The following is a 557,642-nucleotide window of genomic DNA, read 5'->3' as shown; positions in this document are numbered from 1 at the left end:
GCTGCAGCAAACTACACCAATAACAGAGCAGCCTGCTTTTGTTCCAAAGCTGTACCTCCCAGTATTCAAAACAATCCAAGTAACAAATGTATCAGAGACCTCTTTACTAAGAAACTTCAAAGTGGTTACCACAAATACTGAAACCAAAGCAAAAGAAATTTAGGGGTTACTGTGCAGCTCTGCACATTAGAATCACTACAGACAACATAAGCAAATAAAAGATAATTTTATATTTTGGCACTGGTTCCAGCACAAGTGACAGATTAATAACATACAGAATATTTGGGTGTTTTCAGTGGAAACAATTTTGCAGCGTACTGCACTGTGTCACAGTCCTGCTGTCTGATATTCATCCTGCTCTAGCTTGGGCTCACATCCAACTGACAAGACCAAGGCAGCGTGCGTGGTGGGGGGAGGCAAATCTATGAAGTGCATCTATGGAGATAATGCAGAAGCAGTTCAATTTTCAGTAATAGTGTCCAGCTGGAAACTGCTGCTGAAAGTTTGCTTTCCATATAACAGTATGAACATTTCTTTTAACATTAAGGTCCCCATCTTTTCTTGAAAAGCGCATCATAGATTGAGCAAATACAGCCTGCAACAAACTTCAAGTGCTATCAATTAAATAATTAAGAAGTCCATATGGATCCTGATGGTACCATTTTAAGGAGATCTCTGAGTGCAGTGCTTTGCTTCAAGCAGCACATCTACAGACTGGGTAAAACCCAGTCCAAAAATTAGGGCTTTATTCCCTCATTGACATTCCTCTCCTCGAGAAACTTTTACAACAGTATGTAGAAAAAGTTACTTTGGTCTGAAGAAGCAAACTGTGAACTTGCTCTCAATGTTGTTTTGTTGTTGTTTAAACCAGAGCACGATAGCCAACTTGCATGGTAGCATTGAAGACCAAATCCACAAATCCTGAATAGTGAGATATTACATGAAGCTGCTACTTTCAACATAATTACTGCTAGAAATTAGAATCTTGATTCATCAGGATGATGTAATGACATCCTATTTTCTGTGCTAACCCCTCTGAAGGAAGGCTCTGCAGTTAGCACACTACAAAGTACTGCCCCTACACCACGTGTCTTAAGAGCTACCTGTAACTTTGCTGCTTCAATCTTATGAATAAGCAGTGCTCACCACCTGGATGTTCAGTTGGAGCTGATAACCTTTATAGATCCCTTCCAACTTCAAGACCCTTCAAATTTCTAATTTGAAGAGTGTTTTTCCAGTATTCCAGAACTGGAGAGAGGAACAGATTTATTTCTGAAAAGCTGGCAAGCTTTTGTGCAGTAAGGAGCAGATGCCCAACTTCACGTACCTGACAATGTTCATAAAGGTAGCGTTTTCAAAATGGATAGCTCATTTTCCTAAGTGATTTCTTTCTCTTTTTGAAAAGGCCTTTAAAAATCAGATTTTCTATTCATAGCTCATTTTTCTTGAATGATTCAAGCAGCTAACAGCAAACTTATTTTTAGTATCGTATTTTCCCAACCAGCAAAAGACTCCAGTTTTTTGTTTTCAGAGCTACAACATTGCGATATATTGACGAAATGTAAATAAGGGATTACAAAATTACTATATATACAATCATTAACTGCATACCATAACATAATCATTATCAATAACATAATCATTAACTGAACTAATGTTTTCCAGAGGCATCAAATACAGTTGGTTCTATAGGCAGCATTTATCAAATAAAAAACCGCCAAGATAATCACAGGATGGCTTAATTTGGAGGGTCCTTAAAGATCATCCAGTTCCACCCCTGCCATGGTCTGGCTGCCCCCCAGCTTGGGCTGCTCAGGACCCCTCCGTGGCCTGGGGCACCTCCAGGGATGGCACCCACAGCTCTGGGCAGCAGTGCCAGCGCCTCACCACCCTCTGAGCAAAGGATTTTCCCCTAACATCACACCTACATCTCACCTCTTTTAGATTAAAGCCATTCCCCCTTTGTCCTATCACTACTAGACTGTATGAAAAGTCACTCTCATTCCTGCTTGTAAGACCCCTGCAAACACTGTAAGGCCACAGTGGTCTTCCCGGAGCCTTCTCTTCATGCTGCACACCCCCCAGCTCCCTCAGCCTTTCTTCACAGAAGTGCTTATTGACCCTCAAGGTAAACTATGACCATTACTTATACCATAAAAAAAGTTATGAAAAAAACTGCCCTGTGAGAATTACATCTGAAGTACTAGAAGCATAATTTCATTGCACAAGCTTGTGTTAGCTACAAAAATAAACTTCCAGGACCAAGTTCCCTATCTACGAAGCCTCAAAATGATCAGATAGTTATTTCAGCCTTTGAAGACTTAAAAAAAAAAAAAAAAAATATTTAAAGCTTAAGTAGTTCTGCAGAATTGAGACTACAAATTGTGACAGTGACTCCACTGATTTCCCTTTTTGGCAAAGGTATTTGAAAAATCCTTACTAAAACTGATACTTAATGGCTATTTATTTTCCTGTTTTGTCAGTTACTTCACTCTTTAAAAGCTAGAAACTTTTATACAATGGTTATTTTTACATCTTGATTAAATCAAATGCTGCTGTGAACTCATTTGCCCTCTAACAATGATAGAAAAAGAAAATCAAGAATTAAGTGCAACATCAGTAACTCCTGACCAGCTACATTCCTCCCTGTCAGGTTGTACAAATAAATACATTTTTTGTTTATGCAACTAAAGTGTCATGTATATAGTCCAGTTTTACACCTTGTGCTGTTTCTAAGCACTACACTCCTCACTTCTGCTTGCTACCTCATTCAGCACATTTTACTTCGCATGAGCTCAAAGTATCTCTAGTAAGTTTTATCAGTATTTGAGATCCACTTACAAGAATGGCATTTGAATAAACAGATTACAGGTCACATGAGATACTACTACTAACAAAACAACAAAAACCAACAACAAGACACGCTTCACTTGAACTGATTATAATCTTAAATCTCACCAAGTTATTTGAAGAGTGACCCCACAGTCCTACCCCCCCATCACCTGACAGCTATCTCCTAAGATTTGAAAACTATTTTAAACAAGGTGCTTAATTTCTAGGAAGGTAACCTGACACGGCCAGTTACCCTTAAGAGTTACACAGCCCTCCCAAACACCTTGTACATCTGTCACCATGATCAAATGGAGACAGAATCCTTTACCTGATTTCATACTAAATCGCATTTTTCCAGGTCTGCAGAAATACCTGGCTTTGTTCATCTGCATTACCACGCAGTTTCCAACCCATTCTTCCTCTGTCAAGTGAAGCATCTTGCCTTTTTCAGAAATTTTTAGGCCCCATCACCTGACTGTGCTTCCAGAAGATTCTTTGTTATTTCAGGTATGTAACTGTGATTAAACCTATTTTCCAGGCGTTCTGAGTGAAATTCAGCTGCCATGCCCAATCTAGTCTGACCTATGTGAACTACTCCAAAATAGAAGCAATTCTATGATATTCTTCCCTCCTGAAATCCACTTTTTCTGAAAGAAAATTTAAAAAAAAGCATCTATAGTAAAATGAGTGTTATAGGACAAATTTGAGTAGGTTCTTAAAATACTCTTTAGATTTGCTCAGTTCTAGAAAGAGATTCACTGGGTCACAGCAGCATGTAACTACCACTTCCATTGCTGAATGACCTTACTGTTTCAAAAGTAGGACCCTTCCTACAGCCAGCTCTTGGCCATTTTGGAAGGGGAAGGCATCAGAACTCTAAACAAGTAAACAAACATGTGCTTGGAGGGTTTTATTAAATAGATGAGGGTATTATAAAATTTCCAAGTACCCTTCGCGCAAGCAAAGTAAAAGTCTGTGCTTACCCTGAGTCTCTGCTTCATCCAGGAACAATTTTAGCCTCCTGCTTCTGAGCCCAAAAACTTTTGCTGTTTCATGTAGAAGACCATGGTATGTTAATCCATTCTGACCAACTGGGTTTTCCATTAGAAGAGTTCCCACTGTTCCTTTCTGACACTCTGAACAAGATAAGAAGTCCAATAATTACTGATGGGGAATGATGTTACCTCATTTATCCTGGTAAACTGAAATTCAGGACTTGTTCTTACATTTTTACTCTTTGTAGTCCTGTGTAATTAACCATAGGAGCCTACCTACAGATATTCATAAGTAACTTCACAAATTACAGAATCAGAAGTGTAAATATAACTGACAGCATGACAAACAAAAGAAAACCTTGCAAAGTTCCCTACCACAGTCAACTGAATAATAAGTATTTCAAACAAGGCACTCAAACCAGTAACAACTGCAGAAACTGAGAAATCACATTCGAACGACCAAAAGTTCAGATAAAAAACACATTTTGCCCCAAGCAGGTTCCCAGTAGCATCTGTAGGAATCCACATATACAAACACTCCAGAAAGGACTCATACAAGAGCTGACACTGAGCAGGTTTTCAAGTACGCAGTGTTTTCAACGAGAGATTTCAAAATGGAAGCAACCTAGATTAGCAGCTGGGAAACAATTCCATGCACATATCTGTGCTCCAAGATCAGGCTGATAATATAATTCTTCTGGCATTTAAATAGCAATAAGAGATGCTTTACAGGCTGTTACAATGTCTAGGTTAAGAGCTGGCTCCTCCTTCACCTCCCCATTCATTTCTGTTTCAATTTAAGACTCAGCTTTTAAAATAAGCTGCACAGGTGAGCTGACTATCAGAGGTAGGAAAGCAATGCAGAAGGGCTCTTGTTTAAATGCCAGTCCTTATCTGAAGCCAGCTCTCATCTCTCTTTCAGAAAAACATGGAGAAAAGCTAAATATAGACACTGCTTATTAGAAAGTACAGGCTAAAAGCAAAACCACTACATATAAATGAACACGTACATACATATCTTCATCACTAAGAGATGGCATACAGACCTAGCACAAAAACTGAATGTGAGAAGAGATCACTATCCATCATACCTTGTGGCTTTGCATTTATTAACTGCAAGTTGATATACTGGCAGAGAAGAGCATCAGGAGAGCTGATGAGAGCAGGTGCCGACCCCGTTGTCACATGCAGAGTCTTTCCACTGAGACTAAGCAAGTCAGTTTTGTTTATCAGTTCTGAAAAAGAAAATGAGACCAGTCAGGCTATTACAAGGGAAGCTGAGGTCCTGCTTTCACTTCATTAGCAGACAGTAAGTCTTCCTAACTACTGACTCTGGCATGGAAGCCTTTCCCTCTTCGCAATTACTCGCCCAAGAAAGAACTTCTCCAGTCTGACAAATGGAATTTACACAGAAATAGGTATTTATTAATACTGCAGAGTACGAAATCTGCTATGGAAATTAGTTCCTACATCCCACTTCTTATGCACATAAATATGTCACATGACTACTTACTGCAATAAAAATAAACCTAAAATAAACCTAAAATAAGCAAGAAATTATTTACTTAAGCCAACCACTTCTACCTCATTAAATTATGACCTTTGCCTCTTCCATGACTTCACTATCTGAAGAAGCACTGGACACACATTACCACTCAACATCAGGACATCTCACATTAAACTGCAGATGACAGTACATGCATGATTAGTAGTAGTTGACCATATCATAAATAATGCCCCTTACATTAATGTTTGTGTTTAACATCAACAGTTATGATTCAGTAGATGACTCCAGTCATGAATATTTAGGAAATGAGGATGATGAGACACAAAACAGGACTTGTAACTGAAAGGATTTCAGAAGCAACACCAGGGCCCTGAAAGCATGCAGATGGAAAACTAATGAGGCCCCCGTAACACAGATAAACAGATAAGGTACGTAAACATGCCTATCTACAACAGAGGTGAAAAAAAGGAAACCAACAACCCTCCTAATGGCCATAAAACTGAAGAGACAGAAACAACACCACTCTTTGTGGTAGCTATCAAAGACCTCCAACATCCAAATCTAGGAAGAATTAGTAAACTTCTTTTTTTTTTTGCCTATATATACAGTGCAGATACACGTCCCCTCCTTCTAACAGGTTTTCCTTCCGTGGCAGTTCTATCTGCACATCTCAGACTCATTTTCCATCAGGTCATATAAATGAATTTGCTATGGACCAAAGTGGCTTTTTTTTTTTTAATTAACAAGGATGCTTACAATTTAAAAAAAATGGGAAAAAAAAAGAAATAGAGGTAAGGAGCAATCATAAGGAATACTCTTTCAAGACTTTGCTAGCTGCCAGAGAAAGTGTAATGAAGTGTGGAAGGTTTAGGAAACTGCCCTAGAGAAGAGAGTAATGAAGATTTGCTATTTCTACCCTCATATTGTATCTAAGAAGGAACTGTGCTTTTAAAGCAAACAAACAAAACAACAACACATTTTCCCAAGTTTTGCAGTATCAAATCAACATATCAATAAATATATTACAAATAAACTTCTGGTATTTCACATAAAACAACACCAAATCCCTCATCTTTGAAAAATCAACCCATGCACAGGAGGGGCACTGCTTTTGGTTTTACGTGCCAGAGAGCAAGATAAAAAAAACAGTGGTGAATAAATATATATATATTTCACCTGGAAAAGGAGCTAGCAGCAGTCTTTTCCTAGTGCAATTCTAAAGCAGCACTGCTTGCCAGATGCATGCAATTATTAGGTAATAGGTAGGAGACCATACTAGTGAGTGGGCTGCTTGACACAGCAAGAAGAGCCACAGCCCAAGTAACTCACAGCTCAGCCTTACACAGTTGCAGTGATCTGTGCAGGTCAACAGGGCACAAGCTACAGAAACTGCCATTTGCACATTTAATGAGCCTAGCATTTCACATTCCAGGATCACTGACATTTCCACAAAGACCTCATGTACAGTGCTATCATTAGACTGCTCATATAACCCTCTAATAACAATAATAAGCAGTCAGGCACATCATTTTTTTCATATATAACATTACAGTTGATAACAAGCAGATATTGGAAGTGCTCATCAATATTGAAATCACTTTTCAAGTCAGTTCTCCCTGTAGCTGAGATTTAAATGCTAATGCACTCTTAGGGCTCCTAACAGCCTTCTTGGCCTTCTGAAAATTCAAGGGAGACACATCTTTTTGTACTCATGCTCAGAAAACAACGCTAAGAATAGAATTTAAATAATAAGACACATGAAAATCATAAAGATAAAATAAAACACAATCTAAGAAGTATTTGGGGCTTTTTTTATTATTATTATCTTTTTTTTTTTTGCCTTGGCTCCCCTCCCTTTTCTAAAAGCCCTCAATGATTTGCAGTTCCTTGTAGCCTAAGAAAGAAACAGATTCATTTCAAATAGTTCTTTTTTCAATACAGGCTACTTCCTGGAAAGCTGAGCACAAACCAAAGCATTCCCAGCAAGAAACATGTAACACTGTCAGCTACCTAGAGCAAAAGAAATAAAATAAAAATCAGAAAACTACTTTTACAATCTGATTTGAACCCTCTCTCTTTACTTTAAGTAATTGAAGTAGTAAAATGACACTCTTTTTTTTTTTCCCTTCTGAAGATCAGTACAAATCCCAGAACCTTGCTCAGTGTTTGTGCAATACTTCAATTCACTGCTGGGGAGGAAACGTTTATCCCATTATTTCAATGTTCCACTGAGAAAGAGGATCATGACATATTTTAGCCTGCAAGAACAGCCTGATTTTATGTCATTATGCAACCCTAAGTATATCTTTGTTACAATTAGAAAACATGATGATAAAGTATTGCAAGTAAAGTGGACAGGCCTAGAAATAACAGGGAAGAAAACAAGGAGCCAGCAATACAATTTTACTGGGTCACAATTTTATTAACACATGTGGGAACAATTCAGCAACCATTTGCTCAGAGTGCACGACCTCTTCTTTGCAATTCCTCTCGGGGAACAGCTGAGAGCAGCAGCCCTACCTAAAGAGACCCAGGGCCACCAACAGAGCTCAGCTAATGCTAGCTGAGCAAAGGCAGGGGAGGTAAAGCACAGGGACTGCATCCAAATTGAACTGCATGTCAGGAGTTCCAGTTCTGTTCCCTAGCATCCATAAGAGCCATTTTCTGTTCACATGCTTCTATTCAACCCTGCCTCCTCAGGGAGCACTCTCTCTTACCAATCAATTCAAAACCTCTGCCAAAACTAAATTTGATAATCAGAGCTTTCTAAGGGAATTTCCATGTCATTAATAAGTGGGCAGGGAAAATACCCTCTCTGCCCTGACAACAGGTGTTCAAGAGTGAAATCCCATAACATTGCGGGTCCCCAGGCTTCTAAGATTTTTCCTAAACCTCTCCATATCCCCTGCCACTCAGCATTCTCTGGTTGTAGAGGACACTCCTTCCACTTACCACGAATGGATCAGGAATAGATTCAAGGAGACTGATAACACACACAGAAGTATACCCACAAAAATGAACATTAACTCAGTATTTGAAAAACATGTGAGAAACTGAGAAGAAAGCCTGAAAACTGGTCTGAACATCGTGTTGTTTGTAAAACCAGCTATCCCTTTTGGGATGTAAGTGTCAACATTCAAATCATACCACACTACGTGTAAGTACCAGGCAGGTGTCTCCATCAGCGCCCTTATTTGGTTATATATGAACACAATTCCACAACAAGAAACCATGACATGGATAATTGGCCAATACATTGCAAGGAACATGATGGCTTTTAATCTTTTAACAGCATCCCCACAATATAGAGCAGGATCATCGCTGGCAGCTTTTGCAGTCTCTGGCTTAAAGAACTTTTTCATCTTTATTTATTTATTTTTAACAGAAGATGGCAGTGCTCAAAGTTTACAGATGTCCCAGAATACTGGCAGTCTGTCTGGAATTTCAAGGTCAGGTTTTTCAGCACAGAAACCTGAAGTGCTGATGAAGTCCCCTAACAAAGCTCTCCGAGAGCAGAGAGAGAGATTCATTCTAAAAGCTAAAAAGCAGCTAATGCCCACATTCTGCACCAAAGAACTGTCATGGAGTTTACTAGATCAATCTATGCTGTGACAGGGGGGCAGTAGGCTCTTGCCCCCCATCCCAGCCCCACAAAATGGGAAGGAAAAGGAAAAAGGGATAAGGAGATGGGAGCTGGGCTCAAGGGAGGAAAAAAAACCAAAACAACAGTGGCAACAATCTACACAGGAAAACTTATTTTACTAATTATGATATTGGAATGCAAAATAACACAATACTATCTAATTGAAATTGAGACTAATAAATCAAAATACAATAGGAGACTTCCTGAGACTGAGTCAAACCTGAAAAGCTTGGTACGGCTAGGAAAGCACCTCCAGCACCATTGCAAGGCAGTAAGAGAGCACCCAGCCAGGAAGGGCCAGACCCCAAGACTTCCACAACATCCAGGGACAGGTATCCAGAATTGGAGCATCAATACTTTAACTCCCAGTGCACTACGTGATGTTATGATGTGGAATACCAAAAACCAAAAATCACAAAGCCATGACATAACTTCAACTCTTCTTGCCTTCTGCAGGTCATCTCTTAGTGTCTGTGATGGTATCATACTATCACAGAATCACAGGGGTTGGAAGGGACCTCCAGAGATCATCGTGTCCAAACCCCTGCCAAAGCAGGTTCCCTACAGCAGGTACTATTATTATACTAATGCTATTATTATGCATCCACTTCTGCACGTTTCACACTGCTATGAAGTACAGCATTGCTATATGGAAAAATGAATCAAAGGAAAGCTATTTTCTCCTGTAAAATATAAGTGAAACTTGGGGAAGGTTCAGAGGGCCCTGGAATGTCCTATAAATGCTCTATAACTGAAAGTCAAGAATGAACTATAATATAACAAGCTATTTAGTTCAGCATGTAATGTAAGAATAAAACAGCATTTTCATCTCAGAGAAGGAATACCAGTTAAGGTCTCTGAGTCACTAATTGTATCACGTTTCCCTGTTTCAGCTAGCATGTCTTTGTAATGAACTATATGAAGATGTAACCTATAACTCTAAATAATTCATAGAAGATGCTTCATATTCTCATGCCTTAACTGAGGCCAAGTTCAAGCTGCAAAAACATTCAATAGTTTTTTTCTGATAATAAGAAATGCAGAGACCCCCAAGTTTTCTAGGTGTAAAAAGAATGATTTTTCCTCTGTACGTAGGTATGCTTGGCATACAGTTTAATTCTCACCCTGCTTACTGAGGCATTTGGAAAAAATAAATGAAATCATGCAACAGCTGATAACAGCTTGTCATCAACATACAGCACAGCCTGGTCCTGACTGAAACACTTTCTGAAATAAATCAGATTTTGTCCTGATGCGAGCTGCTACAGAACTAAGATAACAGAAGAGATGAGCATTGTTTTATCAGCAGCTTTTGGAAACATTCTAACATGACTATAAGCACAGTCTCTTAAGCTAAGTACTATAAGACAGAATACTTCCTTGTGCTTTTCCCTGCCTGTATATATATATATAGGAAAATTATACAGTAAATAACTCCTAGCTGCCACTAAAAAGACTTTCAATTTCCCTTGTCATACTCCACTTACCTGTTTTTCCATTAAAAACTGTGAGTTTTGAATTTTTAAGTCCAAAAATGCAGGAGACTGCATCGACAAGTCCAGTGAGATTCAAGGTATTATCTCCTTTTGGATTTTCCAGTAGCAACACACCATCTAAAACCAAAATTCTAAAATTAAGATAGTTTTGGAAGAAACATCTGGATTTCATGATTTTCTAATGAGTTCCTGTAAGTTTCTAAGCTACTTTAAAACCTACACCACAACATATTTCCAAAGAATTTGTAAGGGAAAGTAAGGGAAAGAAAAACAAACAGGAAAAATGTGTCAAGTGTATTTCAAATTGAGTATAGAAGATATATTTGCTTCCACTAACAAAGCAGTCAAATTATTGTCATTGAATTACAATCCAGCACAAGACTGCTTACAAAGACACAGGCTGTGTGTCAAGATGTTCACCAGCTTTGTTACTCACATCTGTTCTTATTTAGGAAGTAGCTTCATGTACCCACTTTCCAAACATGTAACAAAACATGCTTGCTTTGATGCACAAATTATAAATTCATGTAGAGGGAAAAAAGTTCCAGAGTGCTCTTAGTTTGCTCTCCTTTTAATTTACAACTCAACCTTGTAATACTTCTAATAGTATCACTCCATTCTCTTATGAAAAGTACTTTTGACAATCCAAATCACGAACGTGGTATTCTCTAATTCAAGTTTTCTTTCCAGTTCTGTACTTAGGCACTGATTTTCTCAGAAATAGTACCTTCTCCACAGAAAGGCATCACCTATATAGAAGGCTACAGGTACACAGCCTGCGTGTGGGTGAATACATACTCAAATTCTCATGCGCCTCCATATGAATATTCCCATACAAATCCTTCTGCAGAACACAAATAGCACAAGTGCACACCTACATGTTTACTTCAGGTCCATATCTAATTTTCTTTTTTTTTTTTTTGCTTTTAATTTGCTTATTTTGAAGAGCTATTTCAATGCACTATTGGAAGGCAGCTTGCACAGCCTTTCAAACAAATTCTTGGCTCCAACATTCTTTGCTTTGTTTTGTCTACACTCTTAACATAAGTCTTCCCTGACAAAAGGAAGCAGGCACATTCCTACCTTGCTCTGTCCCATTAACACAGACTTTGAGGTTGACGTAGGAACAGGCTGGACCAACACGCTCATACAAACCACCTCTGACAAGTGTAATTTCTAGCTCCGATCCCTTCAGCTGAAAAAAGAAATGGGATTATCTGCAACTTGTTTTGTTGAAAAACATTTCCTTAAGCTGCATTAAGAATTTTGTCTTACCACGCTAAACATCACTCTTATTTAAATAAAGCAGAAGATTTTGTCATGTATTCCTTCAGAGACAGTATTCCAAATGTAATTTTTTCTCTAATACAAGTTAAAGATGAATATCCAACACAAGAAAAAAATAGAGTGGAATAAATAGCCTAATTTTCACTCAGTGCTGCTGAGCTGTGATGATGGTCTCCCAAAATATAGTCCAAAAATGGATACACTTGAGAGAAGATGACAATTCCAGAGATAGCTCAGAGAAGTTCAGGAAGACAGGATGCTGCTCTCAGGATATCTGGTGAAAAAGCCTTCCTTTTTGCCACTGTCTACAGAGAACAGCCAGGGTAGAAGCTCTCCTGATACCAAGTCAGTCACTGTGAATATCTCCCCATTAGCAACCAGTGCATTAATTACAACTTGAAACACTACAAGAAATGCAATATGCATCTTCCTTTCCAAACGTGATACAGGATGAAGAGACTTAAAAATACATAGCAATACTACATGAACAAATGTATTTTGTATCTTAAATCATGGCTTTGTTTAGACTATGCACAATCCTCTCCCTGAACTAAATACAGTTTGATACTTCCTGCACTTTTATAGATTTTCATGAGTAACATTCTAGAAGACCACTAAATTTACATTTGTAACGAAACAAATGTCATTCATAAACAGTGATACTATGTGGCCATTTTAGAGTGGTTTTGTTTTTTAAATCCACCTGGAGAAGGCCTTTGGCAGGAGCACAAACATGGAAATGCCACTCTTTGCTGAGTGCCTCTAACACTAAAGGCACTGATGGATCAGCAAACCTTGTCTTGTGTTTACCCACTTTTGCCAACAATTACTAACAACTTTTTCAAGCAGCTGCTTTTCCTTCCCAATATTTTCTCAGCAACAGCTCATTTGGGTTGTCCTTCAGAAAGAGTCCTTGGGAGTGTTGCTCATAATTAAGACCTGGTATAAAAAAAAAAAACTGATCCAGAATAACTTCACAGAAACATTAACCCTAAATGCAATCACTTCCAAGAAAAAAAAAAAACGAAAAAAAAAAACCAACAGACTGCATTTCATTTTTATCCTGGGCTCCATGCATATTCACTACCACACAGACACCCTCCTTCCTTTTAATAGCTTCCAGAGATCCACTGCAGGGATCCTGCAGAGCTGATCTGACTCATGGGCAGCACTGCACATGTGGCTCTTCCACCTTGCAGCTGCTTTTGTACCTGGAAGTGCACATCGGTCACCACAGCACATCTGTGTCAACGCTGCTTACCCACCCCCAGCAGCAGAACACAGTCAGTGTATAATGACAGAAACATTTACTTTAACAGAACAACAGTATTTTTGCTGTCTAAACAATGAACTAATCCAAATAGAAATAACTATGTTAAATTCTTCAAGCATACACAAATTGCTACCTAACATATTTAATTCGGTGCTCCAGCAGCCTTGTTTTCAAGCTATTAAATAAAAGTAACCAATCTCACCTGTTATCTTTTTAAACCAAAGAAAGAAACATGGACACTCAAGGATATGAAACAATACCCCCTATATCTCACATATATTGATACCAAAATATCTGCCATCAAAACAACTTGCTCATTTAAAAGCAGATGACAAATAAGCCTGTGCAGTCAATGCTGTTTCCTTCTTACCTGGGTGGTCTCCTGGATGAGAACTTCTTTTGAGGTAGGAACCGGGTAAGGCTTCAGAGCAGCCTTTATAGTTGCAAAAATGAAATCTGTATGTTCCTTAATGACAGTATCCAAGTAATCACCTTCTGGATCTGATCTGTAGTACACTGTAATCTCATCTGTGGGAACCAGGTTTCGCTGCAGGAGAGACCAAATACAGAGTTAACCACAGCAATATGCATACAGACTAAAAGAAGGATGCTTTTAAATTATGAAACATATTAGATATTTACTGGACACTCATTAGAAGTTTCCACTGAAATATTAGAATAAAGCAATCATTTTGTCAGATGAAAGAGGCAAGAAACATGGTGGTTTCTTCTTCTGAAGATAATGAACAAAAAGCACACTTTCCTCTAAGTGCTTCATTTTCAAATTCATTCACCATTCCTTCTGTTTAATCCGAAAATCTACCAGATTTATAGAAAAGCTGTTCTTGATGTATGAGACATTTAATAGCACTCACATCCTGGGAGCCTAAGCACTGTTCTTCTATTGAACAATATCCCAGTCAATGATACTTTCTTAACACACAGCAGTCTCCAAAACATCTTGATGTTGTTTTTGAATGTGGCAACCTGATTTCTAGGCTTGCACATCAGTTCTGTCACATCTCACACACTGACACTTCAGAAGAACAGTAGTTAATTGGAATGATACACTTACTGATACTGAGCGACAGCACTACTCTGCTTCAGTAAGAAAACAGTTTCAAGGAGGAAAAAGTCCTAATGCCATCCCAGCAACAGTTACTGTAATCTGAACTTGGTTATTTTTATCATTTGTATGCTTTGGTAACACGAGTGTGAACGAGAAAACGACAGAATAAATGCATATTAGCACCATGTTAATTAGAAAACAAGATTAAGTATTTTGATATTCACCTAAATAAACTTAAATGAACTCATGTCATTAGAGAAGTAAATTTGAGTGTAAGATTCCTCGTGGCTACATTGCTTCCTGTTCTTACATGATAAAGATATGTACGTACATAACTGCAGTGTTACATGCATGTAGCTATTTTATAAATAACTATTTTGGTGTAAGTTTGACATTTTTCATGTGTGCTCTTACTGCACACGAGCACAGCCTTCCAGCTGATCACCACCAAGTTAGCCCAGTTGGAACACCCTATATAAGTATATATCATAAAACAGCATGCTCCACATTTGTGCATGAGGGGACAGGGGATTGTTTTCTTTTAGGGACGTGGATTTCCTGTTTTGTTTGTCTGCTTTGTTTAAACTTGCAGGTTCTGAAGCTTTTAAATGTTTTACTCTAGAAAGGCACGTGCATGTGTTGTTTAAAGACTTCCTTGTCTCGTGATCACCTTGCTGGTGACCTGGCTTTCCAAGCACAAAAACACTGACTTCAGCTCTTTTTCAGTTGGTGTTGTAGAAGTTACATTGGTTCAAAGTGCTTCAACACAAAGGTCAGACAGCGTCACTTGCATGCATGATGCGAACAATTTAACAGAACCATTAATGTCAATTGGTGCCTCCTGCAATTTGCTAAGGCACAAGCTTGTTCCCTTTTGCAGTCCCAGGCTTGGATGGCTTGGCTCTCCACCAGCCCAGCTGAGGAAACGCACCACAGCTGACTGCAGAACAGAACATTTGGCAGGAAAAGGGCAGGCCTGAAAGCTGGTTAACTCTCCCTTCAGCTATGTTGCTGAAGGGAGAAAAGCAACAGGGGCTTGGTTAAAAAGGTTTATTCACTACCAACGATTTATAGTAACAGCTCAAGGTTCAACTTTAGCTACTTACAAATACAAATATATTTCTAACCATTTATTTCAGAAAGTTGACAGATTAGGAGTAAATGATATAAGGTCTGTGCTTAAAAGGTCAGTATCTGCTACATGTTGTAGAAAGATAGCTCAGAAGTAAACTGTCCTGTTTCACTGCCTCCCAACCTTTTTGCGAAGCTTCTGAATGCGGTTGATCACTTCCCGGGCCACTCCTTCATCCACCATAGACTGGTCTGGGGTAACATCCAGCAGAACTAAAACCTAAGGTAATGCACAGAAGACAGCTGAACAGGTGATGCACTGGAAACAAGCCACTATAGCTTGTTCAGAAGCACAACTACGTTTTCACAGAGCTCCTCACAAAATATCACTCTGAGAGATGTACTTCAACATCTCTAAAACAGTAAGAGTGTTCACCAAATACCAAGAGCCCAGCTGAATAGACAAAACCCTAACTTTTCATTTTCATTTTATTTTTAGAGGAATGCTTTCTTTAATTTAAAAACAAATAACCAATAAGATCACCTGAGCATCAGAGTGTGCCTCAAACTGGGCAGATCCTCCTGCAACCTGATCAAAAGTATACATGAGACGTAGATCCTCCCCATGAAGCTCATGTCCTTCTACAACAATGGTGCCTACAGAATTGACAGAACAGCCTCTTTTACAATTGAAGTAAGAAAAACTCTTGAAAGTTCTGAACACTTAAAATTTCAGACTTAAATCCATGAAATGCACAATGTCAACCATGAAGTTAAACAGCAATTAAGCATTTAAGACACTCTGAACTATCCCACATTCAGGTTTTTCTTACTAACACTTCTACAGGCAGCAGAATCCTGCTGAGAAGCAGACATTTCAGCAGGTGTTGGAGCACACTTTGAATGAAACAGAGTAAAACTTAAAAACAACCCACATTTTCAACTAAATGAATAATTTACATTCAAGCAGTTAGCCAAACAGATGACTGGAAAGTTCACAACCACTTGTAAAGCTGGAATTGAAACCGTGTATTCAGAATAAAAGCTGTCACACAATATTCAGTTCAGTTGGACTCAGTCTTAGAGAACAGCTTACAATTTGGACATACAGCAGACTTTGAATAAGTGAGTGGAGTAAAATCAGAATATGTAAAACGCTTCTGTTCTATAGTCAAGAAAATAATAAAAGAAAAACAGAACAAGATTTCTTAACATAAAATTTAATAGAGATGCTAGCTGTGAGATAAGCTTTTCCCGAGGTCCACAGAAGGAGACTTTCATATTTGTTCCTACCCTTAATCAACATGTCCACGTGCAATTGCTTTAATTTTTCCTTACAGACACAAAATACCTGTGTTGTTGGCTTTTTTTTTTTTTGTCAGCTTTGCCACTGTTTGGCCATTTGTACCACCACATACACACCTGTCTCTTGGAATTCCTCCAGCTGCTCACTCTTCAGCTCTTTGATTGCAGCCATGACGGGCTTAAATGCACCTTTCAAGCGCTTCCCAAGCACCATGTGATCAGGTTCTGCTCTCAGCCGGACTCCATATTTATCTTTATTTGTGGATAATGTCACCTGGCGTACGTTAAGCTCCTGTATAAAGACACCATGAGAAAAAAGTGAAGCTGAACAACAGCCATTTCTGACAACTGCTAGAAAGGAAGGTACAAAAAGACCACAGCACTAGGAAAGGCATAATTCCTATGCTGCAGCTTTTTTGAATGGTTGCCTCTATGAGCCAAGTAATTTGCTAACCCAGCACAGCAAGTAAACCCAATCAACACAGAAGATCCTACTCCCGTCTTCAGCTTTTAGGCAGACATTCCACTGACACCACCAGACAGCACACAAATCAGATTTCAACAGCCTCTCTTATTTTAATGTTACAAATGCCCCAGAGAGTTAAAACTACTCTCTCTGTATGCAGTGGTATTAGAAAATGGCCTGGCAAAATTCAAGAGGAACTATGTGACTAAAACATGCCTTTCAGAATGCTTTTAGCCAGAAAACTCATCAACTTTACGCTACAAGTTGCACAATTGTTACTGCTTCTTTTTGACTCTTACCTGCTTATTCTAAGTCCTTCCTGTACAGAAAAGCACCTAGCTCAGGAAAAACCACCATGCATGCTTTGCAGCACAGGAGCTCCAAAGATCAGTGTGTAGGGACACCCAAAAAACCTCCACCAACTTCAAGAGGGATCCAAGACCAAGAATGTCATTTTGCCACTACACAGAAACTTGAGTGGGTCCCTATTTTGAGTAATGTTTTTGTACCCATTTTTGAGAAGTAACACAGCTGTGTTAGAGTTTTACAGAACTGATTGAGCAGACAGTCTTGCTGCCACATGGGGAGAAACCAAAGGACTGGAGCTATCTGGAGAGAAGAACAGTAAGGGGGGAATATGACTGAGGTTTAGAAAGTTGTCAAAGTGCTGGATTAAAAAAAAAAGTTATCTACCAAATCCCCAAATAATCTCTCAAGTTAAGGAGCACGCAGTGAAAGTTGCAGGAGATGGGTTTAAAACAATTTACATTGAGGAGTTAACTCCTGGAAGTTGATGACACAAGAGCAGACGGGAGGAAGGCAAGAGTATATCAGCATATCCAGAAAGGAATTAAGCTCTTGACAACAGGCAGGTGAGAAGAAAGTAAAAGGAAGGGGTTGGGACGAGTCAAGCATCTTTAATACAACAGCTGCTAATGGCTGATGAGGAAATGAGTCTACTGCAAGAAGTAGCCCAACACTTGTGCTCTCTCTTGAACAGACTCTGCTATTGCAGGAGACAGCACACAGTGCCAGATGAGCCATTACTCTAAGCCAGTAAGTCATTTCTTATGTTCTTGATTACAAGTATTTTCCTCATCGTATAACCATACTAAAATTACCATTAAAAATATACCATAATTGCACAGCCTGGCCAGCGCACAACGTGAAATTCAAAAACACAGCACAAACCTCTCTCCTCTACACTTAATTCTATCCAAGAAACAACTGCATTACACACGTTATTAATTACATCATTAAATGATGCCTTGGCATGCCTCCCATAAAACCAAGAGCACTATATCCCAGTGCTGTTCCAAATGTTCAGGATAGCTCTGTTTTTCCCCCTGCCTTGTAAAGCTACAAAACAAATACTTGTCAGAACTTGATTCCAAAATTCCTGGTTTCACATCGTCTCGCTCTTTATCCTTGTAGCATATCAGGGACAGAACTTGAAAGGTTTGAACTGCCAACATGCCACTCTTCTACAATTACAGATCTCTGTACATATCTAAAGCACATTTCACTATAGTTTCATAGATTTTGACTGTCAGATTGCCCAATACTTACAGCATGTTGTGCTTAAATCTCCTCCAGAAGGTTGCTAAGAGTTCACAAGAATATGATATGGAATCATCAAGTGCATTTGGCAAGCAAGCTACTCCAAGTCTTGTAGGAAGCAGAAGTAAATGGTGGCATCAGCATGAAAGGAGTAGCAAGAAGCCAAACTGACTCAGAAGTAATGCTTAAGCACAAGCTCTGAGCTCAAAGTCTAATTCCCCAGGAAGTCCTACTGACATGAGGAGCCAAGAATCCAACTGAATCCAATTGTATTTAATACATCTTTTAGGAAATCTAATGAAAATTATGTACTCCAGAAATTCAGTTTTAATTGGAATGAATCCACAAGTGGTAAATGACTACCTTGTGGGGAAAAAAATAGTAATCCAAAAAAATAGCACAAATTTAAAGATGATTTTTGGCCTGATTAGGTAAATTATATAGAGCCAAGTCTGTTAGGACAATTTTCCTATGCTAATTAGATTAGGAAATCATTCTTCTGTATACATTATTAATTGTAAAACTAGAACAACTCTTCAAAGAAAAAAGCAACTCTGTATCTTGGATTTGTTTATACTTGTCTCATTGTAGTGCCTTGACCTAAAGTACTGCTTACTATTATTTCCCTAGAAAACCAAAGCCAATTACACCTGTTACATCTCACTCACACAAAGCGGGGCAAATGATCTCTCATATTCACAACAGGAAGAGCAGCATACTTCATGCATTCTTAGTACTGTGCAAGGGCCTTCAGTTTGTGCCAATATTCCACGAGCCAGACACAATCAGACTGTCCTGTAACCCCCCTACCGACTGCATCCAATTCTCAGAACAGAGAAAGAAATGCTGGTGCTGTGCTTCAGCTGGGCTGTGCCCTCTGCTTAAAAAGGAAGCAATACTGATCATGTAACACTGTAAGAAACAAGGTGGAAGAAGCACACACTGCCACAGCTCATGTGTCAGTTAATTCAGCCCATTCATAGATTCAGTCTACTATGTTACTGTGACACCAGTACATTATGGAACACTGGTAGACTTTGAACTTAATGAAAGGGAAAACAATTATTCCTGCTTGATTATAGCCATACATGGAGGTGCAGGTTGAACAGCATACAAAGGTTGGATGCAGACAGGTCTGACTACACACAGGAATTGACTCAAATAGAAGCCTAAATCACTGGAAGTAAAGCAGTCCTCAACTAGAAAGCTACAGAAGCCTCCATCTACAAAACAATGAAACACAATCACATTCAACAGTTGCTAAAATCTTCCTGGATTCATTTCATTTTATGAGCTTTGCTATTTTCACACGAAAAATCCATGCTCTGGATAGTTCTAATATTAAATTCCATTTATTTAATGGATTTTCTGTTTTCATGATGAGAGGGTAGGACTGTAGATCAATGAACACAGCTATTTCTGAAAAATTCATCTGCAGATTTTTCAAGGAATGAACGATTGTACTTTTCCATCTCTTTTGCTGGCAACTGCATGAGGTCAAATGGTGTCGTTTTTCTCACAGAGCACTAGGAACACACTTCTGGCACTAGTTATAGGTTCTGAAGTTATAAATACGGGAGGAGGTTGAACAAAATTGCAGATAAGTAGTAATGTTCCCACTTGTCCATACTTATTGACCTCTCCAGCTCTGAATTACCCTGGTTAACAGCTACATTGATTGCTATGCAAAACAAACAAAGAAAAGCACATTACGATTCAGCATGTTGAATTTTAAGATACAAGATATTTTGTGTTATTTTTATTATACATTTGCACTTCTGTAAGCTAACATGACAGGAAAGTCTTACCAAACCCACTTAAAAAGCAATTAAGATTTTTTCTTAATTAAAAAATTGTGCACTAAGGAGATTTAAGAATTCAAGTCCCGCAGTAACTAAAAGCCAAAAGCACAGAACACTGATCTAAATATGTCTTGTGCATCAAGCCATGACTTCCTTACCCAGTGTTCTGCTACAAGAAGTTTCAGATACTTGGTGTAGATGAATACGTAGGCTTTGGGAACAATGGTGCTGTTGGAGTAATACATAATTGGGAGTTTAAGAGGTCCTCCTCTGCTTCAGTCATCTATTGAATTTCCTGTCATCAGCTGGCACAGCTGCTGTCACCAAGACAAGCAATTTGCGCTTATCTTGCTCACGTCAACACAGATTTTTGTTTTCTTTGTCAGGGCAAAGTAGTTTATCTTGACAATGCCAACTTGAACTAAAAAAAGTTCCATTAGATTTTAAGCACATGACCAGATGTTCTATTTCAGAGCCCTCTGAAGACAGCCTACAAGGAACAAAGAATCTTTAACCTACCAAGGGCAGGCATTCAATGAGGGCCAAACCATTTCCAGATGAGGAAAGAAATCCCTATATCCCCTATGGTTATTATAATTGAAAAAGAACTTGTAACTCACATCCTCCGTGACACGTTTCCCTGAGACAACATAAGAGGTTGCATAAACAGCACCATAACTTCATGCTTCATGTCTACTGCATGAATTACCACAGCTGCTGGAAGTGATGTTGTCATGATCATATCCAAACTGAGCCGGAACAGAGATTCAAAAATCAAAAGTGACATGATAGGAAGGTCAAAGACCAATTATTAGTAGAAACAGACAGTTACCACACTTCCACCCAATGGAGCCATGCTAGTACAACAGCAGTTGGGAAGTATAGTGGAAGTAAAATAGAATGAAGAGTTAAACTGCAACAGTAATATGTCTTTCCCAAGTACTTAAAACTCAGAAAGAGGACAAACTTAGGAAGATGATGAAAAATATACCTCATGGCTCTCCTTTCCAGAGGTAAAGCTATGATGAAAAGAAAACAGAAGCCTCATAAGCTGTGCAGATGTACAACTACATTGCTGTTGAATTTTTTTTCTCTTCTGATCTTCACTCATTTAAACAGAGATTATTTCAAGAAGATTTGAGGCCAGGACACAAGGAGGCAGAGCATGTGGTTCACAAGCATTCAGAAACTATTCTTTAAACCTCTAAGTGACATCTCCCATAATAAAAGGTGAAATGGAAGGTGGATAGTTTGTGTGTTACACTGTACTTATCTTCTTTAATAAGGATCCTGTATTAGACTAGTATCTCTTCATCAAAAAAGAGATCAATCAGGAGGTGTTAAATAGGGAAGATCATCTGAACAACTAGAAAGGTGTTGTCATTTTCCAAGGCCAGGCTGAGCCACATATAAATAAAGACAGACTGCATAAGGGAAGGATTCAAGTGAACAATCTAGATCAATGCAGAAGTTATGGTCACAAAAAAAATCCCTGATTTATACTCTAATGCATACTTCATACTCAATATCAACAGCAAATGTGTGCCCTTAGAATTATTTCTAGATTGCTTTCTTAGCAAAGAGCTGATCCTTGAAATGGAATTCTTTCCTTCCAGTGATACACACAAAGTCATGGCATATGTCCATAGACAACAGACAAGCAACATCCAACCCAACAAATGTCTACTACAGCAAAAGGAGATTAAGACTGCTCAGCAAGATCAGTATTGCTTAACAAGTTTTCCTTCTTTCCTCCCTGCCTTCCAGAGCGGCTCTGTAAGACCCCCAGTCTTACAGTGGAGACATTTACTTATTGTGCTTCCTGTTTAGAGATGCAATTACAAAGCCCCTAGGCTGCTAGCTGTGAAAAATTACATGTATCACAGCTCATTATATCAAATGCACCATCACAAAAAAATTTAAGACAATACTTAAATTTAATTAAGAAGTTAATACCATTGTTTTGCAAGTAGTTTTCTTCTAGATGCTGATGCCTTAAAAATTCCAAGGCAAACTTGGCACCACAGCTTATCTAAATTCATCACTGCAGCTGAAAAACATCCCACCATTCCCTCTTACTGTTTGATCCCTCATACATCACTGACATGAAAGCACATATTAAGTCTATTTGTAATGAAATGTAATTGAACATAAAGCCCAAAAAAGCATTCTCTACATACCATCTTTTAAGCAATCAAAATTTAATAGGCTTTGTGCCTTCAAAACAGCTGCTAAAATACAGTATTGAATTTTAAAATATTTATTTATACTATAACCATCTAAATAAATGAAGTTGATTTACAAAAAACTTTTTTAATTTCACTTCTTCAGAACACTATGGATTTTTAAATGACTTACTAAAACCAGAAAGTCCAGCCAATTTCAGCAAGTTAAGCTCAAAAAAAACTTTTTTTTTTTTTTTACTTTAGTTTTGAATGACGAGGCTTTTATCCAAATCAAGATTTAGATGTAGGGCAGAGGCTGCACTTCTCTAATGGTCACATATTAGAAGAATATTGCAGTGGCATCCAGGAACAGATACATATAACCAGACGTACAGACTAAGACCTCATTGTATTTTTATTTACATCTTCTAAGCAATCTTGTGACAATCTTGTCTGGACTATTATTCACCCTTACACAGAACTCCTCTCTCTCAACTACCCAACTTAACCACCAAACATCCTCTAACTGGAGAGACAGACTTTGTAATTCATCCCTTTAACAACATATAGTTGAACCTTACTTTATTTTTATCCAGAAAATGTTTTTCCCTTCACAGTCTCTTAATCACTCATTAATGAAGTCCCACACAGTGGGTTTCAAAGAAGTACGTCTCAGCACTACCACTGACTGCCTACAGTCAGTCTACCTTCACTTCTGCACATCATTTCCGCTGATAACTCCTTTCATTACATCTCTTAAACTAATTTTACCTACTGAGTTATTACCACATACAGCGTGGGAAATCAGGACTTTGTTTCTTAAGATAACTGACTAATATACACAATCCAGTTAAGCGTTATGGTCACGACGTTCTTACCTCAAGTATGTACTTCTCTAGAGACCTGATGTTTTCCAGAGCCTCTGGGTCTTGATGGATAACAACTACTTCTTTCAAAGGATACTGGAGAGAGGAAAAAAACAAAACCTTTAATCCTTCTTAATGAATATAACGAAATTCAGAAATCATTACATAATCATTTGAAGTAATTCACTGTTGAATTCTGTCTGCTATTCCAGCCTTAATTACTCAGTTTCCCCAGTCTTATCCCAAAGTCACAAAGCCAGTGCATACTCACACGGTACTGGTAAGAAGCATTAAGAATTCTAACCTTTACTGGAATGGTTTTTCTGTCTCTGATTACTCGTCCAAGCTCAATAACAGACTGCAAACAAGAAACAGCATTTTCAATTTTTCTGTCGATCAGATCCTCCCTAAATTAAAAAAGGAAATGTTATAATGCTTCATCACATCTGCATTTGTTTGAGCAGATTTAAAATATTTGACCTAACTCCCTTAAATTTTCTATATATAGGAGACCTCTAACGCCCTGTTTGGGACTAAATGAAAAATAAACACATTTCTCTTCTCTCTTTGTGGAGAAGATGGAGAAATAATTTACACTAAAACAAAATAAAAACAGCTGTTTTTAAACTGTGCTTTATTAGCACCTCTCACAAAATGGAGATGATGAATTGAGTCATACTACCTGTTTTATTAGCATTCAATAAAAAGCAAGATTTACATTCTTAATATTACAAGAAGATATAAAAAGGTATTATAAATAGAATACTTGTAGTGACAATGAAATACCCATAATGGAACCAACTTGTTGGATCTCAATTTATCTTTCCCAGGAATTCTATGTACGGTAGCTTGATGTTTTAGACAGTCCTGTCGTCTTCTCTGGCTTTATCATTTTAATACCCTGAGGCAGCTCCCCTCCCTCTCCTTTGCTTTTCCTTCAGTAAGCAGACATGCATGTCTTGTTCCAAATGTATTAAGATCCAACAGATGTGAGAATGAGGTTTTCCTGATTTCTTGAGAAGCTGCATAATTTGAACAGATCCTTTAAAACTGCCCAAGTGTCATATCAGAGGTACTGCTGTGAAAAAGGACAGTTGTGAACGTAACAAAGTTGTCAGCTGCACTGGGATGAAAACCACATATTTGATAATGACTGCCCAGAAAAAAAACTGCTAAAGCAAGACTGATTGCAGGCGGCCACATCTTCTGCACTAGGGCTTCAATTCAAATATCACTACCTTTTCTGAAGCTTCTGTTCATCCAAGATCTAGTGCCTATAACAGTCTGCAAAAAATCCTGGAAATATGTAGATTGCACAATGTAAAATTGAGCCCCCACAAAGGACTGAATGGTACAGTGTAGCAGTGTTTCAATATCACCTGCTGTTATTTAACAGCACTGTAAAGCAACAACATGAGAATAGCTTTGATGGCTTGCATGCATGCCCACAAATGCAACCAAGTAATACTTCTGTGGGCTTTGTAACACAGGTATTCATTCAAGGTCAGTTGTGAAAGTGGCCAAGTCCTTCAGCTTTGTCACTGCATAGCCATCATATTGTCAGAGGCTAAAGAAATACTTGCTAAAGCTGCACCAGTGAAGTTTCTCACATCTCTTTCTTGGCTAACAATATTTTCCTCACGCAGCCATTAGAAAAACATTCCAAGAAAAAACACACAACGATGCGCTTAGCAACTTCAGGTGAAACTAAATCCTCAACAATAATTCAGCTTTGAAAACATGTCTTGTAATCAGACAAGGGGAAAAATTGATACGCAGGGGATCCAGTAAATTAGACATACTTCTAGCAGACAAAAACCAAAGCAAATATAACAAAAGGGAAAACTGTGCAGCCACTCAGATGCATGCATCTGCACAACGCAGCACTAACAGGGATAAAAGAAGCTACTAAGTCACTTTTAAACACCCATGCTAAGTATATGCCTGATCTGAGCTCCTACAAATCAGCTCCCTATCCTTCCATTAGCCCATGCTCCAGGAACTCAAAAGCATTTCTGATAACTCACGAGCTTCACATTCAATTTCACATTCTTTACAGCACTCTGCCAGAGAACAGAAAATCAGCACCATCATTACATGAATCTCAGACTCCTTGCTCAAAAGCTCTCACTACTAAAGCAAGCAGAAAGAGCATAAGACTTCCTCAAAGGTTATATAGCATCCATAAAAGAAACAACATTACTACAAGGTTTGAATTCTTAAACTCTCATGTAAAAGATCAAGGTCATCTCCTTTTTCTTAAGGGCTTTTGGAATGAGCTGCAATGCAAAAAGAAAAGGAGAAGTGTGGTACTCTCACATCTAGTAACTAATAGCAGACTGAAGTACAGGCAGTAACTCAACACACAAATGTAATACCGAGGCACTAATGAGAATTAGTGATTACTGTAATACAAGTGTCTCTCTTGGCTGGACAAAAGAAAAAAAATAAACAATCAAATTCTAACTGGATCACGCTGACAATCCGGAGCTTATGTCCAATACAACCCTCGTGGAGCTAAACCTTTCTGAGACATGTGAGACAAACACAAAAAGCCCTGACCATTAGCATTCAAACAGATGATCCATCCGGAAAGCTCTCCTGTATCATGCATTCTCTTACAAGGAAGTGGAAATCTCTGGACAATTGTCTAAATCTGAAGCCAGGAGAACTCACTCTACTGGCTCCATATGTGGTCGACACAAAACAGTAATTCTAATCCACATGAGATTTGGCAGCAGCATTTGCTCAGAAAGGCCAAGAGACAAAGTAACTCCAGCATTCTTACAATGGTAGAGCACGCAAGGAAGTTTCATAATCCTTTTGGGCTTCTTATAGGTAGACATTTTAGCTTTTTGTCAGCACTTTTTGAAGAATAAAAAGGATATTCCTTGTTCATTTGCATAAAAAGAAAATCAGCACCATCATTACATGAATCTCAGACTCCGTGCTCAAGTGCTCTCACTACTAAAACAAGCAGAAAGAGCATAAGGCTTCCTTAAAGGATATATAGCATCCATAAAAGAGACATTACTACCAGGTTTGAATTCTGAGTGGGAAGCATGCCTTCCTCCCAAAAGCTTTCTGTCTTATCTCTACAACTCTTTAACTGAGAATTCTGCTGCCTAAACGCAGAGAGAAAATTCACATTCAGTGTCACAGCTGGGAAGTGTATTGCTAAAGCTGTGTCCTCCTACAGAAAAGGGGCTAACAGCCAGAGCTCAATGAAAACTTGAACATTCTTCATTTATAGAAAAAAAAAAAAGTCTGAACTATCATCTTAAAACTCTTCCATTCACATTACTGAAGCAGCATTTTCCTTTTACTCAAAGCAGTTTTAAACAGGCTTATCCGGAATAATGAAAAATAGAAAAACCAGTAAAAACTCACTTTGCCCCACAACAGATATCTCTTACCTCACTGGGGGAAGCATGAGGTAGTGGATGCTTTCAGTATTCTTCTCCTGAACTGAAGCTGGATCAATAAGTGTCTTCAGATTCTGGTACATCAGTTCAGTGATAAATGGAGTATATGGAGCCTGTAATGTTGCATTAATTCATTATCATTTCTTTATTGTTTGTATAATCAGTAATGCTTATGAATTATATAAGGACAGCTCACCAAAAACAGAAAGCTCAGTGTCCTTGATACATACCTATGAAGTTATCCAAAAGCAGGGTGAAATAAATGGTACTACTTTTGACCTTCTTCCTCAGCTTCATATGCTTGATTACCACATAAGAACTCTGAATGTCTAAGCTAGGTGGCATTTGCATTCTTTACAGTAGCATTGGCCAGACAAGCCAAGAAAAGGAGAAGGTGGGAAATGAGCAAGCCAGCAGCAATACACCTTCTCTCCTCATGTCAGGAGAGAACTCTACACCTTGAGTTTCTATGAACAACTCAGAAGATGCATGCTTTTAGAGTAATTACATTTTTAAAAGTCAATAGGTCGGCTGCAATTGTCTTACCATAAGTCTGCACATGGAAAACAAAACGCTGAACAAGGTTTCCAGGGCCATAATGCAGTCCTCAGTCCCGTTCTCACCCTATTGAAAGCATTTGTCAAAATAAAATAAAAAAAAATGAGTAGGGGAAAAAATACCTAACCAATCACCATGTCAGGATCACTATACATGCATTTCAGTTAATTCCCAAGATTTCCTATATTAATACAATGAAGGGCTTTTCCAAACTGTATTCTTTTTGTTCAACCCCATCCAGTAAATGAAACAAAGTTACTGTCCATTTTGTTTGCTTGGTTGGTTTTCTTCAAAGCAAAGAGGAAAAAACCCCATTTATTTCTCATTTCCACTATCAGGTACAAACTGACAGTATTTAAAAACAGCATAAAGATTTTTGTGTAACATCAGGAAGCTGCTATGTATGAAGTTAACACAGGCCTGGATTTTGTTTTTTGTTTTCAGTGCAAGACACAGAAGAAGATGCATACCTTCAGTCTTCTGCGATTCATTCTCACATACCAGTTGGTCAGAATGTCTACAAACTTCACCAACCGAGGCACTACTGTGTACAGCCTGTAAGCTAGAGGGGAAAAACTTGACTGTAGGTAATATTGGCTCCCTCCATCGAGCCTCTCACTTAAATAAATACTTTATCATTAACAGCTCTGTGATAACATCAAACTTTATCAGAAACACTTCTGTTAGTAAGATTAAAAATGCGATTACACACACTGTTAAGTTAAGACCACATTAAGAAATTACACGTCATTGTTTCATGCTTCAAGACAAGTATCTGCCACCAAATTACTTCCCTAATCCTACGCAAACATGCATTATGGAAGCCTTATGCTTTTATCTGACTCACAAAGAGGATAGTGGATAAGAGACCATTAATCGTGAAGGATTTGACAAATCCTAGATTTGTGCATGCTATAAATACAGCCGAGTCACCACGAGTTCAACGGAAATTATTGTAGAATCATACGATGAAGTTTCGTTATCAATTACTGCCAGCATTTTTTTTTGTTGGCCTGATTTAAAATGAGACACCTATTTCAATTAATTTGGGGATAATTATTTGCTTTCTTTTTTTTTTTAATTGTTTTCCCAAGAAATACAGTAGAAAAGAACAAAGTAACAGCAAATCTGACAAGATAAGACAAATTTAAATGTATTCTCAAGTTCAGTGCAACATGAAAGCATGGAGAATGACCAGCCAAAAAAAAAAAAAAAAAAGAAGAAGAAAGAAGCTCATCAAGAGCATCTTACTGCAATGAGAAAAACCTTCAGTTGTTCACAAGAGTGTTTTTCTTTTTTTTAACCTTTGAAAGCTTAAATATTACAGTTTATGTTAAACTTGTACGCAACTTCTTTAAAAAGCAAGGAATTTTTTCATCTCAATTTTGAATCAGTTCCATTAATCAAACAACTACCGAATAAAATGGATCTTTCAGAGCTTTGTTACACTTGTCACTGCATTTTCTAAAATAGAGATCTCTTTAAGATAGAGTGCTGGTATTTAAACCTAAAAAAAAAAAAAAAAAGCCCTCAGGAGAGTCATGCCGTGATAGGGAAAAAATTACTTATAGGGGAATCTGTATTTCTGAGAAGTCACAGAATGGCTTAGTTTGCAAGGGCCCTTACAGCCCACCCAGTGCCAACCCCTGCCACGGTCTGGCTCCCCCCGTCAGATCAGGCTGCCCAGGGCCCCCTCCAGCCCATCCTTGGGCACCTCCAGGGATGGGGCACCCACAGCTGGCCAAACACCCAGCTCTTTTCTAACTGATTTACGGAGTTAGGAAACTAGGTAGGAAAGCAGTAAGGAACAGTACACATTTCACAAGGGATTCAAGTTAGCCTGAAAACAACCCTTTTTCATTAGCTTCAATTTTCCCTAAAAAAACTCAGAGCAGATCTCTAGCTTCTAGCTGCAATCATCTTCCTACAAATACTATTTCCTTCCCAATTCCATACCCAAGATCTCAGATATACACATACTTTCCACTCTCCCTCAAATTTTTTTTCCTTCCTACAAGGAGCATGAAAACTTGGATAGGCTCAATTTTTTGGGGTAACACATGAAACTCAACGCACAACACCATCATTTGGTAAGAAGGTGGCTCATAGGAAGAACTCACATTTCTAACAGACAGACAAAACTCTGTCCTTTGTAGATTAAGGATTCTTTTCCTTTAATGAGATATTTTTAGATGACCTCATCTAAGTTTTATTACCAAAATAACAAGCTTGATTTACTGCAGCAAGATAATCACATTTAACTTCTTGGTGAGAGTGAACATGCCAGTCTAAGACAGGGAACACAAGAGAGGATTGATGCAGAAGAGGATTGTCCTGTATCCTTAACCCCAGCTTTATCTATCACCCCGTTAATGCCTTCTTTCCCCAGACCTAAGTACACCTGTGGAAGGCTTCTAAAAATTCTTCTGAGGGCAACTTCAGATCATTGGAACTGGGGGGAAGAGGGGGAGGAAGGCATTCATTTGCTCATAAACAGTGACTGGAATGACAAAAGCCACCTCCCTTCCAATGCTAACGAATCCAGTGTCTTTAAAGATCCCCAAACTTGATCAGATCATGCCTTCATCAGCAAGATGGCAAGATTGCTGAATCTGACTACTTCAGGGGCTCTTGTCTCTTCTTTATGCAATTTAAACAGTCTACATACAGTATGAACATTAAGAGTTATGAGATGATCAAAAGGACAACATATGCAGAAGAAAAAAAAAGCAAGGATCTTTTTAAAGCTAAGTTGTATCCCAGCAAATTCGGCCCTGCTTTACAGATTTCCCAGTATGATTACAAATAAATCCTCTCCATGCAACAATGCAAGGAAGTTTGTTCCCTCACACCCATGTACTGCTCAAAAATATTTTTTAGCTGATTTCATCACTGGGAACTTTGGCATTGGTTGTTCTTTTTTGACAGCTTCCCCAATTGTTATTTCACTTTCTCTTCACTGCCATCTTTTAGCTACAGTAATAGTACTATCAATTGCCCCAAGCACATTAGAAGTTATAGCTAGAAGCTGCAGCACCAAGTTGACAGGATTAGATGTGACAGAAGTGCCTCCTTACCTTTCAAAATCTCAGCATAGCAAAATCTGCGTTTACACCCACACAAACAGCATTTGATATATTACACAGCACCCAGTTTTATCCATACGTCTCAAGTAGAACGTGGAGGTCTGTGGGTGAAATGGCTCATTCTCTGATCAAAAATTCAACTCACCCCACCAAACACATGCATACCTGCCATTTCAGCTTTGAAGAACTGAATGAGCGATTGGGTGAAAGAAAGAATCCATTTATCCATGATGTTATTGCTCTCCTTAACTGTGTTCTCATTGTAAAGGAATTCTCTTCCCTCATCCTATCATCAACATAAAAACACATTTTCAAGTCATAAGGGTTTACATTCAAATCTTTGTATCAAACCACCTGTCAGTCCTAACTACCTTGTCACCTTTGCTGTGTTACACCATTTCCTCAGAGAGAAAATTAAATTCCAGAAAGATGTAACAGAAATAACCAAAGAAAACCTGGACTTCCACTGCTCCTGATCTCACCACTCAACACTCCCAGCTGCAAAGGAGTCCTGCTATTTGCATCTGTTAAGCAGACAAAATGTAGCACAGCACACAACAGTATGCAGCAGTTCCTTCCCTGCTTGCAGTGCAAATCACAGCTCCCAGACTCAGAGTAGGTCTCTTGAATTTACATCACTCTTATCTAGGAGAACTCTGAAATGTTTACAAGAAATATAATGTCCAAGATGAATTGTATCTGGGGGAATGACATTGAAAAGATATAATTTTTAAGATCACAATTTCAGCAGGGCAAAAAACAGAACAAAGTAACAATCCTCACTAAGAAAACCAAACAATGCAGGTAGAATTTTAGGCATCCCAACAGTGCGCTTTGTTGTTACCAGAACAGCAATGAAGAAATTCTGTAACACTTCACAGATTCTGCAGGATACTGTAAGCAAGGCTGTAAGAAAGAACAGTGCCCAGTGCATGAACTGCTTTACCTCCAGGCATATGTTATAGCCAGCTGAAAATGAAGCTGGGAGGTCTGCTGGTTTTAAACTGTAGTTACTGCTGGGTTTTAGAAGTCTCTGAACTTTGCCTTCCCTCAGAATCCAGGTAAAAATTCTGCTTGGATTATTTAACCCAATAATTATGTATCCACTTATGCAGCATAAAGGAAAAGACTCTTAGAATAAAAGTATATCTGTGCACCCAGAAGTGCAGCAATCCCAGAGCTAGGTCAGCAATCGTTAAACCAACTTCAATTATGGAGGTAATTGCAGTAAGCAGAAAACTATTATTAGACTTCACCCAGGACAATGAGATTGTAGTTTCTTACAGGAGGTAGAATACAATGAAAAAAGTTGTTAAAACCTGAGCATTAAATCCAATTTAAGCAGTATCAGCTCCAATAGCTCATTATTTTGTCTAATTTGGTGCAAAGAAACTGTTTCACTGCCTATAAAGACAACGTACATCTGTTGAATCACCAAAGCTATTTGCTTAAGCACCTGGACTTTCCACTGGGGTCTTCCATCCTCTAGTTGCAAGATTTAATGGGATCACAGCAAAACACAGCAAAGCACACATTAGATAATTCAAAGGTTAAACAAAAGCTGAAATCTATTTGTGGGCAATGCACAAGGTTGTCTGATAAATGCTGTCTAGGGATCTTCAAAAAAGATTCATTAAATATTAGGCTCTGAAGCTACCAGACTTTCTTCCCAAAAGGGGTTGTTAAAAAGATAAAGTCATTTATTTAAGTCAGCCATTTACTGTATTATTTATTGAAGTCAGCTGCCTTTATGGCTTCAAATGGCAGCTCTCCAAAGTGATTAAACTGCCACTGTAATCTCGTGTGTACTACAAGGTTGGGACTTTTTTCCCCACTCCCATGTAAGTCTGCACGAGCAACCTGGAAACTTTATCACTAATCTTAGCTGAAAAAAATAAAAATGGTTTCAACAAAACCTATACAACATACATGCAAAGTCTTCAGTTTAGAAGAAGTATTACTACAGGAAATATTCATCTTGCTTTCATTCTAGAAGCATAGAAACTCATATAATCTATCCAGCATTTTTACTTCAAATTTAATCTACAAGTCCAAAGCATTATTGAAAATGATTTACCTTTCTTTCCATTTCTTTTTTTAAGTTACATTTAATTTTTAAAAATAATTAACTGTCAACATCACAGAAGGCAAACATATTGCTGCGGCTTATGTGTTGTATCAAGTATTCCCAAGTTAAATACTTTTATGCAGATTCATAATTAAAGTTACAGTACATGAGTTCGTTCAAGAAATTGTCACAGCAGCTGCTGCTGAAAATGCCTTTCCTTTCATTACTTATTTGAAACTCTATTTGTTTTAAACCTGTGTGCTATTAAGCAATGTTCTCAGAGCAGAGGAACTTGCAGAGAGTACAGGCAATCTGAACTACCTAGGAAGCCAGCCTTGCTTTGAGTAAGAGGCTCAAGACCAGGTGGTCTACAAAGAGCTCTCTGCAAACCTAAATCTCTCTGATACTGCTCCACAGTAAGAGGGGAAAGTGCACAAAACCCTTCCAGTTGGCATTATGATGCTTGAGATATCCATACCTTATGTTGCAGGATGTGAACGTTCTGAACTAGGAAGCGATATGCATTGTACCAGGGCAAGAAGACATCCTTCAGTATGTCCCTTACTCCTTCCTCCTTAAATCTCAAGTTTTCTGCTCTTACCACTGGAGAATTGATAAGATATAACCTGAAAACAAGAACATTTAAAAGCTTAAGACTGAATATGGTAACAAAAACGTGTAAACATACAGTGAATTCTAAGAGCTGCACAGCAAGAGAAAGATGCTCAAATAAGTAGCCTCATACTGAGAACCCTGAAAAGGACTATTCTGTAAGCAAGTTACATTCTGAACATAAGGCAATTTATTTCCTAGTGCCACAGGATTACTTTTATAATCCTGCATACCGATTTTGAATCGGAATTTAAATTTTATTTTATACTCTAGAAGTTAATTGGAGTGCCAACAGGTCGTCTGAAGCTATCACAGTATCAAAACAAGCACTGAATATAAAGGATTAGTGTTCATCTTCAGAAGGCCACCTGATATTTTATTCCCTTGATAACAGGCAGTGCTTTTTACTCAACCTAGATAATTTTGCCAATTAGAAAAAGCTTCAGGCCCACTGCAAACAGGGCTGAGGAGCAAGGCAGAACAGACAAATCAGTAAAACAGCAGAAAGCAATGTCACCAAGAAAATTAGTCCAAAAAGAGGAACAAGGATTTGCCTCTTGCAAGTACAAACATGCCTAAGCTCCAGAAGTAGCTCTGAAAGAGCAAAGCAGAGGATTCAGATGAACCTGACCCTGCCACAAGCAGCCTCTTTCAGAACCAGAGCACCTTCAGCCAAGGATGCATGAAATCTGCTCTGCCCAGCAAGATCCTCCTAGCATCAGCCTCTCTTAAGCCAGCAGCTCCTCAGCACACATCCCTGGCTTCCTTACTAAGTTTGCAAAAAAAAATAAATAACCCAAAAAAGCAAAACCAAACCACACAACACCTTCATAGACCCCCCATTTTATTCCCTGAGACACACTGGTATCTATCAAGCTAACTGAAGAAAAAAGGAAAAAACAGATCTTACTCAGGTATCATAAAACTTAAAAAGAACTTGATTTAAATATATTTCATTTATGAGTTCAAAATAAATAAAACACTTTTAGGAGACTTTGCATTTCTCAATAAAAATGAATTTATAAACTCATTTCCTCATATTTTCTCAACATTAAAAATCGTGATTCTAAACCAATCTATCTTCACAGACACTTCTTTTAGGAGGTTTTAAAACTTAATGTGGTCTGACACAGCACATTCAAAAATATCAGACCATAAACTCTCCAGAGAGGCTCCCTGCATGAAAATCAGTACACAAAAACAGAGCTGTCTGAACGAACAGACAATAATGCAGGAAGATCAGCACAATGGAAATGGGCATTTTCAGAAATAGATTAAAAAAAAAATATTTTTAAACATGGTAGCTGAAGTCAGATTGTGGACTTACAGAAGCAGAGAACAATTAGACATGATAATGAACAAGAGATGAACCAGTAAGCCCTGATATGAAATTAGAATTTATAAACATGCATTTAACCAAATCTCCCATCGCCATTATTTGTGTATGTGCTTATCACTTGTTTGTTGGAGAACTTAAACATAACTTCGGTCCTAATCTGAGAGCTACTCTGGCACTCACCCAGAATCCATTTCCATGCTGGCTGGCAGTTAAGGAATCTAAGAACAAACCACAAACTGCCTCCACTGTTTACCATCACAGGAGGAAGCAGCGTAAAACTAATCCCAACTCTGAAGTATCCATTAAGCCGCACCCACCTCAGCAGCACTCTGTAGAACCTGACTATGAGAAGTCACATATCTCTATCAAGAAACTAAAGGCAAAGTAGCTGTCCAAGGCTACAGGCTTTTGTTTGCTTTGGTTTTCAACACAGCAGAACTACACTGCCTTACAACAGGTGAATGCTAGGAGACTGCTGCCTTGTGATATTGTCCCTGCAAAGATACTCGCACCAATTCCCATATGGGAAAGAGAAAGGTGATACCTGATGATGGAGGACTTGTTACAATTTGGTTAGACCTGGTGATAGCAGGCATCGAGCACAAAGCAAAACCTTCAGATCACACCAATACAGGGAGCTGACAGAATAATGCACGAGAGGTAATGCAGTAACCTTCTTTTCACCTCTCTAAAGCAGCAGCCTATGTTGTTTGTTCTGCATCTTAAGAACAGAGAGTGTAACAACAGCAATGCCTACCTCAGAACACAGGAAAGCAAAGGGACAATAAGGACTATGGCAAGAAAATTCTCTTTCTAACATAACTAACACCTATCCGACTCTGGAAATATATGAAGTTTTTGGCAATGCTTACAGATTTTACATAGCACTCAAGCTTCAGGAAACATAAAATTGGACTTTTAAATTCACTGTACCACCAAGCTATTTATTCTATTTACCCATACCATATTCACTTAAGTAGCCTACATGAACATTTTCTGTTGATCTGTTTATTAAGTTACTGCTAGAAATAGTTGAGAACTACAGTTGAAGTGTATAAATATTCTTTATTTATATGCATTTGTGCATACACACATGTTATGCAAAAGCTAAAGAAACTCTGCAGGGAAAGCAGTGCCAAGGAAAAACTCAATTGCAGCTTTTTCTATAAACAGAACACATCAAGCGCTTCAGTGAATAAGCACAGACAACTGAATCACAGAACTCCTTCCATAAATGAGCCCGGTCTGTAATGCTTTTTACTCTCTATGTGGGTGTAGGTATAAATAAATGTGACATTAAAGAATGAGTATACAGGCAGAAAAATGAATTAGCTTTCCAGAAAACAAAAAACATGAATAATGGAAGCGTAACTTCTGGTGTTTCAGATTTAAAACCAAAAAAGGCAGATTGCTTCAGCTGAAACACCACTTGTGATTTAAAATCCCTGCTATGAATAACTCAAAGTCTTTTCACTCATTGTTTCAGCTACAGATTCGCTGACATTCTGCTAAATAGACCTTGACTATTTTTAAAGAACAATTCGATTGAATTTGAGAATCTATCCAACACTCCATTGTTAGCATATACACAAAGATCATTTACGAGGTTTTTAAAATGCTAAAGCTTGAAAAAAATAAAGAGCTTTGCATCCATTTTTCTTTTTAAATCATCTAGAATACAGCAGTAAGTGTCTTACACAAATAAAAACCCCCAGCACACAAAGCTTTTATTCGGACCAATCCTTGCTACACACAATTGTAGCCTATAACGAAATGTGTGACAGCCTGTCTTTCTTATATATAAACAGGATTACATGGCTCCAGAGAAATGCATAAGTAGTACACTCAGTTATTAACACGTCTTTATTGCACCTTTATCTCGAGGTACCACTTCACACACCCAGTTAGAGTATCTAGACAAAGTACCAGGCAACTGCATAATTACATTTATAGGTTTGTATAATTTTAATGAAACACTTCAGCTGTGTGCTTAATCTCTGATAGGACAATTTACGTACACACAGAAAGCTGCTCCACTTCTGCTCTTCTGCTTTCACTGCTACAAGTATATACTGCATACTTCAACCAACAGAAAAGAAAAACTCTCTTCTTGGAAAAAGATAATATAAGCAGCATCAAATCTGGGTAGTAGGCAGCAAGTGTTCCATAAGTAGTTAGCAAAAAACTGATAGGACTGATTCATACAGATACAATTCAGCTCTCAGTAGGTAAATTCAAATATTAGCTGCAGTAGCAGACATGCCAGCCTGAGTAGTATCACCCTGTACAAACAGCTGGAGACATTTTCAGATGAGAAGTCTTCATTCAGCACAACACCTTCAGCCTGCACCAGCCTGGAAGGCAGATATAAAAGAGCAGGCACTAACTACTGCCAAGTTCTTTAGGTCACCTGCTCAGCTTGTTGGCTGCCATACATGTCCGGTGCTTTTCAAAACCAACATCTTCTTACTTCTAGTAGTCAAATACCTATCAGCAGCCCTACTGGTACATGTATATTATAAACATAAACAGTATTATAAACAGTAAACTAAAACAGATTTTACACTAATTTTTAAAAAAATCCTACCTTAGTGCATCAGCTCCATAACTATTTACAATAGCCATTGGGTCAGGATAGTTCTTCTTCCTTTTGCTCATTTTCTGGCCATCACTGGAAAACATCAGATTGCAGAAATAAATTCAGAATTCACATAATAAATAGGCAAGTAAAGAATTCCTTCAAATCCAGCTTGTTTTTTTCCAGTCCTATTACATCCTTGTTAACAAGACATAGTAATACTAGCACACCACTTCACTGTGACTGTTGAACCCATATGAGCATCAGAAGAAATATCCAGAGGACCAAGTTACACATTCAACTAGTAAAACCATCTTCCCTGGAGAAACTGGGGGAAACACACTTGTTTTGCCAGCGGGTAGGAGAGACTGACTCAAAACAAGGTGTAATTTTAAATACTACATTTGATTCCCTTTTCTTTTACAACTACATTTCTAATCTCATTTGCTCTGCAATCATACAGTTTGTTTCCCATCCCTTCCTATCCTGATTTGCTACTCATTTTCACTCTCTAGAAAAGACAAATCCTACTGGAAAGCAGGAAGTGCAACACTGGGATGTATAAACTTCACGCTCTTGAGTTCATGTCAGGTTTAATTTACAATTTAAAAAAATTAAATTCCTTGAACACAAATCAGTTTGGGAAAGAACTTATATACCAACCTGGCAAGAACCAGGCCATTTACAATTACATTCTTGAAAGGAGGTCTTCCAAAAAGAGCAGTGGACAGCACCAGCAAAGTGTAGAACCTGAAATGAGACAACGTAAACATGACTTTCTAAATACACTCAGCTAATATTTGCTGAAGTACCATTCATTACAACTGAAATTCTCATCAACTGCTGTGTACCTTAACAAACTTGAAAATTACGTATGTGGAGCATTAATGTAGCAAAGAATCAAAATAAGAGATTGCTGTAAATAGATCTCTTCAATAGACCTTATTTTTCTGTTTGCTCAGTACTAGTCCAAGAGGATTGAAAAATTATAAAATCAAGCAACAGCAAAGTTGCGAAGAACTTTAATACAGAAAAGAGAATTCTGTTCTTCAACAAGCTTCTCATGTGCTCACACTGGACCCAGGGTCAAATGGGAACAAACACAACACGCTACTAATGTTCAGCCTAGCAAACAAGAGAACAGATAGAGCTAGGACCATTAAATAACTCTGTAAAGAGCACAGCTTCCTTATCCAATAGCCCTTGCTGGTTAATTCAGTCAGTTCCACAAGTTCCAGACAGCAAAGGGCAATAGACCAACATGATCTCCCCTCATCACACCCCACAGATGTGTTTACAGCTATTCTTATCAACTGCCCAGGGACAGCTGAGAATTCAGTGCTGGCACAAGCACACACATCTAGTGTTGAGTGTGTCAGCATTTGATTATACCTAAGAAATTAAGTGGAGGTGCACGATGTCAACGATGCAATCATACCAAACTCAGAGACAAAACGCTGACAAAAGAAGATGGCTACAAAATGCTGTAGGTGGTGGCAACTTTTATGAAAGTAACAGGAGGGTGGGCCACAGCTGTCACTATTAAAACAGAATCACTGATGACTGCTTAGCAACCTTAGACCAGCATATGATTACATAAAAGCAATTACTTCAGAATAAGACATAGGAAGTTACACTTTGGAACTAAGCATTTTCAACAAGATTTTCTGGAGAAACACTGAAATGGAAAAAGTTGGTCTGCACATTCTAAAATAATTTTTATCAAAAACGTTGCATGTAACTGGAAAACTGGTATCTGTGGGTCTGCAGCTCTGCAGAGGTTGCTGGATGCATTACTGCACACGTGGCTTACATGACAGCTCAGATGCTTGTCCCCCAGACAGGCTTTTAACTCTCAAAATTACCATCATTCACACTGCGGGATACAAATTCTCTCTGTTAAACTGCACTGTAATTGCATGACATTCAACTAACACTGCTCCACCTGCACACAAAAGCACCATCTCCCTTCATTTTCAGCCTTCTGAAGAAAGCCTCTGAACACAAATACCTAAACATTTAGGCTGACGATCAATAATACCACCCAGCCTATGAAGCTGACAGTTCATTACAACCTTAGCAATGCTTCATTATCTAGAAGTACTTCACTAGCCAACTCCCATCAATTTCTGCAAAATAGGCACAATTTCTCATCATTACAGCAGGTGTACTTTCAATTAATATTATTATAGATATATATATAGAAGAGACTTCATATAGAAGAGACTTCAACACTGCTTGCCTTCGGAAATCTGCACAGATGCACTATGGGCAAGAGAACATGTATCCAAGTTTTGTCAATTTTACGTTATTTACATGGTCAAATCTGATGCTAACCTCAGCAATGAGGTACCCTGGTTAACAACTGCAAGAAAGACCTTGAGAACCACATGTTTACATGCCACTCTTATGTCTCTTCTCATGCTCTCACATCATTCTTCAGAAAACTCATTCTGAACACTGTTAAGGATTACCTCTCTGCACACCTTATGTTTGAAATCTCTTGGCCACATAAACACTCAATTCTGACAGCTTCTTAGACTTCTCTGCTGCTTCATTCACCACATCTCAGTCTCATTCTTAGGTTCGTGCAGATATACATACAGTCATCAGCCAAAACAACATAAGAAATGAACAGTGCAAAGACAGAGGTCCATTTCACAATCCCACATCTCACAACCACCACCTTCAACTGTGAATACCCTGTAGGTCACCATTCTCACTGTAACTACAAATCATCATCTTCCTACACACACACACAAAGAAATCAGAGACAGAACCTTTCCTCTTAGAAAGCCTTCCTTCCTCTGTCCAGGCTGAGAGTCTTTCAACTCAGCTACTCAACAACTTTTCCCCTCTGGCCTTCACAAATATAATTTATCTCCTTCACACATTCATCAGAAAGTCACAGTAAATATTCTCCTGGCTCATTACCTCGATCACATTTCACTTCCCATCTCCAATGACTTTCTCCCCATCCCTGTTATGTTTGTATGAAACCACCAGACCTCCAGCTCCTGAGCACTTCCCCATGAGACAGCTCTTACCTCAAGTCAGTTGCAGATGCTGTTCTAACACAAACCCAATCTCTATTTTACATTTTATCACTTCACATAGGATGTTTCAAATAAAAACTACATAGTGTATTCTTAATGCTTCAGACTACTATACTGCTGTTCACTGTACCCTGTTCTGGTACTGTCATACTAGAGAAAGACACATGCCTTCTCTCTAAGCCACCTTAATTTTTTCCAAGACTAACACGGAAAAAATATAATTATTCCATCAATACATAAGAAAAAGAAAACCGAAGGCACACTAGTTTAAGGAGAATCATTCTCAAAAAGAGCCTGAGAGAGCTTTATCTTCTACAAAGATATAAAACAAAGCAAGAAGCCCATCACCTCCCATCCCAATTGCTCCTTTCTTTCACAAAAGGAAGGTGCTCTTCTGCCAGTCACTGAAGGCTAGCTGTTACCAAAGCACCAGCTAACAGACAAAAACACTGAAAGTACAAGCATCATGCACCTAGGTAAGAGTTTAAGTACTCTGAACAACAGGTGAGACAGGTATTTGGAGATACACAGCAACTTGTATGCTGCAAAAATCATAAAGCAATCTACTGCAGAATGCACTGTGAAAGCCCTCATTTGCACACTGCTTACAGTACTCAAGCTGAAGCACAGTGAAGAATTCGCCCTGAAATCCAACATTTAGCATTGCTTCTGTATTTTCCACCAGAATTTCTGAGTACATCTTTTATCCACATAAAAATCCCAAACTATTTTTGATTCTGTTGAGCTTTTCTAATTCAGCAGCTCCCTTGTTTCTTGTAAGAATGTTTGTATGCTTCCTTACTCAAGCCTACAAAGTTTGAGACTCTTGCTCTCAACTTCAAATATGTAAAAGCTGACATTTTACTGCTTTGTTTGGGTTGTTTTGCTTTTTTTTGTTTGTTTGTTTTAATGAGGTAATGCTCCAATTTTAATGAGGGAATGCTCCAGAGGAATTTAACATTAGTAACTCAAGTTACCGGATGGAAACAGAAATTCCACTTGTACATAGACAAATGTATAAACCTTAAAAAAATCTCAACAATCTGACGCTTAATGGAGCCAATCTCATTAGCTTCAAAAATAGAATAATCACTTAAGAATGCCCAAACTGTACATATGGAAGCATGCATGTACGCATGAGAACATAACCCAGAGAAAATCTGGGATTAGACAAATATTTTCCAACAACCAAAAGCATTTATCCAGAGATGAATCAGTAAGCAGCATCACCCAGACCTTAAAAACAGATCTACAGTTAGCAAATTTTATTTTTGTGAACTATAGTAAGAGCTTAACACCACAAGGTTTCAATTAAATTTGGCTTTTTCCCCTTCTTAAACTCCAATCTCGAATTTAATCTAGGGAGCAAAAACTAATAGCCTGCACGTGGGCTTGAAATCCACAAAACTCTGACTTCTATTTCTGACAATGTTCAGTTCCCAGTAGATAAATCAAATTCTATAAAAACCTCGGTTGCTGAGTTTCTTCTTGATCATGCCAAAGATCTTCCCTACACAACATTTTTTACAAGAGCCAACCAAGATTGCTTGCTAGCATGTCATCTTTCAGCAAAATTTTCAGCATCAAGCCTCAGAACATCTTGTATTCTACTAAGAAAAAACATCATAACTTAGCTATGCAACAGTAAAGGATCATCCAGGTACAATAACTTGCCAGATATAGGGCAACACTGAAAAAATTATGGCACAGACTTACCACCCTCGGGTTTGGTCAATGCCTTCAGCAATGAAGTCAGCAGGAAAAGCATCTTCAAGTTCTTTTTTGTTTTCAAATGGATAATGCACTTGTGCATAAGGCATGCTTCCACTCTCAAACCAGCAATCAAAAACTTCAGGGACTCGGCGCAAAACGCCTTTGCCGCGGCGTGAAGGGATGGTTAGGTGATCAATGCTGTGGGAAAGAAAAAGACAGGGAGGTCTAAACAATAACAAGAACTGGCACAAAACGTTAACATGATGGTCGTACATTAGAAGCGACAGGAGATTTTAGTTTTAGTGCTTCTTCCACAGGCAAGCATTTCCTCTGACATCTTCTGTAACTTAAAGATCTTTAAGAGATTTTGTATTAACAGAGTCTAGGACAGAAGAAAGAATCACAGAATGGCTTAGGATGGAGGAGACCTTAAAGATCATTTAGTTACAACCCCCTGCCACAGCCAGGGATGCCAAGCACTGCATCAGGTTTCCCAAGGGCTCATCCAGCCTGACCAGGAATGCCTCCAGGGATGGGGCACCCACAGCATCTCTGAGCAGCCTGTTACAGTGCCTCACCATTCCGAGCAAAAAAATTCCTCTAAACACCTAATCTGAACCTCCTCCCTGGGAGAATTTCATATAACCATTCAACTACTTTTAACAACCAGTGAACAGTCCATGACTGACCTTTCCCGATGGAGATCAGTGACTTTCACTCCTGACAGCTCTTCCAGTTCTGCCATTGAACCAATACAAACCACCTGTAAGAGGCAAAATAATCAGTCTGTAACTTGCACATTGTAGCACCTTTTTTCCTCCTTCGGGAGCATTAAGACAGGATGTTTGTAGGTCAGTTAGCATCTTCCAAAGTAGCTGATATAGCTGAAAAGCCAACATCATTTTTGAGTAAAGTCCCCTTTTTCAAGAGGGCACAGCATGTTAGAGTTCAGAGATCACTGTCCTAATTTAATACAATCCTATTACAATAATTAGAGACTTAGAAGATCAAATGCATTCTTAGGTAGCAAAGAAGAATGGGGGCTATTTGTTGTGCTGCTGTTTTTTTGAACAGCCCATAAAACCAAACCCTCTGACAAACCCAAACGTGAACTTCCACACAAGTAGGAGCCTCAGATTCTAAGTTCACCTTCTGAAACTCAGGTAAGCTGCTACATAGCTCACAGCTGAGTGCATACGTACACTGAATTGCTCACACTAAAAGGAAGAGTCATTGCTAACAAAGGAGATCATGTAAAGAAATCAGCAAAAAGCTTCAGCAACAGATTTACATCAATACCATAAAACGATGAAGAAACTAGAAAGAGAAGAAAATAATTTTTTCCCATCTTGCTGCAAGCTTAAATCATTTGCTCTTCCAAGCACTTACGACCCCCCCTCATTGAAAAGCAGTCGTGACTCACATGCTGCCATCCTGGTATAGATTTTATGGATCCAATCCCATACACTACCAGTGCAATTTAGAAGTGCCATGGAAAAAACTGATTTTTGACACACAGATCTGACAAGGAGTTAAATGTACTAACATAAAGAAGCTGTAAGTAGGCTGGAAATTTTTCACATAATATAACTTGCAAGATTGTTCTTGGATAGAAGTAATCAGCAAGTAAATTTCTACAGCTAGTCTTAAATATATGTATATGTATACATTGTGAAATCATGAGTAACTAAAAGGTTTTCATTTACTTAATTCTACAAAACTGTCATGAATTGCAGAGATGATAAAAATCAGTTTGATTTGGTTCTATGCCATGATTTTCCCAGTCTGATTCAACTGCTGATCTGCATTACTAATCAGAAAATACCAAGCAGAAAATACTCATAGGAGAAGCATGTAAAACCTCAAACTCCAGAGGAATGCAGACTCCATCATACTGAGTAAGGCTGCCTCTATCTGGGTCAGAAGGGCAGAGCCACCATCTCAAGCACATCATGAGATGCTTCAAGGCAACAGTACAGCACAGAGATGGTAATTCCTACATTAGGCTGCACCCATTTGTTTCTGCAGATTGGTGTACGCTCTCAAGTTACAGCTATGACTTCAGACATTTGTCTTCAATGGCAGGATCAGCTTTAGCAGGCAGGCCCCTTTCCTGACCTGCCATTCATCCTCCTACACTTCACTTCTCATCCAGATTACCAAAATCAATGGTAGTTAATGCTAAATCAGCACCCAGAGGTCAGCAAGGCAAGAAGTAAGCAGAATAAGATTTGGGGCTGTTCAACCATGTTTCGGCATCACTGAAAGCTAACGTGAAATCAGAGGTCAAAGTTAAGTACTTCGTACAAGACATTCATTTATCCACTCTATCTATGTAAATTAGGCTTATCCATGTAAATCAGAAGATTAAAACCATCTTGAAGCAGTCCTTAATAAGTGTTAGCTTTCATTAGTTCCCTATTTCAGCCCCATTAAGTACTAATAATCCAAGAATGATAATTGTTCGCAGAAAGAAATAAGTCCATGCAGTGTATCAGTGCCCCACCAAGGCATTCTGGGATCTTTCAAGATAGTCTTCTAAATGCCAATCATTGAAAAGAAATGACTGCTGAGGTCAGCTGAGAGCCACGTTCCTGAAGCAGCCTCCAAGCAGACTGGAAACAGATCTGAAAGAGCTCCCTCCCACTTCAGCAGAGGACAGGTAGAGCACTTTTGCTCCAAATCCACAATGCAGGACTGCAGTGCCTAAAGTAGAAGACGTCTCACAAGTGAGGTGAGTGACAAGCAATGAAATAATCCACGAGAATTTCTGTTATATCACAAAGTATCTCACATTATGATTTATATTCAAATCCTATACAAGTAGACATTGTCCACTTTATTAACTTGTTGCTTCACTGGAAAAAATTATCCATTCTAAGAAAGATGTGCTCCTACACTGAGAAAAGCATTAAGATTCGAGAGCTTAAAAAGATCCAACTGCTTGCAAAAATGTGGTAACAGTCAAAAGCATTAGAAATTAAATTCCATTATGCGTGGAATACATGATAATTATGCTAAAATAAAAATAAAATAAAAGCTAAAATAAAACTGTAGGAAAGCAGATATTGATTTGTGATAAAATTCACTCTAGTACCAATTAATTCACTTTACTGTACATTAAATAAAAAACAGTTACTACTTCTCCAAGATTTAATATGCACAGCATAATTGCATGCGACAAAGTGTTCTTTTGAGAGCAATACATGAAGAGGAGCTTCAGCAATCTCATATGGCACTAGGCTGCATTAAAACTGAAGTGAGGAAACTACCTATATGAGAGTAGATGTCACGCAGATATAAATACCATCACTTCTGATGGAAAACTTTATTAGCTATACCCCCACACGCCTAAGAAAAGAGTGAATATAAAAAGCTTGAAATTTAGCCTGGTCCAAAAATCATACTCAATTACTGAACCATACATGACATTTAGTCTCTAGAGTATGCAGAAACATATATAATACCTGCAGCTAAAAACAGCACATATATTGGTGTTTCTATCATTATTTAAGAACCTGAAGCCCTAAGGAATATTCGCAGTTCATTTCCAAGAAAAGGTCAGTCTTACAACCTACATTATTAAAACAAACAAATCTACAAAGGCAAAAACTATCTATGTACACAGGGAACAGGACATCAAATGTGATATTTTTAGGGGCATGCAGTGGAAGTGTAGGAGTTATGCATCCTTTACAGAGTCTTTTTCAGCTGCAGAAAGAAATCTAGAAGCATGCTTGGACAAGACTGAAAGCCTTCCCTCCCATCTAAAGAAAACCTTTATTATGAACACAGCAATTCAATTTTAGCATTGATTCAAATCTTCTGGGTCTAAACTGTCAGCCCTCAAATTAAACCCTACCCAATATGAGGGAAGATAGAAGCACGTAGTTCACCGGTAACTTACAAGCACACTCATGGCATAAATACCATCCAAATGCCAAGGCATCAGGAACATTCATCGTATGTGTCTAATGGAACTAGTCCATGTAGAAAAATGAGGAAAAAAAATACTTTTTACACTTAGAAACAGTTTTTTAAACTTGGTATCTTAACACTAAGAAAAAGCTATTACCAGAACTGTCTTCAAGTATTCACTTGAGCAGTGAATATTCATTCCTAGCACTACCATTATTTGCTTCCATCATTCCTCTAGATTCGCCTTTTTTACTTCCTGCTACACTCACACTTGTAGCAGCACCAATACGTATTTTCATATTTCTGCAGCGCTGGACTTGCTTTTACACCTCCAGCAATTCATTTGGCTTCAAGTAACAGAGTGTCAGAATTTCCAAAACGCGCTGAGAAGACTGAATAAAAATCTCTTCCTTGCCATTTTCTCAATGCATTCCTATTCCATCAGCTTTCTCATCACTGAAAATTCTTCCAGGAAAGATAAATTTTAACACTTGTAAAAAAAAAAAAAAAAAAAAAAAAAAAAAAAGCAGTAAGGAAGATTGCTTGCCATTTTCAATCAAAAGCAGTGGAAATGTACAAATGCACACACAAGTACATAAGCATATATCTACCTCCCCTTATAGATACACAAGTTCCATTAGGACACAATAAGACAACAGCAGTCTATCAAAATTAACAAGCAATACATAATACAGAGAGCATTTTCTTTAGAATGGGAGCTTTTGTTTTCCTACCTCTTCAAAATCATCACTGACCCACAGTGGGATGGGTGTTCCCCAGTACCGGTTTCTAGATATAGCCCAATCTCGTGCATCTTTTAGCCAGTTCCCAAAACGCTTCTCCCTCACGAAATCCGGAACCCTGATCCAAAAAGAAGAGAAATATTAGTTTCCTTGTAGATTGAATGTAGTGGTAAACTAATAAGAACTTGAGTATTTAATTGCATCCACAAAGCAATCCATTTTGGAACACTGCAGAAATGGGAGCACGCTCAAGATAAGGCTATTGCAAGCCTTACGAATTCACCGCACAAGAAGTAACACCATTACTTCTGCCCTTCTTTGAACTTGAAAAGCTACAGGTGTGAAAGACACCACATTCATTTTATTTCACGATGTGTCAGTGAAGATGTGCACAACAATGGACCCAATAAATAGATACAACGTCCAAAAGTCCTTGGGATAATCCAACACTGGAAAATCATGGCTAAAGGTGGATAATAATTCTCCTGCTTAATTTTACCTTCAGGAAAACATACTACTTATTGCTTTCTGTCTGGAGATTTGGGAAGTCTAGAGTAACGACATGAAAAGACATGCTGCATTACACATGGGCAGCCAGGTAACCACGTAAGACCTCTAGATTTTTGAGAAAAAAAAAAGATAAAAAAAGATGCCAGGTTGAAATACCCTACAGGAAAAGTTTTTTTGTCCTATTTACCATCTCCATCTAATTTCCCTACTACAAATAAATAAATAGAAAGCAAAAGCCTAATAACGCTTGTTAAATGCTCCACCTGGTAAGGTTCTGTGACATATTAGGACATGTCAAAAGTTAACTTTCATCCTGTGAAAGCTCAAAGGTTAACACGAGAATCTGATGCCTACCTAGCTTCCCTAATGTGCTAAATGCCATCATGGTTTCATGAGGAACTGTTATCTGTAAACAAATAATTAACTATAGATACAAAGATTATATAACAGATAAGGGAAAGCAGTGTTTCTGAGGCCTCTTCAACCTTTTTTTCCAGCACTAGGAGATTGAAACAAGTGTAGATGAAACAAGCGTAAGCATCACTTGGAAGAACCTACTGACATCAATGCAAGCTGCTCTATCAAGCTTCACCCATGGTGACACCATGTGGAGGTCTGAAGACTTTTTGATGACAACAATATCTACAGTAGATAAAAACTAGTCATGCAGAATTCATTAAATATCATCATTCTGAAGTTCTACAGCTTCAGTAGTTATTTCTGGGTTTAATTTTGACTGCAGAGCTACCCTCTAAACATTTCTAAGAAAAATATATATAGTATAAAAATGCTTTTAAACTCAGCAACTAACATTTCACAGTGCCCATACACAGCTTTGAAATTTATAAACACATGCAGGTTTTCAGACTTTCTTAGAGTAGGGCTCATTTGTATTAACTTCTCTGTAGTGACCTCAAGAGACCCTCTCTCCCAACACCAGTGGAAACTGTAAGAAGACCATTAGCACTTGCCTAACATTCCACTAATGTGGAAAACTTCCCCATACATCACTCCTAAACTAGTTTCCATTTTTCAGAAGTTGTTAGACACTGATTAGCTGAAATTATTAGTCCCATTTAACATAGCTAGAGGCAGAAACAATCCCCCAGCGACATTAAAACACTTGGAGTTTCAGCTCTGCCTCCTCAAAACATGCAAGAAAAATTAATCTGATCCCAAAGTGGACATTAACCACAAAAACGCATGTGGTGTTATCCCTCACTCTCTCTGAGCTACGAAACCACAATTTACCTCTTCTGGTAAAATTGTCTGACCCTGCTGACAATTTTTAGCAGAACATAAAACACAAACCACTTCATCTACTATGAACCACATTTGTAACCATGATTTGTTACCACTTTAGAGGTGCAGTACAGAAATAACACCAACGTAACCACTAAGCACAATGAAAACAGCCCGCATCTCAAACACATCTTGAGCTCATCACTCAAAGAACACATTACTTAAAACACCTTATTCTGACCTCCACCCAGACACGGTATGGCAGATACAGCCAAACGGGAGCAACTTCACTAGATAGCCACCCAGAGCAAACCCTTTGCAGTCGTGCGTTCTTCAAGCCTAGGGCCTGTTCCTTTCACTTAGTCTTACTGCATTCAGCCACAGCTATTTCAGTGTGACCTTCCTGACTTACAGACAGAACATCTTAAAGTAAATAAATCAGTCAAGACAAAAGCATCACCCTAACCAGAGGCACCCCATATTTACATGTACTACTGGGCTAGAAAGATAAAACAACATTCCTAGCAATGCTGTTACTAACACCTGATCACTACATCGCTGCAGCTCTAGTGTGCCTTTAAAGGCTTGGGGGTGGCTTTAAAAAAACAAAAAACAACAGTATTGTGTTAGTTTCTTGGTAACTTTTAACAGATCACATCTTGCCAGGGCTATGTATTGTTACTTAAGGAAGCCTTTATTCTCTCTTCCATCTACGTTCTGCAGTAACGTTTTACTCAGCTAAGGACAGCGAGGGCACTCAGAGGCTGTCCTGCAGAGAATTCTGCTCCCTTCCTTCCCATCGCTGTAACTGAACAAACTTGGCCTCATCCTGAGAAAACTCTGCACTGCAATAAATCTGTCAGCATACAATCTTCCTTAAAATCCCCAGCTAGTTTTTCCATCTGAATTCCCAAGTACTTTGAGAACAGAACGGTGACTTTGAGGCCACGATAAAAACATAAATCATTACTGATGCTGATTCAAATTTCAGGAAATTTTGGGCTAAGTTAAACCACTTACCTAAGTCCAAAAGCTAACACAGTATCTTGAAAGAAAATAGCTGCACAAATGCAGAAGGCATCCTCACAATATGGATATTTAGGAGCTTTAAGGAGAAAACAAAAAACACAGAAAGCCAGCCACACCACGGTCCTACTTCACAGCACAAAAAGTCACAAGAAAGCCCTTTGCCTTATCCCAATACACGTTTCCTGTGTTTAACCAGGTATCTGTCACTACCGTCCTTCAGCTGAAATGCATAACTTCCAGGTTTATGCTGAGGATTCCACCTAAATCTGCAGTTTAGGACGACAAGGAAGGTGACAACTGCTACAGTCCATGCAGAGCAACTGAACAGATTCAGACCTCAGAAAAGGTCAAGTTCCAGCAGCAAATAGTACTAGAAGTTTTAGCAGAAATCAAAGCAGTGACTTCACTTCTAAGGATTCCTGCTGCAGCCCCAATATCGTGCTGTCCAAATTTTTTCTTTTTTTTCCCCTCAACTGGCCTACAATTTGTGTTGGTTTTGACCTTCACATTCCTCTGCACAATGACACAGACAGGATTTTGTACTTCCTTCTCCAACATTTAGCAAGGTTGAGGAGGCTGCTGTCTCAGCAGGCTGTGAAGCTCTCATTTCATGACTTTAGAATAGCGTGGGATAATGGCTATTTCTACTTCTTCGGCACCCAGGATAGTGTGCTAAATAAGACATTGCAGCAGTTGAGAAGTTCATAGAACTGAACTTCACAACACAAACGAATAAATATTGATTTATCAAATAATAAATTATTGAAAGTAAACAGTTTCAACTTGCTTCAATGTAAATCTTTTAACTCTTTCAACATAAAAACTCCAGCTTAACAAATTAGAGATGACAGTAATTATTCATCTGCTCTAGACATGGATGTACACTTCTGATTTGGAGCAGATCTGAGATTTTGCTAAATTCATGCACTGCTAGGACTTCCATGCAGTGCCCTCCTTCATCCTTTCTCAATAGCTTCTCTTTTTCTTAGTGTCAAATCAAGACCCTCTGTGATAAACACAAAAAGATAATAAGACCAATAAAAATTCAGACCCCGAACAGCATTCACTACCTACCTACCACAACAGAAATCATTTTACTTGGCTTCCAAAGTCTATGTCCTACAGAGTATCTAGAGCACATAGGCAAGTGAACACGGATTTCAACGTCTGAAATTAGGGAGCATCTCTTCAGTCCCAGAGCACACGTGGCTAACAGCAAGTCCCCACAGCTGCTGACCCAGAGCCTTCTCATCACCAGTTGACACCACAGGAACAGCATGAATTAAGATTACTCTATTTCCTTTCCAATAAGAAATGTGCAGGATGTAGGAAATGTGAATTACTACATAATCCAAAAGAGAACACATTAAATGATTTAAGACATCCGTTCCTTTCCTGGACACAGATCTTGAAGACCTTCTCATGTTCATAACACAATTGCAAATACCAAGTACAACTTCTTATCCACTTCAGATGTGTTCCACATGGCACTGAGCGGGCTCACTCTGCATCGGTCACAGGATGCAGGAATGCTGTCACAAAGCAATATCATCCTAATTCATAACTACAAATATCACTGCTGAAATAAACAGTCATCAAACATTACCACAGCAGAAGCCATATGTGCTTTATCGCTAATTTACCATCAAAAGCTTTTTGAGATATTATGTACAGATGTACTAATTATTTCTTACTCCTCACCATTCCTCTCACCAGCCAGTTATACTCATGGTATTCAAAAACCACAGCAACTTCACATACTGGGTAAGACTCACAGTTATTATTTCAGGGAGGCTTAGAGCATATGAATTTATTTGCAAAACAGTCCCAAGAGAGTCAGATTGATAAACAGAAAAACAACAAGAATTAGGAAATCCTATAACAGAGTAGCACTCAGCATTTGATGTCTTCAGTTCTGAGAAGGTGGCCCACAAACTATCCTTTCATTTGGCAAGCTGGCAACTTGAAGGGATTCCTGAAATCAGGAATTGGTTGCATATTTGGAAAGATAGTAGGCAACTGAGTTGCAACAGCAAAAATCAAAGCTGGTTAAATAGTTACCCTCATGTCATCTCATAAAAACATGTACAAGTATCTTTAAATCCGTAACACAAAACTTGTTTTTGCTTTCTTTATTAACTAATCCTGAGAAGGCTCAAAGTCTTCAATTCCATAATGCTAATCTGCTCTTATAACAAGCATCCTTCAGCATGACCTCAAATTTATTCTTAATGGTTTCTACTTCAAGGAGATAAAATAAGGCAACTATTTGTGCCCTTTTAACACCCTAATTAGTAGCAATACTATATCATGGATCTAATTAAAACTCCCCAGTTAGGGGTTGGGGAAACAGGGAGGAGAAGGGAGCAAAGAGGAAAGGTCAGCTGCCTGCAAAGCACAGTTTCCATTGCAGCAGACAGTTTCTCCTCCCCAGTTCATGAAATCTTATTATAATGGTGCACAGCCACACATCCCAGACAAGTTAGGGTTGCTTCCATCAGTATAAAATAAATTCCTGCCTATATGCAGCTTACATTTGCTAAATTAATAGTGTTTTCAATCATTCTGATACAGCAACGTTTTTCTGCAGTCTTTTATCACGGTTCCCATAGCAACAAACACTTTAGCGTGAGACTGCAATGCTGCTGCAGACTGCATCATAACCATACTGTCAGCAGCACACAGCTGCCTGACAAGTCAAGATTAAGCGAAGCCATAACCTCCAGTTCCGTGATACATTTACATTAAAAAAGCCTGTTATCTTATTTGTTTGACTCAGACAACATGCTAATTGCTATAAAAATTCTTAATCTTACCTACGAAGGCAAAAAAAAAAAAGTCACTGTATTCTGAAGCTGGAGAGGAATGAAGCTTTTGCTGTAGCTCTTGCTGCAGTTTCCCATGGAATATTCTGACTTCACATTTACTGAGTACTTTTACATTTACAACTTTGTATATATTTGCAACCTTTTAATGGAGGCAGATGTTTAACACACTGCACATGCGGATGGATTTACCAGTCATCTAAGCACAACTGCCTGGTGAACCAACCGTTGGAGTTCCTGGCTCAAGAAATACCTTATTTCACAAACAACAGGCTGGTGATGACCGCTCACTGGGACCAAAAAGATACTTGCTGGATTTATGACAAAATCTCTGCTTTGAGAGGAAACAGCAAAATTAGAACACAAGCTATCAAGATCAATTGAAACAAGCTTTAAAGTTTACTTCCAATCCTCAGCCATATATTTGCTGATAACAGCCAGCAATGAAACCTTCTGACTTATGCTGCATAAATCAGACCACTGCAAAGCAAACCCTGCAGTCATTTTTCCCTTTCTTCCTTCTGCAGGCAAAGAGGCCGCCATACGTTTTGCATCGGAAAACGCTGCCATCTACTGCCTGTAAATTGCTGTACACCTCACACCACTATGGGGACCACACATCAGCGTTCACTGTTCCTGACTAAGCATAGTCCATGATTCAAAGGGAAGAGTGAAAATTACATGATCATAGTAAAGAAGAAGAAAAAAAAAAAAAACACAAGAAAAACAGTACACAGGAAACATGCATTTAAAACTGTTCACCACTCATTTATACTAAGGTAGAAATGAAAATATCCTACTAGCCATAAAAAACAACCTATCTTCCAACATCATCCTACAATTGTGTTATAATTTAACATCTATTGCTCCTGCTAACCTGTCAGACTTCTTATCTGCACAAAGAAACACAAGCGTGGCTGAAGTACATCAACTTCCCATTGCTGAGTGGGCCCTACATTCTGCCAGTGAGGACTCACCACACAAGACAGGCATAAATTGCGATTAGACGACATCTTTTGGAAGGTGGGAGACGGTCTGTTGTTCAGCAAATAAGCAGGCTGACCAAAGACTGGAAAGGCTGAATCAAAGCCTCTCAGAAGATGAATGTGTTTGATGGATGTATGTGAGACACTTGTTCTTGGGGTGCTTGTACAGAAACAGCAGGAAGCATGGAAAATCCACACTTTTAAAAACAGATATTAACTTCTGGCAAGAAGGCCCATTGCATGCACTCTTCATAGTATTTTCATTAATCACTTAAATTGTTAGTTCTTTAGAATCAAGAAAGAATCTCTCTAAGAACCAATACATCACACCCTTTATTAGTGTTTGAAATTTGCAGTGCCAAGAAAAAGAAAGAACAAAAGGCTTGGCTACTTTGAAGTCTGTCACATCTGCTTTCCTTCTAGTGATGCTCATTTTTCCACTATATAAAGTGCTGTAAATCTTGGGTAAACAATGTCAGAACGGCACAATGGTGTCTAACATGAGCCAACAGTTGGAAGTAACATACTTCAGTTCCTTCAGGAATCAACTCCTCACTCGGAGGTGGGTTTTCATGTTATGTTTTTTGTTTTTTAAAAGTTCACCGCTGAAATTTAAATACAAGCCCATAGTATTTAAAAGCCTTTCCTATCATCTGTAAGAAAATAATACCTACAGTACCAGAAGTGTGAGCTGCATTAGTTTAGAAACATAAGCTACATTAATTCATTCTTTACACTAACTTATGCATCTGTAACTTGTACCAAATTTGAACGGTGGCAGCAGGAATTAGTCCTACATTATGCAACAGAACCTAAGGTGGCATGGTTTCGTTTCTTGACAGCAGTGATGCAGCAAATGCTCTGTCAATGAATCATTAAAGTTATAAAAAACAAGTAAGGCTAAACCCAAACCTCATACAGCAGGGACCCAACTTTGGTGCTGCACCTAACACTTTGCATCAACGTAACACAAAACTAAGGCCTGATAGCCCTGGACAGGATGGATTCACCCTGCTGCAGCTCAAGTATCACTGTAGTAAGTTGTTTGAATATAAAATTCCAATTTTATTATTTCCTGCTTTAATAATCTCTTCTGCAAATTCTGTGGGGAAAATTCAAGCAGGGATTTTAGACTGTGGACTGAAACTCAGTCTCCTAATTGCTGCTACAGTGCCATGCTTTCAGCATTCCCTGCCCAAGCAGCATCCACTCTGACAAGGGTAAGGCTGGGAGAAAGAAAGTTTTTATTTGGTCTCCACTGTATAAGAAAAAAAAAAGTGTTAGCAGACTCTAATCTTTCTTGTAAGCTATAGTTAAGTTTGAAGAATGGAGATACAGCTGTTGCCTTTAATAAATTTTGAGTGACTATGGCTTTATCAGTAGGCTAATTCATTAAAAAACTAATTAAAAAAATCAATCAAGTCAGAAAGTTTGTCCAACTATGTTTAATCTACTTCATCATAAAGGGTAACTATAAAAAGTGCAGCTATTCTTGAGGGACAATATACCTATCAGTCATTTACAGGAACAAAAAAAGCAGTGCACTCAAACTCATTCTGCAAAGGTTAATATAGTCTGAAAAGCATTTATCCCAATTTTCTCATTTTTCAGGACATACTGAAGCCCCAGAGAGTCAAAAAATAATTATATATATATAATATTTATTTATTTTTAAAGCTAGGTATTATTCCTGACACTTCAGTAGATCAGGTCTCTTCAAAATATAAAAGTAGGCTTGGGAAAGGATAGGCTCCCCAGTATTTTAGTAGATGAATACTGAAGAATGCTAGCATTCTCAGTGTCAACTTAAGAAGTTACATCCCAGCCACAATTGATGTATTTCAAGAACATATAAATAAATCCTTTAAAATAATGCAATTTTCATTTAGAAAGCTGGATTGTGAAAGCCGTCTCTATGTAAGAGATGCCATCACGTACTCCGACCTCCACTAAGGAAATCACACACTGAAAATATATTCTGATATGGCTTTTTTTTTTTTTAAATAAAACAGTGATACCACAAGTACTTGTGGCCACATTCCCCACACAAAAGATTCTCAAAATCTGCTCGAATTAATGAGACTGAACAACTGACTGAAGGACAAAGAGTGCTATAATTCCAAGCACACCAAATACTGCTAATTCATACAATCAGCAGCGCTCTCACCCAACAGCACCCCTATCACATCTGGCTCCACTTGTATCTCTACTGCCCAACATCTGCATAAGACATCACATAAAGCACACATAGATGAAGCAGGGTTGAGGGACATGGTTTAGTGTGAACTGTTGGTGACAGGTGGATGGTTGCACTGGATGATCTTGTAGGTCTTTTCCAACCTCGGTGTTTCTGTGGGTTCAAATGCTATGCCAATTCTCAGAAACATCTCCTGGATGAGCTGAGGTCACTCAGCAGTTTCTGCATGAAGTTTTGCTTTTTCTACCTTAACCAAACACTTCCCTTTCTTACCAGGATCATTACATTTTTCTTATGTTCATGTGAAAATTAAGCGTGCAGGTCTACTGACAGCCATCAAAATAGTAGAAGCATCTTGAGATAGCTAATTAAAGCTATGAACAAACACTTTCACCCTCCTCTCCAGCTGATTTTTCCCCCAGAGAAGGATCACAGTATGTTCCATTATGGAAAACAAAAAAAAAAAACCACTCATCTGTAAAATCTTATATATCAAGACCAGGCGTGTGCTTATTAGCAAGTCAACACTGCAGCACCTTTGGACAGTGTGCACTGTGGATCACCAGCTTCTCACACATTTCAACATTTACACTGTACCACATAAACAGTTACGCAGAAATGCTCATGGAGCATTTAATTGCTATTATCCAAGAAGAAACACAGTATAAGTTTTAATTGTTCTGTTTCAACTAAAGCTAATAAGATGTTTTAACTGAAGTTCCACCTTTAACACAATTTCATTTGCTAAGCAAAGTCACACAGTGACTGCATTTTATTTTTCCTACAGTCTTTGAGAAGACTGAACAACTGAAACAATTCTATAACCTCCAGATCTTCCCCATCTGATCTCAACTTCTCAGGCAGCAGTTAGTTATGAAAAAAATAAAGGTTATGGAGGTAGAAAGGACTGGATCCTTTTATTACTGACACACCAGAGGTCCATCACAAACTCTCAAAATGGCTGCTATCTCCAGCTTCCCCTCTTACTGCTCTTTTTGTCATATATTTAAGTTATCGTGCTAATGTAGTAACACATTTCAATTATTATCCACAGCTTGTCTGTTTTTCCTGCTAACACCTTTTTTCACATTCCCACGAAGCTTTAACTTCTGCTATCATTGGCCAATTTTTATTTAGTCAACCGAAACAGAGTTATTATACCAGTACTTTATCTAAAATATAAAAATTAAAGATTTATTTACCTTCCTAACTTCTTCTCTCGTGGATCCTGTTCGGGAGGCTTAGCTAAGCAGCCTCATGCTTCCTTAGGCTGAGATGCAGCTTTTCTCATGTCTCACTTCTTAGCATTGTGTCACACAACCTGGAGATACTTTTAACTATCTTGTACCCCATTTCACCATCAACTTAGGTTTTAACTTTACTGTTCAACTGTACTCAACCATAATTACTCTAAAATAACACAGTATTTATATATTAATTATATATTTCTTATTGAATTCTACACAAGCAAAGAATAATTTCTGAAAAGCAAGAAAGAAAGAACATACAAACATATTCATGCACAGGACTGATGAGCAATGAAGCAGGTTATCTGTTTGTGCCTGGATTGCTTTACCAGTTTGAGGTCCATTTGTGAAACCTAAGATAAAGTGTCATTTAAAACCAGTTATCAGCCATGCTTTGATAGCATTGGCACAAAGACAGAATGGAAATATGATGGGAATTAGCAACAGGAACAGTGACAAAGAGCAGCAGACATTACCAGTAGCACTGGGCATTATTCTGCAGTAGCTTCTCCACCATGTGCTCTACTCTTACAAACCAGCTTGGCACAGCTTTGTATATCAACGGAGTATCTGACCTGTAGCAGAAAGATGATGGAAAGGGGCAAAAAGAAAAAGCCACGTTATTTATAAAGAACATTTTAAAAATGCAGTTCTGTGCATGACAGCTCTCTCTCCATAGAGCTCACTGTACACTTCCTGAAATATTATCACAACAACAAAGGGTGTTTTGTTTTTAACAACACATTGTTATTAATTGTTACTCTTACATGAGCTACCATTTTAAAATTGATTCCTAAGAAAAATCCTTCATGAAGCAACCAAATGAGTTTTTATAGCACAAGAAATCACAAGAACAAACTACACTTGAATTTTAGATTTATGTTGCTATATAGTACAGAAATAAGAACTTCATCCAGTATTCAAATGAGTTAAGTCTTCCAGGTGACATCGTTCTGGTTTTTTTTTTTTACATGCATATCTCCAACCTGACAAGCCAAAAAACATTATGCTACATTATTACTATTTCTATTTAAAAGAGTCATTTAGATGGAATAACAGTACCCAACATCCTACACCATGAGGAGAAGGAAAGAGAGATCCAGATAAATATATAAAAGCATTAAGTAACAAAGGCATCCTCACATATTTCTTACTTTAACATTTCAGACCACCATACAAAAACCACATGGGGCATGTAACATTGTAACATGATGGAAAGCGCAGCAGTGACAGCAGGGCAGCAAGTCCTAGGCTGCAGCAAGCAAGGACTTGCTCAAATGCAACAGCCTTAGGCACAGAAATAAAAGAAAGAAGCTGCTTACCTTCAGAAGGCCTCATTTAGGCAGGGATCTCCAGAAGATTCCTATGCCTCCACTGCTAACCCTTAAATGAGGTTTGGGAAGAGGTGGATCCTGCCTTCATCCCTTCCTGTCACTCAGGTACCCCTAAGCTCCCCTGGGTTGGCCCTGCCTTCCCACCAGGAACTCCATCACTGTTTTGAACTGTTACTTAGCATTTCCACTGCAGGATGGGAGCAGATTCAGAACTTGGGATTGCTTAGAAATGAGAATGCTGTAGGACAGACTTTATAGACTGATGAATTTTCTAAATTACCTAGTAAAATCAGAATCTTTAAGCATCTGGCTGCATTGCAGACTTGGGCAATTCTCTTCTTGGTTAGTTCCTTAACACAACAGCTTATGGTCTTGAGAGACTTCAGTAACACACGGCCTTCTTAAGGATCCAATAATCAATTTGTGTATAAAGTTCATTATAGGAGAGGTCAGACAACTCTAGTACTTCATATCCATCTCATTATTCCAAATTAAAGGAGGACAGTATCCTAGGATAAGGAAACTGTCTGCTCATATACAGCAGCTGCAGCAACTCTGGGACAAGAAGCTCTTACTTCCATAATATCAACTCACTACACAAAACATTTCCTGATTTTTTTTTTTATTTATTTATTTTTTTTTTTTAAGCTATAGCATGGATTCATTTCAATTGCACAACATACTCACATTATGATGAAAATTCATCAATATAATCATATCACTCAGGAGTGGTTGTGGCAGTGATGTGGGCTCATTATTTTCATTATCTGAAAATGTTTGGAAGCCAAGGGACTGCTATGGAGAACACCTCCTTGTTCTCATATCCCTTCCTACACATTGACTTCTGGATGCTGTCACAGGCTCTACTGGGCCTGTTTGGTCCAATATAGCACAACCACTTTCACTGCTTCCATAACACCGTCCTTCAGCTCTAACTTCAAATCTGTGCTTTTTCATTACCTCACAAAGGATTAAGATTGACAGACTCAACTTACTAGCACTACAGTCTGAAAGTAAAAGGCAGAAATGGCACAGATTCCATAGACTTAATCTATTTCAAACAAGAGAATAAAATCCCCTTTTGCATGTTAACTTCCACTTCTCAACACAATAGTGTAACTCAGAATTCCAAGACAATTACTCTGAAAAAAAACTTGCTATCTCAGCAGAGGACTGGCCATTCCTCTGTAACTAACATCTGCATTTCTTAAAGCAGTTTCTCTACCCAGCATTCCTGGAGTCTTCACTGAGCATATACATTAAAGGTAAAACTGATTTTCAAGGACTAAGCACTTAAATAAAGATAGTGAGTTCAGATAAAATATCAGGATGTTGAAGAAAGAGCAGAAAGCACCATTCTAAGGGCACAGCCACTGGAAGCAGAAAAAATTTTAACACAAATAGCCAATTTTAACAACGTAAGAATATTTGCTCTTCTGTAACTGTAAAAGAAAACTTCACAGTGCATGCTAGAGCCTGGCAGTCACCTATTCAGCACCATCCTATCACATACAGAGATTGATTCTGATTACTCAGGACCAGCACATCCTTTGGGGAACAGCAGTGGCAGCATGTTTCCTTAGATGTGTGTCCTTTAGAACTTCATCAGAGGTAGAGAAGCACCTGAGCAAACAGCCTGTTCCTTAGCAGTGATACAAATCAGCTCTCTCTGAAATGTAACCTTTGTACATGAAAAGCTCAGCGATAACATTCTCCGTGCACCATACATGCTCCAATCATTCCTTGTACCACTCCGGACTGTGCAATGATTTTAAACAACTTATTGTGATCTTCCCTTTTTTTAATTTCAGAAGTATATGACAGATTACTGACCACACGCCCTTAAAGAACGCTTCTTGGTTTTGCTTAAAAAAGCAAAGCCTTGCATAAATCAGAGACAAAGCTTCCCACTGTTAATTCCTAATGGGATGGCACACAGTAGCTACCATGGACATCTGCCTGTCAAGCTTGTTACCTCTGCTGCTTTCCAGAGTTGTTGAATCAACTCCTTCCAGAGCTGTTAAACCACTACCTAGACTACACAAGCATTCAGGTTAGCAAGATCTACATGCACACAGAGCAGTTTTGACTAATCATTTTCTCTTTCAACAATTCCAATAAAGAAGAGTTCTGGCTAGAAATTGTCTACTGTGTACTCACCTAGGTGACACTGCTGCCCTTGCCTTTAAATTTTCAACATCAGTTAACAGCAAATGACTGCATAACATTACAAGACAATTAAAAGAAGGATCCTCTGATGATATGCAAAAAGAAAAATGACATACTTGGGATCCAACAACTCACTGGTTCCAGAGAAAAGCAAGAAAAAAAAGTACAGTAAGTAGGAAAACCTGATTCCAAAGTTTTCTTACATTAATCAAAATAATTTATGACTGTGTTTAAGTCAAGAACTACTCTCCTACTTTTAGCATATTCCAATTATGGTTTGATTTCTGATGGAAGCTAAATGAGATTTTAAAGTAGATTCCATTACTCTGCTCTTCCTACCAGATAATTTGCTGCTAGGTGCTGCCTGCAACTTATCATCAATCAACAAGAATGTCAACATGTGGCAGGATTAAGTATGTTCTACAGCATCAGCATTTCTATGTAACCAGTTTATTTCAGAACACCATGGCTGTATATTTGAGTTGTGATAAAGAAAATAAAAGCACTGTAGTTTCTGGCTGCAGTTTAAAAGCTGGTAACTCTTGAAGGACTAAACCAAAACTGCAGCTGCTCTAATTCAGTACGCTTGATCCCTTTCACTTTCAGTGATGTTAAGCCAAGGAAGTTAAGAGAGGGGGGAAAAGGAGGCAAACCTCAAGAAGTTCCTCAGTTACAACCCTCACTCTTAAAACCATATGCACTTCTCTCCTTACCTCCAGCAGAACGGATAGCTGTGTTTGTAACTACTGCTGTGAACCAGCCTGCCTTTCTCCTTCAGTAATTTAATGATGTTCTTATCTGCATCCTGAAACAAAAGAAGAAAAAGTTTTCCTTGGATAACAAATTTCACCATTTCAGTAAGCCACGACAAGATTCATCTGCAATATCTAACCAAAAATAACCTGCAAGTAATTCAATAACTACATAAAAATCCCCCAAATTGCATATAATTCATACATTTACTGTAGAGGTACTGTGAAACATTACATTTGAAACGTTACTTGCTCTCCAAATCCTTCTATAGATCAGTCCATTTTCCCCTTAGCTTTTTTCCCTCCCACATACACTGAACCGTGTAGAACTTAATTTTTTCTGTAGCACTGCTACACACCAGAACTCACATCATTAAATCTTTGATTAAGTCTTCTGTAGTCTCCAGTAGAAATCCACACAGTGCCTTTTATCTGATGTTCAGAACTCACTGTAACACATTCCTCTAAAATGTGACTACAGCTACAGAAGCTACATCATCTTTTGTAACACCTGACAGGATTTACAGTTTAAGTTGGGACCAAAAGCTGCACAATAAGAGCTAAAGACAACCTATTGGACAGACACTGTCAAAATGAGATTAAGAAAGGAAAAAGAAATCATAGTACACAAAGATTTTTTATTTTGCAATATTCAGAATCTAACAAAGACTTCACCATTATAAGAACATTCTTCAAGCTCAGATTCCCATCAGCAAGAAGCTAAACATGCAGCCTCCACTACTCCATTATTTGCCTCAATATGCAGGAAGCAATGATAGCTGTTTGAGTTCAAACAAGACTTCAAGCCTGATCAAATGGAACAGGCCATCAAATTGTAACAGTGGGAAACCATGACTGAAAAACAATTTATTTGCTGAGTGTACGATGCATTCGTTTTTACAGATTTGCCTGTAACAATCCAGAGTTCCTCTGGGTATCCTTTCAGATGGATTCTCTTCCATCTATTAGCAAGTCAATTTGTGTTGCAACATGTTCCACAAGTGGGAAAAATGACTGGATTTCTCTCCATTAAGAAACTGCATTGAACTATCTGGCTGGTATAAACTTAACTATGACATCTGTGAATTCAGTTGGCATCCCAAGGCAAGGCAGGCACACTTACCTAGAGACTGCATACGTAACATTTCTGTAGGAAACTAGCAAAAAGTGTGACTTTGCTGCTACTAGCATAAACACACATCCTCAATTTCATTACAAGATTTACAATACCACTTATGTTTCAAGGTTGGGGTTTTTTTCAGACATTTTAATAAACAAACCTGCCACTGTTGCACGTTAATAGACATTTCGATTTTTCCAGAGGCACATTGAAGACAAAGGCATTAAGGCAAAGATAAGAACGCTTCTAAAGCACATAAACTCTACCTAGAATAAAGCAGTAATTTACTATCTCCAGACTCACTGACCTTCACATACTGTCCGGCAAAATCGGTCACTTCAGCTGTGAAGCAGCCTGACACATCAACAGGACAAACTGGGACAGAATCTTTCTGAATAACATTAAAATCCATACAGACTCTGTAATCATCCTACAAAAGATACAAGCGCCAAGTTACAGAAGACTGAAGTATCAGTTACAACATCCATTCCAGAAAACAATAAATACTGAATAAGAAACACGACGACTGGGCAACAATAATGAAATACTCAGCCTTCACTTTACAAAATAAATGCTTAAAAAGTGTTGTACATACACTTGTACTTTTATGCATTACAGGAATTAGAATTTCTTCAGAATTCTTCATAATTCATCTGTAGACACACATATACAAATACACACGTGTTTATGTATGGAGATGGCAGGTTGTTTTAATCTTATTCTGAAATTACACATAAGAATTCCCTACTTCTGAATGTGTTAATGATCTTAAGAACTGAAATCTGTATTTCTCAATCTTTTGGGCCCGTAGGCAGCAATATTGATCAACCACCACACATGGACAACATCACAGACTGTTTTCCTGGCCAGCTCATTTAAGTCTTTAATTTCCTGTAGCAATAAGGAGCACAAAATTTAAAAAAGCCTTTAGGACAAGAAAGTCACTGAAAGCTTCTCAGAAATGTAACTAAGAACCAATGGTACCTTCAAAATGAAAGATCAGAGCAAAATTATAAGGGGACTAGCAAAGTTCAGACTCCGATTTCAAGCTTGAAGTGAAAGTAAACACATCTTCACCAATTACTATTCCAGATTACCCACTTTTTTTCCCTAAAGGTGGGATTATATTATTAGGGATTGGAGGGGAAGGGAGAGTGGGGAGGTTGCGGATTAAACTCTCTCAAAACAACAAGTGGAAAATCACTTAATTTTCTTTCCTCAAAGAGCAAGGCCCTGCTTAAGCCTGCACCAAGGCAGGTTGTTTGAGTCTGCCGGGTTCCCGTACTTCTGCCCTGACCAAATAGGGCACTAAATTTAGGGACAGAAATTGAAGGGTTTTGTTGTGGTGTGCAGTGGAACCTACAGTGATCTTGCCTATCTAAACTGGCTGCAATTGAACTTTCAGACTCCTATTTGCTTAGAGCTCATTTACCTTTGGTGAAACAAGCACACAAGAGCTACTTCATAGGAGCTGCACTCTAAAGCAAGCTGATTGAGTCACTTTGATCAAGGAGATCTTATCTGAATGAAGTGCTCAGATAAGTGTTAAATAAGCAAGCATTTCACACCTATCTGAATTCTCCTTTCATAGATGCAACCAATACTGGCAAGCCAGCTTTGGGTGGGACAAAGCGAGGCTTCCAGATCCTCTGCAGTCTTCTTACTGCATCTTCACCACTGCCCACCAGCCCCCTCCAGCCAGGTCTGGTAAATGTTGCCAAGTGGGTCCACACTGTATTTCATAGAACATGCTGAAGCTCATCCACAGCAGTAGAGAAGTTGACTGCTTCAATGCATCACATGCAGAACAGAAACCCCATCTCAGTGATATCACTCAATTCTCTACAGATGACAGTTTCCGTCCACTTTTTCAGTCACTGTGGACAACCATCACAATTCTTCAGACTCCATTTGGTCAACCAGTTATTACAGTCAATAGATGACTTAAGCCTGTTCTCAGTTGACCTTTCACCAGCTATTATTGCTGAGATACAGCAAGCAGCTTTAATTTGTAGGCCAGATGACATGTCAACCCTGATTTGGCAATGAACTGTACAAGGCTTTGAAGAAGCAGCCAGCAAAGACTACATCAAAGCCTGGCACACTGACAACCTAGCTAAAACCTAATAATGAACCTTCCACTTTGCAGGACCCAGGGCAAGAGGTGGTTCGGTATGGTTTGCATCACCAAAGCAGCTGGTGATATATCAAGAGTTTCCTTTCTTTTGAAAAGCTTGGAATCAAATGTAAAAGCTCTACACACCGACATTCTATTTGATTTAATGGGGACTTGTTTCAGTAATCACAATCCAAGAACACATTCAGGCACATGCAGAAAACCACAAGTGCTAAGCTTCACTGGAAAACTGAAGTAAATTTCAATTATTTCCAGGACTGAAGTCACACTGCTGGTCACATGCTTTTTTAAATGCCTGTGATGATTATATCCTCTAGAAGGTTACAAAGAGAAGTCAACGCCGCAATTAAAATGAGTGAAACAGAAGCTATTGAAAACTCACCGTTGAGAATAACTCAAGGCTTTCCTGCCAGAAACTTGAAAAAAAGGCAACAAAAAAAGAAATACAACTGCCAAAAGGTTTACCTGTAGCACCACTTAAAAATTAAGTATCTTTTCAACACATCGCAAAAGTAAAGAATAACAGGAATGAACCTAAGAAACATTTGTGATTCATCCTGAGCAAGTACTGGAAGTACAGGGTTTGCATGCCAACTAAAACACTAGAACTCGATGCAGGCACATCCACCTATGACGAAATGCCTGAGCAGCTGGATTTTAGTGTCACGTTAATCTACAAGTAGAATGAGTTTTAAAAGTTTTTATGCAGGTCTGTCTTTCCCCACAAGCTTTAATTTTGAGTTCTCTCAAACTAAATAAAATAAAATAAAATGTAATTTTATGCAGTATTGCAGCTTGTGTCTGGCAAACATATCAGACAAGACAACAAAACAACTATCCTGGAACTAAACAAAGGTGAATTTTTACTACTGGAGAAGGAGCATCTAAACTATCATCACAATGTCGACCAGAAAGAAGAATTAAAATTAAAAAACAACTCTGCTTTCTGTTTATTAAAAGAACTTGCTTAATCTGGGGGGAAGGGACAGACACGAGATGACAGTTCTTGTAAAGGACTGTGCTCTTTTTCTCCTCTGAGCTTTACCTCCTGCTCCACTTACCCCCTTTTCTCTTCCCTATTCTCCTTTAACACACAATATCAAAGCAAGTTGCAGAGAAGCCGATTAGACAGTTCTACCTATAATCAGGAGTTTCTCTCTTTTTCATCTAAGACGGCCTATTTAAAGATGGAAACGTTTAAGTCAACACCATGTAATACTCAGTATTTGGTATAGTGCCTACTGTGATGAATTCCTGAACCTAAACTAGAGCCTGTGTGAGTCTTTCTGAATGAAAACAATCACTGCACCATGAAAAACAGAACTGCATGCACCCCACAAGAAAAAAAGCAGCAGCACCTCATACAACATACTCCACATAACTTCCTTCTAAGGGTAGCATATCAGTTAACCCAGGTCCATACCACACATTATGAAGTCTAGATGCCCCATATGTATCAATTGCTAATTTTATGATCTTAGTGTACTTTTCACACAGTTATTCTGTGCATCTTTTCTTCCTTTGTAATGCACATACTATACTGCCACGTTTTCCAAACCCCTCATTTTAAAAGGTAATTGCTGACTTCCCAGGAGAGATGGAACATTCTTCTTCCCCACTTCTGTGTTCATACAAGTCTTTGTGGGCTTGTAACCGAACCAAACAGAAGATGGCAAATAATCCTTGAACTAACTGGGCAGCTAAGCTTTCCAACAAGCTGTTTCCAGTAACTAGAAAGTGCTGTGAAAATACACAAATCAACACAGCAGCCAATGGAACACTTCTTCCAGAGCTCCTCTGCTATTAGCAGCATTCCCATTTCTATTACTCCATGTTCCACAGCAAGAGTTCTCTCCTCTTAAAACCAAGACTGTTCTCTCATCCCTCAGTTAAGATCCTGCAGGATTTAGCTATAGGGGAATCTGAGGCTCAGGTAGTGCAATATGCTTTAGATTCCTTAAGGCGCTTTACCACTCACATGAATTTCTCTATTAACCAGAAATATACAGCCCAATCTGATTTTAAGTTACAGCTATATTAAGGTAGAACATCTTCTCATATCAACATCCATCTTGTCAAGGGAAATAGAACACCACAACAGATGCATCCTTCAAAAAATGCAGTAAAAAAGGACAGAGAAAGATGGGATATTTCACACAAATACAAAGAGGCCTATTATTAATGGCAATGGTTTCTGGAAACTATAATAGAGCTTGCAGTACAGGGACTGCTAATTGCTGGACATTGGCAGTTATTACAGGTTTTCTGAGGGCATCTTTGGATAACGGTTGAAGACATGACACTACACAAAAGAGACAATGAATCTAAACTAGTGCTGCTAATTCCCATGTCTAAAAATTGATGAAATTCATGAAAAAAAATCCATCCTAACCTTTGCAAGAATAGACTGAGAGAAAGAAAAATAAAGTTGTCCAACAGACAGAAAAAAGAATGGAGTTCAATAAGGGATAAAGCCTCAAGAAAGAAAAAGCACCCAAAGCATTTTTTCAGGTATTCCAAATATACAACAAGTACCAAAATTGACAGATTGAAGAGAGGCAGTGTACTGAGCTACCATCCAAAATTATCACTTCAAGCACATTTTTCTATTTTTCAGTGTTAGCAGATTGTTTATTCCTAAAGCTGGAAATCTAGACTTGGAACAGCTAAGATCAACGACACTTGGAAGATACAGTGGTGAGAGCACAACATACCACAATAGTAACCAAAACCAGGGACATCTGAAATCTCCACTTCAACACACAAGGGGCACAAGTGCATGTAAGAGCTCCCTAGAACACAATGTTTCTAAGTAGAAAATGGCAGGGTTACTTCATTTCATAACCATTGCCAGTTCACAGTAGCTGGAAAGCCAAGCCATGTGCGCGAGAAAAAAAAATGAACATAACAGACACATGAATTGTACTCACAGCACCAAAATAGGGGGCTTGATGAACGACACCTGTGCCTTCTTCCTCCTTCACATAATTGTCTACCAACACAGTAAAGGCACCTTTATCTCTGCACTGTAACACAAAAATAGGCTTTTCACACATACAGCAAACCAGAACTCGGAAGAATGCAGGAAAGCTACTGGCACTCACAACGGCTTCAGAAATAAATGACACGCATTGCAATGTTACATTCTTAACATTATGTACTCATTTCCCATGGCTAAATCACTTGGACACTTCATTTAAGCAGCATCAACTTTGATTAAATCTAAGTTCCCTCCATAAGGCTATAGAGTCAATTCATCTTCAAGTCACAGCTCTTCACAAAGGTCTGTGTTTAACAGAATACAAATGAGTACACTCGTGTAAATGAGGATACACTCAAGACAGCTACAGGCATTCACTTCACAGAAGTCTACTTGCATTTTTACATTGGAAGGTAATGGAAACTGTACCTTCATAATATTATTTATATTTTTTTATTATTTTTTAAAATTTATTAAATGTATTAATATTTAATATTTATATTTAATATATTTAATATTTATATTTATTTGTTTATATTTATTAATATTTATTTATATTTATTAATATTTATTTTTTTAAACAGCTCTTTATTTTCTCCAGAGAACAACGAAATGAGAAGCTTAAACATTCAAGAAAATTTGCAGTGTGACCACATCTTTAGTTTCTGTTATCTACATCTTTATTTTTTTGTTATCTACTGTCATGGTTTTGTGATTTTTGGCTTTCGGTATTCCACATCATAACATCATGTGGGGCACTGGGACTTTAACTGTCAATGCTCAAGTCCTGGGTACCTGCCCTGAAGAGAAGAAGAACTGCATTCCCCAGGGGACCTTGCAGTCAGGGAGAGGAGGTTGAACTCCTGGCAAGGTCACTTGAGTTCTCTTTCTCGCCTGCCCTTCGTCGTGGGCGCTGCTCCCGTCTCCCTGCTGCTCAACTGCACTGCGCATCTCACCTCAGCCTTGTGGTGAGGCCTATCCACCTTTCGGACATTCTCTCTCTCTCATTATATTTGATTTATTAGCTTCAATTCTGATTATATTGTATCATAGTGTGTTATCTTGCATTCCGGTAATATACTTAGTGAATTAGTTTGTTTCTCCTCAGATCGGTGCCGCTGTTTTAATTATTTTGGGGTCCCCTATTTCTTTTTTTCTTCCAGAGACATGGATCTGCAGATCCCTCCGCCCCGCTCGTCACGGAACCAGGCCGAACCAGCCCTTAAACCATTGACATCTACATACTATTTTCTATTCAAAAAAAAAAAAAAACCACTGCAAACTGTTACAGCTCAATCAGATACATTACAAGATATCTGGCATGTCCTGAAGAAGGATATTTTAGGATAAGACATCCATTCTAAGTAAAACTGGTATATGCCCATCTGTTCCATAGGAAGTACAGCAGGACTCAGCATCATTAATCCATTCTGATCCTTTATACCTGCAGTCCAGTTTATCAGATTCAGCTTAGCTTCTGACCTTCCTCTAGAAACAACAGGTCCTGCTGCCTACGCAGGTTTCCACAGTTTGCTACTTCAGCACATGCTTCAGCACAGAATGCAGGCACAAATGACTGAGTCTCTTGCCTGAGTTAACAACTGCTTGTCCAGCACTTCTGTAATCCTTTTCAACTCTTTGAAGAATTTAACCAAGCACTGCTTTTGTATTTTTAATACATAGTGCTCTACCCTGTCTCTTATCACTATATGTACTACCATGTACTACAGTAACACAATCCATGGTGCTATTATCCACAGGAGACTTACACAGCACTCAAATGCTGCACAACCAATCCATCTCACGAATATAAGGTCTGTAGAATTTAAAGGCAAAAGACACAGGCTCACCAGATGCAAGCCTGAGAGAATGCTGCCTATTCAGTAGTGACTAGTGAAAGTCTTGCTGTAATCTGAACTCATGCTACTATTCACCACTCAGTTCTTACTCTGGGTATATTCATAACTTAAGGAAAAAATAGTTTAACAACAGCCTTCTGTTTTTCAACCTTTCACAAGCATTTTGAACAACTGGGATTAAACCTGAGTTTTCTTATTAGGACACAAGGTTTTTGTAATATAAACAAGTAATACTGTGAAGCATTTTGACTTTTGTCATGGTGTGCTGTGACAAACCCAACTTCATCTTACCTGAATAAAATATTCAAAGAGTGGTTTATACTCCTTGCCTTTTAGAACAATACCAGGAAACCTGAAGAGGAAAAAAAAAGAAAAAAATGTACATGAACACAAATGAACAACTTGAAAACTGCTTGGTCCACTAGAAAGGGAGGAGTTTCCCCTATTTCCCTCATATGTAACAGAACCTGGCTGCATATACTTCCCATTTCTACACCTCTTTGACAACTTAGATGGAAACATGTCTTAATGTATCTCTGATAACAGAGAACAGGTAGACTTCTACCCAGAGGCCTTCCAATGAAGAAATCATTGGAAACTTAAATAGGAAGTAAGCATTATTAAGAGTTTATTTCTCATAAAGTTCTAGGTAAGGAGCTTTTGCATATAACACAATAACAAAGTACTATGAGCTCCATGTGTTCAACAGAACTAAACAAGCACTGCCCAGAACATCTAGGAGCTGTATGCACAAAAGATGGTCCTTTTGAGAATGACAGTGTTTAAATCCTAGATACCTTATCCTTACTCTATAATTAGGCATCTACACTTCCCAAGGGCACCTCAGAAGATCCAATACAGACAGGACACACTGAGGAACCAAATCAACCAAGAAGAGAAACAGCCTGTAGATTTGGCCCTCTTCAGGCTTCCAACTACAGGTGGCAAGCACAATGACTGGATTGCTCACACTCTCCTAAAAAGGCTTGAATCTTGCATCTCAGAAAGAAGCCTAGCTCAAATGCAGCCTCTTCTAGAAGATGAGATACTTTTCCGGATGTGCCACAGCTGTGGTCTTTTCCTATACTCCTCCTGATTTTCATCCACATCTTTCAAAACCATTGGTCAAACCACACAACATTTGACTACTTGAAAGTGAAAAGCTGCTTGAAAACTGTTCCACTGTAAAAAAAAGAAGCTCAATCAATATTTAATGCCAAGTTGAAGAGCGTGTCTCCTCAGCTTGCTATACACAATATCCACTAGGGAAGGGGCATTCTTCTATTTTAAGGCACAGCTTCATGGATGGTTTAAGTATTTTACATTACAAACAGCCTTAGGAATGTTTGAGGTGCTTAATCAGGATCAGATGAGAAAACAACATCCTAGTGCTCCTACATACAGATGTGGGAGTACTCAGAAACAAATCAAGTACCAGAACCACCCACAGTTAAGAGAAAGGGGTGAAAGGGTTGTGGATCACATTCCTGATTTTCCCTTTTGATTTCTCAAATACTTTGTAATCTAAGTCCTGAACTGGAAGCTGGAAGTTTACACAATGCCACCTTGTGACCTAAGTTATACTTCTAATGGAGACTACCTTAATCATAGCAACCCTTCACTTCCAAGTGATTAGAAATTTAGAATTGAAAAGGAAATAAAATTGACGTGCTGGAAAATAGTATAAAGCACTTAAGAGTTTAACATGCAAGCAGACTGAAATCTAACAGAAAGGGAGGAGAACATTCATCAACCACTTCATGTTCACCACTACTAAATGGCCACAAATGGAGTAATGCATCAAGACAGATTCACGCGTGCCGAGTAGCAGGGATGATTCTGATGAAGACAGGAGCCCTGACTAGTGAAACAAAGAAGAAATATTCCAGTTTTCTCTCACACAAAGAACCACTGTCTGCATCTGACTCAAAAAAGGAAACAAAAGCAGTCAGGCCAGGTTTGAAAGAAAAGCTGGAAGTATTCAGGAAGATGAGATGACTTCAGATGCAGAATGTTTTCAGTGTAAGACTATTCCTTGACCTCAGTTTACCACCTGGTATGGAGCAAACATCAGTTTCTCCTCTGAAGACCTAACAGCCTGAAAATTGAGACATGGGCAAGAAGAAAAGAAGTGAGAAGTAGAAAAAAGTTATTTCCATGAATTCATATGCTCTAAGATAAAAACATTCAAAATATCTTTTTAATTACCAGCTACCTCTTAATTGTCTCACATTTCACATTTGAGAACTGATTTATTACATAAAATAAAAATTGTAGTATGACAAAAGAACAGTCAGCTTGAGAAAACTACAGCACCAGTATAGAAAGAAGAAAAAGCCACCACTCTGCAAGGAGAATACAAGTTGCCAGCTCCCCTACACACAGGTACAGGGAGGTAAGAGATGAGAAAAACAGACAGAAATTTCAATTAGCCAGGCATGTAAGCATCTACAGCAATCCTGTCTGTCCTGACTGTCTTAAAAAGGAAGTACAAAACTTTCACTTCACAATTTTGATGAGAAGAAAAAAGGCTATAAAAAGGCTTAAGTGTTTAGTTCATTTCTTGATACAGGAAATGAATGATGGCAACAAACCGAACTCATATTTGCAGAATTCCAGTAAGAGAACAATTTAGCATGACAACACAGGAGACCAAAAACCTCAATGCATCTACACTGCTTATTTTCAGAGTCTAAAAGAAATGCATTCAAATATTGAAGAAAATAACAGCATTTTTGGTAGAACAAAATAGCACAGATATTTTTGGAGTTCTGAGGACGAAAACTCCCGTCGGACCAGCTAACAACTTCATTACATTTAGTCATTGAATACTTAAAAAAAAGTGAAGTGGCAAAGAAAAATCAACATGAATTTGTCAAGTACAAGTCACATCAAAGCAAATTACTTCTTTTGTTAGGCAAACCAAGCAGCTTAAACAGCAGTCAAGGAGATAGACCCGGGGCATAATGACAGCAAGGCTTTTGACACCTCCCCATGTCATTCAGCTCCATGTAGAACACAAAAACATTCTGACCAAGTGACTGCATGCTTACATGGATGCAGAATCATTTCAAGGAAAAAAAAAAAAAAATAGTTTTGATTCAGTATCAGGCTGAAAGAAGATTTCCATCACGTTGACAATATTCAATGTTTTTATTGACAACTGAAGGGAGAAACAAAAAATAGGAAACGGACAAATCTGGAGATCAGAAGTTCCACCTGCATGGAAGAATGGGAGCACTGAAAATAATCTTCAAACAGCGAGTACCACCTCAAACAGCCACAGAGCACGTGGCTGATTAAGACAATTAAGCGGGGGATGCTGAGGGGGAGGGAGGAAAACAATAAAATCAGTGCAAAAATACAAAGTGGGAATTACTCAACTGTCATAACATAAGAGTGGAAAACATCTTTAGCACGTGTCCCAGCTGTATATTCCTATTATTCACTGACAACAGGCAATTGCTTAGTTAAATAGAGGTGGCCTCTTTTCACATGTGTATGCATGCACGTTGCATCTACTATTCTAATTGGACAAAATGGTGTAAAACTTTTATCTGCTTGAGGTAAAAGATGATAAAAATAACTATTGCCAAAGAATAAGGCTCATCATTTTAGATTTATTTTTTTTTTTAATTACTGCCAAATACTGAATAAAATGAACACCAATGCAAACATCCCTATCTTTCAATTCAAATATGATGGATGAGCACTTTTCAGAAGGAGTAACTGCCACCAACTGCATAACTTGGGTAGATGATTCTATAGAAAGTATTTGTTTGCTGAAGGGAATGGTTTTACTTTTGTCATTTCCATGACTTTTAAGACGTTTTCCACATCTGTAAATCTTGAAAACTGGAAATTGTATAAATTAATAACGTTTTTTATAAGAAAAAAATAAAAATAAGCAAATTGAAGGACAGACCAAAGAACCTTTGGGGTTTTTGCTACGAAACAGTAAACCAATCAAACTCGTATTCATACTCAAGATCAGTTCATCCTAGCAACTTCCAATCTCTTTGCAGATTTTCTTTAACATATACATACATAGTATCACCATAGTGGGAAATTCACCTTCAGCTAACTGCCAAATTCAACTTCTTGAAACACTTAACTTCTGAGCTATAAAAATAATTTAAGTTAACAAGTGAGCCATAATTTCTGTACTTGCCTGTCCAGTATCTCGTATTCACTGTCAGATTTGTATAGTGCTATCAGCCTGGATTCCATCAAGATGTAAATCTTTCCTGTAGCCTTATCTAGAACATAAAGCAAAACAACAGGTTATGTATATCCCAGTTTAATGCCCTCATTTACACCACTATAACAACTTCTGTTTATGCAATATGGTATGAAATGAGCTACAAAAATGTCCAGAACACTCCTGCTGATCAGGAACACTCCTGCTACTTTCCAAAGCTCAGCTTAAAGAGACACCACAGGAGAAAACCCAGTACAATGATTTTCAGCCTCTTTATTCTCTTCTTGTTGTTAAGAGGCAGTAATACCCTAGCTTGCCTACTGCCACTGTGCCAAAGAAAGAACTGAAAAGTTCCAGCATATGTAACTGAAGCAGACCAAAACAATTAGAGGCAAGTTGGGTAATTACCAAGTAAATATGACTAATAAAAATGACATTTCTTGTAACGACTGTACTCCTTTTTGTTGTCTTTCTGAAATCTATTATTTCAATCAATTTTATGCTTGGATTTCTTTATAAAGGAAATAAATTATTTAAAAAAGCCATTTCCTATCCCTCAAGAAGTCCAACCTCTGAATTTTGACCATGAATATCACTCAGACTTTTCCTCAAGGGATTTTAGTATTTCTATGGGCACATTTAGCATTTGTTCATTATCACAGACCTCTAGTTGCCATAAAGCTGTCGTGTCCTTATGTCTTCCTATAAATATATTCACTGAAGACACAAGGAGCTCTGAAACCAGCAGCTTTCCATGCAGATGTCGGTGTTATTCCTGAAAGCTGTCAATAACTCCTTCGAGCTGACCAAATTTATGTCAAGATTTTGGAACGCCAGAATAAATTTAGCTCTCCCACAATGCAGAGAAAACCCCAAACGCCTGGAGTTTATTGTAAAGAACTCTTCAACTTTTCATATTTGCCACCTTAGGCAATAATTAGATTCATGTGTTTGTGTTGGAATGGGAAATTACGCCTTTGGCATTTTCTAAATCTGGAATAAATGCACTGTTAACTTGAATCTCCATTTTTATTTACATACACTGAGAAGTCGGAAGAGGTCAGAAGTTTGGAAGAACCTGAGAACAGCAATGCAAGCATGTTTGTGTCCAAAACCCTGCCTTTTTTTTTTTTTTTTTTTTTTTTTTTAATTTTTAATAGATTGAAAAATAAAAAGGATTGCATTTCAAGACTAAAACAAATACTCTGTTGCCAACTGACAAACCTGGATCTGCAACTGGACAGTTATTTGAAATAGTAACATGAAAAGCCAAAGCTTACATTTAGGCAGCCTATATGGTCTGCTGCATGTAACGCCTGACATACTGGATGCTCTCTGAGAGGCTGTTCAGTAGCCCAAGTCATTTAGCCAGTGATAAGTAACTCATCTACAAGTAAGCTGTAACAGTAGGTAAAATGCACCCTTATACTGGAAAAAATAAAAATGAAATAACATGGAAACTCACAGCATGCACCTCACCTTACATTTGTGCTAAAAAACACAAAGACGTTCAGTTATTGCAACCTAGCTGTCATACACTGGTCTGAGTCAGAGCTCCAAGAACAGGGGAAAGAAGCTAAGGGCTCCCAGTCACACTTCCCTGTCCTTCAAACACTGCGTGACTCTACGAGACCAAATAAAACATTCTTCTTCATTCATTCTATCATTTCAGCTATCAATACGCGTTTGGGAACAGCCCTCAGAATGCACATAACTGGTAAAAAGAGCAAAACAGTTAGAAACCATCAGCCACGTAGGAAATGCATCTCCTCATCTTCTAGAACACTGATCCAGTCCAAGCTAAGCACTGTAGATCTGGCATAAGTAACAGGCTATCAAACAACATGCAAGTACACATTCAAAGGCACTGAAGAAAGAAGTGCTTGTTACATATATCACCTTAATTTAACACTTGCCTCTCAATTTCACATATTGTAGTTCTGGGTTCACACAAAGGGCCAGATTGCTAGGTAAAGTCCAAGGTGTAGTGGTCCAAGCAACAAGAGAGACACTTGCATCTTCAACCAGGGGGAAACTCACAATCACTGAAGGGTCTTGAACATCCTTATCAGGCAAGATAAAGTGAGAAGAAATACATTTACTATGCGAGCTAGTGAAAAAATACAAATCAATCAGTTACTACTGGTGCCATTCACTGCCTTGCAACTCGCCTAGTTGACCTCTGTAGTGGCAGAATGTGAAGAGGCAGCACAAAAAAAGTCTGAAATGAAAACCAGTCACAGCATCCCATCATTATACCAGTGTGTACTATCAGCCTGACAAGGCCACTGAGTTCAACATTGGGTTAGCAGTGAGATTTGTAGAATTAGCTGCCAAAACACCAGAGAGCTGAATGCCAGCTCCCTCAGGTACCTCTCCTAATCCCTTTTTCTACATCTGTAATTAATCTCAACTGTCAAGACTATCAGCAGCTGCAGCTACAAAGAGGTTTTTCCCATATTTTCCTCTATAATCAAAGAATAGGAAGAACAGTCATCACTTGAGAAGAGGCAGTATCTTATTAAGAAACTATTGTTAGGAAGGAGAAAATAAAAGTTTGGGGTACCTAAAGAAAAAGTGCATCAATATACAAAAGAGTAAAAATCTCAGGGAAGAGACAACCTTTGTCATCAGCTGCATGAAAGTCAGCCTCCAAAAGATTCAAAAGCCCCTGAAAACAAGTTTTTCCTTCAGCTAATTACAATCCCATTTGGTCACTTCTGATTTCCTGTATTTGGAAAAACAGACTGAACAAGTCTAATCTTGCACACATGAAATGTTCACTATTAATTTTAATTGTCAAATTAAAAAAAAACAAAATTAGATGCCTCATGCAGAGACCCTAATGATACAAATAGGTCCTGCCCCTCTTCACTTCCAGCGCAAGGCACTCTGGGTTCCATCCAGCATCATGGAACAGTTAATTGCATCACAGGACAGGCAGCTATTTATGTCTCAGCTAAGGGCTGTTCCAGAGGGAATTTTCTGTGAACATCTGGTGCAGTCAACAGTAAAACATAAATATTACATAACTCTTGAACTGCGCTCAGCACCAAGCAGAGATTGAGCTATCACTGCAGCTCCGTCTCTTAACAATTGAGAAACAACACTGTAGTTATTCATTTGGTTTTCTGAAGCACAAAGTTGGCCAGGTAGATAAAAAAACAAAAGCCAGGAAAATAATAATAATTTCATCGAGGCTTTCAAGCGATGCTCACAGAATTAAAACTGCTTTAAGCTGAAGATAAAAATTCTTCAGTTCTTATGTAACGCCAGATACTGACATCATTTACTCCAGCCTGCCTTAGATACTTCATTTCTAAACATGCTTCCTGTGTCCTATTTCTCACAGGATCAATAAAGAGAATCCAAAGTCTGCTTTTCACATCAAGGAAAATAGCAGCTGCTTATTCCCAGGAACAACAGATCTTGCTAGGAATAAATTTTACCAGCTCACAGACCCTCAATCTCCAAAATATCACCTTGAAACAGACAAAGATGCTGTTTGCAAGAAGGAGCACAACAGCACACATAAGCCTAGACTGTATTGGTTACAGAGCAAGAAATGGCATCTAAGTATTTTGTTAAGATTTAAGAAGACAGCTTTGTTCCATGTAAAAGAGGCACACAAACACAGTTTTTGTTCTAGAGAGCTCATTAATCTGAGCCTATATGAAATGTCAATTGCTTCGCTTGTATTCATTAACTATTCCAGCTTTCACAAACAGAAATATCAAGGTATCTTTGTAGGTGCCACTATTCCAGCTCACACAACCCTTTGTTCTTCAGCGTGGTCAACTGAAACTCTGAAATACAAAAAGCATTAGTATTTGTGGGCTGCACTGCACAAGTGCATTTAAGCAGTTGTTCCAAAAACACTATTTTTGGCCAGCAAATGGGCCTTTATTAGGCAAGAAGTAAAAAACGACCAGATGTACAATTTGTGCTAGCATTCTGCTTAATGACCCACGATTTATGCCATAAGGATACGGAGGCCTGGGTGGGGATTGGAAAGGACACAAAACCTCTAAATTTGAAAGATTAGGACATAACTGGTGCCTTCATGTATGCAATCATGAATTTGTTCCAAATAACAGCTGCATCTAGTAGTTTGTTTTAAGGGACTGTCATATAGTGCTTAGCACACTGTTTTATACTGGAGTTTATCATTTTAAATGCATGATTCCTACATGCTATAACCAAACCGGTCTTTGATAATTCTTACTAATAATACACTGACAAGAGATTTCAACTTTGCCAATGACCCTCCTCTTTTCAGATCTACACAGCCAGGACAGCTGCAGCACTCCTCTTAGTATTTACAGTGGAAACCCAGCATAAGTGCAACACTCATTCTGAGAGCCAGAAGAGGAAATGACAGTAATTTAGCAAACTACAGCAAAGTATTACACCTCACACAAGCATTAACTAAGAACAGGGAAGAAGGCAGAGATCAAATAATCCAAACAAGCAAAGCTAATCATAATAAAACAGCCTATTTACTTCATTTTCTTGCTATCAACTTGGAGTGCAATAACATACTTATGGACCAAGTTAAAAGAACTTCAACGACTTCCAAATCTATGTTGAGGACAGCAGAGATTTGATTGCAACACACTACATACGCATATACTGACTTACCTTGTAATTCTGATGGGACTCAAAATTTGACAATGGGGTATTGCAAGCAGTAGAGAAAGGCATGACTTTAACACCTCTATATACCAGTCCCTTGTCATAAAGCTGCTTGAAAACCCACCTGGAAGCAAACAAGGAACACAGAATAACACTTTGTATGTCATGCTTAATAGAACAACAGCAAAGATGGAGCGATGTCCTGAAAGACACATTTCTGAGCAATCAATCACCAACTTAGGACAGAGTTTCTACATCAAAAGAAAAGAGAGAAATTGACTGTGACTGTGTTACTGGCTCAGTTTTAGTTTTAGCTGATTCTAGCAGTTTGGGTTTCTGTGCACTGATTGCACAGCACAGAGCAACATTCAGACAGAACACAAATCAGTACTGCTGAATAATCTTTCTGCAATCTCCTGAATACAAAGACGACCTGGAACTTCAATGACTAACAAGGCTGAAATCAGACATAATTAAAAGAGACACGCAATGACATGGCTGCTCACATACCTTAACAGACAGTGCTAATAAATAAATAAGTATACCACTGAGTAAATCCTGACTGTGAAGAGCTTTTTTCAGAAGAAGACACAGCTTAGCAAGCAAAGTAATGAAACCAGCCTTACGGTGCCATAAGCTACATCAATATTCTCCTTCATTAGATCATTTGTCTTTGAACTTGATTCCAGCCCGAGATCAGTTTCATTTAAAGCTTTAACTCTTTTTATGCGATTTTCAACGTGGTCTGTAGCATATTTGGATGTCTTATTAAAATAATCAAAAAAAAATCCATCATATTGTAATACGAAGTACAAGTCCATGCTCAAGATGAACAGTGGCTGAAAGAGCAACGTACTTCACGTAGCAGCTGATCAGGTGTCTGTGTGATGGACAACAGCCTGTGATTTTCTCTAAATACCACCAGATTTGCAGAAGGGCTGTGCACGTTTATCACTGACTTGCACATTCACAGGTACAGTCTGCAGGTCAGCTATCTTAAGAGTAAGGCAGGACAGGGTAAGCCTTAAATATCACTGTAAATTCAAGATCTGCTTTTCTTCAGAGTCAAATTCCATTTGTGAACAGTTGGAAGTGACCAAAGACTGACTTGAAAAGCTCTCTGCTTGAACTGTGTTTTCAAAGCCTCCTGATCACTTTTTCTGTGTTCCTTTCCAGATCAATAGCCCACTGCTAAGCAACCAACCCAGCTGACACGCAGCACTCTTTCCCTGCAGGCTGTCACTTTGTGCTTAGGAATCCAAGCCTCTGTTAAGTCAGTGTCAGAATTCTAAGTTTGAATGTCAAATCTTCAAGATAAAATGAAAGCAGACTACTGCACTGATTTCTAGCTGCAGTATCAAAGAAGGGTATCAGGAGACATGCATCAGCCTGCTGTCATGGAGGACATGACACCGTGCGATCCAACCAGATTTATCCAAGGGCCTCCACTAAAAGTCACACACTTCCTATGAGTGGCCACAAACACAAGAAATCGCAGCTTCCAATCCATAAGATTGATAAAATCTAAGAAACCCTCGGCAGCATCAAGATCTGCCATGCAAGAGCCAAACCCAGAGCTGTGCGCTCCAGAGGTGGCTGACTTCTCTTCCATTCACACCTCAAGAGTAACCTTACAGAAGTAACAGATGTCATCCCCAGGCAAGCTGTGGCTGCCTGATCCCTAACCCAAATTCAAAGCACACCAGTGTGTGTGCATCTGTTTCACAGCTGAGATTGTAATAATTTATATTTAAGTGCCTCAAACAAAATACAGATTTGTGAATATAGTCTCATCTATTTTCTGTGTAAACATTTCAGCTGGTTGATTGCAGAAGTTCTCATGCAAGTTTTTAAAAAATTAAATGTATGATTATCACCTCAGAGGATAATTAATGCAGACTGTGACAAGTGATAGCGTTTATACCGAAGGTGTTCAACTTGCTTTCCAAAATTAACTAAAATACCCATCAAAAAAAAGCTTCACTTTCTGAAGAACACTGCCTACTAACAGCATAGACGAAAACTACTTCGTGAAACACTGCATATTCAATTCAGCTGTAAATATAACCATAAACTTCAGGACATGTGAACGCTAGATGGAGCAGCCAAGCAAAAAACCCAAGCCAGCACCTCCCTCTGGTGGCAGTTCTCTCCTACTGCAAAACAAGCCTGCCCCAATTTTCCAAAGGCAGATCAGAAAGATGAGAGCTCAAAAGGATCATTCTTCAAATGATGCCATAACCATCACACGCAGGCAGCTCACAGTACAATCCCTCCTTTCAGGCAATTATTCCACAGGCTCAGAATTACGAAGTCAAGACAGCTGCTTGATGCAACAGCCCTCACCATCACTACACTAACAAAACAACGGCGTTATCTCACATCACACAACAAAAAAAACACCTTGAGATCAGCTCCTGCGTCACAAGTGCACGCAAGATAACTGTTAAAGAGCTTTCTGCCAGCAGCACTGCCCAACCAGAACAAAGATTAACCTGGCTCTAACAGCAAGAGTCACTGATCTGTTGGCAGGTGGGTATCAAGCCTTGCTTAATGATTCAACACATGAGATTTTTCAACAGCCTACCCAATTCTAAGCCCCTACACTTGAAAATCACTGCCAAGTTGCAAGCAAGAGGCTCTACGTTCTTCAGCCAAAATTGAAACAGATATCCTTTTGAAAATAATAAACAGAACCACTGAATTAATTTCAAGAGGTTACAAATCAAATGCTATTCCTCAATTTTGGCACGTTTCTCCTCAAACAGTGCAAATTTCATTGCATCCTCCTGGCTGTGGGACACTTTTATCCCTTTACAGAAGAAAAATGAGGTCTGGGGAAAGGTGAATACAAGATGCTTATTTCAGCCATTTGCTAACAAAGATCCCTCTCTAAAGGTGACAGAATTCCAGCCTTCTAAAGAGCATGACACCAACTGAAAACACCCATTTCTTGCTCCTTAAGTGTCAAGATGGGATGACAACTGGTTCAGCCTGGTTAGCATCCAAGACTGTAATTCTCACCATAGGTACAACTTCCAAGAATCTGGAGAGAACTTTATTACAGTACCAGTTGATCCAAGTCACACATACAGCAGACAAACAAAGGGAGTCCTGGCTTCCAAAGCTACTACATTAGTCAGTGTGATGTTCCACATACCCTTGGCATCCCATGTAAAAGTCTATATCCCTCAGTATCCTCTAGCAGATGAAAAAGGAAATTACCCTCTTCACACACATACATCCACTTTATGTCAAAGAGAAGCTGTAAGATCGCATCCTTCTCAAGTTCTTCATACCACTCCTTTGGGTTATCGAGTGATTTCAGGTGACCAAGAGGTTCTGTTTGCAGTGACTCAGTATTTAATGGGATTTTAAGTGTTCAAAGTCTCTCAGCTTTGCAGAAACTAAAAGCACCCATTAGAAATATTAGAAATCGATTTTCAAATTTGAAGTGCCCTCCTTTGGCCTTTATTTATTTGTTTAAAGAACCAAGAAGAACACTGAACTCAATTACTGATGAAATGAAAAACAACAAAAAAAAAGTACTCAACACTGGACAAAAAGACAAACATAAGAGGAACCTAAGCCCAATATCAAACACAGAAAACTTGTCTTTAAAACGTTATCTTTATAAGCCACCTTCAACAGAAAGTAAAAGCATATGTCCTGGGGACTAGGAATCGGAAGCACAGATACCAGCAGGTCTTACTGCTTACTCCCAGGGTCAGATGTAAAATCCCAGCAGAGCTCAATTCTGCTCCAGTTCTACCCTCCAAGCTGTCAACTGCTAACAGCGAGGGCATTTCCTGCAGTAATCTTCATGTCAGTATGCTGAAGGACTCTCAGCCAAATCAAACACAGGATGTTCTTGTAACAGAAAATATAAATGTAGCATCAGTTTTGCACACTTATCCCAGTGATCAAAGTAAGCAGCAGTTCAGTGAATTCCTCCTTTAGAATATAAGTAGCAAAAGGGATGAAATGAAAACTAGCACAGCAAGAAAACCACCACCAGAGATCTAGAGTGCTAAATGCATGGGGAAAAAATGCAGATAGCTACTAAAAAAAAATAATAATGGACAAAGCAGAATCGTTTCTTATGAACACTAACCCTCTAGTGAATTGCTGAAGAGTTGGGGAATACACAAAATACAGCAGCAACTCCTATGAGGACGCAGAGATCTGTTGTTTTGAAGTCATTCTGTTCTAGAGTTGGATTAACTCCACACAGAACAAAAGTATATTTAGAAAAAACAAGGCCATAACAATCCAGTTACTGTGATCTTTACAACAAGGACAGTTGAGCACTGACAATTAGTAACAGAACTCCACAGCACCGGAAAAAAAAAGAAAATCAAGGCAGAAGGAAAGCAAAAGTACATCCAAGGAGCAGTGGGAGAACAGCCTGGCAATCCAAGGCAAATGTTCCAGTTCCAAGAGCTACCTGCATCCTCCAAAGCCATAGCCCAGAAGTAGGACAGTGGCACCCCAAGCTGACGCTAGCACAGAGCATGGCAGGACGGGGCTGTGAGGCCAAAGGACGCTTCAGTTAAAGAAGGAAACAGAGTTCTTCTCTAAATAACAGTCCCAAAATGAAAACTGGAACCACAGCAACAGAGATAGTTTGGTGAGAGGGGCAGGGGGCAGAAATGGACCAAAAGCCCCATACTGCATTTTCACACTAAGCAGCACAGCCATTATCTCAAGTAAAGTACAGGTCTGCTACCATAACTAAATACTTTTCTCTCTCTTCTCCCCATGCATCTGCTGAGGAGAAGACTAAAACAACTTCTTAGAGCACAGAAGCAGCTAGAAAATGTTCCTGTCACCACAGTTACACAAAGACTCTGAAGGATACAAGTGGCTTTGCACTGCACGAGCAAACAAAGCTTTCAACTGTTTTAAAAACTGAACTGCGTTTAAACTGCAACCTGCAATTTCAGCCACCAGACGGCGCTAAGAAGCTGTCTAACTAATTGCAGGGGCACGGGGGAAAAAAACATCCCAACCCATCACAGTCAGAAACACACATTGGCTCTGACCTCCCAGCAGGAAACCTTTCGAGTTGGGTGAAGGAGTTTCTTTCGAAAGAGGAAAACAATAGAGAAGCATAAACACCACCATCAAAAATAGGGCAGGCTATTGAAAGAGACCCTGCTCACAATACATGTCAAGCTTGTTTTTAAATGGTCCCCAGAAGTCACCAGTTCAACAGAATTATGATGCCACTAGGTAATCTGATAACAGACAGGTTTCTTGTCAGTCTTTGCTTTATTATTAAGCATGGTTTCTTCAACTGAATTAGCTACATATCTGCTTCTTTCCCACCATTTATGCTTTTAATAACTCACTGGCACTAATGGCTCCTAGAGACATCTGGATGTTTTGTCAGTCCTTTATCATACCTGGATGCAACTTCTTAATTACATACAAAACCAACCACACAGCTGTATAATTAAAGGTTACCAGTAAAACTAACATTAAGGAACATCAGTAATACTTCACCATGCATATAATCTGCTTTTCAATTTTAGTCAGCACAGTCTGCTAAACCTTTCATTGCAAGTCACTCTGTAATTCTAACAACGCGAAGGACTCGCCGCTGCCAGTTCCCCAGGTACTAACTCAGGTTGGTTTACCTTAACCTCTAAGGTCATCTTGTCTTTTGGAACCCTAACAGGCGCTCTGAAAATGCTGCCAAAATTCCTGGAAGTTAGCTCTGCACCAGGAGTTCCAGAACGCTGTCACACTGCCAAGAACACAGCAGATTCACTCCAAGTCCAAGCTTGAAAAAGAGGTTTAATTAGAGCTAAGCTGAGTTTGAAGTTGTGGTATGAAGAACACGAAGGTAGAGAAAACTCCTTAAACAGAACAAGGAGCGTGTTAGTAAATCTTCAGAAGTGTTTTTGTATCAACATTGAGCAGTAAGATTAGAGGGCTGAGTAAAAGTAGTATTGTTCATGCTTGTCTTTATCTAGAATATCTAGAATATTTGATTAATTTCCTCAATAAGGCATGAAGAGATTTCACATCCTCTTCTATATTTTCCCCACTGTTTACTGAACTGGGCATATCTGAAGACAATGTTAGTGGCAGATGGATCAATGCATGTTTACCACAATTGAAGTCATTTTTAACATTTCAAACTCACGTGGCCTACATGCAGGGTGTACATGCTAACTTACCACACGGACTCCATGAATTCAGGATAAAGTGTTTTATAGTCGTTTTCAAAATCAATCCAGCGTCCTAATCTGGTAACATTGAACTGTTAAGAAAACACAGGCACACAGATGAGAAGGCATCTTCACATTAAGGATGACAGTACATTTCCAATATTCCCTCCATAAAACAGCTTGATCAATAAAGATGAGCAAAGATTGAAGCCACTGACATAATTGTTTAGAACCAAGACCACAGAATAATCAACTATGAAGGGTGGCTTAGAGATACATAGAACATGCATAGAATCATAGAATCACTCAGGTTGGAGAAGACCTCAAAGATCACCCAGTGCAACAGCAACCTGACCGTGCTACCCTAACTCTAACAACCCTCCACTACATCGTGTCCCCGAGCACCACATCCAAATGGTTTTTAAACACGTGGTGGTGATGGTGACTCAACCACCTTCCTGTGCAGCTCATTCCAGTGCTTAACCACCCTTTCTGCAAAGAAGTTTTCCTGATATCCAACCTAAACTCGTCCTGGTGCAGCTTGAGATTATTTCCCCTCGTCCTGTCACCAGTGAGAAGAGACCAACCCCACGCTCGCTGTAAGCACCTGTCAGGCATTGGAAGAGAGCAATAAGGGCCCCCCCCGAGTCCTTTTCCCCTGACTAAACAGCCCCAGTTCCTCCAGTCTCTCCTCACAGGCCATATTCTCCAAGCCCTTCCCCAGCCTTGCTGCCCTTCTTTGGACCTGCTCCAGCACCTCCATGTCCTTCCTGAACTGAACTCCCCAAAACTGAACACAATTTATTTTTTTTTTTTCCCCCAAGGCTCAGCTGAGGTTCAAATGCCTGAAAGCAAAGCACTTAAATGGATACATTCAAAACAGCTATGGAAAAAAAGCATCAACTAGAATTAACTTTTTAAAGTTTAAAAATTATTTTAAAATATTTTAAAAATGTAAAAATTTTAAAATGCTATCAAGAATCACTGAAGTTTTTGAAATGTAAAATTCAAGCATGCATGAGCAACTGCTAAAATTCAAACAGGCTGCACTTTTGATTCCACATCATGATTCCAGACACACAGCACAGAGACACTCGCTTCAAGTCAGTTCTCCAACTGCTGTGCTTCCTCACCCATATAGTGGCAACAAAAAGAGGTCCAGTAGATATACATACCATTAGGGAACATAGAATGGACTGCACACTGAGCCTTCACTTACCTCCCATTCCTTTGAGTACCTCATCACAATTCCTCTGCACTGGTTGTTGTATTCTGCAATCCCCATCTTTGCCACATCCTCTGGCCCTTTGATGCCTAAGGTTTTGTCAATCTCATATTCCTGGGAACATTGAGAACAACCAAAACAAGAACATCATACCAAAAGCTTTCAGAATTTGTCCAAACAGCTTCTTTACGTTCTATGCATTACAATGGGGCTGAAGGGCCTTTCTTATTCTTCTTTTCCTGAGCACTGCAGGTAAAATAAGCAGATGTTCTGAAGGATAACCCAGGTGGGTTTGCATCTTTACTATCTTAAGGGAAAAAAGTGTTTCCTGAAACACACACCAGATTTGGTTAGAGTAATGAACAGAGTGCCTGAAAAAAGAAGGCTGTCTGACCAGAAGGATGCATAAGAAACCTCTACACAATCTAAGGCCAGAGCAACACACTGGCCAGTGAGCTCACATTGCTCTTTTCACAACAAATCCAGCATAAGAGCAACATAAAAGTGACTGATAAGCAAGTAATACTAGGGAATAGGAACCAACAGACGTGTCTGTAGGTAGACTTATTGCACATACCACAGGTAAGCCATGGCAATCCCATCCAAATCTCCTGTCAACATGAAAGCCACTCTGATGAGCAAATCTGGTAACTATGTCCTTAATGGTTCCTGCAAGAATATGGCCATAGTGTGGAAGCCCAGTAGCAAATGGAGGGCCATCATAGAAGTTAAACCTGTGACACAAAACAAGATTATTAATGAAATCAAAAATCAATCATCAAATCTTCAAAAAGACTAACTACATCTCTGTACCAATGCTTCCTTAATAAGAAGTAACATATGTCTCAACAGGACATCAATTCCCTGGTCTGCTCCCAGTCAGCACAAGTTTCATGATGGCAGTGGAAATAAACCCATTCCATTCCTGATTGCCAGTTCTACCAAGATTATTACTGAAAATGCCAGAATGCTGCTCCCCAGCTGGCAGATGTGGTTAGGAACCATCCTTCCTTACCTGTGGATTTGTTTTATACACCCACCAAGCAGGAAGCTGTCATTTTATTTCTACTGCCTGCACACTCTTGATTCTCCATAAACTGAAACATGCAAGGCAAATGACAGGGCAACATCAGGCACAACTGCTATCTCTAAAGGGAGTGCTCTGTTAGCAGAGCTGAGGCCAGAAACAGTCAATCCAGCTAAGCCACCCTTGCACTGTCACACACAGCACTCCAGCTTTTAGCTGATTCTTACCTAGGTCTATTCTTTGACTGCTTCAGGCATTCCTGGAAACAATTAAGCTTCTTCCAGAGCTCCAGTATCTTCTCTTCCTCATTTGGAAAACTTATGTTTTCTGGAACTTGTTGCACCATTCTTTCCCAGCAAGAACCAAGCAAAGAAAACACGTGTTTAACAGCAGGGAGAGGAAAAAAGGGACTTCACACAAACGACTCTAACAAATTTGTATCAGTGAACACATCTTAGCACATGCAGACAGCTTGTTTCAGCATCAACACAGAAGCAAACCCCACATTCTTAGGACATCTTAAAATTTTGATAGATGAACACTGCACTTTTGTAACAGGAAAAAGGATTTACTATTTACTCATAGAGCCCATTACTTTTTTGGCTATGACAACTAAAATCAGTAAGAAGGACGACAACTATTCCCACATCTACATTCTCAAAGGCTTAGAAACATGACTTTTCTCCCTTTGGCTAGGCCATCATTCTCAGGGGCAACTAAAAGCAGCTCAGAGTTCAGACAGAGTAATCGAAACACATTGTAACAGAACATGAATGTGGGCAGAAGAAACTGAACAAACAGATTAGGACAAATCTGGAGGACTTCAGCTGGGCTCCATCTTCAAAAGCACATACGACGAACCAACCTTTTTTCCCCCCTCTCTTCATTTTACAATTATAATAGAAATAAGGCAGAAGTGGATACTTCCTGCTGGCTGTCCTGACAGTCTTTTACTTGGCTGGCTTTAAAAGGGCCCACAGAGCCCAGAGCCATTCTTCAGTTTTGGCTAAGTCAACAAAAATCACTACAAGCAAAATTACACAGATGCTTTCTTTGCAATATAGAGAACTTTCAATACCATTAGACACAGACAATCCTGGTCTTCTGTACCTGCTAGGAGATTCGGAGCATCAGAGGCAATGGAGATGATAAAAGAATTTAGTCTTACAGTTCATTTCCTAGATATCGAGTCACTTCAGCAACACCTAATTTAGTGATGTCTGCTACAAAGGATTTTCACAACAGGCTCAGCGACTCTACCAGGTTAAATACACATCCAGGTTTGGTCTGTAACTGTGACCGGGCTGTGGAAGCTGCTCACATATCACAGACTCCACGCGTAAATCACAGCATCACTTTTGGGCCATTTCTTCCAACTGAAGCACTGCATGCACAAACCAGTGTCCAGTAACCACAGGCCACAAATTCATGCTCTTTCCAATCTTACAAGGAAAGTCTGTTATTCACAACTGGAGGAAAAAAACGATTATTGATGGTAGTTACTGTACTGAAGTCAGTCACTGCCAGTCAATTTTTTCCAGTTAGAGAACAGAATTCTAAAAGACAAACCTGATTTAAAAGCCACACATGTCTCATCTCACCCTTAACTGAGCACAAAGTTAAACCAAGACGTCTGTGCTCAGTAAAAGCAGGACAAGCTCACACACTGGTGCAGGAATAATTCAGCATACTCCAAGAAGAAAAACGTTCATGACTATAAACGATGTAAGTCTTCTAATACCAAGAAAAAGCAAAGGAATCTCATGGCTTTGCACACAGACCGAGAAAAAACATCACAACTAATGACAATAAGATGGTTACACAAATGTATCTAACAATAGAGTGGATTGGGGTTGGAAGGACCTCAAGCCCACTTGGGTTGCCCCCCATCAGGTCATGCTGCTCACAGCCTCCCATCTGACTGTGGGCATCTGGTGCCAGCTCTCTGGGCACTGGCACCAGAGCACCTCACCATCCTCTCTCTAATTAACTTCTTCCTAAGGTCTCATCTAAATCCACGTGCCCTTCTCAATTAAAGCCATCCCTGTGTCTATCCCCCAATGAAGACCCCCCCCATCTTTCCTGCAGGTCCCCTTCAGGTACTGAAACTGCCTGTCCTTATAGGAGAGGTGCTCAATAACTCTCAGGCAAGACTTCCAATTTCCATACAGATTAATAAAAACAGGTTGTTTTGTTGTTTTGAGTTTTGTGTTCTTGTTTCTCTGTTCATTTCCTTTTGACAAAAAAAAAAAAAAAAGATAGTTTAAGACAGTTCACCAAGGAATGCTTTATTTTTCCTAAAAGGACACTTACTTGTTCTAAAAGACAGTAACATTCAACAGCAAAGGCATCAAAGTCTGCAGATTGTGCTACAGTGGTCTCAAGCTTATGCTGAGCTTCTTTTCTAGAATAAAAGAACACACAAGCATGAAAACCATGAAAGTCTGTTGGAAAGACTTCTTTTATATTAACATTTTAAAAAATGCATTATTCAACAACAACAACAACAACAAAAAAAAAAACAGCAAAAACCCTACAAAGATTTCAGAAATGCACTCAACATACAGCACACATGGACTAACAATTAACAGGAAGTGATTTGAAGACTATTACTCACTTTGTCGACAGAAAAACTGAAAATAACCCAGATAAACTAAAAGCCCCCCTAATGACACTCTGATAAGCAACAAAGTCTAATGAATATATCACACTCTATAGCAGAGGTCTCCCAGCTCCGTGGGTTTTATGATCACCTTCTCATCCCTGTTCCAACCATAGCAACCCACAAGATATCCTATGAGACCTATGCAGGATCTTCCTTCCTTCCTTCATCCACACACACCCTTCCCAACTTAACACATCACTTTACACTCACACAGAACTAGACTCTCACGCTGCCTTTTTATGCAATGAGCTTTGAGATAAGGCAATTTCTGGGGTAACAACTGTTTAAATTATCATCTGATAACAAAGAGCATCCACTTCTGGAAAGGATGGAAAGAACAACGTTTAAAATGAAAAGGACAGGCAGGCACAGAATGCTAAGCCACAGAACATTCTTCTGAGAATCTCACACTGATGCCTATAATAGAGAATAAAGCTACAATGCCAACTCAAGATCTCAGAGCAGGTAAGAAAAAATTATCATGGGCAGCAATCTTTGAAACCTCTTTTTGAAGTGAATAATAGCATCCTGCTCTAACCAGCACCTGCTGTTAACCAACACCTGGTCGGAAGCAAGAACGAAGTTGTATTTTAAGCCACCAAAAGGAGAAAGTTGACACCCTATTGACCACCTTCCGTCATTCGTCTCCCTAATTTCTCCTGCAACTCCTGAGAGAAATTACATCAGAAAAGTATGAAAAACAGGACTGCTATCACAGCAGCTTTGTACTTGATGGTAACAGACCAACAGTGACCTGATTATTTGACTAAGATAGTTGATGGCAACAGAAGCAATGAGTTCCAGACCTTTCTTACTGAAAAATATGTCCTAAAGCGAGCAGAACAGCAAACTAAAGTAGGAAACTGGGAAGCTACAAACTCTAACACCTTAACTGATAAATGAACTAAGGTTAGCCCAATACTTGAGGATAGGTTTGGAAAAGTGTACTGAAATTAACTCCTATGAACCTATCGCTGAGGTGAAACACTGCCTGAGGTGGATTACAGCTCATCCCCTCCTCTGCAAGGAATGTTTGCTGGAACAGCTGCCCAGAGAGGCTGTGGATGCCCCATCCCTAGAGGTGTTCAAGGCCAGGTTGGATGTGGCCCTGGGCAGCCTGGTCTGGTACTGAATGTGGAGGCTGGCGGCCCTGCATGTGGCAGAGGAGGTGGAGCTTCATGATCTTTGAGGTCCCTTCCAACCCTGGCCATTCTGTGATTGCTCCCTTTTATGTTGGAAAGCCAATTAAAAGAGCACTAAATGAGTGCTCCAATTCCTATATTAAGGCTACATCTGGACAGAGACGTAGCTTTAAGTCATCCTAGGCACGAACACAGCCCCACCCAATGTTATCTCTTCAGCAAGTTTCCCTGCTGTCTTCACACAACTGAAATTAAATGCACAAGTCCTCGCCGTTGGAAGGAAACAAGGACAAACCCGTATTATTTCGAAATGACTTCAAACCACTGATCAAAACCCAAAGCTGGCAGCTGAAGCAACAAACGCTGCCGCTCCAAAACAGCGGGGCAGGCACTGCAGTACTGACAGCAGCTCCCCGCGTGTCGCCACCGACACCAAAACAGCCTTCAGGCCGCCTTCCCACACCTCTGCCCTTCCCGAAAAGCACGCCGAAGGGGAACGCTGAGGGCACAAACGGCTGCAAGGCGGTTTGCGTGCTTCGCTCGGCTAAGCTAAGCCTCGATGAACATCACATCCTGCAGGAGGGGAAGCCCTTCCTTAATAACCGCCTCTGTCTGAGCGACAGAGAAAGCCAAGACGCCGCACGAGCACTCGGGAGGAACCCACACGGCGCACGCAGCTCCAGAGCCCGAGGAGGCGGCCCCGCCAGCGGCCTCACGCAGCGGAGCCGGCCGAGCAGCCGCCGCAGAAGCCGGCGGGGCCGCCTCGCCTACACGAGGCGCCCACGAGGCCCCTCCGCAGCCCCGACGCGCCGCAGGGTCGCGGGGAACAAACAACGCGCCTCTCCTCTCACCTCAGCGCCACACCGCACAGCCCGCGCTGATGCAACCCCGCGCGCAGGCATGACAGGAAGCGGCGGCAGGCGCACGCGGAGCGGTCAGCCAATCAGCACGCGGCACACGCGCACGGCGCAGTAAGACCGCTCGCCATTGGCGGTGCCCGTCGCCTAGGAACAGCGGGAGGTAGGCGGGGCCGGGAGGGGCCGTGCGCGTCCTCAGGAGCGAGCGCCCCCTGGCGGCGGGATGGCGCGGGGCGCTCTGATCCGAAATTAGAGCGTCTTGTAAACGGGATTCCGTATGCAAGAAGAATTAAAAACTGGGAGAAATCACGTTACTGACTGTACTCAACCGACATCCACAGACCTCTTCTGTACACAGAAAGCTTTCCTTGCCGTACACACAGGTGGATATTACATTCGGGGAGCCTTTCATTTAACAGCGGCTTCTGTTAGTTTCATTGGAACATTTTCCCCAAAGTAGCGCAGGCTTCTTCAGGACACAAAATACAACCGCCCAGGTTTGCAGCCCTCCATGAGTTCTCTGGACATCTGTTAGCACACGAGATTCGAGGTTCCTTCAGGCTCCAGAAGGGGCATTTCTCAGACAGGCTCACTGCAGCCAATGCCAAACCTTGCCATTACAGACTTGCAGTTTTTCAGCACACAGTGGTGTTAAGGCCACTGGGTTTTAAATGGAGAATTATTTCCGAGTGGGACTTTAAGCAAACGCTGCCATAAGGGTGTACTCTTTAGCAACAACGAAAAACGTTGGCACGTTGCTGTTGACAAGGCTCGGGTTACCCTCGAATGTTTTGTATTTCCCCGTCACAAACGGTGCCCACATGGCAGCGGCAGCCTTTCTCTGTCACGCCCTGAGGGAAGCCACTTGGGACACAGCACTGAGCTTATTTTTCATAAACGAAATGACTGCAAAGACTGGCAGAATAGGGAAGACATATTTAGGAGTGTAGCGGCTACGTCGAAAGACAAAAATAAGGTTCCAAGTTCCATTTGAACTTGGAACCTCGAGATCCGGGCACCGCCTCCCCGCGGAGCCACGGCAGCCATCCAACCCGGCGCTCAGGGGCGGCTTACGCAGTTTGCGTATCAGCACTGCGCCAGCGGAAAGGGCAGCTACGCAAAGAACCGAGCGCAAAAGGGGTTCGCGAATAGCGGGAGAGCAAAATAACGCTCCCCGAGCGCCGAGCCAAACCAACGGGCCGCGGGTGCGGGCAGATCCCGGGCTGCTCGGCGGACGGAAACGGCCGGCACGGAGATGCGCGGCGCGGCGCGGAGTGGCACGCGGCTACCGCTCATAGAGGGCGAGCGCCGGAAGGACGGGCCGCATCGGGAGCGGCCGTGCTCCCCTCCGTGCACCCCCGCAGCGCCGGGCCGTGGGCTGCGCCGGAGGGTATAAGTAAGGGTGTGCGGGTGCGCGCCGCCAGTCGGCGTGGGGCGGCGGCAGAGAGTGCGGTGCGAGGCGTCCTCCGCGCTCCTGCCGGGCCCGGCCGCGGCTCCTCGTTCCCCAGCGGAGCGCTGACAGCGTGGGAGCGGGCCGAGCGTCCGTCCGCGGCGGCTCAGCGCCGGTCAAGCTGCCCCGCGGCCCGCAGCCCTTCGGTCAGGCTATGAGCTGCAGACGGGCTCCGCTCAAGAAAAAAACGGAGCGGATCGTGAAAAGGTAGAGGTGGCCGGCGAGGCCCCGCCGGCGGGGAGACGGCACGGAGCGGCGGCACGGAGTGGCAGCACGGCTTCGGGGAGCGGTAGCCGAGCCCGGGGCTGAGCGGAGCCGCGCGGAGGGGCGGCGTCGGAGTCGGAGTCGGAGTCGGACCGTCCCGGTGGAGGACGGGAGCATGTGAGAGCGCGGCCGCGATGCTGCGACGCGCGGAGCCGGCGGCGTGGAGCGGAGCGCGGCGGCCCCGCTGGGCGCCCGCCCGCGGAGAGGGGCTGCCGGGCTCCGGCTGCCCGCTGCCGAAGGGCGAGGCGCGGCGGGGAGGCAGCCGCTCGCGGTGGCCTCCCGGGCGGCGGGGCGGGCAGCCCGGCGTGTGGCGGAAGTTGCTGGGCAGCCGCACGCACAGCCACCTGCAGCACTCCCTGCAGCTGCAGCAGCGCTGCCGCGCCGTCCGCCGCTGCCACCGGCCCTACCGGCCGCGGGTGCTGCTGTCCCTGCGGCCCGTGAACTTGCTGGGCCGGCGGGCGCCGGGCATGCGGGCGCCCCGCAACACCAACCAGTTCCTGATGCGGGAGAAGTACCAGCTGATGCACCTGCGCTCGGACTCGTTGGGCACCGAGAGCGGCGGGTCGGACTGCGAGATGGACCCGCTGGACATGGACTCGTACCTGGGGGTGCTGGAGAACGCCCGCGGGGCGCTGACGGGCACCGCCGAGGACGCGCCGCCCCGCCCGGCCGAGCCCCAGCCGGCAGCTTCTCTCCTGGCGCAGGAGGAGAGCCAGCAGTACTTCCCTTCCGAGGACGATGTGCTGGAGAGCGAGCTCTTCATGGAGAGGGACTTCCTCGAGTTCTGCAGCCGGATCGCCTGAGCCCGGCGGGGCCGCGGGCGAGCGCTTTATTTATTCCTCGGTCGCCTCTCCCCGTTTTTGGCAGGAGGCAGCGGCCGCTTTTAGTACCGCGCGTGTGGACAAACAGCGGGAGCTCCCGCGGCTCTCTTGTAAATAAAAAAAAAAAAACTTTTCTGCAGGCGAGCCTGGAGCCGAGTGTACTTTGCTTGGGGGACGAGGGGGGCAGAGCGGGGACAGCCGGCTGAGCGCTGCTGCCCCCGGGGAGCGAACGCTGGGGTGGGGGGGGGAATGGGGGGTGGATGGAGCAGCGGGGACCCGGGCACACCGCAGCCCCGCCTCGGCCGTGGAACCGCTCCTCCCGAACTCCGCTCAACGCCCGGCGGGAGAAGAGAGGGCTCCGTGCGGCGATAAACAGCGGAGTCACCGATTCTGCAACGCGTTAGGAATCCCCCAAGGAACGGCTGCAAAGTGGCACTTGGTGCACGAGCTGCCGCCTGCCCCGCTGTGCCGTTCTGTAACTGCCTGCCTTACAGTTACAACGGCGGGGGAGCCTGTCTAACTAACCCCAGCAGAGGGAGAAATGTCTAGAAAGGAAGGTCTTAAAAGGCATCCGAGCACCTAAACAGCACTGCCCGGCCCCAGAGCAGAGCTCTGCAGGGATGGGTAAGGCGGTAGGGTTAAAGTGCGTGGGTTTTACCTACCACAAAGGTAGCAGATCGCGTAAACCAGACCAGATCAGAGCCGGGAGGCACCAGTACAAAGGAGACCGACCTGAAACAGTTAACAGCGGCGGTTTACGCAACAGGTAACATTCCTGCAACTTGTTGCCACAGGAGCAGAGAGCGGCGAATGGGATCAGCGGGGCTGAAGCAGGCCGATAGCCGTGCCGTGCCCGCAGCCTGCGGCCGCGAGGAAACACGCTGCACTTAAAGGTGCCAGGGCAGGAAGGACGGAGCAGACCGTGGAAGCGGCCGCTCGTGCTCCTCTCCCCCACAGCCCCGCAGCACTGCTGGAGCCAGGAGAGCCCTGGGCCTCATCCCGCGGGGCTATCCTTACTCGCATCCCAACCACAGCCCAGCTCTAGGACGCTTAGAGCTGCAATACCATCTTTGTTTCCAAACCCGTTTTCCCTTCAGCTCCCGAAGGACTGCAGCATGCCTTGTTTTTTTTCCACCGCATAAAGGGTGCATGCAGGCTGCTGAGCTGGGAGAATTTGCTGCCTCTCCTCTAGAGCACAGCCATGAAACCAGAGTTGGATGTCAGAACCAACAGGAGCCCAAATGCCGGCTGATCCGCACACAGCGCCATTTGTGATCACACGCAGACAAAAGTTAACCCTCATCCCTACAAGGGAAATCATATTTTCAAGCAAAATCTATGAGATCTGAAATTCTTAAGTTACGGTCTGGTGAAAATGGGAGCACCTCTCCTATGAGGAAAGGTTGAGGGAACTGGGCTTGTTTGGCTTGGAGAAGAAAAGGCTTCAGCCTCATTGTGGCCTTCCAGCACTTGAAAGGAGTGTATAAACAGGAGGGGGAACAGCTGTTTACAATGGTGGTAGTGATAGGACAAGGGGGAATGGTGTTACACTGAGGCAGGGAGGTTTAGGTCAGATATCAGGAGGAAGTTTTTCACCTAGAGGGTGGTGAGGCACTGGCACAGGTTGCCCAAGGAGGCTGTGGATGCCCCATCCCTGCAGGCATCCAAGGCCAGGCTGGATGTGGCTCTGGGCAGCCTGGGCTGCTGGTTGGTGACCTGCACACAGCAGGGGGCTGGAACTGGATGAGCATCGTGGTCCTTTTCAACCCAGGCCATTCTGTGATTCTATGAAAAACAATATCCAAAGGTATTATTTTCCTAGGAAAGGAAGCTGCAATGCATTACATTAATGATGTGTATTTATTTGGAAAAAGCCAAATTGATGGCTATTTTTATAGGCCCACACAGATGAATTTCAGACAATACAATGTCTAACATGCTAAAACATCACTCTTACTGGCAACAACAGGTTTGTGTCAGTCATGCCTGTGCTGGGAGCTTTACTCCATGTTAAGCCCTTCTGGGCAGGAGATGAGGGATAACCTCATACAGGTGAGGGGAGCCAGGGTTTGCATCCACACAAACTGCAAAGACTTGGACTTCAGGATGCTTATATGTCATTAATGAATCCAGCTCTGCACTAACATGCCAATTTAATGGCTTGAGTGCATGTTTTGTTCTGTTGTTTCTTTTTCCCTTCACTTGCTATTTGAACAGGTAGGACAAAAACTCACTCCTGAACCCTTATTTGAAACTTGGCCTCCATTCTGTAGTGCTGCTGGTGTATTTCCATTATAACATGAATCTGCTTGAACACAAGCAAAGTAAAACAGAAGTGTAAATTAACAGAATAGCATAGGGAAATAATTACAAAGTTGGTCAACATCAAAGCTGGGGAAAAAAACCAAAAGCTCCTATTTCAGGAGATCAATCATCAACCCAGTGGCCAACAAACTCATCCATCTTCACAAGCTTCCCAACAACATGTTTTACACATGCATCATCTGCTTCTATTTCTCATGCCACTGACTCAAATCCAGTTCATACAGGTGCCAAAGCAGGTCACAAAACTACAGGGACAGCACTCGAGTGGATCAGTGCTATTATTGGGCTGAATTTATTATATATCTTGAATCCTCATTGCTTACTCTGCAATACTTTTTGCTTTGACAAGACTGATTTAATTGGCACAGTGATCTATCAGATCATACTACAGTGAAACACCAAACACTGACATTTGTAGAAGGAAAGGTAGAGCAGAAGTATTGTCAGTATTTGTGCTGAGAACTACTGCGTCCATCCAGCAGTGAGTACATGATAAGAACTGCTGTGCTCTTTAGAACTATTTCCACCTACATTTTCAAATAACTTCACCACAATATGTATTTTATAGTCACACAACTCACAAAGAAATTCTGTTACAAACAGAACCATACTGTGTTCTGCCATCTTGTACAGCAAGTCAGTCAATCATTGGGTTTTTGTTGCAGTACAGCTGGGAGTCACTGCTCTTTTGTACAAAAGTTCAGACATTGTTATAAAGGAGAGGAGGCTTTCATGGCCTGCAGAAAGTGACATGCAAATGTAAGTTTGGGAGGATCTTCCCTGACACATTTCTCTTACAGAGGAGCTGGTAGTTTCCAAGGATTGCCCATCATTCAGATAGCTCCTTGTAAACCTTCATACAGACATCCATCCCAAAAGGCCAGCTGAGTCTTAGGGCAAAACGTAATGGCATTTATGGAAGTTGATGTTAGACTTAGTCCATCACATGGAATTAATTTGTTAAATATGAACCCACATTTTCATTATTTGCTATCTGATTTACTACAGTCCTTTCCAGAAGATGATTCCTTTGTTTAATAGCAACAATCGTCCAAAAGTTGATTCAAAAATAATTAAAATTCCAAGCTCCAGAACAACTCTTTTAAACATAAGCCAGCAACTTCTGCCAAGGGAAAGAAAAAGAAGAACAAAAAGCCTCCTCCTGGCATGCCCGAGCATCTTGCTCAGGTTAGGAACCGTAGTGTGCTTCAGTCAGCAAAGCACTGGTCCTCACCAGCCCTGCACACCGCACTTGTGAGCCCAGTCCAACTGGAAATTGAGTCAAGGAGCTTCGTTTCAGCAGGAGGCCCCAGCATGCCATGGTAATGACACCAATTTTGCCATTCAGAGGTTCTTGCAGGAGTCAAATCAGTGGTGAAAAATGTAATACTCATCTTTCCTCACCAAATGAGTCAGTGCAGCAGTGCTATCTGCTGCCAAGTTAACGGCACAAAGTCAACTTTTTCCTCTCTGTTATTATCACTGAGACATGCCTGGACCAGCATTTCCTAATTATCCTGCTCACCCCTTTTTCTCTCCACAAATGAGCTCTGTAATTCAATTCCTCTCCTTAACTACCCCAAAAAACAGCACCACACTGACAAAACTGTGCTGCTTCCAAATCCAGACCTGCTTCCATACCATATCTGAATACTTCTTGTGCCATTGATAGAGTAACACGTCCACTTTTTGGGAAACATCAGAGAAACAATTATTTGACTTGGGTCTATGTAGTTTGCTTCCATGGGATACTTAATATAGACGTGGAGCAGGGGAGAGATCACCTCCATGGAGAATGCAAACTGCTCCACATGCTAGTTGAACAGTAATTGGATAGACAGTGCAGAAAAGCAACTAAAGAAGTTTAGGGAAAGGGTACCATTGTTTCCCCCCAGTCAGATGGGGTTCCCTACACCTTCAGCAGTCCTCAGTGCGTTTCCATTCTATAGACCTCTTCACTCTTTCACACATAAAGAGCTTTGATATCCTTTGGGAAATAAGCTTCACAAATCTACAGTGCATTGCACGTAAGGTTCCCGTAAGGCTTATGCAACATCTCCAGAACTATTTTATTAGAAAAGATAGTGAACAGCCTGTTTATGTGTCTCACTAACAACTTACTGAATCATAAAATCACCTGACTTAGAAGGGACCCCTAAAGGCCATCAGGTCCAATCCCCCACAGTAAGCAGGGACGCCCACAGCTCCATCAGTGCTCAGAGCTCCCCAGTCTGAGCAGGGTGTCCTGTAAGGATGGGGCAGCCTCTCCGGGCAACCTGTGCCTAACCATCCTCATTGTAATAACTTCTTCCTTACATCCAATCATTCAGTTTGAAACCATTTCCCCTTGTCCTGCTAATGAGTCTGTCCCCTTCTTTCTTACAGCCCTCTCAGATCTCCCTGCAGCCTCCCCTTCTCCGTGCTGCACAGCCTCAGCTCTCAGCCTGCCCTCATAGGGAGGTGCTCCATCTCTGGGGTCATTTGTGCCCCCTGGACACTTACTCTCCAACAGGCCCACATCTCTCCTGTGCTGAGGACTCCCCATCTGGACACAACAGTCCAGGTGAGATGTTGCAGAGCGGAGGGACAGGATCACCTCCCAGCCCTGCTGGATGCACTCCTTAGATGCAGTCCATAGTATGATTGGCTTTCTGGGCTGTGGGGACACACTGCTGGCTCATTTCCAGCTGCCATCCAACAGCACCCAAGTCCTTTCCAGCAGGGCTGTTCTCCATCCTTACATCCCCCAGCTTGTACTGACAGTGGGGGTTGCCACAACCCAGGTGCAGACTTTGCACTTGGCTTTGTCGAACCTCACAAGGTTCACCTGGGCTCACTGCTCAGCCTGTAGAGGCCTCTCTGGATGGCACCCCACCCCTCAGGCACGTTGACTGCACCACACAGCTTGGTGTCATCCACAAACTACTAAGGGTGCACTTGATCCCATTGTTGATGTGCTCCATGAAGATGTCAAAGAGCACCAGCCCCAGCACTGACCCCTGAGAAACTGCAGCCTCTGCCTCTTGGGTCGTGTCTATCTTGACTGAAGAATTCCAGCCTAATCATCTGCTTCTCACATTGGTCAATCCTGTGGTTTACACAGAACTACACAGCAAGGGTTGTCATTCTTGCAGTCTTTCTAATCAGTTGTCTATGAGAGTCATTGATACCATCTAAAAAATTAATATCTAAAAGCTTAGTCTCTGCATCTTGTCTTTTTAAATTTCAGGCATCTTATATTAAGTTTATACTTATATATAAAAGGCCATCTTACATAATTTATATTACTTCACTGTAACCAAAAGTTATTTCATTTGTAATTTGTTTTTACTACAGATCAATTGCCACGACTTAAACATCTTCCCTATTTCATGTAATGGCTGCCAATCTCATCTCTGAAGAAAAAGCTACTAAAAGTAATGTAGAAAGAAAAAAAATCTTAGATTCAGTATTAGGAAAGAATATTTCAAATGCTGAAATTTTGCTAAGTGAAACATTTCCTGTGGTTAACTGAATGTAGGTGTCAAGTTGTGCTCACTGACTTTTATGTACTAAACTCAGCAAATTGTTAAACCAAGTACGTGCTTCCAAATGTGCAAAACCCAAGAGGAAAAATAAAGTTACCACTACTCACCAGTATTCCTTGTTAATACACATCATACATTTTAAAAAAAATCTGTTATATGATTTGACAAGCCTCAAGGAGGATGACATTTTCTATTGTATTACAGTCCTATCACTACAACATCAGACTGGGGAAAAAAATCAGTGCATACTGTAGTTCCAGCTAAAATTTATCATTCTTACCAGCAAGAAGACTGAAGCTTGTTTTCCAATACACTTATGCCTGGTGGTTGAGTTATTTTCAATATTTTTATTACAATTCTTTATCATGAGTTTATCCCTCACTGATGACAGAAAAATGACTCAGAAGAAAAACAAACTGAGAACTAAATCTGGTGTTTTATAATGGATGAACTCCCACTGAGATCTCCAGGAACAAACAGATGTGAGGGAATTGTCTTTTGTGGGTTTCTTCCTGTCCAATAAAGGTAGAGATCACACTGCTTTCTTTAATACAGCTTCAGCCTATTTCTTCCTCTTCTGAGCAGAAATATTGATACTTCCTACCTTTGAGACCTCAAGGCCTCTCTTGACTCCTGTCACACAAGACAAATAGCAGGACACATGGTCCATAACAGAAGGCTAGAAAGGAAAAAAAAAAAAGTCAATAATAAATGTATCTCAAAACATTTGAACAAATGTTATTATTCTGTATCTTGTAGTATTTACAGAGTGAAGCTTTACAAGCACACACAAACAGGTGCGATCCTTTCTGAAATCTGTATACTGTTATAATGTTAGTATTCATGCTATTTTCTTCACAGATAATAGATCAATCTAGATTAGTGCCTCTTTTCAAAAAAGGAAGGTGACATGCACCTATGGCTGACACTAAAGCAACTGAAAATGTCACCATCTAATGAGATACAAATTAAGTAGAGCTCAGAGATGTTTACTGCGACGATTAAAATCGCTGAGCTCAGACTGCGAGTTCACGTCGCTCCCACAAACACCACCACCCCTTTTTATCCATAACCCTTGTCATTCAGATCCACAGCGACAGTCACTAAGTTTGGGAAGGTAGAGACTCGATTGCTTTCCTCTTGGTGCAATGCACGTGGCACACACTGCATCAATGTCAGTTATCCACCTGCTGGCCTGCTCATTACTTGCCGTACTGCAGGTGTCCAACCTCTGGGCTTGCCTGGGCTGCACTGAGTGAAGAGGAATTGTCTTGGACCACATATTAAAAAAATACATAAAATATTTAATGCATTAATGCATTAAACAGCAATTTTTAAAATTTTTAAAATTTTTTTTACATTAAAAAAGGAGGCAACGAAAACATAAAACTAGGGGTTGGGCATGCAGGGTATCCATAATCACACAGTACTGACTGAACCATGGCACTTTTTGAACCAGTGTATAAATCCATCCCTACGCTCTCTTCCTGGGGCAAGTAATCTGCTTTGCAACATACTTTCTTTTAAGGCAACTGCCTACTAGTCAGCACTTGACAAGGCTAGCTTGGTCTTTTTACAATAACAGCTTTCCATCCTCTGTGTTTAGTTCTCCCAAATTCTCCTCTTTTTTGATGTGGATCAGGAAAAAAAACGTGTTAACTGGGAGAGAATTTGCATAGCCTTTTTCTGCCTCACCACTGGATCTGTCAGTCACTACCTGTGGGCTTTCCAAGGCTGTACAGGAGTGCACAGAACTCGTTTCCCAAAGAATAGACAATTAATTTCTACCAAATTACTATTTTTTTTTCTTTTTAAAATAAATCCATTCTTACATTCCATTTCCCCACCCCCTCACTCTCTACTGCAACATATTTTTCATCATGCAATAATATTGCTCCCATACTCAGGAAATACAGAAACTGATGGAAGAAACAGCACTGTTGTGAAGTAGTGTAACAGGAAAGTGGAGCTAGATATTTATATTTGACTACTCAGAATAAACATGCTGAACCAATACTATGCCCCTCTGAAAAGCTTTAAACCAAAACTGTAGCATAAACCAACTTCTTCATTTATAATGAGATCCATTAGATGAGCAAACTTGCATTCATCTTAGTTCATGTTCGTATTAGTTATGATGGCCTACCAGTACATAGCAGTGCCTGCTAGAGATCTCCATAAATCAATTTCTGGAGTACAGGCAAGCCATGTCTAATCCTACCCATCTCTAAACTACCGCTCTGCTTTGCTTCTGTACACAAAGTGGCCAGAACCACTATAAGAAAAGACTTCATGCATCAACATCTCATCTCTCCAAAATATACCCTATCTGCACAGTGTTTCTGAAAGGAGAGAATCTGGAGAAAAATAACCTGTTCGATGAATTTTCAAATGCTGTATCTGCATCTTGCCCATCACTGAATGCAGAGACATAAAGCTTTAGGAAAATGATAGCAAATTTGCAAGGCACAGATTTTGTTCACCTGTGAACACCAATCACACCAATTAAACACCTGCCCAGTCACTGAGGTGACTACATGTATTATAGCTCAGTTTCAGGCTGGAATTTTCCTTATTTAGGAAAATAACACAAACAGAAGACTTATTTGGTCTCTAATTTTAGCTAACTGCTTGCATGAGATTTGTGAATTATTCTAAGAGGTGACCTGATTTTTGTTCACTGGATCAGTGTTTCCTAATCTACTGGAGGTTATTTTGATGAGTTTGGGGTTCTAACATAGATATCTATATATCACTACATCATGTTGAGAAGACATGGCAAGCAGGGAGGCACCAGGACCCAGCAGAGCAGACAAGTGGAAGGGGTGAGCAGTTTGCTTCCCCTGCAGCTCAGTGTCCGTGTTGATTGACATCCTTAAACTTCTATTACTGGGGAAAAAGAAGTAGAAAGGAGAATAAAAAGCATCAGCTATGCTAAAAGTCAACTTCAATGTAACCTAGTTAAATAAGAACCAGAAACAATTAAGTCCCCCTTGAAAAAAAAAAAGTTTCTAATCAGAACTAGGAAGGGGGTTGGCTTTCAGCTATTTTTGACTTTGAACTTAATAAAAGCTGTAACATCAGCTTCCTATTCTGGCCAAGCTGCCCCAAGTCCCATCCAGACCAGTCCCCAGGGCAGCTCCCCACCCTGTTTCTAACGGGCCATATCCTTTCTTTTTATGTCCAGAGTGGAAACAATGAGCCAGCACTACTCTACTACCTCAGACAGGGTTGTATTTTTATGTCATTACACCTTTGATTATTAATATTTCTCATCTAAATTGGCTCATGCTCTAAGAGGCAGACAGAACACTACCCAGCAGCCCTGAGCTTAATGAAGCCAGGCTCCTATGAATTCACTTAGCAAGACATGTGAGGGTGATGTGTTTTTTTTTGAGAGTCCCTTCAGTACAGCACCTCCCCAAGAAGCAGAGCATCAGCATTTGACTGTTAAAGGTATGAATTGGAAGAAGTTCAGGTGTGGAAGCAGGGCTATGTACTGCAATACAATTCTGACCATGAACACTAGAAATTCCCCATTCCTGTACACACAAGAGGCAAAATCTGTGTTCAGCACACGTTAGCTGCAAAAAGATCCTTCATGCCAGTAAATCCTGCCAAGTCCTGAAAGCACAGGCCACAGTCATGCTTGTGCTGTGCAATGCATTCATGTCGTTTGTTCAAGAACATTACAGAGAGAAGCAGCCGTTCTCTAACAGCACAGTGTTTGCACAGCAACTGGTAATTTGGATACGCATCAGAGCTGTTGCACATCTGTCACAGTTGCTGTATCTCTAATGTAGGTGTTCAGTGCTCCCCAGACAAACTGGATTTAACTGCAGCACATGCTGCAAGTGCAGAAGTATAGCTCTGGGATGTACATCACAGCCAAACCCAGCCTTGCTGCTCATTCACTGCACATTTACAAGTCTCCTCCTAGAAGTTCTAGAGAAGACTACAAAAGGGCTGTGTTTAGAAAGCATCAAAAGAAAGGCTTTGCCATTAATACCACATTCATTGCTCAGCTGATAAATTGCAACAAATTCAGCATTCATGGTCATGGACTCAGACCACGTTCCAAGACTCGTAGTAAGACAACTGCTTCTATTTCTTCTCTGTACTCTGCTTTCATACCTACTGCCTTCAGAAAGAGTTGCAGAGATCTCATTTGGATGTTGGTTTCCTTTCACTAAACAAGCGATAAGTGTGCCTGAATGTGGCTCCAGGAATTCAGTGCCAGTGAATATTTTATAGACACATTTTTAAAAATTCATATGAGAAAGAGGCTGGCTTGACTGGTATTTATCCACAGCTGCTGCTGTAACAGGAAACTAAGCTAATTAGAAACAACAGCAACTATATCCAATGGGGGAGAGTAAGTAATTATAAAATGCAGACAACAGTTCTTGTAAACTTTCACTGTGACAAAGAGGCATTTGGTTTCCAAAGTTGTCTACAATATTTTAACGTGGACCATTCACTAAAAATAAAACACATTCACTATATCACACATTACTCAGCTTCTAGCTTGTTCCTACCAAAAAGAAAGGAACAAAATCCTGCTAGCAGTTCAAACCCAAAAGGTGCTGCAGCTCACTGGTAGAGGAATGAAGGCTACCGTTCCAATGCTGTTGGGAAGCAGCAATGTTGAGTTGTGCAGGACAGTCTGTATTGCTAGCATTGCTACACTTGTGATCCTTAAGCAGCTTCCCCAACCCCTCCAGGCCTCAGATACATCCTCTGCAATGGTACAAGGCTTCTCTCTGCAAGCTCTGAATGACTGCTTGTAAAATGCTTTGGTTTTACTGCTACATTTTCACAGAAGACACTCTCACTGTATGCATTGCTTCCTCTACTGTACTACCTCAGTGTGCCTAAACAAGCCTGAAACATGCACTCTGTGCTGCCAGTGCTGTAGAGCGAAATACAGCAATGAGTAAAAGAACTAAAAAAGATAAGATGCCAAAACAAGTGAAAAGAATAAGAAAAACTCATCTTCTCTGTTACAGCAACAAGGCAGTGCACAAATCTCTACAGACTGAAAACCTGACCTTCCCACCAGTGCTTACCACAGAGAACCAAGATGTTGCCCCCGCTGACAAATCACAGACACTGCTGCCACCGACCAGGAACCAGAGACTACTTCACTATAAATACACTGCTTATTCATCTTTGAATTGGAGAGGAACGTCCACGTAATCCCAGGCCCTAAAATACACTGGTCAAGAAAGTGGATGCTGCTAAGACTGTGTTCTCTCCTAAGTTCTTTGTCCCTTATAAATCCAAAAAATCTCAGGGCTTTCTTAGTAATGTGCATCAATGTCTTTTCATGATGCAGACTGAAAAGCCAGCTATTCTATGGTTTTCATACAGACATACACTTGTATCCAATTCCAGTTTTGTAACTGGAACAAGATGTCAGAATGAGCTTCCTTGTATTTCAGTCTGATTAACATTACAGTGAAAGGTCTAGATTATATGCTTGCTAACTTTTTAAAATGAGTAAACTGTTGAATTTGAGCAAAAAATGTTTGAAATAAGGGTTGTCTCATTTCTTATTTGGTCATCTGCTTGGCATAAGGCACAACCTATTTCTGATACATGAAGCAACAATTCTGTAACAAGTCCTAAACTGAATTTTTCTTTTGTATCTATTTGGCCACAAGTGGTTCATTCATTCAAGAGATGCTTTTAAGCAGATATTGGAGTTGCAGCCAGGACCAAATGACAATAATGAGATTAGACAGTTTAAAACCTTGATATTGTTTCTTTTTCGTTCCCCACTGACGCCCCATTGAGCTCTTTCCACATTTGCCTTCCTCTGCGGCATGGCAAAAGGCACAGCTCAACACAAACAACATTAATGAGATTTCTAGTGGGATTACAATACATTTTTCTATTGGGACCATTTGGACACTGCTATCTGCCTAATTATTCTTCTCCTAATTAATTCTATCGGCAGTTGCAGATCTTCAGTTACATAAACAGTCTCCTGTGTTTGCTCACTTAAGTGGAAAGATTCCTGTAACCTACTACGTTAACAGTGGGATTAAAAACAGTTACACAACCTCAATTCGATACAGAAAATATGGGAATTCTCTGTAGAAAATATACATGAAAGCTCCTCAGACCTCCATTTCCCAAATATAGCCGACTGCAATTTTCAAAGGCACGTTTCAAACTTTTTTTCCATCTTGCAGAGCTGGGGCAAGGTCTACCATGACCAATGAGTACAACACAATTTCTTTGGATAGCAACATGACAGGAAAGAGTAATACAGCTTTACTACACTGAATGATACCACTACAATCTTGAAATATTTGAGAATAAAAGAGTTCAGCACTGTACTAAATTGTTCCACACATAAACATAGCAAGTAATGACAGAGTACTTGGTGTGTATTTATTTTGTCTTCATGGCTTCCATTCAAAAGGAGAGGTAACTCATTTACCCAGCTCTTCGGAATCTGCAGCGCTGTCAACATCAGCCTCATCTCATAAAGGGAGACGAAAGTCAATTTTCAGGAAATCTCCACTACAACGGATTTTTCTCAGTATTTGCAGAAAGTCTATCCTGCAAACAGTCAGACTGACTGCAGCTGTCCACACGGTGTGCTTCAAAAGGAAGAGGCACCAACCAGCCAAGGTTTTGTGCTGAGCGCCCATTTGCCATCCAGGCATTCTGCCCCAGGCTGCCCATCCCACGTAACATTTTAGGCTCGGTACCTGCTTCAGACATGCACTTTTGGGAATATAAGCAGGATAGGTGAACATTTTAAGTAACCACATGTCAATGGTTTCCACACTTTCAGAAGCGTGCACAAGAAGATCATTTGGTTTGGTTCATTCATAAAATTTAGGGAACAAAACCTAGCCTTGTGTTATCAAAAACCTCAATAATTCACAAAAAATTTGCCTTTCAACTCTATAATGACATGACAACACTTCAATACTTCAGCACTAGATGCAGAATGAGCTTTATGAAATGACGATCTGGAATTTGTAAACCTATCATAAACAGTAGCTCCTTTAAACTCCTCCCTGTTTCATGGATGGCCTTGGGATGCCTAGCTGTGACTGTCTTTCAGTTACATCATTGAATTAAGAACTTAAAATATTCATAGGCAGGAGCTGTTAATGTGAAGTAAAGCTAGAACCAGTGCTTTAACAACTCCACTGCATTCTGTGCCATTCTCATTATTACTGTGTATTTAAGACAAGCACCTTAGGTCACAGGCACAGACTGATCACAAGGTCTCCATTGACTTCTCCTTATCACAAAGTTATTTACTTTTCCAGTTGCAAGCCATCACCTTTGAAAGAGCTGTTTGAATATATGAATGAGGAGCTGGCTTAGAGCTCCAGTTTTAATACTTCAGAAAACAGAAGTGATAACTACCAGCCTTTAAGGTCACTTGCCACATACTGCTTTCCACAAACACAAACAGGATTATTTGGTGTTACAAAACTGAACTGGACTTACTATTCTCTGGGACTGTAAAACTACGTCAGTAGTGATTAGCTCTATGTTTTCCAAGTACTGTCACAGCATCTTCATTTCTATTCAATGCAAAGACTTGAAGATGACTTTAAGCACCTGAACTCGCCGCCTGCCACGATACCACCACCTCCTCTGCAGAGTTAGTGCTCCCATGAAGCAGTCTGCTATCTTATCACACAAGCAAAAATCCAGACAAGTTAGCTCAGGCCACCGATTTAAAGTACTAATCTTATCTGGCCCACTTTGCCTGGAGCAGGTAACAGGACACGGGTACCAGCCGCCAGCATGCCGCGCAGAGGGCTGCAGTCACCAGGAGAGGATTAGGAGAATCTGCAAGTCAGGGGAAACAAACATCTCATGACAGCTGCATGGATCTAATGAACATTTCATTTCAGTAGCACCACCGTCACTCAGACACTCAGTTCAAGCTTCATTTTATGAAAAAAGAAGCATAAAATGTCAATTTAAGCCTATTCATCAGCCTGGTTTAAAAATATTCTGACAGGCCATAAATTAACTAGAGTAGATTAAAATGCAGTAATTTTTGTGCATTATTTTGTAAATATTTACTTGTTCCTGTGATAGGAAACAAAGACAAATTTGACTTGATCTGTTCAAGCATCTCCACACAACAAAGAGTGCATTCTTTAACCGACAGCAATAACGAGAAAGTACCAGTGAACTGCCTCAGAGAAACCAGTGCATTTTGCAAGCTAGAGGTGACCTGACTCCTCAAAATCCACCTTGGCTGCCCATGCTGTGCTGCTCAGGTCTCCTTGCTCTGGGGAGGGCTGCTGCCTTGGAATCCACACAGTGCAGACACACAGAGGCCACGAGGCCCATCGCGATGGGCTGTGTCACACAGCACGGGGACTGCCCATGTCCCTCCACAATCCGGAATTTCAGCATTGCAGTCACACCTGGTCACGGCAAACCATGACTCAGAATACAATCTCTGCTAAGAACATGTACTGACATCAGGGGTAAAACTTCCAAAACACAGCACTTCCATCAATTTCTAGTTACACAAACTCTCTTCCAAGTAAGGAACACTGACTCTGCACACCGACATCATTCCTGAATCCTGTTTGTAGTGTGCCTGCATTTGGTTTCTTGCCATTTTCTCCATCTAAAGAAAATAATCCTCCAGCTTCTAATTTCTCTAACTATTTGACAACTAAATGCATTTTCTCTGCTCAGAGAGGCTGTGGATGCTCCATTCCTGGAGGTGTTCAAGAGCAGGTTGGATGGGGCCCCGGGCAACCTGCTCTAGTACCAGACCTGGACCTTGGTGGTCCTGCCTGTGACAGAAGGCTTGGAAATCGATGATCCTTACAGCCTCTTCCAACCCGAGCCATTCTATGTAAAACAACAAGCTATTACAACACATTTCAGTAATCAACGCAGATAAGTATTTTATACATAGATTTAAACACTGTCATGTCACAGAATTACTGGCAACCCAAGTATTACCAAAATATACAGTCACAGAAAGACAAATGATGAGAGCAAAATAATCTGTATTATTGTCCTCATAAGAGGACAATTAGATGAAGAAAGGGAACTAAAATTAACACACTAATGTGCCTTGGGATGCTTAATGCAGTGGTTTCTTAGCTGTAAACTTCTTAATACAAATTATTAAATGTAGGTTTCTAACAATTTGAAAGAAAAACAGAAGATATATCACAAAGGTGGTGTGACAGAGTGAATTGAAAATCCATGGAACGTTACATCCATGGAAAACGCATGGAAAACGCTTTATGCTTCAGTGTAGTAAGAAGCCCTCTTTGAAGATGGATCCCCCAGTTCTTAGTGATAACACCGCACATCTCCTCCCCTTCTGTGCCAGAAGCTGTCTCTAAGCGAGTAGAAGTGGCATTTTAGTACTGTCCATGGACAATCACAAAGCAAACCTACTCACATACTGCAGCGGGGGCACTCGGACAGGAAGCAGGCAAGATGCCAGAACAGCACTCAGTTCTGCACAGCCTTTCTACTTGTACAGCATACATGGAGTAATATACCACAAAAAACAGCCAAAAAAACCCCAAACCAACCCACAGGTAAGGACCTGGAAGCTATGGGTTACACGTTAAAAGCCACAAAAGAGTGTTTTTAATTTCTCTCCTTTCCCACTTCTGCCCTAATCCCCACTGTCACAGCCATGTGCTCCTCCTGCATCTCAAGATGGCTCTGGGACCCGACTACACCATGACCCAAATCAACTGTAACAGAAACAAAATTAACTGAAAGCACTTCTGCTGCTGGATTAGGAGATTAGGACCGGCTTGCTGATCATGTGGTCAGATGAATGCCAGGCACAAAAGGAGCACACACTCCTTCTGTCAACAGCAAGTCCTCAGCTCAGTTCATTTCTGCCTTTTATATGCAACCAAAGAGAAAAAGTAAGAAGATGTAGTGCAGAGGAGGATATGACTGAGGATTTACATAGTAACCCAATTCAGCAGGGATGAGACATCTCTAGCATCTGTCATATATTTAATTTTCATGTCATATCTTTTATGAGCAGCAAAAAAATAAAGTCAGCATTTCAATAAATCCTGTATTTTACTGTCTGAAATATGGCTTCAGACAAAATTTCAAGAGAACAACAGCTGTTTGTTTTGTTCAGAGAGCCAGACAGAACAATTGGTATTCCAAACAATCCTTAAAAGCATCTGGAATAAGTGCCTAATGACCATTTCAGCTGCAGGTTTTAAAGCTTTCATGTACTGCAGAAGAGAACTTGGGCTCTGTATTGGTGCTATCAGAGTATCTGTATATATCTGTGCAGGAAAGATTACCCTCTGTAAATATTTTTGATGAGTTCTAAATATCACTGCATCTTACATGCCACTTTAATTCTGATCAGGTTCATCTGATCAGAAATTAGTTCAATTCATTTGTGAAATAACAGAATAACCTTTCTTGTTTCAGATTGCTGCTTCAGTAGAAGGGCTGACAGAAGAGATTTCTCATACAAAAAGCATTTATAATTTTCAGCTACTTGCTGTCAGTCACCAGGGCTAATAGCAGTGGCTTGCTGTCCTATTCTAAATCAGGATGCAATCAGTAAATTGCCTTTCAGTCCTATTTCTATTAGCAACTCAAACCAAGCCAAACTTAAATGGAGAGAGGTCTGGTATGAAATAGTTTCCTTGTACCCATGATAACTGAATGAAGCAGTGAATCTCACGCTGCCTTTCAGGAGGTCAAGGCTGGGGACTTCTCTGCTCGTACAAGAAATTTTCCCTTTCTCATCTGACATTAAAAGAAAAGCTGCACAAGACAGAAGTCATGGGCCTACAGCTGCAGAGGATGGGATGCAATAACCCACGTGTTATTTTCTACAACAATATGAAATGCTATTATGACTTTTAAAAATTATTTATTTTGCTTAATAGTAAAGATCAGAAGCAAGAAAGGAAAAAAAAACAAAGAATAAAAAGCAATCAGGACAGGCAGATAACTACAAAGTCCACTGATAACCTGCAGGCATTAGACATATCATTTCCACTTGTATCCTTACAAATGACTCCTACTGCCAAAGCTGTAATGTTGTTTTCAGACACTACAAACCAGAGACATTGCTGCAAGATCCAGGACACAACGGGGAAAGGCACTGCTCTACTATTGCCAAAAAAAAAAAGCAAGTCATAGCAACTAACTCTGAGTAAACACAAAGCATAATAACACGGCCACCCAAAGTCCCAAAGCAGACAGTTCTTACCCAGTGTAACACTCAGTATGTACCTGAAAGACTTCTGAGCCCAACATACACATCTGTCAGTTCTTCTCTTGAAAAATGTTATTAAGCAAAACTATTAAATAAATCAGAAGCAGAAACCAGCGCCTGGTGCAGCCATGAAACCTAAAATCAGCCCCTTAACTATTGTTTATTTCCACTGTCACGCAGTAAGACTTTCATCTTAGCTCAAAACAGAAGAATCCCAGGCTCGTGCCTGATGGTACAGAGAGCTTCTGAAAGATGGTAAGAACTGTAAGTATGAATAAAGTTAACTGCATGTTGGAAAGTTATTTATGAAGAGCAAGAACTTGGGGCAGAGGGAATCAAACTCTTAGAATAGGAAAAAAAAAAACTTTTCTACTTCCTCTGCTATTTTTATTGTACTTCCCTCCAAGGAGCAAAGGTGAAAATCTTGCTTTGCAAATCTGTTATCACTACAGAGTCTATTTAGTTGTTCTCTCAAGTGGAAAAGGTTTACAAACAAGAAAATTTGCCCTTTAGTAGATTTGGCACAGTTGCAAAGTTTAGCAGGACAGGAACAAATCTGATGATCTCCATTTCAGGAAGCACATACTGAAACAGACTCCTTTAAAAAAGTTACAGTTTCAACTAATTATCTATTAAAACAAGAACATGAAATGGATCTTTGAAGCAGCCCATCACAACAACAAGTTTTCAGAAATCAGTCCCAATATTGCTACATGGGACTGGAATTAAGCACCACCAACCAAGCCACTGCTGCTGCATAGCAGGTTGCACATTGCAGCCTTTCCAGACTGAGATCTGGGAGACTGGAAATAATCGTATTTGTAAGGTATTTTTGTTGCTGTTTAGTCACAGTTCTGGTTAATTTAGGAGCTTTAGATACTGTTTTATTGTATCTTCTGCAGTATAAAAGCTCTTACCTGTAATTTTAATGCACTACTCCAGTTCCAAAGAAATTTTTTTATAGTGCTTTAATCCCCAGAGCTCAACAAATAAGGCCATACAAGCAGACATGGGCTTGATTTTTTGGGGGTCTGCAGAAACTGGTAAGCCTTGCCTACTTCTTAAATTGTTTTATTTACTTATTTTTAAACATCTTGACTTGTTCAACAGGTACCCACACGATGAGTAACCCAACAGTTCAGCTCTTCACTACTCACCATCATCTTCAAAGTATCAAGACTACCTTTTGTCAAAGATGAACAAGGCCATTGCATTAAACAGGTTTTTCCTACCAAGAACCATCACCTGATAATAATAATAATAATAATAGTAATGCTGTCAGCCTCTCAAATTTCACTTACAATTAAAAACAGTGTCTGAACTGTATGATCTTGTTTCTTAGGCACTGCTACTTCCTGTCTTCTTGACAGGACAAATGACAACATTCATGCTTAGAATCTACTATCTTCCCAGTCACAGTGTAAAATATGTGAACATCCTAGCATCCACAGCTATCTACACTGAGATACAAGTAGACTGTAACTCATCAGTTTGCTTATGCATAGTGGGCACAAATCACACCCGAGAGGACTGTCTGCAGGAGATGTCTAGAGAAAACCTGGAGGAATTACACCAAAAAAGAGATATGCTGTTGAGGCAGGAAAAAAAAAAATCAAACCCTCAGCTGCCTTCACGCAAGTACAGCATGTCAAATTCAGCTCTGCTTACACTTAGAAAAATCCTTCTTGGAAAGACTGCAATATTTTTTTTTTCCTCCAATTTTCGCTTTTCCTCTTCTCCTTTTTCTAAAGATAGTACAGTACACAGATACACATCCTTCAAAGAGGAAACAACTTCACCTGAGAACCTCTGAGAAAGACAGTGCCCAGTGACTTCTCTGCTACCTATGCATTCTCCCCACCATTACTGCAATTTGGTACTTGCATTCATGGCAGGGACAAAAGCCAACCTAAAACAAGGAAATTCTAAAAGCTGCAATATTTTACATTCCATTACTGTCAGAACCACATGCAGAAATCAAGCAGGTATAAATAGCCCTCAACTACATGCAAAGGATCTAAAATAAGATCTTACATAATGGATGTCTGGTATGGGCAATCATATTTGAGATGTGCTGATGCAAAGCAGGTGCTGCATCACCAGTGGCTCCTTCAAAGGGAGAATCCTGTAGGAAGAAGACTGTATAAACTTGTATTAGGTTTTCAGGAACTGCAATATGTGCACAGCTGAACAAGGGAACAGCCCACACAGGTAAACACATGAAGAGAACCCCACGTAAAGACAGAAGATCTTATATGTGACAGACACATGGACAGAGGTCACCTGGCTCCAGACACACGGATACCTGAACAAAGTAACTTCATTTCTCAGATAAAATGCTTTGAGCAGTAAGACAACACCTAAAGCTGTACAGCCATTTGTCTTGTCTGCATTTCTGGAATGGTAAAGAAAAAAAAAAGGAATAAAAAAGGTTGTTCTAAGCCAAAACTTCAGCTCCCTCTAGGTACTGATTGCTCAGCACTCCCCTAGCTGCATTTTGACATGGTCTGTGAAGCCAGTGCTTGTGAGCATGAAGGGAATAAATGGTGAACAGAACCTGACTCTGAATTTGTCTCTCTGCAGCTGTCTCAGCTGTGCTGCCAGGAAAAAGCCAAACACAGAGACATTCTATGTTTGCCTAACTGCTAAACACCTCCATGAAATCAGAAACCACAAATTTAAGCATATGTAAAGAGCTTGCATAATAAAAAAAAAGACTATCTTAAGCAATATTTTATTTCTTTTCTTAACCAGAGGCTGGACTACCCATTAACAGTGGTTTGGTTTGATGAAGAACCAAGTGCTCAGCAGTTTGAAGAGGGTAAATATTGTCAATATATGCTCAGAACTCAAAGAAAAAATAGGTTTTTTAGATTTATAGATTTAAGATATACAGGCAAAGTCTAGTGGCAAGCACTTCACCAAACATACTAATTGTCTTATTGCTGTTTACAGCAATAGCAAAAAAAATATTTGGAATAATGAAAGTTTTATTGCCCACTCAAGATGTAGTAGTCTCTCTAAAGGCCCAGGTGTTGAAATAATGATTTCAGTGGGATTTGATTTTCACCTAAAATCAGACAAGCAACACTTTCTATCTTTCCAGCTTCAGAAAACAAACAAACAAAAACCAACAAAAAAAACCAATAACCCACAGCAAAACCTCAAAGTGAGATCTTTGAGCTGTGAAGGTCTGCAAGCCCATTGCACTGAGGTCTGACTAGTGCTTTGCTACTACTTCAGGTTGCCAGTAGTGAGGAGAAATACGTTGTCTTCATAGAAGGCAAAATAACTTCTAATGAGAATAACTATGATGTGTTTTAATGAACCTGCTATAATATACAATTATGGAACTATAAGAAGACACAAGACCATGATGCAAAACTGACTGGACTGTAATCACCTCCTAATTTTTGTTTGACAAAAAAAAATGGCATGCTGCAACAATGTGCACCAGTTCTAAATTTGACACTGGAACACAGACATCTTTTAACAACTAGCAAACTTCCTCTTATTGCACTGCTGCAGTTTGCCGAAACTCACCTTGGCTCTGTGGTTGGTAGAATTCACACCCTTAAATTGAGGTAAAAACCGAGCAGTGGAAATTCATGACAGTGATTCAAATACAGATTAGAGGCAGGAATGAAATAATTCAAAATAATATAGCACTTGCTGAACTGTGAAGCATGGAAGAGAAAGAGAAGTTAACAGAAATAAACACATTGAAATCTTGAGCTACCAAAGTTCACATGAAACTTACCGTGCACTGGTTTGACTTACCAGCTTCCACTCTTTTTGTGCTATTATTCTGTACTGCTATGAGAATAGTGGTTTGTATTCTTATGATGCCAGTAAGACTACTTCAGCCAATGCCATTTCACCAACACATCTGAGATGTTGCTGTTTACAGGCTAGAATTATTTCATGCTGACAGTCCAGAGGATATGAGGAATATATCCTGACCTTCCTGGTCTTCTGATGGTGGAAAGAATCATCACGGGTTCCTGTGCTTCTTCCATCTGTAACTCCTGCCTAGGCATCAAACAACTTACTCCACCAACCTGCAAAACTTGATAGATAGATCCATTCTTTTTTAAGTTATATGTGTGGAGAAGCCAGTGAAATATAGGAACCAAACTCAGTGTTGTTTTCTAGTCAGATAAAAGGCAACTGGAAAAACAGAGACAGAGACTTCCTTCTGCATTGAGAGGAGTAGCATAAGGAATAAGATACCAGGAAAAGAGGCTTCTCACTCCATTCTCCTCCTCTTCTGTTCAGACAGTGACCTCTCAATCATGAACAAATGCAGTCAAAACAGCAAACGCACCTAAACTCAACAAAAGTTTTCTGTAGGGTAAAACAGGGCTGTCTAGCATCTCCTCAGAACATCTGCAAGTTGAAACTCGACAGTGAGAGCATCCCAATTCCATGCAGCTCATGGACTACAGGCTGTCTACAAAATAGTTACTTGTTTTCAGTAACGAAAGCAATAGTCAGTCTCCTTTTTCTCTCCCACTCCTACCTTCCCAAATACATCAGTTTCGAGTTTCTTGAACACAGCTCTTTCTCTTACCAAGAACACAGGTAGCAGTGCTTTACTGGTCAGTGATATTTCCTGAACATCCAGCTGTCTACTGAACTTCCTAAAACAAGATGTCTCCCTTGCAGTCATGCACATATCTTAGCAATACGTACAGAAGTCACTGAAACACATCAATCACATCGACCAAAAAGGAAAACGCGACACTTAAAGAGTGCTGCAGTACTACAGCTTGCTTTCTCGATGCCAGGATAAAAGCTATTTTTAGAGGCCACTTTCACTTTCAAAACACACCACAGCAAATTTAGCTAATTTCACTGTGTACAGGGGTCATGCCTTGGCATCCAAAGTAACGACTATTTCATAACAATGTCGCTTTTAATTAATAGAATGGTGACTGGTTCACAGCACCCACACACAGATCAGCTCTCTGTTTAGCTCTGTTCTGTGGCCTTGTACACATGTAGCATTTGTGTCACATATGGTTTCATTTCCCCAATTAATGGTCTCTTAAAACGGACTGTGATGTTTATTTCCACAGGAGGAGAACACAGAGCACTCTCTACAAGTATCATTCAATAAACACTCAGCTTGTAGCCTACTTCCAACTTGTCTGTAGGAAAACACCAATAAAACTGCAGCCTTCCTCAAACAACCTGCATGGATGTGTGGGTGAAAATGCACAAGTATTCTACCAATGAAAATGATATTTTAAGGTTTGGTATATATGGAGTTCAGTGTTTGCACAACTTTTTTTTTTACCAGAAAATAAACATCCTATCTTTTTCTTGATAAGCACTGGAAACACTTCCACTAAAATTGGTCTTTTAAAAGAGGACTGCTTGTTTCCAAAACGTTACAGAGTTTGCTGTGTGATCAGTGCCCTCGGCCACATCTGACAGCTGAGCAACAGGCTGTCATTCCTTTGGCTTTGGGTAATACAGAATTCTAAAAAGAAATGCTAACAGGGCTGCAGGATATGAAAGACCATAAAACCGAATTCAAGAACTTGTCAAAAACAGCAGGACATGTTATTCTGCAGAACACAAGGCCTCTGTGTGTAACAACAGGAGATGCAATGTGTATCTTCCCCGAAACTCAGCTGCTGCTACTTTAGGTTGGACTTTTTTTTTTGAACCAAAGCAAGGACACTGCTCACCACCAACATGATACAGCTTCACCAAACAGCCCTGATATTGGGCTGGAGATGTTCCTCAGCAGAAGAAAACTCAGCCTATTTAAGTAAAAGACTGATTTCCCTCTGTTCCAAAAGAGTTCCACAGAGCAGCGGACTGAGGCGCTTCAGGGATCATTTTCTTCTGTATTCCTATTATCCAGTGCATCCAGCTGTCTCAAATAGCTGTAAGGTGGGAAGAGAGTTCAGTTCCTCAGTACTAGCTTTTCTGACTTGCATTAATTCTTAACCTCTCCCATCTCCTCCCAGCACAAGGCTACTTGCCAGCATCATCTGCATGCACTATCCAACCCCCTCTGCCTCATTAAAGGAAACTCGCTAATAGCGGAGCGAACCGTTTATGAGTCAGCCCTCTCTGATATGGTGAGCCACGTAATGCTGTATGCAGCAGCTTCCAGAACTCCCTCTGCTGTAGTCTAGTTAATCAAAACACACATTGAGAAACTAAACTAAAGGCCAATGAGATTTTTTTTTCCTACTAAGTCCTCTTAGTAAAATGCCTACACACAAATTCAGACATCTTACTTAGATGAACAGCACAGCCAGCACTGCAAGGTACTCTCCAAGAAAGGCAGAGGAAAACAAAATACAGAACCTTCTCCTGGCAAACATGGCTCAAAACAAAAAGATTACACAAAACCAGCTAGGTTCAAATTGTAGATCTTTCCAATATCCAAATTCCATTGCGCAGAACAGAGTGACAGCTTCAGGATGCTGTCTGATGCTTGCAGCGGAGGAGGGGGTTCAGGAAAGAATATGGCCTAATTAAAAAGAAAAGCAGAGGAAGTGCTACAAACGCTTCCACTTTATCTAACACCTCCGACGATTGGCTGGAGAGCCGTTGCTACACAAACTCTGCCTGCTCCAGCTACACACAATAAGCCCTCCTCTGTTACAGCAGACTGCTGCAGACGCAACCCCTGCCAACACAGCCTTATCAAACTGCACTGAATTTCAGCACCCAATGGCCGTCTCCCCTCAGGCTAAGAGGAAAAGCAATAAGCTTGCCCAAGAATGTACAACTCCCTGAAATTAAGCTCAGTGTATGGGCTGAGAACCTTTGTCTGCAGGATTTTCATGAAAACTTCTCTTCTTAGTTGTTTCCAAAGCAACAGAACAATGTGGTTCCAATCCCTGCTGGTATATTTTCTGATCAAAATCTTTTACAACAGTGTGAGTACTGGAGGAAGAAAAGTGGAGAGAACAAAGGGAAGCAATTTCAAAAGGCGCTGTATGAGATCTGGAAGCAAATTAACCCCCCTCCTAAATTCAAAACAAACAAGAAAACCAATGAAATCAAAACAATCAAAACAAAACCAAGAGAGGGCTTACAATTAAAATACCTCTCGAGTTTTTTGCCTGTTTTTATTAAACCACCCCCCCAACATTTTCACCTTTTGTATATTAAGATCAGTGCTGACAAGTCTGAAGGTCTGAAAGTCTCACCCCTCCCAGCATTCACTCTTGTCACTAACAGCATGCCTTAGCCCAGAAAAAAGCAAAGGAAAAATACCTGCTGATTAAGATATGAAATGGGCAAGCCAGTGTACCACCTCCTCTGCTCCTTTTCTGACACAAACCAATGCTGAATTCAGAAGGAAAAAAAAAACGAACAAAACAAAATAGAAGCATTTAATAAAATGAACAACTTCAGTGTTCAAAGAACTGATTTGCCTGAGCATGCACCAAGCAGGCCATGGGATTCAGTAGTATTCTTATTTATTAAAAAAAGTTACATTTAAGTAAATTGTCCTATGTAATGGGACAAACTACTGAGAAAATCATCCAGGAGTAATTAAAAAGAGTGAATTAATAAGGATGTCTGCATAATTCACAGCTATCAATTGCGTAATTGTGACAACTCAGGTGCCATCTTCAAAACCAGCATTGATGTGAAACACCGTACATGCAGACCTCAGCAGTAAAGGGGACCTACAAATCCAACATTAAAGCACCCTTCGTTTGTGGTACGTGGGAAAACTCTCCTCCAGTAACCAAAAGCAATGGAATGAAAAGTTATGAGCCCTTTGTCACTAGAGTGAATTGCATGCAGAAGAAATAAGGCATGCACTTTTTGGCTTTTGTGACACATTGGAGTCACAAAATGAATTATTGCACGTGCAAACACACCCTACCAGTAGGCTAAGTTCTGTTTTTCTGCCTATGCAAATTATCGTGTTTGAATATAAAGAGTGATTTGAACTCCACCAATGCTAAAGATCAGATGCCAGTGATACAGGCAAACAGCCAATCAGTGAGGCACTTCTACATAACCCTTCTGTTTACTTACTGCACCCACAGGACACGCAATAGGAAGGAATGCTGCCACATGCCCCAGCTGCTCCAATGTGCTTGAGTGGCTGCTTCCGCACAGGCAGGCACTGCAGCAAGCTCCTGTAAGAAACAGGAAACTGCATTTCTGCAGGGTCCAGTTATAAACATGAAAACAAAGAACAGAGGCCAGCAATATCTTATTTCATCAAAAATGGAAGATTATCTTTCTTAAACACATTAGTATTTCTTCCAATTTTTTTCAGCTTTGGATGAAGCTGAAAACACAGAAGTTGTTTCTGACAGAGGTATGAACAATTATTTTTCCTAGTGTTCTTTGCAATATGGGCTGTAATACCTTAGCCCCATATCTGTGGAAGCAGCACCATGAGTGAGGCTAATTGTTTTCATGGCAGTATCAGCACATAAACAGTAGTGTCACCCTCCCATTTAGGCTGTGCCAAAAGCCCTGTGGTTGGGAGCAAGGACACACCATGAAAAGGAAGGCTTAGCTCCTCCAGGGAAGGTGAGCTCAACTTCACACATCAAAATTAACCTGCAGTTCTCTAACAAACAAAAAACAACTCCCTCTCTCGAAACAAAAAATGAAAACCTTCAACTTGAATTTTTTACAGTTTGAAAAAGTACTCATTGCCTCATTGCCTACTTCTGCCCACAGCAGTGTATTTTGGCACGAGGTACATCCATCCCTTTATTTACTGCCTAGGCAGTTAGTACAACACTAGCTCATAACAACTGCTTTCTGCAGAAGAATTTCTATGCAACTGCTTGCTGAGGTCCTTCACTGATTTCTAACATAGAGATTGCCTTAGACTATAGTCCTGTAGAGCTAGCACTGTCAAAGAACTGGCTTATAACTTCAGTACAAACTGCAAGCAATATAAACAGGCTACCAAATTAAACATTAACTTTAGTTTTAAGAAAGACTTACCTGTGTTCTGAACTGCCTTCACCAGCTATCAAATGCCCCAGTTTAAAGCAATAGCCTGCCAACCTTCAGTAACACCTGCACTGAAAATACAGATTTTAACTTAATTCCAATTATTTACCTCATCTCACCTTCCAGTGTCATCTCTAAGAAACTAGTAAGTACTTCTAAGGGAAAACATTTTAAATTTATATGTAAACAGAACTAAAAACAGAGTAACAGATTTTTTTCTGTTCCATGGCACAACTCTCAGGGTTAATAAGCCACAGATCTGATCACGCAAACCCAAGCTCCAGACACGTATTCTATAAAGAAGTCCCCTTTTCATCTTCTCAGCAACCAATTTGCACGGGTCATGTGAAGTATTTTTATTTTTTGAGACATAAAAACATCTTCAACTCTGTAACACCTTTCTTTGTTCTTCCTTCTTTAAAGAGAACCACCCAAAAGGTGTCGTTGCTTCTTTAACTGACAAAACGTTTCAAGAAAATTGGTAAGGGATTGGTCTCTCTTTCTTCCTTTGTAAATGATTGCCATTTTATCATGTTCAGAATGTTTTATACAACGAGAGAACAAATTATTTTCCATGGAAGATGAACTCTGCAGGACAGCATTGAGGATAGCAGCTGTATCATTCAGTTAACAATATGGCATCTATATTTAACGTAGCAAAGCATAAAACAGAAATAGAGAACAGAAGTCAGACTGGAATTTCTTCTAAAATCTGAAAGCTAAATACAGGATGTACTGGAGGTAGAAAGATAAAGAAAGATGTGTCCAAGTTTTATTAAAGAACACACTTTGACAAAGCCAAGTTAAGTCCAAACATATACAAGTGAAATGGCCACTCAGGAGTGGGAAAGCAGGAAACCCCAATCACACTTACTCTAAGAAAGGTGATGTTGAACAAGTTGCAATTATCAGTGGAGCTGCTTCAAACACTAAATGCTGCTTTTACAAACATGGGGAAGATTAAGCTTTAAGGGGAAAGATGGTGAGGAATGCTGAAAAAGTTAGAGCTCTATGTCTTACTGAGATGTAAGCTGTATATCAAAGGTTTATTTTCTCCTGCTCTAGTTGCACTGGATTGTAACTGCTAAAAGAAAACACAAGCTGCAAATACATAGAAAAAGAATGCACGTAGTATGGCTGGGGAGTTAGAAAACTTTCCATGCCAGGGAACAGCAAGTCCTCTGAAGGCATCATTGGTTGGTTGAAAATCCTTTGGCTTCTTCCCTCAGCTGTAAATCATTTCAGGCAATCTACTCGCTGGCATGCTGTACTTGTGACTGCGCCAGCCCAGCTAACCTCTGCACAACTGCACTCAGCCTGACACCCCCCCCCCCCAGACCCAGCTTTAACATCACCACTTCTCCTTCCTGAGAAATCCTGGGGCTGGGGGGCAGCGGGGCCCCATCCGCAGCCTCAGAGGCACACTGCAGGAGGGACCTCGGCCAAGCTGGCCAAGGGAAGAGGAAGGAAATCCAGGGAAACATAAACACTATCTCTAGGCAGCGGTTCACCCAATCCCACTGCTGGTTTACTTCTTTCTTTTTTGAAGAAGTGGCAAAGCATTGTTTCTTTCAGAGCCCATTTTGTGCTTAGTTCCTTGGGGGCACTACAAGCACATGGGAGGAAGAAAAAAGGACCGACTAGGGAGCTGGATCTTTGCCTCTGCCTGACTTGTAGCTGGCAAGCAGATTAGGAAGCTTGTGCAAAACAGGACATACCTGCCCCTTGCGTAACTGCCAGCCTGGACCACAAAGAGCTCCTCTCTCCTTCCACAGCTCCCCGAAGCTCTTAACACTACTGAGTGCTCTTACCTCCATACACCTTGTTGCTTTAGTTTCTGATTTCCTACTTTTTCCTCAATAAATACAATTTTAAAAAAAATCAGATCAAATCAAATACCATAAGACAAATTAACCAACAGGAGTTTCTACGTACAGTGAGCAAACAGTTTTATTATATTAACATTGCAGACGTACTCCCCTAGCTGAGTATGCCACTTCCACACTTACGCGTTGCAATCAAGGACTTTATACACAGCAGTTATCTACACTGAGATGTTAGACATCTTTGCATCCAGAAAAGCCTTGATTTCAAGTAGAAAAAAAAAGTCAAAGCCTCCTGGTAGGAATTTTTAGAAATTTCTATCAGACCGTGCTGTATTTGAGTCAGAGATTGCATCTCTCCAGGGCAAATGGATTGAGTCCAAATATATTAATGCACAAGCAAATCATTTTGTTAAGCAATATATGAAGATAGATATGGATGTACAATGCCTCTAATAAGAATGACTGCTGCAGCACAAACAGTTTTTGCAGGGAACATCGTGAGAAATATTTCTGTTATACTGAGAGGTATGGGGATGAGGCACCAGGATATTGAAGTGTTTTTGTTTTGTTTTTTAAAGCATTTAAATGTTAACACTTATTTGGCTTGGATGGCAACAAAAGAAAAATTATACAGAATTATTGTTTTTCAGCAGAATCATAGGAATTGATGTTACAGCATAAAATGAACTGCCTTAAGCCTCTCTCATGGTGAAGATTTACTCCAGGTCGTCAGAAGCAATGGGATAATATTTTTGTCATTTCAAGGCTGTATACAGAACAACAGCACTACGATTAAGACCCAGCTACCTAACAGCTGCTCTGCATCAACCATCAGCAAGCAGGCCATTAGTCAGCAACAAACAGGCTAAAAACCCATTTTTCACTGGGGTCTTACACTAATGCACCTTACTTTTCTGTTTCCAGGGAAATAAATTTACTTGCTGTTTCATTCAGCTACTGTGCTGAATACATGAATACACACAGATTTAAACAGCTTAGTAGCGTGACCAAGCCTTCAAGAATTTATGTCCTCACGATCTGAGCAATATTCTCACTCCATAGTCACATCTGAAAATTATACCACTATGCCTCATGGCAGTAGAGTGACTAAAGCAGCCAGACAAGGGCCAGTTTTTAAAGCCTCAAGTTTCAGAAACCTGTTGAGAATCCACAACCCTTGTTTGGCCAGCTAGCTCACTGTGTTACTATTTGAGTCCTGTTGTGCTTGGTCCAGCTGGATTGCAGCTAACTAGTGATATGCCCTCTGAACATAGCAGTACCATACCCTTAGGCTCCTAGGACCTTTAGGAAGAAGGTCCACACACTCCAAGCCAAACAAGCTATTTTTGTGATACACAAAATGGATGACAATGTACCCGCAGCAGCAAAATGCTGGTTTAAAACCTGTCTTCAGCAAAGAGATGCTTAGCGATAGCTTCCACACTCATTCCTAAAATGTTGTGCTGCTCAAATTGTATTTCAAAAGTGCTTCACACATAAAGCTGCCTTAGGATAAGAACAAGAAAGCACGCACAGGGAAGAGGGACAGTAGGTGGGGGAGGAGAAGAAAACAGTGAACGATTACGTAACAGCTTTTTTTTGCTTCAGGAAGCAATTGGTCTCTCATTTTTCCTCCCTGCTTTATTACAGTTTTCTGTCCTCTCTCACTGCATTACAGGGACTGAAAGCATACAGAACATGCTGTCAATTTAACAGCTGCAACAAATAGCATGGAAGAAGTTAGGGGCATCTTTTAGGTTCCTACAACAGATATATATTAACATAAGTACAGAAAAATAAAACTGTCAATCTAAATACTACTCCAGCATCTTGTATGTGCACAGACCTCGTATGCACAGCTAGCTAAAGACAGACATGCTCCTTTACCTATAAACCAGTTTGAGCAGACTGCAACAGTGCAGAATTTAAACTGTCCTTAAATATGTGCAGCAAAACCAGCAGAAGATGAAACCTCTATGCATCAGAGGAGACAACGCAGGGCTAAGCAGCTGCTAAAAGACCAATAAACAGCTCTGTCAACAAAACAATAACAACACCAACACACACAAACCCAACCTCATAGCAATGGAAAACCTACGGGGCTGCACTGTGTATAATGTTGCCTTTGCAGTTTCTTCATTTTCCCCCACCCATCTTCATTCCTGGGACTGTGCACCGGTCTGGTTGCTACTGCTCTGCCATCTGTTTTCCGTCTGCAACACTCCAATTGCAACGCAAAGTTGTACAACTGATGCCATCGCCTGGCAGAACCCGGTACACCACTCCGGGACAGCCATTGTAATGTAAATACGTTGGCAATTTACAGCGCACAAAAACGGTACGTTTCTACTGTTGACAGACCAGGTGTGTTCACTGAAACACTGCAAATTTTCAATATATCATGCCAGCTGCATATCCAGGAGTAATATTGCAAACAGGTGACTTTTAAACACCACAAGAGAAACCACAGAATTGGCAGAGAAAAGAGGACATAGCAGAAGACAATGGATGAAACTGAAGACTGCACAAAGCTACTAAGGATCCCCATTTGAGACACTGTTAAACATGCCACATAATTGAGACAAATTACTAAGAAAACTATTACATCTTAAGATGCTGAAATGCGTTACCTTCATTTCATAAACATGTACAAATCTTTTTTAAAAAAGCATTAATCTTTTAAACTGGATATTTTAATTAAGCAATTTGATACAGCAGTTTTCATTCCTATACCATTCCAAGGACATGAGCCATCTGATCAAGAAGATTCCAGGACAGCAGCAATTGTGAGTGAATCAAGTCAGCCATTTTGTGTAAGCATCAGTTCTGATGCACATATCAGCACAGATTTACAAGAAAGAAGATTTTCAAGTTGTGGTAATGCATAACATTGCCTCTCCTTGCTACCTGGAACAAACAGAGCAGCCATTCTTTGGCACAGTAAGGGTCAGGCAGAGAACTGAACTTAATGCTCCTTCAATCTTCTCCAGCTGTCCTGCATGACAGCCTATGCAGGTTGAAATGTACAGCTGTACAAACTCTAGCGACTCTGAAGAGCTGAGAGCAGGTGCCTAATACTCCCATCCCTTTGCAGATCCAGGGCCTTGCTGCATCTATTTCTTTGTATCTAACAAGTGACAGAAAAAGAACGGTTTTAATTGAAGCCATATACTGCTGTAAGTAAGGACAGGCTAAAGAATTGTGCCCATGTGAACCAAATGAGGTTCAACAAGGCCAAATGCAAGGCACTGCACTCGGGCCAGGGCAATCCCAGGTATTTATATAGACTCCTTGAGAGCAACCCTGCAGAGAAGGACTTGGGGTCCTGGTGGACAAGATGGACCTGAGCCAGCAGCGTGAGCTTGCAGCCCAGATGTGGCTCTGGGCAGCCTGGTCTAGTGGCCAGCAACCCTGCACATGGCAGGGAGGTTGAAACTAGATGATCTTTGAGCTCCTTTCCAACCCAGACCACTCTACGATTTTAAGTAAGACACCTTTATGTGTTTAAGATGCACTGTGCCAGGCAGTTAACCATGGAAAACCTCTGGATCACAGTTATGAGAACACTACACAAGAACCGCAGTGCCACAGTAATTCTTACTCAGGAGAAAGCAGCATTGTAGAGAAGTTATAAGGCAGGACCCTGCAGAACGTGGCACCTACCACAAGCCAGAGGACTTCCCAGCCTCAGAAGGGGGATCATGTGCTACAGAGAAGAGTTTGATGCAAGAACTGTGTTCACAAAGCAGCATGACAAAACAAGGTGCTTAAAAAATTTTACAGCTAACAGACTACCCTCGAAAGCCCTTAAAAGGTTGAAAGAACTTCTAATGTGAAAATGGACTCTAAGGAAAGAAAGTAAAACTGAAAGAAGATAATTTAGACTAGACACAAAAAGAGCCCTTCCAAACACAGCACTAGAGAAAAAAAGTTTTTCTCCTCCAGCTCTCATAACTTTCACTATTTGCTTTTTGATCTTCTGTCCTCTAACTCTTCTTTCAAGGTTAAACTTGTTTTTGAAATTTCTTACTTCAGTGGCATTAAGAGCTCCTCTATCACTCACTTGCCATTTAAACCTAGAGACAGCCAGCTAACCTCCTTGTTTCCTAATGTAATGCCTGGCAACAGCAGTCTTTGTACTCCTGAGACCAGGAAGAGCCAAAGGAAGTTAAAACAAACCCTTGCTTTAAGTGGTGGACCCTGGCAAGATGAAGGTTAGGCGTTGTGACAGAGTTCTTACAAGAAATTGCATTGCACTTGGAGCCAAATCCAACAAGCCTCACTGGATACAACTAGTTATCTGCCCACAGTCCTGAACGAGTTTCTCTTATTACTTTGAATTTTTGCCCAGCATGCAGCTTTCAACCAAGGATAAGGGACAAGGGGATGCACGTAACAACTTGTACCGTGTACCAACAAGTATTTGGGCATTGTGGTCTGCAGTAAGGTACACTGAGTGACTGCCTCCAGGCAGATCACATACATGCTGAAACGTGCTTTAACTTCCAAGACAATTAGCCAACAACAGAGAATATCTTCACAACACTCTGTATTCTAATGCTGCTATGGTTCTGCAGCATATATGCTAATTGGATGAGAACACCTCACATGTAAAAATATCATTCCACAAGCATACAACACCAGCATTTGTCCTTATTATTTATTAATGTCTGTACACAATTAAAAAGTAGAAAAATTATCTTTCTGAAGAAATACAAACCTAGTTTCATAGGTTTTCCCAGTTATATACATATCTTCATAAACTTCTGGTAAACGTTTACTTTGAACGTAGAACATTCCAAAAACTTGTAAAGGATCCTCCAATAGGATCTCTACTACATTCAGCTGAATATAGCTTATGTAAACGTGGATCAGTCTGCTCTTCATCAACCCCGTGCAGCACAGGGGCCCAAGAACACAGCAAAAGAATCCACTGTTCCTCTTTTAAATGACCCACTTCTTGGTCAGTACACAAAGAAGGAAGTCACATTTAAACCATACAGAAAAAATCCCAAACAAACAAAACCAAAAGAACTTCTTACATTGACATAATAAATATGTAGCTATTCAGAAATGATATTTAGGAGTCTTTTAAAATATTGCTTCCTGTTAGATCTTTGAAATACTAGAATTTTGAAGAAGTTGCAGAAAAATATCTCTTTCAAAGAAGAAACACAAAACATCAAGACTTATTGTTTGTTTTCACTTTCCTTCTTGCATCCTTATGTTTCTTCCGGCATTCCTGAAAATGTTTCAATTTTAACACAGCATTATCAGAAGTTGTCAGTTCACCCACTTGTTTCAAACTGTTTTTTTCCATGCAGTTAACTAACCAGCCCTGTGCAATACAGGCTTTCAATAACTTACCCAACTACACACAACAACATGAAGTTACAGGCTAAAAAAACAATTTAGCTTCCTGATATGACAAAGTTTGTCTCTCTGAAGTTCCCAAGTTTATCTTTACTGCAAATTAAGCAAATAAACAGCCCCATTCCATTCTCATGCTGAGATTTCAGCTATAGTTTTTCAAAAAGGTTGTTTAAAATACTCACCTCGAGTAATAATCTACGCCTGTCTTCCCAGCTATCTTTTTCTTCATTGAGGTTAACTGATCTACAAAATAACTTGGGTCCCTCTGCACAGAACAAATTAATATGGTTAAAGCCATTGGAACATGGTAACGCTTCTTAAGTCTCATGCAAAATAGTGAGAGTTAAAAATCAGATCATCTTCTGCACAGACAACTCACAACCCATAACTCCACCACACAGCTGACTAAAACAGGTTTCATTCATTGCAGCTTTGCATGGTAGGAAAAATGAAGGGTAGCTGTAGCTTTCCTTACTATGCTGAAATACAAATTGCAGCAAACCAGCAATCCTTACATTAAGCTCAGCACTGTGATTCTGTGTCTACCAAGAAAACCTATGCCTGCTATGAACTCAGAGTACTGTAAATCAGATACACAGACCAGGTTACAATACAACAACTGCATTAGGTACACAGTAACTTTTGTATGCTTTTCTTTAAATCAATCTATAACTTCTCTCAGAAAATGAACATTAATTAAAACTGCCCTAATAATCACTTCTATAAGATATCAGAACCAACTCCATTCTTTTTCTACTATGGGATTCATTACATTCACAGGAAAGAACACACCACATTACTTAGTACCAAGAACCATAAGGGTGTATATGGCTGATAAGCATATTGAATATTCCTAGTAAGAACTGAAGCATGGAAAAAAAAGATCATATAGATGCCTGAAAGGAACCAAAGATCTAGCTAGTTTACCAAGTGACATTTGTAAGCTCTAAAAGATCAGCAAAAAATTAGGCAGTGATCTAAAAATAAGAGTGCAAGCTAACAGCTGCAGTTTCTGTTGGGATGCACTACCACAACCCACAGCACAGGAAATGACTGAAAGTTGTGATTTTTTTTTTTGTCTTAACATCTCATCTGTATTTAAGTTAGAAACCATTAATTAATTAACCAGGCAATCTTTTTCCCTCTTCAGTTGCAGTAAAGAGACTGGAAGGGAAAGAAAAGGTGAATAAACTCTGTTTCACCTCTTAATCGTTCATCATCTTTGGAGAAGAAGAAAAACCTTGCACTTCCTGATTGTGGTAAAGGGAGAAACCTAGAAAAACACAAAGTGTTAACACCATAGAATTTAGTATCAAGTTCCATTAGCATATATTAAAGCTGCAGTATTTCAGAGAATAGCAGTACTGAAGAACAACAGTGCTCCACAGTAACCAGATATAGACTTCTGGATAGAAATATTGAAGAACGCTTGACATTATTTGACTTGGCCAAAACCAGTACCCAGTTAAATACCATGCAATCTGCTAGAAACTCTATTTTAATATTTAACTTCAAATCAAGTCTGATAGCAACATTTTTTAATATTATGTTCTGTGCAGTAAGGAGTGGTTTCTCTTAAAAAAGACTTTTCTTGGTTAAGGATGCACAGTGAAGGTTGTTAGTTACCCATGCTTATACTTGCTGCTATTAAAATTCACCCAGCATTAGTTCCTACCAAGAAGACAACAAATACAAAGAGAACTTGCATTTCTTTCTCTCTTTCACTTTCTGTTGCCTCTGGTTCATCATCATCCTCAGAGCTACTGTCCTGGAAACGTGGATCTTCTTGCCATTTGACTTTCATAGGTTTTATTGCTTCAAATACATAAGGCTCTGCAATAATAGCACGAGAATCAGATTACTCTTTTCCTTGCCAGTAGAGTTCTACTCAAGAGCAAAATAGTTATATTGGAAAATAACAGACTTGAACAGTACAAAAACTCCCTTCATATATTTCCTATGACCCTAAGGGCAAGTATGAATATAGCTTGCTTTTTCACGTGTTACAAAGCCATCCTCAAAGCGTATCACTAGTATCAAATACTGCACAGGAAAAAAACACAGAAGTTCCTTTGAAGCCCACTGTTAGTGTCCACAGTTCTGATCAGGTCGTTCTGACAAAACAGCTACTATTAATTGAGCCGGGAGTAGTTTCACCTATTCAAATTTTCAGCCTGTAATAAATGGAATATAAACTTCCTTTCACTGTCTTAGAAAGGTTCTGTGTGACAGGACTCATTACTTTCCTATTTTCACATACATGCTCCTGCCTAAAAAAAACACAGCCACTTGCTAGCAGCTCAGTTTACATGTGTTAACTGACACGTGCACCTGAGCACTTACTAATCCCCTTAGCCAGAAGTTCTGAGGTTAGAGGTATCCTCTACTTTTAGTACATAAGCACAGTATCTGTGCAGCCAGAAAAGAGAAGATGGTTCTTCTTTATACAGCCCCCCAGCAACATAAAGCCATTTCCAAACCCAGCAGTAGACAGACTATAAAACAAACATTTTATTCCAGTGAAAACTCAGTAAGTTCTAATTTGGACAAAGAGGATTCACAGGGAAGAGAGTAAGTTTAAATGATCCACAACACACTTATAATTTGTGCTGCAAAAGCCATTCTATTCGTGTTCTCCCATCAAGGCTTTCACATGTCATGCATGGCCTTTTGGAAGTCAGGTTGAACAAAACAACAAAAATCACTGGAGCAACCAAGGTATGTGAAACGGGGACAGACTTGTCTTTTTGTTTTGTGTCAACACAGTAGCTTGCACAGCAGCCCCACAGTGCTACATAGGATTTTTAATCAATACAAGCCAATAAACAGATAACACAAGATAGTGCTTACAGTGATTCTCATTGCTAGGAAGCCTGTGAACTCTGGATGCAGCCTGTGGTCAAGTATTTTCCTCTTTGCTCTAGTGAGCTCTTGTTGCTATACTGAAACCCTACTGTTTCAGAATGTTACTGAACTAATAGTACTACTCAAGGCTGTGTTATTTTTTCCTGTTTATGTTTCAGTCATCTTCACAGTACTACTCAGTGACTTGATTTCATTTTTTTAGTCTTTATCATATAATATTGATTTCCCTTAGATTAGGCCTTCTTCTGTTTTATTAACTAGATAACACACGTGTTACTGAGTTTAAATTTTTCTGAAGTTACAATTAAACACATTTTAAAATGTTCATGGATCTAAGGGGCAAACTTAAGGACTTCTTCTGCTTGTAATAATCCCTTAATTAACAATTTATTAAGTCCTGCTGGGTTACATGAAACCTGACTTGACTAATGTATCTCTGTTCCTGTTAATTAAAAAAATAATAATAATAATCACTGGACAATAATTTTTCTCATTACTGTTCAAAGAATAACTACAGAGTAGTTCCTTCTCACAAGGTTATCCCTCAACACCACCCCTTATAAAATTCCAGGGATGCAAATATGATTAACTGCAATTAAACTACAGAGATCTTAGTAAGAGAAGACCATAATGATTTTGCTCAGTTAGTGGCTTTATCTTCTGAAAACTCCCTGGTTCCTGAAATTAAAATATGCAGTATAACTCCACAGTGTCTGGAATAATCAACTCATGAGAAACAGCACTCTTCCTACGTATGTTCTACTGTTACCTTCTTTTACATCAGACTGATCCTTGTCATCAAAGAAGGAAAATCTGAAATCACTAGAATCCTGAGCCGTGTTACTCTCAACATCAGGCCCCACATGGTCACGTGGGGTTGATTCCTCTGCTTCATCTTTGTCCCAGGGTCGGTCTTCTGGTTTTTTTGATTTGTTCTTTGAAGATCCAAACAACTCCTTCAGATCAACAGCAATGTCACAGTATATTTCTTTAGACACTTCAGGCAGCTTCTCACTCTCTTCTTTCTTCTTCTTCCTTTTAGCCTTACTGAAATCAGAATGTCAATTAAAAAAAAAGATAAACGAACACCACAGTGCTTCTCCTCTTTCTCAGCAATTCCAGACTCTGGCAATAGGACATTCCAGGGTCTACAGGACATCATGGGCATCCTGGAGGTTCAGTTTCTAATCCATTTGTTTTCACCTCACACAAATTGCTACCCTTTGAAGGTAAGCACTGGGGAAACGCCTCAGGTTTGAATCCATGAAAAGACAGCAGCAATTCTACTCTGCAGTGAATGGCACTCTGAATCTCCTTTTAATACATGACAATACCTAATTTAAATATAACAGTGTTCAGATCATGTTCTATTCCTGAAAAAAACCTGTTAGAAGCCAATGCTTTCTGTCCACAGATTTGCAAATCCCAAAGCCCAGAACTTGAAACCTGAAGGTGAAAAAGGAGGACAGAAAATAGCACATAAAGATAAGATAGATTAAAAAGACAACATATTACTTTGAGTTTCTACTGGTCATTATCTTAGCAATATCAGGGTGAACTTAAAGAAATAAAGAGCTGTCTGCATAGTATCAAACAAATCAGTCACTGTTTTTGAAAGCCAGCCTTCAAGGGAAAGAAACATCACAGCAGTTACCAAACTGAAATAATACCTCTCTTTTTCTATAGCTTTTGGTTTCTTCTCAAAAACTGCATGATCTTGCCTCGTGGGATCGTAGCGGAGAGCATTAATATCCCTGTAAAGATAGAGTGAAAACAACATAGAACAACCCATGTGACATTAAAATATCCAACTCAAAGTTACCCTAAAACTTTAAAATTTACTTCTTCACAGAAAAGATCAAGAAAAATTACACACAATTGGCTTTAGTCAAGTTTTTGTATTCAACATAAAACAGACTTCAATTTGTGCATCATAAAGTTCTACTAAACATGCACATCTCCTAAAAGATAAGCAGACATAGGTATATGGATAGATATTTATCTATAGATAAACCAGCAGCAAATTTTTCATGTTGACAAATAATCAATCTGAGGGGAGGGAAAAGAAATAAAATGAAGACTTTCAACTATGATAATCAAAAGTTTAGACTGACCACAATACTAGTGTGGAAAAAACTATGCTGCTTACAACACAGGTTGAGTGCTTCTAAGTGAGTACATCACAGAATCACAGAATTGTAGGGGTTGGAAGGGACCTCCAGAGATCATCGAGTCCAACCCCACATCAAAGCAGGTTCCCTACAGCAGGTCGCACAGGTCGGCATCCAGGCAGGTCTGGAACATCTCCAGAGAAGGAGACTCCACCACCTCCCTGGCAGCCTGTTCCAGTGCTCCGTCACCTCACTGTGCAGAAGTTCCTTTGCACATTGGTATGGAACTTCCTATGCTGCAGTTTCTGGCCATTTCCCCTTGTCCTGTCTCCACTCACCACTGAAAAGAGTCCATACTCACATACTCACTTACTATCATTAACTGAGCATTAGAGAAAAACAATTCCCAAAAGAGTTTCCTAAAACAATCTCTGGGGTTGCACAGGTATTTCCTCTTGTAACAAGCAGGAAGATCAACAGAATAGAATAGTATTACAAGACATACAATGGCAAGGGAACTTGCACAACAGAAAGGTGTTAGAAAGAAAAAATGCTCACCCATTTCTGAAGATCTAGGCTCATAAGGAAAATGCCACAAGGAAAGGATCCCCAACCAGACATCATTCCCCATTAGCAGTCAGCCCTTCAATGAGCTCTAAGAGAGGCACAGCCAGGTCTTTCCTGTCTCACAGCTGAATTCCCCTCACCTGCACTCCCAGTGCTGACTGGGTCTTTTCCCCAGCTGCTCAATCAGTGGTTCAGGCTGACTCAGAAGTCACCATACACCTCCTGTGTTTAGTTTTTAGAAAATAAAACTTGCAGAGTAGTCAAACAAATAAGTGTGACTGTGCAGCAGTGGAATGGTATTTAGCAGTTAGCAGTCAATTGCTGCAACTCCAATGACAACTGTCTGTAAAAGGTTCCTAACTGCACATCACTACACTTAATATTGTTAACTTCTACCACTGCAGTTCATGGCTGTGTGCAAGAAATTCCTAATCAAATGAAGAAAAAATCTCCACTGGAAACTCTATGTTAATACCTTGAAAGTAGGACACTTACCTTACATCTCACATGCAGTCCAGAGAAAACAATAACTTTATTAACTCCTATGGAAGTAACAATCTAATCAGTGCCTAGCTCACAGTTATTTGTCTAGCTTGTTTATGTTTGCCCCTGTAGGGAACAGGCAAAGACTAAGATATTAAGTCTCAATCCCAACAATCCAATCATATAAAATTTACTGGAAGAACCTTAAGTACGTACTTGAATTTCTTAGCATTTATGGCCATTTTAGTTGTTTTTGATTGCTCCAGGTCAATATTCAATAGACTTCCCAGTATTTGCAGATTTTTCTTTTTCTCTGCAGCAAACTCTTCTTCTTCCACATCTGCCTCCATTGTATTGGTTTCTCCTAAATAATAAACAAATAAATAATGTTCCCTCCCAAATTATGACCAGAGTAAGCCTGTAACTCTTAATGTGTAACACTACTACCACAGTAGAGCTCATGCAAATAGGCAAGCTGCTTTCCTAATTATAAAGCTAATTAGAGGCTTTCCTCCTTGTTATGCAGCTAGTCTGACTACAGATATTATGGACCCCTATTTCACGTGGAAATCAGACAAGTTTTAAAAAAAAAGTGGAGTAAGTAATTATGAAACTTTTGTTTGTTTGGCATTTTTCAGCTTTTCTGCCTTCTAATATATAAACACATAATGGCCTCAAGTTGTTCCAGGGGAGACCCAGGTTGGACGTCAGGGAAAATTTCTTCTCCCAGAGAATGCTCTGGGAGGGCTGCACACGGAGGGATTTGAGTCACCACCCTCAGAGGTGCTCAAGAAACATTAGGTGTTGTAATAAGGAAGATGGTTTAGTAGGGAAATGGCCGTGGTAGGAAGACAGTTGGACTGGGTGATCTTGGAGGTCTTCTCCAGCCTTGGGGGTTCTGTGATTTTACCTCAAAGTTATCTTTCTTTCTAAGACTGCTAAATCAATGGAGTACAAGCTGACTACAAAACAAAGAGCTGAAATGAATGTAAAAATCAAGAAGTTTATATTAGTTAAGTCATCCCTTATCCTATGAAAAATATGGGTAAATGGTATCATCCTGCATTAAAAAGATCACTTCAAACATTGATTTATGAGCCAAGTTAATACCTTGGTGAGCTACTGAAATGTGTTTGCAACATGTTTTTGAAAAAACACAGCGACCAATACACAGTAAGTACAGCTAGGTTATCTTCTGAGAACTGACCAGAGAAGCAAAAATAGTTTGTCTGTTGCTTCAAGCATCCAAAATTAAGGCTCCATTATATAGCCCTACCACTATTATTGCCTAGGAAACAAGAACAAGCTTACCCTCTTCTTCACTCTCACTTTCAAGGAATCGAGCATCCATGCGAAATCTTTCATCTGTGCCAAACCGTGATTGCAAATTTAGCAGCTAAATAAAAAGAAATTCTATTAAGTGCTGGAGAAGAAATCACCAACACATCGTAACTTCTTATTTCCAACACTCTGTTACTACACACTGACAACCTTCAGCTTGATGCCTTTTTCAGAAGTTTCTCCATATTCAAAAATGGCAACACCTGTGATTTCCCCTCCCCCCCCCCCCCCCAACACGCATTACTTCCTCCACGGCCATTGTTCTCTCTGGAGGAGACAATGTCATGGTAGCTTTGTCAAAATCATAGTGCACACACACAAGGCTACACATTACACACTTCTGAGGTGGCATTAAGGTCATTTATGAGAAGGTGAAGTCATTAATAGCTTCACTCACTTTTTCACCAGCTTTGCCTTCAAACTGTGGTTTAATTTTGAATCTCTCGTCATCTGTTTCATCTTGATCATCTTCGCTGCTTTCAAAGAGCCTTCTAGAAGATTTAGGATCGTGTTCCTTCTTTATTAAAAAAAGAAAAACACAGAAAAGGAGCCATTTTCAAAAGCTTGAGAAAATAAGTCAGCATTAACTTTCTTCATGTGCTTTCCAACATATCTGAGAAAATCCACATAAAAATTATCTCAGGTTTTACAATATGAGCTTCCTGATTATAGAAAGGAAGATCAAGATTAAAATATCAATGTCTAAAACCCTTCTGAACAAGTCTCATTCACAGAACATAGTTTAAGTCAGTTGATAAATATTAACTGCAGAAAAGGTAAGCACTCCACAACTTTAAAACACAATTTCTTTGGACTCAAACATCACTTTATAAAACAAGACTCTGCATGAATAAAGATTCTTCGTCCACTGTGTTGGAAAGAGCAACAAGCCTTCCCACAATAGCAAAGCCAAAACCTTCCCTTCCTGTGACCAAAAGCAGAGAAATTCCAAACTAAATAATTATGCCTTGTAAGCTAAAAAAATCATATGTCTTCTTTTTGCTTTTAAAACACAGTTAAAACACCTTGCATACAGATCAGTATCTCCTTACAAATTCTCCAGCATCCCCAGCTTTCACAGATGAATGATATACTCTTCGAATTTTGCTTCATGTTAGCTAGAATAGAATCACTCAAATTAACTGAAATATTTATTGTTTAAATTTTCCTTCCACTAAGCTACGAAAAATAGCCTTCAAAGTAAAAGCTCCGGTCCCATCAATATGGAATTGACTCAAAGAATACTAGAGCTCCTTCTAGCAACACTTACTACTCCATGCATATCTTCCAAACTCTCATCTTGCTTCAATGTTTCTTCCACTTCAGCTTCACTTTCCACATCTGAATTGAATATGATGTGTTTATGCTTGCTTGTTGGCTGGCTATCCTACATAATAAAATAGGCAGGTTAACAGTAAACGTTCAGCACAGTCACACAGAAGTATCTTGGACACATTTCTACGAGAGTAAAGGGAGAATCCAGCACACCTTTTGCATTCTAGAGATATCCCAGGAATTAGGCATGCAACATTTTATACATACTACAAAAACAAAAACTGAAATATAATCAAGAATTACATAAGCTTGCAAAATATCTTGAATTTTATATATAAATTATATATATGTGTATTTTCCCCTTTTGCTTTACTGCCTGTTATTCAGATAAGATACAAGTGCAATTACCAAATTGGAAAGAGCTCCTTGAATGAGTTTCTTCTGTAATTGCCTTTCTTTCTGTCTCTCTTCCAGAGCTGCCAGCCTCTTCTGGTTATCCTCCAATTGCTTTTTTGTATCAGATTCCTTTGAAGCAGAACCTTGAAGTTCTTTATCATCCACCAGCCTCATCTTCCTATTTGCACATTGCTTAACTTCACATTCTGAACTTGTGCTGCTTACATCTCTTTTCATTTTTTTGGAAAGCAGTTTTGGGCTTCTCAGTTGTCGTTTTACATGCCTCTGTGACATGGCAGCATTACCACCCATGTCACTGCTCTCACCTTCACTTTCATCAGTGCAAGGAACAGTATCTCCGTACTCTGAATTCTGCTCACCTTGCAGAGAATTTGTCTTCGTGTTCTTTCCTTGTAAATGTGGCCCGCAAACATTCTTACCTGCTAAGGAGGCAGCATCTGACAACTCGAGCTGTTCACAATGTATATTTTGTTTCTTTTTAGTGCTGACTTCAAAAGAATAAAACGGATGGTTCTCAGATTGCCCTTCAGGTGACTTCTCTCCACAAAAAGGAAGAGAAGCTTCGAAACCTAAACTTTCTACAGATCTCTTTTTTAAATCAGTGCTGTCCTTAGTTGACTCATTACAAAGGGATCCCATTCCTCTGAAGGGCTGGAATTTCAAACATGAATTATTTCGTCCCTTGAAGCTTTCCTCATCGGCATCCTCCTCCCCATCTAAAATGGCAGCAAGTATATCTTCAGGACAGATGCATTTTTTTTTAACTGCAGGAGAAATTTTAGAATGTTTTGGCTTATGTACGACATTGCCTTTAGCACCTTCTTTAATGCTGCACTCACTAGAACTCTGTGTACTACTGAATTCTTCCACTGATGTCTCAGATTTTTCAGCAGCCAATGCTTTTAGGTCATCTAACGTAAGGTCTAGACGATAACAGTTTTGCATCATGGATTCATAATCGGAACTCATTTCAGACTCTTCTTCCTCAGACTCTGAATAAGAGCTCTCACTATGATTTGCTTTTGCTGTACTATTCCCTGCTGTACTCAACAAGGCAGAAATACTAGGTTTTCTCATTTTCCCTTTGCTTTCAACACATTCTCTTAATTCGTGAGTTTTCAATGAGGAGTCGTTTACCAAATCACATTTCTTACTAGATAACATTTGTTCATTTTCCACCTTCACCTGCTTAGCGTTTTCTAAAACCACAGTTTTTGTGCTACTCAGACCTTTACTCTCAGCAATAATCTCATCTGTATCCGCTGAATCGTAACCATTGTCGCAGTCCATAGTGCCTCTCTCTTTACTGTTTCCTTTGACAACCTTCTTCACGCCGTCTCGGCTGCCTAAGGACCAGTGAGTATTGTATTTTAACTCAAAATTATCTCCAACAATTTCCAGGTGGTCACTTTCAGTCTCAGCATTTTTAGTTTGCTCTTTTTCCATCTTCTTCATCACCATTGCTCTGATTTCCTCTTCGGAATCAGTGTCACTGTCAGAAGCACGCATTCTCTTATTTGGAAACACAACTCTAGAAACGCTGTTTTTATCCAATAGCAAACTTTGCCCTGATATATTACTATTAAGACTGCTTGGAGGTAATTCTGACTTCTCATTGGATTTGGTTTTCAATCTTCGATCCAGCTGTGATGAGCTTATGTTTCTCAAATGTGACTGACACCCAGAAGGCAGCACTTCCACTCCATTCACATCCAGTCTGCCCAGCTGCCTCAGTTTTTTAGGTTGCTCCTTAGTCACAGGGAACTCCCCTTGTCGCTTCTTGCTTATGCTGTCCTCTTTCTCTTCCAAATGCCAGGTAAGCTTGGATACAGGAACTACATGTGTCAAGTCTTCCTCCAGCTTTCTAAGGTTGTGGCAATATTTTGATGGGTCATACTTCACAATGTTCATGTGAATTAAGGAATAAAAGCAACGTGATTCTTTATGCAAGCAGAATTCTAATCTCTACAAACTAAATTCTAAGGGCAAGGACGAGGAATGCTGTGACAGCATGCCTTTAAACAAAGGCCTTGCAGTCTAAGGAAGTTGTTCAAAACACACAAAACTCGCTACATTTACTTAAAGGACTTAGTAAATCAAACTTGCCATAGCAGTCAATATGAAGACCATTTAGCAAATATATATTTACCATTAAGATGAAAGAAAGAAGGGAATTGTATCTATGTCCAACCAAAACAAAAAGGATATTTTATTTTTCTGTTGATTCCTAAGGCGAAGGATAGGTAGGACTCTGCCAAATTTACCCACGATCCAATTCTAAAAGAAAAGAAAAATTAGCATGAAAAAAGTAAAGAAAAGAATTCTTGCATAAAAGATTCATTACAAAAACACCAAGGATTTGTAAGGTATTTCCTCAGACTACTTTTTAAAAGTTAGATGATCACATTTCACACGTTTCTTTACCTACAGCATAAACGAATGCAATATGAATGTAATAAGTTTGGGCACAATTCTATTTCTTTGTTTTAATTCTCCAGACAGCTACTCCCCCATACCTTATGGTCTGGCACCTCTGTACCTGGTACTGCTCTCATATGAAAGTCTACAACACCAGCCTTTTTCAGTGATTCTAGAAGAACTGTTTCATCATTTCTCCGTGGCTTTTCTTTCTGCAGCTTTGCTTCCTCTCTCTCCATGGCAAGCCTGTATCAAAAAGTACACAACATATGTAAAAAGATTTGCCTCTGTGTTAGATCATAACCGGCAGCAACCCTTCCCACAAGGAATTAACATTATTCTGATTATAGCTAAGCTTTAAGGGAATAATAGTGGCAAAAAGATTGTGCTATCAAATATGTGCCACCAGCCCACCAACATCAATAAAAATTAGAAAGATTAGGAGCATAGCAGATGCCTAAAGCACTGCCATAATATTACAAGTTAAACAGAAAAAGGGTACATCACTAAAAAATTTGTCGATTGATTTTTACCTGTGTAAAAAGCTTTCTTTGGCAAATTCAATTTGCAGTGTCCTCCCTCCCCATTTGGTTTTATTTAAAATTGATACGCCTTTAAAAGAAGAAGACTGGAAATTAATATTTTCTACATTAAAAGATACACGCTGAACTTAACAATGATCCCTTCTGTGCATGAAAAGTCCAATATCCTACACTTAACAACGTCTACATTCAAAATTAAGGTTCTGACTTGGAACGTTCTCTTTGGCTCTGTATGGATCAGCTCAAACACAGATGTTAAAATTCAGGTACACACACTCTGAAGTTTCTGTGCTGCTGTCAGAGAAACTCTTTGGTAATTAACATCCTGTTTTCTTTGAAAAATATAGTTAATGAGCAAGAAAAACAACTTGGAACTTACGGAATCAAAGTAACAAGGGCTGGACTATCTTTTAACTAATCTCAAAGAGCTTTCCTATTCCTAATAGCAATGCTTCCTAAATAAAACACCAAGTCACCAGTGCTGCTTCTTCAGGTATAGTTATTGCCATCTGGTATTTTGCTGCTACCTATTATATGTAATTTCATAAGTTTGAAATTCAACTATTCTGGAATTTGTGTAACAGTCAGAACACAAGAATGTTTACATGAACTCTCCTTCTGGGTTTCCTCTCATGGGAAGTCCCTTCTAATGGTTTATGGCTCTGAAGTAAGTGGTTGAAACATTTCCTATGTCTTTTGAAGAGCAAGAATAAGCTCATAAATCAGCTCTTCAGTTGCAAAGCAATTTTTTCAGCCTACTTAGTTCCACATACTGAAAACTCTGGCAAAATATCTTTCAAAAAAACTGCAGCTTAAAGCAAACGAGATGCATATGATAACAGAATAAAACTAGGTCCACCTTTACCACGTCCTGCCTAGACAACATCAGATGTATCATGAATAATGTAACTTGGTTCAAGAAAATGATTTATTAAAAATAAAAAAAAAAATATATAGACACGTATACATACTTACATTTTCTAAGATCTGTCTCAGAACTGCTGACAGTGATGTAAGCAAAAGTTTTCGTAGGGTTCCCTGCTCAATGATAAATATTTAATTAATTTCTACATACTTTCAGTATTTCCCTTAAAGCTGAAAATTACGTTATTTCCTGAAAATAAAGTGCCTCTGGAGCAAAAATCTTATTTCACATGTGAAAAACAATTCACTTTTAAAGGATGATGCAAAACTGTTACCCTGCTCATCTTTTCTGGTAATAATCTCTACATCCAGAACACGTCCAAACTTCCCAAATCTTTCTTGCAGTTCAGCCTTAGAAACTGTATGGCCAAGCCCTCCGACATACAGCCGTTTTGAAACTTCTTTCTTCTCCATATCGAGAGAGTCAAGCAGTCAAATCTGTTTGCCTGTAAAAAGATAGCAGCAGATCACTAGCATCTAAATGTCAGGGGTTAAGTCAATCACATCAAACACCAAATTATGAAAAAAAAAGCCATTCCATCAAAAGTTCTCCACAAAGAACATCTTAGAGAACAACGCTATGGGGATATGAGGAGAAGCTACAAATCTGTTAATCACACAGAATCACAGAATTGTAGGGGTTGGAAGCGACCTCCAGAGATCATTGAGTCCAACCCCCCTGCCAAAGCAGGTTCCCTACAGCAGGTCGCACAGGTCGGCATCCAGGCAGGATGTTAAGAAACAGAGGAGCTGAAGGTGAGCAACCGAGAGGTTACACAGGGCGTGGGAGCGAGCTGTGCCACAGCTGTGACACTCAACACATCCTCTTCTGGCTTAGCAAGTTCTCTATGGCAACAGCAGCAAGAACAAGGAAAGCCAAAGCACAAGGTCGTGCCTCTCTGCAGCAGCCACCAGCGATCGCTCCTTCTTCAGATACTGAAAAAAGAAACGCGAGTAAAGGAAGCCTTGCTTGGGATAAAGGGACCCAGCTGATGGCGCTAGGTCATAAGCACTGATAAGATCCCCCCTCAGCCTTCTCTTCTCCAGGCTGACCAGCTACAGGGCTCTCAGCCTCGCCTCATAAAGGAAACGCTAAACAAGAAGAAGTGAAGAAAAAGAAAGAAACGCCACGGGCATTCGGGCGCCCGCAGCAGCACGGCGTGGAACGCACGAGGCGCGCTCCGCACACCGCTCCGAACGGCCCCGCCGCCCCCAGCCGCGAGCAGCCGGCTCCGAACGGCACCTCAGGGAATCTCAGGGCACCTCGGCACCACCACGCGCCGCCCCGCTTCCCGCCGCTGCCCCGACACACGGGCTCGACGCCGGGCCCAGGCGCTCCCCTCACCGCTGCCGGGTTCCTGTTGGCGGCCGGGCGGGTTTGAGAGCAGCACGCAGCTCCGGGCCGGGGAATGGCGGGAGCTTTGGGCGCAACCAACCAGGAAAAAAAAAAAAGGTAGGGGAATTTTTCACGAGATGTAAGGGAGAAAATAAAACCGCAAAGGTAAATAGCAGCGTGAATAACACTCAATAACATCTACTTCGGATAACCGCCTTGGGACGCGTCCTTCGAGCTGCTCACCTGTTCCTCAGGGCAGCGGCTCTGAGCGGTGCCCCCCGCTGTGCTGGCGGCAGTGGTTGCGCCCGGGGCGCTGCTGGGCGCGCGCTTCGAAGCAGCGGCGGTGGCTGTGAGGGGCGGCTGAGCTCCCGGCGGCAACGCCTGCAGGCGCCGCTCCGTGCTGCCAGCCCGCTGAACGCGTTCCTGCCGCGTGAGCTGACGGTGCTGCTGATGTAAGCAGCTGACGACTTCAGGTAAAACTTTCTCCCGTCGCAACTGTTTTGTTCTTTTTGTTTCCAGAGATTCTGCTGGTTACAGCCGTAGCGATCCTCAGTGCATTCTAGTTTTTCAACGAGCAGACGAAACCCCAACCTTAAGACGTGCTAAAACGCACTTTTTAACTTCCTTTCGCTTCTGTTTCTCGTCCCAGCACAGAGCAGGTTCGTTTTCCTGGTAAATTAATGTATCAGGGTTGAGTTGCACAGCCCTTTGCATGGGCTGTGTCTAAGCCTGGCATTCTAGTCCCAGTATTTAAATTAAAAAGCTTATTTACTTTTTGATTTAGTCGTGTAAAGTGACTGTTCCTTGTGCCTGTCCACTGCTTGTTGCTCGTTAATGCTTCTGTGTTTGCTAAGAGCAGCTGTGCTCCATCCCTCAGCGCTCCTGGAGCACTGCTCAGATGCTGCCGCTGACTGCTGGTTTCCGAGGTGAAATCACAGTTCAAGATTCTCAAAGAAATCTTGCTACGCTGCTTCCCTCTTTTTGCTTTGGTATCCGTCGGTTACCGTAGCAATCGGAAGGATCAGTGCAATAGAGTGGTGATGCAGGAGGTGTAATGACAAAGGGACCAACGCAACGGAAAGGTGTTAGAAAGAAGTGCTCGCCTGTCTCTGAAAATCTGGGCTCTCAAGGAAAGGATCCCCAACCAGACATCCTTCCCCAGTGGCAGTCAGCCCTTCAGTGAGCTCTAAGAGAGGCACAGCCAGGCTCCAACCCTTCCTGTCTCACGGCTGAATTCCCTTCACCTGTGCTTCCAAGGCTGACCGGGTCCTTTCCCCAGGTGCTCCATCAGTGGTTCAGGCTGTGCCTCAACAGTTCCCATACAGTTATGCAGTGATTTATGTCTTGCAAGGGATCTAAGATTTACATTTAGGCTCTATGGATTCTGTTGTCAAGGAATTAATGCAACAAAGCCATTTTTTTTTCCCCTAAGTTTTTACATACTTTGGAGAGTATTCTTTATTGTTGTTCATTTTTACTTTATTATTTCAAGACAGTGGTTTGTTCTTTGTCAGATTCTTGCTGGTACAATTGTTGCATGGAAGAAGCTGCTGCTTCTCCCATGTTTTATCTACTTGTAGACCAGTAACCTTATAATGGGGTTTCATAGGAGTTTAAATAGGAATTATGTTGATGCTAAAGTACTGTTGTATGAAGATTGGAGTTCTGCTTGTCCTGGAGCCATGTTCTGATTTCAGGCTGATGGCAGAATTCCTGCTGAATTTAGTTGCTGAGTATCAAGGCTCACATATTAGTTTAATCTTCCATAGCAAACAATGTTGCTTAATTCTACAAATTGATTACAGCAGTGTAAATCATTGTATCTGTCAGAGCTTCTCGGGAGATTTTAAAATGGTAAATATTCTTTGATTTTCAAAAGACATAAGATACAATTAGATTGTTTCACGTTATGGCAGAAATGTTGGCTAATGCCATATTTGTATTTTAAAATTAATTATTTGGGTAAATTTAATTGTGAAATTGATCCATTTTGGGGGAAGGTGAGACCTTATACGTACATTTGTTTTCCCAGTATCTTGCAGTGTGAGAAATGGATCGCAGCGTTTATCAAGCTTATGAAGATGAAATTCAGCTACTGGAAGAAGAAATTAAGCTGTTGTCTGAAAAATATGAAGATATCCAACAGGAATCCACCTTTTTTTCTGATGAAGAAGTACAGATGTCAGTGTACGTCTTCTGCTTGTATTGGATTATTGACATTTATCAAAATTCTTTCACTTATGCCTTTGTCTGTGTGTTACAGCACTGAGACTTGTACTTACTTTTGCAGCGCTGTTGTGATACAGATCTTGTTTAGGATATGGATCAGTTGTGATAGAAGATTACAAATAATAAGTAGTTAATTTCTTTTTAGTGGCATCTGTTTGTTTTGTTTAGGTTTTTTTGTCTGAAAAAGGCAATAATGTCAGTTCATGTGTGGGCCGTGCAAAGTTATGCACACAGATGTTACTTAAAAAAAAAAAAAGCTGGGTTCTTGTATAGGCAGTCACCCCTGTAGAAGTGGAGCTTTTCATTTTTCAATTGATATTCCATACTGAAAGTATATTCTCTAGGTAAGCTATGTCAGGTTGCTAAAGGCATCACAGTTCACTTTTATTGTATGTTCCTCCAAGTGCTTTTATATAAAAACTTAAAATAAAGGCTCTGTCTGCCTGGCAGTGAACACAAACAGGTTAGAAATTTAACTGAAATTAGATTTCTGACAGCTGATCTTGGATTGAAAGCTCTCAAACAAATCACAAATGCCTTTAATTTAACGATACTGTTGTACTGATTTAACAAAACATTTTCTCATCTCTTGAGTCTTTTGTTTGTTTATTTATTATACATTTTTTCTCATTCCCATTTTTTTACTTCCAGAAAATTATTCCAAGGGGAATTTCTGGGAGAACTTAAGGGATATACGTCTCCATGGGACCTGAAGGCTGAACTTGAAAGTCTAGAGAGAGATCTCTCCTTTTTGGTGAAGTTCACTGGTATTCAGATCACAAGTCATTCTAAGAAAACATTAGAAAAAAGTAAGCATTTTTGTGGCTGTTACTGGTGCTGTGCTGAACACGTTTCAGTTGATTACATTTGCAGATGCATGTTGTAATTCCACTTCAAATGTTAACAGAAAGAAAATGCTACTGTATTGCAGAATAACTGCCTTTATTGAGAAAACAGTTTCTGAGCAAGTACTGTATTTTTCATGTGGAAAAGCAAAAGTTTCCTATGAAGTTAACAGTTCTTAACATGTTTCACTTAATTTCATGATTTCTATGATGAACAGAATTGTTTGGTACTTTAAACATGATTAGTGGAAGAAATACAGTAATGGTTGAGTAAGTTATAAGTATTTTGCTAACTTTCTTTTTTTATTATTTTTATATTTTAACAACAGCTGCAAATAGAACAGTTCAGAAGCACAGATTATCAGGAAATTGCCAGTCCTTGCCTTTTTGTTTGGAATTCCAGCTTCTTGAAGTGCAGGTAACAGTTAATGTTAATATTAAAAACAAATAAATAAACAAGCAAAACTTCAAATGAGCGAAAGTTAATGCTTAAACTTTTAACTGGTGTTTTATCATTATGGCTGCTTCCTTGATGTAAGCCTCTCTATGACAGATGGACCCAGCTTTTGAGTTCCACGTGCATCCAAGCAAAATACTTCTAAAGTTCAAGTTCTACATCCAGTCATGAAATTCTTACCACATTCTCCTATAATCTGGTATCTTGAAATGGAGAATGGAAAGTTCCAAGCCCCACATGAGGGTACAGAGGAAAAGCTAAAATGTTAAAAGCAAGAAGAGCTTCTTTTTTACTTTGGTTATACTCTTACTCACTTCATTGGTGTGAACTGCCTTTTCATCATGCAGTGGGCAAGAGTTCGCAATAACTTTTTTTGGCATTGGGAAGTTTTCTTCTCAGGAAAACTTGATTTTCAGCTCAACTTTGGAGGTGGCAATGAGAAGCCACTGTGACTTTAGGAAATGAGTATTTAGTTACTCGTCTGCAGTTCCATGATGCGGAATTTCGAGAGCTGAGTTGAATGAAGTTATTTTCCAGCATGGCTTAGAACTTCGACTCCTTGTAGTACTGCTGTAGCATTGATGTGTAGAACTGCGTTTAGCTTTAGGCATGGAAATAACCTGCATCAATCGTGGGTCTTGATTATGTTTCTCACTCGCGTGGTCCTTGGGAATGATAAATTCTTTGTGTTCTGTGGTATTTGACGTTGGAGCGCGGATGATACATCTGACAGTTGAGTGTATTCGTGGGGTTCCAATACATTGTACCACTAGGTGGCAGTAGCCGCCTGTTTACCACCTAAAACCAGTGCTGACAGAGTTACACTTTGTAGATATGTGGAACGCAGAAAACTGAGTGTGTTTGTATTAACAAACCAAACCTTCAGATAATAAAAATATAGCCTTTTAATAAGATTGGGTCATGCAAAGCATTAAAATACACAATACCTGTAGGTTACTGCTTAAAACACAATACGTTACGTGTAAAAGTAGCTTCACTTAATCATATTTGTATCACCAACATTTTGTGCTTTTTCATGTCTTTGATTTGTGGCTGTGTTCAGCAAAGTTGTAAATTAGTCAAGCAGACACAATTGGAGAGCGCTTTTTTTTTTGGCCACAGTACGTATGTCTAGGCTTTTGTTTATGGTGTTACCTACACAGGTCAGGAGTACATGTGTGGTTTGTTTTTGTGTCTAGGGCTGCTGCCAAAAAAATTTGGGCTTCTTGTCATTTGCTGTAGCCTAGGATTTTGTAACTGTGCCACTATTGCTGTGCTTTCCATCACATTACAGCATCACAATCATGCACATAAAAAGCTGTTTTCCAAAATACAATTGTATGAAGACAAAGCAGATAGATGTGAGTTCACTCTGGCTAGCTTTCCATAGCTGAAGTTGGCTGTGCTGATGCTGTACTGTTTGCTCTCTGCTTGACACATTCTGCATCTTGGCTGATCCTTTAGTTTTGATACACCATCAGACTAGGAGAGAACATACTGAAAAGCTGATTAGTGTTTTGCTGGCTTGGAGTGCAAGTGGAGAAACTCCTGTTTGCTTACTCTTGTGCATAGCAGGTGCTTACCAAGGTCAAAATGTGGACAAATAAGGCAGTTTAATGTAAAAGCATTTGTTTATTACTTTCCTTCTTCGAAAGTTCTACTTTTTTGTTGAAAAGTACTACTATTTACTACTTTCCTTCCTTTCCTACTAACTAGATGTTAGTAGCAGACGTGTGCAATTAGCTTGAAAATCTGCCTAAACAGATTTAAAACCATTGAGAAAGCAATCATTTAAAAAATTGCTTTCTTCTCGAGAGTTTTCATTTAAATTCTTTTATGTGACCCTGGGATGACATTGATGGCATCTTAGCAGATGTTCTTAGCCTGCTTCCTGGAAAAGCAGGTTTTTTTAGACAGCAGTATATTAGCTTATAACTGCTTACAACTGCTCCTCCATGCATGCGTTGAACCTTTTGCTCTCAATTTAAAATGTTTTTTCCTGATGTTACTTTCCCAACCCATTACACTTTGTAGCCTCTTGGTTTGCCTTTTCTATCTTTGCTGATGGCAGTAGAAGGATTGCTGTGGGATGTTTGCATTTGATTCCACTTTTTCCCAATAGTTTCCTCTGTTGCTGTTTCCCTGTAGTGACTGAGAATAAAGATAAGTACAAAGTCTCCATAATAAAGTGAAACGTTTGCTATGGTCTTCAAGGTATTATTTTTCATTCACTGTTATCTGATGTATTCCTCTGGTGTGCTCAAGAATTTATAGAAAAAAAGATTTCAATTCTTCCATGGTTTCATTTCTACTGAATGATTTTCTTTTCTTGATGTTTTCTTAGTTTGTGAGGTATTTGAAGTTGGGAACGTTTTATGATGTTTCCCTCAGTGTTGTGTTATTGTAAAATGAGACAAGAGTTTGAGACAAAACAATAGGTTGTAAAATGGAAGGAATGCAAGCAGAAGAAGGACTTCTGAATTTTAGGATTTTAGCATTAGGATGTTTTCCAAAAGAGAGATTAAGCTTGAGATTTCTGGTTTATGTGATGGAGGAGTTGTGTTGAAAAATGAGAAGAATCTGCAGTTTAAGTGACACAGAAGGGAGTAGATGAAGTTCTTGTGAAGAAATCTTCTTTTACAGATGTCTGTTCTCTGCACAGAGCAGCTCAGATGTTACTCCAAAATCTTTGTTGCCTGGATGATGCTGATGTGTTGAAATGCAAAAAAAAATTTCGTGAAGTGAGACATAACTTAAAAATACAGTTTTGTAGGCTTTGTCTGTAGCAGTATTTGTGTAGATTTTGGTATATCTTATGTATGTGTCCCTATATTTCTTTCTAGAGAAACTTCTAAAGTATTGCATTGTTGTTTCTCTGATCTAGAACAACAAGAATGTGTCTGCTGCTGTTACTGACCTCCGCATCCTAATGGAATCGGGGCCATATTCAGAATTAAGCAAGTTTGTGTCCAGGTAATGCAGAGTTTTTTTGTTTAAGAAAAGTTGTTGCATGAGACAACTTGTTGCACAAGTATTCATAGTAAATACGAGTTTTTGTGAGCAGCATGGGTTAGGGCAATGCTATCAGTAAAGCAAACAGTTCTGCTGTCTCTTCAGCTTCCATTTGCACGTATCATCTGTTCTTCTCATGTGTGTACATTAATTAAGCTGGAAATGATGCCAGTGTACTCAACTGGTTGAAAGACAAATTAATGGTAATGTATAAATATAGTTCTTATACATTACATTTATTACTCATTTGAGGCAGGAAATACATTGTCAGAGTGGAGTTCATATTGGCAGTGTGTGTTTATAGACAGCAGTGCATCATTAGACTGGCTTAATCTGATGATGTGATGTTCCCTTAAGGTTTGTTTTCTCAGTCCCCCTTCTAGGTTCTTACCAATTCCCAATCCCTTCTTTTCATGCCTAGTTTCAGACTTCATTTTCCCTAATAGCTCTTCTATTCTTCAGTGTCCAGTTACACTGAGAATTTTGATTCCTATGTCTTCCCTTCCTCTCCCTCCAGTTCTTGTCCACCTGAATCTGGTATTGTTCTTCTCAGTCTCCCTGTCACTTTTCTCATTTTTCCTTCACTCCCATGGCCCAGCCTTGCCAAGTGCCTTTTCTCAGGTGGCCTGAATTTTTCCTCTCAGCCATCCTAACTTCTTTTGGTTCCATTTTTCATAATGCATGATCTTTAATAGCACTGGAGTTAGAAACTTGGCAGTCAGTTCTAATTCCCAAGCCCATCCTGCTTTGGAAGAAAACAAGAATAATAAAGCACTTGAGCAACATGTTTTTAAAAGGAGAACTCAAGTTTATTTTCAACAAGGTACTGTTGGAATCCAATAGTTGTTTAAGGAAGAAGTACACCTTTTAAAATATGCTGTAACAGTGAAACATCTGTACAGGTAAAATCACAGTGCTTCTACTTTTGAGTTTTGCTCAAGTCCCCTTGCACAAGTTATAACCCAGGTTAAACTTTATTATAGCACTGAGGACTACAATATCCAAGGAAAATCCTCCTCCCCGTCTCTTCTTTTTATTACTTAACTAATCTAACAGGTGAGGGCAGAGAAATGATTGCATGGACTACTTAGGAGGAGTTTATAGGCAGTTGGAAAACTGCTGATATGTTTTAGTAATTAATAGAATTGAACAGTAATAGTGAAGGATTTGTGCAAGGTCTGCATTACGTCAAACACTGCATGGACTTGCTATCTTGGAAGTGAGGTGAAGCATAAATTATTCCTGCAGCTGTAAGAGTAATTCCTTGGTTTTATATCCCAGTGCAAGAAGTCTTGTGTACTGAACACTTAAATAGTGCTGCAACTTTAGAACTTCTTAGATGCTTTTGTGCTTTGTTGATGTTATACTGTAAAAGGAGACGGTGCTTGGGCAAAGGGCGTGTGATTCTAACCTGGTGCATAGTTAACACTGGGCTTGAAAATGCTGTTTGCTGTTTTTGGATAGCTTCTCTCTTACGTGATGTTGGCTTTGGAGATTGATGTTTTCTGTTTGTAACTAACTTTTTTTTTTTTTTAGTGACAGTTTGTATTGCTTAGTTTGTTCCAAAAAGAGGCTTAAGCTTTAACTTCTTACCACCTTGTTGTCTGTAGGTTGCTCCTATTTCCATAGAGTCTACAATAGATATAGAGAGCACAACAACACTATTTGATAGAGCAAATTCCTAGCTGCAGAACACAGTTTTTCAGTACAATCTCCACCATTAGCTCTGCACTGCCTTCAGCACTACTGAACAAGAGCCTGCATGCCACGGTTGTCAAAATCTGTGCAGCAGAAGTGACCCACTGTCACCACTGCTGGAAAGCAGAACCCACTGGGCTCACATCTTCTGTTTGCTCTCCATAAATGTCCAGAAAGCACTGATAAATGACAATGGATGCAGTTTTTTTCTGCACAGTAGAGCTCAATGGCACACATTTGTTCCATATGCACTTCCATGACAGATCCCGTTTTCTGCCCCTCGGCTGCCGTCTCTCGTATGGCAACAACGTGTCACAGAATGATGGAGGGAAAGTCTGAGCTCTGCTGCCCTCCTGCCAGCACAATCACATAGGAGGCATTATTTTCAGAGCAGTCCTCATTCTGGAAGTGTTCTCAGCGTGTTGAGATTTGTGGGAACTGACTTCAGCATTAAGAATTAAGCTAATTCTGGCTAATTGGGGATTTACCTATTCTAAACCCAATATTGTTCTTTTTTTTTTTTTTTTGTGATGCTATCGATGCTATCAGAACGTTCATTGAAACACAGCTCACATGTAGCTTTTTTGGCTCTGTTTCATCCAAAGAACTTCAATGTCAATCTATTTTCTTGGTGTGTGTTTTTTTCAACTGCCATTCAGCAGTGTTGTTCAGGGATGAAGCTGGGTGGTACGAGGATGGCACACTGACCTCTTTCACTCAACAGAAGGCAGTCAGTGGAGAGGTCCCTGTTGCCCATGAGCTTTGAACTCCGAAGCAAGAATTAGAAGTCCTTACTTTCTTTCAACACTGTAATTTCCTTTTGGTACCTTAACCACTTTGTGTGCCTCTTAAAATCTTTGATGCAACTGTTTCTCTGATCTTGTTACGAATATCTGTATTTCTCTACTTGATGATCTGGTCTTAAGAACTTTCAGCTACCATGTTGCCTAAAATAACAAATAATGTCATGTAGAAACAATGTCACAAGGCTTGCAACGTGCTTTTAAGCTGCATTAAATTGGTTACTCATGGAAGTGATCACTTTTAAAAACAAACTTCAAGTATGTAAATTGTTACAAACGTTTGTATTCCTCCCTTCCAGGTAGGTGGGCTTAAAATGTGTATTGCTGTCTGTGTAGAATCACATTTGCTGGATAGTGAGATTTGGGCAGTTGTTGCAGTCTTGAATTTTACTATACTGTGTGCAGACTTTGTGTAAATGATTGAGTTGTGGTTAAAAATAAAAATCCCATCCAGGACACAGAGATAGTTATTGTAAATGTGTGTGTCTACTTTCTTCCAGGGATTCAATTTAGCCTGTGCTGCCAGCATGGTTTTTTGTTTTTTTTTTGTCTTGGCCTGGTTTTGCTGGCAGTTGTGACTACTTGGGTAATTTCCTTTAATGATGTTGTTCTTTCCAGGCTAGGATAAAACTTGTTTGGCTTTTCTTTTACATTTTCGGAATCTGAATGAATGTCCCATTTTTTTTATTTTTTTTTCCAGTTTGTGTAATGCATTGCAGTTCCTATACATTAAGTAAAGCTGGACCTCAGGCAAAGTTCTCCCTTGAACTGCTGAAGTGAGTCAGTAATAAGCTTGCAGCCATTCTGCTGAAGGAATCAAGTTTGGCTCTCATCTGTTCTGAACATCCAAAAAATAGCTTATCTCTAACAGGAAAGGCATTAATGTTTTTGAAGTATTAGAAGTCTGGATTTCTGCGAGGTCTTTGCTATGTTTCTACATTACATCCTTTTCTCTGTATTAGGAAGAGAGGTGAGCTATTTGGTGGATGAGGAGTCAGCTGGATGGCTGTGGCTGGAGTTGCTGCAGTGGCTCTGTCCAGGTGGATGCTGGTGATGAGTAGTATCCTCCAGGGTCAGCATGGAGACTGCTGCTCTTCTATGCCCTTATCAACAACCACGGGGTCAAGTGTACTCTCAGCAAGTCTGCAGGTGATGCTGAGTTGAGTGGTGCAACTGATACAGCAGAAGGAACAGATGCCATCCAGAAGGACCTGAATGAGCTTGGGAAGTAGGCTCACAAGAACCTTATGAGGTTCAACAAGGGCAAGGTGTTGCACTTGGGTTGGGGCAGTCCCTGAACTGGGAGAAGAACTTGAGGTTTCTAGGGATGTGAGCCAGTAGTGTGCAGCCCAGAGTGCCAGCATTAACCAGGGCTGCATCAAGAGAGGAATGGCAACAGGGCGAGGGAGGGGAGCGTCCCACTCTGCTCTGCCCTTGTGGGGCACCATCTGGGGTACTGTGCTCAGTCTTGGGCACATCACAAGAGAGACATGGAGCCCAGAGGAGACCACAAAACTGCTCAGAGGGCTGGAGCATCTGTCTCACAAAGACAGGCTGAGGGAGCTGGACTTCTTCAGCCTGAAGAAAAGACCCCAGGGAGACCTCACTGCAGCCTCCCAGTATTTGAAGGGAGCTCATAAACAGGGGGCAAAGTGGCTTTTTAAGTGGTCTGACAGTGACAAGAGAAGCAGTTTAAACTGGACCAAACATCTCCTTCCTCTTCCTTTTCCCATACCAGCTCTCCATCTATTTGCTCTAGTCTGTCTTTTGTATTATGTTCTGTGAAGTGGATGAATTGTATTTCTTCTTCTGATTAAAGCATATGTATATATATAAATATATATATATATATATATATATATATAGTTTCTCAGATCTAATGGCTGCTTTTGTTGTGTTGCACACAGTAAAGAGGGTGAATAAAGTCTGTTTATGTTCCTAGTTAGATGATCTCTCTAGTTCTCTGATGGCACCCACCTTAAGTGTTCACATCTCTCAATGCAATTGGTTCTGTTTATTTCAAGGCTAACTTTTGCATGTTACTGATTTCCCTTGCCTGCCTTCATGGACCATTTCAGAGGGAATGTAATGGTGTCTTACTAAAAATGTTGCCATTCAAACTAACATAGTTCTGCTGGATGACACAGCAGTTCAGTGTATAACAAAGGTAACTTCAGTGCCGGTCCTTGAAGTAGAAAAGCTGCTTCTGTTTGTTAACTGCGGTCAGCAGAAATGGAAAAAGCTCACAGTGAGTGTGGAATCGTTGGACTTGGGTATTTACAGTTGACATTATTCAGTAACTCTGAAAACAGCCAAGCCAAATGATAGGAATTTTTCCTTTATTGTCTCATATTTTGTCTTTTGTATTGAAAACTCCTCGGGCTTGCCTTGTGTGACTACTGCTGTGACTGCTGCTGACCCCTCCCTTTTCAGTGGTGTTATAGGTGGAAATTAATATTTCCTGTAGCATATTGCTGTTGAAATATTTCCTTGCCAAAATAGCATTTACATTTCAGTCTTGTGATGTAAACTGTAAGCACAACAGAGTCCTTTCTGGTTCTATGCAAGCTGAGGGAAGGTGTCTTTGTAGAACACTAGAGAATTATGTAATGCAAGTGTAGGATTGTTCAAATGAATGAAACTGCATTTTATCCAGATGTAGATGAGCTGCTAAATCACGTGAGTCTAAAGCTGTGGAGATACTGAGGAGAGACCTGCAAGGATCAGCTCAGCTCCATCCTGGGATATTTATTAGCTTCTGCACAGGGTGGCCTGGCACTAATATCCCCACAGCCCATTTCTCAGTTGTGGATTCATTTGCATCACCTTTTTCCCCTCCAGCCTTACTGTACTGATTACTGAGAACATCACCATTTTTCTTAAAGAAAGATGGATGAAGGTGTAACTGTATTTAAAAGGTTACGGTTTTTTAGATCACATTTGCCAGGCATTGTCTAATGAGAAGACTTTCTTGCTTTCTGTGGTTTCAAGGTTACTCTTGAAAAGATTGGATGGCACACAGGCAGAGATGGAGAATAAATTTCGCTCCAAGGTTGGGCTGGGTGGGACAGAAGTCAGAGGATTATTCAGTGCCTCAAAATGTAATTTGCTTCGTTTTACCAGTTTTGCAGATCACTGTTTTACTGTGTGGCACTTGGAAATTTATTCAAGACAAAGAATATTAATGAACAAGCCTAAAGTCAAATTAAAACTTAACAGGAGAACTGCTTTGCCGATTTATCACCTTTTACAAATAGGCCTAATTCTGTTGCTGCTGCTTACCTTTTGGAGAAGCTTGAAATGCTTGGCTCTTTTTTTTTCCTTCAACAAAATACTGCACTTTTACATTAAAGAAGCTGATTTTAGGCTATAGAATTGATACTACTTGTGCTGTTTGGGATAAACAGTGTATTTTTTTTTTTTGCAGCACTGAAGAACATGGAAATCTTCTGATGTTTTTCAGGAGCTTTTCATCTTATGCCGAGTGGTGCAAACATCGTAGGTGCACCTTCTTACATTTCAAGGTACTGTCTGTCAAACCTCTCTATGTGAATACTCTGATTCTTAAGTGGTTGATTAAAAGAGAGCAATGCAGGTGAACTTTGTGTTCTTCAGACTGGTCTGGCAATCTTGATTTTGTGCATTTAGGAGAAGAGGATATTGGCTCAAGATGTTTGTGTTCGAGAGGCAATGACCTGGCTTGGTATTCATGTTGTTTTTACCCTGCTATTGTTGGGTTTCCTATACATGGAGGAAAAGAAGTATATCAGTGCCTTTTCTGTGGAGGAGCAAGGCAGCTGTTTATTACTATTAAATTTCATTTTGAAGATCAGCAACAACAGGGGGAAAAGAAAAAAAAGGCAAAAGGAAAATAAAATTAACGCTTGTGGTCTTTGGCATTGAAGCGTCAGCTCTAAAGGACTGCATCTGTCTCTCTTGAAAGTGAGACAGCATGTGTTTGGGCTACAGCACTTCCAGCTCTGAAATGTTTGACTTGAACAGGAGATAAACCATTCCTCCCTCTGAACTGGAAAATAGTGTTCAAATTTTGTTTTAAGTTACCATTATTTGGCATGTTTATTTTGTCTTTGGACTGGTTTTAAGATAAGAAACTCTCTCACAACATAAAAAAAAACAAATACTGCAGTCTTGCAAACGCTGAGCATTTTATATGATGAATGGTTGATATTATGTAAGGGTAATTAGCTGCTGAATTGTTCTTTAGCTCAATTTTATTTAGCTCAAGCGTTTAGTGTAATTAATCTCAGCATAATCATTGCTTTTCAACTGTATTATGAAGTGTGAACTGCTTGCATTCCTACTTCTTTTTGTTTTGACTCTTTTAGGCTCTTCTAGCACTGTGCTAGGCGAGTATTTTTCTTCCATCTGGTTGCTTCATTCTGATAATGGTTTAAAAAATGTTTCCCAACTTTACCAATCCTTCAATTAGCCTCATGGTAGCAGTCACTGTTGTTCCAGGCAGAGCAGTTTAGTGAACGGTTGAAATTATTTTTCATTTTAAAAAATGGAAAGACATGAGACAGGAGATAGGAAATGTGGAGGTGGTTTTGAAGCTGGCCTGTGTATCTTAAGGGAACAGTTTTAGAAGTTAGTTGAGCTGAGTGTAAACCAGCAGTGATGTTGTCAGGGCTTCACGGCTTTTCTTTGGTATTCTGCATCATCATACTGATGGAAACCATGAATTCATGACAGATATTGCATACACAATGCTGATATTTCATGCATCTACATGATGGTGTTTTCATTGAAGTCAGTGCATGCTACAGGTTTATGTCAATAGAGCATCATTTTAAAGTTACTTCTTTTGGCAAAGGTACTGTTGAGAAAAATATCAGCATGGGAGAATATTTATGCAATCCCATTATAGGCTCATGAAGAGATTTTTTTTTTTTTTAGGCCTTCCTATTTCTGCCAGCATTCTTAATTCTTTTATCAAGAAAAGATGACTTTCTGGGATCAGAAAATTCAGAAATGGATGCATGATTAAATCCAACCTTAGTAGCCCTTGTAACTTTGTATCCTGTGTCAAGTGCTGTGGAAGTGGCTAAGAGCAGCTTTCAACATTTGGATCATAGAAGTGAATAGTTGTAATGAGCATGTGTGTACTTAAAGTAATAATGGCCATTTCAGACAGATGATAACTGCGTATTTCAAACAAAGCTGCTGATTAGAAATGGCAGTTTTGTAGTGAATTTTTGCACTTAACAAAATTAATCATCCAATGGCTAACTGTAAATAAGCAGAAAAGCAAATTTGGCAGCAGGCTTTTCTTGCGTGCAGGAGAAGTTTAAGTAGATGTGAGTAGAGCAGTGCTGTGTTAGAAACATTCTATGCTCTGCATCATATATTCCCTAACGTTGTGCTTTAGCAGTTGTGCATTTTTACTGGAACAAACTGGGATATCACCTGTATGCTTCATACACAGACTCAGGAGCTCTGCATAATGCTGCTACCTTCTGCTGGCAGTCCTCTCTTTCTGTGGGGAAAAAATCCAAGATAGGGCTTTAAATGGCTTTTGGAGAGATGAGTGGAACAACCCACAAATCTTTGGTTATGGGTTCTTGCTTTCTGCTGTGTGATGGTCACCTGGTGTTATCGGGATCGTAGAACTTGCTGCGCTCCAGCAATAAATGTTCGTTTGTAAAATGGATTTACAGCTATAGAGAATTTTCTGGTCTACAGACACCTTTGTCTGCTTTGAAACTGCACCTGAAATAAGTGGGATTGTTGAAGAACAGATGAAGCAAGCTGCTATTGATTAACAAGAAGGAAGTTCAAGTTTATTGAAAATACAGAATAGAAATGGGGGGGGGGGGTGAATAGAATGGTGTACATTCAGCTTAATGCTAATCAAGATCAGAAAAACAGAAGGGGAAAAAACATACTGAAGCTCTTTCACTTAATGTTTTAATGAGTTAACTTGCTGTGAATGAGGAAAGGAAATTAAAACACATGAGTATTTATTGGCTGCATGGGGCTCACAGAATATACCAGTTGTCTGTGTTTTGCTTGCAGAATATTAAAAGCATTAAATTACTGTTGATATTTAGTACTTTTTCAAAAATATATACAACAACTTCCTATGAAATTTGTGATGTGGTAGTGGTTAGATCTTAGTGTGTTTGCATGCATGTGTACATAACAGAAACGAGTATACATTTGTGTGCATGATGTTTTCATAGGGAACCTGAAACACTTGGGGTGTTTATTGATCCCATTAATACTGGAGAGGGCTTTGTGTAGTAGCGATGATTACTTATGAGAATCAGATCTGAGACCACTGTTTATGTAATGTTATCATACTTCTAACTATGTTTTCTATATTTTATTTAGCAAATAGAGATGAAACAACTTGTGGCTTTCATTTCTTTCCTGATATAAATTTGGATTGGATTTGGAACGTATTTTGATATGCTCTGCAGTAGTTTATCTTTCCCTAAGTGCCTGGAGACATAAAAGTTTCAAGATTCACATGGAAAAAATGAACAACAAGCACCGTAGGACTTGGTTTTGTTCTCAGATACATTAAAACAATGGAATTTCTTTCTTGTTATATTAAAACATTTAAATGGAAGAGATGAGGACTGCTTTGTCCTTCTTGACTGGTCCAGGGTGAAAATATTTTGTCTTGATTTTCATAATTGCATCCTCTTTCAAGAAAGATGCACCCACTGTTGGTGCTTGACGGTCACCTGGATCTCAGCACTCTTAGTGGCAGAGCATCAGTATGTTCAGAATTCAGTTCAAATTCTGTAATAATTGTCTAGAGCACAAGCACTAACAAATCGAGGTTTAGCTACATAGACATAATTAATACAAAATATCTTATAAAATCAATACTGATTGTGGTGGTAGTGATACGTTATCATGCATTTGTGCTTAACTATTTCTACAAATCAGAAATCTACACTAGCTTCAAGGTTAGTATGATGTTGGCTTAGTAATGGTAATTAGCACTTTTTTGGCATTTGTCAGTTAAAAGCATTTAAGCTTGTGGCTGGTATTTGAGGAGATAATAATACTTGTTTAACTCGTTTGAGGATAACACTTAGAATAGTGTTATGTTAGAATTTTAATTTTAAAGATATGATGTTATGCTTCTGTGTATTGCGAAAATATGGGGTGCAAGGGTATTTGTTTCTTTGATCCGACTTCTAGTTGAAAATCTGCTCATTTACAGGTAAGAGCATTAATTCAATTTCTTGTTAACTTTACTGTCACATTTCCTGTCAAGAAAAAGCAGTGGAAGGAGGCTCAGTCAATGTCACGTCTTGATAAAAAGGAAAAAACAAGTGCTTGAGTCATACCCTGCTGTGTGCTGATGGTTGTATTAAAATGGGAAAGCTGAAGTGGCAAGAATGACTCCTATGAGCACAGCTGAACGAAGTGTCTATATATTATATATTTAAATCCAAAATATAACGTGTAAAAAACATTTATATGTAACATATACAGTTGAATGTGTTTATATGGATACATTCAATTGTAATATATAATGGTATTTGGATTATTTTGAAAGGAAAATATTAAAAGAAGATTTAATGCATACTAGAAATGTTCCATTTGCTTTGTTGCTTGGTACACTAGGCCTGAAAAAATTCTTCACCTTTTCCATAAGTTTTTAAGGAAACTTCAGTGAAGTTGAACTTGAAGAAATTCTGTCTCTAGACCTAATTATCTTTCACGTGTGATTTTTTTCCATGCAATTTTGGAGTTTTAACCGAAATAGTTTAATTCCAGGCCCAAACAAATTTGACTGGAGTAAAAATTTAGCTTACTCAAGAAATGTTTTGGCTTATCAAAGTAAAATATCGTGATTTTTTTTTCTGGGAACTGGTGAAGAATGTGAAGCAGCAGTTGCAGGATTTTAGCTGCGTGTAATGAGTAACTGCTGAATTGCAAGTTGGAAATATATGTATGTGTACTTATGTACTTTTACACTTTGATTAACAAAGGATTCTGAAGTTTGGGCGGCATTGCAACTCCTAAATAGAATAGCTGCTTTGAAATAATTGTCAGAGGAGACCCTCATTTCAACAGGGAAAATTGCTTTAGCATGGAGAAGATATAAACATGTAAACAGTAATAAGAATGATCTTTTGTTACCATGATTGAGTTTTGGCAAGTAGTAGCTAGTAGTATGTTCCTACAGGCAGTGTTCTCAAGCAGGAAAAAGCATTGACATGCTTTGCCAGGAGGATTGGATTTCCTTCCATCCTTATCTCATCCATACGTGTGCGGATGTACCGTGTGTTATTAGACTTGCAGAAAGTGTCGTCATTGATTGTAGTGATGTTGTTGTGCTGCAAAGCAAAACAAAGGGGGGGGGTATTTGAAATAAATGAATGCGTTCACACACATACAAGTTGAGAATTGTCAAGCTTTAACTTCCTTCTTGCTCACTCAATTTATCGACGCTGGGATTGGTTTGTGTTACGGATTGGTAAGAATCAAGTCTTTCAAACCAATCAATAAACAGTTTGAGGTTGTTACTGATGTTTGGAATTTATTGTTGACCAAAGATTATTACTGTTTTGGTTTATTTATTTATTTCTTGAATTTGGTGTGCCAAAATTTATGAGAAATTCCTGCATGGTAGTTAGGCGATAACTTCTGACAGCAAGGGTAACGTAGTTCTGTGTAACTGGAGGGAATTGTTTGAACGGCTTTTTCCTCCTGTATGTTAATGGAATAGACAGAACGCTGCTCAGTTGTGACCATACAGAGCAGAAGTAAGCTGTTGTGTGGAGGAGCAATAGGCAGTGATAGCACAACTGCAGCGCCAAGTGCTTTGGAAGGAAGAAGAGGGGGACTCGGTCTTTCTGTAATGTAACGTTAAGCAAAAATACTTCAAAAGTACCTGAAGGTGCAGAATGCGCAGGCTTTCTGGTAGGTTAAGGGGAACAGATTCCAGTGCATTATGTCCTAAGTAGAGGTAGGCCAAATTTGTCAGTTTCTAGTGGAACAAAAGAGAGGATCAGTGCTGGTATTACTCTCATATCTGTTATTAGACATCTGCATTTTTTCTGATCACAGATAAAGCTGTAAAGGGATCTGACAGGAAACATTCTTTTGTTGTGAGTGTTGAATTCTGTTTCATCAAGAAACTCATAGAGCAGGCCTTTATGTTCTGCAAACTTCTGTGTCACTGTACTGGTTATAAAACTTGGCTCCACTCTGAAGATGTCATTATTAGCATTTCTGTGATCCACAGACCTCTACTGGAACCATCTGTTTTGAATCTACCATCTCTCTGTGTGTGATAAAAGAAGCAGGTAAAATTGTATCTAAATTTCTTTAGATGAACTTCATGAGAGGGCAGGTGTACAGTGAGCCACTATTCCAGAGTGCCTTCACAACAAAGCCTGAAATGCTGCTTCTTGCACATCTATTTCTTGGATTGCAGAAATACAGAATAAATCAATATATTGGTCGTTATGGTTATTCATTTTATCTAGCTTGCTTGCCTGGACTTACCTTGAAAGCATTGTTTTTGATTCCTCTGCTTTTGATTCTGTTTTGGTTCGCATTAAATGTTGTCAGTTTGGGAGGTAGAACTGGAAGTTTCACAAGTCGGTTTTCAGCAAGAGAAAGTTCTTCCAATAACAAGAGCTTTGAAAAGGCTCCATCTTCTATTTCTTCTATCATATTCCCACTGAAATCAATTCTTCTCAAAGTAGCTTAACACGAAAGAATTGAAAATGTAAATACTGAATATAGAATTATGTGATGTGAAAAATCCATGGTTTTATGCAGGATGCTACAACCACTGTCATTGTAACATCTAGTAGTACTTAAATTAGCAGATCACAAACTAAGAGTTTTGTTTATATGTATAAATTTGATGAAATAAGTGCATTATGTATTTGTGTGAAACTTGCTGTTTGGATCGAGGCAACGTGCCTTTATGTACTGGTAGGATTTGCCGTGTCGGAGGTGAAGTAGGTGGGCAAGATCTCCAGAGCATTTGAAAGAAATAGACATGATTGTTGAAGACTGGCTGGCATACAATTAAATTTCATTTTTAGCTATTTGTTTTTGATGGTTTGGAAGTATTAAGATGGATATGTGGGGCAAAATGGGTTTCCGCATTGCCTTCGGAGCTCCTTTGCTGATAGAAGCATTGAATTTTTAAATAAGTCATGTACATGATGTGAACTAGCAAAATATAAGGAATGTATATTATTTTGGCAGTTCTGGCAGAGTGAGAAAGGACACGAGCAGGTAAACAAATTAAAATCTGAATGTTACTTACTAATGTCAGCAAAATCTGAGACAGCTATCCTCTTGATTTTATTAAATCGTGCATAAAGGTACGCGGTTTCCTTGGGCAGTGGGGGAACAGCTTCAATATCGATTTCCTCGCAGTACACCGAGCCGCTTAAACACACGCAGAGCAGGCAGGTAGGCAGATCTGAAAGGGAAGTATTTTGTGAGTGAGCAATTAAAAGTTAATCAGCTGACATCAGCTTCATTCAAACCAATTCTTTCTGGTACCTTCTAAGATTTTTCTCTCCATTAAAAATTTTATTGTCCTACTAGCAGCATTTAAAACTTCTGAAAATCTTTTTTGTGTTCTGTTTTTGTGCCATGCATATACTCTGTTTTTATCTGAACTTGCCTTGAAATACAGGAGAAACATCTGAAAGGGCCCCCAGTTGATGTTGTAATTGCACTGGAGCATTTTTGGCAGGGTTTACCCACAGGATTTACCATTTTTGGATGTGGTACCTTATTTGTCATCTGTTAGCGTAAGAAATAATTAAAAAGAAATGTTTGTGAATCAATGGTGCCACTGTTTAAAAAGCAGTTGTTTCTGTGCTTATCTGACTAGGAGCCCTGGGCTTCTCCCAGGTCTGTTCTCCTTTTGATGGTGCTGTTGACAGAGGCCATTTGACAGTAATTAATTGCCCTGCATTAAAACTTCAGTGAACATCAGCACTTCAGTGGTCTTGCTGCATCATCTGTGATTTTTGGTAATTTAGATCACAGACCCAGGATGTCTCCTAGGCTGGTAAAGAACATTCTTGATGTTCTTGTACTTCATCTGTTTCTGTTCCCAAATTCATTTGTATCTGAATGTTTTACATTTCAGCAGGGGAAAAAAAAAACAAAAAAACAGCCAGACTGGAAACTACGTAAATACTGGCCTCCTTGGTCATCAGATGTGAACTCTGAGAGCATCAGATTCTTCAAATTAATCTGTTTAAACATGTTATGATATGGTTAAACTGTGGACCTTATTGGGGCCTTTTTGTTTGTCTTGGTTCTCGTATGCCAAGCTTATTGAACCTGGGTGCACCTATACAGCAAATGCAACTGTAATCCTGTAGAGATTCTTCCAGCTGTGTTTTGTATATTCAGAGTTTACCTAGAGATACTTTAGTATTTCTAATTTTTTTCATATTTAATCTGCTCCATTAGAGGCTAAAGTTTAGAAGGCTTTCCCCAAGAGACATGAAAACATCATTTCTATATCCTTTGTCATCCTTAGTACGTTTAGTGTTGGTATTTAAAGCAGGTTCCTTAGGAGACCTCGCACAGAGCAATATCCACTTCTCCACTGCTCACTTACTTGTATCCTTTGTGGGTCTGGCACTCAGTTGGCTGTCATCTCCTTGCAGGCCAGTGTCAAGAGAAACATTTGTTCCATCCTTTGTGAAAGAGCAAAAGTTATTTTAAAAAGCAATAAACAGTATTCCAGGGATCTTAAATAGCGTATCTCTTAACATGAGCTTCCTACCTCATACCATCTTGTGACATTTAATTTTTAAGTTGTTGTTATACGCTGGGTGAGTGATGTGATGTGTTATCCTCTTGTATGTGAGCTCTTCAGTTTGGAAGGCGAGAAGGGAAAATGAACTGCTACTCTTCTTTGGATAAGACCAATAGCCATAAAGAAAAATGAGTGGAAAATACAGACTGTGTGATGATGATGAAAGAACAATGTAAGCTCTGAATGTCTCCAAAACCTACTCTTCAGAAGGCAGGTTTTGTAGAAAATGTGGAATTTTAAGAGAGTTAGATTGAGTTAAAAAATATATCCTTACATTTCCTTGCCTTCAAAGTTATTTGAAATCACCTGTAACGATATTAATTATCATTTAAATTGCTTGAAAACTTGGTTTAGAAATCTGTTCCTTTCAGGTATTGGCTGAAATTCAGCTTTATGATTTCATTAAACTTCCCTGAAGGCTGTATTAAAACCTGAGCTGCTAACAAATGCAGCCTTGGGTGATGTTGGAAATGGTAGATTTTCACTGATTACCATAGATAGAAATTTTAGAGAATTACCTATTATTTTGTGAGTTAGCATATACATACAGTGGATCATACCATTGCATATTTTGGTGTTTGGAGGGACGTGTTCGATTGATTGCAGCAACTGTGTTTGGCTGGCATCATTTATTGTCTTTTTTGATGGGAGAGAAGTTTTAGAACAGGATGAAGGTGCAGTGTGGTCTGCTTGGCTATTGAGAATGTGCAGAGAGAAAAGCATCAACAGATGTGGAGAACACTTTTCTTTAAGCGTGCTTAATGAACAGAATCCTGGCCTGAGTACTGCGATCAATGGAGAGATTCTGTGTGCACCGGTTGCTCACAGGAACCAATTTACTTAATTAACTCCCTCATTGAGGCATCTAGCACGCCTCCTAGAGCAGTGGGAGAACGCTGTCAGTTTCCTTTGGGTGCCGACTTTGGTCTCATTTACTGGTGGTGGGTTTTTTTTGGTTTTTTTTGTTTTTGTTTTGTATTTTGGAATGTAAAAGCATTGAGCTGAAGAAACAGGTATCTTGGCCAGCCTCTGCTGTTGTGACTCTTGGCGTGTGAACTGTCCATCACTTGGCTTGTCCTGTCTCTATCCAGGCTGTAGCTCTTTCTTGTGGGTTGTTTTTGAGATCTTTGGGAGAGGCTGATCTGTTACTGCTGGACTTCTCTACACGAATTAGAATGCTGGTGACAGTTCAGTGTTGTTGCATGGAACTTCTGTGTAGAGAGAGAGACTTCAAGTGTGTGGTGTAGAGAAGCTGTGGTGTAAGCTGGAAAGATAGAAGACTCAAACAAGCAGCAAATCTTACAGGGTTCTGAAAAAAGTTTAGTTTACATAACTCTGTTGATTAGGCATATGAAATCAGGATCCTGATGGGTGTCGAGGCCAGTAAAGACGTATGGATCACAAGGGAGACTTTTAATATGCTTGTATGAAGAGTGTTTGCTGATGTAGCATATCTGTACCAGGTGTAGGTTTCTAAAATGCTTGAGATGTGATCCAAGAATGAAAATGCAAGTTCTTTGCAGAGCACAGTGCACAACTCATTGCTGAAAGGAATATCACAAAAAAAAAACAACAACCCCAAACAATAAAACCTGATTATTTGCTGAATAATGTGAAATGTGCAGGCAATGTATTCCCACTCACCCTCTGTAAATAGAGGTAGCCAAAATATTGGAAGAATTGCTTGGATAGCTAAAAAAAAGTAGTAAGCATGGAATATTGGTGGAGAAGTTTGTTTGGATGATACCTGCAGGACATTTATTACTTGCATTTATAGAGATTAGTACACTGAAGGAATGTTGATGTAATTTCACACTTAAATTCTACCTGTCACTTGCACCTTACTCCACAGACATGAATTCCCCACATAAAATCAGACTATTATGTGACATGTAAACACTCGAAACGTCTTTGGAACTTCTTCTGCAAAGTAATTGATTCTTCCTGCTAACAGGTGTGTGTTAGAAAGTTGAGTGTTGTGAAATGAATTAGTCCGTACATGTGATGGTGTCTGGCTTCAAATAAAGCACTGTAGTTGATCACTACCACAAATACAGGTAGATGGATTTCTAATCTGAGAATTGGGATATAAGTTTTTAGTGTAAACTTTAAAAATTGATTCAATACACAATAAGGAGTTAACTTGATCGTGCAAGATTAAGATTTTCAGATTGGGCAAGTTGGAGGAAATTATTGGCACGCATTTCAGTTACAGCTGAAATGTTCTGGAATCTGGGATTTGTATTTTAATAGAATAGAATGCTTGCCTGCATATCCAGTGACTGAAGTTGGGGACACTGGAATTTGTAGAGATCTATTTGTTGCACATATGGAACTAATTTATTATTTTGCAATGAAAGCACGTCACTGGAGAACTGACCTGGTGGAAATAGTGACCGACTGCATTCCTGGAATTATCACGAGCAGAACTGTTGGCCTTCAGTAGACCTCTAGTTTATGGTGCTGCCAGCACAGGCACTGCTCAGCCTATGGCAAATTGCAGGCATTATTTCCTTGTAGGTATCCTCCTACTGTGAGTAGTGGTGTACTCTTAGTAGAATGACGTTAGTAGAGAAAGCTATTTGGTGCTTTGCTCATTAAAGTTACAGTACATAGCAATTTAAAAAGTCTTACTCATTGACTGGATGGTCACTTCTTTGTTGAGTCATTTTAAATGCTCTTGTTCAGAAGTTGGTGAGGCGTGTTGCTCCATTGCTCTGGCACGTGTCAGATTTAAGAATGCCTAGTTTGTTTCTGATATAAATACTTAGCTGCTGTTTTTAGCCTGGCGTGGAAAGGTGTGATCTAAGTGGAACTGGAAAAGTATTTTAAAAATAGAGAGAGAAATGATTTCTCTTATAGATGTGCTGGGACTTACTGCTTATATCACTTGTCTTCTGCTCTCCCTTCTTATTTCATTATCAGACTAGTTTATTGTAAAGAGGTGGGGTTTTGTACTGTGCCTTTCAGCTGAGGCTGTTGCACTTGATTTAACTCGTTCTTGTATCTCCTGTTTAAGCGTTTAAATCAACAGGCTCCTATATAGAGCAGCAGCAAAACGGTTCCGAGTTGTCCGTTCGGCCGTATGGGGGTGCTGGTGAGTGCCGCAGGGCGTTTTGATTGCTATGTTGCGGAGTCTCAAAGTGTTAACACCGGTAGGTGACGCCCACGGTGCTGGGCATTCTGTATGTAGTACCTCAGAATTGCAAAAAGAAAACAAACTAAAAGCCCCGGGAGAAAAAAAAAGGTAAAACACACAACAGCTTGAGTCAAAAGAAAAGCGGTGGTTTATAACAACAGGTTGCTTATGGTAAGATTACAGTTTCAAGTATTTCTTTGATAGTAAAAAAAAAAATCAACTGAATGAAATTACCCTCCTTAATCTGAATTCAGACTTACTTTGTTAATACAGCACTACCCAAACTGCCCAGCTAATGTGCTGGTATACCTTCTGAAACAGCAGGCACGTAGCTGCAGCAGAGTGAAAAGCAATGCTGTACTCTTAGTTGCAAAAACGTGTCTTTTGGGGGTTACTCAGACCATAACAAGAGGTAGTTTTGTGCTTTTAATTTGAGTGGCTTTCTTATTTCTGGAACTATTCTGTGTTTTGCCATTATTAAAAAGCTTCTCAATAAAACTTGTTACATACATGTAACATCCAATTCATTTCTATCGTGTAACATCCAATTCATTTCTATCATGCTTAGCAGTTAAAATATGAAGGTGATTATATAAATGAAATACCTTTATTATATCCTTGGACAGCATTTCATAATCCTGTTGGATCAGGCTTCCCATGGCAATATCTGTCTCATAGTCATTAAACTTGGAGGAATCTTGCTGTATTGTTGGTGCTGGCTTCACCAGAGGTACAAACGCCACCAGGAAAAAAGCAGCCTGCAAAGTCTTCATTTTCTCACAGAGCAAAGTGCTTGACTTGCACTGAGCTGATGGAGGTCTGCTCGTGTGTTGACTGTGGAGAATACTTTCTTTGTGACTGCAAATGAAAATGCAATCCGTCAAAACAATATTTAAAGCCTAGAGAAGCAGTTGGCAGAGGTTTCTAACGCATAAGGAACGTGGAACAACTTTTAACTCTTGGTATTCTTTAATTAGACTGAAGGATTAATAAAAGGTGCTATTAATGTGAAATGAAACTAGGAAATAATAAACAGCCTTTTCCAACTAGTAAAGAAAATATTGCGTGTGCCTATTTGCCAGAGTGCTATTTCTGCCAATGGCAGGAGGATTTTACAAAGCATTTTATGAAACACTTGGCATATATATATTTTATCAAATAAAAATGATTTTTCCCTGTTGTCAAAATATGTTGCTATAAGCACTTGAGCTTGAAAATCATTCTCTCATTGCCTTTATCTTCACGTTTCAAAGCAAACAGCAGAAGATAATCCTTCCCCCCCCCAGTAATATTTTACAGGTTGCACACAATTGGGGCTGGGATGGAGGCTACAAGCACAGTTGAGAAGCATTTTAAATACATACACAGTATTTCTTAAAATCGATCTTCACACAGCATTTTGTTCTGCTTGCTGTAGGGATGTGCTTTATTTAAGCTTTAGGTGAAGGTACTTTCAGAAAAAAGTCCACCTACCGTTTTAGCAGATTCCAAGTTCTTCTGTGGCTGTGTGCTAAAACCAGAAGTTCTTATGCGTGAGTTAAACCAAAGTAGACTGGTGAAAGAGTAAAGTTATGAATTACATCCAGGTTGCTGCAATGAATAAGTTTTCCAAGATTGACAGTCTTAAAAGTGCTTTCCATGGGGTAAAAAAGGCTTTGCCAGCATTCTGTCCCCAGGGTAAGAGGTAATATCCTGGAGCAGGGGGCTGTACTTAGCTTTAACATTTACAAATGTTATCCAGTCTAGTTCATCCTGCTTGGCAAAGTGGCAGTTTTCTGCTGTCTGGTGATTTACCCTTTCTAATTGCTAAGGCTCTTTCTTTGAATCGAGTATTAATTGTGCAGGCTAGAGGTCTGTAACAAGGCATGTGTTATCCATTTTGTTTAATAGTTTAGCTGAGAAACAAAGCAGCTGCTTGCTGTCTGAGACAGAGGTAGAGCCAAAGCATACATACACTGCATTAGTCACATTTCTGTGAGTGGTTAAATGTTTCACTACAACTTGTTTGTGTTTACAGAAGTTTCACCTATGTAAGAAATAAAAACTTTTCAGTCTGAAGAATTCTGGAAGCCAAGAATAGTTTTTAGAATTTGGTGGGTGGGGCTTAAGTGTGATTTCTTTTTTTTCAGCCAAGTAATTCTCATCTCAATGCTTTCTTGGATGAGTTGTTCCACAATTTATTTAGAAGTTGGGTTTTGTAATAAATGTTTTACGTTCTATTTCAGTTATAAGTTACTTAGCAAATATTGCCCAGGCGTAGAATTTTCATGTGAACTGAAAGCTTCAGTTTTCTAGATTTCCAGTGTGTTTCTTCCTCCCCCATCCTTCTTCTTATTATGTACTTTTGGCAATCACTATAAATGGGAGCCAGATGAACACTTGAAAGTTTACAGTTGAATTTTTTTTATCTTTATAAAGTATGTGGCAATAAAACCTGTTGAGAATATATTCGGATCAATTTTTCTCTCCCATCTTTGTGGGCTTTTTTAATAAGATAGCGCTGACAACTGGGAATAATGTTGGAGATAAGCAGTGATATTTAGATTTCTGTGCAAGTCCTGTCTTGTTTAGAAACCAGATGTTGGTGAATGTGTAAATGCAAGCAGTGTTTGTTACAGATAGGACTTGCAGTTTTCTCTAGGATAATGGTTTAGCTGTAAGTGTATAACTAAAATATAAAGGGAAGAATCTCAGTAATGGTGGAAATTGGATTCCGAATCATACTGGCTGCTGCTGAGATGGAACAAAAAATTGTTTTTAGTGTTTTGTGGCGAAGATATTAACATGTTTTCCGCAGCAGAATTGCAGGAACTTTCAGTTGAGAGGACTCTGACAGAAAAGGTGGACTTCCTACAGAAAGGGCAAAAAGATTTGCAGCTTGTCAACGTCCTCTCACCGTCTGTCGTGACCGTGTGCGCTTTTCAGGAGCAATGATGGCATGTCTGCTTTGTAGCTGATCTCCTTCAGCAAGGAGCACTGGAACAGGCTGCCCAGGGGGGTTGTGGAGTCTCCTTCTCTGGAGATGTTCAAGACCTGCCTGGATGCCGACCTGTGCAACCTGGTGTGGGGAACCTGCTTTGGCAGGGGGTTGGACTCCATGATCTCTGGAGGTCCCTTCCAACCCCTACAATTCTGTGATTCTTTCCAGCCACCTGCTTCCTTTCCTCACCCTGCTGAACATCCACATTAAGACTTCGTCTGACTGTGTAGTTTTACCATCACTTAAAACAGGTAGTGCCAAATAAAGTAGTAGTCTAATCCTGTGATTTGTCTGTCGTCCCTTGTACCAGGAGAAATGTGCTGTCAGCAAGTAAGTAATTTCAGATAAATAGAAGGTTTTTTCATCTGAATTTATGTAACAAATGTTCAGCACAAAGAAGGGAATGGCTCAGATGGAGACAAACAAGGAAGAACTTTACTGCTTCTTCCAGAAACAGACTTCTTGCTCAGAATGACCTGAAATGCCCAAATCATCTGAAATAAAGATTGTGGCTCATATGCGTTGGCAATAGGGAAGCTAGTAGGAAGTGTTCACCATGGCAAGCAGAGAATTGCTCTTTAAACAATTTTAGCACTTAAGTGTTACACACACGTATCCCAGTATTCAGTTACTAAGATTTATATGCTTGAAGTGTAACTTCATTTCTGAAAAGCTAAACAAGCTCTGTTTAAAATAAAATAAAAATAAAAATTGAACTCCAGTGTTTCAAGAGGGCCTTGAAAAGTGTTTAAGATGCACTTTCTGGTTTGTCAGGTGTACCTTATTTATCCCTTTTTCCTTCTTTTTACCTCTTGTATGTCATTTTCACAGACTGTCCTAGGAGGTATCTCATGGGGAAATCAGGGAAAGAGATTTGGATGAGTTTGGGTGGGAGGCACTGGAAAGTTACGGGAGAGGAAGGAGAAAGTTAATGTAGCCACTCCAAACCATAGGTGTTTCTGATTATATTTTCTTCACCATCTGGAAAGAAATCTAGTATTTAGGAGAGTTTAGTGTCAAAAGCAGGTAAAGTAAAAAACAAAGCTGAAAATAACCCAGAGGAACTGAAATAGATATTTGTTTTGCAGGCAGAAAGGAGGATGGGTTTTGTGGATTCTTTGGACTGGCTGATTTTCAGCTCAATCTATTTATCTTGTGCTTGGAATGTCGTCGTATCTTAAGACCTGTTCAGAGCTTCAGGCTGTCTTGTTTACTTCTGCTCTTGCCCTTCCCTGAAGGCAGATAAAAAATAAATTAAACTTCCCTTAAAAAAACCAAAATATTCAAGGGCATACTGCAAAGTGAGCAGTTCTCATCCAATGTATGTTGGCAGAGAGAATGATGCCAGTTGCAATGGTAGGGCAGCTCTCTCCATTTTCTGTGGGTTTAAGCAAAAGTTTAGAATTTTTCATTTAATCCTTAGTAGCTTAGTACAAAAATATTACAAAGAAGCTTTGCTATCCTCCTTCATTGAGATGAAAGTGAGGACTGGTTGCTGGTAATTCTCTGTGAGGCAGAGAATTGTCTTGTTGCTGGTAAACCTCCACAAGGACTGAGCCATGCAGAGCTGGGCTTCCAGAGGAGAAAGTCTTTGTTGCTTTGAGGCTTCTGGTTATGAATGATTTCTCCAGGTTGCCACAGCAGGGCCTTGCACTGTCTGTGTAGATACCAGACTGTATGGGAGGCAGAGGGGGGGAGAGGGAAAAATGAAGATGGAAACAGGAAAGGGACCTCATCTCTCCGAGGTGCATGGGTTAATAGAGGGGGCTGTAGGAAGAGTATCGTAGAGTTGATGTCAAGATATTCCTTATGAAATGAAGCAAAACTGAATGTATGTTTAAGCACTCAAATTAACTCTGTGTTTAAGAGAAGATGCGTTTTTGCAGCTGCTTAAAGACCTTGGCCTTCATCATGTGTCATGGTCTCTAAAGGACAATGTTGGCAAGTTCTGTAACTTTCAAATTTTTATTGGTTTTAAATGTGCTTAGAAGAATGAATTATGGTTTATTGCTTAGCTTTCTTATGAGCACTGGAAATCACACAATGTAAGGAGTGTACAGTTAGTTGTAAGGCAATGCAAACCAGCGTAAGCATGGGCATTACATTCATTCTGGGAACAAAAAGCCAGAGTATCCAAAAAGGGGGAAGTAACCTCCTGATTTCTTCTTGAGCCACTCACAAAAATCAGATTCAAGTTGATACTATGTAAGAATTGTTGTACACAACGTGTTAAGCAAAGTATGTTCCAATTCAGCATCCTTGGGGGATGGGGGAGGTTTTGGAAATGGTATTGGATCTAAGATAAACAGCCATCTTATCTAAAAAGAAGGCTTACAATACTTGAGATCCAGAATGACTGAAGAACTGGAGATAAGGTATTTATGCATTTTGCTGTTTTTATGAAAAGTTACGACTGTTTCCAAGGCTCAGTTATTTAGAATAAGCTAAGGTCATGGTTGGAGCAACCAGCTGCAGAACAGACAGCTGGAAAATGACCTAGTGATTGTATGAGCATCCTTCCATATGTTTCTGATTTACAATCAGAATTTTTTAAAGCTGAAGACATTACATTTATTCTTTGCGCTTCTGGAAAAGAAAGAGACTCCTTGTATCGGTTACTGAGTTCTAAATGAATAAAGTACATCTTAAAAAAAAGAAAATGCACAGTTGTAATTAGGAATCAAATAATTACAAATACAACTGATAAGTGGAGTAATGCTACGGTCTGCTATTCACTCAGCGCCCTGTTCTGAAGATAAGTTCTCTTGAACTTTTACATACTTACCATCAGTTAAATCCCGAATTAAAAGCCAGCCTGCTTCAATTTATTAAAATGGCTTGGAATTACTAACCAAACGGAGGTGACTTTTTAATAACAGTATCACTGCTTTGGAGCCATTGCTGTACGTCCGTGGAGACACGAGATGAGGCTCCAAGACTCGCCGGCCTTATAAGCACTTCAGTTTGATATTCCTGTCGTGTGCTCCTTACATTATTCATAGCATCTCCTTTATGCACTGTACTTATGGTTAGTCATCGTATTTGTCTGTTTTGTGCTCTTGTGCATTTTAATAGAGGAAGGTTAGTTGTTTTTTTTCCTGTTGATATTAAATTTATGACATGAATTACAAGATCAAGTGGTTTGATTTTCTTTTAAAGGTCTAAATTGTTAGTAATGTAAATTGGGATAAAACTTAGAGCATCATATGATAATTCTGTGTATTTGTTAAGTTTTATGACTTTATTGGTTATGCATTGATTGGTTAATTCTGGAAAGTTTATACACCTGTAATATGAAAATGATTATGAAATCCTTAACATTTCTTTTGGTACATAATATTTTTGTTTAAAAAATAGTGTATCTTTTATTTCATATAGGAAATTCCTATGTTTATTGCTTGCAGTGATCAAGTTGGGAAGCAGAAGGAAATTGGTTCATGCTATAGGAGTGGAAATGGAATAAGTTATAAGAAGTCAAAGAAGAAAGCTTGAAATGTAAACCATCTGTTGTCCCTAAAGGGACTTTCTGTCCTAATCCATCTAATTTATTATCATAATACTGAAGTAAATATCTCAAAGAGTAATCTTCATCAGTATTAAAGCCCAACAATCAAGAACAGAAAAAGGAAAAATAAGTTCCTGCTGTTCTGAGACGAAGGAAAGGAACATGAACAGTGGGGTTGAAACTATTGTTACTTTATTTTTGCTTTTTTCATTGTACCTGTATCATACAGTACAGACAGTGGAAAAATCAGTTTGTCAGTCATGTAGTTCTGAGAGCTTTGGTTTTGTAGTCAAAAGCTTAGCTGTAACTGAATGTTTTCCAGAAATCCATGAGATTTTCTCTATAGGCTTACATAGGTATCAGAATCTTAAATAGGTTTTTTTATTGGTATTTATAGGTACTTAGCACTAGCAGTGCTCTAATAAAGAATTGCTAATTACCGTGGATTGTGAATGGTACTGAGCTTAGATTACAAGAAAGTTCCACCCTTGTTTATGTAGATAAGACTTGGAAAACACAGTTCTGAATAGTTAGGCCAAAGTTGAAAGCAGAAATGGAGTTCCATGTTTATCAGTTACTGTGTTTTCTGACTGTGTTTCTGCAGGTATTTTCATTAGGATCAGGAGCACTTTTTTGAAGTGAATCTCCTGGTAAGGCCAAGTCACTGTATTTTGATTCGTATCACAGATCTCTTAGAAGTACCTGAACTTGGTTCTTTTGGATGTGACAATCCAGAAGGTGCGTGTACTTGGGGATGTACCTGATGGCTGCTAATGGATTTAATGGACTGATGGACTAGTTGCTAGTGCTAGTTGGAATAAACATCCTTTCCGTCAAAAACTGAAGGTGGGTTTTGTGGCCTCATTACAAGTATTTTGTGTGCAAATCCACTCCTAGTGCTTCACCTTAATTGCTCATGTGGATGCAGTACTAGAGGCCAGGCTCTGTTTCTGTATTTGCTTTATTTCTGTATACAAACCATCGGACTTTTTGATTCTTACTTAGTTCTTAATTTAAGAATCTGTTTTCTTTTGAAAAGGCCCGTGTAATATCCAGAAAATAAATAACAGAGCAAGCACCCAGGTAGCTCAAGGGGGCAGAACTCTACAGTGCTCTTAATGTCTATGTGAACAGCAGAATGGTGTCCAGCACAGGAGCCGCTGTTGATGTGATACCGTCTGTTGTTACTTTCAAGTCTTGCTCCTGAGCAATGGGAGTCAGATCATGAATTTTTAGTTTTAGAACTAGTTTTAGAACTAGTGGTATCCTTTCCACGGATATCACTTTACATTTAATAACATTGAATTTGCTTGCTTTCTTAGCATCCTGGGAGCTGGTAATTCTTCACTAGTTCTTAGCATTTTGTCGTCATCTCACTGATCAGTCCAGTTTGTTTATTTTTTGAAAGTATATTAAATAGAATAAACCTAGGCACAGGCCTTTGCTGAACTCCTACCCGTGGACTCCCTCCATAATGAGAACTGACTATTCTTAAGCTGTCTCTTTTATTTGCTTTAATCTGTGCTATTACCTCTTAGTCTGTGACAGCCAATTGTTAAAAGTTTGACTTTAATGCAACTTCAAAAAATAAAGCTAAGCAGACAGTTTCTGATCTTGTGTGTGTGTGTATGTGTGTGTGTGTGTATACACTACTATAACTGAATAGTGTTCTTTTTAAGGCTGAAGAAGCCTTCAAAAGTGTCTTAATTTTGATTGTGCATTCTTCACTTAAAAGCTGAAAGAGGTGAAGATCTGCAGTTAACATACTGTGTGTTTATCTTAACAAAACTATTAAAGTTACAGGTGCTTATATTTGAATTTGTGTATGTGATGTCCATTATGTTTTTGAAGAGTATTTAAATATAATGAATATATTTATGTTTCTACGTGAAGCCAGAGGGTTCTTGAGGTTGATAAATGTTAATTGATTTTTTTTAACAAAGGAAGATGCATTCTGAAAAGCTGCAGCTAGATGTTTACGAATGCGTACCGTATCTTCATGGTCACTGCGCATGTGAAAAGAAAAAAATGTGGGTGCAGAGGAAAGAAAGAAGATGGAGGCAGTTCACATAAGTCTCCCAATCGCCTATGATCCTATACATTTTGTATGCATAGATTTTTCAAAGAATTTCTTCTTAAGGATATGGTTATTTTCATGTGCTTATGAGGGCTTAATTTCAGTTTATAAATACAGACGCATGATTAAGGTTTTTCAGTTTGTTAGCGTATTATTTGTTGCATTAGAAAACAAAATATACTAAGAAGGACTTCAAAAAGTAACTGTTGCTATAAGAAAGCTAAAAGTTTTTAGAAATTCTAGTACACATTTGCTTGTCTATTTCTATATTGCACTTCTAGTTTCCCTAAACTTAAACTATAATATAAATGTGGTAGCGTGATGTATGGCTTATTGCACTTGTGCTCTTCAGTGAAGTGCTGAAACAATGAAGAATTTCATTAAACTAAAGGGCTTATGTGCTCTGTGTTCTTACCTTGTAGTGACTTGAATCTCTTTAGGTATAAGACATAACAAAAGCTTTCCATAGCTCAGACAATGTATGCTACTTTTCTTTGGATTACTTGAAGCAATTTTTGCTCAACTTTGAAGCAGGGGGTGCAGCTTATTGGTATAGTTATGCTGAAGGGTAGTCTAAATTGTTAATGAAGCCTGGAGTGCCACTATCTGTGCCTGCTCTAGCTGATGTGCAGTTCTAATTAAAGCATTAAACTTAAAATGCCTTCTAAAATAAAACAGTACTTCTATCTTACCTGTACTTTAGTCTAATGGGTCAGAGTTGTGTTAATGCACACCATTAAAATCTTTGAAAAGTCGTTCATTGCCTTCATGTCTAATCAACTAAAATCTTTTTGAAAGACTTGTGATAGCTGAAGCACAGGTTGAGAAGTAAAGAATGCATCTTGGCACAAACAGTATATTAAGATCTGAAACTTGAAAGTTTGACTTTCCTTTTCAATTAGATATTGAATGAATCAACATTTGAGGAAGATGTGCAACAACACTGTGATCTTTTGTGATCTTGCTCTCACGTTTTTCTCTTGTATGTCTATTTTCTACTGTTTTCTTACTTCTTCCAGTAGTTGAGCATCTAGCTGGACAGATTTTTGATGTTGTCCACATATTCACATATTCCTGTTGAGCATTACATCATCTGTGCTATAACCTTTTAGCAAGTTGAACTTTTTTCTACTGCTTAATGCTGCCAACGCACAACTAAGTCCATCATCAATACTGGTTATATATCATACTGCTACCAAATATTGACATGAGTATTCTTGCTGTTAGTATTAATTTTTTTTTTCTGCATTGCTAATGGCATATTTATATACACTAAAATTCTATCTCCATGTTATAGCTTAAAGATCCCAAAATATTTAACTGTTCTAAAATGGGCACGAATACTCCACAAGTAAGGAAGAATTTCTGTATGTACTCATTAACAATGACTATTTCACCAAAAGTGAGGAAAAAAATAGTTTTCTGCTTCATGCTCTTCCTCAGTTTCCTGATCATGTGTTTCATGATCATCTTCTATTTCATCGTATTCTTCTGGTGTTAAAAGTCGTCGAAACACTGCTGCTCTGATTTGTGTGGACTTGTTGCCGTTTCTGTTTTGTTCTCCATAGTAAATGGTTCTAATATGAGGGAAGCAAAAGAAGGCATATGTGCTTATTGGAGCTGTTAGCTTATTTTGGTCCACCCGTAGATAGGTTAGCTGGTTGGTGTTCATTGGATCAATAGATGGACACATCAAAGTAACATTTATCACTGTAAGAGAGAAAAGTATTAATTAAAATTCAGAAGATAAGGTTATATTTAAGAAGTATTTCATAATTGAATTTTGGAATTTAAAATGGAAAATACTTGTGATGCATCATATTATAGCAGCCTTTCCTCTGTTTTAAACCAGTTTCATACATGACAATTATAACAGTTCTAGAATTTGGAAAACATAAGATTGTGGGTAAAATGTATACATATAGTGTGGCTGCAACTACAATCTTAATTACTATTTTATGTGAATTGAATATTTTTCATACAGTTTTTCAATTCTTATGTGATTTTTCAGTTGTTTCATCAGAAGAAAGTTTCAAAGTGATTTTAGGAGTTAAATGAAAAAAATTGCGGAATATTTACAAAACATCCACTTGGAAATCATGGGAAAATAGGAAAATAAAATCCTTTCTAGGTTGCCTTTGTTTCTTCTCAGCTAGCCAAGGATGTGTTTACATTCCATCTTGAAGAAGATGGAGCCGTACCTTTCCTGTGCTGTAAGTTAGAAGCTGCATAGCATGAGAGATATGTTGTGTATGAACTTTGGGTCAATGCCTCGTTAACTGGTTGGTTCAGAACATTAACAGCTCAATCTCGTACGTCTGCAAAGAGAGGTATCATAATACTTCTTGAACAACATGCAAATTTGGATGACTCCTAGATTGTAAGCTTGGATTTTACACAACCCATCAGCTGACAGGTGACAGGTCTTCCTAATCAGTGACAAAATAAGTTTCTGATAGTTTTTGATTCAGGCTAAGAGATTAGGTGGTAAAGTAAAAGCTCATCCCACCCTCTGCTCCTTACAACCAACTCCAAATTCCATTTCTACATTTTTCAGCTTTTCAAGAGTGAAGAGCTATCAACGTACTTTCAATGTCATTGTCTTCAATATACAAATGCTGCAGACTTCTTGGAATATAGAATACTTGTTTCAATTTGTTATGTCCAAGGTTAAGTTCTATAAGGTTTGGTAGATTAATAAAGGTGTTGCGCGGAACGTTCTGCAGGTTATTGTGGGACATTCTTAGGGCAATGATTTTGGGGAGTTTGCTGAAATAGTTTTCTGGAATATAAGAAATGGAGTTATTTTCTAGAGAGAGATACATAAGTGACGACGGCAGGCTGGGAGGCATGGTCTGTAATTTGTTGTTGCATAAATTCAGCTGCATTAAGTTGCTCATGACTGAAAAGTGATTTCCTTTGAGTACTGAATCGTCAAGAAAATTATTGCAGAGGTCAAGCATGGTGATGTTTGGTAATCCGTCCAGTGCAATTCCAGGTAACTGGGAAATCTTATTGAAGCCAAGGAGGAGTCTCTCCAGAGAGCTGGGAAGTGGGAATGGAAATTCATCTAATTCATTGTGCTGTAAGTGAAGCTGCACTAAGTTTGACAATTTGGCAAAAACACCACGATCAATCATATGAGACTTAATTTTGTTGAAGCTCAGATTAATTTCTCTTAAAATGGTAACGTTAGTGAATGGTCCTGCAGGTACAGCTTCAATATCGTTGTTTTGCAGATAGAGTTGTTGGACGTGAGCAGGGATGTTTGGTATTGTTTTAAGCTTACGATGGTCACAGTACATAGATAGCGGAAATTCTGGCGGACAAAAGCATTCTCTGGCACACTCGACTGGAAAAGGAAAGTGAGGAACCTCAGCTTGTGCGCCTGGATTAGAGTTAAAATAATATGGTTGTTGATGATCTGGCTCATCATATTCGTCCCCAAAGTCGTAGTCTTCATATTGGCAAAATACAGCGGTGGTCCAGAGGAGGTAAATGATGGATAGTTGGCTCAGAGTCCCCATATTTGAATTGGTACTTCTACCCTGTTGATGAGAAAGAAAATAAGATGCCCAGGTAGTCATAAGTGAAATTACATATGAATCTCTCAGTGTCAAGGAGAAGCAGTATAAAACTACTGTAAATAAGCAGAATGACACATTTTTTTTCAGAGCCCTGTCACCAATACTACTAGCAAAAACATTTTCTAGTTTGGATCTTTCAAGAAACAGCCATAAGCAACTGGCCTTGAAGTAAACTGAACGTTTCCTGTCTGAATTCTGATTATGAAGAGCTTTCTACCTGTGCTGTCCCTGATACTGAAGTGTACCGTAAGAGATGGGAGAAGTAGCAGGGAAATGGGAATGGGAATGTCTTCATTCCTTTCTCACCTTAATGTGTTACAGACAAGTTGCAGAAGAACTGTGTGTATGAAGTCCTGTGCAATCTGGGTTGTTAGACATTGTAGTTGTTGCATTCTTTCCAGTATAGTGGGTTAAGCACCAGCCTAATGGATTGATTTTGGATGGGTGCAGGTGGAATCCTTGTCAGATCATATTTGACGTAAAAATAGATAAAAGTTGGTACTGTATTGGTGGTTGTGTGTTCTGTGGAGTTCTGTGATATTTTTCTATTGTCTGCAAAACATGGCTGTCTCACCACAATGCAATAATAATGATTTTTAATTCCCATCATTGTATTCGATTTCAGTTACTGTGAGAAATCTTCACTGATAAGCAGTTTTCTTTGTAGAATTCCTATGCTTCAGCAATTGTAAGACCTTTCCAGACATACCTCATTTACCTTCATAATCACCTTCTGAGGTGAAATAGTGATATTGTGAAAGACAATTACTTGCAATCAATTTTGCCTGTCAAATTTGAGATGCGCAAAGCCAGCCTAACATTTTAGAGTACTCTGTGTGGTCTGAGGAACCCTTTTATATGGCACAGTTGGAGTTGTGAATTGTGTCAAGCTGTATGAGTTGGACAGTAAGTGAGTCAAAACATAACACTGCTGATCAAAGCACAGATATTGCTGGAGATCTTGAGACTCGCTCGGTATAGGTGGGAACTATGATGCAGAGAAAAGCAAATAATCTCAGTTTTCTTATGATGCTATTCATGTTTCTTAATCATAGAACTCTTTTTCTTGGTTGTTCTTAGTAGTTTATCTTATTTTACCAGGCACAATCAAAGAGTAACGAAGGAGATGAGACTTAGAAACACTAATTTCATGTGCCTCGTATTGCTGGCTGATTCCCATTGCATGACATATTCTATGAATTTAAGGAGAAAGGGAGTCCTAAGAAAAGCTGTGTTTAGGTCCTCAGCAAAGCTGGGTGTCCGTATCTCTACAGTATTGTCAGATATCTGAGCTGAGGTAGGTAAATAGCTGCAGCATCTCCACAAAGGCCAATCTGCCACTACCTGCATTGTATTAATGCACTATGAAGACAAACTTAGTGGACAGTTGCTGAGTTCAGGAAGCAGTAATGTGCTTCAAGAGGAATTAATTGCCTTAGAGATTTCAGGCAGTGTATATTAGAAGAATAGCTTTTTACCTTATTTCTAACTCCAAGTCGGAGCTCCTGGTGTCTGCCCATAGAAGTCCTGTCTCTATTGTGTCTTGATTTTGTTCTCTGGAGCAGATTCTGACAAAATCTGTTTCTCAACATTATTTCATATTCTTTGTTTTGTTCCTCTCTCTTCTGGCTCCTAGTTCTGCCCAGAACTTCAGCTTTGTCTTCTGGTTCTTTCAGCACTTCTGCTTCTCACAACATTTGTGATTAATCATTTTTTCTATTCATAGTGCATTAGAAACCAGGAGAAACGACCCTGCTAAATCCCATATAGTTTGAGGATAGAGGTTAATTAGGCCTTCGCACAATTCATTAGGCATATAGACAGGGTAAAGGGAAGAACTGTAATCACTGCAGATGCAATGGTGGTACATAATGGCCATTAAGAATGGGAGGAGCTTATATTCTGAGGGCTGCTTATACCTTAGCTGAAGCTGAGTGCGTATTTGGTAGGATGGCTACCGTCCTTAAACTTGAAGTTCATGTCTCAAAGCACTGAGAAACTAATGCTTCTTCATGAAGTATTTTTAAGAACCTTTTATCTTTAAAACAAAGAACGGCGTCAGCTGACGCTTGGTAACGAGGGGAGCAGATCAGATGCACACAGTATGAGAACTGTGTACGTAGAGACTTGAAGGAAAACAGAAAATCATAGAGGCATGATTCTCTACATCTGTTTAAAAAAAATAAAGAAAAGAAAAAAGAAAAAACTCCAAAACTAAGAGCTTAGTAACAGTATTGTAAGCAGTGCACCAGCTGAAATCAAGTACTTACATAAGATGCGTGAGTTACTCCTCACTGCAAAGATAACACAACTGGTTCTTTTTATTCCTGCTTACCAATAGAAGTTACTCCTTGGAAGTCTGGGAAGCTCAAGTTGTGGAAGGGAGCAGCTTAGCGTGCTGATGAAATCATCTGAGCAATAGCCTAACACAGCTGGAGGAACAAAAGATGTCCCTAAACCATACTTTGTGGTGAGGAGCCTTGTGGGAAGGCAAAGTAAAATAATAGCTTTAGTCCCTCTTCTGATTTGCCAGCGAAAAAAAAAAGTATTGTGCCACATCATCAGCTATTGTTGGTGCAGTGTCACAAGTCTGCAGAGAGATCCATTCTGTTAAAATCACTTTTAAAAAAATTTAAAGTACTTCTTCAGTGTTATCGGTTCATTAAAAAAACAAAAACAAGTGTAAGACTTCAAAAATATTTCAGAGGTCATGAGTTCATTTTGTGGTTTCTGTTACACTCAATCCGTTACCCAAAGAGTTCGTTCTTTTTGTTTGTTCTTTGGAGGGAGGAGGAGGTTAAGAAACAGTACAGCAAAAAAAGAAAAATCAGCAACCAACTGGCCAAAATCCTAACCTTGTGAAAGCTGAGGGAAAGCATGTGCTATAGAAAGGGTCCTGATGAATATCTTCAAATGTGTGCTGGGTTTTCTTCACTTCACTGTCTGTATTTCCTGTTCTGCAGGAAGCAAACGCTCAGGCTATACGGCTTTAATATGTAGTGTTTTAAAATTCATAGTAAGTTTCCAGCATGTTTGTGGTAGCTTGTGTACAAAGAGTATGAGCTTTTGTATGAAACGGCCAGGAATGACATGAGAGATGTTAACCAGTTTTGTGATATGGATGGATATATTTTCCCCAGCTTTACAAGGGGATAAAAAAGAAAAGCTATCATTGTGTTATTTTGCTGGATTACAGTACTTAGGATATATATGCAAAAATGGAGAAAAGGAGGGGGTGAGTTTATTGTTGAAGTAGAGATGTTGTTCTGGGTTAGTTGTGTGATTCATCAGAAAGCTCTAGGGAAGCAGTTTATTATAGTTCTGGATTGGTAAAAGAGTTGCATTATTTCTAAACCTATTGACAAGGAAAATTCTTCATCGAGAAAAGAAAATAACACAATAGTAAATTCTATTTTGGCTTTGAGCTTCCTGAGGTTGATCTATTCGACCTTTCCAAGCTTTTTTCTGTAGCATTGTGGACTGGAAATTATTAAAGAACCAAAATCACGCATGGTTTTGTTTGGAATATAAACAAAAGCATCAGAAGTCAGGAGCAACAGTAAAGTTGTAGGAGCAGGCAATATGGAATAAAAATTACAGCAATCATGTATTTATATGCAGAATACAGAACTGCAAAGGTTGAAAGAGTGAAATTAAACCTAAATAGTGCCTTAAGAACTGTACTTTAAACAGTTAAGTCACTACCATGGTATAATTAAACCTAAGTAATATCAAATAACGAGTTACTGGTTTTTTTTTAAAGTAATTAGAATATATTCCTAATGATGAACCAGAGAAAGACATTTGAATTTATAACACCAGCCAGTGAAGTGTTACTGACTGCTACCAAATTAGTTGGTTTTATATTGATTTGCTTTTTAAAGTGGAAGTCAAAGGATATAGTGCACAGTTTTGGAAGATCTGTTATATAAACAGTTCAAAATAAGGCATATGCAAGAATTAAAGCTATTTTCTCTAAAAATAAAATTTAACCAAATTTAAATTTCATACCTGATAGTTTTGTGCAGTTTTCTACTTATGATTGTGTCCTGAATCCTTGTTAGTTATTAGAAGACTTGAAATCTCACCATGCATTTAAAAATCCATGATGACAGAGGAAAAGAGCCTGTCCATCTGAGAACTGTAGCAAAGCTCTTCCTTTACAGCATATATAGTTGCAGAAGATGATGCAGGGCCAGCCATGGGACGTATTAAGACTCATTTCTTTTTTTTTGTTGCATGAGATGTCTTGAATGTAAACAAGTTCTACTTTGTCATCTTGGTCAAATCTGTGTGGTTGGATCATCTTCTAGCTTTGGTCTGAACTGTGGTAGGAGTTTCCTTACAAGGAGGATAATGAGAGGATTAAATTTAACATCATGCCCACAAGACATCTTGTTTCGAAGGCTGTGACAAACCTTTTAAGTTCACTCGAACTTTTTAAAATAACATGTCTGAAGTTTTGAATTTGTTATTAACTCGTTCAATTAATGAGAATTGTTATTGCTTTCAACTTTGGGTCTGAACTGAAGGCGTTACAGAGAAGACTGTTCTAATATGTAGTGATTTTAGGTGCTTAGCTTGTTGAATAAGCATGAACTTAAAAACTGTCTATTTGAAGTATGGAGGCAAAATACTTCCATAGTAGGCAGAGAATATAACCACTGACAGCACAGTGGTGTGATTCGTGAGTCCAGAATCTTTACTTGGCAAATTGAAGAAAATCTATAGGTAAGAAGATAAGAATTGACGATGTTGATTTGTTGCTTTCAGTGTCTGTACTGAAGAAAAGAGGATACATGATTAAATATAATGAAGAAATCTGAATGCTGTAATTTGGTTCCCATAACGCCTGTGGGTTTCTGAAGAAAGAAACAACCTCAGGCATGAATTATCCACATTGGGCTGCACTTCTATGTCAGATTGTAGGCACAGAAAGAAAATACAGATATAAAACTCTTTGCATCCTAATTCCTAGGTCTTAATTTGTTACTCACAAATGCTGTCAGCAGACCACTAGCAGCCTGTGTGACTGTTGTATGTGACCTGCAGAGGCACTTCTTGTTTGTGCTTGCTATTAACAATAGTAACAGATTGTCAGATTGTTGCAGAATCTATTTATCCTCTATTTATCCTCTGCAAGAGCGGGCTGGAAAATGTGGGTACTGAAGCACAGAGCTCTCAGCTAATTAGAAAATCAGATACTGAATTGCTCAATTTTGCAGGGCCTTCAGTCCAGCCAGAGCCTGCCCAGAGTACCAGGTAATAACAGCTCTTAAAGACTTCCTGCTGTTTGGTGGAAAGTCATGCACTGATGATGTCCCTGTGCAAATATGCATTTTTAAAGGTTGCAGAAAAGGGGGATCATTGCATCATATAAACAATCTTGCAGAGCTGAGATGATACTCAATCTACCGAGAGGAAAGCTGTTCAATATGTGAGGCCATGGCTGCCCCTCACGTGGCCCTTACAGTGTGATCTCTACCTATTTCCCATGTTGTAGGTGGTATTACATGATGAAAGCTCTGCAGCCCTTGACTTATGCAGTCTGTTTTACACAAATCGTTCTGCTTTCTAGGAGCTCGTATGAAGGATGTGTTGACCAAGAACAGTTCAATATAGGAAAAGCTACAACTCAAAAATAATTCCAGAGATTTACTAGACGGGAGATATTGCACATATTGACTCTTTCAGTCTGTTGCAGGAAGAGCATGTGTTACATTCATAGGTGGGTTTTCTTTTCTATAGCAGGGGCATTGAGTTAGTCCTCATTAAGTTTCTGTTGCTACAATAGCAAGTAGTCAAACAATCAGTGCAGACAATAAAGAGTTTAAAATATTAAAAATATTCCTTCCTACCACTTCCTCCCAAGTTGGTGCCATCTGCAGACTCGCTGAGGATGCACTCAATCCCCTCATCCAGATCAATCAATAAAGATATTAAACTTTATGGGTACAACGGTCACATTTTCATACTTTTCCTGATATCTTAATTTACATCAATCTTTTTTATTAGTGTTTGTTCACTTCTAGCTGCAGGTTTAATGCATTTTTGTAAGGTACCTGAAATATACCTGCAACTTCAGATTGTTCCCATGGTTGTCTTCAATCTGCAAATCATATGTACATAGCTTTCAAAAACCAGCTTTTTTTCTGTAGAGACTTCATGACAAAGACAAGGGGTAGTTTTCAAGGTTATCTGCCAAGCAATTCCTGGATGATCACGCGTAAGAAAATGTTTTGCACTGACAGCAATTTCCCTAATGTACTTATGATGGAAGATGCTTTCCCTTTACTCTGTTATTTAGAGTTTGTTCAATGACAAAATCATTGTTTTTACAATGACTGTTGAATAAATCTACTTGTGTAGCACAAGAGCTTGTAATGCTAGTATATGAGCATGCCATGACAGAACAGAGTCTTGCATTGGATGAAACTCAGGATACCTAGACCTGTATCCAGATTTCAGTAGTGGCTGACAGCAAAGTTGCAGGAAAGAATAGAAGAATGTGACAAGCAGTGAGTTGTGTCTGCAGTACATTTTCTCTGCAGCCAGAAACTGTGACTTGGAAACTTCCATAGAAACACTGAGTATTATTACATGTTGTCATTCATCTGTGCGTGTCCCTGGCATCTCCACTTATAAGGAAAAATATGATCTCTGTACTCTTCCTTCCAACCAGTTAATGCTCTGTTTTTCTGGATTTTCTTTATTTAACTCTGTTAAAGGAAGATACTTTTCCATACAGCTGTATTCTACCAGATGTGAAAGTACATTTGTTATTTTATTTATGGCGAGTGATCAACCTGAAGTTATTCTACTTTGCCTGAGTAATTGTGAGAAATGGCCTCTTCTTGGTAGAGCTGAGGCAGTGTCTCATAATTGCTTCATCCCATCAGTCTGTGGTGGGAAGCTTTCTATTTCTTCTATCGTTAGCTGTTCTGAGATTCTTGAAAGAAAGACTACTGGCTACTTCTGGTGAGGATTTCAGTACAGTTCAATATTCTTACAGTCAGCTGCTTGAAAAAAAACAACTCATTCCTTTACCTGTTCCAAAGAAATATTCATGGTAGCCACCATTTCATTAGGGAGGATGAGGTGATTTAGGCATTAGTTACTGATCTTCCATGGAAATCAAATGAGTGTTCTTGTTACTGTTATGCTTCCAGCACCTGACTGTTGCCTTTCCCTATCGCTGTTCAGGAATAGATACGATACATGAAAATAGCCAAAATATAAATATTCATAATGCTTTTTCTCTTAATAAATTTTAGCTGAGTTTTAGTCTGGTGATGGCATGAGGCCAGTGCTTTGATTGAGGGGTTAGATTGAACTTTGTCAGAACTGAGCCTATGGGGTAGCTGCATTTAGAATCTCAATGCTCTACATCTCCATATGACAGCTGTCCAAAACTCCCATCACACCTTTGCCAAGCACTAGGCTTCTTGTTGGAACTCACAAATCTGCATGCTGTGAAAGCAATCAGGGATGTGAGTTGTCTAATTGTTCAGAACTGCCAGTGGGTGAACTAGATAATGGACTGACCCTCTAGAGTGTGTAAGTGAAGGGCACTCTTTGGAAGGAGAGAACAGTTAATCTTTGAAGCAATTGCACTTCTTACAGATGTATTTTCCATAATCACATATTCTCATCTTCTCAGGTTCCTATGCACTCTGCCTTTGGGAGGGAACTGTTAACATGAGACGTGTTACCCTTTCTGTTCTCAGCACAAAGCACAAGAAGCAGCAATACACGTCTATAATATACAGCTACTACTGCAGCAAGACGTTCCTGATAGCAGCAGTAATTAAAGATCTCTTCATGTATGTATGTATGCTTTGAAGGAAAGTGCATGTGGAAATCATCTAAACGATTTTTAGGTAGTGTGGTAAAAAACTTTTTTTTTAATATGCATTGCTTTAATTGCTTTATTCTTAAATCATACAAGCTTTTAATAAGGAATAATGAGTTTTTTCTTCCTTTGGGTACAAGCAGTAAGAAGAATGCAGTATGCTGAAGACTTTCAAAATCAGACTTGGTTTCTACTTTTCTGAAATGTTATGATTTCGCATTCATTCTGAATGCACTTTATTGAGCTTTGAACAGGAATACTGATTGTTCCTGGAAGGCTTTATCATCGAGAATTAGTTTTCAGCAGAGACGAAATACACAATAATTACAGTACTAATTGCATTATTTCCTACAGATTCTATCTTGACAGTGGTTTCAAGGAAAAACAGTGGCCTATTAACCTTCTACTAGCTTATTCTGTTTTGTATTCTGATAAGTTTATTGCTCTATTGTATATGTAGCTGCTTATAGCTAATCTTGATGGTTGTTTGATGAATAAGGAATCTCTTGCCATGTTTAACAGAACAATTTATGAACTCTGGCTGTTGATGGAGGTTGGAAGCACATTTCCTTCTGCATGGCATCACAGTAGATTTTGTCTTCAGTTCAGAGTGTGCCAGTCCTACAGGCCCCAGTATAGAAACATAGTTTGTCAAGTGTGACATAAAGCTATTAGCTTTACCAGTAGAGGTAGATGTCTGCATGCAGTGTACTAAGTCTTTTATCTCTGAATTTTTGGTATTATGAGAAGATTTTGCTGGCTCTTCTTAGAGAATAGTATTATGCATTTTCTGAGCTCGAGGGCAGAGTATTACACTGTGCTGGCATGTACTTAACAATTCTGTATCTCTGAACATTGTTTATCTTTCCTTTTCTATGTTGTCTTATAAACAGTAAAGTTCTTCACAAAATCAGATTTGGCATTTGAGGTAATAAGAATGTTTGAAAGCATATATAGGAGGTTTACATCTAAATGGAAATTGTATACAGTAACGCAAAATATAAATGAAAACTCTGTTATTGGAAAATTAGAGGAATTCTGTGGAAGTACTGATTTCTGGCTATGAAACTCTTTGAGCAAGTAATAACACTGCATTACAGCATTTCTGCTGGAGAAGTGAGCAGACACTGCTTCCATTATTCTTGCAGAATAGTTGGTTATTGTACTGCTGCCTGAATCTGAGCATCTCTTGGTCAGGTTAATAGGTAAATGATTTCTTCGGTCTTCATGTTGAAAGGTTAGTCCTGTTGCTGACTCTTGTTTCATCCTGTAGAATAGAAAGAAGACAAGGTTTGAACAGAGCTGTAAGAAGAAGGCTGGTGTGATGTCTGAATGTTCTTTGTGGCCCTAAGTGGGATACAAATGAAGGCAGAAGGGTGTATTTCATAATGGCAGGTCACTTTCCTTTTCCACAAAGAGGAAGGAAGGGAGTTAAGCTGTTCTATGAAGAGTGTTTCTGGAAGGAAAGTGTTTACTTTGGTCTTCATATTTGAGAAGCACTTGTAACATGAAAATAACACAGGCTGAATAGTTAAGAGGCAAGTTCTTGCTTGTGCTGGTCACTTGCTTTCTCTGCACCTCAGAGGATTTCATATCTTTTGGCAAGCAGTCAATTAGAGTTTTATTTTCCTGCTGTCTTCAGAATTTAATGAGGGACTGTGATGATTTAACAGGTAATCCAAGTGTAACTGTGAAGAGAACTTATTTGTTTCAGCATTTCTCCCCTTGACACCATACTTTGTGAAGGTGCTGAGTAATAAATGAGTAATGAATCTGGCTTATGAGATGTGCTGCACAAGCTGCATAGGTGATCTGTATGTATGCAGTTAGCCTAACACGTCCTGGCTTCTTAGCTGTGCACTCATGTACAGGGACATATAGCAGGGACATAGGTATAGCAAGACTTTCCTGTGTGGAAATGTGTGGGATTCTCATCAAAACTGTATCCACAGTGCTATTCTTCCAGGGATATTGTAGTCTTCAAATTTTTCCTGACTGTGATTTTAGGACAGAAAAAGTGTGGAAAGAAAAACCTGGTTGATGCTATTCCCTCTTCAGTCATTGCAACATAATGGTTAAATCCAGTATTGCATTGTTGAGTAGAACTGTTCATATTTTATGTGAAGAACTGCAAGAAGTCTGTCTGCTGGCAGCGTGTTCTGTTGAGCTCAGTCTCTGATGGCTAAGGAAAGCTTTCAGAAACATCCTCGCTTCTTGTTTCAAAGTATTGATTTCTTTTGGAAATCACTTAAACATCAGAAAGCCTTTCTGCTTGTGCCTCGTGCTGTCTTCCATTTCAGGTGATCCACTGGGTTTGCACAGTAATTCTTACGCGTATCTCAGCAGATAATTTTGGACACTGGTATGTGATACGTGGCATCTGGAGTTTGAGTCAGATTTTCATTTACTCCAGGGCTTTTCCGCATGTTTCCTATTAGCAGCTTTGTTCTCAAACCTCCCGTCTTCCCAGAACGAAGGAAAAAAAATGAGACAATCTTCAGTTCTCAACATACAAAAGGAGGAAAGAAAAACCTCCAAAACACAGGCTTCAGATTCTGACTTTATCATTATATTTGCATGAAATTAAAATAGAATGGAAAACATTAATGTTTCTTCTGCCTGCTGTGGTGGATGTTTGTTTTTCTGGATCAGCAGTGCAATAGTTTAACCAGAAGTTTTCTCTTGAGGCTGCAAAGTAATGAGCAGTGATGATTGGGGATATTCTTAATATTTTCGTTTGAATTTTCATCTTTTCCATGACCTTCATTGAAAACTAATGCTTATGTTACTCATTTTCTACTTCTTACTAATTAGTCATTTAAGAAAATATGAGCGAAGTAGTTCTTGTTTTTTTTCTAATCAGAGCGAAATAGGAAAATATCTGTAAAGTCTGAGGAACAGAGAACAAATAGACATAACTCAAACTTGTTAAGTTGAAACATCTTGGATTTGTTCAGCTTTACTAGGCAATTTTTTAATGAAAATTTGAAGTTGCTTCAACTGATTCCACCGAGCCAATCCAACTGCTTTAGTGTTTTTAGGAGTAAATATCAAAATGTTAGCTAGAATCTTAGGCTTGAATGATTTCACTACCTAGGTTTAAGTTAAACTTGTGAAGAAGCGTTGTAATGCTAGTGAATGGCCAACTGCAGTTGAAGAGGTATGGTACATAGCTTAATGCTGGTAGCTGCAGAGAGACAGCTGAAATTGCTTCATAGAACACACACAATTCCTTTTGGAAATTGTTAAATGTTTCAAGATTTTTTAATAGTGAAGTTGTGTTGGATTTCATAAGCATAACCTCCTGGATTTAGCTGCTGTGTCAACACTTTCATGAAGGCATGTGAGTGGGTAAAGCCTGCGTGTATGCTCCAGTCTTGGGCATCTGTCTTGCTTTTGGGAATGCTGGTTCAGGAATTTCTACCATTTGCTTCGCTTGCCAATGTGAAACTCTGGGAGCATTCATTATAATTACAATAGCCAAACTTTCACTTCTTGATTTCCTATGGAAAGGAAGTTTTATTTCTCGGGTTTGTCAGTTATTTCATCAGGTCAGTAACTTTTGACTTCATCACCAGTTATAACCAAATTTAACATAAGGTAAAAGCAAATATATATGTAGTTTTTAAAATCAGTGAAAAAAGAGCTGGGTAGTAGAAAGTGCTCCAAATAGGTCCTTCAGCAGGGGAAAAAACAGTTGTAGATTCTTGTTCTTGGAGCAAGCAGCCAGATGGCAAGGTGAAGCAGACGTGTTGACTAAGCCCTGGCATACTTCTAGCTCCGTCATTTGGCAGCCAAACAGGTGGCAGCTGTGGAACAGAGCTGTAGGAGAACATGCTGAGGTATTGGAGTGAGGTGGAAACAAGCTGGAAGAACCTGTGGGTTCTAAGACTTAAGTTCATAGGAATCCAGGCTTCTGTAGCTTCCTTGTTCATGTAGTCAGAGGCAGCAACACTGGAATGAAGGGATTGTCCTTGTTCTGCCACTGCAGCCAAGGATTCTGTTAGGCTGTTTTGCTGCAAGGGCACACTGCTGGCTCACATTCGACTTGCTTTCTTTTCTGCAAGCTTCTTTCTAGCTGGCCCAGCATTTATGTGTGCCTTGTGTTATTTCTCCCCCAGTGCAGAGCTTTGCAATTCTCCCTCTTCAGGGAAAGGTTTCTTCTTCAGGTTTCTATCAGCCCCTTCTTTCTCAGCCAGTCCACATCCCTCTGGATGGCAGCACAGCCCTTAGGTCTACCAGCCACTCCTCCCAGTTTTGTGTCATCAGTGAATTGCTGAGGATGCACTCTGCCCCATCATCCTGATCACTGGTGAAAATGTTGAATAAGATTAGACTCAGCACTGACCCCTGGGGTTCACTACTGAGCTGTCATTTGGAGCTTCAAAATTAGTAGATTTTGCTTGTGTTTTTGTTTAGCTTTCGAACCTGAATGTTGAGGAGGTCATGTTTTGTTACATGAAAGTTGGGATTTACACAGCATGCACTTCCCACAGCTAATGGTGCAAATTAGAATCATGATTTGATGATATTTTGTATTCTTTACAATTTTGGTGTCTTAATAAATTTCATGGGGTTTTTTTTCTGTTAATTTTTAATTTGTTTCATTCTTAGTATTGCTGTGGTGTGAAATACTGGGGAAAGAGGCAGGAGGAATGTATGTGGAGATGAATACATTTCATTATTGGACACGTTACTGATAGAGCAGGGCACAGAATTTGGGTTTCAAATGTAGTCAAACAGTACTTTGGTACTTAAATAGACTATTCAGCTAAATCATTATCTGTGAGGCTCACTGCTGTGTTATCGTGCAGCGTCGATCTTGCTAAGTTTATCTTTAGAGCTGCTTTCCCTTCATTTGGTAACAGTAGGCTGCCACCCTCTGGTGAAATCTGTTAACAGTCTTGTAAGGGCCTGGTGGGTGTTGAGAAGAGAGCAATGCATTAGAATTTGGAAAGCCTAGTTGGAATATACATGTATACGTATGTATATATATTTAATTAGAGGAATGTAGATATTCATAGCAGGAATATGTATTAAAAGAAGAATCTTAGGAGAGTTTACAGCAGATCTCTCTTCTTCTCTTTTTCTCTTTTCCATAGCATCTGCGGAGAATGTAGAGGTAGGGTTGGTTTCTTGGCAGCTTTCTGATACTCAAATGCATTGTACTGTGGCCTTTCAACATCAGTGTGTGAGCAGTAGCTGGCTATCATTCCGATCAGGTGATTGCTGAAACTGTGTAAGGTGCATTTTTGTATTGACCTTCAGTTGGTTTTAAATAAAAGCATGCCCAGGATACACAGCATTTAAGTTGTTATTGCCCACAAATGATAGCTAAAAGGTGAAGAAAAGAGGAGGGCCACTGAATGTAAGTATTTCTCATAGGTGACAGACATCCTCACAACTGGTGTGAGATGGCATAAGAAATTATTGCCTTTTCTCTGAAAACAAGTCTTATGGGAGACAAGTGCAACAAGCCATTTGAAACTTCTGTGCTTTAATCCAGAATTGCTAATGCAAGCTACGTGGCAGGTAAAGTTGCTTGCCTTTTAAAACTAAGTGAATTTGCCTTGAAGGTGATGAAAAGGTAAGCAATTGGTAAGTCCTTCAGAGATCAGGTAATAAATGTGAGGGTAGAATTAGTGCACTGAAATAGTGGAACAGTTTCTTCTGTGAATGTTATCTGTATCCATGGATGCTGACTGTGTGGGGGGAAGAGGAAAGAGCAGGAAAACAAGCAGGATTTTAAAGCTTTGGAAGTATGTAATCAAGAGTATACAGTCTTCTGCCTTCTATGATTTTGGGACATTTTTACAAACTTTCCCCATTTTTATTGACTGTAATGGACCTAAAAGCAGGACCTTTTAGCAGGAGATACTGCTTTCTAGGGACTGGGACTACTCTGCTGAACCCATGACTCAAGAAAAGTTTCAGGTGAAGTCCAGGTCCAAGGGATGTGTTCTGGAGTCTGTGTTAAGATCAGTCAACTAGCCTTAGCCAAAACACATTGCCAAAGGAGACCTAAAAAACCCAATGGCAGTTTTCTTTAAATGTGGTTTAAGGAGCTTTTTTCTTTGTGTACTAACTTACTGACTTTCAGGCAGTATTCATCTTTAGGAATTTTATGCAAAATGCTGTTATTAAGGCTTATTGAGAATGGAACATGAACAACTTCAGATTTTCTAGCTGTTGCAAGATAAGAATAAGCATTTATTTAGAATCTTTGCTTTCTTCTTGAGCAGTCAGTTGTTACTCTGTCTCTCTGGTATGGGACGATGAGCTATTCATTCATGAGCCTGTCATTAGCAGAATATTATTACTTCCCAAAGTGTACGAATGTGCTGTTGGACTGTTACCATGAAGCAGGAAGTACTCCTTGAGAAGGAATTTATATGTTCTATGTGACAGTTATTTACTATAGGATAAGTGACTGATGGGTTTAGTGTGTTATTCTTTGTTTCTATGCCATTTCATTCTAGGTTACTTATTTCTGCCATTGCTCTTTTCAATTTTCTTTCTGCTCCATATCAATCTCATTCAGGTTCTTCACAGATTTAGCTGTTTCTCTTGTCTAGTTTGTTAATGTGTGATGTGTGTGCAATGTATGGACAGGCTCAGACTGTCTTCACTGGGAATGCAGAGCTGCAATAAAAGCTGGTGTATGTGTCCTTTATGAAGCGTGCAGCAACAGTTCTGAATCTTGTAACTAATTCCCTAGTGGGGAAGAAACTGCTGTAGTATTACCTTTTTCTCCATGCATACGTAGGTTTGTCTTCTCACACAGGTCTGTGTTTAGAAATTCGAGCTCTTTGCATTCATGATGTGACAACCCTAGCTAAAAAAATCTATATTGTAAACTAGACCAACTCCTGAAGAAAATCTGTATATTCATTAACCACTATTTTCAATACCAATCACTGCTTTACTCATGGTATTTACCAGGAAAGTTGCTCCTTAGAAACCTCTTCAAAACCAGGAATTACGTGTTCAGTGATTTGGAGGCATGGGGCTTAGTTTTATTTTGGGTGTTTGTTTGTTATTGTCTCTGGAAGGGCAAACAGAAATTCTGTAAAACGAAAGCTGTCTGTTCAGGAAGAGCTTCACCTGACCTGGCCTCCCTCCCCCTCCAATACAGGCTGTGGTCCTCACGAGTTTCAGGTGTGCTGGGTGAAAGAAGTGTGAAAGATTGCAGTAATTAGGCATTTGAATCATAGCTAATGGTGGACGTTGATTTGAAGACATAATTCTGCAACAGCGTAGTAATACTAGCAGAATATCAATACAAAAATATGAAGCTGATGGAAAAATACTGATGTTAGATTTGAGGTTTATTGGCTAGTGTGCCTAAGGAAGGAAGGAAAAGCAGAGAGTTTGGAATCGCTTCTTTTCTATGCCGTATTTTCTTCTGCTATTTTCTGTGTCATTTCCCATAGCTGCTTCAAGTGTGTTGTTGAATCTTTTAGTGCAATCACATCACAAAATTAATATTTGCAGACTATGTAGTTTTTGAAAAAGGAAGAATACAGAAAATGTAAGATAAATGCAGATAAGAGTGAGAAAGGTGCTTGGATGTAATCTCTGAATGTTTTGATGTGACATATCATAATAAAGTATAGAAAGGCAAGTGTTATTTAAATTTATTTAATTTATTTTGAATCCCAATAGCAAATATACACTAAATAGATATATAAAATATCCATTCTATACAGTACTGTCAGGATTGAGAATTCTGTTGTGCTGACCTGTGTAAGAAGTCAGGGTTGTTGAGTTCCAGCTATCTGCTTGCGTTCTGCAATTTTAGGATACTTAGTAAAATTAATGAGGGATTCTTAACCCGTGTGATGTCAGAATATAAAGGAAAAAAATTATATGAAAAATATGATTACAACTATTATAGCTAAGAGAAGATGATTGTGCTGGCCTACAGAGTTTAGTAAACAAGTCTATTAAGCTTAAAGCATATGATAAACCTTGAATTATCCTTTTGTCATCGGGAGTGCATCAAAGTATATTGATAGAAAACATTGGACATTTCCTCGTTCAAGTTGCAAGAATAAATACCACAAACTTTTAAGTGTTCTTATGTGCTAATTCTTGATGTGAAAACCATTTTTTATCTCCCAAACTAAAATACATTCTAGTTTAGAGATGAAAGACCTCACAGTGCTAATGCTGTGCCACCTTCTTGCATATTTGCCTGTTCACTGGTTACCAGAAACAGCACAAGAATTTGTCAATGTCTGGTAGGTTTTTGCATCTTTTTTAACGATACTATTTACCAAAGGAAAGGTCCTTACTGTGGAGTAAGTGACTCCTACTTTAGTGTTAGAATTTATTTTGAAAAAAGTATGTGGCAAAATATGTGATTAAAGAATTCAACACCTATTACAGGAAACACCAAGCGCAGTTTCCAGTTTCAATTCCAAGAGTCCTTCCATGAGATATAAATATTGCTGCTTAAATTATTCAAATGTGGCTTGAACGTTGTCAAATAAGGCAATGGCGCCTGCTGCAATATCATTTCTAATTAATTTTGTCTGAAATAGTAATTACTTCATAAACTGGTTAAATGTTGTAAAATTGGCATTTTCAGGAAATTTCAAGTAGCGTAGAAACGGTTTGGACGGGCTGCTTTTTAACCCCCGACTTTGGCATCACTTGAGGAAATTTCCAAGCTGCACGCTGTTCCTGGCTAAGATGCAGCGGAAGGTTGAAGGCTGCACCTCCCAGTACTTCACAGGGTTGTTGAAGAGGCTGATGCCGCTGTATAACGCTTTCTTCTTTCTCCTTCCTGTTGGACAGAAGTCGTTCACCCCCAGTTTTGCAATGTGGTTCGAATGGAGGAAGACCACCTGCAGCAGGAGAAAAACAGTGAAGTGTGATAGCTCAGTGTGTAAGTGGGAAAACACTTCCATTAGCAAAGAGGTGGTTGAGGTATGTGGTAAGATCAGCTGGATGCAGGCTGTTAGCAATATTAGGAATTGAACGCTTGTTTTAAGCGCTTAGGAAATTCTTCCCACCTATCACAATCTCTCCCATCCCACAAAAGCTAAGAAATAAGAAACATACAGTATTTTATCACTGTGTTGTCAGATCTTGACCCTGTTCTTATGGAATATTCTCTTAAAATGCAACCCTATGTTCTCTTTTAGTAATGATTGCAGTGCTGTAGTACTGTATTCCCCTATGATGTTCATTCTTACTGATTTCATGCATTTCAGAAATACTCTCTGGAAAAGTTGGTAATGGGAGAGACTTGTTGGAATGGTTGCACAATTAGCTGCCTAATGCTAATGTAGCTTAATTTAGTAAGAAAATTGTGCTAGTAGAATTTTGAATTGAAGAAAATATTGTATGTGGACTAAAGAATTATTTTTTTCTGTTAAACTACATTTAAATTACAAACCAATGTTATATATCTATATTTACATACACAAACATGAATCAAAAACATTCCTTTTACTTGAATTGAAATGACAAGTAGAAGGAAGTGATATTCATAGGTAAAAGATTTTGCTAAACAGCTCATGTTCTGCCATCAGTGCATTTCTTCATGGCTTCTCTAAGCTGTGCTCTGGTCTGCATCCCAAAACGTCTGACATCTTACATATGTTTTTAATTGCCATTCCAGATTTCAGGAATGGCAGGGTTTTGAGTACATCTTAATGCAGTATTTTTCTAGTTCAAAATACAAATACTAAAATTAAAAAAATATGTATCTTAAAACGTAGTCATTTCAGTCTTATAGAGAATGTTATTTGGAGATAAGATTTTTTTTTCAGTGTAGAAAGGAGAAATTCCATCTGCCTAGCATGGAAACTGTAACAAACTTTTTGCAAATATCTTTTCTGTGTGCAGTGTGTTTTCCTTTTTTGCTGCTTATTCTTCCTTTTGAGTTGAATTCATTTTTGTCATATGAGTAATGCCAAAATATCTCAGTGACAATTAGCTTTTTAATTGTCCTAATCTATACAGCATTGTATCAAACAAACTGTAACTCCCAAAGACTTCTATTAAGTTTAATATATGACCTGCAGGTATTTCAGATCAGGTAATCCAGGAGGAACTTTCTTGAGCTTATTCTTTTCAAGATGGATTTCTCGTATACTTGGTATGTTGGCAAAACTTCCATTTTCCACGTCTTTGATTTTATTGTTCCCAAGACCAAGCCTAGAAACAGTACAAGGAACATTTAATTGAAGATTGAGATTCACAACAGCATTCAAGGGCATGTTTTTTTGTTTTAAAGACTGAAATTCACAGGAGTATTCATAGGAAAAGCAACTGGGGACGAATGATCAAGTCTCACCTTTGACAGAAAGAAACTCCCATTGACCAAGTATTTTTTTGTAATTTACTCTCTGTTTAAAGGACAACAGTTGATTAGATGTGAGCTGTTGTCTAGTTTTAGTTGCACTTGTTCTTCTTTAGTCCAAGAGTGAAAGATAAGCGCCAACAAATCTACTTGTGAAATAAACCATGCCTTTTTATTGAGTTGTGTAGCTACAAAAAGAACCCTCATTCATTAATAAAAGGTGTTCTGATAAAGAGCCAAAGGACAGAAAATCATGTAAAGAAACAGTCATGTTTGTAGGTTACCATCATGTTTTTAAAATTAGCAGTATTACTATCTTTCCTACTTCCACATTTTCCTTATTTAGGTCTTAATTTGGTTTTTATGCAAAACTTGATCTTGTGTTGCTTGAAAAGTGATTCAGAACGTAGCAGCTTAGGCCTGTTTGCTCCTTCTATTCATCCTGTAGTTTCCTTTTTCTCCTTTCTACATCAGTTTGTTCAGAAACTGAAGTAGGTATTTAAAAGCCATTCAGTAGTTCTTCTTTGGTTGTAATTTCTGTTACTCCATACAAAATCCAGCACTGCTCAGCCAAATTTTCAGGCTATTTAACTAAGCTTTAGAGAAAGAAGTTCATACTTCTGTAATCAGATGTTATTCTTGACTACTAATGAGGATTCTAGGTAAGACGTAACAATAGCAGGGCTAATATTTTTAATATATATAATATATGTATTTTATATATTAAGTTTGGTCTTATTTGCAGCAGTTCTTACTCTAAAGCATTTACAAATTTGAGTTCTCTATTGTCATATTCATAAAGGAATTATTGAGTAAGAGGTCCTGTCAGGACTGACCTCTTGTCAGGTGAAAGCTTTCTGCTTGCAAGTTTTACCTTTGAAGATCTTTATACCGGTTAAAGTCTTCAAGTTCGACTGCTGTGATCTTGTTGTCATCTAAGTGAAGCTCTAGTAGACTGGAGGGTAAATCTGGTGAAAAACAAATGCTTGGTGTGAGAAAAAGCAAACATGATTTAACAGGTAATTGTTGGAGTAGTTATTATATTCCTAATATCTTCTTTTCTTCGTGTGGGGCTGGGTTAGGGTTAGGGTCCTGGATGAGGCTGTGTCAAACAAGGAGCGTTGGATACAGGTGTGTAACATTTTCAAAAAACAAAACAGCAATGCTTGTCAACATTCTGTGGTTTAAATTGGTGCTGTTGTAGCTCTTAGCAAATGGTCTGTGAGGAAAGCTTTTGGAATTCTCTGAGTAAAACGGGCTATCAGATACCTTCTTTTCCATGCTGGTACTCAGAGTGATTTCCTCACGTGAAACCAAATAGCCCCAGTTCAGTGCTGGCTCTTCTGTGCTTTGTGAATAGGCCAGAACACAAAAGCCTTCTATACAGCATCCAGTTAGTGATCTCACCTTTGGTTTTGCTAGCATTTGTCTAGTTTGCTCCCTGACACCAAGCCAGACGAACCACATCTCTCTGTTCTTAGTATTGCCTCCCAGAGCCCTGCTCCTACTGTTCCTTGTTGTAGCCCCAACTGAGACAGGAAACTGTAAGGCTGTGCTTTACATTCTGTGGTTACTGACATGTTTGGATAGGTGTTGTTTTTTTAGTTTATATTCCAGTTCACTGATCCACAGAGTGCTGTTTCTGTTCAAGGTAGTATCGAGAGAAGATTACTCACGTGTCCACTTTAGATGTTAAGTGTATTTTGTAAGTTATGGGTATCTTTAATTTTGTGCAGAAAGACGGATCTGGAGACAAACTTAGTTGCCATATGTGAAGAATGTCTTAGTATGAATTCCTGTTTCCCTGAGCCCATGAGTTGGAACTCATGCTGTATTTTCTTACAGGATATTTCTCCATAACAAAGAGAAAATCTGAATCATTTTACATATATATTTTGTTCTGGTGAGTGACAGAGATGGCATTATGATGATACAAGAAAAATGTCTTGTGTGCTGGGATAGTGCTACCATAAGCACGCAGGTAGTTTCTGATCCTTGAAATACCTTGTCTTAAGAACTGATGAAAGCCCTGAAGTGGCTGCTGCCATTTCATTGTTTCCGATTGTTTTCCCTGACAAATGTCTCTGGATGGCAGTGGCAGGAAGGGAATGCCTATTGGAGCAAGGGGATGGAAGGGGAGACCTGGCTGTGCTGCCCTGTGTGTTCCTAAGTGTGTCTGCCTTAGGGATGCACCACTGGGTATTTCTGTACACTGAGAACAAGAAAAGTGAGAAAGATAGGAGGTATGTATCTCAATGTATGAAATTTGTAATAATCATATCGATGTGAGAATGTTGCATTTCAGATTATGCTGGCAAAGACAAAGTAGATAAGGTAACACAAAATGTACCTTTAGGAATTGAAGTTAATTTAGCTTCTGCAATTCTTATGTGGTAGATATTTACTCCTTCAAAAGCACCTGGCTCTATTCCATCATTGTTGAGAGGATTTGCACTCATTTCTGTCAAGAAAGGAAGAGAAAATACTTATGGCATAGGAATTTTATGTTTGTTAAACTAGGTTATAGCTAACTGATTTCATTTTATTAATGAATGTTAATATTTTAGAAATCTATTCATTTGTAACTTTGATTACCTGTTCCCAGGCTGGTGGTGCAAACCTATCAACGAATAACGGCTGTCTAACTAGGCTTGCAAGGTTACCAGGAACTTTACCTTTGTAGCAACCTCTAATAGAATTCAAGTGATGATGATCATGAATATCTCTTTAAGATGAATTTCCACGCTGAGGAAATGTTTGAATGAAAGTTGTATGCAATATATTAATTTCTCAGTGAAGACTTTATCTTTCTGCTCAGACTTACCCAGAACGTGTAGAGACTTCATTCCTTTAAATGCATCCTTGGGGATTTTCTTAACCTTATTAGCATGAATTCTGAGCTCTGCTAAAGTTTTTGGTAGGTTTGTTGGGATCTCAGTTAGCTGGTTATGAGATAAGTACAGTCGTCGCAACTTCTTGGTAGGCTGAAAGGCTTTTGGATGGATCTTGGTTATCTTGTTGTTGTTCAAAGCAAGTGCCTATGACATGTGGGAAGAGCAACACAGAGAACTTATAGCAGTGCGTTATGATGATGAGGTCTTAAATCTGAGGTATAGTCAAACAACGAAATGTTTCAGTTCTCTAAAATACAAACTCCAGCACAGAACTTGTAGTGAGATAACACAGCCAGCAAGCAGCAAGGTATCTGATAATCATTTTGCATGTCGGATCACCTCTCTACGCTTCTATTTCGTTCATTTTGTTCAGTTTTTTTCTTGAGGGGAGGCAGGGAGTTGTTTGGCTAATTGTTTTGTTTGGGATTTTCTTTTTTCACTTCTTTGTGCTGTTGGGAATTTGTCTTCTCCCTGGAGTTGTGAAAAAAACTGGAGCAAAGCAGAATTAATCTTTTTTCCAGCTAAAATGGGAATAGCTCAAGGAAATAAACAGGAAATGCTTCCTTCCTAATCCGTGTTGCCATCTGTGGCTTTGCTAAGGAGACCAATGCTCCGACATTTAGTACAAAATGAACTTTGCTTTAACTAAAAGTTGCTTTCATTCCTGCCACATAATCACAAAGTAACAGTTGAAAAAAATCAAAGCAGCTCAGAGTTTTTAGTTACCACATAATTAAGTGGTGACTCGAGTGCATAAGGTGGAGATTCCTGAAGTATTCCAGTGCTTTTCTCTGTCACTGGAAGTTTTGTTTCTGTTAGAGCTTTTATAAACCCCACTTATAAGTGTACAACCATTCTGTATCCAGACTTCATACTCTTAGGGGGAACTGGAAACTGATTGTTCCAAACAGTGCATCAGTATGATTCGCACTTCTGGTTTCCTAGCAATTAGAAAGCTCATGGGTAAACACACTCAGCACATTTTCTAACCTTGCTCAAAACCAAATATCACTAAAAAGGATTCATTTGATGTTACTTTAATGTGTACTTCATGTCTTTCTAATGCGCCAAATTCAATAGATCTTCATGTTATGATTTGTGGGGCAGATTTTTCATTTTTACAATGAAAATTTTGTAATTGTCAGTGTTCCTTGGTACTGGATCTAGAGTGACATCTGGTGGAGATTGTACTCCAGAACAGATTTAACCCATCTTTATGGGTCTTTGAGCCTATTTTGTTCTCTATATTGCATACCGTAACTTTCTTGATTTATCAGTTGCTCCTGCTACTCATTTTAAAGTCTATCTCTGTGCATAACTTGAGCATGTGAAGAAGGCATTGAAAAGCACAAAGCTTTTTTTGCTAATTCAGTACTGCTTTATGTTCTGTTCAGGAAAATTGGGTATGTAAGCTCAGTTTCAGTGCTCTATGTATTGGTTGTGCGTTGTTTGCTTTTGGAGATACTCTCTCATGGGAAATTGCAATCTGTGCTTTCTGAGAGTGAGTTCTTTCTACTGTTTTACAGCTCAGCAGCCTTTAAAATGTAGGAAGTGTTCTTGTACATGCCTAGAACTGAATAAGTCTTGAGGATCTTTTTGGTGATACATACATGGTATGTTTTCTGGATTTTTAACTTTTACAACTCAAAGAAGTTCACTTCTTACTATGCCTGTGCAGCCAGCATGCAGACATTGGACTGCATTTTTCTGGATGCTGTTGGAGAAGAGAAATACCATTTATATTTTAAAAGTATAAAGATATTTAAGATTGCTAAATAGGATTTCAAAATTAGAAAAGAACAAGCTTACGTAAAGCGATGTGAGTCCTTGGAGGTCGTTTTCCTTGACCTCTCTTATTTTGTTGTTCTGAAGGTCAATCATGCGGGTATCTGGTGGAATGTTGCGAGGTATTGATGTCAAACCTATTTCAGGATGTGAGAGAAACAGAAACATTGCATTATGCACATCCAAAGAAATAAACTGCTAAGCAGGAAAGAACAATCGGCGCTAAAGCACAAGATGGAGAACACTTTGATGGTGGTTGGAACTGGTTATGTAAGGATGGATGTCAAAATGAGTGGGATAATTTATTCCCCTGTTGATGGAAAGCTTCCACGGGGTGCTCATTACATGCTGCTGGAGCAGTTTGTTCTCAGACAAGCAGTGGCTGTTTTGTATTTAGGAGCGAAGTTGTTCCTGTGGCTTGGTGAGATACCTGCTCCACTGCTGTCTGTTGTTCTGCATCTGCCCTCAGTATCTGCTGGAGCAGCCCAGTTGCTCACGTTGCCGTGCGTTAATGTCAGGGCTGAGCAGTGGGTTCTTGATGTAACCCGCCAAGATACGATGTTTCAGCTTCCAATGCTCAGTTATCACTTACATAAATTCCCCAGTCCTGTTTGATTACAAAGCTGCTCCAGTTCATGCCATCCTGACTCAGCAGGAGGGACCAGCGAAGGGATAGCAACTTGCTTGTTTGTATTGCTTAATAATGGCAGATTCAGAAACAAGCAAACACAAAAACGCAAAAACACAGAATTTGGATTCAATGTTTCTAAGATGGGAAGAGCCTGGGGTTAAGTTTGGAATCCTGGTCCTTTGGCTACCCTGAATCATCAGAAAATTTCAGTGAGACTAATTCCGACTGGAGCAATTAATAATGAATTCATACTTAGGAATTGTGATCATTAGGGATGAATATGTATCTGTAACATTAATAGTGGCAGATTGGCCTTAGTTTAAAATCTTGTTAGCAGTGATATTCAGTTGTAACTGGAGTTAAGCTAAGCAAATAATTGGTATCCCACTTGCATATTTGCATTATAACTTAGTTATGGTTTACTTATGGCTGCTTTTCCCTTTGCTATCATGTCTTGATGTTTGAACTGTTCCTTTGTTTGTAGCTGTGAATGAAGCAGCTCTTTAGCCAAAGCCTTTTTTTGGCACAAGGGTAATTTATTGAGTACAAACCAAAGATGGGGGAATTTTTTCTGCTTGTCCTCTTGTATATAATTTAATCAATTTTTAATTTTTTTTTAATTTTATTATTATTATTATTATTATTATTATTATTTTGCAATCCTGATTGGAAAAAAGAAATGTAAGCTGTATAGTAACAAAGAATCATGGAATCATTAGGTTGGAAGGGACACCTAAAGGCCATCTAGTCCAACTGCCTGCAATGAGCTCAGGCATCTGCAGCTCCATCAGGTGCTCAGTGCCCCTCCAGCCTCACCTTGGATGAGGCACCACCTCATTTCTGTGCATCCTGTGCCCGTGCCTCACTGTAAATAATAATAATAATAATAATAAATAAATAAATAAAAACCACCTCTTTTTCCTTATGTCCAATCTGAATCTCCCCTCCTTGAATTAGAAACCATTTCCCTCATCCTGTTGCAACACACCCTCCTGGAGTGTTTGTCCCCTTCCTTCTTACAGACCCTTTAGAGGCTGGCTGCTCTCAGGTCTCCCTGGAGCCTTTCCTTATCCAGAACAAACAGCCTCAATATGTGAAGCTGTGCAAATTACGGAGCTGGAGAATTCATCCTTTAAAAACAGTCTTGAAAGGAGAATTAAATGGACAGCACAACTCTTACCTAGATCAGAACAGTGGACAACTCTCACATAGCACTGGCATCCGAAGGGGCACGTTGGGAATAGATCAAAAGGGATTAGAGGAATAATTGGTTCAGTGGTTGGAAACAGAGAGTTGTCATCGTCATCGTCTTCATCTTCTTCTTCCATATCTTGGAGCATCATATTCTTTAGTGTAAAATATGAAGGACCAATGAGAGGTTTAGCAGAGCACAATGCCAAGAAGAGGAGGAGTGTGTATTCTTTCATGTTGTCTTACTCAGGATGGATGACCTTTAATAGAAAAGGAAAATGGAAAATCCCAGATACAAGAGTCAGTGAACGTGAAACGGCAAAAAAAAGTAGTGTAGTGTTGTCTTCAATTCCTGCTACAATTGGTTGTCCAGAAAAATGGTCTGTTTTGAACATTACTATGTAAAGGCTAAATATTTTAAATGCTCTCAGAAGCATGAAAATATTGAAATCATTAGTATAATAAGAAAATGAAAAGAAAATAATATTAAATTTAAGTGAAATTCATCAGACTTTAATGTCCCATCAAAGCTCTCTTAGTTCAGTTTTAAAAATAGTTTCATCATTTACTTTAGGCTCTGAAATTAAGGCTTTTAAAAGTGTAGTTTTTGTAGCAGTTCTTACTAGAGTTTGAAATTGAGGTTGTTGTATTAATTCTTAATGAAAAATACTTTTAATTAGGTATAAGGACATATGTGCATTGCTTGTTTCTAGAAAACTGGGAAACATTTATTAAGCAAGCAGAATGCTGTCATCGGGATACCCCTAAGCACCATTTATTCTACAGTCTTGACACTTCTGATTAAATACTTGTTGGATCATTTAGGGCACCTCCAAAGCAGAAAGCTCCATGTCAGATATCTATAATTACTTTTCATCTGATGTTCTTGAGGAATGCACAGGCTACTGAGGATTTCAAAAGATTTATCTTTACAAAAACATGGGAAAATGTTTTGCTATTCCAGCTGCTCATTCAGTTTCTTTCTGCTTCTCTTGAGATGGATTTTTACCAGATTTCTTTTAGCTGTACTGACTGAGAAAACCAGGAGTCTGAGTTGTGCAGCCCTTAACTACATAACATTGTGTTACTGATGATGGCGGTCCGCAGTTCAAAGCCTTTGAGTGTTTTCTGCATGCTGTATTTTTATTCTAAGAATGATTTCATTGACCCAGATAACCTGTGAAATAGAGGTAGTAAGAACTGCCTCAGAATGTTTCACAACTTTCAGAGAAAATACAGTGATCATAGACATCATTTAGATTCTACAAGCAAGTAACTAAGGTTTTACAACCAGAACATCCAGTGCTACAGGGAAGTCGGTCATCTACTAGGAGCTACTGGCTTCTCTCTACTTCTGCAAAAATGTACCAAGGCTGAAACCAATGCAGTCTAAATTCTGTCTTTCTACTGCAAATCCTAATGATATGGGTTGGAATTTGAGTGTCGTACTCTCCTTTTCCATGGTTTCTTTACCCTCCATACAAGTGGTACATGGGAATTTGGTTGTCAGCATGACTTCAGAACCTGTCTTTGTACAGGATGTTCTCACCTTGAGGTTACAGAAAATACTTTTAAGTTTTGTTAGCAAACAGGAACTTGTTTCCATACGTAGGATACAGGTTTGAAATTCCTCTGGAGCATCTAAGAAACCCTATGAGCACAGCAGGTGCCAGAAGTGAGGGAAGTGATCTCTTCGGACCACAGGAGCTCTGATGGGTCGGTGGATCGTATGATCAAAAAGGCCAATCTCTTGTTGGGAGATATTAGCTGCTGCTCTTAATTGACGATTTTAGAGTAGTATTTATGGAAGAAATAAGTTTTGTCACCTTGAAATAGTTCATTAGCTGTGCATGCCTGCATGTTTTCAGTCTCATATGGGGATTAGTCAAATGTTAGTAAATAGAAACTGAGGAATTCATTGCTTCTCTAAGGCTTCTCTTCTGGATGCGTTCTGGGGATTCATCACAAACAGTACATAAAGTGGGTTTTTTTAATGTCATCTATTTAAAAAAAAATCAAAGCACAATTCAGGAGGAGGCTTGGATTTTACTGGACACTGTGCAAATCAAGAGGGGCAGCTGCAACTCCTATTATGCATATCCTGTCATAAAGATGTTTCTGTTTAAACTATCGTATATTCTTTTAGGGAAGCACTAAGTGGATGGCAGTTCCTGTTGAATCACCTGATGATGTACACCTAGTTACTCACTGAGCTGTTTATAGCTGACATATATCTTTCTGTAGGCGTTTTGTCTTTAGCCCTCAATCACAGCAAAAGCAGTGTGCTGATTTGTGCAGTGGTTTGAGTTGACTCATTCAGAGTTCTAGGATTTGTCAGTTTTGTGTTTACATGCAGGATGATTTTGATGTTTCTTGTACATAGTTCTTAGCAACATTGAAATGCTGTGTACTGCATACACGATGCTCATGTAGCTGTGTATGTTTCAGGGTGTTTAAAATGATAAAGGCTACCAATATGTAGATTACACAAAATCCACTCTCCTCAAAAAGAAGAAAGTGACCTCTTCCTCTCTAATATATCTGAAAACAAGCACAACATACATTGTATCTTAATATTTATTGTAACCTAGTTGAGAGCTCATCTGAGTATTGTATATTTTACTCATTTAACTGTCTCTTAAAAGAAGGTTCACATATATATATTTCCCATATTTTCTTTTTTTCTCTTCTGTTTCAGTGCACTTAGAAATAATTCAATAGTTATACTTGCAATCCTGAGCAATTTGTTCTCTTGAAAGGGTTTCTGAATGGAAATAGTGTGGAGATCAAGATATGGAACCTGCAATGTTTTGTTTGGAGAGAACTGCGTTCTCGTTTGGTGTACACCTTTGGGTTCTCTGGTCCTATCAGTCTTCTGCTGCAGCAAAGCAGTCAAAAATTCCATGCTTTTGTTATACAAAATGATGAGATGAGGAGATTGAGGTCCTTCAGACTGCTGAGTTGCTCTTGGCTGCGTGCCTTAATGGCTGGGTTCTCTAAGATGGGCGGTCGCCTGGTCTCCCTCTGGCTGCTTAGGTGCTGAGTGAGCGACCTCTGTGCTGTGCTCAGTGCAGTGCAGTCTGTGTGTAGGATGCCAAGCTTCCAAGTGTTCATTGTACCTTGGGACACCTACTTTCTAAGTCTTCTTTAGCTTCTAATTCTGATGGGCACTGTATATATAAATTTATCGTAGTCAAATAATAATCTTTCATGCCTGTTGTGACATGCTGCTCTGGATCTGGTGTTATGAAGTTGGCTGGAGAAACCACTTAAATCAATTTCCGTGCTTGTACCTATAGCAAACAGATTGTGTTTTTCCTCTCAGATACTGAAAAACATGACTTCAGACTTCAAGCTATGAAAAGGTTGAGGACTGTGACTGGAGCAATGGCCCTATTCAGCTCTTGAAAAATAGCTGTTGCTCACAAACACTTGTACAAAAGTAATGTTGTATTATGCCACTGGCAAAATATATTAGTCCTGTGAGCTAAAAGTCTTGAACACAAGTCCCTTTGCAAAACAAAGCCTGAGATGTAATCCATTTTTTTAAGCAAAGAGGAAAGGCTTTGCCTGATGTGATCTTCCCATTTTGTCATTAGGAGATTCTTACTGCTTTCTGACTTAGTAGCTAGCAGCAGCAACCAAGTTTGACTGCAGGGTGGTACTGGCTGAAGAACTACATGGGATTTTATGGAGGTTTTAAGTGATTTTTTCCTTTCTTTTTTTTTTTTTTTTGGCTGTGCTCTTGAGTTTCCCACTAAGTAGCTGTTATAGGTCTGTGCAGGAATGTTCAGATTGTAGCACATTGCAGAGCACTAGCACAAACTTTCTGCATACTTAAAGAGTAAGAGAATGAATAAAGCTAAAGCCCAAAATTCACATTTGTAATAATCTTTCTTTAAATCTTAAAGATTATTTTACCATAATAAACTTAGGAAGTATTTAATTTCTTTCAGAAAACACAGCTCATGAATGCAGCTTTCCTAATGGCGTATTGCTGCCACTTCAGGCTCGTTCTGCTTTCAGGCAAATACTGTTTTCTCTTACCAGGTCTTTCACCCAGGCTGCTCACTGTGCTGATTGAACTCACTAAACCAGCAGAAAACTCGTGTCATTTAAAAAGTAAAATCCAACACACTCTTTCCAGATGAAACAGAATCGGTCCAGGTGTCAAAGTCAGCACAAAGAAATGGGTGGGAACAGCCGGGTTAGGGGGAAGGAATGTTAACAAGGAGACAGGGAAGAAGAAGAGTGAGCTAAACGTTTTTTACATGTGCCAGCTGCTAGATGGGCTCGGGTGTTCCATTGAACACTCACTGCTGTTGAGACAAAGTCTGCCCGTCTTCATTCTCGTTTTTATCAGCGGGGGAATTGTAGATGAGTTCAAGAAAGAATGCAGTGAATTCAGGGTGGGCTCAACTGCTTCTTTACATATTTTTATAGCAGTCCTGCTTTTGCTTCGGTTTCTTTCTGAATAGCACCTTCTCACTGGAACATCAGCCACCTCACAGTGAGGTAAAGGAATGCAGACGGTACATTTTACATGTGGGGAATGTGGAGATGCTGTAAGGCTGACTTTATTTAACAATCCTAAATTGCTGTGACATACTTATCCTCACTAATCTGGTGATCAAAACACAGATTGCCAAGTAGCACATGGAAGCTATAAACTTTTTCTATTGTTAATTTAGGATAACATTTATACCAAATTAAACACAGGTGATGTCATAGTATGGGATGGGATTAAAGCCACTTACAGACTGCCTGGGAAATTCCCACATAAGCATGCAACAGTTCTGTGACATGAGAATTATAAACGTGAGTAATGGGAGGAAAAGCTTCTCGTGGGGACAGAATAAGGCTGTTAGTAGGAGATGGCTGAGCTCCTTGGCACTACTGCAATGTGTTGCCTCTGCTGCCTTACCCCTTACAACCTGCAGTGGTTAATAGGTAAGGTTTTAACGTCGTGAAACTCTAAGAAGTGTGTTTACAAAACCCAGTTAGCAGTGTAGGAAGGCACATTTCCTATGGCACTGTTTCTGAAAAGGAAATGTTGAAGTGGCACGCTGGTGGTCTTGACAGAGTCAGAGAAAAATCCCCGTGTTCATTAATAACACGCATCATTGCACTGTGCACAGACTTTGTCCAAAGAAAGGCAAGACCGCTGCTGTTTTGAAAGCTCTATTTAAAAATAGTTCTGGTTCTATTAGTCATTGTCCCATTCCACAAATAAATGAGTTTCTGTTTAACTCTTTGTCTACTCCCTGCTGAGCAATTTGCTGTAGAAAAACAGGAGGCAATATTTTGCCAGTGGGATTACTGAAGAATTATTTTCTTGAGAAACAGTCCAGTCTTGAAACGATGTAATTCAATAATTAACAGCTTGTTTATAATAGAAGCAGTGTTTGGTGAGTATTTACTTTTCATAGAAAACGCTGCTTCACCCATGTTATTAAACGTTATCTAAGAGTTCTTAAAGTTATTTTCATTCGGAGAAGCTTATGGCTTTAAAATGTCATTTCAATTACTTTTCTGATTTTTTTACTTAACAGCAGCCCCTCCTTGAATACCTAAATTCAGATAGTTAATAGTAAGTTGTAAACGTTAGAACTGTTATAAGATAGAATTGAGTTTCAGAGATTGTAACAACTGGAGAAAAATGCTTGTTAGCAGTTGTTAAGAAGTTAGAAGTCCTTAATAGTTAAATAGTTCACTGTTCCTTTTTTTTTGCTTTGCAGCTCAGATGTAGTAATCACAGAATTATTTCAGCAGCAAAGTAGGTTTTCATATGTTCCATAAAGAAGTGGTATTTATTCTAAATTAATTGATGTTAATCTGCATAGTGGCTAGTATTCTGTTGCTGAATTCCTTATTGCTATACAAATATAGTAGGTATTCAAACTGGACATACCTTGCAAGTCTGATAGTTCTTCCAGAAGCACTCTGATAATCCACCTGAGATCTTTTTGTCCAGTTATTTCATTTACAAAAAAGAGAGGGAAAGGAAGTTAGACTGAGTGCAGTGAAGTGCAAAGCAGGTATAAAGAAAAATTCCACTTGCAAACTTCTTGATCCTCCTGGCACCCTGGGTGACACCCGAGTAAACTGCTGCTTCAGATTAGCCCATCTTAGTACTGAAGAATGATATTAAGACGACTTGTTACCACTCATATGTTTTTCATCACTGCTTGTATGAGAGCCAAAACTTCTGGCTTAACTCTAGACGTCTAGTGGACGACTTTGTAAAACCTGTAGTTTAATAATAGTTGACATCAGGCCACTGGAAGTACAGTGAGGTCCATTTCAGGTCATTCCTGCTATGGAATCACACTTATTTTTGATTACATTTGCTGTTGTTCTTCTATGAGTGTGGCACTATTAAAAGTATAAAGTTTTAAGCAGTGGCAGGGTGAGCCAGCAGCCTGTAGTGATAAATGTGTTGCCAAAGCCTTCTGAAGGTACCACGTTGGTACTTTGTTGTGCAGTTAGATATCAGTACTGCTCATGCTTTCAGTACAACGTATCTGTCTAGGCGAGATGGTTCCAAGCATGCACAAAGCAGATCAGGTTGTTTTGGTCAGTGTAGCTAGCTCTACTGAATATGAGAAATTAAGCAGATCTGTAAAACAGAGGCAGTATTTGCTGTGCTCTGTGACTAGGGTTGGAGCTGTGAGCTGCTTTAAACAAAGTCTCTGAGAGTTTGCACTGAGTTATGTTGTTTGTGCTGCCGTGCACATCACAGTGCTTAGAAAAGGAGCTGTTCCTTGTTTGCCCTCAGCAGGCTGCCTTCTTACGTGTGCTTCAGAACTGCGTGACCAAGGCTGCCACAGCACGAGTTCTGTCGTTGGTGTCTTTGCATGTCCAGTTCATGGCATCTGTCCGGTTCCATGCGCTCCGTGTGCATCTGACTTCAACTGAATCACACACAGAATCACAGAGTCACCCGGGTTGGAAGGGACCTCAAGGATCATGTAGTTCCAACCCCCCTGCCTAGCAGGGCCACCAAACATACACATTCAGATCAGGTTGCCCAGGACCCCGTCCAACCTGGCCTTGAACACGTCCAAGGACGGGGCATCCACAACCTCCCTGGGCAGCCCGTTCCAGTGCCTAACTACTCTCCTTGTGAAGAACTTCCCCCTAACATCCAACCTAAATCTTCCCTCCTCCAACTTGGATCCAACTGGTTCTTTAGTTGACTTCCTTCTGTGCTAAGAAGCACAGCTTGGATTTTTATTATAATCTAAGTGTAATGTGTCAGCATTTGCAAAATGGCAGTTTAAGTCCCATACTGGTTAATTGGTCTACGGTTAGTTTCTTCAGGAAGAAATAGATATTACACCAACGCTTAAACCATGGGTGAGATCGTGTCAGACAAGATAAGAGTTGTGTTACTTCCTGCATTGTTTTTCAGTTCCAGCAGAATAGATGAGTGATGATAAACTTTCTCCCAATTGCTGTTCCCAAAGAATGAAATTACAGTTTAAAGAGCAATCACATTCCCACATAAAAATCTGAGAGATGATCTTTAAGTCTATTGAAATCTCAAATTGCATGTATCTGCACTCCTGCCTGCATTTAGAAACCAAAGCTTCCTAACCAAATACTCTTGTGATTTGAAGACATTGGTTTGGATGCACTTTAGCAATTTAATACAAATTTGTTCTTTAAACCTCTAAAGTTTTCTTGGCTCTTTAACAGAAGAGAGGGTGCTCTGAGGGCTGTGATATGAATGCAATGGTTTCTTCTTTTTCACTTCTTTCAGCAGAAAAATGCTGAATCAACTGTTTTGGCTGTTCCTAGCTTTGCTGAAACCCTGCATGTTCCTGTGCTTGGCGACAGCTCAGTTTTGATGCTTTTAAATATACATATATGTATTTGTTTTTTAATTTTCTGGCAAGTGAAGCAGTATCTAGAAGAAATGTCACCATCCTGTCTTGCAATAGATATCAATTTGATAGCAGTAACTATTGATCTCATTGACATGCTTACGTTCTTGTAATGAAACTGTTTAGTATCACAAATACAAGCTTAGTAATCTTATTATGCGTATGGTTGCATTCTAAAACAAAATGCTCAAAAATAACCCTTCCAGGTCACAGGAGTACAAAATTCTGGTATTTAAATGTTGGCTGTTGATAGCAGTACTGAACATTAAAATAGGCCAGTGGTTTCAGTCTAATTTTTGTGTCTATTAAACACAGCATATTTCCAATTTACGAAAACTAACTACTCTTGCAGAATTCCTCTCTGGGGTCCCTGTTTCCAATTTACTTGAAGGTTTGGACCCAATGGCATTTCATGAGCCAGCACAGCAGGGCAGTTGTAGAGTCTTGAATGAAAGCTGGAGTGTGCAACTGAGAGGTTTGATGCTAGGTGCTTGATGTTCTGCTCATCTCACTTTATAGGTAACACTGCAGTGTTCTTCTGTAGGATGTGGAGCAGACATACAAACAATTTAGCTGCAGTCTACTGAGCTTAGGATCAGCTGCTGCTATCTTGGATCTGTTATAAAGCAGTTGATTTGCGGTGATACATTTGCAGATACTATGGAAAGCAAAATTGATCCTACTGTTTTCTGCTCTTTTATGAAGAGCAGATTTGGGTTTTAAGTTGGTTCAACAAGATGTGTGGCAGTCGTGTAGTCCAGGACATTCAGGTTTAATTGACAAAAGATGCTCTTTAATAGAAAGGACTCTGAGCAACAGTATGTATGTTCTCTTCTATATTGGATGTTTAGTAAATGAAAGTTGATTGAAAGTGGAACTGTTCAGGTGTTTACAGTGATTTCTACTTCCAACAGTGAAGGAACTGATAGGAAATTAGAATTCTGTTCTTAAAACGTTACCTTGATTTCTTTATCAAAAGGAACTATATTTTTATTGCTTAGTGTGTCTGAGCTGTCAAGCATATGCTGCCATATGTGGATTATGCTTACACTGCAGTCTTTTTTTTTTTTTAGGTTGATCTTGTATATATTTGTTTTTGTAAGGCAAAATAAATACTTTTTCATTTACTAGCACTGTTTATAAATGTGGTTTACATAAAGTGATGAATCTAACATCAACTGCAAAAATCTGTCTTGGAGACTGCCCATCACATTTTAATAACATGACTTATTCCTTTCATGCTCAGAACCAGCCCATGTTGAGAGCAGTCGCACATTTTGATTTTAACCATTTCTTGGCTTTTCTCAACTTGAGCTACGGCATTCAAGCTGTCTGAAAGCAGAGAAACTGTACTCTTCAGCTTTTTTGTTTGTCTTGACTCTCCAGTAATTACGTGTCGGTACGTATTTAGGGATCATTGCTATTTATTGCAGTGCATTAGCTTTTATTTGTTAGTATGTACTTTTTTGCATATTTTTGACAGCCAAGTTGGAAACAGCAACAACTGTTTCATTTTGCAGTCTGGCCTTTATTAACATATTATATATAGATTTACTGTCTACATGGAGAAATATGTCACAGCTTGTGGTGTTAAAAGAGCTGGGATCCAATTCTACACGTACCCATGTGATTGTCAGATTTATCATTGACTGTCAGCAGCATCTGCTAAGGGTTTGCCTTGTATTTTTAATGTTCTATGCAATCAGTGATCTGGCAATCATGACTGACTAGAGAGGTGAAACGGTAACCCAAAGACACAGATCTAGTCCTTCACCATTGCAGTTTGGGTTGCCTTAGATGAGTAAGTTAAGTTGGTTCTACCTTAGGCTGCAGATCAGTACAAACATCTCCATGTGGGAATACTGCTGAAGTAGTCCCAGGCTGCCTTCTTCCCACCTTGATTCTCATCTCCTTGATCCCGTAAATAATTTAGAACTTGACTGGATGGGGAATCTGCTCTACCTGGGAAATAATTTGCTTGATGAAGAAAGGTCTTGAAATAGTTCTGGTTCCAGTACATGTCAGTTATTCGTATTGCTTTGGAGTTTTGTGCAAAAACTTGAGTTTTGATAGCATTGTATGACAGTTTTATGGAATACAATGCTGATCTTTCTTATAGGCATTGGGAGCACAGACAGTGTTTCATGGAAAATCAAACAGTAGTTAAAATGAAAAGTTCTGCAACTAATGCCAAACTACTGAATCACTCAGATAATAGGGAAAATATTCTGTTTCTGAATGCTACATTCCCTCATAGAATACCAAGTGTTTACACTGTGAAAGTTTAACAATAAAATAAAAGCAAAAACAAAAGCAAAAGACTGGTGGCCTGCAAAGTAAAGGCATCCTGTTTTTCCTTTTTTCTCTGTTTTATATAGAAGCCTAAATGATAGTTTTCTTAGAACCTTTTGAAAGGTTCATGTTGTTCAGAGTGTAAGACAGCGTTTAAGACATCTGAGATCAACTTCCATTGAGTGTTAGATGCTTTGAGGGGAAAAAGAGAGCCGTGCCCACCTCGTTCTTTGTATTCCAGTACAACGTGAAGTGTTCCGAGTCTGTTAGTCAGCCTGCTAAGATAATTTGGTATGGCACTGTGCTTGTATCTAGCTTTGCTTATCAACAAAAGCAATTTAAATTGCACTGGAAATTCAAGGATCTAAAAGAAAGTGACTGGGTCAGTTTATGACAGAAACTATTAAAAGCAGAAGCAATGTATGTGACACTTATAGTCACTGTCCACAGTTTGCACGTCAGGTTTAATGAAGTACATTAGTCTGTAAATAGATTGCATGTACTTCCAGCATATACTGTTGTGTTGCTGGAAAAAGTAACATTTCTAGGAAGGTGTCCAAAGTCTGTTTGATTGCAGGTTTTGAAATACGCATTTTGTTACTGTGGAATAGTTGAAGACTTTCAGAAACATTCTTAATAAAGTAAGGCTATTATCTCACTAAAGAAGTTACTGCCCTGCTATATTACTTCATCTCGCCTCTGTTCTCAGATGCGTGCTTTGCTCCTGAGAATTCTGTAGGAGTGTCTCACTTGCGTCTCATTGGCACAGTAGCAGTAGAGCTGTTCTGCAGGGCTGGGTCTGACACTACATGCTTTGGGAAACTTCTGAAAGACTGCTCTTTAGTTGTAGTTAACTACAGCTCTTATGGTTTTAATATTATTTTATCATTTAATTATGAAATCATAACTATTAAGCAATTTGTAGGGTTTTTTTTCTACATCGGCACATAAAGAACAGAATTCACATTGCTTTTATTTGCTCATATATATGTCATGAGGTGTTTTACTGAATTTTAGCATGTTTCATTCTTTTTCTTTTTCAACTGTAGAGAAAAACCACAAGTAAGTTTAAGAAGAAAAGGCACAAATATAGAAACTAAGTGTAAATGGGAGAAACCTTGCAGTGTTTAATATACTGTAGGTGGTCTACTAAATATGCAGTGTGAGGTGGTTGCACCTCTGTGCAAGCTCAGTCTTGCTTGCCATTGTACACACGGGACAGGGCAGTAGGCAGCATCATACCAAGCACTCTGAAGAAAACAATCCCATCCCAGCTGAAAATAAGGCATAGGTGTTAGAAGCAGAGTTGGCAAGTAGGCAGATGAAAGCCCAAGACACAAAAAACTTGACAGCTAAGCTGAAAGACCAGATAGAAACTAGCAGAGAAATTGGAATTGTCTGACATACAGCTCAATGTACTAATTTTAAAGGTATTTTGTTGGAAATGCAGGAATGCTTTAGTAAAGATGGTTGGTTGCCTGGATGGTTTTGCACTGCTTTTTATCATAGATAGAAACTCACTGATGATAGAACTTACTTTTACCACTTGGTGGAAATACTTATGTAAGTTGAAAGAAAACCGTATATCGTAATTGCATGTATAAACTTGTGGTGTGGAAAATGAGGCCTTTTCGTAGAACAATTTGTTAAGCCAAGGCTGTGATTTTTTTCATGAATGCTTATATTACACAGAATTGTGATTTCCATTGGTTTGCTGGCAGCAGTACTAAATAACTTTGACTTTGGAAAGTAAGCTTACTTACCAATATTAAAAATTAAATAATAAAAAAATATAAAAAAAACCACAAAACCAATCACTGAGGTAATTTCTCTACATATGATTTCAATAGAAGTATACCATTGTTTTGTTGGTTTTATTATAATTTCTGCGTAAGATGTTAAGGTGAAAGGTGCACATATCCTATTTCTTTGCTCAGAAGATTGGAGTGAGATTTAATTCAGCAAAAATAGAGTTAGCCAATGTTGCTTTCATTCATGGCATTACTAGAGTCTATCCAAATAATCTTCAAAGTAAATATATATTGTATAAAACCCAGATCTGTTTGAATCCATGTGTCATGCAAAAAGCAAGAGAATAATAATTTTGCATTTTCCAGTACAAAACAAGTACAACACAAAAGAAATGAGTGCATGACATACTCAAAAGAAAAATATTTCATGCAACTGTGCATACATATGAATGAAACATATGCTAAAATTCAGCATACAGGTCAGCAATGGAAACATGCAAGAAATTGTAGTAGGTTTTAATGTTCGATTTATACCCAAAATGTAATTGGTCTAATTGAAAAAGAATGTATCTTCCAGAATTCTCCATTATGAGAGTCAAACTTGGTGAAAACTGGAAAAAGAGTTCTCCCTGGGAGACTGGTATTTGGTTGGGTTTTATTGAACAAGTTCACAACTGCCTTCCGTTAGAAGAAAACAAGCCGTATGTACATGTGTGTATGTTTTAAACAAAGAATGTGCATTGAAATGGGGATCTGAACCATGAGAGAGAGATTCACAAGGGCAGTCAACCTCTAGCTCACAGGGCTTTTAAGGAATGGAAAGCCTGAGGCTGGAGGATGTAATGTCATGGCACAACCAACCTTCAGGATCTTAGAGAAATTGCTGTGAAAAAAGTGAAGTCAATTTTAATCCTTCTTTTTGCAATTTTCATCCTGTAAAAATATCATTACATAATCACTTAGAAGATTTTTGTCTTGTTTGATAGTTTTGTTGAATATCTAATATTTCCACAGCTGTGTTCAGTATTATTCCTTTGAGAAAAATATGTCTTGTGGAAAAAAATAGGTCAACTTTTATATATTTTCCCTAGGAAGGGCTATCATATGAAAAGTTCCCACAGAGAAACATGGTTATATTTTGCTAATACTCCATGCAGAGCCTGGTGTTTTTCTGTGTGAATACTCCTAATGCTACACTTGGAACAATTTTTTTTATTCTGAATTGACAGAACTGCCTCAATATACTTGATAGAAAATGGTAAATTAGCTGATCTGTTCATCTGCACTGTGTTAATACAAAGACCAATCTCAGTCAGAAGCTACACATTACAGAAATTTTACCTTCAGTAACTATGAGAGATCTGTGTCCTGTACAAAGAATAAGCAAAAATGAAATGAAATTTCTACCAAACCACAGTAACCATTCACTAGTGGCACTAGGAAGTTCCTTGCAGCAGGTTAAAGAAGGCGTGTGGTGTTTGTGAAGGTGAGCATTTTAAATAAAGCCAGCGTTCATGCTTTAAGTTACTTCAATTGAGAAATCCTTGAAAAAAATCCATTTAATGAATGAAGTTGGGATGGCTCAAGCAGGCATTATTGCTTTGGGGAATTCACTTTACTTTTGAGAGTTTGTTCTCCTCTTGTAGGGAAGATGCAGGGTGTGTGTCACAGAATCATAGAATCACAAGGTTAGAAATGACCTGCGAGACCATCTAGTCCAACCGTCCTCCCATCACCATTACTGCCATAAGCACTAAACCATATCTCATAGCTACTTATCCAGACTCCTCTTGAACACTGCCAGGGACGGCGACTCCACCACCTCCCTGGGCAGCCATTGCAGTGCCTGACCACTCTCTGAGAGAAAAAGTTCTTCCTTATGTCTAACCTAAACCTCCTCAGGTACGGCTTGCGGCCATTTCCTCGGGTCCTGTTTGTTGCCTAGGAGAAGAGGCCAAAGCCCTCCTCACCACAACCTCCCTTCAGGAAGTTGTAGAGCGCACTGAGGTCTCCCCTGAGCCTCCTCCACACTGAACAATCCCAGCTCCCTCAGTTGCTCCTCGTAAGACTTGTGCTCCAGACCCCTCACCAGTTTCGTTGCCCTTCTCCGGACACGTTCCAGGGCCTCAATGTCTTTCTTGTAGTGAGGGGCCCAAAACTGAGCACAGCAATCAAGGTGCAGCCTCCCCCTGCTGACTACAGAGGGATGATGACCTCCCTGCTCCTGCTGACCACACTATTTCTAATGTAGGCCAAGATGCCGTTGGCCCTCTTGGCCACCTGGGCACACTGTTGGCTCATGTTCAGCCGAGCATCAATCAGTACCCCCAGGTCCTTCTTTTCTTCACACTCACAGCCACCCATCCCCAAGCCTGTCGCGCTGCATGGGGCTGTTGTACCCAAAGTGCAGGACCCGGCACTTGGCCTTGTTGAACCTCATCCCATTCACCTCAGCTCAGTGATCCAGCTTATCCAGATCCCTCTGCAGGGCCTCGCTACCCTCAGGCACATCGACACCATCTCCCAACTTGGTGTCGTCTGCGAACTTACTGATGGTGCACTCAATGCCCTCATCTAGGTCATCAACAAAGATATTGAACAAGATGGGCCCCAGTACCGACCCCTGGGGGACTCCACTTGAAACAGGTCGCCAGTTGGACTTAACTTCATTCACCACTACCTGCTGGGCACGGCCCTCTAGCCAGTTCCTTACCCAAAACATGGTGTACCTGTCCAGGCCACGGGCAGCCAGTTCCCCCAGGAGAATATTGTGAGAGACCGTGTCAAAGGCTTTGCTGAAGTCTAGGTGGACTACATCAACACCTTTCCCTTGTCTACCAGTCTGGTCACCCGGTCGTAGAAGGAGATGAGGTTGGTCAAACACGACCTGCCTTTCATGAACCTGTGTTGGCTGGGTCTGATCCCCTGGATGCCACGCATGTGCTGTGTGATCTCACCCATGATGATTTGCTCTGTAACTTTCCCTGGTACCGGAGTCAGGCTGACAGGCCTGTAGTTCCTCGGATCCTCCCTAAATGTCCATTGCGGTTGGCATGCTTGTAGGTCTGGATGTGATGTATGAGGCTGGAGCATCATTGCCTTTTGACATTCATAGGAAAAGAGGATAGCTAAACCCCTGCAAATCCCAAACACCAGGCAAACGTTCATACAACAGTCATTGCTATGTTGTTGTGGCATTGTACATTTCTCCATGTTGAAAAAAAGGCCATTACTGAATATACAGCTTTGAAGGTAACGCCCAAAGTAAACCTCATTACCCATAAAACCGAAGCTCATAAACTGTGAGAATAAGCTACAAGGATAACTAGTTACAAGGACAGAGTTTTAGGGGATAGCTTTCCGTAGGCCTACGAATAGGTATCAGTGAAAGACAGAGCTGTGCTTCTGGATTTGGCGTGTGACTGAAGCAGGATTCATGCATGCTGTGAGGACTCACATACAGCAGCACAGCTCCCAGGTGGTGATGAGAGGTGAAGCTGTCAACAGCTCTCTAGCTCGCCTCCCTGTTCAAATGAGAAGCCCCTTCGTTTGTATCTTGTAGTGTCATTGGAAACGTGATTCATTGCTGGGGAATTTCTAGTATGGAGTGAAAAGGCAGTCGTATATTGCTGCAAGAAACTTCACTGCAGTGCCCAGATTGTGTACTGGGAAACTTTATGAGCTCTGTTCACAGGCTGGAAGTTCTATTCAGCACCAGTAAGACGAGGCTCTGTACAAAGTGCTTAAGAACAGCTGTACTGGATCAGATCAGAGCTCATTTAGTCCAGACTCCTGTCTTTGGCAATAGCCAAAAATAGTTCCACAGACAAAGGGTGCTGCAGTTTATTATATTCCTTTGCTTTTAGTTTCCCTAAAGTAAAGTTGGGATTTTAAGACAGCTCCTCCGTTCAGCTTTGAGATTCATCTTGAGATAATTTGACTTTTTTATGCCTTACCCTTGAGGACTGCTCATTTATTGCGTGAAAAAGTTGACACTATAATGCTAGCAAGTCTGTTAGATTAGTCTTTCTTTACTAACTGGAGTATTTCAGTATAATAAAATGAATGATAATTTATCCTGGGTTGTTTTACAGTGTGACCAGAACTGTTTTACACAGTATTGACTATGTAAATTCCTTTACAGAACTGTTTTACACAGTGTTGACTATGTAAGTTCCTTCACAGAACAGTATATAAATGTTTTCACAAGGGTAATTTAGTGAAGTAATAGCTGTTACAACTTGTTCATCTCGTATGAGCTGTAACATAAGTTTTTGAAACGTCCTCTTTGATATTCTCCATTCCCTTCTTCAAGCAAAAGGGAAAAAAAGTCTTTTTCCTTTAAAATTTATGGGTTTTGCCCTAAAGTGGGGTCGGGTGTCTATTAGCAAAGAACGTGTAATGGCACTTTATAGTTCACATACGGATAACACCAGGGCAATGTATTTCCATTGAATCACCGTAGCAGTTCTAACAAAATTGTAAAAATTGTTCTTGGTGCTGTTTGGGTGAGGCTTCTTGGTTCTTGAATCAGTGTAAAACTTTAAAGCACTGTGGTAATTTTCTAGGATAACAGCAACTAAATACACGGTGATTACATGATTGCTTCTTTGTGTGGAAAAGCAGATCTGTTTAATACATCTTAGAGTTTTGTATTTGATGTCTTCCCTACTTTTAGATGGAAAATTTGTTCCAACATTTTTCCACAATATTTTGAGCCTTGCGACTGTTCATAAGTTGTTGACATCATTAAACCAGAGCTCTTATTTCATGTCTGCTATTTTTCCCCCCATTTAAAATGTTTTTCAATATGCCAGAGGAAATAAAATTAAAGCCTTTTACCTTGAAATAGAGAGTTTGGGATGTGATGGTAACTAGCTATAATGGAAGGGTAATGTTACTAAATAAGGAAGAGCAGCAGGGATCTGTCTTTGGTCCATTAGAAAACAGAGAAGTATGTCTTTTGAATGAGTCAAACATATTATTATGAACTAGTTTTTTTGGATTGCTGTTTATACTTCTGTTACTTTTCAAGAAGGGCACTAAGGCTGTTGTGCAGACTGTCCTCCAAACGAGCAGGAGCTCATTTTGTTTCATGCCTTTAAACAGAAGTTACCCTTTGCAGGTTGTTTCAAACTAAAAAAAAGTCTAAAGAAGCATTACCTGTTGGCTCCATTGTGCCAGCAGCTTCCAGTGAGTAGAAGCTTTCATGGATTACATTAGGAAGCTTCCAGCTTGCAGACTACCAGATATCTTACAGCTCTACAAATATGCAATCTGCAGGCTTGTTTGTTGAAAATTGCTTCATGTATACAGTTATCACAATTATCATGTAGGATTATTTTGGTAGTATTATTTCATATTTGTAACATTTTACTGGACGTAGTTTTGTATTCTCTGAAAAAAAACCGTACATTGGAATGTAAATATAGAATTTCAAATTAGAAAATGTTTTCTCATTTAGAGAAAATGAGAGTTTAGGCTAGTTGACATTTGTATTACTGCACAACAGAGATGATCTATTTGTTTTGTTGCCAGGATATAGCTGTTTTTAAAGTTTCCCCCATAAGAGAGATGTTACAATTTCATTTATTTCTTTCTGTAAAACAGCAGCCAAAACACTGGGAGAGAAGTGATGAACTCGTGCTTTCCAGCTCTGATTACTGAACACTAAGATCTTTTTTCAGTATGTGCCAGTGTGATGCTTGTAGAATCGAAATTTGGGAATGGTGTCAACCACTCTCTGTTGTGCTATGTGAAACAGTGCCCTGGGTGACATTCAATTTGTTTTCTTGGGTCATTACAGAGCTAGAAGTCACGCCTCAAACCTTCTCTTGAGGCAAAGCTCAGTGATTTGTAACCTAGACAGGAGGAAATCTCTTCATTCTTTTTTCAGTTGAAATGGAAAATGGAGAACTGTGGAGAATGGTATGTACTGTGAGCTGTACGTTTTTGGGAATGCAAAGGTTCTAATGGCTGGAACATGTGGAATAACTAATAGTGCTCTCATTTCATGCAAGTGAGATGGCTATTGCTTTTCTGAAAAGTTTTTGAAGAAAGTGCCTGTACCTTGTATTAGAGGAAGCACTGACTCTAGGTGTTGCCTCAAATTCAGAAAGCTATCCAATCCTCTGTGGTAACAGACCTATCTGCTGGACATGTTAGCAGTGTGAGTCCCTGTCTGCCCGGTCTTAGCAACCTGCAGCTTGTTCTCACTTGAATCTCTGGGTCAATACAAATGCACCTATGTCTGCATCTGGAAAACAAGAGAAAGAAGAGCATTTCTCTGCATCCACCCACATCTGATTTTGGTTCAAAACAGTTGCTTGATTTGTGAGTTTGTACTGACTGAATTTCTGCGGGCAGTCATGATTCCACCTGTCTAGGAATAACGTGGAGTCCCTCCAAGCATCTCAGCTGAGCTTCTTGTCGGACTGAAAGATCAAATGGTGCCAACTTCTGTAAAATTTAGCAGATTTTTGAAGTATTACTGTTGGCTCAAACAAAATGTTTCAATTCCTCAAGAACATTAAATTAAAAAAAAAGGTGTTACAGGGTTTGATCCATAGTATCTTTATAAAAGCCTTCTGAGACTGATAATACTTTCACAGAACTGTATTCTAGTCTTAATGTCTTCTGAAGTGTTTTCATTACAATGCAAATCTGGAAAAATGATTTACTCAAATACATTGCAGGGACTACCCAGAAACTGTAGGGTTGCTTTTTTTGTTTTGTATTTTTTGCTGCCTGTCGGATATTTACTGTGCTGGTGGTCAAAAGATTCTGAGTTTGTTCCCCTATTTTTCTGGACCAAGAATGATCAGGTCTCGTCTGTCTCACCGTCACAAGATATGCAATAGTTATCATCCTGTTCGCTTTGTTTATGAAATCCTTTGAGGTTCCCTGTTGCAAAATAGTAAGATTTATTCATTTTATAATAAAGCCTATTTTACCTTCTTTGTAGTTTCTAATTTAGAAGAATGAACAGACTAAAACTGCTTGTGTTTGACATATGAAAATGTTATCCAAATTTAATTTCCCATTATTTTTAAGTGAGTATCCATCCATTTGTTGCATAACTTCTATCCCCTGACTTTTTTCCCTTTCTTGGTCTTCTGTCTCTGCTACTGCTCTGTTCTGACTCCAAAATTGTTTTCCTTCAGTCTGTTTCTGCAGCATTATGTTAGCATCATAACTTTAAAATCATGTTTTGTTATCAAGTGCTTCTTGTATGAGCAACTTATTATAGCATGATGCTAAATAAGCTTGACATGCATTGTATTACGTGACCAGAGGAAAAAATCTTAGACAAAAGATTTGCATAAAATCCAGTTTTATGATATTTTAAAAGTGAAAAAGCACATATTGGAGATACAAATCACTACAGTATGACTTCTGAACATACTTGACCAAACAAAACATCCAAAGCAATTGTTTTACAGAAGTCCACATACCTTAGGAATGTTTCTAACATGGAGGTTATATTTTGACTCCCTGCACAATGGTAACGCTGTGCCTTACAGGTGATGATTTATTTGGATGAGAGAACTCTGACTTTGAACTATGCAATTTTGTGTTTATTGTTGTTGTTTAGCTTCAGAGAAAATAGAATTCAGGAGGTTTCTGTATATTTTCTGTGTATTCTGTGTATCTCTGTATCTGGAATGAGCTGAAACGTCTGTGTTTTGAGGGCAACCACCTTTGCTGTTAAATGGCCACAAACAATGTATTTATGCTGATTACACAGAGTGTTTGCTGGCAGAAGATTGAGATATTTGGGAAACCATTTTCAGAGTGAGGGAAAGAATTACAGTTCAGTAGTTGGTATGTATCCCCTGAGGGTTTGTATGGTATGCAGTTGTTTACAGCTTTTATGTGCCTTTTAAAATGTCCCAAATGTCAAAATGTCAACATTTTAAGCCATTTCATCCTTTGTTCCCATCCATTCTGAAGAAGATATAATCAAGCAGCAAAAACCTATAGCACTGGGGAAAAAAAGAGTAAATGTTGTTATTTCTTGCAGAATAGCCCAAGAAAAAATGGAAAGTAATTGCATGAAAAATAATGACCTGTCAGTCACCTCTAATCGTTTCTTGTCAGCAGCCCACTCTTTCAAGAAAATACCGTCGAATTTAATGAATATGGAAGCTGTTGAAATTACTTTCAATTTTCATGGAATATATTCTTTAAAAGAAAAATATTAACTGTTTTCTATCAAAAATTTAGACCACTTTATAGAAAGAATGTAATACTAAAGTTGGAGCAGAATATTAATTTTGTTCGTTTTTAAATCTTTGAGAGAATAAACCAACTTCTAGGGAAACATCCAACTGTAAGTACGTACTTGTATACCCAAGTGGACATTAATATCAAATATAAAATTGAAATGGCTTCATCAGTATTGTCTCTACTGGGGTGATTTAAGACTATCAGTAAGATTTCAGTTAACAACGAACTGGATTTTTGGAAGTTTCAAGAATATCTATCCAGTCATCAAAATAGACAACATGGTCTGGGCAGTGTAAAGATCTGAGCCAAATAAGGATTGTCCAAGCGAAGAGGACCAACCATGCTTTTTTCTTTTTTTTCTGTTTGAAAAAACAAAAATAATAATCCAGGAAGAAGTTAATTGCTCTAACTTGTCAAATTCCGTGTTTGAAGACTGGAAGTTTTCACTGTCCCATGTTTTGAAAAGAATTGAATGCTTTTCCAACAAAATTTCAGATGGAAATTGGGTAGGAGATTTTCTCTATTACCATGTGTGTATTAAGAAATTTGATTCTTGCACTACAGGATGTTTGTAGTTCAAGGTCTTTCATTGGAATTGATTTTGAAACTAATGATACCATTTAAAATGGTTTAAATTCAGTTAATCGGATCAGATTGGACCAAGCTGGCTGCTGAGCTCTATTCTCTTCTGAAATTTGGTGTTGTGGGACTGTGTCTGAGGTCACAGTTTTGTCTACTGTATTTAAGTAGAAGTTTTGTTGGTAGAAATAAAGATTTGACGGGTTTGAGCTTCTGTTTTTACATTTAATATTTGCATAGTGGAACAATATTAAGAAATACAATTCTACCTTCGGTAAATAATGTCTTCTATCTTATTTGTAGTAGTAAGGGGGGTTAGAGAGAAATAAGCAGGCATGTTAGTGGCAGAGAATAAATAAACCTGTTTTTCTAGAAAGGCGTTCTGCAGTGCAAAAGTTGGGTATTTATTTGGTCTTCTGTGGTTTAAGAACAACGCTGCAATAGGATCTTATGCATGAGAACGAATGTGGTGATAGCTGTCTTGTGTTGATGTAATTGTTCTCAAGATGAACGTGTTCCAAACGTGAATCTTCACCCTCGTCCTCTTCACTGTTGTAGTGAACATCATCGTGGTGGAGGTGGGTCCTGCAGATGCGTTCCGGAGGGACCGTCCTGTGACAGTGTGGGAGGAATTTGATTGATTAAAACAACTCGTAACTTCTTCATTTAATTTAGAAATGCAATTTATTAATATTTCAATATGTTTATCAACATGTTTTTTTAAGTAATCATTGAAGACTTTTGGAAGTCATTCTTCCTTAGATTTTCCCCTTGCATTTTCTCATTTCTATCATATACTTTTTTTGAGAAAAGTATTGCCAAGTTGCATGAAAGCATAAACTTTCTGCATGACATACATAAACCTCTTTTACTTTGTTCTGAAAGGAGAGTAGAAAGGAATTAAAGAAAATGCCTGACTTCACAGCTGGAACTGACTGAAAAATGCTCAAGAGATTTCAGCTGAAGATTCTTTTCAGTTTTTGTTGTTCCTGGGCTTTTTTGGTGAACTGTTTGGTCTGCGGTTCAAGAGCAGCAAGAAAGAGATGAACTCTGCTGTGTGCATCCAGTTGTGGCTGCCTTGGTGGGAATGTGGCCCAAGCAACATTAGAGATTGCTTTTCTAGAGAGAACTGCTGCTCAGCACCTCTGTAGCATTTTTACAAATAGGATAAAGGGTGAAACTGTAGTTTTCTCCCTTTATTTGCAGAAGAAATACTGCAGTGGAAGACTCAGGATTTAGCTCCTCCTTCAAAATTTACGAGATGAATTATTTACTAAACGCGAAAAGCTCTGGAAAGAAAGCACGTCTTGTAAAACTTTCATGACATTAAGCTTGCATTTACCTTATTTTGTTGTTGTTTAGTCTCAGAAAACGTAATTTTCTCATTTCTTCAATTCCAAATGGTACAGACTTTAAATCATTGTGATCCAAAAACAACTCTCTCAGAGAGTGGTATGCTCCAAAAAATGACACCGGATCTATTCCATCATCAGTAAGTTTGTTGAAGGACAGGTAGAGATACTCCAAACCTGGCTTCATATGACCAAAGACGTATCCTGGAATCCTTTCAATCTGATTTCCTATAAGTATCAGGTGGAGTAAAGATTTTGGCAGGTAGGAGGGAACGTGATACAGCTTATTGTATGAGAGATCAATTGATTCCAGGTTTCTGCATGAAAGGAGAAAGAAAATGGGACAGAAACATCATAGCGTGCTGCATTATTAATGCTACATTCTGTACCAAATAACAGACAGGAATGAGTAGAGATTGCTTGAACAGAGGAAACTGGGGAAGTAGTTTGTGATTTAAAAGCACTGTTAAAGCACAATTAAAAATTATGTCAGGATATTCATAATAAGCTTGGACATTTACTGTTCATCTCATTGGCCTGGATTTTTAAGTTTTATTCTAGATCCCATCTGAAACTGTAGCACTTTGTGAGTGGCTGCTTCAGCATCATTCCAGAAGCTGTCAGTAAAGGCATGGTTCTTTTCAGATGAAACTGTGTGTGAATCCAGAAATGAACTGTGGCTTACAGGCTATGGCAAGGCATGCTATGTGACTTTGCAAGTAATTTCCTTTGGAAACTGCTTGTGTGCTCCATGAACTTTGAGTAGTGAAACTGTAAGTATCATTAACTTCTACGTGACAGAAGAGTAATTTGGACTGCAGGCTTATTTTAGTGAGAATCATTCTTCTGAACTTCAGAATCATCCCACTGTTTCTGTAATGAGGCCGACTTAATTATTGAATGTTCAGATGGTTGATGACATATTCTGCTCTTGCACGATAGGAATACACAGTCTTCTCTTTGTTTACTTTTGCAGTTTTTAATCTAACATGAAATTAGGCTAGAACGACATTTAATTATTTTTAATTACCTCTGAGATAACGATTTATTGATTCAAAATTATAATTGTATAGAGTATTATTGGTAATATTCGTTTTTGATTGAATAATCAGAAAAAAAGTGTTTACTCTTCATGTTAATACAGCACAGATTTGAGATGTTAAGATAATTTTTGTTTTAAAGTTGACAAAAGATTTCCTAGATTATACAATTTGAGGAAAGGAAATTAAGAAAAAAATAGACAATTAGCAAATTGAAAGATAATTTACAGTTAAAAGTTATGACATAACTATTAATTTCATTATCTGACTCACTCGTAACAGAAAGAAATAAAGTATTTGAAATGTTTTATACTCACTCTTGGTTTATCCAAGCCAAAGGTGCTATTCTGTGTTCTTCTAATTTGTTGTGCTTTAGCACAATGACATTTATTTTTCTTGTATGATTAAAGCAAATTTCTGACACTTCTTCAATTTGATTATTTTCAAGGTATAGCTCCTATAAGTGCATTTAGAAAGAAAATTTGTGAAAGCAAAATATGCTCTTATTTCCCATTGCAAAGTAAAAAGGTAGTTGTTAAAGGCCCTTCGTATTACGTGGTAAATATTTTAATTTGTGGATAAAAAGCAAATAATCTGAACCAGAGTTTGTAGACGTAACACAACTTGTGGTAAACAGTGATTTTCAAAGCAGATGGTTTTCCTCATTTGTGAGAACGCAGATTGCTTTGAAAGATGAAACAGAATAGCAGTGCTTTAATTTGTCCTGCCAGAAGTTGCATGCTTTGTGATGAGGGATTGATGAGATTGATAGGAAGCAAATAAGTAAATATGTGTATTTCTTCTTCTGGAAAGCCATTAGTGGGAAAAACATCACAAATTTTTACTTTCTTAATATACTTGCTGGGTACCAGTGAGCTTTGAAACTTTTAAATTTAAAGGAAAATTAAAATGTTAATGTTTTACAAAGCTTAGTGCTTTGAGTCTGCAATGTATCAAAAGTATGTTTTACAAAACCATAGATGGACTTCCCAATGCCTTGTAAAGGAAGATAAACATGTCACAAACCAAAAGTGAGCAACAGCTGAAGTATGTATAGGACCTGAATAAACAGGAACAAACAAAAGAAGTTCAAACTCTGGCAGGGGAATGGGATAGGAGACTCCTGGAAGAAGAAATTTTTTCATTAAAAATCAAGGGAGGATGAAATTGTTCAGGGCAGGAGTCTTGTTCAGCCCCTCCAGTTCTGGAGGAATTCTGCAAAGGTTTGGAAAATTGAGACATAAAACAGCCAAAAAAATAGAAGAGGACAGTTAGCCATAGGCATCAAAAGAATGTTTTTATTTTCTCTCTCTCTCTGAGCCTATACAATCTTGGTTTCTTCAGTTTTTCACTATGAAACAGGCTTTTCTAGTTTGGTCATTATTCTTGCTGCTCTCTCATGAATAATGTTTTTTCACTAAAACTATCTCTATTGGATTATGACTGTTGCATGGATGAAGAGGCAGAACTGATGGTTTTAAATGTTAATGTTCTTGCAGCCATAGTATTTTGTGAGAGCATACAAGAGAAATTTGGACTTGAAACACCCTACTGGGACGGAGTCAGTGAATAAATACGTTTCTGTGAGTAAGAATTAGTGTACCTCGAAACAAACTCACACAGTTTGGACCAACTTTGTCTGATGATAGTAAAGTAGGGAAAGAAATAACAGTTACTGAAAATGGATGAAAAAATAAAGCTGTTTTTTTTTTCTTTTTTGCTTTACCTCAAGTGTGGTGGGAAGACCTTGAGGGATAATCCTAAACTTATTTCTTCCCAGTCGCAAATAAGAGAGGCTTTTCAAGGGGTAGAAGGCCAAAGGACTGACGTTTGCTTCACTGAGTTTATTTCCTTCCAATTCCAAGGTGACCAGGTTCTTTAAACCTGAGGAGAAAAGGTTTGAAGTTCTGTTAGTGACTGCCATCTCAATCTAGCTAATTTTAAGTTTAAAATTTACCCATCTTAGACATCACAACGATCGCAGTAATGAAAAATTGTAATGTCTTCCTGAATGGGTTTAAATTCATCATCTCGTTGTCATAGAATTGTATTTTTAATTGGTTTAATGCAAAACGAGGTTTTTCAGTTGCAAGAGCTGCGGGTAGTTCTACCCTTTAGGCCTCATTACTCAATCAGCAGACGCTTGCAATGCCGTGTTGGGGCTGACCTCTGTGCAGTCAGTTGCCCAATGATCCCCAGTCTCCACTCACTTATGTGACAGTGGGTACATCACCCCTGCTTACTCATACCTTCCCCTCCCCGCTGGATGCCATTCAACCACTTGCTGTACCAAGTGTTGAGAACTCTTCACAGATTATGTACTGTTCCTCTTCCTGAAGGAACAGACCACGTAGATCTCAGACATCCAAATGCAGGCCACAGAAGAAAGCACTGATTGGTGTATGTTAACAAGAAATACTGTTTCATAAGAGGTTCCTCATTCACAAAGAAACCTACTATTGTGCTTGGTTTTGTTTTAACAGAAGCTTTGATCATTTTAAACTAAAAGGCCCTCGTGGCCCGTTGGCCTACATTTCCTTTCTCAGCTCCAGCATTTGTATTGCTCCACAGAGAGCTATGTCACCAAACATTCCAGTTTCCATGGGGACCTTTTTGGCAGAAGAGGAAAGGGATCAAAAAGTTCAGCTGAAGTTATGGCATGGATCAGCCCACATTTAGCTTTGCTAAAAATGGTTGTGAGTTGCTCTGATTATGTTATGGACACAGAGTGGTCAGGTTACGGTTCAGTACTGAAGGTGTCTTCAACACACTCCAAATCAACCTCTACTTAGTAACCGTAAGCCTGAAGTGTTACTTTGTTGAGTGGTGGTTCCCTAAGAAGGGAAAATGCAATATTTCAAAACTCGGTCATGCAAAACTTTTAGCTTTTATTTTTTGCCTTATGGAAACATGGCACTCTCTTTATATCTAATCAGATGCGCTTGTTTGAACAGTTTGCTTTCCAAAGGTATTTTTTATCTTTTCATGTGATTGGTGTTATTTTCCTAGATACCTTGCAAGGCCTCTTCATCAATGGCATGGAGTTGGTTGTCATTTATTTTTATTTCTTCCAAAGTTGATGGCAGTTCAGAGGGAATATGTACCAGCATGTTTCCATCCAAATACAAACGCTTCAGCTTTTTCAGGGTCTCAATTAAAAGGATGAGTAAGAGAATACAGGTCACGAAGGTGTAAATTACATGGGTAAACATACGTTATGATCACAGTTACCATTTGAAAACTTCTAAGCAGCAGTGCAGTAATGTGTAGTGCTTCTCATGATTGCTTAACATTTAAAGCTTGGTTTACGTCATTTAAAAATCTCTAGTTATTCCTGATTGCAAGAGAAATTCCTTGAAATAGCCAAGTTTTAACTGCATTGTAAATATACAGTGATTACTTAGATAAGTTTTAGATCCAGAGAATTAAAACTGGAAAAACTTCAGGTATTATTCAACCATAAGATAACAGAAAAGTTGGGCTTTCTTACCTTGAATGCACGTGGACCAATGCCAGAAGAGGAAATATTATTTTTACTTAAATCAATCCATTCCAAATTAGGTATCCCATTGAATGCTTCATTGGAGATGGTGGTAATAATGTTTCCTAGGAAAGAATTCAATAACGTAGTTTGGGTTATGAAGTACAGTATGTGTTGAGTTGTGTAGTGTTGTACATATAAAAATATAATACCATTTTATTATGTAAAATATTTGTGGATATCTATATTCATATTAGTATTTAAATTCTAGTGTAAGCAAATTAGCGTATCTTAGCAGTTATAATTTATGGCGTTAAGAATCCCAGCTGTGAAGTAATTAATACATTTATATGACAGGAAATTACAGCGTATTAATGCTACTGCTGACTGAATATTAGGTAATATATAGGTAATATTAATTTAAGAGAACAAATAATGTAAATTACACCCACTAATTACCTGTAAGGTCTAGACTTGTTAGGTCTGGATCTGAGATAGGTGGTATTTGTGTAAGCTTGGCGTTAATACAGCTTACTGTGGATTCTGAGGTGGAACATGCAGCTGGCAATGGAGGAGCTTCTATTGGTGGAACAGGAATGGGGAAAGTTCCATCATCTTCATCACTTTCGTACTGTTCCTCTGCATCTCTCTCTCTTGTTCTTACTCCTTGCCTCTTCTTTATTACTTCTTTTTCAAGTTGCAGCTCTTCCTCTTCAAACAGTCTCCTTCTTTCTTCATCCTTCATTCCATCGAGCTTCTCTTCCTTCTGATGAGCTTTATACTTCTGTTGATTTTTTTTGCCTTTCTTTTTTCTCCTCTTCTCACCCTTCTTATGAACCTCTTTGTCTTTAATCTCTACCACTTCTGTTCTAAGCAGTTCATCCATTTCAGTTTGAGTATGTGCAGATGACAGCACGTTGGGGTTGTTGTCGAGGTTGTTGGGTTCTGGAGAATCACCAGACAATTCAATTATGTCATCCAGTGAAACAATGTTTGAATCCAATGAGGAGGCTGAGCAGGTAATGAGAATTAAAAAAAAAAACAACAACAAAACAATCTGTTACAGTTTCAGTAATTATTCCTTTCATATAGTAAAAAGATGGTCACTGTAGAACGGCAGTATTCTCCTCAGGTGATGAGTCAAGAAGAATGAAAATATTCCTTTATATTCCTGCTTGACAGAGGAGTCAGCCTGTGCTGAATGATTAAACCAGCTATGCAAAGCCTTCTGTAGGTGGGTATGACTCCCTGCATTTCCAGAACAAAGGGTGAAAATTTGAACATAGCCTTTCTTACCTTCCTTTTTGAATTAGTATACCTATTTATTCATTTACTTATTTTATGTTGGTGCAGGGTTCTAAAGAGGTAAAAATACAATTTGCCGGGAATGACAGAAAGGGAATTTGAATAAAACTCAAAAAGGCTACAGCTGGTTCTCCTATGCAAGGGACTGCCAAGGGTGGAGATGGATGTAGATGTAGAGTAACAAGGGAAAGGTATTCACTCAATTGCCAGAGGTTTCACTTGCCCAGCAGGGCAATTCCAGTAAAGAGAGTTTAATTGTTTCAAATAACTTCTTTGTGTCCCAGTGCATTTCTATGTGTGTGTGTGTGTTACACAGCTGCACAGACAAAGGGGCTAAATATTTTTACAGTAAGAGAAGGTTAGGTATGGGGAATGGGAAAAAGAAATCACAGTCTCCTCTATTTTTCATTAAAAACAAAAAAGCTTTTATACAATTTCTTCAATGAAGCACAAGTGTGATCGTAGTCCTGTTGTTTCTCATAACTTTCCTCTCTGAAGTCAGCTAGGTGCACGTGTTTTTACACTTTCCACAAATACTTACCAGACTTTACCAGACTTTATGTTTGTGAGTGCTAGTAGTTAATTATCAATCCTTTGTAAGTAAAAGTGGGATATAAAATGTAACCGGATGTTTTCTTTCTTGATCTATTTACCAAATTTTTATACAAGGGAAGAAAAGCAGAAAAGGGGAAAAACAGAAATAAAATGATCTTCTTTACATATTTTCTAAAAATTAAAACAAGCTCACCTAGAGCTGCTCTTACCACATAATTCAGGGCTTTTTTTCTCTACAGAAGTATTATGTGTACCAGGTAATCCTTGATATTATTAAGTGTATATTGTATGTAAGGTTTTGCTTGAGGTAGTTTTAAAATAGTAAAAATATGTACTATACCAGTATCAGAACAAACTGGGCAGCATTCTCCTGCAGGTATGATGGTCTGGGGACATTTCAGTGGATGGCACATGGTTGTGTCACAGATCACTTCTCCTTTTGAACAGAGACATGTAATGCAGGGCTTGGGAGACCAGACAGCTTTATCGAACATGATCATCCCATTAGCTGTGCACTGCCCCTTCTTTCCTACCAGAGACAGAAAAAATGGAGTTAAATAGCTTAAACAGAATTACAAGCAACAGTGTTTATTTAAAACTTTGCAAAAAAGCACTGCTATTCTGTTCACATCTTGAAAGCACATGAAATACACCCTATTCTAAGTATCTTATGCTTATCCCTTGGTTTTCTTGACCTTATCGTCTTCGGCTCATTAGCAGTCTCTAATCTCTCCTTGATTCTTGGCCTCAGCTGTGAAGGCAGCCAAGGGGGAGAAACACAATTAAGGTGTGTGTAGCTGTTACCTGCTTACAGCTTCCTGTCAGCAGAGTGCAGGCTTTCTGTCCCTCTCTCTGCTCGCCCCTTTCAGGCAGTTGCCATAACCGTTCATTTCCTTCTCTTCCTGGCCAGCTGATGAAATGCCCTACCAGCTTTGTCTTCTGGAAAAGCTTTTGAATTCAACCTCAGAGATATTCTTGAAACAGGAAAATTAGATCTAAATGGTGAATGTCTGAGAGTCTTGTGCATGGCAGCTCCTCTTTCCTCCCCATCCTTAGAAATCAGAAGCAGAAATCACAGACTTCAATGAAAGCTGCGCATAGATTGAGTGGAGAAAGAAGCAAAAGTTCTCTTCATCACAGTGGTATTGGAACAAATCATGCAGAACATGAGAATAAGTTTTTCCAGGTCTCCCTTTGTTTATCTCTTGTGCGAATGACATACCCACTGATGTTTTGTATGCTGAATGAGAAAGCTTTCTTAAGGCTCTGTGGAAGCAGGAGGATGTCAGTATTCACTGTATAGTGACTGTTCACAGGCTTAATGCAAGGAAAATCTGTTCCGTAACAGCTTGTAAGATGGCAAGCATCATCTCTCCTTGTACCTTTCTTTGTCTGAAAAAAAACCCCACCTCTTTGCTTAGAAAATAGCCAGGTTTGTGCAACTTCTTGTACTAATAAGTACTTTCTCCAAGGATTCTGAATGCGAACCTAATGAAAAAGAGATTTCCTTGGAGTAGTAGTTGAATATTCCAGGAAGAAATGTATAAAGATTGCAAGCTACACTCATATATTCAGTAGGCAAATTGTTCAGGGAGCATGAAGAGACTGCTCCAAGTCTCTCTCTTTCCTTCCACTGGTGGAATCTACCTCAGCAAATATTTCCCTAGGCAGCTGTCATCCAGGCTCCAGGATAAACATTGTGCTTTAGCATGACGTTTTTGTTGTGGGATTTTTTTTCCTTTTAAGCAAGGAAAGGCCAAGACAGAGATTCTTTATCCCATGCAGTTCTTTTGCTATTAGCAAGCATGCTTCTGAACCTAGTGAGAAATTCTACTGAACACATCTTCCTTTTCTCTGCCTAATTAATGAAATAATGTACTGCTGAGGGGTTCATTTCAGGCTGAAGTTTCTTTGCACTTTCCTGTGTACAAAGAGAAAATTTCCTCTTTGTTTAGGGATGGTTTGACTTTCTCCTTCAGCCAGTATAAATATTTTCCAATACAGTGGAAAATTTTTGTCTCAACTGAGTTCACATGTGAGAGGCTTGTCTATCCTTTGAGATAGACAGTGTCTCTGTAAGGATTGTGTGCAGGATTAGTTGCCCCACTATCTGCCTGGTCCATGCTTGGTTGTTCAGTTGTAAAGGGAGAGCATTCAGGATTCTCCATGACCATCCGGGCAAGATCCCTATAGATCTGATTCAAATAAAAGCCTGAAATATCTCTGAAATTAATATTTAACTCAAAATCCGTCATTTTGTGAAATCCTTAAAGGCATTTCAAGTCTCAACTTCATAAAAAGGTATTCCTGTTGTTCATATCCTGTTGGATATGAACTTGTCTTCTAGGATAGAGGTTATCAGATTCATTCTGTGATTGGCTGACAGAAAGGGGGAGGAATTAAAAATTTGCATTTGTGATTTTCGAGGGGCCGATTAGTCCAAGTTGTGTATGTATGGCTTCTGCTGCATAAAGTTCTGCTCTCATTAACTCAAGCCATGTTAACTGAAGGATATGAGTTAGCCCAGGGCAGATGTTACTTGGCTGTAAGTCCGTCACTGTTTGCTTCTTCCCGTCTTCTGTTTTTTATGTGCTTGCCAATAAGCCACTATTTTTGTTTGAGATAATCTGCAAAGGAAACGCATGCCTTTGGAATTCACATATGAGAGGGAGTAAAGACTGGGTTGAGATTCCCCTTAAACTTCCTATCCATTGAGTAACCTCAGTGTAGTAGCATGCGTAGGAAGAAGTGAGATTTATGAGATGTTAGGAATAATGCCACAGTGTACCTGTGATTCTCTGCTTAATAGGGAAACCATAGGCCATGGCGGGCAAACAACTGAACTGTTTTATGTTGTGGTGAATTGTTTGATTTGAGTTTGTGTGATGTTTATAGGGAGGAAAGGGAGATGTCCAGCTGCCGTGAAACCTCTATTTAAGCTGCTAATTTTCAGCCTGCAAATTCTATTTGTAAGTTGTTTCTTTTTTCAGGCTTCTAACAGCAGATTAAGTAGCTAGAAGAGTGAAAATTCGGTTCTGGTCTTTGGATTGCATTTTTTTTCTGTTTTGACACATGATTAATAGTAGTGTTCTATTATTTAATAGGTTCTGTTTTTTCCAAATCTGACATTAACTTGCAAAAATCTTGAACTTTAAAAGCTAGACTGAAAAATACCTTGTGGTTGAAGTCTTTGGCATGTAAGCACAAGACTTTTAACCTTTGGAAATATGGTGTAAATCCAGCATGAGGTTCCAAATAAAATGAGTTCAGTGGTTTTAGCTCAGCTTTTGGATGGGAGTCCACATAGAGGGAAAGAAACGAGGAGGTGGCGGGGGAGGGACCATGCATTATTTCAGCATGACTGATGGTCTCTGATAGACTGGAATATCTTACATAAAGTGTATGCTATTTATGTGGTATTTTGCTCTGTTTAACCTTAAAATATATTTTTAATTAAACAGTTTATATGAGTGGTATTTTAGTATGTGTTAAAATATTACAGTCAAGAGTTTTTCTAGTTTCCCAATTAAAACTCCTTACTTAAAAATATTTTGTTTGAAATGGGAACCTCCTCTAGGGCTCCTGCTTTAGCAGAGGGGTTGGACTGGATGATCTCCAGAGGTCCCATCCAACCTACAGTTCTGTGACTGACCTAGAGCTCATGCCTCATGTGATGCACTAAAAAGCATTCTGCCTATAGAAATAGAGTATTATTTTATGGAGAAAAGAGGTAACCAGGGCTTTCCTGTTTTGTTCATAAAATTGCATATGATACTTTTATTTCATGTGTGACCTTTCAGTGCTGGAATAGAAGTTTTTACACCTTTATATCATTCATGAGCTGTTAGTGGACATGCCCCTGTACTGGTGTTTCACAGTACCTCAGTGTCTCCTCTTCAACCATTGAACTTCTTGCTACGTAAAGAAATGAGGCACTGTATTATCTCCGTGATTATTTAATTGGTTACAAACTGGATTCAGAATACATCTATTTTTAGACTCTTGTTGAATCTTAATTTCCCATTTGTGACATTGTGAAGTAGCAAACATTGCAGAGCAAGACTACTCTCTTCCCTTACTGCATCAAAGATCAAAAAGATACTTAACAGCTCTCTGTTTTCAAGTACTTGCTAGTCCTGCATTCTATGAGGAGTCTGTAGAGTGTCACGCTGCAATTACTGAGGTAGGTTTTAGTAAAGACCAATGAAATTATGATTGTTTTGGTATTTTTTAAGACATAAAGTTCTCATGCAGCTATTACTGTTATTGCTTTATTTACAAAGTCAGTAATTATTCCCATACTATTGCACATAGATGCTGTTTTTCAAGCACGACAAAAGTTTAAGAGTTTAATAGTTGTGTTATTGGTGTTAGGGCCTAAGTGAAATGTTGTTAATTGACTTAGGAGGTGAGCAGGGAGTTCTTCAAAATGGCCTTCAATCCTCCTACACATTTGAAGTTATGAAAATATTATTCCAGCTAAATTTTTATTAGATGTAATGGAGCAAGAGTGCAGAAAATATTACTGTGATGTGGCTAAGTAGGCTTTTCTGTAAAGATTAAGCATAGGAGATTAAAAAGCTTCCTATACTAAACACAAAATTACTATAAAAGGCAGTAAAATTAGGTTAGAAAAGGTAACCAGGTCTTACTTCAGTATGTGTTGCAAGTAGAGCTGAAGCAAAGCTTTAAGGAGTTTAATCTGAAAACAAGAGAAATTTAGCCCAATCCAAATAGTAGAAGTTCAATTCTTACCTGGTAAGACACTGTAACTGGATTCATGTCCGCCCAAACCTATGAGTGAGTCAAATACTCCCACGACACCATCATCAATGTTAATGAGAGGTATGCTGGGTGCTGCAGGAGCTGGAGGCTTCATCCTTGGCTGTCTGAGGAGCCGGCGCCCTGCGTAGGAGCCCTTCCTCAGCCCTCTGTGTCTCATTCTTCTCCTTTGCCTCCTAAGGGCTGCACTTGTTTCATTTTGTGACAGATCAATGCACAGTGAAACAAGCAGGAAATAATAGATGAATGACGAGGCCTGCATGTTTTTGAGTGGCTTGGAAAGAGTCCTGAAATGGGGAAAAAGTAGACAATTAGAGATCTGGAGAGCTTTATTAAGACGTCAGAAACATGGCGTACCACTTAAAGCAAGAGGACCAACGTATGGTACATCCATATAACCAAGTTTCCTCTTGGAAACAAATTGCCCTGAGACCTCATTTAAGCAGTTTAACCTCTGTGCTTGCGCACAGCACTCAAATTCAGTCATGTAATTTGGACAGAGAGAATTTATCAGCTGACTGCTGAGTGAGTCAAGTTGAGCATAAAAGTGTATCTTTTTCAATCAATATTAATCATTAATCTAAAAAGATGGTAGTTTTGCATTTGGGGGTTGCATTTTTACAGGTACTTAAGATGCACAGAGCCAGCAGGCATTTCTAGTTTAGCAATTGTTGCTGCTTCCAGCAAGAGAGTTCCTGAGAGCTATAAATTTTCTGCTTAATTTTGGTTGTTTCCTTCATGTTGTATTTCCTTCATGTTGTTGAAACTTCTGAAAGCTTTTATTAATTGTACGTAGTCTAAAAATGATGGGCTGTGTTCTGCATTTACTTTCCAAGAAATTGAGAATGACTGCATATCTGGAGCCTTCTTGCATTCCATCACTTACACTGCACGTACTGTCACCAATAGGTGGCATTCCAGAGCAGAGCGCTCAGACCCCAGCAGTTGCAGGGGAACAACATGAGGCATGGCTGGCATGGTAGCCAGTCTGTGCGTGCCCAAAGTTAATACTGATTATGATAGCATTATTTTTTGAGAAAGGAAATTCTTGTCCTGTGACCTCTGTAACTGAGACTAAAGACACCAGTGTTCTTGTAGTGCTGGGAGCTAACGAGTGCTGATGAGAGTTGGAGATTTGGAGCACCTGGTCATTGTGTCTCAGACACAGCTTACAGTATGTCCATGGTTTTAGTCTAAGGAACTCTAAAGGGGATTCAAATGGCTTTTTCTTAATGTTTGTCGGCCCAGCTTTATGTGGAGCTTTTCACCTTGGAGATACTCGTTGTATAAACGCTAGATAGAAATGCAAGTAGATACTGTGATTCTGCCTGAATTTTTAATTTTTTTTTTGTTGTATGTTTTTACGCCCTTTGATATTTCCTGCTTCATATAATGGGTTAAGGTCTTGGGACAAGTTTCCTAGTTTTTTCTGTGACATAAGGCATATTGGGATTTTGTGCTTTTGATGCTTTCTGTGGCATAATTCTCATATTCTGTTTTCAAACGTGAAGTTGACAGTAGATGAGCTTATAAGCAACATAGTTTTACTTTCCCAGTACTGTAGTTTTTATGTTCAACTGATTTAATTTTAAAGTATTGCAGCAAATATATATTTACTTGCAGATTTTTATTAAGCTAAGCCAATACTCCCCTATTAAGAGAACTTGAGATGGAGGTGTCTCACACAGGTTCCTATAAAGTCCCCTGCAAGCAAAACAACCCGGGCTGTTCATTACTCAGTTCTCTTCCTACCCACCAGTAGTCCTTTGCTCCAAAATGCTGGATAGGTCTATCCCAACCTTTTCTTCAACGAAATGACTGTCAGCTAACGTTTCAAATAGATGCAGAAGCCTGCACTGTGCACTGGTGATCTGTTCTTTTTCAGGAAACGCTTGCCTCTTAGCACCTAGTCCTGTGGGACAGATGGCCTAATGGCTTTGGTTTCTAACTTTCTCGCATGGTAATGACTGACTATAAAATTGCACAGTAAACTTCTGTTCTGTGTGTTTGCATTGAAAGCAAAAGGAGCCTTCAGGGAAAACTGAGTACACAAAGAAAAACCTTGAACATGTGTATTCATTCTGTTGAGTTAGTGACATCTCAATTAGGGCTACATTTTATAGTGCACTTTATAATAACACCATAGCTATGTAGTTGCAATGTTGGTACATGACATTTGTGCACTTTAATGTTTAACCATTTCTTCTTGTGACCAGAGTTACACAGCAACGTGACTGAAATACTTTTCCATTCTCAATACAGGTATTTTTGCGTCTCAGGATTTTTGCTGTTAACCTCCATATTAATAATAAAACTAAAGTAAGTTCCATCATTACAAAGTGCAGGCAGTTTTCATAAAATATTAGAATTACAAATTTACAAAGAAAAAAACAGACACCTTTCCACCCAAGGGACGTCTTTCAGGCCAGCCCTGTTCACATGAGTCCGTATGCTGTATTTTTACAGCAGCTCTTCACTAGTCAACACTCAGTGCTACTCCTTAAGGCCAAAGAGTGTTCTTCACACACAAAATACTGAAATATGTCTTTGTTTCTTACACTGACTTGTCAAATAAGAGATATCTCACATTTTGAGGCCCAAATTTTGAATGTCATGCCTTAAGTTTGCTGGGTTTTGTCCACCCATGAGCAGGATGCTCAGATTTCAGGAAGTTACAATTAGTTGAGTGCCAGACAACATCTAATTTGGGGAAAATTCAGCCTATTCATCTTATAAGGCTTTTGCAATAAAAAGATTAGGCTTCAAAATAGAATTATAGATGGCTAATAAATTGAACTTGCTATGTTATTTTGTTGCCAGGCACACTCAGTATGACTACACCTTTCTGATTTTACCCATGAACATTTAGATCATGCATGCTATGTGCAAGCATTCTTAAAACCTTTATCGTGTAACACGTTCAGTAGTTTGTAACTTTCAGAATGTTTATCTTCAGTAATTTCAATAACAGTTATTTTGCTGCCATGGTAATGGAAAGGGTTAATTTTTAAAGCAGCAATCCTTCAGTACCAGAATATCAGGATTTATTCAATAATCTTCCTTTGTCTAGTCAGTCTATATTCAAATGCCTTTCTCAGTTGTCCTGGTCATTTCTCATGATACACAGGAGTTAAACTGGTTTACCAAGGCTTTTCACGTTCTCCTCTTTAAATTGCTTGCATAGAAATGAGTTACATTCAGCCATACCTGCAGAACTAATTGCACTTTCAGTTAGTTTAAGCTCAAAGTGTATGGCACGCATTCACACAGAACAAAAAGCAGACCAACGGGTATTGCATAGTTTATCTAGAAAAGCATTCATGTTCAGTATTGCCAAATATAGCTAGTATTATTTCATACATATTTGCAAAGTTAACAAGTAGTTTAAGCCATTCAACGCCACGCTTTAAGCAGTAATTTAAAACGTAAAACATTTTACCTTGTAATCTAACCTAACAGCAGAATCTGCTTGGTGTCATTTAGTCTCCAGTTGCAAATGAAATAAAATCACACTGATATCTTTAAAACAAACAGAGAAACAGTAGGGGTTGTTGAAACACGTTAGATGATTCCTTAGTTAAGTCTGAAATCGCTTCGTTCCCTGGGGACAAAGCGCTGCTCTGCTCTGTGTGCAGAGAATCGGCTGGAGCTCTTGGGGAACTGAAAACCTCCGCTAAGCGAAATGAAAAGCAGCACAATGTGTTCGGTCCGTAGGCTGACAAGGCACAGCTGGAAATTCTCTCCCACTACTTACAGTTGCATAAGGAACAAGAAAATTGAGTGTTTTCAAAAGACCTGAAAAATGTGCGTTCGGTTCTGTTTTATGTGCTTAGAAAAATAGTTTCCAGGTGGTGCAGTTTTAGTGCAGATTTACTGATTTGCAGAGATAACATATATTTTGGCAAGCATAAACTTAATGCAAAAACATCCATTAAAATTAAAGCATTTTTCCTAAAATCTTTTTTCTTAATCCTCTCCTGCAATGTGTAGCCTATAATCTATCAGAACCAAAGCTTTACATTGAAGTCGTAGCATGGAAATGTTTTCTTTTGTCCATTTACAGCAATGATTTCACCATAAGTTGTAGCTTATGCATGGAAAAAAGAGTCACTTAAGCATTTTCCCTTCATTTTTTGTAAGGGTAATTACATCCTGAAACATGATACGGAGGCACAGCAATCCAGAAGTAATCCAAATATGAGAGCTGAGCGTGGGGGAAGGGAGGGGAAAAAACGGTACATTACCACACGTCCTTTGTGTGCCAGCAGAGCCCTTTCCTTCATCCTCAGATAGAGCTGCTGCCGTGTGCCATTCTTTGAGGAGACGATGAGTCTGCTCAGCTCCAGAAATGACAAACGTACCTGCTGGATGAAGTGAGGCGTCTGAGTCCTTCTGACGTTAACGATTTGTTGTTTGCTTGAATTCACACTCTGAGGAATGCTCAGACAGATAGTCACAGAATGGTACAGCCATTGCGTTGACCATAATTGTTAGCCTGTACGTGGAGGAAAGATGCTGGGAGAATGCATTGTCTCTTGAAATAGTTGTTTGGTGTCCGGCGTGCTTTGCTCTGCAAAGTCAGAAGTAGAAATAACAAACTTTTGTGGCTTAGCTGCAGCTGCTTAAGAAGAATGGAGATGGTTATACTTAACGAATGGGACTAGAATCTGAAATGAGATAGCTGGGCTCAGTGCTAAAAACACAGATTTGTATATAGAGCGGGTCAAACAGTAGGACAGCGGGTGACAGAAAAGGATGTGTGTGCCAGGTAAAAGACTTTATGCATATGAATGATGGTGCACCTACAAAAGACAAAGTGATGGCACTCACTTCTTTGCATGTTTAAATGCTACTACTTATGCTTCTGACCATTGGCTCGGGATCACCTGCTGATGCTCAGCTCAGGCATCTCCTGAAAGCCTGCTGATCAGGGACACGAGGCTGCCTGCTAGTGGCCAATATTTGGGATCTGGCCAACCTTGCTCACGCAAAATTCTGGTTTAATGCATCTGCTTTGGACGTGGCTGAATTCTATCTAGTAAATCCCCCAAGTTGGGCTTTTAGAGTAATGTCACCAATGTATTTTTGGCTGGAGTGGTCTTGTAAATTATTTCAGACACCTGCAGCTAATTGGTCTTTTATCTTTTAAAAGTAGTATCCTGAGAGATCTAATATTTACTGTCTTCGTGTGAATTATTCACTCTGCTTCATCTCCAAGTGCAGTTCTGCCTATCAACCTCAAATGCATTGCTACTCACAACATGAGTGAGCTGTGCAACATGCATGCTGTTGTCCATTAAGATGTTATAATGCAGATTTATCTCCTTTGAAAACTGAAGAGAAAACATTAAGCAGCAATGAATAAAGTCATTTTTAACTCTTCTATCTTACGGCAAACTGCCTCCACTGTTACACCATAAAATGTGTGAGATGACTGTGGAAGTGTGGAGCCCTTCGTGTGGATTCTTCATGAAATGCAGGCTGACCTTGTCCTCAGAGCTTGTCATTCGTAGAGGAAACAGCTTTCCCTCTCCCCTTGCTGAAACTAGCCAGTGGAAATTCTTCAAGGAAATCATCAGTGAAACAGAGGGGTTGGAATTTAGGTTGGCATCAGGCTTGTTTTCAGTGGTAAAGGCAGGTTTTTATAACATCTCTATCACCTAGTAGATGACAAGCAATATTGGAAGTAGGCTTTTAAGATATTTGATACGGTTGGAATAAGTGGTTGTTTTCTATTTCTGCCTCAGAAGACACTCTTTTCAAACACTGATCTCACTTCTGTGAGTATAATGGAACCCTTGAGTTAAGGCAGCTACACTTCTGAACCGCTGTATCAGTATAGCTTCTGAATTTTAATTATGTGAGGCTTTTAATCCGTTGCCACATTAAGAGGAAATTTTGTAAATAATTAGAACTATAGCTTTTTGTCCCAAAAGTTGGATTCTTTAAGTATCAGTGGTTTCAGCACGGTGTGGTTTCTTCTTTCTGACTAATAGCTGAAGGTAATACATGAACACCCTTCAGTGAGCTGATTTAATGCTAGGTGTGAGCAAGCTTATCATAGTAAGGCGAAGAATGATTTATTTTAGGCAACTGCCTATAATTGATGACATTGCTTAAATTAACTTCTTAACTTACTGTAGAAGTGTACATCTGGATGTGGTAGAAATCATAAAATTATGGAGCAATTCATGTCTGAGGTGACCTCAGGAGATCAGACCAGGTTTTGTCCAGCTGGTCTCAAAAGGCATTCACAGAGTTTACCCAGCTTCTCTTGGCTGCCATGTCCCATTGCCCTCAGTGAGTTTGTCTCTCACACTTCTGATGTTCACCTCGTTGACGAGCTGTGCTTTGTGTTCTCCTAGATACAGCAAGGCTGCTCTTAGGATTTCCCTGAGCTGCCTTTCCTCCAGACTGAACCAGCATCTTTTTTCTATTAATAGTTAGCAAACCCCAAGGAATTTGGAAGTGGTTCAGAAGGGGATATAGCATTCTTGGTTATGAAATGTCATTGGAAACAACATTAAAAGAAGCTTCTCAAAAAAAAAAAAAAAATTAAGGTCTGCTTCGAATGGATATGTTTTCCTGATGTATGTAACTCTTCTCTTATTCCGTGTATTCTAAACAAGATTAAAGAAGAGGCTGGCATGTCTGCATGCCGGCATCATTGGCTGTCTGAGTTCAGCTGGCTCTGAGCTCTCCTTGACTAGGTCTCCATCAGGATTGCTCACAGTGCTGACTCTGGCTGGTGAGGGGTTGCCAAGTTAAAACCAGGCAGACAATGTATACAGCAGGCATGCAGTACAAGCTTTGTTGTTTCTGGGGTTAGAGTAAACACAGAGGAAATTGTGACCATAAAGACAGAAACTGTGCGAGCGGAAAGCACTGCAGCTTTCTCATTTCTGAAGTTGTTACGCTCTTTCTGTAATTTGTGCCAAAAAGCCCCCAGTGATGGGGCCATGTTGTTATGTGCTGTGAGCATTTGGGGTTTTGTAACTTTGCATATGGAGTACACGCACGGTGTTTTAATTTTCTTCTTTCTTTTCTCTTCTTTTTTTTTTCAGTTCCTACTAAAATTAAATCTGGAAACCTTCCCAAAAGAACTTCACAATGTTATTTGTAACATGAGTCTCCATTTTTTTTTCTGAAGTTATTTCAGAATTATCTGATAGAATTTTATAGTCTGTCCTGAGATGATTGATTATGTTTAGGTAGCAGTATATCTTATTCTATATATTGATGTTCTGTTGAACATTATTAAATGAATGATGTAATGTTTCCAGCAAAACATCAAGTTTAATTTTTTTCTTTGTTCTACAGTTGTAAACTGATTTTAAGAAATATAATAAGAAATTTTGGAAAGTCCACATCTTCTGCATGACTTATCCAATATCAGAAAGAAGTAAGTTTTTTTTCTTAAGAACACCTAAAGTTACACAGTGGGTGGATTTTTCTTCCTTGCTAAGGTGTAGATCATGCTGTTGGAGGGACCATCCGTCACTTCAGCTCCATTTTTTCTCCTGAAGTTGGTAGGATGAAGTTGTTGGGATGTTCCATGTTTCTTTTTACATCCATACCGTTTTTAAACTTTCTAGATTTCAGTGCTTTTACAGAAGGCATCCATCAGCCACTACTGGCCGTATATTAATCTCCTGAGCAGTGTGCTTCAAGTTGTGATGACTGTGCCAGCGGTATCTGTTACCTGCAGTAGGTTAAGTGACGTGTCTTGGATAAGACCTGCTGAGTATTCTTAGTAAGCTGTGCTAGCCAGGGCAGTGAGGAGATCTCCTCTGTGTCACTGGCCAAGCTTTAGGTGTTTAATCAAGATCATTAAGACTGTCGTGGTATTATTGCCTTCCACTCTGTTCTTCTGCATGGGCACTGTTGAATCACGGCCTCAACCTCTGATTGACCACGTGAGGTGAGCACTGGGTCAGCCTTGGGAGCACAGGTGAAGGCAATTCACCTGTGTGATCGGAAGGGGTGGAGCCAGGCTGCACCTCTCCTACAGCCATTTAGGGGCTGACTGCCCCTGAGGCAGGGTCTCTCTCTGGAGATTGCTCCTTGTGGAGCTTCTTGGGTGCCTACAACACTGGTGAGCACTTTTCATTTAATCTCTGATTATCCTTTCCAGTGTGCTAATCTTACCAGCCTAACTTCTGAGTATGCTTATGGATCGTGCAGTACTTTACAACACCTGTATACTTATTGATCTTGCATCTTCAAACTGGACTGGCAAGTGAAAGTAACGGCTTAGTGCTTGGTAGTTTTCTCTCTTGCAGTTACTAACAGATGTTTCGTGATGCCTCCTGTTGTACTGCACTATTTAGAGAAGGGTTCTGTTGAAGTAGGCCCCGTTGTTGAATTGATCCCAAAAGCACTGCTTTAGATGTTAGCCCTGTGTGTCACGTAGCACATCCACATGCATGTAACGCTATTGCTGCTTTGTTCAAGAATCTGAAGGAAAGGAGGCAGCACTGAAAATCATTGCAGCTTTTTCTTTTTAAAGCTTTCAGTAAAAGAACACAATGAGTTCTTGAAGTTGTTTTGCTCTTGGTTGTCGTGATGGATCTTTGCAGTTGGGGCTTTATGATCATAGACAAAGATGGAATCCTAAACTTTGGGCTTAACCAACGTGTTGGTTTAGGTTTTTTTTATAAAATAAAACACATGATTTTATAATTGGAAAGAATAGCAGTGGGAGAAAACAAATTGGTAACTGCTAAAGTCAGCACAAAACATGAGGAGGGGAATCTGGGATTGGCAGTACACTAAATTTCTAAAACCTATAGCAGTTACTGCATTCCTTTTTGTAATCAGTGGTAACCAATATTGTTAAGGAAAAAAGCATCAGAGAAGGAAAAAATGTCGCTGGGAAACATTAGAGGAAACTAAAAACAGATTGTTCTTACATGTTTAAAAATACTAACTTCATTACAGAATGCATTTAGGTGAGAATAAACCTACATGTGCAATATGAGATGCGTGTAGCATTTTTTTTTTTGCATAAAAGAAATTGCAATTCACTTGCAACTGCATCCCAATTCCAGTTCTTCACTGAAGTGCATAGAAGAGGTACAATACTAACTTCCTCTTGCCACAGCTCAGTGCCTTTTGGTTGGGTTCACGTTCAGTACTGTAGCACTGCTTTTAGTTTGAGAAAAGTTTTTCTCACTTCAAAATGGCAGCGTGACAGAAGATAGAGGAAAGGTTTACGAGTTGTTTCTATCTGGCAAAGATGTTTTTGCTGCTGATAAGGAGCACAGGCTGTACCTCACTTCTGGCTTGAGGATTTGCCTACGTATGGGTTGTACTGTAATGACTGCTTTTGTCTGTTACAGAGTATTTTGTAGGTCTGGTTGCATTTATGCAGCTTTGTTTGCCTGCTTTCTGGCAAGTGTTTTGGTAGTGGAGGAAGATACAGTAGGTACTAATAGCCTTTAAGAGAAGCAGCCAACTGAAGATTGAGGCTGATGTGTTTTACCCATTGCCTTTAACTGTGATCTGTGAGTAAATGCAGTGGGGCTGTCAATATTTCGTAATCTGAAGCCTATTCCCGGTGGAGTTTTGATGCAAAGTGTCCACCAAGCTTTACTAATATGACTGTAAAACACTGAATGTTGTAGTAAACATAAATATTAACTATATTCCTGTGTTTCAAATAATATAATGTTATTTTTCAGGTTTGGATTCTGGCATCTCCTTTCATGCTGAATAGTGATGTTTCAGCAGTTTTCATTTGCAGACTTGTAGTTTTCCAAAACATTCAGCTTTGCAGTCAAGTGTGTCTTCTGCATGGTTAAAATAGCACCAGGATCTTCCTTTGGGTGTTGGCTTTTTCATGCACCAGTATTCAGTATTGGTGCTTATCAATATATTTGAGGTTTCTCTTTTTTTTTTTTTCCAAAGGTGATCACATCTTTAAGCACAAAAGGCAAATGTTTTCTCTTGTTCTTGCCGTAGTTCATACAATGACATCTCTGACTTCTATATGAAATACATTTCCCTAATATTTTCAGATGTTGCAAGATGTTTTTGTTCTGGGAGAGCCCATGATATTGTCAGTATCATTCTGATATATTTGAAGTCCTCTTTTCAGTTCTGGGTCCTCAGTAATACTTGGAGTTTAAGAGATTCTCTTCTGTTTATTTCTTTCATAAAATAGTTGGCCTTCTTTTCTACTGGAAGCTGGGAATGGAGAATTCAGAAGGATCCAAAATAGGATTTGAAAGGTCACAGCAACTGAAACAGTTGTTAAATTTCTGGCAGACAGACATAAGCCTATGGGGCTTTCATTCACATCCTGCTATTGCTTCTTCAGTGCAGCCCTTTTTACAATCCCATGCATACCTTTCCCAGAACCAAAGAGACAACGCTTCTTCTATGCCATTTAGGTAAAGACTGAACTAAAATGAAGATACAGAAGTCTATCTTTCAAATATAGAATATTAGAAAGATTTTATCTGTGTATAAATACTGTAAATAGATTTTTAGGATTCACTAAAATTGTGAATATGTAGTTATTAGAATGACCTTTCCCTATTTGCTTGCAATGATTTACTTTCCATTTACTTGATCAGGCTAGGTTACTCTTGCCTAGTATAGGTAGAATGGCAAGGAAAGTGTTGATATAGAACACTGGACGTTTCTCTGACAGGTAACACATTTCCTTAATAAGCTTCTTTTCTAAATTATTGCCATCTTGCATCAAAGTGAAATAATATCAAATATACGTGGATATTACAGATAAACATGCCATGAGCTTTCACCTGATGGGCAGACAGCAGGGTTCCTGCCGCTGGTTTCTTACACTGCTTGCTTGTTGCCTGAGGCATTTTCACATCTGTTGGGTTGAATATTAACCAGAAAATAATAACAGGATGCCTCACCACTGCGTGACTGTCTCAGGAAGGAGAGGTAAACTGAGGAGACAAGTATTTTGGAGCTTTGTAGTTAAAATGGAGGGTTTATTGGCAGCTGGAAAGAGAAAACACCGAGGAAAATAATGCAGTTTGCTTGCGGTTTCCTTTTAAATCTAAGAAGTAGTTGTCATTGCCTGCTGATTCATGTTTTCTCCATTACAAGCAGTGGAACCAAGTGATTTGTTTGGGTTAATTAGCGGAAAATGGCAAAAATTACTTGTACAGTAATTCTGTTATGAGCTACCAGCGAGAGTTTGAGGGGAAGAATGAAAAGCATATATATATGTTTGTGTGTGTGTGAAGAGCTAACTTTTATTTGATTTTTTAATATAGCATTGATATTTTTAATGATTATGTAATTTCTTGACATATGCAATTTCACAGCAAACATAATTGAGGATTGAGTGTAAGCTGAAAGCACCTTGTGAAGTAATTACTTGTGTTTGCTTTATGATGAGAGCAGCAGTCGTAGCCCCATTTGTGCAGACTGGGAGCTGCTATTTCCTGGAACTCCAGCAATGTTCCCCCCTGTGTTCTCTTACAGAACAGGTTGGGCTAAAAACAAACAAAACTGTAATTTCTACAGAACGTGCTGTTGTGGAGGAATGCATCTGTGTTGTGTAGCAACTTGCCTCGTTGAAGCAGAACTTTAGTGTTGGAACTCTTTCAAAGCTCAGACAGACTTTTCCAGTTCACCTGTTTTACTGTAATTTCTGCCTCCTCTTTGCCATACACTCTTTGCATTCTCTTTCCTTTATTATCTGGAAGACTGGTGAAATGACTGGAGCAGTTATTTTTGAGATCCTTGCTGAATCTGTCTCTGAAATGTCTTCATGACATAAGGTAGGTGGCAGAAACCTGCAGCTGAGGGATGCTCTCCCTGCAACAGATGATCACTTATGGCAGTGCATCCCCTCTGCAGGGGCTGCAGGCCTTGCTGTACCCTCTGGGTCAGTGCTGGCACAGCTCAGGGCTTTTTGCTTCAAAACCAGTGGTTTTTTCTTCTGGAAAATGGCAACCTCATCAGCCAACAATTTCAGGACTGGGATACTGTTTATTGCAATAGCAGGAGCCTCAGAAGTTATGTTGTAGTCTTAGCCAAAAATGTATCACTTAACTCCCATAGATACCGGGCTCTTTCTTCATCAAGGTGCTTTATTTCTTGGCACCATGGGTTAGGAAGCTGTTTGGTACAGAAGCTGTGCAGTTTTTGACGCACTAGTACTTGCCTCCAACCAGTTCCAATGCTCCAGCAGCTCTCCAACTGTTCTTTTATCCTGCTTGCTCACTTTACAACAGCTGTTTGCCCGAAATAGTCAGTGTCAGGAGATGAAATCTTTGGTGGCAACATTATTCATTCTTGCTTCAGTGCTGTGATGCACTGTCTGCAGATTGTTTTGCTGCTACTGATTTTGTGGCTGGGCCATTAGTCACAATGAGGAAACAATCCTTTTTTTCCATGCCTTCTCCTTTCTGGTCAGATATGCTGCAGCTGCCCAAGCAACTGCTGGCAGATGTGGGGCTGTCGGTAGCTGCTGGAAGGAAAGTGGGGGCAGGAAGGACAGGCCCGGATTAAGTGGCCCAGGATACTTGTCTTATGAAACTGTGTTCCAAAACAGGAACAGAAAAACAGAAATAACCTGACAGAATTATCTGTTCCACCAGCTGAAACGAGCTAATTCAACCCTAACCAAGAAGTAAGACATCTTCTCCCACGGCTTGAAAGATCCTAGATGCTCTGAAGAAGCTTCTAATGAATCAGCAGTTCTATTTTATTGTCTTTACCTGCACTTCTTTCCTTGAATGCTGTGCCACTGGTGCAGCATCCTCTGTTATGGGCCCCAAGTGACATCAGGCTGCTGCTACTGAATGCACGTTGTGAGCTGGGACTGACTTGAGAGATTTGGGTTTTCCTGTATGCATTCAACCTAGCCACAGCCTCTCTAATCAGAGTTCCGATCGATGTGATTATTATGGGATGCAAAAGCATTGTTTTTTTTACTCTTTCAAATCTGATGAATTGCATAACAATGTTGGAGGCTGGCTCACTTAGGTTTGTTTCAAGTCAAATACATATAGTATATTTTTGTGTGGGGCTGTTTAACTTAACTGCTATTTTCCTCAGCTTCTGTGAAGACTTTTGAAAAACACAGCAATGTATTCCACCCAGCAGATCAAAGTGATCCTGCCTTGGTATATTATTACTTGTAATATTAGTAAGGCACGGTGATCCAAATATGATGAGCATAGGAGCCAAAGGAGTTTGCTGTGCTGTGGTAGTTTCAGCCTGGTAGTAGCACAGGTTGAAGGCAACCCATGTGAGTTTAACTGCCCAGGTGGCTGAAATGCTTTCATTGCTCCTTTTCCTTTCAAGAGGGGATTTGAAAAGATTGAGTTCTCTAAAGCTAACTTGAAATAATTTGCAATAGTGCTAAGGTTATTTTTAATTAATAAGCATTAACCAGCTTTGATTAAAGCAAGCCATATTTTAGCCCAGCAGTTCTTGGAACAGATCCGTCATTTAAAAATCAGAAGATTTCTTTAAACCATCCCTTCGGAGGGTTAGAGAGCTCTGAAGGGGTGCAGGATGTTGGATTTTTGTTTGTCTTTTGTTCTGTAAAGTTCTTACTGAAAATTTCTTAAGCCATTGTGTCTGACAGATTCCTCTAAACCTGAGTATTGTATATTTAAAAATAATTTTAAATCAGCTAAAATCTTCAGCAGGTTTGTCTGCATTTTATTCCTATTTCGGCGAGGGAAGATGAGCAGAGCTCCCTCTGTGTGGGAACTAGAGCAGCCAAGAGAAAACCTGGGATTGAAATAAACTCAAATATTTTTTCTGTCTCTCTGCCTTCCAGTCTGTAAAGTCAACATCTATACTTTCATCTTACAGGATGAAAAAAATCATAAATAGAGTTAAGTGTTCCCCTGCATCAAAGAACTGGTACTTTTCGTACTGATTCAATGCCTCTATCTGCCACAATGCCCCAATGTGTTCTATGTATCTCACTTTTTGTGGAAACTTCAAGAAAATTTCAGAATTGCTGGACATGCATTAGCTGACTCCAAGCAGTGCCCTGCTGCATGCTGTGCATTGACAGCATCACTCTTGTGTGCAGCGTGACACTGGCCAAGGAATTTGGGATGAATGCACACAGGGAACAGAAGCTGCTTGTGCTTCCTCAGACACACTGAACAGGAACAAAGAGACAGTATGAGCAGCGTAGACTTCTACAAGAACAAGATTTATTGTTGCTGGCAGTTGTTTGAAATATTTCTGCAATGCCAGCCGTTTATATTCACACAGAATTGCCTCAGAGCTGCACTGATGGTGAATGAGTTACGCGGCAGCTCGTGCTGGTGTTACCACCAGCTTTGTTCTGCAGCAGTGCCTAGCAATAGTGCAAATATTTACACACACATCAGAGGGCATTCCTGCTGACTGCAGCTTTGGCACTGAAAAACCAAATAAGGTGTGTTCTAAGTACAGTTTTGCCTGGCAACTGCAAGTGCTTTCTTGTAGTGGGTTTGCTAAGGAATTAGCATCGCTGCCCCAAAAATTCTTCTGTAGTTGACAATAGAAAATGCTTAACTTCAAATCATCCTTGCTCTGAGAGGTTTAGCCTGTGGAGTCCTATGGAGTTGCTGAGTAAATGGTGTTACGGTGCTCGGATGTAATGATAGCTCCTCATTATGCTTTCTGGCTCTTTCTCTGTGATGTGTTTTGTAGCTCCAATTTGATGAGTTAATCATTTTTAACTGGTCTGTTATTGAGTTGGCCACATTATACCTTTACACGTACAGTAATTGTCAAAATATTAAATGCTTTTGAGTACCAAAAATCTCCTCCTGACTGTGCTTGTATCTTCTCAAGTCTATTTCACTCTTGACTATGCTAAGAATGTGTTTAGTAAACTGAGGTTTGGATTTTTTTAAATCCAGCTGTCCAAAGCACGTGTTTGGACATATGAGAAAAGAATTCAGTGTATGATGTGTTATGAGAATAGATCACTCCTACATATCTGTATGTTTAAGCACTGATCTGGTCCTTATGACAGCTAGACAAATGAGGGCTATTGTACTGCATGCATTAGGGAATGCTGTGGACATGGATATCATCTGGGTGGAACTGAAAAATGATCATGTTTTGATTCAAGTACCTATCACACAAAAGTTCTCATCTGTATTTGTGGAAATGCAGATTCACCTTCAATCCTGTTGCCCGGAGGAGGTGGCAGTACAGCTAGTGCATAAGGTACCCTAAGAAATGGAGGAGCTGGCTACCGACTGACCCAGATCCTCTCTGTTCACTGTAAGTGATGAGAGGTTGACCTCTTAAACACTTTCTATCCCTCTCAGAGAAATGAAAAGTGGTATTTTAGGTGTTTCAAATGGGACATAAGCATTCGTACTTGCGGAGACAAACGTTTGCCCACAAAGCAGTGAACAGCCCTTAGGGCTCTTTCAAAAAGGCCCTTCTCTGAGTTTTATCCTGCTTGCTCCTTCATCAGGACATCTAATACCTTTCCTATCACTGGACTATCAGTTGGCAGTAATAAGGACTAATGATAACTGAAGTTTGTTAGAACATTTAACATCTTCCGTGTGCCATCCTTCTTGCTTTTAGTTTCTCTCTGCACAGCCTGTATTACAAAGGCAACTTGATGGAAGGATGGAAGTGGTAGTGCCACAGAGCAACTGGTAATATATACTTGAGTATGTTGTATGTATTGGCTAATGAAATAAAAACCCTCCTATCACAGATGTGTTTACATTAGAAGAGCATATCTTAAAGAACTCAGTTACTGTACCAACGTGCAACTGTTCTTTTAATAGCAAAAGTGGAGTTCATCAATTACCAGTAGTTGAAGGCAGGCTCTTGTCCTTGCTGCAGTCAGAACGAAAGAACTGCAACAGTAAATACCAAGCAGAAACTGAATACTTTGTCTGGAAACTTTCTTTAGTCAAGCTGTGAAGGCAGTCGCTGCCCAACGCTGTGCTTATTGAGATGAACTGGATGCTTTGGGTTATGTCCCATGATTTTTTATTTTTATTTTTTTTTTAAAGCATCAGGGTTCTTGGAGAAAAGCTCACAGAGCTCTAGAGCCAAGACACTAACTAAATTCAGATGCTTTTATTTATGTAATGCTTAAAATGTGCTGTCTGGACTAGCTCGTTCTTGTGCAGTTTACATTATCAAGTTGGGCTACTCTCGATAATCAGCATCTCTGTGGTATGTCAGATCCAAGCTGTGTTATCCTTGCATTAAGGCATCAAAAGGCTTACAGAGAACCTGTAGCATCTTTCACAAAGAAAAATATTTAAGATCTATAGCGTAACTTGCTTTCCTTATACGGGAAGAAGACACAAACATGGCTTTATTTCTCTTCCATAAATGCCTTTCTTCTAGTCTGCATCTTTTGGACTATTGAATAACTGTGGGTCATTTTTTTTTCTTCCCAGACTCGTTCTTAGCACTGCTTTGTAGTATGGCATCATTGCTCCTTTCTTGCAACCTTTTTGGTCTCTATAATGTCTTTGACTTATTAACTCTTTTACTAATTTAGACGCATCTGCTGCCTTTTGTACTGTGCCTCACATTGAGTTAATCATCAAAGAGCACTGAGTTAGCCACAGCAGTGGAGTGGGGGGGAGGTGGGGGTCAAAATACAGTATAATAAATGGTGACTAATTGACAGCTGCTGCTTGTTATGTGCACCACACTACCTTGCAGAAGGTACTGCATTGCTTTAACCTTAGATCAGCTGGCACAAAAACATTGTGGCTATGTTACAATGTCTGGGTGCTTTTCTGATGTGTGCATACATATATATATATGCATACCAGCATATATATGCATACCAGCAGTGAGTTTGTGTTACAGGTGTACCAGCCTCTGTGGTCCTTGGGGCAGGCAATAAGGAGAAGAATTCAGCTGACTTCAGTTATTCAGACTTCTGGCGAACAGCAGCACAGAAATGTGTGTAAAATTAAACAGGAATGGTAAAATTATTGGAAGGGAAACTGCTTTTCATTTGAGGAGAACGGTGACAAACTGAGTCATTGACTGCAGAAATCACAGTTGAATCAAGTATGAAAAATAATGTTATGGAAATGGGCAGAAGGAAAATAAACGGCAACGGAAATAGAGTGGCGGCCAACTGCAATCAACTGAAGGCTAAAAACAAAGCAAAGAAACTTCCTTGTCCGTTTGCTTTTGCCACACAGGCTTAGGGCTGCTGCTGAGAGAGACCTCCCAGGCCCAGGGCGTTAGGCACTACTCTGGAGCGCTGACCTAAGCTCACAAGGTTGCTGTGTGCTCGGACAGTGAGCCTTAGCCAAGGGATCTGCAGCTCCGGCCTGCTGGAAAAATACAGCTCTGAAACTACTGGACACAGGGCAGTTCTCATGCTGTACATGTCTGTGCAGCAGCACGTCCTGGTAAACTTCTGCAAAGATATTCCCTGTCAGCAGTGCAATCCATAATGCTGTTCTCTGACCGTCCCCCCAGGTTACCCTGTCCTCGCTTTCCTCTGCTATGAAGGAAACATGCATGTTATGGCATCGCTTCAGGCTGGCTTTAGTCTTTAGTCTGACAGAAGGCAAACGGGTTGCTGTGCTGTGGATAACATGATGGTGACACAGAACTTCTGTGCACGTTTCTGTGCAGCTGTTCCTTGGTTCTGAGCACGCTGGAGGTTCTGTGTCGCTCACAGACCCCAGCAGGGCTGTTTTACTCAAGGAAAATGTTTAGTTAGGCAGCAACTGTGTTTGTCCTGAGATGGAATGGCAAGCGGTGAAGTTTCACCAATCCATTTGCAACTTGCAAACTGTTCATTTGCAGTGTATTTTGGTTGTAAGGGAAGAGTTGTTGTCTTTTCCTGGTTTCAGTTCCCTTAATTACACAAAATGAAACACCGTGTCACAACTTTTAAGGTCTGTTCTGCTTTCAACTCCCAAGTCTTTGTACTTTGGTCCCTGACTTCGGCTCTTTCAAAACTCTACAATTTCATTTTTATTGTTTCAAACACAGATTTTGCCAAAGTTTTTCTCAAGCAGTGGTAATAACTCATTTTCATAGCTGTAATTTACTGCATATTCTGATTGCTACAAATTGGTATTTAAGCTTATCCAAAAAGTATGCTGTAGTCTTTCTAAATATGGGATGAAAATTGACCTCTGACGTTCTAACCATTTCTGTAGTTCTGTTTTAACTGAAATTTACTTAAACACACCATTTAGCTCCTTTAAAAAACAAAAACAATTGCCATTCTTTGCTCTAATTTAAATCACTGTGCTCAGTAGCACGACTTACTTACAAGTCTTTGTATACAGCTCTTCTTACAGAATTTGAAGTGAGTGGTCAGCCTGAAGTGTTGTTCCACCTATGAGCAGAGTGGGACGTTTTCTTTGTTGATGGTCTGGAAGGAAGTTTGCCTGCCTTGAGATAGCTGCTGCCCTGCCAGATCTGCAGTGCATTCCTAGCCAGGCCTCGTAAGCTAAACATATTGCAACTGTTTTCTTAGAAGAGTTTTCAATGCAGTTTTCAACAGTTTTTAAAGTATTTTAAGAACACAGATTACAAGTTTACTTGCCCTGCTGGCTGTGTGCGAGTGTGTGCATGCAACATCTTTTGTGAGAGAGGGGAGATGGTGTGCTCAGTCATAATGGCTGTGCCTTCAGGATTGGAAGCTGTTTCTGTTTTAGGCACAAAGTTCCCATAGGATTCCCTGCTTGGAATCCTGAAGGGTCTGGGAAAACCGTTTCTGCCCAGAAGTAATAATAGCACGGGCTTTTATTTTTTGATCATGAACTGGCATTTAAAAGTCATCTGGGGAAAGATGCTTCTTGATTGAAGACAGGCTTTGTTTCATGCAGCTGTAGCTGATCTTTCCCATCTGGTATCGCAGTACTTGGAGTGACATCTCCAGCTGAATGGGGTTTGTAGGGGTGACATTCCCAGGAGACCTGTGAGCAGATGGGGTTATTCTGCTGTGCTGCTCGCCTCTTGTCCCCAGGGGAACGCCTGGAAGAGTGGTAGAGGCTCAGCAGGGAACTGATAATCAGGTCAGCTGATAATTCAGAACCTACCAAGTGTATTCTGAACTGTGGTGACATAAGGACTTGTTGCAGCTCTTTCACACTGTGTGCCTAATGCTTCCACTTACGTGCCAGGTGTCCATGTACTAACTGGGCGATATAGGCACCATGTTTTGAACGTGGCATCTGAAAGGTAGATGGTGTTGCTGTTTCCTGCCTCCTACACCCTCAGTGTTAAACACTGCTCACTTCATTTGGGCAGTTCAAGTTCCCACTGCTGCCCATTGTCATCCTGAGCCGCCATCCCAGCGTAGGAACCCAGCCTTGCACAGCTCCTGGCGACATATTGCCAAGTACTGCTCCAAAGCCTGCTGTCACTTCAGGTTCAGAATGTAACACAACTGAAAAAGAGAAGTGGATGTTCCTATCTGGGCTTTTTTCCGTGTTTGGTGGATTGCTAAAATATGATCTTTCCTGCTAAGAAGCTGGATCTTATCCTGAATCCTGTGAGCTTCACACAAGATCAGATTCTCACAGCGTTCAGTCTGATTGCCAAAGCTCTTGCATTTATTAAGGCACAGAATAACTGCTTCCTGTGTGCAGAACTCACCTTTCCCACGTACCAGGAAGCTGTTACACAACTGAAAACTGTACTTTGTGCTCTGGTTTCTGTACAACATAAAATTGTTTCTCTGCTCTGTGCTGTGACACCACCTGGAGTGTTGTGTCCTGATGGGAGTCCTCAGCACAGGAGAGATGTGGGCCTGTTGGAGAGTGAGTGTCCAGAGGGCACAAATGACCCCAGGGATGGAGCACCTCCCTATGAGGGCAGGCTGAGAGCTGAGGCTGTGCAGCACGGAGAAGGGGAGGCTGCAGGGAGACACTTCAGTATCTAAAGGGGATGTAAAAATAGACAGACTCCTTAGAAGGTCTGACAGGACAATTTTATGGTTTTTATGATGATATGATAAAATACCAGCAGTAAAAGGGTCGATTATGGCAGCTGCAGAGGTACTCATTCACAAACTACCACTTCCTCAATATTCTTTACTGAGAAAGAAGGCCTGAAAAACTTCTGGCATCAGAGGAGCACAATTCCACAAACAGTAAAGCTGGAGATATCACTGTGCTGCTAGGCTCGTGTCCTGAGAGCAGGCACGTTTTTGTGCTATAGCTACTACGCACTTTGTTTCCCTTTATACATCTTTGTTTCCAGACTGTGGCCTTTATCCACATTTTAAATACAGCACTGGATACTTCAAAAACTTAAATTGGCAAATTCCATGTGTTTTATGTCATCTGGCATTCTGCACAAACCCCCTTCAGTTTGTCATAAATTCCTAAAACAGAGCAAGGTCACATCTGGTAGCAATTTCAGTTTGCCAGATGAGGCATAATCCTATAAAACCAAACTCATTCTCTCCAGTGCCTTTCAGAGATGAGCCCTCCTGCTCCTTTTCCTAAGACATAACGCTTGCCCTGTGAGCTCTGCAGAATGACTTAGGCTGGCAGGCTGTTCACACTTCATATGAACTGCAGCGTTTGGAACACAGGTTGGTATAAAGGACATGAGGCAGTCCAAGCAAGTAAGCGTGCTGAAGTCTCCAGGATACCAAGCTGTGTCTGGATTCTTTCCCTTTGCAATAGCATGTCCCTGCAGGATGCAGTCACAGGCGTTCCTCCTCAGTGTTTGGATGCAGATGGATCTGCCCTTGCTCTGACTAAACTCCTCTTCCTTCATAGCACCCAAACAACGCACACGTAGCTGCTAGTCTGCTTCTCTTATGTGCTGTAAGAATACTTGCAGCAAAAGTTACGTTCAAGGTAATTCAAGATATTACTGAAGACAAAACTATTAAGAGCCGTAACAAAAAGATGGGATGGCTGCTCACTGACTCTTAGCACACTGTAGAAGCTGTAAGCAGCCCCGTTTCCCACCGAAATGGACGTTCAGCAGCTGTCATTGGTGTTTTATCACTTTCTGCTGGCCCACCATATTTGGAAAAGCAGTTACATTGAGATCTCATTGCCTTTGCTGTGTTAAGCTTTCAGAGCACTACATGGAGATGCTGATCCTGTTCCTCTAAAGGAACATCAATTGTGTCAAAGCAAAGTTAGCTAACTCACAAAGGTTTAGGTTGTGATTTCTTTTAATCTTTTTTTTGTGAAATGAGGCTGTATTACAATGCATTACTAAGGAAATTAACAGAACCTACCCATGCTGTCATGCTTCTGTACCTCTTGCACGAGGACTTCCCAGACCTTTGTGAACAGGCCTGCCTTTTTCTCTGAGGTGACCGAATTAAATGTCCCAAAGTCATACTTAAAGAAGAATAATCGTTAAAAATTCTGATGGTATTTGTGATTACTGTTAAAAATGTAAATGTATTAGCTAGCAGCATGTTGCAGCTGGACAGATCTCTCTGGAAGGCTTCTTGTCTGCTCCCGTGTCACCAAATTTATGCCTGTTTGAATGTGTTTACTTACAGGCCAAATATCCCAACATCGTAATCCTTCCAGAAGGACAGGAGGGAGATCACATCATTCTAAGGAACCGTCAGCTTCCTGGGTAAGGCAATAAGAGGGATTTTGTGTTGTTTCTAAGCAAAAGGGACAGATTTTACTTACCACAGAGGGGTGACTTAAGCACAGTAATGATTTCCAATAGTCCTGCTTCAGAATTAAGATACTCTTTGCTTTGCAGTAACTTCTCTAAACACAGAGATGGGGTGATGCCTGTTACAGTTCAACGTTATCATGGCACACTGAAAACTATCAGAGGTAGAGAGGGGAAAAAAATAAGAAATGCCTGTAGATGCTGCTTCTGTGTGGTCCTGGTAGGTAAGCCAGCTGCAAGGCCACCTTGAGTACCTGCTCCTGCATTTTAAGGAAAACAGCATGTTTTGGAAGCTCATTTCCTAACAAGTGATCTGAATTCCAAGTTTAGTAATGTGAGACACATCTTCCCTCCCGTGCATCAGAAAATATGTCAAGTTCAAAGAGATTCATTTCATCTTGCCCTTCCTCTGCTGTTTGTTTGGGCTTCCTGGGCACAGCTGCATTTATTGCTGTGTGTGATCCTAAAAAGGCCAAAACCTCTGCAAGGGTGGATCTCACCCCCAGCCCAGAACATCACGCTCGTTACGGAAATGCTTGTGAAGTTGTTCTGTTGTTTTCATGCTGCATCTAAAACAGCTGACCTGGAGTTGCAGAGAAATCTCTCTTCGCTCTGCATAGCGCCATTACCGCTGTGCTACAGAAACTTACAATTTATGAGACAAATACAAGAGCGGGAGGGGGAAGAAAATGTGGTGAGGTTGAAAAGTTGTATGTACCTGGAAATGAGTAACCTCTCATCAGTATTTATTGGTTTTCCTTGGCTCAAAAATGGAAGTATTTCTGATTCCCAAAAACAAAGATGTGAGAGTTGCATCATGTGAGTGAACTTTGTGCTCTTGAACGTTTTCTGCTTTGAAGAAACGAAGCCGGTTGCCTGGTTAGCATCTAACTTTCCTCTGGCTGTGTGCAGGTTTGAGTTAATGATTGTTTGGAAGATGCTCATCAGTGAAGAAGGGACAACTACACCTGTTCTGGACCTCCTGCCCAAAGTACCAGAGCAAGGTAACACCGCTCCTTGCAGAGGCCATTTCTGAGCTTTTAAGAATGCCACCCTCCCCCCCCCCCCCCCTTTTTTTTTTTGGCCAGCTTGTCCTTAGATAAAATGGAAATACAAGCTGCTGAGCTTCACCTCCAACATATTTATTTAAAAGCAACTACAAAAACAAGTACATCTTGTTTTAGGCAGCAGGCAATCTGTCCTACCCTGAAATGCGGGGCTGCCAGCTGCTGTAAGGAACAGCAAATGTGTGTGAAAGTAATGTTAATTTTTTGCATTCTTCTTGTAGTTGGTGAGCAGAAGAAAGCAGCTATTGACAGTGCACCTACCTGCTTCCGAAGCATGCTGCTTCTGTTTGGGATTGAAACTGCTATTGAGAATCTGATTCAAGCATTCAGCTTGGAAAAATGAATACCAGCATAATGTACAACAGGTAGCAATTTCAAAAGTAGTTTTAATTAAGGTATTGTGTTACGCAGTCTATAATTTTATTGAATATAAACATTAAGTTATTCTCCATTTAGAAACCATACTCATAAAACATGCTATCTGTACAATTATGGCACGTTATATATAAATTGTCATGACATGAAAATAAATACAGCCATTTAAATACAAAAATGCCAAATAATATAGTTACATGTACAGAGTGATTTCATTATAAATTTATCTTTTTTGAATCATTAATGTACCAGAGTGGTTTATCTTTTTAACATTTTCTAGATGCCTGGAAAGTGTTAAAAGATCATGCACTGTCAAAATCAAGTCCATAAAAAGTGGAAGTTCCATTTCACAGCTCTGTAAAAGTACAGTGATTTTAAAATGACTAGAGAACAGCAAGAGTAGAGTAGCTTTCTTATTAAATTAGGCTGGAAGTAGGCAAATAATTTGAAGATTTTGAAGAAATGTTATGCTTAATGCCACTGTATGAACTCTTTTCCGTAGCGGAGTTGGGTGGAGATGGCATTAAATTAAAGCAGAAAGGCCCGTTCTGCTTTTGTAAAAGCCCATGGGTGAGCTGAGTTCTGCTTGCTGTGAACGGGAGGTAATCCTCACACTTCTGGGGGGAATTTGAGTAGATAATATAATATAAAAGCACCACATTTCACACCTTCCTCCCTGAAGAAACCAAACATTTGACAGACGTTTTGTCGTCTTTTACTTCTACTCCATGTACCATCACCTCATTTGTGAGCTGTCAGCATTTTTCAGGAGTTCCTGCCCTGCTGTAGCTGTCACTCAACAGAGCTGTTCAAACCAAGGTGTACAATCTGAAGTCACCTAATTTTTGGGCAGAGTAAATTGTTCCTGGAATCAAGGGCCAAAGATGAGAATGATGTGGACTCCCAAATAATACTAGGAGGCCTTTCTTTTCAAGTCCATAGCTGCTGTAAGCATGCATAAGCAGCACAACTGCCTGCTCTGCACTTGAGTTATGACAAAGCATTATACAGCAATAGCAAAACAGCTGGGGAAGCCAATAATTAAACCTACTGATTTCAAAGCAACAGTAGTTTTAATATTGCAACAGTCTCCTACTGTTCTGGAAGATTGGGAGAAACTAGTTTGTGTCAGAATCTACAGCAGAACAATGCCAGAGATTACATTTTGATGGACAGCAGCTCAATGAAATATCTTGGTAGATATAAGGCAGACTAATTTCAAGTTTGAAACCCAGTAGACAGGCAAAATTCATTGCTACTCTATCCACTGACATGTTACTGGCTTAGCTAGTTTTGTGCAATCTTTATTTCATCTTTAGTTTCTTCTTGCATGGCAATGAAACTTTTATCAACACGTACACTTCTATTTGCATATGAAATGTCTTTTGAAGTTACAGCATAAAAACCTTTTCAGCTGTGGATGATTCTTCCTCAACTTCTCTAACAGTTGCAGATTCTCTTGTTCTTAAAAACAGACCTCTTTTTTCCCTGGCTCTCTTACAAAAGCAGCAGTTACTCCTGCTGTTAACAACCAGCTCCTTACAGTCGGTATCGCAGTGGAGTGAGAACAGCCCACGACCCCGCTGCACAAAGGCAGACTGTCACCTGGAGGTGGAACACAAGAGATTGCAACATGGTGCCCTACTGCTATCGTGTGGGGGTATTTTGCATTTCCTCTTTCTTCTTGAGTTGAGGCAACTTTACAGCATTGTTTGATTCTGCTTTTTGAATTCCAGGTAACAAAACAGTTCAAACATCACACTGAGATCTCAATGTAAATATGTTTAAATATTAGCCTACGTTATTCTTGAAAAACATTACCAGTAAGCAGGCATTAATCACAGATAACAGCAGCTCACTGTAGCTTCAGTAGCACCTCTCTGCATTTTAGGGTTTGTAATCCCCACTCGTGGGGGGAAAGTGGCTGTGGATTTTATCACACTACCCCAATTTTGAGTTTATCTTCAGTCTCTGAATCGGGATCTTCTTTGCAAATGGACTTCTGCAAAAATCACACAGGCTTCCAGCTGTGTGTACCCATGTTTACAAAGTAAAGCCATCAGTAAACTGCTGAAGTAGTGATATAAACTTAGCTGTAGTACTCATCGTGAGAAAGTGACCTCCTAAGCTTCAGAAAAGAAAATCAGAGACTGTCACCTCTTTTCTGTCACTTAAAAGAATGAGCCTTGAAAGCAGCTGCTCATGCTATGCAGTATGTGGGATGTCTGAGATAATGCCAACATCTGACATGATCTGAAAGATCTAAAGTAATGTGGAAGATGTAGAATATGTTATTCCTGTCACTCAGTTTACATTAGGAAAGAGTGAGCTGTGGCTTCACCTTCAATAGCAGCACATAACATAGAAAATAAAAGACAAGTATGTCAGACGAGTTCAGCTCTCACACAACATTCAGATATGCTTACCTTTAACCCCCTTCACTTAGTTTCAGAAGCTTTAGGTAGACAGAAAGTGATTGCAAAATTTCTGGAGGCTGTCGGGTTTTCCTAACCTCATGCATTAGTACTTGAGTGTTTGCACTAAGGTCTCATACATCAGTAACACTTGAAAGCCACTGCAGTTCTGTTTTCAGTGGATTTAATGCTAAAGATTTCTATTAGGTTTTGTTAGAGCATTCCTTTCCCCTCTAGAAGGTAGGAGTGGGACTTCAAAGCACAAGCTTCAAGGCAATTCTCTTGTTAGTAATCAGGTTTTCAATGTTAGTGCAATATTTCAGGAAACCTTTACTTCTGTGCTATCTCAATTCTAAGGAAGTGGACTTTTTGTATTAAATTGATCTGTCCTCTAGTTGCAAGGTTTGGCACGTTATCTGTTCTGTCATATTAAGTACATTCAGTAAGGTTACACAGCCAATGCATGTTCTAGTGCTACCCCATGTCTTTTTAAAGGCATACCAATTAGAAGTCACTTCTTAAAGCAAAAACATTCACAGCTGAAAAATGCACTGAACACAATAGAAAAAAATCACCATAATTGTATTCCATTGATCTCTCACTTTCTAATGTGTTCTAACAAAAGTAACCTTAGGAGTTACACTTTGTGGAGAACTAATGTGCAGTCTTCATTCTCCTTGAAGAGACTGGACATAACGGGGTCATCTTTGGCCTGTACATTCTTCAAATAATAGTTTACTATCTTGCCATCCAGTTTGTACTGATGAGGAATGCTTTCATACGGTTTAAGATCGAGGTCCAGGACAGAAACAGAAAAGGTGAATCTTGTTTTGGATGCAAGTACCACAGGTCTTTGCTCAGAGCTGGAAAACAAAACCATATTGCACAGCTGAGTCCCTGAAATCGGTATTTTTCAGTCATGTATCTCAAGTCCCCTTGCAAAAGTGACTCTCGTTTCTTTCATGCATTCAGTGAAGGCCAAGGCAAATAAACTTCATTCAGCGTGGCATTTAGAAACTGCAGCTCCAGCTTAACAATTCTAAGGCAAATTTGTTGGTACTTCTTAGACACATTTTCCTTTTGGTTTCTACACAGCACAAGTTAAGACATTACTCACAATTGCTGCCTTTATAGCTAGTAAATATAATCCATCTCTAAGTGATGTTGCATACAAACCAGAACCCTTACTAACTAGCAGGAGCAATTACTGCAACTCCCTCTTAAGTTCAAGGTAATACAATTTAGAATCAGAACTGCTGCCCACATACACTGAAGGATAGAGAATTTAATAATAAGGCAGCCACTGCATCTCCCATCTCCCTGCTGAGTATTTTATTCAGGAACTGCAGCACAAATGCAGGAGCCTATATTCTCTAAAGCGTTGGAAAAGCAAACTGCCCTGTGTAAGAGCAAACTTGGTGCTGGCACAATCACAGAAGGCAATGCTGTGGCAAAGCCCCCTGCCTTACCACGCAAAATGTTCCCTCTCAATTATTGCCCTGTTTCCCACTGATATGCTTAACACAGACTTGTGCTTTCTAATTAAGCAGTTCTGGGCAACTCATCTTGAAAAAGAAGTTTTTCATATAGGGACACCATGGCAGAAAAATTCTAACTAGTCAAAACTAGAATTCTAGCCAGAGTTCTACACTGTGAACAATCAAAAAGGGAGTAAATATGAAAACTTGACCCATTTTATCAACATAAAATTCTTCACAGATTGCTTCTACTCCTATCTTAAATTGGAACTCCAACTTATTAATATGCCCACAGCCAAACAGTGGAGGCACCACTGCCCAAAAAATCAACTGCTAAAGTTACAAGAATCGACTGAACTGTGCTTCCCATTCACAATGAATTTGAGTTGTTCTTACCACTCATCTTGTAGACAAGGTGAAAGGGCAATCATGATGGAGCAGTCTTTAGCAGTCATTGCAATTCTGTACTGTTGCACCTACACAATAAAGAAATACCTTCAATTCTCCATTAGGATTTGTATTTGTCTAGATATCAAGCATACAGCTCCTTATAAAAGGCTTTATAAGTGTACACAGTATTGTAGTAAGTTGTTTTAAGAGCTAGAAATGATCTCTACAGCAGATGTTTAGCAGAAAAGTAGGTGGTATTACAGCAACCTGTGTAAGAATCACCTTCACTTCCTACAGATTCTGTTACTGAAGGCCAAAGAAGTACCTGGTCATGTAAATGCCTCCTCAGCCTAGGAAGGAAAGAGCTAGCTCTACTTCCCCCCCACACCCCCCTCTAAGAACAGATGCTAAAATATGTTTGGCTTCAACTACTTCTGCTATATAAACGTACAGCCTTGCACACTGGCAGAATTACTCTTTTCCTGTGCAAACCTCTAACAAGACAACAGTGATGCTAGCACACTATGCCCTGATTTCAGTTAGGTGTTTATGACACCTGTCAGACTAACAACACCAGGAAAAGTACCTTTGTTAATGCAAATGCTATCGTCCCATCGTCTTCTGTTGAAAGATCTAGCAGCTTCTCATAAAAGGCTTCGTTGTAAGGTCCATCTATCTGTAATGTACTTCTAAATAAATGTTAAAAGAAGATTTACAAACAGCCAAGATGATTTACTGCCAGTAAGATCAACAGCCCCGATGTTCAGATTGGAACACAGCACGAAAAGCACAAAGGATGGAACAGGTTCACACTCAGCTAACCTGTTCCCCACCACGCTCACTTGTCTTAAGATGTGCATCCATTTAGGTTGTGGTGCTAGGGTTTTCTTTGTTTTGTTTTTAATCTGCTGCTACCTGTATGTCACAAGAACATGTATTTCTCAGCAGAAAGTTCCAAAGTTGAGAACTGCTTGTTCTAAACTGCTTGCTCAGAAGCTCCCGGAAAGCCATGCTAATCTCAGGGTATGATCTTTTCTGATAAGGACCTGTTCTGCCCCAGCTTCACAACATGTGCAGGTACTGGAGGCACCAGCACTAGGATGGTTCCTTTGGCAACCTTCCTTCCCACGTTAAATAGCAGAACCCCTGAAAATCTGAACCCCTAAAAATGGGGTTTGCAGCATAAAAACACCACACAGATGAAATACATTTTAAAGTAACTTGCCTAATGTATAGATATCCAGGTAAGCCACACAGTGAATGATTTAAGCAGAACTTGAGGCCAATTCATTGCCCTCCAGAAGATAAGGCTTCAGCTGCAACAAAGGAGGCCAGAAGAGCTGAAGGAGCACAAGCTGCCATGTCTTGCAAGTGAAGCCAGAGTGCCCTCGTGTGAGCACGGGCAGAAGTACAGGCAGTTACTCAAGAATGCAGGAAGCATCCAGTTAAGTCTTTTTACAGCCATTATGTCCACTAAACAGCTTTATTTCAGAATGAATGCAGCATCTTGAACTGCTCCAAAAGTAATGCCTCCTATTTGATTCTGTTGGTGGGATGGCAGTAGAGGTTGAAGCTTCTCATTAATACTCCTTTACGTTGTATTGCCATGCAGCAGATGGCAGCAGAGGGGCAGTCTGACAGAATGGCATCTGACATGGAAGCGCCTAAGAAGCAAAGGTGTGTCATTGAATTCCTCCACGTGTAAAAAAGGCACCTACTGACATTCTGTGACACTTGCTGAACAGTTATGGAGACCAAGCAGTGATGTGAGCAGAGGGAGGCAGTGGGTGATGCATTTCAGCAATAGAGGGTCACCTCCACAGGTGCTTGTTTATACTAGCATGGCATGCAGGCTGTTGATCACTGCTGACAAAAATGAAAGCTAACGGTGTAATGCCGAAAGAGCATCTTGTAGCTGAGAATCTGTTCTGTCCAACAGCATCACTGCACTCATTCTCTTTGCTGTAGCTTCCAGGGGAATAAATGGGAGGCATTACTTTCAGAGCAACCTACATACAAGGGGCAGGCTGGTCAAGAGCAGATGGACAGATAATAAACTGTTATCCATTCACCTGTTCTGTGAGAACCTGCAGGATAGTTTGGGCTGCAGCTGAACATCAAATTAAGGGTTTTGAAGTGCTGGTAGGAGGTAGACTAATATAGACTTGAGAATGACTGTAAAAATATCATTATTACTGCAGACATTGTTCTGCAGCTTCTGAAGGCAGGGGAAAGCTACCGTCCATTTACTGTATCTTCCAAGGAACAGTATTTTCTTTCATATTTTACTGTGAGCTTCCTTTAATTAGTCCTTTAATTTCACGTCAAATTGACTAACATCAAAACCTGAAGCAATAAATCTCATCATTTCAGACTTCAAATTAGAAATTCAGAATACACAATGCTGTTAAGGGAGGTTGCACACAGCAGTAAGTTAACAAATAGCTGTGTCTGCACAGAACCAGACCTGTCTGCAAAACCACTTGATCAGAACTGAAATGGCATCAAGTCTTACCTCTCCTCAGGAAATTCCTCTAAGTACTGCTCAACTCTGTTGTACAAAGGGTAGAGTCCTTCAATATCCAGCATGTCAAGCATCTGAGCCTGAAGAGTTTTATAAAGGAGGCAACCCCTCGGTAAGCCAGAACTTTCCAATTTATGTTTACCTAGAAGAAAAGGTGTTTTCAAAAAAGGCAGCCACGAATGTCTTTGTATTGCTTCACTTTGCCACGGCAAGTGCTTGTTCACAAAGCAAATCCAAATATGCTTCGGATCAATCAAAGGAAAAAAAACCACTTTGATTTTCAAACACCTCCACTATTCACACCTCCTCTTTACCAGGAGTGGAGTAGGAAAGAAAACAAACTACAGCCTAGCTGGCTAGGGCTGTCAGAAAGGGTAGGGGAAGGCAAGAACCAAACGCTATGTAGCTAATCAACAAAAAGCAATCAGACTTCATTACACGCAGCGTAGCCCCAGTCACTTCAAATTATCTGTCACTGTTGTCAGCTCACGCTGGTGTTCAATTTATCCTCTACTGCCTTCTGAACTATTTTTCATCCCCTTCCATAGATGGAGGTGGTAGAAGTGCTCCCTACAAGGTCACACTAAAAACAATGACCTAACAGCAGTGCAGCTCAGAACTTGGTTGTTTGCTGTTGTTGTTTGAGTTGCTAGAATTCTACCGTTTCAGTTCTCACACCAGTAAAGAGCAAACGAGAAGCAAAGATCCACATCCCTGTGTGACAACAGTGCTCAAGGAATTCTTTCTTACCATTTCTTACCAGCTCCTTATTAAAAGCACTTGCTTCACAGTAGCTTCTTCCTTGGGAGACAGGAACTGTCTTCATATCACCTGCCCTGCAGGCATCAGTGCTACTTAGTAGCGTCAGAGTTATCACCTGGATCAGTTCTTTAACAATTGTCCTTGTGCAGTGAGGGCCACTGACCAACCCGTTGGAAGGAAAAAAGAAAGGTTTTAAATGACGAGCGAGTTCATTCCAGTCAGAGGAGCACTCCTGGTCGTCCTTGCAGCCATAAATTAGTTCCCCATTCTGCAAAAGAACGAGATAGATGTCGGCACTTCATGAAATCCGGTTACTTGTACGCGGTTATCCCACATACCACACTGAGTAGTTTAAAATGACACAATTAATCTAACAGTCTGCATGCAAATACCTTCCAATCTTTTCCAAATTTACCCAATTTGTTTAATAGATATCCCAGGTAACGACTTTTGAATTAGGGCTATCAAAAAACACAACGTGTAACTCACACACGGCTTTACTCCACCAAATCCACCGCAAGTAATTCCAACAACAGAGCTGATCTGTAGCTAATTTCCCTACCTGTCCTTTCTGAATCATGTCAGCAGTGAAAAAGTGCCATATCAAACAAACTCCTTTGAAAGGCACACTGGGAAATGGAAGGCTAGAATAACGTGGGGCAGAAAAAGCAAGACAGTTACCTGTACCTGGATGGAACCACTGGGACAACTCAAGTTTAAGTAATTGAAATAATTGGTTTAATACTGGAATGAACTGAAAATAATTTTAAGTATTTAGAATTAATCTGAAAATCTGCATAATCCATCAGTTTCTGCTTTATATTATTTCCATTACATTATGTCCACATAGAAAAAAGTGACTTCTTACTTTTTCAGTGAGGTGTGTTGCACACTGGTCTTCATGTTGTAATGTTATTATATTATTCCAAAAGCATTTGTAGCAACATGCAAAGTTCTTCATTTTCTTCCTCTTGAAGAACGTACAGTTTTAAATCATTTGAAAGTCTCTATCAGTTGCTTCTTGCTGATTCATTCACTAATTAGTTCTGAGAAATTATTACTTACCTGCCCTAACTTGAAATCTAACTAAGAATTTTCCCATTTTCTTCCACTTCACAGTCCAACACTGACAGTGCCTATTAGGCACTTTGAAGCAGGATCTTGACTGTCCAAGTGCTGAAATCAATTTGTTTAAAAGCCAAGGCATAAAAAATTAAACATTAAAAAGAAAAACCAATCAAGCAGACAAATCAGACTGTTTACCTTAAATATTTTCAAGTTGTTCTGTGCCTCCTGCAATAAGCTCTTCAAAGCAAAGTGCATTCTTTGTTTATTTCTGGGAAAGAAAGAATCCAAGAATGTTTTGCCACCACCTTTACTCATCCTAAATTCACCACAGAGATTAAGTGACTTCTAGAAATTAGAACTTCTAATCTGAGTAAATGAACACTTCTGAGGTTTCATGTTAAGTAGCAGAAGATACTGCTTCATTAATAAGCAACGCTGATTCCTGGAAGAAGCGTGAAGAGGTGCAAAGCACCTCAGACTTCCACTGTGTGAGTCAGGCAAGCAGGCATTAATTATCCTTAATACTACAGGGACAGTAAAAGTCATCTGAGAAACAAACCTACACCAGGCTTTTCTGGCAAAAGCACCACGCGTGTCCTTACCCTGAGAAGAGATCCACGGGGCAGTACTTGCTTGGTCGCTTCCACTTCCCATTTGCTACCTGTTGAAAACCAACGCCACTGTCAGTCATGTTTGGGAGTAACTGTGGTCAGTTACTTTCAGTCAGGTGTGTGGCACTAACGTGCTGCATTCAGAGGTCCCATGACATTTAAACCCCTACGGAGTTACAACTCATGTCTGCTAACGGTCTTCATGTTGAGCTCAAATCACACCAAGTGCACTCACAAATGGAAAGCAGGAAGAAAGTTCACGTTACATTTCAATATGGCACAGTTACATCCTTTCAGGCATACAAAGGGCACAGGTCAAATAGATTCCTTGTGTGACATGCCATGTACATGCATGTATTTGCTGAGTTGTGTTAGAAAGGAGATTTGACACAGGAGTTTACCTCATCAACAGCTTTAATAGTCCTCAGAGACTGTTTGTTTGCTTCCAGCTTCCCACAGAACTTCTTCCATCTCTCACTAAACACATTCACACCCAGCAACTCAGATGCATATACACCCACTATCTTTAGTCATATCAGAGACTTAAGCAACAATATGCAAGTTTCAGCATGATAACACGACTGCAACTGTGAATAAGAAAAATAGTATAGTCAAAGGAAAGCAGGATGACAACCAAAAGAAATTACCTTGAGATGCTGATGCATACAGTAACGACACACCTTGTGCTTTATCTCCTGTGAAACATGGCTGGAGAAAGGAATGAAGCCACACTTTGGCTAAAAGGAAAACAAAAAAGAGATCACAGATACAAATGTATTTATTTTTATAGAAGGCACACAGCATGCAAATCTTTCAAGCATAAGGACACACGAAAAAAATCCATCAGTATCTGCATTCAGAGGTCCTATCTGATACTTAACAGCTTTGCATGCGTCCCTGTACACCATTCCTGAAGTCCTCATTTAGGAATTAAGGACACAGAACTGCTGTTGCTCACAAAAGACACCTTCTAATATCCAGGAATTTCCTAATCCTTGAAAGGTCAGGAATTTGGGAGGTACCTCATCCAATGGGCCTGAGCTCTGCCATACCCCATTGCCACACTTCTTTGAAACTGCTCGGGTCAATAAGAGCTTAAAGAACGCAGAGGGGAAGAAAACAGAAGCATTTTCTCCTGTTTGATACCTTAATCTCTATGCAGAGGATTGGCCGGGGTTCCACAAAGCGATAGGTCTGCAGCCTGGTAAGATTAGGAAGGCACATTGCATAACCACTAAGCGTGTCCATGTCTTTGTCACAGCGAGACTCTGCAGAGAGGGGGAGCAAGAAAAGACAACACAAGAAAATTAAATGTGTGGCTGTTTATTTTCACTCCGCAGTTGAGTTGTTCACCAGCTGGGGGAAGAAAGAAAAAAACAAACGTGGAAAGGCAGGACAAAGTTTAGCAGGATTTAGTTGATCATGAGCTTGCTTAAATCTGCCCTTCTTGCTAGCAACACACATCTTGTTTTGTCAAAACTTTACAGGCATTAAGTACTTTTTAAGTACTTAAAGACCTGCTTTGGATGGCCAGCTTCTCCCTCACCCTAAAAAATGGTGAAAGGCCTGAAACAGCAAAGGAGTGCATTCAACTGGCCAAGAACAGGTAGATATTTATAACTGCATTCAAAGATACAACATGTTTTCTTGCTAAAATAGCACCCAGTAAAATGATCTCAATTTGTCACTGTTTGAAGACTGAAAGCAGTTTCCTTGTGTCCTAAGGAATGATACTTTTTTACACTTCCTAATAGGGCAGGAGGTGCCACAGCTTGAAAGACCCCCCTTCAGTGCTGTCGCCAGCACTTACCTGGCCTCTCCGGCTGAACCTTCAAACACAGCTGTCTTACGAAGTCTAAAGGCAGTTGAATAATTTCCTAATTAAAAAAAAAAAAAGAAAAAAAAAAAAAAGAGGTAAACATATGGATTTCAACACAAAGATTACAGCCTAAATGGGAGTCCTAGAATGGAATACCAAAGGTCAGTGTGTCACAACCACCAGACTGACCCATATAAGGAGCTGCTTCTCACCTCACATTAACCTGCATGAAGAGCTGTACCTGAATTCACACACAGTATAAAACCCGCCCTGAACAACAGCACATGGCAAGGAAGAGCTGACTGCACAGCAACCTACACAATTTGCACAAGCCACATTTCCCCCCTTGTTTTGCAAAAGCAGTCTCAAAAATCTCTGTCAGCTCTCACCTTACATAGAGCAAAGAAAAGATTACTTTTCTCATTAGCAGCTTGAAACAGATCAAGCCACAGAGCACGATCCCGTCAGCTCATCAGCACTGGGGAGGGTGCTCTTCATTCTTGTGTGTGCAGCTTGCTCAGGAGCACCTGCAAACCCTGTCTGTAGTTTTCAAATGGCATTCAGGGTTCCCTAGGGCTTCCAAGTTTACAATGCAGCACCCATTTATTTGAAGAAGGAAACACTTACCCCGTGGTGAACGTAATTCTCCCCAAAGAACTGCTTCATAACGTGTTTTCCAAAGTCTACAATGTTTTGCAGATGGTGCAGTATTTCCTCTGAAGTCTGGAAGAAAGAAATGCACTAATTAACTTATGAAATGATGGTCATCACTGCTCTGTACATACATACACTCGCTGTCCATCTAGCAAAGCAATGGTCAGCGAGTGCTGGAATGAAATGGACACACGACTGCCGTTTCCTCACAGCAGTTCGAGATGCTGGGGTGATCATGGAAACAGAAAAAATGACTTTTCGTCTTAAGTTTCTGAGGAAAAAAGGACAGGAATAATGGGAAAAAAAAAAAAGTGGCAGTGGGGGATTGCTCAAGCTGCGTTGTTCTTCTTCAGCAGCTCCAAGAGCTGTGTGTAAAGCAGATGCCCTCACACCAACACTCACACGCAGGAGAGTCTGCATGCTACAGAGCACTGCACCTGGAGCTTCTATTCCACAATGCCATTACGACAGACAGCTTTCTTTTTGCCACCAGGAAGCACTACCTAACAAATGTACATAAACTGCACCAGTAAGAAAGATTATTTCTTTACAGAAACACAGGTCTACTGAGACTGCGTTCCAAGTTTAACATGCTCCCTTTAGCAGGATTCATTTTCCAAACTGAAAGAGCACCTCCTGCAGTAAGGGGAAGCTCACTGGTGCTCATAGGCTGCTCCCACCTGCTTTGCTGGCATGCACAGCACCACAACCACCTTTTTTTGTTAATTATTTCCGTTCATTTTATTATTATTTTCGTTCCACGAGTTCTGATAGGAAGAAATGTAACCTGCAGTTACATTATTTGTTATCAGGACTTTTTGTTAAAGCAGCTAAGTGTGAAATTAACATCACAATTTGTGTTAACACCACTGGAGTCCCTCAGTGCTGACCCACAAACAAGCAATATAAAGGCAAAGCACTCTGTGCACTTTTTTACAGACTTCTCCCAGAGGAGGGAAGCAGAAGAGTCAGATGCACATCTGCATTTCAGTGCATCTCTCACTAGGAAATACTTTGCTTCCCGTGGTTTTTGCAGGGCAGATACATTTACATCCCGCTACCAGAAGCAGCTTCCTTCAGCCACTTTCATGTGAAAGAATAGCAGAAAGCAGATAGCTTGTATCACTGCATTCATGTGTCTCCTCTGCTTTCAAGAGCTTCTCTTTGTCCCGTTAAACTGAAAACTCCGCATTTATCTTCCTGATTTAATGCAAAAGCCCACAAAACTCTCCCTATACGCTGACTTTGCTTGCTTCCTTTTATTTTATTTTTTCCCCCTACAACAACCCCTCACTCTCAATACAGCCACATCACTTTTTATACTTCTCCTGGAGGGACAGAGCACAGAGCTGAAGCCATGTCTCTCACAGAGAAGCAAATGGCAGCAGTTGAACCCCCTGCCTCCTCTGCTTTCCTTTTTTTCCCTGGGAGTACAGTGCTGATACTTCATTCCTACCCACCACCTTTGTCTCCCAATTGGCTTTTATTCCTTTTAAAGCAAATCTAAGATAAGTCTTTTCAGTTCCTTCTCAAGCAGAAGAGCCACAGCCCCAGGAAGCGGCCAGCTGCTTCCCACCACGATCTGTTTGCAGCAGATAAGACAGGGAAGTCCTTTCTTTCACTATTTCCTACCTTTGTCCAGAGTACAGAGGTTTTCAGCTGCCATCCCTGCAGGCAGCAGCAGCCCTGTACCACCATCCAGCCCTGTGCTGCTCCTCTTCCTCCCCACTTAACAACACTGCAACCTGCTTTTCCTCAGCATCACTGCGCTCACATACGTTGATATGCAACACTAATGCTTCCTCCACCACCACAACCCCCCTCACAGAAATCCCAGCCTCTTCTCCGTGTGCTGCAGCCTTCCAGTCTGCCCCACACAAAGGCTGTGGTACAGCACTCACATCCCCTTGGTTACATCACATCATCTCAGATTTCCCCCTTCTGCCAAAGCTCCCGAGGCACAGGCACGTTTCAAAGCACCCCTTATTCTTGCTCCCATCAGTCACAGTTCTTCTGTGGGTTTCCTATTTCTCCTCCGACAGGTTTTTTTCAGCTTACCTGCAGACTTTTATCACCAGCACTCCTTAAATCTTACCTTGTTCTGGTTGGGGGGGAACTTCAGAAACCGCAGCACCACACAGCGCTGAGGAGAGATGAGAAACAATAAGATTTGTTAGTACTTAAGCACGCCACAATCTCAAAGTAAATTTCATCTCAACAGCACAATGGTTCATTTAAGGAATTACGAAAAAAAATACAAAGAAAAGCAAAATAAATAGGTATTTTAACTGGTTACTTCACTCAGCTTGAAAATCAAGAGCACGGCCTTCTGTTCCCACATCTTCCTTCTCCTCTCCCCGCTGCCTTACCCTGGCACCACTCCGTGCCCCAGTGGCACCAGGGCAGCTGCCTCTGACACCCAGTCTGTTCTGTCAGTTCCGTATTATCATCAGTACTCCAGCTGTCTTTGGCAGAGGCTGTGCAACTCACTTAAACAAGCCCTGCTGGTGACTTTTTGTAACGCTGTGCTGACGTCGAGGGGATCCCAAGCAGCTGGCAGCAACTCCACAGCTCTATGGAGAGATACCACCACTGCCACTTCCAGACTTCCAAAAAGCAAACAGATGCCACTTCAAATCCCTCGGCTTTTGTTTTTAAGGGTCCAGATGAAAATATTTAGAGGTGTACTGAGTGCCTTTTTCCTTAAGAATATTCCACTAAACAAGTCACCTGAAGTATCTTTCTTTCAGCAAAGTCTTGGTAAACTTACACTAAATAACTACTGCCACTTACTGTCTGAAAAGCAAATTCTGACATAGTCTCAAGGAGGCAGAGACCCTCCCAGGCTGGGTCCCACAGAGCTGCCCCTCAGGTGAGGCTGTGTCACCATCTGACCCGCCAGTATTTCCTTGCAGGGATGCACTGATGCCTGTTCAAACAAGACATGGATAAAACCAGTTGGGCACCACAGTAGGTAAAGAGTGAGAGCTGTTATCTGAATTTTAGTGCTCCGTTTGCAGCTCTCCACATACCAACAGGGGTGGTGTAGGAACACACAAATCACCCAGCAACAGCAATGCAGACTAAAAGTCCAAATTACACTTCGGGTTCCTAGGATCTAAGCTTCTTCCCCAGCAAATGACCAGGATGGAAAACACTCTCAGGTGAAGGTATTCTGCATTCTGATTGACCTCGCGCTGCAAGATCTGAACAGCTCAACTGCTGTCACACCAGAGATGATGACTGAGACCCCTGCCCATCAGCTGGACCTGCTGCTGTGCCCACAGGGCTGCTGCATGGCTTTCTGCCCTTCTGGCCCACGCCGGCAGCTCAGCTCAGCAGCACCAAGCACTCGGTGCAGGCGGCGCGGTGGCTGCACAGGACCGCCCGGTTTGGTCTCCTGCTTTAAATATTAATGAACAAGTGGATCAGTAATAGAGAGATCTGATCATCACTTCTTAATCAATTCAGTCACTTGATCCTGGAGTATTTCAAGGGTGCGGTAGGCACTGCTTTATTCATCAGTTCCCAACCAAGGAACTTCCTCCAGCCACCGCTCAGGGAAATCTCAGCTTCTGTAACAGCACAGCACCTGTTCCTTAAGAAGCCTTTTGTGAAGATGCACACTGGGGCATTGCTTATGGCAAAAGAACACGTTGCTTTTCTGAAGGCTGGGTGCAGACGTCAAAGGAAGCAGCGCAGAGTTCCAATAAAACACAGATCAAATTTAACCAGCTGCCATCGACTTCATCCTGCACTGCCCTTTGGTAAGGCTGTCAGCCACCATATCCCTGAGTAGCAGATCCAGATCTAAAAATACTCATCATCTTCTTGTTGGGTAGATTTTCAGAAATCGCCCTCTAAACCCATCCCTTTGTGCATGCCCCTTACAGCAAGGTCACCCAGCAGGGCAGTGCTGAGGGGAGCCCAGGAGACACCAACAGCTGGCTGAGAACTGTCACCACTGAAAGCACCACTCTGCACCTCTTATTATATTGCATGACTGATGGAGTCGGCGATTCTTGGAAACACCGTGGGCGGCTGTTGCCATGAGGCTTTTTGTCTGTTATCTTCAATGCTTTAGATTTATATTTACACACTGAACATCAAAGCCAACGTGCTTTTCTGCATGCAAATGAATGGCCAAACGCAGAAGAGAACAGATTTCTTAGGAGCTCGTCACTACTTCTTAGCACTCTGAGGGTCAGATCAGCCAGACCCTACAGCTCCATGCATTTCATTCCCTTTATGCACTCCTGTAAGCCCTCAACACCGCTTAACCTGACTGCAACAAAGAAACGTGTCCAGTCGTGATAGAAAACTCAGAACAAGCAGCATGGACACAGAAAGCTGTGCCTGCAGAGGCAGCCCCGAGGCCACGCTGTACAAGAGCACCATAATGGGCCGCAGTGGTGTGAGAATCCAGCTCTAGGACTAAGAGCTTAAAGGCAAATAGTCCTTCAGCACCCTGTGTGTTTGTTTCACATCACACCTGAAAGCGTGCTTGCCAATAAACACGCAGTACCCCATAGGAGGGGCTGCAAAATGGGCCTGAAGAAATTCTTGGATTCACAGATACACACAAGTCTTAATGGATCCCAGAAAAAGATGGGTTTCTGCTTCTCCAAACGAGTGACTACAGCCACTATCTTAATGTTACTTCCAGAAATCCAAACACTGCACAAGCCCTGCAGGGCGAGCCAAAATAACAAAGAACAACTGGTGTGAACCCAGGTACTTTGGATTAGACAGCTGCATTACAAAACCAGGATAAACACATTTCTCTCTTTACAGACTGATACTGAGAAACTAGAGCTTCTCAGAAATCTCTCTGAAGTCCACTCTTGTAAGAGCAGACTCCTGCTCAGGCCGGCTCAGGGAGCTCCCACAAGTTGTGTACCTCTGTGACAAACCTGCCGTCCCCACACCGCACGCTTCGGAAAAGATGCTTCACTCCAAGGAGGTGGTTTCAACTTTCAATCTCCACATTATGAACAAGATCTGTGGCAGAGCTGGTGCCAGTGCAAGAAACAGGAAAATACGCATAAAGCAAAAAAAAAGATGCGCACTTTCCTTCTGCTTGCCCAGCTCAGCTCATGTGGTGTTCTAACAAGGTTCTGTATGGGAATGTGAAGTTAGCCTGTCCAAACACAGCGCCTGGGAAACGTCCCTTCAGCTCCTGTCTTTCCAAACAAGCAGATTCACAGCATTTGTTCTTTTGTTGCCACCGTTGCTCCGAACAGCACACACTGAGTGCTTTTGTGCAGAGGCAGAACGTTGATATCTGGAGAAGAGTCTTATTGATCACCAGCTCGTGTTCACGTAGGCAAGATCTTCTGATACACAGTGAAGCCCTCTGGAAGTGCCAGGCCGGCCAGCCCTCCCTCGCTGTGCCCCTGAGCCCAGCAGCACTGCACATCACTGAGTACCAACCTCCCTGCTGCAGTCTGTGGTCAGCACCTTTATTTTAAAAAGGCACACAACAGAACACTTGATTTTTGTACAGACAGCTTTAAAACAATGAGCTTCCAGTTGTAAAACACGCAGGGAAGCTGAGCTCAAAGACTGGTAACAGACCTTTTCCTATAATTAATACTACATCACTTGCTGCAATCAATTTCACGCACAGCTGCCCTCCACTCCTTAAGGAGATGAAGACACAAAGTTGCTCCTGAGAAGGTCACTGCATGTCTCAATACAGGAACATCTGGCTCTTCAATTCAGAATCTTTTCCTGCGCCCCAAGAGCCACCCAGCACAGCTCCCCCCCATTTACCCAACACAACTCAGTCACAGCGGGTTCGCAAAGGGAACAGCCATGACTACAAGTGCATTTACCTGCACTGCAGCACAGGGCCTGGGGTGAAGTTACACAGAATCACCACAAAGGCCCCATTTGAAGTTACTGATACCCAAATACTAATTAGCGACACTTTCAATGGCGTTAAATATGAACTGCAGACCTGTTTTGCTCACATTAAGCTGCTTCTGCAGAACATTTGAACGGCACACAGCATTCACCAACAGAATACACCACCCTGATATCTTCTATTCCAAGTCTGCATCCCACAACCCCTAGGTTTCTAACTCTAGTTTGAGGCACAGAAAACATTGGTTGTTCAGAGACCCGCTGCGGATGGGGAGCAGATGGACAGAGAGATGTCAGAACACAGAGCTGCACAGAGGCAATTTCTCCCTCTGAGAACTAACAGAACTCGGTACAATCATGTCTCTGTGCTGCCTGGGCTCCCATCATTGCCCGCCTTTGTGCTGCTCTACAGATGACGCCATCAAGGGCTCCTCACCCAAGGTGCCAACACGCTGGGCAATGGGAGCCACGGGAGATGAACGCCAACTCAACACTGGGCAATTCCCAGCTCTGGAATGCAGAACACGTGGTAATATTGTACAAAACGTTACGTTTCCCAACCCAGTTTCATTCTGTGTAAGAATGTGGATAAGCTCACACAGAACAAAGTGAGGAAAGCTCCGTTTCCTGCCAGCATGGAGGAAGTTTAGCAATTGCTTACGCAAAGCGCAAGGAAGCATTTAAGCATTTGAAAACTGAACAATACTGTTCTATTTGGCACAGCAGCTCTTCAAGAACAACCCCGTGATTGCTGTATATCCATACAGAATCTCTGGCATAGCACTTGGTTGACCACTCAGTATTTTCAGCCATTATTTGGAAGCAAACCGGCCGCAATACGTGCTGCCTGCAGCACAGAGCTCACAAGTTGCACCAGGCTTCAGGTACTCAATATTCCTTCGTTTCCTTTTGGTTACAATCCACATTCCCACTACAGAGAAGCACCAAATCACCGATTCCTCAAGAATTCTGTGGATTGGTGCTAGCCATGAGGGAGAAGGAAACGTTTGCCCTTCAGCTACAGCACCTCATCACCTGAAGTGCTATCAAGTGATCTGCCCACTGGAAACTCACACTGGGAGCAAGTAGCATGAGCTCTCCAGGAGCCCAGCTGCTCTCTGCTAAGGCACTAACCTGACTGCCCCAAACAAACAGAAAGCTTCCCCCAGCATTTGACAAATATCTCAGTCCTCTGTGAAAACGGGTGAGTTCCACAAGCAGGAATGTGAATACGCACACTGAGCTTCCTTCCTCAAGCTCCTCAGCATCTCCTCCATGTACCACCAACAGGTCCCAGTGCAGATGGCTGCAGGCAGCTGCCCAGCCCGCTTCTGGTGTGCTGGGGAGATGAGGTGCTTCAGGACAACAATTGCAGGGAGAAGAAACAAAAAGTCAAAACACTCAGATTAAAATGAAGTAGCGATGAAATGCAGAGTTGAACCAAGTTAATTCCAAACACCCCGACACCTCTGTAACTCAGCTACAAGAAGCCTAAACAAGCCTTGAGCAACCCTTCAATCACACACAGCGTCTCAGCTCCTTCCTGAGCGGACCCACAAGTGTGAATGCGGTTACTGAGCATCTCCAAAATCATACGCTGGCACAAAGGAAACATCACAGGCTGGAGGGGAGGACAGAGCTGAAGCCAAAAACACCACAGGTGGTTACTGAGCGCTCCTACCCACCGGTTGGGGCACCTCCATCACCCCCAGCAAGCAGTCACTGCGTGTCCTGCCTACAGCTGCTGCCCACTGAAAGCACAGAAAAGACAAAGAGCAGTATGATGAAATGCACTGCCACTGCACACACAAACCAAAGCGTGATCTTCCAAAGAATGGCATTAGAGGACAACCCTGCTCCACCACTCTTGATTACTCTTAGCAAAGTCTGAAGGTACCTCTGAAAAACACCATCTGAGATACAGTGATGAGTGGGGCTGCTGCTGCCACAGCACAGCTGTCACTGCCGCACTGCTGTACAGCAGCAGACCTGAGTCTGCCACTGCTTCTGTCCCCCATCTCACTCCACAAACACGTTACGTTTTCACACCTGCACCTACAGAACCTGATGTGCTCGCACTGTAAGGGAAGGTTGCAGACTTTGCAGACATCATGTTCTTTCTCATCTCTTCATTCTCCTACCTGGCGTCACCTTCCCTTTTGCTTCAGGAAAACTACCACTGACCTGCACTGTGCTCAGAGCATCCCTTCAGCACAGAAACCTGGGGAAGTCGAAGAAAAACTGGAACACGACATCAAAATTCTGTACAGACACTGATTCAAGGGGCTGCTTTAGGACAAAAAAAAAAAAAAAAGCTTTGCAGGTAATCCCCAGAATTGGAAGCACTTCCAACTTTGGATTCATGCACTCTGTAGGCTGCACTCCAGTAGAGCTGGTCCAATCAGCTACACTGTTGACAGCCACAGCTGCACACCTATGTAGCCAAGGAGTCAAACACAAGTACAAAAACATCTGCCTTTTTTGCAGTGATTACTGATGTCTATTTAAACATTAGCTAACAGAAGTTAACACAAGGAAATGTATGGTTTCACAGAGGCTACAGTTCCGCACTGGATCCTGAATTCCAGTTCAGGCAGTCACTGCCTCCTATTCCCGAAAACTTAATTGCTGTTTACAGCAGGGCTCACATCTCTTCCTTTCTTCTCCACTGGCGCCACACCTTCATCACATCCGTGGTTCTCCTACTGGCTTTCACAGAGCTGCTTCCTTCTGCAGACTCCAGCAGGAGCTCCTCTACTCGCTTTCAACAAATACACGAGATAAAAGTAATTACAAGTAGGAAATTAAAACCAAAGCAGGATATCACATTTAGTCAACCAGTTTTATTGCTGGAATTTCACACTGGAATCTTGTTCCAACTCACTGACACGGAAGTTCTGCTTTCCTCAGAAAATCTGACAGAGCCAGATGCAAAGCTCCTCCCTACATTATATTACATAGCTTTGGTGATTCACTCAATGAGATGGCCATTAACGATCAGCATCTCTTCTCTCTGCCAGAGGAGCAAATAGGAGAGCTGCAGCTAGCTGCTGATTCTGCCTGTAGTTTTCATTCTTTCAGCCCAACACCTCTATGTCTAAACACACACTTTTGTTAATGGCTGTCTCCAAGTAGGTTGATTACAACAAAATATTCCAGTAAAGGACTTCTGATTATACTTTAACACAAACCAAACAAAACCAACCAAACGACGACAAATCAGGAAAACCACTTCGTACCCAAGAAGCAGCTCTAGGAACAGCTACACAGCTCTGATGCAAAGCACTGCCTCAGACACAGAATGAATCTTACTTTATGGGGAGCAAAACCAAACCAATCTCCCACATGCAGGGTCTTCCTGCACATACTGTGCATTGTAATGCAGCTGCTAGCAGAGGTAGCTGCACTGCGACCGACACCAAAGACCGGCACCTAAGCGCAGGACAGCTGTGCAGCCAAGCAGGGGGTGGGAAGGAGGTCTGTGACAGAAGCACTGACAGCAGTGCAATATCCATACTTCATCCTTAGCCGTACACCTTGAAGGCTTCAAACAGAAAAACATAATTTAAAAATCTGAAAGAAGAGCCGGATATCATTCAGCTCTGACAAACACCAACTACAGGAACCTTCTGCAGGTTTGGTTATCTGAACTGACTCCCTTCCTCAGCCCTGCTTCATTTACCTTCTCCATCTGCCATCTCCCCTGTCTATTTCATAAGCTCAGATATGCTGTGCAGATAGCTTACGTGCTTACTAACAAACCCTTATCAAAGCCCAGAGCTGTCTGCTAGAGCTGCCAGCACTGCAGGACCAGGAGATGGGCACTAACGATCAAAGCACCTGAAGATACACAACCTTTTGCCAACACACACCCAGGATCCTCCAGACTATCTTACTGAATCAAAAACACACTGGGAGAAATCCTTCTCTTGTAGCACCTCCACGTAGTCACCCTGAATTACAAACTTAATGCCCAAGTGTATTTTAAAAGGAAGCATTAGATTGCCATAAAATCATCCGCAGCGAGGCACAGGAATTCCTGTGATGTTGCACAGTGCTTTACCTCAAAAAAGGGGCTTCCAAGCAGTTTCAGTGTTCAAAGGAAGCCATTATTTATAGAGTTGCTTATGCTAATCTAGAAACAACAATTTCCTGAAGTCTTTACGAAATGAAGAGTTAGTGTCCCTGAGAGGGCACGCAGCTGATTGTGATGCAGAACTGCAAAGAGCATTTCCAGCTCACTTCTGAAACACCAGATATCTCCACCTCAGAAAGAGCCAACAAGCAGCTCACAGGACAATAACCTCTGTGGCAGCTCCTCAGGTCCCTCTCCACTGCTCAAGAGTAGAACGGGGAGGTAAGGAACAGCGTGTGGCCGCCTCTTTAAACAGAGGCCAGGTTTGATGCAGAGGAACAAACACTGCCATAGAGCACAGACAACAAGGAGCATCCTTTCTAACTGCCTGGCTGCATGCAACAGTGCCTTTTTGTTTGGTCAGTTTGGTTTTGCCAAGCTGGATTTGTATCACAGCACTTCACACATCCCTGAGACAGCGGCTACAAGAAGTCACCAGAGGATCCCCTGTATGGGGAAGCGTGGCAAGTTATTTGAAGAGGGTACTGTGATTCAATCAAATATTCAACACTGCAACGTGTGGACGACAATCACGCAGATGCTAAATGAATAAACTTTGAGTTTCTGTGTACTGCAGGAGATCCATCTCAACTCTGCACTTGATACATCAAGCACTGACTTCAGAAACCAGCAGAGTTGCCAGCTGTTTCCCACTGAAATGGATGATGTAGAAGAACGGTCCACTTTCTAAAAGAAACTTTTCATCAGGCTACAAACACAACACAAGAGCTTTCTGACCACGATTCATTTTTGGTTTGGATTAAGTTAATCACAGCTGTATTAAAAACCAAGAGGAAAAGCTTTATTACCAGAGAACTGTGCTCTGTTACATTGTATACTTAATATATGATTTCACATTCATCAGAACTACTTTACCAAAAAAAAAAAGAAACAAACACACAACAGTTTGCAGCATTTTCAATGTTCCATAGAACACCAGTGGGCCTGACAGTCAGGCTTCATCTATAACCCACCATCCGAAGGCACTGCAAGAAGCCATTCATTGGTTGCTTGAATCTTGGGCTTATCAGCTCCTTGCTGGCAGAGCTGTTTGTTGGCCATGTGACTCTTCCATGATCAAGTTTTTAATTTTGGCACTGCAATAACTTTGGATTAACAGTGCGTTACATTCATGTCTTAAAGATGCGGGGGTTGGGAAGAGCCACAGAAACAAAGAAAGGCTTAAAGACAGCGGAGCACCATGAACTGAAGCGCGCCTCATTCTTAGCCTTCACCTGCACTCCATGCAACCTGCAGTGACAGCGTGTATCCAGGCTGCCTTCTCCCCCATCTGGAACACTGGAGGCTTCCAAGAATGGTCCAGAAGGCAGGAGCTCATGGAATCACACAGTGTTTGGGCTGGGAGGGACCTGATAGATTACCCAGTCCCAGCTCCACTGCTGCAGGCAAGGCTGTCACCCACTAAATCTCAAGCTGCCCGGGCCCCATCCAACCCACCCTGAGCACCTCCAGCAGTGGGGCGGCACAGTGCCAAAGCTGAAGCAAAGCTCCCTGGATTCACAAAGGGCAAAGAAGCTCGAGCCCTTTCCTCCACAAGGACAAGGGATGTTTTAGTTTGCTTCTGTTGGTGTTCCAGAAGAACTCAGAGGTTCAGACGCAGACAGGCACGGACCGCTTTCTTTCTTTCCCACATTCCAGCATACAACTGTGCATGAGAAGGGAGAACACGGAACCAACAAGCACACAAACACTTCCACCCTGCTCTCCATCTCACCTCCCAGCCTCATCTCCTCTCCGCAACCAAATCCCTGCCCCTCCCACTTGCCTTTAAGACAAAAGTCACGAACTGAACGGGGCAAGAGGAGTAAAACAAAATCACTCCCTTGATGACGCCAGCCGACAAGCCCTTGATGCAAGCACGTCCTGTTTGCGAGAGGCACAAAGCAGCGACCCGTGTCCAAAGGCTACCTCAGTGCTGCGGTTTGACAGCAGCTCACCGCCAGCAGACGCGAGGCTGCGAGAGCCGAGCTCTGCTGGGTCCGAGCCGGGCACCAACACTCACAGCTGTCTTCCTCGCGCGTCGCCAAGTTCCAGGCTGCGGCCGAAAGGAGAAGTGCCGGCTTCCCACCGCGCTGCACGGCCGGCCGACTCTTATTGTTCGCCGCCTGTATTTTTTAGCTGCTTTTAGCGAAGCCCAAATTTAGGCAAGAAACAAAATCAAGCACGACGTTCTCGCGGGAAGCGTGCGCGTCTAATGACATTTCACGTGCGGCTGGAGGGGAGCAGGGCCGCGGCAGCGCCGTTCGGAGCCCAGAAGGCCACAAGCTTCCAGCATTTTCCCGCAGCGCAGCACGGCTCACACCTGGCTCGCGCTCCCGGCGCACAGCAGATCCGGACACCTGCGAGGAGCCCGCGGCCGCTCCTGCCGCGTACCGAACGCCGCCGCTCTACAAAGGCGCGGAAGCCGCGGTTCGGCTCAGCGCCGGCTTTGCCCTCACGGAGCGGCGGCGGACGCCGCGGCGGAGCGGCTCTCCGCCTCCCCCCCCCGGCCCGAGGCGACGCCCCCTCACGCGGGGCCCGGCGGGGGGAGGGGCGCCCGCTCGGCGCCGGCCGTTACCCGCCTCACCTGGCAGTGGGAGACGACGAGGCTCTGGTTGCCTTCCCCGTGGTACTTCCACTCGTTCTCGTCCATCTTCTCCGCTTCCATGCCCGGCCCGGGTCCCCGCCGCGCCCTGCGGGGACGGTGCCTGTCGCCGGCCCGCCGAGCTCACGCCGCCACCATCACGACCCCGCGCCGCCGCTCCGCCCCAGGAAGTCCCGCCCTGCGCCGGGGGCCGAGCTTGGGCCGAGCCCGCCGCACTCGCGCCGCCCGCCGCCATCTTCGAGCCGGGCAGCGCCCCCCGCTGCCATCTTTGTGCCGGGTAGCGGCCCCCCATCTTTGTGCCTGGCAGCGCCCCCCGCCGCCATCTTTGAGTGGGGCGCTCCCCGCCTCCTCCCATTCCTCGAGCGGGAGGAGAGCCGTGTGGGCCGCTGACCCCCTTAACAAACGTGACGTCAGAAGAACGTTTGGATGTGCTCATGGCCTCGAGGGTTGGATAAACACTGCGCGGCAACTAATGGAAATAGAAAGCAAAAAGAAAAAAGCAGTCACGCAGTGTTGTTCCAACTCGTCCAAAAGCATCACGGAGAAATATCACTGTGCAGGACATCAGCGAAAGCGCCATACCACGTGAAGTAGTTCAGGCACAGCAGCGTGAATGCTTGTAGGACTGACCGAAAAAAGACACCCCGCGTGGGCAGGAGGCGCGGCAGCACTGCGGCCATTGGCGGTGCTGGGAGCAGAGCTGGGGGCCCGGGTGCAGCAGGAGATGTTCCAGGTGGAGCTGGGAGAGATTCATCCCAAAGAGCAGTCAGGCACTGGCACAGCTGCCCGGGGAGCTGGGGGAGTCAGCGTCCATGGAGGCATCCCAGCACCGTGGGGATGTGGCACTGAGGGCAGGTTTGGGGGTGGACGGTGGGACTTGATGATCTTAGAGGTCCTTGCCAACCATTATGATCGTATATTCTATAATATTCACAATATATTGACGTACGTAGAAGTATTCTGTCTGAATTTTAAAGAAATTCTACCATTGTAAGTTGATCCCTTTTCTATTTTCATGCCTCCAGAAAGTGTGCTTCAGTACCATGCAGTGGTAAAATAGAACAGTGAAAAAGCCAGCGCAGCTGAGTTCTGGTGCAGTCAGTGTCCATCAGGGCCCTCCTGATCCCGAGTGTGGAATTACTGCTTTGCTGCACTGCGGGGCTGTTCTGAAAATGCACTGATTCTGAAAATGCTCTGAAATAGGAGAGACAACAAGGTATTATTTCTCTCTACGTTATCATTTTTTAAGTGTTACTTATTTTAGATGTGATCTACAACGTGCTCAAACCGAAATATCTGAAGCATCTGTGCTGCTAATGGCATGAAAGCGTTGCATAACTGGAATGTGTCTGGCAGGGCTCTGTCTGGGGGTAGAAGGGCCGTGTGTGCAGGCACACCTGGGTTCGCTGTAAGGCAATACCTGCGGGCTGCCAGCACACAGCTCTCAGCCTCCATAATAATAAGAGTTCTTATTGGGTTGTCCAAGTTCCAGTGGGTAATAAGAGTTCTGTGGTATTCCAGTATGCAAACAGCTGCTTTAGAACCAGCTCAGGAATGCGCAGGGTGATCGCAGCTCCAGCCCCATGCTCCCACTTGATCCCTGCGCCATTTTCTTTTGGACGCACTCTTTAAATCCACGGGAGAGCAGCACAGGTCTAAGATGCATCTCCATTTGTCTGGACCCCAGTACAGCACCAGGTGGTTACGTAGAGCTCTGTGTCACAAATCCTGTTTTGGGGACTCAGCATTGTTGGGGATAAAATACAAAAGTGGACAAACAGCACTGCATGTATCCGCAGCCTTCAGATCAGTGCTGCACTGCACTTCACTGTGCCGATAGCCTCTGTGCAAGATAAAATGCCTCATAAAAGGCACTTTACTACAAGATAAACAGATCGTATGACTTTCCTGTAAGCTAATAGAACAATGCCATAAGCTAATAGAACAGTGCCATGAAAGGCTAGTCAAACAGATGTGCAAAGTGGGAGAAAATATCCGTCCTACCTTTTTAAATGAAGGCAAACAATACAGCAGCTATTACAAAATTTCTTCCCAGCCTCTCACCCATCTCCTCATGCCCAAAATGGTATTTTGTTATTTCTTGAAATTTGCATGCAACTGTGGCACTGATCACCGACTTTACATCTGCAATTTGTTCACCCATACCCTCCCAGGTCACCCCCCAGCACACAGAGCACTCTCGACCAAAAGCCACCAGAGCAGGGCTCCCCTTGCAGCTCTCAGCTCAGGCATGCTGCAGAGCTGTCAACACCAGACTCTCACATATGCATTCTTTTACAGCTTGTGCATCTACCAAAGAATGAGAACAAAATGGGGGGAAAAAGCAGGACGTGTTTACTTGGAGGCAAATACACACAGAACAGGCAAGTGTTTTGTGTTAATATTCTGATGGCTAAGAAAAATTCATTATGTGCAGGTCTGAGCTAAAAACTGCATTACCTGGGACTCGGGATAAAATCAGCCTGTCTTGTAAGGCAGTAGGAGGGATTTTTACAGTAACAGTTACATCTTAGCTTTCCAGGTCACTAAAATGAAAGGCTTCTGTAAAAAAGGGTTTGGGTTTTTTTATGAAAAAGAATAAGCAAGACACAGAAGATCCTTTCCTGGCCCTTTCCTGTCTGCCTGGAGTCATCACATTTAAAAAGCAAAAATTCCAACAACGAGGCCAAGAATATTGAATGGATATGATAACACCAAAACCAAGTCATGATACAATAACAGTGATTCTTTTTTTTTTTTTTAATCAAATGCACCATTCTTAGCTTTCAAAAGATGTGATTATGTTAAGATTACCCAACAGTTTTATGCTACTCTCAAGCCATCAAAAATGGAGTGTACTTATGTAACTCACACCTCATCATGATTTTAAAGCTTTGCCATTTCTGTGTTATCAGGCTTGCACAACCTCCTTGCCTTGTTTTTTTTCCTCAAATCCGCTGTTTATCTCTGTAATTTCATACATACAGCAGAGCTGCAGGAACCTCATGCTTCAGTGATCATTTCACCATCTCTCAAACTGAGTGGCACTGGAAAAAAAAATGCAATATGGCTGTAATATATTGTTTGATAGCTTGTTTAGAAAGCATACATGGTACTCCAAATCACAATAAAATAGTTTAGTAGCTACATCAATGGCAATAAGACAGCAGAAAGAAGAAGGTTGCTTAAGGTGAATGAAGGTAAAACAGCAGACTTGTTGACCAGAAGAGCTCACAGAATCACACCCAGCCATCAGGCAGCAGGCACAAATGAACAGATATTATAGCTGTTAGGAGGCTTAATTGCTACTTGGGCTGGGAAGGGAGGAAATGAAGACTCGGAGCACAGATAACTTCTCAGCATAATAGATAAAACACCAATAAATTGCCGACGGTGACCGAGTGCTTTTGTGTGTGAGATCATTAAACACCGTGGATTCCATGGGTAGGAATCCTGAATGCTCACTGAGCGGCTGGGGGGACAAATCAGCTGGGGGCACATCGTGGTGAATTATTGGGATGGAAAAAGAGATCCACTCAGGAACTGCAGGAGGTCCTTAAAGCGGAGCAGTGAGGTGAAACTCTTTGGTACGGTATTGAACTGGAACGGAACAGCACTGATCCCAGCTAAGCACCTCCCTAAAGTCTGTTCTTATAGCATTTGATCCTGCAGGCGAGGAAGGAGAGATGAAGGGATAAGGAGCTTTTAATCTTGCCTGGTATTAAGTGACACACCAGCAGCTGGGACAAACGCTCTTTACAGGCAGAGGGGAAAGCCAACCACCCGAGCGGAGTTTGCAGCCTGAAGTCACATCAGTAATAGTTTTGCTGCTTTTGCAACAGAGCACCACTTCTCACAGCAGCTACTTCTTGTTCCTGTTATGCTGTCAGCTGTGACCAAACTCTGTCTTGCAACACATGTACCCTTGTGTTGTCCATACCACATGCACGGCCTCATCTGTGTGCAGCTCTCGGGCCTGTTAATGGTTAAAGGAGGGGACAACTTCAGGCACGAGCCCTGTACAGCCATCTTTAAACAGGAAAGGGAGTGCCCTCGTCTGCCTGGTTGTTAGCCAGGCTGCTCAGTAATGCCACGCTGCAGACCTTGAGACCTTCTCAGTTAAGACGTGGAGCTCTCTGAGCACAAGGTCTCTGGATCAGTGACAAGTTGACGTAAGCCCGTCGCACATCACGTTTCAGCTCATACACCAGCACAGCAAACTGTGGAGCAATATCAGGACTGCAGAGCAGTTACGTTTGTATGCTTACTGATAAACGTGATGATCCTCGACACAGCTGTGAGATACCTGAAGAGATAAAACGCCCCAAGTTCACAAACAGCACAGTTTTATTGGCTGTAGTGGAGCAACTGCTGTATCCAAACTGTGGCATGTAAGATGAGAGCTTTATTTCATCCTTCCCAAACCAACTCCCTTAAAGAGCGCAGTTACTGGACCTGCTATGATTGAAATCAATAATAAGAAGCTGTAATTTCAAGAGACATTTTCTCTGCACTTTATACTTCAGTTTCTGTTATCTCTGCTGTGTAAACAGAAACACAATGCAGTTTCAGCACAGCAGCTAATAAAAACTATGCTATCTCAACAGGTTCTTCTCTCCAAGCCTCCCTGTGCTCCTGCCCCCTCTTTGCATTGCTCTTAGCCCACATGGCAAGCTGCAGCAGCTTACCAATTAATGGTGAGATTTTCTTGGATTATTCTTTCATTTTGTTTGTAATAATTACTGGTTAGTAGCTCAGAAAAGCAGCACAGCACTGCAGAACCACGCAAGCCCTCCAGCTTTTCAGGTACAGGAATAGGAGCACCACCAAAATCAGCAGGGAGCGCAGCATCAGGCACTTTGCTGCAGCTCAGCTGCAGAGCAGGGGGAACTGGATGGGAAAAGGGACTTCCAGCAGCACTGCATGAGCAGCGAGGTGAAGGTGGGGGGGCTTCCCAGGGAAGAGCTAAGAGAAGGAACAGATGTTTCTGGGTGTGCTCTGAAAATCAGCAGGGAGCACATGAACAAAAGAAGTGCCTCAGGAGGACAAATTGTAGCCTCCATTCAACAGACCAGGGTCCCTTGAAGAAAAAAGGTATTAGCTCTCTGCCAGCACTGCAGTGCCAGGTCTGCCTGAGTTCATGGTCTGCACTATCGGGATGTCAGTGATAACACAATCTGCTCAATCGCTTTATTGATTTAGAACAGCTCTTTCAAAGGGAACAATTCACAGTTCTTTCAAAGAGTAACGAGGTGGGCATTTATTGAGTGATTGTGATCAAGCTTCTGATGGAATGCTTGGCAAAGGCAAGTGTAAAGCAATATCCACTGCTTTTTTATTTTTTTTTTAATGAAAGTATTTCATTTGGAAGAAAAGTTTTTATGGGAATAGTGAGTGTGCACCTCACATCTTCCATTTCTGGAAAAAGAAACCCAAATTGCTCGGAGAAGAACTGTTCCTAACAGCGACAGGAAAACAAGTGCACCAAAATATTAACAGATGTTCCAAATCTCTCCAGTGAAGACCTTTGAGGAATGAAATTTCAAATGCCAGAGAAAGCAAGAGTTCCTGAGCAAGTCCTACACTTGTTAAACAGAAAGAGGCCCAAGAACAGTGATGCCCTTCCTCATGCAAGGCTTGGCATCTGGGGAGGTACACAGCAGTGCAGAATGGATGTACAGATCCCAAAAATGTATCTTGACATCCTAATCCCTGATTGTTCTTGAATCTACTTTATAATGAATGAGCCACGAAGAGTGCAAGGAAGGCATTTACAGAACTGTTTTTGGAGATGGACTTACAGTGAAAGTGGGGAGAACAGTGACAAGGACATACTAACAATCACTGGAAAGGAAATTGTGAAAGCCTTCAAAATAAACCAACCAACCAACAAACAAACAAAAAAGCCAAAAATAAACAGCCAGAAAACAGTAGAGAGACCAAAATAATTACTTAAGTAATAATTGCTCCTCAGCTAGAAATGATCATCTGGAAAGAAGAGTACATTTCACAATGTAAATCCTTCAATGGCAGAGTAAGAGAAACTGACAGATCTCAAGGCTACTGATTGCAGGGTGGCTGTCTGAGAAACAAAGCCAGCTCCTGTATTTACTGCATTTCCATTTTCTCCCTCTGCAGAAGGGAAGTGAAAGCTGTTCACATATCTGCTTTACCTACATTACTTGGATGAATGAAAAGCAAAGCAGCACTGACAAAAATAGCAATATTAAGGTGCTCTTCTTTACCAGCCCCTCCATTAATACTGATATTTTGTCCAGCAGCTTTCCCAGGGTTGTACAGTGTTACAAAGTAGGTGTGATGGGAAACAGCCTCACCTGCTGGTTTGAGGAGAGGAGAGGCAGCCAGGTGCTCACATAGCTCAGTTCTCCTCCCCTCACACCTCCAGCACCCCAAAGGAAAATCACCTTTCTTCTTTGCTGCTGAACTGTATTCTATAGCAGCAGCAAAAGTATTTATAGAGATCTTTGCTGCTGTTTTGTTAAATTCGTTTTCAAAATCAGAAAGAAGAAATAAAAACAGAAGACTGCGCTGTCTCATTAAAGGTAGGGCCTTTTATTAAGAAGTGTTATCTGTGTATTGGAACAACCAAAGAGCGAGAAACAAAGCAGATGTCAGGTCACCACGAAGCTACACATGTATCTCTTGCTGCTTTTTCTGCCTCAGTTAAATCAAGTTCTAAACTCCTGCTGGGGCACATATGTAAGCCCACCACATCTCCCCCTCCTGCACACAGTCCCTCTTCTGCCTTTGCAAGAAGCTGCTGCCCACCCCTATCTCTGGTACGTGCCCGTGTGCGGCTCCCCAGGGCCGCAGGATGCCATGCAGGAACACATTCCTTCAGCGTGCTGGTCCAAAGTGAGTGGAATTTCCAAACGAATTGTTCCATTTTGCTGGGTAAGACTCTAATGACTGTCATTGGTTCATTATCTTGATTGCAGAAAACATTTACAGAACAGGGGTCACAGAATGTTATTTATGTCCCCCCTCGGCTTCATAACTTCCTTTAAATAGGACTGATCTGACTTTCAGAGGACTGATGGCTTCCAGTTCCCATGAGAAACAGAAGGCTCTGCACTCACTGCACTTCCAAATGTCAGGCCGTGCTATTTCAATGGCCGTGCTCAGATGGGAGAGCTCAGAGTTAGAGATGCGCAGGAAGGGCTCAAAGTAGATGGAAAGAAACTGAAAACTTCACTAGAAATGAGCAAGCAGACGGCAGCTACAGAGATGCACGTAAGGAGTCGTACTCCTTCCAGTTCCTGACCGCTTCCCAGGGGCTCTGCTGAGCTTTGAGAAGTCGGTTGATTTCATCCCCCCATCCATTTTGCCCATTCGGCTCTTCCTGTGGGACATCCTTGGCCAGATTGACACCATCAGTCTGCAGGCCAAGTCATTCTGCTTATGCACTGTTGTTTCTGGAAACAAGGGACCATTGAACACAGTGACAAAGAGCTATTAGAAAGAAATAAAAGAAAAAGAGAGGAAAAACAAACCAACCAACAAACCCAACATCCATACAGGCTTATCAGGAATTGTATCAACCTAACAGTGGATTTTAGAAATGAGTATTCGGTTCATAACCAAACATGCCTTATCTGACACCCAGTGAGATGTAACAATTTTCCTTTCTGCTGGAGTGCTTGCTGTATTTGTTTGGACAAGAACAGTGCAGTGTGGGTTTTTGTTATCTTCCCTGTATGTACATATGTGAATCTGCACACATTTTATAAATAACAATGCAAATAAGTTGTAGTAAACTATGTGCATGGCAAAAGAAGTGGTAGTTTGCTCTGAGTAAGAATGAAGAGTTCTGTGACAGCTTCCACCTTCCCTCGGTCACTGCTGCCTTGTGTTATTCCACTGAGCATTTTCTTCTCAATTCAGTATGGAACAGTCTAATAAAATGCAGAAATCAAAACCAGAGATGAAACTGATGGGGAAACAAAAAGTCGCTCAACGGCCGTTCCTACGGACAGCCCCACATCTGCAAGCTGATCCACATCCAGGATATTCACAGCGCTTCCCAAAGACGAGCACGTCCGCAGGGGTGGCAGCAGTGAGCTAAGTGCCAGCGAGCAGATGCGGAAGGAGAATCTTTGCTCCTAACAAATATTTGCTTTGGTAACGGCGCCCTGCGAGCTGCTTTCCCAAAGCACTCGTTTCTGGCACAACGCCGACCACAGCAGCATTACTGATAGATCCTTCAGCAAAAACAAACACGTAGGGCCTCTTTTACCTGGAGGGGAATGCTGTGCAATTACATGAGGGAAAGAGCGCTCACGTACTGCTTTATTCTGCTGTATGGAGGTGTCCACAAAGGCACCGCTTGTGCTACATAAAATATCACAGAATTACCCTTTTGAACCCTCTCCCAAAAAGTATATGCAGGCAACAGCAATGCACCAAGGTTGAACGGAGCATTTCTCCAACAGTTAAAATGACTGCAGCTGCAAATGGGAAGCGCCACGTTCTGGGTAACAGGTAACATTTCCAAATGACAGACTGCAGGGAAACACTCAGCACTCATGGACAAATGTCATCAGGACAAGGCAAAAGCCATCACTGATGTGACACAGGCATAAAGGAAACACCACGAAACCCCATTGTGCTTACGGCCAGGGGAATTCCAACATGAGAACAGCACCTGCATTGGTGGGGAAATACAGGCGAGTCTGCCGGGTTGAAGGCAGTTAGCAACTTAGGCACACTCTTCTGGCAAAGAGACAAGCAATGGGAAATCAAGCACAAAGCTCAACACAAGAGTCAGTTACGTTGCAGACATTTTTCAGATGGAGAAAAAGATCAGCTGATGTATTTTGGGGCCATTCGTTCACTGGGCGCTGCAGGGAAGCATCACTGCAGATGTAGGCATGATGCTGAGGTGCCTTTGCTGGGAAGGGAATCCCACCTTTAATTTGTTTAGGTGTGAAGCAGTGCAGATAAAGCTGTGATGAGCTGCGTGTTGAGCAATTCGCCTACAGGCGGCGGAACGACCAGATCTGTGCTACAAAAACACGATGGCCATGGGTGGCTCATCCCAAGATTTTCACAGGGGGACAAATCTTAGGAAAAACAGAACAAAACCAAACAAAAAAAAACTGCTTTTCAGAATTATAAAATTCAATCTCCATAGGAAGCATCTACTCTAAATAAATAAATAAACGAGCGAACGACTGAATAAAATCAAGTATCCTAAAACTTCTTAGCAGCAGACACAGAAACCATGCGCGTACGGCTTTCTAGAACCCTACTCAAGAAGCTTTGTAAACCGTCAGGGAGCTTCCCTCCATCCATGGCTGTTTCTCCCCACTGATTTGACAAAGCTGATGCAGATCTCAGCGTTCTCAGGCAGGGATGCTTGTGAAAGGACAGCGGCACAGACGGAACGGATCGCTCTGCTTCTGAGTGCAACTTCTGGGTCATTTAACAGTGCGACTGCAATAAGAAGAGAACACAAAAGCAACATGAAGGAATGGTACCACGCTCCCCAGCTTGGCTGGAGAATAAAGGGCCAGAAAAATATCTCCAAAGCCCAGGGTTAATCTCCCCTGGTCAGTCCAGTGCTGGTTACTGTGTCTGCTCTGATGTTCCCCGTCAAGAATGGTGGCTGCCAACAAACCAGCATGAATCTCTTCTGATTTAAAGCTGGTATGGAGGGTTAGAAAATTTCAAGAAGGAAAAAAAAAGATTATTTGACATAAAGGAGAAAAACACAGAAAGGTAAAAAGGAAGAGAAAAATAAGAAGTCGTGTAAGGAGGTAAACTGAATTAGGTATACAGCCTGCTTTGGATCACACGGCAAAAGAAGACCTCTAATTTCAGCTAACAATGGTTTCCAGCCTTGTTTCAGTTTTCATGTCACAAAGTGTCTTCAGACTTCTTGTGGAAGCAACAGCCTTCTCTTTACAAGCAGCAAGGAGCAATGGCTGCCAGAGATTACAGCCAAAGTGTGCAGAAGAAATGCTAGCAAGAAAAATCACGTGTCCATTAATACTGTGGCTCACAATTCTCAACCAATTTTGTTTAGCAAAACCTCCGTCCACCAAAACACTCAATTCCCCATCAAACGTTCAGCACTACTACTGAGTTCAAGTGTGTATTTAATTACCATCAAACATGTTTAATTACTATTGACCGAGGTTTTCCCATGTATGCTTCAACCTCTTGAAAAAACAGCTCACAGCCCACATGGCAGCATTCAGTGCTTTCTGTTTCAGTATCAGCCCATCCCGTTCTGGGGCACAAAGGACAAGATGCTGCTCTCCCAGTCCATTTCTACCCGCGCTCTCCATGCACCGAATATGAGGTAAGCACAGTAAAGGCAAGTCCCTTTTCCCAGGGCGCAGTGAGCATCCCGTGCTGGCATGCAGTGGGCAGTGAAGCTCAGCTGTTTGAGGGCTCAGTGGCACCCTTCCTGCCCACAGCGCTCTCTGGCCAGCTGCAGCTCACAGCAGTGCGGGCTGGCTGCCTTCAGAAGGCTGTGCAGTCATACTGACCACAAGCAGGGGCAGCCGCAGAGCCGAGCCACAGCTGCAAGTAGATGGAGACACAGGTGTGGCCCTAAGACCTCTATACGTACAAATATAGAAAAATCTCTATGTGAATGTGAAATACTGCTCTCCTGAGAAGCTACCAAACTTACGAGCTCACATTGGCAGTTTGCTTCTCAGTGAAGGCTTGCCATAGCTATACACTAAAAGCAAAAGAGCAGCAGTTGTCACTGGGATAGATTAAATCCACAACAAGACCACAAGTAAAATAGATGGGCCCAATACTCACAACATCAAAGCTATCAAGAACAGCTCTGGTGAAACAAGAAAAGACAAGTTAAGAAGCAAATACACCAATGGAAGGAGCAGAACATGAAGCCAGCAGATGTGGATTCTCAAGTAACAAAACCTGAAGAGAACCAGTAGCCTGAGAATTCCATGGTTAAAACAAGAAAGAATAAATAGCTATGCAAAAAGCAATGCTCTCTTAATGTATGCCACCAACTAAAATCACTCTAGTGCTAAGATGAGGACAGTAAAGTTGCTGAAACAAGGCAAACAAATATTGCCTATCTCTATTTGATAACGTGGGTAACTTGCTGCTATGCAGGGATGAGGAGATGCGTCCAGGATTCCAAGCAAGTAATGCTGAGATCGTGTTCAGAATTTTGTAGGGAAAAGCGTAGCCACAAGAACCAGACAAACACTCCATAAAATGTAGGATAGCGGTGGGACCGTGATGGCAATTCCTGGTGAGTTTTGGGATAACCAGGTAATTGCTCACAAGTAGGTGTCCTAAGATAGAAGAAAATAATAACTAATAATTGCAAGAGATGGGTTTAATATAGCACTAATTCACTTAATGATAAGGATCTTTATTAGAAGTGAAGCACTGTCATTAACAGCAGTGAGCAGTGTCCTACAAAAGGGCTGTCCTGCCCAAATCCCACTCTGTGCTGACCGCATCAGGACACGCTGCACCTCTCTAAGGTGCTCCACCAACAAACAGCATTCTAAGGCAAACAAAGACACACAGCAAAGAGCCGGTTGTGTGAATGCAGCTGGGTCGGGCAGAAGATGCCGTAGCTAACGATTACGTCAGCACTGCGTCTGCACTGATCTGCTGTTGTTCCCAGTGCAGTGAAAAACCACCGTAAGGTCAGTGCTGACGGGGCGGCAGAGGACGGGAGGAGCGCTGGGATCCGGACCCACGGCGCTCGGTTCTTGGCACAGAGCTCAGGCATGTATGAAGAAATGAAGGCTTATTGCTCAGCTGTTGCAGCGCACAGCTCAGCACCGCTCTGTGCCTTCGCTGAGGTGGGGACCGGCCGTGCGATGTGCGGCAAGCAAGCGCTAAGGTGACACCAGCTGACAGGACCTGATATGGGTTTTGCTGCGTAGTTCACAGGACAAAGATTATTCATCTTTGCAGCAAGGCAGTCTTCGGAGAAACAGGCAAATGCATGCTTGGTCATGTGTAAATGTTCCTTCCTTTAGCTTTACTTACCCAGCAGGTAACTCATCTTCCTACAAGCAGGCTTGACAACAGCTATCATTCCCCATGCACTTCTACTGCTCCAAGAAGGCTGGCATACATTAGTTCTCCCTACTGAAACCAAAACCTTCTCTTCTAAATCACATCTCAGCCTTGTGCAAGAACTGTTGCCATTTCATGTATTTTGTATTGTGCTGTTGCAACAAGAAAGCCAAACCCCTCCTCTTCTAAGGAAAACACACTAAGGTTACCTTCTTCATCTAAACAGCCCCCTTGGCTTTCTACCAAGAGCTGCATTCCACCAGAAAAGCCTTTCTTTGTGCTGTTGGGAGCCTCTGATTTTAAAGCAGTGGAATGTACTTGTAGATGTCACAAGCTCTTTACAATGTATTTACTTGCAGCTCTTGATTTGGTGTGTTTGCTCCGAACCTCCCAGCCCCCTTCACCCAATGGGCTACAGAGCAGATTAAGAATACGCAACTGAACTTGAATTACAGTGACACAAAAGTCCTTTCTAATGATTAGCACCAAACCTGCAGGGCAGGTTCAAGTGCAGGGATACCAGAGACAAGACACTACACAGTGTGTGAAATATCCCACTGAACATAGTAGGATTAACAAACCCTTACAAAAGCAACAGAAGGCACACGGCAGGATTCGTCTTACACAGCAGACAAGAAAAGAGCACATGAAAAAGCCACCGTATCCTACTTTGTGTCTGCCCAACAAGTCCAGCACGTAGAAACCATGCCCAGCTGCCAGTTCACCTCTAACAACTGCCTCAAACACTTCCTGCTGTGTAAGAGCTGCTGTTAAGAGAGCGGGCAGCACGGAGCACTGTCCTCCAAAGGGCACTCAGCCACAGAGGGCAGCTCTCTGCGCCAGATTTTAAGTTACTCTGTTCAATTAGCAACAAATGCATCGAATTTGACCCCTAGAGGTCCTGAGGAAATAAATATTCAGTGCAGGCAAATCAACCAGGAACAGAGGTGAAGGTTAGTAAGGAAATCAGACAATGTTATAAGAAATGATTTTTCAATCTTGTTTTACTAAAGGCAGTTTGGTGCAAAACCTTAAACATCCGTTTCTTAGTAAAAGTAACCCAGACACTCATTTCCTGGAGTGACAGGCAAGGAACAAAATCAATTTTTACAAAGTTTTGCTCACTAAGAACATGGCACTGTGCATTCTGTTCAGATTAAACAGAGCCTACCAGCCAAGCCTGCCTCCAAAACAACAGGGCAAGCAGCAATCGAGGCAAAGTGCAACCAGTAAGCCACAGCTTTCTGTAATGCAAAGAGAAAAGCTCCTTATGCAGGCCGGGTTCTACCCTTCCCAGGCTGCCCAGACTTGCCCCCTCGCTGCATGCTTTACCACGTTATTGACATAGCACAAGATGGTTTTTGCTGACAGATGAGACAAAGCTCCTTTTCACCAAGCACCCAGCTCTGCTCAGACTGCAGGCTACCAGAAGTGCAGCCTGCATTGCTACCTTACAAACCGTGGCCTCTGACACAGCACAGCCATAGAATGGGATCCTTCACCGGACTACCAAGTCATCAGACAAACCAGAAACACACTTTGGCTGTTGTAGTGAACCCACTGCTTCTGGTTCTGATTTTACTAAGCTGCAAATCCAAGCTGACAGAAGGAGAATTCTGAGCTGCTGTAAGGAACAGCAGTTCCTTAACTCCCAGCAGATCAGCAACGGCAAATATCACAGCCTTTCACTCCAGCTCCCTACATGGGTTTAAGTCACTGCTTTAAACAAACTCAGTGAATCCAAAAATACTTCTGCTACAGATCAAGTGTTAGAAGCATACTTCTGCTTCCATTCAGTTTCATCCAGCACAGTGAACCACACAGCCCTGCTCAGGCATACTGCTAAGCAAGCTTTACTGGTACTAAGCATGTTGCAGCGAGCTGAAATCAAGGTGAATATTCAGAGCTTCTCCCTGCTAAAGGTGCGGGATCTGCAGTGACTGGAAAGAGCTGTGGCAAGCTTTGAGAGCAATGTCTCAAAAGGAAAACAAGAAAAATCACAGAACAGAGACCAGACAATAAAAAACAAGTCAAAAGCACTTTGAGCAAGTCTTTATTGTTCTACTTTGCTAACTAGAAGTAAGATAGACAAATTCCCCAACCCCTTCCGTCAGAACATCGGGGCGTGATGAAACCCAGCTCCCAAATAATCACATGCTTTGAAAAAGGTAAAAAATACTTCTGTGATTTGTGCCCTGCAGCCAAACTTGAATGACCCTGAGAAAAGTCTGTGCAGACAAGTCAGTGGAGATTGATGTGCAGCTCGCTGCTTCTGCTTTAATCCCCTTTGTGTTATTGCTTTCAAATTGAGTTTGTTTTTCTGTCGTTTTTTATTTTTTTTCCAAACAAAGTGTAAATCTTGACTAAAATCCACCATGAAGTGCTACAGCGTCGCTTTTTATTACAAATACCGGAATTTCCTCGAAAATATAAATGTGTAAAACAACCAACCGGCTGTACAGTGCATTTACAGTACATGTTCCAGAGTAACGGGCAGACTGAAGAGCTGCTTTACACGTTAGCCCTTGGCCCCAAGGATTGGCAGTACGGTTACAACTCGGATGATACAGGGTGCAAAGCTCCCGCCGCTACCAATAAAAAAAGAAAAGAAAGAGTCAAGACCTCAGTTACAATTAAGTTTATCACAGAACTGGGATACATACATAACTGTACAAGGAACAGTAACTTCTAACTAGAAACCGTCATCATGTTGTAACTCTCGGACGGGCTGGACCGGCCAGTTCTCCACTTCTTACAGCTGCTCCTGCTCTCCAGGGCTTTGCTCGCCTTCGCCCCGGGCTGTGGACTTTCATAGAGGACGCAGATGGAGCCGTCCTCGCCTATCCGATAGGACACCTCGAAAGGGTCGACCCAAAGAGTCAGTTCGCTGGGCAAGAGCTGGAAAAGTCTCTCGTGGCTCAGTCCGATCATCGCCGCCGCCTTGCCGATCAGCGGGTCCATCTGATGGTTGATCCTAATGCACCGGTACCCGGAGCCCTTGGTCGGCGCCGTGGGGAACCAGTGGTGTTTGTAGTGCTCTGCGGGAGGGAACAAAGAGCGGCGTTAGCGGCGTTAGCGGCGTTAGCACCGCCGACGCGGAGCGGGCCGGGCCGCCGCTCACCGCGCAGCGCCTCCTGCAGGTACTCCCGGAAGCACCGCAGCTGCTCCTCGCCGATTCCGCCGGCGGCCCGCAGGAGGCGGGTGACGAACGCCGCAGCCGTGGAGGTCTCGGTTCTCATGGCCGCTCGGCCGCCGCTCGCCGCCGCTCCGGCCCCGGCCCGCCGCTAGCGCCGCCGCGCCGCTCCGCCCGGCCCGCCGCTCCGGCCAATGGCGACGTCGCGCAGCAGCGCGTCACAACGACGCGGCCCGCCCCGCGCCCCTCCGCGGCCGCCGAGCCCGATCCCCATTGGCCGCGGCGGGTGCGGGGCGGGGCTTACGGGCGGCCGCGCGCGGCCATTGGGCGGCCGAGGAGACGGGCCGTGTTTGTTTTGCTGGCGGAGAGGCAGGGCCTCGCCGCCGATTGGCCGGAGCGGGAAGGGCGGGAGTGGACGAGGCGCGCCGCAGCGTGGATCTCCCGGCTCCGGCCCCGCTCCGCCCCGCTGTCTCGTCTGGGCTCTCGTCGCTCGTACATCTCAAAACACGCACGTGGTCTGTAAACCTCCATCCATCTCTTTTCAGACGCGCTGCTCCGGGGCCAAGACTCCAGATCCAGGCTCAGAGGCTCCACCAGGAGGGCGACCTAGGCGTGCATTCCACGTTGTAATGCACTTTTCTGCAAGATTGCTGCAGCAGTGAGTTGAGAAACGAAGCAGCAGGAACAAATGAAGTAGGCCTACCAAACACAGAATCTGCTTGCACACAGAACACGCCGCAGCTCGTCCCAGCGGGCCGCAGCGCTGTATGACGTCACCTGACGTCAGCGTGACGTCACCGCTCCTCCCCTCACCGAGGAGAGCAGCGCCGCCACCGCCGTCGGCCGCCGCTCTCGCGCCCGCCCGTCCAATCAGCGAGCCGCTCACAGCGCGAGTAGCGGCGACCAATGGCGGGGGCGCTTGCGGCCGGCGGTGTTGCGCCGGCGCCGGGATTGACCCTCGGGGGCTGCCGTAGGCCCCGCCGCCGATTGGCCGCGGCTCGGCGCGCGGGCTTCCGGCCGACGGGGTCGCGGGGCGGCGCGGGGCCGAGTGGCTCTCGGCATGGCCACCCGGCCGCCGCTCGGGCCGCGGAAACGGAGCGGTCCCGCGCTGTGCGGGGCGAGCTGGCCGCGGGGCAGCGCGCCGGCCGCCGCGCTGGGGAACGGCTTCCCGCCCAGCAAACGCCCCAAGGGGCCGGCGGAGGTCGGGGCGGAAGAAGATCCCTTCGGGGACAACGACGACTTCACGGCGGACGACCTGGAGGAGATCGACACGATCGCTTCGCAGGCGCTGTCGCAGGACGCCGGCGGACGAGGCCCGGCCCCGGCGAGCCGCCCGCACGGCGCGTGGAGCGGCGCCGCGGAGCCCGGAGGTCAGCGTGGGGCGAGGGGGGGGCGGAGGCGCGACTGTCGCGATAGAGAGACCACAGCTCTCCCGTTCTCTCTCCGCAGCGGGCGGCGGTGCGGACGGCGCTCAGCTGCGAGGGGCGTTCCAGCTGCAGGTGCTGCAGGCGCAGCACGAGGACGCCCGGCGGAAGGTCAGCGCCGCCCCGCAACTCTGTGGAGCCCGGGGCCGGGGATCCGGTCCTGCCTCTGATCCGGGTGGTTCGGAATCCGAGCGTGCGGTGTATGAAAGGAGTCCTAATGGAAATGGCTCCAGGGCGTCCGAAGGGAGCGGTGTTTGTGCCCCGGGCATTTCGGATAAGCAAATGCTGATCTGTCAGTTTTTGTCTTTCCTGTTAAACCCTCTGTCCTGTGCGGCTGCTCTTTGTCACTTAATGATTTGAAAGAGTGCATTTAAGGGGATGGTGTTACTGTGCTTTATGGAAAGGCACCGCAGTGCACAGGGGCACCCACAGCTCTATCTGTGCTCAGAGCCCCCCAGCCTGAGCTGGGAATCTGCAGGGATGGGGCATCACCAGCTCTATGGGCATTCTGTACCATTGCCTCATGATCCTCATTGTAATAATTTCTTCCTTATGTCCAGTCTAAACCTCCCCTCCTTCGGTTGGAAACCATTTCCCTAAAAGAAAGGGGTGACAGCAGTGCAGAAAAGCCCACAATCTCTGACAGGCAGCAAAACGCTGTAATTCTATTAGAGAAAGTCACAGAGCCTGATTTAATCAGGAAAAAAAAAAAAGAGAAGCCACAGTGCAGGATTTCTACACTGGGTTATAGCAACTATATAGCAACTGAGCTGCAGCACTCAGCCTTTGACCTTGTAGAGAGCAATATGGGTACTTTTGGCTGAATGTACTGAATGTATGCTTAATGGAATTCATCTCTTTGCAGCTGAAAGAAATGCAGGATGAAATTCTTACTAAAAATGGGGAAATCAAAATGTTGCGTGACTCAATGCAGCGGATGGAGCACACTATGGATGAGCAGAGAAGGTCGTACATGCTGTTGGAACAGCAACAATCTCAGGCCCTTGGTGAAAAAGAGAGAGAGTTCTCCAAAAAGGTTTGTAGCTCTGTCAGTCGCCTCAGCACCACACATAGAAAGAAGCTCACAGTGTGACTTCAGTGCTGCCACGGTCTGTTCAGTCAAAGAAGGAATATCTGTGTGACTCTTCTGAGTGTGCCTTTATTTTGTTATGCAGAAGAAAACCCTTACAAGAACCTGACAGGGCATTTCTTCTGCCAAAATAAGAGTGAAGTGAAGATGGCAGGTTTTTGCTTGCTTGCTTTCTTTAGCAGTCCCCGGAACATTACAACTGGAAATAGAATGGTACATTACAAACAATTGTAGAATGGAAAATGAGACAGAAGGTGCTGTGTGACTCTGATCAGATTGCTGTTCCTGTTGCAGTCATCTTTGTGAGAGCCCTGAAGAGGACAGTGGCTGCTTTTGTGCTGTTAATGGCCTGGCTGTGCTCGTGCTCTTGTGGCACTTGGTCTGTCTTGCCAAGTCATTGCTTCTTGCCTGACCCTGGGCACTTGGTTCTCAGATAGTATTAATTGGATTAGCATAAAAATGGAGAACTTGTACAGAGATCACAGTAAGTAGCCAGCAACCTTGAAATCTTACAGAAATTTGCATTGCTTTGCAGTTGGAACAGCTTACCTATTCTGTAGCAGTGAAACGATCTCATTGATTCTTTCAGTTACTGTCACTGCAGTCAGAGTTGCAGTTCAAAGATGCAGAAATGAATGAATTAAGAACGCGGCTTCAGAACTGTGAAAGACACAAACACTCAGCTCAAACGGTTGTGCCACAAAGGTATGTGTGGGATTTGGAAAATAATCTGTGTTCTTTTCATGCACGCTTGAATTCGTGCACAGGTTTCCTTTGTCTGTGTAACTCTTAGGTCATTCCCTTGAGAAAATACAACCAAAACCATTCTGTTGAGCTGAAGAAATCTTTCTGTGACAGAAATGCAGGGGGTGTAGAGTGAAGTACCACTGAAACATCAGTGCTGAGAAAGCTATTAAATGGATCTGTGTTGTTTAATAAAATGCTCCCAAAAAAGATATTGATTCATTAAAGCTGGAGGGGTATTTGTTGGTGTTTTGTTGTTCTTTTTTGTTTGTTTGTTTGTTTTTTTAGTAGCCCTAAAAAGAATTTTACAGTCCAGATGAAATCAGAAGGGTGTCCTCTGCAGCCTGGAAAAAGGTCTTTTCCTACAAAAGAGTCTTTCAATGCTGAAACAGCTGTCAGACCCTCTTCTTCTTCTTCAGGAAATTGTTTTGCACAGACGGTTTCCAGCAAGGAAGGTAAACCTGCATACAACTTATGTACACAACCTGCAGTATTTTTAGCTGCTTGTGAACATTCTGCCTTAGATGCAGACTTTTGCCCTGTGTGACCCAGCAGTTGCAGTAAGGTCAGCACAGGCACAAGAGTGGTTCTTTTGGTGAGACACTGCTTGTGCTCCGTATGGCTCCACCTCAGGTTTGCAGGAGGGTCACTTGGCAGTGAGGTAAATGCCGGGGAGCTGGGTGAAGTGTTTGCTGGCTCTCATGAGAAAGTCATTTATTATGAGATGAGCTGCAATGTCCAAACTGTTACCCACGTTCCTCACTCAAGAAGGAACAGGAAATAATTTGCTTATTTGTTGAATAGGTCTACCAGTCAGCTAGGGCGTTTTTTATAGTCCTGAGGTTTGGGCTGTGATAACAGTTCTATTTTTTTGGTATTTCATTTTAAATGGTGCATATTGAGCCACGTTAAAGCGAGCAGCTGCAGGGCTTCGCTCATTTCCTCCTTTATGTGTTGAGCAGTAATTCTCACACAACTGTGACTTTAAAGTCATTGAGTAAAACCTAGGGAACACATGTGTGCGTTTTTCTGTGTATTACTGGCATATGGAACAAAAATTGTGTTGCTTTTTTTTTTTTTCTTCTTTTTTTAATAGCAGCCAACTGCTGCGTTGAGACAGTGGCACATTGGCAGAGGGAAATAATGGGAGACATGAGGAGCTGTCCTGCCTGGAGCAGAGGGTTGGAACTACATGATCTTAAAGGTCCCTTCCGACCCAAAGCAGGCTATGATTCTGTGACCTTCACTGCAGGCTGATGGAACCTCTGAGGCGTTTCTGTCAGCTGCAGTATTCAGCCAGAAGCAGTGCTGGGCAGTGTTGTATCAGCAGCCTTAGGAGGGTTCCTATAGTTGCTTTTTCAACGCAGTGGTGTTTGACACTGCTGAGTATTTTATATTGGCCTGTGCTCTGTGTTCTTACTGCACGATAGCTGTGGCTAATTGAAGGTGTGCAGATGACAGATGCAGATGTCTAAGAAATTATTCCTTGTATTTGAAACATAATTACTGTTTGCTTTAGATAGTAAGATGCCCCATCCTGAATTGTCATCCATAAAGCAGGAAGCAATGGGAAGGAATGGTTCTTGCAATTCTGTACCTCGTCGGAGCATTCAAGGTAACATATTTCTGGCAACACAGAAATAATAAGCATGAAAAAATAGATGAGCATTTCTGAGGAGCGATTAAGAGGCCATTAGTGAGTGCTGTCATGTATGTGCAGTGCTACTGCACGGATTCCTGCCTGGGGAGTTAGTTGCTCTTAGCTTTGGTTTTGCACTGAAACATTTCAGGTTCTATTATCATATATCCCTGCAGCACTGGGATATTGTTCCTCTGTTTCAGAACATTGTTTGCCTGGGTTTTGCTTTTCAGAAGGGTATGGACCAAGATGTACATTGAGAGACATCTTCCAGGCTTGGCTGTGTAAACAAGCAGTGCTGTCTGTTGTGAAGAGAGCAGGAAAAATGTACATTTCTTGTTTCTGAAAGTGGAAGGAGCACATCAGTGCTTAAGGTGTTCAACACGTTATTTCCAGTTCAGAATTGCTTCACGTGTTTTTAATATTCAGGCTGGAACATGGAGGCCATGGCCCCAGGATGACTGCGTTGTTATAACCACTCGATTGAGGTGTTTTGCTTATAAAGGGACTGTAGTTAAAATCTCCTTAAAATGCCTTGATCCGCATTTAAATTGTGATCTATAAGATTTTGAGAACCGATGGATTTAAAATATTGTTTTCTTCCCGTATTCTGTCTTGTAAGAGAAAGGACATTGATGATGGAAGAACTGATCTTTGAGGTTGAGAGCACCGTTGGTGAGGTAAACCTTTTGAAATATGTTGCTGTTGTTGCAGAGGATGGAAGAGCCACTCCAAAGGCAATCTCTCCAGGTTCCGCCTTGCTGAGCGCCCTGCTGAAGCAGCCCCTTGTCTCTGGGTCCCTGCTGGGACTTTGCCATCTTCTCAGCAGCAGCGCTGAGGCTCTGCCAGGAGCTGTGCTGCAGCCCGACCTTCTGCAGACGTAAGGACTGTAAAATTGCATCTGATGTGTTGGCAGCACAGTGGGATGCTGTGTGAGACAGGTGTTGTGTGTGGGGCACCTGGCGCCTTGTGTTCGGCGCCTTTTGGCTGAGTGCATTGAAGGCAGAACTTGGAGCATCATTCTGCAGCTTTGGTCACCTGTCCTTGGTGATTGTAGGTACTGAACGCAGGAGAGACACGAAATTGGAAACTGGATTAGTTCTGTATTAGGGGAGGGCACAGAAATTAGGAAGACTTGGAAGTGGCTACAAGCAACTGCTGCCTTATCTTTTTACGGATATGTTTAACTATATAAAATATCTATTATATATACACACACACACATATACATGTATCCTAAAATCTAAACCAGTGCTGTATTTAAAGATGAAGTTGAATATAAAATCAACTGTCTGAACATGGTTTCAAATATCATGTTCGTTCATCAGATCTTTGTTGTTAATTGTTTGATGGCTCTTTTGTTGAGGGCCCTTTGTTTTGCATTTAACATTTCCTTAGGCTTGTAGGCTAGCAATTGCTGAATTCAGTGGGATAGTCTGGAAAGGAATTAGTTGCTCACAAAACCTGGGTTATACCCTCTATTTTATAGGAGGATGCACACCGTGGTAACTTATAACTATTTGCCTGCACCTGTTGGTTTAGGAGAACTTCTAATAAAGGTTTTTGGTGCAGTCTTATCTGCTCAGCCTGTTTTACTGCTTAATAAGACTGTAACCAACAATGCTTACTGTCACTATATTTCTTGACTATTATTACAGGAGATGAATGCATTAAGCACTTAATTTAACTCCTGCATTTCTCTCCTTAAAGAACTAGACTTTATCTCATGAAATACCTTTGCTTTTCTGACACTCTGTAGTAGTTCCAGTGCTTTGTGGTGTTAGCATGGCTCGTGCCTCACTGCCCTTCCATTTCATGCATGCAACATACCTGCATTTGGCCTCTGTAGCTGCAGTTTGAGAACAGCCATCCCTGGCCTTCCTATTCTTTGATTCAGAACACAAATAAGCACATCTTCAGCTCTGTTCTCTACTTTTTCTTGCACCGAAGTATTTTCCTCCCTCTGTTTGGGTAGGCAGCCCACGCAGACGCCTGGCACCAGGGCAGCCCCGGAAGAAGTTGCTCCTCTTGTGTCCCTGCAAGAAGCTCAGAAGCTCGCGGTGACAGGGCTGAACTTGATCGCTATGGACGAAGGGCCGTGCGAAGGGAGCCCTGCAGGGAGCGGGAGCGAGGTGTTGTATTTGAAACGCTGCAAGATCCGAGGAGCTGTGCACCTCCTGCCCTTGGTGGAACACCACATCGCTGCTTACTGCCGCGCGGTGCAGTCGGCAGACAAGTCAGTAAATGCTTCTTGTGGAAACCATGCAGTCGTTTCTGCCAGAACCAACACAAGTAAGGTGGCGAGTAAGGAGGACTTCAGGTTGTCTCTTGAAGAAGCAACAGTTCTGTCGCTAGGCATTCTTTATTATTTGGCGTTTTATAGCTGGGACGTTGTCCACGTGTTGCTGGCTAACGAGGTGGAAGAAAGTTCTGCTGTTGGAGAAGAACAGCTTTCCAAGACAGACAGAACTGCGCTGTGTGATAATAAAGAAGAGGACAGGACACGAGGAGGGCTGCCTGACGCTCCGCAGGATGCTGACAGTAACGTTCAAGCACAACACTCTTTGTTCAGGAAGCTGCTCCAGGTTTTAGCTTTTTCTGCCACCGCGGGCTCCCAGATGGATTGCATCCTGCAGCACAGCCTGAAGGTTCTGGTAAAACTGGCTGAAAACTCAACGGTGGACTTGCTAATCAAGTAAGTCAGTAATAGTTCATCAGTGATTTCAGGCTCTTTGTTGTGTAGCAGTTTTCACTGTTGAAAATAATTTGTGCAGGTGGCAGTAGAAGGTGTGACACCTGTGGGAGAATGTCACGTTTCTTGGCTCACCTTTGGGATGCAGTGGAGGATCTGACCACTGCCTTGGCTGCTAATGAATGTGATAATTGCCCCAGCTGATAGTAAGATCTGCTTATCATGCATTTACGTGAAGCAGATGCTTTTGGCTCCTTGCATGGCTCTCATTTTGGAGTGAGAAAGCTGCTTCAGTCGTGTGGTTGATCATTTTTTTTATTTGAATTGCTGGGAGACGCATAAGGAATGAAAGCACAAGGCTTCCTGGTTTACTTATTTATTCTATTTCTACTCTGTGTTATAATATTTATAATTCTCATATTCTGTTTATAATTACGTGAAATATAATGTCTGTTTATTCTTGTGGATGAAATGCCACTCCTGAAAGTGTGATCCTTGCTTGCTAATGGATGCATGGAGCCATCGTATGAACTGCAGGCTGCCTGCAACACGTAACAGCATATGTTTTGCAGCTTACTTTATTTCTGGTGTGTAAGTGGAGCTTGTGTTTGGAATGGCTGGAAAAGGTGTGAGTTACGGAGCAGTGAATTACTTTGGACTCGTCAGTCACTTCCCATTAGTAACTGGGATTTCTCTTTGCAAGTTTTCAGCACCTCCTGAGCCACCAGGTGCTGCTCCGTGTCCTGTGCCCAGCTGTCCCTCTGCACACAGTTCTTCTGACCGTGAAGCTGCTGTCCATACTTGCACAACACCACCTGCTGGTTGCTCAACTTTGCTCCCATTCAGGTACAAAATTCCTTCACACAGAATTGTTAGCAGTTTAGTATTAGTCAGCCCAACTAAAAGTCATACAAACGGGCTTTGTTCTGTAGTCTTAACCCCCACAGCCCAGGCTGCTGCACTGCCTGCAAGCTTGTGCTTATGCTGAGTTTCATTGCTGTTTGAAGAGCACCTCTGGTGTCACCTGTGTACACTCAGCGCTTTGGATTTTTACTTTCCACACAAATACCTGTTGTATTAAAAACTGCTGAGGGAAAAAGGAGTTCTGGGGGGTTGAAAGCTAACAAAAATATCGCCTGCTATTGACTAGCTGTGAAAAGAACTGAGTTGACTCTCTTCCAGATAGCTGCCTTCTTCTTGCACTGTACATGTACATCACATCAAGACCGGACAAATCGGCCTCTGACGTGCATTGGCTGCAGCTGGAGCAAGAGGTAACACTGCCAGGTCCCACAGTTTGCCTTGTTGAAGGGGTGGGAGGAGCAGGGCAGTGCCTGAAGCATCCAAAAAAGTTCTTCAGCTGTAACAGAAGCTGAAAGTGTGAGCTTTTGGTGTGGAATTACATTGGTTTCTATGAATCACTGTTGGAAATTGAATCAGTAACTGTTCTTCAAGATAACACCAGTCATAGCAGTCAGAGTGAAGTCACTGAAAAAGACTCCTAGGATGGCTGCAAGTGAATTCAAGACTGCAAATGTTGCTTTGCTTTTAGGTTGGTAGAGAGCAAGACCTGTGTACCATTTTGATCCTGTAATTTACTTTGAGTTACTACACATGAATGATAGAAACTGAAGATACTTATTCACTGCATTTAGTGAAGTTAAGTCAGGCAGTTAAGTTTTACAGCAAAGATTACACTAACTAGTTTTGGTGGAGTAAAAAAGATCGGTTGTTAGTTACAGACTGTTAGAAGCCAGTAACAAAATGTCGTTCTGACTTGCCTTGATTTGCAGCTCAGCAGTTTGCTAGCTCTGCAGAAGCCTGCTACTCACTGTAACGCATCTGCATGTCTTTGGAACAGGCAGTCAGGCTCCTGACCCGGTGCGTGCGGTTCTCCAGCCCAACAGTTTTACCCCCTGCTGCACACTGCCAGTGTAATCTGGAGGTACGTCACTGTAGATACTGAATTTCTTCTGCTGAAAATGTAGGAGTAGCCTCTTGTCCTTTTTTAGCTGCTGTACTTCAAAGCCTGCCTTCTGGAAAGTTTGATTTTGCTTTCCAGCATCTGATATCTGAAGAGCAACTAATGCAGTTCATAATGCAATGCGTTTTCTGCTGCTGTGATTTCAGTTTGGGTACTCAGTCTCTTTTTTTCCTCTGGCAGGTGGTTAAGGCACTAATAATAATGTTACACAGACAGTGGACAAAGATTAGAAGATTTGAGAGCAGCTTGTGTGCACATAAGGAGCAAGTCATTCAGTTCTTAAGGGACGCTGTCCTACTCTTACACAGCCTGTGTCAGAAAGACAAACTGTTTCATGAGCACTGTTTGGAAGTGCTCCATCAGTATGACCAAGCCATGCCAGGCATTAGAGCCATCCTCAGAAAAACCAAAAAGCTGAGCGCCTGCGAAGGTAAATGGAGCCACGTTGTGTTGTGCTGTGGTTTGGGCTTTTTCCCTCCCTAGCATATAAATAAAATACCACTTCTGTCCCGTTCTCAGTTAACTGTGGAGTCACTGAGGTTGGAAAAGACCTTTGGGATGATTAAGTCCAGCCATCCTCCTACCAGCACTGCTGCCCACGTCCCTCAGTGTCACATCCCCACAGTGCTTGAATGCTTCCAGGGACGGTGACCCCCCAGGTCCCTGAGCAGCCTGTTCCTAATGACTAGTGGTTAGCAGTCCTAATAACCACTGTCTACCAACCGTGGATGTTTTGTTGGTTTGACCTAAGAGGGTACTCCACAGTCATAGTGTTTCTCAGACTTCATTACACAGAAGCACTAGTTCTCTCTTCTCTCCATAGAAATATGTCCCTACTGTCTGATCAAATAAAATCCTATGCCCCAGCTCCTTGCAGAACAGTAATCTTTGCTGTGTGTTGCCATGTTTAACAGTATTCCAAGTCTCCCACTAACATTACACTTTCCCCTAACAGTTCTTCTTTTCCCTGCATCCCTAACACCTTCCTTCATCTTCCTTCTTCTATCCGTCCATGTCCTCCACTATTCCAAAAGCTCCTCTAGCTCGTGTAACATCAGAGCTTTCCCTTTGCTTTGCACACATGCTGTGTCTGTTTCCTGCAGAGCTGATCTGGTGCTTTTGCCTCTTCTCCCTGCACCTCAAGGCCTCCTGGTGCCCACTGTACACCCTGTAGCACAGTGTCATTGTCCGAGATAGCTGAGCACTTGCTTTTGGCACTTGCTGTAGCATACTACAGGCAGCAGGTTTTACAGTAAATCAGATCCCAGCTATTAATTTTATCAAGTACAAAAAAACACCTCTCTGAAATGTGCTTCTTGTCGTTTGTTGTTGTTGCAGAGCTGATCTTGGATGAATTGTACCCTCCTGAGCCAGAAGCAGAAGATCAGGACTCCAGTTAGCCATGTGACAGTGATCTCTGCCCGTACTTCAGTCATCGTAATCACTGCCAGAGTAAATCTGATCTAAATCAGCAATTCTCCAAAGTGATAACTCAAAAGTTGCTCTCCAATGCACAAGTAAAACACGATTCTTTGTTGCAGTTATTCTACCTAAGTGCTGTCCAAATGAAAACAAGGAAATTGTGATGTGAGGACAAAAATAACACTGCCATGTACTGTTTTGCTGTGCAAAACCACTGGAAGGATGAACTTAGGAATGGTTCTGTTTATGAGCATCGCCCTTCATGAAGCTGCTGTGAATGGAATGGAAACCTTACTGTGTGTTTCCCATTTACTGTGACTACAGCTGCATTTATGCTGGTTTATGATGCTGAACGTCCTGGGACGTTTGGGGTCACTGAGTTCCTATGCAAGTCTTGTGACAATATTTGTTGTTTCTTTTGTAGCTGTACCACTTCCTTGCTTGAGCCTTTTGTGTTGAAATTAGTAAATTGTTTACTGTGACTTTTTAAAAAATAATGGCAGAAATAACTTGTAGTCGGCAGTTCCCTACTGAGCAAGGCGTTTGTAAAAGGCCTGGGCTCATCAGCTGAGTTCACTCCTTTTTTCAGTTTCATGAATGTGCTGGAGGTGGCACTGCTAAGATGCTCCACCCAAAGCTGCTGGAACTTAGAGAAGAACCAGGTGGCTGAAGGGAACGTTGTACTGAGCAAAAGAGGTTCAAAGCTCTGCACAACCTGAGCTGTAGCACCCAGGTCTGTGCTGCAGTGGAACTGAATGAGCAGCTAATTGCTAGGATATGGCACGAATGATTGCAGGAGTTACTGTTGCTGTGTTCTTTCAGTGTAGTGGGCTGCTGTTAGCAGCTGAACCTTAGACCCTAAAACCAGAACTGTTTAATTGCTACTAAAAGAAACCCCTTGGTTTGTGGTGCAGCTATGGGGTGCCTTTGAAGAAGGAACTAACCCTTCTTTATACCAACAATGACCTTATATAGTGTTTATGGGGAAGTGAGAAATTAAGTACATAGCTGGTAAACTCAAAAACATCAATCCCAGCATTCAGTCACTTTGTTTTTATGTAGTGTGTGCTTCCTTACAAAAAGGGAAACGCGTGTCACGTTTTTAGTGGTCGTGAAGGAAATTACTGCTTTGTGTTCCTAGATTTTGCAGTTAACAGGCTTCATATTGCAGCTGAGTGAATTGTGATGGCATCAATTCCTGCAGCAAGGGAAGAGGGGCTCCTACCAAGACAGGTTGCATTGAGGGCAGAAAGAACACGGTTAGGCGTGCTGTTAGGTTAGAGCTCAGTACTGAGGTGATAAAGCAATGGTGAAGTCGATAAATTCCTGTTTTTATCTGCTGTGTAACTAAACTAGCACTATGCCTTCCTATCCTTTCGTCTTCAGGATGTGGGAAGCATATGAGGACTGTGGGGCCGTAGAACACCAACATGGCTTCTCAGTGCCTCTGCCAGGGGCAGAGTGGTGGCAGGAGAGCAGGAGTGAGGGCATGGCTATGGGCACTGCGATGGAACGCTGACTGGTCCCGGTTCCCTTCACCTTCCATTCCCTCAGGCACTGTCTGGGTAGGGCTGGATGCGCCCCAGAGTTTCTTTTGCACCAACAAGTCAGCCCTGCCCAAATCTTACAAGACGTGGAGCAGAGACGGAGCTTTAGAAAAGGTCCTTCCTGACAAAGCTTTCCTCCTCTGTGGTCTGAGGGTAGCGCTCGGGCTGTGCAGCACCAGGCACTTGCTGCCTCCTGCAGCACTGATGCACAAGTGGCCTTCCTGCAGTGGCATCCAGAACGGGCCTGGCTCCAAGGGCCGGAATGGAGAGCAGCAGTACTGCAGTGGGAGGTAGGCCCTCGGAAAATTGGGAAGCATCCAGTCCTCTGGTCTTAACCCAAAAAGGCCGTGCCGTGCCCTGGCGTGCCTGGGCAGGGAGCCCTGCTCTGCATGCTGAACGTGCTCTTGGCTGGGCTCTTGCTTTTGAAGAGAACTTTCCCAGAAACAGCTGTGCAGGAATAACGGGTGCAGTAATTCAACATCTCCCTCCAGCCAAAGTTGCTTTGCTCCCTCCTCCTGCAGTGCAGCACGGGGACGGAGGCCGGGCAGGGGCTGCTGGGGGGCTGTGAGGAAGCCTGGCTGTGAGATCCTGCGTCTGGCGCTCAGCCCACTGGAAGGGCAAGCAGAGCTGTCCTGCTGAGATGCCATCATCACAGCACCCCGCAGTGCAGCACTGTCAGCTGTTAATTGCTCTCTGCTGTTCTCACCAACTGATCTCTACGAATATAATTTGAGTGTAAGATGGACTTCAATCACTTCTGGACTTTATCTGGACTTCAATCACTTTAATCACTTCTGATAGAATACTGGAGGAGTTTGAACTAACAGGAGTTAAGGAATCCTGACTTGTTGAAGCAGTTCAAAGGTTTGGAAAAAAAATCCTGGCCTTATCTCAAGGACAATTTGGTAAAAGGGAGATGTGTATTACTGCTAAACTTCACATAAACGAGTTTTATCTGTGGAAAATGCAATAGGAAAATATCATGAATTGTTCCCTTCTGGGCTGCCGTGGCATTTTCCCTTCTTTGTGCTCTGAAGTGGGAGGCTGTGAGAAAACCCAACCCTTGTGCTCTTATGGGCAGAAGTAACGTTGTGGAATTACAGGATGGAGCAACAGCTTCTAAAACCTGAACTTAACATTAGCTGCAAAGACAGAAGTGAAGCTGCTTGCTGTGTGACCTTGAAGTAAAGCAACTCGGATTGCTCTAATCAGACACTCCCTGAAGAAATCGCAGCATGGCAGTTCTTTCAGGAACAGATGAACAAACAACATCTGGTTTCCATCTTGCCAGGACTCAAAACACATTTGTGAGAAAGCAGGCTTTAATAGGTGAGGATGGCAAACAAAGCACTGCCTGCAACATCTGCCCTAAACTGTGCAAACTCTTATTAACTAAAAACAAAAATAATCTGGAAGAGGCTCAGGGGAGTCCTCATTGTTCTCTACAGCTCCCTGAAAGGAGGTTGTAGAGAGCTGGGGGTCGGCCTCTGCTCCCAGGTAGCAGCGTTGGGACGAGAGGGAACGGCCTCCAGTTGCACCAGGGGATCCCTGCTGGATCCTAGGAAGAACGTCCTTGCTCAAAGAGCAGTCAGGCACTGGCACAGCTGCATGGGGAGCTGGGGGAGTCAGCGTCCATGGAGGCGTCCCAGCACCGTGGGGATGTGGCACTGAGGGCCGTGGGCAGGTGGGGGGGGGACGGTGGGACCTGGGGATCTTAGAGGTCTTTGCCAACCACCGAGATGCTGTGATTCTGTGAATCAAGTCATTTATTGTAGCGAGAGGTAATGAGCAGCAAGCAACAAAAAGTCAGGGAAGCACATAAACACTTGACTGGGATACTGATGGCACCGGGCCCCTCACGCTGCGCTGGCTGCAAGAGCTTCCATCCTGCTGCCTGGGTGCCCTCGGCCCCTGTGAGGTGTGATGGTGTCACAGAGGGTGGCACGGAACGGCCATTGTGACACGCGGGGTGCGGAACAGAGCCAAGGCTGCGGGGCCCAGGCGGAGCTCAGTGCGACCTGGTGAGGTGAGCAGGGAGGAAGGGGCTGCCTGAGGCTGCCCAGGGAGGAGGGTTCCCCAGCGCTCGGGGCCGGAGCTGAGAACTCAGCCTCGTCCCGCTTCTCCCCTAGGTTGTCACGCGGAGGACGAAGCCCAGCACTGATGGGACAGAGACTCTGCAAGTGGTTTCAGTCAACTGCGGAGACGCAGGAGGCCGCCGGCTCGAGGGAGCCAGGTGAGAGCAATGAATCCCTGCACGCAGGGCAGAGGGGTGCTGGGGGTCTGCCAGCGGCAGAGAGGGGAGGCGGGGCACGCAGGGCCCCTCGGCTCCTTGGCCAGGGGAGCCGCGGTTGGGCTGTGGCCGCCTGCTGGCCGCACTGGGCCTGCATTGCCCCTTGCTCTCCACAGCCACCAGCCCTGCCCCTCAGCTGGCACGGCCGGCACACAGCAGCCCCTGGGACAGCCCCCAGGGCACCTGGCTGCGCAGGCCGCTCACTGCTGTTCCTCTCTCCTCTCCAGCATGCGTGCTCTGCGGCCGAGTGGATCAGGACTCGAGCATCCTTGGGGAAATGGAAGAGCACCGTGGATTCTATTTCCATAAGTTTTGTGTGGTGAGTTCCCACGTGCCTCCTGACACCTTCCTCCAACCAGTGATTCCCTCCTTTCTGCCCTAACAAGAGCCTGCTCTTTCCTCTTGTACAGATATTTATCAATGGTCTTTATGAAGATGTGGAAGACCACACTGGCCTAACTTTTTGGATTAAAGACCTGATAGTCAAATTGAGACAGGCAGAGCAGACGGTGAGCACTGGACTGGAACAGGGAGCTTGGCGCCCGGAGAGGCGTGGAGAGCTTAGCCTGGTCCAGGGAAAGCAATCCCAGCCCTTCCAGCCAGCCCCAAGAGAAATCCCTGCTCTTGCAGACCAGCCCTGTTCAGCAGGCAGCTCTGCAGAGTGCCAGCCAGCCCTGCCCCCATCCCGTGCCCTGCACAGAGCTGCAGGGCCCGCTGCGTAGGCCCTGAGCCTGCAGCTGATGAGAAATGCTCTGCTCTTTACAGCTCTGCTTCGTCTGTGGCAAGAGGGGGGCCACCATCACCTGTGCAGAGATGGGCTGCGACCGCAGCTTCCATCTCCCCTGCGCTTCCAAGGGTGAATGCGTCACCCAGTACTTTGGAGAGTACAGGTAAGGGCTGCCAGGCATCGCCTGCGAGCCTCCAAGCCCTGCTTCAGCACCAGCCAAAGAAGCGAGGAGCGCGCCGTGACGCCTCCCAGCAGCCTGGCAGAGCCAGAGCCAAGGCCTGGGGCTCCTTCCTGTTCCTCTGCCCTCCTCACAGCACTTCTCACCTTGCCCATCCCTCCCATCTTCCCCCAGGTCCTTCTGCATGGAGCATTGCCCACAGCAGCCAGTGGAGGCAGCACCGGCGCAGGACACGACCTGCATCATCTGCATGGACCCCGTGGGGGACAGCATGTCCTACAGCACCATGGTGTGCCCAGCCTGCCAAAACGCCTGGTTCCACCGGGCTTGCATCCAGGTAGGAGCCCTCTCCTCACCCCATGAGCACGGCAGGTGCTCAGCAGCACCAGGCCTGGCTCACACTCACCCTGTTCTGTTTCTGCTGCAGGAACAGGCCATGAGCGCCGGTTGTTATCAATTCCGATGCCCCCACTGCAGAGACAAATACAAGTTTGTTGTGGAGATGCGCTTTATGGGGATCCGAATCCCAGTCAGGTTGGTGTCTTTCAGCCGGCTCTTGAGATGTGAGGGCACACGAGCTGTCCTTGGCAAGGGACTGCCCCAGCTGGCCTGGCCCTTTGCAGCCATTCACATGGGCCTCAGCATCACTGGGAAGCTGGAACTGGGCGTCGGGAGGAAGGGGAGGGATGCCATGGATTAGTTTTAGTCCTGGGGCACTCAGTGCTCATTCCATTCCCTCCTTGCCTTGGCAGAAGACCAACATGGGAAGACAACGATGCCTACGCATCACTACTGGAGAGGCACGGGAGCTGCGATGCCAGTGTCTGCCTTTGCCCACATGGCAGAGAGCAGGCAGAGGAAGAGGGGTGAGTTCCCTCAGCAGCCCTCTGGGGCTCGGCGTGGGATCGCAGCCTCACCACAGGCTGGGAGAGCACACACTGGGCACCAGAGCTGTGCCGGCGCTCCCTGGCTCGGGTCACTTTGTCCTCACGGCCACAACCCGTTTGTTTCCCCAGGCCCTGGCAGCTGCTCCTCTGCAGCTCCTGTGCCGCACAAGGCACTCACCGGTGCTGCTCCAACTTGAGTGACAGCACAACCAGCTGGGAGTGCAACGCCTGTGCTGGAGAGGGCACCGGTAAGAGGCAAACGGCCGCGTGTGGCTGGGCTGGGGCCAGGCGAGGCCTGGCAGCGGCTGCTGAGGGCCGCCTGGCTCAAATCCCTCTAGCCCAGCACCAATGGGAGTCAGTTCCACCCCGTGGCTGCAATTCCATCCTGCTCACTTTCCTGCCTCTCCTTACAGCCTCCAGCACCGACTCAGGCCTTCCTGGCTGCAGCACCACCAGCCAGGCACCATCGGGGCCAGCTAACTCTTCCCCCGGGCCTGAGAGCAGCGGCCTGTCCAGCCAGCGCAGGTCAGACCGGAGGAGAATGCGCCCGCGTGCACAGCGGGATGAAGATGACGAGCCGCGACGACACCGTGGGAGCAGCCGTAATGCTGCCCCGACTGTTGGGAGCCGCACTCCAAACGCTGCCAGCCAGGAGACATCAGCGTCCTCGAGGCGCAGACAGGGACAGCGGGCCCGGACAAGGAGCCGCTCTCCGTTGCAGCGCCGGGCCCCAGATTCTCCAAGCCAGCCCCGAACACGCCGTGGGAGCAGGCAGGCACCAGCCTCAAGGGCTGAGAGCTGCACCCACACAAACTCAAGACAGGGAGCACCGCGGTCCTCGAGGGTTTCCACGGTGGCTGAAAGAACACAGTCCAGGCAGACACTGCGGGCCAGGACTCGGAGCCGCTCCCCTCTCAAACATCAGGCTGCAGAGACCAACAGCCAGCCCCAAAGACGCCGCAGGAGCCGGTCCAGGCGGCCAGGGCCAGCCCGGGGCCGAAGCCGCTCCCGGGTTCCACGTCGGGCCCAGAGCATCAACCGCCGGCCCCACTGATGCTGCAGAAGCAGCCGTGTGCCAGCTCCAACTGCTATGTAAAGTCACCACAATCCATCAATACAAGTGACAGTTCCATCATGCCACTGTCAGTTTGGTTCTTCTCTGCCTTTCCCGAGGTGGGCAGCTTTAGGGGCTGCAACCACGGGCATCTCTTCTCCCCAGCACCCAACCCACTCCTTCCTGCCCCCAGCCCGGTTCAGGCTGAGCTGGGTTCTGGCCCCGACTCCAGCAGGCGCAACGTTTCCAACGCACAACGTGGCGGAGGCCAGGCTGGCAGCTGCAGCCCATTCTGGGGGTCTTTCTGTCATCGTGGGGATGCTGCTGTGTTTGGGACACGCGGGCAGCCCCACGGCTGTTGCCGGCTGTGGGTGGGCTGGGACCCAGGCTTTCCTCCTGCATTCCAGCAGTGCCTCAGGTCTGCTGCCACTGCTCGTAAACGTGACATCCGCCCTATATTTACTTGGTCCAGTTGTCTAAAGAATTAGCCTGCTGGTCTCTTCCCGGATCCAGTGTGTTCTGCTAACTCTCCCATTGCAAAGTGACGTCTTTCATGTCCATACAATTCAAAAGGCTTTCCCAGACTGGGCAGTCCTAAGCAGGGCTAGACATCAGAGCTGCTCTCAGTTGAATACAGGCTGTTTGGCATTCTGGGTTCCAGTCCAAAATTTCTGCTTTCACTTCTTCCTATTCCACAGTTCCACAGTTTGGTGTCCATAATCTACAGCATCCTGCCATCCCTAAGGAAGCCTGCATTTCCCATTTTGACTTTGGCTCTGCTATTTGACATACGGCCTCCTTGCCCTCAACCGCAGGCTTTTGGAGGAGGCTCAGGGGAGGCCTCACCACTCCCTATAACTCCCTGCAGGGAGGCTGTAGTGAGGTGGGGGTTTATGTACCGTCGATCCTGTGTGACAAACCTGATTTCACTCTATGACAAGGTGACCCGCTGAGTGGGTGAAGGTGAGGCTGTTGATGTGGTCTGCCTGGACTTCAGTAAAGCCTTTGCCACTCCCCCACAGCATCCTCATGGAGAAGCTGGCTGCCCACGGTTTGGATGGGCGCACGCTCTGCTGGGTGAAACGCTGGCAAGGCAGCCGGGCCCAAAGAGCTGCGGTCAATGGAGTAAAATCCAATTGGTGGCCTGTCATGAGTGGTGTCCCCCAGGGCTCAGTACTGGGGCCGCTTCTAATTAACACCTTTACTAACGACCTTCTGCGGGGATTGAGCGCACCCTCCATAAGTTTGCAGACGACACCAAGTTGGGAGGGAGCGTTGATCTGCCTGAGGTGCTACAGAGAGACCTGGATAGACTGGATCGATGGGCCAAAGTTAACTGTACGAGTTTCCGTAGGGTCAAGTCCTGCATTTTGCCCACAGCAACCCCAGCCAACCCTACAGGCTGGGGGAAGAATGGCTGGAGAGCTGCCTGACGGAAAGGGACCTTGGTGTGCAGATGGCTGAATATGAGCCAGCAGAGTGCCCAGGTGGCCAGGAAGGCCAATGGCAGCCTGGCTGGGATCGGGAATGCTGTGGTGAGCAGGACTGGGGAAGTCATCGTGCCCCTGGACTCAGCGCCGGTGAGGCCTCACCTCAAGCACTGTGTTCAGTTTTGGGCAGCTCAGTTCAGGAAGGACATGGAGGTGCTGGAGCAGGTCCAAAGAAGGGCAGCAAGGCTGGGGAAGGGCTTGGAGAATATGGCCTGTGAGGAGAGACTGGAGGAACTGGGGCTGTTTAGTCAGGGGAAAAGGACTCGGGGGGGGCCCTTATTGCTCTCTTCCAATGCCTGACAGGTGCTTACAGCGAGCGTGGGGTTGGTCTCTTCTCACTGGTGACAGGACGAGGGGAAATAATCTCAAGCTGCACCAGGACGAGTTTAGGTTGGATATCAGGAAAACTTCTTTGCAGAAAGGGTGGTTAAGCACTGGAATGAGCTGCACAGGAAGGTGGTTGAGTCACCATCACCACCACGTGTTTAAAAACCATTTGGATGTGGTGCTCGGGGACACGATGTAGTGGAGGGTTGTTAGAGTTAGGGTAGCACGGTCAGGTTGCTGTTGCACTGGGTGATCTTACAGATCTTTTCCAGCCCGAGCGATGCTATGATACTCCGATTCCATGAGGGGACTGAGTGCACTCTCAGTAAGTTTGCAGGTGACACCAAGTTGGCAGGAGGTGGCGATCTGCTCGGGGGTAGGAAGGCCCTTCAGAGGGATGCGGACAGGCTGATCGCTGGGCCGAGGCCAACGGGGTGAAGCTCCGCTGAGGCCACACCTCGAGTGCTGCGCTCAGTTTTGGGCCCCTCACTACAGGAAAGACGTGGAGACCCTGCAGCGCGTCCAGAGAAGGGCAACAAAGCAGGTGAGGGCTCTGGAGCGCAGGCCTTACAAGAAGCAGCTGAGGGAACTGAGATTGTTTAGCCTGGAGGAGGCTCGGGGGAGACCTTGCCTGGTGCTCAGCTACCTGCTGGGTTACACCACTAGTGTCTGCACACTGCACTCCCACAGCCACTTAGGCTTCGAGAGCCAAAGTCAAAACAAGCCATTACTTAGGCCCTCAAAGCCGCATTTGTGCCTCAAAAGAATGGGATGGGACTGATAAAGGAGGTTTAGTGCCCTGAAGTAAAGGCTCTGGGTCCTTCCAAGGTGGGCTGGAGCCCCTACAACAGCAGTTTGCACAGTGACAGGCAGCTTTTGCTCCTCAGCAGAGGCTCTGCACATTCCAAAGTACAAATCTGACCTGCAAAGCAGACACTGCGGCTTTTCAGCATGAGGATTTGGACCCTGGGAAGGAGCGCTGGATGCTGCCCAGATGGCTGAGACCGTCCATGGAGGCCTCGGGCCCCCAGCCTCGATCCATGCCACCAAAAAGGACGGCTCGCTCAGCACGCACGAGGCGGCGAGCCCTCGGCAGAGATTAACAGGAGAGGTCGGACTCTACACAGTAGAGGTTTTGATCCCATAACACAGTTTAGGAAACTTAAATGAAGCATTTGCACAAACAAAAGAGCGACTGGGAACAAAACCAAGTCCTCCTCACTCCATATACCTTTGCAAAGGGACGTTGTAGAGAGCTGGGGGTCGGCCTCTGCTCCCAGCTAACAGCAATGGGACGAGAGGGAACGGCCTCCAGTTGCACCAGGGGATCCCTGCTGGATCCTAGAAGAACGTCTTTGCTGAAAGAGCAGTCAGGCACTGGCACAGCTGCATGGGGAGCTGGGGGACTCAGCGTCCATGGAGGCGTCCCAGCACCGTGGGGATGTGGCACTGAGGGCCGTGGGCAGGTGGGGGGGGGACGGTGGGACCTGGGGATCTTAGAAGTCTTTGCCAACCACCGAGACGCTGTGATTCTAAAATGCTTGGAATGAGAGCAAAAAATGTCAGCATGACGTTTAACAGGCGCAGTTAGCAATGTGCTGAGCTCCCTCCCCCTCCAGCAGGTTAATACAGCTCATTTCAGAGACTAATCTTGAAATTTTAAATTCCAATGCTTGCAATTGAAATACTGTTTGGAGCAGCTGCTCCAATGGTAACCTGCTCTGGAAAACATCTCGAGGAAGCAGCTAGTTTATTTTTATATGAGTTATAATATTACAACCACATATCTGTTGAGATTTCCCAGCAGAAAAAACACAGAACAGGAACGTATGTTGGTGTTGTAAGGGCACGAATCGGGGTGTCAGAGTTGATTTCACACCTTGAGCTGTTCTTCAGTGAAACACAAGAAGTGCGTCGCTCAAGAACGTATCAGCTTAGCGCTGCTCTTTGTTCAGTTTTATTGTCCAGCACAGCAAACCTCTGCCATTCCACAGCCAGCAGGATGCTTTCGCCTTCCCAGAGCCAGAGCCTGGATCCGTTATCCAAGCAACAACTGTGGAAGACACCTTTCACCTTCAGCGTTCCTTCAGCGCCTACCTATGAGCTGATGCAGTTCCTGCAATGCATGCTACTAACAGTGAGGCCCAGCAGTCATCAGAGGACAAGAGCAGCCCCAAGCCATTTGCTAAAGCAGACCTAACAAGCAATCAGACATGCCTAGATTTGATAGCAAGTTTCCATACTTGAAGAAAAACAGGATCTAACGGCTCATTTGGCAAAAACTACTTCATTTTTCCCTTTCTGTGTGTCCAGCTCTTCCGTCCAACCCTGCCATGGCTTTTAAGATGCACGCCAACGTTTGTTCTGGAACAGTTTGAGCTGTAACGTAAGGAGCTGCTGATTACAAGCTCTGGAAGCAAACAGCAGTGCTCCTCACCTAACCCTGGGCTCTCCAGCTTTCAGTTCACTATTTTGCTCTGCTATACATTTTGCTTCAGGTTTAGAGGGTGAAGCTATCCGTTATGCTCTCGGTGATGGTTAGAGGGGATCGGGACGTTTCAGACAAAGCAGCAGCTCTGCTCTCAGAGCCATGCACACCTCCTTCCTGCAAACAGCACCAGGATGTCACTTCTCAGTTTCATCCGTATGGCACAGATGCAGCTACTAAATAATCTGTGGGAGAGGAAAGACAGCTAACCCTAACCCAAGCATCAGAAATAACTGCAATTCAGGGTTAGAATTAATGTTTGGGCTACAAAACTCATCTGTTTTCTAGTTTAGGTTCTGAACTAAACTAGGTTTAGGTTTTTAGGGAGCATGTATTTTGGTTTCTGTCATCGTTTAACTAACAGAAACCCTGTTAAGAAAATGTGAAGTAAGAATATATATATATGTATGTACATTTACATCCTTCTTAAGAAACTTAGCTAACGATTCAAGGCCATCACGACTACCAATACCAACCACTTCAGTATTACTTGGTGTCTTAATGAAAGCACCCTTGGCCTGCCCAAAGCAAGTATTTTCAACTGAAGGACTAATAAGTCAGCATTAATGCTTTCAAAAGCATTTTTGAATGATTTAGAATACATAAAACCATCAGCTACGATGCTTTCACATGGACCAGGAAGCATCACTCATCACATGCCAATGTGGAGCAGTTGAAAAACGAGGCACAGCGTTCAGCAGAAGCCAACGTGCATGAGAAAGGTATCAGACTTTGATCCAGAAACGTCCACAGCTTCTCAGGGATCTTGGAATTGGTCAGTGTGTTCAGCGTCAGGAGTTGAGGTCAGAAGCAACTCTTTCAGATCACCTTTGAAGAACTCTGTCAGAATATCATCCAGGAGCTCGCACCACCCTTCCTGTGCTGTGCCATGTAGCTGCCATTGGATTTCAAACCCCGTTACCAAAAAGTGATACTCACAATACATGCTTGATGTCAGACACAATTAAAATGTAACTTAAATAGCACTCGGACAGGCTAAGAAAACAAAAGTGATAGAATATATTTCAAACACTGCATTTATTACAAAGGTGCAAAGAGTTTATGCCATTTCTTTTGAAGACTTAGGTTTAAACTACAAACAACATACAAAGCTAGTGTACAGTATGTAATAAAGTCAACGATTCTCTAGTAAATTCCATAGGACAGAGTACTGTACTGTATTGAATTCCACAGAACCAAAGGCACTTTCAGAATTAAAAAAGAATTGGACTCCATGTTTAAAATGGGAATTCCCACTTTAATGGTGGGCAACTGGTGGCATGTGAAGACATTGGTTACTGGGACTAAAGCATGAGCAGTGCCTGAAACACAATGTACGGGCCAGGTTCTCCATCATTTATCTAACTGCCACATCTGCTTAACCATAAGAGAAGAAGTTTAATTGGATTGCACCACGGTAATAAAATTTGGTCCTACACCACATGGTTGGCATTGATTTATACATTAAGCCAAAACCTGATTAAGTCTTCCAGTTCTGAAGCGAGGAAAGCAGGCCGTTTTCTCTTCCGACATCCAGTTTTGTAACAGTGACACTACAATCATTAACACGTGCAGAACTGCTTTCTCTTTTCACTTGGACACAGCTATCATCACCATATGTTTGCTGGAGGAAAGCTGTAAGTTTTCATGCTCCTTAAGCCTGTCCCTCTCCTCCTCCCACCTCCCCCCATCCATCCGTACGCCGACCAACCAAGCTGCTGGAGTCTCTGCTGTCCTGCATGAACAAACACACGTGGGAAGTTCTTCTGCAGAAAAGGGATTGCTTCTGCAGCTCCTTGGTGCCCTCCCCCCCCAGTTATCCCTGATCCTCCGCATGGGAATCGCTGCCCATTTTTGGGTGTTCTCACAGAACTCCTAGCAGTGTAAGGAAGCACTGCCTGATTTTTTGGCTTGCAGGGCAGGGAAGAGGAGGGACATGAGGATCTAAGGCATGCCTGCTGTGCGAGTGCCTCTTGGCACCACATCATGCTATTAACTCCAGCACAGGGCTGTAACAGAGGGACGTGGCTTGTTGTGAATACTGACACTAAAAAACTTTGTTCAGGCTTGTCCTGAAATGCCCTGAAGACTTTTTTTTTTTTCTTCATCATTGGAATAACCTAGAAAACAGACCCAAAAATCGGTTAGAGAAGGCTGCCTCTGACAGCAGCAGCTTCCACCATCCTATGAGGTAAAACAGCATGGTTGGTTATTCAAGTTCACAATTTTTCAAACAGAAATACACCCCAAATGTAACGTCATGGGACAAGTGGTTTGAAGGCTGCTCCAAGTACAACAGCGTGCGAAATTACACATCACTTCACTCGTTACAGCGCAGTGAGGGACGGCATGGTCTGCACCCAGCTCCACAAGGAACGACACGCATTTCAATGCAGGAAGAAACAGCATCAGAGAAGGCGCTAAGGAAACCACGATTTGTTCCCAAATAAACCAAATAAAACCAAAATAAATCCCCTCACTGTGGCAAAACACCGCCGACAGTCATTTCTGCTCAATGGATGGCGATGGCGCTACCCTATTTCCTCCATTGTACTCAACAACGTGTGACTATTCAGCAAACCAAGCTTTTGTCCAATATTTTTTAATGAAGAACCCCCCCCAGGTTTTCAGCTTTTGACCTGTTTGTTCTAAGGAATGGCAGAAGGTTTGGTTCTATTGTCAATTTCTAGCTATAAACTAAAACAGCCTGAGAAAACACCCAACAAAGGCAGTTTGCAAGCCTTAAAATTGGGAAATAAAACAAGGAAGTGACCAACTCATGCTACTCAGCACAGAATAACGCAACTCGTCAACACAACCGGACACGGCTCTCTGCTCTCACCACAGGCAGACGTGTTCCAAGAAAGGCTCCCTTTTAAGTGATGGATGAAATGTGTCAGGTTGGAGCTGCCCTCATTAGAGCAACCCTAAAACAAGCAGAACATCTTCACCCAGCTTCTCAGAGATTATGCTTTTATGATTCTGTGCAAGAGATCGCTACAGCTCTGGGTGTTTGACACAGCTCACGGAGGACCATTCCTTTCTACCACCCTTCAAAATTATTGCACGAGAAATTTATTGTGGTTCTTACTTCTGCAGCACCCCTTCTGCGTTCTGAACACAATCTCTTTTCGTATTTACTTGAGGTATAAATGAACAACTCCTGCCAGAAGTACTGAAAGCGCTTAAAAACAAAGAAGATACGGAGGTAACGTTCACTTTACTTAGACAAAAGATTGCTGTCTTCCAGGATAACATAGTGCAGCTGCACGGGGCACGGTGGCAGAGCTGTTCAGTAGGTGGGCTTCTGAGGATCCACGTACGCAGGGTTGTACGGGGGCTGGCTGATGGGGTACGGTGCTCCAGCACCAGCTGCAAAAGCAAAGCACAGGAAAAGCAGGCTTGTGAAGCTCAGAATTCTCCATCTAACATGACAACTTCGGCAGAAATGCACAAGCAACGGGAGGAACCTGACAGTACGTGGAGAAGTGAAAATAAACCACTGGGCAGAAGAAGAAGGAGCACCTTAGGATTCCTTCAGCAGTACGACTGTGTCAACAACTTCACTGCCAAGCTATAGTTGATTTTAAGAAGCAGCCCACCACCACCAGGCAGGCTAAAGGCTGAAGAGTGTGGCCCAAACCACAAAAGCAGCACTCAGACAACATCCTCACTTTCTGGCACTCTGGGCCAAGCTGCTCCGAGGCAGCACTTCATGAGGTCTGCCAAGCAGCACGAGGTGCTTCAGATAACGCAGCGCCTGCTCACACTGCCAGGACACACAAACATGGCCGTGAGCTGCTCATCTTGCAAGCTGAGTGGGTTTGGCTCCTGTGTGACACGGCAGGTGTTCTCCCTCCTGCACGTGACCTAATTAAAGGCTGCCCCTTGCCTAATAGACGAGGAAAATAACGGAAAAGCTGTCTTTTCAGACTGGCAATATGGATGATCATTAAGGTCATTTCCAACCCAGCTCCATCATTCAGTGATTCTAGTTTTGGCCTCTGAATAGCTGGGAGCCAAGTGCAGAGAACAGCTATTACCAGCACAAGGCAGAATCAGCAGCAGCAAGGCTACATGAATGCCATGCTATGAAAGAAGAAAAGCAGAAGGAAAAACAAATTGCCAGCCATCAACAAAGTTGTCTGAAGGTGGTGAGTCTGGATATTCTCTCTATAAAAATAACGATTGATAAAATGCAGATACTAGCAAAAGCCACCTGCGTACGGGTTAACCTTCAGAATTAGACTCTGTTATGTGTTAACTGGGCTTCGATTTCAACAGGAAATTTCAACTGAATTATTAAAACATTCTGCTTCTACTCTACATTACTAAAACATCCTGCTACCCAAACATTCTTACCTGCCACTGTTTCATGGTAGGCCGGGGGTCCTGGCGGCTGCGTGGGATAGGGGGGAGGATACTGAGCAGGGTAGGGAGCGACCGGCATCCCCGGCTGCGGCTGGATGGCCACGGGCTGGTATCCCTGGTACGGAGCTGTGGGGTAGCTGGCAGGCACTCCGTGCGCCTGTGGGTACGGCGCGTGAACCACCGTTGTGGCGGTCGTGGTGGTCACAACAGCTACAAACAACCAAAGGAGCGTGGTTAGAGGTGGTGGCTCCCGGTGGCTCGCCGGCGCAGCGCGGCAGTAATGTAAAAGCACGCTCTCCTTCCTGAAATTCTTCTCTTCCTCTAAAATCTGGGACAGTTTCATTTTCGAAGCTCCACAGCAGTTCTAGAGATTCTCTCTGAATATCCTTCCATTGAGCTAAGTGGAAGCAGAGCTCACACGAACCAGGAGAGCAGCCGGTTTACCTCCTTGGTTCTCAGCCACGAAGACCAAAGAAATCTCTCCTTGGACTGAACCCTGCAGCCAAGTGATCCACCATTTGGTACAAGACTGGAAAAACTACCTAATGTAGAAAATGCTTTGTTTTAAAGGATAAAGGTGCTACAGATCTCCCTCTGCAGACAAGACGCCAAATGAGCTTCCTTTCACATGCACTCTGCATGCTAACACATCTATGCCTCTCTGAACAGTCAGAAAGGCAAATCAACATCAATTTCAGGAAGGGAGGACAGTGGGTTATTGGTTCATCTCTCTCATTGCAGCACAGCACTTTCTACTGAACTGCACGTGACCTTCACCTTAATTCTACAATTACAAACGTTCAAGGCTCCACTCCTTGCACAGGGAACAACAAACCAATCCTCTTGTTTTACTCGATTTCAGCCTTGTCATAAACACGCTCACTGCTTCTGTGACTGCATGCAAGATAATCTCAGCTATACTCTTACTAAATACTCTCATTAATACTTTAATTAAGACAACTTCCCATTAGTGCTTCCCTTCAAAATGCTCATTTTAAAGTTTGATCTCAGAGGACGAAGACGGTATTTTAAGCAACTTAAAGGCTTGCTTTTCATGTTTACCTACTGCCACTCTTATAGCACAGCAGTAAGAAAATATTACTGCGTTGTTTTCCCTTTCTATGGGAATAGAATCTTCCAGAAAAAAATGTTCAAAGCTGCGAAGGATGAGAGGTATATAAACACAGAGGTACTTACGCTGCGGTCTTCGGCATGCTTTGTACAGGCAGCAACACGAGCAAGTGAGGCACAGAATTATAGTAATGACAATCACTGCAAAAACGATCACTCCAATCGCAACAAGGGTTCCAAAACTGCAAGAGAAATGCCAGCACAAGCAGTAAGTCTCACTCATCTGACCACCATCCACCCAGCTCCCCGCAGCTACTGCACTGCCTGCCTCCCTGTGCTGTTTATCACACAGGATGAGCACATGCAGTGCTCAGCACCAAGCCTACGTTGCTCTTCTTGTTGGTACTGTTGGTCTCGCTGTTGGTCCTGTTGGTCTCTGGCTACGTGACTTCCTGAAAGACCTCTTTTTGGAAATGCAGTGTCTAGGCAATAGTACGTCTTTCTGGGGGTCAAATAATGAAATGAAAGGCAAAACAGTGGGATCTACGACCTCTGAAGTGTCAGTTCATGTGATTTGTTTGCTATGCCTGAGATAACTGAAGTCTTTCTTTCATGGTGGCCAGAGTCTCCTGCATTTTTTATTTCATATGGAATGCATCAGGCAGCAGTTTTGGAAACAATAGCAGGAAACTGCTCTTAATGAAGAAAACACACTAAAATAACCAATGGAGAGCTGTTGCAACATCCATCCTGGTTTTGTTTCTTCATAGACATTTTGGCTACAGAACTCTCTAGTTTTCTTCCTGTTCAGCCTCCTCTTAACATCTTCAAACAAAATGGCATCTCCAGGGCCCCAGCAATTTTTGCTTGGCTACCAACCAGACATTCAGCGTGAAAAGCATTTCTGGCTGCAAATCACACCAGCAGGTTATACCTCTGACACTAAAAGAAGAAAGCAAAAGCAACCCACTCCGTGCCCAGCCAAAATTCACTAGAGCTCACCTCACTGCCCTGGAGAAACCCAACTCTCTGTGAGCCAACACTGAGCCTAAGAGTTGACAAACAGAGTAGGTTCAATCTAAAATGCGTGTTTCTCCCCAGTAAAGGTCCCACCACTTTTTCTCCCCCTATTTCTACAGGAGCTTGAAGAATGCAACCAGAACAATCATTTTATTAGTGACTGAATGTGTATTATCCCTCACAATTTTTTGCATGGATTTTGTGATGTACTAATCGTAGCATTATGGCTTTCCTTGTGCTGCCCCAGCTCTGCGCCTGCAGTCTGCTCACTGTAACTGCATTTCCACATCAAACAGGAAGCAGGAACTGCTGCAGCCTTCTGAAGTCACTGAGACAGCATCAGAAACACTGCCAAGAAAGCAAACAGATAACTGCAACACAGCTGCACAAACACGGAGATGCACACATGCCTTGTCAGCTTTATTTGCGCTTCATAGAATTACAGAACAGCTTAGGTTGGATGGGACCTTAGCCATCATCAAGAGATTCTTCCTCTGGCTCTTCTCAGCTAAGGAGGAAAAGGCCTTTTTTGGTAGTGAATGATGCCAAGGAAAAAAGATTCCCTTGCCAAAGAAAGAGATGACAAACAAGATGGATGCTTCACTTCTGCAGCCAATGAACCTTTCTGAACTTCACCAAGGGCTGGGCATCATCTCAACAGATCTGAGAAACTGAGAAGACCACGTGGAGAGAGACCTACCCATCACACATAAACAGCACAGCAGGAACCCTGCACGGTCTGGTTCATCTTTCAGGACCAAATTCAGCTCTGTTACAAGAGAGCTAACAGAACCAGCTGGCAGCCAGCAGATAAGCACAGGTCGCTCTGAAGCACAGGCTCCTCTGGCTTATTGGTAACAAACCTCTCTCCTCTCCTTGCCTGTTTACTCCCTCTAAGAAGGAATGAGGTGATAACGAAGCTCAGGGAAACAAACCAACCACCACATCCTTGCTTTCACCGAGTTCTTAGAAACGCTCGGTGCATTCTTACCACCTGTCTGCAGCTTTGCTAAAACGACACGACAGCTGCACGATGACATTCTGCATGCATTTTCAAAGGAACTGAATGGAAACACGCATTACGAGCACAGGTGTGCCAGGTTTGCACGTGTGAGCACTGTGATTCTGCAGACTGTGTGCTTACTACAGGCCAAAATTATAAGCTTTCAAGAACAGCCAGGGAGCAAAACACAGGCATGAGTTAGTTCATGAGTGTGCACGGCGGGATTGCTGCTGGTGTCTCTGTCACTGACCTTGCAGCAGCAGCAGAACTTCCCTGCTGCCAGGCTGGGCTGCTGTGAGCTCAGCTCTTGAAAGAGCAGAAGGCACTGAGACAGGAAAATGAACCCGTATGTGTGCTGAACTTGTACACTGCAACAGCACTGCTGCAACGACACCCCATCAACACCGGAGCTCTTCATAAATACACTTTTCCCTTCTGTTTTCTACTGCTGGTTCTGGCAATTCTTCTGACGTATCTTAACGGTGCACCTGACTGTAATAATATCTGTTCTTTTTCTGCCAAAGGACTGCTGACCTGAGCATCTCCCAGCACACATCTGCTGGCAATGTCACCATGCAGAGTACGTAATGATTACAGACCCACGGGGCTCCCACGGGTAAAACTACTGAACAAAGCACAGGAAGGCTTCAGAAGAAGATAGAAGGTGGAACCCAAGAGAGGCCCAAACAGCTCTGTTTGAGCTCTAGGAGATGGGATACTCCACACACTGTACAAAGCCTCTTGCTGTGTGCTAGCTCCAGAAAGTCTGTACCCCTCTCTGCTAAGAAACCACTGCTTTGTTTGCTTTCAACTCATGAACTCTTCTGAAAGGTCTCTGAAAGTATTAGAAAAACAAACCATTCATGCTAAGTAACTGCTCTCCTGCCTCGTACATGAAAACGAACAAAGGACTGCAGCTTAAAGACACCTCCTGGGTGGTTCAACAAACAAAAAACCCAAACCAAACAACAGCCAAACCACGAATTCACCTTACCCCATGGATCCTGCACACAGATGTTGCAGTGCAGGAATGGAAGCAGAGTGCTCTGCTGGTGTCCCGCTCTGAAGGCAAGTTTTCAGTCCTGCATGATATACCATCATCTCTGCATAAACCACATGCTTACAAACAGCTTGAGCTTATTCACTGCCATTTCCTGCTTCTCTCTCCTCACATAATAAAAGCTAACTTTAGCCAAGAATTTAACTGAAGACAAAAGACAAGCCTGCCAGCAGTTTTATCGCCGCAGCACAAACTGCGAGTTCCCATAGGATCCATAGAAATTAAATATGAAGAGAGGACTCCCTTGTCCTGTCACCTCGCTCCCCTTCTACTCCTCTTCTCCTGCATTTGGAAAGCTCTAAGTCATCATGTCCTCAGCACACCCTGCAGACTCATCTTACCTTTAAGGTACACTGATAATCACACATGAGTTTACATGAAGGGAGAGAGGTGATGAGCGCCTGATTCCCCCCTTTGGGTACTGAATGAGACACGAGTGACAGCTTAAAAAGGAACCACCAAACCCCGGATCCAAAAGGTTCGCAGATGATTCTCAAGGCAGCCCTTCCATATTGGAGGCCTCAACCATACACGTGAACCAGAAGGAAGCGTGAAATGCTCTGAACGCATTTAAGGCCTGAGGAAATATTCGAGGTTCAACTCCAGTAACATTTTTAGAACTTTTCAGTCACTCGAATCCCTAAAATTGCCACATTTTGTAAGCCCTGTTGTAAAGGAAGTCACTGTAGCATGAGCTGCTGCCATGAATGCATTTTTGCCCAGGTCTGCTGGCTGAAGTGCCATGAGAACTGTGTTCCAGCAGGGTCAACACTGCTGCAGGCAAACCCACCGACCTTCAGCACCAAAGTGCCCACAAGCTGTATGAAATTCCTGCTCCTACAGACCATAAACGCATTGCAGCTTGATGTTTGACTTGCCAAACACCCTGAAACCGCCATCAGAGGAAGTTCAAACTGGCTTCCCTAACCACAGAACGCAGCTCTGGTGGGGAATGGACACATGAATCATGTCATCCCCGTTACAAAAGATGGAAGCACACTGTTGGGACTGGAGCAAAGTCTACATGAGATACATTAATGAGCCCATACAAGGAACTGCTTCTTAGCCTTCCTCTGGTCTGGAGCTGCAGAACCCCTCCCTGTCTGAGGGCTCCTCCACCTGTGTTTGCTCTGACAGTCTCTTGCTGAGATAAGCTGTGTCTGAATGCAAGCCATATGGAAAGGGCTCTGCAGGGAGGAGAAAAACAGTACAGCACAGCGTTGCTGTATTTTTTTACCATGCCTACAGAGGATGCATATGGTTAAAAACATCTAAATTGAGAGACAGCAAATTAGCATAATTGCATCTTCCACAGTTAGAACTGCTGAGTTTCTGGGATGCTTAGCAGGCTGTCATTTCAAACAAGGGTGGGCAGAAGAACGTGGATTTTCTCAGTTCCAGAGAAGAACCACGTTGCAAGGCAGCACCCAGATCAGGAGCAAGCACAAGTCCATGAGAATGTCCCAGTGTCCTGTCCCTGCTGACCGAGGCTTCCCAGAAGGCTGCTGCTCCCTTTTCTCATCGCAGAAGGATGCACAGCCTTTCCTCAGGCATCACTGTATCCGTTACACCATCAGCTGTAATTTCAAGGCAGTAATTCATTTAGGAACAGAATCCAATTAACTGCGCACAACGGTAATCTCGTTTGTGTTTTGGTTTAGAATGACTGATTATCAGCTGTGCCAACTACAATATTTGCCTCTGTGACTCTGACAGAGATGTTCTGAAACACCCAGCCTCGTTACCAACCCAAACACTGTGCTAATCCAGTTGGAAAGGAATAGAAAGTGAAACACCTTCAGTGTATTCACTAACAGTGGGGGTTGTAAAGATGGCATGTGGGCATTGTGTGTGTGTGGAACAAGTGGCAGATTGAACAAATTTAATGACTGCACTTTGACCTAACAGCTTCAAATAATCTTTAAGAATTAACCAGCGACAGAAAGCATACGAATCCAAGTTAACGCTGACTTGTCTGTACAAAATGCTTAATTTGCTTTTAAGTGCAGTCCTGTGGGAAGCACAGTGCTTCCAAGCACTTGAAAGTATGTCATTACGGCACTGCCAAGGAATGCTATTTATTGCCTCAATAAACAACCACAAGGTGACTGCAGGATGTTACACGCTTGTGTTTGGGACCGCACCGGGCTGCCAGAGCGCCGTGCCCTCCTGCCTCAGCGCTACCTGGAGCTCAGCATTAAACACCGACGGACAGCAATGAAAAGAAACCTACTGACAACTGATGCTTCACCAGAGTTTCCCAAAGACCTCCGAATAAGCACTGCAAAAAGAGCAAGAGCACGAGCGGATGAGAACTCCCAGCTGGACAGGACACGGGAAGGCTGCGCTGCCGGCCGACACAGCCCGGCCCTCGCACACTGCCGCAGGATCAGAGCATCGCTGCCGCAGGTCCTCCCGGCCCGATGAGGAGCCCGTGCGGCTGTGCCAAACCCTCCCAGAGCTGGAAGGCGCCGATAAAGCCCGATCTATGAGCGATCTATGAGCGATAGCCGGAGCAGTAACTTGAGTAGGAACAGAGGCGGTGCAAAAATGAGGAACTGAATGCTTTCTGAGCCTTAAGGCGGTATCGTGTGGAAACAATCCTTCCCCCTCCCCCCTCCTCTGAAGGGCAGTGTCCAAGCTGGTATTTGCACAGGATGCCCAAGCTGCTTCCTGTCATCTCCCCTCCTGCTTAAACCGCCGAAGGAGTGAGCCGTGCCCATCCCGCTGGGGACACAAAGGGACGTCTCGGCTGACATCAGCCCTTCTGCACAGCGAAGCATTAAACAAACCCCGTCGCTGGGAAGAAACTTGTGTTTAAGAGAACCCGGCACGGAGCTGCAGGGTGGAGCGCACCTCACCGGCAGGAACCGGAGACAACTCCGCAGGGACACAGCTCGCTTCTTACGTAAGAAGACACACTGGGCGGTGTGAAACAGACGGGAAAGCTTCCAGTGACTGCGGGAAGGGCACAGGAAGCGCTCCCGGGCTCCATTCCTGATGTGGAAACCCCTTCGCTCATGGAACCCAACGCCATGAGTCACGGGGGATGCGGTTTCCCTCTGCAATCATCCTCAGGGTGGTTTTCCAAAAGCAGTATTACTGCGAATGTGGAACTATTTTTGTTTTTAATGAAAGCGGCATAACCGAGGAGAGGCTCGGTGCTGAGCTCGGTGCGCTTTGCACAACGCACCGGTACTGCAAAGCCGCGAGGCAACTGAAAGAAAGCAGCAGCTCGATCGAGTCCCACCCGCCCATTTTCTCAAGGCGAACCAACAACGACTCTCTTTTCAGGCAATGCAAGGCGGGCAAAAAATCCCATTACGGCACCTCAGCTCCGCTTCCCGTGTTTTGTCATTCAAAAACGCGGATCCCTCTAACAAATCCCCAAAAGCGAAGGGCTGGTTTGGTTTGCTCGGTGATCTTCCTGCTTCTTAAAAGCTCGTCCGTACGGGAAAACACAGACCTCCCAGAATCTTCCTCTTTCCTTCCTCCAACACACCCAATCCCGCAGGCCGAAGATGGGAAGCCGATTTGCTTTTTTTTTCTCCCCCTTTCTCTCCCCCCAAACCCTCCCCAAGCCTCATTTCAGCTACACACGCGGCAGGAACGAACCGAACGCGGCACGCAGCCCGAGAGGATGGAGCAGCGCTCCGCGGAGCCCCGCGCCCCGTCCTCCCGAGCGCTCCGCGCAGCTCCGCGCCGCCCGCAGGCCCCGCGCCGCCCCCCGCAACCCCCGCGGCCCCCAGCCCCGCTCACCCCATGCTCATCGCCGCCGCACGCTCGCCCCACGCCAGCCGCGTCACGCCGCCTGCCCGCCCCTCGCAGGGCGGGACTGACTCGGCAGCCGGCGGGGCTGGTTCGCCTCGGGGACGGCGGGGGGTTTGCCGTGTGATAGGAGCTGCCGAAGGTTACTAATGAAAGGTCAATGATGTTTCGAGTATTTGGTTAGATGATGGCAGTCCGGCTATCAGGCGCTAGAGAGCTGTCTTGGCCGCGGTCTGGGCAAGGTGCCGCCAAGCCCAGTAGGGAAGGCGACCCCGTGGTCCCAGCCCGTAACGCCGCCTGCCTTGGGAAAGGCAGAGAAGAGCGAAACCGGGAAAGGCGCGTGGGATGCCCCAGCTTCGTTGTGATGGCCGCTGGGGCCCGGGGGCAGCACGGGGGGCTTGTGCGCGGCTGCTCCCGTCACTGGGGCCGGCGGTGGGGAATCGCGTTCTGACGTTGGATCCAGGATGGCTGTGCAGGACGTGGCTGCCTTGAGTCGGGAAAGGCAGAGAAGAACCAAACTGACAGTGGCATGATGGAATTCTGTTTTATTGTGATGGACTATGGATGACTTTGGATAGCAATTGGAGCTTGCATGCAGCAGCTCCCTCAACATCAGTGGGGCCGGCGGTTGATGTTCTGGGCCCGACGTGGAACCCGGGAGCGGCTTCGCCCCCGGGCTGGCCGTCGCCGCCTGGACCGGCTCCTGCGGCGTCTTTGGGGCTGGCTGTTGTTATCTGCAGCCCGATGTTCCAGAGGCGAGCGGCTTCGAGTCCGGGCCCGCTGTGTCTGCCTGGAGAGCAGCTCAGGCACCTGGGAATTGTGATCTGGTTGGTTGGTGGTGCCAGAGCTGCTGTTGTCCTGTCCTATGGGGCCTTGGGATGGCCCCAGTCCCTGCTGGCTGATGGTGTTGGGGCCAGCAGTGTCCAAATTGGTGCTGGAAGCTGTAAGGGGAGACAGGAAGGTGAGCGGGACACATCTCCAGCCCTGCAGTGGGACAGGGTCCCATTCCTCATGGGTGAAAGGGATTTGAGCAAAACCTCGCCTGGCCCCAGCCCAGCCACACACGTTTGCCTCTTACCGGTGCCCTCTCCAGCACAGGCGTTGCACTCCCAGCTGGTTGTGCTGTCGCTCAAGTTGGAGCAGCACCGGTGAGTGCCTTGTGCGGCACAGGAGCTGCAGAGGAGCAGCTGCCAGGGCCTGGGGAAACAAACGGGTTGTGGCCGTGAGGACAAAGTGAGCTGAGCCAGGGAGCGCCGGCACAGCTCTGGTGCTCAGTTTGTGCTCTCTCCCAGCCTGTGGTGAGGCTGCGATCCCACGCCGAGCCCCAGAGGGCTGCTGAGGGAACTCACCCGACTCTCTCTGCCTGCTCCCTGCCACCGGGGTAACGGCAGTCACTGGCATCACAGCGCCGGTGCCTGACTCCAAGAGACATGTAGGCATCGCTGTCCTCCCACGCTGGTTGTCTGTTAGTGAAGGGAGGGAATGTGATGAGCACCCACTCCCCCTGGAGTAAAGGATGACCCTGGCCATCCCTGCTTTTCCACCCCAACCATGTGTCCAGTTTCTCTGTGAAGCTGAGGCCAATGCTCACAGGCAGCAAAGAGCCAGGCCTGCTGGGGCCATCCCTGGGCAGGCACAGCTCTTGTGTACTCGCATCTTGAGAGCAAGCTCAAGTATACAAACCTATTTGGGATTCGGATCCCCATGGTGAGCATGTCTATCAGAAACAGGTCTGAGTCTCTGCACAGAGGACACTGGAAGCAGTGAAGCCCAGTGTTCAGGGCCATTCCCTGCAACAGAAATATAAGCAGTGTGAGCGTGAGCTGGGTCTGGTGCTGCTGAGTACCTGCTGTGCCTGCTGGGCAAGGGGAGGGCGCCTACCTGGATGCAGGCCCGGTGGAACCAGGCATGTCGGCAGGCTGGGCACACCATGGTGCTGTAAGACCTGCTGTCCCCCACGGGCTCCATGCAGATGATGCAGGTTGTGTCCTGCATTGGTGTTGCCTCCACTGCATGCCGTGGGATGTGCTCCCTGCAGAAGGACCTGTGGGAAGATAGATGGGAGGGATGGGCAAGGTGAGAAGTGCTGCGAGGAGGGCAGAGGAACAGAAAGGAGCCCCAGGCCTTGGCTCTGGCTCTGTCAGGCTGCTGGGAGTTGTCATGGTGAGGTGTCTTTGGCTGGTGCTGAAGCAGGGCTTGGAGGCTCGCAGGCGATGCCTGGCAGCCCTTACCTGTACTCTTCAAAGTACTGGGTGATGCATTCACCCTCTGAGGCGCAGGGGAGATGGAAGCTGCGGTCACAGCCCATCTCTGCACAGTTGATGGTGGCCCCCCTCTTGCCACAGATGAAGCAGAGCTGTAAAGACCAGAGCATTTCTCATCAGCTGCAGGCTCAGGGCCTACGCAGCGGGCCCCGCAGCTCTGTGCAGGGCACGGGATGGGGGCAGGGCTGGCTGGCACTCTGCAGAGCTGCCTGCTGAACAGGGCTGGTCTGCAAGAGCAGGGATTTCTCTTGGGGCTGGCTGGAAGGGCTGGGATTGCTTTCCCTGGACCAGGCTAAGCTCTCCATGCCCCTCCTGGCACCAAGCTCCTTGTTCCTGTCCGGTGCTCACCATCTGCTCTGCCTGTCTCACTGTGCGTATGAGGTGTTGACTGCAGTTATTCGCATCATCATCTTTTTTGTGGATGTTGGAAAATATCTGTATGGCAGAAGAACATGACCTTGTTATGGCAGAAAGGAGGCATCGTTTGGAGGATGGTGGAAGGAGCCACGAGGAAACTCACCCAGCAAAATGCATGGAAATATATCCCATCCACCACAATTTGGCGCCCATAGATGTCTGGTTGAGCATCTGCCTGACCACAGAGCACGCATGCTGGAGAGGAGAGAGGAACAGCAGTGAATGGCTTGCACGGCCAGGTGCCCTGGGGGCTGTCCCAGGGGCTGCTGTGTGCCGGCCGTGCCAGCTGAGGGGCAGGGCTGGTGGCTGAGGAGAGGAAGGGGCACTGCAGGCCCAGCAGTGTACGTTGCTCTCACCTGGCTCTGCTGAGCCAGCAGCCTCCTGCGTCTCCTCGGACATCGTGTGCACAAACGGCGAGCACTCGCAGAGTGTCTGTCCCAGCAAAACCAGGCTTTCTCCTCCGCGTGACAACCTAGGGGAGAAGCGGGACGAGGCTGAGTTCTCAGCTCCGGCCCCGAGCGCTGGGGAACCCTCCTCCCTGGGCAGCCTCAGGCAGCCCCTTCCTCCCTGCTCACCTCACCAGGTCGCACTGAGCTCCGCCTGAGCCCCGCAGCCTTGGCTCTGTTCTGCACCCCCTGGGTCACAGTGGCCGTTCTGTGCCACCCTCTGTGATGCCATCACATCTCACAGGGGCTGAGGGAACCCAGGCCTTGCAGCCAGTGCCAGCCTGGTGCTGGCCATGCAGCAGGCAGGAAGGATGGCCTCCCTCTGCCTGCTGGCGATGCTCCCCATGCCAGAGATCACAGCCCAGGAGCCACATGAGGCCACCCCCACCCCTCCACCCCCAGTGTGTTCCCACCTTCTCCATGGCGCTGTGGTGGACGCTCACAGGCAACAAAGGTCCAGGCCTTCGAGGCACTCCCTCGGCAGGAACCACTGCGGTGTGCCCTGGTGTCAAAGCAGGCAGAAGGACACCAACCCGAGGGGGTCACATCCCCATGGAGGGCAGGGCCTGGTGTTGCTGAGCTCCTGCAGGAGAGGGGTGGGCTTCTCCCCTGGCAGTGAACAATGACGGTTCCTCTGAGCCACCTGTTCTCCAGGCTTAAGATTCCCAGTTCCCTCAGCCACCCCTCATACGACTTGCGGAATTGAATGGTAGACCTTTTAATACATTAATTTATCCTTCGCATCTTTGTCGTTTTCATTTGCAGTGCGGTGGGAACATGTCCCAGTGCTCCCAAAGCCAAGTGATTCCCACCCTCGGGCTGGCCATCTTCAGGAAAGAGAGGCGCCAACAGGCACACAACTCCCTTTGTGTCTTCTTTGAACAGCACCACGGCTGTGTCATACATAAAAACTGTGCTTCTCTGCTACGGCCAGGGAGGAAAGGGAAGGAGAACTCCCTGCCTGGACCCTCAGCTCCAGCTGAGAGCTCCCCATTGCTTCAGCCCCTGAGCAATCCTGCTCCGTGGAGAAAAAGCTCAGACAGGAGTTATTCCTTTGCTTATCACACACGCACACACAAAATAAAATAAAATAAATAAATAAATAAGCAAGTTGCTTTATTTTTATTTTTATTTTTTAGCTAAAACCAGCCCTCTGAGGGATGGTAGGATTATTCTGTGACTGTTTGCTGAAGTCATGATGTGGCACCAAAGCCACCTGGCCCATATCTGTCGTGAGTGCTGCCCGCGGAGCTGGGGCTGGGATGAACTTTGCCTTTGGTGGAAAGATGCACAGAACGGCTTGGAAGTGGATGGGGGACGGCCATTTCCATGAGCTCACCCTGCTCATCCTCCCCTCTGCTCTGCTGCTGTCCCCATGGCCCTTCACCATTGCCCTTGTGGGCTATGATGGCAGCACACTGCATACCACACAAGGGCAGGCTGGAAAACTGAAACCCCTTTTGAGGTTTGTGTGATTAAAAGCACTGTGAAGATGGCTGCAACACAAGAGAAGGAAAACTGGAATTGGGAATGGTGCCTTGGGCTCCCCGTGCTGCTAGGAGCATGCATTCCACACTGCCCACTCTAACCCTAGCCCCCAACCCAACCCTAACACTAAAACTCACCCTAAATCTCACCCTAACCCTGACCCTAAATCTTACCCTAACCCTGATCCTAAATCTCACCCTAACCCTGATCCTAAATCTCACCCTAACCCTGACCCAAAATCTCACCCTAACCCTGACCCTAAATCTCACCCTAACCCTGACCCTAAATCTTACCCTAACCCTGACCCTAAATCTCGCCCTAACCCTGACCCAAAATCTCACCCTAACCCTGACCCTAAATCTCACCCTAACCCTGACCCTAAATCTCACCCTAACCCTGACCCTAAATCTTACCCTAACCCTGACCCTAAATCTCACCCTAACCCTGATCCTTCTCCCCGGCCCCTTCCTCAGAACTAGATGGGAACTTTTTACGCGCGCCCTCCGTCCACCAGGGGGCGCTGTGTGTGCGGGAAGGTGCGCTCGGTGCGCGGGGCGGAGCGATAGGCGGGGCGCGGACCGGACCCGCGCGGGACGGAGCGGGAGAGGGTGAGCGACGGGGCCGGGCCGCGCCGGGTGGGCGGTGGAGCGCGGGGCGGCGCCGGGGGGTGGCGGCGGTGGTGCCGTGCGGAGCCGCGCGGTGCGAGCTGGACCGGCCGCGGGGCAGCGGAGAGGAGAGCGGGGAGTGCGGGGCGGGTTGCTCAACCCACGGGCCGTTGGCAGCGGGGTTCCTCTTTGAGTGCGGCTTCGCCTTCGAGCGGCAACGGTGGGAGGTGGGGCTTAACGAGTGCCTAAGGAGGGGACGGCGCCACATGGCACGGCACGGCACGGCTGTCACTTTGCTGGCCAGGAAGCTGCTACTGTGCTGTGCCCGTTGGAGTGATGGTAGTGACATCGCAGCACAGGTGCTGAGCTATTACTTCTCGCTCTCCCTGCAGTGAGAAGAATGAGCCCCGTGCCGGAGGAGCTCAGCCTGGTGCCCCTGCATCAGCACCCCGAGCTGCTGGAGGCCTGTGCCGAGCTGCTGGCTGAGGAGTGGGGCAAGAGCCGGGCGCTGCGGCTGCATGCTCTGCAGCGCTCCTCTGATGCCTTCCCCACCTGCCTGGCACTGCTGCGGGCGCCAGCCCCTGCTGAGCCCACCTGCCCCCGTTGCCTGGTGGGACACGTCCGGCTGTCGCGCGTGGCTGGGCAGCCTAATGGCCTCTTTGTGGAGAGCGTGGTGGTGGCACGGGCACTGCGGGGCAGAGGCTACGGGCGGCAGCTGATGGAGGCCACCGAGCGTTACGCCCGGACCCGTGGCTTCCGCTGCCTGCACCTCAGCACTCATGACAAGCAGCAGTTCTATGCCCACCTGGGCTTCGTCCCGGCTGAGCCGGTGCAGATCGTGCCCTTCCTCAGCCCTGCCATGCCTGCTGCGGCGCTGCGGGCCTTCGCTGTACCTCCCAGCCCCACCGCTGCCACCCCAGTGGTGCCTGCAGCCTCCCAGCCCCCCTTGCCACCTCCCACCATCCCCCCCCCACCCCCTCTGCCACCCTCATCCCGAGCAGGGGGAGGCCCAGCTGAGGACGGTGGGCAGAACCCGCAGGAGAGCCCCCACCGTGATACCAGGGGGCTGCCCATCTTCTGGATGAAGAAGGATATCTGAGGCCTCTGGGCACAGCTGGTGATTAAAAGCGAGCGCGGGCAGAGTGCCTGGTGCTGTTCTTCTGGGCCAGCTCCGACAACCAGACCTGGGGTTGAGGAGAATGGGGACAAGGGAAAGGGTGGCCATGCCTCAGGCACAAACCTGGCTGCTGCTGTGAGAGGCCCCAGAATGGGAGTGGGAAGGTCAGGGAAGCGTCTCCCCTTGAGCTGGGATCAGTGCTGTCTTTGCTGTGTCATGCAGCCACCTAATCCCCAGCTGGCGGCAGGCACAGGGCAGCAGCATGCAGCCCTCCTCCCCTTACCCATGCGTGACGGGCTGGGGGCTCAACCTAGCCACCAAACGGGGACAAAGTGCCCCTGCTCGGAACCGGGCTGGGAGCCAGGAAGGTCACTGAGGCGCCGGGCAGGACGCAGCTCTGGGCTCTGAGATTTTGGGTACCCACCTGCTGCTCTCTCCCCACAGGCAGTGCCCCTGGGCATGGGGCCGGTGCTGGCGCTGTGGGCCTGGCTGGTGCTGGGGACCGCCGGCGGGGAGAGCCCTGTGCCCACAGCCCTGGCAGGCGGGCAGCCCTTCGCCGTGCTTTGGAACATCCCCAGCGGCCGCTGCCAGCGCCGCTTTGGCGTGGGGCTGCCCCTGGCCGACTACGGCATCGTGGAGAACCAGGGCGGCCGCTTTGCAGGGCAGAACATCACCATCTTCTACAAGAACAAGTTTGGGCTGTACCCCTACATCTCCCCGCAGGGTGTCCCGCACAACGGGGGCATCCCACAGCAGGCACCGCTCCGGGCCCACCTGGCGCGGGTTGCGGGCGACGTGCAGCTGCACCTGCGCCCCACGTTCAGCGGCCTGGCTGTGGTGGACTGGGAGGAGTGGCGGCCGCTGTGGGCCCGCAACTGGGGTCCAAAGCGCGTCTACCAGCTGGCCTCGCAGCGATGGGCGCAGAAGCGGGGCGGGGGGCGGCGGCAGGCCCGGCGGGCCTTCGAGCGGGCAGCGCGGGCGCTGATGGAGCAGACGCTGCTGCTGGGTCGCAGCCTGCGCCCGGCGGGACTCTGGGGCTTCTACCGCTTCCCCGACTGCTTCAACGGCAACTGGGCCAAGGTGGCCAACTACACGGGGCGCTGCCGGCCGGCCGAAGTGCGGCGCAACGACCGCCTGCACTGGCTGTGGGCCGCCTCGGCCGCGCTGTACCCCAGCATCTACCTGCCGCCGCTGCTGCCGCCCGGCCTGCGCCGTCGCTACGTGCACCACCGGCTGAGCGAGGCTCTGCGCCTGGCCGCCGGCCGCCTGCCCGTCGTGGCCTACTCACGGCTCTCCTACCGCCGCTCGCCCCGCTTCCTGGAGCCGGTAAGGCCGGGGGGTGGTGCTCGGTGTCCTGGCCTGTCCACCCGGCCACACGGCCCCCTGTCCTTGCAGGCTGACCTGGAGCACACCATCGGGGAGAGCGCGGCACTGGGGACGGCCGGAGTGGTGCTGTGGGGTGACATGTCGTACTCCCAGTCAGCTGTGAGTGTGGCCAACGCTACCCCACCAGAGCCGAACGCTGACAGGCTCAGGAGGTGCCTCGGGGTGCCCCGTGGGGCCGCTCCTCATGGCTGCCTCCCCCCTAGGAGAGCTGCAGCAGCCTTCGCCACTACCTCGTGTCCACCCTGGGGCCGTATGTGGCCAACGTGACAGCAGCCGCGCGGGCGTGCAGCTTGGAGCAGTGCCACGGGCATGGGCGCTGTGTGCGGCGGCAGCCCCAGGAGCTGAGCATCCTGCTGCACCTGGGTGTGGGCTCCTGGGCACCGTTCCGCTGCCACTGCTACAACGGCTGGGCTGGCCAGGACTGCGTGCAGCCGGAGCCGCAGAGCCCTGCCGCCTGCCCCACGCTCACCCATGGCCTCTACGGCCACCATGGCCCCCAGACCCCTGACACCTGCCCACGGCGCAGCAGCTGGGGCTGGTGAGCAGAGCTGGGGGCTGCTGTGCCAGCACCGGTTTGTCCCGTGCTCATTAATTTAAATAAACCATCCTGCTGCAGCTACATGGTCCTCACGGGCAAAACTGAGGGGAGCCTCGAGGTCAGATAATACACAAGGAACCCCTGGTATGGCTTAGGAGGGAACAGACCCGTGTTTCGGTTTCCCTATCTCAGCTGTGCCTCGTGCCCAGGGAAAGGTGCATGAAGGGCCCTGAGCTCTGCCCTCCCTCCGCCACGCTGGCACCATGCTCCCTGCGGCTGCTGGGCCCCCCTCCCACGGCTATTTTTATCCCCCCAAACACATTTCATCCTGTCCTATTTTAAGCTGAGCAGTTGGCGCACTAGGAGCCCAGCGCCCGGTTCCCGGGGGCCCCAGATTGCCTGGCTGCCCAGGGGAGCGGGGCCGGGGACATGCCCAGGGAGGCTGCAGAAGGTAGGCAGCAGTGAGGGGTGTGGGTCCCTGGCACCCGGGGCAGCTGTGCCACTGGGGCTGTTCAGTGGCTATGGCTAAACGCTGCCCACCCTACAGGGATGCCAGCCCAGGGAGGGAAGGGGTGCAGAGCGCTGCGGGACGGAGGGGACAGCGGCTGGCACAGCACCGCAGGCTGCAGAGGGGCAGGCTGTGGGGGCAGCCTGCAGTGAGGAGTTTGACCCACAGTGCCTGCAGGGTGCTTTGGGGGGCCTGGGAGCCCCCAGCCCCAAAGGGCGCTGACCTGGTGCACACCAGCCCCTTGGAGCCCTGTGGCCCCAGCACAGCACCAGCCCTGACCCTGGGTGGGGGCACAAGGCCATCAGCCCTGCCCACTGCTCACCACCGTGCAAACGCCATGAAAAAGTCCCCTCGCTCTGCCCCAATTGCTTCCTGAAACAGTGCTGAGTGAGCTGGAGCCCTGCATGCTGCTCTCCCCATCCTCTGGGCATATATCACTGCAGCACAGGGCACTGGACCAGCATGGGACCCTCTCCTCCCTCTGTGCAGCCCCGAGCTCTGCAGCACAGTGCCATGGGTACTGCCAACCCAGGTGACAGCCAGGGGCTGCTTGAATCCACAGGCTCAAGGTGGCCCCAGATACTCTGGGACAGGAGCACTTTCCCACCCTGCGTGACTGCCAGCTGCACTAACGAGGCTCTGGGAGTGCAGCCACAAGGCTCCTGCTAACTGCTTCGATGACAGCGCGCGGCGGCTGGGGGATGGCCAGCGCTGGTCTGGCCCCACTCTGCAAGCAGCAGTCCTGTGCACTGGGTTGGCACCAGGGCTGGCATTGCTCCTGGGAGTGGTCATTGTAGCCGGGGGCCTCCGGTCACCTCAGGAGTACCTGAGATGCACTCACCCCTTTCCTTGCTCCCTGCAGATGGTGTGGGAAGGGCAGAGGGCACCGTGCCAGCAGAGCCCGCTGACTCCGATGGAATGGACCCCGGAGCCATCAGCCTGCACCCCGTGGCGTCCATCAGTGACCTGCACTGGGCCTCCGCTGGGCACAAGGGCACAGAAGGTGACAAGAACAGGGCGAGGGGCTGCGGAACAGGGGGCTGAGGGCAGGCGCTGACCCCCTTATCCCTGCTGCTGCAGGGAATGGCCCGACTCCATCCAGTGCCCGGCTGCACCGAGCGCCCCGCGGTCCCCCGCACCTGCCCACGCTGCGCCCCGTGCCGCCTCCAACCACGTGCCCCTGCCCCGGGCACTCCTTCTTCCTCGCTCTGCTGGGCTTCCTGGCGCTGGCCAGCCTGGTCCTGGCCACGCTGGCCATCTACCTGAGCGGTACGTGGCTGTGGGTTGGGTGGTGGGAGGTGGCAATGTCTGAGGACAGCCGACAGCCGGTCCCCGCCATGCCCCATGCTCCCCACAGTGCTGCAGAGCCAGTCGGTGCAGGCGCTGGCCCAGTGGCTGGAGAGCCAGGAGGACGCCATGCGCCAGCTGCGGGCGGCCAGCGGGCAGCTCTGGGCTCACCTCAATGCCAGCGCCCAGCGCCGCTGAGCCGCCCCACGGAGCAGCCCCACACGGATCGCCCCATCCCCGGGACGCACGGGGGCAACCCTGGCCTCGCCACGCTGCTGAAGAAAGGGAAGGGCTGCGAGGATGGGCACCTGCCCCAGCAGGAGGCACCCTCCCATCACTGTATCATTACCTCCTGCCGTTGAGGCTTAGGAAGTCGCCAACACAACCACGTTCCCAAGTGCCTGCCGCTGCTCCCCCAGCGCACGGCGGTGCCAGGATGGCCCTGGGAGGCACAGAGCACCGAGGTCGGCCCCGTGGACTGTGCCACGTTTGGGCAGCCAGGGGCCATAGCAGACAGCTGGCATGGCACAGAGCGCGACGGCAGCCTCTGCCTCTCCTGTTACCCTATTTTTGGTTAAAAAAATAAAAACAAGGGAGCAGCCCCCAGTGGGGCAGCCCCAGGCATTAAATACTCCACTGTACATATATGCTGTTGGTAGACAATGTTCTGAGCTGGGCACAAGGCAGCTCTGTCTTGATGGCATGAGTCCTCCTGCCAACTCCTCCTTCCTGTCCCCATCCTCGTCCCATCTCTAACTCCATCCCTGTCCCCTTCAATGACTCATCCCTGCCCCATCCCTGCTGTACCCACACTTACCCCCAGCTGTGGCACTGCCCCGTTCTGTCTCTGTCCCCATTCCTGTCCATGCTCTGTGCTCAGCTCCATGCTATTCCTGTCCCACTTCTGTCCCCATCCCACAGTGCTTCATCCCTGCCCCATCCCTGTCCACCCATGTATCCATCCCGATGTCTAGCTGTGTCCCCAGCTCCATCCCACCCCTGTTCCATCCCCAGCTCCATTTGTGCCCCATCCCTATACACCTATTTCTCAGCTCTGTCCCCAACCATTCCACTTCTGTCCCCATTCCTGTCTCTATCCCATTTCTGTTTCCATCTCAATTCCTATTCTGTCTCCATCTGTTTCATTTTCATTCACGTTCCCATCCCATTGTTGTCTCCATCCCTGTCCCCATTTTTGTCCCCATCCCTATCCCTACCCTGTTACGCTTTTGTCTCCATCTCTGTTTCACTTCTGTCTCCATCTCTGTCCCCATCCCTTTCTCCATCCCCGTCCCCATCCCTTTCCCCATCCCTATCCCCTTCCCGCACCCCCCCACCCGTCGCTGTTGCTTTTCCCCGCCCATTCCCCGCACTTTCGTTTCCAGCGGCCGCTCCTGGTATCAGAACCGAAACTGACGCAGAACCGAAACCGTCGCCAGAACCGAAACCGAAAGGGTGGCCGCCGAGTCACCGTCCCTGCGTTCCCAGCTGCGGGGACACGTTCGGCGCCCCGTGCCGGCTGCGGGGTGACCGCATCCCGGGGTCCCGGGAGATGGGGACCATGGTCCCCAAAGCGGCGGCAGCGCGAGGAGCTCCCAGGGGTGCCCCGGGGGAACGGCGGGGGGAGGGCGAGAAAGGGGGGTGGCCGAGGGGCGGGACCACCCGGCTGGGGGCGGAGACCTCGGGGTTTAAAGCTGCGGCGGGCGGCGTCGGGGCGCAGTGAGCGGGATGGAGCTGGGTGTGAGGTTGGCGATGGGGCTGGAGAGCGTGAGCCAGCGCCAGCTGGAGGGCTGGGTGGCCGCCCATCTGCAGCCCAGCCCGGAATTCAGCACGGCGGTGAGGCAGACGGTGAAGGACATCTGCGACTTCCTCAAGGAGCGCTGCTTCGAGGGCATCCGCGTACTCAAGACCGTCAAGGTGCCCGCAGCCCCCCGCCGCCCTGCGCCTGGGGTGGGGGCCGGGGGCCGGGGGCTGAGCCGTGCCGTGTCCCCGCAGGGCGGCTCGGCGGGGAAGGGCACGGCGCTGCGCAACAACTCGGATGCCGATGTGGTGCTCTTCGTCAACTGCTTCTCCAGCTACCAGGAGCAGGAGGAGCAGCGGGGCCGCATCCTCGCCATCATCGAGAGGCGGCTCTACATGTGTCCCCCGGCGTCGTCCAGTGTCAGAATCAGCACTCCGTGCTACAAGGACAGCCGGGACAGACCGCGCTCGCTCAGCCTCACCCTCTCCTCCTACACCTCCGGCGAGTCCATCGACGTCGACATCCTGCCTGCCTACGATGTGCTGGGTAGGATGGGGCACGGGGTGGGATGGGGGCTCAGGGTGGGGGCCATCTGTTGGGCTGTGGGATGCAGGACGGGGCTCAAGGTGCCTCTCACCTTTATAGGGCAGGTGATTGAGGATGCCCGCCCAGACCCCGAGGTCTATGTGAAGCTGTTGGCCACGCGCTGTGGCCCCGGCGATTTCTCCCCCAGCTTCACAGAACTGCAGAAGAACTTTGTGAAGTGGCGCCCTGCTAAGCTGAAGGACCTGGTGCGCCTGGTCAAGCACTGGTACAAGCAAGTGAGTGGGGTTACTTGGCTGCTCTGTGCCCCCACAGGCACCTCAGAGCCCCACCAGCTGCCCACTCGTGTGCCCCCAGGTGCTGAAGCCGCAGTACCCCAACGCTAAGCTGCCCCCCAAGTATGCGCTGGAGCTGCTGACCATCTATGCCTGGGAGGAGGGCACAGGCAGGGAGGACTTCAGCATGGCAGAGGGCTTCTGCACTGTGCTGGAGCTGCTTGGCCGGTACCAGGACATCTGTATTTACTGGGAGAAGTACTATTCCCTGCAGGATGAAAGGATCGGTGCCTACCTGAAGAAGCAGCTGTGCCAGCCCCGGTAAGGAGCGTGTCCCCATCCTACTGCTGTGCTCCAGGGGCTGTGCCCTGATGGCAGGACCCTCTCTGTGCCTACAGCCCTGTCATCCTGGATCCTGCTGACCCCACTGGCATCCTGGGCCAAGACAAGAGCTGGGACTTGGTGGCCACGGAAGCTGCCCGGAGCCGTCATTCGCTGCCCTGCGTCAGTGCTACCCGCTCCTGGGATGTGCAGGTAGGGCTGCTCACACGGCAGCACTGTGGTCCCACCTGTTCCCCTATGGCTATAACCCACCTGCCGTGTGTCCCCACAGCCTGCCCGATCTGTGACGGTGCAAGTGAAGCAGTTGCAGGGCATCAGCCTGAGCAGGAAAGTCAGACCCAGCACCCAAGTCTGGGAGCTGAAAGGGGAGATAGAGAAGGAGTGGGGCATCCCCCGCTACCAGCAGCGCCTGGCCCTGCAGCAGAACTTCAGCAACTGCCCCAGTGTGCTGCAGGATGGGGACAGCCTGGCCACCCACGGCCTCTTCTACGACGTCACGTTGCTGCTGCTGCACACGGAGCCCCAGGAGATGGATGTCCTGGTGAAGGACAGCAACAACAAGACCACTGTCTACACCGTACGGCCCAGCGACACCGTGCGGCAGCTGAAGCAGCAGATCTGTGCACGGCAGGGCCTGGCTGTGGAGCAGCAGCGCCTGACCTACGAGACCAGGGAGCTGGAGAACCACCACAGGCTGGAGCACTACGGCGTGCAGCCCCGCAGCACCATCTACCTGCTGCTGCGGCTGCGGGGTGGTGCGGGACCCCTTCCCCGATGGTTTGTGCCCTCCTGAGCTACCCTAATCCCCAGCCTGCAGCCCTGCCCCAAGCCTGGGAATAAAACCTGTGAAACATTCTCGTACTGTTGGGGGTGTGGAGTGGATCGGGGGGACCTGAACACCAGGGAGCACGGAGACAGCGTATGTCCACCGCTCTGAGATGCTATTGCTTGGGGGAGAAGAAACGGTTCCTGTGGAATCGCCCGCGGTCCAGGGAGGGGGGTGGCAGCAATGGGACAGACGGGGGCACCCTGTCCCCGGGCCAGCTGGGCACGGTGGTGGTGATGCCGCTGCGGGGGTCCCGGAGCTGTGCCCGCAGCGCCAGGACAGGGGCTGGGAGCGGGGCTGGGCTTGCGTCACCGCAGGCTGCGGTCATCGCCGGGGCTGAGCCGAGCCGGGGAAGTGCTGAGCTCGGGTTTCGGTTTTGCAGGAAACGAAAGTGTAGCTGAGGGGCGGGGAAAAGTGCCCGGCATCCTACAGGATAAGGAGAGAGGGGGGACGCTCCCTGCTGGGCACACACCGCTGAGCCGGGCCCCGTGCTGCCTCCTCTGCTTTATTGAGCTCCATCAGTACAGCCCGAGGGGGACGGCCCTCTCCCGCCCGAACCCACCCCCACCCGAGCCCCGGGACCCCCTCGCCGTGCGGGGCCGCCCCCCACCGTTCCCAGCCGTCAATAAATACACCGCCCCCCCGCCCCGCGCCTTCAGCCGAACCGGGGGGCCGCTCCCGGTCCGCTGCGCGCAGCCCCGGGGGGGCTTCACCGGGCAGAGGCGCTGCGGGGCCCGCGCTCGGCTCTCGGCCCGCCCCGGGTACGGCGGCGTCGGGCGGCCCGCGGCTCCGCACCGCGCTCCGACTCCGTCCCGCCCCGCCGCCGCGCGGGGGGCCCGGCCGGGGCGGGAGGGGGGGGCCGCAGCCGCCCGCAGGCCGCCTCGGGCCGCTCGAGCAGCTGCAGGAAGTCCCGGTACCAAGGAGCGCGACCCCCGGGGGCGGCGGCGGCGGCGCCGAGGACGCCCAGCGCCAGGCGCAGCACGGGCTGCGTGAAGCCCTGCTCGGTGGCCCGGCACACGTAGAGCCCGGCGTCGTGCCGCTGCACGCTGCGCAGGAGCAGCCCCCGCTCCGTCCGCACCACCCGCTCGTCCGGCTGCACCTGCGGCCCGGGCGGCGGTCAGGGCACGGGGATGGGAGCGATCCCCCGCCCCGCCCCGCGGCCCTCACCTCGCGCTGGGGAGCGTCGGGACCGCGCTGGTACGTCCACGAGACGCGGGCGCGCAGCGAGCGGGGCACGCACTCCAGGAAAGCGCTGCTGCCCTCCACCCCGTACAGCTGCCGCTGAGGCACGCGGCCCTGCGATGGCTCTGCGGGACGAGACCCCGCGTCCGTCATCACCGTGCTGCAGGCGCGCCGTCCGCGCCCCGCAGCCCCACACACCTTCGGAGCACAGCAGGTTGGGATCCCCGTTGCGGACGTCCTGCCGGCGGGAGCGCCTGCGGAGAGGCGTGGGCTGCACGGTGCGCTCTCGTCTCCGGGCGCGGGGTCCCAGCGCGACATACCTCTTGGTGCTGGGCACGAAGCGGGTGCAGGCGGTGCCGTCCCAGGCGCAGTAAGGGTCCCGTGCCAGGCAGCACTCGGCGCACACCTTGCCGTAGGCGCCGCAGCGGTGCAGGGGCAGCTGGGCCACGGCGGTGGCTGAGCTGGCGTAGAGCTGTTGCTGCAGGGAGAGGGGGCTCAGCACCCCTGCGATGGGGCCCGTGAGTCCGGCAGGGCTCAGCCCTCTCCTTCTTACCCGCTTGGAGGAGAGCTGCAGGCTGGTGATGGGGGACGCGTCCTGCAGGAGAGCAAGGGGAGCAGTTATAGACGGGGCACGGGAGGTGTGCAGCCCCCAGCACAGGGACCCACCTGGAAAACCTGCAGCTCCTCCAGCAGCAGCGGCTCCATGCCGTGCCAGCTCTGCTGCGGTGCCGAGACCACCTTCAGCACGGTGCCCACATCTGCAGAGAGGATGGTGAGCGGGGGGCCTAGGGATAGCCCCAGCCCTCAGCCCCTGAGCTGGGGTGCCACGTGCCTGTGCCAATGAAGAGGACGTCGTAGTGGCCATCAGCAGCAGCCACCCGGTCGACGGCGATGCGGGTGAAGGTGTGGGGCACACCAGCTTGCAGGAAGAGGGGCCGCTGGCCGTGGGGCAGCACCGGGTTGTACATCAGTGGGTGGTGCCGGGCAAACTGGATCACCTCATCCGGGAAGTCCTTGGTGGAGCTGAAGGTGCCGAAGGTTCTGCTGGGGCACTGCGGGAAGCAGAGCTGGGTCAGCAGGGTTTCTATATCCCCCGGCAGCCCGTGCCACACCACCTACCATGCCCAGGCGGGGGTACGGCACGCGTGCCTGGTATGGCACCCACTGGTAGTTGGGGCCCTCCTTGTGCGCAAAGGGGCCCAGGAACGCCCGGCGGATGTCGGCCATGGTGTAGATGCAGACGGCCGAGCCCTGGAAGATGGAGCTGGGGAGAGAAATGGGGCATGAGGATCAGCACGTGGCACACGCAGGGCGCACGACGGGCGTTACCTGGAGGTGGAGAAGGCGGCATAGACCAAGGGGTTGCGCTTGTCCCTCGTCTGCAGCAGGAAGACGTCACCTGTGGGCATGGGAAGCATCAGTACAGCCCCTCCAGGCACCACCCGGCCATCGCAGTGGGCACTCACGGAGCTCATCGAAGTGCGTGTCGGCGCCGTCGGTGCCGGGCACGGCGCACACCAGGCGCGCCTTGAGGAACGTCGTCCACTTGTTCACCAAGCTGCGCTGCCCACCCACGTCGTTCTGTGGGGCGAGGGGCGGCCGCTGGGGGGTGGCACCACGGCCCCACGGCCCCGCTGCGGCTGCCCGCACCCACCCTGCAGATCTGGCCGATGCGACTGATGCTGGCCTTGCCCAGTCCCTGCTGCCGTTCCACCGCCATCTCGCGGAAGAAGAAGTAGATTTTGTCGTCGTCCGGGTTCTCGCTCTCTGGCACCCAAAAAACATCCACGAACTTGGGCTCTGGGAGTGGATGGGTGGCAGATTCAGAGCCTGTGGGCACCCACGGGCACCCGCCGGGCGCAGAGACCCCCCAGCACTGACCGTTGAGCCAGCGGGAGTCGTGCTGCTCCGTGCGGACGGACGGGCGGGAGCCCATGCTGCGGAAGATGGTGAAGTCGCGCCCCATCAGATCAGTGGCCACTCCTGAGTAGAGCTCCTCGCCTGGTGGGCACAGAGAGAAGGGTCATCGGGAGCCGCTCTGCCAATCCCTGCCAGAGCCCTGGGAGTGCCCTTGCTGCCCTCCTACCCACGAGAACGGAGGCGGCTGTGTGCCGGGGGTCGTAGGGGCTCTTCCCTTTGCCATCCTCAGCGCGCCGTGCGTCCAGCTTGAAGATGTGGTCCTGGGAGGGTGGGGTCAGTGCCGGCAGTGCCGTGTCGCACCACGCTGCACCATGGCACCCCACATCTCACCTCGGTGTGCTGGCCCACCTCCACGAAGGCGCAGGTGGGGTGGAAGGCACCGGTGCCACAGGCGTACAGGTGGGTCCGGTTGTAGGCGTGCAGGATCTTCACGAAGTTCATGCACTCGGCCTGGTGGTGCAGGGTGGTACTGAGGCCTCTCTGCAGCCCCCACGCTGCCCGCCCGCCTCATCCCGCACGCACTGTGATGTCCTTGCCGGCCCAGTTGCACTCCTCCCTCCACTCCACTGGAGCCGGCCAGTAGATCTGTGGATGGGAAGGAAAGGTGGCATCCCCCACGCCCAGCCAAGGGCACCATACCCAAACATCACACCACGGGATGCCACCTCTATCACAGAATCACAGAACGGCCAGGGTTGGAAGGGACCTCAAGGATCACGAATCGCCAACCCCCCTCTACCCGCCTCCTTTACCTTCCTGTCCCGCTGGCTGATGTTGTCCAGGCTCAGTGACAGCAGGTGGTTCTTGGCGCCCACAAAGAGGCGGCCGCGCTCCTCATCCAGCAGCAGGGCCTCGTAGCAGCACGAGCGCTCCAGCTGGAAGAGTCGCAGCCCGTGGCGGGCCCGCAGCTCTGCAGGGCCGGGCCACTCTGCTCAGCCCTGCCCAACACAACCCTGCCCAACACGGACGGATCCCCAGGGCGCACTCCCATCCCAATGCCAGACCCCGTTTCTGGGAGCCTGGACCCCATTCCTCGGTGCAGCGAGGGCTGAGAGCCGAGCTCCAGCTCCGTGCGTGACCGACCCCGAGGTGCTTTGGGCAGGATCCGCAACCCCCCGCCGCCGCATCCCCTCCCCCAGACCCGTCCCACCGGCTCTCCCGGCCTGGCCGCCCCCGCCGCGGCCCACCATGCCACCATCCATCTCTCTCAGCGGGCGGCCGGGGGGGAGAAAGGGCCTTTTCTCTGCCCTGCCGAGCTAATCCCTCGCGGTGGGAACAAACGGCTCTTTGTGGCGGCTGCGGGCCGGGACCCCGTACCCACGGCCGACGGCAGCGGGACGGTGCCCCGCTCGGCGCCCGGCGCCGAGAGCCACGGAGCCGCGGCGCGGGGTTGCACCTGCAGTGCGCGTTCCCCCCGCCCGCCTCGTCGCACACTCACCCGGGAAGGACAGCCGGAGGCGCGGGGTGACGGCAGGTGCGGGGCAGCGGGCGGCGGGCAGCAGCAGGAGCAGCAGCAGGAGCGGCGGGCGGCTCATGGCCGGGGCTGGATCGCGGCCCCCGGGCTGCAGGCAGAGCGCGGGGGGACGTCAGCTCCGGTTACGGCCCCCCGCCCGCTGCCCCGCTTCGGGCTGGCAGCGCTGCCCCGCATCGGGCACGGACGGCAAGGCTCGCCATCGGGGCGCGGACGGGACCCGCCGCGTTCCCCGCCGTTAAGCCTTCCATAATCCCCGCCGCGACGCCCCGCACGCAGCGCTCTGCCCCGCGCTGGGTGAACGCCGCACGGGCTGCCTGCCGCGCACCGCGCCCGCTGCGGGCCGGACCGAGCGGCGGCTCCGCCGACATCGGAAAGGGCGACCCCCGGCCCCGCCGCGCTCAATGCCATCCCGCGGAGCCTCCGGTGCCGCCTCGCGTCCCCCACCCCGTCCCGCGGCACCCACCTGGGCTCGGCGCGGCTCGGCCCGGTCCCGCACGGCCCCGCCCCGCCCCGCGGCAGCGCGGGAGGGCGGCGGGGCGGCCCCGGCGGGGCGGGGCTGGGCGGCGGGGGGCGGCCCGGGGGCACACGAGCGTGCAGACACGTGCAAACACGCGCGGGCACGCGGCCACCTGCGAGCACCTGCAGACACACCTGCGAGCGCACGCACACGTGTGCAAGGTGCGCGAGAGCAGCCGTGCAAACGCAAACACGCACGTGCAAATGCAGGCTTGGGCAGGGACCGCACAGTGCAGGCAAGTGCACGCACACACCTGTAAGTAAACAAGCGCGAACGGGTGCACGCACCTGTACACAACGTGCGAATGCACACGCACCGCACCCGCTGCCACGCACACGCCTTGCACCAGCGCGCAGAGCACAGATGCAGCCTTCGCTGCTCCCCAACTCCCGCCGTGCCCTCACGCCCATCGTGCGTGTGCACCGATGCACGCACGCTCTGCCCGCGCGGCCGTGTGACACGCGCACAGCCGTGCCCTCCACCTCCCTCCACGTGCCGCCGCACCCAGTGCCGCCGCCCCGAACGCCCGCCGTGCCACGGCCGTGCCACCCCGGTGCCACCCGCCGGGCGCACCCAGGGGCAGCTGCGGGCTCGAGGGCCCGGGGGAGCGGGGGGGGCCGCGCTCAGCTGCGGCCCAGATGTCTGGCGCGGGCCCAGGCTGCAGCAAACAAAATTCCTGCGCTGCCTCCCATTTTCCAGCCGCTGCTGCCAAGAATAGCAAGTGCCGAGAGGTGCCGGCAGCGGCTGTGCCGGGGGGGCCGTGGAGGGACGCTGCCAGGGCCACCCCGCTCTCGTCCCGGTGGCAGCGGGTGGGTGCTGGCCGCGCTCCACGAGGAAGAGGACGCTGCGTCACGGGTTGCCGCGTCGCAAGACTTTGCCCGAGGCGCTGCGGGACGAGAGGCAGGGCCTGGCCGCGCTCAACACGCGTCCCCATCACCGGCTGTGGCGGTGCCGACACATCCATCCCCCGGGCATCCCTCGTGCCGGTCCCAGGCCGGGGGATGTCCCCTGCCTCCAGCAGCAGGACGTGGTGCGGTGGCAGCCCGCGGCCGGTGCCAGCAGCTCGGCAGGCCCCGCCAGCAGCGGCCCCACCTGCAGAAGCCATCAGGCGTCTCAGGGCCGCGGCCGTGTCCCGGAAAAACAGCGCCAGAGCTGCCAGGGCCGGGCAGGCCCAGAGGGGGGGTGCCACGTTGCCGCTCCCCCCCCGCCCTGCGCCGGCTCCCGCGTGACGGGGACGGGTGGGCCGGTGGTGGGGTCACGGGATGGGATGGAGCGTCCCTGGATCTCTCCTCCCGTCCCCAGGAATGCGGGAATGCATCGATTTTCCGCCCCGCTGCTCCTCAGCACAGTTTTGTCTCCGGTCCCCGGGCAGACCCCAGCGACGCGCTTTGTCTGTGCGGTGTGAGGGGCCCCCCGGGAACAGCCACCATTGCTCAGCCCTGCTGGCAGCATAGGGACCACCAGCGGCAGCCCCTGCCCGGCGGGGGCACCTGGGGCCCGGGCTGGGGACTTGTGCAGCCTGAGGCTGCGGCTCCTCAGCCGTACGGAGGCTGCAGTGGGGATTTGACGCGCCGGGATGCGAGCCGTGCCATTGGCACGTAGCAAGGACAGGGGGCACCGCTGCCCCGGAGCCGTCTTCCCCTGAGCTGGGCTGGCTCCCCTGGCTCCGGGACAAGGATGCGGCACATCAGGACCCCGATGGGCTCAGCGCAGCTCCCACTCAGTCCCTCAGCCCGCGGCTGACGAGCACTGCCCCAACACAGAGACCCATTCCCCGCATGGCCCCTGCACATTCCTGCCAGGATTAGGCCCGCTCCGGCCGTGCCAGCTAATCCCGTGTCACTGTCCCTGCTGTACCAGGTCCTCCCCCACCTCCCCACCATGTGCCGGCCGGATCATCCCATCACGGCCGCCCATCGCAGCGGTCCCCACGGGCCCAGACGCCGTGCAAAAAGTGGCCGCTGATGGCACGGCGGTGGCTATGGAAGCACAGCGGATTCTTATCGCCCGGCGCCGCAGTGCCGCTCGGCTCAGCCCGGTGCCTCCATCCCCACGGCAGCACCCAGCGCGGTGTGGAAGCCCCCCAGAGCAACCGCTCGCAGCCTCACCTCCGCCTCCCGTCCCCGCTGCTGCCTTGGAACGGGGCCGCGGCTGCCGCCCTCCCTTTATCCCGATCTGCCGCCGGGTGCCGGGCCCGGGCGGGGGCGGAGGGAGGGCCGCGGGGACGGATCCCCGTCCCCAACAAAGGGCGCAGTGTGCTGCGTGCCCCCCACGGGACGGGGCACGGCGCTGACGGCCGCGCTGGCCCCGCTCCCTGCCCGCGGCGCCTGGGAAATGTCACCGCAGCCCCGCGGCCCGGCCCCGCGCCCCCGTGCCCTGCCCGGCCGTGGGTGTGGGACCGTTCCGTGGGGTCGCGGCCGGCTCTGTGGGGTGACGGTGCCCGCGGGGAGGTTGCCGTGCCCCGGCTGCCATCCGCCGCCAGGCTGCCATCCCTCGGCTGGGCACTACGGAGCTGGAGCGGAGGGTGCACGCAGAGTGATGGGATGCCCATGGGTGGGAGCCCCGAGCCGGCAGCGCACCGCTGGGGATCGCACGGCCGCAGCCCGCGGCGCTGCACCGCACCGCACCGCACCGCACGTCCCGCCGCCGCCGCGCGGGGGCAGCCGGGTCCCGTCCGCGGCGCATCGCTCAGCCCTCGGGGCGGCCCCGCGGGGAGCGGCGGGGGGCGGGCGGGGGCTGGACGGGGCCGTCCACTGTTTGTTCGGCCGTGGGGACAGCCCTGGAGAGACGGGGACGGCCGCGGGGACGGGTCAAGGCCGTAGGTGCAGCCAACGGGAAAGAGGGGAGGAGAGAAAGGGGATATAGATGAAAGGGGAAAAGGGAGGCGGGGGGGGGGAGGGGAGCAGGAAGGAGTTGGGGAAGATGGGGAGAACGGGGAGAAGGGGAGGAGGAAGAGAGGAGGAAAGGGAAGGGGAAAAAGAGGGAGAGGGGAGGAAAGGGAAGGGAGGAAGGGGGAAAAAAGAGGAGAGAGTGGGGAAAGGAGAAAAAGGCAGGAGGAGAAGGATGAGGGGAAGGGGTTGGAGAGGAAGGGGGAAAGAGGAGGAGGAGGATAGGAGGAGGAAGGGGTTGAGGAAAAGGGAAGGAGAAGAAGAGAAGGAAGGGTTTGGGAAGGATTGGGAGAGGAGTGGAGGGAAGGGAAGGGGGTAGAGGAGGAGGAGAGGATGAAGGGGGAAAGGGGAGGAGGACAAGATGGAGTGGAAGAGATTGAGGAGAAAGGGGAAAAGTGGAGGGGAGGAGGGGGATACAGAGGAAGGGATGGGTAACGGGGCAGGGTGAGGATGATGGGGGGCACCGCTGTCATGCACGGTGTCTTGGGCAGCACCCAAGAAAGGCAGTGCTGGTGCCCAGCTGGGACCCCCCCATGCCCCCACTCCTCCCTGTCTCCAGCTCCCTGGCCATCTGCAGCTCCTTGCTGCCAGTGCTGCTCCCTGGGGCGGCCCAGCTCCATGCTGCTCTGCATGGCTGCATGCTGGGGATTGTGCTGGGGGGCCAGCACTGTGTGCGCCCCACAGCTACCCCACACATCCCTTCCGTCCCATGTAGGCCCCCCTCCTACCCTGCTAAACATTAACCCCATGCCCAGCGAGGCTTGTCTGAGAGCTGGTGTCCCCAAGGCCTCGCCCCATGCCTGGCCCAGGCACGTTTAGGGACACGTGCAGGGTGGCAGCGGCACCTGTGGCCTCTCAATCTACTCGAGGGAAAGGCAGCAGTGGCAGGGCTTGGGGTTATGGGGACAGGAAGGGCAGCAGGGCCTGGAAACAGGAGACACTGGTGGGAGCAGTTTGGCAGCGAGCAGTTTGGGAACATCATTAGGTTGTTGTTCAGCAATGATGATCAGCAGCTGTGAAGGGCAAACCTGGCAGGGAGCTCAGGAACGGGGGCCTGCGTGTGGGGCCAGGACACAGGGATGTGAGGATGCCCAGCCCCACGGGGCTGTGGGGCAGCAGTGACACTGCTGCCTGGGCTGGGACTGGAGCTGAGAGGCAGTGTTGGGTGCAGGAGGAACGCTGCCAAGCCGAGCATTGCTCATCCCCTCGGTGGGACGTGAGGCGTCCGAGCAGAGCTGGCACATGGCAGCCAGGACTGGGCTGTGCCCCGTCCCCCATCCCCACATCCCTCATCACCAACGCTGCAGGACACTCTTGGGAGGCTGTGATTGAGTGTGGTGATAAACCCACCCCATCAGATCTGCGGAGCTGTGTTTTGCTCCTGGCTTCTGTAAAGTTAATTGGGTTAGAGTTTCCAGGAAGAAATGAAGGAGAAAAACACTCTCCCGGTGTGTGGGGCCATTGAATGCTCTCTGGCGAGTTATAATTGCAAATCATGTTTTGAAATCGCATTAACCAATTATTCCTTGTTGTTGTTGTGCCCGGCTGCAGGACAGCGTGTGCATGGTGGTGGAGGAGAGCTGTGCCGGTCCCACCAGCAGGGCGGGCGGTGACACCTGGCACTGGGACCGGAGGCACCCGCTGCCTTGTCCCCAGCAAGAGAGGTGTCCGAGGCTTTGTGCTTCAGAGGAGCCACGGGACTGCAGGTGAAGCTGTTTCCTCGGCTGTGTGCTCCCACCACCACCATCTCAGCTGCAGGAAGGTCGGATGGCAGGAAGCAGAGCATGACCCCATCCAGCCCCCGGCGCCCAGTGCCCGTCCTTCATGGCTGAGGATGCTTGCAGCTGCCCCAGCCCCTGTCCTGGCCGCCCTCATCCAGCACCAGGCAGGGCTGGATCTCGGGGCCACTGATCCCATGCGTGGGCTTGTGCGCAGTGACACAGAGCACGAGGCTGAGGCCGCCTGGGAGTTGGGCATAGGGCAGCACTGGTGAGGGCAGATAGAAGGGGCAGAGTGCAGGTAATGGGGTGTTCTGTGCTTCTGAGTCTGTTCAGCGATTCTCAGCCCAGGGGAGGCTCTGCAGAGACCTTACAGCAGCTCTTCCAGTGCCTAAAAGGGCTAAAGGAAAGCCCTTGTCCTCTACGGAAAGGGAATATTTACAAGGGCATAGTCGGATAGAACAAGGAGGAATGGCTTTGTACTAAAAGGTGGAGATCTAGGTGAGATGTTAGAAGTAAATTCTTTCAGAGGGTGGTGAAGTGCTGGCAGTGCTGCCAAGAGCTGTGGGTGCCATCCCTGGAGGTGCCCCAGGCCACGGAGGGGTCCTGGGCAGCCTGAGCTGGGGGGCAGCCAGACCACGGCAGGGGTGGGCCTGGGGGCTGTCAGGTTCTTCCCAGCCCAACCATGCTGTGATCCTATGATTCTATGATTCTATGATTACGGTTCTATGTGCTCCAGTCCCAAGGCTCGGCGACTTTTCCCCCTTCTCACTGCTCCGATTTCCTGCAGAGCCCGGCTGGGCATGGCTCGAGTTCATCTGGAAGGAGAGGAGCAGAAGCACGGCATGACGGGGCGTAAGGGAAGGGATGGCACCGCGGGGCTGTGGGGCTGAAGACCACCAGCCATATTTGTAAGTCACGGGGGTCTGAGCCCTGTCCCCATCCCATCCCCACCAGGCTCAGCCCGTGGCTGTGTTTGCGCTCAGGGCGGCAGCTCCTGCTGTGTTTACAGCCCCGAACGAGGCACGGTGCCACGTGGCTGCTGGGTGCCCGCCCTCGCTGGGGCGGGGAGGGTTAAACGGATGGAGCACAGAAGCTCTGGTTGTCCTGACCCCCCCGCGCCGAACCTGGCCGCTTCGCTCCAGCACGCCAGCCAGCGCTGGTTCAGCACTTACGCATGATGCTGTTATTAGAAATTAGTTAATGGATGTCTCCGACCGAATGAGAGCGGTGGCAACGGGCACATGGGGGGCAGGAACGGCCGTGGGTGCTCACGTGATGTGCAGCACCCACCCCAGTGCCGCCCTCGGGTGCTGGGGAGCGGGACGTGTGCGAGCGCGATGCTCGCTGGGGCCGCCGATCTGCTTCGTAGGAGAGATGTATGGGACCTAACTGCAGCCCCTTAGGGCCGCGTGGGGCAGGCCTTGGGGGAGGCGAGGTGCCTTGTTGGTTGGTGGTGCTGCAGCCTGAGAGGTGTGTAAGGAAGAATCCCCCGAAGCAGGCAGGCCGCTGGGTGCGATGGCGCAGGGACTGCCACCCACGGAGCCCCAACGCTGCAGTGCAGATCTCCCCCTAAGCAAAACCCCATGGCCACCAGCGGGGTGCAGTGCCAGCAAGCAGGGCTTTGAGCCCCGTGCAGTGCCTGGGACCCACACTAAGGGAGACAGCAGCCCCAGGCTCCTCGGGATGCCCTCAGAGCAGAGATGTCCTCGTCAGCGGCTCTTTTTGAGGGGACGAACCCCAACATTTCATCGGTAAAAGGTGCTCTCAGCACAAGCAGGGGAGCCTGGAGGGGTTCCGGGGGCACCGCACTGTCCCTCCCCCCCCTTTCCCCCCGTTCTGGAGGCATCCGCATTTATGCCCCCCCCGCCCCTCTCCGGTGCCCGCCCGTTCCCAGCCCTCGGGGTGGGGTAGCCGCGGTGGCCGTGCCCGGTGGCAGCGGGGCCGTGTGCTGCGTGCGCCTCCCCCTCGCCACCGGCCTCCCCGTAGGTCCGCGTTGACGCTGCGCGGAGATTGGGAGCCGTGGCACGAGGGGCGGGCCTGGGCTCCCGTTTAATCCCCGCTCTGTCGGGATTAGGGCCGGAGGAGACTCGGTAATCTGCCGGAGGCTCGGCACGCAGCTGGGGCTGGCAGCGAGGCAGCGCCGAGGGGACGGGCAGGTAGGTCCGGCGGGACTCACATCCCCGCGCTGTCCCCGCTTTCCCCCTGTCCCGTGCTGGGAGCGAAGGCTGCAATAGGTCCCCCCTTCTCCGTGCCCCCCCGGCGTCCCCTCGCCGTGCCACCCCCGCGCCGCTCACCTCCTTCTCCCCTAACTCCAAAAGTTCCTCCGGAGCCCCGAGCCGGGAATGCTGCAGAAGGAAGGAGCCGCTGGCCGCCTCCCCCCGGCGCGCTGCCCCACGGCACGCTGCCCCACAGCGCACTCGCTCGCAGGTGGCACAGCCGGAGCAGCGCAGGGGCTGTTTGCTTTGCTTTGCCTTCCTCTTCCCTCTCCAGCTGCTGAAACCCTCCCACAACGTATAAAAAAATCCTGCGAATGCTCGTAAAGAGGCAGAGCTGCAGCCCTCGGGGGAGCCCTGCCGCCCCTCGCGTTTCTCAGCCCTCTTTACTCTGCTGCAACCCCTCGCACTCCCCTCCCCATTTTTTTCCCTTCTTTTTTTTTTTTTTTCTTTCTTTTATTTTCCACTTTAATTTTTAATCAGCCGTGCCAGCGATGTGTGTGTGTGTAAGTGCTGGAAAGCGCGGCGGTCGCATCGGGTGTCAGGGGCTCCCACGCGGTGGGGCCGTGTGCGCCGTGCGGGTATTTTTAGGGCAGAGCACAGCGCGGCCGTGACGTCCGCAGCGCTCCGTGTGTCTGCGGGATGGCAGGAGAGCTCCTGGGGAAAGAGAGGCACCGCCGTCGGGCTCCCATCTGCGGGCACACGGGGCGGCCCCGGGGCTGCGGGACTGCCGTGCCCACGCGGAGGAGGAGACGGGAATTTTCCATAGGCAACCGGATGGTGCCCGAGCTCGGCGGTCGCATCTGACGGCGCACGGGCTGTCGCTGCAGAGACGGTGCCCAGCTGCCCGCCGCGCCCCCCCAGCGGCGGATGGGGAGCGGTGTGGATGCTCGGGGGTGGCATCGGGGTGCTGCCGCCGCGGGGAGCCCGGCTCAGGTGCAAAGGTCCCGCAGCGCCCGGCTGTGCTGCAGCTGCATTCGCACTGGGGCCGCGGCCACGGCAAACAAACGGGCCCCGGCCCAGGCTGTTTTCCTTGGCGCAGGGGGACCGGGGGGAGGACTGGGATCCCACGGGCTCCTCGGACTGAGAAAACAGAGGCCCCTGCCCTCTGTTTTCTCTCCACGGGGTCCCGGCCACCCCCGCATCCGCAGCACCGCAGGGTTGCTGACGCAGGGCTGGGGACAGCTGTGACCCTGGTGGATGGTGGTGCGTGTTTTTGGGTGCTGGACGCTTGGTGGTACCCCATGAAGGTGTGCGTTAGGACACTGAGAGGTGTCATCCTTCCTAGGTGTGATGGAAAAGCTCAAATTGTGGTTTCAGGCAGTCTGCGTGTTTAACCTCTGCCACGTGCTTGGCGCCTTTGTTCTGTGCCTCAGTTTCCCCATAGCCCTTCAGGGGAGGACATGCCACCTGTGCCACCCTCTGCTCGTGGTGCCACCAATGTCCCCATCTCGTCTCCAACCCCGGCATGTCCACCACTGGAAAAGTGCTGTGCTCATCCCAGTAACGAGGCGAGCACCGCTGCTTTGGAGAGAGTATGTGTAGCAAAGGGGCATAGCTGGCTCAGAGGGGACCATGGCTGCCGGCGTGATGGGGCTGCCCATGGCCGTGGTGTCAGGACATTCAGAGAACATTCTGTCCTGGGGATCCTCTCCCTGTCCCGCATGGCCATGGGGCCACAGTGATGACAGTGAGGTCACGGCCAGGCCTGGGGCTGCGGGAGGTGTACCTTGGCTGACGTGCTGCTGGCCACTAGCATGGTGTGCTGTCCCCCCCGCCCTTCGGCTGAGTGCCTGAGCTGGACTCCATGGTGCTGCTGGATGTCCCTTCTGTCCCCATCGCATCCCAAACCCCAGCAAGTCCACCACTAGACTGTGTGTGGGGGGGGGAGCTACCTCATGGTGGTCTCCTATCTCCTGAGGGTCTCCATATGGTGCCCATAGAGGGCCTCACCCCAGGAGAATGAGGGGTGGCTGTGCTCGCTGCGCCCATCCTGATGCAGCCCACAGTGCTGGGTGAGGCCGTGCTGTGTTGGGAGGTGGGAGCGCGGCACGTAGCTAAGAGCAGGGCAGGGTGCTAAATTTAGGAAGCCAGGTCAGGAGAAAAACACAGGTCTGTGTTGTGCTGGGCTGGGGGAGGGTGGCCCGGCGGTGGCGTGAGGCTGGCACAGGGACCCCAGGCCATGCCAGCAGCCATGCCATCATTGTGCTGCTGTGCCTCCGAGGTGCTGCTGCCGTCACACTGAGCTGGGAACATGAGAGCACCGTGCTGACACCCGAGCAGCACAGGAACCTGTGGGCACGGGGGGGGTGTGCAGCCTCCATCCCAGTGCTGGGCTGCCAGCACTGTGGGGCAGCAGCTGCTGCTGCTTGGCGCTAAATCCGGATTACACCACTGGAGTGCTGCGTCCCCCACCCTGGTGCAGTGGATTAGCGGGTTGGGGTCTGGGCACTGCAGAGCTTTGGGGTTCAGGGTGTCCCCGAGCTTTGGCCCCGGCGCATGAAGTGGCACTGAGACAGGGGCGGACGTGGCGTCATTGAGCTCGGTGTGGTGACAAGTGATGGCTGAGCCCACGGGACCTGATGGCACAGCGAAAGGCATCCCTGTGGGCACTGCTTCCCTGCAGCCCCCTGTCCCCGGACGGCGTTGGTGCCCACAGGGTGCCCACCGCCCCGCTATGGGCAGCCCTGCGAGGCCCCAGGCTGAGGGCCGCTGCCACACCATCTATTTGCTGTTCTACAGAACCTTATCACAAAGCAAACAGCGTCTGCGGGGGGCACGACCCATGCGTCACCGGTCCCTCGCCCCTTCCCCAGTGCCACCAGCAGAGACCAAAGGCCAGCAGGCGCAGAGGTGGCAGTGAGTGCCGCAGGGCTGTGCCAGCGCTGCCGGCGGGAGGAAGCCGGGGGCGACGCTCACAGCATGACAAATGGGGCCGGGTGTGCTGGGGGAGGCTGGCGGCCCCCGGACGTAGCCATAACCAGGAGGAGGAGGAGGGGGCTGCAGCGGGGGGCACGGGCACCTCACAGCTTGGCACTGGCACTGTAGATGGATATGGGGGGCCGGGCGAGGGATGTGCCGGCAGCGGTGGGAAGGCGCAGAGCTAACGGCAGCGCTGGGACGTGCTGGCAGCCCCGTCCGTGCCTGGATGCAGCCCAAGCTGAGGCCCAGTGGAGGGGATAAATCATCACCCAGCAGCCGCCTGCGGTTCCATCTCTTCCACCACGCGGCTCGGCCTTGCTGTCCTGGGGCCCTGCTGTGCCTCAGTTTCCCCACCTGGACAAGTGCCATGCAGAGGGGTGGCTCGGTGCCACATCCCACCTGTGGCTCAGCCCCGTCACCCCCTGGTGCTACTGGATGCTGCTGGGCTGTGTGTGGCCTGGAGTGACCCTTGGTCCCCACGTGATTGGGACAGAGCGGTGATGTGACTCACAGGGTTAGGGGTGCTGCAGCCCTTCCCAGGTGTGCCTGGGGGCTGCTGTCCCCTGTGACCCCCCAACCTGGGGTCTCAGTACTGGGCAGAGCCACACACAGAGCCAGGTGGTACCCAGTACTGCTGCTCAACCCCAAGTGCTGGGCCAAGAGCTAAAGGATGGATGCAGCCCCCAATCCTCATGGGGACCTACATCAGTGGGGTGATGGGGAGGCTGCATCCTCCTGGGGCTGGGGATCATCCTGCATCCCACCCTGAAGGCAGGTGACTGTCTGTCTATCCCCATGATGGGGATCTGGCATGTGAACCCGTGGGTGGGGAGGACTCCCATCACAGGGTGGCAGGGACGCAGAAGGTGGCAGGGGACAGCGGGGGGCAGTGGGGCCGTGGCCCGACTGCCAGCCTGCCCCAGAAAGCAGCCCTGTGCTGTTTCCCAGCGGGGCGGGGAGGGCTGGGCGCGCACAGAGGCGGCTTTGTGCCGCTTGCCAAGGCGTCCCCGCTCGGCAGCCCGGCCGCCATCCCCTGCCAAGGACTCGTCTCACAGCCTTGCACTTTCCTGCTCCATCGGTGCCAGCCCTGACGTGCCCCTGAGCCCCTGCCGCAGCGCCCGGCAGCACCAGGGCTTCACACGGGGGTCCCTGGGCTCTCTGCCCCATCCCACACGCCGGTGCTGGGAGGCAAGGTGCTGCAGGAGGCTGAAAGCTCACAGGGGACGCACGGGGGTCCCATCCCCGCTGTTCCCAGTGCTGCCCTGCTGACGAGGACCCCTCTGCCAGGCCCTGCAGCTCCCACCCGGAGCCGGACCCCACGCCTCGCCACGCCACGAGGAGCCCTGAGCCTGCCATGGAGGGCCCGGAGCTGCCCGTCCAGGCTGAGATGGTGGAGCTGGTGCCCAACGGGAAGCACGCGGCTGCACTTGGCACCACCACCATCCCCTCGCTGCCTGGTGACAGGTAGAGGCTTGGGGACAAGCGCCTTCTTCAGCTGGGGCTGGGCGTCAGGCTGGTCAGCCAGTCCCCTGCTTGGGACTGGGGGCTCTGGGGTCAGCGGGCTTGGGACGCTTGGGGTGCTCACGGTTCTCGGGATGCTTGGGACACGTGGGACACTTGGGGTGCTTGGGTCACTTGGGATGCTTGAGGCACTTGGAGAACCTGGGGCACGGGTTCTTGTGGTGCGTCAGATGCTTGGGATACTCAGGGTGCTTGGGGGCACTCAGGGTGCTTGGGGGCACTTGGGACACTCAGGATGCTTGGGGATACTCAGGGTGCTTGAGTAGCTCAGAACACTCAGGGTTCTTGGAGCACTTGGGATGCTCAGGGGGCTTGAGGTTCTTTAGGCACTTGGGACACTTGGGCTCCTTGGAGCACTCAGGCTGCTTGGGGCACTTGGAGCACTTGGGGGTACTTGGGGTGCTCATGACACTCAGGGTTCTTGGGACACTTGGGGTGATTGCAGTGCTTGGGGAGATACAAGGCACTTTGAAAGCTTGGAAGTCCTGGGGTGCTCAGAGCACCTGGAGGGACTTGGGAATCTCTGGGATCTTGGGATGCTGGGCTTGCTCGTGGCACTTAGAATGCTCAGCGTGCTCAGGGGCTTGGGGCACACATGGGGTTCTCAGGGTGCTGATGGGGCTTGGGGCATTGAGAAACTTGGAGAACTGCTCTTGGGGCTGAGGGTGCTTGGGGTGCCCTGGGGAGCTGGGTGCTGTGGGGTGCTGCTGGGAGGGCTGCATCCAGCCCAGCTCCACTCAGTCCAGCTGCCCTGCTCCTCCCTGTGCACCCAGGTTTGATGAGAACCAGTGTGGTGCAGAGATGGAAGAGTTCCTGCCCCATGGCACTGAGAAGAAGCAGACGCACTTCACTGATGTGAGTGGCAGTGCAGGACCCCCTGGCTGCCCCCTGGCAGCATCTCCTCCTTTTGTCACCTTCCCCTCTTTGTCACACAGTTCGAAGGCAAGACGTCGTTCGGGATGTCTGTCTTCAACCTGAGCAATGCCATCATGGGCAGTGGCATCCTGGGGCTGGCCTACGCCATGGCCAACACTGGCATCATCCTCTTCCTGTGAGTGCTGCCAAGACATGGGGCTCATGGTGACATGGGGACTGACGTCCCCGGGTGCCGAGGTGCCCGAGGAGCGGCTGGTGACAGCGCTGTCCCCTCGCAGCTTCCTGCTGACGGCCGTGGCTCTGCTATCCAGCTACTCCATCCACCTGCTGTTGAAATCCTCAGGCATCGTGGGTGAGTGCAATGCCCCCCACTGCCCTGACACCCTCGTCTCACCTCCCAGCCCTCACCCCCGTGTCCCCATCCCACAGGCATCCGTGCCTATGAGCAGTTAGGTTTCCGAGCCTTCGGCACACCAGGCAAGCTGGCTGCGGCCATCGCCATCACTCTGCAGAACATCGGAGGTGAGAACAAGGTGTGGGATGTGGAGGAGATGTGGGGACGTGTGGCAGCCCCCCACCACGCTGCCCTCCTCTGCCCGCAGCCATGTCCAGCTACCTGTACATCGTCAAGTCTGAGGTGCCGCTGGTCATCCAGACCTTCCTCAACCTGGAGGAGAAGACCACGTGAGTGTCACCCACCCCGTCCTCCTCCCATCACATCCCTGCCCTGGATTCCGCTCCAGCTGTGCAGCCTCTGGCAGGGATTAATGGCATTAAAGCCACTGCTATTTTTGATCACTGTCAGTGCTGAATAAGCCCCCGGGCGGGATTAGTCCGGGATGAACTTCCAATCCCTGCCCCTCACTTCCTGCTGGGATCAGCCCACCTGTTCCTCCTCCTGCAGGGCACATTGCCCCAGAGGTGCTGGCATGGGGATCCCAGGCATGCTGGCACCAGAGGACCCTGGGGGTGTGAACACAGAGATCTCTGCAGCTTCAGGAGATGCCCCTTCCCTGGAACATCTGCTCAGAGGTGCAGAGATGCTGGCCTTGGGGTCCCATAGCCGAGAGGTCCAGTACCAGATTATGCCATCTCAATCGCCTGGAGATGCCATCTCACATGTCCCCAGGGATGCTGGTGCAGGGATGCTCCATGGCCTAAAGGGATGCCTACATCCCTGGGCACGCTGGCTCAGGGGACCAGAAGTGCCAGGCCAAGGATTTCAGGGGTGCCAGCCCTGCAGAGGGCACAGGGGTCCTCCGAAGCTCCCACTCTACATCGGGTATGAGCATGCCCTTCTTCTCTGCTTCCAGGGATTGGTACCTGAATGGGAACTACCTGGTAATCCTGGTCTCTGTCACCATCATCCTGCCTCTGGCCCTGATGAAGCAGCTGGGTAAGTGGGGGCGCGGGTGGACATGGGACTGCAGGGGGCCGTGCCCATTGCTCTCCTCTCCCCCCAGGCTACCTGGGCTACGCCAGTGGCTTCTCACTCAGCTGCATGGTCTTCTTCCTCATCTCGGTGAGCACAGGGCGGGGATGTCGCTGTGTGAGGGGGCACCCAGAGCCCCCCACTGACAGAGCGTCCCCCCCCCCAGGTCATCTACAAGAAATTCCAAATCCCCTGCCCGCTGCCTGAGCAAGGGGGGAACATCAGCAGTGGCACTAATGTCACTTTGGGCGGCGAGCACTGGGATGGCCCCGCAGCCCCACTGCCCACTGAGGTGGGGGCCTGCACCCCCAGCTTCTTCACCCTCAACTCCCAGGTAGGTTTTGTTCCACGGTGAGGGCTCCCAGGAGGCACGGGCAATGGGTTCCCAGCATTCATTTGCACGTTCTGCAGACAGCGTACACCATCCCCATCATGGCCTTCGCCTTCGTGTGTCACCCTGAGGTGCTGCCCATCTACACGGAGCTGAAGGAGTGAGTGGTGGTGAGGCTGGGGGGCAGCGAGTGGGAGGGCTGTGCTGACACCCATTTCCTGCAGCCCCTCCAAGAAGAAGATGCAGTGCATCTCCAACATCTCCATCACCGTCATGTACCTCATGTACTTCCTGGCCGCCCTCTTTGGCTACCTCACGTTCTACGGTGAGCTGTGGGGACAGGAGCATGGGGACGCGGTGGGGACAACCATGGGGAGGCGATGGCACAGGTGCTGACCCACATCCCTGGTGCTTCAGGGCGCGTGGAGTCAGAGCTGCTGCACACCTACAGCCGAGTGGACCCCTTTGACGTGCTGATCCTCTGCGTGCGGGTGGCTGTGCTGACAGCTGTGACACTCACTGTCCCCATCGTCCTCTTCCCGGTGAGTGTCCCCTTGGGGGCACACATGGGTCACCCTGTTGCCAGCTCTGCTCATCTCCAAGCAGTGAAAGGGGAAACTGAGGCAGCAGTGGGACGGTGCCCTGGGGACAGGATGGAGATGGGAAGGTCTAAGAGGCACCGATAGCCCTGCAGGGATGGGAGGCTCTGAGGATAGAGTGTGACATGTCCCTGTCCCCGTCCCCAGGTGCGCCGTGCTATCCAGCAGATGCTGTTCCAAGGCAAGAACTTCAGCTGGATCCGCCACGTCGCCATCGCCGTGATCCTGCTGACCTTCATCAACCTCCTGGTCATTTTTGCCCCCTCCATCCTCGGCATCTTCGGGTTGATTGGTGAGTGGCAGTGCTGCCCCGTCCCTGTCACCCAGCTGTCCCCCAGGGCTCACTCTGCCCACTCATCCCTTCCTGCTTTAGGTGCCACCTCTGCCCCCTGCCTCATCTTCATCTTCCCGGCCATCTTCTACATCCGCATCAGTCCCAAGGACAAGGAGCCCCTGCGCTCCACCCCCAAAATCCTGGTAAGCCCTAGGCCTCCACCCCAGGCTGCGGGGACTGCGCTGCTGTTCCTGAGGGGTGAAATGGGGGGTGTGGGGATAAAGGCACAGGGACAAGGGAGGGATGGGGTCTCCTGGGTTCTCAGAGGGGGCACTGCGGCCCCTCCTGCTCCCCATGGGGCAGCGGGGCAGTGGGCAGCCCCCACCCTGTGCTCTGTCTCCCTCAGGCTGCCTGCTTCGCCCTCCTCGGGGTGCTCTTCATGATCATGAGCCTCAGCTTCATCATCACCGATTGGGCCACAGGAGGGGGCCGGAGTGGCGGCAGCCACTAGCCACCCTGGTTGCCCACCCTGACTCCCCCCCCCCCCATCCCCACCAGGACCCCACGGGGCTCCCACCTTCGCCGCCTGCCCTTTTGCCTGAGGGGACACATGGGGGACCCCAGCCCGTGCCCACCCCTCCTGGCTCCGCGCTTCAGTTTCCCCATCTGTGCAATGGGAGACCAGCGCTTCCCTACCTCACCGGAGGCCAAAGGGGACGTGGCCAACGTGGCCCACAGGCATCCACTTGTCCTCAGCCGGCCCCAAGTCCTGACGGCAGCGTCTGCGGGGCTGGTGGCCAGCACCTCAGCAGTGCCCGTGCCACCCCCATGTGCTCCGCTGTCTCCACCCCCTGACTGCCAGCTCCTCGCTGCCCCATCCCGCTGGCACATGGTGCCCTGGGGAAGGCTGGTCCCGGTGCCAGCGGGTGGGAACCTGGCGATCCAGGGACCAGCTTGGGGAAGGTGAGACGTGCCAGGGCTGTGTGCCGCCAGCACTGGGGTGGGTGGGTGCACCCCAGAGGTGCTGGTGTGGGGCACGGAGGTGCCTGGGGTGGCACCGCTTGGGCTGTGAGATGGAGGGGGTGTGGGATGCGCGCTCCCCGACACCAGGGTGATGGGCACAACCCGGCCCCGCTGTCCTGCCACCACCCACCTGTCTGTCCGTCCATGCCAGGGGCAGCTCCCAGCCATGCCAAGAGCCTGGCCGCGGGGATGCGAGCAGGCGGTGAGGGGGGCCGGGAGCTCGCCAAGTAAATAAGAGACGTATTTTTATATGGGGGTGGTGGAGGCTGGAACGCTTTTTATAAATACTGTATATAAGAGTAGTTCTTTTTTAATGTGTTGGGGGGCTCCCGGGAGGTCTGCATCGTGTGCGGGATCGGGGAGGCTCTCGCCGTGTCACCCCGACGTCCCCGCACCGAGCTGTCCCACGGCCCCCCCCCGCCGCGCCGTTAAGTTATATGTGGGGATGAGCGCCGTGCAGGAGGAGCGCGACCGAGCAGATCCGTCAGAGTAACAATAAAGGATAAAAATGTGAGACGTGCCCGGTGTGGGGCGGGGCTGGGGGGGACCGCGGGGACAACGCGGAAGCGGGGATGTCGCCGGGCTCTGCGGGCACACGGCGGCGCTGCGTCCCCGCCGACGGCCGCCCGGTGCCGGCAGCGGAGAGGGGAGGGAGAGCGGAGCGGCCCGCTTTCGGGTGCCCCCGGGGCACCGATCCGATGCGCTGCTCTCACTCCCCAATTAGTACCGGTGCCGCGAGCCCCTTCGCACGAGTACCCCGTGTCTCCTTCCCGAGGCAGGCCCGTGTCCACACCCCGCGAGCGTTCAGTGTACCGTCCCGCGGGGGTCCGAGAGCTGCAGCCGTGTAGCAGGGTGGCCTGGGGACGATGCTGGGGCTGAGAGTGGGGACAAACCGCCAGCAAGGATGGTAACAAAGTGGGTTTCAGATTCATGGCTCTAGGAAATGGGGTGCAATGGGGAGCTCAGCCTGGTGCCAGTGCTTCAAGCAGAGTGGGGACACTGGTGGTGGCTTGATGGGATGTGACAAGAAGAGCTACTGTAGGGCAGGGACAGGAAAGCTTGATCACACCGTGTCCCACTGCACAGCCAGCACGGACACCCCGTGCCCTGGGCTCATCTGTTCTGGGGCACGTGGCACTATGCATGTTTGTCCTGAAGAAACCACTTACTGCACATCTGCCCTGCTCACACCATGACCCGTCGAACATCTGCCCTGCTCACACCATGGCCTGTTACACAGCTGTCCTGTGGAAAGAACGTGGCCCTGTGCACATCTGTGCCGGAATAAACCACGACCTCCTGTCCTAAGGCACATCATAGCCCGTGCACGTCTGTCGTGGGTCCTTCGCATCTCCATGCACTCCTGTGCTGGGCGTACTGGGGCCCCAGCTACACCTGTGTCGAGGAACAACCCAGTCGGTGCACGAGTGTCCCTGCGCACACCGTGTCCCCCTGCACATCTGTCCCGGGGAACACCAATGGCGCAGCGCACATCTGCCTGCGTCACACCACGGTCCTCAGCGCATCCACGTCACTCCCCGGCCCGTCCCGCTTCCCCCCTTCCCCCGTTCCCCGCCCCACTCCATCCCCTTCCCTTTCCTCTCTCCACGCCCTCTGCCCCCAAAGTCCCACCCCCAAAATAAGCCCCGCCCCTTCGTCGAAGCCCCGCCCCGCGCCGAGGCCCCGCCCCGCCCCGCCCGCGCCGCGCAGGGCAGGGCAGTGCCGGCAGAGCGCGGAGCGAGGCGCCGCCGCCATGGGCTGCACGGTCAGCGCCGAGGATAAGGCGGCCGCCGAGCGCTCCCGCATGATCGACCGCAACCTGCGGGAGGATGGCGAGAAGGCGGCGCGGGAGGTGAAGCTGCTGCTGTTGGGTGAGCGCGACCGCCGTCTCCCGGGCGTCCGTCCCCCGCCGCGATACCCCCCCGATCCATCCCTCACCCCCACCGTGCGCATCGACGCCCCTCGGGCATTCCCGGCGCGGCCCCCGCCCCCGTGATTCCTCGCCCTCATTTGAGGCCGCCCTGAACTTCCAGCTCCTCACCCCAATCCCCCCACATCCCTGGGGGTCCCCTGCTCATGTCCCCACCCACCCACCCGCCCGTGCCCCCCCGGGGTGCTTAGGAAGCAGCCACGCCCCCGGGTCCCCACAGCAAAGGCCTCGGGTGGGATGCAAAACCCCCGGGCATTCCTCCATCCCTCCCCTCCTTGTTTCGGGTGCTGTTTGGAGCCGCCCCCCCCCCCCCCCGCCTTTTCCCCCCCGCCGCCTCGGCCCGGAACACGGCGTTTATTTTCTCCCATCCCGCTGTTATCTCCGGGAATGGGGGTCCTCGCGCCGCCCCCCACCGCCCCACTGCAACCGCGGGGCGCTGGATGCGGCCGGGAGGAGCATCCCCCCCCCCCCCCCCCGCTGCCGTCGGGGGGAAACGCCGGTACAAAATGTCTTTTCTCGTCGTCTCCTTCGAGAGAGGAAGCCGAGAGCAGCAGGAAGTCGTGGTGCAATCAGGCAGCGGCCGATCCGCTCCAACACCGCCCGCCTCGATGAGCGCGGAATGAGCGGAGAAGGCGGAGCGCGGCGGTGCTTCCCCTCGGCGGGGTGCGGCGGTGGGGCCGGGCCGTGGGGGTCGGGCCGGCAGTGCGAGACGAACGGGAGCACCGGCAGCCCGGGAGGGGGAGCGGCGGCGGAGCTGAACCCCGCGGCGCTGCGGGGCGGGCACGTGGAGCCGAGACCCCGCTGCTGGGGCTGCCAGGGGCTCGGCCCCGCGCTGAGGGATGCGCCCGGTGTTTGGCTGTAGTGACGCCGGAGGGTTCCGCGGCTGGGGATGGGGAACGGTGATGCGGGGCTGATCCGTGCCGTGCAGCGGGCCGGGAGCGGAGTGGTTGTGCTCCTTGATGCAGGGTGAGGCTCCGGTCACTGATCTCGGTGGGTTTCTAAAGCCAAAAATAGAGCGAAACAGCTCCATTTTTTAGTATTTTTGATTCCTTCCCCCACCTTAGCAGCTGTTCAAGTGTAAACAGTGCTGAAGGCCCTGAGCTCTCGGTGCCGTTTTCCGAACCAAAATGTGTCCGGAAAGCACTTGAGAGCTCACAGGGAGCAGCTGGGATGGCTCCCGGTGGGTCCCCATAAGGTGCTTGGAGTCCCTCAGCCCCCTCCTGGCAGCCCCCATAGCTGCATCCGCATCCCCAGAGCACAACACAGCCCCCAGCTGCTGCCCAGCGCCAGGCAGAAGTGAAACCACAGTCCTGCAGAATCCTCACTGCTGCCAAAAGTGATGTTGGTATTTGGGGGACGAGGGCTGCACGCCCGTCCTGCTGCTGGGCACCCTCCTCTCTTTCTCACTTTCTGCCTGTTGCGTCAGTTTGGCGGAGCAGACCCAGGGGCTGTTGGTGGGCACAGCACCTGCAGGCAGCAATGGAAAGGGGGAAGACCCCCCCCCAGAGCTGGATGCAGGTGGGGTGCACTCCTCAGTGCTCCACAGCTGCCACGTGGGCTTCATGGACGCAGTGCTAGCAGCCCTTAACCACACTCTGCCTTCTTGGCATGACAGATTCCTCGGCTTCAGCATTAGGGATCTCTACCTCTGCCTTAGGAAGCGTTTGGGAAGCCCCAGATGCAGATGTTGCCCTCAAACAAAGCTGGTTGCTGGGCACATCGCTGGGTTTGCAGCACTGGGGCAGCCGTGAGGGGCACTTTGGGGCACACTCTGCCAGGGCTCTCGGTGCTGAGGGTGCAGTTTCAGCCCTGGTGTTCGGATGCTTCTGTCTCAGGATGGGGACACCAGGCTCTGTGGCTCTGTCTGTGCACGCAGCAGCAGAGGAAGGGAGGCACCGGCTTTCAGCTCTCCAGCACTGCGTTGCCTCACGCGCCCACAGGTTTTCCTTCCTCCCTGTTCCCCACCCCACGCTCTGCAGCAGCCCTTTGGTGAGACCAGGCTTAGGGAGGTGCAGGGCTTTAGCCGGGGTGATGGTTGTAAGGGAAACGTGATGGGGCCTGTGAGCCCCACTGGGAGAGATGTGGTGTCCTCAGGATTTCAGGGCCAGAAAGCAAGCAGAACGCTCCCTTCTTTCCTGGAAAAAGGCACAGGAATAGCTTTGTCCAGCTCGGATCGCAGCGGGGGTGTGGAGAGGGCCGTGCCCAGCCCAAAGTGCGCCCAGCCCAAACCCTCCAACTGTCAGCCCCACACATCCTCCCCACAACGGGTCGTTTTGGTGAGTCTCAATGCTTTTGCCCAGGAAGCCCGGGCTGTGCTGTGCTCCCTTGGTGGGCAGTGGGTGATGCGTGGATGCGGCTCTGCGCCCTCACTGAGCTGCACGCCCCCAGTCACCCCCCCAGGTCCAGGCAGTGGCACTGCCCTCACACCACGATGTGTCAGGGGGGCTGTTCCTATGTGCCCGGCCCCACATGGGGTCTGCACCCACCCCACAGCCTGGGCAGCCCCGGGTGCTGCTGGAGGGCAGCCAGCTCAGTGTCGAGGCAGACGGCCGCTTGGAAAAACACGTGGCATTGCTGTGGGTTTTTTTTTTTTTTTTTTTTTTTTCTTACATGCAATTATTTTTAAAGCAGTTTTCCAGCTATTTTAGATAGGAAGGAAAATGTGGAGGGGAATCTTTTTTTTTTTTTTTTTTTTACTTCTCCCTCCCCTCCCCCCACTTTTATTCTGGAGTCTTTTTCACCCAGCTATTGGTGCAGTGCTTTGGAAACTCCATTTGGTGGCTGGGACATGGCTGGTGCCTTGGGTCTGTCCCAGCCAACTCTATCTGTCCTTGTCACCTCTCAGCATGGGGGCACGTCCCCAGCCCCTCTGTCCCCCTATGGATGATGGTGATTGTTTCCTATTTTTGTAGTATGGTCTGGGAAGAAGCGTGGTTGCATCCCTGGGGCCCTGGGCTCCGTGCTGCATTGAGATCTGGCCCTTTGGGGCAGATAGGAGTGATGCTTTGGGGTTCAGGGACACAGCCCCAGCCCTAGAGCACTGTGTCCTGCCCAGCAGTGGGAAGCTGTCCTGCTCCGGAAGCTCATGCTGCCTGGCACTCAGCCTATGGATTGTGTCGGGGCTGAATGGCCGGTAGCCGGTGTGTTCCGGGGATTGGGAGCTTCCCCCCAGCCCAATAATGGTTGTCCCCTGGCTTCCCTGAACATCACGTTCTCTCCCCCATTATTCGCATCCCCATGCCACCCATGACCATTCTGGTGGCCTTGCCATGAGGCAAAGGAGCAGATTTGGAAGGGAGATGGCATGGCAGGCTGGTGGCTGCGCTCCCAGCTGCTCCGGGTGCCCGTAGGGCTGCGCCCGTGCCACATCGCTGCCTGGCTGTGCTGGGCTGGGATCTGCTGCTCCGGGTGCTGCTGGGTGGCACCGCTCCGGCTGGGGTTATTAGAGCTAGTGAGGTACCAGAGCGCTCCTGCTAAACAGGGATTATGAAAGGAAAAAATGCCTTCCCTGCAGCTACTGTGACTCAACGCAGGGTTTAGAGGCCGCGGCTCCGCACGTGCGCGCCCACGCTCCTCCCAGCAGGCTCCCGCAGCGGCTCGGGGTCACGCCTGCACCCCATTAACAGTGCCCTAGGGCTAGGAGAGTGGTGGGGAGCCACGGGGACGGCTCTGTGGGCTGGGATGATGTGCTGGGCAGGGATGTGCTTTGGAGATGCTCGGGGTCAGTGTGGGCCGTGCCTGGTGCCTGCTGTCACAGCTTCCAAGGTGGCGGTGGCACGGGGCTGGAGCTGCAGTGGTTCTCACTGCCCTTCGTGCAGTTGTGGTTCTATGGGGCCAAGCGCTGCCCCTGCTGCGAGCAGCGATTTTCCGCATGGCGTGGCTGGCTGCAGGGCTCCTTTTCCAAAGGAGGCAGGGGAAGCTCTGGGTGGAAAGAAAGCGAGAAACCCGATCCACCTCACCGAGCTGAGCGCAGTTTTATTTCCGTCGGGTCAAGCCTGCGAGGTTCCAGCCAAATCATATATTTTGGGCCAAATGAGAAACACGTGTCATCCGCCGAGTCCCATAACCAGAGAAAGATGCTGCGGGTGCATGCTGGGTCCTGCCTGGGGCATGCAGCTCCTCACAGCGCAGGCTGGGGACAGGGGGACGCTCTGCCTGCAGGATAAGGGGCTGTGACCCTTGCTGCTTCCATGGGGTACCTGGCATCATCACACAGATGGTGATGTCCCTGCTGCTGTGCCTTGGCTGCAAGCTCAGGCTGTGCTCCTGCAGGTTAATTTTAGCATAATCTCCACTTTTTTTTGAGCTCCTCTTCCCCCTCTGTGGCTGGAGTGCAGCACCCCTGCCATGAGCTGCCTGGGGGCCCCTATAAGGGTGGCTCTGCTTTAGGGATGTGGCGGTGCATGCACCTTGGGCACATGAGGACTGTCCGACACCTCTGTGGTGCTGTGTGGGTTGAGGGGATGGGGCTGGCGTGGAGTGTGGCCAAAGAGAGAGACCACGGGGATGGATGGAAGAGAATGCACAAAGTGCATTTAGGGATGTGGTATCCCTAAACAGCACTGCTTGGAGCTCCTGTGTTGAGGGTTTGCTCCAGGCTGTTGTCCCTGCGCAGAGGAGGGACAAGGGATGGGCCGTGTCCCTCTGAGCTTCCCCTTTCTGCTTCCCCTTTCTGCAGCCGGGTGACCTCACTCCTTCCTCCCTCCCAGCATGGGGAAGGAGGGAGGGAGGGAGCGACAGATGCACACAGCCTGCCAGGGTGGTGCATCCCCAATGCTTGGGGTGACAGCAGCACTGCCACGGGGCTGACGCATTGCTGAAGCTGTCTGGGTTTTTCCCAGCCATGAAGAAACCCCTGGGTGCTGTGGCACTGCCCTGCTCTGGGCTCTGTCCCCACCTGCTGCTTTAGAAGCCCATTGGGTTTTCTCCTTTTTGGCCCACCCCGTGGTGGCAACCCTAGGCTGTAGCTGATGCCTTACTTCTTCCACAGGTGCTGGGGAGTCCGGGAAGAGCACCATTGTCAAACAGATGAAGTGAGTATCACAGGGACCTGCCCTGTCCCTGCAGCGGTGCTGGGGACATCTGGGCACAATGGCATTGGGGTTGGGCTCCTGGGATGTGCAGGATGGTGCTGTGGTGGCTAAAAGTGCCTTGAGAAAGGCTGGGGTGCTGCCGATGGGATTTCTCTTATCACATGCATCCCCGTGTTCCTGCTGCCCAGCTCCCACAGGCTGGGTGCTCTCCAGGGCATGAATATTTCATCAGCTGTCAGTGGAAGGGGAGGTGAGCTCGAGTGCCTGTGGTTACACTGGCAACAGAGAGACATAGTGAAAGCAAACACCTGGCAGGGAGGTGGCAGCAAGGCTGGTGGCACTGTGAGCAGAGCATGCTGACCTTGTCCCCTGTGCCCAGGATCATCCACGAAGATGGCTACTCAGAGGAGGAGTGCCGGCAGTACAAAGCCGTGGTCTACAGCAACACCATCCAGTCCATCATGGCCATCATCAAGGCTATGGGGAACCTGCAGATCGACTTTGGGGACTCCTCCAGAGCGGTGCGTGTCTCTGTGTGCCTGCTGTGTTCATATTCCTTCTGGGAGCAGAGCCTTCCAAAGCAGGACCAGGCCTTAGGTGGCCTTGCCCAATCCCTTCTGCTGTCCCACACTCTGGGGCCTCCTAAGGCAGGAAAAACCCGAAGGATGACTGGTGGGAGCGGGGAGGAAAGTTGTGAGTTTCCTGAGCTGGGAAAGGTGATTTTTGCCATTCCTGTATTTGTTTGTTTGTTTTTCTATGGGCATCTGTGATGGGTTGGTGGGAATCGCTGTGGCTCATGGGACTGATGCCTGGTTCTGCTGCAGGATGATGCCCGCCAGCTCTTTGCGCTCGCCTGCACCGCAGAGGAGCAGGGCATCATGCCTGAAGACCTCGCCAACGTCATCCGGAGGCTGTGGGCTGACCACGGGGTCCAGGCCTGCTTCAATCGCTCCCGTGAATACCAGCTGAATGACTCTGCTGCCTAGTGAGTACACTCCTCCTCCTCCTTTTCCTCCTCAACCTGTTACTATGCTATGGAGCCGTTCTGTGATGTTAGCATCAGGGCAGTGCTCCTTCAGGTGTGCAGCATCCAAGCTGGGACCCTCCATAAAGGCAGGAGCCCCTCCATGCTGGGCATGGGTCTTCTTTGCATGGATGCTGTTCTCCTCTTGCAAGAAGATAACTGGTGCTGGATTTCTTTCTGTGTAGTTTTTTTCCTTTTATTTATTTATTTTTCCCCCCCTGTTTGGTTCAATGAACAGGATTGATGGGGACTGCAGGCAGCTCTCGACCCCAGCCCCATGAATGCTTGTCTGAATGGGGAATGTGTATCATAGAATCATAGAATGGCTTAGGTTGGAGGGTCCTTAAAGATCATCCAGCCCCACCCCTGCCATGGTCTGGCTGCCCCCCAGCCCAGGCTGCCCAGGACCCCTCCATGGCCTGGGGCACCTCCAGGGATGGCACCCACAGCTCTGGGCAGCAGTGCCAGCGCCTCACCACCCTCTGATTTCCCCCTAACATCTCACCTACATCTCACTTCTTTGAGCGTAATGCCATTCCTCCTTGTCCTATCCATGCAGGGAGATATTCCCAATAAAAAATGGGGATGCTTGTTCTGAGCGTAGCACTCAAGACCGCTTGCTTTGTTGTTTTATCGTTTTCAAATGAGTTTATGTGGCAGAAATCGGCATTCTGCTGGCGTAAGAGCTGGCAAGCTAGTGCTTGGAGAAGTAAATTGCCTGCATCTGGTTCGGTTTATCCCCAACAAGATTTAATAAATAAGTTAATCTGCCTAAAGCACGATCGCTTTTCTGCATTGGGAAAACGATGCCTGAAAGCGGCTGCCGGAGGAGCTCAGCTGTGAGCTTTTGGAGCCTGGTGTCCGTCGTGGTCCCACATGGGGCGGTGATGCCCTTTGGGAAGGGCATCCCTCTGGCTGTCCCAGCAGCACGAAGGACAAGCGTTGCTCAGTGCCCGCATCCAGCGGTCGGGGCGATGCCCTGCGCTGTGCCCGGGTGATGGATGGGGAGCCGTGTGCCTTCCCCTCGCTGACACCGAGGCCGAGGTCCGAGCCCAGCCCTGCCTCCCCGCCGCTCGCTTCCTGTTTTTGTGGCAGCCGTGAGCCGGGTGATTTCCGGCTGTTTTTGAGCTCGCTGTGGAGGTGTGGTCCAGCCGTGTCACCGCCGTGCTGCCCCACGCCCTCCCTGGGGTCCCCACGTCCAATGCTCGGCGTCTCCCGTAGCCGCGTCCCCGCGCTCCATCGGCACGGCGCTCTCTGGATTACAGCCCTGTGCAGAGGGCGGCCTGCTTACAGTAACCCAATTAAGTGGAGCCGCGCTGATTACAGCTGCCGGGGGCACGGGCTGTCCGTGGCCGAGCCCTGCGCCGCTTCCTGCAGGACCGGCCCTTTGTGTGCGTGTGACTGCGGAGGCGCAGTGCCAGCAGCGGTTTCCGCTGGGCCGCGGCCCGTTGTCGTGGTGATGAATGCTTTCCTCCTTCCGTTTCCCTGGGCTGGGAGCGTCATGGCGGTGCGGGCACGGTCCCCTGGGCCACGTCACCTGCTGGGCTCTGCAGGCCCTGTGTCACCGGTGCTGGGGTCTCATGGAGACGCCTGGCTTGGTGTCTTGGCTCAGCCCTAGCATTCCCCCCTCCCCCCAACTTGATGCCGTCCTGCCCTCCTCTCCAGCTACCTGAACGACCTGGAAAGGATAGCGCGGGCCGACTACATCCCCACCCAGCAGGATGTGCTGCGCACCCGGGTGAAGACCACCGGCATCGTGGAGACCCACTTCACCTTCAAGGACCTGCACTTCAAGTAGGTCTGGCTGCAAACCCTCTGTGCGCCAGCCCTGGTGCTGAGCGGCTGCTGGTGGTGGAGGTCGGGGTTGGCCAAGCAAGGCTGCACAGCACCTCTCAGTGCTCACCCAGGGCTTTGGAGGTTGTGGCAGGGGTGGGCAGGGTGGCCCTGGGGGACACAACCTCCCCAGCAGGCGAGCGGAGGGACAGGAGTCAGGAAAATCCATCCCTGAGGATGTGGTGCTCTGCGGAGCCTGGGCATCCTCTGGTGCCCACAGAGGGAGAGACACATGGCTCACATTATCCTCCATAATCCCATCTGTGCATCCCCAGCCCAGCACTGGTGGTACACGATGGCAGCGCTTCAGTGGGAGGCATCACCCAGCTCTGCTGGGGGAAATGAGGCAGGGCTGGAGGTGCAGGAGTTGGGGTGCTGTTGACCCAGGCTGCCATTGCCCTGCAGGATGTTCGATGTGGGCGGCCAGCGCTCAGAGAGGAAGAAGTGGATCCACTGCTTCGAGGGGGTGACAGCCATCATTTTCTGCGTGGCCCTGAGTGCCTATGACCTGGTGCTGGCAGAAGACGAGGAGATGGTGAGCGAGGGGGTGGAAGTTCGGGTTTAGGGTGCTCCAGGGGATCCCTACCCCATGCTGCTGGCAGTGACTCACTACCCCGCTGTGGTGGCTGCTGGCTTGGTGCAGCAGTGTGGGGTGCCCAGTGCCCGGTTCCAAGGCCAGTGGCTCATGGAGTGGCAGCACCACCTGCCTGATGCCGTGCCCTTCCTCTCATAGAACCGGATGCACGAGAGCATGAAGCTATTTGACAGCATCTGCAACAACAAGTGGTTCACAGATACGTCCATCATCCTCTTCCTCAACAAGAAGGACCTCTTCGAGGAGAAGATTGTGCACAGCCCCCTGACCATCTGCTTCCCGGAGTACACAGGTGCACATGTGCTGGCCCTTTCTGGGCTTCATCTGCTGCATCCCCTTGCCTTGAGGTTCTAGGGGAGAATGGCAATGGGAACAGTGGCTCTGTTGGCTCTGAGTGCGGGGTCCCTGTTTCAGCAACCTCTGGGACTCCTTGCAGGGAATCCTTAGGACTGGTTGGGTGGCCCTGAGGTGTGGGTCCTGCGGTGGTCATTGCACTTTGAACGTAGTGCAGCTTGGGGCAGAGGGTTGACCATTGCACTTTGGAGTTGGGTGGCACTTGGGGTGCTGTGGGGACAGGGGAGGGCTTGGGAAGGAGTGGAGCAGCTGGGTCAGGAGCAGCCCTAATTTGAGGCTTATGGGATGCCCAGGCTGCACCTGGACATGCTCTTAAGGCAATGTGTGGATAAAGCAGAAGTGATGAGAAGAATAAGAGGCTTAGGAAGCCGTGGAGGCTGAGATGGGGATGGGCAGAGAGGGAGCCCTGGGGCTGCACTGTGCACCTTGTGAGCATGGCGGTTACTGTGCCCTGCCGTGGTACTTGGGCTGGTGGCATTTAGGTGAGCTGTATCCCTGCATGACCACTTGGCTAGATTAGTGAGGCAGTTCTGTGGGAGGCTTTGGGGCCTGGGGGGCCGTGGCACATCCCCAGCATCATCTCTCCCTCCCCAGGTGCCAACAAGTACGACGAGGCCGCCGGCTACATCCAGAGCAAGTTCGAGGACCTGAACAAGCGGAAGGACACCAAGGAGATCTACACACACTTCACCTGTGCCACCGACACCAAGAACGTGCAGTTTGTCTTTGATGCCGTCACTGACGTCATCATCAAAAACAATCTGAAGGACTGCGGGCTCTTCTGAGGGCGGCAAGGTGGGCACGGGGCCCCTCCAAGACCCGCGAGTGCCATCCCCATCCTGCTGCCCACCACCTCCCCTCTCCCCGTACCCATCCCGCTCACGGCTTGCTCTCTCCTAGGGCGCACCGATGAAGAGAGGACCGTGCCTGGTGATTCTGCTTCTCCTCTGGTTTCATCCCCCAACCCTCTAAAGAGACGTTTTGGTGACGGCCGTGGTGGCAGCGATGGGGACGCACTGCCTGCAAGGCCTGACCCAGGGCTGTCCCCACTTGCCTCCGGTGTCCCCCCGCATCCCTTTGCCTTCCAGGCTGGGGACAGGAGGATTTCTCTCTTGGTTTGTAACCGGTCGCCATCTCCCCAGTCTCTCCTTTTTATTCGGTTCCGCACCGTTTACATCCAAAACGTGTTTGCAGGGGGCACGGCGCTCCCGGCATCGCAGGGGCCGGCGATGGGACCCCCCCAGAAACACGACCGAAAACATTCCTTTTAATAACCAGAAAAGAAAAAAAAAAAAAAAGAAAAAAAAAGAAAAGGCCACACACACACACACACACCTACACACACACACACACACACACACCAAGCTTGGTTTACGTTGCTTTTTAAAGAAACCTTTTTAAGAAACTATTTAAAAGCGTCAAGTGCTAAGTGGTCGCGTCGTCTTCGTGCAGGTAATGCCGAAACCGTGTGCCTTGCAGGGGGGTCCCCTTTGTCTGGCGCCGGGCTGGGGGGAGAGGGCTGGTGCCCCCCTGCCCCTCTCTAGTAGGGCCTAGCAGGTAGGGCTAGCTGTGCCGGGGGGCAGACCCTGCTGTACGGAGCTGCCCTCCCTCCCCCCCCCTCTCTCTCAGCTCCTGCTTTTCCCACGGGATGTTTTTCCGAATTGTTCACGTGATTTGAGATAATAAAATGTAGAAAGGAAAAAAAAAAAAAGAAGAAAAAGAATGACCCCTCCACACCCTCTGCATCAATGTGGGGGGTGATGTGGCTGCTTTTTTTTCCTGCTCTGTGGGTGTCTGGGGAGGAAGTAGGAGAGGCTTGGCAGCAATCTGAGGTCCTCTTTGCATGTGAACTGGGACGTGTGGGCTCAGAGCCCCCTCTGGGTGTCCACTGGGGGGGGGGTGGGTCCCTTGCAGGCTGGCACTCACCTGGGGATGCCATCATGGTGCGATGGTGCTATTCCCTGGGCATCCCGTGGTCCCCAGGGGGATCCAGCACCCCTCAGCACTAAGGGATGCCTCAGGACTTCAGGTGTCACCCAGTGCCCCCCAGCACCCAGGGGTGCATGCAGGTTGGGGGCTGGCTGGGGGGATGCTCTGGAGCTGCTCAGGTCACATTGCTGGGGTTTGGGAACAAGCAGAAGCGGTGGCAGAGGGTGGGCAGGGGCACCAGTCGGGGGTGGGGGCTGTGGTGGGGGCTGTAGGGGCTGGAGCTCAGAAGAGCCCACAGTCCTTGAGGTTCTCCTTGATGATGATGTCGGTGACGGCGTCGAAGACGAACTTGACGTTCTCAGTATCAGTGGCACAGGTCATGTGCGAGTAGATCTCCTTCACGTCCCGCCGCATGTTCAGCTCCAGGAACTGCAGCTTGATGTAGTTGCCAGCATCATCATAGGTGTTGGGACCTACAAGCAGGGCCGTGGGTCACCAGCACCCCACAGCCCCTGTATTCCCCTCCCATCACCCCACAGCTCAGACCTTTGGCTGGGTGCTTAGGGTGCTGGGGACACCTGGTGGGTGTCTGACAAAGGATGGTAGCACCCAAATTCCCCACCCGGGACTGAGCGTGACTGCCCTCACCATCGTAGTCGGGGAAGCAGATGCTGAGGTGAGCCTTCTTGATCTTCTCCAGGAAGACGTCCTTCTTGTTGAGGAAGAGGACAATTGAGGTGGTGGCGAAGTAGCGGTGGTTGCAGATGCTGTTGAAGAGGTGCAGGCTCTCGTGCATGCGGTTCTGTGGGAGGACACAGCCCCATCAGCCCCCCCGCAGCTCCACAGCTCCCTGGTACCCCTTGGCACGGCTGCCTACCACTTCGTCATCCTCCACCAGCACCATGTCGTAGGCGCTGAGCGCCGCGATGAAGATGATGCACGTCACCCCCTCGAAGCAGTGGATCCACTTCTTGCGCTCCGAGCGCTGCCCTCCCACATCGAACATCCTGCAGGGCAGGACCAGGGGGCTCAGCATCCCCCCCACGCCCCCTGCCCCAGCACTCTGGGGCTCAGCCCCTACCTGAAGTTGAGGTCCTTGAAGGAGAACTGGGTTTCGATGATGCCGGTGGTTTTGACACGGGAGCGCAGCACGTCCTGCTCGGTGGGGACGTAGCCAGGGGTCACCAGGCGCTCCAGGTCCGACAGGTAGCTGGTGGGCACAGTGTGAGGCATGTCCCACCAAGGGTGCCCCCACCCACCTACCCATCCTGCACCTACTATCCTGCCGAGTCGTTGAGCTGGTATTCAGAGGCCCGGTCAAAGCAGGCCTGGATGCCTGCATCCTTCCAGAGCCGCCCGATGATGTCCGACATTTCCTTGGGCATGGTGCCCTCCTCAATGGTGTCCGAGAGGTGCAGCAGCTTGCGGGCATCATCCTGCAAGGGAGGGGGGCTCAGTGGGGACAGGGACCAGGGTACAGCTCCACACCCCGTGCTGGGGGCCCCTCACCTGGCGGGCTGAGTCACCGTACTGGATGTTGAGCGTGCTCATGGCACGCACGATGGCCAGCATGGACTGCAGCGTGTTGCTGTAGATGATGGCGATGAACTCCAAGCACTCCTCCAGTGAGTAACCATCCTGGTGGATGATCCTGGCCAAGATGGGGGCATGGGGCTGAGTGGGGTGCTGAGGGCACTCATGGGGCTAAGTTACAGGGTAGGGGCACTTGTGGGCACTGAACTGGTGAGTAGGGGTAGCCATGCGGGTTGATAATAGAGTGGTGACTTCTATGGAGCTGAACTGTAGAGTAGGGACACTCTTGGGGCTGAACTATAGGATGGGAGAACCCACGGGGCTGAATTATAGGATGGAGGTACCCATGCAGCTAAACTATAGGGTGGGGGCATTTATGGAGCTAGAAAATAAAGCAGAGGAACTCGTTGCTGCAGTGTGGGCACTGAGGGGTGGATGCTCCCCTGGCTGTGGTATGGGACAGGTAGCAGGCACGGTGCTGCCCATGGGACTTACTTCATCTGCTTGACGATGGTGCTTTTCCCTGACTCCCCTGCTCCTGTGGGGACAGAGTGAGGGCACAGTGGTGACCACAGCCGTGATCACCACAGGGGGACATGAGGAAACAGGGAGAGAGGCAGCTAGGTCTGAGGGGCACTGGGGTAGTGCTGCTGGGGGCTCAGTCAAGGGTGTGCTGGGGGATCTGGAGGTGAGGATGAAGATGAGGATGCGGTGGAGATGGGGACACAAAAGTGGGGCATTGCAGGGGGATGTGGCCAAGGCCTGGGCATGGGGTAACAGTAGGGGAACTAGGGGGCACTGGGAGAGGGACGTGCAGTGCTGGGAGGATGCAAGGGCAGCTTCTAGGGGGAATACGGAGGGATCTGGGGGTGCTGGGGCGGAGTTGGGGTGCTTGGTGCTGTGGGGGTGTTGGGTGGGGTGAGTTTCAGGGGTACCGAGGAGTCTGAGCAGCTACTGGGTTTTGGAGCATGAGGATGCCACGGGGGGAGGTTCAAGCACCCCCCGGAGCTGTGCCCACCTACCCAGCAGCAGCAGCTTGACGGTCCTGGCATCCTTCTCAGCGTCCTCCTTCAGCTTCTTCTCCAGCTCACGGGAGTGCTTCTCCTCAGCACTGGCCCCTGCGCCCATCCTCGCCTCTGCCGCCTGCCGACTCGCCCGCTCGGTGGAGGTCAGCACCAGGATGGGCAGCGTGCGCCAGCCCCCCGCCGCCTCCAGCGCTCGCCCACCGCCCGACTGCGGCCGCCGCTGCCACCCAAGTGGGCCAAGGACGGGGACAAGGAGCGCGGCTTAAGCCAGGCTCCGGATAAAGCCCCGAAATCTGCCCCGGGCTGAGCTCAGCAATCCCCTGGCTCCCGGCGTCAGCGCTTCTGCGGAGAGGGCGCCCAGCTGTCCCCGCCCAGACTTGGTGGCCAATGTCCCCAGGCTGTGGCTATGCCCCTTGGCAGGGATGTCCCCACAGTTCCCAGCCACTGTTATGGCCTCACTCCAGGGATGTCCCTGCTGCTCCCAAGCCATGGGTATGCCATGGGTATGCCCCTATAGTGGGGATGTTCCCCGCCATCCCCACATCCCCCATGTGAACCATCTCATGTTGTACCCTCAAGAACCCCTGTCTGATGTCATTGTACCCCAAGTGTCATCCCCACTCCCATGTCCCAAGCCCTTTCCAAGACCCTCATAATGTCCCTAGCTCCTCTCAGTGCTCCTTGCCCCAGCCCCCCGTTGCCCCTAGGACTCACCCCACACCACCAAGGACACCCCACGTCCCGCCCCCCGGCAGTGTCCCCCACAGTGTCCCCCCATTGCCACCAAAGCACCCCCGTGTCCCAGAGCCCCGTGTCCACCAGTACAGCCCCCGTCCCCCAGCCCCAGCATCCCACGCTGTCCCCTGTGCCCCCCCCCACTTCTCCGCGGGGCTCCTGCAGTGCCGAGTCTGGCCGCCAGAGGGCAGAGCGACCCAGCATAGCGCAGCACAGCTCTGCGAAGACGAGCTCAACCCAGTACAGCCCAGTACAGACCAGCACAGCCCAGTACAGACCAGTACAGACCAGAACAGTCCAGCAGAGACCAGCGCAGAGCTGTACCATCCCCCCAGTGCTATCAGTACTGCCTCCAGTACCCCCACTGCTGTCCGAGTCTGGCCATGCCTGACCGCAGTCCCCCCGGCAGTGACTGCAATGCCCCCAGTGGCAACTCTGAGTGCCCCCACAGCGCCCACCATGGCCTCCTGCGTCACGTCCCCGTGCCCAGAGTCCCCTCCATCACCCTGCGATGTTCCCAGCACCCCACCATGTGCTCTCCTGGATCCCACCCCCAGAGCTCAGCAATGTCCCTGTCCCCAACAGAGCACACACAGGCATCTGTCCCAAAGCCAGTGTTTATTTGGGCGTGCTGCAGGCTGTGGGGAGGGGGGACAACTGGCCACCCCTGCACTCCTCCCCTACAACTATTTACAACCCCAGCGATGGGCAGGATGCCCCATCTTACCCCTCCTGGCCGTGTCCCCATCGTGTGGCCGGTGTCCTGTCCCCAGCAGGGGTCAAGGCCATGTCTCTGTGCCTGCAGCCCACCCTCCTCCCAGCTTTGGCTCCAAAATAACCAGAAGAGGAAACTGAGGCACTGAGACTGAGCTCACCCAGTGCCACCTCTCACTGCTCGTTTGTCCCCTCCCATCACTGGCTCGTCCCTCTGTGTGTGACAGCACCATACCCCGAAGAGCATCCCCCCGTCCTGCACCAGGACCGCCCATCACACCAGGACCCAGAGCCTCACGGAACTCCAGGAAGGGGAGGGACGAGAGGCGCGGTCCGCAGCCGCCCCCAGGTCCTCCACCGTCCCCAGTGCCGGGAGGTGATGTTGGTGTCACCCCAGTGACTATGTACAACCTGCAAATAAATACCACCGCCGGCAGGAGACGGCGGGAGGGGGCAGGGGTGTGAGCATGCGTGCGTGTCTGCCTGCATGGGTGTGGGTATATATATATATTTATTTATTTATAGATATTTTTTTTTAATATTAAAAGGAGGGAAAAATAGACCATTGTGCTAGCAAAGTCCCTGGGGAGGGGTTCATGTGTGCCCGCAGCTCTCTGGCGGGTGATTCCGGCGGCTCCGTGGCTTCTTCTGGTCCTGCAGCTCCTTGGCTTTGAGGGCAGCCAGCGGCTCGGGGGGGCCGGGGGCCGGCGGTCGCCAGAAGCCCTGGCAGTACTGGTCGAGGAGTCCCAGCTCGGGGCGGGTGAGCAGCTGCAGCAAGTCCTGGTAGCGCGGCGTTGGGGCTCCCGGCAGCGCGGCAGGGGGCAGCTCGCCTTGCAGCAGGACGGCGTGCACGGCGCGGGCGGCCAGGACGCGCAGCTGCACCTTGGTCACCGTGTGCTTGAAGTTGTTCTCGGTGGCGGTGCAGGAGTAGAGGCCGCTGTCGGAGAGCTGCAGGGCCCGCAGCAGCAAGCCCTGCTCTGTCCGCAGTGCCCGGCCGCCCTCTGTGCGCAGCTGCGGGGACAGAGGGGCTCAGCTGGATGCCGACCGGCTGGACGCCGTGCACAGCACCCGGCTCCTACCTCTTTCCGTCGGTCGCTGTTGTCCTTCTGCAGCAGCCATTTGACGGTGGCTTGTGGCGAGCGGGGCTGGCACTCGAGGAAGGCGGTGCTGCCCTCCACCCCGTACTGCACCGCCTCCACCGTGTTCTTGTTGGCTGCAGGAGCAGGACATGGCAGTCAGCACACACGCTCGTCCCCAGGCCCCATCTCCCTGCCGAACATGTTGCTCTGCCCCATGCAACTGAAGCATCCAGACGTGTTCTTCCTTTTCCTGAATGTATCTATCCATCCATCCACGGTCATCCTTCTTTGAATCATCCATCTGTGCTCTTCTTTCTCCCCTCCGCATCCATCTACTCCCCCACCTCCCCATCCCTCCATCTTCAACCTCTCACATTTCCATTCATTCATCTACCCGTTCATACATTCATCTGTGCTTTTCTTTTTCCCAGTGTAGACACCCAACCACGGCCATCCTACTCTGAAGCATCCAGCCATACAATTGTACTTTTCTTTCTCTCCAATCTATCCATCCATTTATCCATCTACGGTCAACCTCCTCCTCCTCCTTCTCCTTCTCCCAGTGTATGCACTGTCTATGGTCATCCTCCTCTCAAGCATCCATACATCAATCTGTGCTCTTCTTTCTCCCCAGTATATCCATCCATTCACCCACCCATCCATCCACCCATCCACCCACTCACCCACTCATCTACCATTTCCATTCATTCATCTACTCACTTGGCCATCCATATGTGCTCTTCCTTCTCCCAGGGTATTCATCCAACCATGGTCAACTTCTCCAAAGCATTTATCCACTCATCTGTGCTTTTTTTTCTCCCCACTGTATCCTTTCATCCATCTACCCACCCGCTCATCCATCTGTCCATCCATCCATGCATCCATCCATCCGTCTTCAATCTCCAGTATTTCCATTCATCCACACACTCACCTCATCCATCCATCCATCCATCCACCCACCCACCTGCCCACCCCACGGTGCTTTTCCAATTCATCCCATACTTTTCCAATATATCCACCCAGACGCCCACCAGCCCTCAAAGCCACCACCACCCACTCATCCCACTCATCCCATTGCCCACATTCTCCCACCTCCTATCACTCATGCTTCCCCAGGTCCTGCCCCATCCCTCTGCCCTCTCTGGGGTCATGCCATGCCCACTCACCGTTGGAGTTGTAGCCTCGGCACTGGCGCATGGGGTTGCCGTGCCGGACGTCCTGCCGCCTGCTCCGCCTGAGAGGAGGCAGGAGGTGACCTGGGGTACCTTCTTGGGCCCCCATGCCCTCCCCCAGATCCCCACCTCTTGGAGGATGCTGAGTAGCGGCTGCAGGCCTTGCCATCCCAGGCACAGTATGGGTCGCGGGCCAGGCAGCAGTCAGCACAGGCTTCTCCATATACATCACACCGGTGCAGGGCCAGGTGGGTCACTCCTACGGCTGAGGACACGTAAAGCTGTTGCTGTTGGGGGAACAGAGAGGACAGGGTAAGATGCCCCCTGGCCACATGGCCTTGTGCCCAGTACTGGGAGCAGTGGGGACCGTGCATCCCAGAGCCACTCAGGGGCACTCAGGGGAACGTGGGGTTCTTCAGTGTCATACTATGGTGGCAACAGGCATCCAGGATGTCCTAGTCCCCAAATCTAGCCACACATCACTCACCCTCTTGGAGGAGATGGTCATCACCTTGATGGGTGCTGGCACCTAGATGGGAGCAGGAGTGAAGGACATGGAGTGAAGTACAGAGTGCATCCCCCAGGCCCACACCAATAGCTGGGGGGCTGCTACAAGAATCAGCAGGAAGAGGGACAATGTTGCAGGTCTCCCAGGAACTATCCATGGGACTGGTTGGTGTCCCAAAAGCTCCAGGGTTGGGACAATGACACTTGGTGGCGGTGGTGTCCCATCAGTTCTGGGCATGGGGTGAGCAAAGGATGCTCAGCAGCAGCTGTAGGATAACCCAGCCCTTACCTTGAACACCTCGATCTCCTCCAGCATCAGCTCCTCTGTCTCCATGTCGTCCCGGGGCAGCACAATGACTTTCTGCACCGTGCCCCGATCTGCAAGACACCAGGGTGCCTGGACCTCAGTGCCACCAGCTGGGCACCCGTGCCCTCCCCTCCTGGGAATGGGGTCCTTGATGGGGCCAGGAAGGACCCCCCATGCCCATCTTCATCTGTCTTGGTTGTGCTGTGACACTCAGGTCACCACTCACAGCTAGGAGCTGCCACTGCCCAGGACAGGGGGACAGCAACTGGGATAGGCACTGGGATAGACCAGGATAGATCACGGTGGACAATAAGGAAGGGGAAGCACCGGGCTGGACAACGGTGTTCCTGAATGAGGCAGGAGAGTTGGGCCTGGGCCGTGGAAAGGATGGGGCTGGATGTCCCAGGATGGACACCGAGACAGCGGATAGACCAGCCTGGATGGCGCTGTCCTGAGATGGGCACCAGGACAGGGGACAGGCCACGACACTCCCAGGGTCCATGGCACAGGGGTCTCAGCCCCTCGCCCTGCTCCACCCTGGAGCAGAGGTGCCAGCAGAGGCACCCTGCCCCGGCAGTGCCCGTGCCCTGTGAGGCCGCGCTGGAGCATGCTGCGTTCTCTGCGGTGCGCGGCGTGGGTACCTGTGCCCAGGAAAAGCACCTCATAGCGCCCATCTGCCGCGTCCACCTGGTCAACAGCGATGGTGGTGAAGCGGTAGTTGACGTTGGTGCGCACAACCAGAGGCTGCCGGTGGGCCGGATAGACGGAGTGGTACATCAGAGGGTGCGAGCGCATGAAGTTGATCACTTCGTCAGGGTAGTCCTTGGTTGACTTCATAGAGGGTGTGAAGGTCCCGCCGGGGCACTGCGGGCAGGCAAAAGGCGTTGGTGGGGTCTCCAGTGTCGTGGGACTATCATCTCCACGAGTGCCAGAGGTCTTACTTACAGTGCCTGGCCGGGGATAGGGCATTTTGCCCGTGTAGGGCATCCACTGGTAGTTGGGGCCCTCCTTGTGCGCAAAGGGTCCGTTGAACACCATGCGGATGTCGGCCATGGAGTAGACGCAGACGGCCGAGCCCTTGAACACTGACCTGGCAGGAGGAGTGGCCCAGCCTCAGGGATGTGTGCCACCTACGTGCTGACACCGCCAGCATCCCCACCTCACCCCACTTCCACGTCACCAGGACCTCTACCCACCTCCACAAAAAGTCCCCATCCCCAGGGACCACCACGTCTCAAGGGCACCGCACTCACCCCGATGCGGAGAAGACAGCGTAGATAACAGGATTCTTGGTGTCCTGCGTCTGCTGGATGAAGACATCCTCTTGGGACAGAAGGAAGAGCGTGTTACCCCCAGGGGGTGGCTGGGGACACCTGTGTGGGCTGCGCTCTCCCATGGTGGGGCAGCAATGGAATTCTCAGCCCTCCCAAATGGAAGGTGTGCCATGTCCCCACCCCAGGGCATGGGGGTGCAGATGGACCATCGGGGGTCACCCCGTGCCCTCCCAAGGAGCCCATGCACTCACGAAGCTCATCAAAGTGCGTCTCGATCCCATCGGGTCCAGGCACGGAGCAGACGAGCCGGGCCTTCAGGAAGGTGCTCCATTTGTTCACCAGGCAGCAGTGTCCCCCATCATCGTTCTGTGTCACAGGGACTCAGCACTCAGCCCCACACACCCCACCACCAGCCCCTGTCTGCACCCCGCCACCCCACTGCACACACCAGGCAGATGCGCCCGATGCGGGAATAGACGCCGGGGCTGAGCGGGGCATCTGCAGACTTCTCCCGGAAGAAGAAGTAGAGTTTGTCATCATTCCTCTCGCTGCTGTCAGGGATGAGCTGGGCACGGACGAAGGCAGGGTCTGCAAGGGCACGAAGCAGTGCTGTCAGCCTGGGAACACTCACAGCCCCCGCTGCTGCAAAGCCACCAGTGTGATGGCTTCCCCTCGCCATCCATCAGCCTGTGCCCAGCCAGTGCTGACAGCTCCCCCTCCTCGATCCCTGCCCCGGCAGCCCTCACGCCCAGCAGGACCACCCCATCTGCTCTGCTCTGTTTATTCAGCTGCAGCTCTGGGGCCAGGGGTGCTCTATGGGGGCAGGAAGAGCGCTCAGGGTCACTGGCTACAGGGACATGGTTGAACGCTCAGCTCTGTGAAAACCCATACATAGGCTATGCCAGTGGCAGCCCTGCCTCTCACCAGCTGGGTGCTCCCACCACTCCGCAAAGCCCCAGCATGTCTGTCACCATGCTCCATAGAGGTATCCCTCTGTCCATCTGCTCTAGATTTCCATCCATCCATCCATCCATCCATCCATCCATCCATCCATCCATCCATCAATCCATCCCTTCCTTCCTCTCTCCCTCCACCTATCCATCTATCATCCACCCGTCCACTCATTCACCCACCCATTCATCCTTCATCTTTGCACCCACCTGTCACTCATTCATTTGCCCACCCACCTATACATCATCCATCTGTCAATCTATCTGTTTGTCATCCATCCATCCATCCATCCATCCACTCACCCAGCCTCCTCTTCATCCATCCATCCATCCATCCATCCATCCATCCATCCATCCATCCATCCATCCATCCATCCATCCATCCACCATAGCTGCATCTGTCCATCCCCCCTTCCACTCCAGCATTCATGCACCTGCCCCTGGCTGCCACCTCCGTGGGCAGGATGCAGCAGGACACCACCTATCTCATCCCTACGGTCGGAGCATGGGATCCCCAGGGCACCTGGGCAGATGACACCCCGTACCAACCGTTGAGCCAGCGTGAATTGTACTGGTCTGTCCTCATGGCTGTCTGCTTGCCCATCGTGCGGAAGATGGCTGCATCAGTGCCCATGAAGTCAATGTAGACCCCGGCATAGAGCTCTTCATCTGCAGAGGGAAGGAATCAGGGCCCCAGGTCCCTGCACCTTCTCCCATCGCCCCATCCAGCCCTGGCCAGGAGTCAGCAGGCAATCGGGAGATGTTGCCTATGACCAATCTGGAGAGCAATGGAGGATGCTACCAGCCTGCAAGGAACCCTCAGACAGTGCCTGGTGCCCGAGTGCCTGCAGCAGTGGGAGCCCAGCTGCTTGGGGACATTGGGGTGATGCGGGCAATGTCCCCTCCACCCAGCCCCGGCAGCCATAGGACTCACTTATCAATGCAGAGACGGTGTCCACTTTGGGGTCATAAGAACACTTCCCTTTGCCTGACTCCAGCTTGTCCGGCTCTAGGTAGAAGATATAATCCTGGAGAAGAAAGCAGAACAAGGAGCTTGTGACAATTTCCCCCTCCATCCCCATGGCACATTCTGAGGCAGAGGCCTCTGTGGGATGGAGTGCGGTGGCTGCCAGCAGAGGATGGATGCAGTGGGATCCTGTTGGGGTCTGCAGGGCTCCTGGGAAGTCGAGGTCTGCGGGAGGTGCTCCTCAGTGTATGCTGGGTGCCGCTCCATGCCCTCCACCACGTAGATCCATTATTGCTTGCAGGGTTTCTACACTGCTTCCTGGCCCGTCAGCACGGAGGGATCAAGCTGTTGCAGGAGCTGCTTGGAGCTCTGGGATGATATCAACTCCAGTCCTTTGCAGGCAGGGTTTGGCTGCAGGCACAGCCGCTGAGGAGCTGTCTTCCACCAACATCCACCGGGTGGTTCAGGGCCTGCCACCCCACCACTGGCAGCTGCTCTCTTCGCTGCCACTGCAACAAATCCGGCACCAACCCCTATGCCAGGGTGAAATGAAATCCGCTTCCCGTAGACCACGTGGAACCTCCTGCCCTGCCAGCCCAGGGCATGTAGGGCCAGGCAGGGATGTCCTGCATGTCCCCAGCATGCACAGCAAGGCCCTGCGAGCCTCAATGATAGGACAAGCAGGGTCCCCACAGAATACAGGCTGGAGAGCTGTGTGTGGGGCCACCGCCATCCTGCTGGCCAGCTACAGCAAACCTGGGGACAACAGGATGCTAATTGCAGGGATGCTAGCCATGGGGCTGCTGGCCATGGAGGTGCTAACCTTGTAGATGCCAGCTGTGAGGATGCTAGCCATGGGGCTGCTGGCCATGGCACACTAGCCATGAAGAGGTTAGCCACAGGGATGCTGGCCACGGAGATGCTAGCCATGGAGGTGCTAGTCGTGGAGACACTAGTGGTGGGGATGCTGGCCATGGGGATGTAATCTATGCTAGTGCTAGCCGTAGGAACAACTAGCTTTGAGGGCATGCTAGTTGTAGGTACACTTGCCACAAGGATGCCAGACACAGGGTTGGCAGCTGCTTGAGGCTTTTCCTCTCTCCACGCATCCCTTGATGCAAGTCTTGCTCGTGCCAGCTTCTCCTGGCCCATGGGCACCCAGCCCAGCAGCTAGAGATGGGCACGGCCCTGCTGGTACACCTCACTTTTGCCATCCTCATTGCCACACCATGTTTCTGTCACTGCCACAAGCTTCTCCATCCCCAGTCCTGTTGGCAACCCATCCATGGGACGAGCCACATCACCTCCCCACTGGGCAAGCTGTGAGCTGATGCAAGTGCTTCATTTGCACTGTTGCTTCCCAACTGGCAATCAGAAATGCGTCCAGCCTCAGCACAAGGAAAGAGGTGCCTGTGTCAGAGCTGGTGGCTGAGAGCATCACACTGTGCTCTCCTAATCTGTGCTGATGGGGATGTCCCTCTCAGGGAGGAGGGGACGTGGCAGGGACAGAGACAGGCAGGACCTGTCTGTGCACCTACACGTGCCCTGTCCCATGCACTGACCCATGTTAGTCCAAGGGGAGACACTGTCAGGGCAGGCTGAATGCTGGCTGTCCCCAAAACCTGGGCACGTCACCTCCCTGACTCCACTGACGGAACGAGGCCCCCTCCCCAGGCAGGGCAAAGCAGATGGATGCTGGCCAGGCAGCTGCTCAGCAATACTTTTGTCGACCCTACCAAAACACCTCCAGCACACGGCTCTCTCGAGCACCCTGCCTCTGCAGACAAACGGATTTGTAGGGATGCAGCAAGCCTGGAGACAGGCTGAGGGATGACTGCCACCCCTGACAGTGTCCCCTTGGGGACGAGGAGGAAAGAGTTAGTGAGAGCAGGAGAGAGGAGACGCCGGGCCGGCCGCCGCAGAGCACTTTGCAGAGAGGAGGGGAGGCAGTGGGGGGGGCCACAGCGAGGGGCCCCCAGCCCAGGAGCTGCCGGTGGGAAGAAGGAGCCCGCAGCTCCAGTGCGAGGCGGGACAGCGGCGGCGGGCCCCCAGACCCGTTCCCACCTTGCTTTCTGCTGGTCTCGGGCTGCGGGGGCCATCGGCGGCTCTGCTCTCCCGGCCTCCCGGCTGGAGGGGCTGGCTCGGCGGAAAGCCCTGGGGAGAAGGAGCAGGGCACAGAGTTAGAGCAGGGGGGGACGGAACCCCCGGGCTGGGGGCTGCGGGATGGTGCTGGCAGACTGTCCCCACGGCACTGTGCGTGGCACCGTGCTCTCTGCTGGCTCTGCAGGGACATAGAGCCTCGCCCCCAGGGCTGTCCGATGCTGTCCTCAGAGCGCATCCCTGATCATCTCCAATGCTGTGACAGTGAAATGCCACCGGTGGCACCAGGTTAGAGCAGTCTGAGTGCCTCCCTTTGGCAGTGGTGGAGCACTGGGCTGCCCCATCCTCACGCAGCACCACGTTTCCTTCGGCTTGGCTTGCTCCATGCAGGCAGCACTGCCCTCGAGGACAGGACCCGGGGCAGAGGTCAGCACACCATCAAGGAACATCACAGCGGTCACCCAAAACTTCTTCCACTGCACATCCAACCCAGCACGCAGGGTTCCACAGCCTCTCTCTCGTGTCAAGCTGTGCTCATCAGGGCGGGGTGATGTTCTCCATCATTGGCATCCGAGCATCCCAAGGGACGTGCCACCACTGTCCCTGCTCACTCATGGCACCAGGCCACCACGTTTCTCCTTGTGGAATGCTGGCACTGGAGCAGCGCAGGGAACATCCATGCTGAAGGGCTCCACGCAACAGCACCTCCCCTGCTGGATCGGCGTAGGGCTGGTGTGGGATCCCAGTGCAGAGAGAAGTCCTTGTGCTGCAGAACAGTCTCGGCCATGCTCAGCCTCACCTCGCTGGAGCTCAGCCTGTCACAGTCCCCCAAGCTCCCTGGCACTGGCCCCAGGATGTGCCCTCCTGCATGGGCACCACCGCAGACCCCTTCCCCCCACCCCTTACCTGTGCTTTGCGCCCACGGTTGATGAAGGCGCAGATGGGGTTGTAGGCACCGGTGCCACACACATAGAGGTGAGTCCGGTTCCAGGGCTGGATCAGGCGGATGAAGTTGCCACACTCCCCCTGGGAAGGAGAGGATGGTGGAAGCTATGCAAGGGACCAAGGGCAACATATACAGCAGGATCCTTGGGCTCCATCCCAGTCATACTTGGGGTGGCACTGTAGGGTCCATCCCCCAGAGGAAGAGCTGAGAAGGCAGGAAGGAGACCATGGAGCCAGGAGGACAGGAGGATGGCATATGGCATGGGGCTGGTGCAGGGCAAGAGATGGTGTGAATCACAGGTTGGCATGGGCCATGGATTCGTACAGACCATGGGCTGGTGTAGATCATGGGTTGATGTGGGCCGTGGCTTTGGCACACCTGAGGGCACAGCCCTGTCAGTGGGATGAAGATTTGTGGAGAACTCTGCTCAGCTGGGACAGAAAGGTCAGAAGGACACGGTCACACCTGGGACTGTCACTCCTGTCTCGGCAAGTCCGAGACACCTCGGCCATGACTTTTCCATGAGGGCATGGATCGCCATCAGCGGAGTGGCCACCAGCCCTTTGCCATTCCCAGAAGTGGGTTCATGATGGCCATCAAAGCCCCGGGGACGACTGCGGCAACCAACGGCACGGGGACTCAAAAGTCACTGTGATAAACCAAGCTGGGCCCCAGCAGGATACCAGCCCTCCACTCGCTGGGTGACACTCACATTGCTGTTCTTGCCCGATAGGATGCACTCCTCGATCCTCTGCTGGGAGGCAGGCCAGTGGATCTGCGGAAACATCGGAGATGAGGAGCAGGGCTGCTGGCCCCACACCATCCCATCCCGCGGAGGCGGCCCACGCGCTAACAGCTTACGATGAGGGGCTCGCGGTTGATGTCGTGCAAGTCCAGCGAGAGGACGTAGTCCTTGCTGCCCACGTACATGCGGTCGTGGTCCTCGTCCTTCAGCAGGATGCGGTAGTCACTGGAGTTGAGCAGGAAGTTGAAGAAGTGTGCGGTGCCGGTGGCCTTCAGCTCTGCGGGGCCAATGGGCACACATCAGCACGCCGCAGCGCCCCCGGCCGACGCTCCCCAAACCTCTGCTGTCACCCCTACACTCCTGTGCCCTGCTGTAGAAGCGTCCCCGTGTCCCAGCCCATAGGGACCAGAGCCCCAGAACCCAACTCCTGGGGAAGGGGGGAGCGGAGCCCCCAGCCCGCACCCCCCTTTGGGAGTTATTTTTAGCCTGAGTGTGGGAGAAACCAGTGAAAGAGGATAATGAGGGTCATGAATATTCACAAGTGCAGCGAGGCAGCCAGATGGAAGGCAGAAGTGCTGCAGATGATGTGGGACGGCGCCAAGAAGCACGCAGCAGGGGCAGGGCACAGCCAGACGGGGGGGAGCGGGGGGCTGCACCCCACCTCCCTGCAGCCAGCACGAGGCGTGGGATGGAATGCCCAACGGGTGCCACCATCAGATGCCACCTCCACCAGAAAGCATCCCTGTCTCCCAGTGCTGTGATGGCTGTGCTGGGGCTGGCAGCTCTGGGCACGAGGCAGGATTCCTCTGTCCTGCTCTGGGAAGCTGTGCTACGGGATGTTCCCCCCAGCCCCAGGTGGGGTGGGATGGGACACAGTCCTTCCCTGAGTGATGTATCCCTATCCCTGTCCCCATTCTGTCCCCATCCTCTCCAATGGCACAACAGGACTGGGGCCGCCTCCGTGCCCCAGTGATCACAGTGGGGAATAGAAATGCCCCCATGACCCCTCACCCCACACCCTGCTGCTGATGGACAGGCAGGTGAGCCCACGCCGTGACCTCTGGCCCCCTGCACTGAGCACCCCGTTACATCCCCCAGCCTCGGGTACCCAGTGGGGCCGCTGGTTAGTCGATACGCCCAGTGAGCACATCCCACTGCTGCTCATCCCCCCCTTAATCCCCTTTTAATTGCCCCATTCCACACAGGTGGCCTCCTTGGGAGACAGGGGATCGAGCATTCCTGGTGGGGTGGGCTGATCCGCGCCCACCCCACCCCACTGCTATAGGGCCAGGAGTACGTGATGTAATTACGTCCCCCGCAAAGCACCCCAAAAAGCAGAGCTGGGTGCTGCGGGACCCCAAAAAGCAGAGTGAGCAAAGGGTTAATCCCATCCGGGCCCTGCGGCCACCTCCCCAGGTGCTCCATCACCCATCCTCTGTGCTGCGAAGCCAATTACACCCGCTCTCACCTAATTAGTTTCTAATTACGGGCTTGTAGTGCATTCAACATAATTAGCATGTAAATTACACGCCGTGTTTATATTCAATAAGCGCTCTGCCCGCTCCTGGCAGTGCGGATGGAGAGCCTTTCGGGAGCCCTTCTCTTGATTTTAATCCGGGGGAATGAATTTAATTCACGTGCCGACGGAGCCACGGGGCTGCGCGGCATCGGGGTCCCGGCCCCACACGGCGCATCCCCGACAGCCACACGGCCACCAGGCTCCCATCGCGTGCCGGGATTCGGGCCGTCCAAAATCCCCCAGCCCCAAAATGGGGCGACGCGGTGGCCAGGGGCGCAGGGGTTGGTTGGTTCGTCCCCCTCTGCATTGAACCCACGTGCTGTCATCGGGGCGATCAAAGCGCGGGTGGGTCGCCCCAGGAAAGCGGAATTGCTTATTTGTTTGAGCGTCACTCCGCTACCCCTTGATGGGTTATTTATGATGTAATTAAGCTAATTACATGTAATAAGAGAGTTTCCGTGGCCCCCAGCCAAGCTCTTTTCCCATTTAGCCGCTCACAGGTGGTAGGGAGCCGCAGGAGCGCGGCGGGGGCTGCGGGATGGGATGGGAACGGCTCTGCTTTGATCCCTGGTGCCACTGCGGGGACAGGGATGGGGACAGAGACAGCCCCAAACCCCAGCAGGGACAAGGGACAGGTGCCACGGCGCCCAGATCCAACCCCACATCAAAGCGGGGCCAGCCCCACGCCAGGCACTGGAGCCCAATCCCCCCCATTGGCACAGCCTCCCCTCCCACCCTCTACTCCCCACCCCCCCCAAAAAAAGCAGAGTTGATGGTTGGGTTTTCTTTTCTTTTTTTTTTTTTTTTTCCAGCCAAAAATGCTGATTCATCCCCAGCCAGGAGGGACTGGGACTCTGCCTGTAAAAAGACCTTGTGCCACGGAGCCTGGAGGGGGATGGATGGCTTCCCTGTGTGATCCCACCCCCCAAAAGCAGCAGGGGACCGCGAGGCACCCCTGGGGATGGAGGCGGAGAGAGGACATGGGACACCCCACAGTGAGGATAGGGGACACCCCACAGTGAGCATCAGGGTAACACTGCCATGGCCACATCCTCAGCAGCAGGAAAGCCCTGAACCACCCCAAAGCAGTTCCCCCAGAGGGCTCCAGTGCGGCTTTCCCCACTGAGCATCCCACAGCCACTGCACGGGGTCACATCCCGCCCATCAGATGGACATCCCCAACCCACAGCCCAACAGAGCCCCAAGGAAACCCATTCATTGAGAGCCTCCATCGCATGTGATGCTCCATGACCCCACTGCTGCCCCACACCCAGCCCTGCCGTGCCTTTTCCAGGCGGTTTGCCACCGGCCATTAAGGCAGCGAGAAAGGAAACGGTGCAGGTTGTTGCAGGTAGGGGGCCGCCAGCCGAGCCAAACCGATCCATCCCCCTCCCTCCAGCAGGACCAAATTCATCACCAAAAGGAACACAAAGATACCAAAAAGGTGGTGGTGGCAGAAGGGACGGGTGCTACACAGCCCTTGTCCCCACCGTGTCCCCCCATCTGGCCATGTTTATCAGCAGCCACTGAATGATGCGCCCCACAGCTGCAGCAGCTTAGCCGGGCGCCAAACAGCCATCTGCCACCAATGTCCCCAGTGGGGCAGAGAAACTGAGGCAGGGCACGGGCTGCACTCTGGGATGTGGCTATTATTACCCTTACTAAACTGAGTTTTTGAGTTTTATTTTTTCCTACTAAAAGGTGGGGAGCGGCCCCACGGGGATGGCTCCCAGAGGTGACTGCAGGGACGGATGCTTTGAAGAGCAGCCCTGACCCCGTCTGCCTTCCTCCCGCTGACGCACCGCATCCTCCCCATCACTCCTGGAACTGACGTCCCGGTGCCCGGCGGAGGAAATCGGAGCAGAGGGGGCAGCAGGATGCGCCCGGCACGGGGGAAATCGCTCACAAGCAAGGAGGTGATTAAAAATATCCACCCTATTTCTGGCCGGCATGGCGCTGGGAAGAGCTGCTGGCAACGCAGGGCGGCCCTGCAGCCTCTCCCTCTTCCAGGGCAGCGCAGGATCGCGCTGTTCTTTCCATGTTGGTCATCTTCCTGCCCGGCACCAGGAAGGCGGTGACAAGAGGGTCCCCCCGGTCCCAGGCAGGGCAGGGACGCAGAGCCGGCCCCGTGACACCACTGCCCATCCTTCTTTGTGTGCTTTTCCCCAAACACTCCGCTCACGATAGCGTTTCACTGAGGATGACGCAGGGACTCAGGGACTTGCAGCACACGGCGCTTCCTCCCCATGCCGGGAGGATGCTGCACCCGTCCCTGTGTGTCACCTTCCCAGCAGCACCTTATCCCCTTGTTCCCATGCCCAGCAGGCAGCCTGCCTCTTGTCCCCGTCTGTAATCGCAGCAGCGATCCGTGGTAAAACGTGCACAGGGAGCACATCGCCCCGAGACGTGATGGAATGTTGGGAATTAATTTGTGCCCAGGGCTCACCGGGTGGCAGAGGCAGGTCCCAGCTCCCCCAGAGCCTTCCCATGGGATCCAGTCCCCCAGCTCCCAGGGAGGGGGAAGCAGGGACGCAGCACAGGACCACGCAGAGCCGCAGGGGCAGCAGCGCTGTGCAGGCACTGCTCCTGCCTCTCGCCCAGGCTTGTCCTGCTGCCTCATTCCAGGGATTTTCATGCCGAGGCACAATCCCGGGCTGCGTTTGGGGCTGCTACTCGCTGCGCTCTGCATGGTGCAGGGGCTCTGCTTTGCTCCCCAGCTGCACAGTGCCCAGCCCACACCCAAGCCCCCATCTGCCTCTCATCACCCATCTCCCTGGCTGTGAGGGCACATTTTGAGTGTCCCCATTGATCTGCACAGTGGGAACAACACATGGTGCAGCCCCACATGGCTCCCAGGGCGGAGGATGGTGACATTCTGGCTTCAGCCTGGCTCCCAGCGAGATAACAAAAGCCAGCACCCATCTCCATGTTCCCACCACCCCCCATGGAGTGTCCCCAGCCAGAGATAAGGTGGGACCACCAGGCAGGCACACCAGTGCCCGTGGGGACCCATGGCACCAGCCCACAGTGCAGGGTCTGTGATTCAAGTTCTGCTCCTTTGCTTCTGCAACCAAAAGCCCCGCATTCGGTGGTCAGCAATGCCAGACCTCAAAATGCCAGTGTCAGGGCTGCACCGTGGGTGCCAGATCTGGACCCACACCCCTGATTGGCTCAGGCACTTAAGGGTTAATTAACCCCCTTCCCTCCCACTGTCCCCCCCCCGCCCCCCCCCTTCAAACCGGCCCCCCGCCAGCTCCAGCACTAATACCGGCGCGGCTGCAAGCTGCTGTCTGGAGCCGGCAGCCGGGGGCCCCCCGGGGTGAGGATTTAGGGTTGGGCACCCCACAGGGCTGCAGATCCCAGCGGTGACCCTAGACAGCTCATGGGGTGGCGTGTCCCCCCCCGTCCCGGTCCCCACGGCTTACCTTTGAAGGAGAGCTGCACCCTGGGGGTGGGGGGCACGCCGTCCTTGCCGTGGGCTGCCCGCCAGCCCAGGGTCAGCAGGGTGGCCCAGAGCAGGACGGTGGCTACGGGCATTGTGGGGGCACGCTGGGGGCAGTCCAGGGGGAGCACGCCTGGCAGAGAGGGACAGCGAGGCGGGCGTCAGGGGGGGATGCCACAGCGAGAAGCACAGCCAAGCCCCACTGACAGCATGGGAATGGGCATAAATGGGGAGGGAAGCACAGAACTGGGGGGGACGGGCTGCAGGGTGAGGCTGCGGCATGCACTCAGGTGAGCTGCGTCGTCCCCCCCCGGCTGCTGCCCCCCATCCCCTCCCAGCCCTGAGTGCAGCACAGAGCCGGGCTCACATCTTTCCAACAGGAGGGAAATCTGGACTTCATTATTCCACAAGCGAACACACACACACACACCAAAAAAAAAAAAAAAAGAAAAAAAGAAAAAAAAGGAGGAAAGAAAGAAAAAGAAGGGAAAAAAAAAAAAAAAAAAAAAAAAAGGATTTTTTTTTTTTTCATAAATAAAAGAAGAAGAAAAAAAAAACCAGGAAAAAAAAAAAAGAAAAAGAAGCCGCGCTGTGTGCCAGGCAGCTGGGCTCCCCGGGGCTCCGCACAGAGTGGGGCCACTGAGCTGCCTCCAACCAGGCGCACACACACCGCCCTGCTGTCCCCACAGCTTGGGGACCTCCGGGGGACCGGGCACACACCTCGGGGCTATGGAGCTCAGCTCGGGGCTCGGACGTGCCCGGGGGGCTCAGACATCCGGAGGTGCGCACGGTGCTGCGTGCCACCGCCGCGCTGCGCCCTCGGGGGCAAAGCGGGATGCCACCACACCGAGCCACCTGGGGACTGGCAGTGTCCCCACTGCGGTCCCCAAGGAGCTCCCTCGCGGGCACTGTTGCCGGAAGGTGGCCGTGCAGCGCGTGTCCCCCCCCGGGGCTCCACGTTTCCCTAAATATTTCGGTTCCCTCTCTCTCTCGCCGTGCGCACACCCATTGTGCCGCAGCCGGGGCTCTGCCCGCCGGACCCCCGCTGCTTCATCCCAACCCGCAGTTGGTTGCAGTTAATTCCACCCCCCCACCCCGCCCCCCCATCCCCGGGGCGGCTTTTAGGAAATAATTCTGGCAAATCCCACTGTTGCGTTTGGATGGAGCCCGCGTACGCGTCAGAGACAGGGAGCGAGATGGCAAACAAAGGAAAAGAGGGAGAGGAGGGGAAAAGCTCACAGCGAGGAGGGAGGAAGGGGACGGCGGGGAAGGGGGGGCCGGGGGGAGCCCTGGGGGGGGGCTTGGGGAGCCCCATTGCATGGAAAAGGCCCGGCCGGGAGCAGCGCACCGGGAGCCCTCACCTCGGGGTCAGCGCGCTCCGGGAAACTGGAAACTGCGGCGGGGGGGGCGCATTCCTGGCCAGCTCTGTGCCCCCCCCCCCACCTCGTTCCCTCCGCCCGGGTATTGCAGGGCTGGAGCGGGGCCGGGGGCTGCTCCCCGTTACGGGATGGGATGGATGGGATGGAGCGCGCGGGGCTCGGCCGCTCCGAGGGAACCCCCGCGGGCAGCAGGGAGCGATGTGGGGAGGGAGAAAAGCAAACGGGGTGGGCAGGGGGAGGGCAGCGAGAGCCCGGCGAGCAGCGGGAAAGGAAAAATGGTTAAAAAATAATTAATTAATTAATTAAAAAAAAAAAAAAGAAAGAAAAAAGGGAAAGAAAAGGAAAGGAGGAAAAAAAAAAAAAAAAAAAAAAAAGAAAAAGAAAAGAAAGAAAGAAAAGAGAATCGCCGCAGCCCCGAGAAATAACTTTGCACAACTTCGCGCCGCCTCTCACCCCGCGGCCGGAACCCCCCCGCAGCGCAGCCCCGGCCCCGGGCAGCCCCGGCCGTACAAGAGCAGCCCGAGCGATCCCACCGCCACCGCGCCCACCGCCGTCCACGCCGCGCGTGGGTACCGCCGGAACGGGGGGAGCGGGGAGCCCCGCGGGGATGCGGGGGGCGGCGGGCAGCCCGGGAGCGTGACACGGGTGGGCGCCGGGACGCGGGCGGGATCGGAACACGCGTGGGTGCCGGGACGCGCCTCCGCCGCGGTGAGTTGCGCGGGGCGGAAAGTTTGCGGGCTGCAGGGGCGGCCCGGTCCCCGTTCCCGGCGGCGACAATCGCGATAGTCGCGACGGCGCTCCCCGCCTCCTCCCTCCTCCTCACGCTTACCTTTGCGGGGGCTCAGCGCCGCGCCGGGCACCCGCGGCCCCCCGCCATGTCGCGGCCGCAACTACCGCCGCGTCCCCGGCCCATGGAGCGGCGGTGCGGGGCGGGGCGGGGCGGCGCGGGCGGGGCTCGAACCCGCGGCGGGGCGGGCCGGGGGCTGCGGCGGCGGCCCGGCTCCGAGTGGGCGCCGCAGCCCGTGCGCTCGCCATGGGGCTCCGCTGCCTCATTTGCATAGCCCCGCCCCTCCCCCGCCCCTCCCGCCCGCCGGGCCGCGGGTTCGAGCCCCTCCCCGCTCACCTCCGCTCCTGCCTTTTGTTGAGCCGCGCCGCGAGGGGACGGCGCGGGGGGGATGGGGAGGGGGGGAGGTGGATCGGCGGGCCCCGAAGGCGCGGCCCGGCCCCGGGGGTACGGAGCCGAGCGGGCGGTGGGACGCCTTTGTGTGGCGGTACCGGGGTGCCCGGGCGCAGCGGGAGAGGCGCCGGGGCGGCGGCGGCGGGCGGCGGCGGCTCCGGCGCGGGGAGAAACCGCCCGCCACAAAGAGCAAAGAGCCCCCGGCAGCGCTCCCGCAGCCCCGCGCCGCGCCGCTCCCCGCACGCCCTGCCCTCGGCTCTCCCCGGTGTGCGTGCGGCGCTGCGTGTCCCTGCGCTTCGCATCAGCAGTGCAAATAATGCCCGAAACCCGACCCGGAGAGCTCCCGGCTCTGCAGGAATGTCGGAAAAGAGGCGGTGGTTCCCCCCCCCACCCCCCTTTCCCGAGCCCCTTTCCCCAGGCCCGGACTAAGCACAAAGCCTTCCCCGCATTCCCCGGCTCCATTTCTTTCCTTGCAGGGCCACCGAGCCGTCACCTACCATCCCCACGTCCCCTCGGTCACCGCTCCGTAGGTGGTGACCCACATTTTGCAGCCAACAAAACTGGGGCAGCCGCTGCCATCGGCTGTGCTCAGCCCTCATCACTGCTCGCAGTGCTGGTGGGCTCCGGGTTGGGGGAGCTGAGGGTAGGAAAACCCCTACCAGCATAAGTCCCCATCGCCAGGACACAGCTTGCGCTCAGCTCCGCACCCTTGTGTGTCATTTAAACAAGGCACCAGAGCTGCTCTCCCCTTCTCTTCCTCCCCTGTGTAACCCAGAACTGCCTGACTGCTCGCCCAGGCAGCAGTATCTGTCCTGTGCAGCACAAGGAATGCAATTTGTGTAGGCTGTATGCCCCAAGTTGAGCAGGGGAGGCTCAGCAGGCTCCTGAGGTGCCCCAGCTCGGTGCTGTAGGGAGCAGGGTGCAGGGATGGGGACGCAGGGATGGGCGCAGTGATGGGGATGGAGAGATGCAGAGATGGATGCGTGGACAGGGATTTTCATCCCTGTTCTGGATAGGTGGAGGGATGGGGGTGCAGGGGTAGATGCAGGGGTTGGTGCAGGGATGGATGCAGGGAGCCAGGAGCAAGGCACACCCATGCAGAGCAGGAGAGAAGAGGTAAAAATCATAGGGTAAAGGCAAGATGGAGCCCTGGGATGCTTCCCTGATGGAACCCCATGCATGTTCGGGATAGCTGAGCCTTTGCCCCTCCAGCCAGGCTCTCAGATACTGGCTCAAATGGGACTTTATTATTGTAAGCGCCTGGAGACAACTCTGGCCAAGTTTCTGCCTGGGGACAAGCCAGAGCCAAGCTGTGCTACTGGGGCACCGTCTGCATGGCAAGGGGCTGGGGACCCAACACCCTGCCGTCACCCAGGGATGGGCAGTGTCCCTGCTGTGCCCCATCCCTCACTCCTCACGCTGAGACCCCCGAGCCCTGTGGCAGTGCAGGGAGGCTGGTGGCCGCCGTGATGGATGGCCAGCGCTTGCCAAGCGCGGCGTGTTTGGCCGACGCCGTGTTTGTCTTGGCAGGGGCGGGGATGTCATCTCCTCCACTCACAGGCTGACGAGCTGGGAAAGGCAGCGGGGGGCTGCCCGTGGGGCTGCCCTGATGGAGAGCAGCCCCGCGTGTCCCACAGGGCCGCCCTCAGGGCAGGGGCTGAGCGCAAGCTTGGTGTCACCTGCGGGAGATGAGGGTTTTTAGGATAACCTCCTTGTTTCCTGGGGCCACCAAAGGCTCTCAGGAGGCAGCCAGGCAGCGGAGATGGGGAGCTGCGAGATGCTGACGTGCCGTGTAAGTGGGTCAGTGGCACAGCTGTGGGCATCGGTGGGCACCAAAGGAGCTGGGGAGGACATGCAAGTGGCAGCAGGGATGGCTCAAGGGCTGCCAGAAACTGGGGCATCTCCATGCACGTGGGTCTGCAAAGGGAAGTTCTGCTGAGAGCCGTTTTGGGGCACGGGGTGAGATTAGGAGCAGTGCAGGGAGGTGTGGGGGTACGTCACCCAAAGCTGCCCTGGTGCTCGGTATGCATGCTGCCATGGGTGCTGCCTGCTGCTGACCCCTTTGTGCTCACCTGTAGGATGTTCTTGGCATCACAAGGCTCCTTGTTGCTGAGTTTCGGCAGGGGATCGAGGGGTTTCCCCCAGGACTTCTCCCCAGGAAACCTCGAGGGATGCTGGCTGCTGTGCCCCAAAAGGATGCTTCATCCCTCTGCAGGACAATGAGGACGTACAGTCTCGGTGCAGACCCCCTGGCTGGGGTGGGAGGGTGGAGTTGGGGGCTGGGGGCTGTTTGAGGCCCCTCCCCACCCCCTGGCTCCCTGCTGCCCACGCCCTCCCCTCTCCCCATCCATTTCCCACCACAAAAATCCTGCAGAAGTAATGTTCCGCTCTGCAAAGCGGGTCGCCGTGGCAACCAGCACAGGGGTACAGGACCCCGTCCCCATCAGGCATGGACCCCACATCCCACAGCCCCCCGGGCTCTGTCTGAGGGGTGGGAGCCGCGTCCTTCCCCTGTCCCTGCCCAGGTTCAGAGCCACGCATGGTCTGGAGCTCTGCACCAGCTGGGGCAGGAAGGATGCTTTGAAAGCCCCCAGCCCCCCTGCCAACCTCCGCAGGGTAATTTCCATTTGCAAACCCCATTAAAAAGGAGCCTTTTTCCTCTTTGTTTCTCTTCTCCCTCTGTTCTTCCCCCCACCCTTTAGCTCTTTGTCAGCCAAAAATACTCAATCCACCAGGGAAGGTGAGCTGGGACCCACTGTGCTGCAGCCCCTCCGCATCCCCCCTGGTGCCAAGGGTGTGCGTGGGGATGGGATGGGGCTCGAGCTGCCCCGTTGGCTTGGGCTGAGGGTAAATGTCTGGAAGCACGAGCACAAATCAGGTTTGGGGCAGCAGGAGTGGCAAGGGATGGAGGATGTTGGGACGGGATGGAGGACGTAGGGCTGCTGGCAGCCTGCGTTGAGAGTAGGCGAGGGGCTCGCAGGCGGATGCGGCGTACCTGGTGTCATTGAGATCCTCTGTGCCACAGCGGCTGATGGAGGAGAAAAACAGCCCGGGGCGAATCATTCAGAGAGAGGCTGAGGGAGCAGAGAGCCAAAGGGAGATGAAACAGGGATGAATCACCGCAGCGGGCAGCACTCACCTGTGCCACGTGGCTGCCAATGTGCCGAGCTGCCCCGGGCACAAGTGGGCACACACAGCCTGCTGGGAGCTGCAGATCCACATCATCCAGCTCACGGCTTTGCAGAAAGGTCACGGGCCCCAGAGCTGGCGCCGTTCCGTTTTTTCCCACTGTCGGTGTGATCTGTGCAGAGACATGAGGTGGGAAAATGCCTCGGGTGCTGCTTAATAACCATTGCAGAGCTCTGCTCCAACACAGAGAATCAGGGTGAGGGGAGGCAGCGGGGCGTGCAGCTGGGGCTGGACAGACAGATGGATGGACAGACAGGTGGATGGCGGGCTGGTTGGCTGGCTGGCTGGACAGTGGAAGAATGGGGTGGATGGATAGATGGACGGTTGGACGGCTGGCTGGCTGGTTGGATGGACGTGGTGTGGGAGGGACAATGGACCAGGGACAGTGGATGGGGGACAGCATGTGAGTGGGGGCACATCTTGGGCGGGGGAGTGGGTGGATGGATGGACGGATGGATTGATGGATGGGTGGGCGGGTGGATGGAAATGTTGGAGCTTGAATATGGATGGATGGGTGGGTGGGTGGATGGGTGGGAATGGTGATTGAATATGGATGGATGAATGGATGATGAATGGGTAAATGCACGACTGGATGGATAGGTAGATGGACAGAAGGACGGATAGATGGACGGGTAGATGGGTCAGGGGATGGATGGATGGGTGGAGGGGAATGTGCCGGCATGCAGCAGATGGGTATCTGGGACAGACAGACCTTCGCCCCCTCTGCAGCTCCCTGGAATGGAGGTGCAGGGGGCTCTACAGGATGGGGCTCCCACAGGCAGGGAGCTCCTGGCACGGCACAGCCTGGGGGCACGGGGACCCGGTGGCGACAGCGAGGACATCCCGAGCGTCCTCCGTCCATGTGCCGGGGCAGGTGGCATCGGGTGTCTGCAGCTGTGAGGCCGCCTCTCATCTCTGTCCAGGCTGGGGCTCGCTTTCCCATCACCTGCTGCCCTCCCGGCCCCGGGCCAAGGGGCGGACGGGGGGGGGGGGGGGGATGTCAGCATGTGGGCCCTTGACTTGCAGCCCTCACATCTCACACGGCTGTGCGTGCTCCGCTGCCCGCACCCCAACCACCACTGCACCCCAACAACCATTGTTCCCCATTACACTCCCTGCAAATCCCCCCCTTGCCCATCGGTGCTGTAATTACCAGCGATTGCTGCAGGGGAAATGCCCGGGGAGCGTTCCCGCTGCAGGCAGGAGCCGTGACCCTCATTCCAATCTTCCCTTTGGGCAACAGAGCGGATGTGCCTGTGCAGACGTGTGTGGTTTTTTTGTGTGTGCGTGCGCATCGCTGTGCATTTTCAAGCCGGCTTTGCACGCCCGTGAGACTGCTGCAGCCCTTTGCCGAGATGCTGCTCAGCGTGCGCAGCCTAATGAGCCGGCACGGCGGAGTTAATTGAGGGGACTTGTCATTAAGGAAGCGCTGCAGCAGGTACAGCAGAGAGATGCTGCCTGCTTGTCCCCCCAGGCTGACAGCAGCCCTGCAGGGATGGTGACAGCCTGCATCCCACAGCTGATGGCATGTCCCTGTGATGGGGATGCAGCCGCAGGGCGCCCAGGAGCATCCTGCTTGGGAAGGATGGAGGTTGGGTCCCTGTTGTGCCAATTAAGTTTGGGATAATGATCATGGGCAGGGGGAACCATAAAATCCCCCCATACCCCAGCATCTGTGGGGCCAGGTGTCCTGCACAGGGACACTGGCTGGGTGCAGTGGGGTCCCCCAGTAACGTGGGTATTTGGGGTCCCTTTGGTAGAGAAACCCCAGGAGTTGTGATACCACAGTGAGGGACATCAATTGGGCTGGCCTGTGGCTTGCAGCCCCAAGACTGCAACAGCAAAGCTATCGTTGTCATTTCTCCTGGAAACCAGTGGGACGGTGGCAGAGCTGCTCATGGGAGCGCGAGGGGTGCATGGCAGCTTTGTGCCACCCCTTCTGGAGCCCACTAGGCTAGATATTTCCAGAGCCAGGGCTGTGGAGGGAGCAGGAGGTGCCTGAGGGAGACAGCAGCAAGCACACATCCATGGGATGAGATTCACCGTGCATCTCATGCTGAGGTCACCATGGTGCATCACCCGCAGCACAACCCGGCCTGTTCCAGGTGTGCTGAGCCCCCCATGAAGTGCCCACAGACCCCCTCAGCCAACCACCCATTGCTATGGGGTGTCATGAGGGTGGGGGTGACCTGTTCTGCCCCACCAGGTGAGCCTTTACTGTGAAAATTAATGGTGCAGGGGGTCTGGAGATGAAGGCACGGTTCATTCCCTCTTTACCCATCTCATCTTTGTGCACCCCCAGGCTGGCAGATGGGTGCCCCTCCACCTGCCTGCCCTCTCCCATCACCGCCCCCACCCCATCCCACCCCCCCTATAGCCCAGCTCAGTGCTCCTTATCTCCCAGTTCCCACCGTGCTGGCAGAGGAGCGAGGCAGGGCGCTGCATCCCCAGGGAATGGCAAAGCCGAGCGATAACGAAACCGCAGAGATGAGAAGAAATTACCTTGCCTGAATTTTAAAAACTTCATCCCTGGGTTGCCGTGGTAACCAGAAAGGTGCATCACGTTGCTGTGACAACCCCGAAACACCCAGGTTTTGCCTGGCGGGCTCAGAAGCGGTGGGTTTTTTGGGAGGGGTGGCGTGGGGGGCGGTGTTCGTCCTGGGCAGAAGCGTCACTGCACCCACAGCTTAGCCCCAGCGTCACACGCACCTCTCTAGTGCCTCAGGGAGGAATTTGGGGAGGGGGCTCCAAAGGCAGCCACATCCCAGGGGCGGTGGGGAGGTGGTCTTTGGCTACTCGTGTCCGCTGTGGGGCACGCGGTGCCACGGGCACAGGGCGCTCCGCTGGCGGGGGATGCGATGCACCTGGCTCGTGGCCCATGGGCAGCATTGTCTGAGCGCACGTAAAGCTGTGCCACGGAAATAGCCCCTGTGAAGCAGCAAATAGCAGGTGACTCACACAGAGGCAAAGGGTCCAAAATAGCCCCTCCGGAGCCACCTAAAATTAGTCCGTGCCGGGAGGTCCCGGCTGGGTGTCCTTGCCAGGGCACACTGCTGGGGGTCCCGGAACCACACCAGGCACCCCAAAGTGTGCGTGGGGGGGCTTTGCAACGGCTCCCTAACCAGGATCCCACCTCGAGCAGGAGCTGCCCAGCTCACAGCCAAGAGGAGGACGAGGCCGTGCCCCCTGCCCACAGGGCAGCCCACTGCACGCACCCTGCGCCGAGCGTGCCAAACCTGCTTAATTAGAGGAAGGGATGAATAATTCCTTTTTATAATGCAGCGCGGTGCGGCAGATGCCGTCTGCCTCGTCTGCGCGCGCCGCACGCGGGAGCCCGCGTTATTATGCTCTCAGCAGAGTTATTTATACACTGGGACATTTTTCAAAGCACCGCTTTGATGGTCTTCCACCAGCTCGGAAAAAAAAGTAGTCCATCCCAAAATAACCCGAGTGAAAGTCACAGCTCTTCATTACGCACATCTTCAACCGGGGGGCTCGAGAGGCAGAGAACAAAAAGCCGTCACATTCCTCCCATCAAATCCACCCTTTTCAAGTGCACTTCAAATGGGTTTGAGCGCGCCGTGCCGGCTCCCGGGCGCTAATGATGCTGGAGGCACGTCCCTATGGGGAGCCCAGGCAGGGTGCGTGTGGGATCGGGGCTGTAAGCTGCTTTGGGGTGCCCGAATGGGGGGAGCAGTTTCTCTCCCAGCACCAGGAGGGGAGCAAATCCCCAATCATCTTTCTAAGGAACCCGGAGCAAAGCCTGGCCGCTGTTCCTCCGCTGCGCATGCGTGGCTCGCTCAGTTCTGGTTGCTGTTAAAGGGGGAGAGAGGAAAAAAAAGCAAAAAAAAAAAGCCGTTTTTGTAGGTGGTGACAAATTCCTGTGAAAACGCCTCTGACACGGAGCTGTCTCCCAGCCAAGGCCCCCCCGGGGAGCAGCTCTGCCTGGCAGGGGGCCCAGGCACACAGCCCACTGCCCGCAGTCACACGGGGAGCACCACGAGCTGCACCTTGGGATTGGCACGCTGGGCTTGGCTCCCTGCACTCAATACCTTGGGCTGAGGTGTGGGCACCTGGTGGAAGAGGCGGTGTGGAATGGAGCAAGAGCCAGATCCCAGCACCCAGCTGCTTTTGGTTTCTACGCAGAACATTGGAGCTCCCCTCCCCAACCCCCTGGGCGGGAAATTGCATGCACATTGCTGCACGTGGTAGGGCAATTAGAAGCAGATTTCTTTCCACTTGAGTGGGGAAATCCAGAGCAGGCGATTCCCAAGCCCAGCCATGACAGTTGCACGCAACCTCCTCCCTACCAGCCCAGGTGGGGAAACTGAGGCACAGGCAGAGCAGCGGGCACCTGTGGCTGCATTGTGGTGGTGCCTGGGTGGTAAGGGGTAGAGGATTCTATAAGAGGAATGCGTGAAGCTATCTGGGAGACATGGAGCTGCAGAGAGAAACACAGAGCAGAGGGTAGGCAGGGAGGCCACAGCTGTGCTACAGCGTGCTAAAGGCAGCTCCAGGCTGGGCTGAGCCATGCCAGGGGTCACAAACAGCAGTGATTAACAAGCACTCCACGGTGAGTCTGAGTGTGCAAGTGACTTGGCCGCACTCCTCACCTCAATGAGCACACAGGGCCGTGAGGCTGGCAGGAGAGCCCAGGCACACCGAGCTCTGCAGCGCTCACATCGGTCACAATGAACCACGGCCAGAAAAGGCCCTGGGCAAGGAGCAGGCAGCCCTGGGCCAGCTGCAGGGGAAGCACAGCCTGATGCAGGCCAAGGCCTGAACAGGAGGGGGTGCACCGTGCCAGGCACGTCCCTCAGCCTGTCCCCAGCCTACATGGCTGCTTTCCCATGGATCTGGGTCCCCAGGGAGGCAGAGAGCGGGTCGCCTGAAGGCAATGGGCCACGGCGCATTGACTCACAAGCAGCCGCATTTCACTGCCTAAATTGGAGCTGCGGGCGCTGGCGGCCCTGCGTCCCATCTCTTCCTTGTGGGAACTGACAGTGCCATCAGCCCTCTGTCCAGTTTGCTTGCCCGTGGGTTAGGAACTCACCTGGTCTCGCTGCAGCATCACCAGCCAGCACTTCCTGGGCTCTGGGTTGGTGGCTGCCAGGGTCTGGCTGCAGGCAGAGCAAAGCCCTGTGCCTCATTTTTCCCAGGTGGCCTTGTGCAAGGCCGCAGCACTGAGCATCGATACCAAGAAGCATCCCGGTGGGTCCCGCAGAGCAAGGGCTGCCCAAAGCCATGCAGCTCCTCACCTGAGATGCCCTTAACCCAAAAAGGGAATTGAGGCACTAAAAAGCACTGCGATCCAAGCAGAATCCCACCACGATTCAAGGCAACTTCCGCAGCCTCAGCCCAGCCTTGCCGGGAAGCCGCAGGGCTGGGGATCGATCGGCTGCGAAGCAGCAGAGCAGCGGCTCCTGCAGCTGCTGACACCGGGCGCTCACGCCTCGTGGCTCCCGACGAGCAGCGCGGTCCCCCGGCGGTGGCAGCCGGGCCACGCCTGCCCCCTGGTGGCACAGCCCGGCCCCCAGGGCGGGGGACTGAAGGGACACACGCTGCAGCGCCTAACCGTGGCTTTCGTACCTCTGCGTAGGACAGCGGTGCCACAACCGCTCCGAGTCAGACTGGGAAGCGCCCGAAGCAGAGCTCCCGTCCGTTATACCGTTAGCCTGCAAGAGGTGACGGAGAGAAGAACTGCTCCTCCATCACCCTGTGCACAGCCTCCTGCTCAGCGCAGCCCCCGGGAGCACTGTGAGGAGCACAGGACCAGGAGCACGGGCAGAGAAGGCTGAAGGCGCTTGGCACCAGTGACAAACAAGCTCTGGCAGAGGAAAGCCGCAGGCTCGCTATGACCCAGCCTCCAGCAGCTCCTCGACACTCCCCCTGCAGGCCCCAGCCAAGGCTGCGCAGAGAGCAGAAACCCTGCACCAACAAAGAGGGTTCAACCCTCCAGGGCTCTGCAAAGGAGCTGAAGGCAGCCCTGGAGCGAGCCGCAGGAACGCTGCTGCTGTTCACTCCTGCAGCAAGGAGAGCTGGGGCTCTTCTACCTCGGGAGAGGCAAAGAGTGACACCTGCCTGCTGCCACGCTGAAACTGACATCCTCAGGGCAAGATGCAAGCAGAGCACTGCACCGAGAGAATGCAGGCCAAAGCCTCACCAAGGAAGAAGCAGAATCACAGGAAGGACAAGCAGCATTGACAACTTATTCTTCATTCAACCCAACGAGAAAACAGTAAGAGAAACACTTTTGGATGTATTTCATTTGGAAATGAGCCAAACTGGCAACTAGAATCCGAGTCTTCAAAAAGTCTATACAAAGATGTATCATACAAAATGTACAGGAAAGTTCTCAAAAAAAAAAAAAGAGACAAACGATACAACAAAAGGAGAGCAGAGACGGTGTGAAACCACAGCTGACACGTCCCAGCCCTGCTCTGGAGGGCAGGAGCAGCATCCAGACGAGACGCTCCGAACACAGAATACATTACACTATATACAGGACCGTACAAAGATCAGCATCCCCTTTGGTCTAGCGAGGAGCTCTCCAGCATGAAGTTGGGGCAGCCTGCACAATCTGCTCGTGGAAGTGTGACATGCCGAGAGGGGAAAAAGTCCAAGGGAATGAAATGGTCAGCTCTAACCCATAACCAGCATACAGCCACGTCACCAAGGTACAGACTTTACTCCATCTCTGTGAAGCGAGCAAACATGGCTTTCCGCACTGCATCTTTGTAGGAATCTGCAGTAGAAACACCATAGGAGCTGCCCTTGGCTCCCAAACCAGCACCTCGCATTCGCACTTGGGCCTGGAATGGAAGAGACAAGGCATCAGCTTTGGGGTGCAGCACAGCGCACAGAATGCTTGTCATGCTGGCTTCACGCGCTCACCCAGGGCATTTTACAAACACCGACACCAGGAGACCAGACTGGACGCAAACCCACAACTGCTGGCTTAAATCCACCCATCCTGCCCCAAGCGGGTGGGCAGTAGTTCCCAGCACAGTAAGGCTGAGAGAGAGGTGCAGGCACAGAAGCACCAGCCTGCAGCACCATGCAGAGGATGCTGCCCAAGAGGGAGACGCTGGCCCTTCACCCTACACAGTGGGCAGCTTCACCACGGGATGAGACAAAGAGGCAGCGGACAGCACGGTGCCTTCCACAGGACCTCAGCAGCAAGCACTTCTGAATCAAAAAGCACCAGACTTAGAGGAAGCACCCATCTGTACTTACCTCAATAGGTGCAGTGATGCCCTGGCATTTTCTTCCCAAGCCTGAACCTTCCCTCCAGCCCATGGCCTGCAGCATCTTGTTGCCTATATTACTGTTGTCGAGGCCATCTTTGGTGGGCTGCTCGTAATTACTGCAGGAAGAAAAGGTCAGTGAATCACAGTGCTTGTTGGAAGCTGAGCTCACCACCCAGGAGCTTCCAGGTACATACACTGTGCCAGCATCGTACACCTTCTTGCGCTTTGGCTCCGGGGGCTCTGGGATGCCGTACTTCTCTCGCCTCTCAGCTGCTCTGTCTCTGTATTTCATCTGTAACCAGATTGAGTGTTGGTTTGAAGACAAGTTTATTTACTATTTTTATGTAAGCATATACATAAAAACATTTAGCTTTACTGTCAGTGTAAATATTTAGTACTGGTATAAAAATGCACAGCTTCTCCTGGGAGCTGTGTAAGCAAGCTGAATGCCTGCCATTACAGAGAGCTGCCCACTGCAGGCTGCCAGCATGTGGCTTGGCCAGTGCCAATAGAAAGAACTGGAACAACTCCCCAGAGCTGATCAGAACGTGTACAGCGTGGTACAACAGCCCAACCCCAGTCAGAACCTGCACAGTCAGCTGCCTGACAGCTGCTGGAAGGTCACCGGACCCGGTTCTAGAGCCCTTGTATTGCCCCACTGCTGTGAGGCAGTCAGAACCTCCCCTGATAAGCAGCAGCTGTGGTGCAGGAGACATTTCTCCCTGTTTAACAGGACAGCCTTGGCCCAAGAATGGCTAGGCTTACACGGCTTATCTCATTAGCATCAAGTCAGGATAAGGAGAGCTCAGCATTATCTGTGCAAGCCCTTTTCCATTAGCCACTCATCCATTATCTGCTCATCTGAACACTGACCTCTCTCTCACGCAGTTCCAAGGCTTCAAGTTCCTGTTCTGAAAGCTTTGATCTCCTATAGATATCCATGTTTTGCTGCAACAAGAAGAGATTCATGTTAACATGAAATGCAGAGCACATCAAGCAGGATGGACAACAGCTCTTTGTAAGCAGCTGACTTCTGGGAAAGAAGCAATCCACACGCAACTGCTTTTTGCAGTAGGAAGAAAAGCATTCCCAAGAGCACTCTGCTTTACACACTATGTTATGGGTATCAATCATCCTGTTAACACAAGCACACACACCTTGTGCAAGTCTGACAGCTGCTGGTGCCGAATCAGCGCATCTTTGTTTGGGAACTGCCTTCTACACAGCAGGCAGGCCATCTTCTTCCAGTCAGTCAGCTTCTCCTCCTCATTCTCCATTCTTTCTAGCAAGTCCTCGTCGTTATCGCTGTCACCGCTGTAGGCAGCCACGAGGCCACGCTGGAAGGAAGGGCAGCATTAAGGGATGGGTGCAGCAAGACAGCACAAAGGCTGGTGCACATGCTTTGCTGTGCAGAAGACACGGAGCCTTCTCAATGCTGAAGGGTGAAACAGCTTAAGAGAACCACGTGCTGCAGCACAGCTGCTAGACTTAATTCAAGCTAGACAAACAATAGCTTAAATAGAGGTTTTGAGGTTTCCAAAAGTTCAAGTGAGACTTTGAGGCCTGAGGTCATGACAACCTTTCTCTGCACCTCTCAGCTTCGGAACCTACTGCACTCAGACAGGATCACTGTAACCACCACAGCAATCCACAGAGGGTGCTGTGGAAATCCAGGCTGGAAGGCAGGCGTCTGCCGGTCCTCCTCTTGAGAGCGCTCCACACGTGACAGTCAGCTTTAGCAATACAAGAACCCTGCCTCTTTCACCCATAAAGCAACCCATCAGGCCTCTTTCACACACAATGCAACCCATCAGGCATCTCCCGCTCACCTTCAGGGGATTTTCATCTTCCCCATTTTTCATCACCTCCGGTAGGATCTGCTGCCTCTCAGACAGAGCGCCCTGAAAGATGAGAGCACTGTGAGCACCAAGCTCTGCCACACCACGCTCCACAGCACGCTTCTCACCAGCCTCACCTTCTTCTCAAAAAGGGCAAAGCCTGCATCTGCAGCTGCCGACTCCTTCCGCTCCTCCTCCCTTGTGCTCAGCGGCTGGAAACTGTTCTTGAAATTCTCCTTCTGCTTGTTCAAGCTCTTGGCCCAGCGCTCCATGTCCTTAGCGATCTGAAACAGACGCAGAGTGGTCTGCTCAGACCTCTGCCTCCATCGACACCAGACTCCCATGACACCCATTCAACTGTTCCATTTGTACAGACACTCCAGATCAAGGCGACTTCACTATCTTCTATACTGCAGCTGCTTCCCCGTAGATAGTGTTAAAAAATAGAGTGAAAGTGCAGTCTGCCTGTTTCGGTGTATGAACCCTTCTTATCAATCCACTCCTCTAACTGGCAGCTCAGTTGTACTCCCACTGCTCCTGGCATCATTTCGTATGCATCTCTCCTATGCAGTAGTTATTTCTGCACTGAAGTCTCTGCCAACCCCGCCTCTTCTCAGCCCTGCACAATGTCTGCAACGTGCAGGTACACATTCCACCAGCCAACCAGGACTGTCACCAGAAGGGCAAACTATAATCTTACCCCACAGAAGACACCAGCACAGTTATGATCTCACTTCAGCTTTTACCTGTTGAGCTGTTTTACTCTTAGGCTTCTCTTTCTTCTCCTTCACTTCTTTTGTGGTGGTTGCGGTCGCTGTTTGTTGGTATGTAATACCCTCTGCTGCAGGCATGTAGGTCTCTTTTTCACCATCCCAGTACAGATACTGCTGAGTTAAGGCATTGTAGTAATACTGACAAAGAGAAGAAAACCATCAGATAGTTACACACACCACATAAGCTAAGCATCAAAAGAAAGAACCAAAAGAAGTGGCCTGATTCAGTCTGATGCATCGCATGGAAAGGAGCTCCTCAGAGCAACCCAGACCTCACAAAGGAGGCAAAAGACACAGAGTGGCTGAAGCCTGTGACCCCAAACACATGTTCTAACCAACAGCACTATGGAAATCTCTATGCCTCTCCCAAGAGAGCACAGCATGCTCTTTGCTGGCTGCTCCGCAATGAAGCAGCTCACTGGCAGCATCTGTAACAGTGTGTGTATGTGTAACCCTATGCAGGGCAAACTGGAGAAAAATTAAGGGCTATAACCAGAGAGAAGTATAACAGCCCTTCAGTTTCACTCATGAGGCAATAGACACAGAATTGAACTAGCATTAACAGATAAAGATGGGTGCTAAGAACCTATATTTACCTGAGAGTTAGGATCGTAGTAGAGCCCTGTTACAGGATCATAGTAATATCCTGAAGATTCATCATACTGGTAGGTAGATGTATCAGGGACAGCTGAAAAAAAATAGTCCAAGTATAGGACAAGGTCATTCCAGACAAATTCACATTGGTTCCTGTGTATAATTCAACTATAATTCTGAAATGATTAAGAGCAGACGTGCCTACAAAGCACTTGTACCATCTGACCAGAAGGCACAGCCAGGGGCAGCTGCAGCACCAACTTCTAGAGGTGAGACACTCAGCTAAAGCAAAGCTTCTCGCTTGCTAGAGGAACAAACACCCGTCCCAGCACGGCCCCTCTCTGCTTACCATACTTGGTTCCAGGGACGACACCAGTTGGGGCAGCTGTTTGTGCCTGAGTGCTGGTGGTGGCTGGTGCTGCTTGTGTCTAGAAGAAAACAGAAGAAATCTTGATGAGAAAGATCTGTCACCGAGGTGCAAAAAAACAAGGACAGGGAGCCAAAGCATATGCAGCCCACACTAAGCATGCAAGAGCTAGCTCCTCTTTGCCAGCACACTTAGTACTCAACTTTAACAAAGAACAGAACTATCAGAGAAAAGAAATAGGTGACTCTTCTATAAACACAAGTGCTGCATTTAACTTCACCCGTGACATCTCACAGCTCTGCTGTACCACACTCACTTTAAAGAGTGTGCAGAGGCCACAGTTAAGGCAGATGCCCCACCAAATGAAGCCCTGGCACCGAAAGCAAGGAGTGCCACAATTACCGGGGAGTCAGGCGAGTTCGTCTGTTGGTTGTAGAGCTGGGGACTCTGGGACACAACGGCAGCCGTGGTGGTGGTGACTGGGGCTCCTGCCAACACAGAGCAGCAATGGATAAGCCGAATGATTTGTACAACAGCACTTCATCCTAGGGCTAAAATTACTCTGTTTACAGTTTCGGATCCTAATTCCAGCTCCAGCAGCCAAACAAGGCAATAAACATTCAAAAGGAGACAAAAACAGTGGGTATTTTCTTTCCAGACAAGGAATAGTTTCCTTTTCAGGAGGAAATATTTTGCTCTCAAAGCCAGTGATTCCTGGCCTCTGACAGCTGCCAGCACTGAGGATTTCTCTAGAGCTGCTCACGCAGTTCTCATGAATTCAAGGCTTTATGTCAATATTCTGAGACAGCAGCTGCACTCATCTCACAGACCACAGGTCCCACGTGAACAAACTCACGATGCTTCTCCAGGAACACACGTCCATTCACATATAATGGCAGCAAAATCCGTCCCCCTTTACTGAGGAAACGAACTTCAAAGCTAAAGCAAAACATCCCTATTGCCTCTCATCACCGACAACAGCATCTCCCACACGTTGGAAACACCACCTGATATGGTAGCTGCATCTGAGTCCAACACACCTCCTTGGTTTTGGTAGTACTGCTGATAATCCTGGGAGTACTGCGAAGGAAAATGAATGAAAACACAGCATGAGCAGCAGATACCCACACTGTAACAGCTTGCAGGCTACAGAAGAGCCAGCAGCACCAACCTGAGTGTACTGCGTGTAGCCATCCTGTCCTGACTGGAGGTAGCTGTAGTCAAGGGTGCTGCCTTCTCCGGTTTGAGGCTGAAATTGAAGCAGGTTATTATCATTTCTTTTTAAATCAGAGATGGGTAAGAACTGCTGCATTTAACAACTTCAGTGCTGATTAGGCTCCAGCCTAATGATCAAAACCAGATCTCTAGATTTACACGGATAACAAGACTGTGAACGAGTTTCCAAACCCTACCTGAGTGGACGACCACTGTGCTGCAGCAATGGCTGTACTTGCCACAGAGAAGGCACTGACCCTGTTCCCATCTGGCAGAAGCAAGTCCCTGAAACCACAGAAATCACACACCTGAGTAAGCACTGCTTTTTGTGAAGTGATCGCTATACAAGGAGGTAGAGTCTGCCAGCATGCATGGATTTCTTGGCAGGTCTTAAACACTGTCATGAATGAGCCAAAGAACTGCTTGGCGGGTGGAGGAGCTGGGCTCAGTGTTGGGCAGTCAATAACCAGCCTGTAGGCCTCCAATGAAACAACTGTGCTGTGTATGGAAGAAGTTACAAGGGCAGCTACGGAGGACCGGCGATGCAGACGATAAGAAACAACTGCTGTCACTCTGCTCACACACAGTAAGGAGCCACGTAACAAAAGACACTTCAAGGAAGCAAAACTGGAGTGATGGTAATCTTAAAAGCTCCAGTGACGACCGCGAATCTTTATATGGAGGAAGGGATAAGAGGGGAAATGAACTGCTACTGCAACTCACTTTCTGGCACTCTTTGCAAAGTCAACACCAATTGTTTTGCCATCAATTTTTAATGGTGGCTGAAGACTTTGTAAAATCTGCAGCAGTTGAGAAGCATCCTACAACAAGAAACACTCATTATTATGAAAAGCAGGTTACTAAGAGGACGCAGGAGCTCTCAGAGCCCCAACTTTTCACACGCACCAGTTGAAAACATATAAAGCTATGGCAGCACCTCTGTGTCCCCTCATGCCATACATGCTGAGTACGACGGGATTACAGCCTGCTGACAGACAGTGTGCTTCCCAGAAAAGCGGGGTCTCTTGATTAAACAGTCTTTAGTTTTGCCCCACATTACTCCAGAAGGCAGCCCAGCAGAGGCTGACATCAGCCACCCATTTTCATCCAACACTGAACTGTTGAACTCTGCTTAAAGCAAGTCCAAACAGAACACACTGATTGTCAATTTGAACATCTCCAACAACAGAGGTTCCAGCACCCCTCTGGGAGCCTTCTTCCAGTATTCAACTCCTCACAAAAGGGAAGACATTCTCCTTGTACCTTACTGCCATTTCCCACGTTTCAGTATGCCTGCTGCCCTCACCAAGCACCCTTTGAGACTGCCTCTGCCATCCTCACAGCCTCGCTCTGGATGATGCTCAGAGCAGCAAGATTCCCTCTCCTTCACCTTCTCAAGATGAAAGGAGCCCAGTTCTATGCATTTCCTCACACTGCACACTCCAGCCTTTTCTTGTGATCCAAATGACCCCAGACCATTATTTGTGACCCACGCCTGAAGCGAGCTTTCAACTCGGAACTGCACTCTGCCACGAACGCTTTTCCCCTGTGTTCACAGCATCCCCCCACTTCCCTTCCAAGCTGCAGCTAACGATGAAAGGCTCTGACACATTTAGTATTTGTTCAATGATCTATGAACCCCTAGGGAAGCGGGGCAGACCTCAGCACAAAACCAATAAGGCCCTCACCATGGCAGAAGACAGCTGCACAAATGCAAAGCCTCTATTTTGCTGAGTCTGCTTGTCTTTGATAAGACGAATATTATTGACTGCCAGAGAGGCATACGGAGACAAGGCAGTCATGATGGATTCCACTACTGTGTGAGGAGCAATGTTTCGGAGAATGATGGCTGAGGAAAAAAGAAAGTATGACATTAGCTACGTACAGAAGAACTTGAAGTACTCTGAAAAGCCTTAAAAAAAAAAAAAAAACCAACACAAAAAAACACCACCAAACCCAAAACAGCAGTAGTTTTGGACAAGAGCATGTTTCTGTTTCAAGAGTACAGTATTTGGGGAGTTGGCAGGAAGCACTTGCTCTGTTGGGAAGATGAGAGGGCTGTCAATACTGTTCTAATGAAAGGAAAGCACTTCCTGAGCAGAAGCCCTTGCCAACATTCACACATACCAGTCTACAAACTGGGAACAACCTAACCATGCTAAGTGCTGTGCCCTGAGAGAGCTCAACATGGGTTCCAAAGGGCACTCTGTGTTACCAGGACTTTTCTGCACAGATTCACAAGTCACTTTATACAGTAAACTCATAATTCTGCTCGACTTTTACTTACTATCACAGTAATAATCCACAGACTGGACGGCTTCTGCTGTTCCAGGTGGTACCTCCTGTTCTGAATCTTCATAGAAAGGAAAAACGTGAATCACAATGTTGTTCTGTCACTCAAAGCCAGAACATCACAGTGTAGGCTACAACCTACACTCATCCAAATTCAAAGACACCCAAAGAGATGAAAGGAACTTACCAAATTTGTCCGCTCCACAGCGGAAGCATTTCAGTCTCCTTCTGAAGTTGTAAAGACAGCACTGCGTGGGAAAAAAAAAAGTAGATCTAGTAAGGATTTAGTTGATTCACACCAATGGTGGCATGTGCTGTACTTTGCTGAAAACAAGACAATCAAGATAAGTACAGCAAAGCTGAACCAACCACAATGACCAAGAACAGCAAAACTCGTCCTCACCTGCACTGCAGCTGCTTTTCAGAACATCCAGTCACCCCTACTCTAGTCAGTAAACTATCCTGAATTACACAATTAACTTGTCCTTCAGCAAGCTTTGAAAACAAGTTATCTTTAAGTGATTAAAGCAGAACACAGCAGCCTGGTTTTGATCTTGCTACATCATCTCCACTTAAAGAGGGTCAAACAAGCGTACAGCAGTTGCACACAACATCAGCTGTCACCTGAAGGATACAGAATTCATCTAATGATGTCGTGTTCTGGTACAGTTCACTAACTGACTTCTGTATAAGCAAAAATGGCAGCGCCCTTCCCGTCTGTTTTACAATACGTGCACAACTACTGCATCCCTCAGCAAAAGCTGCAGCTCAACCTAAGGCTGAAAGTATTATTGATTTTCTAAAGAGATGACAGAATCACAGAGAAATTCCCTCAGGGCAATGGCTGTTCTATCAGCTCTGCTGTGAACAGCAAGTCCTGGGAGACAAGCTCTGGGTCAGGCATACATTAGTGGCAGCAACACACAGCTCCACTAATGAATTTTGCCTCAGCTGGCAAGTACACCACTGAGTCCCAGCCCTTATTTTCTAGCTGCTGATGATCTCCGTGGACAATTCCATCACTCCAGGCGTTTCTGCCACTGCATTTCCAGAACCTTTGCGCTCCCGTGCCTTGCATTTCTCCATCGTTGTAACGACCACTAGGCCCAAACTATGCACTGCTTTGTCCTGGTCACGTAGCTGGTGAAAAGAACTGAAATGATGAGAAACAGATAAAAAGACACGCTGTACCTTGTTGCAAAGCCAGTCCTCAAATTTAGGCCGCGGGTTGCTGTAGTGCATCGCAATCTGCTTCCCCTGAATCACCAGCTTTTTCTGCAAAAGAAGTGGTTTCAATTATCCCTGTATCAAGGCACACGTGTTCATTTTCCCATGGCAGAGCACCCTTCGGAGGAATCAGTGCTCCTGAATTAAATGGACAACATATGGGGAGGATGTGGAGGACAACCACCGCCACCTACACCCTGCCCATCCAATCCTGCAGAGAGGAGGACGAGGGCAGTAAGAGAATGGGATGTGGAGCAAAGATAAACGGAATCAGGGAGTGTTGAAAAAGTTGCCAAACACTAAACGCTGCCATGGAACCAGGAAGTGTCTCGAAGGAGACAAAGTCCTAACTTGCTGCGTTCAGGATTAACACATTTTTAGGAGTCTCCTTGCCCCGTTTCTATTCACTTCTGGTATAGTATTGAGCGACTTTTTAAACATGTCCTTAGGTGACTGCTTCACTTCTTCCCCTACTCCAAATTCCCCAGACCTTTAAACCACCACATTTGGATTACTTTTCCAAGCACTTTCTTCAGAAGCGTCCCTTTGTAAATACAGGGACCCTGTTTAGACTTCTTGGAGGCTGGATTACAAGTGCCATCGAGTGCTTTCCTTTGACTAAAGCATCGGTTCAATTGGAAGCCTGCGCAAGAGCTTTGTGTTCTTCATTCAGGCAAAGAGCTCTCCACAATGGCTAACTAGAGCGAAGCTTCTCCTGGGGTAGGAAAAGTTCATGATGCTTTCAGCACGTCCGCTCGCTCTGACTTTACAGGGATTAGGAATTTAGATCTCTTTTAGAAGCCCCAACTCTCAGCCTCGTGCTTTGCCAAGTGCGGGCACGCAGAGCGCCCCTTCAATATACAAAGTATTTCAAACAGGCACAAGTCAGTCTGAGGAAACCTGCACTACAGGCCAACCCCGAGACATTGTAATACAAGAACCAGTTTTATGACAGGTTGGCTTATTGCAGAGGTACCACAGGAGCACCAGGACCAGTGGCTTCTCTGTAACAGGGTCTGACAGATACATCTAGCATGTAGCATGAATAAGGCTCTCACATTCTGTGCAACTAAATAGGGCAAAGCCATTTCTCCTACCGGCAGGAGGGAGGGTTGGAGGGCCCAGCGCTCACTGGATATGCACACATAGAAACAAAGCTGCTGGCACAGTTGCAATACATCATTCTTTCATCTAACAGTCAGCGACCGGGCTGCTGGGGAGACTCTATGTTTTCCCTACTACTAGGGTGGCTGGGTTACCGGAGTGAATTTGAGTATTTGTTGCAATAAATTATGCAGCGATACAGCTTTGTATATATTAAAACTACCTCTAAAATTGCACTCAGCATTCATCTCCTAACACGAGTCCTTCCGCTGCACTTGCCCACCCTACAGAGCAGGGCACCGTGAAACAGGACCCAAACTGTGCCATGGGAAACGACTCCCAGCACGAGCCACGTGGAGCTCTATTCCAGCACAAAGCACACAGCTACCTCCATCTGCTGGAGCTGCTTGCAGCGCTGCTGCAGTGCCTGGACACATAAACTGACGCAGCAGAAGACGTTCCTCATGCTGCACACAGATCCTCACAGCATATCTTTAACTGTAAAAAGAACAAGTGGCTCAACACACTTTGCTGGCTCCAAGAGAGTATTTAAGATCTGTTGTTAAAACAGACGGTGGAGATTCAAAAATGAGCAAATCCAGAGCGTGCTTACAGTGTGAGAAGAAAGCAGCACTGGGAAAGAAACTAGAGCACTTTCTGCATTTTGGCTCCTTGTCAAGTCATAGTCCAGAACAGCCAAAATACACAGCACAGCTTTGAAGAGCCCTCAGTTCCCATCAGATTTATTTGGAATGAACACATTTCTCTGTCCAGAAGAGCCAGGTGTCTTCCCTCGACTCAGGGAACGCATCTTTTTAATGACCTGGCACATCTTTTTCTGAATTTTACTCAGGATTAATACCAAGGTAATGAAAATCTCACAGTATCTGATGCCTTCTCTGGCAACAGAACTAGCAGGTGGAAGTAAAGTAAGAGTCTCTTATGGACTATATGCTACTCTTTCCACAGCCAAATAAATTGGCACCATGTAATCAGACAACGGCACATTTTATGAGGGAGGGCTCAAAACAGCCCACTTTCTTTTCCTAATGTTACCTGCTATTTTCTATCACTCTGAAAACTTTTAATATATACAAAGCTTTTATTCATTTAAATCACTGTTATGGAACAAACCACTCCTTCCACCTTTATTTTTTTCTTTTTTTTTTTTAAACTGTACAGACTTTTTCCATTTTCAGGAATATCTAGACTTGGTGAGTGAAGCAACCTGATTGGCTTCCATCCAGCTGGTAGCATCTTGAAAGTGATAAAACTCCACGAAGGCGAAACCACGGCTTACACCTAGAGACAGCATTCAGATATAGACGGGATACTTGTGTTAGTCAGTTCCTTTAAAACAGGCGAATCTCTCTCCAACTGCTTCATTACTTCACGACAAAGCAGCTTTACAAATGCGACGTCAACTGCTGGGATCTGCTCGTTATTTTGCCATGGCAAGGAACCAAGCTCCCTTAACTGGCTACATTTCACTCCATTTGAATCCACGTTTACAGGTAACCATGCAACAGACTACATACTATTAAACGGGTTTATACTAGTATTACTTACCAACACCTGTTAACTAAAACCCCTGGAGACAGACTTCTTTTTAACAGGACGAGCTATCTACAAGTCTTCCAAAAAGCCACATTCCTTAGCCATGGCAAACTTTTTTTTTATTCATTGCACGTGCTTGCAGTTTGGGGATAATTCTGGATACTCTTTTGGGCTGGGGAAGAGGAAGGCCATACCAAAAACTGGATAAGAGCTCTCACCTGTTTTTCTCTTCATCAGCCTCACGTCTGCAGGCTGAGGACCTTCAAAGGACTCAATAAGCTCCCGGATCTGCGTGAGATTTTATCAGACAGTTAAGTTTTCAAATATTAGCACACATCTCAGCCAGACAAAGCAGCAATCCAGCCTACTGTACACACAGCGGGTGCACAGAGCAGAAGAGTCTGAGTATTATCTCAGAAAAAGAAGCAAGCCCTTGGGGTGAACAGGAGCCTGACACGCACCACAGAACCCACACAGCCCTCCGTTGTCCTCACAGCCCACAGAATCATCCAGAATCTGAATCACCATGGCCTTGAATTCCAAGGCCATCTGTACAGAATTTGGCAAACTCCGTGCTTGCTCCAATGTCTTAACAAAGAATGCTGCTAGCATCCCCAACCCTGCATGCCTGGAAACATCCAACTCCTAGCAGAGAACAGTAACACTACTGGGAGGCTCAGTGATGCACATTCCCTTAAGCCCCTAGCCATAGCTGCAATCCTTTAACAGAGCTTCCCTTTTGCTTTTTCAGAAAATACATGAGATTTGTTAAGAATACTGTCAAAGATCATGCTACAGGGACGTCAGCTCTTCAGACACAACCAAGCTGCTTAAGTTGGGTGTGACAAACTAGATAAATTATTGCCAAGGAGTATAAAGGAAAAACAAACATGTAAAACTATCTCCTAAGAACAAAAGGAGCTTGGCAGCTCCTACAGGGAACTCATGCTACAATACATACAACAGCAGGCGGGACTCAAAGGTTATTTAAAGCTGCCTGCTCATCTTCTGGCTGGAACTGACCCACCACCTTCAGTGCAAATACCTTCTCGTGAGAGAAGAGGAAAAAGCTGTTGAAATATGTACAGTTAATACCAGAAGCACAAAGGGAAAGCTGACTTCAGCAGAAAGCAATCATTCCAAAAATCATAACCTAAACTCTGCTGATGAGTTCGTAACTAAAATTACATTCAGCTTTCCCACAGATTACACTGCAGTTATTTGCAGAACCATAAAGCTGCACGGGTACAAAATCAGAAACAAAAATTGCTAAATATGTTTCAGGTAACTTCTGACTGAATTCCATTGTTTGGATGCTTTGCTCAGCGCTTAAAAAATGATCACACATGGCAATTGAAAAGCATTGCCAGTATTCAGAAAGTACTCAATTAAAAGAAAAAAGAAAAAAAAAAAAGCAGAGATCTACCACAGAAGTGGTGCAAAAAGATGCTCTGTGTTAGCAACTGGCACACAAAGATCTCAGGATCGGAAGGGGAGCGTGCCTGAAAACAAACTGATGCACCTTGGCTTTTACAGCTGTTTCTTATCCCAATTCACACAGCAGCCGCAGGCTTGTGGTCTTGGTCACTGAAAGAGCCCAGTGAGAGGGCAAACAGATCCCTCCCAGGGGGTGCGAGGTCTTTCCAGCACCGTCAGATGATGGCGCACCACGCTCGCTCCTTCCCTCAGCTCCGGAGCAGCCATTTTATGGCCACCACAGCTGCACCCACACAGCCGCGTTCCGCACGGCTGCTCTCAGCTGAGGAGCTCAGCATCTGGGCTGCACCACCAACCCTCACTTCGGGCTTCCACAAGAGCCCAGAAAGTTACTAAATCACTTTTGTGCTCCTTATCTCCCTCCCTTAACAATCCTTAGAGAGTAACAACAAATAAATAGGACGTACGTCTATATCCTCTTCCACGTGCTAAGTGGGAAGAGGAAAAAACTACACGGAGTTTTAAATCCCACAAAAATCTTAGGGGAAGCACACCATTCACGTACAGCTCTACTGAAAACGAACGGCTTAACATTGAGATGACCTCTGTTACTCAACAGCGGCAGCCGGAACCCTTTTAGGATTCAAAATGGAAGCGCTCCCAACACGTCTAGAAGGGGGGGCCACCGCGATGCAGCGCTCAACAAAATGGCAGCAGCTCTGCGCAGAGCAAAGCCCCTCCTGCCTACTCACATCGTTCTCGGTAACCGTGATGGGCAGGCCACGCAACATGATGGTCTTGCTTTCCTTCTCGTCGTTGATGTCGTTTCTGTAGTCGTGCTCTCCGTAGTCGCCATCGGAGTGGTACCCGTCCTCGGATTTATCGCTGTTCCTGCGCTCTCGCTCCCTCTGGAAGCCAACACACGTCAGCGCCCCGCTGCCACCCCCAGCCCGAGCTCCAGCCGCACCCCGCGGGCCCCGCAGCGCTTACCTCGGGGCTGTCGTAGTCGCGGCTGTCGTAGTCTCTGTCATAGTCCCGGCTGTCGTAGTCCCTGCTATCGCGGCTGTCGTAGTCCCTGCTATCGCGGCTGTCGTAGTCCCGGCAATCGTAGTCGCGGCTGTCCCGGCTGTCGTAATCTCGGCAGTCGCGGCTGTCGTAGTCCCTGCAGTCGCGGCCGTCGCGACTATCGTAATCTCGGCAGTCCCGGCTATCGCGGCTGTCGTAGTCGCGGCTGTCGTAGTCGCGGCAGTCTCGGCTATCGCGGCTGTCGTAGTCTCGGCTATCATAGTCGCGGCTGTCGTAGTCGCGATAGTCGTCGTAGCGGTCCCCGCGGCGCTCCTCGCTGGACCGCTTGTAGTCGTCCCTGCGGCGGCTCCGCGACTCCCGCTCGTCGCGGTCCTCCCTCTCCACGATGGAGCCGTAACGGCCGCTGCGCTCCGTCCTGCTCACGCTGCGGGAACGGCGGGCCGAGCTCAGAGCGCGCTCCCTCCGCACCCCCGGGGCCCCCGCTTCCCCCGCCGCCACTTACCGCTTATCCGAGCCCATGGCGCTGCCCACGATCCGCAAGTCTCCGGCACGGCTCTGACCGCCACTGCGCGGCGCCGAACACGCGCCCGCAGCCCCCGCTCCCTCGCCACAAAATGGCGCCGAGCTGACTGTCCGTCTTCTACCCAGCAGGCACCGCGCGCGCCGCCTGGAAGCTTCCAGCTGCTGCGCATGCGCAGCGGTGGCCGCCCGCCGCGGGGCACGCTGGGAGTTGCAGTTCGGCCCAGCGTGGGCCGCTCCGGTTCTGAGCGGTTATTGAAGTAGAAACAAAACCCCACTGTAGCTTGTGGCAGCACCCGCTCCGCGGGCGGGTTTGTGCCGCCGCCGTGGCACTGTGCTCTTTCCTGCGTGCTGAACTGTCTGATCCCAGCTCGTGCCCGCAGCTCAGCCCGTCCTCTGCTGAGCTGCTGAGCTGTGAGGCGGCGCAGAACGGCCCGCAGTTGTGAGTGAGCTGTCTGGAAGCAGTGCTGGGAGGAGAACACGAGCCGTCCTACTGCCTGCAGCTCAGCTCTGCGAGGCCCCGAGCTCAGCACTCGCCCAGCAGCACCATCCCCTCCATCTACTCAGCAGAAGGGACAGCACTGCAGCCTGCAGCTGTTAGGGAGCACGTCAGGCTGCCGCTTGCTGCTGCCCCTGAACAGCCTCCAAACCCTCACTGAGGGCCTCTGGGTTTCTCTGGGCACACACAGCGATGCCGTTTTGCTGCCTATCCCTTGGGGGAGTTAGGCTGCAGACTGACAGAGAGCAGCTGGAAAGTGTTCCTGCGGTCACTGCTCGCCTCCAGAGGTACTACAGGGAAAACAGCCTCCACCTGCAAAATGCAGCTTTAGCACTGATGAGGATTTTAGCTCTTTGAAGGCTGTTTTCTGAATGGCAGTGAGGGAACTGCTGCTTGGGGGTGTGCCTGCTTGCAATTTCTGCTTGTCCCTGGCTGCTGCATCAGGGAGGAACTTTGGCAATGATTGCCAGCTGTACCGCTCCCCTCTCCTCATTCCTCTTGCTGTCCTCAGCGTCCACTGCTCTAAACCCCTGAGCCTACCCTGCTCAGCTCCCCCCACAGCAGATCCCCATGCTCCCCTCCTCCCGCCCAGTTCCTGGCTATAGGCATAGGACAGCCAAGGTACAGCCCAGCTGGACCTTCCCGGAAGGGCAACCCGGCATCTCTCTCTCCCACAGCCTGCTGCTCAAAAGCTGAAGCCCCACGGGAGCAGCTGGCCCATGGCCCCCAAGCGCCGAGCACCCCCTGCATCCCAGCCAGCTGATGGGGGCAAGAAAGCCAAGGGGGGGCAGGAGGAGGAGGAGGATGCCTGGAGCTCCACGCTCACTGCCTTGAAGGCAGCCCCCAAGGAGAAGCCCCCCGCCACCATTGATGGGCAGTGTCCCTTGAGTGCAGGGCCTGATGCACAGGTGAGTGTGGGGAGGAGCATCTGGGGATGGAAGGAGGATGGAGAGGACTAATGGGGACCCCCACATCCCCAAATGGGTGAAGCACCCCTCTGCCCCCAGTGCCACCCCAACCTGCTGCCTGCCATAGGTCTATGAGGACTATGACTGCACCCTGAACCAAACCAACATCAGAGCCAACAACAACAAGTTCTACATCATCCAGCTCATCATGCACGATGGCACCTACAGCACCTGGAACCGCTGGGGACGTGTGGTGAGCTAACCTGTGGCCATCCCTGAATGGGGTTGAGGTGCTCCCTGCCAGCTCCCCCATCCCAAATTCCCAGTCCCAAAGCGAGCAGCTCTGCCACAACCCTTCCCTGGGGGGAAACAAGGATGCGTCCTCATGCTGAGGAGGCACTGCAGCAAGGAAACCCATGGCACCAGGTGCCCATGGTTCCCATGCAGTGCCTCTGATACTGGGTCTGCTTCAGGGAGAAGTGGGCCAGTCCAAGCTCCTGTCGTTCACCTCTCTGGAAGCTGCCAAGAAGGATTTTGAGAAAAAGTTTTGGGAAAAGACCAAGAACAGCTGGGCAGCACGGGAAAACTTTGTGGCCCAGCCAGGAAAGTACACCTTGATAGAGGTGCAGCCCGGCGCAGGGCAGGAGGTGGCCCTCAGGGTGAGTGGCATTGCCTCAATGCTGAGCCTGAGACATCCAGCAGGGTCAGCAGGGTGGGCAGTGGGATGGACAAGGAGGCAAGCTTGGCGCTCTCTACTGAGCACCACAGACATCATAGTGGCATCGGGCATGACCCAGGGACAGCACAAGGCTGGGGTTTGCTCCCACAGACGGATGGTGTGGGTGATGGGAAGGTCTCCAAGTGCCGCATGCTGCCTTGTGCCTTGGATGAGACCACGCAGGAGCTGGTGGCCCTCATCTTCAGCAGCGACATGTTCCGCCACGCCATGCAGACCATGAATATTGGTAGGAGGTGCCAGGGGGCCTGATGAGTGCAGAGGTGCTGGTGGGTTTCTGAGCATCCCCTTTGGCTGTGGTGATGCTGGGGCTGCTCAGCACAGTGGGGCTGGGGAATCCCAGCACGCTGGCACGAGATGTGGGCTGACAGCGTGCGCTCCACCCCTGCCAGATGTGAAGAAGATGCCATTGGGGAAGCTGAGCAAGCAGCAGATTGCTCGGGGCTTCGAGGCACTGGAGGAGCTGGAAGCTGCACTGGGGGAGCAACCCTGCAGGATGTCCCGGCTGGAGGAGCTCTCCTCACGCTTCTACACCATTGTGCCCCACAACTTTGGGCGGGCACGGCCACCCCCCATTGATTCCCCCGAGCTGCTACGAGCCAAGAAAGACATGCTGCTGGTGAGATGTGGCAGTGGCATCTGTCCCTGTGGGGTGGAGAGGTAGTGGGAGCCTTGTCCTGGCCCACAATGACTGTGTCCCTGCTCTGTCCCCTCCAGGTGCTGGCTGACATCGAGGTGGCACAGAGTCTGCAGGCACAGAAGGTGGAGGAGGAGGAGGAGGTGGTCACCCACCCCTTGGACCGGGATTACGCCCTGCTGTGCTGCCAGCTCAGCCTGCTGGAGCACACCTCCCAAGAGTATGAGGTGTGACGGTCCCCAGTGCCATGCAGACACTCTGGGGACACGATTATGGGCAGCCAGCAGTGACACCGTGTCCTTCCTTGCAGATGATCCTGAACTATGTGACACAGACAGGGAGCCAGGTCTACATCCTCAACGTCTGGAAGGTGGCCCGAGAGGGTGAGGTGAGAAGGAGCCTGAGGAGACCCTAGCTGTGCCCTCTGGACTGGGCTTTGTCTGCAGGTCCAGGGCCACTTATATACAGCAGAGCGGGAACGCCGGCTGGCTGGGCAGGGGAGTTGGGCCAACCCTGTGTGCCCCTCCCTGGCCAGCCCTCTGCTCTGTGTCCCTCCAGGACAAGCTCTTCCAGGCCCATGACCACCTGGAGCACCGGCGCCTGCTGTGGCACGGCACCAACGTGGCAGTGGTTGCGGCCATCCTGAGGAACGGGCTGCGCATCATGCCCCACTCGGGGGGACGCGTGGGCAAGGGCATCTACTTTGCCTCTGAGAACAGCAAGTCTGCTGGCTACGGTGAGCAGCGGGCTGTTTGGGGTGTCTGTGGGGTCGGTGCAAGCCCAGCTCTTTGTGGCACCTCTGCCAAGCCCCTTCCATGCTAGGGACTCACACACAAATGAGTGGCAACTCTGGTGCCATCACTCCTTCCCCTTCATTTCCCTTCCCGGTGTCAGTGGGCTGCACATCCACGCGAGTTGGCTTGATGTTCCTGACGGAGGTGGCTCTGGGCAAACAGTACTGCATCACCCGCGATGAGCCCACACTGCAGCAGCCGCCCGATGGCTATGACAGCGTCCTGGCCTGTGGTCGCACGGAGCCAGGTGAGTGGTGGGACTGGGGGCCTTGGGATGGCCCTCAGGGCTGGCACTAGTGGAGTCTTCTTGTCCAGACCCTGCACAGGATGTGGAGGTGATGCTGGATGGGAAGAAGGTGTTGGTGTGCCAAGGCAAGCCGATCCCCGTGCCCGCCTACAAGGACTCGTCCTTCTTCCAAAGCGAGTACCTCATCTACCAGGAGAGCCAGTGCAGGATCCGCTATCTCGTCCAGCTCCACTTCTGAGAGCACCAGGCTCCTTGTGTCCCCTCTTGGCAGCAGAGTGCCGCCAGCATGGAGTGCAGGAATCCAGCCCTTGTGGCCACTTACTTAGGTGTGAGATGGAGCATCCAGCCTGCTCCCACGGGCAATAAATTCACCGTGCCTTGCACCAGCAGTGTGGCTGCTTTCCTGCCGGCATGGAGGGGCTGACCAGGGAGCCCTGGTTGGTGCTATGGCCAGGGGTTACCCCTGTTGTGGGTGGCTCTGGGTGGGCTGCAGATCTCATAACTGTAGCCAGACTTGTGCTCACCACTGCGGCATAAGGGCTATGAAGGGATGAGCATGGATGAGCCTGTCCTTATGTCCCCAGTGCCTGCCCTCCATTGGTACCATGCCAAGCCCCACTCTGTCCCCTGCATCCCCCCAGTGTCTGTGCAATGACACTTGGCTGTGCCACCATGATGCTCAACTGGGGACTGCCTCAGGGACACCCTGCACTCCCCAGTCTCGCAGCACCAGCCCCCTACACTTTGCAGTATGTTTCAGTGTGGGAAGGGCCCTTTTGGCTGCAGACCCTCGGTCTTCCCTGCCCTGTCGCCCGCCGGCTGCTAGGACCCAGCAGCTGTCCCCAGCACTGTCAGTGGGCGGGGAGAGCCCGGGGGTGACAGCCGGTGCCATCGGCGACAGGCAAACAGGATGACTAATGGGTGACAGCCAGGGAGGGGTGGATGTGGCCCCGGGAACCCCATTCCTGCAGCATGAGCAGTGCTGGTGACAAGCACCGGTCCCAGGGAAGGAAGCGTTGCCCGTCCCCAAGAAGCCAAGGTACGTTGGTGCCACCCCACTGCTTGGTGACCCCCAGCAGTGAGGAGGGGGACCCGGAGCAGGGGCTGCAGGCATGGTGTGGGTGGGGTTGGCTTTGTCCCTCTGTGGAACAGGAGATGGGGTGTCGGGCTGCCTGAGGTGCCAGCAGGTCCCCCTGTGTCATCCCTACCCTGCCATCTCTCCGCAATATTTTGGAGACCACCTCTGGGTTTCTCTGTGGCTCTGGTTTTGCTCCTTCATCTTCTCCTTCCCCAGCAGGCAAGGGGCCATGAGAAGACAGCGGCCATGCCCACGGTGGGCTCTCCCTCCATGGGATGCAGGAATTCTGTCCGTGTGATACCGGCAGCAGAGCTGCTGGCTTAGTTCCTGTGGGTATGGCTAGCCGGATGGGGCCGAATGCCACGGCCAGCCTGGAGTACCCCACCATTCCAGAGCAGTCCACAGCACAGGAGGTGCTGGGCCTCCTCTGCATGGTCCTGCTCACTATCACTGCCCTAGTGGCCAATGTGGTGGTGATGGTGGTCATCCTGAAGACGCCCCTCGTCCGCAAGTTCATCTTTGTCTGCCACCTCTGCGTGGTTGACCTCCTCTCTGCCATCTTCCTCATGCCTCTGGGGATCATCTCCAGCTCCTCCTGCTTCGACAGGGTCATCTACAGCATCGCTGAGTGCCAGGCCTTGATATTCCTTAACGTCTGTTTCATCAGCGCCTCCATCCTCACCGTCTCCATCATCAGTGTTGAGCGGTACTACTACATCGTCCACCCCCTGCGCTACGAGGTCAAGATGACCATCAGGCTGGCTGTGGCCGGGGTTATCCTCATTTGGGTCAAGTCTGTCCTCATCACCATCCTGGCACTGGTGGGCTGGCCTCAAGACAACGGGGCCACCAGCGCCAGCCGCTGTACGGTCTATTGGAGCCCTGGGGCCCACAAGAAGGCTTTTGTCATCATCTTTAGCATCACCTGCTTCATCCTGCCCACCATTATCATCTTTGCCGTCTACTGCAGTGTCTACCGGGTGGCCCGGCTGGCAGCCCTACAGCACACACCTGCCCCAGCAGCTGCCCCACGGCCCCGTTGTGACTCCATTGCCAGCCAACTGACCATCGTCACCATGCGGAACCTGCCGCTGCCCCGGCTGGCACCTGAGCGCTTTCTGGGAGGGAACAAGGCCATCCTCACCTTGCTGCTCATCGTGGGACAGTTCCTGTGCTGCTGGCTGCCCTTCTTTGCCTTCCACCTGCACTCCTCTGTGGGTGCCGCTGCGGAGGGCGGTGGGCACAGCGAGATGGTGGTCACCTGGATTGCCTACTCCTCCTTCGCCATCAACCCCTTCTTCTATGGGCTGCTTAACCGACAGATCCGCCAGGAGCTGGCCCGGCTCTGGCGCAGTCTCCTCCACCGTCCGCTGGGCCAAGAGCTGTGCTTGGCCATTTCTGAGGCCTCTGTCCAGGAAAACGTCCTGCAGTTCCTCCAGAGGGCTACCTGCACGCTGGAAACCCATGCTGGGTGCATCAGCCCCAGGAACAAGCTGGAGCAGGGCAAGGGGGGCTGCCCCATCCCGGGCCAGGTTCCCGAAGAGAGTGTCCAAGAGCAGAGCTCCATGCCACTGTAGCTCTGGGAACCATCCTCTTTGCTCCTGGTCCACGTTTTGCCTGCTGTCCCAGTCTGCATGCTGGAGGAAGGGCTCTTGGCCGCATTTCGGGTGCTGTCATTTCCATTCTGCATGCTGGGAACATCCCTGGCTCCTGCAGCACATGGGACATAGGAAGCTGAGGAGCTACAGCTTGGGGGACCATTCCCCTGTGGGACTCCTGCACCCTCCCCAGCTCAGATAACACCACTAACACCATAACACCAGTGCCCATGGTGCCCAGTACCTCCCCTCCTGAAAGTCAGGATGCTGCTGGGGGGGATGCTGTGCCCCCAGTCTCCAAAAACAGGAAACCCTACTCCAGCAATAGGGGCTGGGGAAAGGTGCACGGGGCAGGGAGGGGGCTCAGGGAAGATCACTGGCCACAGGGCCACCCCTCTGCTGTCACCTCATGCACTTCCCTGAGCTGGGGGAGTCTCCGCTCGGGAGGTGGAAAATGTATCTTTTTCACATAAATTTGATCTTTTTATTAAACCATTGATAAGTTACAAAGGAGGAAAAATATAGACTTATATATACAGCATTTCCAAGCCAGCAGGCTCTTGGGGGTTGCTGGGAGGGAGGTGACTGCCCAGGGGAAAGTCCCCCTGACACAGCCAGGGGATGAGGGAACACCATAGAGGCCAGGCAGCCCCTCAGCAGCTCTGGGGTTCAGCCCAGAGGGTTGGGGATGGCAGGAGAGGGACAGCAGTGTGGGCAAAGGTAGGGACAAAGGACACCAGGGAGTTGGAGGATGTCCCCCCCCCCCCCAGCAGAGACAGCCCTCCTACCCATACCATAGCAAATTTGGGGGGGAGAGGGGACACAGTGCTGCCAGGATGGGCATTGGAGCAACTCTTTTTGCTTCAGAGGCCATCACTTCTGGGCCCCCCTCCCCTGGGCATGGGATGCTGGGGGGACGACTGGGGGAGGGATGGAGGACAAGGGGTGTCCTTGGCACCAGGTGGCACCGGGACCTCCCTTGTTCACCCACAGAGGGGTTCAGTAGGGCGAGAACTTCTGCCGATCAGCTTTCTTGGTGCCGTTGGCCGCCGAGATCTTGGTCGTGTAGGTGGCAGTGCCACCATTGGCACCTGCCGCGGAGGATGGGGACAGCGCCAGGAAGGAGAGCGGCTTCAGGCCGATGAAGTTGGAGAGAGAGAGGGCATAGGGGGTGCCCAGCAGAGCCGGGGGGGTGGCAGGGACAGCAGGCAGCGCTGCGCTGGAGCCCGGAGCGAGCGGCTGCGAGAAGCCCACACCGAGATCCACGGAGCCAGGGCCGAGTGGCACCTGGGAGGTAGATTTGGCCGTCTCTAAGCTGGGGGGGTCAAGCGGCATGGTGAGGGGCACGGTGACAAATGGGCCACCTGCCCGCTGTAGGGCACACGGACCTTCGCCCCGTGCCTTCTGTCAGCGGTGCCAGCATCCAGCCCCAGCTCTTTGGGGCGCTTACCAGGTGGTGATGAGGTACTGAGCCAGCGTGATGCTGATGGGGGACCCCGTGATGGTGATGTGCCGCTCACTGGAGCCCTCGGTCTGGTTCCCAATCTTGATGTGGGCGCCCGACATCTGCCGGATCTCACTGATCTTGCTGCCGTGCCGGCCGATGATGCAGCCGATCAGCTGGGGGGGAGCACCAAGGTGAGAGGTGCAGGACACGTGTGGGGAAATGGGGACTTTGTGAGGACCCACACTTACATCATTGGGCACCAGGAACTCCTGAGAGCTGCTTTGGGAGTTTGAGTCCAGCCCTGGAGGGAGAAATGATGGAGTTAGGGGGGTCTCCAGCAGCCCTGTGCCCTCCAAATGTGGGGGGACGTTGCTGTGAAGACAAACCCGAAGGACCAACAAGGAAAGGCCATAGGGAAGATGGGATGTGGGCACTTGAGCTCCTGTCATTGGGGTGGAGGGCTTGGGGGCACTGGGACACCGGGAGACCAAAGACAGGGACTTTCTGGTGCGGGATGGCACGCCAGGGAGATGGGACTGGAGATGGGAGGAGAGGACATGGACTCCCATGCTCTTGCAAGCGCCCAGCACGGAACAAGAAGGGCACAACTCCCCATGTCTCTCCATGGGGAGCTCACCTGGAACCATGGAGGGCGGGTGGCCCAGTGGTGGGAAGGGGACGGTGTGCCCCGACATTTGCTGCAGTTTTGTGACCTGTCCAGGGAGAGAGAGGAGATGCAGACAGTAGGAAGGCAGGTTTGATGGCGTGGTCTCACGCCCCTGGCTGGACTCTGGCATCCACGCAGTGCACATCCCATCCCACCTCAACCCATCCCACTCTAACCCATCTCATCACACCGCATCCCATCCCATTCCACCCCACCCTATCTCATTATACTGCATCCCATCCCATTCCCCTACGCCCCATCTATTTCCACTCCCACTGTACCCCATCCTATCCCATCAAATCCTACCTGATTACATTAAACCCCATTCTCATCCCATTCCACCTCATTCTGACCCATTCCATCCTACCCCACTCCATTCCATTCCATAGTATCCCATTCCATCCCATTTCATTCTATCCCACCCTACCCTCTTCCCATCATACCTCACTGCACCCCATCCCACCCCGTTCCATCATATCCCACCTCATTCCATTCCATCCCTCCCCCTTCCATCGTACCCCACCCCCTCTGTGTACTCCATCTTATCCCATTCTACCTCATCCCATACCATTCCATCCCACCCCATCCCACTCCATTCCACCCCACCCTATGTCATCCCATCCCCCTGCGTCCTACCCGTCCCCACCCCATCCCACAACTTCCCATCATACCACATCCCATCCCACTGCACCCCACCCCAGCTGCAGGCTACCAGACCCCGTGCCCACGGTGACACCCCCAGGATTGGCCCCATGAACCAAGGAGCAGGGCTGGGAGAGACTCACTTCCGCCGGAGAGACCCCGCTGTATTGCCCCTGCATGGAGAAACCCTGGGGGGGCAATGGGCATCAGCTGGGAACCACGCAGGGACCTGTGCCCATGCAGACAGGGGGTCCCCCTGCCCCAGCACCCCTTACCTGGTTGGCAGAGAGCAGAATGGTACCCAGGGAGAGCCCAGGGTGGTAGGGGATGGTGGCCCCCTTAGGAGGCGACTGCACAGGGAGGAAAGGAGGTGGAGGGGATGAGCAATGGGGTCAAGGTCCCCCCAGCCCACACCACACCTCCCACAGCACCGTGAGCCAGCTGCCAGTACCTCCAGGATGACGGCACAGATCTGCCTCACACACTGGATGATGGTGTCCGGCACCCCCGAGACGGTGACGGCGCGCTCTGTGGAGTTGGGCAGCAGGTCGCCAGCCACCTGCACCTGAGCCCCTGAGCTCTGGGGAGAAAATGGGGGGGCTGTGGGACTTGGCTGGGAACGGCGGGGGGACACTGTGCTCCTGCATCGTGCCGGGGGATCTCACCTCCCGGATCTCCCTGATCTTGGTGCCCGCCTTGCCGATGAGTGAGCCGCACTGGCTGGCCGGGATGACAAGACGCAGCGTCACCGGTGTCCTCCCTGCCGCCGTCCCATCCCCCAGGTCCTGCGGAGGGACACACATACAACGTCTGGCTTCCCCTGGGAGTGGGGGGCTCACAGAGTCCCATTATAGGGCAGGGAGCGCTCACCTCCTCCAGCTTGAAGGCTATCATGGAGACGGCGCGGAAGACGGCGTCGGTGGAGCCGGTGATGGTGGTGATGCGCTCGGGGCAGGAGCCCTCCGAGATGGTGATGCGCGCGCTGCTCTGGGGACGGCGGTGCGTCCCGTCAGGGGCACAGAGCTCAGCACTGCTTCAGCTCTGTGTCACCCCCTCCCTGCGGTCCTTGCCCCCTCCCACCCAGAGCCGTGAGCCACCTAAAGGCACCAGGACAGGCGGCCGGGGAGGGGACAGCAGGGGCCCACAACCGCCCCACATGCCCTTACCTGCTCCCGTATCCTCTTTACTGTCTCTCCTTTCTGTGGGAAGAGGAACAGGGCTGGCGGTCAGGGCCAGGAGCCCCCCGGGGTGGCACAGCCTAAATCCCCCGGCTCTTACCTTGCCGATGATGCTGCCGATCTCCTGTGGGAGCAGAGGGCAGCTCTGTTAGCAGACGATCCCAGTATCACCAACCATGTGTCCCCAGGGGTGAGGACAGCCCAGACTTAGGGTGAGGGGCACGAAATCCTCCCCGGAACCACTCCCCCACCCCCAGGGCAGGTTACCTTGCCGTGCATCAGCATGCGGAGGGTCAGGGTGATGCTGAGCTGCGGCTCTCTGGGGCCGCTCGCTCTGTCCGGCGATGCCATGGCCTGGGGGACATGGGGTTTCCTGCGGGGTACGGCCAGGTGTCCCGACCCCTGGGCTGGGGGTGGCCGGACCCCCGGCTGGGGAATGCCTAGGGGAAGGGGGGAGGCACCCAGCAGCACCTCATGATCTGAGGCGGCCGGGGAGGGGACAGCAGGGGACAATCGCCGCGTGTCCGGGAGCTGGTGGGCGGGATGCCGGCGGCGATGCCAAGCGGCTTTGGAACAAAGCACCCGCGGTGGGGATGGGGCCCGGTCTGCGGGCGCTGTCGGGGGGAGGGGGCACGGCTATTCTGGGTGCTGGCAGGGCTCGTCGCCGAGGTGGCCATCAGGGGAGCGGGGTGGGGCGGCGGCAGCGCCAGCAGCCCCCGAGCCCCCACGGGTGACCCGGCGGGGACAAAAGCGGGGGCACGAGAGCCGATGGCGAGGGGGGTGCGGGGAGGAGGAAAGCACGGCGCCGTCTGCCGCCGGGGGGGCGTGGGGACAAGGGCCGGGTGCCGGGCGGCAGCGGGAGGTGGTGAGGGGACAGCGCGACCACCCCCCATCGCCCAGAAGGAAAGTTTCTCCGCTCCCCCCGCCCCGCTCGCAGCCCGGTACCTCTCCGCACCGCCGCCGCTCAGTGCCGCATGCCGCCGGGGCCGCCCCGTGCCACCCGGGCCGCGAACAATGAGCCGCTTGACGGGCTCGGGGCAGGCTGGCAGCCCCGGCCCCCACCCCGGCCCGCTGGGGCCCCCCTCGCTCTTCCCCTCTCCCACAGCCCTCCCTCCGGGATCCTATTACAGCGGATAAGAGACACTAAAAGGAACAATGCACCCTGGGTAAGGCCATCTGCCACCGCTGGGGACATTCCTGTCCCCCCCCACACTTGGCTCGCACATCGCCCCTCTTTGTAATTGCTTTTTTTTTTGTTGTTGTTGTTCCTGGAAGCCGATCAGCTGGCAGGGCTCAAGGGCTCAAGGGCACCGGGAGGGCAACGCCGGGACGGCGGCACCCAGGGGTGCTGTTGGGGGTGGGCACCCTTAGGGCTGCGGTGCCGGAGCAGCAGATGGATGCTGCAAAGTGCTGAGCACCCTGTGCCAGCAGGCCCCTACCCCGCTGCGTGCCCCCCATCACACACCGACACGTTGCCAGTGTCACCCCCCCGCCGCCCGCATGCCTCCCCCGCTAAATCCTCATAGGCCCTGGCGTAAGCAGCTAAAGCCCAGGCAGGCTTGGAGGGGGAGCGGGGAGGGGGGTGGCACCCCGCTGCCGGCTCCATCTGCATCCCCAGGGTTGGCTCAGCAGCACCAAGTGGGGAAAGGCAGGTGGCGGGCACCGAGCGGCACTCTGTCTGTCCAGCCAGGCGTCTGTCTGGCCTCCCCTGCCTTTCCCCCCCCATCTGTTGGTGACCATAAATCCGCCGGGTGCTTGGGACATGCTGGCTGCCACCACAGGCAGGGGACGGCTGAGGATGACAGTCACCTTTTAAGCCCCTGTGGATTAACCTAGGAGTGGGTGTGCGGCCGGAGGGGTGGGAAGAGGAAGAAGAGGATGAGGATGAGGCCAGGAGGAGGGCCGCCATCAACCAATGCGTGCGAGACAGTGAGGAGGGAACAAAGCAGGAGAGAAGAGGATGGGGATGAGGCCAGGAGGAGGGTGGCCGTCCCCCGCTGCACGTGCCATGATGAGGAGGGAACAAAGCAGCAGGGCGGCAGCACATCTCAGGGTTTTATTTGGTCCCGACGAAGCGGTGGTGCCGAGGGTGGCCCTCCCCATCCCATTCACTCCAACTGCTGCAGGAAGGCCAGCAGTCCACGATGCCACTCCTCGGGCTTGTCCAAATAGCAGGCATGCCCGGCGCCCTGCAGCACCAGCACCTGGTGGCGGGCCAAGTGTCGCAAGTTGCTCAGGCTGACCTGGCCCAGCTCGACGTCCTGGTCCCCATAGACAATCAGGGTGGGCGTCTGCAGAGAGGTACACAGGCCACGCTCGCATTGCTGCAGCTTGCAACGCTGGCCCAGGGCAGCATTACACCTCCAGCAGGAGCACCTCTCCTACCCAGGTGAGGAAGGGAAGATGCTCCATGCCCAACCCCGTTACCTGGACACCGGCGTACTGCTGCGCCTCAAACTTCTCAGTGCAGATGGGCGCCACGGGCACGTAGGCCTTCAGCAGGTGCCCGTGCTGGAAGAGGAAGGGCAGCGAGTACATGCCGCTGAGCGACGGGCTGACCAGCACGGCCGGGGCCAGGCCCAGCGCCTCCACCACCGCCTTCAGGAAGGCTCCCGGTGCCGGCTGCCCCACCGGAGCGGGGGCCACGGCGTCCTTGGAGCGGCCCAGCCCTGGGAGCGAGGGGCTGCGTGTCACACGGCTGCCACCGCGCCGTCGCCACGTGCCCTCGGCCGTGCCTTACCCGGCAGGTCGACGGCCACGGCCCGGTAGCCGGCGTCAGCCAGCACGGCCATCGTGTGCAGCTGCAGCCAGGTGTCCGAGGAGAAGCGGATGCCGTGCAGCAGCAGCACGTTCAGCCGCGGGGCCCGCTGCGGGTGGGCCTCCCGGTAGAAGAGGCTCTGCCCCTCCACCGTCACGGTGCCCTCGGTGAGCCGCGCGCCGGCCATGGCTCGGTACCGCTCCGAGCCCGGCCCGGGCCTCGGGGCGCCGCCCGGGTCCGAAGGCCGCAGGGGGCGGAGGGAGCGGGGGCGCCGCCTGGCGGGCACGGCCGAGAGCGGGCGGCTGGAACCGAGGCTTGCCGAGCCGTGCGCGAGCTGAGCCGAGCCCTGCCGAGCCCTGCCCGAGCCGAGCCGAGTTCTGCCGAGCCGTGCCCAGCCCTGCCCGAGCCCTAACCGAGCCGAGCCCTTCCGAGCACTTTCCGAGTTCTGCCGAGCTCTGCAGAGGTCCACTCGAGTCCTGCCGAGCCGAGCGCATCCCAGTACTGCCCGAGCTCTGCCGAATGCTACCCGAGCCCCCCGAGCCCCAACCCGAGCCCTATCCGAGCCCTGCGAGCTTTTGTCGTATGCAGGGGGACGAGGGGCGGAGCGTCCCGTCAACTCCGCAGAAGGGCCGTGTTGTTGATTTCGGGGACGGGGATGCTTTCTGCTCGTGTGGTTAGTGAGGATCGTGTGAGGAACGCCTTTTTTCACGGCGATCAAAAGCAAGCCGAGCCGAGCGCTGCCGAGCGGAGCCGAACCCTGCCGAGCGCCGCCGAGCTCAGCCGAGCCTTCCCGAGCCACGCCGAGCCAGCGCGGCCGAACGAGGTCGGGCCCCGGGTTCGCGCGGGCGCTCCGCGGGGCGGCAATCCGACCGTCGCACGTCCCGCCGTCCGCCATGCCCCGCGGCCGCCCGGCGCTGCTGGCCCTGGGCGCCGTGCTGGTCTGTGTTCCGCTCCTGCTGCTGCCCGCCGCCCGCCGCCACGGCCCGGCCCGACTCCCGGCCAACGCCACGGTGCGGGCGGGAGTGACGCCGGGTGACCCCGCCGTCGCCTATAGGGAGGCCGCCGCGCCGCGATTCCCGGCATCCAGCAGGTGGGTCTGCCTGCGGCTCCCAGCGTCCCGCCGCGCTGTCGCTGTCCCGCAGCGGGCGGCTCGCGGCCCCGCGCCGTGCCGAGCCCTCGTGTCCCCCCGCAGGCCCGACGTGCTGCTGCTGCACGGCCAGGCTTTCACTTCCCGCACGTGGCAGGCCCTGGGCACGCTGGCGCTGCTCGCCGCCGAAGGACACCGCGCCGTCGCCATCGATCTGCCCGGTAGGACCGAGAGTGCCGACGCGGGCTGCGGGCCCTCCAGGCCGGCACCCAAAGGGCTCGCGGTGCTCGCCTGCTGAACCCCAGCCCTGCATCCTCTGTGTGTCCCCCCCAGGCTATGGGGATTCACCCGCCGCAGGCTCGGTGGCCACGCAGCGGGGTCGGGCAGCCTTCCTGCAGCGTGTCGTGCGGCAGCTGGGCCTGCTGAGACCGGTCCTCATCAGCCCATCCATGAGCGGCCGCTTTGCCCTGCCCTTCCTCCTGGCACATGGCGAGCAGCTGGCTGGCTTCGTGCCCATCGCACCCGTGGGCACGCGGGAATACAGCGCCGTGCAGTACCAGCAGGTCCAGGTGAGGCCGGCAGGGTGCTGGGTGCTGTGCTCCCAGCTCTCCTGCCGCTTTACAGAGGTGCTGATTGGGCTGAGGTTGACATCCCACCTCTCCTATATCCTTTCTCTCCTCTTTTTCAGACGCCCACCTTGATCCTGTATGGTGAGCGTGACACCGGCCTGGGCCAGCAGGCCCTGCAGAGCCTCCAGCATCTCCCCAAGCACCGCGTGGTTGTGCTGCCTGGTGCTGGCCATGCCTGCTACATGGACAAGCCGGAGGACTTCCACCGGGCCCTTCTTGGCTTCCTGGGCCAGCTGCAATGATCTGGGTGCTGCTGCACTGAGCAGAGGGCAGTGGGGCCTTGGTTTTGTCTCTGTGCCTCACTGGGAGGTGGGGAGGTGGTGTGGGGCTGGGGGTGAATCGCCAGCAGTGCCTTCCTGCAGCATCGCCTCTCCCTCTTGTGGTTGGGAGCAGAGGTTCCATGCTCATCGAACTGTGGAATCATGGAATATCCCAAGTTGGAAGAGGTGCTGGCTCCACACAGAACCACACAAAAACACTGAGAGTGATGTCCAAACGCCCTCTGAGCAGCAGCTTGGGGCTGTGCCTCCTGCCTTGGGGGAGAGGGGGCTGTTCTGTGCCCACCCAGGGCCCCCTGGTACCTTCACTGAATTTCAGAATGATGTTCTGGCAGGGCAACCCCGGTGCCAGGGCTCTGGGCACGGTGCTGCGATGCTGGCGGGGGAGGGGGGCCGCGAGCTGGAAGGAAGGATCCGCGAGCCGCCTGTCCCGAGGCCAATAAACACGTCGCGCTCCGGTCTCTGCCGTGTCCCCAGGCGCCTCGGGGCGGAGCGGGATGGAGCGGGGCGGAGCGGGGCCGGGGGGGCGGAGCGGGAGCGGGCCGGCAGCGACGGCGGCGCGGAGGTAGGGCCGGGGGTAGCGGGGGTTCGGGGCCGGGAACGGGCGGCGTCGGGCGGGGGGCAGCCCCGAACCTACCACTCCTTGCCCGCACCCCAGTTATGGGGCCGCGCACCCTCGGTCCCCCGGTTCCCCGCACCGCAAGCGTGGCACCGTGCGATCCTCTGAGCTCCTCGTGCCCTCCGCCCCACAAACCCGCGGTGTTTTCCTGGCTCCTGCGCCCCACTGAGCGCCGCGTGTGCGCGCACCCCCTGCCACCCTCCCGCAGCCCCCGCCGACCCCATGGCCCCTTCACCCCCACCTCAGCCCCGTTCCTCCCAAGGGCCGAACTTTGCCCCGTCCCGCTTCGGAGGAGCGGGGGACGGAAGGAGGGGTTTAACTGTCTCTTCCCCCGCGGCTCTGCAGTCCGGGAATGGCACCCGGCAAGCAAGGGAAGAGTGCGGGGGCCTCGGAGAACCCTTCGGTGACACTTTTCCGAGAGTACCTGAGGATCGACACCGTGCACCCCAAGCCTGACTACGGTGAGGAGAGCAGGGATGTGGGGGGGGGGGGCACCCAGGGCTCGAGGCTGGCAGCATGGCTCCTTCCGCTGCGCTGCTCTTTGGATCGTTCTTTGGACCCACGTGCCTGATGCTCGAGGCCCGGGCTGTTGCAGTCCCAGCGCAAGGAAGACTGCAGTGCCTTATCCCCACCGTGCTTCGGGCAAGGCCACCCTTGCTTTGCCATGAATTCACCCCATCATCCATCTTTTCTCACCCCCAGATGCAGCAGTCCAGTTTTTGGAGCGTGTGGGCACCGACTTGGGCTTGGCGTGCCAGAAAGTGGAGGTGAGCAGGGCAGCCCCAGGGCTGCTCCCACACCATTGCTGGGGGTCAGGTCCTCTCCCCACCAGCCCACGGGTGGCAGGAGGTGCCTGCTGCTGCCCTAATGCTCTGCTGATCCTGCCTGTCCCTCTGACCTTTGTGGCTGGCTGTGCTATGATTAGCCAGGGACCAGGCAGGGTGACGCTGGCTGCAGATGTCCCCTGTGTCTGTCCAGGAAGGGACAGTGGCTGGCACAGGGGACACCCAGCCCTTAGGGTTTTACTTCCTCTGAATTGCTTGTGGCTGCCAAGTGGCTGCGGTGGGGGAATGAGCCTGTCCCAACCGCTGCGTCCCCCCGTCCCACCCCAGTGACATGCAGCCTTTGCTCACAGGTGTGCCAGGGCCGTGTGGTGCTGGTCCTCACCTGGCCGGGCACAAATCCCCGCCTGCGCTCCATCCTGCTCAACTCCCACACTGACGTTGTGCCAGTTTTCGAGGTACGGGGTCGCAGGGGCCGGGCACAGGGGTAGCCTCGTGACATGGGGTCACAGCTGATCTTCCCACAGGAGCACTGGACATACCCACCCTTCGAAGCTGTTAAGGATTCCCAGGGCAACATCTATGCCCGGGGTGCCCAGGACATGAAGTGTGTCTCCATCCAGTGAGTGGGGGCTTGGTGCACATGGTGGCTCAGGGGTGTCAACCCCACTCCCTGCACCCAGCACTTTCAAACCATCTCCTCACATCACCCGCAGGTACCTTGAGGCCATCCGAAGGCTGAAGGCAGAAGGGAAGAGCTTTGCCCGCACCATCCACCTGAGTTTTGTGCCTGGTGAGTGCCCTCCTGAGGAACAGGATGGGCTGGGTGACGCTGTGTGGCTCCCCGCATCCTGGGCATGGGACACCTCTGCTAACCTGTCCAGGTTTTGGGTTCCACTAGCTCTAGGATGAAGGGCTGTGTGGTTCTGGGGATGGCCAATGGCACCAGGCTAGCATGGAAGCACGGTGTTTGGGCGGAGGATCCCTTCACCCATGCCAGTTTTCTCCCCACAGACGAGGAGGTGGGCGGACACAAAGGCATGGTGATGTTCTTGCAGCGCCCGGAGTTCAAAGCACTCAACGTGGGCTTTGCCCTAGATGAAGGTGAGTGATGGCATGGCTGTGCTGGGAGCCAGCGGGACCTCATGGCATCGTGCACATTTGGCATTGCTCCCAAGGCAGGGGCGCTCAGCACAGCTCCTGGGGTCCCCTTAGGCATCCCAGCCCCTGACCCCGCAGTGCACCAGTTGGGACAGATCTGTTCCCCTTGCTGTGCCCACCACAGGCTTGGCCAGCCCATCCGACACCTACAGTGTCTTCTATGGCGAGAAGAGCCCTTGGTGTGAGTAATGGTGTGCCTGCCATCCTGTCCCTTGCTCTGCTGGGTTCTGGGGTGCTGGGTGCACCCAGCTCAGCGCCTCTTCCTCAGGGATCAAGGTGAAGTGCACAGGCAGCCCTGGGCATGGGTCCCGCTTCATCACGAACACCGCGGCTGAGAAGTTGGTAAGGGAACAGTGGTGTGCCCTGTGGGGGCCTGGGGTGGGAGCCCTCTGCAGTGGGCACCGGGCTTGTGGCTGGGAGCTGCTGATGGGGGGCACGGGAAGGGGCTGTATGGTAAGCCCTGACCAGGTGGTTCTGGGATGTTTACATCATATGTTTGCCTCCTCCCCAGCACAAAGTGATCACCTCCTTCCTGGCCTTCAGGGAGAGCGAGAAGCAGAGGTAGGATATGGCTGGAGGGGCTGCGTTGGCCTCACTGTGGTCCTTGGAGGGGCTTTGCCCCCCTTTGGCATCCAGGAGGTCCAAAGTGAGGCTCTGATCCGGCACTGCATCCCCATGCTTCTGTTTACCTGCATGGAGGTGGGGGCAGGGAGCATTTCCCCTCCTCCTCTCGGGACAGAGGGTGACTGTCCCCTGCATCCCCCAAGGCTTAAATCCAACACAAGCCTGACCTTGGGGGATGTCACCTCGCTCAACCTGACCTTGCTGGAGGGGGGAGTCTCCTTCAACGTGGTGCCCTCTGAGATGGCCGTCGGCTTTGACATCCGCATCCCCCCCACCGTGGACCTGAAGGTGGGCATGGTGCCGGCCCCGTGTGGGGGGAGCGGGCTGGGGGTGCCCCTGCTCACATCCTTTCGTGCTGCCTGCCGCAGGCCTTCGAGGAGCAGGTGGCTGCGTGGTGCCGGGCGGCTGGGGACGGTGTCACGTATGAGTTTCACCAGGTGAGAGGCTGTGGGGGGGGGTCGGCAGGCTGTGCTGCCCCTCCCCTGCAGGGTGCCCACCCGCTGCCTCCATCGCTCAGAAATGCATGGACCAGCAAATCACCTCCACTGAGGACTCTGACCCGTGGTGGAAAGCTTTCAGCGGGGTCTGCAGGGACATGTGAGTAGTGCTATGGGATGGTGGCACCTAGGTTGCGCCCCCTGGTCCTCATGTACCCTGGGGACACGGCAGTGTAGGAGAGGAGCCCTGAGCCATGTCAGCACCTCACCATACTCCATTGTGTGAGAAAGAATAGGATTTAGCATCCTGTAGGGTACATGGCTTAGGGCCCTCGGCTGGGTCTGGGTGGCAGGCACCCCAGCTGTCCCTGTGCCACGCTGATGCCACGGCTCACCCTACAGGAAGCTGCCTCTCAAGCTGGAGATCTTCCCAGCTGCCACCGACAGCCGCTACATCCGGGCGGTGAGTGCTGCCCCAGCCCAGCCGTGGCCCCGCTGCCCGCCCTGGGCTCACTGTGCTCCTCCACCCCCAGGCAGGGTACCCAGCCCTCGGCTTCTCGCCCATGAACCGCACCCCGGTGCTGCTCCACGACCACAATGAGTTCCTCAACGAGGATGTCTTCCTGCGGGGCATTGACATCTACGCCCGCCTCCTACCTGCCCTGGCCTCTGTGCCCCCACTGCCTGCCGAGGCCTGAGCCTCTGGGAGGGGAGAGGGAGCATCATGCTGCGCCTCTACGTGCCCCTCTGCTGTGGCTGTGCTGTGAGCTGGCCTGATGGTGACACGTGTCCTGGTTGTGCCACCCTCGGGACCGTGTGCCAGTGGAGCCCGGTGTGCCCTGTGCTCCTGCAGCCATCCCTGACCACTTCCAGGGGTGCTGGGGCCATGCCTCCCAGCTGGTGCCCCTGTATCCTGACCGTGCACATTCACTCAATAAACCTTCCTGGTAAGCAAGGCCAGGAGCAGGTCTGTCTGCCTGCTTACGGGCAGTGCCATGGATAGCCGCGGCCCCGAAGGGGCGCTGATTTCCTTGGAGACAGAGGAGGGGCTGCACCAGCAGAGTGCTGCCCGGGTGGGATCCCGCTCAGTCTGCGGCACTGGGGGCAGGCGCTGAGGTTAATCCCTCTTCCTCCTCCTATGGGATCTTCCCAGGATGGCTCTGCCAGACCACAAAGCCGGCAGCGATGTGCAAGCCCCGGCAGGAGCCCGCACTCATTTGCCGGAGGTACCCGAGGGCTTGGCCCCGCTCCCTGCTCCCATCCCCAGCCGTGCTGTGCCCAGCACCCGAGGGTGCCGCATCCGGTCCAGATGCTGTGCCCACCCCCGGGGAGCTGTGCACGGGGCTGGCCGAGCTCCACCGGAGCACTTCGGTGCAGGTTGGGACCGGCAGAGCTCTGCACGCGGCACGGGGTTCTCACGCATCGCCGGCGCCGGAGCCGGAGCTCGGGAGGCTCGGCGCATCGCCCGCCCCGCGTCGCCGGCTGCTTTGTCCCCGTGGCCACCGCGACGTGGGGACAACCTGCTCTCCGTGTCCCCACTCACCGCGTCCCCGGCTTGTGCTCTGGGAGAGCACCGTGCTCCAGCGGAACAGCACCCCTGGGGGACCCTCCCTGCACCCCATCCTCTTGTCTGGGGGGAAACCCTGGGGTTGCTCCCTATAACTTTGTGGACCGGAGACCGGGGACCCCCTGCGCACCCGTCCCATGGGACGCAGCCCTTGGGGCTCCTGGGGCGGGGGCCGGGCTGGGGCCGGGGCGGGCCGGGGCGGAGCGCGGCTCCATAAAAGCATCGGCCCCGGGGAGCGGCGGCCCCGGGAGGAGGATGCGGGCGGCGGCAGCGCTGGGCTGGCTGTGGGGCGCGCTGCTGGCCGCGGGGAGCAGCCCGCCCCGGCTCCGCCTGCCCTACCGCGGTGAGCCGGGCCGGGGGGAAAGGGTCGGGATTGCAGCGGGTGGGATGATGGGATGGGGATCGCATCTCGCTGCGGCTCCGGGGATCCTGGGTGGGCTGTGGGGGCTGTGGAACAGAGGGGAGGAGTGGAGCTGGAGGGGAGCAGCCCTCGTTCCCAGCGCCGGGTGGGGAAACAGAGGTGCTGGGAGCGCAGTGAGGGCATCCCACGGCTGTTCCCATCCGCGGGGGCTGCCACGATGGACGCTGCGCTCGGGTTTAATTTCATCTCGTCCCGCGCTCCTGGCTCTCCAGCAGAATGCAGGCACAGATTTCAGTCCAGCTTGACAGCCGAGCGGGGTTCCGGAGCGCCCAAACCCGCCCCATGTTGCATAAAGGCGACGAACAGCTCTAAAAAATAAAACAATCCCAACGGCACAAGGCAATTGTTGGGATGGGGAAACTGAGGCACAGCGGGGCCGCTCAGCCCAGGGGTGACAGGTGCCCGTGGTCGGATGGGATCCTACAGCTTCAGGCTGTGGAGGTGGGGGGGGGGGGGGGGGGGGGTTTGGGGTCCCTGGTGGCGCCGGGTGTGAGGTTTGGGTGCTGCTTTGCTGCCTGATGGGCTCTGGCATCACGTTGGTCCCACGAGGGCTTGTGGTGGCGGGCGGGTGCCCAGCACCCCAGGGCATAGGGAACCTTTTGAAGCCTTGTTGTTTCTTTTTTTTTCTTTTCCTTCTTAAGCTGATTACTCTGTTCCTCTTCCAAATTGGAAACAGAAGCTGAAATTTCCCACGAAACGAACGAACATTTCAATTAAAACCATTAGGAGCCTCTGAAGCGCCTCAAAAATAAAAACCGGGCAGAGCCAAAGCCTGCTCTCACTCAGCGTGCGCTTGGCTGCGCTCTCCGGAGCTGCTTTTGGGGCAGCAAGAGGGACAGAGGGGACATCGCCTCCTGCGGTGGCACTGCCGGGGTGGCCGTGTCCCCAGCTCACCCCGCTGCCCAGCCCACTCTTTGCCATCCGCTCTGACTCCCAGCACTGGCACAATCCCTGCTGTGCATCCCAGGGCATCGTGCCCCCAGTTCCTGCTGTCCCCTCGGTGGTCTCCCTCCCCATGGGGACCCCCGGGCCGCTGACCGTCCCTGGGGAGGGGGCGTGCGGCGCCAGTGTAACACAAGGCGTGGGAGGAATCGACTGGGGCTGGGGAGAAGGGAAATCCACGCTTGAAACAATATAAGCAGCCTGTTGGCTTTGCCGATGTTATTCTGAGCTGGGAAAATATTATTGCTGGGCAGGAACAGAAGGAGACGACGGTGTGTTCTTGGGTTTGGCCCAGGGGAGTGGGGGAGGGGTCAGCGGGCTGGGAGGGTGCTGGGTTGGGGTTCCCCAGGGATTGGGGCAGAGGATCTCAGGGCTGCATGTGTGGGGCTGCTGGCTCCACTGCCCCCCATCCCCCCACCAAGCCCTTCCTGGGGACAGACCCTGGGCCATGCTGGGTACACCCTAGCTGGGAATGGGGACACGGCAGCTGGCAGCCCCCTGGGCGTGTCTGGGGATGGCTGTGCCCATCAATGGTCCTTTGTCCTCCTCCTCCTCCACTCAGGGGCCAGGCTTGGGGTCAGTGCTGCAGTTTTGAGGCTCGATGAAGCCGAACCCCCTCCCTTCCTGCCCTCTGTCACCCAGGCTGGTGTTCCACAGAGCTGAGGCTTTCAGTACCCAGTGCTCCACCTTGCCGAGCCCCCACTGCCCTGCTCGGCATCCCAAAGTCACTTCCTCATCACCTCAGCATCCCTCGATGTGGCCACTCCTCCCCGTTGTGCCCCATGCCCTGGGACATCTCAGTGCTATGTCACGTCAACCCTCTCCACTTTTCCATGCCACGATGTCCCTTGGCCCTGTCACGCCCCATGCCCCTGCTCCTGCAGCATCCCACGGGGTTTTGGGGCCAGCATGGCTCCCACTAACGCTGCTCTCCCTGCCTCGCAGAGCTCCTGGGTACCAACCGCTCCATCCTTTTCTTTGGCCACCGGGGCTTCCTGGGCTTCCGCTCCCTCTACCTGGATGAGTACCGTGACAGGCTCTTCATTGGGGGCAAGGATGTGCTCTACTCCCTGCCTCTGGACAGGGCCAGCACTGACACCAAGGAGGTGAGCCGGGTCCTGCAGGCATTGTGACCGCCCTGTGCCAGGTGAAGCCACCGCACAGCGAGGGCTCCGAAAGGCATCCCAAAGCAATTAGCTGCTGGGGGGTGGTGGTTCCCCAGCTTGTCCCAGCAGCCCAGGGATGAGGGTCACAAGGTGAGGTGCCCACTGTCCTCTCCACCTGCTCCCAAAGTACCTTTTTGTTCCAGATCTACTGGCCACCACTGCCCGGACAGACGGAGGAGTGTTTTCAGAAGGGGAAGGACCCAGCAGTGAGTCTCTGCAGCTGGCTGTAGCTATGATGTGGGACCATGGGACTGCTGAAGACATGGGGGAAACTGAGGCAGGGAGCTGGTGATGGAGCACCTGGCTCTGCAAATCCCATCGATGGGACCAGGGCAGCTCGAATGTGGAGGCACCAAGTGTGCAGGAGCAGATGGGCTGGGAAAGCTGAGATAAGAGAGCCAAAATCCATGGGCTGGGAGCCTCCCTGCAGCCCTTCATGACAGAGCATCCATGCATGGAGCTGCGCGTGGTCTCAGCAGGGTGGTGATGGAGGGGTGTGAGCTGCCGTGCTGCTGGCCACCCCCACTCCCCCCTGTGTGGGAAACGTGCTGCCCGATCTGGCTTAGTGACCCCATTCCCCTCTTTGCAATTACCTCACATCCTCCTTGCCCTGACCTGAAACTGGAGGACGGTGGGGGGTGGCCATAGCCACCAGGTTCCCTCAGCCCACACAAACCCCTCTCGGCAGTGCCCATCCTGCTTGGTGTGTTTATTTTCCAAGCTCTGACAGATCCAAGCTGGGACAGCCTTGGTTTTCCCTCTTTTTTTTTTTTCTTTCTTTCTTTTTTTTTTTCCCTACACTTATTTTTTTTAACTCATTTTGGAGGCTCTTTGCAAAGGGAAAATAAACAGCAGGGAGGCTGGCGGCTGTTCAGCAGCAGGCTCCCAGTAGACACAGGGCCTCACGATGATGGAGTAGGGTGGGCAGCACTGGGAGAGGCTGAGCACAAGGAGGCTGTGCCTGAGAATGGTGGGGATGGAGCAAGCCTCCCCATAACAAGGGCAGGTTTGGGAGAGGATGGAGTGTGCACTGAGCTGGAGGGCACAGGGAATATGGTTGTGGTGCAAGGGATGATTTCTCCATTGCTGGGGAGGAGGATGATGTCCCCAGGGTAGTCATCCCTACTGGGGATGAGGACTGTCCCTGCTGGCAGGGCCTGCAGATAGCCAAGGGGCTGACACAGGCACTCTGTGTCTGGAGGCAAAGGCTGCCATGGGTCTCCGTCTCCCACATTTCCTCCCTTTGTTTCCTCCCCTTCACTCAGTGCAAGCAGAGACAAAATGGGGGTAGGAGCAGCCAAAAGCCCATTCCTTTTGCAATGTGCTGAGGTTCCTGGTTGGTGGAGCCCACCCGGCACAGCCCTGCCATATGGTCCCCACCAGCCTCCCCCTTCCCTGCCTGTCCCCAGACCGACTGTGCCAACTACGTCCGCCTGCTGCAGCCCTACAACCGGACACACCTGCTGGCCTGTGGCACGGGTGCCTGCCACCCTGTCTGCGCCTTCATCTACGTGGGGCACCGTGGAGAGGTAGGGACCTGCTCAAGGCACCATCCCACCCCCATTCTCCTCCTTCCTGTGATGTGCGACTGCCTCTGGGGACTCTGGACCCGGTGTTTGCCCTGGCCAGGAGCCAGGGATCTGCCACCCCCTTGGCAAGCCCAGCTCCTGCTGATGGGTTGCCCCAAAAAGCGTGGGCTCCAAGTCCCATAGGCAGACCGGGGAGTCTGGTAGGGTGAACCCTAGACAGGCTTCCAGTATGCCCCCATTTTGGTCCCATCTTCCTCCAGACCCAGCATGCCTTCAATTTGGATCCCGGTAGCATGGAGAGCGGTCGTGGCAGGTGCCCACATGAACCTGACCGTGCTTTTGCCAGCACCATCATCGGTCAGTTGTTGCCCTTGGGGTCCCCTGTGCTGCTGGGCACTGGGACTGGTTCCCATGGCTCGGGGGGGCCGTGGCGCTCAGGGTGTCTCTGCCAGGTGGGGAGCTCTATGCTGGCCTCACTGCGGATTTCCTCGGCCGTGATCCCGGCATCTTCCGCAGCACCGGGACCCGCGCTGCGCTGCGCACTGAGGTGGACCAGCGCCTGCTCAATGGTATCGTCCATCCTGCGCCCTCACACGCATCTTCCTCACCCATTTCTAGCCATTATGTGAGCTGCACAGATGGCAGCCGCTGCCTTTCTCGGCTCTCTTCTAGACCCCAAATTCGTGGCTGCTTACATGATCCCAGACAACGATGACCGAGATGATGACAAAGCTTATTTCTTCTTCACGGAGAAGGTGGTGGAGGCAGACAGCAAGGAGCACACCATCGTCAGCCGGGTGGCACGGGTCTGCGTGGTGAGATGCTGGTGGCACCGTGCTGGACACGGCAGGGGATAGAGACGTTCCCCTTGTGCCTATTCAGTGCCTGGTTTAGGGGACCTAAAGCCTGGGGTGGTTTCCTGTATCAGTGGCAAATTCCTGAGTTTTGGAGATGGTGAAGGCTCCCAAGCCTCCAGGGGTGCAGAGCGCTCAGTCACGGCGGTGGCCCTGATGCCCCCAATCCCTACAGAATGATGCTGGAGGCCAGAGGGTGCTGGTCAACAAGTGGAGCACCTTCAACAAAGCCCGCCTGGTGTGCTCCGTCCCGGGTCCTGGTGGTATTGATACTCACTTCGATGAGCTGGGTAAGGGAGGCGGGCTGACTGGGGACCCCAGTGGCTCTGTGGCTTTGGGGCCACCAGTTAATCCCAGGGCTTGGGTTGCTCCTCCACAGAGGATGTCTTTTTGCTGAGGACCAAGGATGGGAAGAACCCAGAGATCTACGCACTCTTCAGCACTGTCAGGTGGGTGGCTCAGCCCCAGCCCAAAGGGACATCAGCCCCAGTCTGGGCTGCACAGACATCTCAGAGCTCCCATGCCCTCCACCGATGCACCTGTCACTGTCCCCTTCCAGCCATGTCTTTCAGGGCTCTGCCATCTGTGTCTACCGCATGACCGACATCCGCGAGGTCTTCAACGGGCCCTTTGCCCACCAGGACAGCCCCCTCCACCAGTGGGGAGCCTACGAGGGCCGCGTGCCCTACCCGCGCCCAGGCGTGGTGAGCAGTTCCCACATCCCCATGGGGGGTGATGGGATCAATCCCAATGAGGTCTCTATCCCCAGAGTGGCTAAGGTGGAGATGATCCCAAAGTGGAATATGGGAAGGGACCCAAACTGGCTCTGATGAGGGGCTGGTTGCCAAGCAGCGTCCTTCCTGTCCCTGCAGTGTCCCAGCAAGACCACCAACCAGCCCCAGCGGCCATACAGCAGCACCAAGGAGCTGCCTGATGAGGTGCTGCACTTTGCCCGTGCTCACCCCCTGATGTACAGGGCTGTGCGCCCGCGGCATCACCGCCCGCTGCTGGTGAAGACTGACCTGCAGCATGGCCTGCGCCAGCTCGTGGTGGACCGTGTGGACACTGAGGATGGGCAGCATGACGTCCTCTTCTTAGGGACAGGTATGCGCTGCAAGTGGCATGTGTGGATGTCTGGTATGGCGTGAGGTCATGTTTCCATTCCCCTCCTCCAGATGCAGGCTCGGTGCTGAAGGTGGTAGTGCTGCAGAAGCAGAGCTCAGCTGTGACAGAGGAAGTTGTTCTGGAGGAGCTGCAGGTTTTTAAGGTGGGCGATGCTCATGGGAATGGGCTAGAGGGATGGCACCACGCTGTTGAGCATCGGGAGGTGGAGGCCCAGGGCTGCCCATGGCAAGGCTAGACAAAGCTTTGCATCTGCTGTTCTCCCTCCAGGTTCCAGTGCCCATCACTCAGATGGAGATTTCTGTCAAGCGCGTGAGTCTGGGGTTAGGGACAGGGTGGGTGACCAGGAGGGGCTACATGAAGTGGGGTCAAGCATCTCCACTGGGAGGCAGCTGCTGTCATTGCCATATTGTGCCGTCCTCCAGCAAAAGCTTTATGTGGGTGCCAGCCTGGGGGTGGCCCAGGTGCGGCTGCACCAGTGCAAGAGCTATGGCACTGCCTGTGCCGAGTGCTGCCTGGCCAGGGACCCGTACTGTGCCTGGGATGGCACCGCCTGCACCCGCTACCAGCCCTCGGGCAAGCGCCGCTACGTCCGCCACACCAGCTCTGTGCACCAGTGCCTGGACCAGAACCTGACTGGTGAGAGGCTGGGCTGTCCCAAGATGTCCAGAACCCCTATGACCCTGTCCCACGGTGCCCCAAGGAAAGCTGGGGCCCTCGGGGAGATCTGTCCCTGGTGGGCACTGACGCCGTGGTGGACACCTAGGGAGGTGATGGGGCGTAGAGTGGCTTGGCTTTGCCTTCACCATGTACACACTTCTGTCTCTGCCCCAGTGGATGACTTGGAGCACGTTGAAGAGAAGGTGCTGTATGGCATGGAGCACAACAGCACCTTTCTGGAATGTGTGCCTCGCTCCCCACAGGCTAGCGTGCAGTGGTTTGTGCAGAGACCCCCCGATGAGCAGAGGGATGAGGTGAGACGCCAGCACCCATCCTGTCCTGCTCCTTCCCTTCTCCCTGCCAAAAGGACAAGGGACTGACCTCATAGCCGTGGCCAACAGGTAAAGACAGATGAGCGGGTCCTGCAGACAGAGCAAGGGCTGCTCTTCCGCCAGCTGCACCGCCATGATGCTGGGATTTACTACTGCAAGACACTGGAGCATGGCTTTACCCAGACAGTGGCCAAGACAGCCTTGGAGGTGCTTGGGGGCGAGCAGCTTGCCCATGCTACACCCCGGCAACGGGAGGACAGGCACCTGCCCTGTCCTGAGTCCTGGCTGGCAGCACCTGCACCCAAAACCTGGTACAAGGACATCCTGCACCTCGCCAGCTCAGCCAACCGGCAGCGGGTGGAGGAGCAGTGCCTGCGCCTGTGGTGCGGCCACCGCAAGGGCAAGATGGCCAAGGGCAAGCACGTGCTGGCTGGCATGGATGTGGGCAAGAAGGGGCGCGTGGCCAAGCCGCAGGGTGAGAGGATCCGTGTGCCCCGGCAAGCTGCAGCCACTTAGCACAGGGGACCTGTCCTCGGGCAGAGCTGCGGCTGCACGAGGTCCTTCCGTCCCTAGGACTGGCTCCTGGGCAGGTCCTGTCCCCCTCCAAATGGGCTGTGTCAGGGGGACCAAGCCCCTCACTCCTGCTGGCGGCTGCCAGGCACAGGGTCATGGTTGCCTGAGTGGCGGAGACGCTGGGGAGCTTGCTGGCTTTCTCCACAAATAAAGAGGCCGAGTGTGGCACCAGTCCCCTCTTTGCCCGTGGGGTTTGATCAGACTCTTTCCATGCCACCAGCATGGCACCCAGGAAACACAATACCTGCCCTCATAAGGAGAAGCTGAGAATCGTGCCAAAAAGCCTCCCAGGCTGAGTCCCGGCATCATGCAGTGTAGGATGGGGCTCTCATGGCCCCAGCCCAGCCTTTGTGCTGGGAAGCAGAATGGCCTTTGTATGAAAAGGGAGAAGAAGCACTCGGGCAGGCATGGGGCCAGCGCTGCCGCTCCTGTTCCTGGAAGGGACTTGTGGGCTCATCCTCAGCCCCATTTCAACCCTATCTGAGGGAAAGCACAGACCCTTTTGGGGCTGGGCAAGGTCAGAGGGTGGCAATCAGCCTCAAACAGGTTAGACCTATCCCTGGGTAAACACGGGAGAGGCTTAGGGGAAGGTAACAAAGCTAGGGCAATAACGGTGCCAGTGCAGCAGTGGGCAGGGGCTTTGGGGTGGGGACCAAGCTGCAGTACTCCCCAAGGCACAGTGCTCCAAAGAACAGGGCCACAGTGCAGGCGCTGCTGGCCCCATGCTGAGGGCCTGGCAAAGTTCTCAGCCGGGCTGATAACGATCTTCCTGCTCCCAGCGCAGTGTGGCCCCACACAATGGTGTGAACCGAGGCCCCACCGGGACCAGCATTGTTCGAAGGCAGAGGAAGGGGAAAGAAAATACTAATAATTGACCCCCAAAATAGCTTGCACAAAGCCAGGGCTGGGCCATGAGATCACTGCTCCTCCCTGCAGCACAATGGCCGCAGCGCGGTGCCTCTGATGGGAGCAAAGTCCGTGGCAGCGCTGCGTTACCCCGCACGTGTCTGAGATATGGGGCAGAGGCTGTGGGGCCTGTGCCGCCACTGAGTCGGTGAGGGGCCGCGGGGCTGACCCCCTCCCCACATGGAGCCCATAGCCCAGGGGACACAGCAGGGCCGTGTGTGGGAGCCGCAGGGTAACAAAGCCCCGGGGACGGGCCCGGCCTGCTCCTATTTTCAGCTGTTTCCTACGGAAGCTGAGGCCGGGCCTGGCTCGCCTGGTGCCTTCAGCCTTCACCAGGCCCCAGGCCTACCCCACAACCTGCTGCCTGGCCGCGCTCCCCCACACCGGACGCAGGGCCTGGTGGTGCGCTGCACAGTCCCAGCCAGTCCCCAACTGTAGGGGAACGAAGCCTCAAACAGCGGGGCAGAGCGGGAGGCTCCGGGCCTGGCTGCGGCCTAGACTTCTGCGGGACTTTCGTAGCGCCTCCTCGCCGCCGTGCCCGGCTCCGGCCCACATCTCCGCGGGACTTTTGTGGCGCCCCCCCACCGCTGCCCGGGACGGCCGCGAGGCGGCGCGCGGTGACGTCACCCGGCGTCGCACGGCGATGACGTGTTGTGCGGGCGCGGCGGCGGGGCCGGTGGGGCCCAGAGTCGGGCGGTCGGCGGGGCCGGACATGGCGGCGCGGGCCGGGCCGCAGGAAGATGAATAAGGGTTGGCTGGAGCTGGAGAGCGACCCCGGTGAGCCTCGGATCGGGGGCGGGGAGTCGGGCCTGAGCGGCGGCGGCCGCCGGGGGCCTGTAGGTGTGGGCCGGGGGGCGGCCTGGAGGCCTCTGGGTGCAGGCCGGGGGTTTCGGACAAGGCCTGGGAGTGGCTGTGCGGAGGAAGAAGGGGTTTGGAGCTCAGCTGAGGGTCGTAGGGGGCTGTGGGCGTTGTAGTGAGGGGTTATGGGTGGGTAAGGGAGGCAGCGATGAGGGAGGCTGTGAGCGGGTGTGGGTTTGGGGAGTGGGGCTGCAGGAGCAGGAGGGAGGCACAAAGTGAGGCTCGCTGTTCGGGAAGCAGAGGGCCGGACTGGCCCCAGCGCGATCTGCTGAACCCAAAGGGTTTTGTGGATGCTGTCTGGAGTGCTTTGACTGGGATGCAAAAAATTTCTGTAGATATTCTCATCCCCAAAACACCAAGGATGGCAATCGCTGACTATAGAGCGTGAGCCGAGCTGTCCTAGCAGGGAACACCTCTGGTACGGGGGGACAGGACACTCTGTGGTCACAAAGCACATGGGGGTGAGCTTTGGGTGGACTTCTGGGGTTGTAGGCAAGCAGCCTGGGCTGCCGTGCATCCTGCTTTGACTTTCTGTGCTCATTGAAGGGTTCTGTATGCTGTAGATCTCCCGCTCAACTGAAGTTCTGCTTCTCTTGATCCTTTTACTGATGTGTAGGAATAGCCCAAATCACTCCCATCTTTCTCCCCTTCTTCATCACTGCCATACCAAAAGCAAAACACAGTTTGCACCCTGATGCTTGGGATGGAGGGTGGTTTTCTTGCAAAGCAATCCATCCCCACGCAGTGATGCGTGCAGCTTTAGTACCAGCTTCTCACTAGAGTGCTGAAGAATTGCAGAGTGGCCATTTCTGCCCACTGCTGAGCCAAAGCCGAGCTATTTTTGAGCCAGATCCCAGGCTGTGACAGCTCAGACCTTAGCTGGATGCCAGGCTCCCTGCTGGGGCTGCACAGCTATGTCCCACTGAGTCTGAATCTGTCCAAGGAGATTTCTGCTACCAGCAGAGTTGGCACCTCTGATGGTGAAGAATTAGTGCTCTCCAGGTGCGCAGCCCCTCTCTCCAGCTCGTTCCCATTATCTTTTGTCCTTTTGGGCACCCAGCCCTGTCTCCTGGCTGTGCTGCTGCCACTCTGAGCATTTGTGGCTGTTTGCGTTCACCTGGTGCACGAGCTGTGCAAATCATCACTGGCCACGCTGTGACATACTTGGTGCATTTTGTTGCCCTTGTTTTGCTGTGGTCAGCAGACTGTAACTTCTGAAACTTGAGAGCAAGTTTATTCTCTGCTTTGGCAGCTTTAGCTTTGATGGCAAATCCTCTTGGCTCTTCCCTTCTTGGTTAAATCACTCACATCAGGTTCCTTAAATCTCTTATGCGTAGGAATGTTTCTCTGACTTGAATCCTTATTGGGCTTTCAGCAGCCTTTCTAAGAGAGTGCAAGAAGCAGATTTGTTATTCCAGTCTCGGGCTTGCTAACTCCTCACAGGGGGGTGAACTGCCAGAAAACTGGACCAAGTGCTTTTGCTGTGGCACTGCAGCTCCTGATGTCTAATAGCCCTCCCTGTATCTGTATCACTCATTATGCCCCTCTGAAATGGGAAATTACGGTCAGTGAGGACAGATTTGGTTCCCCAGGAGAAAGGAAGATGTTGATGAGCCTTTTGACCCTCAGTCCTTTTGTCAAGCTTGCTTTCACTAACGAAAACAGAGGTGGTCATGTTTCAACAGCCCTGTGATCCATTCATTTGGCTGCTTTCCTCCCAGCTGAAGGAATAGCATTGCTTGGGAGCTCCCTGTCCTGTTTGTGGTGGGGATTTGCCTTTTGGCAGGTTGGTTGTGTTGGCCAGTGTGCTGAGCTGGCTCCGACAGCAGGAGGCTAGCAGGGATGGGATTGGCTTAGGTTGTCTTGAGGAAGGGGATGGAGGGATGTGGGAAGCCTAAGCTCTGCTGCTGACCAAGGGGGGGGTAAATGTGGTTTCAAGTCACAGCACAGCTGAAAAAAAACTGCAGCAGTTTTCTCTCTCTGCACCATGCCCAAACTAACCTGTTGGTTTTGTCCCTTTCCAGGTCTCTTCACACTCCTGGTCGAAGATTTTGGTGAGTCCAAGGCACCTTCCTGGGAAGCTGACTTCATGCTTGGCATTACCTCCAGCTCTTTGTGGTGGGCTTCATACCAGCTTCTGCTCTTTGTTTGCAGGGGTCAAAGGGGTGCAGGTTGAAGAGATTTATGATCTGCAGAGCAAATGCCAGGGGTGAGTTGTGCACTTGAAAGTGGGGGTTCTATTAAGCAAAACATCTCTCTAGGGCTGAGGGGACTCTAGTGAGGCTGTCAGCACTGAGAACAATGAGCCAGGAGTGCTGGGTCCACTTTGGGACAGGCAGGTGAGCTCCTGCTCTTCTGCTGAATTATCCTTCCTGGCGTTATGGGTTGTGATGGCAGGTTGGTCCTGGACACAGTTACCCAGAAAGACTTTGTGTGGGGGCACATTCTGGGGATTAATCTCTCTTCTGGCATGGAGAGCTCCAGCATCAAGGCTGCTTGCTTGGAGCGTGGGATTTCTCCATCTCAGTGCTTTGAAACTGCAGCTTTCTTAAAAGTTGTTGGCTGATGCCCTTTTGGAAATGAATATGGGATATTTATAAGAGAAGGGAATTGTTTGGAGGCTAAGCAATTTTTCAGAAGGCTGTGAGTGCCTGAGTGCCCAGAGGTGGATTTTGCCTCCTATTTCTCTGTCTTGAGACCTGTCAAACCCCTGGGTTTTCAAGCTCACCCGCTGTCCTGAGCATCAGCATGGGAGTGCCCTGGGTAACGGGGCTCTTGTGGTAGGGACGATCACTTCTGGTGACGTGTGGCTGGTAGCTCTGCTTTCTCTCTCTCTCTCTCTGCCTTCGGTTTGAAACAGAAGGTCTCTGGCAGCGGGCAGAGCTGCCCCACTGCAGCGGCCTGTCCATCGTGGTGCAGTTGCTAACATCTCTCCACAGCCCCGTGTATGGGTTCATCTTCCTGTTCAAGTGGATTGAGGAGCGCAGATCCCGCAGGAAGGTCTCTACCCTGGTGGATGAGACGTCGGTGATCGACGATGACATCGTTAATAACATGTTCTTTGCTCACCAGGTAAGGCTGAGGGTGAGGAGAAGGAGGCAGGTATCTCCTGTGACACCTTAGGGAGAGCTGGACCCCAGAGAAGGCTGAGAGCCTCTCTGCTCTGTGGGCAGCTTCTTGTGTGGCTGTGGCATGCCTCGCTGCATGAGGGTGATCTCCCTTCTTTTGTGAGACAAGGTGCACCTCTAGTTGCTGCTTTAGAAGTGGTTTCTGCATACTGACCTTGTCATTGATTATCAGTGGCTGTGGAGGATTGTTTCCTCTGTTGAAGCCATCCTTGTGTTGCCCTGCAGCTGATCCCCAATTCCTGTGCCACCCACGCCCTGCTGAGCGTCCTCCTGAACTGCAACAATGTTGACCTGGGCCCCACACTGAGTCGCATGAAGGATTTCACCAAAGGATTCAGCCCTGAGGTAGGGATGGAGGCTATGCAAGGGTGACACGGCGTCTGTTTCCTGCTCCCTCTCTGGACCATGCTTTAGCAAACTCACTCCTTTCCAGCCCAAGCCTGTGATGCAGTGTGCTCCTCCTGCCTTCAGACCTGTCTTGAAGTCTGTGCTTCTCTCCAGCTGTAATTCCCTTTGCTTCTCTTTCGCAGTCGTGTGTTTGTCTCATTCTGGGTCTTCACCTCGTAACTCAGCAGAGGAGAGGCTGTGCCTGGAAGCTGCTCTTAAAGCCCTGTGTGTGGATGGAGGGAGCAGGGAGCTGACGGGGGAAGCACTTCCTTGGTTTCCTTTTACTTCTCTATTATTTTTCTCTCTTGCTCTTTGCTGCAGAGTAAAGGCTATGCCATCGGCAATGCCCCCGAGCTGGCCAAGGCCCACAACAGCCATGCCAGGTGAGTGAGGGGGTCTCCTGCAGCTCAGTTCTGCTGGAGCAGGCTCTGCACTGACCTTTTGCCCCTTGCTGTCGCAGGCCGGAGCCACGGCACTTGCCAGAGAAACAGAATGGGATCAGTGCTGTGCGAACCATGGAGGCTTTCCATTTTGTCAGCTATGTCCCTATCAAGGGACGGCTGTTTGAGCTGGATGGGCTGAAGGTTTATCCCATTGACCATGGTAAGAACCCTGGTTTGTCCATGAGTGTATTGTTTGTCAGTTACCATTAGCTAGTGCTAGTGAAGAATTATTCCAGATTTGTCCTGAGTGTTGATAGCTCATTTTGGAGACTTTACTCTGGGGGCTATAAAAAAGAAAAAAAAGAAAAAAAACAACAGCAGCATAGGAAACAATTACTGCATTGTATTTTCCAGCCTTACTGCGTTCCTCCCATGTTGCTGAGGGCCATGAAGTCCTTCTGCTGCTCTGAAATAACATGGTGTCGCAAGCAGAATTTGTCTCCTCACCTCCTTGCTGTGTCAAATAGCCTTTGTGTGCTGAGGCCCAAGGTCCCCAATGCTGATCCCAGCAGAACTGCTTGAGCTGCTCCCCTTTCTTACAACCTGACCACTTTGTTCTGTCTTTCAGACACTTTTTTTTATCCCAGCTAGGACTTCTATATATCAGGCCCCTTGGAAAAGTATCCACTTAAAGAAATCTACTTACATTTCTTACAAACCAGAACAGATTCAGTGGGAGCTCAGCTCCAAAGCAGGGATTTCTTTGGACTTTGAGATCACAGAGCCTACAAAGTGTGTTCTATAGGATTCAGAATTTGCCTGGCTGCCCTGCTGATGACTAATGTTTTCCATTCAGTAGGCAGAGGCAAGGTATACAAGCCATATTGGCTGCGTGTTGCTAACAGTGTGGTCCTTCTGGTCCCGTCCTCCTTCTTGTCTGGGTCTCTTATTCCTTGAGATGTAAGGGAGCCATGAAATTGCCTCGTGGGGCAGTAGGATCCCTGCTTGATGCTGTCCTGTCTGAAGCAGAAGCTGTGGCCTTCTTTGCTAGTTCTTGCTTTGTTTTACCACAGGGCCCTGGGCTGACGACGAGGAATGGACAGACAAAGCCAGGAGAGTGATCATGGAGCGCATCGGCCTGGCCACTGCAGGGTAATGTCCTGGGCTCTGGTGCAGGCACTGCCTCATCTCCTTGGATCAGTTCTGCTCGTGTCTGTGCGATGAGCTGTGGAAGTGGGGGTGAGGACATTGCTCAGGGGGTGGTGCAAGTGCACCACCAGCTTGCCTTCTCTTCCCCTGCCCCAGAGTGTGCAGACAAGCTGCACTTAGTAGGATGCGGTCTCTACAGATTGCCTCGTGGGCAGGAGTGGCCACGTGAGGTCTGTGTTGGCTGAGTCTGTGGCCTTCTGCAGTGTGGGCAGGAGCCTGAGTGCTGAGGTCTGCAACACGGGGAAGAAACAGGAGGAATTGGAGATGTGTGTGGCTGCAGGGCTGTGAAGGTGTTGTGGTGCAGAGAGACAGGCTCTCCAGGAAGGGCAGCAGAGGAGGTGAGGAGGAGCTCCCTTTTACAAGGGAGCAGCTGGAGTGCAGGGAATGGGGATGGACGAGCCAAATGAAAACTTAAGGGTCAGGACTAAAGAGGTGGCTGTGGGTGACACTGTAGTGAGTGTCAGCTGTGGCTGCCTGACCAGGAGGAACAAGTGGGTGAGACTTTCTACAGACAGCTAGAAGTAGCCTCTTGTTCACAGGCCCTGGTCCTCATGGGGGAATTCAAGCATCCCAGTGTCTGCCAGAGGGCAGATATCAATCTTGACGATTGGGAAAGGTACCTGGGGACTGCAGGAAAGAAAACGTCACTCCTGCCTTCAAGAAGGGCAGGAAGGAGAAGCCAGGGACCTATAGGCCAGTCAGCATCACCTGAATTCCTGGGAATGCGATGGAACAGTAATCCTGGAAACCATTTTCAGCCACGTGAAGGAGATTGTGATCAAAGGTAGTCAATGTGGATTCACCAAGGGAGAGTCAGGCCAGAGCAACGTGGTAACATCTGTGGTGAAACAACTGGCTTGTAGATGAGGGAAGAGATGTGAATATTCTCTGCCTTGACTCCAGCAAGGCTTTTGATGCCACCTCCTGAGATTTGCATAGAGAAGCAGATGCATTATGGTCTGGATGAGCAGATGATGAGGTGGATTGCAAACTGGCTTAATGGCCAGACCCAGAGGGTGGCATTCAGTGGCACAAAGTCTGGTTGGAGGCTGGTTATCAGCAGGGAGCCCCAAGGCTCAGTATGTCTGACATCTCCTGTAATGTCCTGCAGGGAGCCATACCACGACATCCGTTTCAACCTGATGGCAGTGGTTCCTGATCGGAGGATGAAATATGAGTCTAAGCTCCATATCCTGAAGATGAATCGCCAGACTGTGCTGGAGGCCCTGCAGCAGGTGGGGCAGCCCAAGCCCTGTGGGAGTGCAGGGCTGTGATGGCAAATAGGCCGCGCTGTCAGGGCATCTCACTGAGCTGTAGGTACCTTGGGTGGTTGGTTCTGTGGTGGTTTTTCTTTTTGTGTTTTTTTTTCTTGTTTTTTTTTTTTTTGTGTGTGTGTCTTGAGGGTGACCTCTTCCCAGAAAAGGAGTATTGTTGTTGCTCAGCCTTTTGCTGCTCTCTTGGGGGTTAACCATAGGGTTGCTGGCTGATCGTACACAAATGCTTGGAGATCAGCTTACTTCAAGAGTTCTCCTTCTGCAGTGCTCTAATGGGAGCGATTGGTTTGAACCCCCTGGTCCAGCAGTCACTTCCAATCTGTCTTTTGCCTTCAAGCTTATCCGAGTCACTCAGCCTGAGCTGATCCAGTCCCAGAAGTCTCAGGAATCTCAATCTCCTGAAGAGGCAAAGCCAGCCAACAGCAAGACTGTGGCCCCAGAGAGTACCCATCCAGGTAGGCTCCCATTCCAGTGGTGCTGTGAGCCATTCCAGCCTGCTGTGGAGCAAGCACTTCTTGGCACTGGCTGATAACAATCTCTGGCTTACCTAGAGCTTGAGGAACTTCTGTGGTCAGCTTTACTTTCTTTTCTCCAAGCCCAGTTGACCAGTTCTGTTGTAAACCCCCCAAGTACCGGGAGGAGGGACACAAAGCTTGAAAAAGGGAGGACTTGTATTTAAGAACACTTCTAACAGCTGGAAGTAGAATGGGAAGTGGGTTTCATAGAATGAGAAAGGGGTGGCAGAGGATATTGAGTAAACAGTGATGTCCATGAAAGGCCGTGCTTGCATTGCAGACAGCACTGATGAGCCTGCCAGCCAGGGCCACACCACAGCCACGCAGAGCCCACCCACCAAATCAAAACCAATGACAAAGGCATCAGCGAGCAGCATCAATGGGGTGCCTCCAGCAAACCCCAACCCCATCGTGCAGAGGCTGCCAGCCTTCCTGGATAACCACAACTACGCCAAGTCCCCCATGCAGGTAGGTTGGAGCTCCAGGCTAGAAGTACATCTGGCTTGAGCCAAGCTTTCCACATCCAGTCCCCCAGCTTCCCAGGACTGCTGCTGTCAGCAGGCCTAAGGCCTTCCTCCCAGCATGTCTCCCTTTGTGCTACCCAAGCTGGAAGGTGGGAGGGTAAAAAGTGACCTGACAAAAGACACTGGCTTTAACATGGGTCCCTTAGCTGTTGTAGTTCACTGTGTTGCCTTGGGAACTTGGGTCCTGGGGTGAAGGGGGCTGTGCAGGAGCAGAAACAAACACACCAGATCTGAGCATAAAGGCTGTGTGTGAGCAAAGCCCAAAGGAAAGAGCTTCCTGTGGGACCTGCTGTGGGAGGAATGGGGAAGATGCAGGTGACGAGAACAGAGCCCAGCTCCCATTTTTTCCTGCTGTCCTGGCTGTACACAAACCAGCAGGACTTAGGCAGACCTGAACTGTGAGCTTGGGTTCCTTTGGGCTGCTGATGCTCTCTCAGGACCATGGTGCTTGGATGGACCATGGATACTGTCTGCTGGGCTCTTCCTCCTCACCCAACTGTTGGAGCAATGGTGTTTTGCAGGAGGAGGAAGACCTTGCAGCAGGAGTGGGTCGCAGCCGGGTCCCGGTCCGACAGCACCAGCAGTACTCAGATGATGAGGATGACTATGATGATGATGAGGAGGAGGAAGTTCGTAACACCAACTCAGCCATCAGGTAACAGCTTGAGTTGAGGGTGGAGGGGGGGAAAGGGGGGCAAAGGAAGCTTAGTTTTGTGCCCAACCCTTCTTCATAGCCTGCCTAGCTGACCCTGCTGGATTTCCTGGTTGCTTTTGGGGGTGGTGGGGCCTGGCCTGAAATCACTACGTAGCTGATCCATCACTGTACTCTTTGGTTGGATGGCAGAGGCTGAGCTGCATGTAAGGATGCCCAATAGCTAATGAAATGAACACGCTCTGCCTGGAGGCTTCATTTGCCACCAATATAACATGATGGAAAGCACAACAATGACAGCAGAGAAGAAAATCTTAGGCTGCTGCAAGTGAGGATTTGCTCAAATGCAACAGCCATAGGCACAAAATAAAGGAAAGAAGCTGCTTACCTTCAGAAAGCATCAGGTACACAGGGATTTCCAGTAAGATACCCTCACCTCCCCCTGCCAGCCCTTAAATGAGGTCTGGGAAGGGGTGGATCCTGCCTTCACCCCTTCCTGTTACTTAGGTACATTGCATACACCTGAGCTCCTCTGGGTTAGCCCTACCTTCCCACAAGCTGCTCCACCACTGCATCAAGCCCTGATTTACCATTTCCACTACAGTCACCGTGGGGGGATCCCTGCAGCTCAGGGAGGCAAGCTGCTCCCAGAAAAGCTGTTGGCACTGGGGGAGACCTGGAAAATGTTCCAGGCCTCACATCTCAGGTCATCTCAGCAACGTGGCCTCAAGTGCTGAGTGTGGAGCTGGCGGTGCCTGTGCTGCTGAGCTGGGCCCCCTCCTTCCAGCAGCATCACCTTCCCTTCTGCGTTCCTGGGCAGGTACAAAAGGAAGGGGCAGGTAAAGCAAGAGCACCCAGCGGGGGCCGCGGATGGCCAGCTCTCCGTCCTCCAGCCCAACACCATCAACGTCCTGGCTGAGAAGCTGAAGGAGTCCCAGAAGGATCTCTCCATTCCCCTGTCCATCAAGACGAGTGGTGGTGGAGCTGCTGTGGCCATTGTCACTCACTCCCAGCCCTCTCCCACCCCCAGCAATGAGAGCACGGACACCGCCTCCGAGATCGGCAGCGCCTTCAACTCCCCGCTGCGCTCTCCCATCCGCTCGGCCAACCCCACGCGTCCCTCCAGCCCCGTCACGTCCCACATCTCCAAGGTGCTGTTTGGTGAGGAGGACGGCCTCCTGCGCATTGACTGCCTGCGCTACAACCGGGCCGTCAGGGACCTGGGGCCCATCATCAGCTCTGGGCTGCTGCATCTCACAGAGGACGGCGTGTTCTGCCCGCTGGCTGCTGCAGGTTGGTGCCAGCTGTCCCCTGCGGTGGTGGGACCGTGCCCTCTGTTGTGGCTCCTAATGCTTCCTTCCCTTGTGCGCAGACGGGGGGAAAAGCTCCCCCCCTTCCATCAAACCCGGTGAAGAAGCCCAGGTCACCATCAAACTGGACGAGAAGGAGGGCAGTGAGGCCAGTGGCAGCAAAGAGAAGGTGGGACTTGGCAGGACCAGTGATCACCCTGGGGGGGAAAAGTATTCTCCCAAGGTGAGTTTTGTGCTGCAAAAGCCCTAGGGACGTGGAGCCCCCTGCGCTCGCCCAGAGACGCAGCAGCACTGGCAGTGACTGAACCACATGCACACGCTGTCCCACTCGTGCGCCGCTGCGGCCGTGCCTCGAGGCACAGGGCAGTGCAGGTTCTGTGCCGTGTGTCATCCTGAGATCTTCTGTGTTGGCGGTGGGTAGAGCCCCTGCCTCCTGTGTTTGAGATGTGCTCCTTCGGGCCGGAGCCAGGTGGGGCCTTGCCCAGGTCCCTGCCCTCCAGCCACCAGCACATATATGGCTCCCTGCAGGAGAGCTGTCTGGAAAGATGTCTTCTGTCGGTTAGTGAAGCAAACTAGGGCTGGGCTCAGGTAGAATGAACCAAGCTCAGAAGTTCCCTACAATGTACTGTTTTTGCCCCCTGCCAAGTGTTTTTTTCTCTTTGGTGAATCCCAGCTCAGAGAGGAATGCCCCCCGCTCACCCTATAGCTCCCCTGCTGGGTGCTGGCATGCGGGTCTCCATCTGCTCACGTTTGCTCTGCTTGATCCCGGCAGGAGCTGCTGGCACTGCTCAAGTGTGTGGAAGCCGAGATTGCAAACTACGAGGCTTGCTTGAAGGAGGAAGTTGAGAAGAGGAAGAAATTCAAGGTGAGTTTGTCCATGTATCATTTGCATTGCTGGCTGAGCTTCCTGAAGGCTTCTGTCTGTGGCCGCACTGATGGCAAAGCACAGGGCATGTGGTTCAGTTGAGAGCAGCGCAATCTATTTGTAGATCGACGACCAGAGGAGAACCCACAACTATGATGAGTTCATCTGTACCTTCATCTCCATGCTGGCCCAGGAAGGTAAGACACGGGCAGCAGAGCACGAGATTCAAGTTCATCTGGGGCCTCCACCACTGGGCTGCGTGGAGCTTGCTGTGCTTTGAGCTGCGCTCCAGCATCAGTGCTGCCAGCTCTGAGCCCCCTCTGCTGTGCACAGTGGCTGCTTGCAGCTCGGCCTGCAGTGTGTTTGCTGCCTGTTTCCCTGCAGGCATGCTGGCGAGCCTCGTGGAGCAGAACATCTCCGTCCGCAGGCGGCAGGGGGTCAGCATCGGCCGTCTGCACAAGCAGAGGAAGCCGGATCGCCGGAAACGCTCCCGTCCATACAAAGCCAAGCGGCAGTAGCCTTGGGGTTGAGACTGAGAGCAGCTCACCCTCGTGGCTCTGGGCAGTGGCACGTGGATATATGTTACCCTTTGCCTGAGGGAGAGGGACCCCAGCGAGAAGCCTTCAGCTGAGGTGGAGCCTGGGGACAAGCAGAAATGGGGTTTTCCTCCGAGCCCAAAAGGCAGCAAGGCCTTGTCTTGAGGAGAGCCCTGCGGCCAAAGGCGAGGCTCGGTGCCCTGCTGCCTGTCTGGCCGTGGCCACGCTCAGGTGCCTTGGGCCTGTCTTGGGGCCGTGGCTGGTGATGGGAGGAGGGAAGAGCCCACCTGGCCGGGGGGCTGGGCACCACGGGGGCACCGGGGCTGCTGATGCGAGGCTGTGCTGGCCGCAGCTGCCTGGGGTTGGTGCTCTGCTGTGTCCAGGCCTTCAGCTCTGTGCTTCCCCAGGACCCTCACACCTGTGTTTTCTGTTCTTTACCTTCCTTGACAAAATTGATTTTCTGGTTCTGACCTGCTTTTTGGCTGTGGCTGAGCGAAACAGCTCCTGGACAGAACCGCTCTCCAGCACTGTGGCCCTGTGTGACCCCATCTGTGTGCCGATCCCCTGGGGTGGCAGTGCCACCTGTCCCCAGGGCTAGAGTCCCCCCTGGACTTTGTCCCTAGCTTTCTGTGGTGGTGCTGGGAGGGCAAGTGGCCCTGCTTCTACAGCTGCTCTGCTAAGGACCAGCAGTGTGGCCCTGGCAGTGCTTCTGGATCACACACAATTGCTCCTTGTTCCCAGAGAACTGTGAATAAAGAACGCAAGGTTGGTGGCTTGGCCTTGGTGCTGGCGGGCTGGAAGCTGGACCTGGAAGTGCCTGGTGCCCTGAGCGAAGCCTTTCAGTGTAGGAAGAGGTGACGGGAACTTCAATGGCAGGCAGAAATGGGATGGAGCCCAAAGCTGCTTTTCTTGCCCAAGCAGGCTGCAGTGCAGGAGCTTGCTGGCCACACAGACCCCATCCCTGCCCCCCAGCCCCCTCTGTTCTTGCAGAAGGTTTCTGCCCTGTCCCCAGCAGCCGGAGGTTAGCGCCTGTTCTGATGGGGGAAGAAGTAGCTGAGAGGGGGGAAGAGGAACAGCTGCAGGGGGGACTGACTTTGCCAAAAGTGCAAATTTGTACAGATCTTGACCGTGGAATTTTTTTTTTTTTTTTTTTTTTTTTGTACTTGTTGAAGGAAAGAAAATCCTTCTGTTTCTTCTTGCTGTGTCTCATACCAAGTGCTGTATGTAATGGATCTGTCTGAAGGAATAAAGCTCTCCTGTAACAGTCACGGGGGGAGCAGTGTGCAAGGGAGGGGGGAGGTGTGTGTGTATGCAGCTGGGAGCACCAGAGTGAGAGGAACCCCCAGGGCTGGGGGAGAATTGCCAGGAATAGGATGGGGGTTGGGCTGAGGCTGAAACACAAGCAGGGAGAAGAGGCTACCGGGCCTGATAAAGCCAGAGACTACGACTCAGTCCTTGTCTTTCACACTGGGACGTGTGCAAGTGCAACAGGGAGACTGAAAGATAAAAAGGGAAAGATGTTAGAGGCTGAAGGGATCAGGAGTGCAGGTAGTGTTCCTCTCTGACCTCCAGTGCAGATAGGGACCTGACAGGAAGAACAAACCAGGCATGTGGAAGATAGGAAGGTGATGTCCAAGACAACCAGCCCAGCTTCATCAAGGACAGATCATGCCTGACCCGTCTGGTGGTTGAGTCAGCGGAGTGATGGCTATGGTAGAAAAAGAAAGGGCTTGTGCAAGGCTTCTGACATGGTCCTGCACTACTTCCTTATCTCTAAGTTGGAGAAAGATGGACTTAAAGGCTGGACTATTCAACAGATAAAGAATTGGTTGGATGGCTGCAGTTAGAGGGTTGTGCTAGTGGCTCTGTGTCCAGGTAGTGAGTGCTGGAGGGATTCCCTCTTGGGACCAGTGCTCTTTAACAGCATTATCAATGACATGGACAGTGGGATCGAGTGCACCCTCAGCACAGTTTGTGGGTGACACTGAGCTGAGGTGCAGCTGATAGAACAGAAGGGATGCCATCCACAGGGACCCGGACAGGCTCAAAAAGTGGGCACACAAGAACCTAATGAGAGTCAATAAGGCCAAGGGAAAGTGTTGTACTTGGTCTGGGGCAATCCCAGGTGTGAGTATGAAGTGGGAGAAGAACTTGAGAAGGGAGGCTCGGAGGTCCTTTCCAACCCAACCATGCTGTGATTCTAAAAGAGGTCTAATTGTGGGGATTACAAACAACAGAATGCAATGCTGGTGCAGTTCAACTCCATTTGTAATGAAGGGTGTAATGAACAGCTGGGGAGAAAAGAGGAGGAGAGTAGCTGCTGGTGGTCAGTTCCTGCCTCCTGCTGACTTCCCTTACCTGTCCCTGGGGTGGTTCATCTGCCTGGGCAGCTGCTGGCTAGAAGTCCAGGGCGCAGATCAAGGCTGTGCCTCGTTTGATCCAGTGCTTCTCAGGCTTGTCTGTGGGGATCTCCACTGCGATCACGTAGTTGGTGGAGTGGCCCGTTGTTGACAGTGTCCCTGTGAGGAGGGAGGCAAAGGGGCTCGGCGTGGCACTGCAGCCCTGCTGCCAGGGCACAGGCAGGCGCAGCAGGAGCTGTAAGAGCTCCTGCAGTTTCTCCTGGGCTGTCTATCCTTCTAGCCACTTCTAAGGTCTCCTTTGCTTCTGGGGGCTGTCTTTAGGGCACCTACCCGCACGAGTGAGTGTCTTGTAGATGGGGCACAGGTATATGCCAGCAGCTGGAGGCTTGCGATTGGCGACAGGAAGCAGCCAGATGACAGCCATCTCGCTGTACAGCTCCTTGGGACGGGACTCTGCCAGCTGAAACGCAGAGGTGTCCCAGCGGGCACCCTCAAGAAACAAGCCATAGATGTAGCAGCCTTCAGAGGGAGGGCGAGAGAGCTCGCTCGTTGACTCCTTCATCATCTGTGGAAGAGAGTGGGCTGTGAGCAAGGCTTGGCCCTGCAGACCTGTGAAACCCCTTACTCTGCTCTTGGTCAAGGCAGAACTACCAAAGGGAAGCCTGCTCCAGCTCTCAGATATCTCTGGGCTGGGTTTTCCAACAGCTCGGATCATGATGGTGTGGGACAGCTTGAGGAAGAGGCTGTGGAGAAAGGATTTGAGCAGGTATGGAGAGATGGAGAGGTCACTGGTTGCATCATGGACGTGTCTGTGCTGAGGGTGGATGTATCTGGTGCACAGGGGAAGAGAGGATGTGCAGCTACTGGTTCAACCTATTGGGCAGGTCGGGCCTAGAACTGCTGTCTTTGTGGTCAGGCAGCAAATCCCCAAAAAATCCAGCAAAAACAATCTTAACTCCCTTACCTTGAAGCTAAAAGAAATGTTGTCAATGGAGATGACAGACTTCCTAGCAAAGTTTTGCAGTGTGCCGGTGAGAAAGGCCTGAGGGAAGAAGAACCCACTGATCCAGAACACAGAGGGGATCCCGTGGCTGATCCACTTCTGGAGGAATTCAACCCGCTGCACCAAGTCATTCACCCAGGATGCCAAGGGCTTCAGTGATGGGTAGGCCTGTGGGGCACATGGAGAGGAAGGTATTGAATGCAAACAAGGGCACCCTAAAGACCGAGTTGCTGAGAGCTGCCCAAAGCCCAGGGACTCCTCCAGCTTAGGGCTGAGAACCTCTGCGCAAGGCAGGAGACATCTGCAAACCAGAGAGTGGGAGCCTGCTCCATGTGACAGCCCAGCCCAGCTGTGGAGTTTGATGCTCTCCCTGGGGTCAGAAGAACTCCTGGGGCAGCGGTGCTGGTTGGCAAGTGTTACCTTGGTGTTCCACACAGTGGGGACGGAGTTGCTGTACAAGCTGTTGGCCATCAGCTCCAGCTGAGAGGACATCACAACCAGGCCTTTGAGAGCTTTCAGCAAATCCTTCAGCGTCTGAGCAATCACCTCCAGGAGACTGTTGTACCTAAGAGAAAAGAGCTGCTGTTTCTGCAGAGGGATCACAGAACGACCTGGTGTGGGGATTTATCCCCTGCGTCTGCCTGGATTACTGTGCAGTGAGCTTCACATAACCCTTGCTATTCATCCTCTTGGATGGAGCTCTCTGACTGCCCCCAAGCTCTGAACTGCTGACAGTACCATGCAGACACTGATCAGTCGCTGCAGAACAGGGATCAGCTGAAGGCTGGGACAGCAGACTTGATACCTTTCTGCCACCCCACTGCTCAGCAGTGAGGTTCCCCGAGGGGAGCAGGGGCCTGCACATCCCTGTCATTCCCCAAGGGACCAGGACAGGAGGCTGCAGGGAGTTACCTGATGACCTCCTGCACCAGTACTGTGTTCATAGACTCTTCATAGAGCAGAGGGTATTTGCAGATCACCTCCTGCAAGTCCATGGGGGCAGGCAGCTTCGCCAGGATCTCATTTGCAGTCTCCTCCACCAGCTAGAAAGGCAGACAGCAAGCAGGTGAGCACCCAGCCAGCCACGGTTGCAGGGAAGGGGGAGAGCTGACATCTGGATGGCAGAGCCATTGGCTGCTGGACAGGGTGACACTGGCACAGCATGTGAGCGTGTGGTCTGTGCTCACTGCTTGTGCCAGAATTCCAGTGCAACTGGGGAACCCACCTCTTCCCTGCTGCAGCCACCCAGCGTGAATGTCTTTGGTTGCAGCTGCAGGATGGCCCCTAGCAGAGCAAAGGTCTCCTTCTGAGCAAAGGTGATGTTGGCATTGTCATGCAAACCGAAAAGCTCCGGGCTGTCATTGAGCGGCAGGCTCCTGATGTACTGCAGGTATCCCTGGGGAGGAATTGCATTGGCTGTGAGAGATGGAGGGGCTGGGAGGACAGGAACGGGGAGCCCTTTTGGCTACCATGGGCCTGGCCAGAAATAACCAAAGCCAGGGCTGCTCGAGGAGCCAAATGCAGCAGCCTGTAGACCTGCAGGCTCAGGTAGAAGCTAGGCCTTGTCTTATTGTTTGAGCTTCTGACATTTGCAGTTCCCTGTCTCGTGTGGCAGCCAGGAATGGTAATTCACAAGTATGACTTAGGGGCAGTGTCTGTGGGCCCTGAGTTATGCTGGCTAGTGCAGAAGGGGAGGCTGAGGGAGCGACAGCTCCTTTGAGCCACATTTGGAGGCCCTAGCTCATGCATGGCTGGGGAGTTAAATCACACTTGTGTCAAAGCAAATACACATTAAAAGAACGGGCAGCTTGGCAGTGAGCTTCCTGCAGCGTCTCCTGCACAAAGCTCCTCAGGCATTTCAAGTATGTGATATCAAAGTGGTTCAGAGCACAAATGCTTTCAGATGAGGTATGCTGGCAACAGCTACAACCTCCCTCCTGTGCACATCAACAAGATTTTCTTCCTGTTGCTTGAAGAAGATGTAGCTTCCCGAAAGCAGCTGGAGATCTCCACATTCTTTTAAGCTCACATTCCCCCAGGGGAATGGAAATACCGTGGGTTTCAGGGAGAAGCACACAACCTTTGCACTACAACCACTGCCCTGGATCTGTAAAGCTCCATTTCGTCACTCGAGTACTTACATCGAGGTCTGCAGAGCTACTGATCTGCTTGTAGATCCCAGATTCAGAATAGGCAAACTCAGGAGTCAGAACCTCAGGCTTGTAGAAATCTTCCAAAATATTCATCACGCAGCGCCTGTCCCAGTCGTCGGTCACACGGCCCCCGTAGTTGATCTCCCCAGCTGTGTACTTCAGAACCTGTGAGGGATCCCAGAGGGCTGTCCAACCCGTGAGCCATCGTGAGCCATCGTGCCCAGAATGGGTCAGCTCACGTGCTTACCTTGTATGGGATGTCTGTGTACTCGCTCAAGAACATCTTGAGTTGGCTGACGCAGATGCGGAGGTCTCCATCTGTGAACTCATAGGGGATGTTGAACCCCAGTGGTCCAAACTTCCTCCTCTCCAGCATGTTCCCATGGAAGAAGCAAAGTGACAACAACAAGGATTTAAACTCTGTGACCTGTGGGCAGAGAAGGAGGGTGAGGAGATGCTCAGCCTGGGAGGCGACATCCTTGGAAGATGTCTTTTCTGGGACGTGGCAGCAAGCAGAAAATGAGATGTGCTAAGTCACCAACACCAGCTGGAATCTGGAGGTGCAAACCTCAGCCAAGCTGCTGCACTGGGGAAGGCTGTGGGCCTGCTCTCTTGCTCAACGCTGCAGGTGCCTTTGCCAGGCCTCCACAATACTGTTGCTTCTGTTTGTCACAGTGAAATTTCTAATTGGCTTTCACAGAATAGATGCAGGCTTATGAGAGGTACCACCACTCCTTCTCTAGCGTGTGAGAGGGAGGTGATCTTTAAGGTCCTTTCAAACCCCAGCTATTCTATCATTCTGTGATTCCACAGAAGTGCTAAATGAGAACTCTAGTGGAGATCTGAGTCTGGAGAGGAGCGGTGTCCAGGGGGAGAGTGTGCATACGGGACAGCAAAGCTGGGCCTTACCTTGGGGCAGGAATTCAAGAAGTCATCGCTGAAACTGATGTAGGACTTGAGCAGATTGGCTTTGACCCCACGGGGAGGCTCAATGGTCATCTTTGAGCTGTTTTGGAGGATGGACACAGGGAAGCGGTTGCTTGGTAGACTGGTGAGCCAGAGGCGAAAGTCCTGATGCACCTGGAGGATCAGAAGGCAGTAAGTGCTCCTGCACTGACACTCTGCTGTTATGGGGAACCTGTGGCTGGGATGGACCTAGGTCTGGGCTTCTCCCACTGCTCCAGTCCCCCCGTCAGAGAGCAAGCTGCTCAATTAACAGCTTAGTGCGAGCCTCTGGTTGCTGGAACCTTGAGGCTGTGTATGACACCAAAAGTCCCAGAGAATGGAAACTTCAGCAAGTGGTCACAGCAGCTGCAAAACTGCAATCTCAGAGGAGATGAGAGATGCAAATATCATGTCTCCCCACTACAGTGGCCACCAGGTAAGGTGGTTTCTCTGCATCTGCAGAACAGGAGGAACAGGGCTGCATGCTAAGCAATGCAGCTGGAAGAACAGAACATCAGAGTAAGGCACAGCACCCTGCTTACTGGGCACCAGAGCCACCACTGCTGTGTGGGATGGGAGCACAGGGTTTTCTCCATGTTCCCAGCCTCAGGATCACGTCACCTTGTTGGGGTTAATGCCTTCAATGAGTCTCTCCAGTGAAGGCATCCAGCTGGGGGCCAGGTGGCAGTTCTGGAAGAAGACCCAGTTTCCCTGCTCCATGGCACTGGTCATCATGGCTTCAGCACGGGGGCCCTGTGGAGGCAGATGAGAAGGGATCAGATCCTGGTCTTTCAGGCTATGCCCTGCTATGCCAGACAAGGAGACAGCTGCTGGGTGGAAAGATCACTTTCCAGCTTGACAGCTTGGCTTTGTTCCCAGGGTTTGGCTGGATTGTCACCATCTGCTGATGGTGCAACAACGGCCCTTTGCAGCTCAGCAGTCTGTGGGTCACGGTGTAGAAGGTGGAACTGGGGATGTATTAGGAGGATGGAGGACTCTAGCAGGGGAACAGCTGCAGCCCTCCCTCCTGAATTGGCTCCTCCAGCTAGCAGAAGATAGGTGAATGAGGACCTTGGGGCAGAAAAGTGCTTTCATTGTGCTGCAAAGATGTCTGGCTTCTTTGGAACTGGGTGAGATCACCAAACGTGCCAGCAGGACCGTCCTTCCCCAGGTCAGCAGCTCACCTGGCCTTGGCCCAGGGAAATGGCAGAGAGTTTTCTGGAGAAATTCATCTCTTCAGCAAACTTGTAAAGGTCGGCAGCGGGGTCAGTGCCTGGGGACAGCACGAACACGAGGGGGGTGGTGGCACTGGAGTCCCTGAACACGACGGAGAGGTCAGCGGTCTGCAACAGAGACAGCTTGTCACAGTGCAGGGCTGTGCATCAGGGCTGCATCTTGGCACCATGCACAGCACCACCTCACCCAACCTGACCTCCCTGTGCCACCGGTGTGGCACTGGAGACAGAAGCCAGAAGCATGTCCCTATAGGGCCTGGTAATGCTCTGCTTTGGTAGAATTAGGATCAGGGCAGTGATTAGTTTCCCATTTGAAGCTGTATGCCTGTGGTAACTGCTCCCTCCCAGTACAGTTAGTACTGCTAGATGAGAGGGAGGATTTCCCTCCTCTAAGGCATAAGTATTGTCCAGCTTTGGAGACTGCTGGCACAGTCCTCCTCTGTGGCTGGAGGGAGGCATCCCTGCTGCAGCTGGAAAAAGCTGCTGGCCCTTTTGCAGCTCTCCTCCAGCAGTGCTTCCTTTAGGCTGGTTACCTGAGGCTCAATGAAGTGCCGATCCAGGTTCAGTGCCACAAAGTCCTGCATGGCATTGGTGATCTTATCTCCCCGCAGACACCGCAGAACCAGCAGCTTCTGGAAGTCATCAAGCTCAACGTTCCACTTCCCAGGCAGGGGCTCTCTACAAAGCAATTGTTTGTATTTTGAGGGGAACGAGTCAGATCCTGCAGCTCCCTGAGAAGCACTCAAGGAGTGCTATGGAGTCTGAGGAGGAACAAGGACCTTCCAGCCAGACAGCTGAGGTTGTTGTTCGTAGCTTTGAAACTATTGGAGTGCAAAACAGAGCAACAGCTGTTTTTGCACTCTGCCTTGGGCAAGCAAGAGTGCCACGGCCCAAGCTCCAGCCAGCACTGCACTGAGCAGAGCTGATACTGTGGCTGAATCAGCACCTCGTGCTCTTCCAGCGATGCCATTGTTTGCCTGGCACAGTACAACAAAACTGACAAAGCTCAGGACACTTGCCTGTGAGGCTCGTGGCTGTCAAAGATGGCCCTGAATGCTGCAAGGCTGGCAGCAAAGTCATTGGCAAAGCCGGAGAAGTTCTTCAGGTTGCTCAAAGCCAGGATGTCTCCCCATGCTCGTTCATTCAGCCAGTCTGGAGCTGGGTTCTCCTGCATCTCCTTTATAGTTCCCCCTGAGAGCAGGAATCGCCACTCGTCCTGAGAACAGGACAGTACAAGGTCATGGGTTACAGCCCACCTGCCCGGCCTGAAGCGTGCAGGTTTGTGCTGCATCTGGTAGTAACCTTATGGCTGCTGCTCCTGCCAGGGGTGCATGGGGAAGAATAAGTGAATCAGAAGGTCTGGTGAGATTAACATTGCCTTTCAATTGCTGTAGGCTTTCCTCTGTGGTGCTGCAGCCTCTAACCCCTGCTTAACCCCTCCAAATTCACCAGCCTTTGCAGCAGACCGGCAGTGCTTCAGCCCTGCACATAGGCACAGGGAAAGGCAAAGAGATCTGAATGAACAGAAAGGCCCTAGGTTTGCCAACCAGCCTGTCACATTTACACCCAGCCCCAGGGAACGAGGCTTCTTTGCCACACCAGCACATCAACCAAGGGGGACCGTACACCTGAGCCTGGGCTGCTCTGCTGGGGATCCTATTGAAGGATTGGAGTGATTTGCTTACCATATCAATCCGCCCATCATTTATCAAGATCTGGGCGCAAACGAGGAAGGCAAACATGAGCTTGTGCTTCTCAAAGAGGCTGCGGCACACACTGCTGTAGAGACTGAAGGTGATGTAGTTGTTGATGTTCATGATCCGCTCCTTCACAGTATCTGGAAAAACACAATGGCCAGACAAGGCAGTGGTGACGTGGAAGGGGCACAACACAACAGATGGTGCTCTCAAATACAGCCCTAGTGCAGAATCCCCTGAGAAAAAGACATGTCATCCAGATGTGTCAGATGTATCCTGATGTGGACATGCAATCACAGCAGTGTGGAGGAAGGGGTCAGGACAAGCCTCATACCTGAACAAAGCAACCCCAAAGAAAGGGTGTTTTCTGCAGCTGGGCAAAGAGCTGCTCACTCCTGCTTTTGCTCAGAAGAGAGCCAGTGTGGAATAAAGCACTGCCCCAGCACCAGGAGCGAATCACTGCACCACAGCAGTCAGAAGGGCCCCGTGACGCTGTCCTGGCTGCCATGCACTGCTGGGTGGATTGCAGTGGCAGCCAACAGCCACACGTGGAACTGGCTCCACGAGAAGCAGAGCCACGCTGCTGCCAGGATGTGTGCCTGGTGCGAGCCCTTGCATTACCATCTCCATGCCTGGTCAGATGGGGCAGCAGAGGAGTGCAGAAGAGGAGGGCAGGCTGAAACCTGTGCTGTGCAGACACAACCATGGGCAGCTCTGGACCACGCGGAGAGCCGATGCAAGCGGGCACACCTGCATTGACTCTTCAGGCTCTGGCTTCTAAGCCAGGAACACGGTGTGAAGAAAGGGATGGGAAGGGAGCATTTCAGGCACGTACCTGCTCTCTCAGAGTTACTGATCCCCAAGAGGAAGATGTTGAGGAACCACTCCAGTGAGTACTGATACATGGGGTCCACGCTGGACAGGTCTGAGACACAGAAGTAGAGGATCTGTGTGCGGACAGCAACAGGGGCATACTGCAAGCGTGTGGTGTTGATGTCCTCCTCTGTCTGCTCTGCTACCTTCACCTTGGTCTGAGAGACACAGGAGATGTTGGAGTTTGTGCCGTGCTGGCAGGGGATGGGTGGCTGCGATGAATGAACACCCACACCCCATACCTGGATCTCCCCTGCCTTGAGCTTGGATGCTTCTAGCACTTTGATGAGCTCCAAGTCATCCACAGGGTTTCCTTCGGAAGTGCTGAGCCGATACAGGATCTGGTCTTCTATCTCCTTCAGCTCCTGACGCATCTCAGCATTGCTAAGAATCAGCTGGTTTCGAGCTTCTTCTAAGTCAGGCCTCTCCTCAGCCACCACTTGTCCCAGCAGTTGGTCCTCCAAGCCACTGAAACAAAAACCATGGGGTGAGGGTAAGGACAACAGGCCTGAAGGCTCGCGGGCTGTAAAGAATAAAGCTCAACATTGTGAGCAGCTGCTGGGGTAAGCACGTACCTGGGTGAGATGGTGAAGTTGATGAGGGTGAGTTTTGTGGAAACTTCAGGGCTGTAATGGGGATTGGACAGGTTGGTGGTGATGTACAGCTTGAAATCCTCATTGTAAGGGATCACCGCATCCCCCAGCTTCAGCACTGTTCTGCCTTGCTGCTTGTAGGTCTGCATCAGAGACAAAAGGAGAAGGGCTGGGACACCGATTCTCTGCACTGCAGAGAGGAGACAGCCTGAGGAGATGCACAGAGCAGCTCAAAGTTGCTGGCAGACCCCCATCCAGCCTGGCCACGGCAGCAAACCAAAGGACCTGTTTTAGCAGGATGGGTTCAAGGGCCGGGTCCAGCTCCTCGCCAACGTTCTCCAGCAGGAAGGGCTTCCCATAGGTAATGGCATTTTCCAGACCGCAGAGGAAGTCCCTGTCACTCAGCTTGGCCACCTCCAGGCCGTTCGCCTTCTCCTGAAAGGCAAAAGGGGAATGCAGAGAAGAGCCTGGGGCTGTGCAGATCTGATACTAAGGGCTGTGCTGCTATATTGGGGAGATGAAGAGTGAATGGGGCTAACAGCTCACCTGGGTCCTAACTAAAGCTGCTCAAGTCTTGGAACCCAGATTAGGGGCCGCATCTACAGCACTTGTGTTGATGTGATGTTTGCTGAGCCGTGCAGACCAAGGCTCAGCCAACCTCACTGTTACCTACCAAGATCACCTAATCCCATTTCAGCTGTGTCCTGCCCACCATTCATGTGCATGGCACACCCCCTGCTAGGCAGATTTAACTTTCTGAAGCAGCAGAAGTTATATTTTTTTTTGCTTAGCAAGTTTTTTGGCTATTTTTGCAAGTTTACTCCACTCGTGGAACATCACCAGATACTACATTCATTTTAGCCCAAATGAACACCAGAAAGCAGGGGACTGGGAGAAACCTCCTTCAAGCAGAGCCCAGCAATGGCATCTCAGAGCTCGTTTGCCTGTAAAGTGAGAGCAGGTGGGTGGGAAAAGCCTATAGGGAATACAACAGCAGCTGCCAGAGTCATCTTCTTGGTCCTCTGAAGGGGCACCAGAGGGTCTCTGGACAGAGGGAAGAGGAAGCGGTCCTTGTCTCTGGCACCAGGTACTGGTTAAGCAATGTCAGTTTGAGCTCTCTGTACTGGGGGCACTGAAGGCTGTTATAGGGCATATTAGTGTTGTTTTGTGTGTTTTAGAGTATAATGAAGAACGGAAGATCCCCAGAAATTGATGCTTTGCTTGCTTACGGAAGGCCCCTGCTTCCTTGTGTTGATTCCTCCAAACAGGGAAATTCAGCTGGGATGAATACAGACCTTGCTTGATACTGGGAGGATCACGGTGCAGCTCTGTGCATAGCAGCCTCAGGCTTTGTGCTGCAGAAAGCTGCTTCCCCAACCCCACAGGCTTAGCTTTTTACCCTGTGGATCTTACCAAGTTCTTGATCCACTTGTTTGCTTGTCTTTGAGGGTCAATGTAGTGAGTCCATCGCTGGGAGAACCGTGTTATTACCCCATTCTCCACAGACAGCGTGTCATTTGGTAAACCAGCAACCTAATTGGGGCAAAAAAATCTTAGTTTAGCAGCCACTGGGAGCATTTGGAAACACAGCACAGCTATCTCCTTGTTTCAGGAGCTGGCTGGCCTGCTCTCTCTTTAATGTGTTTATCTGCTGTGTGTGCTGGATCGATTCTGGGGCTCAGATTCAGGGAGCACCTTTTGGCTCTGTTCAGTCATGCAGGATGGTAGCTACAATATGTAATAAGGCTTATCCTGAGATGCCCTTGCTATCCTGGCCCCTGTGTGGTCTTGCTGTGGAGATTATGGTTGGGTAGGGGATGGTGGTGAGGGTTCTGAAGAGATGCAGTTCTCTTTGGAGCAGCTGAGCCGCAGGACAGAGCTGTGCTGCTTGAGTTGGGGGTGGGCAGGCCACGGCCAAGGCTTTGCTGTCATCTTGTGCTGTGTAAAGTGGAAACCCAACAGGTTGAGAGCTGTATGATGCACCCAGAGCTGCTGCTGCCCTGGATGCTGCCAGGTCCCCTTCTGCTCATTGAGCAGTATGCCCTGAAAGAAACTATTGAGCTCTCTTGGGGTCTCTCCTTTGGCAAAGCAGTTCCTAATTAATTGTGCTGAGTGTTTTAGCCTTTACCTGAAGCAGTCCTGTCCCCTGCCTTTTCAGCCTCCTGTATCATCTTTCCCATAACTTGCCTGCCAGGAGCGGATTTCCACAGGGTCCCCAAGGGTGCTGATCAGGTTTGGCTCCTCGGTGTGAGGAATATTGTTTTCTGAGAGCTTGCTCAGCCACTCCTTGCACAGTGCCATGCGGTAGTGTCCCTGCCACAAGAAGCACCATCACAGACTTTTAGTAGCAACTGTTCCACTGTGTGCAACGAAACCCTCCTGCTTCTATCCAAAATGACCCTGTGCAGCCTCTAGCACGAATGGAGAGAGAGATCCAGGAGGGAGATTACATCTTTTTGCCCTATTCTGTGTGTCCAGCTTGAAGGGATTGTGGTGTTACAGCTCTGACCTTGCTCTTAGGAGGCAGCACGTGCCAAGGCAGTGCTGGCAGACATCCTGGGCAGCCAGGTCACCAGAGGGGCTGGCAAGTACAGCAAACTGTGTCAGCTGCTGACCACAAAGAAGGGCAGAATCTGACTTGAAGCCCGTCTAGCTGGTAACAGCAAAGGGCAGGAGAGCAGAGCAGCCAATAGAGCCCGCTCCAGAGAGCACTGCATACTTACAGTAAAAGGGCCCAGGTAGGCGACAAAGCCAGCTGCAAGCAGCACATCCCCAGCAATGTTGTTGATCTTGTAATCCAGGTTCTCAACGGTGTCCTGCCAGCGCACCTTCTCATCAGCCAGGCTGTTTATGAGCTGTGGAATAAGATGCACATGTGAGAGCTGCTGTGTTGCTCTCATTTGTCCCCATAACTGGCTTAGGGAGCTGCGGCACAGGGAAGATTAGTTACATCAGCCCTAATGTGCTGCTGAGATCTGGCCAGGCAGCTCCAATCTAGCATTGCCATAAGCTGCAGGCACATAACGTTGCTGGAAGTGGCATGCACAGATTTTCACCACTGTGCTCCTTGGCCTGAAGTCAGGCTTTCTTGTAAGTAGGCAGAGCTGTTCCCTACCGTAGCAGCACGGCCCAATCTCTGCTGACACTGCTCGCACTTCATCTCCAGTTCCTTCTTCTTGGCTATGCAGCTGTTGTACTTGGCTTGCAGAGCAGCAATACCACTTTCAACGTCCTTCAGGCGTTGCTTAGCTTCCTCAAGGACCTGCTGAGTAGCACGCAGGTCCTCTTCTGCCTCTCGCCAGGCTTGCTGGGGAGATATGCAAGAAAACAGTGGTAATGCTGTGCTTGTGGTCAGGCTCCTCCCCAGAAGCCAAGACCATCCAGCAGGAGCTAATTTGGGAAAGATCTGTGACTTTTTTTTTTCCATACAAGTGCTACCTGGAGCTGAGATCCTTCCCTGTGCAACAAAGGTTGACCTGCAGAACTCCATGGGACATTCTCCAAGCCCAGGAATAAAAGCAGGAGTGAGGAAGTAGTTTGTGTGCAGTTTCAAAAAGCCAGGAGGCTGCACGAGCTTACTGCTCAGGATGTGGCCCACTCTTGAACAGGAGGAAAGTTTCCTCTGCTTACCCCAGAATAATAATACAGAAAACACTGGGCTTGGAGAGGATTAAGCTGAAGCACAAATGAGATATGGGAGTGCTTCTGGAAGTAGTTTCTACCGAGTTAGGATTTGGCCCTAAAGACACAGCATCACTGCTGTCTCAGTGTGATTTTTTTTTTCCCCACTTTATTAAGTAATGGGTTTCTGGGTTTAGTGGCTCTGTCAGGGCTTGATTGGAGTCTAAATCCTGAACTGCACACCAGAGCTGGGGACTCTCACCATCACACAGAAAGGACCGCAGTCCTGTGTCCCCTGACACCAAGAGCGACCTGATCATGCTGCCTCTTACCCGCTTGGGCTCCACAACCTTGGCTGCAAAGTGGTACTTGTGCATGGCACGCACCCACTGGCAGATGGAGGTGCAAGCTTTGGAGACCTTGGAGATGGCAGCTGGCTGGAACTCCTTGCTGTCAATGTATGGCTGGATGGCCTTGATCACGGAGTCTGGAATGTTTTCCTGTGAGCAATGGTGGGAAAGAAAGGAGACTGGAGATGAGGGTGCTGGAGATCTGATGGAGGAGGGTTAGAAAAGCTTTCTCCCAGAGGCTGCAGCCTGCCCCAGGACTGCTAAGAGCAGTGAAGGTATTGCACTGGAGCAAGAGAATCACACTGCTCCATCGTGAGGCCTGGAAAGCACAGCAGTGGGCTTGGGTAAATCCCTTCCCATACCATATGTCAGGATTTCCATCCAGCTCTTTCAAGCAGAAAGAGCAGAGGTCCCACAGTCCAAAGCAATGAAGCCAGCTGACACAGGAGCTTCCAGGCCAAACAATTCCTTATCCTCAGTGCTACTGAAAGGTGTTGCCTGGAAGGAGCTTTAAGCCTCATTGCTCTGAGCAAGAACTGTGCAAGGTAATGACATTCCCCAGTCACAGCTCCGCTCTGTTGCCACTTACCTTATCATACTTAAACAGGCTGTCCAAGAATTTCCCTGGGTCCTGGAGAAGGCCCCTGCCTGGTTCCCAGTAATCATCCACCTTGGTGCCCAGCTTCTCCCCTAACACTTTCTTGGGTTTGACTTCCTTCATGATGCAGACTGCTTCGATCACCATTTTCACACCGAGGGGAGGCCGCTGCATCGCTCGTACCTTAAACCCAAATGGAGACAATGGGTTGGCTTGGTCCTTGGTGAGATGGGCTTTTCAACCTCAGCCAGGGTGGAGGAAGGACGCTGAGAGGAGGGAGAGGTATCAGAAGAGAAAGCTGATTATCAGAAAAGCTACAGAGAAAACTGAGGAGGCTGGAAAAAGCTCTGCCCCAATGCTTTGTGATGGATATCTCCAGGCTGCAGATGTCTTGGCAAAACAACCAGAGCTGGGTGTCCCTGGGGAAGGGGGAAGTGCAGACAGGGGGTATGGGCAGGCTTTCTCTCTTGTTCTGTGGGCTCTCATTTGTCTTGTACCCCACTATGAGAATGCTGCAGGGCCTGCAGTACAGGAGTGGGTTTGCATCAGTTGTGGAGAGACTGCTGGAGTCTTTCCTCAAGCAGACTGCTAGGAGAGCTACTGGGGCACCGCTGGGATGGCTGTGGGTGTCAGGGCTCTTAGGAACAACTCCTGCTTTGTCCCTTCTAGTGTCGGCCATCCTTGCCATGTCCAGCCGGAGACGTTCCCAGACCTTCCTCCAAGACAAAGTCAGCAGAGGGGCAGAGTTTGTGAAGACGCTGCGGCTGTTCTACCCACAGGCAGATACCCTCTGTGAAAAGGACTTTGACTGGCTCTTTGACTGCCCCGAGACAGAGCAGTTCATCGCGTGGTTCTGCAAAACAGTGGGAGAAGAGAATGTGCTGAGCCCAGCTGAAGTGCAGGCCTACGATGCTCTGGTGGCTGCAGGCAAGCCTATCCTGGAAGGTGATGCCCTTGAGCAGGTGTTGCAGAAGTGCCAGAAGACCCCGCAGCTCAAACGTGTGATACCAGAGGCTGAGGGAAGTTCTCTGGAGGCCTTGGAGCAGGAGATCCAGGAGCTGAAGGGCTGCTGTGCCCAGCAGCTCTGGCAGCTCAACAAGCTGCAGGTTTGGGCAGCCAGCCTGCAGCAGGAGCTGAGGTATTTGGAGGAGGAGGAGAAGGCGACAAAGGAGGTGTTGAGGAAGGCTCATGTGGAGCTGAGAGTGGAGATCTTTCGAACCACCACTGTCCTGAAGCAGCTCATTGAGCTTGCAAAGCAGCAGGTAGAGGAGTATGAGAAAGCAAGGAAAGGCCAGCCGCCAGCACTGCTGCATGAGATGGACCTCAGAGGTTACATAGAGCTTGAACAACAGTTCACCGATGCATTTGAGCGTTTAATGGAGCAGGTCCTGCCTGGGAGTGCTCAGACTCCAGAAAGCAGAGTGCAGGAAAGGCTGGAGGCTGCCATACAGGGGGACTCAGCCTCAGAAACAGTGGGAGGAAGAAGAGCAGCCCCTCATCCAGAGTGTGCAGAGACGGGCCGAGGAGTGGCAGCTGAAAGCCAGGGAATAAAGATTCGAGGCTCAAGGGCAGAACCTCCAGCGGATGGGAGGAGGAGTGAGGAGCTGAGTGTGGGAGACGGGGAGGAGAAAGGTGACAGCCCAGATGCTACAGAGAGAATGGACATCAAACAAAAGGGGCTGAAAAGCCTTAGGATTAACGGAGATGAAATACTGGGCAAGCGAGACAACTTCTGGATGGAGCTCGTCCAGTTGGAGAAAGCATATATCTGTGCTCAGATGGAGGTTATAGCCATGTCGGCCAAGGTGGAAGGCAACTGTGCTGCATTAAACTGGGCCCAGAGGACTCTGGAAGCTCTCAAGGAGAACAAGGTAGGATTAGTGCTCCTTTCCAATCCCATCCTTTGCAATCCCACCTTGTAGCACGGTGTGCCTGTGCTGGGGCACAACAAATGTGCCTAGAGGCCGTGGCCAAGCTGGGCAGTGCCAGCAGTGTGCCTGATGGTGGTCTCCCTGATCTTCCCTCCTACAGGATGTAGTAGAAGCCAAGCTCCAAAGTCACGCTGCCACGTTCAAGAAGCAGCTTCACACCCTGCGCTGTGACATTGCTCAGATTCAGACCCACCAGCTGCTGCCCCAGGTGAAAGCAGCAGCAAGCCTCTTCCTCCTGCCCATCCTGCAGGAAAAGCTCCGTCTGGATAACGCTTGTCTGCAGGACATTGGCCAGAGGCAGGAGGAGGCAGCTGCATGGGTGGCGAGCCAGCAAAGCCGCCTGGATCTGTTGGAGCTCCAGCTGAAACGGGAGAAAAAGGAGCTGGACCAGAAGGCTGCTTGGCTGGGAGAGATAGAAACTACCCTGAAGAATGCCCAGGCCAAGCTGCAGGCGTATCATGACTGCTGCAAAGAGGCCAGGTCCTCCATGAAGGGTTCTGCATGCACACAGAAGAAGCCCGAAGACTCCATTGCCATGCGGTAAGGTTCTAGGTCTGTGTGTGCATGAGAGTGAACAAGACATGGAGGACATGGCACAGGAACAGGGAAAACTTCTGGTAGATGAAAGCTACCAGACAGTGTTCTTCTACCAGTGCTGGGCCACCCTGACTCCATGGTGGAGTGAAATTCTCCAGGAGATGCTATCATTTTCTTCCTGGCTGTTTTGGGGGTGATGCAGTGAGGAATGGCCTTGGAAAAGAGCATCTCCATTCAAACAAAAGTTTTCCTAGGTGAAGCACAGAGGCACATCTTCAGCTGTCCTCTCACTGTCACACCACAGCCACTGGCATCCTACTCCCATAGCACACATTGTCCCCTGAGCCCTGTTCTTCCTTTGAGCTGTCAGATGCTCACATCTCTGGTTGCCTTCTCTCTTGCAGGCTTTGGGGTGTGCTGATGGGGCAAGATCAGGATGAGCAGCAATCCTACAGCTACAAGGCCATAGCAGCCCGTAGCTCCCAGCTGGTGCAGGAACAGAGGGAGCTGGAAACACAACTGGCAGCTGCTATACCCCAACAATCCAACCTGGAGTCCACCATAGAGGAGCTCTACTGGCAGCTGTACAATGACTCCAAACAACTGCAGCTTTGCTCTCCAGTAAGCAAGGAGCTCTGTCCATCCATTCCCCTGCTCCATTAGGGTTGCACAGTAGGTGGACCGATCTGTTTATCTTCTGCGTGTGTTTTAATGCATTTGGTTTCTGCCCTTCAGGAGACTGCTGAACTGATGCAGCAGCTGATCACCGTGCAGGATGTTCTGCACCAAAATCTGACAGAACTCCTGAGTGACCTGAAGGTTAAGCACAGCTCTCTGCAGGACCCCAACCTGCAGGCAGAGCGCAAACTCTACCTTCATTTCTTCTGCAATGAGGATCGGCTGAGAGAGATGGTGGAAGAGCAGGAGAAGCAGGCTTCATCTTCCTCCGAGTGACTACTGATGGAGCTGCCCTATTCAAAGGAGTAGATCAAAATGATGCCTTCTCCTTGTTGTGCAGAGTGGTATTCTCATCTAGTTGGGATCAGACATTTGTTTTGGACTGGGAGAGGTCCCTGGTAGCCCTGGCTCCAGTGGCAGGGTATGGTCATGGTCAGTAGTTAAGCTTAAAATCAGCATGGAGCTCATTCCTTAAGTGGAGAGTTTCTGAAAGCCCCTGGGAGGGTAAGATGATGTTTAAGAATCTGAAGCACTTTGAATTGGCATTTAGAAACCTTGTATAGTGAGGAGACTTCTTGCTGTGACAGCTCTACAATGGGATGGGTGCTGCCTGCATCCTTCTCCACCTTCTTGGAGAAAGGAGTTGTGCGTGTTTTGGGGGAAATAAAAAAGTCTGTTTTCACAATTGCAGAAGAATGAGTCTGTCTCTCCTCACCATAACTGTCCTGCCCTGTGCAGTAAGAACTCCTACCCTGTATCTACTACCACAATCCTTTGCTGAGGACCCTATCTGTAGCTGCTGCTTGCTGAGGTTATGGGTATGGGCTGTGATGTTTCCTACTGTGGACTCGGGCTACCTTTTTATCTCTGACCATTCTACTTACAGCCAGTTTCCTTGAAGTTAGCCCACTGCCCCTTGCCTCTTCTCCTCAGCCTGGCATTAGATCCCCTTTCCAAAGAGCTTGCTGGCTAGGTGGGCCACCAGATCTAAGTCCATGCTACGCAGCTGACACTCAGAGTGGCATCATGACATCATTTGCTCCCATGGACCAGGACAGCACTATAGCTGACTATAGCTGGCTCTCTGTAGGATAGAGAAGTGAAGAAGTGGCTGGTGGAGGATGTGCGGGCAATTAGCCCACCATATGTGCCCAAGGGACAGAGGTGGAGGAAGAGGCTGTGGACTGTGCAAGCTCATACAAGAGGAATTGCAGCAAAGTGTTGTTCAGCTCAGCTATAGCAGACTAAGTTCAAAGCCTTGCTGTCCTTCCTGCCCCTCAAAAACACATTCTACCACAAGGCCCACCTGTGCCACCATCCCCCTTAAGCTTACCTCTGTAACATCACTTTTTTTCAGGTTTCTCAGGCTGGCCAGAGCAGCATCTAGGGCAGGAAGAGCTTCAGCCAGGTCCTTCTGAGCATCATCTGCAATGGCTTGGGCTCTCTGGGCTTTTGCATTGGCCTTGGTTTCCTCAGCCTGAACAGCAGTTCTTGTCTCTTCAGCAACAGCTGTGTCCACCTGCAGTAGCAGAGACAGTCTCAGAAGCACAGCTGGACCCAGAGCATCTATTTGGTGCTCTGCATTGCTAGGTAGGGATCACAGCAGTCATAATAACCGTAGTTTTTCTTCCAGCGTACACATGCTGCTCTGTCATAACAGCAGGAGATTGTAGAGACGATCCAGGAGCTCCAGCTCTGGCTGCCCTGGAACAGTGTTAGCCCAGTAGGAGCTAGCTGTTCTCCCCATTTCTTCAGTTAGCTCAGGGAGTGGATGTGACAGCAAACATACAGGGAGATATAGGAATAAGATGTGCAGAGATTTGTTTCTACAGCTATTCTTCTGCCAGTCCTTAAGGATTCAAGCACTACCAGGAGGTACAAAGGGCACGCAGAATGTAGCCAAATCTTGTTCTGTGAGTGGATCAGGCCACCTCTATGAAGGTGTGTGAGAGGAGTGTGTGTGTAGACCACTCTGCAGGCAGGGCTGTGTAGTGCTTGTGCCTCAGTGTAGCCACGCCACAGTGAGAGATGGGCAGGGTGGAACTTTAGGAGGAGGGAAGAAAGAGATCCCTTTTCCTCAGCAACCTGAGTGTGTGATAACCCCTGAGCCTCAGGCTGGCAGGGCAGGCTGGATCAGTGTCCAGATGTATTGGTGGGAGGTGTGGGAAGGAGCCCTTTTAGCAGCAGCTGTCTGGCCCTTAAGCTGCCACAGGCTACCCAAGGACTGAGTTAGTGATAGCCTGTGTGTGCAAGGAGCTTATCCAGCAAGGAAAGGGAGCTGCTAGCTTGATTTCTTGCTTCCCTGGACTGTGGCTTCACGCAGGAATGGATGAGCCATCAGCAGCTAGGAGGGTGGGAGGGTGCCCAGCAGACTTCTCCCTGGCAGTGCTGCTCTGTAAATATCTACTGCACTAAACTAATCTGGAGCTCTTGGACTTGCAGATAAAACACAATTCCTTGCAAGTTCTGCAAGGCCTCCCCCAACTCTGCTTTCAGTATGAGCAGTCAGGTGGAACTGTGGAAATTGTGGGGCTGTCTAGCAGCAGTACCTGCAGCTGCTCCATGGTTGCCAGTGTGTCCTTGGCTGCCTGGGCCAGGAGAGGGCGGGCAGACTCCAGCTCTTCCTGCATCCTCGCTACATCCTCTGCTGTTTGCAGGAGCTGTGGGAGCAGAATAGAGTGAGAGCCCCAGGGAAGGTATGCGTTGCCCTGGTGGGTGTTTCTTGCCTGGTGTCATGCTGTATGATGCAGTTCTTGCCGTGCTCCACAATCCAACTCTAATGCTGTGGTGTGCTTAGACAGGACTGCATAACAGTGCCTGTGTCACAGGCAACAGGTTAGTGAGTGGCTGGCACGTGGATGAAGTCCCAGAGACAGCCTTCCTGGGGGGTCAGCTCTGCTGCTGCCTGCTCCAGTCCATCCTAACCAACTGCTGGTTCGTAGTGCTTGGATTAGGGACCTCCTCACTCACATTTGCTATCTGGACTATTTGTGTGTCTTATAATCCAAACCCAGGCTCAGGCATGCATTATTGTCTATAAAGAAGTACTAGCTGTGTTCTGAACATGTCTAGCATGGGAAACATTAGCTTGAGGCTGTTGTTCCCAAGCTGCAGCCTGCAGGCACTTTCAGTACACAAACTCCTGGCAGTCAGTAAGCAGAAGCATGCTGTTGTTATAAGGCTTTCAATTAAAAGATTAATCAGGAAGATCCTGAGAGATGGGCTAACAGAGAACTCTATGGTACCCGAAGTATGGGGGCCATTATTGCTTTTAGCACTGTTGCAGACTCAGATCTATGGGAAGACTGAGCCCAGCAGAACGCATTGTTCTCATCTGCTGCAGCATGAGTTTTCTCCTGTTAACCAGCTCTGTGGGGCACCTCACCACATCTCTCCAGCTATAACAACAATGCTCAGAGCACGGGCTGTGGGGGACAGACCTTGCCCAGGCCTCCTTCCATCCTGTTTTTGGCTGTCTTCAGCTCCTGTTTCTTTTTTCCAATCAGGGAACAAAAGATGCTGAGGAAATCGAGGTAACTCTTGGGAGTGACATAATTGTGTCTGGCCAGCTCAGCCAGGTACACCTGGCACTTCCTTGCCACACTCTGATGGATTTCTACACACATTTGAACCTATAAGAAAGGAAAAAAACAACTTTATTCAGTGTTAGGCAAGTCTATAGATCGTGCGTAGAGAGCACAGGGGCTGAGCTTAAAAGTGCCTTAGTGTACACTCACAGCAGAGCTTGTATGTGCATGTGGGCTTCAGTGCCACAGAGGGTAAGAAACAAACTTGGTATTTCAAGGCATATGAAATCTAATTGGATCTGGATTTTAATGAACTGATTATGAAACATTACTGCTCCAGGATGGGACCTTTCTGCAGGTATCCTGCATCTGTTGCCTACGTGCAGCTGGAGATGGAGCACGTATAGGAGCTGTGCTTTGTGTGGCACCTACCATCCCATCCACAGTATCGGTGCTGGCACCAAGATGTGGGTTCTCGTGCAAGAAGGAAAAGGCAACACATTGCAGGGCTTCAGCAGGCCACTCATTAAACCAGTCAATGGTACAGCAGTTCACAAGAGAGGGAAACTGTCTCAAGCGTGCACGGAACACTTCTCCAATAGGGCTGGATGGGAAGGCATGCAGAAAAGAGATGTTACAACTGATTATAGATACAGGGATAAAGCAGCTTTCCCACTTGCCTAGAGCAATCCTTAAATCCTGCAGTGCAATAGGGAAAGGAGCAAAAAAAGAAGAAAGAAGGAGGAAGGGAATGAAAATTTAGGCATGTTTCACGTGTCGTAAGGTGCTGATCACACATCACATCTGGGAGGATCAAGAGGGTGGTGATGTTTTCTGTTCCCTCCACAGGAAGGGCACTGAGGAGGTAAGGAAACAGCGTGATCTGAAGTCCATAGCAGAAGATGGGTTGTAGAGACCGTGTCACCAGACCAAACTGATGGCAATGATTCTCTTGTGGGTATTTGTGCTGAGACTGCCCTGCACATTCATGCAGCCCCTCCTCAAGCTTGAATTTAATCTGTATCACAGGTTGATGGTACAAGGGGCAATGGTTTTGAACTGAGACAGGGGAGGTTTAGGTCAGATATCAGGAGGAAGTTTTTCACACAGAGAGTGTGAGGCACTGGCACAGGTTGCCCAAGGAGGCTGTGGATGCCCCATCCCTGCAGGCATTCAAGGCCAGGCTGGATGTGGCTCTGGGCAGCCTGGGCTGCTGGTCGGCGACCTGCACACAGCAGGGGGCTGAAACTCAATGATCATTGTGGTCCTTTTCAACCCAGGCCATTCTATGATTCTGTGTTCTTAAACTTCCCAAACTTCATCTTAAAACCAGCAAATTACAAAAAGGAAAAAACCATCTCCTCCTTGGGGAAGGTCATATGCAAACCCTACTTCTGTTCCAAAGTTGAGAAACAAAAATCCTGTGAAGGCAAAGCACAGGGAAGGAATAATTAACACTGATAGCAGTGTCCTGCTCTCGAGCCATACCTCATGCACAGCACCATGTGGATATTGCTGTGAACCCGTCCTGTGTATGCAGCCATCAGGTTGGCCTTGGTGGGCTGCAGCCCCAGCTCTCGCACAACAGGCTTCATGGCTGTCGTGATCTGCTCTTGATCATCAGGGCTGTAAATGTTGGGAACATCGCCAGAGTTGAGCAGGTTGTTGATATCTTCAAGGAAGGACTCATTTTTAATCTAAGTAGATGAGGTGGAGAGAAAAAAGTTGTAAGAGAGCCAGGTTTCTGTATGCCATATAATGAAATTCTGGATAAATACAGCCCACAGCCTCTGCTCTAAGAAATTGTTTCTATGATTGCTGAGCTCCAGTAGGGGATATTCATGTCTCAGGGCCAGCATTTGCAATTGAACAGCCACGTTCAGCCACTTCAGAGGTGGAGATGTCTGGGAACAAGTGTTGCTCGTTCACTATCTCCTTGCAGATACATTATGCTTGGGGTTTTGCTCCATGCCTCGCAGTGACTCTGTGACCAGACCCCAGCCCCAGGGTGCTTGTTTCTCCATCACAGCTGAACGTTTCGCTGTTAGGATAAAGCTCACTGATATGAGAGGCAGAGAAACCGTAGTGAGGTGTCACAGTCTGTGGGATGATCTCCCTGCAGAGCTGCACTCACCTCTCCGCCCTTGCTACATCAGAAACACACAGCATCCATCTACTTGTCTAAATGCAGCCTCCCATGCCCCCGCCCTTCTCCCACAGATGCTTCTCACTGCAGGGAAAAGGATGAGCGAACAAGCCGCGTTTGACAGATGCTCATCTCTCTGCTTAGGGCACCGCTTGAAGCAACCTGGTTCCTATGATAACAATGGCAGCATAAAAACCCATGGGAAATACAACCACGAATTCCAGGAGTTAGTCTACAGCTACCCTTTACAGTAACAAGGCAATGTTATCTTGTACCAAGCCCCTCGGGGAAAATTCTTCAGCTTAAAGATGTGATCCTGACTCCTTACGAGAAGTCAACGCTGCCATACCTGTGTGTCCACAAACAGGAATGTCTTGGGTATGCTTTCAAGGCCTGCCTTCATCATGATCTTCCTCACATCGTCTCGCCATTCGGTCACACCGTAATTCTTGGACAATTCGATCTGGAAACACTCATATTCTGCCCTAAGGGAAAGAGAAGCCTTTGAAATTACATCCTGCCTTCTTTTGCCAGTCCTGAGGATGCGTTTTGGACATGGGGGAGAAGCAAGCTGTTCTCCTGCAGTGTCCTGAGCACCGCTCTGTCCTTGGACACGTTTAGCCATCAACCCAAGAATATCCTTCACTCACAGCAATACCTGAGCCAGCTAGGAAATATAACTCCATCAGCTACCAGTGTCACACTGTAAATACCCAAGTGCAACCCCTTACACAGTGCCTTGGAGTACAAAAGGAAGCAATTCACCAAGGGTTTTTTTGTGTGTGTGATGCTGCAATTTGCACCTGGTTTTGCCAAGGAATCACAGCTGTGTTTTTGAGGATCACATCCTGTATTCAGGACTGAAAGAACTTGCTTCTCCAGCCCGTTTTAATTCCTCTTCTCATTTCTCCCCTGAGGCCCTTTGGCTCCCAGGACTCACAGATGCCACAGGGCAGGCTGTCAGTGTCACTTGGTTACTTTGTCACTGGTGATTCTCATCTCCATCTTCCTGCTGCCCTTCTCCCAGGAAGGAGCCCTCATCTCCACCACAGCCATGCTGAGTGCTGCATAGGCCATTTTGCTGATGTGGGCTGGATTACATTTGTTCATTCACTGCATGCACATGGCAGCAACCTAAGTACTAGCAAGCAGGAGCCCAACTTTCCCAGTGCGGATGTACGCACTAGCTCGAGTTCTAGCTCTTGAGTGTTAAACCTGAAGAGTCAGCATCCACAAAAACATGCAAAGCAGTAGCAGGAAGGGCAGGAAAAGAGAATCTCTGGAGGCAGCCCCCATGGAGCTGCTCCACTTTATGTGCATACGAGCACATCACTTACATGTGAGATGCCAGCCTGGTGAGAGACTGCCTCCCACTCCCCCCAACACCCAGGAGAAGGGCATTCCCTGGGGCCTGCCGCAGGATCCGGCTGATTCGGCAGATGTGCTGCATTGCATCCATGAAAAGCTCCAGCTTCAGCTCTGCAGTGTTGGTTTGGTTGTACTCTTCCAGGTAATCCTCCAGCACGCCTTTCAGCTGCGGGCAGAAGCACACAGTTATGGCTGACAGTTACAAGCAACTGTGAGGAGGCGTAATTGTAATTGTGTGTAAGCACAGGCAGCTATCTGGGAGGACAGAGCTTGGTGCTCACTGGTCCTAGGAGCAGCTGCTTCTCTCAGTCACAGCCTAGGAGCTACCTGCAGGGATGGCTCTGTTTGCTCCACGCTCCTATAGGAACTGCCAAGGAACTGGGCTGAATTTAGCTGATGGTGATGGCAGCAGCTGCTGAATAGAGACCTTTAAGTAACTCAGGCTAAGATCTGCTGATCCTGGTGATGCTTGCTTGGAAAAGCAGCAAGGAATGATCCAAAACAAAATAGCTTATGGCTGCCTGACCTGTGCAGTTCCAGGATCTGTATTTAGGAGGGCTGCTGATTCTATAGCTGCCTGCTGAAACCCGAGGTTAGGGTGCTGAAAGGGCAGGTGCTGGAAGGAAACCTTGCTGGCTATAGGCAGAAAAGGTAGATTGGCACAGAGGTGCACTGCTTTTGTGGTCCAACCACTACAAAAGATAACTGGACAGTCTTCTGACTTTTCCAAAGCTCTGCTCAACAGCACGCACAGTCCAGAGCACACGAGACAGAAAGATGTTCAGGATTTGGTCAGGATTCTCACTGTAAACCTAGCCAAGAAACAGCAACTAGAATTCCTACAGTGCTGAGGTCCCTGCCTAGGAGACCAATGACCTCTGTGCATCAGGGGACTGTGCAGCAGCTTGGTAAGCCTGCCTGCCTCGGCTGTGCTCGCCTCAGTGGGGGACAGACCTAGCTACTTTGCAAAAAGGATTGGGAAGCTCAGTTAATTACCAGTCCTTGTCACACAGCTATCACAAGAGGGGAGAAGACAGGATAATCATCCGTTTCTGATAATGAGTGCAAAACGCACTGCTCATTGCCTTCGCTTAATTACCACTACCAAAGTACTCACAGTATCTTTTCCAACAGGGAATCTGGCAGTAACATTAATTAGTTGCAAAGGTCAATTGTGAAGGCTTTAATGGCAAATGTAGTATTGTTTGGGGGTAATGTGCCATTTCTCTTCAGCAAATTTCACTTTTCATTCCAGAGTATGGCTTATTCAGGGGACTTGGCATAGCAGACAGCCCCCAAGATACAATACACAGACAGCTTGTTCCACCTCAACTTCCCATCTGTAGCAAATGCAACCGCTGCCTGTATCTGCAGTAGAATTTCACATGAGAGCCCTAAGTCTATGATTCCAAGTATCTTCAGTTCAAGCAGCCCTATGGTTATTACTACCTCTTTTGTTTGCAGGAGACTTGGAAGAGATGAACATAATTCATACTCTCAAGATCCCCAAGATCCTCACCTTTTCCTGGCTGTCAATTTCTTCGTACAGTTTAATATGTGCCCCTGGTTCCATGAAGTCCCCAAACAGAACTGGCTGGGACGGGACAACCTCCTCAAAAGTGGTGTCCAGTTCCTCCATCATGCTTTTCATCAGGTTGTCAAACCAGGTCTGGTCTTCCTTGGTGACCAGGCGATCACAGAAGACCCGGCAGCTCTCATGGTACCACAATCTCAGCAGGTGGTGTTTGTCCTGGTAGGAAATCCCAGCAAACATCCCCATGAGAGAAGCAAAGAAGTGTTAAGAATCTCTCAGCCACCAAACACCAGCCCCACTCCTGCTTCAAAGCAGCTGGAGTGGAGAAGGAACTAGGAGGAGGAAGCTGCACTCCCTCCTCTCAAAAGGGACCCTTGTCAAAACAGCTGCTTGGCAGAGAGATCATTACAGCTGCAGTTAATACCTTCTCTATTTGTCCTCATGCCAAGCTTTCTTGGAGAGATCTAAAATTTCGTGTTATTTGTCCTTATCCTCCCCTCAGTATGACTCGATTTAAGCTGTTCTCACAAATTCTTGTATTTCCTGCAAAGATCCTTCTATTCAGGTGTGGCACAGAACCAGGTCCTCAAGTACCTTCTGTGATGAGCCAACACCTACAGACAAAGCTGTACTTACAGAGCAAGGTTCTCAGGGACCTGTCCTGAAGAGACAGAGCCCTCTATTAGCATAATATTTTAAATAGGACAATCTCTCTCCCCCTCCATGGTCCTCCAGAGCTGTGTCCAGCCGTACAGGAGTGAATGGCATTGACTCTCTGTGGTCACACAGCTGATACTCCAAAAGCCTTGGGGATGTTTGGAGTCCTATCGATCACTAAATCCATGAACAGTATGAAAATGCTACTTCAACAATAAACTGAGGTGTGAGCTGGAACACTTCTGGTCTTTCCCTGGGCGGCCTGGTTGTGCTGATGGCAGGACTGACCTTGATGTTGCTGGGCTGAGCCATGAGCATGCCCTGGAACACCTTGGAGAGGTCTCTCAGGTTAAAGGTGTAATGTGACTTTGTTGGTGTGGGCAGCAGCTGGGATGTGATGGTCAGATACACGTAGATAGTGGCATCAACCAAGGGCTCATTCAAGTCTTTGACTGCAACTGCTCCAGCTGCAGAGATAGAAGACAGAGAGGGTGCCAAGGTAGCAGCTCTGGGACAGGAAACTCCTAGCAGTGCAGACAAGTGGCACTGAGAGGCAGAGGTGTTGCTAGGATTCGGCCAAAAATGCACTTTCTTTTCCCCCTTAGTTTCCTAATATGGACACTGTGAACAAATCCCAGCTCATTGCAATAGGGAGCTTCCCTTCTGAAGGGGATCAGATCTGAGCAGGGCAGAATGCATCACAACAATTCTGCAGTCTTAAGAGTACACGTACCCCACAGGAAAAGGAGATACTGCCAGCAGGCAGTTGGTACTTACATGAAATACTGAGGTATTCCTTCTCTATTCCTGCACCCCCCTCTGTGAAGTCTTAGCTACTTTTAAGCTAGAAGGTGCCCTCAAACTAAATCACCATGCAAATCATTGAGCTCAGCAAATGAAAAGTCGCTGAAGGATGACTGAGGGATGACTTGTTATGTAACAGTCAGTGGAAAAATTTAAACACAGCTGCTAGTTTCAAAGCACAAAATACTTTCCTTAATTCTAATCAAAATCGTTACCAACACTCCTGGGCACGTAGAGCCCTGTGACACGCTGGTACTTCAGATATTATTTCCGAAATTTTTAGTTCTCTTTTAAATTACAGCTGAATCCTTCACTGCATCCCTGAGCTCACAGTCAGGTACTGGCACCTGTGAACACTGTAAGCACTCAGAAAGCTCTGCTTTGCCTTCCTCATAGCCCACCGTTCTCACTCCTTTGTGCTGGCAGATTTGCAGAGGAGAGCACATTTGCAAAGATGATCCTAAATTCCCACCCTGTCAAATACAAGAGGAGCTGATTTCACTTCAGATGAGCCCTTTTGTTTTTTTTTCCATGGGTGGCCGTAGCACCACGATCAGATCTTCCCTGCTCAGCTGTCCACAGACTGCAACAGATGGGGAGTAACAGAAGGCTTACTTCTGCAGAAGGCTGTTGTCTGGGCAAGTGTCTACCTGCTGAAGGCACAGGTAAACTATTCCATGCTGTGCCCACCAGCCTGTTCAGTCTCTTGCATCTTTTTGCTCTTACTTACGCACTGGATCTCTGTAACTTCTTTCTCCTAGGAGACCAGCTAGGCAACAAAGACAAAAAACATGAGTTACTGCTTTGCTTGTGGAGGTGAAGGATATCTGCACCACCTACTGCAAACAAAATTCTCATTAAAATGCAAAGGCTACGTGACATTTTATCAAACTGTGAGAGCCAAAGTTGAAGTTGGATAGTTTGGCCCAGAGACTGAACAGCACATGAGTTCTCTGTTTGCTAAGGCTCAAACAACAGTTTCTCAAGAATACCTTCAAGTGATTAATTCATGTTCCACCGTCTAACACTTCCATTAGATCACCAATATTAAATTGTTAATAATAATAATAATACCCCCACTGGGTTGACTATGAGGAGGAGGCAGTTGTCTGCTGAACTCACCCATCCAACTGCCAAGGATGTTGGAGAAGATGGTCTTCTTGCTGCCATCGTCCATCTCCGTGAAGGACAGGTAATTGAAATGACGTGTCAAGCGTGGAGTAACAGCATTCCTTCCCCCTCCAGGAGGTCCCATGGCACAGACAAAATTAATATCCACCAGCTTCTTAAACGTACCTTGAGAAGTGGGAAAGCAGGACCGAATGCTGAGCTGAAACCAAAACGCCCCGGCCACAAATCTCCCCAGAAAGTTCATGTATCTATCAACAGGCCAACTCTTGCCAGGGGCACTGGGCAAAGATCTGGGTCGTACCGATCTGCTTCCTGTCGTACCAGCCCTGGTGGTCCATCCACTGCCGCAGCAGCTCGATGGGTGGCTGTGCACCAAACGTCTCCAGCATGGGCATGTTCAAGTCATCAATAAAAAAGACAAAGTACCGCCCGACTGGAGGCCCAAAGACACCCTTCCTCCTGTAGGGACAGAGCTGAGTAAGGACACGGGACTTGCAGAGGCACTCTTAATTCAAAAGCAGTTTTTCCTCCAGTGGCTTCCTGGGTCAGCAGTTTCAGCTTCTTTACACTCATGTCCCATAAACCCCTTTACGTATGAGCCTTTGCATGGAAAAGATCTAGTGTGATGTTTGAGGCACAATTTGGCACACTCACATCCAGTGTCAATTAAATGCGTGAGCACATGTAAAAATAAAGCTTGAGGCCATGAACCTGTTACAAATTTTAAACTGACAGGTTTGAAAAGGAAAAAGGGAGGCTGCTAACTATGGGTGGAGACTGGGGGTAGGACTGGGGATAGAATCACAGAATGAACCATAGATTCACAGAATAGTTTGGGTTGGAAGGGACATTTAAGATCGTGTAGTTCCACACCCCCCCTGGGTACCTCCCACCAGACCAAGTTGCTGCTCACAGTCCCATCCAGCCTGGTGTTGAGTGCTTCCAGGGTGGGAGCATCTACAACCTCTCTGGAGCAGTAGTCTTCTCCCCTTCATTAGTTTTTATAAACGCCCCATACTGAGGTTTGAGAACATTTGTGTAATTTAACATAGTAATTCTGGAATAACTATGATTGGAGCATCTTTTACAAGCCCTCCCTTATCCTTACCACTGCATCAAGTTATAACTGGCTCCCACAGCCCTAGCTCACATCCGCTGTTTGTCCAGCTTCTTACCCACAGATGTACGTGTCCTCCGTCCCTTCATCTCCTGGGATGAAACTACATGGTCAAGCTAATAGAAATACTAAGCTCAGGGAGCAAAAACCAAAAGGAAACTCGCCTCTTCTCCAGTTTGCTGTCAATGAGATCCTGAGTTTGGTTGGCAGAGGTGTGTGCAGAAAATGTCAAGAAGTGGCTGACGTATTTGAGAGGCAAGCTCTTCAAAAGCTTGTCTGTAATTGTAAGAGTCTTCCCCGTGCCAGTGGGACCGATGCAAAGAACCTAGAAGGACAACCAGCAGTACCTGCTGAAGGCGATGCAAGTTCCTGCCCTTCTCAGGCTTTCAAAAGATCAAAGAGGAGAGAAGGCTTGTTTTTTTTTCACTAAGGAAGGAGGTTCAGGGTAACGTATCTCTCAGCATGGAAGAAATCCAACAAGAAAGGTATGAAACGCAGTGGAAAGAAACAGGTAATGAAGGACAGTATTGGGCCATCATCCTAGGTGGGAGCAGACCTCTAAATTGGTGCATTTGTCAGGGTGTCTAGGGAGTGAATGGAAAGCTCTTGTTGCTTAGGCACAGCTCCTGAGCAGAGAAATGCAGATCCATAAGAATGAGAATTAATTTAAATGCATCAGGTAGCTGCCAGGTTCTGATTGGGCTGGGAGGAGAAAGGGTGCCTCCTGTTGAAGAGAAAAAACGTTGAATATAAAACCAAAAAGACAAGGGTGGGCACGTACTGGCTTACAGTTGATGAGCAACAGCTCCAGCAGGTGGGCCATTCGGACTGTGTTCACTGTGGGCACAATAATGTCACAGTAGTTGGTATCAGGAACCATGGTGAACTTTGCTGTGGGATCCAGCCACTTCTCCCAGCGCACCTGAAAGGTAGGAGTGCATTTAGAGGGGACATCTGCATTGATCTGCTTTCACCCGTCGCAGCTCCTTGTGTAGCAACTCAGTCCCTCTGTCTAGTCCTGCGTCCCATTACCTTCTGTAGTGCAAAGCTGACTTGCTCCCTCCAGGAGGGAGGTAGCTCAGAGTTAGAGATCATTGCCCCAGCAGCAGCACGTTTGCCTTTCCTTCTGAAAACTGGAATCAGAGACTGACAAAGCATTTGTGATATCTGCAAGAAGTGGGATTCTGTTCTAAGCCAGCTTATGCTGTGAGCGTCCACATGGCAGAAGGCCGAAAAGGGTTTTGCTGGGATCCTATCTTCATGTTTGGTGCCATCACCTCTGTTGCACTGAGATACACTGAGGTTTCAGATTATATAGGACATGGATGACTTGTGCTAGGATCAAGCCACAAGCTAATGTCCCAGGGATACAAGTGAGACAGTGCTTTTGCCAGGGATGTGCTACACAGCACTGACAGAAAAAACACATTCCTCAGCATCCCCTCAGACACTGACCCTGGCAAGTTCTGCTAATCATTTGACACACAGCGCTCTGGTACTTTGCTTCCCCTTCCTGAAATCAGAGGGATTCCTTATTTTTCACTGCCACTGGTGTCTGTTTAGTCAGATGGGCTTTGCATGCCCTACTGCTCTACTATCTGCTGTGCAAAAGATGGCATACCTGTGCCCTCTCCTCCTCCAGACTTTGCTGCACACAGCTCTTTTACTTCGAGCACTGCTTTTAAATGCAGACAGACCTCTGAGCTCCTCCCTGCAGCAGGAGCATTTCTAAAGCCCTCTCACTTTCCTGAGCACTGGTAGAAGATCACAGTTAAGGTTTGAAAAATCTGCCTCACAACCCCGAGGGCAAAAACTATCTTCCCTCCTTAATGAAATGCTTGGTTTTACTTCAAGCTTTCTCACTGGTTTCTTACAGGCTTTTCTTATTCATCTTTGATGAGAAGATTCTGCCGAATCTTACAGAACTGTTTTGCTTCCCAGTCCCTCCCTAAAATTTCTCCTCTTAGAGATGGAGGTGAATTATTTTACCTCCCAAACGACGTCCTCATCGAGATCATCTTCAGTGCTGCTCAGTCCAGCACTTAGTTTATAGTCATAAACCAGTCCTTCTTCTGGGAAAAGTAACTGGATCTGTGAGAATAAAGCCACAGTGAACCTAGCTGCTGCTTAGCTGAGTTTGCATGTGGGTCTGGCTGGATTTGCATGTGGATTGGCCTTACAGAAAGACTTCAGTAACGGGATGCTGCTCCTGCCAGGGGCTCCCAGCCCAGGGTTCCTTTGAAATTGGAAGACCTTGTAAACCAGATTTCAGGAACATGCCCAAACAAACCTTCCAGGCATTCAAAGAACTCTGACTCCCCTCCTCAATACTACTTCCTCTACAGCTGAGAAAGGATCTGCTTTCCTTTTACTCACCTTTTCCTTTGCCATCTTCTCCCTCAGCCACGTGCTGAAGGCGACACGGCCTTGGGAATCTCCAGTGGCACCCACACTCCAGATCAAGGCAAATACAAACCAGGGCTCAATCAGCTCTCCGATATGAGCTGCAGCCTCCTGGGGAGCCTTCCTAAATCCCTGGAAACCACAGAAAACCAGAAATAAAGTTCTCAAGCAGGGTTAAGGTGAACAAAAATCAGACTCTTTTTAGCCTGCTTGTAATTCTATTCAGAATACGTGTAGCTTTTTCTAGACCATTTTTCACAGGTCTTTTTGATGTATTCTGTGGATTAAAACTCACTGTTTCACTAATGTACCTGAGACACTCCCCTGCCTGAACTAATGTCACTCAGTGGGAGCTGAGAGAAGAATTTAATCCCTGGTTTTTAATTTGAAAGCTTTCCAGGCTTCTTCAATTCTAATTCTCAAAGAATCTGCCACCTGAAGTGTTTTGCTGCATAGCTCTGATCTCTGCTTTCTACTTATTCTCCAATTCCCTCAGCTGTAAATAAAAGTGAATCTCTTTTCCGCAGCCTGGTAGGACTAAAGCTTATCTTGTGCTCTTTCAATGGGAAAAGTATAATCCTTTTAACAAGATGCTGGATTACCTTCTGCCATACAGATAGGTGATGGTGTAAGCTTTCTTCACCAACACCTTGTATTCCAGTCACTCGCAATACGCGACTTACTGCCCTGAAGAGTTACAGGTGCACACATGTAATAGCAGCAAAAAGTCTTACCTCAGCAGGAACAAAAGGCTGAAACAAACATTCCAAGAGCGTGAGGAGGCTCCTCGTGAGGTTGCCATCTGTGGAGGCAATTATCTCCTCCACAGATCCCCGGACAAAGCCAATGGCTTCCTGTAAGGAGAGGCAGGAACAGCTCAGTGCCACCAACCTGCACGTTGGACTTTGCTTACCTTCTAGGGGTTCTGGTTTCTCTTTTTCTCCCTGCAGGCTACATTTAGCAGGGAGGGTACAACAGAGAGGGCTGCCGTGTGTCACAAACACCACCATTCTGAGTGGAGAGAATTAAGTCAAACCACGTGATTGCCTCCTAATTGAAAGAAGCCTTCGGGGTCTGCATTTGAGCCACTGCTCACATCACTGCTGTTGTTTGCTCTGTTCAGAGCTTTCCTTTGCAGTTCTGAGTTCAGGAGCAGAGCAGAAATAGCAAGACTTATGACTTTATCCCTGGAGTAACTCTACTGTAAGAAATGGAGCTGCACCAGAAATGACTGCGTCCATAACACAATTAGAAAGTCAAATATCCACGGAAGGGCTGTCACAGCATGATAGGTTACCGTGAGGAACCTCCTGAAGAGAGATGCCAGCTGCTGTGAGAAGGGCTGCATGACATCTGGGAGTTTTTGCAGCCAACATTCCGTGAAGGGCTCCAGCCCCAAGACGCTGGGTTCCAGGTAAACCATGCCACAACGGGAGACTGTGGCAGGGGATGCAACAGCCAAATCCTGCACTTCAAACATCATGGTCATACTCTGGAAATTCCAAAGGGGAAAAAAGAAAGGATCTCTTAGCATCATTTGGTGATGTTGAAACTGTTCTCTTTGTTGCAGGGCCCCTCTTGTCGCTACTTGAGCAGCTAGGAGGGGTAAGGCTAAGGGAAGGGGGCTGAGACATCAATTTCCGTTCAAGTCCATCACACACATCACGTGTAAAGTAAAAGGCAGCAAAAGGAGGAGGGATGAATTACCTCTGTCATCTTGATGATTTCGCCTGAACTGAGACACAGCTTCTTGTTGTCATCCAGCACTGTGTTCATGTTCTCAATCCAGAGAGCATCAACTGGCCCATCAAACATGTACCACTTCTTGCTAGTGTCAGTGGCCATGGCTCCCTGCCGGATGAGCGAGGAAAAGATTCCATCTGTCCTGAAAAGTGAGAGGAAAGGCTTGGTCCATCTTATTTTTGCAGAAGTCCACGGCAAAGCTTCAACCATACAAAACAACAGAGCCAGAATCTTATCTTAGTCCGTGCACCCAAGCATATCTGGGCCTCACTCGCTGATGAGCTATGGAAAAGCTTATCTCAGTCTTTTTTTTTTAATGGAGATGCATCCAGTCTGAGTTAGCACAATGAGACAGCACCGTTGGCCATTAGGATCAGAACTTCACAGCATCTAACCATAAAATGTCAAGTTTTAACTGGACCTTTGACACTTCTGTCCTCCGTGAAAAGTGAAGAGCCCATGCAAGTATCCAGTCCATATCATTAATTATCTGCTCTATGGAAGTGTATTTTATTTTCTATCAAGTGTAGAGGTGGTCTTGGGACAGCTATGCTGTTAAATCAAACACTCTGGTTGGGCACCTATAGGTTAGGAGAATGAAACCGGGCTAAAGAGTCCAGCTCTACCCTCCTTATGACTGAAGTTCCCATCATCAACTGTACCTGAATCCAGGTGGTGCAGGAGCTAGCAAACAGGAGAGCAGACACACAGGGAATGCTGGCTGCTGGCAGCAAGGACTTAATCTGCACACAGAAAACTGGAGCGCAGTGTCTGCTCAGACCCTAAGCTCCACTCCCATTATTAAATACATATTTATACAGTGATAGTGAAGTCCAGGGTATTTTACTGAGATCAAGGGAAAACAGTCTGCTCTAAAGCTCAGCTGATTAAAACAGATGGATTTATGTCTGCAAATGTGTTTCTTGTGGTTGCCATACTTTTTTTGTCATGTTGATGCGACTGTATGCTGCCCTTGGATAGAGTTACATCACATACATACATAAATAAACTATCAAGATTAACTAGAATATCCTATGGAACGACTGTCAGTAAAAATGCATGAGAGCCCAGGCTTGGAAGCTCTGGTTCTTGGCATCAGTAGTGCTTTCTTGCTTGCACTTTTCCTAGAGGCAATGAGTTTAATATCTATTTAGTATCCCTGGGTTTATAGAACACGCTCAATAGTTTGCTGCTAAGTGATGGGGGACAGGGCCATGGGGGGATTAACACAGCTTCTCACACCTTAGCCTCTGGATAAGTGAGCCACAAATGGAAACCCAAGCAGTAGGAGGACAACTGGGCTATTGAGATAGACAATCAGGCGCCTTGGCATTGGGAATGAAATGCTCCTTTGTGCCTGGAAGTCATCCCTCAGCATTATTGAAGGCAACCAGTATATTCATACAGAACAATCCAAGTGCGCAGTACAGAGATCACTTTCCTTCAGAAGCAAAGCAAGTTTTTAAGCTGCTTTATCTTAGAGCAGAGGAATTTGCTCCAAAGCAATTGAATTATTCCTTGTTATGCAGTTCATGCTGCCAGCTGAGCTGCTGTACTGTCTGGGCATGTGTTGGCAGCCAGGCCAAGTGCACAATAAAAGATGTCAGCTTAAATCGTCATGACTGGCTATTGTAGCTCAGTGAGGGATAAGAACTTGATTGCTTTTGATTTTATGCCACTATCCTAAAGAGTTCTCAGCTTTGAAGAGAAGACCCTCAAGACCAGAAGATAAGGGTATCCAAGCTGGAAGGAAGGAAAGCAGGTTTTGTACTTTACCACTCGTGCGTTAATAAGTTAAACTCTCCATAAAGCTGGCCCATTGTGATGGATTTGGGATTCAGTACAAAGTAGCTGACCGGTTCGTAATTCCCACCACTGGCTGCAGGCTGACCTTGCAGTGACGTCATTGCAGCTGCTAGGACTTCATAACACTGCAGAAGTAGGAGAGCAAGAGGATAAACGGCCATGGCTCCATAACAACAAAGCCGTGTGCTCACAGCAACTGCGTTTAAAGGGCAGTGAGAAAGGAGACACAGGGAAAGACAATGCCATAGCAAGAGGATGCCTAGCTGTACTCATAGAAACGAAGGATTTTAGGAGCACAGGGAGGAACTTTCATCTCCTTTGGAAAAAGCATCTTGAGGTGCCACATGCTGCTGGGTCCAGATGTTCAGGCTCAAAGTAGGGCTCAGCCTTAGAAATCTGCAGCAGTGCCAATAAGCCTCAGCTTAACCTCCCAACTCCAAAGAGCAAGCCACTATTGTACTTCCCCATGGGTATGAGCCAGTACTAAAAGGCAACATGAAACCAGCTTTGTCTCCTGGTTTCTATCTGAGAGAGGCTGGAAACGCTGCAGCGTGAGCCTTCTGCGAAGTTTAACCCTCTGCACTATTAGATGAGCAACAGTTTGCTGGGGCCAAGGTCACAGTGTTTCAACCATACCTTCGTCTTCCCAGAGCCTGTCGGCCCCACCAACATGAGGCCATGGCGAACCACAGTGGTTTCATACAGCTGGATGCATTTAGTCACAAAACCTGCAGAGGAAGGTGAAGCAGAGTGGGTCTGGGACCACCTGTCTCTTTCCTAGGGCACAGCAGTGGACTCAAAGCACAAGGCCCAAAGAGAGTGCTTGTGGAGAGCCTCCCCCCTCACCATCAACATCCTTCAGACTCTTTTTGACGCAGGCTCTGCGAATGGCTTCTTCCAGGATGCCATAATCAACAGGCTGTTCTTTGATCTTGGGAAATAAGTCGGAGACTATACCTCTGAAGAGCTTGAGGTCATCCTGCAGAAATTTGGGTATGTTGGCATCCCTGATAGCCCGCAGGCAGATCAGATCCTGCAAAGATTTAAGAATTCGTAACTTGAAAGATCCTGCCTCTCCTCTGAGGCTGCAGAAAAGGTGACATAAGCCTCTGACAGTGTGAAGCACAAGCATATTGACCTCATCCATAGTAGGATTTTCCTTTTTCAAGTTGCCAGCTGTTGAGATGACAGTCTTCACAGCTCTCATTCCAAAGTCATAGTGGTCCTAGAAGAGGCACAGAGGAGACAGCGTTATTGGATACGTGAGCATCACCTAAAAATCATCATATAATCATGGAATGGTTTAGGTTGGAGGAAACACAAAGGATCATGTAGTTCCAAGTCCCCCTGCCATGAGCAGGGTTGCCCCCCAACTAGCTGAGGTTGCCCAGGACCCCATCAACCTGGCCTTAAACCTTAAGCCCCTCCAGGATGGGGCATCCACAACTTCTCTGGGAGCTTGCTACAGAGCCTCACCTCCCGGTGTAACAAATTTCTTCCTAGCATCTTATCTAAATCTCCCCTTTTTCAGTTTAAAGCCAATTGCCCGTGTCCTGTCACTATCAAATCGTGTAAAAAGTTGATCCCCCTCCTGCTTGTAAGCTCCCTTCAAGAACTGGGAGGTTGCAGTGAGGCCCTCCCCAAGGCTTTCTTTTTCCAAGCTAAACAAGCCCAACCCTTTCAACTTTCCTTCATAGGGAGGTACTCTGTGCCTAGACTGAGAAAACTCACACATGTAAAACATATTCATGGACATTAAAGCATCTACCTGCGTGCTGAGCTGCTCTGACAATAGTTTGAACGTTGTGGTGATCTTCTTTGCAAGGACTTTAGCTTCATTAAACCCAAAGGAATAGAGTGAGATCTCAGCAATCATGGAGTAATCTGGGACCATCATCGCCACCGGACGGAAGAGAGCCTGCAATGTACAGTTCCAGCACAAGATAAAGCACAGGTTTGGGTTTTTTTCTTGCTTTCTTCCAGCAAACTGAAAAGGCTGAGTTTGTGCCTCAGATCTGTGCTGAGGGCACAGCATGAGTGTACCTGACACCTGTCGGGATGGCGTGCCTGCAGACTGAAAGATGAGAACCATCTGCTTACAGATGTGACTCAAAGCTGAAAGTCATCCCAGAAACCTTCCAAAATGTTATTTCCTAAACTTTGCAATGACCACACTGGTGGTCTGGTTGGCATCCAGTACGTGAATCGCACCTCTTCTTTCTGCCTGTGCTCTCTACTCTCATTACCTTCAGGTTATCTGGTAATTCAGTACGTCCTGCATATCCAGGGTTCATCGTGATGAACACCGCGCAGGATGGGACCAGGGGGATCTCCTTTCCTTCAAACATGAAGCGATCCACCTAGGAAATAAAAACTGTCATCCGTCTCAAAGCCTGACTTACAAAAAGGCAGCTGAACCTTTGGCGTGGCAAACAGAGGCTTTCAGGAGTTAAATTATGAAGCACAGCCATGCGCAGCTGCACCCAGCTGTAGCGATGCAATGTGGTCCCACTGCAGGAATCCACTCTTACCAGCAGGATTTCTCTCTGTTTAAGAAATCAGGCTCATAGAAGTTTTACTGATAGCACACTTTTTTATTTGTTGAACAGAGTTCTGCTCCTCCAGCTGTAAACAGACATCATCTTTTCAATATTTTTTTTTCTGCAGGAGAGTTTGGACCTGAATTAATCTGTGGTAGGAGAGGGCAAAAAGAAACTGAAATCCTTTTAGATCCGTGTAATTTCAGTAATTTCAGATAGGTGATAAAGCAGTGCAGAAGAATTCACAGACAGCAGGTTTCTAATTCCGAGTCAAAGTCAAACAGATTCAGGTCTTAACCCCTGTGAGTCTCCAGAGGAGCAAAGCAGAGGCTGGCTGCCAGATGGCTGACAGCTGAGTCTCCATGTAAAGCCAACAATTCATTTTACATTGCAGCTGTGAGTGCACGAACATGCATTTTTTTTCTGTGCACATTGGGTTTCATGAACCCACAAAAGCTTGGATCATGCATTTAGATAAATGTGGTGCTGAGCAACTCGCAGCAGAGGGTGACTGCCTTGTATCACAGCTCCAATTTTTACCAGCTCAGTGTCTCCCACACTGAAGTCTGCTGGCACAGCATCTCAAGCTGAGATTTTGAGTGTGGGCAATAGTGGCAGTGAAGGCTAAGGTGAGGTTATAAAACTCACCTACAGTGAACACAACAATCTGACACAACGTGCCACAGGTGGGGTATTATTTACACCTCTCTGAGCTGCACCTGTACTGGTCCTTTGTGACAGTGCATGCAAAGATAACTGTCTGCCTTTGCATCCCCATGCTTGTTACTTACTCTCTGCTGCTGTGCTTTCTGAATGGTTGTGATCTGCTGGGCCACCACAGACAGCACCTCGATATCAATGCGGTTGAACTCATCAAAGCAAGCCCACGCACCAGAGCTGAGCAAGAAGAGAAATAAGAGGGGAGTAAGGAACGTCAAACAGGAGCAAATACACTGCTGCAGGTTTATCTAGGCTTAGAAATTATAAAGTCACATATTGGGGAACAAGGAATGGACCCAACATCCAGGCATCACAGTGAACAGGAGCAGGAGCCATAGTCCATCACCCCAGCTATGCATCCCAGGTCAAGGCCATTTTTCACAGCTTGGAAAGCTATGTAAAAAGCTGGAAGGCATTATAGGTGGGTAATCTTCCCACAAAGCATGGTTTAAAAAATAATTTCTTACAAATAAAACATCTGAGAAAAGAGTGTCAGCATTTGTTAGAGTAACTAATTCAGATTCACCAGCATGCAACAGACTAATTGGACCAGTTCTGTTTGATACACCGAGAAGAGGAAAGCTTTTCTGAGAGCATTCCTCAGGGTTTAAAGCAATCTCTCTTGGATACTCAATTGCAGATACACCCAGCAAGCTCTCCTTAACATTAAGCTGCCTCTGGGCTGAATCTCAGTCCAACGTGAACAATATTAGAACAAAAGCGAGAGCTGGAAACATTTGCACAGGTGTCTAATAGAGGGCTGGTGCAAAGCATTTTAATTCCGCCTTAAATGAACAGGATTTCCTTTCATTTTTATTGTTTTAATTGGCTCAACTGTCCACCTATTCTGGCTGTTGTGTAACTTTGCTCATGCTGGAACACAGCAACCTTCTTAGTGCGGCTTTGCTGGTTCTTTGGGGCTGTTATGAAAAATACCCACCTATATTTCCAGCAACCAGCATCCCTACCCTCTTGTGGGCGATGACACGCAGTGTTGTACCTGGCCAGTCCCTTGAAAAACTTCCCCATTGCCATGAAGTCAAGCTGGTCAGAGCAGTTGAACACTACAGTTTGGATTGCCAGTGCCTTCCCCAGCTCTTTCGTTGTTTCTGTTTTGCCTGTTCCTGCTGGTCCCGCAGGTGCTCCTCCAAATTTCAGGTGCAAAGCTCCTGTAAGCGTCAGGTAACACCTGCAACAAAAATGAGACCAGATAACGAGAAGTATTTCCACTACTGGCTTCAGGAAAAGGAGAAACGAGCTCTCCAGATGGAGACAGGCAGGAATCCATCATTTATTTTTCTGCAGAGCTGCTTAGATATGCAGCACTTTGTGAAGGAGTTAGCTATGTGGCCTTGATTAGTATTCATGAGGGCCTGCATGGATAAATCCTCCTGCCACTGGCTATAAATTCACTCCCCAGAAAAAGGACAGTTACAAAAGGGTGTAACTATTATTACTGCTGCATATTCCAGAGTATTAGATATCCTTTTTATAGTGGTTTGCAGAAGAGCTCCTTAGCTATCAGGAGGGCATTTTAGACGAGCCAGAGTGCTGCATTAAGAACCAAAAGAAAGTAAGCAAATCGGTGTGAGCACTGATCACTAGGAACACAGTGGGACCAATGCCAAGGTGTTCTATCTCACACAGACAATTACTGCACAAACGATTTCTATTTACATACATTAAGAACCAAGCCTGACACGTTCAGATTCTTGGTTTAAGCTCCCACAAGGCTTGTTCCTCCAGAAAAAGAAGGTACATTTACGGCCCAAAACCCAATTTCCTTACCTGTCAGTGAGGGGTGTGATAACTAGGCGGCCAGTGTTCCCAAGATACTCATAGCCATACACAAATTCAGCATTGACTGCTCTGATGTACAGGTCTCCCTTGGTCCAGTAGGATCTAGTGATGAGTGAACACGACACCAGAAGGATATAAGCCTTCTGGCAGACAATACATCAGCTCATAGAATTACAGCCTGCGGGTTCAGAGACCTGCATGTCATGATTTGCCTTTAGAGAAGATAAGGTAACACAGCGGGATGTTCAGAGCTTTCACAGGACCTGAAATGAGGTTTTCTATCAAGCACTGCACTCCTACTCAGGCAGAAGCAAGCCCTTTTACACTGAGGCATTTGAGACTCCGTGGTATAGCACAGTCTCTATTGCTGAAGTGTCTAAGTCTGTCTCAGATGCCTTAGAACTGGCATCTACAGGAGACTTGAGTCCCACTTCTCACAGGGATGTTAGAGGTGCCTCACAAATACTGCTTACAGATCATGCAAACACTTGTTTCCATTTGTCACAGACGTGGCTGATGGGAGAAGAAAATAAAGACTGGCCAGGGAGACCAGGTGAGGTTCGACAGCTGAGCTCTCTACCTGAGCTGGGAGATCCACTCGAAATCATTCACGCTCGTCACATTCTCCTCGATCAGCTTTGCTGCAACATCCTTGGCATGGACCTCAATCACAATGAGAGCTGACATCACTGCTCGCTGCATCTTCGACAGTTTGCCACGGACCACAGCAACCAAATCAGCCAGCTGGGTAAGGAAAATACTGTGGAACAATCCATACCCCAACAACCCAGGAGTACTAACACGATGCAATCAACCTTACTGCCTGCTAAGTACAGACCACAGGTTGTGTCCCAGCAGTTTCTGCCTCTTTCTTGTCAGAGAGGTGAATGTTCAGGAAGCAAATACTGCTCAGGGCTGCCTCAGGGCTGACTTGCCATGGAGCTTCAGAGAATCACAGAGTATCAAGTTGGAATGGACCCCAAAAGGTCATCATGTCCAACTTCTGACTCCACATAGGACCATTCAGAATTCAAACCTTATTTTTGCAAGTGCTCTTTAAACTCCAGCAGCCTGGGGCTGTGACCACTGCCCTGGGGAGCCTGTTCCATGCCCACTTCCCTCTGGTAAAGAACCTTTTGCTAACACCCAGCCTGACCCTCTCCTGACACAGATCCAAGACGATCCCCTCATGTCCTGTCACTGTCACCAGAGAGAGGAGATCAGCACTGCCCCTCTGCTCCCCTCTGGAGGAAGCTGCAGGAGTTTGCAGTGATACTATTAGCAGTCCTCGCATTATTTGAGATTTATGACAACAAACGTCCTAATCATTAAGATGATGGCAACCTGTTACTTATTTCTTGAACCATGCCACGCAGGAGTGCATTTCCAAACAACACCCTGTAGCGACATACATGGAGCCAACCAGGTTTTGGGAGCTGATTTCAGGTAGTATACATGTGGTGGTTCAGGTTAAGAGACAAAAGCACAACCCTTGGAATTCTGATGGTGCAGTATGTCAGTGTTTCTGCTATAGCAGATTGTCCTGCCTGTATTCACAAGCTATCTGATGACCGAGAAGTTCAGTTCTGACAAGATCTTACCTTTACCTTCATTTTCCTACCTGAGCACTCAGCTGTGGGAAAAGCCTGCTGGACAAATCTCCTGATTCCAGAGCTTCAGACACCTCCTTTGTCCAGAAAATCTGACAGCCAACAATGGTCACCTGGCCAGGCCATTGCAAGACCCACGTAGTACGAGGTGTCTTGAAAACAAGAAAATAAATGACAGTAAGAATGACCCATTTCCTACTGTGAGATGCATCATTAACAAATAAGAACTGAGTTATTATTGAAGAGACTTTCCTTATTTATTTACTTTTTATTTCTTATTTTCTACCAGCATAGCTTTTACACAGAAACCAGAACCAAGATGCATTCCCTGTGATCACTGACTGTTGCCTTCACTGGACCTCAGCACAGTGTGTGAAACATGAGTGCTGGTGAAGACCTTCTAAGAGAGTATCCTTCCACGAAAGAAGAGGGGAATAGAAAAGGATTCAGAGGGCTGTTCTGTGATACAGGGAGGTATTTTGTAGCAGTCAAATCAGCGTGCAGAGCTTGCATCCTCTGGACCATGCACTGTTTGCTGAACTGTGCCTTCTGCAGGTTGTATTTAACAACTGGTAGAATATCATCAGTTCGTTAGCCCCATCACTGGTGACTTCTGTGGTAAGCCTAGGACCAAGTCACCACAGAACTGCAAGTCTGTGATAAAACTCTCACCTCTGGATAAACACCAACTGATCTTTCTATGTTGTCCCGTACGCTGGCCTTCATGGATTTCTCAACTTCCAGCAGCCAGTCCTCCACATTGTCAGTGGGATAAATGGCAGCAAACAGCTTCACCTCTTCTCCTTCAGCAGAATACATGTGTGTGATCTGCAGATCCTCCTGGAACTGTAGCTAATGTAGGAAACACAACAGGAGACGTGAATGGCAATTTTCTATCCCTGCCTTCCAGCCACAGAACGACAGTCAGGATACAGCATAGAATGCTCACTATAAATGTGGTGCCCAACTTGGCTGGGAATAACAAAGTGTCACAGATGTGCAAGACAGCCTCCTCAAAAAAAATAGGAGGGTGATCACACAAAAATAGGAGATTCACATCACAGGTTTTGTTCAGGTGAAGCAAATCGAATTATAGGTGGGATGAACATTTCTCAGCCTGTCTGGAATTCAAACCCTTGATTCTTGTTCAATTCTGTAGATTCAGGTTGTTTTCCTTGAGGTCAGAGTGCCTGGTTTTAAAAGTAAAATTTTAACAGCTTCTCTGCTGCCACAGCATATCACTGACAGTCCCCTTATTTATTCCAATAGCTTTGCATCAGGTTTCCAGTTCAATTTCCTTTCTATTTTCCCAAGCTAATGACTAGGAGATTGGTTTCCATGTCTGAGTATTGCTGTGGCGTGAACTGTGTCTAGCGTGGAGTCTGAAGTCAATTAGGAATAATAAGGAGGAAAATAGCAGGGTTAACCCCACCCAGCCCCTAAATCAGGATGAAAGCAGAAACTCAGTTCAATTTAGCCTTGTTTACTCCCTCCTGAGGCTGTCTGTAAGCAGGGGATACCACCCTCACCAGGTGTCTGTGAGTAGAGAGCTACGTCTGAGCTATTTAGCAATTAGGCTACTGGACAAGATGATCTAGTGAAAGATGTCGCTTGTCTGCGGGTGCAAAGAGCCAACACAAATCCAAACCCAAATCATTCTGCTACTCTATTTCTCCCAGCCTCCATGGTGAGACAGACAGGTATTTTCAGGAGCGTCCACTCCTCCTTAGTTGGTCATCTAAGAAACATTCCAGTAAGCTGTCTTTTGCAGATGCCTGTCTTCCCCCGTTGTCTAAAAGGAAATCATGTGCATCCAGTTCACAGGCACATGTCTGGCTCTGAAACGTCTGAAGTGAGGTTGCTCAGATCCCTCTCCAGAGCAGCCAGTTAACTGTGGAGAGCTGTTCTGCCAGAGATGTATTTTTATGCTTTGCAGACTCAGTGACTTACCCACCCCACCTCTTTTCTTAATGCTGTTCAGAAAAGGCCAGAATGAACTCAAGGCTTTTATCCCTCATGGAAGAGGGAAGCTGCCTGAAAGAGCCAACTTGTTGCGTTCTCCTGGTGGCTGTTTGCATCTTGCAGTGCTCCACAGTCACAGGCTTACAGGAGATACGTTTCCATACAGCAGAATATGAAAACTCCCCCAGATCTCAGAACGCCCCTAAGTTCCCATGACATGAGCTCCCCAGAGGTGGGCCAAACCTTTAAGTGCTTGCTTTGCTTACCCGTGCAATGTTCTCAAAGCATTTCCGAAGGTGAGGCTGTACAGCAGTGGGGTCTTTTGTCTGGGACAGTATTTCCAGCAGCTCATCGTCCGAAAGGAAGTAGAACCTGAAAACAAAGATTGAGCTGTGGGAAGAGATTCTTTTTAACACAGCATCACGGATGGAGTCCTGGCAAGAGGAGGAACAAGCCCCATTTTTGACTGCTCATCGATCTCTCTGTATTTGTGTAGAAGTGCCAGCCATGGTCTAGCCATCTACCTCTCTCTACTTCTTCATTAATCAATTACATTCATGAAAAGCAGCTTTCAAAGAATAGCAGCATTCCTTCAGGAATAAGGGGCAGTTACATGGAGGTTGTTTTGCTTCCTGCCATCCTTTACAGACCAATCCCAACGGAAAGGCACAGATACGCACCATGCAACCGGACTGCCCTTCACTTACAACTTCTGTGCCTGCCTGTATTCTCCCCATCAGATGGCAGCATTGAAAGGCACAGCCTTTCTCGATGTTTGCACTCTCATGACAATACCATAAGCTTACACTTTTTTGCTGTGCTCTTTCTTGGCACAGTTAACTGGAGTGAACCACTCCTTTCGTATGTTCTGAATCAGAAGGTGTGATCCAGCCCACTGAAATCTGAGGTTACCTGGGAAAAGCACCTCTCTTGGTCTCCAGGTATTCACTCAGCCCTTTCTGCACAAGCTCCAGTAATTTGTTACATTTTTGCAGGTTTTCTAGCAGCACAGGATCAGGGCACAAAGACATCACCTATAAGCAGAGCAGGGACACAGGAAACGTCAGTATTCTGAGCACGTGGGCATAAGGCACTGGAGATAATTGAGCTGCCCAGTGGATAGGATCAAAATGATTCATTCACAAGAGAGCTTTCACAAGGATCTGCAGAGGTGTGAGCTTTGTGGGCAAGGAGGGGAAATAGTACTTATGAATATGACAAATATATGTCTGGATTCCTTTAAATACTAACATTTGTAATAAGGAAGACAAGTGGTGATGGAGTCCTGGGAATTGGAAAGCAGAGGAGTGCAGAGCACCTGGATTGGGACACAGAAACCAATGACCCTAAAATACCTTACAGATTCAGCCTTGAGGAAGAATTGAAGGTGTCTTGTGGTTAGAGTTGGAGCTGGGTACAAGAGTTGTTGGACAGTCTTTGTGCTAGGGAAGACACCATGAGAGACAGCAGACTGATGCAAGACTTCACAGAGAATGACTCTGTGGACTTAGCATGGAAAGCTCATGGTCCAAGAGAAGAAATCTAGCACACTGATCTGGGCAAGGTCTTACTGTTTATACAGCACTGATCGTGCCCAGATCATTGCAAAAGCAATAACTCTTGTGTGATACAGCTCCAAGGAATTTGGGATAACTGCGATTTATCAAGGCACTCACCTCAGGATTTTCATTAGCGTTCTTCATGATGATCCTCCAGTCTGCATCCATCATCTGAAAGCGCTCACTTTCCACTGGCAGCTGTCTTTTGATGTCTTCTGACCTAAAGATGGGCTCCAGATAGAGCCAAGAGCACTGGCAGTTCAACCATTCCTCCAGGACATCCTAGTGGGAAGGACAGGACACCTCTCCATGAACCTGTTTGACTAAAGCAATCAAAACTGGGCAACAAAACGTGCTAAGAAATGAATGAATAAAACAAAAAAGGAACTGATGCTGCACCTAAACCTACCACAGTGTAAATTGCAGAGCCAGGAACTGGAAGGTCCTTCTCCTCAGAAAATAAACAATAAAATTATGTAAACACTCCTATTGCTAACTGCTGTCAGCAGGCATCAGAATCAGCACTTATGAGTTTAATGGAGGTGGTATGGATCTACGTATGAGTTGATACTTGATCTCAAAGGGGCTTTGTGGTGCCAGGTCAAATTTTTGTGGCTCGTGTTTCCGTATTTCACAGCAGATACTGCTTTTGTAAAATGAGCTGGGAATTCATTTTGTGAAAAGAGCTTTTTTGGGCAAAAAGAATGACAAATAAAACACCTCAGACTGTGCAGTTCTGTCACATCCTCTCCCCTGTCTCACATAAACTAGCTAAAGCCTTGCCTACAGAACAATCCACAAATAGATCTTCAAACAATCTTCTCCAAATTAAGAGAACGAATGAAAAGTCAATCATTTAAGGTAGATATCAGAGTTAACCCTGTTTGTCATGCATTTGCAGGAAGACTGGAAGGTGTGGGGAACCTGCCTAAGCCCACAGAGTGCTGTGTCTGACTGCCTTTCTGCCTGCCAGAGGAAAGCAGCCTTGCTTACAGGAAGCTGTCTTCTACCATTCCCTGCACACATGCAGTCACTTGACCTAGCAAGAAGTGGTTTCCTCATAATGCAGACAGCTGTGTTTGCCATACCCCATCAGCTAACCCTGCTAAGCCACATCCCAGGAGAGGATTCATGAGCCTTTACAGACAGGAATGAGCGAAACCTAAGGAAGAAGTAGGAAAGGCAGGGTGCAAACAAAATGTCACAGCCAAAACTACGCAGTAAATAACTGCAATTCCCCACATCACCTTCTGCCTTAGGGCTTACAGTAGCATTTCTGTATCCTTGTGAGACAAGATCAGCTCTCTAGCAGCCTATGGCCCAAGCTCACCCAGATGGTAAGCACCAATAAACAGGCAATTATGAATAACAAGCAACAATGCTGCTGTAAATCAAACACAGAGTTCTCCAGCAAGACAGTTATACAGAAGTTTTTCCCCTGCAACAAAATGCTGTTCTGCTGGTAGAGCCCTGCTGCATCCTGCACACTCAGGCTCAGGTCTGACATAGAAGGCATCGTTTGCCAGATCTTGTTCTGAACAGCAGCATTCTATCCTGTGATACGTAAATGGTTTTGTGTGGACAGCACTCAGGCTTTAGTTCAACATGATTAGCACATGGCTTGTAAAGAAGCTGTAAGGTCCACTTAGTGTAATGTTATTAGAGATGCCACCAAAAAGTGTTGTCAAAGGTAGTAAAAGGGCTGAAATTTCATCACTTCTGTTTGCAGAATAAGGCACTGAGTTTGTCTCCTTTTTTCAGAATCAGAAAGATTTAACCAGACTTCTGCCTCCCAAGAAATGATCTTCCTGACAGTTGTGTAACCCCCCACAGTGCCGATGTTAAAGCATGGCAGCACGTGCTGGATGCTGGCCTTCAGATATATGTAGCTAAGAGACTAGTACCTGAGTCATCTTCAGCTTATTTTCCCATGTGTTCATTCTGTCCTCAAAAGGCTTTTTGAATGGTGAAAAGGACATGCTCTGAATCATGACAATATGATCATCTAGGAGCTGAGAAGCTTCATCAGTGTTCTTCAGAACAAAGGTACCCGTGTCTTTGTAAAGCGACACAGTAAATGAAACAGAGCTCCATTCACTCTCCATCTTGTTGAGTGCCTAGAACAGAGGGACAAATTTAACTCTCAGGTACAACCTATGCGATGGTTATTGCATCTCCCACATCTCTCCTAATGCCTGCTGACAGATTTTTGCCCTTGGATTTCACTGAAAACTGCAGCTGTGTAGATAATGCATCCATTTGCCCATGGACTCAACGCCTTGATGCTGTCCTAAAAGGACATCTGGAGAGGAGAAGGCAGTTTCAGAATCCGGAGCATCACTGATACTACTTGGATGCACAGAGGATGCCAGCAGAGTTTCTGTTAAGGATAATGGTTATGATGGCTTTGTGGAAGGGGCAGCTATCCACTGGGAACTCACCTGAGATCTCAGAGTACAAAAACTGCCATACAGTAATGATTTTCAATCAATACCACCTTAGATCACATCAGCACTGATGAACTGAAACTGGAAGACTATCCAGCCTATAAATCTCCAGAGCCAGCAAATCCTCCCTGCACGCATTCACCACATGGAAGGATTTGCGACCTCCATTTCTAGTCACAGCTAATCTTCCTGACATGACTTTTGGCAGGCAGAACACTGTCAATCGATTGATTTTAACTTGAACAGTTACCAATCTCACAGTGAGGTGAGGGAACCAACCAGTGGATCAACATAGCCATCAGGTAGTGCTGTCACGCTGCAACTGTAGGTTCCTTGCAAAGCAAAATAACTTCCAGTGCACAAATTTAATCAGGTGGCCATTGCTCCCATCTCTAAGGGACTCCTGAGATGTGCTGCAGAACGCACATAAAGCTCTGGAAGCACATGAGTGCCACCCAAGGCAACGAATGGCTGCTCAACACAAGTCCAACAGAGATATCCCTACAAACAATGGGACACAAATCCCTCTCTCCTCACATTCTCAATAGCGTATTCCTTGCCAGCTATCTCAGCCACTTTGGTAATACTCTCAATATGGTCCTGCAGGTTCATCTCCAAACAGCGACGAAGCGTCAGATTGGATTCTAGCTTGATATCCATGTTCGTATCTTCTGACAGCATCTCCCAGTGCCGCCTTTTCATACCAGGATTGTTCAGCCCTTGGATTAAGGGGACGTAGAGTCGGAACTCTTCAATCTTGTCTCGGAACTCCATTGCCACCCCCTGGCATGCTTTCAGGAAGAGAAGCGGCAAAAAAAACCCATCAGCAATAACAGCGTGTGAGGAAGTAGCCTTAATTTCCTACAAAAGTTACCTAAAGCCTGAGGTGCTTGTAGACACAGGGTATGGGCAGGAGACACAGGGTAAAAGCAGCAGGAGAGAAAGCAACGGAAAAAATGCAGGCTTAAAGACCCTGCATGGCAGTGCTGCGTAGTGGCAGCGAGGATGTGAGCACCCCACATCCCTGCTGGTGGCATGCAAAGGCAAGGAGGCTCAAGGCCAAAGCACACATTACACCAGGTGGAAGGGAATATTGCCACGAATATCAGCAGGTATTCTTAGTATTTCTGTTTACCATAATGATTCATAGTTACGCATCCACTCATCACCTCCTCCACTGGGGCTGATTCATGGCATTGTTTAAGAGAGAGTTCAAGTTAAAAAGGATGAATCAAAAATTTCCCACTGCAAAATATATTTCAATCTAAGCCATCTGGTAGATTTTAGAACTAGCTCCAAAGAATGACCAACGGATCTCCCAGCATCAAGGAATGGGAAGTTAAGCTGTGACTGAACACTCAATTCCACTTTTACTAGGGGTGATGATAAGAAGATCTTCATGTGACTTGCAAGGGCTGGATGAGATCATTTATATTTCATATACATTTGCATAGGAAGAAAAACAGTTCCTGCATTCTACAGATTATTTCCAGTCCCAGCAATTTATTTTTTTTTAAAATAAGATCCTTTTATGACTTTCCATTAAATTAATTGGCCCATGGAAGAAATAAGATTGGCCAAAGAACAGCACCCAGCTTCAAATCTCTTTCCTGCCTGACCTAACTAAGGCTTTAAACCCATGAGCCTCTGGCCTCTCATTAGCCACCAGACTACATATTAATTCTTTATGAGTAACTAGATAATATTTAATAATTTGTACAGAGTGAAACAAACTGCAGCATAAGAGGATGGCTCTTATCTCAGTGCTGTCTTGAGAATTAGGTATAAGAGTAATCTGGAGGGTGGTTGTTTCTATGCCAAACTAGTACTTGAAGCAGCAAAACTAGCATCTAGATGTGAATCATACTTACAGAAAAAAAAAAGAACAAAAAAAATAAAGAGAAAAGCCGTATGAGCAGTTTCTCAGCTGGCTCCAATACACACCACACACTCATGTGACATCCTTACAGTTCCCTGTTCTGAGCATGCTGTGATGTTCTTCATATCAATACGTGCACCACCATCCTTTCCCCACACAATCCAGGTACCTGGTGAGTTTTTGAACTGCCTCACGCACTTCTGCATTGTCTTAAAAGAGTTATTGACGTTCTTTTCTAGCTGCTCAGCTTCAATTTCAACGAGGGGACCTTCCATCCAGCTCTTACACCAGTGCAGCCAGTCTGACACCGTAGTCCACAGATCACAATATGGCTGGAAGTCCTTCACCATCCTGGATAGCTTCTTGTACTTTAGAAAGAAAGAAAAAAAAGCATGTCAAAAGGCTTAAAAAGGGCACAATTCTTTTTTGAACCTCAAGCAAGCAATGAGAAAACTACTCCTTTCAAGAGGATGCATCAGACTGTCTTCTGTTGGGACAGCAACATGGATTCCAACAAAGAGCAACCAGCAAAGTTGGGCATTACATGGCCAGGCTGCAGCACACCTGGGATAGAAAGCACCCCCCCAACTTTCCTTACAAATGCTCTGTTGTGAATGAAGAGGCCTTGATGGGCAGCCCACGTACACTCAGAAGCTCACAGTGCACTTCCTTTTGAACATATGGGAATTTGGGTCCTTACAGTGAAATAATCACAGCCTGAGAAGTAGGAAAGCACTGTGTAAGCTTCACTTCTGCTCTGCAGCCAGACTGGGTTGGATGTGGGTGACAGTGACACATTGACAGCTGAACAGCCACAGGCAAAAATGAGTATTTCTAACCATATAAACTGTTGCTGTAGGAGAACATGTCACCATCTGAGCCACCACTGCTCACCACTATGCAACCACTGTCATTTACATCCACACAACTGCAGTAACTGCCTTACACAAATCGATGCATATTATCTGCTGCATTGAGACCCACCTCTCTGACTCCTCTATCAACATCACTCAAGTCTGAGCACGTACACCCAAAATCTCTTGTAGAAAGGGCAATATAATCCCTGGATCCATCCAAGGCCAGGCTGGATGTGGCTCTGGGCAGCCAGGTCTTGTGGCTGGCAACCCTGCACACAGCAGGGGGTTGGAACTAAATGATCATTGTGGTCCTTTTCAACCCAGGCCATTCTATGATTCTATGATGTCAGGGTCATGAACACTCATCTGGGACCAGCTCTTCTTCAGCACGGAGTGATAGAGCAGCACAGCCACTCTATGGGATTAAGGAGTGCCCCTAGTCAGCATCAGAAAACCCAGAAGAGCATGAAGACTTTCTTCTGGAGCAACTGTGACTTATTAGTTGCTCTACCTACCTACCTACCCAGGAGGCCCAATACAGGTTAGGATTCTCTAGGTATGGGAATACTTACATTAGTAACTTTCATCCCAAAGATTTTTTCCCGGTTGTTGTAGAGAATTGCTAAATTCTGAAGCTCCTTCAGCTGCTTCCCGACCAGTCTTGCTTCGTTAGCCAAAGTATGAGCTTGTCTGATGTCCACCTGGACAGAAAATTCACCTACAGTCAGCTGGAAGAGAAAAGGCAGGCGTGAGGTGGGGCTGAGAACCTGAGTTCTGCAAATCTCAGCTTCCTGGTGTGCTCATTATATTCAAAGTTAAGATTTTTCCCAAACTCTGCCCCTGTTTCAGGGTCTTCCATGCAAGGTGAGCTCCCTGACTTCTCTTATTTCACCCTTGATGGCAGCACATCATGGAAGATGCTTTGTAGGGAACTGAGTACATAAGAAAGAAGTGCTTGTGATGCCCAAGAATCAGAATATTGTGTATTACTTTTGCAGAAAACACTGATTTTTCACCAGGAAGAGTACTGTATTAAAAAGTAAATTAAAAAAGAAAGTCCTAAATGAAAGCCCAACTACAATAAAAAGCAGAGGTTTCTTTTGGATAATTTTGGGCCCAATAATACATAGACCTAAAATCACTTAAATCTCATCTGAAGTTTTCCATGGGTAACCACAAGATGTTTGAAGCCCCCCCATCTCTGGACAGTTTATTGTCAGGAGTTTAATACCTTCATGTCCTCCAGTTTCTCTTCAAACATGTTGTGATCCATTAGTTGGATTTCACGGAATCTCTCTTCATCCTGCACGTGTTGGAGCTGAACAGCCTCCGTCTGCACAGCTATTTTCAGGGGCCAGTAACTTGCAGCCCACCTGCACTCACATGATGCCATGAGAGAAAGAGAGAGGCTTTTTGAGCATATGTTTGAAACGCTGAAAAGAACAGAATGAGAAAGCAGACTCCAACCAAACAGGGAAGCTTTACAAAAACAGAAATTCATGTGGTTTTGACAAACAAATCTTCCCAGTTTCTTGTTTCTTTGTAGCCCTTATGATGAGGCTATTGAATTTGAGAACTCTCAAGAGAGGTGGAGGGTCTTTTTAAGAGGTACAAATCTAGTAATCTTGCTGAAAAGCAGGAAGACAGCAAAACAACAGTAGGCATCCAGACGGAATGTCTTTCTTTGACTGTGTTCACAAAGAACTGGAACAAATGGGCTGAGAGTTTTGCATTTTAGCTTTTCAGGACTACTGATAAAACCAGTTTCCTGTTAAGCAGGGAAGTGAGAGACCAGGATAACCCAGATAAAGTGAAGCCCTGGCATTTGCAGAGTGCTCCAGGAAGCATGATGCAGATATAGGAGAGGCTGTCCAATGTGGCTGCTTATTCTAAGGCATGTTTCTTGGTTCTTACTTAGTCATTGCTCACTATTACTCCATTTGGACTCGTGAGCTTGTGCAACGCCAGATGCAAGCTCTGCATCATTACACTCAAGGCCATGGACCTGCCAAGCTCCTGGGGATGCAGCCACCACCTAATAGTGCTGCACGTGCCAGGTTTGGCCAGTAGACCCAATGCTAAGCTGTGCTAGAGCTGAGCTGCTTCTCTGTGGAGTTTCTGTGGGTTTTTGTTTGTGGGCTGTTAGTTTTTTTCTGCACTGTGCAAAGGTCTCCAAAAAACCAAGACAGAAGAGCTTTAATATGTTTAAACAGGTTAATAACTACCAGTTTGCCTTGGCCCAGGCCTGAAGGCAGCTTGAGTCCATGCTTCTCTGTAAGCTCCATTTCAAGAATTCAGTGCTCATATAGCAGAGTGGCACTTAAAGGTTCTGCTGGAGCTTTTGATAGACACATAGACCCTGAAGCACTCAGAGTAGCAATTGCTGCAAAGCGTCCCACTTTGACAGTGGGAGGAATGACACTCGTGCTCACTTGTCATTGAAATCTTCCTCGGTGAGATTGTAAAGGAATTCCTCCATGACTTTGTAATCTTCCATGACTTCACAAATCAGTTCCTGCACACGGTGAGAGAAACAGAGCAAAAAAGACACCTTTAGAACACGTTAATCCCAACACCGTTTTCATGAGGTGCCTTTGGAGGGCCTTAGTCACACAAGCTTAATGGGATGGAAGGCTGCTTCTCTGTTGTGTGAACAGTGGAAATGAATTTCCAAGCTCTCCTTCCACTAATGATCAAGCCACCGTATCTCTCTCTGTTCTACATGAGTGAAACGTGCTGGTCAGAAGTGGAGTGCTTTGGGTTATCCTCCAGCTTTGGGTTATCCTTCAGCTTTGGGTTATCCTCCAGGTTGTTCCCTTGGCATGCACAAGTCAGCTTACAGCTTGCTGCATTTGTTTATCGTGCACAACTGGAAAGAGACCTACTCAGCAAACTGCTTTGGGGTAACTCAGCATTAAGGTGTCCTATTAGAAGAAATTAGTTAAGCACTATAAGCATTTGGTAGCAGGAATGCTTTCTTGAAAGCAGTATTAATTTTCAATGTTTTTTAGTGTTATACATATTTAAAAATACAATTCTGATAGCTAGGAATCATATGGCCTTGCATACATAGACAAGTAAGTTTAAAACAATGGATTTTTGCTTGAGACACCAAACATTGCACTAACAAGTTTTCTCCCCACTGCCCTTGGTGCCCATGGGAAGAGCATGCCCTACCTCCTGCACAGCCAGCTGCTCAGGGACTGCCTTCATCCACTCCCGCAGCTCAGTCAGCTCCTCAATATTGTGTGGTGCCTCACGTATCCTCGAGCTGACAGCTCTGTACGCATCGCAGATCTGCAGGAGGACGAAGCAAAAAGACCATCAGGTGTGCAGCTTCAGCATGGGGCTAGCAAGCCTCATCTCATTGAGAACTGGAAGCAATAACTGTCTGTATTTCAGTCGTCTTCAGAGCAACTAGAAGGATATTTCAGCCTCCTATTAGGTGGAGGTTCTCAATCCACAGACACATTCCTATAAGATGGCAGGGGACTTACATCTCAAAAGATTTTTGTCAGGCACATAAATCATCTTTTGGTTGAGTCTGTGCATCTCTCCTCCTGATTTCTTTATTTATTAACAAATAACTCCAGCATAATCTTTCTCATTAATACGGGCTCAGTTGCTGCCTTTTGGCCATCTCACAAACACAGCAATTTCAAAAGCAGATGGACAAGACACTGACAGGCAACAGATCAAACCAGGTGACTTACATTCTTCACCCTTGCATGGAGGTTTTCAGCCAGTAAGTCCAACATGGCAGTGGCAAGTGCACTGTACTTTTTGGACAAGTTTGTCTTAACGCCTTCTACTCTGACACTGAAGGGACCAATGATGACAGAACTAGGTAGAGAATTGTCCAGGTTTTCCTTTTCAGACAAGTATGTGTTCACTATAGTCGTTACCTCCTGGGCAGATGGACATTGCTCTTGGTAGTCTCTGCAAGTAAAAGCACCAACAAAAGTAATCACGTAGCCCTTAAGTTTATCTGAATGCCCCTGCTGTTCAAAAGATGTCCAGACATGCCCACCCAAAGACATGAAGTTAATAAAGTGTTCACAGCTACTAGAACAGATCCTATTTGAATGCATACAACTTCTGTAGCCACAGACTGAGAGGCCACCAATGCCTTTTAGACATGTCTGCATAGGGAGTGAGGAGTGTGTTTATATCACAATAAAATACAAGAAGACACTGAATTGGTGTGCAGCTGGGGAACATTACAGGGGAGGAAGAGACAGGACAGACACAAACCTACAATGGATTTTAGAGCACAATAGGTGTGTCAACAGAGGAATATGAGCAAAAAAAAAATAATTTATCTGCAGGAAAGGAGTGGAAGAATGCTGGAAGAGGTGTTAAGGCAAGAGGAGAGGTAGAGCCAAAATTAAAGTGCAGGTATAAACAGGGGAAGATTAGAAAACAGTGTGTTCTGGGAAGACATAGGAGCCTGTCACACAGCATTTGTAAGTTACTGAATTTGGAATAACAAAAGAAAATGGGACTTCAGCTCCACTGTTTGTGCTGACTGGAGAAAAGATGCCAAAAAAAGACCATAAAGTAACTGGAGACTAAAGGACAGCATAGGTGTAAAGAGGAGCTTGGGCAGTGAAAACAATGAGGCTGAAACAGAAGAAAACATTACTTCCTACAGAATGTTATCAGCTTGAACAGACAGTGTTTGAAGGAGGTCAGAGTCAAGCATGCTAATTGGATTTTCAAACAGCATGAGTCATTTTTAGGGCCATTAATATCTCCAATTACACTTACAAACATGTCAGGAATGTGACTGCTCTAAGCACAAAGAAATTCTCACTGCCATCACCAATTTCCTCTAAAAACACGGACCACTGCCTGTGGCTGAAGGCTGCCTCTGATGTTATGGGCATCTGAGACACTTCATGCAGACTAGTGGGCTCAAAACAGGTCCTGCACTCTCACATGCATCCACACAACAGCTTCAGAGAAGGTTTGCTGTTTGTTTCAGAGGCACGGCTGCGATTCACCACTTACTTCAGGAAGAACTGGACATCACTGTTATGGAGCTCCAGGAAGTTCTCGTATTTCTTAGCATAGGCTTGGAGGGGGATCAGTGCCTTCTGAAGGGCAGACTGCACAGCCACACGCATTTCTTCCACTTCTGGTTCATGAAGGTCCACTGACTCCAGAAAGGGTGTCCCTGTGACAGGTATGTTCTCCACCACGTACTGGAAGAGGAGGGATAGAGCTCTTTCGGGACTAGCACAGCCAACCACGGTCCCCAAAGAAGAGGTGGCATCTTTGGGATGTCATCCTTCTACAGTGCCTCAGAAATTATTCTACCAGTGTCATGGTACACCCCAGAGAGAAGGATATAGAGAGCTTGGTCTTTTATAATAAATGGGAGAAGGATACATACGCAGAAAAGATCTGCACCACACTGCTGGCACTGGAATAGGTGCCAGTTCCTTTATGAACCTATTTTTGCTAGCTGCCATGAATTCAAAACAACCAGGCTACTTAGGACATAAAATCATAGAATCATAGAATCACCAAGGTTGGAAAAGACCTAAAAGCTCATCCAGTCCAACTGTTCACCTATTCCCAATAGCTCCCACTAAACCATGTCCTTCAACACAACACCCAGCCTTTCCTTGAACACCCCCAGGGTCAGTGACTCCACCACCTCCCTTGGCAATGTCTCTCCATTGAACCTGCTACTTCAAAAACAGAAGCCATGCAAAATAAAGGGGTGCACAGCATGGAGAAATCCTGTTAGAACTGTATTAGCACAGTGATGTGCCCAAACTAATTAAACTGGATTGCCCGCTACCGACTTCTGCAGCTGTCTCCCTCAGTATAGGCTTGAGGGTGTCTATGCCCAGCTGCAATACAGCCTGCACAGCTGTATCACTATGGATGCAGAATAGTCACCTTCTCCAGCTGTGGGATAGCGTGAGTCACCAGGATTCCCTTGTCCAACAGAGAAAGGAGGGATTCCTTAAAACTCTCTGCTGGGGGGCTGAAGTGAACACCACTGTCGTCGAGCACGAGGTCAATAGCAAAGATTGGATTCCTTCGAGGCCTGCAGTGGGAGGAGACGAGGAAGAGCAGGGATGTTTTTTGAGACGACAGTACACAACTGATGCTAATACCTAAACACCAAGAGATGAGAGCAGAGAAGAGGAGGACACCCCTATGCAGATCAAAACAAGAAAACTGCATTCTGGTGTTACCAGTAAGGGCATTGAGACCTCTCATCTGAGCAGGGAGAAGGAAGTGGCAATCATGACATCCTAAGACCCCCAACAGTGATCACCCTGTAGAGCTGCGTAAAGCACCTGCAGAAGACCTGCAGACACTTTTCAAAGCAGGCATTCATCCTTTTCAAAACACTCCCAAAATGCACTTCCCAGAAATGTATGGAGCACTTCCTCATCTCACGTGGCACCAGCCCAGATCACGATCAGCTGAAGTTAGCGTAAAGACTTCCACTGGTTTCAAAGTCTCTGGTAAAAGCCCCACATGAGTGGCTTCAGCTTCAAAACGTTCTATTTCTAAACCTCTCCTTTTAAAATGACAATTTTATTTTATTTTTTTTTTAATTTTAAAATACCCAGAGGAAAAAAAAAAAATGTGGGCACCTTGACTGAATTCAGTATTCTTTAGGACATATCTTAATCTTGAGTTTTAACACAAGAATGGAATTAAGCATCCATAATGCCTCTTGCATTCTTCTTCCTGGCCTCCAATAAGTAGTTAGCAGTAATTACTTGCTCCTTTGAGGACGCTGGACATGGTTAGTCTTTGGAACATTAAGGTAAGGTAACAGACCTTGGTTTTGCTGTGCTGTCTCATCTCACTAAATCAAGTACACTTGAAATCTGTACTAGCAGAACGACAATCTTTGTGTCAGGCTCCCAGACCCATGGGAGTATGTGAGGTGGGGGAGCAGGGAGCAGCCTAAACCCCTCCTGCAGTGCAAAGCTTGCTTGCAACGACAGTACTCAGAAAGGCAACGGCACTTCACTTTTCTGCTCTTTCCATCCTTTGACCTTCTTTTCTCTCCCTTCCTTACCTGTAGGGACTATTGATGAGGTCATCTCCCCATTCCATATCTTCTGAGCAATTCAAGATACCGTGGCAAGCATCCAGCAAAAACTGGATGAATCTGAGCAGTGAGCTCTGCACCAGGTAGCGCACCGAGTCCTGCAGGATGAATTTGACGCGCTCCATCAGCTTACGTAGTTTGGACATCTGGTAGACATCCCAGCTGCTCTGCTCCAGGTTGTACCAGCCTTTGCCTGCATTTCTCAGGCCGATCTTCACTGCGGTCGTGAGCGTATTGATCCAAGTATCCTTGAGAAAAGCCTGCACCTAGGGCAGAGAAACAAAGTGAACTGTGTCATCTTCCAAGGGCTGATGAAAAAGCAGTATGGTCGGGATAGCTGGGTCTCTCTGTGCAAAGTAACTGAGTAGCACTATTTTAGCTGTGGTGGCTCTCCATGCACACACATGTGGCATCTGCCTCAGCGTACACCTTCACTGATAGACATACAAAAAGAAAGCCCAATATTAAAAAGCAGGAGAGCTCTGTTCTTTCTTTTCATACAGTCTTCCCTTTTTGTTCTCTTTTCTATTGAGCAGTATCCCTGGAGCTGTCTGTGTCAGGGTCTCTCATAAAAAGTTGCATAGACAGTATGATGAGCAAGTAAAGGACACACTGTTGTCTTCTCTTGACAAGTGAGGAGAAGGAGGGAAGTAGCCAAGGGCAGCGAGCAGCCTGCAGTGTTTTCTTTTATTAAAATACCACCAAGTGTCACTTCTGCTCCACAGGCAGCTGCTGCTTGTATGCAATAACACAACCTCAGTCACTCTGCAGATGACAGCACTGCCAAGCTGAAGCAGCGTGGAACTGGGAAGGACCCATACCTGCTCTCTGCCCCGATTTACTGCAGAAGCATCAGTAAGCTGTGTACTGTGCATGGCCATGTTCCAGTGTGCAAAGTGCTGTCCTCATTTAGAGAGCGTGAAAATCTTCTGGTGAGAGTTATTACAGAGCTGCAATTTTTTTTTTTGTCCTAGTCTATTGGCATTGCAAGCGGAGTAATCTAATTAAGTACATAAAGAACATAGAGTGTAGGAAAGCATTACCCCCATGAGCCTTCAGGAGAAATCAGAGCTCTTATGCTTTGCAGCTGAAGGGATGGGGAAATAAAAGCAAATGGGAAACCTGTAATTGCCAATCAGGACTGCAATCTGCATGAGAAAAGGAAGAGGAAAAAGGGGTTCTGCAGCCCTATGTGGCCACTTGACTGAGGCATGACCAAGCTCATGGACAGCACTGGCTGACGCTGCCTAGAGGGCCTACGGCTCCTCTCACCTGAGTGAAGGTCTGGGTCTGAATCTCTTCAAATTCCTCCAAGCTGACATGCTCAGCTAAGCTTGTGTTAAACAGAGACATGGAAGCTGCCTTGTTGCACTCATCTTGCACCTGCAAAAGGACGAGGACGGCTTCTGGCTTTGTCAGGAGCGAGACAAAATTGAAGGCTGCTTGCTGTTTGCCAAAAGGATAGTCTGGGATGCAGATGAGCCCTGGCAACAAACAAAAGAACACATTACTGCCTGCAAGGGCATCTCAGTTTCTGCTATGGAGGAAGAGTACAGCCCTGTTTTAGGACACAGTTTGTGAGAAGGACTTGCCCCAGGTAGACTCATGCAGTTTCAGTAGATGGCTGGATGAAAGAGTGGCTGTTCTGCAGCAGTGACTTTCTGAACGCTTCCATAAGGGGCTGAGAGGAACTCGTGGTCCTCAATGCTCCCAAAACTTTGGCTCATGACATTTCCTTGATTGAGAGAACAGGACTGGCAAAATCTCCTCATTGAAGATACAGCTGAGTCATCAGTGAGAGGCTACTTATGAGCCATGTCAAGGTGTTCCAATTTTTGGAAGATTTATTGCACAAGATACTCTCTCTTATGTAGTCATGTCACACAAGTGTGAGAGCCTGAAAGAAAGAGCCTGAAAGAGCCTGAAAGAGCCTGAGTTCTTCCATGTCTGAGGTATGCCACAGCCGAGCACAGCAAACAGAAGGAAGTCAGTCCTAGCTTATTGCAGTGAAAGACAGGTAATTATACCACCATGCATTTGGTGCCATTGAGGGTGCAGATTTACTGCAGCTTAGATGATGGATGATAACGTGTTACAGGAAGGTAACATGAACATGCAAGTACACCCCAAAAAAGAGGGGGCATACTCAAAAGTCTGGTAACATTTCCTCCTGCTGTCCCTTATGAGCACTAATCACCACTGTGAACCTGAGAGTTTCTGCAACAAAGCACAAATCCTATCACAGAGATTCTACAAGCATGCCACATTCAAACTGCTCCACCATTTCCCATACCTTTCTCTGGTACTTTCCTCTCCTCTTTGTCTGGCAGGGTGACATAAGAAAATATCTGAGGTTTGGAAGTGATTGCTCTGTCAAAGATCATCCTGTTCATAGCGCGCTCATAGTCTAATTTCACTTCTTTCTCCAGACAGCCCAAGCAGCCTAACACTCTGTTACAAGACATGGAAACAATGGTAACCCACAGTGTCAGAACAGAAGCCAGATTGTAGCTCTACTGCAAAACCCACCTTTCCTCCCTCCCTCCCTCCCGTATTTGCTCACTTACTACACACTAAGACAGCTGGAACAGCCAGCAGAGCTTACAATCAGACATTTAAGTGAGGACCTGAAACTAGGACTGCAGCTTTCTTAAGTGTCTTTTCAGATCAATGCAAAATCTCCACTGAGGGCATGCAGACTGAGCAGCATTACAGAGAGAGGTGTAAATAACCAAGAACTGAAGAAGCTTGCTTGCAATTCTGGAAGAGCTGGGCTATCTGGGACATCCCCCCAGCTGCCTCCTGCTGAGCATCTATGCATTTATGATATGTTCTAGTTTCCTCAGCTAGAACATGCATGTAGGTGCTGAAGCCCTGCTCTGCTTGACCTAGGCAATTGTCAGCTTCCACCTCAGGCAGGCATGGCACTTTTCTTTCTGCCTATATTTCTGCACACAGACAGAGCCTAATTACTCACCTGCTCTACCTCCAAGGTTCGCAGAGCATGAAGCCCCTCACACCTTCCTGTCTCTGAGCAGGGCAATAAGTCATGGCTGATTCTCAGCAACACCACTAATGGCTCATGATTCATCAACCCAGGGACTCTTAAAACGCCTCCCTGATATGAACTGCACCTCAGAGAGACACTTGATTATATTCAGGTGGAGATCTTCTGTTCCATTTGCTTCAGCCTGTGCAGATCTTTCGATTTGTTTATTAGAGCAGTTAACAGGTAGACGCGTCACCAGCAGACAACAGCCATTTCTCTGGAGACAGATGGTGGTCTGCAGATTAATTGAGAAATGACTGATCTGTGCCACCAGAAGCTCAGGAAGATAACAAGTTCAACCAGGGCATTTCTGTCCTACTTTCTGCTGCTGTAGGTCACTTAACTGCAGCTACAAGGATGTCTCAGTGGATCTGCATGCAAAGTGCATCTCCCTCACCTGGGAACACCAACAGATGACCCATCCTGCACAGATGCCACTGGGGCTCTCATCCTACTTAATTCTGGTGACTCTCTGGGTAAGAGAGTGATTTGCACATGCTGAAAACCAGGTGAAACCCATGGGCTGAGCTGGATGCTCTAGATCTGCCTCAAGTGCCTCTTGTTCCATCAATCTATGAAGTCCTACAATGTTAACTGGTTAAAGGCTGAGACCCAAGATAGGTACTTGATATTTTACCTGTTCTTCTTCAGTTTGGGTGTATGCAGAGCCCACAGCTTCATTTTCTCCAGGCTTGTCTCGCTGATGCTATTTAGTCCATCTGTAGGCATGCAGTCCACATACAGGTGATACAGGAGCAGCATCTGTGTCTTTTTACGCAAGAAGTTGGCAGAAACTATTCTCTGTGCAAACACCTGAGGATCTTCAGCCAGAAACATCAGATGAACTCGTGGCACCCAGTACTGACATGGCAGCAGCGGGGCTCTTTCTGAAAAATGAAAATAAGGTTTACAAAATCCTACAGGGAACACAAAACTCAGAACGGTTCGCAATGCTGACAGCAGCTATTTGATGGACAACGTAATTGGGTCAGCTTAATAGAGATCAAAGTGAAGGACCAAGTCAGGACAGCAGGAAGCAAGGAGCATGAAATTAGCAGCATCTCCAAGTTTTTCAAAAGGTGAACGTTTGATCTTAATCTGCCCATGACCCCCCCCAAAATGGTGCTGGCTCAAAGACCAATGTTTCACTTGTTACGAAGGCAGAGAAGGGGGGAGACAGAAAAAGGTAGGAATTCCATAGGGAAGCCCTCAAATAGGTTGTGAAAATGAGGCATGAAGGTCTCTCCCATGAAGGTTTTTCAGGACAGGCTAAACAGATACGTGTCAAGAATAACATTGAGAGGATTAAATGACTTCTTGCCATCACTCCCATCTCTGCCTAGGAACATTGTGAGTAACGTACTGCCTTTCAGGATATGTGCCAGTTCCCCCAAAGCCTTACTTGCACCACCTTCTGCAGTTTTTCCTCCATTAAGGATGGGTCTCCCTTCTTCATCACGCACCAACCCATTTTTATCTAACTTATGCACCAAATAGAGCTTCATCTGCTTGTCATAATCCAGAACACCAACATCAATCCACTTGTAGGTTAACTTCTGGCTGTTGGGGTCCTCTGAGAAGAGAATCAAGGATTAAAACAGGGTTAGTTTTTCTAACTATCCTAATAGGGCTTTTTTAGCCCTTTTCCTGATGGCTATAGCAAATAGACTTTCCTGATCAGAGTGATAAGGCTGCAGTGAAATCAACTTATTAGCTTGAATCTCTGTCAATCTCGGATCAATACCGCTGTGATAACTGAATAACTAACTCAAGTTTCACCACATAGCATTTCAAATTATTTGCACACCCCAGAGCACTCAATTTTCCTCCTCTGAGGAGTGATCAGGTGTGATGTTCCCCAGGGCAACTGTACACACACACATACACACAGCAAGAAGTCAGACACCTAAAATAAGGAAACAGTCAGACTAGGGCAGGACTGGCAGCCATCAAGATCCTCGATCTCTTGCTCTGACTGCTTGAACCTGATCAGTACAAGCTATTGCTTTTCTGCTATTCAGAGCTGCATTCATCAGAAACTACACACTCCCTTCTGCTGAATGGGCCCAACAATGGTTAGCAAAGCAGCATTTGAGAAGTAACTCATTCAGGCTTTACCGTGTCCCAGTACATCATCTGTAGGTAGAAGTGCTTTCCCAGGCACTGGCTTTCTGTCACGAGATCCTGGCTCCAGTCCTAGAGAGAGCCACTCTTCTGGAGTTCGACAGTCATATTCTTCATTGTCAAAGATCTAAAAAGCCACAAAGTGACTGAAATAAAGTCTTCGTGGTACAAAATTTAATGAAAGAAAAATCAGCGTGCACAACAGAACATCTCAAGCTGGAAGGGACCCACAAGGGCCAGCAAATCCAACTCCTGGCTCCACAGAGGACCACCCTAAAATCAAAACCTATGCATGAAAGTGTTGTCTCGAACTCAGGCAAGTTGGGGCCATGACCACTCTTGCCCTGAGGATCCTGTTCCGAATGCCCTATCATCCTGACAGTGAAGAATCTTCTTACAGCATCCCATCTACACTTTCCCTGATGCAGCTTCGTTTTGCTCCCTCAGGTTGATCACTGTTCACTAGAGAGCAGAGATCAGTGCCCAGTCCTCTCATGAGGAAGCTGTAGAAGTTTGTAGTTCCTGAACAGGCCACTAAAAGTGAAAGCAATTAAGGGCAAAAGCTGATATCTGACCAACAGCCTTCTCCCAAACAGCAATATCTTCACCTCTAGTTCTCCCCAAGGGAGAGATCAGCACGTGGATTAGTTCTGCACACACATTCTGCTGATTACTGCATTCAGAAACACCCAATAACAGCACAAACGACACTGTGGAACATCCTCAAGGAGTATTAGTTTAACAGAAAATGTGGTCACTCTGCAAAAGATGCTCACCATCGTGGGGATATCCTTCAGGGCCCAGTGTTCTAAAGCATGGGTGTCCAACCTTTTGGCTTGTGTGGGCCATACTGAGTGTGGTCTTGGGCTGCATATAATGCCTCCTATTTATTTCCATGAAAGTGGCAGCAGATACCAAGAGCACACTAACACTATTCAAAAGAGCAAATTCTCAGCTACAAAGCTGCATTTTTCAACAGTGCCACCATTAACTGCGTTTTTTCCAACCATGAACAAGAGCCTGTACTTGTAAAAACCTGTACCAGCAGTGGGTCACTTCTGCACAAACTATTGCCTCACTGTGCTCACATCTCCTGCTTGGTTTCCATAAACATTCAGCAAGTGTCAATGAATGTCAGCAGGTGCCATTTTTTTTCCACATGGAGGAATTCAATGACACACCTTTTCTTCATGTGCACTTCCATGACAGACACCATTCTGGCAGACTGCCCCTCTGCTGCCATCTGTCACACAACAGCACGTCCTGGAATACAGGTGGGAAGGTTGAATCTCTTCTGCCATCCCACCAACATCTGCCTATGACATCATGGGCCAACAGAATAAAAAAGGAGGCATCGCCTTTGGAGCAGCCTTCACAAAATAGATTACACAGTTAATGTAGGTGAAAGTAACAAAACTTATATTGTTATTTATTTGCAGAGCAGGGGCTGGCCACAGTGCCAGGCTGCATGCAGCCTGCAGTTTGGACATGCCTGCTGTAAAGCACTTAATATTGTTATTGTCAAATCAGTATCCTGTGATCCTCAGAAACATCGTGCAGCGTAAGCAACGAGATCACAAGTGCCAAATGTGCTCTCCTACCTGTAGTGGGAGGCGGATGGGATATTTCTTCTCCTCGATAGCTGGTATGCTGTCAGGATCACAGTGCCTTGGTATCAGCTGATCGGAGTCAATCCCCTCGCTGGCTAAGAGCTGAGTGATATCCAGGGTGAGATACAGCTGTCTCCTCCTGTTGGGAATTGGATAAATGACCATTTAACACATCCAGAAGGGCTTCCAAACCTGTAACGCTGCACACCCTTACAGCAGGATGCAGCAGGATTCCCAGAAGGCAAAGGACATCATCAGAGCTTTAAAATCTAACAGCCCAACGCAATGAAAGCAGGGTTGCAGGAGCCTCCGTTGCCAGCCCACTCCTATTGCCAACAGTAACTTACCTGAGTCAGCTGTGGGCACTGATCTAAGGCAATGTGGAAATGCACCTGGTTTCAATCCAAAGCAGCTGCTGTCTGGATCAGCCCCACAGTGACAGAAAGCTGGATCACAGAACACTCTCAGGGACATAGAGGACTATGTCAGTGTTCTACTCTGTGGATCCTATCAGGGTTGATCTAAAATATTTTTCCAGCAGCTTGCTTTCTTCTCCAAAGAGACTTACGAGGTTGTTTTGTTTGTTTGTTTGTTTTCCCCCCCCCCTTCTCCTTTTTATTTTTTGTCAAATGCAAATCACTTCAGAGACCCACTTCAACAACTCCCTCAATACAGTTGGCTCAGCAGGCAGAACATGGATGTGCAGCAGGAAACCTGCAAGGAGCACTGGGGCCAGGAAGAAGCAGGAACTTGTGCAGCTTTTCTACTGCAAAGATGATGATGAGTAATTCTAAGTTAGCAAGTGCTGTCTGAGAGCTCAGAAGTGATACAAGTCCCATACAGTGTCCAAACTTTTAGGTTGTGCACCCCATCAGTAAAAATTTTTTGAACAGCCCTCCCATACATGTATTTTTATTTATAAATTATATACACATACTCAAAGACCAGTAGCACAGCAGGGCTGCTCTGAAAGCAATGCCTCTTACGTTATTACACTGGAACAGATGTCAGTGGGACATCAGGAGAGGTTGAACCTTCCCACCAATAATGCAAGTGCTTTTGTTGCGTGGCAGATGGCTGCAGAGGAGCAGTCTGACAGAATGGCATCTGACATGGAAGGGTGCATGAAACAAAAGTGTGCCACTGAATTCCTCCACGTGGAAAAAAATGGCACCCGCTGACATTCATTGACACTCACTGAATGTTTATGGACACCAGACAGTGGATGTCAGCACAGCAAGTCAGTGGATGGTGCATTTCAGCAGAGGTGACAGCAGTGTGAAATACAAGCCACGTTCCACACAGCCATGCAGATTGTTATAAACACAGCAATGCAGGCTCTTGTTCAGTGCTGGCAAAAAAAAATTAAAAATGCATAGCTAGTAGTGGTCACCATGTTGAAAAACACTGCTTTATAGCTGAGAATTTGCTCTATCAAAGTGTTTGCTCAGATGCAATAGCTGTGGGCACAAAAATGAAGGAAAAAAGCTGCTTAGCTTCAGAAAGCATCAGGTACACAGGGAGCTCCAGCAAAATCCCCTTGCCTCCACTGCCAATCCTTAAATGAGGTCTGGAAAGGGGTGGGGATCCTCGGGTACATTGCCACTCGGGTACATTGCATGCCCCTGGGTTGGCCCTGTCTTCCCACCAGATCCTCCATCACTGCTTCAAGCTGTGACTTAGTATCTCTGCTACACTCACCTCTCTATTTCAATACTCCGAGGGCACTGCCCTGGAAGCGTTTGGAAGGCAATCTGCACTTTGGGCTTAAACGACTGTTCAGGGAAATCGGACTGGATGAGGTGCTCAGTGGTTGGTCCAATCACTTGTGCATCCAGAAGATTCACAGTATCCTCAGGCATCTTGAAAGTCGTGACTGAGAGACAGAAACAAAGGTCTGAAAGCACCAGCCATCGCTCCACACCCACACACATGGCATGGAAGCCTCTATTGAGAGTGATTGTACCGAATTTTAGTATGTAGGGTACTGACCCGGCTTGGGAGGAACTTGTTTCCATTCCCAGCTTTGACACACGCTGCCAATACCATCACGTACAAAATTCTGTCTCTAGAGCAGCCTCAGAAAGGGGTGGGATTCCCCTGCTTCCCTGAGATGCTCTGAGAGAAAGATTCAGAGACAACATGGAGGAACTTTGAAGAGATGGCCATAAGGGGCTTGTGAAGAGTGCAGGAGAGAACAAACTGCTCAGGCCATCTTCACGTGCTACAGATCCTTCTCACACCTTACTTGGGACGAACCTCTCCTCAGTTACTGCTCAAACACACGTCCCACTCACATCAGCAGTGGTTTGAGATCCACACAAAGTAGAACAGCTAGCAGTCTCACCATTTGGCCAAGAGTTTTCAATGGAAACGTGCACAAAGCAAGAAGTATGTATTTCCAAGAATTGGCTAAAATTAAACCGTGTCATTTACTCCACAAGTAAACTAAATTGTTTACATTGCTAAACAAGCTGCAAAGAATAGAACAGAAGCAAAGTGGGAATTTGAAGCTTAACCTAAATTAAGTAATTGCATGCAAGCTTTAAAAAGCACTGTTCCCTAGACAGAGCTAAGCATTGAACCAAAAATAGATTTTGGTGGAACAAGAGCTCTTCATCTGCTGATTCTTCATTGATATTTGTAAATACTTGACTTGGCTTCAGGTTCTGGCTCACAAGCCACTGTTGTGGATGTCAAGCTCTGGTGCCAGGCTTTCACCCTGCTACATGTGCTCCTGCCTGCATCAGGGTGAATTCCACCGAATTCAAAGCAGTTGTGTACAGCAGCCAACAGTGCTGAAGCCAGACACGTTTCAGGATGATCAGGTACAGAGAGGGTCCTTTATTGCAGCCACCTGCCTTTCTTATGCAGCCCCAACACGACCCTTGTAGCTGTGCATTGTCTGCTCACCCAGAGAGGAGACAAACACTGACCCAACTCCCTTCTCTATTCCATTCTCTTAGGAAGGACTCCTTAAACAGAATAAGCAGGATCCTAACATTTGCATGGTCTACACCAATACTCAAGCTTACGGTGATTTTGAGGAATCCCTAAGATGTTTACTGCAGTTCCTTTAACCTCACACACATCTCTCACTTGGGGTCCTTACAGAACGGCCCTGATTTATATTTGTTGCCAGGGAGCACAGCTGTTCCAATTTTGTCACTCCACTGTTACAAAATCCATGGCACCATCCATTACAGCACTTTGTGCATTATCAACTATTTATGTCAATACTTAGTGTTTCATTTGCATCACATTTCCAGCTTTATAGCTTCTTCCTCCTTGAAGAAGCAGCAGATCATAAATAGAGATCTGTCTCCACTCATTAGAGATGAGTCTGTCTTGTCAAGACTCACTTGAGGATGCAATCATTTGTCCCCACTCATGAAAATAAATGTCACTTCCAAACACAGGAAGGTAGTATATACTTTTACCATCTTTCTCTAGCCCTAAAATCCTCTCTCATGCACACTTTCTCCCCACGCTGCCAGCCTATGATCCATCCCCCAGGAGGCTCTAGGGGCAGGGAGAGGCCTGCCAGATCATTCAGCTCTGTGCCTATGTTTGTGCACCCATAATACACACTCCTGTAAGCAGGTGGGACCAGCAGCTCAGTATGCACAAAGAGCCTTTGCAGCTCTTTGCACTCTGGGACACAGTTGGGTGCAGAATTAATAAGTGAGAGAGAACCACGATTTTGGCTATGGGTATCCAGCTACTGAATACAGCTTTAAAGAGTCCAGTTTCTGGATAGGCAGGGAAAAGGCATTGCTGGCTCCATACCCAGTGATAACACGTGTAAATTCAGTGCTCTCCTGGCATATGACACCACCAATCACCATACAACAAACTCCCATTGACAGCAGTGCAGTCTACCCAAACCTTGGGGGTGAAAATATTCTACCCAAACCTTGGGGGAGAAAAGGGAGCATGGTTTTACCATGTGGTCAGATCACTTTCCTCTACCTCTAGATGAAATTCATTTTTTCAGGCGATACTCAGGCATCTTAGCACCTTTCCTGGCACTGGCAGGGGAAGGAAAGCAGTGCACTAAGCTATAGCCTCAGCCTAGTTGTGAGCACACTCAGTGTAAGCATCCATAAGGGTTATGGCCCATATCCTGCTGTACCACCTCTCAGTGTATTTACCTTTAGGGCTGTGCTGTTCGAGGTCCGCCTGATTTAGCAAAGAAGGGTACGCACGGGGTGCAGCATAAACAGCCTGAAATGCAGTGAGAGAAATGTGAGAGCAGTTACAGCACAGCGGGAGGGGGGGTTTCTGGGTCAAGACAGAGAGTGAGACAATGAAACTCACTTTACCAGAACTTTAGGGATAAATGTGACTGTCAGTAACAACCAGAAGAGGCACACACTCCTGGAAACTTAAGGCCAATGCACAGAGAAGGGGATTTGCCAGCAGAATGCAGCCTGAAGTCAACTCAAATTGTGGATGGAGGGTTGATGAGGTAAGCAATCATCAGGGTTTTACTTCCAAACATTTTCTGCAGTCATAACTGCTCTGCCTTGCCTGCCTTACTGGTAACCTAAACACAGCTACGTCATGAAGACTCACATAGCACTGGCTATAAGGGAAGCAGAACATCTATGACCAGGAAAAACCTCAAGGCTTCACTTTGTAAGGGTCAAGGACTTGCACAAAGGCCTCTGACAGAACTGAAGGGCTGGGATGAGCTGGGATGAAAGCCGTGTTTCTCCACACCAGGTGCAGCTTGTTTTTGTTTCATTTAAGAAAGTCCACGGTAGAAAAAAGAACTGCTCTTTGCACTTACCTCTGAGATGCTGGAGGCTTCTGGAGTGGGGACACCAGAACTATAAGCCTTTTGTCTAACAGTTGAGGACTTTTTTGCCCCCTGGTTGCAGCTATCAGGAAGCAACAAACGCCTTCCTGGTCTGTGGTTCTGACATGAAGCCTCACGGCTGGTACTGGGAGGTTTGGGGCTCCTGCCCAGGGAATTCATCAAATCCTTGTTTACTTCATCCATCTTTTTAGGAGAATGACACTGCAATGCAATCCTGGGCTTTCTAGAGCGAAAAGACATTGAGCCAGTTAAACACTCCATCCTTGGCACTCCTCCACACCCTCCCACTGTGCTGGATATTGTGGGCTTGCTAAGATGAGCGGGTAACAAGGTTGGTTCGACTCCCTGCTTGGGTACCAAGTGCTGCCTTCATGATCTGGGGGCCATCAGTCTCACACAGCTGACTGGATGGCTCAGCAACCCTGGGGAAAGAGTGTTTTATTATGCCAAATGGGTTCTAGAGGGGAAAACCAGCAGCATACACATGAAAAACCGCTTTCCTGAAGCAGCAGGGGCTTCCTGGATCATGGCAGCACTCTAAAGGCTGCCAGGAGGATCTGAGTCAACTGGGACTACAACAGAAGTGCTACTTTTGCTGCACCAAAATCCCTTAAAAACCTTGTCACACTTGACTCCAGTGGGGGCAGGCCACAGCCTGGATACCAACACAGCTCCCAGATGTGAGGCCTGGCCTTTTCATTTAAATAATTCAGGAGAGATGTTTAAGCATTGCCTGACGAATATTAAAATATAGCCAGAAGCTCCTCTCCCTCTCTCTCTCCTCCTGCAGGGGATATTTTTGCTGGTGATCTCAGCTCACAAATAATTCCTATTCTTCCACTCTGGGAGATGCAAGTCCAGGCAAATATCACAGCTGTACGGCTGTATTTTATAAAAACCTTCATGCACAGAGAGATACTAATTAAGAGCAGCCCTCAGACTTCTGACAGGATGGTAATGCAGCCCTTGATTTTAGACTTGTCTAAACACAGAGGTGACTACAGTCACTAATTAGTAGAGCTAAAGCGACACAAGCCCCTCCAGCCTGCAACACACGTACTGACAGAACGATGTGCACAAACCTGCCAAGCTTTTCCCTATAAATTATGAGTCAAAGCCTTCTGTGGTGTCTCTCAAGGATATCTGGAGTGTGATACAGCTTATTCATTAATTCCTGCTCAGGGCTAGACCCCAGCTCCTCACCCAGCCCTACCCGAGGCTGTTTGTGCCCTGCACCCTTCCTAACACTCATGCATCCACCTCAGTCACTCCTGGAGGCCAAGTCCCTGCAACAGACTGCTAAACGGGGGTCCTCCAGCACAGCTGCAGCTAATCCTTACAAAGATCCTGCCTGCTCTTGTTGGCCACAGCTGGTGTGGTGCCTGCCTGGAGTCTTGTTCTCACTTGGAGATTGCAATGAATGGAGTGGAAAACGATGCCCATCCCACACTCTCTGTCAGAAGGGAATTTTTCCCCCCTGAATTTCACCTTGCTGTCCATCTGCACGAATGAATCAGGTACACACAGCGGAGAAAGCATTACATGCATGCCTGAGATAAGAGGGAACAACTGTGCAGGTTTATTACCGTAGGTTCAAGCCAGTGCACAATTTTGAGAGGTTGAGGCAAAAAAGAAATCGGATAATAAATCAAGGTTACCATGATGCGAATCCTTTAAGTGACACACAGCAAACAGATTGCAGAGGTCTGGGAGACAAGATCAATAATACTCCCTCCCCTCCTTTGAGCTAGAAAACCTCAAATCTTTCTCCTCCTAGCTTCTCTCTGGCGCAAGAACTGCAACTTCAGACCCTGAAGAATGAATTTTCCATGGAGGATTTTGGTTTTATTAGTTATTTTATGCTCTGGCCATATCTATTTTAGCAGCCCAGCAGGATTGATTGGTATCGGCCAAGATCCAAGGATTCCTGCCGAATCACTGCTGGGCTCCATCAGGCCGGCTGTTTGGGCACACCAACCAGCAGCAGTGCGGAACAAAGCCCACCTGAGCATCCCTCCTGGGAGAGGGGAGGTGGCAGTGCAACTTGCAGTACTTTGACCTTTTAAGACCTGAATCCACAGCCCATCCAATTCCAAAGCTATCTCCATAAGGAAAGGCTCATCCAAACCCTGAGTCTACTCGCCTTTTTGCAAGACTGGCAATCTCTGCCTGGATCCCTGTGTGTTCACTCACACCTCCACAAAACCCTGAATCCTCCTCTCAACAATCAGACAAAACCCTCCTCGGTTTCCAGCTCTTCTGAAGCCTCCACCATGCACCTGCAGCTGCACAGAGGGAGGGTTGGGTGTTTAGAGCTGCTGCCACCAAACTGACACATCACACCCAAAATAAACAACAAAAGCAAGCCTCCAACATGTTATATGTTACCAAACATGCATACGAGTAAAACAGCTTGTCTGTACATGATACAGCTTGTGGAGAGAGAGAGAACTGCTAAATACAAAGGGAATGCTTCTTTCTGGCCAGCACTCCTCCCAGAGCTCAGCAGGGAAGCTGGTGCTCCCAACAGCTCTAGGAACGTTCTCTGTATTGGTTTAAAAAGTGAGATCCACTCTCTTTTACTCAGCCTAGATGCTGTGTGCAGGGGCCTTTTGTGAGCAACCAGTTCTTCCCTAGCCTCCAGCTCCCCCAGAAATAACAGAGGATGTTTTCCCAAATCTTCACCCTAGGGTGGCCCCGGATGCCTGGGCAGAGGGCACGTTGTGTGTTACCAAGGCTGTTGGCAGCCTAAGGTTTCAGACAGATCTGCTAGAGCAACCTCAGCCAGCGTGAAACAGACAGTGCTCAGGGTTTTCTTTGCTGCCCAAGAGATGCTGAAGCAAAGCTGTACACTGGCACAAGCCCTGTCTGTGTCACACTCCAGCTGCGTGCCACCACTGCTTGGAGCACAACTCTCCGAGCAGTCAGGGTTTGAGCTGCCGACAAGGAGAGCTTTAAGCCAACAAGCCTTCCCATTTTAGCCACAGAAAGCCTGGAAAACCTCCTCTTTCCTGCCTGAACATCAGCTCAGTCAGGCCCTCTCACACCTGAAAAGCATCTTTCCTACCTACACAGGCATGCTGCTCTGTGCTAAATGGAGGTATTTAAACCAGAGCACGTTTTAATGGCCCAGCCGGTACGTCAGTGACAGTGCCTGTGCCTCATCGTGGCAAAACTATAATTACAATTTCTCGGCAAATCCGGGCTTTTACACATCCTCCAAGTCAACCTCCCACGTGTCTCCAACGTCTGGCGGAGCAGGTTGATCCGCTGCCTCTGCGTCTTTCTCTGCTTCGGTCCAAAGCGTCAACAAAACGGACTCAGCCTCTTTCCTTCCACACAGCGTTCAAAACGGCCTAAAAACTGAGACGGAAGAAAAGCGCTTAAGAACCGAGCCGACCCCTAGGCAAGGCTGCCGACTGACATCCGCCCCTCTGCCTTCCGCCTCACCGAACCCGAGCCCGGTTCCGCTCCCCTGGCCCTCTCGGAGCCGACCCGCCGTACCCGTCTCGCGGAGAGCCGCTGCTGAGCGCTGCTAACCGGCGTCCCGTCGTTAGGGGAGGGGCGGCCGCTACCATCCGTCGGGAGGGGCTCGTCGGGGCCGCCCGGGCCGTGCGAGCGGCGGCTGCGGTTGGAGGGACGCGGGGCGGGTGGCATTGAGCCGCTGTGCCGCCACGGGGTCACGTCGGAGCGAGCACGGAGACAGCAGAGATCCACCGCAGAACGCGTCTGCCAGCAACGAGCCGCCGCAGAGCGACCAGACAGCCCTTGTGTCAACAGAGAACTGCTTACAGAGATCCCTCTGCCACCACAGAACGTTTCTGCCAGTGCAGAGCCATCAAGAGCCCCTCTGTCGCTACAGAGCCACCGCACAACCACTGGCAGAGCCACCACAGAACACCTCTGCCACCATACAGCCACCACACAGCCCTGGCTGCCCCCGCTGCTACCACAGAGCGCCCAGCACAGCCATGGAGTGCCACCACCACCACCAGCCCACCCCTGAGTTCCCACCATCACCCAAGAACCGCTGTCACCAAAACACCACTAGGAAGACACCAGTGTCATCAAAAGGGAATAGCAGCTACCGTCAAGCTATCTCAGGGACAGCGTTGCCACTACAGAGCTGCCACCACCACCACCACCACAGGGTCAGCACAGAGACTCCATAGGGCCATCACAGAGCCACCATTGCTACAGAGCCATCACAGATCCACTAGCAGAGACCACCTGCCTCCCAGGGGTTATTTATAGTGGAGCTGATGTACCTATGGACATCCTAGGCCACCACACCTAACTCCACCTGGAGAACATATAATGACTAAGTGGGGGGCAGGTGGCACTGGGTTCAGCTGGGAGACACCCAGCAATGCAAAGGGCGGCAGGGGAAGCATCCTGCCCCCTCCACACTCAGCCCAAACCTACGAGAGAGGGACAGGTTTGGCTGCTCAGGGGACAAGCGGGGCTCCCCGTGTGGTCCTGTCCGGGGGCACGGGGGGCTGTGCCACCAGGAGGCAGCAGAACCCAGGCAATGAGCATCTCACCGTGCCCCGTGTGGGGTTCGTGTCATCCTGAAGTTTGCTGGACAAACCCCCAGGAGTAAGTTCTCCATTATGCCGCTGGCCCCGTGCTTTATTTAATCAAGGCTTTCTTCGATTAAGTGTAATGTGATTATGGTTCTTTGCAGGAGGTCCCAGGGGTGACATTGCAGACTGTGACTCTTGGCCCAGAGGACTCAAAGGGAGAGCTCCACTGTGCTCTCCTGGACAGCCCTGTGCCCCCTGCGGCGGGTGCAGATTCACAGCAGGGCCTTGCCGTCCCCCTGGTCAGCCGTGCTTCATTTCTGACCGAGCTTTCAAAGTATGACACAAAATGCTTCAGTGAGCCAGGAGATGAAAGCGGAGCTGTTTCAATCGGCTGGCCCTTCAGAAACCTGCCAGGCCAGAACTGAAAGCAGACAGGTGTGCGATTGACTGCGCTCTCCAGCACTGTGCTGCAGTGAGGTTTCATTTCCTGACCTGCCTTCAAAAGGCCCTCATGGTTCCCTAGAGACCCACTCCCCAGGTTGCAGCAGGGAGCACCCAAACCCTGTGCAGTTTCCAAAGTTTCAGCGCAGCTGCTTGCAGTGCTGCTGTCTCTGTGCTGCCCCCTCATCTCAGCCTGTGTTCAGATGCTGGCCCCAAAAGTTCAACGCTATCTTCCTTCCAACGCTTCTTCCTGCTCCTTTTCTACCGTGTGTTTTTTCTAGGCCACAGACCTTCCGGTACTTACAGCTGATGCTGAGTTCCCAAGAAACTGGTTCTCCAAAAACAAGCTCCTGAGCTCCTGCAGAACCAGCAGGAGTGACCAGGTCAGCGACTCACCTGGCACTGGTTGTAGTGCAGAGCTGGTTGGAGAGAAGGAAAACACCGCTCTCCCCATCTGACCAAGAAGACCATTGGGGTGGTGAGAGCGTGAGTGAGGCTAAGCAAAGTCTTGACCCACAGTGAGGGGCAGCTCTTGTCTCCCCCATCAAACCAGTTTCACTTAGGGGATGATTAGCATGTGGATAGGCACCAGGAAGGCAAACTGTGACACATGCTAGTGGTTTGCTCTTTCTATGCTGCTCCATTGACAACAGCCTGGCTCCTCTGCTTTCTGTTGTCCGTGAGCTTTTGCATCCGCCTTTCTTCCCCTCCCCTTTCAATCCTTTGGCTCTGAAACATCTATCCTAAACCGATAGCTCAGAAAATACCAGGGCAGTGCATTGCACACAAGTTCACTATTACAGGGAGCAGCCTTCCTCTAGTTATGGGAAGAATAACAAAATACCAAAGTGCCCAACTTGTGTGGACCTCTGAGATGATGCACTGGTTGTTTCATCACTTGCACCTCTCTGACGTGGGTGGCAGGCATCTTCAGATTTAGCAGTTTCCATACCTACCCCACACGCATCTTGCTGAAGGTGTAAACGATCCTCCAAACACGAGGCCACTGGAGAATAAGGCCCTAGATTTCTCTGTCTCCACACCTACGTGTGTTCCCACACACAAGAGAGCATTGATTTAGAGTAAAACACCACATGTTGACAATGTGAACTACATTTGACAGAAGAAACCACGAGGAGGTGACAAAGCAGGGAGAGACAGGAGGAGGTCTGGCTGCATCTTGCTTGATGCCTTTCTCCTGAAGATACAGTTTGATTCTGGGAAGGCAACACCAAGTCAGATTCACCTTTATGCCCCTGCTACTCGTTGCAGCTCTTTCCATAACAAGCTGCTGGTTATCTTCTGTTCATGCAGTGTGGAACTGGTGGAGCAGTTCATACCAGCCAGCTGCAAACTCTTTGCATTCAGACTCCACTTTTTCCTGCAACCTTAAGAAAAGGATGAGATGTTGACCCTGACAGAGCAATCTTCATGTTGGTTAGTATTCTTTCTCATCTCGCACTCACGTCCCACCACCAGTCCGTCCAGAAGGTTTCCCAAAGGAATTTCCAAGAAAGGTGCATGGAAAACACAGGGCTGGCCAGGAAGATGGCAGTGAGAGCTGTCAGTACCACACCTGTACAGGAAGGGAGTAGTGGTGATGGAGGAGTTAAGCAAGATGAGCTCTCAGCAGTGGTGAGCAAGCCTGTAGTAGGTTACTGTTAGCTGAACTGGCCATAAACATCTCTAACACAGTGCTACTGTCTTCTCTGTAAGGCTACAGGATGGCTTGCAGACGAAAGGAGGCTGTTGATGGCTGGGACACAAGTCATCCCAGGTAAGAGTAGTGGGTTCTGCCTCATAAGGAAGCCAATATGCCCAGTCTGTACTGGGGAGGATGTAGCCTGAGAGGTGACATTTCCTGGCACTCTTCAGAAATTTCAGAGTTTCACATACAAACACCCTTCAAGCATGCAAAACACAACACTCAGGAGGCTATAGATAGAACTGCTCTCTTCTAGGAAATACATCACCCGCCTCCGGCAAAAACCATCCTAAAAGAACTGCAAGCCATTTCTGAAAGATACTAGCAGTCTTACAACTCAGGCTTTCCCAGACAACATGCAGGGACTGAGGTCCTCAGCCAGCTGACTTGGTGTGTTCAAGGAGGTCAGGAGGACGTGTGTTGTTTCTTGAATAAGACCTGGGAAATGACTTGAAGGTCTGGAAATTTTCTCTCAAGCTTCAGGAGCAACATCGAGATTTTCGGAGAGACAGAGGCATCTCTGCTCCCTGCTAGGAGTGATTCGGTGCTCATGGCGGGGGGTGGGGAGCCCTGGTTCAGCTCTGTGTGTTAGAGCAGGCTGGTCAGGCTGAGTGCTCTATCTTCTCTCAACAGGTAAGTGCCCACAACCAGCACTGCTCAATCTAATGGATTCCTATCAAAGCATTTCTTTCAACCCACTGGCGCTTTATCAAGGAATCCCCAACCTGCTTGGATTTTTTCCACTCGAAAGCAAGTGCCAAGAGCTGGAATAGATTCTTATCTGAACAATAACACTGCAGAAGCTGTACAGAGCAAGCCTTCAGCCAATGGGCTGAACAAAATAAATGAGCTACATCAAAATGGATGTATTTCTTTGCACCAGGCCTTAGAAGAAATCAACAGAGACAGAGATTAAGGCATGTCAGTGTGCCAGAGTGGTGCCTTTCCACCCAAGAGGACAACCCCATATTTTTGGATTTAGATCGACTTCACAACATATCTCCCTGACATTTGTTTGTTGGCTGATTTATTGCACCAAGTGCCAGCCTGACTTCCTGCCATCAGTAACACAGCGCTGTCAATATGTGGGCATTGAGATCATTTGTCTGACTGGTTCATCTACTCTTGGGGTGCTTTCTCACTTGGAAGTGAACGCTCCCATAAAGAACTGTCTCTAACACAAAGAAAAACCATTAAAAACTATTGGTGGAAAGCAATGGTGTGATGGAACGATCCCATAGCACCCTCCTATGATGGCCAAAGAGACCAGCCATAGTTATCAGGCCCAGGTGCCAGCTGCCCCAGCACTGCCACATGCCAGGGGATTCTCAGGTCAGTGCTGCTGCAAGCGACTCATGCCAGCCTTACATGAAGTGACATTTCTGGGGTCTCAGCAGGGAAGCGAAGCTTCAGGTTGAGCTCCCTCCACAAAAAGGAAGCGTCACTCTTAGGAGATGCTGATTCTTTTGCCCAATGTAGGGAACAGAGCTTGAAAATCTGAAAGGAGCCATGGTAATGTTGTTGCTTGAGAGAGACATACAAGGGAGAAACCGGGCAATCAAGACAGAAAAAGTACAGCTTCTAAATGTGTATTGCCATCCAGCTAATTCCTGCCTCTCCCCCAATGCCTCCTCTGCCGATGCTCCAGTCCCCACTTCAATACCTGCCAGGTCCTCTTACAGAGCTGACATTTCCATTCCTGACATTTTCTGCAGCTCCATCTGGGAATTAATGGCCGGATATTAGCAGCGATGGGGCCGTTTATCATAATTAGTCTCATGAAGCTACTAAGCATCCAACTATTTTTCATCAGCACCGAGGAAATAAACTGCAGAATCCAGTAGATGCGACGGACGATTTATTTATTGATTGATTTATTTTGGTCTGTCAGGATGCAGCTTTAAAGTTTGCAGAGATGAGCAATGCTTCTCCAAGGCGATGACGACAGTGAAGCTGCTCGCCTTGGGTGCACAAGTGGCAGGAAAAAGGCTTTGAACCCCTCTTTGAGACGGTGAGGAGGCATTTGGTGCCCTACATTTGCTCTGCTGCCATGAAATGACAAGTGGCGACAGGCTGAGCCCTGCCTTGACAAGCCCAGGAGGAGAGAGACCATGGGATGGCATCAGGAAGGGAAGACATCTCAAGGTGTGCTTTTTTTTCCCCAAAGGGAAAGAAAATGCTGAGTACAGCTGACCCTGCAGAAGACAGGACGAGGACCAACACCTCCAGGACCGTCACTTAGAGGGCCATGCCAGGCAGTCCTGGCACCATCAGCCGCCTGCTCTGGGGGAGATAAGGTTCACCCTGTGGTACCTCACACCTGTTGTGCCTTTCAGTCTTAGGTTTTAAGGGCCACTGGAGTAAATTCCCTGTGTTGCTTTGGGAAACAGCGCTTGCATTCCTCTCTGGGGACAGCTGCCCAAGTCCTTCACGTGCTATTATTCATCCTGGTGGCTTGCTTTGAGTAAGAAGCCTGTGCTGCTTCCAGCAGCTGGAGAGTCTGGATGAGCACCTCGCATGGATGGGATGGGATAGATGGGATTGCTTTGGATGAGCAGGCTCCATTTCTCTTTCTCCAAGCGAGGAGCGGTGGTTGCAGGGCTGTGGGCAGCTGCTGCCTGCTGCGAGGCACAAAGGGCTGCTGGGGCTCAGTGCTGCTCTTCTTCCTCTGTGAGTCCCACAGAGTCCTGCTTTAACTGCCATACAGCTCAGGGCTCACCTGCACAGCACCACCCCCTCTCCTGCAGGCTGATTATCAAGATATTTCTGTCCTGATGTTTGCGATGCAAACGTTGAACATTTGTGTTTAAATATTGCATTTTTCTGCTGATGTGAAGCTGGTAATTACAGCCAGATGGGACCTGGCTCCCAGGCAGATGCAGGGCCCAAACACTGCAGGATGGTGGCTTTATGCAGCCATGTGGCTTTATGCAGCAGGAGTATCGGAAGAGCTGAATGTAATTAAAAACGATGCAAGAAGTTGCATGTCCTCCAACAACAACCATGTTGTGAACAGCCCAAGTGCCTGGGATGCTGCCCCTCTCCTCACCTCGTAGCCCTGACTGAGCTCAGGCATCTGCTGCAGCACAGATAATAGCTGCTCAGTCGAGCAAACCGTGCGCAATTTAAGGAGCACTGCTTAAGAAACCCTCGCAGGTGACACATCCAGAGGAGATGATGACCTCTAAACGCTGCAGCCCTTGCTCTGGAAATCACTCCCTCCCTGTTTCACCTCCATCTCCCCACCAGCCACCCCGCTGCCTCTGCAGCAGACGCTCTGGTACACTCTAGGTGTGCTCCCAAGCCAAGAGGTGCAAAGCCAGAGCCTAATCTGCTGCCCAGACAAACAGATGTTTAATTCCCAAGTGCCGGAACGCATCTTCCTTGGGGTCACAGCCAGTGTTACACAGCAACCTGCTCACACACCCAGCTGTGAGACGTGCCCAGCCATCTGCCTGCCAACCAGGAGCCAGTTGCATGGGAAGGGAAGAGGGAAAGCAGCAGAGAAGAGCAGGAAGTCCAGGAGATGTAACACAGATCATTGTTTTGTGAGAAGAGCTAGAGCTAGAGCCATAGCACATACGTAGTGTAATCTGAGACAAGTGCTAAGCCCTGATAGGTTTCCTGATAAAATCAGGATCACTGTTAGTGAGAGGCAGAGAAGAGGAGCAGATAACAGTGAGATAGGAAGCTCTGATAATCCATCAAGCCTGCACCAAAGCTCTTGGACCCATCATCTGCGGCAGACCAACCAGAAGCCTCTGGATGTGATTCATGTTTATGCTGCCCTTACTCCTCTTCTACCACCTCCCTGCTGTAACTCCTACCAGGGAAGCTGCTTCTCCCTTTTCCTGAGCTGTGTGCACTTCTGATTTCCCAAATCTTCCCCCAAAATTCCAAAGGCTTTCCAAAGAAACTTATTTCTGCTGGCATGCACCTAAGGAGAGTGCTATCTGCTTGAAAGGGAAGGGAGAAAGGGTAAGGGAAGTGAAAATGGAAAGGGAAGGAAAAAAAGGGAAAGGGGAAAAAGGGAAGGGTAGGGACTCATCGTCTTTCTTCTTTCTGCACCCAATTTTGCATGCCATTAGCTTCTTGTGTTGATGTAGTAACCTTATCCAACGCCACGTGGGTCTACGGAGGCTGTGTTGTACTGCTATTGCCTTCATGAATAATGGATCCCCTTCTACCTTCCCTCTCCTCTTCCCTGTTAGATCCCATTTCATGCTGGGCACATCTGGTACGTTTTCTGCATCTCTGGGGTTGATCTGAGCTCTCTGATTCTCAGCTCCAGTTCTCTCCACTTCCCAGATGCATACGATATGCAAGGAGGTACCAGGAAAAATTGGAGAGCTCATTAGCAGCGGCATGTGCAACATCTATTTCTTGTGTTCTTTAAGGTATTTCTATTGCTTCCAGTCAGGCTGTGAAGCTTCTCATGCCAGGGCCCTGGCCCTTTTAATACTCATGGCCCTAGCCAGCTTTAGCTAGCTGTCCCTTTGTGCTTGGCTCTGCCTGCCACGTTCAGATGCTGTGGGACTGTGCCCTGGCTGGGAGGCACTGCCTAGACTGGGATCACCTGTGCTCTTGGCTGGCCTGGTAGGGAGCTGCTGCTTCTTGCTTCTCTTCTGGACTTTCACATTGTAAAGGCAAAAACGTAGCTCCAGGAACAGGATAGCCACCATTCTTGTTCTCAAAAGTTAAGTCTCTATGGCTGAAAGAAGCGCAGAGACATTGCTATGAGTTTTAGGGCCAGAAAAATGCAGGGGATGACTTAAACAATGCAGTCTGGAGAATTTCTTTCTCCTCATCCCTGGAAATAACCTGGATTTATTCAGTTTTGCATGGTAAAGGCCAGTATTTCTGTCTTATTCTTCTCCAGAAGCCCCAGGCCCAACAGTGAGACAGTCCTAGCTTTAGCAGGGAATATGCTATAGCATTTAGTAGCATCATGGGTGTCTCTTCACCTGCTGCAGTGCCACTTTGACCCAATATGAGGACTGTTGAGTTCAGCCACATCTCTTTAGAGTGACTTGGTAGAATATGTGGCTATGAAGAGTCATCAGAGTTGTTTGCTGACCCCAGTTCAGTCCATCTCTCTTTCTCCCCCAGTCTGAATGTTGCAGGCTGTGAGAAGCTCCAAGCTTCCAAGCCCTTACGTGGAACTATATTACCATTATGGAACTATATTACCATCATGTTTCCTTCTGCCAAGCTCAGCAGCTCAGTCTGTAATCTTTGCTATCCTCACCTCACGTTGCTTTTCCTGCAGATCTCCTCCCTTTGTGGGTATCCTTGAAGACATCCCGTATTGGCTGATACAGTAGAAAAAAAAAAAACAACCTGCAAGCAAAAGAGTGAACTGGGCTCACGAGGGCTGTTCCATATGGATGCTTATTACCCATGGCCAACTGAGGTGCTGCAGGCTAACCCTTCTTCAATCCCAGCCCACTTGTGCAGAGCCTGGATCACACATCAAGCACCCACACGTGGCTGCCAGCAGCAGTGCTACAAGAGGTCAGTCTTTGGATCCAACCCAAGATGGTGAAGATATTCTGAAATAGGATTGGAAAAGTCCGTTTGTTCACATCTCCTGACAAAACTCAAGCTGCTCTTGCTGTGCTTGTCTTACTACAGCAGGTTTCACCTCCAAACACCCAAAGCAGCCTTTGAGTTTGCAGAATAAAACTGAAACAAGACCCCGTTGTCACAGGTCCAGTGGAATCAGTCTGGGTTGCTCAGCATTTCTCACTAAAACACAAATTTTTCAGTGGCTCCCCACCTTCAGTGGTTTTCACTGCGTTTTCCCTGTAGACCATCTAAGTTTGGGAGACATGCAAAATGTCTGTATAGGTTATAAAGTTTGGCCATTGAGGAACAAAACATGGACACACGTGCACATGCAAATTGCTCAAAGGCCAAGATGGTTGCAGCACGAGAAGCACAGGGTCAAAGGCATCTGCACAGACCTTACTTTTCTTTTTTAATGCACAGATTTTTAATTTTAATGTTGATTACACAACAGAGCTGTTTCCTAGAGGACCCTGGTTCATCCTGCTCGCAGGACATGCACTGAACAAACATTCTCACAATACTTTGTTTCCACGGCATTGTTCAGAGCACGGAGCCTCAGGCAGGGCTTACTGCACATTATTCAATCTCTGCTAAGAAGGTAAAATTATTAGTCTCCTAACGAGCTTCTCAATCGAGCTCACTGTAATAGCTGAATGCTTCCAAACTGGTAATGATTTTGGCTTTGCAACGCCCTTGCCATAGATAGGGCTTTGCTGTGGCTGTTTTATAGAGGAGACACTTGAGCCCAAGAGGGTTAAAAGGAAGACATTTTAGGGTGTGCTTTAAGAGGGATACGCTGAGGGTGCCCAGCCTTTCTGAAAGCCAGATGTCCAATGACAGGCACATGGAAGTCATCCCACCCAGCCTCGGTGCTCCCACCAGCACCAGCTTGTTTCCTACAGGGTACAAGAAGGAGACATCAGTCGTTCAAAAAATAAAGCAAGCAACTCTGGGGTCAAGCCCAGACAGAGAGGTAGCACCAAGCATCTGGCGTGTGTCCTGGCTGCAGGACCAGAGCCGTGTCCATTCATCACACAGGTGGTGGCTAATTCCTGCCACCCACAGCTGCTTCTATAATCCCAGGCAGCACTGACTTTCTTGTCTGCAGTCCAAGAAACCTTTTGTCATCGGACTAGAGACCACCACAGAGTTCCCTTTTCCTGACTGCCCCTAGGAAGGGCATCTGGCTTTTGTTTGGGTGAATGCTTTCCTGATTCGGGATGGGAGTTGGGGAACACGACACGTGTTTCAGGAGTTAAATCCACTGCAAGAACAGAAAGGATCTTCATCCCCAAGATGCTGATCCATAGTGACAAGCAGGAAAAAAGGAGAAAAAGGAAAGAAAAAAAAAAAGGAAGGAAGTTGGACAGAAAAGTGTTTGCAAGGAGCAGACCAAAGGCAGGGCTGAGAGCGGAGCCTTGCCTCCCTCCCTCCCTCCCTCCTCCCAGCCCTCCCTCTGCTGAGCACAGGCTGCAGGGCCCTGGGAGGCCCCTAATCTACTTTGTGGTACAAAAGGCCCCGTCTGCTGGCTTTCCTTTTCTTTTTCCCTCTGTAAAGATAAAGTGAGGATCAGTTTCCAGGCAGGGAAGGGGACAGAACAGGAGCCAAAGTGACCCCGCAGAGCACCCAGGGGGATGCAAGGACAGAAGTGACCTTCAGGTGGGTTGGAGATGCTGGGGACACGGGATCTCTGGGGTCATCACGATCCTTCCTTAGGTGTTTCAGTTACTGAAACTTACTTAACAGTTCTCCTAGTTTAAGGAGAGGCTGCTCCTGAGCATCCCTGCTCTCCTGCTCAGTACCTTCCTCCCAAATACTACTCGAGCTTTTCTGGAATGCTTGCCTCTCACTCACTCCTATGTGTGCATCCTCCATCATTTTATACAGCTTTTCTGCCTCTATTGTACTCTTTCCACCACTCTGAGTAGCGACCCAACTAGAGAACAAAACCCCTGCAGACTCTGTTTCACAAGTCTGGTAGTGAAACAGGATCTCTGGCCTCTTCCCTAGCAAGGAGAATTTTTCTGCACAGATTCTTAGTGAAAATTCATCCTACCTGCCCAGAAAAATTAACAATTTTCTGCTTCTACTGGAAATATCGCAGGCCCCCTAGGGCTTCATTTAGCTTTTTGTGCCTTTAGCTAATTGGTGCTTGATAATCATCTGCAACTGCTACAGCAAAGTTCACCTCCTCCTCAGTCACATGCAGCTGATACGCTCCCTGTCTATCACAAAAAGCCCTGGGTCTACTCTTGCATTTCATGCTGTTGGATTTCAGCTTCATTCTGCACCTCCTGTTCAAGGTTGTCTGCTGCTTACAGCCAGCTCTCCCTTTATCCTCTGCATTCAGAGTGCCTCCTCTTTGGCGTCATCGGCTGGCTTAGCCTGAGCGCTTCCACTGCTCGTGACAACATCATTCATGGAGAGAATAAACAAGATCGATCCCAGGATCGATTCCAGAGAAACTCCAGTGGTGAACTCTGTCTGGTCTGCTACATCCTCCATCTCAGGGTACAGCTTCTGGACCTGTCTTCTACTTCATACCTCAACTTCAGTTTAATTAGTCATTTCTCTGTTACTACATAAAGCTCAGCTTGCTGCATTTGTTTAGAAGTTTTCCTAGACAAAAGAATTAGTTACCAGAGATGAGCAGGCTGTGCCTTGGTTGAACGCTTTCTGTGAACCCAGCTATTTAGCTGGGTTTCCTCCAGCTGTTTAGCCACTCTGCACTGCAGTTCTGTAGTAAAGCTTTGCATGCTCCAAGCCCATCCAAACTCTCCAAACCCACTCGCACATCCCCCTACAACAAAAAGGAATTACGTTAATAATCTTCAGTGCAGTTCTTTCCCTTCTGTGACAGGTTCTCTCTCTGAACACCTTGCCACCAGGCCTGCAGTATGGCACGTTTTTTCTTGGAATCTGCAACATTGTCCTGGCTTCAGCACATTCAAATATCCAACTTTTGTCTTTCATTTTGTTAATACCTACGACTTCATACTGTCTTCCTCCACCCTGCGTGCTGCCCCTACAACCAGCAGTATTGATTGGGGGCCACATCACAAGCACCTGCTGCCTAGCAGATCTACTGTGTTGAATTCCCCACGGCAATAGAATCACAGGCTCATTCAGGTTGGAATAGACTTCTAGTCCATCCACCTGCCACCAGCACTGCCCACTAAGCTATGTTCCTGTACCACCTCTACACGTTTCTTGAGCACCTCCAGGGATGATGACGCCACCACCTCCCCGGGCAACCTGTGCCAATGCTTAAACACCATTTCAGAGAAGATTTTCTTAACCTGAACAATCCTTTCCTCTACGCCTAACACTGTTTCTAATTTACTTTACTGCTTCCAGGTCCTTAGCACAGCATTTCTCTTGTCAGCAGAAATGGTAAGAGAGGACATTGATTTGGATGGGACTGAGGTTCCTGCAGCTGAACCCCTCTCTGTCAACACAGTGCCATCACGTCCCACATCCAGCCATCACTTGGGGCTTGGGACACACTGATGCTTTGCATTAGCTTTGATAGAGACGTGCAAGGGCAGCACAGCCCTTCAGGCATTGACGTTGCCATTGGGCTTGTCAGATGCTCTGGGAGCAGAGGGGACCATGCTGGAACTGGGAGCCACCACCTTTCTTTGGGGTGTCAAACCATAAGCCATGCCTTAATTAAATTCCTAAACCCTCACTCTCAAGCTGCCACAAAAGCCAGAGCCATGGAGGCTCTGGAAGTGGGGACAAGGGGGGTAAAGCAGGCAAGAGGGAGGGCTGGGCACGGCCTCGAGGGGGGACGGCCGCCATGCTGTGACCTGCAGCAGGCCTGGTTCTGCACAGACACCGCCAGCACCGAGGCCCACGCGGAGCTCCGGCCTCCCTCGATCTCACCACAGCCTCCGTCTTGCCGTGGAAATAAATTGCCTCGGATTCCTGCAACTCAGGCAGAAAACCCGGGCCCCTTGCTGATAAAACCAGGCGGCCTGGACAGCGTTGCCGTGGCAACCGGCACTTTCTTCCCCATCCTTTTGTTCGGCCTCAGCCCCGGACTTTTGTACCCAGCAGTAATGGGGCCAGGCTCTTGGGATGTTTACAGGGTGAGGTGAGAGGAATTTCATTCAGCCGCGCCGTGCTTGGCCCGTCTCCTTCCGCAGGGCGAGCGTGGAATGTTATTGACCGGGGCCCCATGCAGCGACGGAGGCACTGAAGAAAGCACTTTAGACTTTTGGGCAAAGAAAAGAAATTCCTGCCCTTCCCCGTGCAAACATACCTCAACTCCCCAAAAAGCGCCTTTTGTTCCCTTATTCCTCTTTTTTTCACCCACTCCTGCCTCCAGCTGCACACTAAACCCTCCCTTGCTCCTCGCTGGCTGCACAAAGGGTCACCAGAGCACCGGTGCCCACAACCAGCCCTAGGCCAGCAGCAAGCACGGTGCTGAGCTTTGGGAAAGGGCCCATCAGGACCCACTGCCTGCTGAGAGCACAAAAAGCTGCCCCAAGATCCAATACTGGAGCTCCCAGGGACACCACTGAGGAATTCCCATTAGTTTGTGTTTGGGGAAAGCCTTCCGTCAAACACCAATTTGCTTTCCTCCTGCCAGGCACCGGCAGAGCTGTGGCAGCCTCCCAGCCGGGCGCTGCAGGGTAGGAGCCACACAGGTGCTGTTTGAGCTTTGCTTTTGTTTCATCCCCTAGCAGCAGACAGCCCCTCGAAAACCTGTGACCAGAGTGAGTCATGGTGGATTGATCAGTGCAGCTCGCCCTTAGCACAGCTCTCTTCCTTCCTTCAGGCCTCATAATTCCTCAGAAGAAGGTAAATCAGAGAATCTTAGGCTCATAGAATCGTTCAGGGGGTGAAGACCACAAGGTCACCCTGTCTAACCGTCCACCTGTGCCTGTGACCTTTCTAGACCATATCACTCAGTGTGACATCTGTTGTTTCCTTGAGCATCTCTAGGGATGGTGACTCCACCTCTTCCCTGGGCAGCCTGTTCCAATGCCTGACCGCCCTGTCTCAGAATAAATTTTTCCTAATATCCAACCTGAGCCTCTCCTGACGAGTGCTGGGTTTGGGTGAAGGGCTTTGAGGACCGACTGCTGGCAAGGCAACGACATTTCCAGCACCTCCTTGCCTGCACTGCTCCATTTGTTGTGTTCAGAGTAGAGAGATGGAGACTATTCCCCTTGCATCAAGAAACAAGTAGTGAGTTTTGTCAGTTCTGTAGAGGAGATGAACAGAAAACAAAGCCCAAGGACCACGTTTGGCTGCGAGGGCACAAGAATGAGTCCTATGGGACTGGGCACCTTGCTCCTGATCAGGGGAAGCAAGTGATCTGCAGCTCTCAGCAGCCCCAATGCCTTAGAATCATTGAATCCTAAAAGCTGGAAAGACTACCAGCATCATCCAGTCCAACCGTCAACCCATGCCTGTGACTGCTCTGGACCACGTCACTCAATGCCACATCCCCACACTTCTTGATCACCTCCAGAGATGGTGACTCCACCCCTTCCCTGGGCAGACTGTTCCAAGAGTTGAGCATTTTAGGAGATGATTTTTTTTCTAATATCCAACCCAAACCTCTGTTGGCACATCTTAAGGCCATCGTCTCTTGTCCTTGTGCCTGGTGAGGGATGCTGGTGGCTTTCCTTCACCCCTGGGTACACCTTTTGGAGTTATTCTGTCCAGCTGCTTTATTAGGAGTCTGACTGGAGGGAGGAACCAACCCCATAGATTTGCCCTTCAGCTGCAAAGAGGTGGAGGAAAGAGATTCGGACACCCGTGTTCGTAGCACTTGTCTTTGAGTCTCTTCCTCATCCATCATGCCTAATTACAAAGAAATAAATAAATCAGCAATGGATTCAAGAAGTAATTAGTGAGCGGGGCAGAGGAGAGGAGAGACGGCGCAGACAAGGGAGGACCACAGGCACCTTCTCCTGGGACTATAGCCAAGGAAAGCTGAAGCCCAGGGCGAGCACAATTGCCTCTTGGCAAAGAACTGTTTCGTTGGCACCATTTCAATGCTGCTTGCCTCGAAGGCATGAAAACCCATCTATAAAGGATGCTGGGAACCAAGGGGAAACAAAACGCACACCAGCCATGAATAATGGGGCAAATGTGTCAATGCAAACAGAAACATGCTGCAACCCTTCCCTTAGCCCAGTCTTTGCAAACTCTTTCTGAAAGCTTCTGTTAAGGTGAGCCCTCCTGGGTCACAGTCAAGCAGAGCATGCCCACAGACATAATCAGGTTACCCGAGGATTTAGTTTCCAAGTGCTGGTTCCCTTTCAAAAGGCCAGAGTGGCAAATTCCATCATGGGAGCTCAAGCTTTTGCATATAGCTTCTGAGTACCCCCTGAGACTGAAGCCGCACTGAATGAGTCCCTTTTCTTGCACCCCTAGGAGGATTAGCACTCACATTACCTGGGTTTTCATCCTTGAAGGAGGGCTCAGGGGAAGGGAAAGAGACACAAGCATCTGGATCTCTGTTAGGGAGTGGGTGTGATTAAATGGGGAGTGAATTTCAAGAAGGCCACTGCTGATGGAAACAGGATTGTTGGAGGGACTGAGGCAGTGATCCTTAAGGCACAAGAGAGAAGAAAGAAAGGTATTATGTTAGGGAAGGTTTTGAAACATGGGGAAAATTGCCAGTGCCATCAGGCACGTGGCTTCGCAAGCACCTTTGCAACCCAGTAGCAGAACAGGAGCCAGAACAATGATAGATAAAAAGATGCCATCTTCCCTTTTCCTCCATGCACACCAATGACTCAAACTCCTTCTGATGTCCTGGGACAGGGCTGTCTGGAAATGCATAAAGAAAAGGGCTCCAGAACATTACCACCAACACATCACCTATTGGCAACATCAGCTATTTGAAGAGATGCCCCAAAAAGCCCATGCTTCTCTGCTGCATGAGCTTTGATACGGACCTGGATAACACTTGGCTGTCCAGCTGCCTTGGCTGGGCAGGCTGAAAAATATCACCTGGGGGCCAATTCGGGCACTCCCAGCCTCAGCTTACCTCCCCAGGGAAAGAATGCTCTGTGCCACTGCTCTTGGGACGTACAGCAAGGCAAGGCTGTCACAACCCTATGGAAAAGACCCTCTCCAGACCCAGCCCAGACCCTCGGGGGATCTCATGGGCTGCTCCTCAAGGCATCCCTCATAAAGAGGCAGAGTTACCAGCCCTGTTTCTAACCTCGCCTTGGAGGAAGCAGTTTTCCTTCTCTATACTTCTCCATGTTGGTCGAGGTCCCATTGAGAGAGCTGATGCAGCAGCTCCAACGATGCCTTTCTTCAAAGGCAGAGCTTTCCACTGTGCCCAAACTGCTGAACGTTAGGAGAGGGAATGGTGGCAGGATGGAACATAAGTTGTGCCAGTGATGTCTCATCAGGCCAACAAGAGCTTCACCTGCCAGGCAAAACAAGAGGCAGCTAATAGGCTTTAGGACACACAAAGCAGCAGGAAACCCATTTTTCTCTGACCGCCATACTGATGGAGCCTTGGGTTTGGTTTTTTTTTTCCAGCTTTGTGTTGGAGGAAACAAAAGCAATTCCCTTCTGCAGCCCATCTGAACGAGAAAAGTGAGATTCAGTGGGGGTGCCTGGGGAGGCTGGTGTTATCACAGAGCCTGGTGGCGATGGAGTGGGAAAGAAACCAGCGTGGGCCCAGTGCTGTGCTAAATTTTGTGCTGTCGTGGATGTCTCAGGCTGAGACACGAAGCTGGGACATGGTTGTGTTGTCTCTTGCTTTTGCCCAAGCATGCACAGGGCAGTTCTGCACGGGGTTCACTGAAGGTGTTAAATGCAGCCAGAGCTATGGCACCTGCAGCTCTGCTGGAGTGCAGTGGGTTTCTCTTGCTTTCAGATACGAAGCATAGAGAGATCCGTTAAGTCAGAGGCTTCAGCACAAAACTATTTCCTTGGGATCACTGCTGGCAGAGAGAAACAGAGAGATTTTTATCAGAAATTCCCTGCTAAAATACAATCCATATCCTCAACCTTCAGATTGATGCAAGAAAAAAAAAAATAATAATAAATCCATGCAATGATTTTCTTCCAGTGCTGCAGAGTGCTCCAGGAGACGATTCAATAGCAGCAGCTCTGCCCTCCACGTGCTGTGCTTGTGCCTTGCCCTGCTGGGAACAGCCACTGCCCCAGAGCTGGGCACACATTTCTTTTGTGGGCAACACGCTCTGTGAGTGCTACTGGTGTAGGCAAGTTGTTGCTGTTAATGTAACGTGCTTGAAGATGAAGCAGGAGCAGCGCGAGCCCTCCAGCAGATGAACGCTGCGTGTTCAGAACCTACATTTACCCGCGTCCTCTGGGCTGTTCCAGCACGGCACCTCCAAGCTGGCTTTCTCCACCAGCAGCAGCTCGCTTGGACCCTGAAATCACGAGAGGTCAGTGGTAATAAAGGCAGCAAATCCCCCCTTCTTGCTTTAAGCTCAGCCTCGTGCTGCAGACAACACGGCGCATCGCTTCCACCGCCATCCATCAAGGACGGCCGATCGCAGCCTCCGACAAAGCCCATCGTTTCAGCCGCGTGCTTCCATCACCTCCAAATCAGCGGCTGATGATACACAGAAGTGCTGCAATAAATGTTTATGGCAGCGCTCCTGCGCCTCCTCAGCCTTTAATTTCAACGGGTTGCTGTTGATCAGCATGTTGAGCAGCACCCGTTTGCATCATTACTGCTGTATGCAAACAACTTGTGCCGGGACTGGCTCCAGCCCCGCTGCCGTGCCGATCTCTGCTCGTTAGAGGTGCTCACAGATATTATCTTATAACTCATGGAAACAAATGGTTTCCTCCAGCCTCGAGCCAGCGTCCCGTGCTGAACAAAGAGCATACACTATGTGTATATTTATATGTAGATAAATGTAGCCCTGGATGGATTTTATTAAAACATTTACCCACCTCGGTGCTCCCTCGCGCCATCAGTTCAGCTCTGCACTGGCTGTGAAAGGCAGCAATTAAACATTCCCCTAA

The 557,642-nt window shown here is 47.1% G+C and overlaps 33 protein-coding genes, 2 long non-coding RNA genes and 1 other non-coding gene across 62 annotated transcripts in view; 16 read left to right on the top strand and 20 right to left on the bottom strand.

The window, feature by feature from the left end:
* Positions 1-90,830, bottom strand: part of IARS1 (isoleucyl-tRNA synthetase 1) — a 92,291-nt gene extending 1,461 nt beyond the window's left edge. Inside the window, exons 1-34 of the mRNA XM_052678470.1 lie at positions 90,746-90,830; positions 88,401-88,491; positions 86,315-86,434; positions 85,638-85,794; positions 85,055-85,174; positions 83,845-83,927; positions 77,663-77,780; positions 74,938-75,085; positions 72,992-73,079; positions 69,112-69,172; positions 66,912-67,007; positions 62,152-62,274; positions 60,686-60,777; positions 56,946-57,044; positions 46,425-46,551; positions 42,462-42,535; positions 41,776-41,970; positions 37,667-37,753; positions 37,013-37,096; positions 32,953-33,100; positions 30,572-30,692; positions 27,791-27,882; positions 27,309-27,386; positions 26,754-26,875; positions 23,642-23,744; positions 23,350-23,433; positions 16,596-16,770; positions 15,718-15,830; positions 15,358-15,453; positions 13,404-13,580; positions 11,557-11,668; positions 10,465-10,590; positions 4,919-5,062; positions 3,816-3,968 (exon numbers count right to left, since the gene is read on the bottom strand). Of these exons, the coding sequence (XP_052534430.1) occupies positions 3,816-3,968; positions 4,919-5,062; positions 10,465-10,590; positions 11,557-11,668; positions 13,404-13,580; positions 15,358-15,453; positions 15,718-15,830; positions 16,596-16,770; positions 23,350-23,433; positions 23,642-23,744; positions 26,754-26,875; positions 27,309-27,386; positions 27,791-27,882; positions 30,572-30,692; positions 32,953-33,100; positions 37,013-37,096; positions 37,667-37,753; positions 41,776-41,970; positions 42,462-42,535; positions 46,425-46,551; positions 56,946-57,044; positions 60,686-60,777; positions 62,152-62,274; positions 66,912-67,007; positions 69,112-69,172; positions 72,992-73,079; positions 74,938-75,085; positions 77,663-77,780; positions 83,845-83,927; positions 85,055-85,174; positions 85,638-85,794; positions 86,315-86,433 (3,715 nt within the window). The 5' untranslated portion in view covers position 86,434; positions 88,401-88,491; positions 90,746-90,830. The remainder of the gene's footprint in view (positions 1-3,815; positions 3,969-4,918; positions 5,063-10,464; positions 10,591-11,556; positions 11,669-13,403; positions 13,581-15,357; positions 15,454-15,717; positions 15,831-16,595; positions 16,771-23,349; positions 23,434-23,641; positions 23,745-26,753; positions 26,876-27,308; positions 27,387-27,790; positions 27,883-30,571; positions 30,693-32,952; positions 33,101-37,012; positions 37,097-37,666; positions 37,754-41,775; positions 41,971-42,461; positions 42,536-46,424; positions 46,552-56,945; positions 57,045-60,685; positions 60,778-62,151; positions 62,275-66,911; positions 67,008-69,111; positions 69,173-72,991; positions 73,080-74,937; positions 75,086-77,662; positions 77,781-83,844; positions 83,928-85,054; positions 85,175-85,637; positions 85,795-86,314; positions 86,435-88,400; positions 88,492-90,745) is intronic.
* Positions 87,373-87,507, bottom strand: LOC128078790 (small nucleolar RNA SNORA84). Its single transcript, XR_008205802.1, has one exon. It is a non-coding gene; the product is annotated as a small nucleolar RNA SNORA84 (small nucleolar RNA).
* Positions 90,831-99,462: 8,632 nt separating the features above from the next.
* Positions 99,463-125,062, bottom strand: LOC128078736 (uncharacterized). Of its 8 annotated transcripts, none has more exons than XR_008205773.1 (5): positions 123,269-125,062; positions 123,058-123,182; positions 118,403-118,506; positions 112,412-117,697; positions 99,463-99,817 (listed from the first exon to the last, which is right to left on the bottom strand). It is a non-coding gene; the product is annotated as an uncharacterized LOC128078736 (long non-coding RNA). The 8 variants fall into 8 exon arrangements; XR_008205776.1 differs by lacking the exon at positions 123,058-123,182 and having other exon boundaries at positions 99,463-99,650; positions 99,743-99,817; XR_008205772.1 differs by lacking the exon at positions 123,058-123,182 and having other exon boundaries at positions 112,412-112,516; positions 113,921-117,697.
* Positions 125,063-125,814: 752 nt separating this feature from the next.
* Positions 125,815-141,129, bottom strand: NOL8 (nucleolar protein 8). 3 transcript variants are annotated; one of them, XM_052679239.1, is made up of 17 exons: positions 141,025-141,129; positions 139,762-139,932; positions 139,538-139,600; positions 138,554-138,632; positions 138,119-138,266; positions 137,811-137,879; positions 135,594-137,507; positions 135,181-135,297; positions 134,308-134,427; positions 133,881-133,965; positions 132,786-132,933; positions 131,079-131,162; positions 130,178-130,455; positions 128,250-128,376; positions 127,746-127,816; positions 126,726-126,808; positions 125,815-126,412 (listed from the first exon to the last, which is right to left on the bottom strand). In XM_052679239.1, the coding sequence occupies exons 2-17, from the start codon at positions 139,898-139,900 to the stop codon at positions 126,353-126,355; spliced, it is 3,585 nt and encodes a 1,194-aa protein (XP_052535199.1). In that variant the 5' UTR covers positions 139,901-139,932; positions 141,025-141,129; the 3' UTR covers positions 125,815-126,352. The 3 variants fall into 3 exon arrangements, with proteins under 3 accessions (XP_052535199.1, XP_052535197.1, XP_052535198.1); XM_052679237.1 differs by lacking the exon at positions 141,025-141,129 and adding an exon at positions 140,832-140,905; XM_052679238.1 differs by lacking the exon at positions 141,025-141,129 and adding an exon at positions 140,730-140,847.
* Positions 141,130-141,156: 27 nt separating this feature from the next.
* On the top strand, positions 141,157-258,097 carry CENPP (centromere protein P). 2 transcript variants are annotated; one of them, XM_052679248.1, is made up of 9 exons: positions 141,157-141,295; positions 142,855-143,009; positions 143,703-143,860; positions 144,226-144,314; positions 147,238-147,326; positions 153,294-153,390; positions 256,326-256,405; positions 257,366-257,457; positions 257,742-258,097. In XM_052679248.1, exons 2-9 carry the CDS (start codon positions 142,873-142,875, stop codon positions 257,861-257,863), a joined length of 864 nt encoding a protein of 287 aa, XP_052535208.1. In that variant the 5' UTR covers positions 141,157-141,295; positions 142,855-142,872; the 3' UTR covers positions 257,864-258,097. The 2 variants fall into 2 exon arrangements, with proteins under 2 accessions (XP_052535208.1, XP_052535209.1); XM_052679249.1 differs by lacking the exon at positions 141,157-141,295 and adding an exon at positions 142,384-142,676.
* On the bottom strand, positions 155,642-166,663 carry OGN (osteoglycin). Its single transcript, XM_052679247.1, has 7 exons — positions 166,276-166,663; positions 165,408-165,660; positions 161,463-161,541; positions 160,143-160,301; positions 159,365-159,567; positions 158,748-158,843; positions 155,642-158,190 (listed from the first exon to the last, which is right to left on the bottom strand). Exons 2-7 carry the CDS (start codon positions 165,573-165,575, stop codon positions 158,020-158,022), a joined length of 876 nt encoding a protein of 291 aa, XP_052535207.1. The 5' UTR covers positions 165,576-165,660; positions 166,276-166,663; the 3' UTR covers positions 155,642-158,019.
* OMD (osteomodulin) lies at positions 174,488-181,267 on the bottom strand. The gene is made up of 3 exons (XM_052679245.1): positions 180,963-181,267; positions 175,952-176,912; positions 174,488-175,074 (listed from the first exon to the last, which is right to left on the bottom strand). The coding sequence occupies exons 2-3, from the start codon at positions 176,889-176,891 to the stop codon at positions 174,758-174,760; spliced, it is 1,257 nt and encodes a 418-aa protein (XP_052535205.1). The 5' UTR covers positions 176,892-176,912; positions 180,963-181,267; the 3' UTR covers positions 174,488-174,757.
* ASPN (asporin) lies at positions 192,431-207,831 on the bottom strand. Its single transcript, XM_052679246.1, has 8 exons — positions 207,531-207,831; positions 201,609-201,879; positions 199,822-199,934; positions 197,943-198,156; positions 197,469-197,579; positions 195,993-196,086; positions 194,835-194,973; positions 192,431-193,655 (listed from the first exon to the last, which is right to left on the bottom strand). The coding sequence occupies exons 2-8, from the start codon at positions 201,853-201,855 to the stop codon at positions 193,458-193,460; spliced, it is 1,116 nt and encodes a 371-aa protein (XP_052535206.1). The 5' UTR covers positions 201,856-201,879; positions 207,531-207,831; the 3' UTR covers positions 192,431-193,457.
* Positions 220,868-239,423, bottom strand: ECM2 (extracellular matrix protein 2). 4 transcript variants are annotated; one of them, XM_052679241.1, is made up of 11 exons: positions 239,119-239,198; positions 238,314-238,393; positions 234,848-235,161; positions 230,433-230,621; positions 228,692-229,243; positions 228,242-228,357; positions 227,765-227,900; positions 226,478-226,635; positions 225,069-225,208; positions 223,702-224,028; positions 220,868-222,971 (listed from the first exon to the last, which is right to left on the bottom strand). In XM_052679241.1, the coding sequence occupies exons 3-11, from the start codon at positions 235,134-235,136 to the stop codon at positions 222,764-222,766; spliced, it is 2,115 nt and encodes a 704-aa protein (XP_052535201.1). In that variant the 5' UTR covers positions 235,137-235,161; positions 238,314-238,393; positions 239,119-239,198; the 3' UTR covers positions 220,868-222,763. The 4 variants fall into 4 exon arrangements, with proteins under 4 accessions (XP_052535201.1, XP_052535200.1, XP_052535203.1 ...); XM_052679240.1 differs by lacking the exon at positions 239,119-239,198 and having other exon boundaries at positions 220,868-221,536; positions 222,721-222,971; positions 238,314-238,554; XM_052679243.1 differs by lacking the exons at positions 238,314-238,393; positions 239,119-239,198 and adding an exon at positions 239,236-239,423.
* On the bottom strand, positions 257,889-282,391 carry IPPK (inositol-pentakisphosphate 2-kinase). The gene is made up of 13 exons (XM_052679244.1): positions 282,206-282,391; positions 271,711-271,758; positions 269,589-269,684; positions 268,953-269,019; positions 268,289-268,410; positions 267,790-267,879; positions 267,134-267,192; positions 266,727-266,799; positions 265,452-265,731; positions 264,693-264,843; positions 262,764-262,866; positions 262,184-262,263; positions 257,889-261,172 (listed from the first exon to the last, which is right to left on the bottom strand). The coding sequence occupies exons 1-13, from the start codon at positions 282,284-282,286 to the stop codon at positions 260,947-260,949; spliced, it is 1,476 nt and encodes a 491-aa protein (XP_052535204.1). The 5' UTR covers positions 282,287-282,391; the 3' UTR covers positions 257,889-260,946.
* A 14,191-nt stretch (positions 282,392-296,582) lies between these two features.
* On the bottom strand, positions 296,583-297,565 carry LOC128078400 (protein BTG1-like). Its single transcript, XM_052678565.1, has 2 exons — positions 297,393-297,565; positions 296,583-297,309 (listed from the first exon to the last, which is right to left on the bottom strand). The coding sequence occupies exons 1-2, from the start codon at positions 297,508-297,510 to the stop codon at positions 296,960-296,962; spliced, it is 468 nt and encodes a 155-aa protein (XP_052534525.1). The 5' UTR covers positions 297,511-297,565; the 3' UTR covers positions 296,583-296,959.
* Positions 297,566-298,452: 887 nt separating this feature from the next.
* Positions 298,453-308,908, top strand: ATRIP (ATR interacting protein). 3 transcript variants are annotated; one of them, XM_052678707.1, is made up of 13 exons: positions 298,453-298,774; positions 298,854-298,939; positions 299,694-299,864; positions 300,508-300,623; positions 300,954-301,117; positions 302,182-302,277; positions 303,016-303,181; positions 304,277-304,996; positions 305,697-305,839; positions 306,176-306,267; positions 306,855-306,938; positions 307,158-307,407; positions 308,316-308,908. In XM_052678707.1, exons 1-13 carry the CDS (start codon positions 298,465-298,467, stop codon positions 308,375-308,377), a joined length of 2,460 nt encoding a protein of 819 aa, XP_052534667.1. In that variant the 5' UTR covers positions 298,453-298,464; the 3' UTR covers positions 308,378-308,908. The 3 variants fall into 3 exon arrangements, 2 of the variants coding, with proteins under 2 accessions (XP_052534667.1, XP_052534664.1); XM_052678704.1 differs by having other exon boundaries at positions 300,951-301,117; XR_008205661.1 differs by lacking the exon at positions 308,316-308,908 and having other exon boundaries at positions 300,951-301,117; positions 306,180-306,267; positions 307,158-307,281.
* Positions 308,909-311,645: 2,737 nt separating this feature from the next.
* On the top strand, positions 311,646-315,082 carry LOC128078463 (PHD finger protein 7-like). Of its 3 annotated transcripts, none has more exons than XM_052678709.1 (9): positions 311,646-311,972; positions 312,076-312,179; positions 312,464-312,555; positions 312,647-312,745; positions 313,002-313,126; positions 313,316-313,675; positions 313,894-314,007; positions 314,158-314,276; positions 314,442-315,082. In XM_052678709.1, exons 2-9 carry the CDS (start codon positions 312,107-312,109, stop codon positions 315,080-315,082), a joined length of 1,623 nt encoding a protein of 540 aa, XP_052534669.1. In that variant the 5' UTR covers positions 311,646-311,972; positions 312,076-312,106. The 3 variants fall into 3 exon arrangements, with proteins under 3 accessions (XP_052534669.1, XP_052534670.1, XP_052534668.1); XM_052678710.1 differs by having other exon boundaries at positions 311,646-312,179; positions 313,316-313,478; positions 313,569-313,675; XM_052678708.1 differs by having other exon boundaries at positions 311,646-312,179.
* A 5,326-nt stretch (positions 315,083-320,408) lies between these two features.
* Positions 320,409-331,796, bottom strand: SHISA5 (shisa family member 5). 2 transcript variants are annotated; one of them, XM_052678734.1, is made up of 4 exons: positions 331,672-331,796; positions 324,956-325,071; positions 323,750-323,968; positions 320,409-322,759 (listed from the first exon to the last, which is right to left on the bottom strand). In XM_052678734.1, exons 1-4 carry the CDS (start codon positions 331,680-331,682, stop codon positions 322,680-322,682), a joined length of 426 nt encoding a protein of 141 aa, XP_052534694.1. In that variant the 5' UTR covers positions 331,683-331,796; the 3' UTR covers positions 320,409-322,679. The 2 variants fall into 2 exon arrangements, with proteins under 2 accessions (XP_052534694.1, XP_052534693.1); XM_052678733.1 differs by lacking the exon at positions 331,672-331,796 and adding an exon at positions 327,847-329,740.
* A 445-nt stretch (positions 331,797-332,241) lies between these two features.
* On the bottom strand, positions 332,242-334,760 carry LOC128078641 (PHD finger protein 7-like). The gene is given in 8 exon segments (XM_052679029.1): positions 332,242-332,621; positions 332,759-332,877; positions 333,030-333,143; positions 333,364-333,543; positions 333,545-333,724; positions 333,912-334,036; positions 334,465-334,556; positions 334,718-334,760. Coding segments are annotated over 8 exon segments (1,182 nt in total). The 3' UTR covers positions 332,242-332,292.
* Positions 334,761-336,816: 2,056 nt separating this feature from the next.
* Positions 336,817-338,018, top strand: NAA80 (N-alpha-acetyltransferase 80, NatH catalytic subunit). The gene is made up of 2 exons (XM_052678816.1): positions 336,817-336,903; positions 337,293-338,018. Exon 2 carries the CDS (start codon positions 337,301-337,303, stop codon positions 337,997-337,999), a length of 699 nt encoding a protein of 232 aa, XP_052534776.1. The 5' UTR covers positions 336,817-336,903; positions 337,293-337,300; the 3' UTR covers positions 338,000-338,018.
* A 445-nt stretch (positions 338,019-338,463) lies between these two features.
* Positions 338,464-339,958, top strand: HYAL3 (hyaluronidase 3). Of its 2 annotated transcripts, XM_052678815.1 has the most exons (3): positions 338,464-339,343; positions 339,413-339,502; positions 339,607-339,958. In XM_052678815.1, the coding sequence occupies exons 1-3, from the start codon at positions 338,477-338,479 to the stop codon at positions 339,943-339,945; spliced, it is 1,296 nt and encodes a 431-aa protein (XP_052534775.1). In that variant the 5' UTR covers positions 338,464-338,476; the 3' UTR covers positions 339,946-339,958. The 2 variants fall into 2 exon arrangements, with proteins under 2 accessions (XP_052534775.1, XP_052534774.1); XM_052678814.1 differs by having other exon boundaries at positions 338,464-339,502.
* A 335-nt stretch (positions 339,959-340,293) lies between these two features.
* Positions 340,294-342,367, top strand: LSMEM2 (leucine rich single-pass membrane protein 2). Of its 2 annotated transcripts, XM_052678819.1 has the most exons (4): positions 340,294-340,392; positions 341,312-341,452; positions 341,530-341,718; positions 341,807-342,367. In XM_052678819.1, exons 1-4 carry the CDS (start codon positions 340,371-340,373, stop codon positions 341,932-341,934), a joined length of 480 nt encoding a protein of 159 aa, XP_052534779.1. In that variant the 5' UTR covers positions 340,294-340,370; the 3' UTR covers positions 341,935-342,367. The 2 variants fall into 2 exon arrangements, with proteins under 2 accessions (XP_052534779.1, XP_052534778.1); XM_052678818.1 differs by lacking the exon at positions 340,294-340,392 and having other exon boundaries at positions 340,423-341,452.
* A 1,062-nt stretch (positions 342,368-343,429) lies between these two features.
* On the top strand, positions 343,430-345,498 carry LOC128078417 (2'-5'-oligoadenylate synthase 1-like). Its single transcript, XM_052678591.1, has 6 exons — positions 343,430-343,653; positions 343,732-344,023; positions 344,123-344,298; positions 344,378-344,616; positions 344,694-344,829; positions 344,909-345,498. Exons 1-6 carry the CDS (start codon positions 343,465-343,467, stop codon positions 345,428-345,430), a joined length of 1,554 nt encoding a protein of 517 aa, XP_052534551.1. The 5' UTR covers positions 343,430-343,464; the 3' UTR covers positions 345,431-345,498.
* Positions 345,499-345,771: 273 nt separating this feature from the next.
* Positions 345,772-351,028, bottom strand: SEMA3B (semaphorin 3B). Its single transcript, XM_052679028.1, has 19 exons — positions 350,844-351,028; positions 350,004-350,127; positions 349,318-349,475; positions 349,088-349,150; positions 348,896-349,015; positions 348,732-348,825; positions 348,527-348,646; positions 348,300-348,445; positions 348,112-348,226; positions 347,975-348,044; positions 347,765-347,909; positions 347,478-347,697; positions 347,312-347,403; positions 347,199-347,240; positions 346,966-347,123; positions 346,844-346,899; positions 346,631-346,770; positions 346,259-346,562; positions 345,772-345,860 (listed from the first exon to the last, which is right to left on the bottom strand). The coding sequence occupies exons 1-19, from the start codon at positions 350,964-350,966 to the stop codon at positions 345,772-345,774; spliced, it is 2,379 nt and encodes a 792-aa protein (XP_052534988.1). The 5' UTR covers positions 350,967-351,028.
* Positions 351,029-354,892: 3,864 nt separating this feature from the next.
* On the bottom strand, positions 354,893-357,750 carry LOC128078419 (uncharacterized). Its single transcript, XR_008205643.1, has 2 exons — positions 357,460-357,750; positions 354,893-355,980 (listed from the first exon to the last, which is right to left on the bottom strand). It is a non-coding gene; the product is annotated as an uncharacterized LOC128078419 (long non-coding RNA).
* Positions 357,159-366,870, top strand: SLC38A3 (solute carrier family 38 member 3). The gene is made up of 16 exons (XM_052678592.1): positions 357,159-357,321; positions 361,588-361,764; positions 362,595-362,676; positions 362,757-362,872; positions 362,976-363,049; positions 363,127-363,219; positions 363,300-363,381; positions 364,011-364,093; positions 364,161-364,219; positions 364,296-364,463; positions 364,541-364,620; positions 364,685-364,785; positions 364,878-365,002; positions 365,207-365,351; positions 365,433-365,536; positions 365,740-366,870. Exons 2-16 carry the CDS (start codon positions 361,655-361,657, stop codon positions 365,842-365,844), a joined length of 1,527 nt encoding a protein of 508 aa, XP_052534552.1. The 5' UTR covers positions 357,159-357,321; positions 361,588-361,654; the 3' UTR covers positions 365,845-366,870.
* Positions 366,871-368,066: 1,196 nt separating this feature from the next.
* On the top strand, positions 368,067-378,438 carry GNAI2 (G protein subunit alpha i2). Its single transcript, XM_052678755.1, has 9 exons — positions 368,067-368,227; positions 373,277-373,319; positions 373,699-373,840; positions 374,144-374,304; positions 376,009-376,137; positions 376,582-376,711; positions 376,910-377,063; positions 377,720-377,920; positions 378,026-378,438. The coding sequence occupies exons 1-8, from the start codon at positions 368,110-368,112 to the stop codon at positions 377,908-377,910; spliced, it is 1,068 nt and encodes a 355-aa protein (XP_052534715.1). The 5' UTR covers positions 368,067-368,109; the 3' UTR covers positions 377,911-377,920; positions 378,026-378,438.
* An 898-nt stretch (positions 378,439-379,336) lies between these two features.
* GNAT1 (G protein subunit alpha transducin 1) lies at positions 379,337-381,959 on the bottom strand. Its single transcript, XM_052678522.1, has 8 exons — positions 381,610-381,959; positions 381,083-381,125; positions 380,564-380,705; positions 380,333-380,490; positions 380,136-380,264; positions 379,932-380,061; positions 379,703-379,856; positions 379,337-379,527 (listed from the first exon to the last, which is right to left on the bottom strand). The coding sequence occupies exons 1-8, from the start codon at positions 381,713-381,715 to the stop codon at positions 379,337-379,339; spliced, it is 1,053 nt and encodes a 350-aa protein (XP_052534482.1). The 5' UTR covers positions 381,716-381,959.
* Positions 381,960-383,002: 1,043 nt separating this feature from the next.
* On the bottom strand, positions 383,003-400,393 carry SEMA3F (semaphorin 3F). Of its 2 annotated transcripts, XM_052678775.1 has the most exons (19): positions 400,278-400,393; positions 398,053-398,202; positions 393,225-393,385; positions 393,076-393,138; positions 392,324-392,443; positions 391,382-391,471; positions 389,285-389,378; positions 388,900-389,019; positions 387,849-387,988; positions 387,652-387,766; positions 387,380-387,449; positions 387,072-387,216; positions 386,768-386,990; positions 386,109-386,197; positions 385,800-385,841; positions 385,442-385,599; positions 385,307-385,374; positions 384,141-384,274; positions 383,003-384,072 (listed from the first exon to the last, which is right to left on the bottom strand). In XM_052678775.1, the coding sequence occupies exons 2-19, from the start codon at positions 398,162-398,164 to the stop codon at positions 383,656-383,658; spliced, it is 2,361 nt and encodes a 786-aa protein (XP_052534735.1). In that variant the 5' UTR covers positions 398,165-398,202; positions 400,278-400,393; the 3' UTR covers positions 383,003-383,655. The 2 variants fall into 2 exon arrangements, with proteins under 2 accessions (XP_052534735.1, XP_052534736.1); XM_052678776.1 differs by lacking the exon at positions 391,382-391,471 and having other exon boundaries at positions 383,004-384,072.
* A 9,660-nt stretch (positions 400,394-410,053) lies between these two features.
* On the bottom strand, positions 410,054-425,138 carry RBM5 (RNA binding motif protein 5). Its single transcript, XM_052678566.1, has 24 exons — positions 424,997-425,138; positions 424,459-424,918; positions 424,221-424,376; positions 422,250-422,319; positions 421,703-421,776; positions 419,335-419,418; positions 418,331-418,391; positions 418,139-418,204; positions 417,540-417,700; positions 416,575-416,672; positions 416,049-416,136; positions 415,808-415,885; positions 415,644-415,716; positions 415,039-415,124; positions 414,619-414,697; positions 414,272-414,363; positions 413,649-413,813; positions 413,040-413,186; positions 412,894-412,965; positions 412,222-412,401; positions 411,938-412,012; positions 411,259-411,356; positions 411,051-411,180; positions 410,054-410,626 (listed from the first exon to the last, which is right to left on the bottom strand). Exons 1-24 carry the CDS (start codon positions 425,011-425,013, stop codon positions 410,501-410,503), a joined length of 2,736 nt encoding a protein of 911 aa, XP_052534526.1. The 5' UTR covers positions 425,014-425,138; the 3' UTR covers positions 410,054-410,500.
* A 202-nt stretch (positions 425,139-425,340) lies between these two features.
* PARP3 (poly(ADP-ribose) polymerase family member 3) lies at positions 425,341-429,245 on the top strand. The gene is made up of 10 exons (XM_052678720.1): positions 425,341-426,420; positions 426,548-426,673; positions 426,894-427,079; positions 427,250-427,385; positions 427,549-427,775; positions 427,874-428,020; positions 428,104-428,181; positions 428,352-428,529; positions 428,688-428,834; positions 428,903-429,245. Exons 1-10 carry the CDS (start codon positions 426,232-426,234, stop codon positions 429,070-429,072), a joined length of 1,584 nt encoding a protein of 527 aa, XP_052534680.1. The 5' UTR covers positions 425,341-426,231; the 3' UTR covers positions 429,073-429,245.
* Positions 429,246-429,626: 381 nt separating this feature from the next.
* Positions 429,627-431,876, top strand: GPR62 (G protein-coupled receptor 62). 2 transcript variants are annotated; one of them, XM_052678713.1, is made up of 2 exons: positions 429,627-429,873; positions 430,132-431,876. In XM_052678713.1, the coding sequence occupies exon 2, from the start codon at positions 430,188-430,190 to the stop codon at positions 431,487-431,489; it is 1,302 nt and encodes a 433-aa protein (XP_052534673.1). In that variant the 5' UTR covers positions 429,627-429,873; positions 430,132-430,187; the 3' UTR covers positions 431,490-431,876. The 2 variants fall into 2 exon arrangements, with proteins under 2 accessions (XP_052534673.1, XP_052534674.1); XM_052678714.1 differs by having other exon boundaries at positions 430,129-431,876.
* Positions 431,877-431,967: 91 nt separating this feature from the next.
* Positions 431,968-437,352, bottom strand: PCBP4 (poly(rC) binding protein 4). Of its 3 annotated transcripts, none has more exons than XM_052678715.1 (13): positions 436,390-437,352; positions 435,712-435,817; positions 435,545-435,568; positions 435,433-435,465; positions 435,137-435,253; positions 434,932-435,051; positions 434,718-434,846; positions 434,542-434,616; positions 434,410-434,454; positions 433,595-433,670; positions 433,206-433,258; positions 432,961-433,130; positions 431,968-432,825 (listed from the first exon to the last, which is right to left on the bottom strand). In XM_052678715.1, the coding sequence occupies exons 2-13, from the start codon at positions 435,793-435,795 to the stop codon at positions 432,510-432,512; spliced, it is 1,242 nt and encodes a 413-aa protein (XP_052534675.1). In that variant the 5' UTR covers positions 435,796-435,817; positions 436,390-437,352; the 3' UTR covers positions 431,968-432,509. The 3 variants fall into 3 exon arrangements, with proteins under 3 accessions (XP_052534675.1, XP_052534676.1, XP_052534677.1); XM_052678716.1 differs by having other exon boundaries at positions 435,712-435,798; XM_052678717.1 differs by having other exon boundaries at positions 432,525-432,797.
* Positions 437,353-437,481: 129 nt separating this feature from the next.
* LOC128078464 (uncharacterized) lies at positions 437,482-439,097 on the bottom strand. The gene is made up of 3 exons (XM_052678711.1): positions 438,185-439,097; positions 437,872-438,113; positions 437,482-437,735 (listed from the first exon to the last, which is right to left on the bottom strand). Exons 1-3 carry the CDS (start codon positions 439,095-439,097, stop codon positions 437,553-437,555), a joined length of 1,338 nt encoding a protein of 445 aa, XP_052534671.1. The 3' UTR covers positions 437,482-437,552.
* ABHD14A (abhydrolase domain containing 14A) lies at positions 439,096-440,657 on the top strand. Its single transcript, XM_052678718.1, has 4 exons — positions 439,096-439,292; positions 439,395-439,510; positions 439,623-439,858; positions 439,978-440,657. The coding sequence occupies exons 1-4, from the start codon at positions 439,096-439,098 to the stop codon at positions 440,158-440,160; spliced, it is 732 nt and encodes a 243-aa protein (XP_052534678.1). The 3' UTR covers positions 440,161-440,657.
* Positions 440,658-440,678: 21 nt separating this feature from the next.
* On the top strand, positions 440,679-444,774 carry ACY1 (aminoacylase 1). The gene is made up of 15 exons (XM_052678712.1): positions 440,679-440,761; positions 441,161-441,276; positions 441,518-441,582; positions 441,951-442,055; positions 442,125-442,219; positions 442,314-442,390; positions 442,612-442,701; positions 442,883-442,939; positions 443,027-443,100; positions 443,270-443,319; positions 443,526-443,670; positions 443,751-443,819; positions 443,900-443,979; positions 444,222-444,282; positions 444,353-444,774. The coding sequence occupies exons 1-15, from the start codon at positions 440,694-440,696 to the stop codon at positions 444,515-444,517; spliced, it is 1,317 nt and encodes a 438-aa protein (XP_052534672.1). The 5' UTR covers positions 440,679-440,693; the 3' UTR covers positions 444,518-444,774.
* An 852-nt stretch (positions 444,775-445,626) lies between these two features.
* Positions 445,627-453,159, top strand: SEMA3G (semaphorin 3G). Its single transcript, XM_052678567.1, has 16 exons — positions 445,627-445,729; positions 447,695-447,855; positions 448,059-448,121; positions 449,325-449,444; positions 449,705-449,801; positions 449,897-450,013; positions 450,117-450,259; positions 450,474-450,588; positions 450,678-450,747; positions 450,858-451,002; positions 451,171-451,402; positions 451,474-451,565; positions 451,691-451,732; positions 451,846-452,059; positions 452,255-452,394; positions 452,482-453,159. The coding sequence occupies exons 1-16, from the start codon at positions 445,642-445,644 to the stop codon at positions 452,926-452,928; spliced, it is 2,286 nt and encodes a 761-aa protein (XP_052534527.1). The 5' UTR covers positions 445,627-445,641; the 3' UTR covers positions 452,929-453,159.
* A 1,375-nt stretch (positions 453,160-454,534) lies between these two features.
* On the top strand, positions 454,535-466,800 carry BAP1 (BRCA1 associated protein 1). 3 transcript variants are annotated; one of them, XM_052678570.1, is made up of 17 exons: positions 454,535-454,668; positions 456,774-456,803; positions 456,904-456,958; positions 457,689-457,821; positions 458,103-458,222; positions 458,586-458,647; positions 458,725-458,867; positions 459,721-459,799; positions 460,968-461,091; positions 461,468-461,585; positions 461,926-462,113; positions 462,691-462,824; positions 463,852-464,114; positions 464,194-464,354; positions 464,904-464,996; positions 465,121-465,193; positions 465,381-466,800. In XM_052678570.1, exons 1-17 carry the CDS (start codon positions 454,632-454,634, stop codon positions 465,512-465,514), a joined length of 1,947 nt encoding a protein of 648 aa, XP_052534530.1. In that variant the 5' UTR covers positions 454,535-454,631; the 3' UTR covers positions 465,515-466,800. The 3 variants fall into 3 exon arrangements, with proteins under 3 accessions (XP_052534530.1, XP_052534529.1, XP_052534528.1); XM_052678569.1 differs by having other exon boundaries at positions 463,642-464,114; positions 464,194-464,300; XM_052678568.1 differs by having other exon boundaries at positions 463,642-464,114.
* Positions 466,801-467,782: 982 nt separating this feature from the next.
* On the bottom strand, positions 467,783-540,303 carry DNAH1 (dynein axonemal heavy chain 1). The gene is made up of 80 exons (XM_052678572.1): positions 539,865-540,303; positions 539,600-539,777; positions 536,385-536,637; positions 535,744-535,816; positions 533,291-533,465; positions 531,581-531,728; positions 529,974-530,106; positions 529,258-529,428; positions 528,493-528,742; positions 527,100-527,257; positions 526,079-526,290; positions 524,774-525,072; positions 523,630-523,780; positions 522,730-522,923; positions 521,430-521,655; positions 520,894-521,013; positions 520,149-520,231; positions 518,948-519,089; positions 518,289-518,444; positions 517,029-517,227; positions 515,518-515,771; positions 514,438-514,650; positions 512,651-512,815; positions 511,887-512,008; positions 511,241-511,346; positions 509,685-509,864; positions 509,024-509,164; positions 507,983-508,146; positions 507,391-507,504; positions 506,603-506,791; positions 505,674-505,779; positions 504,589-504,702; positions 504,111-504,260; positions 503,481-503,567; positions 503,189-503,375; positions 502,979-503,070; positions 502,313-502,467; positions 500,501-500,678; positions 500,091-500,285; positions 499,528-499,647; positions 498,767-498,925; positions 498,380-498,481; positions 497,172-497,312; positions 496,555-496,715; positions 495,575-495,732; positions 495,265-495,438; positions 494,873-494,911; positions 493,627-493,805; positions 492,667-492,897; positions 491,117-491,313; positions 490,129-490,264; positions 489,122-489,330; positions 488,066-488,237; positions 487,547-487,738; positions 486,656-486,766; positions 485,440-485,625; positions 480,952-481,143; positions 480,345-480,512; positions 479,507-479,698; positions 479,115-479,246; positions 478,579-478,704; positions 477,805-477,924; positions 476,677-476,826; positions 476,374-476,534; positions 476,041-476,266; positions 475,761-475,956; positions 474,914-475,065; positions 474,244-474,444; positions 473,762-473,902; positions 473,178-473,336; positions 472,615-472,746; positions 471,958-472,128; positions 471,296-471,475; positions 471,037-471,213; positions 470,121-470,291; positions 469,808-469,938; positions 469,316-469,460; positions 468,857-469,063; positions 468,223-468,457; positions 467,783-468,051 (listed from the first exon to the last, which is right to left on the bottom strand). The coding sequence occupies exons 3-80, from the start codon at positions 536,595-536,597 to the stop codon at positions 467,930-467,932; spliced, it is 12,669 nt and encodes a 4,222-aa protein (XP_052534532.1). The 5' UTR covers positions 536,598-536,637; positions 539,600-539,777; positions 539,865-540,303; the 3' UTR covers positions 467,783-467,929.
* Positions 476,758-485,054, top strand: LOC128078405 (HAUS augmin-like complex subunit 3). Its single transcript, XM_052678571.1, has 5 exons — positions 476,758-477,478; positions 481,630-482,831; positions 482,992-483,431; positions 483,833-484,049; positions 484,164-485,054. The coding sequence occupies exons 2-5, from the start codon at positions 481,647-481,649 to the stop codon at positions 484,380-484,382; spliced, it is 2,061 nt and encodes a 686-aa protein (XP_052534531.1). The 5' UTR covers positions 476,758-477,478; positions 481,630-481,646; the 3' UTR covers positions 484,383-485,054.
* Positions 540,304-557,642: the final 17,339 nt, after the last annotated feature.

Source organism: Tympanuchus pallidicinctus, unplaced genomic scaffold (assembly GCF_026119805.1).
Source record: "Tympanuchus pallidicinctus isolate F22 unplaced genomic scaffold, pur_lepc_1.0 scaffold17, whole genome shotgun sequence".
NCBI lineage: Eukaryota > Metazoa > Chordata > Aves > Galliformes > Phasianidae > Tympanuchus > Tympanuchus pallidicinctus.
This window is presented reverse-complemented; position numbering and strand designations above follow the sequence as displayed.

Excerpts from the sequence above, each read along its gene's own strand:
- NOL8 (XM_052679239.1), bottom strand. The coding sequence starts at position 139,900 with ATGGAGAAGAAAGAAGTTTCAAAACGGCTGTATGTCGGAGGGCTTGGC. Across the intron at positions 137,880-138,118 it reads CAGAGGTGCCAGACCATAAG|AATTGGATCGTGGGTAAATT; the intron begins GTATGGGGGAGT and ends CTTTTCTTTTAG. Across the intron at positions 137,508-137,810 it reads GGAATCAACAGAAAAATAAA|ATTGTGAAGTATGACCCATC; the intron begins ATATCCTTTTTG and ends ATTCACATGAAC.
- CENPP (XM_052679248.1), top strand. The coding sequence starts at position 142,873 with ATGGATCGCAGCGTTTATCAAGCTTATGAAGATGAAATTCAGCTACTG. Across the intron at positions 143,010-143,702 it reads GAAGAAGTACAGATGTCAGT|AAAATTATTCCAAGGGGAAT; the intron begins GTACGTCTTCTG and ends TTTTACTTCCAG. Across the intron at positions 257,458-257,741 it reads GCCCAAAGTACCAGAGCAAG|TTGGTGAGCAGAAGAAAGCA; the intron begins GTAACACCGCTC and ends TTCTTCTTGTAG.
- OGN (XM_052679247.1), bottom strand. The coding sequence starts at position 165,575 with ATGAAGACTTTGCAGGCTGCTTTTTTCCTGGTGGCGTTTGTACCTCTG. Across the intron at positions 161,542-165,407 it reads TGTCCAAGGATATAATAAAG|GATGGAACAAATGTTTCTCT; the intron begins GTATTTCATTTA and ends TCTTTCACAAAG. Across the intron at positions 158,191-158,747 it reads TGCGCATTCTGCACCTTCAG|CACAACAACATCACTACAAT; the intron begins GTACTTTTGAAG and ends TTTGCTTTGCAG.
- OMD (XM_052679245.1), bottom strand. The coding sequence starts at position 176,891 with ATGGGGACTCTGAGCCAACTATCCATCATTTACCTCCTCTGGACCACC. Across the intron at positions 175,075-175,951 it reads TGAAGACAATGACATTGAAA|TGATAAATGTTACTTTGATG; the intron begins GTACGTTGATAG and ends TCTCTCTTACAG.
- ASPN (XM_052679246.1), bottom strand. The coding sequence starts at position 201,855 with ATGAAAGAATACACACTCCTCCTCTTCTTGGCATTGTGCTCTGCTAAA. Across the intron at positions 199,935-201,608 it reads TGTCCACTGTTCTGATCTAG|GTTTGACATCAATACCTCGC; the intron begins GTAAGAGTTGTG and ends ATCCTGAAATAG. Across the intron at positions 194,974-195,992 it reads CGGTATAAAGATCTTCAAAG|GCTTGGTCTTGGGAACAATA; the intron begins GTAAAACTTGCA and ends TACTGTTTCTAG.
- ECM2 (XM_052679243.1), bottom strand. The coding sequence starts at position 235,136 with ATGCAGGCCTCGTCATTCATCTATTATTTCCTGCTTGTTTCACTGTGC. Across the intron at positions 230,622-234,847 it reads CAGTTACAGTGTCTTACCAG|GAAAGAAGGGGCAGTGCACA; the intron begins GTAAGAATTGAA and ends TGTCTCTGGTAG. Across the intron at positions 222,972-223,701 it reads CTAAACAACAACAAAATAAG|GACGGTCCCTCCGGAACGCA; the intron begins GTAAATGCAAGC and ends ACACTGTCACAG.
- IPPK (XM_052679244.1), bottom strand. The coding sequence starts at position 282,286 with ATGGAAGCGGAGAAGATGGACGAGAACGAGTGGAAGTACCACGGGGAA. Across the intron at positions 268,411-268,952 it reads GGTTCAGCCGGAGAGGCCAG|AGTCTCGCTGTGACAAAGAC; the intron begins GTAAGTGCTGGC and ends CCCTCTCTGCAG. Across the intron at positions 262,867-264,692 it reads GAGGAATTTCCTGAGGAGAG|AAGTACATTACAGATAGATG; the intron begins GTAAGACTTGAT and ends ACATTTATTTAG.
- LOC128078400 (XM_052678565.1), bottom strand. The coding sequence starts at position 297,510 with ATGAGAACCGAGACCTCCACGGCTGCGGCGTTCGTCACCCGCCTCCTG. Across the intron at positions 297,310-297,392 it reads CCTGCAGGAGGCGCTGCGCG|AGCACTACAAACACCACTGG; the intron begins GTGAGCGGCGGC and ends TCCCTCCCGCAG.
- ATRIP (XM_052678704.1), top strand. The coding sequence starts at position 298,465 with ATGGCCACCCGGCCGCCGCTCGGGCCGCGGAAACGGAGCGGTCCCGCG. Across the intron at positions 302,278-303,015 it reads ACCTCGTCGGAGCATTCAAG|AGGATGGAAGAGCCACTCCA; the intron begins GTAACATATTTC and ends CTGTTGTTGCAG. Across the intron at positions 307,408-308,315 it reads AAAGCTGAGCGCCTGCGAAG|AGCTGATCTTGGATGAATTG; the intron begins GTAAATGGAGCC and ends TTGTTGTTGCAG.
- LOC128078463 (XM_052678709.1), top strand. The coding sequence starts at position 312,107 with ATGGGACAGAGACTCTGCAAGTGGTTTCAGTCAACTGCGGAGACGCAG. Across the intron at positions 312,746-313,001 it reads TGAGACAGGCAGAGCAGACG|CTCTGCTTCGTCTGTGGCAA; the intron begins GTGAGCACTGGA and ends TGCTCTTTACAG. Across the intron at positions 313,127-313,315 it reads CAGTACTTTGGAGAGTACAG|GTCCTTCTGCATGGAGCATT; the intron begins GTAAGGGCTGCC and ends ATCTTCCCCCAG.
- SHISA5 (XM_052678733.1), bottom strand. The coding sequence starts at position 327,953 with ATGATGGTATATCATGCAGGACTGAAAACTTGCCTTCAGAGCGGGACA. Across the intron at positions 323,969-324,955 it reads AGCATGCCGAAGACCGCAGC|CTGTTGTGACCACCACGACC; the intron begins GTAAGTACCTCT and ends GGTTGTTTGTAG. Across the intron at positions 322,760-323,749 it reads CTACCATGAAACAGTGGCAG|CTGGTGCTGGAGCACCGTAC; the intron begins GTAAGAATGTTT and ends TTGCTTTTGCAG.
- NAA80 (XM_052678816.1), top strand. The coding sequence starts at position 337,301 with ATGAGCCCCGTGCCGGAGGAGCTCAGCCTGGTGCCCCTGCATCAGCAC.
- HYAL3 (XM_052678814.1), top strand. The coding sequence starts at position 338,477 with ATGGGGCCGGTGCTGGCGCTGTGGGCCTGGCTGGTGCTGGGGACCGCC. Across the intron at positions 339,503-339,606 it reads TGTCGTACTCCCAGTCAGCT|GAGAGCTGCAGCAGCCTTCG; the intron begins GTGAGTGTGGCC and ends CCTCCCCCCTAG.
- LSMEM2 (XM_052678818.1), top strand. The coding sequence starts at position 341,281 with ATGCACTCACCCCTTTCCTTGCTCCCTGCAGATGGTGTGGGAAGGGCA. Across the intron at positions 341,453-341,529 it reads TGGGCACAAGGGCACAGAAG|GGAATGGCCCGACTCCATCC; the intron begins GTGACAAGAACA and ends CTGCTGCTGCAG. Across the intron at positions 341,719-341,806 it reads GCTGGCCATCTACCTGAGCG|TGCTGCAGAGCCAGTCGGTG; the intron begins GTACGTGGCTGT and ends TGCTCCCCACAG.
- LOC128078417 (XM_052678591.1), top strand. The coding sequence starts at position 343,465 with ATGGAGCTGGGTGTGAGGTTGGCGATGGGGCTGGAGAGCGTGAGCCAG. Across the intron at positions 344,024-344,122 it reads GCCTGCCTACGATGTGCTGG|GGCAGGTGATTGAGGATGCC; the intron begins GTAGGATGGGGC and ends TCACCTTTATAG. Across the intron at positions 344,617-344,693 it reads AAGCAGCTGTGCCAGCCCCG|CCCTGTCATCCTGGATCCTG; the intron begins GTAAGGAGCGTG and ends CTGTGCCTACAG.
- SEMA3B (XM_052679028.1), bottom strand. The coding sequence starts at position 350,966 with ATGGGCGTGAGGGCACGGCGGGAGTTGGGGAGCAGCGAAGGCTGCATC. Across the intron at positions 349,476-350,003 it reads CCTCCGGCTGTCCTTCCCGG|AGCTGCGGGCCCGCCACGGG; the intron begins GTGAGTGTGCGA and ends CCGGCCCTGCAG. Across the intron at positions 348,045-348,111 it reads CACGCACTTCGATGAGCTCC|GTGACGTCTTCCTGCTGCAG; the intron begins GTGAGTGCCCAC and ends CCATGCCCACAG.
- SLC38A3 (XM_052678592.1), top strand. The coding sequence starts at position 361,655 with ATGGAGGGCCCGGAGCTGCCCGTCCAGGCTGAGATGGTGGAGCTGGTG. Across the intron at positions 364,464-364,540 it reads TCTTCACCCTCAACTCCCAG|ACAGCGTACACCATCCCCAT; the intron begins GTAGGTTTTGTT and ends CACGTTCTGCAG. Across the intron at positions 365,537-365,739 it reads GCTCCACCCCCAAAATCCTG|GCTGCCTGCTTCGCCCTCCT; the intron begins GTAAGCCCTAGG and ends TGTCTCCCTCAG.
- GNAI2 (XM_052678755.1), top strand. The coding sequence starts at position 368,110 with ATGGGCTGCACGGTCAGCGCCGAGGATAAGGCGGCCGCCGAGCGCTCC. Across the intron at positions 376,138-376,581 it reads TTCAAGGACCTGCACTTCAA|GATGTTCGATGTGGGCGGCC; the intron begins GTAGGTCTGGCT and ends ATTGCCCTGCAG. Across the intron at positions 377,064-377,719 it reads CTGCTTCCCGGAGTACACAG|GTGCCAACAAGTACGACGAG; the intron begins GTGCACATGTGC and ends CTCCCTCCCCAG.
- GNAT1 (XM_052678522.1), bottom strand. The coding sequence starts at position 381,715 with ATGGGCGCAGGGGCCAGTGCTGAGGAGAAGCACTCCCGTGAGCTGGAG. Across the intron at positions 380,062-380,135 it reads TTCAAGGACCTCAACTTCAG|GATGTTCGATGTGGGAGGGC; the intron begins GTAGGGGCTGAG and ends CCTGCCCTGCAG. Across the intron at positions 379,857-379,931 it reads TGGTGGAGGATGACGAAGTG|AACCGCATGCACGAGAGCCT; the intron begins GTAGGCAGCCGT and ends GTCCTCCCACAG.
- SEMA3F (XM_052678775.1), bottom strand. The coding sequence starts at position 398,164 with ATGCCCGTAGCCACCGTCCTGCTCTGGGCCACCCTGCTGACCCTGGGC. Across the intron at positions 387,450-387,651 it reads GACGCACTTTGATGAGCTTC|AGGATGTCTTCATCCAGCAG; the intron begins GTGAGTGCATGG and ends TTCTGTCCCAAG. Across the intron at positions 386,991-387,071 it reads CCTATCCCCGGCCAGGCACT|TGCCCCGGCGGGACCTTCAC; the intron begins GTAAGTAAGACC and ends GCCTGCCCGCAG.
- RBM5 (XM_052678566.1), bottom strand. Across the intron at positions 414,698-415,038 it reads CGAACTCGCCTGACTCCCCG|ACACAAGCAGCACCAGCCAC; the intron begins GTAATTGTGGCA and ends GTTTTCTTCTAG. Across the intron at positions 411,357-411,937 it reads TGGAACTGCGTGAGAGAGAG|ATGAAATACAGAGACAGAGC; the intron begins GTCAGTGTTCAG and ends ATCTGGTTACAG.
- PARP3 (XM_052678720.1), top strand. The coding sequence starts at position 426,232 with ATGGCCCCCAAGCGCCGAGCACCCCCTGCATCCCAGCCAGCTGATGGG. Across the intron at positions 427,386-427,548 it reads CATGCAGACCATGAATATTG|ATGTGAAGAAGATGCCATTG; the intron begins GTAGGAGGTGCC and ends CACCCCTGCCAG. Across the intron at positions 428,835-428,902 it reads CTGTGGTCGCACGGAGCCAG|ACCCTGCACAGGATGTGGAG; the intron begins GTGAGTGGTGGG and ends CTTCTTGTCCAG.
- GPR62 (XM_052678713.1), top strand. The coding sequence starts at position 430,188 with ATGCAGGAATTCTGTCCGTGTGATACCGGCAGCAGAGCTGCTGGCTTA.
- PCBP4 (XM_052678715.1), bottom strand. The coding sequence starts at position 435,795 with ATGGCATCGCCGGACAGAGCGAGCGGCCCCAGAGAGCCGCAGCTCAGC. Across the intron at positions 435,466-435,544 it reads TCGGCAGCATCATCGGCAAG|AAAGGAGAGACAGTAAAGAG; the intron begins GTAAGAGCCGGG and ends CTCTTCCCACAG. Across the intron at positions 433,259-433,594 it reads CCCGCCCTCCATGGTTCCAG|GGCTGGACTCAAACTCCCAA; the intron begins GTGAGCTCCCCA and ends TTCTCCCTCCAG.
- ABHD14A (XM_052678718.1), top strand. The coding sequence starts at position 439,096 with ATGCCCCGCGGCCGCCCGGCGCTGCTGGCCCTGGGCGCCGTGCTGGTC. Across the intron at positions 439,293-439,394 it reads CGATTCCCGGCATCCAGCAG|GCCCGACGTGCTGCTGCTGC; the intron begins GTGGGTCTGCCT and ends GTCCCCCCGCAG. Across the intron at positions 439,511-439,622 it reads CGTCGCCATCGATCTGCCCG|GCTATGGGGATTCACCCGCC; the intron begins GTAGGACCGAGA and ends TGTCCCCCCCAG.
- LOC128078464 (XM_052678711.1), bottom strand. The coding sequence starts at position 439,097 with ATGGCGGACGGCGGGACGTGCGACGGTCGGATTGCCGCCCCGCGGAGC. Across the intron at positions 438,114-438,184 it reads CGTGGCCGTCGACCTGCCGG|GGCTGGGCCGCTCCAAGGAC; the intron begins GTAAGGCACGGC and ends CCTCGCTCCCAG. Across the intron at positions 437,736-437,871 it reads AGCAGTACGCCGGTGTCCAG|ACGCCCACCCTGATTGTCTA; the intron begins GTAACGGGGTTG and ends ACCTCTCTGCAG.
- ACY1 (XM_052678712.1), top strand. The coding sequence starts at position 440,694 with ATGGAGCGGGGCGGAGCGGGGCCGGGGGGGCGGAGCGGGAGCGGGCCG. Across the intron at positions 442,391-442,611 it reads CCACCTGAGTTTTGTGCCTG|ACGAGGAGGTGGGCGGACAC; the intron begins GTGAGTGCCCTC and ends TTCTCCCCACAG. Across the intron at positions 443,671-443,750 it reads CCCCCACCGTGGACCTGAAG|GCCTTCGAGGAGCAGGTGGC; the intron begins GTGGGCATGGTG and ends TGCCTGCCGCAG.
- SEMA3G (XM_052678567.1), top strand. The coding sequence starts at position 445,642 with ATGCGGGCGGCGGCAGCGCTGGGCTGGCTGTGGGGCGCGCTGCTGGCC. Across the intron at positions 450,014-450,116 it reads GGACCAGCGCCTGCTCAATG|ACCCCAAATTCGTGGCTGCT; the intron begins GTATCGTCCATC and ends GCTCTCTTCTAG. Across the intron at positions 451,403-451,473 it reads CGTCCTCTTCTTAGGGACAG|ATGCAGGCTCGGTGCTGAAG; the intron begins GTATGCGCTGCA and ends CCCCTCCTCCAG.
- BAP1 (XM_052678568.1), top strand. The coding sequence starts at position 454,632 with ATGAATAAGGGTTGGCTGGAGCTGGAGAGCGACCCCG. Across the intron at positions 458,648-458,724 it reads GCCCACAACAGCCATGCCAG|GCCGGAGCCACGGCACTTGC; the intron begins GTGAGTGAGGGG and ends TTGCTGTCGCAG. Across the intron at positions 464,997-465,120 it reads AGAAGAGGAAGAAATTCAAG|ATCGACGACCAGAGGAGAAC; the intron begins GTGAGTTTGTCC and ends ATCTATTTGTAG.
- LOC128078405 (XM_052678571.1), top strand. The coding sequence starts at position 481,647 with ATGTCCAGCCGGAGACGTTCCCAGACCTTCCTCCAAGACAAAGTCAGC. Across the intron at positions 482,832-482,991 it reads AAGCTCTCAAGGAGAACAAG|GATGTAGTAGAAGCCAAGCT; the intron begins GTAGGATTAGTG and ends TCCCTCCTACAG. Across the intron at positions 483,432-483,832 it reads GAAGACTCCATTGCCATGCG|GCTTTGGGGTGTGCTGATGG; the intron begins GTAAGGTTCTAG and ends TCTCTCTTGCAG.
- DNAH1 (XM_052678572.1), bottom strand. The coding sequence starts at position 536,597 with ATGGATGAAGTAAACAAGGATTTGATGAATTCCCTGGGCAGGAGCCCC. Across the intron at positions 499,648-500,090 it reads TCTTCAGGAGGTTCCTCACG|GAAGCCATTGGCTTTGTCCG; the intron begins GTAACCTATCAT and ends CTCTCCTTACAG. Across the intron at positions 488,238-489,121 it reads CACATGGTGCTGTGCATGAG|CCCTATTGGAGAAGTGTTCC; the intron begins GTATGGCTCGAG and ends CTTCCCATCCAG.